The sequence below is a fragment of the Trachurus trachurus genome (assembly GCF_905171665.1).
Source record: "Trachurus trachurus genome assembly, chromosome: 11".
In the NCBI taxonomy this organism is placed as follows: domain Eukaryota; kingdom Metazoa; phylum Chordata; class Actinopteri; order Carangiformes; family Carangidae; genus Trachurus; species Trachurus trachurus.
The window spans coordinates 17366490-17842482 of NC_139904.1; the positions used below are offsets into that span (position 1 = coordinate 17366490).

At 41.2% G+C, this 475993-nt stretch overlaps 31 protein-coding genes across 43 annotated transcripts; 10 read left to right on the forward strand and 21 right to left on the reverse strand.

The window, feature by feature from the left end:
• Positions 1-10156: 10156 nt before the first annotated feature.
• Positions 10157-24837, reverse strand: LOC310994157 (zinc finger protein 516-like). The gene is made up of 5 exons (XM_083982748.1): positions 24689-24837; positions 14215-15745; positions 11962-13290; positions 11621-11685; positions 10157-10290 (listed from the first exon to the last, which is right to left on the reverse strand). The coding sequence occupies exons 2-5, from the start codon at positions 15548-15550 to the stop codon at positions 10240-10242; spliced, it is 2781 nt and encodes a 926-aa protein (XP_083838874.1). The 5' UTR covers positions 15551-15745; positions 24689-24837; the 3' UTR covers positions 10157-10239.
• Positions 24838-30059: 5222 nt separating this feature from the next.
• On the forward strand, positions 30060-32355 carry LOC310994065 (relaxin-3 receptor 1-like). The gene is made up of 2 exons (XM_083982588.1): positions 30060-30153; positions 30879-32355. Exon 2 carries the CDS (start codon positions 31023-31025, stop codon positions 32226-32228), a length of 1206 nt encoding a protein of 401 aa, XP_083838714.1. The 5' UTR covers positions 30060-30153; positions 30879-31022; the 3' UTR covers positions 32229-32355.
• Positions 32356-39673: 7318 nt separating this feature from the next.
• LOC310994057 (ras/Rap GTPase-activating protein SynGAP-like) lies at positions 39674-70808 on the reverse strand (the record flags this gene model as incomplete). Its single annotated transcript, XM_083982579.1, has 19 exons — positions 39674-39709; positions 41458-41530; positions 43220-43431; positions 44724-44885; positions 45458-46093; positions 49585-50163; positions 51858-52062; positions 53580-53770; positions 54556-54757; positions 55264-55500; positions 56119-56263; positions 56917-57061; positions 57243-57578; positions 57671-57931; positions 58051-58149; positions 58570-58723; positions 63013-63134; positions 63431-63519; positions 70709-70808. 19 exons carry the CDS (start codon positions 70806-70808, stop codon positions 39674-39676), a joined length of 3984 nt encoding a protein of 1327 aa, XP_083838705.1.
• A 9876-nt stretch (positions 70809-80684) lies between these two features.
• Positions 80685-88659, reverse strand: vps72a (vacuolar protein sorting 72 homolog a). Its single transcript, XM_083982591.1, has 6 exons — positions 88290-88659; positions 84987-85139; positions 84354-84474; positions 84014-84190; positions 83580-83724; positions 80685-81609 (listed from the first exon to the last, which is right to left on the reverse strand). The coding sequence occupies exons 1-6, from the start codon at positions 88404-88406 to the stop codon at positions 81219-81221; spliced, it is 1104 nt and encodes a 367-aa protein (XP_083838717.1). The 5' UTR covers positions 88407-88659; the 3' UTR covers positions 80685-81218.
• Positions 88660-89630: 971 nt separating this feature from the next.
• On the reverse strand, positions 89631-91460 carry LOC310994063 (leucine-rich repeat and immunoglobulin-like domain-containing nogo receptor-interacting protein 1; the record flags this gene model as incomplete). Its single annotated transcript, XM_083982586.1, has 1 exon — positions 89631-91460. The coding sequence occupies one exon, from the start codon at positions 91458-91460 to the stop codon at positions 89631-89633; it is 1830 nt and encodes a 609-aa protein (XP_083838712.1).
• Positions 91461-98476: 7016 nt separating this feature from the next.
• On the forward strand, positions 98477-111679 carry LOC310993209 (uncharacterized protein). The gene is made up of 15 exons (XM_083981524.1): positions 98477-98537; positions 100320-100440; positions 100527-100649; positions 107721-107873; positions 107971-108195; positions 108403-108568; positions 108840-108945; positions 109074-109169; positions 109863-110103; positions 110350-110472; positions 110556-110705; positions 110783-111007; positions 111090-111255; positions 111358-111460; positions 111551-111679. Exons 2-15 carry the CDS (start codon positions 100321-100323, stop codon positions 111648-111650), a joined length of 2097 nt encoding a protein of 698 aa, XP_083837650.1. The 5' UTR covers positions 98477-98537; position 100320; the 3' UTR covers positions 111651-111679.
• Positions 111680-117194: 5515 nt separating this feature from the next.
• Positions 117195-125951, reverse strand: LOC310994061 (synaptic vesicle glycoprotein 2A-like; the record flags this gene model as incomplete). 2 transcript variants are annotated; one of them, XM_083982584.1, is made up of 12 exons in its annotated part: positions 117195-117378; positions 117938-118097; positions 118186-118392; positions 120314-120447; positions 120531-120695; positions 120791-120879; positions 121823-121930; positions 122224-122313; positions 122456-122589; positions 123411-123562; positions 124546-124726; positions 125342-125951. In XM_083982584.1, 12 exons carry the CDS (start codon positions 125949-125951, stop codon positions 117195-117197), a joined length of 2214 nt encoding a protein of 737 aa, XP_083838710.1. The 2 variants fall into 2 exon arrangements, with proteins under 2 accessions (XP_083838710.1, XP_083838709.1); XM_083982583.1 differs by having other exon boundaries at positions 125291-125951.
• An 11010-nt stretch (positions 125952-136961) lies between these two features.
• On the reverse strand, positions 136962-141730 carry sf3b4 (splicing factor 3b, subunit 4). Its single transcript, XM_083982587.1, has 6 exons — positions 141674-141730; positions 140527-140655; positions 139884-140426; positions 138848-139018; positions 138098-138259; positions 136962-137169 (listed from the first exon to the last, which is right to left on the reverse strand). Exons 1-6 carry the CDS (start codon positions 141705-141707, stop codon positions 137000-137002), a joined length of 1209 nt encoding a protein of 402 aa, XP_083838713.1. The 5' UTR covers positions 141708-141730; the 3' UTR covers positions 136962-136999.
• A 612-nt stretch (positions 141731-142342) lies between these two features.
• On the reverse strand, positions 142343-151068 carry lix1l (limb and CNS expressed 1 like). Its single transcript, XM_083982592.1, has 6 exons — positions 150543-151068; positions 148023-148186; positions 147612-147752; positions 146678-146773; positions 145922-145999; positions 142343-145163 (listed from the first exon to the last, which is right to left on the reverse strand). Exons 1-6 carry the CDS (start codon positions 150877-150879, stop codon positions 144912-144914), a joined length of 1068 nt encoding a protein of 355 aa, XP_083838718.1. The 5' UTR covers positions 150880-151068; the 3' UTR covers positions 142343-144911.
• Positions 151069-156078: 5010 nt separating this feature from the next.
• Positions 156079-158327, forward strand: LOC310994078 (type-4 ice-structuring protein-like). Its single transcript, XM_083982607.1, has 4 exons — positions 156079-156165; positions 157106-157174; positions 157283-157406; positions 157899-158327. The coding sequence occupies exons 2-4, from the start codon at positions 157126-157128 to the stop codon at positions 158110-158112; spliced, it is 387 nt and encodes a 128-aa protein (XP_083838733.1). The 5' UTR covers positions 156079-156165; positions 157106-157125; the 3' UTR covers positions 158113-158327.
• Positions 158328-158537: 210 nt separating this feature from the next.
• LOC310994062 (polyadenylate-binding protein 1A-like) lies at positions 158538-166701 on the reverse strand. Its single transcript, XM_083982585.1, has 14 exons — positions 165933-166701; positions 164699-164892; positions 163914-164029; positions 163507-163655; positions 163323-163417; positions 163096-163233; positions 162735-162830; positions 162226-162592; positions 161983-162093; positions 161718-161863; positions 161546-161630; positions 160105-160235; positions 159080-159179; positions 158538-158917 (listed from the first exon to the last, which is right to left on the reverse strand). Exons 1-13 carry the CDS (start codon positions 166123-166125, stop codon positions 159087-159089), a joined length of 1914 nt encoding a protein of 637 aa, XP_083838711.1. The 5' UTR covers positions 166126-166701; the 3' UTR covers positions 158538-158917; positions 159080-159086.
• A 1770-nt stretch (positions 166702-168471) lies between these two features.
• On the reverse strand, positions 168472-177964 carry LOC310994075 (14-3-3 protein beta/alpha-B-like). Of its 2 annotated transcripts, none has more exons than XM_083982603.1 (6): positions 177883-177964; positions 175398-175705; positions 173139-173262; positions 171337-171500; positions 170189-170284; positions 168472-169995 (listed from the first exon to the last, which is right to left on the reverse strand). In XM_083982603.1, the coding sequence occupies exons 2-6, from the start codon at positions 175689-175691 to the stop codon at positions 169900-169902; spliced, it is 774 nt and encodes a 257-aa protein (XP_083838729.1). In that variant the 5' UTR covers positions 175692-175705; positions 177883-177964; the 3' UTR covers positions 168472-169899. The 2 variants fall into 2 exon arrangements, with proteins under 2 accessions (XP_083838729.1, XP_083838730.1); XM_083982604.1 differs by lacking the exon at positions 177883-177964 and adding an exon at positions 177332-177479.
• Positions 177965-181277: 3313 nt separating this feature from the next.
• Positions 181278-184417, reverse strand: znf706 (zinc finger protein 706). Its single transcript, XM_083982608.1, has 3 exons — positions 184318-184417; positions 182446-182591; positions 181278-182238 (listed from the first exon to the last, which is right to left on the reverse strand). Exons 2-3 carry the CDS (start codon positions 182578-182580, stop codon positions 182143-182145), a joined length of 231 nt encoding a protein of 76 aa, XP_083838734.1. The 5' UTR covers positions 182581-182591; positions 184318-184417; the 3' UTR covers positions 181278-182142.
• Positions 184418-192968: 8551 nt separating this feature from the next.
• Positions 192969-205332, forward strand: grhl2b (grainyhead-like transcription factor 2b; the record flags this gene model as incomplete). Its single annotated transcript, XM_083982599.1, has 15 exons — positions 192969-193154; positions 193372-193439; positions 193841-194210; positions 194986-195044; positions 195228-195384; positions 196400-196511; positions 199484-199578; positions 201862-202020; positions 203161-203218; positions 203329-203468; positions 203764-203801; positions 203957-204048; positions 204851-204936; positions 205042-205106; positions 205218-205332. The coding sequence occupies exons 1-15, from the start codon at positions 193089-193091 to the stop codon at positions 205330-205332; spliced, it is 1680 nt and encodes a 559-aa protein (XP_083838725.1). The 5' UTR covers positions 192969-193088.
• Positions 205333-206651: 1319 nt separating this feature from the next.
• Positions 206652-224128, reverse strand: LOC310994077 (neurocalcin-delta B). The gene is made up of 4 exons (XM_083982606.1): positions 223926-224128; positions 211324-211766; positions 209363-209468; positions 206652-208966 (listed from the first exon to the last, which is right to left on the reverse strand). Exons 2-4 carry the CDS (start codon positions 211699-211701, stop codon positions 208872-208874), a joined length of 579 nt encoding a protein of 192 aa, XP_083838732.1. The 5' UTR covers positions 211702-211766; positions 223926-224128; the 3' UTR covers positions 206652-208871.
• A 9351-nt stretch (positions 224129-233479) lies between these two features.
• LOC310994071 (putative 2-ketogluconate reductase) lies at positions 233480-237619 on the forward strand. 6 transcript variants are annotated; one of them, XM_083982595.1, is made up of 6 exons: positions 233480-233584; positions 235044-235422; positions 236071-236242; positions 236425-236603; positions 236705-236801; positions 237077-237619. In XM_083982595.1, the coding sequence occupies exons 2-6, from the start codon at positions 235047-235049 to the stop codon at positions 237231-237233; spliced, it is 981 nt and encodes a 326-aa protein (XP_083838721.1). In that variant the 5' UTR covers positions 233480-233584; positions 235044-235046; the 3' UTR covers positions 237234-237619. The 6 variants fall into 6 exon arrangements, with proteins under 6 accessions (XP_083838721.1, XP_083838723.1, XP_083838722.1 ...); XM_083982597.1 differs by lacking the exon at positions 233480-233584 and adding an exon at positions 233810-233827; XM_083982596.1 differs by lacking the exon at positions 233480-233584 and adding an exon at positions 233820-233862.
• Positions 237620-238192: 573 nt separating this feature from the next.
• Positions 238193-241724, reverse strand: LOC310994073 (uncharacterized protein). The gene is made up of 2 exons (XM_083982600.1): positions 241603-241724; positions 238193-239423 (listed from the first exon to the last, which is right to left on the reverse strand). Exon 2 carries the CDS (start codon positions 239379-239381, stop codon positions 238473-238475), a length of 909 nt encoding a protein of 302 aa, XP_083838726.1. The 5' UTR covers positions 239382-239423; positions 241603-241724; the 3' UTR covers positions 238193-238472.
• Positions 241657-249785, forward strand: psmg2 (proteasome (prosome, macropain) assembly chaperone 2). Of its 2 annotated transcripts, none has more exons than XM_083982602.1 (7): positions 241657-241785; positions 243756-243927; positions 244192-244250; positions 245813-245931; positions 246206-246385; positions 247151-247271; positions 247439-249785. In XM_083982602.1, the coding sequence occupies exons 2-7, from the start codon at positions 243819-243821 to the stop codon at positions 247517-247519; spliced, it is 669 nt and encodes a 222-aa protein (XP_083838728.1). In that variant the 5' UTR covers positions 241657-241785; positions 243756-243818; the 3' UTR covers positions 247520-249785. The 2 variants fall into 2 exon arrangements, with proteins under 2 accessions (XP_083838728.1, XP_083838727.1); XM_083982601.1 differs by lacking the exon at positions 241657-241785 and adding an exon at positions 242243-243096.
• Positions 249786-249842: 57 nt separating this feature from the next.
• Positions 249843-261690, reverse strand: ptpn2b (protein tyrosine phosphatase non-receptor type 2b). Its single transcript, XM_083982589.1, has 10 exons — positions 261460-261690; positions 260794-260884; positions 260561-260661; positions 258267-258365; positions 256321-256458; positions 255409-255618; positions 254629-254790; positions 253559-253773; positions 252506-252601; positions 249843-250006 (listed from the first exon to the last, which is right to left on the reverse strand). Exons 1-10 carry the CDS (start codon positions 261514-261516, stop codon positions 249985-249987), a joined length of 1191 nt encoding a protein of 396 aa, XP_083838715.1. The 5' UTR covers positions 261517-261690; the 3' UTR covers positions 249843-249984.
• Positions 261691-263700: 2010 nt separating this feature from the next.
• LOC310994060 (E3 ubiquitin-protein ligase RNF19A-like) lies at positions 263701-285769 on the forward strand. Its single transcript, XM_083982582.1, has 10 exons — positions 263701-263858; positions 274116-275037; positions 278642-278850; positions 279072-279216; positions 279442-279604; positions 279892-280006; positions 280252-280410; positions 281378-281594; positions 281733-281876; positions 282577-285769. The coding sequence occupies exons 2-10, from the start codon at positions 274397-274399 to the stop codon at positions 283442-283444; spliced, it is 2661 nt and encodes an 886-aa protein (XP_083838708.1). The 5' UTR covers positions 263701-263858; positions 274116-274396; the 3' UTR covers positions 283445-285769.
• Positions 285770-286265: 496 nt separating this feature from the next.
• Positions 286266-298488, reverse strand: spag1a (sperm associated antigen 1a). Its single transcript, XM_083982590.1, has 9 exons — positions 298428-298488; positions 297031-297635; positions 295385-295484; positions 293509-293661; positions 293069-293226; positions 290151-290292; positions 289052-289178; positions 288703-288840; positions 286266-287930 (listed from the first exon to the last, which is right to left on the reverse strand). The coding sequence occupies exons 2-9, from the start codon at positions 297395-297397 to the stop codon at positions 287925-287927; spliced, it is 1191 nt and encodes a 396-aa protein (XP_083838716.1). The 5' UTR covers positions 297398-297635; positions 298428-298488; the 3' UTR covers positions 286266-287924.
• Positions 298489-299176: 688 nt separating this feature from the next.
• polr2k (RNA polymerase II, I and III subunit K) lies at positions 299177-300930 on the reverse strand. 2 transcript variants are annotated; one of them, XM_083981829.1, is made up of 4 exons: positions 300825-300930; positions 300533-300600; positions 299574-299666; positions 299177-299382 (listed from the first exon to the last, which is right to left on the reverse strand). In XM_083981829.1, exons 2-4 carry the CDS (start codon positions 300591-300593, stop codon positions 299360-299362), a joined length of 177 nt encoding a protein of 58 aa, XP_083837955.1. In that variant the 5' UTR covers positions 300594-300600; positions 300825-300930; the 3' UTR covers positions 299177-299359. The 2 variants fall into 2 exon arrangements, with proteins under 2 accessions (XP_083837955.1, XP_083837956.1); XM_083981830.1 differs by having other exon boundaries at positions 300855-300884.
• Positions 300931-301177: 247 nt separating this feature from the next.
• stk3 (serine/threonine kinase 3) lies at positions 301178-308807 on the forward strand. 2 transcript variants are annotated; one of them, XM_083982202.1, is made up of 11 exons: positions 301178-301351; positions 302524-302604; positions 302715-302843; positions 303115-303229; positions 303331-303495; positions 303657-303824; positions 303921-304058; positions 304274-304399; positions 304492-304693; positions 305487-305680; positions 305824-308807. In XM_083982202.1, exons 1-11 carry the CDS (start codon positions 301329-301331, stop codon positions 305983-305985), a joined length of 1503 nt encoding a protein of 500 aa, XP_083838328.1. In that variant the 5' UTR covers positions 301178-301328; the 3' UTR covers positions 305986-308807. The 2 variants fall into 2 exon arrangements, with proteins under 2 accessions (XP_083838328.1, XP_083838329.1); XM_083982203.1 differs by having other exon boundaries at positions 305827-308807.
• A 755-nt stretch (positions 308808-309562) lies between these two features.
• LOC310993694 (2-iminobutanoate/2-iminopropanoate deaminase-like) lies at positions 309563-314103 on the forward strand. Its single transcript, XM_083982126.1, has 6 exons — positions 309563-309720; positions 310272-310377; positions 311107-311161; positions 311249-311317; positions 313179-313234; positions 313502-314103. The coding sequence occupies exons 1-6, from the start codon at positions 309656-309658 to the stop codon at positions 313556-313558; spliced, it is 408 nt and encodes a 135-aa protein (XP_083838252.1). The 5' UTR covers positions 309563-309655; the 3' UTR covers positions 313559-314103.
• A 7558-nt stretch (positions 314104-321661) lies between these two features.
• rpl30 (ribosomal protein L30) lies at positions 321662-324243 on the forward strand. The gene is made up of 5 exons (XM_083981599.1): positions 321662-321752; positions 321867-321916; positions 322411-322556; positions 323296-323426; positions 324143-324243. Exons 2-5 carry the CDS (start codon positions 321896-321898, stop codon positions 324193-324195), a joined length of 351 nt encoding a protein of 116 aa, XP_083837725.1. The 5' UTR covers positions 321662-321752; positions 321867-321895; the 3' UTR covers positions 324196-324243.
• Positions 324244-331224: 6981 nt separating this feature from the next.
• Positions 331225-342154, reverse strand: laptm4b (lysosomal protein transmembrane 4 beta). Its single transcript, XM_083981787.1, has 7 exons — positions 341897-342154; positions 340524-340641; positions 338558-338631; positions 338317-338439; positions 338093-338191; positions 335760-335855; positions 331225-331349 (listed from the first exon to the last, which is right to left on the reverse strand). Exons 1-7 carry the CDS (start codon positions 341987-341989, stop codon positions 331275-331277), a joined length of 678 nt encoding a protein of 225 aa, XP_083837913.1. The 5' UTR covers positions 341990-342154; the 3' UTR covers positions 331225-331274.
• Positions 342155-345049: 2895 nt separating this feature from the next.
• On the reverse strand, positions 345050-353197 carry mtdha (metadherin a). 2 transcript variants are annotated; one of them, XM_083981965.1, is made up of 12 exons: positions 352746-353197; positions 351735-351833; positions 351349-351460; positions 351021-351188; positions 350862-350909; positions 349982-350155; positions 349145-349219; positions 348971-349042; positions 348718-348848; positions 348388-348498; positions 348173-348266; positions 345050-347938 (listed from the first exon to the last, which is right to left on the reverse strand). In XM_083981965.1, exons 1-12 carry the CDS (start codon positions 353139-353141, stop codon positions 347871-347873), a joined length of 1548 nt encoding a protein of 515 aa, XP_083838091.1. In that variant the 5' UTR covers positions 353142-353197; the 3' UTR covers positions 345050-347870. The 2 variants fall into 2 exon arrangements, with proteins under 2 accessions (XP_083838091.1, XP_083838090.1); XM_083981964.1 differs by having other exon boundaries at positions 349145-349222.
• A 271-nt stretch (positions 353198-353468) lies between these two features.
• On the reverse strand, positions 353469-357827 carry rrm2b (ribonucleotide reductase M2 b). The gene is made up of 9 exons (XM_083981667.1): positions 357637-357827; positions 356862-357026; positions 356565-356681; positions 356283-356416; positions 355631-355725; positions 355372-355505; positions 354871-354975; positions 354169-354282; positions 353469-353963 (listed from the first exon to the last, which is right to left on the reverse strand). The coding sequence occupies exons 1-9, from the start codon at positions 357700-357702 to the stop codon at positions 353811-353813; spliced, it is 1083 nt and encodes a 360-aa protein (XP_083837793.1). The 5' UTR covers positions 357703-357827; the 3' UTR covers positions 353469-353810.
• Positions 357828-357937: 110 nt separating this feature from the next.
• LOC310993395 (nuclear transport factor 2-like) lies at positions 357938-363332 on the reverse strand. Its single transcript, XM_083981731.1, has 5 exons — positions 363243-363332; positions 361427-361547; positions 361261-361332; positions 360921-361019; positions 357938-358236 (listed from the first exon to the last, which is right to left on the reverse strand). Exons 2-5 carry the CDS (start codon positions 361529-361531, stop codon positions 358120-358122), a joined length of 393 nt encoding a protein of 130 aa, XP_083837857.1. The 5' UTR covers positions 361532-361547; positions 363243-363332; the 3' UTR covers positions 357938-358119.
• A 509-nt stretch (positions 363333-363841) lies between these two features.
• On the reverse strand, positions 363842-368370 carry bloc1s4 (biogenesis of lysosomal organelles complex-1, subunit 4, cappuccino). The gene is made up of 5 exons (XM_083981692.1): positions 368015-368370; positions 366505-366576; positions 366289-366390; positions 365599-365733; positions 363842-364802 (listed from the first exon to the last, which is right to left on the reverse strand). The coding sequence occupies exons 1-5, from the start codon at positions 368348-368350 to the stop codon at positions 364704-364706; spliced, it is 744 nt and encodes a 247-aa protein (XP_083837818.1). The 5' UTR covers positions 368351-368370; the 3' UTR covers positions 363842-364703.
• Positions 368371-370535: 2165 nt separating this feature from the next.
• On the reverse strand, positions 370536-402025 carry pard6gb (par-6 family cell polarity regulator gamma b). Of its 2 annotated transcripts, none has more exons than XM_083981662.1 (3): positions 401703-402025; positions 396943-397165; positions 370536-372190 (listed from the first exon to the last, which is right to left on the reverse strand). In XM_083981662.1, the coding sequence occupies exons 1-3, from the start codon at positions 401772-401774 to the stop codon at positions 371049-371051; spliced, it is 1437 nt and encodes a 478-aa protein (XP_083837788.1). In that variant the 5' UTR covers positions 401775-402025; the 3' UTR covers positions 370536-371048. The 2 variants fall into 2 exon arrangements, with proteins under 2 accessions (XP_083837788.1, XP_083837787.1); XM_083981661.1 differs by having other exon boundaries at positions 370536-372193.
• Between the last annotated feature and the right edge of the window lie 73968 nt (positions 402026-475993).

The window sequence follows — 475993 nt, forward strand, 5'->3', positions numbered from 1 at the left end:
CACATCGGCAATTACCTAATGCACCGTTTACTGCCTAAAAGCCGCTCATCTACCATACGTTAGGAATATTTAATGCTCACAGGAGCGATTATTTCAAATCTCACCACAGGAGAATGGGAACCATAAACTAGTTAAATAAACTAGTCCTGAACAAGAGGATGAAGGACAAGAGATTATTTATATTTTAAATCCACTTACTTAGAAACACTTACCAAAATGGATTTACGTATAAAAGTGAAGGACGTCAATGAGCTTCAGAGCAACAGGAAACCTTGGTGTGGCCGACATTGTCATTAACATCTGTTTACTCACTACAGTAAGCTTCAGCCAACTGTGTTGACAAGACAAAAGGCAAGAAGTGGTAATATAGGCTAAAAAGCCTATAGCATACTTCCTCAGGGGACAAGCTGGTTAACCTGCTAACTTCAGTATTGAAATAATAGCAAAGCAAGTCAGTGTTGCTGGAGACAGTGTTTTACACTGGTAGTCTATAAGCCTCATGCCAGTGCTAGCTGTGTAGAAGTAGCTAATCTTACAAACAGATCTATTTTGAGGGCAAAAAATGAACATTAATGGCAATGGAGTCTACAGCTTTGTTCAGTCAGACCACTCTGGTTTGATGATGCTCATGTGCTCACTGCTCACTATGATGACACCAGCACTACAGTAGCTAATTAGCACAATATGCAAAGTGCAGTTGAGACAGGTGAATTGATACGTGCAACATTTTTGTTGTTGTTGTTGCTTTAAACCAATTAAGACACATTTACAAATGTGAACATATCCTGTAGGTGGGTGAATCCCTTCCACCAACATCAAGAGTTAAGCCCATGACTGTCTCACCACCTCTCAGGAATTTTAAAAGGTGAGTTGAGGGGGGGTTTATTGTTAAGTGGGCTTGGACACAGCCGAGAGCCAAGAGCTGGTGTTTAACAGGACTATTAACAGCGAGATAGGAGATCGATACAGCAAGGTAGAGAGGAGGCGCATCTCTGTCACCGTGATGTGTTATTAGCGCCCGACAGTGGAGGGATCTGGCTTCTTTCCAGTTCCTGGGCCTTGTCATGTACTTTGCTCCACAGCAATTAAACCAAAACCTCTCTTTCCAGCCTGTGCTACAGATTCAAAGTCTGTAAATAACCATTTCATAAATTACAGAAGCATTAACTAGTCAGCATGCGGTGCAGATCTTTGACATAACAAATAATACCTTTACCTGGGAGATTTATTTTGGCACCATCAAGATAATATCCTCTCAGTCTTTTTTAGCAACTGTAGTATGGGTGTGATACCTTCAAGGTCTTGGGTAATGCAGATACACTCTCTTATATTCACACCCATAGACAGCTTAGTCTTTATTTTGCGACAGATGCTATTTCTCCTCCTATTGTTCCCTAAAGGGTCAAATGATGCATAACCAATGTATCTCCGTTCACGGTTCCCTGAGGTGAGAAGGGGAGATAGTGGGACATTGTAAAGTAGCTTCACTGTACTTTTGAAACAGCCTCACATATAGTAAATAAATATATGATACAGATCCAAACTCCTGTTTGACTGACAGCTTATCATCACTGAGGTTTATTTAATTTGCCTTGAGAATGTGATGGCCAGCTGTTTAATTTCCCAGGATTCCTGTGTGATAGGCTACATGTCAGCAGGTCCTCCTCATTTTTACAGAGCCTCTGTCTGAATTAGTGGCAGGAAATGCAACATAAACCTGCACTTAAATTCCCATTTTAAAACACACAGACACACAAAATAGTCAGCATGATATTGATACTAACATGATTAGTATTCGTGTATAGAGGCCATTACACAGTGGTCTGTTATTAACTTGCGTATTCACTGGAGTAAACTCTATTATTTTTAACCAAAGTGATGTCAATGTCTGTCTGCAAAAATTTCAAAATAAGCTGCTGGATTTATATTTGTTTTATTATCCAAACTATGAAAATTGTGTGCGTAATGGGGCTGACCGATTAAGTGTTGCCTAAAATGCGATGAGTAAGAAGAGGAGGCAGTACAGGGTTAAATTAATGTTCTGTTTAATTGATTGATTATTCATGTGCAATTTGTTAAATAAAAGTAGGCTCGAAATATTTATTTCTATTATGCAGTGTTTCAGGGTAGCCTACTTATCAAAGCAGAAAGGCTATGGTTGATATGCACATAAAATTTGCTTATTTATCGCAAGTCATATTGTCATCACAATATTGAACAGTGTCATTACACATCGCACAGTTTGCTCATATTTTGCGCCTAGTGTGTAATTTTGAGTCATTTTTTTAACTCTGGTCTGTGAATGTGCCACAAACTGTGTCCTAAGAATGATCTTCTGTTTTGTTCAGTGTCACACTCCCTCAATTTCCTTTTTGTCCCTGACTTTAAGAACATATTGCAAACTGGTCTCCCACCTTACCTTTGCAGGAACTGCTGAAGGAAGCACAATAAGTAATGTGTAGTGAGATGGTGAATAACACAACAGCACGGTTCAAGAGCAAGATGAAATTAATTTCCAAACCAGTTTGTGTTGAGCTCAGGTCACCCAGACAGCACAACAAGAGTGTAACCGCATGTTTTAATTATACCGTGATTATTTTCAAAGAGATAGATACGGATCTTTAGTTATATCTTGTGAAATGAGAAGTAATCAAATGCTGTAAACATTCATCTTGATTTTTTCTTTTTAATAACGTTCCCAATGTTATACTGTACAGTAGTTCTTTCAGATGTATTTGTGCGTGGGGTACACCGGGTGTATTGTGGATAACCTTAGGTAAAAACAAATGAAATGTATTACAAGTGGAAAGAGGCTTTAATTCCAGGGAATTTACTAGCCTTGTGATTAAATGTGTTTTATTTTCAACTGCTGAATTTGATCTGTGCTATAAAAGAAGAACAGTTTTCTTTACAGCTGAAAGACTAAAGGAAAAATAATTATAGCTCTTGAGGGTAAAATCCAAAGTAATACCAGTTAATATTTAAGTAAAATGTAAAGATGAAGAAAACAACTTGGGGACATACTGTAAGTCATTTAAGAAAATCACCCACAGATACAGTAGCATGTTACATAATATACAATGTGCAGTTGTGCTTGGTGCAGTATGCTGTGTGCTGCTGCAGGGTTTCTCCTGCTAAATAAAGGTTAAAGCCTGTCTTTGTTGTGTGCCACTGTCGCCTCACATGCAGAAGTTGTTCAGTTGTATCACTGCTGCCAAAGCCAAAACCCTCCAAAAATGTTTTTTGAAGGGAAGAAAGAAAATGGAGAAATGGTAAATGTAATAGATTTTTTAAATGTGTTTGAAGTGCCACATCACACAGTGGATATGGAAAATAAAATTCTGCTTTCATGCTGCTCCATGCCACAAAGGGTTCAATGCTGGTGAAATCCTTATTGACAACAAATCCAATGAACACCAAAACCAGCAAATAAATAGAAATCAGCCTATCCAGTTCATTTTCTCAGTGCTATGGACCCCCATTGTTGAAAAAAAAAAAAAAACTAATAATAAAACCTCATCAGTGAGGCACATCTGCACAGGCCGACATTTGCTGTTATTGCCATGAACACAGCTGCTTACTGTATTTTAAGTCAATCTCACATACAGTACGTCATCCTGGTGCTGTAAATACTCATGAATTTTTAATTTCAACTGTGTTATTCCACAGGTGCAAATAGCCCCCAACAATTTCTTCCAGTTTGACATGAGATAAACTACAGTGCGTCCAGGTGTGTCAGTAAATTACAGTGGATTTAAAAACCCATGATTCCTTCCTAAAAAGCATGCGTCTTCAAACAGAGAGAGATATCAACCATGGCAAGTCAGTTGAGTCACAGCTGAGGTTGCCACAGGAAAGTGCCACGCTGCACTGGTGGGAGCATAAGTATTGAAAGATTAACATGTCGGTTTTGGTCTTTTCTACATGCAATTTGTTACATGTAAGAATAAAGGCTGCAACCTGTGTTCACCTGTGGTGGAAATGATCCCAGTGAAAACCAGTGGGACACAGTTAAGATGGTTAAAAAAAAAACACACAATACCAGTTACAGTATGTTCTGAATCAAAATGAAAACATTTTTGTGAGGGAAGCATTATGATTAAACTTAAATTGTATCTTCTGTCACCAAATTTTATTATATTGACTTTTAACAACAGGACCTATATGATAAATACTAGAGGTCTGTGATGATTGTCTGCGTTTGACATCTCAGTATTTCTAATGGGAGCCTTCAGACTGTAACTTCTGTATGTGTAGTGGCTGAAAGGCGATCCTTTTGATAAAATCAAAGGTTGTGACCTCGCAGCAGCATTAACGCAACAAATCACTGGATTTTGTCTGTTTGTATTTAGTGTTTCAACGTACATTAAAGACATGTACATTGATTTTTTTTCTCCTCTTCTTCAAAAATGTGTGTCCTAAGTGCGAGTGCAGCTTCTGTTTGACTTTGTCCTCCAGATGTCTCTGTGAACTCCAAATGCTCTCAAACGCTGTCTCCCACAATCATCCTTCTTCATTTCCACTAACAATTAGGTAATGAAATATTGATTTTTAGTTAGATTCATATTGATGCTATTAGCTTTGCATTGATAAATCACTGATGCTGGGAGCCAGACCAGGAAGACATTACTGTGTGTTAATCTGATGGATATGCCTTCTTTTTCCTGCGTGTCTCTCTCCACCTGGACTGTCACACTCCATCTTTTACTGCGTTTAGTGGAGGTTCATAATGACCAACTTCTTTTCCCACTATATTTAAGGCTTCATTCTGGGCTGTAAATGCAGGATTCACTTGTTGATTTTAGATGGAAACTTTAAAAGCATTTTTGATATTACTTTTACAGAATTTTGTTCTTTGCAAAAAAACAAAAAAACAAAATTAGAATAAATGAATTGACATATGGCATTTGGACTTGCATTCAGAGTGTCATGCACATCGCTGACCCAGGCAACTTTCAATGCCGTGCTCTCTTGTATGGAACAACATTTCTGTGGCTGCTGGGAAATCTCCTTATCACCAGTGTCCACCTGTCTGAGGCGGCGCTCAGTATTTTACCCTGCTGTCTAGTCATTACTGTCACAGTGGGGTCTCAGTATCTAAAACTGAGACACTGCAATACACTTAAAAGACTTGAAAGAAATTTATATTTACTTTTATATGGAAATATGACTGAATAGGAAATATCAAATACAAGTCTTAATAAGGAGTGTACCTAACTTAAGACAAGGCTTGTTAAAAATGAATATGACTGGTATATGACTGATGAAAAGTGAAGGGGTACTATACAGGCTTTCCAGTGGTTTACTTATGGGATCGTCATACAAAAGCTGCTTTTCATTTAAATTATTTTGAAAGCTTCTAAGAAAAACTGTTTTGTATTTTATAAGAAAACAGCAAAAAGATCACATTTGAATGTTTATCACTTTATTTTCTTCCTCAAACACAATATTTGTCAGTGTTTCCTGAACCACAAGGGGTACTGCTGGTCAAGATGATGTGTGAGTCTTTGTTCTTAATACTGTATGTGATGTCATGTCTTAAATCAATATCTCATTTCCTAATCTTACCTCGACTTGCCCTATTTTAACCCTTACAACAAAACTACACAAGTTAGTGCTACCTTTCATACCAACATCCCAAACCTAATCACATTCAAAGCCCCAAAGCCCAAGTTTAACATCCCAAAACTTCACACATTTAATTGTATTAACTGTTCATCTCTAGTTACTGTAATCTTAGTACATTATGGTCTGCTGTGTAATTCTGGTGGAGAGTCGTGTACATTACTTTCACTTCACTGTCTTCAAGTCAAACCTTTTTTCTTTTTTTTTTTAAAGTTTCATCTTAAAGTCAAACCCAAACGTCATGTCAAACTGTCACGTCACTCAGCCTGACATATAAACTAAATGTATCCCTTAAACCTGTCTTCCAACCTTAAACCACCCCATTTAAAAAATGAATGAAATCCTCCTAAAATAAAGTCACTTTACAATACTGTCCTCACTTGCAATGTCAAAAGCTCAGACTGGCTCTGGTAAGGACAGCAGTGCAATGGCAACACACGCACATGCAGTCCTGACAGCTGTCACTCCCATCGTCCACCGGTCCATCTCCTCTGTGCTCGACAACAGCCAGGCGTTTCCCTGTCAGACGACATATGCCACTGCATTTCTCCTGCTCCGAGCCGCCTGACATTATCTACTCTCAGACCCTGTGGCCGGCACCGACTCTCAGCCCCTCTTGCTGGTGGCACGGCGAACATGATCTCTGATGTCTCTCAGGCAGCTAACTGATGCTGTCACTGCACCAAGATATAACACAACCCACTGACAAACACATTGTGACAAGGACATACAGGCACACCAACGTGTACACAGACACACACACATATGCACAGTTGCACAAGTGCTCATGCCTTGTCGTCGATGTGCTAGACGACAGCGGCTGAGACTACAACCTTTATTCAGTATTTATTTTCTCCTCCGGGTTTCACCATCCAGATAAGGTCAGCTGCACATATGTTAACAGTCACAAGAAAATATTAGAATTCAAATACTCCTCCGTGACTTTGTGACTTATTTTGTTTTTCCCATATGTTAAACACTATCCACTTGACACATTTTAACAAGCTAAAATGCTAAAAGCTGCCTGTGGATTCAGTTTGGCCAAGTTTGAAATTTACCAGATCTGACATCTCAATCACGCCTGCAGGCAGAAAAATGTCTGATGATGGGGGAGAAAGGACCTCATCCATAATTTGAGGCTCTGTCTTTGTACCATGTCAAGTTGTACACATGGACAGCTTATAGAGAGAGTTTCAGGGCAAACATTTTAATGGGTTACTGGTGGGAAAAAAGGAGTATAAAAAATATAGTGCCACATGTAGCTGTATAGAAAACAAGAGGGTGGGATTTGTATCAAGCCATTGTTGCCTCTTCTATTTCTTGATCTTGTCCTCCATCTGCTGGTAGAAGTTGTGAACTGCAACAAGTATGTGACTGCACATTCAACTCGGATGTTTAATTTGTCATAACGCAATTTAGTTTACAGAAGAAATAATGGGAAAATAATCCTAATTGTCACTGTAAATAAAAGCTTATGACTGTCAGCATTAATGTAAATTATAAAAAATACTTGTTTATGACAGTAATCTCCAACCTTTAAAATGAACTTAATTAAACACAAGTTACATTATTTCTACCACTTGCAGCAAATAAGTGATTTTTTTTTTCAGCAACGTGTATTAGTTGGTACAAAAAGGCAAAAATAAACTCTGTAGTGATATTTTGTAGCTGCATTTTACTTGCAAGTTTTACAGTTTCTTCCAGAAAATGATTAAAAACCAACTTGATATAATTTCTATGTATGAAATATGACAATAGGTCAAAGTGTACGTGCCAGTGATGGATGGATCCGTGTAGTATTTTGAAGGCTGGGGAATGACTGTATGTTGTTTGTGTGTGTGTCTAGTGACACACAACTATTGTGAATCAACAATTGACCAACTTTATTTGAATAATTTTACAGACAGACATACAACTGGTGAAAATAGAAATTCTGATACCAACATCATTACCTATGAAACATGTTTACATCGTCACAAAAACCCGGTGATAGCTTGAATTTAAGCTTCAGTTCTGCATAAAGTTCAGGCTTGCATAAAACTTCACTGTCTCCTGGTTTCCGGACTATTCCCCTGCCAAACTGTCTGCAGCCGCATCTCCACTGTTGCAGAACAGAAGATTACAGGCTCAACAAAACCTGCTGCAGGAGCATCACTCCCTGCTGACCCTGCACTCTGACCTCAAGTGTGTCACAGGAGAAAAAAAAAAACATTTTTTTTTTCAAACATTTTCTGTTGTTACTACAAATATCAAGTACTTTGGAGTGTTAAAATACCACTCTTAGCAAACAAAAATACCATTAAATAAAACTATCATTTACAATATTTATCAAAAAAATGTCCACACAGATCAAATCAATACTCCAATAATAATAAATTATGTATTCTCAAGATCTCCCAAGAATCCATAACTTGATGGCTTTCTGTCAAATGCATAGACTATTTCTCTATGGGAGATGAATACAGTGAATCAGTAGAACTAAAATATAAACATACTAAACAAATCCGCAAACAGAAAACACATGAAAACAAACTGAGAATGAGGTGAATTTCATAAAAGTCAAAAAACAAATAATCTACAGTCTTTAAAGCTGTAGTTTTTTAATAGTTCAGCTGGCAGATGTAAGTCGGGGCCACTTCAGTAGAAATTATCGCTACAGTTTCTTTCTACCTCTAAAAATTACAGCATTCAATTGCTACATAACTAGCACAATGTGAAACAACTAGTGTAGATTTTTACACCACGTTTCTGTTTGGAGACAAAGAACACGTCCTAGCGTTGAGAAGAACAAAGCATGATGCCACATTTCATCGCTTGCGGGTTATTTTGACACAAACCTGTTTTAGAGACTGGCTACAATGATGGCCACCACTTCAAATGTATTTCTCTGGTTTTCTCACATTGATTGATCCATGCTGGACCTTGCATTTGGCAATAGCCGTGGAATTGCAATGAAAAAATGTAAATTAAACAATAAAGAGCATGGTGCCATTTCTAAAGATTTTCCTGTTTTACATGGGTATCAATTTCAAACGGGTCAGGAACATAGTATCTCATTCAAGCCAAGTTGTTGCCGTTATTAGAAGAGAGTTGTTGGTTAACTTGGTGTCTGGCACTGCATATTGAGGCTGATTAGACGATGGCTGGTACACTGGTGACACCCATTCCCTTTACTCACGACAGCTGACCCCAGAAACACTGCCAGAAATAGGCCTCAAATGTGATGCATGTTTTATGTCTGAGCTATGGCAAGTCTTTGTGATATAACAAGGGTAGATCAAACCCTAGTATATGGCTTGGCCACATCGTATTAGGTTTCAGCCTAGTGTCAGCTAGTTTTAGCCCTTTGTCTGTTTGCCCCTCTCTGAGCTCACTTAGAAATGGTGACTGAAATGAGGCTCATAAGACCACATGTCAATTTCCAAGCTTCTGATTTTAAAACCCAACACTGTCTGGAAAAAAAAAAACCACCATACACTTGTAAAACAAACACTCAAAGAGAAGGATAGAGTACACTTTTCAAAGAGCAACCACAATGGCGATGCTCCAACACTCGACCGGGCCAGCCAGTGTGTAGCCTTATCACTTAGTCATGAGAGATTCAGCTTGTCAGTGGTGTAACTTGTTCCCTCAGTCAGTCAGCCAGCAATGTTCCCATTTATAGGGCTGGAGCCACCAAAAAATATGTCATTTCTGCATTAAATGGGAAAAAACAGTGTGCAGAGGTGATTAATCTTGGTGATTTTCACCACGCCAAACTGTGGGCTGCAGAACGACTTGATTCAGTTTGAGTGTGATAAAAGTACAACTGGTGTATCCTTCTAAATGTGTGTGGGATGATGAGCTAATAGTGCTTAAGCCTGGATTCTGGTCAGATTTAGCTCTAATTAAGCTGGTACTTCCAGTGGGATGGTGACTTTGAGCTCTGTTAGTTGAAAACTGTGGAAGAGATCTGCCTGCTACTCCTTTTGACCAAGACTAAATTAAATGACTTGTACTTGACCCTCAGTGACTAGAGTTGGCCGATAATCACTGCCAAGTTCACTCCCAGGCCAAATGTGAATCATTCTGTGAATAATGGCTGCAAACTGAAAAGTAAAAGTGAAGCAAAACGTTCAGGATATAGCTTACATTTTATAATGCTGGATGTTTTTGGTGGCATCTTTATTTTTAAGATTGGTGTCTCATATTGTACAGGGCCTTCCTCCAGTTAAAACTAAATTTCACCCCAAAAAATGATGTGTCACTTATCTGAATCTCATTTCCACATGGGCTTTTGTTTCTAACACAATAAGCCTAAATTATTCTTCCTTATTTCCACTGAGCCATACCTTCATGTATGTTTCGGTAACTAGTATATCTACATTCTTAAAAAATTAAAATTAAAAAAATAAAATAAAATGAAATGCATAACACTTCAAATAAAACAACCATACACTATGACAAAAAAAGAAAAAAAAATCTGAGTCCACCTTATTGCTTTGCATATATTGTGCATTATCCAGTGCCCCTGTCCTTTTTGGGAGTTATGGCTGGTTCCTTTAAAGAACAACAGGCCTCTGTTCAGCAGTTTGTATCATGCGGGCTTGAAGTCAACAGGAACATGGCGTGTCTTCACGTTCCTTTACGGAGAGACCCTGAGGAGGAAGTGGAGCGGCTGTTCACCTGCAGGAGACAAGTATGAGGCACACCCATTAGATTTGTCAGTTTAAGCATATCGTAATTCCTGGTTTTGTAAATGTATCAAGGTTTGAGGCATTTCATTTAAAAACATTTATGAAATACCGTATGGATTAATCTCTGCAATTTCCAGTCTGCACACCAAATGGTAATACCTCTACACTGCTGTGATAATGTAGCCTCCAGTAATACGATGCTGGCCCTGCCACACTAGGATATTTTATGCAGCAGCTCTATTAGTTGACCTAAAAGGTCTTGCTAATGCAGAGTTGCCCATAAAGAGGCTTTGTGTCCTTGATTAAAGGTATTATAATGGACAGAGTGAAATCATGACAGTTATAGGACCAGAAGACCTTAGAAACGTGTATGATAAAGAAAACGCAAAAGAAGAAAAAGAGTTAAAATGTGCCAATGATTATGTTTAATAGCACCCACAGTGTTATCCATATTAGCTTTATCTGATTTGTAATTCCTCGCCCCTACTGACTGAGATATTGCCCATCTTCTGTGTTTAAAAAGTTGCCCACACATTACTCTAGGGGAAAGAGGAGAAAGCAAGAACAGTTGTAGGTAGCATCAGGGTAGGCCTGACTGACAGGCTGATGACACACCATATGGAGATGCTGGGCGAGTTTTACCCTGAGGGGGACAACACTGTTTTTTTATTATTTGTTTGCCTCATCCCTGTCAGAGCCTCTCACGAAAATGAGAAGGAAGAGACAGCCAGGTTGCGGAAGTTGACAGCCAGGCACCGAAACACATGAAAATACGCAGACGCACGTGTGCACAGAAATGACAGACTGTACTCCGACACAGACAGGGTACAGACAAGAGAACAGGCACACACAGTTGGTGAAGACATACTGTGCTCACTTGTGAGGGATGGGACTTTTCTGTTGCTCTTAATTTTTAGAAAAGTGAAGTGACAGAGCAGGTTTGTAGCTGACTAACTTCTACTGTTTTATATTTCAATTAAAAGTCTAATTAAAGCACAATTTGGGATACAAATTGAATACAAATATCATTCTATTCTAACAAGTGCAACAACTGACACTCATTGAATCTGAAATACTGTTTCCCTATTGTTTTAAAGTTTTGTCACATCAAAACACAACAGTATAACTTGCTGCCTATTTTTAAATGCTGATTTTTCATTAATACACTCAGAATTTGTAATTTGTTAGTTATGCAGACTTATTGCTTTTGTTGATTCTGATTTTAATTTGAAGGATGAGGAAAGTTTTCTATTCACCAAGTCAATTTGCGTTAAATTCAAAACTACATAATGTCAGTGAATGCTGCAAAGAAAACATACTTGTTTGGAAGCTTCAGCGGAGGAATGGACTTCATTTCCAAAACTTCCATTTAACGGCAACATTGCTGTAGAAATAAAAGTGTTAGAAAATCGTTTACTTATAGATATCACATTCTACTGCTTTTTGTTTTTTGAAATAAAACATCAACAATAAAAACAACATTGGAAGTAGACTGTTTTTTTGTTGTTGTTGTTGTTTTTTGTTTTTTTAAATTACATTTAAATGTTAATTTTTGACTTCTAATGCTCTAATGCGTGTTGGCCTCTTTCTTGAAATAAGCAGTTTTCAGGTTAATTTTTTTTTTTTTAATTTAAAGTACAAAATCCAAGTTCCTCCTTACCTTGTGGATCAATCCTGGGGTCAATAAAGCCCCAGTGCTGATAGAGAGCAGCCAAGTCATGGGGACTGTAGTTCTTCAGCAGACTCAAAATATCAACGTCCATTGGCATTTCTCCCGTTGACTCACTCTTTCCCTGAGCAAAAAGGAGTGGTTCTAAATATGCTTTGCTCCCATGTAGCCCCCACATGTTCATGGCAGCCCACAGATCAGGACCCTTAGGACCCGACGAGGAGTCACACGACTGCCTGTGGGGATGGAGTCTATCTGCAGCTGTGTTAGAGGACGTCCCACCATGATTTCTGGCCAACATAAAACCCAAACCCTCTTGAGGGAAGTGTCCCTCCACTGCAGCCCTGTGGCCTCTGTGTTTGGGGCTGCTGGTGGGCTGGAAACTAGAGACACTCTTGTTGTGCACTGTACTGCTTGATGAAGTAGCTTGGGCACTGGAGCCTTTACTCCCCCCTTCCACTGCCCGGTTTTGTCCACCAGACTTCTTTTGAGGTAGAGGTCCCACCCTCCCACTAGAGTACGCCCCATCTGAAGAGCGCGAGTCCTTTGACTGATGCTTAGATTTGGGGACACCTGAATGAGTTTTAGACTGAGACTGAGTGCTTGTTGAATGCTTGCTACTAGTACTGCTACTACTGCTACTGCTACTGCTACTGGGGGCTGTGAAGCCTGGGGGCTGTGTGCGCTGAGTCCTTGGAGCCAGTAAAGCTGGACAGTCCTTGCCTTCGAGGAACGGCGGAGGCCCTGTGCGTCTCCACTGGGAAACACCTGCCTTTAAACTCTTGAGATTGTTGGTGTTGGGTGCCCACTTGGGTGCGGTGAAGCTGCTGCCATCCACCCTGTGTGCAACTCGCTGATGGATCCACAGTACTTCTGGGTAGCTGGTAGTGTGGGAGCAGTATGGGCACTGATGTCTAACCAGGCCCTCCGTCTTTATCGGATAATTAACAGTGCTGTCTTCTTCATTTACAGGTAATGCCGACAGATTTAGAAGACCGCCAGCATCGTTCGTTGTTTGTACCTGCCCTTTGACCTCTGAACCATTTGACTTTTCAGTTTTAATGTTTGACTCTGCTGGTCCCTGGCCAGGTGGACATGAGTAAGGACTCCAGTATGGCTGACTGAGTAACACACTCCTGTTTCTGAGGTAGTCCATGTATCTTGAGGCCTTGGAACCACTCTGGCTTATGCTGTCCAAAATGGTGCTGTGTTTGCCTTGGGGCCCCAGGAAGTCCTGGTGGTGCTTGTGCAGGTGAGACCTGAGTAGTGAGGCGTCAACAGTGTGGAAATCACAGTGCTCACAGAAGAATGGTTTTTTATCTGGAAGTGCGAGCAGAAGAAACAGCATGAAATGTTGCAGTAGTATGTTGATTTAACATGAGGTAATTGGCAATGACAGCACTATACAAGCAAGATAAGCATGGCCAAATGCCATCAGGGAGTCTGGAGTCATAATAACAAACAGCAAGGTTCACATTGGACTCACATTGAATGCAATGGATTCTAGCGTATCAGTTTTAATAACAATGATTTCTATTGGATTTCTATTGGAAATTTCAATTCATTTGTTTCATTACATTATATGCATATAAACAGTGGCACCTGCTCTCTGAGTATTGCTGTGTGTGCAAAGACTCTTCTGAAATTGTAACCCCTTAAAACCTCAAACATTTATTTTTAATATATTCATCAATTAAGTTTTACAAAAAAAAAACACAACCAAAAAACATACAACATACATTTTGGAATTAAATCCTATATATGTTTATAAATTCTTTCGAAGCATCTATGAAAAAACCTTCATGGCTTAATCATGTCGGAATCTTCTTGAATAATAAAGAAAAATGACTGTTGCTGTAATTCAATAATAAATTCACTAGAGGTCCCCCTTTTCCACAATATAATGCTGAGGTCTAACCACTTTTCCTACCCAATACAGAAATGACTGAGTGTTCACTTCCCACATTGATGACCTCATAGGTTTATGTTTCTGTATGGTAATCTAAGGAGACTACTGCATTCAGAATGGACAGACCCATTCTGAATGCAGTAGTTACCTCTTATAACAAAATGTCCACAGAAGTGACCTTTGATAGCTTGATTTGACAACAGGGACACTATTCAATATAAAACAACTGTCCTCAGCACAAACTATGTCTGGTAATTGATTTCCAATGTCAGGGAATCTGAACTCTGTGATACAAAGCTCTGATAAAGTAGCGTGGTGTCATGTTTTTGGCTTACCTTCCTGGTCTTGGCTTCTTGGCATGCTGTTGGTCTGTTTAGGTGAGAAGTGAACTTCTTTGACCTTCCTCGTCTGCAGTGCTTCATAAAATGCGTGACCAAGTCCGTTCAACAGAATACGATCCTGGGAAATCCTCTTGTCGCCACCTTTAGTTTGAGCGAGGCTGTTTGATGTGTGATCAAGGCCGGTTTCACCCTTCTTCCTCTTGACGTTGGAGCTCGAGGTGTCAATTTGCTTCCTCTTCTTTTCCTGCTTCAGGGGCACATACTCGCCCTTCTCCATATCATATGCCACTTCAGCATCAGCTAGTCTCTCCTCCCATCCCAGGCATTTCTCTGTGGCCTCCACTAGTCGTCCCCTTGTGGCCAGCTGCCACGCTTGGTAACTACAAACTGGATCTAGCTCTGGAATTCGCCTGCCCAGGCTCTCTTCCTCAGGTGTATCCCTCTCTCCAACACATGTGAGGTTCAGGCTTTCCAAAAACTCCCTCTTAGCCATGTGAGGCTCAGTTGCCACATGGTCTTCTTGTGGTGGATTTTGTGTTTGAGTGCGGCTGTGGTTCAGTTTATGGAGCTTCTCATGCATTCGCAAGGTCTTGCGGTCAGAGAAGAAGTTACCGCAGCCGGCACAGAGCTCATAGAGGCACTCTTCATTTATCAAGGATGCTGGGTCCTGAGGAACTCCATTGATTGTGGCAGGTGGGTCGTTGCTTTTGCCGCCCCGTAACTGGGCTTTGACCCGGTGAATGCGCATATGACTTTGGAGGAACCATGCCTGGCGGAAGCGGCGTCCACATATTCGGCAACCGTGATCCTGGGAGCTTCGGTGCCGTTTCATGTGGGATTTTAGCAGAAGTACCTGAGGGAAAACCTGGCCACAAATGGTGCAGGAGAAAGACCCAGCATCAGCATCCTCTGCACCGTCTTTACCTTTAACTTTTTTCTTGGCTCCTTTTTTCTTCACCTTCCCGTTGACATTATGAGCTTTGTCAGCTGTGCCGATGATTTCAGGAGTGTCAGGGGTCTCAGGGTCATATTTCTGCTCCTTATTTCCACCCCCCTCCTTGTCACTGGCGTTATGGCTGAATAGGCCCAGTTTATGGCTTCGGATGTGGGCTTTCAGACTGCCCTTCTGAGCTGTCCTGTGCTCACAGTATGGACACTTGTACGGCTTCTCTCTTGTGTGTCTTCTCATGTGCTGGGACAGAGAGCTGAGAAGAGGAAAGCTGCGTCCACACACCCCACAGGTGTGGCCCGAGGTGGCATCTTCCTCTGTCTCTACCTTTATATTAGCCATGCGTTTCTGTGGTGCATCCTCCCTGTCTTCTGTCTCCATTACTGGTATGTTTTAAAAACAAAACACAGCTGTGTAATTAAAACAAAATCCTCAAAAAACTATGTAAAGTTTATGTTCCAGCAGTCAGTGAGTCCATTCATTCATTCAGGCATTAAAAACTGGCAAAACATCACAGCTTTAGTGTCCATCCTTATCGTAGAAGAGATGTCCTTTATCAGGATGCATGGTGAATACCTGAGAATAGAACAAAAAAATTCAAATTAGACTTATGATATTTCAAATACAATCAATGTTTATACACTTTTTTAATCAGATCAAGAGATGATAAAAGCTAACAGTCTTTGCTTTACTTTAATTAAAAATAAGTAAGGGCTAAAACTGAATATAATGTGGTTATTGAGACTTTTATTGGCCTGTTTCCTTGTAACCCCAGAATGCCACACAGGAATAAAGGATTTAGAATATTAAACAAAGTCATTTAAGTAAACCTTGATCTGTTTGTTTGATAGTGGCATAGATAAATTGTGTTTAAAAACTCCCTAGTCAAAGAAAAGTCAGATGATGAGTATGAAAATTGAGCAACAATAACATTTCTTCATAGCTTTTTGCTTCTAGGTTCACAGAGCAATTCCAGAAGTGCAGAGACTGTTTTCTCTATAAATACACTCACAGTGACATGATGCTGAGGCAGTTTAATTCAGTATGTGTAAAAAAAAAAAGAAGGTACACCCTATACTGGGGAAGATGGCCGACTGAGACACTTTGCATCACACAGATTTTAGAGTAACCTTTGTCCCTTCGTGGATGAGCAACGCCTGTCTGTGTGTCTGTCTCTACGAGTGCGGGTCAGCGTCTCAACATGCGTGTCTGTGAGTGGGTGTCCTTTGGTTTCCTATGTCTAAATTGAGTGTGTGAGGTGAAGCATGAAGAGATGCTTTCATTCCTGGCCAACCAGGATGAGCCCTGAGGGGCAGTCCACTCTAATTCACAATCAATAATCCATTATCAACAAACTTCATTTTAGAAACTCGCATACAGACACACACGCCCTGATTCTGGGCTAAGTGCTGACATAAGGTTCTGGGTAAAGGAAACAAGGTACATTTCTACGTTTAGCCATCAAAATAACAGAAGAAAAATCTTATAGTGACTAAAGACAATGTGTGTTGACCTTTATCTTTTAATAATTTCCTCCCTTCTCTACTTTATATTTAAAGAAACCCCACTTTAACAGATGTAAGAGCCTCAAATATGTTTTGCTACATCTGATTAAACTGGAACAAACCTACACCAAAGCAGAATAGGCATGTGTTGTAGTCCACATACAGAATAGCAATACACTCTGATGTGGTTTAACATGATCCTCAGGCAAACATGACTGTTTGTTAGACTGTTAATAGCAAGTAAGAAAGTAATCGGTGGTGTATAGCCAGCCAGGCAGTCAAAAGAAAAACCTGCCATTGTGTTGGCCGCACTAGAACTGTCACATCGCCTCATGTCTGGCCCTCCACCCCTCATTGGGGGGTCGAGAGAGTTATTGTTAAAGCAAAGAGGCCTGGGCCTACATGTCACTGTCCTCAAACGCAGAGGCAGGACAAAGAAGACGCTTGTTTGTCTTCGAATGTGAGGAGAAACTGTGGCTCTAAAAAAATAACATGAGACTGACTCTGACTGGCATGATTTTCAGGGGATGAGGTTGTCTGTCTAATTATCTGTATCTGCATCCACGGTCGCATCTGTCTGCATGCATGCCTGCCTGCTTGCGGTCATGTGTGCTGATCTGCTCACGCTGGAATGGGTGCTGCTGTATCTGGAATATGGGAGGAGTTTAGGAGGTTTTCCGGACATGGCAGGTGTTTGGTAGGCAGACGCCATCAGATTAGTGCACGGGCAATGTGGCACACTGTCTCCAAGAGGGGGAGGATGTGCAAGAGAAACTGGAGGGTGGCAATTAAGGGGTTAAGGTTAAGGCGAATGTAATGAGTTAACACAATGGGGATAAAGTCAGAGAGCTGAGGGCAACAGATGGGAATAAACGGGCCATCAGTATGGAGTTAGCCGCCTCTACAGTATGGGCTTAGGCCTTTGTCAAAGCAGCCTACGTGCTTAGTGCGTGCTATATATTTGCATCTGCAATATCCTACTTTTACTCAATCATACAACTGATTGCATTTCTGCAGTTGTTGTGTTATTAAGGGAATGTATGGTTTCTCTATATTCATTAGATTACCATAACCTATATTATATAACCTCCTGGTTTCATTTTTTTCTATGTGTGCTGCCTTTTCCACCTCTTCTGCTCTCATCCCATAAACACTGAAAGCCCTTTGGAGGATCTGTAAAGTAATGCAGATAGCCAAACATGTTGCTCCAGGGGTTTAACTCATTTCTTTTAGAATCCCTCGCTCCCTTTTTCTCTCTCTTTTCTTTGGCAGATGAATAGGCATGTCCAGTCAGCTGTCCTCGCATTGATTCATCCTGACGTCCCAACCAGCTCAGCACAAACTCCCTATGGTCAGGGCACTGATGCTAAGAGCCTGTGTGCTGTGGTGTGTGTGTATGTGTGCGTGAGTGTGCACTGCTTGTGTGCCTGGTCGCTGCACCAAAACTGTGGGTGTAATTTCCTGCCAGGGACTGGAAATAGAATTTCCCATGTAGCATCAAACAGCCAAAATACCCCATTTCTTTTTTTGTGGGAAACAAATATGCACTTATATCTGCAAAACACTGTTATCATAAATATGAGACAATTTTGAATAATTACGTGTTCATTGTGACTGTGAGCATGCACATGTGCCAGTGTGAGTGTCTGTGTATGTGTATGTGCTGAAGTCATCCAAATATTCTCAGCAACCAGCAGCAAACCTGTGCCAACATACCCCTGACTGGAGATAGCATGTGACTGTCCTTATGCTAGTGTTCAAAGCCACAGTCACTCACTAAGCCTCACCTCGCATCTACTGTTTTGTATCCAATAATCCTGTTAGTTTCCACCAACTGCAAACACAACTGAAGCATAAATCAAAACTAATGCACATACTGAGAGTTTTTCTTTGCTGTAAATATAAGTGACTCTTTGCTGAGATTGTAAAAACACGTCTTATGTGTTCATCTTCAAGTCATCCCTCCAGCTCTAAATCTAAAAAATGTGTCTGTGGGCTCTGTCAATGCATTCATGCACAAAATCAAATCAATGCTTCAAATAAAATAAAATAAAAATAAAAAATAAAAAAAACAGTGTCAGCTGTTACATAATTTCAGACATTATATATTTAATATGTTATAAAAATGGCAAAGTCAATTTATTAGTTTATTATCATTAAATAATTAGAAGAATATATTACTGATTACTACTCCAGTGCAACATATTGCTGGTTACAGTAAGTAAACAATATGAAATTAATTCACTATATATTTCATCCTCCATTAAAACTTTACTGTATGGTTACTATGACATCCTTTAATTTTTGAACCTTCTACTTTAGCAAAACCTAATTTTGTGAAGCTGAGCATGTAAACAATCTTAAAAAACAAGATAAAGAACAACAAATAGTGTCTGAAATCTTGTTTAGACAGGCAGAATAATCAGAATGTGCTTTTCAGTGTAAAATGTCTCATATTATCCAACGCCTGAATCTCAGCATCTAACTCAAGCTTGTTGCTCCACAAGTAATCTTCTAAGCACCAATAACTAGTGCATGAAGTGGAGGCATAGTTTACCACTGCAGTGTAAGAGGGCACACCCTTTGTGAAATAAAAACCACAGACCACACAATAGGCCATGTTGAACACCTGTGCAGAATTGCCCACTACCAAAGAAGAGGAATTGGTTTGTTATCCACACACTTGTTCCATAACATCTATAGCATAATATGCAGAAAATGCATTATTATTGCTGATCCAATGCTGAGGCAGTTGAAAATAACTCCTCCCAGATGTAGTGGAGTTGAAACACACTCCCAGGTGCCAGTTTAATGAACCACCATACTCCACATTTCGTCACACTATAAAGTCTGATGCACCATAGAGTAAAAATAAGCCTCCATTTCACAGACCTTAGCATCACTCCAATAGTGCTGATACATCAAGGCCCTGGATGTTGACGGTATAATAAGCACAGAATGAATTGTGAATCACTGACACCTAATAATATACCTCAGCTCAGCCTGACTTCTGCACAGTTTGGGCACGACTTAAAGATAGTATTCAATGCCGTCAGGGTTCCTCGAATGACTTAATTGCATGAGAAACAGCGAAGCTGCACACCAGTGTGGGCGAACAGCCTAATGTACCTAAGAGATTAGACAGCCATGAGCTCAACAGTCACAAGCACGGACAAACTTGCGCACATTGGATCCCATCCCCCTCCTTGTCCAACTCTCCACTCGGTTACACAACATATACAGGGATTACTCTTCATAGCATGAGATGAGCTGCTCAATGAGTGGTCTTTTATCATGCATGCCCCTCAGTGCAATAAAACACACACAGGGAATGGAGATTGACAAAGAGAAGGCAGGAGAGATTCTTGGCAGAGGTTTTACCTGAACAGTCACAGTGAAACACATAATACACGTCATATAAGGCCAGATGCAGACATCAGGAATTTAACTGAACAATCCCACAGAAATTACAAAGGGAAAGATGAAGAGATTTGATTTTCTGGATATATTTTCAAATGACGCTGGTAATTTAGCCTTGGGTGTATTGAGGTTATCTACTGTGGTAGATCTGAGGATCCACTATGGACCCACTCTTTTCATTGTGGATTGGCTAGTGTGGGAGACACTGGAGTATAATCTGCTGGCATTAACTTGCTCTCTAAAAAAAGCACTCTCGACAGGGATTAGATTATCATGGCAAGGTCAGCTCAGACTCGCTCTGACTGTCTCCCTTTATGTCTCTCTATCACTCTGCTTTCTGTCTTTCCCTTTATCAGTTTTTTTGTCGTCACCTGTTCTCTCTCTCACCTTTGACAGGTGAGCGTTTGATGTCAATGGATCAAACTGCCGATGCAATCAACAGCAAACCTGCCAGATTAACGAAGATTCAATAAATAGCATATTAAAGATCAGTATAAGCAGTGTTCATGTCACAAGCCACTGATTTCTATCACAGAGGAATATTTCTACTGTAGAAATGTTGTTCTTATCGCAGTGTTTGTTGAAGCAGAGAGGAGGATAATCTCACTTGGGCTGCAATTTTCATTATAGACTCACTCACACATAGACATTATCTAGATTAATTGATTCATAATTTGATGATTTTAAATTATTCAACTAACACTCCAAAGCCTAAAGTTAATGAAACAATAGCAAACAGTTCCAACATGAGAGGCTGTAAATGGGCAATGTTTTGTTTGGAAAATTAAAAGATTAAAAGTGCATAAAAATAATTGCTAGTCATTATTTTCAATAATAAAGTAAATTGCCCAGTCATTTCAGCATTACATCTTACTTGTAGTGTCAGTCTGACCTGGAAAATTAGACTTTGGATACTCTTACCTGACCTGGACCTTGATCCCTACACTATTGAACATCACAGAAACAACAGAAGAGAATTTGCTAAATTCCAATTTCCTTTTATCTTTATCTATTGTGATAAAGCTACTTTAATTCAATAGTAGATTTCACTGACCAAGGTCTCAAACTATTGTTATCTTATGTTTGACGATCAAGAACTACAGTACAGTGTTTATATAATATAATATCACCCCGGCTTGTTACACCTAAAGATGGTGTTGTTTACACTTCTCCTCCTCTTACGAATCCAAATCCAAACAAGCCAAATATGGCAAATTTGATATATGACGTTTAAATTTTTTTGAAATGAAATAAATAAAAGACACATTTTCAATAATCCTTGCAACTGCAACCAACACGTCTGCGTTGTTTTGAAACTGACCTATGCTACTGGGTTGTTGTTTTTGTGAAATGTAATGTTGATCTTTTATAAGTGTGCAAGATCAAAACTCTCAAGTTACATGGTAGATGTAGAACTGTAATACCGAACATCATGTGAGTAATTTCCCATTTCCTGCTATGATTAAGGTAAGGATTGAAGAAGGGTAAGGCGATACCTGCTTAGCGATTTTACCCTGCAGCAAAAGAATGACAGCTGGCAGCAGGGTCTGGATTAGGTTTCCTTAGGGGTATTGCATCTTTTACACCACCGCTTCTTTGGAGTAGAAAAGGCCGATAGTAACCTGACTCCCTCGGACCCATCCAATCTCGTCTATCTCTGCCTCAATGGGGCCAAACAGAAGGGATCTGTGAACGCCTTACTCATCCCTCCCATCTTCCATCTGGACATTTTGCCAGTGTTTGCACTCCAGTTCCTCCACTGGAGACTTAAAGGGCAAGTTCTCTTTTTTTTTATGTCATTCATCACCAACTCTGAATGTTTTATGTCCATTCAGTTTTTGTTTTGGTGGTTTAGATGTTACAGTTCAATCTTGCCATTATATTTAACGCCCATAAATCTCTATGACTAATTGTTTCAACTCTTCAGCTGACAACAACTCATTCTTCCACGTTATGATACATTAACTAGATAAATCTTTGATTTTTTTTTAGATTAATTTTGGGATTGCTTTTAATTTCCATCTGTTTACATGCACGTCACTTTATATTCTTTAATATTTTGGGCCTCAAGGTCCAGGTGCTTTGAACAACACACCCCATACAGAGAAAAACAAAGTGGGGGAGACAGCAAGCATATGTCAATATGAGACTGAATCCAGTATGTGGTCCATCTGTATGCCCTGTTGTTAAGTAATAACATCATAAAAGAGGATGCATGCTCAGCAAAATGCGCACATGTACGTGCACACATGTTATTTCAGAGGCAGGTATTTTGCAGACTTTTGGCTCTGTGGGCATTGTGCAGTTATGTTTACATTTACGTACAGCATAGTCAACTGCACATTACATGGGTCATGTTAAAGGTATCTTGCTGCTGGTTCACGTTACAGCTTCACCTGATGAGGCACTGTCAGTAATAATACTGTAAGACATTTAACAGTTAAAAGTGTCATAATTACTACATTCAAGTTCTTTTTTTGTTTTGTTTTTTGCGCGTTTGGGGCATTTGCATCAAATGACACTCATGACCCCCCACCATCTCAGAAATCTGACGTCTTAAAAGCTTAATTTTCATGTGATTGGGTCATTCATTTCTGCAAAAGATTGTGGCTACTACAGTGAGATTAAAGTGTTCCTTTGAAACAATATTTAATATTTGCTCAGTTTTTTCTTGAACAGAAAATGGTTTTGTAATTGGATATCATGATAAACAAGAAATCCTATAACTTATTTTTACTTTCATACTCATGGCACATATACAGTACTTCTATATTGGCTGTGCCACCATCCATTTGATTTTGGCCCCTAGATATGCAGCTGTTTATTTGCTTTCATTTGGTTTAGATTGCGAAGCGACAAAATGTTTCAGCCCTTTGTCACACTAGGGAGCTGCCCAAAGTGGATGGCCTTACCCCTCACATCTTCCTGTCTGCTCTGTCTGTACCCCTCCCCCTCTTCCAGCAACAAGCCCCTGTCCAGACCCCAGTCTCCTGACCTAATCTAGATGATTAAATCATTTTTCTTTAGCACAAATTTTGTCCCCCCGCTACTCTTGTCTGGTAGTTGTCGCACACCCTCCCCTATTGATCGTCATGCTGAGGAGATTACCCTAATAGCTGGGATTACCTCCCCACATGTTGGTTGACCACATACTGGGGGGGTGGAGGGGGGTGGGGGAGAGAGCTGGGGATGGTGCATGTTGTGCATGATGTGCAAGTGTATGGAAGACGGGTGGGAGGGAGGGGTGGGTGGTGGTTTTGGAGGGGTGGGGGGTGTAAAATACAAAATGTTCCGTGTTTGTTTATTGTCTGTGAGCACTAGAACATAAAAGAGCTTCAACCAGTGTCAGAGCTGATTGTCTGTGTAATTAGACGTTCTTTTTTTTGCAGCCTCAATAATAAAATCTCTCTCCTTCTCAGTGACGATCGGTCAGAAGACAACAGCTTTTTATCTGCAGGGTTTGCAAACGACACCCTGGAGACCTGGGTGACACACACACACTGACCACATTTGTCCCCTCGTGCTGATTAACTCTACACAGCCTCAGCTTAAAGGCCAGTGACAAGTGACATCACTGGTCCTTGTGGTGCTGTTTACTAATTATGAAACAATTAGTCAATCGCCTCTGAATGACACAAACTCAATTATAAACTATTTCTGATAATTAGTGTATCATTTCAGTCAGTTATCCCGCACAGATGCCAAACATTATTTGGCTGCAGCTTATCGTTTCTGAGGATTTACTGTTTGTGAATTAAACAAATCTTGATTTCACGCTGCTAAAACAAAACAAACATTTTTTTTAAGATTGCTAACACAATTTTCTGATAATTCATAGACTAACTGGTGGGGGGAAAAAGATGAGCTATTGCAGCCCAAGTGTTTCCAGCCACATGCCCTGAAAACAATAACTACAACCAGCCACTGTCCCGTCCACATGTTCCACTTAGAGCTCAGTTGGACATCTCTCTGGCTTGGTGGCTGCTGGCTGTGAGCTGTTTTAGTTTACTGTTTCTAACAAGTGCACAGGAGGCTGAATCGGCCTGAAATCGAGATGTTATACCCACAGAGACAGGCAGGCAGGCAGGCAGGCAGGCAGGCAGAGAGACTGAAGGCCATTCAGACGGTGCAGAGAAAAGGAATTCCGTTAATCCGCCGCTGATCCGGTACAATGGCAGCCTTGTTGTCTGTCCCGTTTGCACTCACTTACCACAAGTTTGCGTGCGTTGACAATGTTCACTGAGAGCCGGTTCACAGCTGTGTCAAACCGCAGTTTAGGGCTGACGATAATCATAATAATAATAGGGTAATAAACGGTGGTGATAACGTGAAAGGGGGGAGGTTTGAGGGAAGGAGGGGGGTCATCCCGCTTCGACACCCAGAGGACGGTGCGACTTGGCCCGGGTGTTTCTCTACTCTGTATCTATATTACCGAGTCACCCACGGGATGTTGCAGTGAACTTTCGCCCACACTAACTCCTAAAAAACAGAGCAGCCCTCACCCCCACCGAGCCGCTGTAGCATCCTGCCCCAGTTTTGACTCTACTCACTATCTTTTGTTAGTTAACCGCCGCTCAGCCTCACTCCTCCTTACCTCTCAGGGTTCAGGCGGCAGGTCGCTCCTGGAGGAATCCCATCATCATCACCATCATCATCATCATCACCGATAAAACAATGGCGCTTCAACAGATAAACACTTGTCGACAAACCGAGGCGCTGTGCTCCGGCCGCGGGCTCATCTCTGTCTCTGTCTCTCTCTCTCTCTCTCTTCTCTGCAGCGTTGAAACTTCACTGTCTCTCAATCACAGCGGTGCACCTGAACCGCAGTCCCGTCCTCCTGCTACTACTCCTCCTCCTCCACCACCGCCTCCTCCTCCTCCTCCTCGGCAGGCAGCAGCAGCAGCAGCAGCAGCCGTCGTTGTTGCGGACATGAGTGACGCGAGAGAGAGATAACGTTATTAACGCTAATGGCAAAGCCAGCGCGATTGATCTCTGTGCCGTTCACTGCAACCCGAGGTGAGAGGTAACCGGTGAGCGCAACATTTGGCTTTGACTGACTGAGGTTAATTTAGTCGGTAGTCATGAAGTGTCTTAAACACAGGGACGGATAAGGAGGAAGTGGGACCCTGGGCAAGGATCAAAAGGTCCCCCCCACCCCTCCTACTTGGGTTTTTTTTTTTTTTGTCTCTGGTTGATCCACCTATTTTCTAAATAGCTTATATAAACAGGGCAAGCCAATGTAGGCTATTTGTATGGCTCTGTATCATATAATCAATGTGTGTTACAGAATTAAAAGATGCAAGTAGCCTACAACAACAAAACATAAAACAATATTAAATGTAATAATTAAATAGGTCAAAAGCACAAAAACAGTAAAGTAGGTAGTTTGTGTAAAGTAGGCTACACTCTTTACAAAAGAGTCTGTTTTTGAGTCTGTTGTCTGTTTTGTAAAAGGCTAGCCTAAGAGTTTTTTGTTTTATGTTTGTTTTTCATTAACCGTATGAGTGTTTCCTGAAATAGTCCATTGCTCCTAAAGCACCACACATTATGGATCTCTGTTGTCATGGATTGCTTTGTAAACACAATGACTACTGTACTGGTGTACCAATCGTCAACATGGTTACTAAAATAACAGTTGTGGCTTTATGAGGTTGCACAAGATCCAGAAGTAGGAACTAAAAATAGCCTTATTAAGATCAGAAAATGAACACGATTTCTGATGCATAAACGTTGTTTGTTGTAAGAGTGAAATCAAACCCCGCTCTCCTGCATGGTTGTTTGATTGAGCCAGCCATCCATCACAGCCTCCTTGTGACCCACACTTCGCACTCCCTCTGCCCCTGTCATGATTACCACAGCCACTAGATGTCGCCTCAAAAAAAAAAACATAACTGTGGGTCATAATAAGCTGCTGAACAAATGACCTTTGGACTGATTTTTTACTAGATGACGTTTCAATTCAATTAAAACAAACAGAAAGAGATAAAGTGGTGAAACAATACAAAGTGTTATGAATAAATGATAAAAGCCAGAAACCTAGAGAGACCTCCATGGATAGGTAGGCTACTTCACCAGTAATCAAAGAAGCAGAGTTCAACCAAACCTTATTATTAAACCTACAGTATGCAATGTTTTCCCTCAATATTTTGAGTTCAAATATGCCTGAACATATTTATATGTAGGAGAGTGGTGCTTCTGTGACTCAGCCAGGCAGCAGTGCAGAGATATTCCCTCTTAAAGTTTATGACTCAGCCAGACATCCTGAAATGATCTGTGCATTTCTGAGTTGAGTTGAGCTCTCAATTGTGAGCGAACATGCACTCACTCACTGATTCATTTACTGAATGTGCCACACAGTGAATGTGAGCCCTGAGTGACAGCCACTGGCTCCAACTGCTGGAAACAGGCCCAGCAAGTTCAAGTAATGCTGAACTGTAGATCAGTGGAAGAGACTGTAAAGGGAATTAAAAACGATAGAACCAGGAAACCATTTAAATATTAAGAATTATAAATGAATTAAGAGCACTGACAGTTGATAGCCTATATACAGCCGTGGCACTACACAGTCTGTTCTCTGCTTAAGCACTCAACAATTCAATAAACAAATATGTGAACAAACTTCTTATCTGAGACAGTGACTATTATGAAGACTTAATAGAGAAACTAGTTTTAGTATTCTTCAGTGCCATTTGATAGCTGTGATATTGCTTTGTTATTGTTTGACCTGACCTGACTATTGTCTTAAAACAGCCTTGAAGACTGAATGTAACCTCCATAGTGATATGGATTCATTTTAGATCTTTTTTAGTCGACAGCATTGGATTTCCCAGGGTAGAACAGGCAACTGAGTTCATTTACAGTGGATTTTCCCTTTTTAAAGCACATATTGATAAATATTTGAATGCACTTTTTTCCCGGACATTTCCCCTCATGTAATTACACTGAAAGCACATATGGAAGGGATCTAGCAATGCACAATATGAACAAATGAAAAGATTACAGCAACCTGACTGTTGTATTAAGACAAATTTATTATGATGCAAAATAATATTTTTTAAAATGTAGGATTTATTGCGGGGCTTCTCATATTGTACCAGTTACAATGGTGAATGTGTAGAATTTGCGGTGTTTCTGTAATGTTGCACAGCTCAGATTTAATTTGGTTGTACAGCAGTAGAAACTGTAGTTTTATCTCTTAAACTCCTACTAATTGCATGCTCAGTTCAATCCTGCTTTGATTTACAGCAAATGAACACCCTCCATTTATTTGTAAAATAAGTCAATTTTAATTATGCAAAAATCATACCACATCTAAATCATCATCATTTGAATTTCATATGCTCAGACATCTGAAGATGTGCTGTCACCAGGATTAGGATTATCTGTTTTACAAGGTCCCACAACAGGATTTATAGCAGTAATAAAGTGGCAACAGCAACAAAACCACTGCCTCCACCAAATGCAATCAATTGTTAAATGTGCAGTTTTGTACATATATAACTCTACTAAGGAAAAGCTCTGTGTTTGTTCCCTTTGTGTTTTTGATATATTCCCTCCCTGAACAGCTCCTCCCTCCATCATGGAGCAAATGGGCTCAGGCTGTTTGTTGTTAGGTCAGCCTTTTGTCACCAGAGGGCTCACTTTAAGCAAGTACTAAAGGGCCCTCCTCCTCCTCCTCCTCCTCCTCCTCCTCCTCCTCCTCCTCCTCCTCCTCCTCCTTCCCTAAACACAGTGAAGTGTTGTGTCCTCATTCTTACAATGGGTGGCGACAAAGTCATGTCGCTGTAGTCCACACACTGTCCTCACAGACCTCAACTGGCCTGATGCACAGCAATAATAAATTATATTTATAGAGCGCTTTTCACCTGAAGAACAAGTCTCAAGGCGCTTTCAATAAAAATTAGAAATAAAATAGAAAAGAAAAATAAAATAGAAATAAAGGGCCCTGGTATACAATACATTTATTTGAGTTGAACACACAATACATACTGTACCTGAGCAATTGATTTGTATTTTGTAAAAGTTAAATGCAAAATGTACCACTTAATTATCTTTGTTGAAAACCCTGTTTATTCAGATTTGTCATCATAAAATGTAACTGTTCTTGGACATTCTTATAACATACGGTTTTGTAACAACACTTGAATAAAGATAAACATTAAGTCTCATTTCACACAGAGTTTATAACTAGTTTTTTTTTTTAATGATTTAAAATGAATTCATCAGAGGGGTTGCAAGGGTAAGCATTTTTAACGTAAAGGTTGAGGTGTCAGGAACTAGAGCGATGAAATGATGGGTAAAGTGAACAGGGTTTCGCTTACAGAATTAGATTGACAGTGTGGAGAATATTGACCATCTTGCTGGGAGGCTCAGTCTGCACTAAAAATGGATCTACAGCCAGGATTTTATTATCTTACCTCAGCATAAAGACTGTGAACAGCTAACAACGGTAACAAAATCCACCAGCACCTAAAGCTCTAATAATAGCCCAGCACTTAACCCTCTGTGAAACCACAACCTGTCGTTTTGACGCTTTGGGTTCTGTGCTAATTTAGAAAACACATATAGGTAATTGACACTTTTGACTGATCAAAAGATTGTCTGTGTATGTTATGTTAAATGATAAAAATTGATCCTTTATTCACAGCACAGAGGAAAAATTACAGGTTGGAACGTGTTGTTTCTGTAGCCATGAAAACATGAGGAGTCAGGGAGCTGCACCGTTTGTCCAGCTAGTTTATGAAGATGGCTCGGTTCAGACAGAGCAGCATTAATCAACCTCTCCACTCTTCCGCCTATTCCAAGCTAATCTCATTTAGTCATTCAGTGCTGATGTTCTTTCCACTATCAACGATTCATAATGAAGAGTCATCTCTGTAGCTCAATCTAATCTCGCGGCAACACCGAAGATATAAATAGAGAAAAAATAAAACAAATTGCCTCTGCTACAGTTTTATTTTCTGTTGAAGGCGTGCCATTTTTTCACCTGTATGTAAAGTCCGGGTGCCTGTAACACCACCATCAATATTTGTTATCTGCAGCTTCTATGCAAAAACAAAGAGAGACTTATTAGCACTTTAATGAACTGTCTTCTCTGGAGAAAGAATAGGCTAATAATATCCTTTAAAGTTAACTAGTTTACTTTACAGTATGTGCTCTATTTAATCAATGAATGCTGAGCAAATGTATGTGTAAATTTTGAAAATGTAGAAATGTTAGAATAGTTGATCAATCCGGCTGCAGATCACAGTTGAATAAGAACAAGGAAAGTTCAAATTACGAAATGCCTTAAAATTAAACGACAATAATAAAACAATTCACCCAAAGTTACAGAAAGTATAAGAGACAAAGGTCAAATGACGTAACACTTCCAGGCAGAAAACATAGAGCACATACTCATGATTTTAAGGCTTTGTATACAAGACAGTCAACAGTGGCTGTGGCTGCTGCTGTAGCAGTCAGTTAAAAGTGAAAATGTCATATAATGCTGCACAACTACTTCATGTGTAATCACGGTTTTGATTGCGTGATGCATTCAAGATACAGTCAGTTATCTGTCATATACAGGAAAAAATGTGACCAAAAAAACTGAAGACGACGAATGATTTGTCTGGCAATGTTACTAAATTTGAAGAAAAGATGTGGAGGAAAACGAAATCAGTTAAAATTATTTTTTTCTGTGTGACTAAGAACAGTGGATTTCTCTTTTCAATATAAGTAAAATACACTTTCTTTGCCACTGGTCTAATTTCCCATTTAAATTTATGCAAGAGCAGATATTTATCTTTAGGCTAATTTCTCCCTTTCTTTGGTTTGGTTGTTTGCATTTCACTATATTCACTCCGGCTTCTGTTCTCCAGTGTTTCGGGGGCAGGTGATTTCCAGTCTGAATATGCAGAGTGAAAGTTAGAACAGGGTGGAGCATGAACTCTGGGTGGGTGACAACCACATTGTTGTTGTTGTTGACCGCCTCGAGACATTTCTGTGATGTGCAGCAGAGCTGGTGTCAAGAGCAACTGTTGAAATACTGAAGATTTAACACCTTTGATATACATTCAGGTAAGATATATATATATATATATATATATATTTTTTTTTACTTATTGTGACAACACAGGCAGAGCCTAAATACAGTATATTTATTGACATGTGAGCTTCCTAAAAGCAAACAAAAACTCTGATAGAGCATTGTAAGTTTAAAATAATATCTAAAATGTTTAGATGTGGTTGTTATTGCAGGGTTATCAGACACAAGATTAGAAATACAAAGAAGCTCCAATAAATGTTTTGTTTCAGACTGATTGTTGTGTCTGGTAAGTGATTTGAGCAGGGTTTCTTGCAAAAAAATACCAAAAAAACAATATAATACAGGTAAATATACAACTAAAAGACTAAAAGGTTGTGGATGTTGTTTTTATTTTTGACCCAGTACGTCAACACCACAGCAAGATTCCCACGGATGTAGAAAAGATTGAATAAAAAAAGGAAAGTGTATAAGAATTTAACCAAATGATGTGTATTATGCTATTGTATGATGGGAAAACGTGATTTGTGAGGACTCTTGACAGTCTTTTCCACTTCAAAGGCTGAATTGAGTTTAAGCAGTTCACATGTTTATTCATGTTTCCTGACAGAGAAGTTTGTTTCTTTGAGATCTAAATTGGATTATCCAACTCTGTGGGTAACACTTTAGTGTAATTTGTTTATCTGACAAGGCTAATCTACTTATTTACTCATAAACTGCAGCGTCTATTATGTAATGATAATTTCCTCTTTCCTCGCAGGGATAGATGACTGTCAGCTCACAAACAGACAACCAGAACTTACATTTTTGATTCATTATCGGCACAAGGCGGACAAGCAGAAACATCTCGCATAATAACTGGACAACTTGAGCCATCCAACAGCTTGCCTTTGGGGTAGACAACATGTCAGACATTGACTTCAACAGGCCTCCTGAGAACATCCTGAGTGGCTGTGGTGTAGGCCCATCCTGTAATAACTCCCACCTGTTTTTCCACAACACCAGTTTTAACAATGGGTTGGAGATTTTTGATGACGGGTCCCCCTGGCTGCGAATAGTCATCTCTGTGGTGTACTTTGTTGTGGCTACAGCGGGAGTGTTGGGGAACTTGTTAGTGATCTTCCTGCTTTATTCCACTCACACCATCAACACAGGCACCATCAATTTCTTTGTGTTCAACTTGGCTTTGGCTGACCTGCTGTTCTCCCTGGCCTTGCCCTTTTGGGCCGTGGACATTGCGCTGGACTACAGCTGGCCTTTTAGCTTGACCACATGCAAGGCTGTATCCTTACTCACTGGTTTGAATGTCTTTGCCAGTTGCTTTTTCCTCACAGCCATGAGTTTGACCCGCTACTGCTACGTGGCAACTGCTCTGAAACCCAGTGCCTCCCTGTGCGCTAGATCTTGCACATCTCCAGTAGCCACTGCTTTTATCTGGGCTGGAGCTCTCATAGCAGCGGCACCCCGAGCTGTGTTTGCAGACCTGCGCCTTGTGGGTAGTGGCAATGACACAGCATGCCTGCTCCGTTTCCCAGATGGCACGGCGTGGCTTGGAATAAACCAACTCCTGCGTGTGGTGCTGGGATTTCTGCTGCCTTACGGCACCATCATCTTCTCCTACCTGCTTCTGCTGCGCTTCCTCTGTCGCCATAAGCTCAAAGGCAGCAACTCTCGGCGAAAGGCCGACATTTCAAAGTCAGTGGCAGTGGTGGTGCTTTCATTCTGTGCCTGCTGGTTCCCTTACAATGTCCTCACACTTTGGGGTGTCCTGATCCAACTTGACATCGTCGATATAAGCCCTTCGTACTTTTTGGCTCAAACATACTTCTTCCCTCTGGCTAACTGCTTGGCTTTCACCAGCAGCTGCTTCAACCCCGTCATCTACTGCCTGGTCAGAAAAGAGTACCGTGTGGCCCTCCATAACGTGCTCTTCAAATTAAGTATGGCCATTATGTCCAAGATGCCCTATGCCATTAGTTCTGAGGAGGGGTCCGCACAAGCTGGGCATCTGTCTATTCCTCTCAGCAACGTATACAGCCAGATAACCCAGTCTGACACAAGGAGATATGCACCACTGTCGACACTTCCAACTGTTGTGTCCACTCTGTAATCGGGTTCTTTACACAAATATTTAGAGTTTATTTCATTTTCAGAGTTTTCATTGTGTTCTTCAGATAGACCTGTGTTTTCCCTCTAAAGATGTACAGGATGTATAGTTTAGATCTGTTGTAAAGAGGCTGCACCTGTGCTTTTGTGGGTCGTGTGATTTACAGTTTTAGCTGTCTGAATAGGCTAGAGTTAGGGTTGAGCCTAGGGTAAGATCTGAGCCCATTTTTGATTTAGATTGAAACATTCACTCACATTCACTGATTCAATAGGAATTTAACAGTAAGGTGATTTCTGTCTGAGGCCTCCTCTCTCTCCTCTTCTCCTCATTCTCATTATTGTTAGTAGTATTGACATGAAGTACTCTATACCTGAAACTAATGTACAGATATTTACTACTAGAGTTTGGAATATTTGACATTGCTGTATTGTAGTCTTGGATTGTGATCGTCTTGGTATTAAATTGTGTAAATTTGTCATTTCTTTGAATTGTCGATAATGAATAAAACTATTCTTGACCTGCACTTTTCATGTTCATTGTGTTTTTTTCTTCTTCATTGAGTCTGTTTTCACACATTTCCTGTGCTGTGAAAGTAAAGTTAAGCATTAAGAACACTTATACCCTGTGAAGGTAAGTGATGTAGTTTGTTACCTATATTGGAGATGGATTAGTGTTAGGTGTATATTATACTGTAAATATGTCAGTTGTTCAGGTGTAGTGGCAAATACCAGACAGTAAAACAATACATCTTCATACCCCTCATTGAAATGGCATGTGACATGATATAGCACATGTACTACAGTTATTACAGTCCAATATAAGGCTGTGTCGTCTTCATAGTGTTGAAAATGTTGATATTGTTGAAGCTGTTTGTCAGAATGGAATGTGCTGGTTGTGTCCCAGAAAACTCCCCGAGGCCGGAGCCAAACAAGTAAACAGAGCCTTAGATGTCAGATAGCTCACAGATGTCCTGGATCAATGACCCATTGCCTAATTTAGGCAATATAACTCTCCATGGCGCCATGTACTGTAACACCCACTGTGGTGTTTGGAAATAGGCAGAGAAAACGATGTTATGCACAAGTGGAAGGATATGACAGTAGTGGAGGAAAAGACGACCTGAGTGGGAGTGATCTGGGACAGAAGGGAAGGAGATCATGGAATCATATATTGATCGGGTCATTTAGAAGATTTGCAGACTTGTACTAAGAGACAAACTCTGATCCTTTGTGCCATTAAGAGTTTTAACTGAACATCTCCAGAAGTTTATCTCAACTACCACACGTGTTGTGCAACACTTTGACCAACCAATAACCTTACATTCAAAGGTCATTAATGCAGGAAACGGGAACAGGCCCAGTGACTCAGGACATGCTTTTTACAAAATCAACAGTGATAAAGGGAAATTTGGCAATAGAATGACAAATCATAGCTCTTGAACACACTTGAGCCTGACATCTGATATCATGCAGCTTTACTGGATGCTCTTTTCTTGTCTTTTCCGGGAGCTATATAAATGTATTTTAAATCAGAATGTTGTCACTGTTGTCACTACAATGTGTAATTTAAGATCCAAATAATATCAGTATTCAGTAAGTAACAGACCCTATGGAAAAGCCTCCTCCCCTTTTTAGCTGACCTTCTGTTCTCCCATTAGGCCACAAGATGGTGCTTTAGCTCAAATTTTGAAACTGAATGAAGCCTAAACTCACACAACATTCTTGTTAATGCAGCACAGTTTAAAAACACCTCAGACTTTTATATGAATATGAATGAATGGCAGTCAATACCACTCCGTCACCTGTGGGAAAATGTTCAACTGCTCCTTTAAGATAGTTTCTATATAGAAAATGTAGCTGACTCCGACATGCTGGCTATAGCAGATGTGCTGAACTGCAGACATTTATCAGTTTAGGAAGTATAATTGCATTTCAAGAATACATGATGCGCCTGTGATTCAATGTGTGATAGTGAGTGAGAAGAAAGCGCAGCAGCAGTGGGTGCTGTGAAACTGATTCACCCTCGTTTTCTTGAGTATAGAGCAGTTGGTTCTATCAAGCAGGTGGTTGTCTGCAGTCGTCTGGCATCATCATCTCTGTTGGAGAGCAGCTCGCATAGAAACTACTACCTGCTCAGCCATGAGGGAACGCTGGGCCAGGTTGTGAAGAGTGGCGAGAGGACGGAGTGTGTTTTTATTAGATTCTCTTCATTATTTGTCAAGATGAGCTCTGGAGGCTTACAGAGGTTGATCATCATGTAGAAGGTGTTAACACTGACACATCGTGCTGTTGGTATACCGCAGAGAGCTCCACTGTTATTGCAGATGTTGTTATTGATAAGTAGCAAGCTGATACTGGTCAGCAGCTGTCTTAGCAGAGCTTTTATTTTTGGGCCATTCTGGGGCAGCAGAAAAAGCTGAAACCAAAATACATTGCATTTTAAAAGGATATATGGCAAATGTGTTAACAAACTGAGGCATATATTTACACATGGACCATGAAGCAACACTTCCAGTAATTTGGTGTGTGTTTCCTGCAATTTAATGTAGCTCAGTTTTTAGTGTCTGCCAACTCCTAAGAGAAATATGTGACTCTGTGGCTGCTGATTGCTCTGTTATGTCCGCCAGACACTGAATGTGCCATGCTTGCCATTTGCTGCTAAGTGCAGGTAGTGTAAAGTGGGTTTATCTGAGCTTTTTGCTTCAAACAGCTGCTTGGTGCTGAAAATATGGCTAATGAGACCGGTGAGAATAAACCAGTAAAGTTGATTAGCAAGCTACAAGAGCCGAAAAAGGCAATGCAGATATAAAGGGAGCTGCAGAATTGGGCGATAATTCTCAGTGGGTTCATCACTATGCACAAGAATTCAACATACTGTTAATATAAAAATATCAATTAGTGCAGGTTTAATGTTTCTAAAACCAAATGAAGTTCACGTCTTAAACCTGTGAGATCAAGACAGGTGACCTTCACCTCTTGATTTGTAATCCACTAATGTTCTTTGTTGCACTGCAACACTCAGAAAATGAACCCCAGGCTGTAGTAATAATAAAAATTCCTCTTGCCACAGCCACATTTCCATCTTTTCTAATTGAATTTCTTCAATCAATCTCCAATGAATCCAAAGAAAGCTTTACTTTAGATATTACTTTCACTCCTCAAAGAATCCAATGAAAGGCTTGTTCAAATATGAGCCTATATAAAACCCAATGTACAGTCAGATTTGAAAAAGCAGCTAGAGTAGCTCACTTACAATAAAAGATCTTCAATTAGGGATTTATTAATTTATTTAAATCACTCGGAAAAAATCACCTGAAAAATGAATACATTCCCTTTGTTCAAACAAAACAAATCATATCAATCAAGTGTACTTACACTAATAATAATCATTACAAGCGCAATCATACCTACAATAACTACCATTGTAAATAAAACTACCAACATTAAACATCCACCATACAACATCAGGGGGGACTGGAGGGTATGGCTTATCCATGGGGGCATGGCTTATTTCAAAAGAAATGTCAAGTAAATTAAGGTATTACATCCAGTAGGCCTAATTCAAGTCAGAGACCCCACTAACTAATATATTTGTGACACAGTAGATCAATTGTGCAGAATAATAGCTGCCAAGAAAAATACTTTGTTTCATTCCTAAATGCTATACATCCATTTTTAGAAACATAAATATGTTGATTGATGTTATATACCCTTTTTCAAAATATACAAGATATCTCATATCATTTGTTAGGTCCTGCTTTAGCTGCAGCAAAGGCAGCAGTTACTCTTCTCCGTCGGGTCTATAAAGGTTCATACATCCTCTAAAATGTCATGACTCTGTAAACATAAAGCACTTCTGCAATAGTAACTTCAATAATATTTCTTACCAAGTTTTATTACAGTGGAGCATTTGTCACATTTTTTTATGTTTGGACCAAGAAGCAAAACTCTTGTTCCCTTTTTTAATGCAACATATAATACAAAATGAAAAGGTGTAACTATTTATCAGATGAGATATCAGGATCAAACCAAAATAAAAGGTTATTAGTTGCCTTACAGACGCCTCATTTCAAATGTGCTTTTTCAAATGTATCAACTTTAATGCTCAGATGCCGAAGATTGTGTCTTAACATTTTAGCATCAGAGATATTAAAAGATGTCTCTGTGTTCCTTCTAACACCTGAGAGTCTGATGAATACCTGGAACACAATCAGTCAGTCTCATTTCATAATTAAAAGGAGATTTATATGAATGAAATGTAATGGTAATGGCACTTAAATACAATAGTAAACAGGACAAACTTCAGAAATGGCCCTGTAATGGCAAAAGGTTTATATTGGAAATCTTAAAACAGCAATGAACAAGCAACCGAAAAACTCAAAACCTGACTTTGCAGCAGGTTATAAATAAAAATTAAAATATTTTTTCTTAGCATTGTCTCTTAAATAAATACATATTTTCCAGCCATATGGAATAAAGTATCCTCTCAGGTTGTGGTATAAAGTGGAGTAAGGATCCTTGATTCCAGCAGAGACGGGAGATGAGAGGGCATGATTTCAGAGGTAGCACACTGTACCACTGCAGCTAACACAGAGAACATTTCAATTATACATGGGCATGTCTTTAAAAATAATTTTCCTCAATTCGTGGATTGCAGCTTCACGTACAATGAAAAACAGAAGTGCATCTTAAATGTTTCAAAATACTGTATTGCAATGCAGGCCAAATAAACAAACGCATATTTTAAAAGATGACTTAAAACTGCAATCCAGTATTCTTGAAAGCACCACTGCTATTTTGGTTTCACAACACAGGCGAGATATTTTGAGAATTTTTCGTATTGTTTCATCTCAAACAAAAGTGTGCTATGCTGGGAAATTATTCAGCTCTCATCCCATGAACACAGTCACATCATAGCACTATAGTTTCTGGATTGCAGCATTAAGAGTTATAATATATAAGAATCAGTGTTTACCACACGTTCAGCATGCCTGAAGGCCTACCCTTGATTTGAATACATTTTACATATAAGAATAGATATACATTAAGCTATTTTATACATTTCTGGTAACATAAACATATAATTTTGTATCATTGATATTTATCTTGAAAGAAAATGTCTTTTTAAAGGCAAGAGGTTAAGATAAATTATATCAACCATGAAATTCATAATATAAATGATTCTGACTAACATACAGGGTTAACCAACACACTGCTTATTATTTCATCACCTGACTACAAAAAAAGGACATTTTATATACAAAGTGTACAAGTTCTTTTGTATTGGCATTGTTATTTTGGGCCCTGTGGCACAGACTGTAAGGCAGTCAAGTCCTATGCACATATACTACATATCCCTGTGTGGAAACTCTTTATTGTTCGGGTGTTTTCACTGTGTCTCCGCTTTGTGTTCGTCTGCGATTTCAGTCCCATCAGAACTTTCATGTTGTATAATGCAAAAGGCTGAATGCCACCCTCTTCTGGAAAAACTAAAGAGTCAGCAGGTTGGATAAAAAAAAAAGAAAGAAAAAAAAGATGCCTTCCAATAAGAAAGCCATGTCAAAGTTTGTTTTGTTTTTTTTGTACATTAGATTAATATCTGACAGCAAACTGACTTACTCGTCCCGGCGTTTAAAAAGCACATGCAGAACTGTTGCACATCTATGCTTCAGAAACATTAAACACAACAGATGAGTAATTCACTACTCGTGATAATATGATTTGTTTCCAGTTGCACATTATGTTTATAATCGTAGATATTAAAATGTATCTATATAGCACTTTTTTGAATCAATGTTACAAAGTGCTCCGCAACAAAATTAACATGAACAAAAGAAAAAATACCAGGCATGAAGGGCTGAGAGGCGAAAGGCCTTGATTTGATCACTCATCAGATTGATTACCATGATTTGTTTCCACCCCCACACCCCGATAAAGTTGGTTCAAATCGCAGCAGGAGAGAGGGAGATTGATTCGATGAGACAAACTACATCTGGAGGCTGTCTGGCTTCCTGCTAGCTTAAGAAAGCTTAGCAAAAAAAGACACATAGAAGCAGTAGCTGGGAAATCTTCCCTCACAAAAAGTGATTCAGAAATGAATGACGGTCGTTAGTCACATGGCATGACCTCTTTAGCACTTTAGCTCATTTGCATATTGAGATCCATGATGATGATACGTCTTAATACCAGGGATAAAGTCTAAAGAATAGATCCAGATACACATCACCTTTTAAGTGTACTGTAAATGGGAATGGGTCAAGTTGTCCTGCATTTCCCACAATGCAACCTCTCTCTTTTTTAATTAGATCTTCCTCTGTGGTTAACAGCCATGTTTTACAGACTTTACACAGTTTCTAATGCACCTTTCATTCATCAATTTTTGTTGTCTCCAAGAGCAAGCCTGACGTTACAAAGCTCGTCCACAGCCACTGAAGACATTTATATCCATATGATGATGAGAAAACTAACCTTTAAAAATCCCCCTTTTATCTATATTAAGTTTATGTTTCCACCTGTTTATGAAGCACTTTGTATCACTGTTTTGAAATGTCATATATAGATATAGATATATATTGTCATTATTATTATTACAGTGAACAAAAAACATTTTAATCTCAGATTGTTTTTGTAAAATATTTTCATTATTAAAGAATTTAAGAAATACCTCCCCTATACACTGAATTTCAAAACTGTAGAATTCAGATTGTGCTTAAAGCAGTTATAATGACCAACGTTGATTGTAGGACTTGTTTGGCATCTATTTAAGTAGGATGGCTGTACTATAACGGATGCACAAAAGATGCGAAAAATCATAACGATAACCACCTCTGGGAAGTGGAAGTAAAATGTTACTATATGATTTCATCAGAATCAAATGGTAACATACAGTAGGTCTTTGCTTGGGCCCCGCATCTGAGGATCATAGATGGCAAATGATTTAATAACATGCTTGTTGCTCGTCACAGGCGTCATCATGAGGGGATATGTGCTTGTAAAAGCCTTTTCTATACATTGTGTCTGCAGCCACTAAACTGAGAAGCGGGTGTGTTGCTTGTAGCAGGGAAAAATCAAGGCTCCATCTTCATCCTCAGTGTTTTACATGTATATCTTCTGATTAAATAAAGAAACTCATTAGGTTCAGTATTGCCGTTATTGTGGCATTGGCTTATATTTCAGTCAACATGTGTAGAAGATTCGCCCACACATGTTGGTCCTCACGCTAAACTGATTGTCAAGTTCTGGTACAGGCAAAGTTTGAGTATGTGCAAAGATTTTTTTTGTTTAGTTTTTTTTTTTTTTTTTTAAAGAATATGATGGGATGAAGCTTCCAGTAAGTCCTGCTGGATCCACTGCAGAGCTTTGTTTTCATGGGGTTTTTGTAGAGGATGTGAATCAGTCTTCTTACACTCGAATGACCGTCATGAACTCTGGTCACTTTGGAACTGGCAGTCAGGATCCTGGGTGGCCATAGCCGTGGCTGATAGACTGAAGGGAGAGAAAACAGTCGAAATTACTTCTTATCTCCATTTATAGCTTCATGAGGGCGCAGGCTTAAAGGAATAGGTCAACGTTTTGGGTTGAATGGGTATTCATTTTCTCACTGAGAGCTATAGGGGGAAATGAATACCGCTCTCATGTCTGTGGGACAGAGAGCCAGCAGCCTATTAGCTTAGCACAAAGACTGGAAGCAGGAGGAAACGGCTGCCCTGGCTCTATCTGAACAGGTAATTTACCATTTTTAGGGAAGGGTTTTTGTGATATTTCTTGGCTGAGAGCCACTGCCCGGCAACCAGCAGAGACTCCAGGAAGTCTTTGCTCCTGGCCAATAATAGTCAACTGCATAACTCCCTCTAAAATTGTTAAATTGTCATTTTCACACCTTGGTTTTGTACAGATTAAACAACCCAGATATAACATGTTAATCAATGAGTTTCAGAGGTGCTGTTGGGCAGATTTTGTTATCTCTACTTCCAGTCTTTGTGCTGTAAGCGACTGGCTGCTGACTGTAGCTTTATATTTACAGTACTCACACGTGAGAGTGATATTAATCTTCTCATCTAACTCTTTGCTCAAGAAAGTGAATCAAAAAAAGATTGTAAATTCTCAAAATCGTAATTCTCTTTTTTCTGTCTTTGGGAAAGAACTGTTCGTGCTTGCATGGGGTAATTAACGGGACTCTCCCACTCTGAAGGAATAGCAGTTCTCAACACTTAATTTTATTCCTCTTGTGCTCCAGGCACTGCAACATTCAATATGAGAGTGTGTGTTTATCTCTTAGCAGTGACTTTGAGCCAGAGAGGACGGCTTACAAACTAATCCTGCTCTGCCAACATGAAACTCCGTCACTAGACTCAAATTTGAAGTTGCAGAGTTTGAGATCTGTCTTCATCATACATTCATTTGTTAAATAAGTCTGGTGTAAAACAATTACCAGACCAAGTGGAAAACATTTCTATAAATGGACTGATTTTTTCTATTTTCTTTTCGTATTGAGGGCTGCAAAGGAGGTGACAGTGAAATCTGAGTTATTTTGGCTCAAACGAAAACACACACACGCGTCTAACATTAGCTGTGAGGACACAACGATTCCCTCAGCGATTCTTAACCCTCAAACAGCTGTGAGGACTGACCGAAATGTCCTCGCAGTGATGGTTTTTAACCAAAATTTGTCTGCACAAACACAGAAAAACATGTACACATACACAGCCTCTTCACCTGCGTCACAATCCAGCCTACATAGAGCAGCATTCATGAGGCTGAGCCTTGAAGAATTACTGTGACGCTGCTGATGACTCACAGTCAAGGTTTTTTTTTTTTAATGACGAATGCATTCTGTGGTATAATAAATATCTATTTGTGTGGCACTGGCTTATATTTTGGTTTCAGTGCCGAAGAGGTGCTATTCCTTCACAGAATCATCTTAGATTAACCTCTGCACGTAGATTTAAGCTCTCGCATTTTAGGAGCAGCGTTGCGTTTTACACTCTGCCCTCAGACGTGTGCAGTAAAATGGTGAAATGTTGTTTCAGGTGTGACATAAACGTACTTTTGAAAAGATGGGAACAGGTGAAGTGCATGAAAGCTGCAAGCCCCCCCTCCCACCCCCCCATACCCTCCCCCTGCACTGGCTTTGGCAAATGCTCTGGATATGATGTAAGAATGATGCAAAGTGTTTTAGGACATGACTGGTTTAGCGAATAGGGATGATAAAAGATGTAGACACAGGCACAAACCTGGTCTGTGAGGATTCGAGGCTTAATATCAGGAATGGCACCCCCTCTCAGCTCATCTTCCACAGCCATGAGTCTGACAACAGGGAAATAGAAACAAACATACCGGTTGAGAGGAATAGAACTACGAAGCCGGTGTTCTCCAAAGTTACTGTAGGATTATGTGGCCATATGATGATATTAAGGTCTTGACATGATCCTGCTATCCTCTGAGCATCCTGAGGCTGAATATGAACTCCCTTCAGGACAGTTAAGATAGTTCAAATTCAGCTGTTCAGTTAAAACGTGTGAGTGTGTGCAGGATAGTGAAGTGTGCACCCATCTGCTATATCTGGATTCAGAGTAAATAGAGTGTAAGAGTATTTGTTAACCGAAGGAGCTGTTGTACCAAATGAGATGAGATGTGCGGTTATACGAAACCTTGGCTTTAAGAAAATTTGATATGGGGCAATAAACATTTCATTGAGTAGCAGTGTGTATATATCTCCTTTAAATAAGTGTAGCTGCAATAAGAATTAGGCTGGCTTGGTTTCCTCTGCCTTCATGATGAAGTTACTGAAATAAAAATGTGTGTTTCGTATGAAGTGTGAGCCCACTGGGTGTGCTTTTCAGTAGTCATGACATTCAAATGAGCTACATTTAAAGAAATAGTTCAACATTGTGGGAAATAACATGCTTATTTGCTTCAGTCTTCATGGTTCTCTGAGGAGGTTTTCAACCACAGGTGGCGCTGTGGTATGCAGCAGGCTTTCTTGTTGGTTTTCTGAACTGAATTTCCAGAAAATCTGCATAAGAAATGCAAGTTATTGTGCATTTCCATCTGCTTTTATTTTGCAGAATTACAAGTTGGGGTCACATCAGGATAAACACCTGCAGGCGCCAATTTGCCAGGTGCCATTTAACCACGGAGCAAGATGGTGTAAATAAAAGAGCACTGAACCTCAGATTGATGAAAACAAAGTAAAAAAAAAATGTGATGAAAATATGGTGTTTGTATTTCGTTCATGTTTTCTTTTTAGCATTTTTTTTCTAGCTACTGCACATTGTTGCATCATGCTTTTATTGACACACCAACCATTTTAGAATCAAAACTGTTTAATTATATTTTAAAGATGGAGCCAAAGCCAGGAGGTGACTATTAACACCACTAAAATCCACTTATTAATATGTGGTACCTCATTTATTTAATCCAAAGAAAACTAGAAATGTAAAACCAGTAGCCAGTGGCTCCTGGCTCCACTATATGAAAGTGGTATCTACTTCTCTTAGCAAGAAAGCAAATAAGCATATTGAATATTGAGCTATCTCTTTAAAATCAGATTCATATGACACAAATCAAGTTATTTTCCAGTGGAAAACTTGAGTTCACACCTAAAACATTTTTCTTAATGGAGAGCAGTGAGTCTGGTCACTGCCCTTACTTTGCCGTTAGTTTCCCCATAGCTGTGTTTAGTTACTTCTATGTATTGTTTCCTTGTAGCACTCAAATGTGTTTTTTACAGCTGTAGTCCATTAGTTGCTACTCTTTCAAGTAACAGTAAAGATGGTTGTGATATTGTGTTGAACTGCTGCTGTTGGAGCAGGTCACATGATCGTGATCGTAAGAAGCAGAAACAGACTGTTGAGTGTCTCTGTGGTAAATGCACCACTTCAGATTCATCACGCTCAGCTACATAGCTGGATATAATCATGATATGGAGCATAATTTCATATAAAAATCCAGCCTAATTTCTGCCAGCTCTTGTTCAACCTTCACACTAATCACCTGCTGATGATGCCTTTGATTTGAGAGTCCTTCTCCACTTGCTGCTGCTTCAGGCGGCGCTCGCTGTCCTCCAGGCGGTTCTGATACTGCATCAGGATCTTGCTTGTCTGCTGTTCCTGCGACATGAGTCTCTGCTCGTATTCCTCAAGCTTGCGATGAGACATCTTCAGCCGTTCTTTCAGGGAATGTATCTCCTCTTCGTACTCTTTTACCTGAGAGATGAAGGAAATAAAGTGACATCGGGTTATTTGTGTCTCGGATTCTGCAGCGTTCTTGAATGATGAGTGATGAGTGATTTGTATCAGCACAGACACCACAGATGGTTGCGAAGTAGCGAGCGCAGACGCATTGTGCTGGCCTTGAAGTTTCAATGTAATAAGCACCACACACAGTAGGAATCCATTTCTAATATAGACGCCAGTGTGGGAGTTATTCCTCATAGGAAACAAACTCTGTTAAAGCTCCACTATAACGACAGAATCAGTAGAACAGTCGCCTCAATGCAGGTGAGATAGAGTTATACTGTACAGGTTTAATATGGGTCTGCTAATTAAATGTTTTTTGAAATATTCATGCCGTAAATAATATAATTCTTAGGGGTGTAACTAATAACCAATTTATTAGTTAAAGCAGAAGTAAGTGATATATTTGTGTTAATATAAGTCTTAAATAGTTATATCTTCCGACAGCAATCACTTACATAGAGTGTTTGGACCGAAACACGGGTCTGTCAGTCACTCTGCTCTGAGCCGAGGAGAAAACATTTATCGTGTCCTACAGTTTTTATCCAATGAGGAGAGAGAACGGCATGCAGGGCTGTGTGTGCAGCCAAGGGACGCCGTGAATGTGGTGACGTTGGGACGAGGACTGTTATGGTGCGTTCAAGGAAACTCGTAACTCGTGTTTTTCCAACCTGTGAAGTCATACCAGTTCAATCTGGTACGAGTTCACGGTTCGGAAGTTACGAGTGGCCGTTATAGTGACTTTCACCGGTAAAACAGGTCGGAAAAACACGAGTGGGTTGCCTGAAACGCTACAAAGTCGTAAGTTGTGACTTGAAGCTGTAATTTACGGTTTCAAAAGCCTGCCTGGAACGCAGCATTAGCCAAAACGACCGGATCGCTTACTTCTGCTTTAACTAACTAATTTAATTTAACTGTTAACTGATAACAATAACTTTGACTGATTAATACTATCGTTTTCAAATTCAGCAGTGTGTGCATTGTATTTCCAATGAAAATGTACTGATCTGGAAAGCAGATGTTTAATGACTTATACTTTAGATGCCTGAAAGAGTCACCAGATAATGTTTGAGTTTCCTTTTTTAGCGTAGTTTTCACTTATAATAGTGTCATATGTACTTTGAAGAAATAACACAAACATGCACACACAGTCTAGAAATACAGTTGCCTTTTTTTTAGCCCAGTGCTGCAGGAAGGAAGGAAGTGAGTGTACTTCACACGCAAAAAAAGGGGTGGGCAAAAGCACTAGTAAATGTACTAACCCTCTCTAATCGTGACTCATCCATGCTCTTGGAGTACTCTTTCAGCTGACCCTCACGGTCCGGCCGCAGGCTCTCGATGTCAGCGGAGAGATGAGGCATGTTGGACACCCAGGCCACTGTTCGCTCATTGAGCGCCGGGGTGCTCAAGGTCGACTGAGAACCCTGGAACAACAGAGCAGATCAGTCATGACTTTAGTGAATGTCTTCATAGTGAATTGAAGTGAGTCTTTTCTCTCACTTCATGTCACATATAAACTGAGGCAGGAATTCTCATCTTTATAAAGCAAAAATATCTTCATCCCTGATCAGTTTCAAGTCCAGACTGAAAGCCTTTCTGATATATCAAGACTCCCAATAGTTTCCTTTCCTAGTATAGTTATCATTAGATCATACTCCAGGTGAATCTATACATGCTCACCCACTCATACACAATCATTTTACACGTATACATACTCATAACTTTATTTAGACTCTTTTTGTTATAATAAGGAACTTGTATTGTTTTGTTGTTGTTGTTGATGAATTGTTTTTTGGATCCTTGCATATTTTTCAGGGAGGTATTTTGTATAAGCCCATATGGGGTTTTTAACCTCTCCCGCACTTACTATTCTTGTTTCATTTCTTTTTTTGTAATTGTACTTGATTTTTATGGTGCAAATATAAAAAAGAAAGAAAGAAAAACAAGAATGATTTTGGAGCACCTCATTAAATCAAAGGTTTAAAATTGGACTCACCTGTTTATTGACACCTGGCTTGAGCAAATGTTGCTGTGGAGGCTGCAGTTGGGACGATTGAGGCTTCTTGGTGCTTTTTGTTGGAGTGTCTGTTGACTCCTCTCCAACTGCCGACGGACCCTGGTTCTCTTTGGCGGAGCTGGTCTGGTACGGGAGCCCGGGAGCTGGACTGTCCGTCACCGACAGCTGCGCATCCTGTTGTTGTTGCAGCTGTTGTTGCAGCTGTTGTTGCAACTGTTGTTGCAATTGCTGCTGCTGTTGTTGCTGCTGCTGTTGTTGCTGCTGCTGCTGCTGCTGTTGCTGTTGTTGCTGCTGCTGCTGCTGCTGTTGTTGCTGCTGCTGCTGCTGTTGTAGTTGTGTCGACTGCTGAGAATGACGCTGTTTCGGCTGACTGCCACTGAAATTAGTGTCAGAGGAGTCGAGGAGGAGGTTCCTGCTCTGCGGGCGAACCTTTGGAGGGGTGGCGGTAGCTGGAGTGTTGATGGACCGCTGGGACTTGAGGTGCTGTGGTGGGGCCATGGACGACTGCCGAACAGGATGCACCGTGGTGGGAGGTGTCGCCAAAGATGCAGGGGTGCCCGTCCCAGTGGGTGTTTGAGATGTGACTCCCATTAGGTGCTGCTGCTGGAGAGACTCCTGAGAGGAAAGAATAATAATAATAATAAAAAATAAATTATCAAGAAAATTAAGGAAGCTTAATTTCATTTACTGAGATCACTTTATAATTACTTCCTTAATTGAATGTACTCAATAGCACTTTTTGTAGAATTGAAAATATCCATCTTTGATGGCCCTGGTTTCCAGTGAGGTGTGAATATGAGTGTGTTCGCCCTGTTCGTCGCTACATATCAGCCCTGTTATGGACTGGTGACTTTCCCAGGGTGCACTCCGCCCTCACCCTATGTCAGCTGGGATTGGCTCCAGCCCCCAGTGACCCCTGCATGGATAAGCAGTATAGCCAGTGGATGGATGAAAATTCGCCACACTATTTTATCCTATTTTCTACCAGATTTCCTTTTTTTCATAAACACAACTGATTCTCTCTGAATAATTCAAAAGATGCTATAACCACAAAATATATATCACTCATCCAGTGACATGGATGGACAGACAGATGGACAGACAGATGGGAGGGTGGATGTATGGCACCTTCAAACGATGAGTGTTTGACAGTGTTTTATATGAGACATCAACACAAGAAAAAAAAAATTTAAGATAAAATTGCAGCAAAAAAAGTTAAATAAGAGAATTGTCAGGTCTCTGCTGTGCTCATCCTCTTTCCCCCTGTGTCTCCTCTGCCTTGTGTGTCTGTGTGATGGTGTCACTCTCTTTGCATGGGTGTGGTGAAGCACTGGGAGTTTGTTACACATGCAGCTAATCTCATGCAGCTCAGCAGGAAAACCCTGGTCTTCACCTCACTCTTCAGCTGTGAACTTCTCTCGTGACCTTTGAACCCCTGTTCCCTGGCTAAGTGTCCCTGCTCCCCTGGGCGTCCCTTGTTATCTGTTGTTGTTTGGGCAATAAACTTTTTTTTTTAACTTGGCTGTTCAAGTGTGTGAATCTGCTCTGGGGTCCAACCAGAAAATTTAAACGTACAGTAAAACGTGACAAGAATAAATGTTACAAATCAACAACAATGCAGTAGTGCAGCTCCAAATGTGATTTAATAAAAGGTCACGTCAAATATAAAGTTTTTGAGTTTGAGCAGAAGTGCTGAATCCTAGGTGAAATCATAGGTGATGATATTATGTACCAAGTACCAAGTCTCAGCTTTAATGTACGTAGATTTACACCAATGTAAGAATTGTGTATCCATATACTTACTGTCAGGACAGACTGGATGGACAGACGGATGGACGGACGGATGGATTGACAGGTAGATGGTACATAAATAATGCATAAAGCACTGTCCTGATGATAACACCATCTGTATCAATAAAACAAGAGGCTCTTATGATGTTTGTTCCATTAAGGCCCACGCAGCAGGATGGAAATAGCTTGAGACCAACATGACAGTATCATTAAATGCTGTAATTTTACACAGACATACTGTAGTAAACTTATCAGATCAACAGCCCGTGACTGCACCATCAATTCGACACTAAAAAAAGATCAGCTCGGATCTCATTTGATGGAACAGCTCTTAATGAAACCAAGTGAGTTCAGTTCAGGTTTGTAAGCTTGAATTGAACTTTAAGTGTCGGTTGAACATCTCTAAGTCTGATCTGCAGCACACTGACGGGTACTGACTACATAATACAATGATATATCAGCAGTTACAACACTTTTTTCTGCCCTATTGACCGACAGTGAGTTTCCAGCCCTATTGAAACAAGGACGCACAGGATGATAGTCAAGCACCCTACACAGTTCAGCAGAGGAGGCGAGTGAATGATCAGGCTTCAGTGTGTTGTCTGTAGCATAACAAGTGTCTCGCAAAAGTGCCCTCACATTACTGTTGGATTTGCATATTCTGCTGCACAGGAGTGGTAAACATTTCCCATTTTGTTTGCATCTGATGAACTGCAGGGGTTAATCTGAACGCAGCAGCTGATACAGACATTTTTGTTGCCCAATCGAGATGTTAAAAGAATAATATACAGTAGCAATGGCCAAAAGTATGTTGTGTAATTTGGTTTGGAATTAGAAAATAAGATCTCCGGGTTCTTTTTAACAAAATTGAGAAAATGAATTTTTGGCTGTGACAGTTCTTATCGCTATGTTTAAAGATCTATGAATGCTATTAGACAAAATATTGTGTTCTCTAAGCTCTAAATGAAGAAAAGGGTATCCACAGTGATATTTACAACATATGAAACTCCTTTTGAATAATGTTACCGTTATTTGCTGGAAATTGTAAATTTTACATATCTCACTGATCCACTCAAATTTCAAGGGATTTGGTTAATAATGGACGAGTTGTTTCTTAGATAGCATTCGTTTCTCACATCTAGTGAAAAGAAAAACTCAGACTAAATAACCAAAAAGACTCAAGAGAACTAAAAACAGCCTGTTACTGAAAATTATTTTAGTCTTTAACAGGGAATCTTGAAGTGTACAGCAGGCACACATAAATTACGCTGCATGTTTAGCAATGTACTATACAAAGACTGTTGCTGCAGTTGATGAATGACATCTTAATGTACAATGAATGTCATTCAGCAGATCAGTAAACAGGCTTTTTGACATAAATTCAAATAAAATGTCATGTTAATTGCTGATTATTATATAATCTATATTGAGGAGGCATGTGCCTGTATGAAGCCTGTAATTTTAGCTGTATCATGCCAAAAGTAACAAATGTTATGTTGATGCCTCCAAACATTAAGTTTAACTGTTTGATGTAAATAATCCGACACCATATCTCAGCCCAAACTGAACAACTATGGAAGACAGGTTGGACCAGCTCAGTGTCTCTTTGAATTACATCCATATTGGACAATTCTGCACCTCATGGTTTAATGTGCAGAGCCAACAGTGTGTGCCAGCACAGTGAGCGGTGTGCCCTTTAGGTAGTCAGGCAGAAAGTAAGGGTGTAGAAGTCAGAGCGGTGAATGGACATATGCCACATCTGACTGGAGTTCATGTCCCATCACAGAGCTGGAATTCAATTTCCCTTTTTTTTCTATATTCACTGTCTCCTTCATGGTTAATATATCGGTTGTAAATACTGGCATTTACAAGTTGTGATATTTGTTGTCAGGAAATAAAAGTGCTGCAACTAGACTTGAATTCTGGCAGTAGGGTTGTTGAGATGTTGCCCTCCACCACCAGCATCATCAAAACACATAAAGAGGGAACATATTTCAGAGGAATGTGGTACTATAACTTTAACTATAATAAAGTTCCTGAGATTGAAGAATCAATGGCAAGGAGCACTTTCTGGAGGCCTCTGTTGCTGAAACTCTGAGACATTTCATTCTGGTTTGTTCCTTTAATTTGTCACTTATGTCACAAATTGTGATTTTATTTTTATCTATGATGTTGTTGCCTCATTGGACTGCATGCCCTATGTTGATTACATACGTCATTTCGATTTTATGTTTATTATCTAAAGGTCCTGAAAGAGAAAATGACTGTTGCATATTTTCTTCCTTAATGTGTGAAGGAAGGTGAGAGGTACCTACCTGCACCTGCAGTGACAGCTGGTGCCAGGCGTAGTCGTTGCTCTGATTCTGCCGGGTGAAATCATCACTGTAACTGTGTGAGTGGACAATGCTGGGCTGCACCAGACTGCTCTGTGACCGCAGGGCGGACAAGTCCTCGCTGCGGGAGAAAGCACTGTTGCCAAAGGCGGGTTGATAGTCATGGTGGCCATTCTCAGGCTCAGGGGCGAGGAGGAGAGGAGGGGGAGGCTGCTGAGACTGAGCTGGGGAGTTCTGGGCAGCCAGATGGAATAGTGGGTTCTGGAAAGACAAGGGGAAGTGCATGGCCGCTGCCGCTTGCTGTTGCTGTTGGGAGATGGATTCGGTCGGCCCCCCGATGTGGCCCATCTGGCTCAGCCTCAAACCAGAGCCTGATGAGCCCGGCGGCATATGCCCTCCCATACGAAGAGGACCGCCAAGGTTCCCGAAGCTGTGGCCGAGGCCGGCGATGGAGGCTTGAGAGGAGGTGAGCATGTCTCCCACGGAGTTCAGGTTGGAGATGCTGTTCATACGGGAGTCCTGAAGGTCCATCATAGAGACACTTTTATTCACACTGTGGACCTGAGACACACAGGAAGAACATTTGTTGTAGTTTCAATTTGATCACATCTACAAAGTTCTGCTTAATTCATGACAAAAGAAAACTGTTCGTCTCACAATGAAACAGTAAAATTTAACACTAGCTTTCTTTATCAAATGTACAGCAGACGTCCCTAGTCTGGCATCAGTCATAAGCTATTAAAAGAATTTGGAAAAAGGAAATTCAGAGTTTATGGACCCAAAAGGTCTGTTTCATGTCTGGAGATAGTTTAATTGCATGAGGGCAGGAAGATAGAAGATCTCTCTTTCAAAACACAGACCACAGCTTTTTAAACATCACAGTGATAGATGACCAGCTCCAGAGGACCCACTAAATGGACACAAGGCAAAATGGGAGTAAACGACCAAAATCTCCACAGAAAGCTCATTCGATGACAATAAAAACATCATCTCTGACGGATATTTAACTGTTGCTTCCCCGGGGAACGTAACATTAAAGTCAGAAGTACTCATCACCACATACAGTATACACCCACCCGCACACACACAGACACACTAATGTTTCCCCCCCTTTAGATAACACTCATAAATCACAAGCCACCTTCCTAAAGCTTTCTAACATGTGATTTCATTTTTTCAATCCCACATCTGTGACTGCATCAGTGCAGTCCATATTGCTTTTACATAATTAACTTCAATCCCCCAGTTTTATATCCTATAATCTGTTAAATGAAGAGCTCCAAGTAATTCAAAAACAAAGACTGCAATCAAAACTAAGAGCTCAACTCAAGCCAATAATACTGTGATACCAAAGTCATATCAGACTCACATGTCTCATTTTAATAATCACTTTATAATGTAAAGATGTTAGCTGGTTGTTTATCATACTATTTAAAAATGTATGCATTTCTCCTCTGAGGTATCAAACACATTCACAACACTGTAGTACAGTGTTTTTCAACCTTAGGGTCGGGATCCCATGTGGGGTCGCCTGAAATGTCTAGTAATTGATAAAAAAAATGACTAATAAAAATATTTTTGTAACTGATTATTATTCTTTTTTAAATTATGATTAAAAACACCACACACAATCTTAAAGGTGTACAGAAATGGCCGTTTGTCCTGTTTGTCGCGCCGAGTTGTCACGAGCTGCAACACGAGTTTACCCGAGTGAGGAAAACAAATTTGATTGGTCGTTATCGAGCGGGCGGGATATTCAAAGCTTGGGGCGAGCCCGAGCTCTGTGTGTGTGTGCGTGTCTCAGACGTTGAATGACGGATTACGGATCCAATATCAGTGGCTGGTGAATCGTGTACAGGCTGACGTATAATCCGTGCGCCTGCATTATCCAATGCGAAAAAAAAAATACACACTTTCATCCCGGATTTACTCAAAAATAGAATTTTGCACAAAGTTTGGCCTACAACGTCTGAAAGATGAGTTATCACATTAATTTTATCACCCAAAGTGGGCTCAAATTCAATTTTCTTTTCTGTACACCTTTAAACAACTGTATTCTATACTTTCACTTTCTTGAATATAAATCGTGTTCAAATAAAATGCAGCATACATCAAAAATCAAAAATATCTGAGCTGGCACATCTTGTTTGACGGGGTCGCCAGAAATTTGTGATGTCAAAATAGGGTCACGAGCCAAAAAAAGGTTGGGAACCACTGCTGTAGTATGTTGTATAGTGAACCACTTGACATCGTACCTTTGGATCAGGCTCAGTAATGTCCGAGCTGCTTGTGCAGTACGCAGGGCTGGATCGAGCCAGCGGTGGACGCGTGACGTAGAAAACTTCCCTCGACGAGCGAAGGTCTCGTTCTGCGTGACGCCGCATGTTCAGATTGGACGACAGGGATTCCACAGCTGACACTCCCGTGGTAGGGGACGGCAGGCGAGAGATGTCTATTGAACTGCAGAAACAAGAGAGAGAGAGAGACGTCACATCTCTGGGCTACAAGCTTACAGATCTTTAATTCTTTTCATTTCCTGTGGAGAGAAACAAGTGTTAAGCGTAGAATAGGTGCAAAAGGTAAACTAGTCTTCTGTCCAATGTTTTCACACTAGGTTGAGATATTTTAGGCCTTTAGGCCAGTAAACAGTAGAGAGATGGCACAAAAAACGGACTCCTAGTATCAGTTTTTGTCTTTGTCAATGGGTAAAGCTACAGAAAGAATTAGAGATTGGACAACAGTTAAAAGAAAAAAACAGTTTTTTGTAATAAAACGTTTTTTTTTATTAATATTCTTTATTTGGGGTAGTCATTTAGATGCGTTTAGCTTTTTCCAATCCCTCATATGGGGTCACGACCCCCAGGTTAGGTTGGGAAACATACAAAATATATATCTATATATAATCGGAGAATGAAGCTAAGGAAACTCTAGCTTGTTAATTGTTATGAATTAAAAACTGCCGGGTGCTCTACCCTCTTTAATATTTTATACACTAAGCGGTTCATTTTAAAACAATCAACAGATTAAATGATAATGAAAATCATTAGTGCTGGCGCCTTAAATAAAGTAGCCTAAGCATGGGAAGAGCAGTGTGCAAGATTGATTCTATGCGCTCATGTCTATAAGATTTAATGGTACGCAAACATGTCTTATTGTATCAAGGTTGCGTAATGAAACACGGAAACCCAGTGAGAGGAAGGCGTCACCCCCTCCTGTCAGTCACTGGTAGCCTGATCCCTCTGGGGTTAGAGCGGGGAGGAATGGCAGGTGTGTCATTCTTTGTGTTGGTTTGAATTTCCATACGTTTGATCTCTGTCCTTTCACACCTGCCTGCAGCACAGTTAAGTCATTCTCACTCAATTACATGTTTATTTCTCCAGATTCTGTTCCCAGCAGACAACTGCTTGGTGGGAGGGACCTGTAATAGTAAACACAAAATAGCTGTTTGCGGAGTCCTTTGATATTAGCTCTGTTATTACTCTTACTTAAAGAGTTCTTATTCAAACAAGCTGTATGCCGCTGTCAGCAGTCTCTTGACAATAGCAGAGTACTGACGTGAATGAAAACACAGAGGAGAGGGGTTTGGGAACAGATGGTGTTATGGATTGATAGAACACTTAGAAAGCCTTAAGAGCTGCATTAGCATTAGCATTATGTGCTTGTGCACTCTCATTTATTTCGAGCTGTTGAATTCTCAATTATTGTGTATTCTTGGTCTTTTTGTGTGTCACTGTTAATTACACCCATGTGAAACTGTGATTCCCATGTTAATGTAAAACACATGTGTATTTGCAGTCATGAGCTTTTTCATTTGTCTTGATAAAAGCACAGCAGAGATCGAGCCACCATTCAAATGTAAAACTGTCATCATAATCTACTGTCATGAAAAGCACACAGTTTGGGAAGATGCAATAAACAACAACGGTAGTAATAATTATGATAATACTAATTAAATTAAGGAAAGAACGAGGAGATACCTGTTTAAGTCACGCATCATAAGGCTTTGGAAGTCAGAGGACATTAGACGATTGAACGATGGTCGTGAGAAGAGTCTGTCCTTCGGTCGCTCTGGCTGGTGATTTGAAGGCATGTGGAGCTGTGGGTTCCTCAAGGCCACGCTGATGTCATTCAGCAGCCGTGGGAGGGGTCCCAGTTTAAGAATAGCATCCTAAAACACGGAGACATTGATACAAATCAAGAGATCCTGCGTTTCCTTTGCTCACATGTCATGTGTGCCAGGGTTCACGACCTTTTGGGGGAACCACAGAGCCACTTTGTTAAGCATTTGACCAGAATAAAGGTCAACTCAAAGGCCCAACTCATTGTGAAATAAAATCAAAGTGAAAATAAACATTTGACTTTATAACTTTGAATCAGGCTCAGTGATCAAAAGTCAGCATACATATTATGAGTATGGTATGGTATCCAATCAGTATTCAGTATAAGTATATTATCTTATTTTAGAGAAGAAGTTGGATCAGGGCATTTCTGAAATCATTATTCAGTGGTTTTTGCAGAGCCATCTCGTTTCTTTGCCTGGAAGCAAATGTTACATGGTCTGGTGCCCGACCATTCACCCAGAGGTTGGGAACCTCTGCTATGTACTGTATGACTCACTTCATTATTCATGAAATTCAAATGACAGAGGAAAAAAACACATAATATTATATAACCTTTGACACAGTTCAGGACAGACCACAAAGTATTTCTAACTTGCTTTATGCTACAACTACAGTGAAGCTTCATTAAATTACCAATGCAAGCAGAGTTAAATATTAAAGTACTAACTCCATCTCTGTTTTCAGAGTCCAAAAAATATTCATTGTGCTAGACAGAAAATTAAAGAACCTAATTTCCCAGACCTCCATTTTCCACACTCTTCAGAGTGAGAGCGAAATCATATTAAATGTTTAATCTAAACCTTCTAGTCATTTATCTGGTCATTGCACCTACCTTGCTAAGCTGGCCCATGACTTCCCACAGTAAGCTGTGGAGCATGGACAGCTCTCTGCCCAGGTCAATGTAGCCTTCAAACCCCCCAGCGTTTCCTCCAGCGTCCATGTTGGAAATCTCATAAAGAAACTGCTGCATTGAGTCCCACTCCATGTCCAGGAACTCGTTCATGAAATACATGTATTCCTCCTTGGGTCCAAATCTGTGTGACAGGACACGTGAAGACAAAGAACAGCAGATTTGTGGCTCTAATGTTTACTGAAAACATGCAGAAGCTCAGGATTAAACTTGTTAAACCTTCATTTGAACTGTTTTAGCATTTTTAGGACCTTAACTTCACTGTACTCACCTTCAGTTAATAAGACAGCTGACGATACACATTATAATACCTCAGGACACCAAAAGTAATGCATTATTTTACCCAATGTTCCTGAAGTCTTTTAAATTACCCAAAAACTTTTGATGTCTTAATTACAGCTGCCTGTTACAGTTGGCAGAATTCTTTTTTAATATCATAAAAGAATGACAACAGAGAGTGAAGGTAAGAACAAATGGGTCGCAGCTGAAAGATTCGGCACTTGTAAAGTAGGTGACAGTTTATATCCATCAAAACGGCAACAGTCTGTTTCATCAGTGTCTGCATTTCTAAAGATGTACAGAAATGAATGTAAAGCTGAGGTAAGAGTGCAGGTGGTGAGGGAGACTCACTTGCTGAAGCTGGCCAGGTTCTGCATCACCTTGGCTATGAGAGTGAGCGTGCGGGACGTGCGTTCAGCGGGGTACTCCTGCATTAGGTTGAACAGGGAGGGGGACATGATGGCTGGGCACATGAAGCGAAGGAACAGGGAGGAGCTGATGAGGCTGTCAGCGAGATCCTCTCTTCCACGCTCAGCACATCTGGCTCTCCATGAGGCGAAAACTTCCTTCAGCTCCCGGGGAAATATGCTGAAACAAGAACATGGTTTTATTACCCACTGTCGAGATAAAAACTCAGCAGCTCAACCAAACGAATTCAGCAAAGTCAAGGGACTGAAGCATATGGAAAATTACTGGACCGTACGATGCTCAGAATGAAAAACACTTATAAAACCGTTTTTGGAGACATTAAGATGCTGATTTTACTAAAATATCAATGGAAAACATCTAAGTCGTGAAAGATGTGCTTGTTTAGTTATTTCTCTTTGAATATGAGAGCTTGTAAAAATTAATATTTTACATGAATGTTACTACTGTATGGCAAATGTTTGGTCAATTTGAAAGATAATGAATGAAGTAACAACTGTAACCTGACAGGAGATGTTTTTATCCTGTAGTCAAAAATAACAAGGCATGATTTTTTCTTTTCGATTCAAAAGTATTTTTGATGATTCTCTGGAATTTCTTTCAAATAAATAATTTCTTTTCGTTTTTTAAATATATATTCATTTCTTCCCCTTGTTAAAAAATGGTTCACTGTCTCTACGTAAATCTATAATGAAGCAGCCCTTTAAATGACTTTTGTCCTTCTGTTGGCAGGGAGGTGTGAGTGACTGCATAATGAAGCAGGCTGACAGAGGAACTGACCAGAGAGAGTTGATAATCTTGCAGAGAAGCAGCTCGCAGCACATACGAAGGTTGGCTTGGTGGTCGGCGAGGACTGACGGCGGGACACGCATGGGGTCCACTTCACAGTTCTCCTCAGACTCATATAAGGCTCGAATGAAGTCACCTGAAAGTTGTAGATCAGACACTCATTATGGATGGATGGATGGATGGATGGATGGATGGATGGATGGATGGATGGATGGATGGATGGATGGATGGATGGATGGAAACAAAGAAAGAATATGTGTGAAGCACTAGAAAACTTATATACCTTGCATACATTAGTTCCTGTGAAAGCATCACCTGATAAATATTCATAAGGAGGCTTATAAGTAGGTTACAACTGTCTGTGTTAATAATTACTAGTGAATATCAGTATAGCTAAAAAATAATAGTGAGCCTGTCAATGATCAAGGTCACTTGGTTTTCTAAAGAACAAGCTCCTGTAATTTGCTGGTGGCTAAAAAAGCTATCCATAAAAAAAAAAGCAGTCATTAGATGGGCCAAGGAGAAAACTATCACTACAAACCTATAAAATCACACAGATAAGATAAAGATGTGCAGTGGTAAACAATGGCTGCATAAATGGTACAACATTAATTAATTAATAAAAAAAATTGTATTTAATGTTGTAGAATGCTATTTCTAAAAAATCTAAAAACTCTAGACAGTGTCAATGTTGACTCCATTATGGTTGAACAAAATATATTGCTGTACTTGAGCGTCATTCAGTCAGAAGGAAATAAGAAACGCAGTGATATGATATGCAGTTTTTACCTATAGCATCCTTGAGGTATCTGTGACCTATCAGTTTGAGGTACTCTTCCACAGCCTTAGTGGCGAGCGTGTTCTCCCGAAAGATCAAGTGCTCACGGTCCATGAATCGATCCACCTCACACATCGCCATGTCGGAGAGGAACTCCTGCGAAAACATCACATTTCAAGTTTTTTAAAAATGTGCAGGAAAAGGAAGGAAACTTTTTTCAATGGAAAGCACACTTTCCACAGAAATATAACATCTTGCCATGTAGAGGAGTCAAATGATTGTTAGCATGGCTGATTTGTGTAAAAACGGCATGCAGTCAAAGTGACCTCTTGTTTACCTTTGTCTTCCCTGTGCTTTGAAGAATGTGCACCAGAGCAAAGGCCACCTCCTCTTTGCTTTTCACACTCAGCAGCGGCTCCAGAACTGCACACAGTGTTCGGTAGTTGTTGGTAATGTATTCAGCAAACTCCTTGTACAGCTCCATGGGGAGGATGTTCATTGTCTGATAGCGAGACTTAACGCGCAATGAGGCGTTGATGACTTTGGCGCTTCCAACACCACCGCTTTTGGCCAAAACACTGGATTGTATCACCGGGTACCACTGCTCCACAAACTGCCGGCCCGTGATGCTGGAGATGGGTATGCTGACAAGGCCAAGGTATGTGCTTTTTTCCTACATGACAAACCAATCAATATTTTTGCATGATCATTTTTTAACTCTATTTGCTGTTAAAAAGCTTATTTTTACTGACTCACTTTCTTTACCTTGCGTCTTTTTTTGTCTGTTTCCTTGTAGAGGTGCAGGCGAAGGCTACGAATGGTAGGCAAATTGTTGAATTCAAAATGCTCGCCCCAGAAGACGGTGTCGGTCCGGGGTTTGCTGGTGGTGCGTGCATACAGCATGTCGTCCAGACACAGCTCACAATAGTAGCGTTTCTTAGCTGGAAGGTCTCGAGCTTCAATGATCCACAACTTGAGCACATTGTCAACCCGCCTGCTGTTGTCCTTGAATTGAAACGAAGAATTCTGTTACTGGATAATAACAGTCCTTATTTACATCTGTCCGTAATGTTACAAATAACAGGTTGTCGAGGGTTTGGATAGAAAAAATTCTGACAGAAAGCAAAAACATTTATTGTATCTACCTTGTTAGGTTTGACAGCTCGTTGCAGATTCTCAATCCACTTGTCTCTTTCTGAAGCCGAGCGACAGGCAAAACATTTTGTCCCTGAACTGGTGGTCACCTTCAGACACAAAATACAGTTTTATCATATTTGTAAATACGTAAAAAAAAAAAAAAAAAAATGAATCTGTAGTTCAGAAATTGTCTGAAATGCTGAAAAATTACCATCACAGTTTCCAGCATGTTTAGAGCTTGGAACGTTTTAGCACTTCTGCTTCATAAAATATGTGAATTGAATAATCAACTGAATTGTTTCAGCACTAATTCCCTAGACCACCAGGTCGCCTCATTTCTCTGATTTTCAAGAGAGGTGTAAAGTGGCTTCGTAGTGACACATGAACTATATTTATATCTAAAAACATTTTCACACATAAAATTGATTTGATCTATCCACGATATAAATATAATAAAAAAAAAGAAATCCTGTAGTCAGTGGGAGAGACTCTAGTGAAAGGGTGAAAGGTGGAACAACTCAACGCACCTCAAAGCAGTACTCTTGTCCTAAAATGCTAGAATGGACAGGTTTGATTATGGCCTCTTCATCCAAAACTAGGTCCAAAGCCTCCGCGGCACTGCTAGGAGAAAGTAGGGACTCATGGGAGTGGGATTCTTTGAAGCTTTGCATCAAGCGAGTCCTGGTGAGAGACGAAGAACAAGTGGAGATTTATTTACAACCCATATTTAAATCGGTGTTTTTGTATAATTAAAAAATGAGTCACCACAGCAGAGGAATGTATGAGTCACTCCTGCAATTTTGGTATGATTTCTGTGATCTGATCCTTTTATAACAAGTCTATGAAAAAGTTAAGACTTCCAGATTTTCAAATCTGGTGTTTGTAATCTGTTGATCGGCTCCCGTGACTCACTGTATGTGAGGAAACAGACCACAGTGTTTCAGATTGCAATGCTCTCTGGAAATGCAAACCTTTTTATTTTTATACACCTAGATTTTAAATTGCTAATGTAATGTTTGTCACACTTGGCAGGAATATTGTAATGCATATGAAAATGCACAGAGCATTAGGACTAATCGTGAGGTAACCTTTAGAAGAGGGAGGCTCCATCAAGGGAGAGAGAAAAGTGTTGGTGGAAGTGGAAGCCGGAAGGTGAGTGATTGCTGTTTCTCAGGTGAAGTAAGGTCAGTGGGCCAAATGGAAAAAAAATTGAGGAAGGAAATCTTTTTCTGAAGGATTATGGGAAAAGGAGGCAAACCGAATTAAATCCATTATCGGAACAACTTGAGTGTGTGTGTGTGTGTGTGTGTTGCCATCTCAGCCAGTGAGTGGGTGCATGCCCTTTTGGTTCAGCTGTAGCTTTTCAGGCTAAGGTGCAGCAAATAGAGACTGACTGTGAACCAGTAAATTGATTTGCTGGCTGGTGGAGCTACAAAACACAGAGGGGGGAGTTCCAGCTCTGCAGGGAAAAATACAGAGCTCCAGCTGGTCATTTTAGATTTAAAAGGATCTTGGCCAGAGTTAGATGAGAACATTGATGTATCTCATTCCTCTACCTACTCTAAATGAGAAGGGGGAGCATACATCAGTCCGACTGCCCAAAAGTCCGACAGCTCATTTCTCCGACTACCCATTCTACAGTGTTAAGGTTAGGTTTAGGGTAAGGTTAAGGGTTAGGGCTACTTAAGTCGGAGAAGTGGGAGGTCGGACTAATGGACGCAAAAATAAAGAAATGTATGGTCGGAGAAATGGGTAGTCAGACACATCCAATGAGAAGCTAGAGTCAGCAGCTAGTTAGCTTAGCATAAAAACTAGAGGTAGTTAGGAAGTTAAGCCCACGAATGAACATGTTATATTTGATTTATGCAATTTTTAAAAAAAAGTGTAGAAGAATTTACCATTTTACAGGCAGTTGTCTCAGATTGTGTTTACAGTCTTCATATTCAGCTCAGCTAACTAGCTCCTGGCAATTGTTTCATATTTAATAAACAAATAAGAGCGGAATTAAACTTCCCATCTAACTCTCAGCAAGAAAGTGAACTAGTGTAATTCCCTTCACAATTTCTGAAATTAGTTTTGAATCCTCATGACATTTGCTTTGAACATTAAAGAGAAAATACAAAGCGAGAAGAAAGACGCGCAGAAACGAGTCAAAGGCAAAATGATAAAACACATGATAACTACAAATGACAAGCAGTAATGTGAGGCCATATTCACAGCAAATCATCTACTTTAAGGAGATGACGGTGCCATCGCAGGATCCAGCAGCAGCACATGAAAAATGCTTTGGTAAACCGAGTTGGCAGCAGAGGTGGAGCAGCTGCATTGGAAAGCTAGAGTGTGAAGTTGGACGCAGAGGGTTTATAGCAAAGTCAACTTAACACTACCAAGTGAATTAAGCGCGTGTGGGCAGAGCTCAAAGCAGGCAGTGAAGGCAGCTGTCTGCAGCAGCGGTGGGAGCCGGTGAATGGCCGTGGTTGGAGGGGATGGCACACTGACTGAGGCAGAGTCACTTTAACCCCTAAGCAAGTCTCCACCTCCTCCAGTGCTGCCCCCACAGAAACCCCCTGGGCTAACATAGAATTAGCTTTATCCTCTGCATTTTAGAATGAAGATCTTTACATCCTTTGCTTTAAAGGGATAGTTCAACATTTTGGCAATTTGGCAAATAATGTAACGTTACGAGACAGAGTTGTTTTCGAGGCAAATGCAGAGACTGCTTGCTGAAAAACTGTTCCCGACGGGAACGTGCGTCAGCGGTTTTGCATGAATTTGTCTCTAAAACATCTCTGTCTCATAATGTTCCATTATTATCTCATAGCGTGGTGAATGTGCAGGTCACAACTTTTACATGAGAGTGTTTTGGAGTTGTTTAAGTGTGTATTTGATGAGTTTGATGAGGGAAACCAATAAATCCCATTAGCCTCCTTGGCGTAGCTCGTTCTAAAAATAGCTTGCACCGACAATTTGCCAAAATGTTGAACTATCCCTTTAACAACGTATTCCACATCTCTGGGCGTCGGACATCCTCACCTGCCCTGAAACTATCCATTACACATCTCCTGTGGCGAGAGGAAAGTGTACTGTCAGCATAACATTTTCTGTCTCCTTCTCTGTGTCTGTGCCATATGTGCATCTGTCGTGGCTGGATTGTGTGAAGACTGCATAAAATTTTGATCACAATGCAAGTGAGATTCCTCTGGGATGTGACCTCACGTCAGAATAAAACAAGAAAAAGCTGTCACGAGAGCCTCCAGAGCTGCGAGCTGCCGCATCCTGACACAATCGGATGATAGAATTCACACTGACAAGATCAACGTGAGCCCATTGTAAATCGAGCAGTCCCTCCAGAAAGTCCAACAGACTTGTGATGTTAATATCTTTTACCAAAATTAGGCTTTTGTTCGCTGTCCTGTTGTATATCAATAATAAGACTGCACGTTTATACAACTACATATTTATGAGGGGGGAAAAAAGTCCCCAGGTCAGACAACCAGACTACGCTCGTTGCATTTCCTGTCTGTCTCTACTGCCTCTATCACATGAACTCATAAAATGGCCAAAAACAATAGGATGATGGTACATCATGGTAGGATTATGGTAGTCACAAACTGATTCAGAAATGTTTGATAAATAATCCTCAGTAACTAAATTTTGCTAACATTATCCATCCTAAGCAAATGGTAATCTCAGATGAGGCAAGACAATCCCCTCAGTTTAGTGAAATGAACAATAGACTGTTTATTGTCCTATGAATTCAACTTTTATGTATAAAAGGATGTGATATAATACTGCTTTGTGACGTCTCTTTAAATAGTAATTGAGATATTTTAGTAGTGTGTCCCGACTTTGCTCTCAGTCGAGCCACATGTTTGGCCGAGACACCATAATACAAACAGGACAACTTCACACTTCACAGTATGAATATAACAGGTTTCATAAATATCATCAGTCTCCTCAGTAACAATTGCAACACACACTTCAATACAGAGCACTATAATTAGACCATCTACGCTATACTGTAATCACAAACAATACATAATCAGCTGATGGGTTAAAGGCCGTGTAGCAGCAGCAAAATAAAAAAAAGGACGGTAGCCTTGGGCAGCAAAGGTGAGAGGTTCCCATGCAGAGGAATTGTAGTGTAGTGTGCTAATCCACTAAAATAAATCAGCACACAAAGCAGCATGTCAGCCATCCAAGCAAGAACAGATTTCATTGTTTATGGATGAGTTGTGTCAGAGGCTCAAAGCTGCTCACCATGTGAGTGTATAAAAAGGCTTCTTTTTCCAAGTTACATTTACTGTATGTTTCATCTTTGTGATGGATGTGGAGCAGAACTGTGAGGCCCTAACAGTGGAAATCAAACTATCAATTAAAGGCAAAATGCCTAACAGGCTCATCCTGCATATATCCTCCTGTTGCTGTTATTGTCTTATTGATCTCAGTGATTTAGACACAACACAGGCAGCATCGCAACAGACAGATTATGCATGTTTACAATGTCAGAAATAGCTTTGATTAGGGGTGTTGCGTGGCGCAGTGGTTAAAGCGGCCGCCCCATGTAGAGGCTACAGTCCTCAACGCAGGCGTCCCCGGTTCGAATCCCACGTCGGGCAGATCTTTCCTGCATGTCACCCCCCCCCCCTTTCCTGTCTATCTCACTGTGTACTATCAAATAAAGCCAAAAAAATATACTTAAAAAAAAAAAAATAGCTTTGATTTGATAAATAAAGTTAATATAAACCATGAGGAAACACACAGTTGCTTTAAAAGCCTTTCCATAATGTATTTGTGGGACCTGTGATAAACTGACAACCTGTCCACAGTCTTCAACTTGGCTTTTGCCCAGAACATCCTGGGACAGACTCCAACCACCCATGAGACTCAGAATATGCAACCAGACTTTGGATGTGTGGTGGTGTAACCATAAAATTACAGCAGGGCTTCACACTGTCAGTGTTAGTTACCTCTCTTGGTCGGCACTCCGAAACCGGGGCAAAATCATCTGTCTGAAGCTGCTGGTCCGGTCCAGTTTGGGCTGACTTTTAGCCCTCTTGATGGAACCCTTCAACCTTCGATTGAGAAAACTCTGAAGATTTAACAAAGGAAAAATGGACAAAAAAACACAGTTCAGAAGAGAAGCATATGGCACAAACCCATAAAAAGAGCTGTGATTAATAAGCACACAAATGTATGTATGGGAATTTTACAGTTTTGATTCCTATCTATGAAAGTGTCAACTCTCATTCAAGCATCAAATTGTTTTTGCTTCCCTAGTGAGAATTAGTAATCTACAATATCAGACTGGACCCCAAAAAAGCCAATCTGTATTTATTTTCTGTAAGAGATGGCACTGTAAGATATGACAGGCTTTGCTGTACTCACCGGCTGTCTGAAGGGCTGTGGAGTGGTGTTGGGAGGGGTTTCCATGCTTGACTGTCTTACAGAGGCAAAACTTGCCCTGCGAGATTGGTCTATGAAGAAAAAATGCCAAAAAGAAATAAGAAAATGAAAAAAGGACAAAAGTTGATCAATAAATATGAAATACAGACACAATGGGTTATTCTAGATATTATAAACTAGTTTGTGTTTGATTTTCTTTTCTGCATCTGGCTACGAAAACAGAAAAAAGATGCTGGTGTTATGTTACACCTAAAGATACAATAAGTTGCACCTTTTATGACCCACATTTAATTTTCAATTTCTTAAGAGAGGACCATTTTTGTACATTATCACAATTTATAACAATGTCTTATTCAGAGTTTATTATTACCCTGGAGCTGCCTTGGTAACATACAGTATATAGAGAGAAAGAGAGTCCAAAACACAGCAACAGCACACGCAAGCAAGCTACCAGCACATCAACAACGCAGAATAGCAGGTGGACGTGAAGCTCACCAACAAAGACAGACAGCTACAGCCTCCAAAGAACTACAAAGAACAACAATGTGACAGTCTGAAAGACGCTTGTATGTTGTCTGCAAAAGCAGCTATTTTTCCTCCCTGACACTTAAATACGTTTTGAATCTAGCGGAAAATGGTGTGGGAACTATATTGGACACCTATATAATCTGAAGAGGAGACACGCTCTTATGAGTCATCTTGAAGCTCCCAGGCTTTGTCTGACTTTAAGCCTGTGCAAACTCTGGAACATGGAGCCGGATCTATAAAAGTATGAGCAGCTATCTTTAGGGAATCAGATCTGATGCTTCCTCTATATATGACTGTGTGCTGACTAAAAAAGACAGGGCCGAGGCCCCGGAGCAGGGGAATCATGAATACTCCATACATTGCTCTTTATCTCACCATACAAACAGAAATTCAAGAGGGTTTTTAAAAAAAAAAGAAGAAAAAAAACAGCAGAATGAATGTGAGTTTTGGAGCACGGTGTAAATTTCCTCCCTCTTTCATTCCTAATCGTCCTGTTTCTTTGCCTGGTGAATCACTGCCCATATGCTCCATTGGTTTGATTCAAATCAGTCCGGTATTTCCCTCATTGAAGCAATTTCCCCCTGTCACAGAAATCGTTGACCAGTCAGGTGCGACAAAGAATGAGGAAGCCATCTCTCAGTGTAGCTGGCTCGATGTGTAACTACAGTATAATCATTAAAAATAGGGGACAGAATAGTAGCAGTAAGCCTCGATGAGACTGATGCTGTCCTCTGACAACTCTTGTGTTGACACATTGATCAAATGTGAAAAATATGTTAACCGCTACCGCAGCCTCCGTGTCAACTGAAAACTACAATAGTGGGACAGATGTATCACTTCCTACCAATTTAAAGATCAGGACAAAACATTTATGAAATACCTACCCTCCCTTTGCTTTAGGAACATGATGTTACTAGTTTAACCCCACACAGATCAGGGTTTGTGACGACAGAAGTACAAAGGGTAAAGGTAGAATGTGGTCCTTACTTGTTAGAACCACATTCTTCTTTTTATTCATGTTTTCAGCTATTGTTAGGTTTTTATTCATCGCTTAAGTCAGTTATAATCAATAACATCCATCATACATTTGATCCTTTGAAGCCACAGATTCATGCATATAGTCTCTTAAAGCTAAAAATGTGATCAGGCCTCATGTTGATATTCACTCGCGCGCTTCTATTTTTATCTCTGATTGATCCGTTGAGGTAATTTTTTTCTTTTTTCTTTTCTTTTTTTTCTGAAATTACCCATTACCCAAAGGAGCTGTTTTTTTCCCTTTGCTACAGAGAATCAAAACACTCTGTCATCCTATGATTTCCCTGCTCCCAAAGCCTGTAAATAGGCTACTCTCCAGGTTCTATTCTGAATCCCAGCTAATTGTTTGGTATCCATGGAAACAACTCCGAGGGCTTCTACTTGAACCGTAGAAGATATTGGCACACAACTGCACAATAAAGATGATGAAAAAGTAACATGCAGCACACAACGCAGCGTTTGTGTGACCTGATGATCAGACCTATCAGCTGCCCGCCCGCGAGGGGGAATCGTCCTCAGCTGGAGGAAACGTTTCAGCTTCCATTGTGTCTCATGTGTTTGGGGCTGAATCCTGACACTTCTGTGAAGGCAGATCGAACGAGGATGCGGAGGAAAATTATTGTTTAGCATCTTTTTCCGATTCTAACGCAGCTGTTCGGCTAAAAGAGTCACCTGCAACATGTGGTGCTCTAAGTAAACGTGATATACTAGAACACATGGATGTGTTCACATGGGCTATTCTGAATGTAAATTGCTGTCAGGACGGAGTGTGTGGGCGGCAACAGCCTCTAGCTAACTGAGATGCAGAGGGAGAGAAAGACAGAAAGAGGAAGACTCTGAGTGGGTGTTGGAGAAACATACTCAACCTTTACTTTTCTTTTACTAATACATATTTAGAAACTTAGTTGTTTTTTTAATAAACTAGACAAAATCATAACCTCTTTATAGGAGGAGTATGGTTATAGTTAAATATAGAACAGTAGGCTATAATGTAGTTAAATATATGCAGTATTTTTCAAGGGAGTGATTACAACCTGCGCAGGCTTAGAGAAATATAAATTCAAATACTTGCTTCTGTAAAAACCATGAAATATCATAGCAGCTATTAATTTACCAAAATATAGGCTACTTAATAGTTAGTACTTTATAATCACAATTGCATAGAGTCATGAAAAAACTGAAATTACTGAAACTATAGGGATGCACTGCTCCAATCTACTGGACTGCCTTATCAGCTATGATGAAACCCTCATTTATTGCATATAAATGCTTCATTAAACAATCAAACTTGAGAAATTGCCATGTTTTCGAGGTATTTGGTCATAAAACAAAACATTTGGACAAAAGTCAGGGTACCATCAAAGTCAGTAGGACTCTGGCCACCACATTTCATGGCATTCAATCTAATACCTGTTTGTGGATCAAAGTGGTTTGACTGACCGACCCACAGATAATGATCCCAATGAGTTCTACACAGACTTTACATTTGGAAAAGGGAGCATAATGGCACCGGTTAGCACTGTGTATGATCAGATACCATGAGTTGAGGTATCAGGATCAGAGAAATGTTGGATTGGTGGGTCTTCAGCTATAATACAATCCTAGATGCTGCCTGTTTGTTGGGTTGCAGATGCACTTTCTTAAAAAGAAAAGGCTCACTACTCTATGTGAACAAGTTTTCACACGTATTACAAAACAGTTCACAGACCCACACAGTTATTTACTGTAAGTTATTTTACAGTTTGACTGCATCCTCTCAAGTGACGCCTCTGTCATCTGGAGGACACAATTATGACTAAAGTAATAATAGCCTTGCCAAAATTCCCACAGAGACTGCTGCTAGGATGATATATGGCTTTCAGGATGGTCTGTCTATATATAGTATGTTTGTCATTTTTAATGGAAAATCACACCAGTATGGATCCTTATGCTGATGCCAAGAAGAACACTAAAATATGAACAGTCAGTTGCATTGTCACTCATGGTGAGAATGTGCGATTGTTTATATATGTAAATATCAAAATGTAGGCTACCCTCTTTACAGCTCTAATACATTTTCTGTTTTGTCACATGTATGAGCCCGTTCCAGTGTTGTGAGAGCTACAAATTACATAATTTACATCTCATGATACACCACATTTAGGGTGGGAGCCGACCCATTTGGTAAGGTGAGTGTATTTGATTTTATTGTGACGACTGTAATGTCCATTTTGGAACGACAGCGTTTCCAAAAACAGATCATTCTCAGTTGTGATGTCTGGTCTGGAGACTTCATGACAACGAGGAGCCTCTGGTGACTCACTGACAGGTCCACTGGGGCAGATGTTGCATCTATGTCATATGGACGTCTGTGTAATTACGATATTCTGACTGACCACATGACCAACAATAAACTGGTAATAATGTCTGGGAATTTGCCAACCTTTCCAACAGCTTAATGTCCATAAAAAAAAATGCTGAAATAAATCCTGATATAATGGTGCTGTGAAATGCAGGATGCCTACAAAGAACTGTTGAACAAGAACAACTGGGAAAATGTTATCAAATTAAAGCAGGTAATTAAATTAAAGCAGGGTTTTTTTGGGGGTGTGTGTGTGTGGGGGACACTGAGGACACTGTAACTGATCTGCTTTATGGTAATTCATAGTTTACACTGTATGTACCTATTCAAAAGCATTTGACGACACAGGATATTAATTTAAAACTATAATTACTCCCTCACAGCTACAGTATACGCATCTGCCAACCAACCAAGATATAGAAAATAGTGTCACAATCTCAGCTCTCTGAGTCACAGCATTGAATAGTGGCCAGAGGTGGTTTTACAGAAAATGATAATGTCATATGAAGTTGACCTTTGGCCATCTGGATATAAAATGTAATGATTTTTATCAGTGATGCTGGACGTTTGTTTTAAACTGTGTCATAATTTCCATATAATGTGTGAGTTGTTTGTGTGATTTGTGACATCACTGTAGCCTTGACCTTTGCCCTGTGCCCACTTAAGTCTAGTCAATTTCTCTTTGAGTCCGCGAGTACCTTTGTGCCACAATCAAAGAAATTCCCTCAAGGAGTTACTGAGTCATCGCATTCACAAGAATATGGTGGATGAATGAACAGACGGGCAAATATGAAGGTATTCTTTTAGGGACACAAGGTAAAAAAAACTGTATCTTGTGACATGTCTGTGACTTCGACCTTTGAGTCTAAACACATGTAATTTATCCTTGTTTCTATAATGGTATATTAGAAGAAAATCCTTCAAAGCTTTACTAAGATATTGTGTTTAGATTAATATTTGACCACCAAAATCGAATCACTTCATAACTATATAACTCCTTTGATGAACGTTCTCTTACGATATGTCTAAGAATTTAGACTCAACGCTCATGTTGTGATCACGAAGCTCACACAATGATCCGTCCCGATGCTGGCTTAAACAATATGATGTTAGGCAACTTTTTGTGGATGTTGAGTCTGCAGCGTTACTCCAACACCTGCCAACTGTCCCAAATTTCAAACAATAACTGCAACATTACGTTACAGGGCGTGATCATGACACCCCAACTCACACAGGTCAATGACTGACATGTGACCTCACCACTGTAAGTCTCAAGGTGTTAACAAGCTCACAAGAGGTTAACTGAACAAGCCTTCTGGATGCACTCATTTGGCAGACTGTCCTTGCCCTATACCTTGTAAGTTGGCAGATGCTTTTATCCAAAGCCATGCAAGAGGTGAAAGGTCTTCAAGGACCTCAAGCAAGTCCTTCATACAGCACTAAGAAGTACAAAGATCTGGATGACTAATTATCTTTACGTACCCAAGAAAGGCTACATAAATACAGATTGATAAAGTACACTGGGTCAAAGGTGGCTTACATGCCATTATTAATGCATAACAGTGTCACAGCTGTTGAAAAACCACACACACAGTGAGTGTGTGTAGAAAGTTAAGGCCAGTCATTAACAGCGAGCTGTCCAAACAATCAGTTTGAGTGACTGACAGGAGCAAAATCTCACTACATCAACCTTGTGGCTCTTTGACAAGCCAGCAGCATCGCCCCGGGAGGTTTGACGCCGTTCAAGTGTGAGCAGTGATTTACAGAGCGCAGAATGACGTTGGAGAAGCCAAACACACAGAGACATACACCGCTGGCATTTAGAGAATCACCTGCCTGATGGAATAAACTCTTGTCTCGCAACGCCTGGTGATTTCAAATGAAAGGTGAATAAACATGAGGGCTACTGTTGAATACAGTTAAACTGCCTTTTGAGTACAAACTCAGGAACTGATATATTCAAACTGGCTAAATTATGCACCCTGCATGATGCATGCACTCAAAAGTTGAGCAAAAATAAGGACCGGTGACACTTCCGACTATGTTCAGTGGCACTCCGGCGCTATGTTTAGATACTGCACTGTAATCAAGTAAATGTAAAATGCACAGAAGAGGCAGAGCTGCGGGATTTGAAAGCAGAGGTGGGTGGAGGGGTTGAGGAATCAGGGGCAGTGTGGGCGCGAGGGAGCCACGGGAAAGAACCTGCGATCCGCTTGAAAACTGACAGATATTTTTGGAGGAACAGAAAGAAAAGTGACTTCTAACATCCTGCAGTGTAACCACGGTTTCTTAGGGCCAAGAGACAGGATTTTTTTCTTTCTTTTTTTCAAATGTAAATGCTCTCTGAGCGGAGGAAGGCATGAGAACAGTCACCTAAAAAAAACACACACACAATCTGAAGTAGCTCTCCATCACGCGTGTTTTCCAGCGTTCCCAGCTCTCTCCTGCTTGTCCCTCTGCCTGTGTGTGAGCCAGCCAAGGGGAGTGTGGCCTAGTTACCATAGGAACATGTTTGTAGCGTGTGCACTGCTCTCCATCAACACTACCTTCATTTTAGCTAATGTATTTAGAAGCATTATTGCTGTGCTTGTAAATGAGCAGACCCAAATTAAAGAGCTAGAAATGGTGAAAATGATATCCTTAGAAATTAAGCAGTGATTCGAAGCTCTTATCACTGACTGTTCTCAGCTACTTCTGTATTAAATCACCACATTATAGTTCACATCAGCCAAGACTTCCCCAGCATTATGAACCATCTCTTGTTTGTTTCAACTCAAAACAACACTGGCAGGCTAAGTGTTTGAGATGAAATAACGGCTTTACATGCTCCACTAACTCACAAAAAATTATTTGTCTTCCTGTTCTTTCGTGGGAGCAGAAATGGCAGCTTTCATTTGTGGAAGTAAAGAGCACCGAGAGGAGGAGGAAGACTCGGAGAATGTCAGAGCTGGAGTTAAAAGGTAAATGGCGCTATCAAACCTAGCGGATGTCAAAATTAAACTCCAGGAGTGTGACAAAGCAGGGCTCAGAGAGTGAGTGATGCTCCGGTGTAGGATTGAGTGGTAAAAATCCTCGATATATTGAGGTACTGTAAAGCTTCGTGGCGCTGAAAAGCACAGGAAAACGAGCAGAGCGGCACAGCTCGGGTTAAAGTGTGTGTCAAACCTTTCATTAACCATTGCCAACAGACATGTCGATGTGTGTCAGAGAAAACGGTGCACATATAAAAAACATTTAGAACAGAGAAAAATAAAATCTCATTGGACCACAACAGACTGGAGACGAGGCTGAGAAACTGCAGGAGGGACAGCTGACAGTGCAGAGACGTCGACCAGTTTGGGGCCAAACCGACTCACTTGGGGTTAAAACTCCAGATCCGCCACAGCAAACCTCCGCTTGACCAACCAACCCAAACTGACTCTGATGCGGCAGCCACGTCTTTGAAGATGTGTCCATGCAGCTATATGGCACAGACACAGGTTTGTTTGTGTTTTTAGCTTTTGACATTGCTGGCCCATTAGTCACTATACAACAATGACAAAAACAAAAAGAATACAAGAAGAATATTAACATGTTATCTTTCAGAATAACAAATAAATGAAAGTAAGTTCAAAATCCCCCCCCCCCCCCAAAAAAAAATGGTTAGAAAGTGCATCATTTCTGGCTCATGTTTTGCAAAAAAAAACAAGGAGAACTGTTTGAATTTGGGAATACAGTCACACCTTCATGTTACATACCATAATGAAAAAAACTGAAAGCCGGCAGGACACAGCAAATCATGATTTTGAATTACAAGTCACACTCAACTGATCGGAGCTGCCCTTTATAGACTTGTAAGCAAAATGTCATTATGCTGCTCAACCACAAGCTGTTTCTATGATTAATTGATAAGCATTCCTACAGACACATCAGCATTTGATTTCCATGTTTTCCCTGACTGGAACTTCGGGAGAGGAGGCTGAATGCATTATACATATTTCAAGTGTCATGCAGGCAAACGGGGACAACTTGGAAAACATTCAGGATATTTGATCAGCCTCTCATGACCATGGACATGACGCCAGCTTCAGCAGGGACTGAACAACAGCTGTTGGTTACAGGCTTGGTTGCATGAGATGATAACTAGTAAGGCTGTCGACTTAAATGAGACATCTGAAGTGGCTAACTCTTGCTACAGATTAAGAGGAAGATGATGCGAGGAAGGGTTTGTTGAGCAGCTCTGCGAGGACAAAATTAAGAGTATTTTGTGGCAGTAGGTTGTTAAATTGTTCTAAGTGAAAACAGAGGCTCAGGGTGGAAAAAATCACTGCAAAGATAAAAAAAAAAAAATAACTTGTTTTTTCTCTCTTGGGTTACTCTTGAAATTATAAGGAAGGGAAAACAGATCGTGGCTAGAGGCGAAATAGAACAATTTGAGAAGATTGCAGGACAGGAGCTCGTTGACAGACTCCTCTAATATATATTTTTTGTCTTTTAGAGAACATTCGAACAGACTGACAAAGCCTTTCTGTCCTTGGCAGCCAGAGAAAGCCCCCTCTGTGCACTGAAGATGGCTAAAAAGCAGCAGAATTACGACGGGAACTTGGTGTTGGAGAAGAGTCAGCTCTTTGCCGGCTGTCAGGCTCTCGGTTGTCGACTGTGGCAGAGTGGCAAGAGGACCAGATTCTCACCCGCTCACTAACAAATTAATTCCATCAAGATATGTGCAATATAGTTCTTATCCCGCATAGATGGAAATTACATATGGAGGAAGATGAGGGAATCCTGCAAGGGGCAATGAGTCAGAGTGAGCTGGACTTATCTCATTCTATCGAGTGTGCAGCCTCAGACATTTCATTAACTGAGACTCTTCTCTCTCCACTGCATTATGTTTTTTGGTTATTTTTTTTTGTTAAGGTGGGGAACTGTATTCACAAGGACACAGTCTCTTGCAATATGAAGATGGTGGCCACCAATCATATCATCACTGTTATAAAGTGTCCAAACATTACACATTACATTTGTTCTTATGGAGGAAAACTGTCACCACTGTCAAATCTCCTTTTTATCAATTACTAATTCAACCCTGGGAAATCCTGGTTTGTATTTTACTTTGGAAGTTGGGTGAAATTACAGAATCATATCTTGACGCATCATTATGCATATCTGAGCTCCCAGAAACCCTCCTGTAGTCGGTGCAGGTGTTCACTGTGCAACACCCAGTGATAGCTAATTAGCAAACTGCAGGTATCAGTGAAATCTCTGCAAAATGGCATTAAAAAAACAACAACTCTGAGCTGCTCACTGCCAATCAACCGAGAGCCATGCACTGACTTTGTGCAGAGATTACATTTAAAATTCTCTTGAATAAATAACTCAGATGAATTTATAATATTCCCCAGTGTGCAATGATATAGGAGTAATTTGATTATTCTATGTACAAGATGCACCCTGAGGGCAACACTGGGTAAACTGTGACACCTTTGGATGCCACGAAATTGCATTCAGAAAAAAAAAAAGCCTGGATAACTTGATAACTAGATTTTGTAGCACAAACTACATTTTGTGTTCTATGCAAATTCAGCAAGTGATAATGTAAGGCCTCATATCCTCCGAAGAACATGGTGCATAATCAGGCCTGTGTGAAAACTGTCTTATCAAACAGCCAGGAAGTGCTTGCAGGGGAAAATTTGGATTTTGTGCCAAATAACCAAAACAACCAACACATTTATTAGGAGAATGTTTCTAGAATAATCCATACGACTATTCTGGGGGGAAAAATCCTACTGAAAAAACACATGATTGACATGCGCACTAGGTGGTTATATGAAATCATAAGGCTATATCAGATGTCATGCAGCCTGCAATGGATCGCCTTAGAACAGGTTATGGTTCAGCACAACTCTGTATCTGAACACCTGTCCTCTGTCTGCCGGTGTGTTGGACACCTGAGCAGCAGGAGTGACCTTCACAGCTGTATCAACAGCTGCTGTACATCCTGAGCTGTAGACTTAGGCTACATACAGTAGGCTACACGCTTTTGTAAGGTGGACACCCATCAGCTTTAGCAACTCAATCAGTGGGCAGCAGCTATCTCTGACTGCACTGTGACGTCAGGTGAATATATAGGATATGGCAAGTTTTAGGGTGTGAGACACTGTCCCCTCTGTCCACAGTGGATGTACAACACTTACCCAAAAACTCAGGACTTCCTGGTGATGAAATCTTGACAGCTTAGTTACATCTATGGATGCAGACTGTATCCTGTGGGTTTCCAGGGCACTTGGGAAGGGGCTGAGGTTCCAGGTTTAACTTGCTTTGTTTTTGTTTTTTTTTAGGACAAAGGTAGAATCAGTTTGTGCAGACCTGAGAGACGTTTTCCAAATAAAAAGGCCGGTGTTGTCCTCTGTGAGAGACAGTTGTGTTTCAATCATTAGGGCCAATGTGTTGTGTTCAAAGCAAGGCAGCTCTTGTTTCTCACCTATGCTGCAGTGTGTCCGTGCATGCCTTTTGTCAGGTGTGAAGGCTCCAGAGAGGGAAAAACGTGAAGCTGGCTGTCACAGGGATCCACCTCCACCTTCAGCTCAGTCCATCACTGTAGCCACAGCTTGCCCATCAGCGGCGGCGGCTCTGTCGTGCAGCTCAGCAGCAGCTCTCTTCTGCTTCTCCTCCCTCTCTTCTCCCTCGGCTCCCTGTCCTCCAACTCTATTGCAATCCAGGAACTGAGATGTGATCCCAACGCAGCTTCTTCGGTAATAAAGAGAATCCCTTCTGAGGACGGGTTTTGTCATCTTAATTGTTTGTTCTGGGCGCATGTGACTTCAAACAGCCCCTGCGTCGCTCCAGTATTTGAGAATATTATCAACTCCTGTTTGTGCTTTTTTTTTCTCTATAACGATCCACAGAGCCAATTAGTTCATCACTTATATTAAAACATTCCACAGAGATCAGCGACACTTAACACGGATGCTGTACGGTTACGTCTGCAGCACTGTGCACATCAATCATGCCGATTACTGATATTGAAATAAGGATAATGTTGGAGGTGATGCCTGTGGGCTGTGCCAACTCTGAGCATCACACGGACCTCACTGCACACCGCGCGCACTAAAAGCACAAAAGCATCACAATAAACATCCCAGGGGTATTTACAGGCGAAATCCCGATGATGTGCAGCAGCAGCAGCACCTGAGCATCTGATTCATGTACATTTTTCTTTTCTTCTTTTTTTTTGACGTGCTCCTTGTTTTTCTAGCTCGGCTGATTCAATCTTGGAAAGCGTCTGTAGTTCACCCTGCGTGGCATAACGACGTCCCCATAATCCAAAAAAAAAAAAAATCGAAACGAGGGAGGTGAATCCGGTGCCAAATTTGACACTGTGTCCTTTGCGCTCTCTCGCAGTCCGTCACACCTAATTTTGATTTAACGGCGGCGCTTGAAGAAAGGTGCTCGCTAAACCGAGAAGTCTCTCCCTGGAGGGCGGAGATAGTGCGTGAGATAGACAGAGAGAGAAACCAACGCCTCCAAAGGAAGGCGAGTCCGCCCTGCGCTGCTCCATCTCTGGAGTTTGTAACACCCGAAAATAAAACCAAGTGATGACGGCCGGCCGCCCACTGCGCCGAATAATTACGACGGAGATGAGGCTGGGGAGTATAACAAAGTTCATTGAAGTTACTTTTTTTGAATATGCAGAGTGGTTGCCGCACTTTTAATAAGGCTGAACTTTGCACACCTGAAAAATCTCCATAAACTTAGGCTATTTTTAGCCAACAGCAGGTGGGGAAGTGGTGCCTGTCATTTGGGATCAGTCAGACAGAAATAGGATCTAATACATTTCCCTGTAAACAACATTTTTAATAAGACAACACTTTGGGCAGCAGCTGCAGAGCCCATTGGTGACAAATGGGGGAAATAAGAGGTCGGCTGGCTCAACAGATTCTGATAACAAGATCCCCTGGGCCCAAGAAAAGCCTCAGGTTCACAGAGTAAGGATGGGGGGTTTGTGGGGGGCGTCAAATTAACTTTGCTTTGGAACTTGAGCCACTTTGACTTTTTCACCAGACAACCCTGGCATTGTTTACTTAGATCTGCAGGTCCCATCTTCACTTCACTTCACACACTGCAACTTGGGGAAAAAAACACATGCAAAGACTCAGTTGTGCCACAAAATCTTAACAACATATGCCAACACACAAACGCAACACAATGTTAGTGTTTCCAGGGTGACAAAAAGGTTTTTGACTGTAGAAGTGCTGAAGACGGCTTTCCTGTTGAAAAAAAGGGAGTTTATTATGACATAAATGTCACATGATTCAGATGTTATTGCAAATGTGTAGCCTACTGTTAGCTTAGCATTGGTATTTGTCACTTTTTGTGGTCCTGAAAGCATCTCTGTTGTGTTGTCAAATTAATGTTTGTTGTATGTTGTTTTCTGAATTCGTAGCACGTTCGTGGCTTTGCATGTGTTTTCTCTCAGGTTGTAGTGGGTTGAGCTCTCAGGGCCACCGTAGGTGTGAGCATTCAGCTGTCTGAGTGAGCTAAATCAAGTCATTCTTTACTTCTATTGCATGAAATTGTCCATCTGTGTGTGAACAGTGTTTCCTTGCCGAGACGCAGTGGAGGTACAGCAACACAAAAAGGCTAAAAGTGTAACTTTTAGAGGATACACGCTGGATGTGATTCAGATTTCTGCCCCTGGTGTTACAGCTCCTGCAGCTGCTGAACTGTGCACTGCTGCTGCTGTCCTGCTACAAAAGGAGGAGAAATAACAAAAGACCAACATCATCTTCAGTGTACAACATAGGCAGGAGTAGACTGTTTATTGACGCCTTGAACAAAATGTGACCCTCTCCCTTTAAAGCTCTCAGTGATGTTTTCTGTTTGAAAAAAAAAAAAACAATACCCAGGAGAAATTAAAGTCATTGGGTGACTCATTTGGATTTTAATAGCCTATAATCTGTTTTATTCTGGTCACTGAACAAAAGTGTCCATATAGGTGGAGAAGTGTGGAGGCAAGAGCAATTGTTCCAGATGAAAGGACTGTTTACTTTGCTATATGCTGTGTAAACACGTTACATAAATGTATTGCTAATTATTAAAATCTGATGTGTCATAGATCATTTTGTGGGACAAATATATAAAGGAGGTCTTATGTAAATCGCTAGGTGTTTCCCCTCTAGATCACAAACACGGTGCCAGTGTTGAACTATGGGTATGAAATGGAGATGTGAGTAATGATGACCTTTTTCCTAAACCACAACAGCCCCCTGAATAAATCATTAAAGGTTCAAAGAGGGTAAACAGACTACATTAAAACAGAAAACAGATCAGCAATTGCTGTCGCGTTTATAGACTGTGACATGGCTCTACTTTACACTAAATGATGGATGCACTAGAGTCTTTTGAAATGTTTTTTCCTAGTATAAATCTAGCACCTGCATACACAGAAAAAAGGAGATTTAGCTAAACCAGCTAAGGAGAAGCAAAAAAAACCTCTATTATATTGGTGTTTCTCAAAAAAAAAAGAAAAAAAAAAGAAATATAAAAATAACTTAGGTTGGGACAGTGTACGGCACAGGAAGGCTTCAAAAATACACCACAAATATAAACTGGAAATGACACATCCTCACTCTTTCACTTTCAACCCCTCACTCAATCACTCACATGCACACACACATACACACACACACACACACACACACACAAAGAGACACACAGAAAGAAACACATCTCCATGGAAACTGATAAAAGAATAGCTGGCCTGCAAAAAGAAGAGATTGACAAAGCATAGGAACTTAGATGGTCAGCAAGTAGCAAATTTATGGAATAAAGAAAAAATCCAGGAGGATTTTGAGGTATGTAAGAACGAAAAAGGGACGGCAGTCACAGGATATTAACCGTCTACAGAATAAATAAAACAAAACAAGAAGGAAACACTACTCAGTCAAATCTTGTGTACAAACAGAAGCATCGAATACACTCTCAATTAAATTATCTTCTTATTAGTTATTTGTTTTTGTTCTTGAGGGGGGAGGTTTAAATTACGGGATGTATATTTAACTGGCTGATGCAACAATGCAAATCCGTCAGAAAACCCACCGAGCGGAACGATTTGAGAAAATATGAAGGAATGAAAGTTACGTGGATGTTGCAGATAGCAGAACAGAGAGGGTGGGCAACGGCAGAGGGGAGAGGACAAGGGAAGGAGTACAGCGCAGAGTACAGCACAGTACACCACCTACACTCGTCTCCATGGCAACTACCACACTAGAACGAGTGATAATGCAGTTCCCTCTCTTCCTATTCTGAAAACTGTTCAATTGGTACCATATGCACTGTGCACTATGTGGGAGACAAAGCTTTCAGTGTTCTGTTGTTGCAGATGATACGAGAAGTGTTGAAGCATTATTAAACTGCGAGTCTGCGACGCTTCTCAAAACACTTCTGGGCGAAATATTTCAACTGCATATAGGCTATGTCTCATCCATCTATGCACCAGAGACACCGGCTCGGCCTGACACTGAATGCATCATCATCGCTTTAAGGGATAACTTGTTATTTTTTTTGAATTAATGTGTTGCACAGAGTGTGGGCAGCAGTCGCTTTCAAAGAGCAACTACTGAGGTTGATGGAATTGAAATGATTTCTTCTTTTTTTTCTTCCCCCCAATGGGGTTCCTGCTGTTTCTGCTGCGGATGTAAAGCGACACCTTTAGCAACTTAAAGCTTTTTTTTATTTATTTATACATGCCTTTGTGCTGCATAGTCTTTTGAAATCTGTTTCTTCTGACAATGAAGGCACCAGTGTGCTGTGCTGAATATACAGCTTGACTTGGGGGCATCACTGTGAAATAATGTGGCAACAATGTGTAGATGACACTGCACAAACTGTGTGTACAGCCTGTGCTAAATTGTATTTTGGGTTTGGACAATTAGTCTTTGCTACACCCACGCTCCCTTTTTTTAGCCCTCGTTTCAGGGGCCGTTCATCCTCGTCTGTGTATTTTGTTTTCTCAAACTGCTTGTTCTACTCCACAGAACGCTGATGCTAGAATAACTAATGTTCCCGAAAAACCCAAACAAAACAATGAATCAGTTTGGTCATGTCAGTCTGAGGTTTTTTTTTTCTTTGTCTGGTCGTCTGTCTTTCGGTGTTAATTTGCCGGGCAGACTGTCACGATTACTGCAAAGTACAATCAGTCTGTCTGTCAAGTCAGCAGATGACAAATACGGAGTGAGTGAGGTTGGTCGCCGGGCAGCCCACCAGACGGCTGCTCCGCCTCTGCTCTTCACATCAGCAGCTTTGTTTGCATCGTGACAGTACAGAGGCCGTCAGACTGCTTCCACTACAGTGAAGAGATCTTTAATAATGGCATCACCTCCTGCTATATGCTCATCTTTAGCGTGTGCTGGATTTTCTGAGATATCAACATATTTACTATTTTACACAGGAAAAATTAAACTTTGAAGTGTTCTGTAAAAAATTATGTCAAATATAAATAAATAAATAAAAATTGTCAATTAACAGCAACTACATTTTAAAAGTAAAAGGTCAACTGAAATGTTTGTCTCTAGCTTTTCTTGGTCATTTATGATGGTTAACTGAATATTACAGGATTTCGGACAGTTGGTCAGACAAAACAAAGTCATGTGAAGACATATCCTTCAAATGAGCATTTAACTGTTAGACAAAACAATAAGCAGTTAACCATGGCAGATTAATCAATTATGAAAATAATTGCTAAATGAGGTCCTAGTTATTTTTACTATCTGACATGTTCCTGGGACTAATATACTCTTTGAGCTCAACCAACAGCATCTTCGCCTGCTTCTTCTGGACATAAGCCTGGACATAGTATTTTTTTCTTTGCCACATTCCCTTTGTGAACATACTTCATACTCATACTAAAGCTGCTTAGATTTAGTATGTATTGTGGATTTAGAACACGTCTAATATCAAAGACGTTCATCTTGAAATGAAACCTTGCTATTCTCGTTAAGTCTTTTCCCTTCAATCTACAAAACAGACTGCGTTCACAGAACATCTGAGGCATGTACAGTAGTTGGTACTGTAGTCGCTTAGCGAGCAGAGCAGACAAAAAGAGCTAATGAGGCTCAGGCATCAAAAGCCTAGAGACACCACCAACATCATCAGGACATTACAGGAACAGCAGGACAAAATCTTCTGGAAATGTCGGAGCCTTCTTGCAAAAAAAAATGTTTGCCTGAACCATCTGCTGGAGGCTCAGCTGACATGAAGCAGACACAAGAGAGTATCTGTACCTGAAACTCCACTTAAATTAAATGTTAGCTCCACCAGTCAGTCATGACGACATCATCATCCTCATCGATCAGCAGTCCCGTTATGATTGCCTTGAAAACAAGCCCTTGTTTTTTTCTTCATGTTGTGACTTATTGTATTTCAGAAGTGTGATTTTACTTCTGAATATTTTAGCAGCACTGGAGGATGTTTGAGTAAACATTCAACATGTTTTTCTTCCCCAGCAGACTATTATATTCAAATATAACAGAGACTGGCTGAAATGGCTAAAAGCTACTGGACACTGTGAAGACGAGTCTTTCTTTTTTATTGTATGAGGGGTCAAAGGTGCCGCGCTAGTCAAGTACCGATTGGTGTTCAGGGTTAGTTGCTCTGTGAATAAAGAAAGCCCAATTTAATGTCTAGAAGGATCAACACGACACTATTGTTCACTGTGACACTTGAGGCTGGAGCTCAAGCAATTTTCTGTTATTGACCATAAAAGAAAAAGCTTTCATAGCTTCACAATACACTCAAACATATTCAACCTCTTGTAAACAAACTGTCTGGCCTCCTGCAATAAAATAAAATTGACTGACATTATTCAATGTCTCATCTCTCCTGGTGTCTGGCAGTTGGTCAAAATCTGTATTAGAATTAGACTCAAAGTTAAGAAGTGGACATTAAAAGGACACTAAAAGTGAATGAAACATACGGTAGGTTTGCTGTCAGTAACACCAAAGTCTTTAATATTTCAATGCTTGCTGCACTGTTGGAAATGAACAATGAGGATTTTTTATGTTACGTGATTTCAGTGGAGTTGGAATGAAGGGTGAGAGTAAGGTTTGGCAAAATAAACCTTGAGTTAGTTCTGCTGACACCAAAAACCTCTGACTGTCTGGGGGGGATTCAAGGTGGATTTGAAGTCCTGAGGAGCATTTTCAGTGCAGTTTCACAAAGGACCTTGTAGTGTTGCTGTTGTTTCAGTGTTTGATGTTTGAGTGTTAGAGTTCACGAAAACAGAAAATATAAATTATTGAATGTTTGAATTATTTATTTTTTGTTGAGAAGTATGTACATTTGTAAAGACAAAAAACTATTGACAGTTAAAAAAAAAAAAAGGTAAAAAAGAAAAAATAGCTGCCAATGTGCAGAGTCAAGTCTATTTTGAATTCCAAACCCAAGTTGTAGTTTTGCTTCCACTCAACCCGAGTTTGTAACGTGTTAACGTACACAACAAACTCTCATACACAAGAGACAACATAAGTACGACTTGTTTCACTGTTTAAAGGAACTCTTCTGGTTTATCCAAAATTTGTTGTTGTACTTTTTGTGATTTAATTTTGCCCAGGCAAGGATGGCACTGAAAATATTTGCAAAATATTGCTTTTCCTCACTTGACTCATAATTATCACAGCTACTGCTTAATCCCAAAATGTCTTTTTCTGTTAACTCATGGAGCCAGTTGCCAAGTTGTTTTGAAGAAATGGTAGCTGCTGTGGTGGTGGAGCTTGACGAGTATGGTTTTCTCACATGTCACATTATCAAGTCAGTGTGCCTGAATTGAGAAATATTTGAGAAAAAAACACACAGAAAAACCTGTATCCAATTTTTTTTAAAGAAACTAACCTATGTTGCAACTGCGCTCTGCTTGACAACCATTTTCTGGCGAGCGCCTTTAGATGCAGAAGAGTCAAGTCCTGTCACCCCTCCCGAAGTGTTGGGAAATCCGTGAGCAGCCACGTATTTACGGTACGCTTCCCGGATGATGCGGAAGGCCCGTGTGTTAGCGTAAGGTATATCAGTGACTGGGTCTCGGTACAGTGCGGCCTTGTGGGTGACGGGACAAACCTCCTGGACGGGAAGCTGAGGACTGGACTGCGCGCTGTGTGGAAAGGCCGCTTCGAAGGCCTCGTCGTCACTGAAGGTGATGTAGGTACGGGAGCACAGGCCTCCTGCGGCCTGCTGGGAGGGTGTGGTGGGATTTTGAGGCGCAGTCTGAGGAACATCCTGATCCAACCTTTGAAAAAGGATAAAATGTCAAAAATGCAACTTAGGCCACATCATCCGTCCTGGGTGGGGGATCCCTCCTCTGTTGCTCACCCTGAGGTTTCTCAGATTTTTCCCTGTTAAAAGGGTTTTCTATGGAGTTTTTCCTCAGTCGATGTGAGGGTCTAAGGGCAGAGGATGTTGTTACGATGCCATGTAAAGTAGGGATGCAAACAATTAATCGACTATCGATTAATTGTCGATAAGAATTTAATCGATTAAATTAAATTACTTGCAATTAATCGTTCCTTTCCAATGGGAGTTTTACTGTGAAATGTAAACAAGCAAAGCCGACATAATGTAGCGGATCTCTGTGTAAACATGTGCAGCGCAGCGCACTGCAGCTCACAAGGGAGAGAGGGAGAGGAGGTGAAAAGAGACAACAACACCTGTTGTAGCTATACGGGACTCAGGCTGTACCATCGCTAACACACAGACGACCAGTGAGTAACGAGTCAAAAAGCCGCCGACACGGAGCTGCCTGAGGAGTTGTAATGCAGCCTGAACGCAGCCCAAACCGACCCGGTGCCTCAGCACGGCGAACAAGCTTTGATAAACACACCGGATCCGCGCTGGTTTACAGTATCCTTCCGTAGTTTAGCCGGTCGCTACCGGAGCTTCATTTTAAAAAAAATAGAAAAGAAAAAAAAGCGCTCGTTGCGGTGCCGCGGAGAACAGCGCGTGTGTCCACGCTGTGTTGGTTTATGTAACTTGAGGGGACAAATGAACCACATGTTTATTGTCATGCATTGCTGACCTGGGCATTGTTTCTCAATAAATTAGAAAAACCTGACTATCATTCCCCTTTTCCGTGCATGGTTGAAGGAAATTTGGCTCGCATCCACACTCCCACTCCCTCCTGCGCCGACATGTCACCTTAAGTCACATAAACCAGTACGGGTGTGTGGACACAACCACCTATATTGTTGTCAGCGCCTCATCACCGCTGGTGTTAAAAGGCTCCGTTCTTTCTGCAGTCAGGTTAAAGCGCACATCCGCCGTGTTGGTAAGCAAATAATCCCTCTACAACGGAGGCGAGCAGCTTGGGTTGGAGGTGGTGTGAGTGCGGGCCAGCGGGGGAGAGAGGGGAGGGGGCATTCGGGCTTCAGCACGGTGCGGAATAACTGGCCCTAGTGTGAGTGCGTCCTTATTTGTGGCCGCTGCCAGCGCCACACGGGCTTTGCCTTTCAGCAATCAAGCGCTGTTTTTGTCAATGTTAAAAACAATAACAGCAACAGCTGTCGGCAGCTGAGATCGCTGTGCCGTCACCATAGAAACGCAAGACGCATTAAGGCTCATTCGCAAAATACCTTTCAATGGAAACACCCGCAAATGGCAATTGCACTTTTTCGAAGTTTCAGAAATATCGCTTTTATTTTGCGAAAATCTGTAATGGAAACGCAGCGGTGTCTCTCATCTCATCATGATAGGACTTCAACCTCAGAGCTCTCTGTCCCAATAACGTGCTACTTAAACATTTTCATTGTGCTGTGCTCTTAAAATAAATTAACAAATACTAGTGTAAAGTCCATAAGGAATGTTGATCTTAAATTTTCCCCTTAAATTTAGGTTCTCAGGAAAATCGCCGCTTATCAATTAATCGATCATCGATCGATAAGGTCTATCAACTATCGATTAATGAATTACTCGATAATTTGCATCCCTAATGTAAAGCCCTTTGAGACAAACTGTTTGTAAAAACAGGCCATACAAATACAATTGCCTTGCCGTGCTTTGTCATCATATGGCAATAGTTTATACGCTTGGTTATACATCACTCTAAAAAATGATTAAATACCTCAGGGTGATGATTTAAAATAAATATTTTCCACCTGATCAGATTACTTGTCATAAATACAAAATTGTACAGCAAATACTGGTTCAGTGACGTATGTAAACTATCTACATAGCATGAGACAATCCAGTAAGGCTCATACTCACCCCTCAACATCTACATTTTCTTCTTTGAGGACTGAGTGAGAGACAAGGGGCATCAGGACTGAATGGTAACGGATGGTTGGTCCTTCAAACCGTCGCTTCTTGTGGACTTGTTTCTTCTTGTCTGCCTCCAGACGCTCATAGTTCTCTGCATAGACAAAACCGTATGAGTGGGGACATCATCATTTTATGTTTGCTGTCATTAAGTGAAGCAGCTGGAGACAACTTGAGACAATATATATGTAAATAAACCCGTCCAGCTAAGTCATCATTTCAGTGCAACTACAATAACTTTATGCATCTCCATAAAAAAGGGGGAACCGAAGTCAGGCAGATATGATCACATAACAATCTGTATACAGAAGCTCAAGCAGTATAATATTGTATTGAAGATGCAGACGATTCTGGTGCCAGTAACTCGACCGACATGAACTCACCGAGTGATCGGATGTTGATCTCAGCTGTTATCTTGGCCTCGGCCAGCAGTTCTTCCTGGGTAAGAGGCCGGTCTCGATGAGCACCTCTCCTTCTCCGAGGGGCATCCTGACGCTCTTGTAGGCGCAGATTGGTCTTTCGGGTGTGTTCACTAGTCGACTGTCGCACAGACTTCCGAGCTAAACAGTCAAGATATACAGTTCAAACAAACTCATGTTAAAACTATTAATTTACTAGAACACCCACCCTTCATCATGATGGGCTTGTTTCATGGTGGTGTTGCGTAATAACATAATTTGAGAGAACAGTGCCGTTTCAGTGGGAGGGTTGGAATAAACTTACTCTCGCTAAAATCTTGGAATTCTTGTGGAATCCTCCTTTTGAGCTCCACTTTAGTTTTCTCGGTTTTCTTCTGTTCCTCTGAGGGTCTTTTTGGTTTGGGTTTTGCCACTTTAATAGGTTCCTTTGGATTCAACAAAGATAAAAGTTACACGTGTAACGAATCCAAAAAAAGTCCACACTTCCCTTACAGCAATTTACAAGAGTTTGTGACCATTATGTGACTTGATTCTACAGTGGGGAGGCAGAGCTAAATGAAATATCATTCTGCTGTGGCATCCACAGTAAAAAAGCAGCTTTTAAGGGTTTCATGCGCGGAGTTGACTCAATATAAGCCGGGTTCAAAAGCACACATGCTGAGAAAAAATATTTCACAGGATGAAGCAGAGAATAAATAAAGTGGCTAAAAGCTAATAAATATGTCTTTTTTTGTGTGAAAAAAAAAACATTTCTATGCTCATTCCATGGGGAAAAAATGCTCTTACTGTAGGTCAAAATAACCCAGGATTTTATGCCACGGTGTCTTTTAAAAGGTCTCTTGGGTATGAGTGCAAACTCACGAACATAATTAAATTCACTTTTTTAATGCTGAGACCTGCTCCAGAGTCTGACAGTTGCAGAAATGACTTTCACTACCTTATAAGCTTTAGTGACAACTCGACTTTTCCGCCGAGGCGCATCCTCCTCCTGGTCGCTGTCTGGCTCATCTCCCTCATCGATGTCAAAGTCGCTGTCCACCTCGTCCTCTGTGTCTGAATGTTCTCCATGATACTCATCATCCCCCGATTCCTGAAAGGACACAAAAGACACACTTATTTAACCTAAAATGACTGAAATATGATTAATGGACATTACAGAAATAGACACAAAACCAGATTCCTAATTAGCAGTAATTTCAGCATTACTACACACTGCGATGCAACTTATACTGTGCATGAGAGACAACTTATTAATTTAATTGTAATATTAAAATATTGCTACACAATATTGTACCTAAGATTAGCATTTAAATTAAAGTGTGTGAACAGAGATAGAGACAGTGCCAGCAGAAATGACTGTGGCATCTCAGGATTTGTTTGTAATTTTTTATTAATCTAGCTACTCTTGTCAAACTCAGCTGAGACTAACGTCAGAACTGCCAGCGCTTCCACTGCCAAATCCCCCTACACAAGTTGACCCTTCACCCAGCAGCTGTTTAAAATTAGCAAGACTGTTAATTGTGGAAACCAATCAACAGCTTAAAATGCAAGCCTAAAATGAGGATGCTGGTATATCAAAAATTAGCATGTTATGTTCTCACACACAATACAGCTTGAAGCCTTTAATCTGCTGCCTCTCTTCTCTTTTTGGACGTGATGCAAAAAAGGATTGGCACTCTCTCATCTAGTCTGCACAGATTTGCTAGAAAGATGTTGCAAGAAGGGATGAGCCAGGATATTTTAGGGTTGTGGTCAGATATATGGGTAGTTGACATGACGCATGATTTTTCCGTAATCAAGTAAAAATATCCATTAAAATGTATTCTTCCTCCACATAACTCATGTCAATAATGCAAAATAGGATGTTTAATGTAACTGTTTCCCTTTTTGATTAAGGATATGTTTTATTCTGTCTTTATTTTACGATAACCATGGAAAAAGTCCTGCGGTGTGACCGTAATAAATTAGATATGAAAAATTAACATGTATAAAATAAATACAATCATCAAAATAATTGTTCATAAACACCTTTTGGCATTCATTTATACATATTTACTTAACTAATAGAAAGGTTTAAAATGCACAAGACTCCTATATTAAATATCACAGTAAGTTCATTTTTGTAATGAAAATGCTGTCCTGCGGTGTGACATGAAAGATCAGGGTTTTTAAACAGGCATTTTTTATAGACAACTATAGGTGTTCTTTTGTCAAGAGGAACCAGGAAGTGCCTCAGATATTGCATGTCATTTGAGGATTAAAAGGTGAGTGTTAATCTCTCATTAATTTAACAAATTTCATACTTTGTGTCAAATGATAAACGTGTCCACTTTTGTTAGTCCTGCGGTGTGACAGCTCTACTTTGAGAAAATTAAGACATTTATTTTCAAAAATCACCTAATAAGGTTAGAAACACTATATGTATTCAGCTAGCAAGATGCTAACACTCAGCAATGTATAGTAACGATTCAAAATGGCCACAATTGTGTAAATGTCCTGTGGTGTGACAGCATTGTCCCGCGGTGTGACACACCTTAGTCAACTGTGTTATGAGTTAAAAGCCTGTTGTTTTTAAAATGTAGGCTGTTTTGTAACATTTTATCATTATATTGTATTTTGTAAAGGTACCATGTACAATATTTAGCATACATTTTGCCATTTAATGCATTGAATTAGCTTGGAGCTCATTTTTTATCTGCGGTCCCTTTGTTCCCCTGTTTTATCATTGTTTGTTGTGTATGAAAAGTAATTGGTCACTGAGAATTGTTTTGAACTGTTTTTTGTTGTTTTAGGAATGAGCAGAGAAGGACAGGAGGTACTGTGAAAGGCTGAACCAGGATGAGGTCAGGCGTGTGGAGATACTTAGGGAAAGAAGGAGAAAGTAAATGTGTCCAAGCTGTTCAAATTATAAGTTGTTTTGAAAATGTGCTTAAAATGTTGTTAAAATTCTTAGTCTTGACTATCCTAGACTTTATGAGTTAAAATAATTGTCATTAATTACAGTGTGTCTTGTTTAGTTACGAATCTGATGTGATGTCTCCAAAATGTTAACATGTCTTGTTCACAAATATTAAGTTTTGTGTTAAAATTCATATAGTTAGAGCCAAGATTGAAACTATATGTTTGTATTTTGTCAGATGATTTACATAAATGAATGTAATTGTTCTAGTAGCACCTAATAAATTTCTACTAATAATCGTATAGTGTCTCATCTTGTCCTGTGGTGTGACATCATGTCATGCGGTGTGACACCACTTAAAATAAAATTAAAAGGTTTTTATGAAGATTTAGTTAATCCAATCCTCATGTGTTTGCTTTTAAACAATGCATAATTTAACTGTAAGAAAAAACAGCATTTTCATCATAATATTAACATTTTGTAAGAAAGTTTCACTAGTGTGAGCAATACAAGAGGCTACAATTAAAGAATGGAACTGAAAAATAGCTATGAATAAGTTACCTGTGTAGATTATCAATGATAGTTTGCAGAAAGGGATCCTTAAACTTTCAATTAAAGTAATCTATATTTGAAAATATTATTATTATTTTTGTAAATTTTACTGTAATGTGATGTCACACCGCAGGACAATTTATGTCCGGGCATGTTAAAAAAGCTTATGAAAAAGTGGAAAAAATAAAAAATATCTGCTGAACACTAACAGTTCAAGAAAATTCATACTTTGAACATTAGAATTTCATTTAATGTCATTAATAATTTGTACTTTGTAAAAAAAATTACTGTTTCACCTTAGTTTGTCAACTACCCATATACAAAGACGGTAAATAGAGTATCTTTGATATATATGCCGTTGGCATGGTGATGTTGATGACCAGAGCTGCTGCTAGCCTGGATTTTGTTAGTGTCACTTGAGGGTTTTTTTGGAGTTTAATTAACAATGAATAATAAATTAGTCCCGGTGCACAAAACAGTTCCATATGTCCATATTTGACATTACTGCAAAATATATTTTAATGGGTTTCTCCTTTACTTCGTGAAATAAAAATGATAACATTGGCTTAACTATCAGACAGGTTACATGCATCATTCATAAATTGTGATTTTAAGGTTGATATGTCAATAAAAAGTGAATAAAATAAATATGTTCGTAGTTCTCAGGTGCAGACCACCCAATATTTTACAATTTAACAACACGTCCCTATTGTGCTATTATAACTAACTCTAGCTAGCCGGGAGCTAATGCTAACTGAGTGTATTGTATCCGTCCGTTTGATTACTCACATCGTTAAAGCCTCCGTATGTAGTCTTGTAAAACTCATCCTCTTCTTCAGCATCCAGGAGTTTGGACATGCGGTTTCCCGCAGTCTTTCTGGGTTCCCGGCCGACTACCAGACTCATGACTGTTTATTTCTAAACAATGATAACTTACGTGGGTACGTAGCTGGTAGCTAGTGTTGTGCTAACCCGTATGGACTACAATGCTCTTTCTTTTACGTCGTCGTCACTCACTATGCTCCCTCGGTTATATGCCTTTACCCATGTTTAAATTAATTCTGAAAGCGACTTAATTTCTGACCAATATCACAATATAACGTTAGTACGATGAAATTACAACACAGCTAAGGCTAGCTGCTACTACTCAGTGCTTTCTGGAAGCTAACTAGCACATCCGGGTTAGGCGATGTACTTCCGGGCTACGGGGAGAGGCCACTTTCAAAATAAAATTGCTCTGAACTTTGTTTGTACATTTAGATTTCTGATTTTTGTATGCTATCATATTGCTTTATTTAATTGATATTAACAACTTCACGCCTACATTTTTTTTGAATGTCGGTCACGCAGCTTGCGACTGTTGACATGGAAACCGGAGGAATTGGTACCTTCACTAAAGCGAATGTATCGCCATGGCAACAACATCCCGTGTGTTTGTTCATTGTCTAATTTCAGCGATACAGATCAACTCTTTTTCTCAATCAAGCCTGTAGTGTAGGAGTAGCCTACTCCTATCATGAAACTTTACATCACAGAGATTCAAAGCCTTGTGATATCTCAGACATGGACAGAAACTAAAACTGTTTCTCTGCCCAATTGTGGCTCTTCATTTGCTTCTATTGTAGCCTATGTATATTCAGTGTTCATCATATAGCTATGATTTTTTTTAAGGTCACACCTAGCCCTGCTGTGTGTAGCCCATGTATAGCTATGTAGCTTATGTCAGTTTTGGACTGTGAGTCACTGAAAAAAGGACAACAAAATACACAAAATTACATTCTTGAAACCACAACAATTTTATTTTATGCTGCTTTTTCAAAGAAATTGATGAAGTGATTTATTGGAGAATAAGAAACAAGCACACATACACTCATTAAAAATATGACAGTATCAGAATACTGGCAAAACATTTATTTATCAAATTAAGTTGAATAGAAATGACATGCTATATAGCTTAACATTACTAATAATAATCTGTTGTATATTTTTTTCATTTTCACTAAGGTGTTTGCCATAATGCTCATATTTGTATGAAATATTAATTGCAGGCTCTGAACTATTCTAATTGTGATTATGTCTAGAAATTGGGACTTTAATTTCTTTAAAATTGAAAATAGACATTCCTATTAGTCATATTAGCTTCATGGTGAATCTGCTTGTCTCCATATTGCCTGTGCCTCCCTTATTATTTGACATGGCACCTCGTGGTACATATGCAATCGTGGCTGTGTGCTTTATTTGTCCTTTGCTCTTACTCCAGAAGAACATGAAAATGAAACAAATGCTCACAGAGCTGAAAAATGAAAGAAACCCAATTGTGGCTGCTACTAGTAACGTCTTGACATCAAATGGGAGTTGCTGATTTCCATTCACACCCGGAGAGGCAGACGGAAAGGCAAACCAACCTTTAAGATGGAACGGGTTTTTAGAAGACGGTGGAAAGGCTCGGACATGGAGGCTGACAGGAAGGCTGTCATTTCCTGCTGCATTAGATGCCACACAGAGATAAGTGCCACTGTCTTGAGGCTGAGCATAACGAACCTCCAATGAGCCATTAGAGAGAGCCCATATTCTACCAATAGCTGATAAAGGTCTTAACTGTGGGTTTAGCCAGTTTACAGATGGCAGAGGGTCCCCTTCTGCATTGCAATAAAACATCACCGTGTGTCCCTGATCTACTGTCACTCCTTGAGGTTTGCGGTTGAGGATTCGGGGCTGGCGACAGGTGAGCAGACCTGGTAGCTCAACTTCAGAGATGTCAAGAAAATTCTCCCAGCCCTGCAGCTCGACCGAGGTAGTGCAGGTGGGTGACTGTCCACCAAAGTCCAGGTACGGGCGTCTTCGCACCACCCACAGCAAACGGCAGTCACATGCCAGTGGGTTGTTATCAAGTCCCAGAGTTTTCAGGGTGTCCACTGATTGAAAAGCACCCGCCTCGAGTGCAGTGAGAAGGTTTCGAGATACATTCAGCAATTTGAAATGTGTTAAACCCCTGAATGCCCCGATTTCAATGCCTAACAATGATCCCCCAACCAGATGGAGCTCTTGGAGCCGTAGCAAGTCTCCAAGCTGGTTCCCGTGAATGTAAGTGATGGGATTGAAGGAAAGGTCCAGGTACACAAGGTATACGAGATGATGCAAAGGAATGTAGGGGACAGCACTGAGGTTGCAGTGTCTAATGGTGAGGGATGTAAGATTTAGGCCAAAGAGGCTGTTTCCTGACAGTGTCTCCAGCCAGGGGCAATGAGAAATGACGAGTTCTTTGAGGTGCACTAGATGATGAAAAGTATAGTTTGGCAGTGTGGGGAGGCCCAGTCGGTGAAAATGAAGGCTTCTGAGTACGCTGAGCTGTGTGAGCGCCTCTGTTGGCACCGCAGTAAGGTTGCAGCCATCGAGGTGAAGCTCTTGTAGACTGGTCAGTCCGGCGAATGCTTGATTAGAGATGAAAACTAAGTCATTATCTGCTGCTTTCATACACTGAAGGGCTGCCAGGTCATGGAAGGTAAAATCTAAGAAAACAAGAAGCTCATTGCTGCTTATGTCCAGTAACTGCAGGTTTGGTAATCCAGAAAACGCTCCCACAGGAATAATCTTCAGGTGATTGCGGGCAAGACGAAGAGTAACCAGACTTTGCAAGCCACGAAAGGCCCCCAGTTCAATCACTGCTAGGAGGTTGTCACTTAGATCCAAGTCTAAAAGTTGTGTTAAAGTCGGGAACTGCTGATGCACTAGAGTTTTTATGGTATTATGAGTTAGGTTTAGTAGTTTAACATCTTGTGAGAGATTGTTAGGCAGCGTGTTAAATTGGCTATGAGAGCAATTCACCTCCAGCAGCTCAGGGTTGCAGCGACACGACTGTGGACACGGCCAATGAGTTTCAGATGTTAATGCCACCCCTGTGGCCAGCAAGTAGAAAAGTCCCCAGCAAAGCCGTTGGTGGATGACAATCCCCTCAAACATCTGGTGGGATGCCTGCATGTGTGAGAAGACTGTAAGGACATCACATAAGGAAAATGCAAGACATTAACAACAAAGCTGACAGTGTTTAGATGTCACCTTTCACATTAATCTTAACTGAGAATAATTGTCTTATTCTTTTTCTTACCTCTTGGGTAAAAGGAAGTAGCTTTTCATAACCAGACAGCTGCTGATGGAGCATCCCGTCTTCACAGACTCACAAATACTGAAGAAAAGATGAGACAGAGAGCAAAGCAGGCTGTCAAATGTTGCTCATCTTTGTCAGACTTTGATTTAAGTTTGTACTTGTATTGATTGCAGCACTGCAGTTATCGTAGATGACAAGCTGCAGAGGTACAGCCCATCATCACACAAAGTCTCAGACAAGAGCTCTCTAGATTTTATACCTTTGTGAGTTTTCACTTTGTTCTATCCATCCATTGTAATTTCTTCTTTCTGTGAACTATTTTCTAACTTCTATTGAGATTTTCTTGCTCATCTAGTAACCGAGCCACCTTTATTCACTGACCACGAGATGCAGCTGAAAGATCCTAGTAAGTAGACCACAGAGCTGAGGATATTTTTCTTACACTTGCAAAACTCTTCCATGCTGAGGTTGATGTTTTTTGCAGCGATTGTACAAAATAATGCTGCTGGCACCGCAAAAATGCAAACATCATCACTAAACGTCAACAAACAAACTACTTGCAGACAGGAAGGGAGCAGGTTTAAGACGAGGCTCCAACATTTCCAGTGAAGATGTTGGTTTTGTAGCTGGTGTGTGAGACTGTGTAGCCTGAGTTCTTAGGACTGAAGTAAGATGGATCTACATTTGAGCTCTATACACCTCTAAACACCACTTTCAATCCACTGTAGACCTTTATGAGACCAACAGAAAGTCACGGTGCTTATCTCCTGTATGACTTTGTGAACCATACAACTTGACTTTAGTTGGTGTCCATCAGATACTAAAACAAGTGTTAAACTGTCACTGTACAGCCAAGCTGCTGCACTGTGCCTCCAAGACGTCATGCACCGTCCTGTGGATAGTTTTATTCTAACTTGACAGCTCCTCCTGGAATAGATAAAATAAAATGCAAGAGCAGGTTGTCAGTTCCCCCCCTTCTTTTTAGTTTATTTATGCAGTTGAAGGCAGAGAGTAGGAGAAAGTGTAAACCTGCACCACATGAGCCACATGGACATAAATGCTCAATTATCTGGAGGTCCTGAATCATTGTAAACATCATCTGTCTTTGGGCAAATTGTAACTGTCATATCCTCAGCATTTATTACAGTATTTGATATTTTTGTTTATGATGCTGTTCTGATGAGTCTGAAAACAGATTGCAGGTTGATTTAAAAGACTCTTTGGCATTTTGGAGTATGTTGTGCATCTTTCAGGGCATGTAGAATCACTCAGCTGGAAAGTAATGTGGACTTCAAGGTTAACTACTTCTCATAGCATATGTTGTTTCTCTTAGAGACAATACACCTTTTGTTTTTCATTAGATGACCGTTTCATAATGTGTTCAGAACCCTTCAGGCAGAGATCATATTGCTTTTCTTGTACTATTTCATTTCATTCTGCATTATTTCATTTAAGGAGAGAAAGACCACCAATACAAATATCTTTGCAGCTTATTTATTTAATATTTTGAAGGTTTATATTGCACATATTGCTGGTCTTATCTATTTTTGGTCCAAAATGTGGCCACGTCAACAAAATGAAACAATGTTTTATTCATCTTTTAAACCTGTTTCAACTCAATATTTTTCTCAAACAAAATAACAAGCTGTCTAAATTTTATATTTTATTTTTATTTATTATTTACAGGTTACATTTTGCTGATGCTCTGAAGAAAATAAATTCATTTCTTGTCATTTTAAACACACTCTCACATGTTCTAAAACCTGTACCAATAATAATAGCAGCAATATTTGCTGTTTAATGTTCAGACTATGTAGATAACCACTACAAATAACATTTGATCATCTCTTTTTATTTGAACAGTTGCTTAAACCACCAGTAGGTAGCGACAAGCACAGAAATACATCAGTTAGAAGAAATGTGGGGATGCTGTCAGTGTGCAGGCAATTTTTTAACAATGCATGAAAAAATAATGTAATGGTAAAACTGCTATCATCACATTGTCATCTGTAATGACACACTGTCTTAGTCTCGGAAAAATTCACTTATATGTGATCATGTCATAAGCATGGAAACAGATGGCTTTTCTTAGGAAGACATGAGGTAGCAAAAAACTATATGTCTTTAAAAAATCACAAGGGGACCTCAGAGCTCATTAAAAAAAAAAGAAAAAAAAGTGTAACTTGCTGAAATGCGCTGCTCAAATTGCCAAGAGATCGAAGGAAAAACAACAACACCTTCTGGTGCGATGCCACCCTCTGCTTTGGCAGCTCTCCTCACACATTGTTGTGTTGAAGGATGCGACACTGTAGAGAATGTGCAAAAAGGGATGGAGGGGGAAAAAAGACAGTGGGACTGATACATCAGATCCATCTGTGACATTTTCTGCAGAAATCTGTGATCAGAAATGTAGAATATCAAAAACTCATGCTCAGCTGGGTTTATTGCATGCATTTTCTTGTCCCTGAAAACTAATTAATTCTGGTCTATATTTAATGTTAGACATCCCTGAATGACTTTATACTTTTAAACTTGTGCATGGTTGCCTGGGGAACTTGGTCTCAAAATTTCAGCAAGCAAACACACCAGAGTGAAGGAGCTTAAAATGATCTCTTGTGTTTTCCAGGTGGCAATTCTCTGTTGGCACATATTTTTATGGACCTTGGGAGTACAGTCTGACTGCTGGTGATGACAGCAACTCCCCAGAGCGGTGAATGATGGAGGCTGATTCCTCTTGAACTCCTCTGGATACGCACATGCCGGAGAGTGAAAATAGTGTGCAGAGATGCAATTGCAGTCATTTACTGTGACTTGACAGCCTCAATAGCTCAGATACAAAAAGGGAGGCGATGTAAAAGTCACAGAAATTACAGTGATTTGTGAGTAGAGAAAAAGAAAATTAAGCATTGTAACTCACCATCTCTTCAGTCTGGAGCGCTGGTCATTGTCATGGCTTCATTTTCAAATTTTCATTGAAAAATAAAACACACAGGAGTACATTTACAAGTGCAGTTTTCTTTCACTGAAATTATGTCTTCATACAAGTGTAGAGACTTTAAAGTGCAGGGCACATCTTTTGTTCTGTCAGCTCCATTAATAGTTGCTCAAAAATACATCCAAATGAAACCTGTAATGTGAGAGAAACAGAGAGACGTGTCACAACGAGAGAGCTTCATCCTCTTATTCAGATTTTTTAGACTCCAGCGTAACCGCGTTGCTGCAGCTCAGTTCCCCTGTTGCTTCGCTCTCCGCATGGCAACAGCAACCTCGCTCTGGACAGACGCTTGAGTGCTCTGTGCATGCTGGGGGATTATATGCAGTAGCTTCTGGACTCCATCCAGCACTATGCTCTAGATGACAGGAGGCAGCCACAGGTCAGCCAAATGCAGAGATTTAGGAGTGACAACAGATGGGAATGATTTTATGCACTGACACTTAAAGGAGTATCTTTTAATCTCTCGTTTTCTCTGAGCTATTTAGAAGTTGGATCCCCATCTATTGTTTTTGCTTGGTCCATGGTCTGCACTGAATAAAGGGTGGTGCTTTGGGGTAAAAATAACAACAGTCAGATAAAAGTTGTCAGACGTATTACTATTATTGGACTATTAATATGAGTAACTCCATCACAACTGATCTGTCAGTCCTATTGTGTCAATCCTGAAAACCTGAATAGGTGTAATTAGTTCACCTGAAACAGACAAAATTATTGGACATGAAACTTTGCAGGTGTGTTAGTGGACATCAAAGTGCTGAGTTCAAAGCTGGGGGTGGTCAGACCTATTTTAGTCATGTAAAAACTTAGTAATGTGTAATAATGTAGTAGTAATTATAATGTAGTGATAATATACTCAGTACCTCCTGGGTCGTCATAGCAGCTGTGATCCCATCATAAGATGGTCTGTAGTTTCTGTCCAAGTGACTTTGTTTTGTCCTTGTATTTACCTTTAAGTTAACTGACTATTCACTGGCACTTTAAGTGAAACTTGTGTAGTTTCACTTCAATATTTAATAGTTTTTCTGATCAATTTCAATTGTACAAAGCAGTCAGTAACACAGATAGTTAAACAAACTGAGGCTTTATTGTTTGTAATTACAGAGCCAGAAATAAAAGATATAAGCACAGTTTCTGGATTGGCTCTGTGGCTATAGAGAAAACTTGTGCAGGTCCTAGTAGATTTATCTAAAAGCAATAAAATATCACATGCCACAGTGTGTGTGTCTGTGTCAGTGCCAGACTCTCCACTCCATATATTCCCTACTTTTTGGTCATGTGAATCTCATGCCATCGCATGAGTATTGTGGTTTTACAACAGCATCACATTCGCATCGTCACAACAGTTTTGCAACGTTAAATTTAAAAGTGGTCCTGACCGCAGTGTGGTCCTCGAAAATGACAATAGTTCTCCAATTGTTTATACAGTAGGTAGTGATGCTGTTTGTTGTACATGTTAAATTATGTACTTTGAATGTTTGTTGCTATAATTAAATAATAGAAATCATGTTGACAGTGTATTAAAATCTGGTTTCACGTGCCCTTTTTCATCCTTGACTTGCGCATCCATAGGTTTCACAGTCCTGAAACAACCCGATGTTTCTCTTGACATCAAACTCTCAGCTCTTCGTGTTGCCTGTGAAACAACAGAGGAAAGTCTAAATGTCTTGAGACAAGGGGTTGAGAATGGTCAACTTAAATGTCATATGTCAACTTAGATTATATAAATAATGGTGTAAGACATAATGTAATTAATTAATGATCATATCTATAAAGGATGACACTGCAAAAACTGTAAATATATGAATCTGTCATGTCTTCATTGGTTCCATTTGCTCTAAATCAATTCTCTTCAATTATATAATTGGTGTTTTTAGACACATCAGCTGATTCAATTCAAAATTAGCTACACGGTAAATCTATGTCAGGTTTCAATATGAAGATGTGGGTGGTTACATCTTCTTTGATGCATTTGACAGAAAGATGCTTTTCTTTCCCCCTCTGTGATTGAATATCATCCCACGTCTCTGAGAGACTTGAATAATTGGCTCCCAAGTATAACGAGTGTACATTCATTTGTGAATTTCTGCACTCTTTGTGTTTACACCCACACCGATCGGCATGTTAGTTCTATTATTCAAGCACTTTGTTTGTTTAATTAACAAACAGGCGCCTCAGATTCAATGAAAGTTCAATTAATGGTAAAAAAAAAAAAAAAAAAAAAACCAAAAAAAAACAAAAAAACAATGAGTTTTCTGAATAGAGCTGTCCTCCTCTCTGCTTCGCTGCAGGATTATGTGGTGTGTTGACCCAAAGGATGACCACCACAGAGGAAGACCGGGTGCTGAGTCAGGAACTCACCATCTGGTACCTCAGGGAACCTGCACTCATCAGCGAATCTCCGTCCAACCCCGGATCCAGGAAGAGAAAGATGGACGCCAATTACAGCCTCGGCCAAATCAGAGCTCCACGTTGCATAATATGCTCCTGTCCTTTTATTATCATAATGTTGCGTCATTATTCATCCCTGCTGTGATGACTGCTGTGATGTTTTTGGTTCCCTGTCTTTATTAGATGGATTGAATGAAAAAGATGACTGGATATTAGGGGATATGATAATTATCTATTTGTTTTGTTGCTGAGAATTGGATGAGAAAATCAATAACACTGTCATGCCTGTGTGTGTGGTAGCCTAATTAATACTGTGAAATGCTACAACCAGCAGATGGATCGCTCAGTTTAGCTTATCTTTTTAGCTTAGCCTAGGTTAGCATTAGGACTGAAAACAGAAGGAAACAGCAGTTTAGGTTTGTCCCAAAGTAACAAAATTAGTGAAGTCCTCTAACTCTCTAATACGATTTGTAGGAGCGTCTCTAAACAGCGGCACAGGATAGGAATCTCAGTAGGCCTACAGTATGTGTTGTCATGGTTACTGTATTAATGAATTTTGCTTAACACACTTGGATAAAACCTACTTGACTACAAAACAACAGGCCAAGAAATAGTCCAGTAGTCAGTTAGATTTGATTTCCTTTGTGCAGAGGATGTTTCCTCAGCTGTTGCCAGGCTTTGGAGTAGCTACAGCTTATTGATAGGCTACACTGCTAGATCAAAAGAAAGTATGGAGTAGGCTAGCCTAACACATTTAGGCTACAGCTTGTGATCACAGTATGCTACATGTTAACCATAATTATACACACATTAAAGGCACTTTTTCACTACTGCACTGTCACTACACTGTCACTGCTGTATGTCTGATCCTATAGAAATCAACTTAAAGTGAACTAGGCCTATAACCTTTGATACTGAAACCTGTACACCACAGCCGCTCACAAAACAGGAAATAGGCTACATCAAATGGCAGCATAATGTTAGCTGAGGAAAAGCTACGCGTCTTCTTACCCTGCACTAACAAAGAACATGAACGACTCCCTAACAACTGCATTATAAGACTTTTAATCACGATTTATCTTCCTCTGATGGCTCAACCTTATTGTCTGACACTGACAGAAATAAACAATGTGTCAGTGTCGCCTATTGTTGAAGTGTTGATTATAAATCAGAAAATAACAATAGGCTATATGATCACAACTTATCCTGACATTAGTTTAATGATTTCTAAATGTCCAAAATGTTTGTTTGTATTGTTTTGTTGTTTTTTCTCACTTGTAGCTATTGTTTCTCCACCATCAGTTTCATTTACATCTGTCATGTTACTTTTGTGACTTCCACCTCTCGTACTGGAGGCGTGTTTTGGGCAACTGCAGATGCCTGTAAATTAGACTCACATGATGAGTCAGAGAGCAGATGCACTGAAAAAAAAAACACTGAGTATTAAAGGAAACTCTACTTCCTCTTTTATGTGAGAAGGTCGTCAGTTGAACACGGGTGCATTCTCTTCCTGGGACAAGAATAACCCTGCTGATTATTCTGCAACGAGGTAAACATTTTATTTGCTGGAGTGAATTTGTTGATTTGTTGCTCTACTGATTTTCTGCTGAGTGTGTCGATGCCAAATGCCTGTCACAGTCAATGTTGTGCAGTGTGTGTGTATGAATAACAGCGCAGAAGAGATTTGTAGAGTAAGAGAGGAGAAGAGATTCCAGTCAAACGGGTTTGAACTTCTCCTTTTTTAAAGAGAAAGAGAAGAAAAACTGAGAAGCTGACCGATTAAAAAAAAGAGACCGGCAACATTTCTGACTCTTAACGTTGACGTGAAGGTTTTACAGCCTTTCCCATATGAACTGGCACCTTTGACTTTATGTGATTGTTGCATGCAGTGCACCGTGTTGTCGGTTTAGTTTTGTTTAGCTTAGCTCAACTGCGTTGTGTACATATGAAAATGGAGTCTTAAATCAGGGTTTGTGTGAATATTTTCTAACTAATCAGTTGTGCAGAGACAAACTTTATGACAGAAGCTACATCCTATGTTACATCCTATATGTACTGTGTGATAAATGTGTAAAAAAAAAAATCTCTTATAGGAAGATTTTTCATGTGCCTGTTTTTCCACAATGTTTGTGATTTTGCTAAATTTATGCAAAATTAGAGCAGAAAGTTATTGTTTTGATTAATGCTGAACTGTCTGAAGGGCCATAGATATATTGTTATTTAGCTGGATGTTTTCTGAATATTCTAGGCTCATGTTTAAGTGCAGAGACTTGACCTGGGGCTGAGGGGGCTGGAGCCCGAGCAACAGAGGCCAGGTGGCAAATAAGGGAAGGTGTGGAGAATGGAGGTCATATAGAGTGGAGGGGCTGATCCAGGGCTTTAGAGGGAATAAGACTGATGAGTAGAGGCCAGATCCAAATGCAGGTATAAACTGGTTGGTGGCTGAAGACCGGAGGGTTTAGGATCAGGCTGGGGCACAGAGGAAAGAAACAGGTGTAAACTAAAAAGGTTCACAAACATGAGAAAAGCTCAAGGGCGTCACCAGACACAAGCCCCAGTATATATGAGCTATAAATGTCATATAGGCAATACACTTTAATGCTTGAAGAATAAGCAAAGGCAGTTCACACCTTATATGCGCAGATCCCGTGGGTTCTCCAGAGCTTGAGCACCCACTGAAACAGGTGAGCAGCCACTGGGGGCATTTTGACTCACCAATTGGAACCGGTACTTATTTGATTGGCTCTTGGACATAAAACATAAATTGTATAGTTCAGACTGAGTTGTGCCCCAGTAGAGCTTAATGGCTAGCAACTCTTGATAAGATACAAAACAAAAAAACGGGCCGACGGTTTGTAACCTGTGTTTCCTGAACAATCTGACGGAGCGGTAGAAAGGTGTTTGTAGTTCACTGAGGTAATGGCATGTAGGTGTGTCACTCTCCACAATCAGGTACTGTCAGGGAGCCACGCCCACTGCACAAAAAACAAACAAACAAAGCGAGCACAGAGGGGACCTACAACCACCACCATAAGGCCAACAAAAATTGTTTCTGCATTTGCCAGCCAGGCTTGTTCAACATTTATTGCTATTACGCATACTGTAATTTTCTCATGTGGCTCAAATCATAACATTTCTGTAAAATCAATTGCTGTAGCCTTGCTAATGTAATTAAAATAATAATAAAAAATGCACCTCCCAAGTAATCAGAAGAAGCAAGAACGACATCTTCACATAGGAGAGTTTACTGTCAGATCAGGACAAATAGCAAAGTCTCATGTTTTTCCGAGGGTGAAAAATCGAATCTTGTTTTTTTTCCCCCCCTTTGCAGGATGCACATTTTGTATGTGGTGCTGCTTTTGGCCTTCCTGGTCCTTGGCCACTCTGCATCTATTTTAGATAAGATGTGGGAAGAGTGGAAAATCGAACATCACAAGGTTTATGATAATCAGGTAGGACCTCTGTGTCTCTGTCGTTACACACACGATCTAACCCACCCCAAAGGTCAGTGGGATCACAGTCAGTGTTTTGGTTTCAGACGGAGATGGTGTACAGGAGAGCAGTGTGGCAGAAGAACTTGGTCCTGGTGCTGAGACACAACCAGGAGGCATCAGTAGGGAAACACAACTTCACTCTGGGCATGAACCACCTGGCTGACATGGTAGGATCCTGCTCCAACACATACAGCAGCTCTTGGTTTTAAGTTTCTGTTGCTGAGGAAACAGACTCTCATTACGCCTCAGTTTTGCAATATGACTGTTGTGAAATTTCTCAAAACTTAAACTTTGACCAGTTTCATTTTGACTCACATAAATTGTTCTTGTAACTACAAAAAAAATACATAGAAGGCTTATTTTCACCTCTTTCACTAACTTGGTGTTGAGTGAAATTATAAATCCAGGTCCCAGTTTACCCCTTTGATCTGCCTTGAGATCAGTTTTTCTGATTTTGACGATGGATTTCAACCGTTCACCATTACAGTTACACCAGAGCAAAATGATTAAAATACAAAGAAAAAAAGAAAAGAAAAAAATCACAATCTTTTATTTGCATTTTTATGAGCTTCAAGTTGAATCTCCCTGCAAAGTAAAATCTAACAGACTGGAACTTTTCCTTTTATCTTATTTTTATTCCTTTTATCAATTTATAGTTCATTTCCTTCAGACCTCAACTGCGCATGTGTCGGCGTCCATGTCGCCCGTGAAAGAGCTCCCTTCAAACTGACTCTTTTACTCGATTTTACCCAATTTTAAACCTTATTTTTACAATACAGTTATCCAGATTGCACGTCTTAAACCACACCGCCTAACCGGGTAAATAATTTCAGCCATCGGGCGAGGATTTTAACGGATTTTTACAAATCAAAGTCCTGCTCCGGCCGACCACCTCACCTGACAGCGTGGAAATAGCCTACCTGTCAGCTGTCAGTTTTCTACCTACAATGGCCTAACCCTTCATCAAGAAACAAAATCTACTGAGCCGAAATCACCGCAGTGGGCCTGTCTCAGGCCCCTGTCCCTCCACCGATGGCTCCATCTGAGACTATAATTGCGGAGACCGTGGAGCTGAAGACCGAGCTCAGGTCCATAGAGCGGCTCATAGAGGAACTTCTTCAGCGGCAATCTGACCTGTGTTCCCGGCTGGCGCGCCTCGAGCCCTCGGTCGACCAGCCGCCTTGGATCGCTGCTCCATCTGCTGCTCCTCCTGATGTCTCCGGCCCGTCCTCGCCTCTTCCCCCCACCTGGACCTCAATAGTGCAAGGCACCAACCGTCTTTCCCTTCCCCTCTACGACCCCCCTGATGTTGACATCCCGCTCAGTAACTTTTTCTCCCCGCTCGCCGAGCCTGAGCTGCCCGATCACTCCCCCCCTCAGCCGGCCGACAGAATGACTGTGTCCCGGCGTGCGGCAAGAAAGCGCCGTGCACCTGTCCCTTCCATCTCTCCGTCGGGCTCCGCTTCCCCGACGGTCCCCGATGGCAAACGTCCTTGTCTGTCACTCGCTGACTCGGAGCCCTCCGTGTCCGCGCCGGGTTTCTCTGCTCCTTCACGAAAGTCACCTGTTGTTGTGCAGGCGTCGGACCAGGTGCGTAATCACGCAGCCCCCCTGACCGCGACCAGCTCGCTGCCTATTGGTCAACACCTGAGATCAAAGCTTGCCGTCTACACTGATAACCTCGCTACAGCCCGACCGGAGATTTTAATTATAGGTGATTCAATCGTGAGATTTGTAAACCTCCCTGGTGCAGTAACTTACTGTCTCTCTGGAGGTAAAACGACTGACTTTATTGAACTAATCCCAGTACTCCTGGACTTTCATCCCTCAATTCACACAGTGATTTCACACTCTGGCACAAATGACGTCATGTCCAGGCATTCAAGTAAGCTTCACTATGACCTTGAGTCTCTGGCCACTACAGTTGAAAGCCTGGGGAGAAGGTTTATTTTGTCTGGCCCCATCCCCTCCCTGTCAAAAAGCTCTGAGCGTTTTAGCCGGCTTTTTAGCCTACACCAATGGATGGAAAATTTTTCTACTGCCACTGGTCTCAGTTTTATCAGCCATTTTGACTCCTTTTGGACCAAGCGGGTCTTGTTTAAATATGATGGGCTACATCTAAACAAGAGAGGAACTGGTGTACTTAGCCGGAACTTCATAAACTTCATTGCTTTTAACCTTAATTGATGGTTTCCCCAGCAGGCCCCTGCCCAGATCACTGGCGATTCATATAGCCTTGTCCCTGACAATGCGGGTCCTGCTGATGCCGATGCTGTCACAAATCCTGCTGTCCCGACTCATTCTTCAAACCTCTCAGTGTCATCTATTCCTGTTAGAATAACCAACAGGCGGCAGGCTATTTTTGGTTATACCTGTAATAGTCCACCTATAAATAATCTAATTTCTGTTCAAACCATCGCTCCAACTCCAGGATTTAAACCAGCTAAATTCTGCCTATTAAATGTAAGATCCCTGGCAAACAAGTCTTTTATCTGCCAGGACTTTATTTTAACCAACAAAATTGACTTTTTTATTGTCACAGAGTCCTGGATTAACCCTGATGATTGTTCGCCTCTTATTGAGTCATCCCCCCCAGATTACTTGTTTTTCCACCAACCTAGGTTGACTGGCCGTGGAGGGGGGCTTGCGGTAGTTCACAGAAATGATTTTAGCTGTTCCCGCCTCTCTCTAGGTCAATTTTCCACTTTTGAGAGCCTAGGGTTCATCTTAAAAAATAAATTACCAATTTTATGTGTTTTAATTTACCGACCTCCCAAATTTATCTCTGGTTTTATACAGGAATTCTCAGACTTTTTATCAGACATTATTCTAAAACATGACAGAGTTCTTATTGTAGGCGATTTTAATATACATGTGTGCTGTCCTACATCCTCACTTGCCTCTGAATTTATTAACCTTTTACAGTCTTTTAATTTAACTCAATCTGTGAAGCAGCCTAGTCATGTTAAAGGACACACACTTGATCTTGTGCTTTCTCATGGTTTCTCTGTGGACGATGTGAACATTGTTGATTTTGCAGTATCTGATCACAACGCAGTGTTTTTCACAGTTCCATCTCTCTGCCCTGATCCTAAACCCACCACTCTGATTCGCTCACGTCCCCTAAATTCCAGCTGCACTCATCACTTTTCGCAAGCCTTTACTGCTTCAAGATCATTTTTAAATCTTGATCAACAAAATCTTACTGTTGAAGAACATCTCAGTGTTTTTAACAACTCCTGCCTGAACATTTTAGACTCCATAGCGCCTGTCAGACTCAAAAGGCCAAAACCCTCATTCACACCCTGGATGAGTGAGGACTTAAGGATTCTTAAAAGACAATCTAGAAAAGCAGAGAGGAAATGGAAGAAAGACAAGCTTGGGGCCTCCCTTGTCTCCCTGAAATATCTTATGGCTCAATATCAGCACTCAGTCAAAGTGGCAAGAAACAACTACTTTGCCAAACTTATTGCTGAGCAAAGAGGAAACCCCAGAATTCTATTCAAAACTATAAACTCTGTTATTGCCCCCCCTCCCAACCAGCCAGATGACCCTTCTCCAGAGAGATGTGAAGAATTTTTAAACTACTTCAGTGACAAAATATCTATGATCCGGCAACAGTTCTGTACCGATGGCAGAAAGACTCCGGACGACTGCTGTCCAACCTCCACTCTCACACATTTCTCTGAAATCACTCTCTCAACCCTGGAGCATACTGTTGCACTTTCTAAATCCTCCACTTGCTCCTCTGACTGCATTCCTACCTGGTTTTTAAAATCAGTCTTTCAGACGGTTGGTCCGGATATTTTAGCTATTATTAATTCGTCTCTCACCTCAGGTATCTTCCCATCAAATTTTAAACATGCTATTGTTCATCCCCTTTTAAAGAAGCCATCCCTTGATCCTTCTGTTTTAAGTAATTTTAGACCTATTTCAAAGCTCCCTTTCTTATCTAAGATTTTAGAAAAAACTGTTTCTACGCAACTAATTTCTTTTATGAACAATAATCAGCTCTTTGAAAAATTTCAATCTGGCTTCCGCTCCCTACACAGTACCGAGACAGCTTTGGTCAAGGTTTCAAATGACCTACTGCTCACAAGTGATTCAGGCCATTACTCGATTTTAATTCTCCTTGACCTCAGCTCAGCTTTCGATACGGTGGATCATGGTATCTTGATTAGCCGTCTGAAAAATTTGGTTGGAATCAGTGATGTGGCGCTCGACTGGCTTACTTCATACCTTTCTAATAGGTCCTTCTCCGTCATGCTTGGGGACTCTTCCTCCTCTAGGGCTCCTCTTGTTTGCGGGGTCCCGCAGGGGTCCATTTTAGGACCCCTCCTATTTACAATCTACATCCTACCCCTTGGGGAAATTATTGAGAAGCATGATGTCAATTTTCATTGTTATGCTGATGATACCCAGCTGTATGTACCTTTAAAACCTGGCTGTTCTGATATGTCTTGCATAACGTCTTGTCTTGCTGACATCAAAGAATGGATGTCTAGCAACTTTTTGCAGTTAAATGACACAAAGTCAGAAGTGCTCATTGTCTCCCCTGCTGGCTCCAGCACGAGCACTGTGTTTCTCTCTTCTAGTCTGGGTGCTCTGTCCAACAGCGTTCACAAAGAGGCCCGTAACCTGGGTGTCATCTTTGATTCCGAACTCTCATTTGATACTCAGGTTACCAAGGTGCTGCAGTCCTGTTTCGCACAGCTAAGACAGTTGACCAAAATTAAACCCTTCCTTTCCCATATTGATTTAGAAAAGGTTATCCACGCCTTCATTTTTTCCAGGCTAGATTATTGTAATGCTCTGTATTCTGGTATTAGTAAACGCAACATTCAGAGACTACAGTCTATCCAAAATGCAGCTGCCAGGTTTTTAACAGGTACCAAAAGAAGTGACCACATCACACCAGTCCTTGCTGTTCTTCACTGGTTACCTGTGAGTTTTAGAATTGATTTTAAGATTTTACTGCTTGTCTTTAAAGCCTTACACGGTCTGGCTCCTGCCTATATTGTAGACATGCTGGCCCCCTATGAGCCAGACCGTAGCCTGAGGTCCTCTGGTAGGGCCCTCTTACATGTTCCCAAAACTCGCTTGATCACCAGAGGGGACCGGGCTTTCGCTGCCCGGGCCCCTCGGCTCTGGAATGCCCTGCCTGGGGATCTCAGGCATGCAGACTCAGTGTCCTCTTTTAAATCACTTCTTAAAACTCACTTTTATCGTTTGGCCTTCTTAAACTGATTCTCTTTTACTATTGTTGTGACTCTTTTTATTTTGTATTCCTGTATTTTAATGTTGTTTTATTGTTATGTATTTTAATATGCATCAATTGTTTTATTGTTAAGCACCTTGTAACTTTGTTTTGAAAGGTGCTCTACAAATAAAATTATTATTATTATTATTATTATTTCTCTCTTCCTGCAATAAAGCAGATACCTGTTTTGATCTTGTAGAATGAATTTTATGTTGATTAAATACCAATAGTAAACTAGATTATTGTTTGATTATCTGTGCTATAACTATAGAACCTACTTTTGTTGGTGTTCAAGACATTAGTATTACTGCCAAATCAATCTTCATCTGACGAACCAGAGTGGAGTTTGTTTAGGACCAAAATGTATCAGAGAGACCTCTACTGGTTACAGACTATCTTCACCCTCACATATCACTGCACTCCCAGGATCTGTGCAGGACTAGACATCATTGCCTAAAGTGCATTCACACTCACTGACCTTTGCAGGTGCAAGATGGTGGACCGACCGAAACTGCTAATATGCGTTTAAACCTGCAGCATGTTGGCTTAATTTAAACCCTGACCTATAGAGCTGCTTTAATCTTCCTTTACACAATGTGATTAATTTAATCCTGTGTAGGCTGCACCAATCTGGTTATATGACCTACTGTACATGCAGGAATAAGGCTAACAAAAGTTACGATTTTGATAAAACACTGTCTGTAAAATATTCACAAATACAGTTAGAGGTGCATTTTGCCTTATCACTTAAAAAAAGACTCCAAAGTTAATCATCTTCAAACAATAGCACTATATCAGCTGAATACAAAAAATATAATAATCATGTATTGTATAAACTAAAGAAAAACAAAGAAAAATTTCTGATCATGTGTCCTATCAATTTCACGTTGATTGCAGTATTGATTGTAGTATCTGTGAAGAAACTATTCAAGACAATAGAAACAAGTTACAATTCATTACGTAGGCCTAAATATTTAGAAAAACAGAGGAACTTTGTTTATTGTGCAGCTAAGAAATCTATCTATCTATCTATCTATCTATCTATCTATCTATCTATCTATCTATCTATCTATCTATCTATCTATCTATCTATCTATCTATCTATCTATCTATCTATCTATCTAACGAGTGCAAGTTTTAAAATGCCATAAATATCCCTTCACACATGTCCCTTCTCCCTGGTGAATGTCTGTCTCTCAGTATGGTCGTTGTTTACGTAATATTACCACCATCAACTGAAGTATGAATAGAAACATACTGATCATTGTGTATAAAAAAATATACAGTCATTAAAACAAACACGTTATTGTATGTCATGTTGCAGTGTGGTCTGGTCTCTGTTCAGGCCACTGCTTCACCTGAGTGTATGAAGGTTGTGTAAGGAAGATAAACCTGGGAGGGAGGGAAGGAGGGAGGGTTGGCGTTCAGGAGGATTTCTATCTTATTTAATTTTGGAGCCTGAAGACGGCAGGAAACCTGAGGAGTGGATCCCTGTGTGGGAGTGACGTAGGAACTCTGCAGGAAACTGGCAACAGTGTTTGGGACACTCTGGAGTTTTTGGCCTCTAGTCAGAAATCCCCAGAGAAGGACAGTGTGCTGTACTTGAAAAGGAATTTGACAGTGCGTGCTCTCTCTCGCTCTTTCTGTTGAAAGCTGAAGTTGAAATTTTGATAAGAATCGGAGGAAGTTGTGGTTAATCTTTTGATTGTTTGCTGGTGTCAATGATGCTGAGGGAAAACACATCAAAAATAAAACCTTGACAGGAGATTCATGGGAGGAAGGTGAAACCATTAACGTGGATGATGATCCTTTCTGACCATAAACAGAGATGATTCAGTAAAAAGTGATCCAAAGAGAACGAGGCTGTAAACTCAAGATGGACTGTCAGCACAGTGACATGTGAGTCCTTGAACTGCTTGGACACTGGACATTGTAATGTTTCTATTACGGTACACGTGTCTTTTATTTTCTATTATAGACAGCTGAGGAGATCAATGAGAAGATGAATGGCTTGAAGCTGGAGGAGCCTGTCCATTTCACAAACTACTCTTTTAAGGAAGTGAGCGGCTCATCGATACCTCAGAGTGTGGACTGGAGGAAGAGCGGCATGGTCAGTCCTGTCCAAGACCAAGTAAGATCGACTTCTTTAAGATGGTTAATTAGCACAACCCCAATGAAAAACCAGTGGTACTGAGGCTCAGTAATGTCTCCCCTTTGTGTTTTTAAAGGGTCTATGTGGCTCTTGCTGGGCCTTCAGCTCTATGGGAGCTCTTGAGGCGCAGATGAAGAAACGGACAGGTGTCCTCATTCCCCTGAGTCCACAGAACCTGGTGGACTGCAGCATCAGCGATGGAAACCTTGGCTGCAGAGGAGGGTACATCTCCAAAGCCTTCAAATACGTCATCCGCAACAACGGCGTCGACTCAGAGAAATCTTACCCCTATGAACACCAGGTTGATAAAGCATGAAGGAGCATTTTCTCTCTCCTTGTTTCTTTCTTTCATTGTTTTAATGGAAGTGTATTTCCACCTTGGCACTGCAGTGAACCAGTGACACTCTCATTTAAACAGGGGAAAATATGATGAAGATAGATATTATTCATACACCGTATTTCTAAATAAAAGATTCAAAGTTTTATTGTTTATTGTTTCTGTTTGTAGGATGGTAAATGTCGCTACTCTGTGAAGGGAAAGGCTGGTCACTGCTCTAATTACCACATCATTCCACAAGGAGATGAGAGGGCTCTGCAGGCCGTGGTGGCATCAGTAGGACCTGTCGCCGTGGCCGTGAATGCCATGCTGCCGTCTTTCCATCAATACAGAGGAGGTGAGGACAAAGGTCTCCTGAATGAGACAAATATGTAAACTAGTATTATTTTAGTAAACTGTGTCTCCTTCTATTTTTCTTGGAAGGTGCCAGGAGTAAAAAACAAAATCAGTAGCCTATGCAATTGATTTTAGATTACATCTAGATGACAGATTACAGCTGTTAGACTGCAACACAGGAGCTCTGTTCACTCATCAAAAGCTACACAAGAAAAATAAGCAAGTGTCAGGCATTTTCTCAGCCACTGTTACTAACTCTGTGGATGTTTTAGGTTTATATAGCGCCCCTGACTGCAACCCAAGGTTTACAAATCACGCCGTCTTGGTTGTGGGCTATGGCACAGACAGAGGACAGGACTACTGGCTCGTGAAAAACAGGTGAACTTGTCTTTTTTTGGCTGCATAGTTAAAGAAATGTGCTGTCCCTACACGTGCAAAGACATGCACATGTATGAACAAACGTAGATGATGTTTGTTTGTTTTTGTGGTTTTTTTTGTGGTTGCAGTTGGGGAACTCAGTGGGGAGAGGAAGGTTTCATTCGACTTGCAAGGAACAAGCATAATCTCTGTGGCATCGCCAGTTTTGCCATCTACCCAACACTGTGACTCATCACCTCAGAGGAATTGATCTATCCAGATGTTTGTGGTGTTTGCTTTTAACACAGAAACTGCAGGTGCTGTCAAAAATACTATAAGAAAGGTTGTATTCAAGTTTTTAAAATGTTATTCACACAATCTTGTTATTTGCTGGGGTTGACTTTCACAACAATATTGTTTTGATTTATGAACAAGAGATTGCTTGTACCTTTAAAAACGTTTTGTAATTTGACACTGCATATATTTGATGTGTTAATGTAAATATTAATATTGTCAAAATGTATTTAATGTATGAATAAACCTCTTGATGATAATGTTTTAAAAAATCTGATGTAAAATATTTCTTATTTGTTGTAGCTACTTACAATTTCTATTAACTTTTTTATTCATATTATTTCCCTTGTCCGTCCTCAAGTCACCAAAGTTTTCTTCAAGTGTTGTAATTTATTTGTGTTTAGTGAAGTTCAAGGAGTGGTACAAAGACCGGTTTTAAAGTGTGTCTGTTGTTGTAAAACTTAAATGAACACAATGAACATTAAATCAAACTTTAAAAAAAAAATCTGAACTCTTCAATGACTTCATGTACACCCCTACTCTGACTGTTGTGTTAAATGTGTTTGAGCATAAACTTTTCTGATCTATTGATTTAGGACGAGTTTCCACTGCGTCTAATTGTTAATTGTTCTCACCTGGAGGAGATTGAATCTGCTGCAGCTGCCTAATCAAGGCCTGAGCCAGGAGGCTGGCAGAGCTCTGTTAAAGCCTCATTCCTCCCTGACGGTGGTTGGATCAACAGTTCTCCCTTGTCCAGACGCAGACATGTTTCGGAGCCTGCTTTTCACAGCACTGTGTGGTTTTGCAGCGGCCGTCACCAGTCAGCTACTCGATCAGCACTGGGAACTATGGAAGAAGATGCATAAAAAAGTGTATTCACATGAGGTAAATGCCTGTCAGCCATGTCACTACCAAACAACATTATTTGGTGATAAGTTGTTTTGTGCCGAGTTTAGTTGTAAACTAAGTCGGGCTCAGTGATATTAATATCCTGTTAAATTATATACATTGGTGACCTCACTCCTTGTGTAAATCCTGACACTATCCACTTTGTCACATACTCACAAGGCAAGTACTGTGGTGGTGGATATATTAACTGTTGGATAATATCTTTAATGCTCTACATTTCAGATTGAGGAATTGGGTCGCAGGCGGATATGGGAAGAGAACCTGGAAATTATTAATGTCCACAACTTGGAAGCATCCTTGGGTTTACATACGTATGAACTGGCAATGAACCACCTGGGAGACCTGGTGACTAGATTAATTGGCTGTTTTTGTTTCATCAAACCACTGTTTGTATGTGCCCATAAACTCATATTTGTTTGTTTTCTAAGACCACTGAGGAGATTAAGAAGATGTTAATGGGGACCGTCGTGCCCACTGACCTGGAGAGAAGTGCTCCTGGCTCCATCGGGGTCCACGCTTCTCCACCAGCATCAGTGGACTGGAGGGACAAAGGCCTGGTAACTGAAGTCAAAATGCAGGTGAGGACCTGTGGGTGACATCTTCAAGCATCAGCATGTTTCCACAGAGCATATGGACTTGATTGGGTTTCTTCTAGGGTTCCTGTGGTTCTTGCTGGGCCTTCAGTGCAGTTGGTGCTCTTGAGGGGCAACTGAAGAAGTCCACAGGTGTCCTGAAGTCCCTCAGTCCTCAAAACCTGGTGGACTGCTCCTCAAAATACGGCAACCACGGGTGCAATGGTGGCTTCATGACAAGTGCCTTTGAGTATGTCATGAAAAACCAAGGCATTAACTCCAATGCAGCCTACCCCTACACTGGGAAAGTAAGTCACATGGGCAATCAATGCATCTTTATTCCAAGTTTCTGTCAGAACATGCAGTAATTTGGCACAATTTTCTTTTCAGCGTGGCCAATGCAAGTATAACCCAAGGTATAAGGCTGCTAACTGCTCCAGTTATGGCTTGTTACCAGAGGGAGATGAATTTGTGTTAAAAGCGGCATTGGCCACCATCGGCCCCATCTCTGTTGCAATTGATGCTTCCAGACCGAACTTTGCCTTCTACCGTCACGGTGAGTGGATATATCTCAAAATAAAATCTTGGTTGGGTGTGAGGAAGTGAGTGTTTTTTGTCCCATGATCAGGCTTGTTTCATGTCTCCTGTGTCCCAACAGGTGTGTACACTGACCACAAGTGCAGTAAGAATGTGAACCACGGCGTGCTGGCTGTGGGTTATGGCAGCGAGGGGGGACATGACTACTGGCTGGTCAAAAACAGGTTTGTTGGTTTGAATTTCAGGTTCACTTCCCCTGACTTGAGTTTGTTTGTTCTTTCTCTTTTTTAAATTGTAATGTGCTTTGATTGCAGTTGGGGCGTATACTATGGAGATCATGGCTACATCAAGATGGCACGAAACAAACACGACCAGTGTGGCATTGCACTCTATGCTTGTTTCCCCATCATGTGATCAACAGACGGCCTGGAGTTTGTCCTCTAGATGAAGAATGACGCTGTGGATTAATTTAGTTTGAGTTGGAAATGTCTTCAAGATCTTATAAATGTACTGAATAAACATTCTTGTGCCATCATGTGCAGTGCCTCTCTGCTTAGCAGTCAAATACTGAAGGCCTTAATCATGAGCCAGCAGACTTCAAGGACCTCCTCCTTGTGAGGGAAAACTACTGCACTTCCCTAACTTTACCTGTACATGTATCAAATGGCTTTGAAGCCAGTTAAATTATTGCTCATGCACAGCAAGACACTGTTTGGCACAAAAAGTCACAATCTGGCTGCTGTGTCTGTGCAGGCACGATGCAATACTGATACAGAGCAGCAGGGCATGCTGGGAAACATTGTACTAAATCAGTGACTCTTAAACCAAACACAGGGGATGTGGAAAGATTATGGAGCCTGGCAAATGAAATAAAATTATGATGGTTGAATCTGGCCTTCACATAAACACACCTTGGAAACCACACAGTGCGAAAGATAATGTGTGTGTGGTGGAAAACTTTTTGAAAGTGGCTGGAAAAACTGAAGGTAGTGCACTGAACCCACAGTGACAGCAGTAGCCTAACTGTGAAAGCGAAAGAGAGCAAACCTTCACAGTTGATGGTGGGGGTGTGAATGATGGCGTTCTTGAGCTCATCCGATTAGGCCGGTGAAGGGAACACTGGAGGGGGGGGAAATGGTTGGGAACAACTGAATTGGTCGGCTCCTAGGAATAGATTAACAGACGGGCACTGTTAACGTTGCAATTACATTACTAACTATAGAACAACATGCTACAGGCCCTGTGACAAGATCCTAAAAAAGTGGAAAGTAAACAATAGATATTGTAATAATCTCACAGTTTGTTTCACAATAAAAAATATTTGTTTTTCTAATCTCATGGAAAAGTCATCTCCACTAACTAAGACAAGATGGATGAACAGCATTTAACTGTGCAGGTAGGTCATTTACATGTTAAGTGCAGAATAACATTTGAAGAGAAGCTGTGATTTCAGATACAATGCAAACAGTGACATTTTTTTCTTTTCTTCAAGTTTTATTTTCATTATCATTTTCTTCATAGAATTGGATAGATGGCACAAAAGTGCAAATCCCAGCATAATGAACAACTCTCACATAAAATAAATACAGCACCTTTTCAGCATCACTAAAATATTTTCAATATCCAGAAGTAATAAATACTGAATTTACCAAGATTTTCAGTCTTCATTTACAAAACACAAAGACAACACACAATAGATTTTTGTGTCATATTGAACTATTTTTGGAAATGTTTTCCTTGATCTTTTGTTCCACAATTTCCATACTTGCACATACAAACATCTACAGTTTCTACACACAGTACACATTGGTTTTTGAATTGAACTCACATTTAGAGAAGAACTTTTTATCATTTAATAAACAGGTCAGAGTCAAAACTGAAGAAAACAAAAACAGGAAACTCCTTCAGTCCAAACTACAGTGAAGGATTCTTGCAGTTCTTTGCAGATGAAGGAGTTGTTTTCTGGCATTGGTTGGTCCTTAAGTCGGGATTCATTCGGGACTGATCCGTGTGCTCTTTAGAGTTGACCAGGAAACCATGCCATAAAAAGTCCTCCATTCCTTTGACAGACCATCATCATTCAGGGAAGTCTTCAGGCTGGTGTTCGCTTTATTTTGACCACATCCCATCTATCACGGCCATCGTTATAGATAAAACTCAAACCAGTGACACCTTTGATAGTTTGTACATTTATATATATATGTATATATATATGTATATAGAATCAAAATTCTACACATAATAACATTAAGTAGTAAACTTTTACATTTTGGACAGGAGCTTCAATTTGACATAGGGCACTCTTTTGATGAGTTTATAAACCGCGGTCCTTTCGAGTTTAACCTTAAGAAACAGGGAAGGCCTCCACTTTATTGCTCACACTTCCCCCCTTTTAAATGGACTCACATGGACAAACAGGTTTCTGTCAAATTGCACTTTTTGTACTTAAATTTATGCACATTTTCAGCCCCCTATACTTAAGTGTATTGCCTTTTTCCGGCCATAGTGATCTTGTATCTCTGCGACAAGATAAATTGCACGATTACAAGCATCCTCCTCAGAAATTCAAGGTATATATGCATATATATATTATATATAAATATATATACACATACAAGTTACCTGGGTCCAAGGTAAATGGGGAGCACAGTCACCACTAAATTACTTTCAGAACACATACTCAAGTTTCACCAATTTTAACCCCACTTTGATTAAGAACAATCACTGCAAGCAACAAATCTATGTCATCATACAACAATGAAAACACAAGTTCTTGCTTTAGACAAAAATAGCTGGCATACAGGACGTCCAAGAAGTCAGACAATACGATACAAACATGCGTCACGATCGGTTGAATACAGAAGGATTAGGGGGTAAGTCGTCTTAATTTAAGATATGATCCTTTCACCATGTTTCTAAACGGAGGAACAGATCACAAATTATCTCTGAGACCGGCTGTCTTTGATGGGTTTTGTTTTAAAGGCTGAATTGTTTCAGCAAAAGAGCACCCGCGTCTATCATGAAGAACAACACATTTCTACACTGCATATATTGCATTAGGTTTCTCTTTTTTTTTCTCCTCTCAAAGTGTAAATATATTTTTCTGTGGTCCCCAACTGAGCTGTGTTTATCACAGGGATTCATCAGCGCAACAGAAAGAAGTAGAAAAATATGTGAAAGACGATTTAGAGTCAGCTTATACACACACACACACACATCGTACACATACATTCACACACTAACAACACATCCAATCAGCCTCTCAAACATGAATAAGACGGGACAAAGCTGTTCATTGAAAACGCACAAGACTTTCTACACCAACAGCAAAGGAGAGATTTGACTGCAATCTAGGATTTTACAACATTAAAGGAATAGTTCGACATTTTATGTTGAGGGTTAGATGAAGATTGGCACCACTCTCACATCGGCCGGTTAGCGTAGCTTAGCATAAAGACTAGAAGAAAGGGGAAACTGTTAGCCTGGTCCCGACACCTGCCTCTAAACCATAACAATTAACATTTTACACTTTGTCTCTTAATCTGTACAAACACAGAAGAGTAAAAATAAATAATAATTTCCGTTGGACAGAGCCAGGCTCACTGTTTTGCCCGCCTGCTCCTAGTCTTTTGCGGAAAAATGTCAAACTATAACTTTATAGTCTCTCTCTCACACACCCATGCACACATACAGAGTTTCAGCAGTCAGACACGCCACCTGTAGCTGAGATAATATCGTTATCGTTATCCATCTAATGGGTGTGTGTTTGTGTTGTGGAGGACTTGACAACAGACAACATCAAAGCCTCTAACATCCTGAACACACACGCACAATCCAGAGGACGTCTTTAGGTCAACACATCACACTCTACAGGACGGCAGCAGCAGCCCCCACAAAGTCACTCAATGATTGTCAGCACACATATTAATGTACACCTTTGGAGAAATGATACCGAAGTAGTGATATGTATAAACAATGGTACTCAGTTAGCTTCCCCTTGTGTCCAATTTTTTTTTTATCAAATTCACAGCAGAGAGTTTGTAAAGTATTTGTGGTACCATTGAGGACGGGTCAAAGGAGCAGAGTGAACAGGTTTTTTCACTCATCGTGGTCCAAATGGAGGCAGTGAAGGAACAGGAGCCCTTTAACTGAAATTAGACAGCTGTGTTTATAATCAATGTTTTCTCTTTGTGCTTCACTCACTGCCTGATCAATATGAAACAGCTGCTCTTTCTTATTCTTCTATTGGTCCCATTTGTGCTTATGAAGCCAATTAAGTCATGATAGCATGACCTTTAGGGGGTATAACATAAGTATAACATAAGAAATTATAAAGTGTAATTTTTATGTTTTGAGCCCAAACAAAAAAAGACACAAGAGCTTTTGTTGACAAGACAACTGTGAGGTTCAGTTAAAAGCTTTGGGAAAAAGCTGATGAAAGTAAAACCAGTTTCCAAGGTCATAAATGAACGTTCACACTCACTCAGATGACTTGTGTGGTGACTTGTTTTCATATTAAGGCTAAAAGGCTAATTAATGCAGCTTTGCGCAATGGACAATTATCCTGCATGTGCAGTAATTTGGTGCAGTGCTGCTAAAATATAATATGAGCTGTAAACAAGGTCTGAGCATTTCACCACACCTGAGCTGCTGCATGAATTATATCTGATACTATTATATCTAATTAGCCTAAAACATGTGAGACTGCTGTTCTGTACATTCTGCTGTTGGATTAATAGAACATCAAAAATAATGTAAACAAATAAAGACTGATAAAATATGGTCTGTACGGCCACACTGATCTGATGAAATGATGGCGTTTGAGGGAGTAAATCAAACGTTTTCTCGCATTTGTACACATTCAGTCGCTCTCACTCACATTTAAACACACTCACACTTCTAATTTAGCAAATTTCATATCCGCGCTCACATTTAACTCTTGACCAAAATCCGTCCCACAGACGTTCCTGTGTTGCAGACATGAACATCGTCACACTGCTCCACAGTTGTATGGTTCAACAACAGGAGGGAAAAATGTTAGTTTAACACTGAACACCGGGGAACTGGATCAAACTATTCCCATTTACAACAGAGAATCCTGTGAAATGCATCTTCACCGTCTTTTTTGAGGCTGTACAAGGAGGAAGAGACTGGATTTATGCAGCGACAAAAAGGCTGAAACTCTCTGTTTCTGAATGAATCCGGCCTCACTGGAATGTTTTATATTATCATTTGGTGGTAACAGCTCTCAGCAGGTCTATAGCTTCAGTCGTCGGCAGTGATGAAGGGTCAGGGGCGCATTTAGAGATAAAATAACCACCCTGATATGAATTTGATATATTTTTTGTTTCCAAAGAAAACATCTGTGAGCATCAGTCTTAACGGTAATGTTGAGTGAACTGTACCAGTAACGTCACAGTAAAATTAAAAAAAGCAGCACTGAAAACCAGCAAAACACAGTCAGATGTCAAAATTGTCCTCATACAACGACTAAATGTTTTCACACTTTCTCCCAGAAATGGCTTCTTTTTCTGTTTAGTTTGACCTCTTGTCTTTTCACTGTAGATCTATGGGCATGGTAACGTAACGGCACATTTCCATTTGTGCCGCATCATCACCCTTTGGGTAAAACACTTCTGTGAAAGGTAAAATTTGTTTCTATAATACCTGACAGGTATAAATAAAGTGTTTATGGAAGTAGTTGTGTTATCACGACACAGGTGACCATTTCTACATCTGTGTGCTCTTCTGTTAATCTCTGTGGCTTTAGACTTTGAAAGATGCAGTCCATGTTTCAAAGGATTCTGGGCTTTACAATGGGGGGTGGGGTGGGGAGGGGGTGGCAGTCTGCTCTGTTGGTGTGTGATGCACAGCGCTGCAGCTCTCAGGGATGTTTGGGCTCTAGTTGTCAAACACACACTCCAGCTGGACTCTGTCGCCCACTGCTGGTCATCTGCTTTACTGCAACACTTGGCCTCGTGTTTCTGGCAACTTTGTCGCGAGGAAACTACCTGCAGCGAGCGCGCCAGCAGCAAACAGGATGGGCAGGGCCTTGGTGATGCCCACGAATGACTGGAAGATGCTGATGCCCAGGACGGCGGCCAGCTTACAGAGAGCGTTCAGGAAGCCGAACGCCGTGGTCCTTCAGACAAGGAGAGAGGGACACACACACGTTTACAACACTTGGCACATTTTCTCGTTTGCTCTGGCTCAAAAACACTAAGCTCAAACCTCTAGGCAGTTAGTTTGTCTTTTACAAAAGGTCAAAATGTGTAGTTTTGGGACAGGTGTGCAAAAGAGTAAAATATGCATTACATAAAAAAATATGCAATGCATTTGAGCATCAAATGTGAAATAATCTATTCAATTATCAAATTCTATAAGAATTAAGTGTAACAAAACTGACTTAACCAGTCTGCCTTCAGTGATAGATAACTGTGTTTGAACTTTGAATTTACTTTACTGATCCTTCTCTATAAGGCAAAAATCATCAGATCTGGTTGTTATGACTTCATATGTGACTGCAAACAATCACAGATAGATAGATAGATAGATAGATAGATAGATAGATAGATAGATAGATAGATAGATAGATAGATAGATAGATAGATAGATAGATAGATAGATAGATAGATAGATAGATAGATAGATAGATAGATAGATAGATAGATAGATAGATAGATAGATAGATAGATAGATACCTTTTGTCAGAGGGGTAGAGCTCCACTGTGATCACATCCAGGGCGTTCCACGAGGCGATGCTGATGCCACCAAACAGACACAAGAGGGCGATCATCCCTGACTCACTGTTGCCGAACATGAGGAAGAAGCAGCTGACACATGATATGACACTGGATCCCGCTGTTCGGAGAGAGGAAGGAGAATCACATTTAGTTAAACCGCCTTTACGTTCAAAAGTGAATTATCTGCAGTGATTCAATTCACCTACCCAGCATCCGTAAACGACCTATTTTGTCCATTAATAGAGCTGACACGATGTTGCCAGGCAACACCGCCAACGTGCCAAGGAAGTTGACAAAGTATATCATGTAAGCGTTGTTGAAGTCGTCGCTGAAGTCGAGCATGCAGCCCTCCTTGTTGTGTAGAAATGTGCTGTTGACCAGTTTACAGTCGAAAAACCGGTATTTGAACAGATCTTACAAAAGAAAGAGAAGAAGAGAGAAGAATAAATGTGAGGGTGTAATGTACGGGAGGAGAGAGGGAAGAGAGGAGCTGTTGGAAAAGGGTCAAATGCATCATCTAAACTGAATTGAGATGTGTTTGCAGACTTTGAAAAATAGTTTTAATGCCCTGGATTTTGCGTCTCAGCCAAAATACAGGTCAGCCAGGGAAAAATAGGTGCTGCAAACAACACTGAGGGTAAAATATACCTAAATCATTTTATGCAGCTTTTAACTTAGTTATCTTTTCTCTAAGAGGGTAGTGCTCTTTATTGTAAATATACGATATTATTAACCATATCATGTTCATATCAGTGGAGATTAACCATGAATTTAAGTCGAGTTGGAGCATTTAAAATACAGGTGTAAATGATTTTTAAAAATATTTTTATTCTCCTAAGCTAATCATTAGGCCTACATAAAACATAATAAGTATTAAACATTTTAATATTCTTTCATTTTGAATGGAAAAGATCTGACTTCATTGAATTTGCCCACTTCTGGGCCGAGATTAAACATACAATACAATCATTTTTCTTCCTCCAGACTTCTTAAAATATACAGTACATAAGGAAAACAGACATACGACTTCACAGCCAGCTTACAGGGCCTGTTACTTTACTTGTTGTTCAAACTGAGCAGCTGAAAACTGCATTATTGGATTTTCTGATGACACTGCTGGAACTGCCTCCAATAACCAATAACAGTTTTATTAACGGAAGTCAGTGCTGGATGAAAGTGCTGAATGATCGTAAAAGTTTAGATGCACAAATGACACAAACATAAAAGAATGTATCACTGGCCTGGAGAAGAAACTGCTGCTGGAAACTAAAAGTGTTGCAGCTGGATGGACGTTGATGGATGTGAACGTTTTTAGTTTTAGTTTTCCTGCTCTGAATCTGACATGTTGTCAATAACACATCGTGAGGCTCACATACAAATGAGCCGTAGCTGTAAAAAGCACCGTTTCACATCTAATCCCACCATCAAAAAAAAACAACCTGGGCTGCATTTGTTTACGTTGCTACAGTAACCAGTTAGCTGCAGCGTAACCCAGGGATACTAGCAGCAGCATCAGAGTGTCTCTATGGTAACGCAGCCCTGTTGAAGAGCTGTTATATTTTCCTCCTCTTTTTTTTCCTCTTTTACTTTAAGCTTGAGTAAAAATGTTCAAAATCCATATTTAATCTCGGTGTGATGAGAGCACAGAGATCATTAACACCTGTTTCCCCACAGTGTATTTAAAACTACAGCTCAAATCATGAGTCAGTGCCCAGAGCCGAGCTGCAGTTTCTCTCGTTTTGCATAAACCAATAGTGTTGTACTAACAATGAATAAAATTCCTCACGACCTCGTCTCAGCTCTACAGAGCATTTCAGTGTCTTTTAACTCATTATCTGGGGGGTTTTCTACTCCAAAAGTCCTTTAGGATTTTCTTTTTCCAATAAAAGTATCTACATTTACACTGTGCTATTGGAAATCTTTTTTTATACCACTGCACCAAATATTGAATATATCATGTCACTCTGTCTGTGATATGTATTCCGTAGCTGTCAACAAAGTTACTGTATCGGTTCATCAGTGAATATTTTGCAGCCACAAGTAGCAACTGGAAAACAGAAAATATCTGACAGACATTTCTTGGGAGGCCAGAAACTTGACTCTAAACACATGCTAATGTTGCCTTGTCCCCCAAATGTGTAAATAGGGAACAGTTCCCCAAAGCAGTCAGCAGTCAGTCTTTGCATAGTTAGACTTTCATGGGTTGTGACAGGCATTTTTCACCTTTTCATGATATTTTATAGACAAAATGATTGGGAAAAATAATCTCAGAAAGATTAGATTTAGAAAGACTCCCTTGTGACGCTGACTGCACGTCCACTGGTTGATATTTACCTGTGTTATAGAACAAAGTGGCGATGAAGGTGCAGTTTCTGAAGATGGTGTGCGTGGAGGTGATGTCCTCGAAGTAGCACTCCTCAAACATCGAGTCTTCAAACACCATCGATTTCATCTTCAGATTGAGGAACCTAATCAACACAAATAGTCGTTTTAATTATTGTTTTATATTAATAATCAACTGCGTTCTGCAGCTGCAACAAAGCCTGCTTACTTGTCGTTGAAGTAGTGTCCTTCGCGATGCACTTGGTTTTCCAGAGTGAAGTTGAACGTGACGTGTTCCACTCGCTCCTTAGCGAAGGTCTTTGTCTTTGCTTCATACTCCTGCTTCTGGATGTATTTGATCATGTCTGGGAACCACACCGTCAGGCCGTAATAGCTGCAAAGTGGTGAGAGTTGAGAACAGGTCAGATGAGGATCAACAGTGAACATGAATCATGACACAGCAAAAAGCTTTAAGAGTCTTTAGTTCACCTGAAGGACATGGTGAACCACACAGCCATGAGCATGAATGTCGTCCGTTTATATTCAGGGCTGAAGCAGGCGAGGATGTTGTTCTTTATCTGCAACACATGAACAAAAACACCACAGCTTTTGACTGATATATTTGATATTTCTGAACATGAACATGCAACTTTTTCCAAAAATGTCCTGCTGTGAGAGAGCGATCTCCATGTAAATCTACATTTTTAGTGCTTCAGCTCTTATTGTCAAGACTTTTCTTAGCAGACATTAAGCGGGTGGTAGCAGATTCAGAAGAACATGGAGGGTGTAGGTGTATGTGTGTGTGTGTGTGTAGGCTGAATGTAAATTAAACTCAGGCACGAAGCTGGCAAAGTTTCTACCAAAGCACAATGAACAAACGAGTTTAAACACATGACAGTCAAATACAAACAACAAAATCACTGTTGCTAATTTACTCACATGTTAAAAATGAACAATAATTATTTTTTTTTAAAGAGAGAAAAAGCAGCTGAGAAAATCAGCATGTGGTTGAAAGCAATTACTTTTAATAATAATAATAATAATACATTTTATTTGGAGGCGCCTTTCAGGTCACCCAAGGTCACCTTACAAAAAAGGAGTGATAAAAGATCATAGTTTTTGTGATTTAATAAAAAAGTCAAGAACACAAAATTATTGATTAGGAAAGAGATGATTTAAACTGTTAAGCTGCTTTTGAACCACAACCACGTCCACCTCCATCTCATCAATACCAGCTCCACTGAGGCCTTTTACAGCTTGGGGCCGGTTGTAAAAGGCCTCAGGCTCATGCTCTTGTATAATAACTGTAATGCTACAGTGATCTCAGGGACGTTTCACGCCTTTAAAACTTTGCTGCAGGCACTTGGTCACAGTTTTGTTTCAAGGAGAGCCTGCACAACCACTAATCTCTGCTTTACTCCAACATTTACTCCAAAGAGACGCTTTCTTATCAGATTTCTTTTACGAAAACAACGACTTGTGTGAATTATATTTTCATCCTCCTCGTTCGGCTTCACTCACCTGTTGGGAGAGGCTCTGGATCTTCAGTCTGTAGCGTTGCCAGACCGGAGTGTCGGTGCCGGTGTCCACCAGTTCATCCATCTGTTTCACTGTCTTGATTGTGGTGACCTTGGATAGAAGAGACAAAAGTCCTTCAGGGGAACAACCTCAGCCAGATGTTGTGGTTTTCTAACTACAGTGAAACTTCTGGAGGCTCTTTAGGAATGCAGCAGAAACAGGAAACTGTCTCTATGTACCTGATAGTTACAATCCATGTCAGCTTATACTGTACCACTAAATCTATATTTAGATTTCCTGCTGTGAAGGTCCGCCATACATCCACGATGTGAAGGAAAAACACACTGCAGAGATGTGAATGTTTGCAGTGCTGAACAAAACAATATAAGAGACTGTGTACTCACTGAAAACACCTTCTCTGGGTATCCTTTTGCACGCATGTTTGTGTCGTGAACTTGCTTCAGAATCATCCAGCCTTCGTCATGTTTGCCGTTCTGTTCGAAGAAAAAAGGAAAGGTCACACTCTATTGGTGTATTTATATGCGTTTATCCCATCTATTTGACCTTTATGTGGGAAATATAAGGAACCATATATATATATAAGCTGCTAATATTGCCAGAAACACATGTGCTGACCTCCAGGTAGAAGCGTGGGCTCTCTGGCATGGCGCTGAGGGCAGCGATGGCGGCAACAGAGGGGAACGCGCACACTAACACAAACACACGCCAGCTGTGGAACTGATACGCCGAGCCCATCTGGAAACTCCATCCTGCCAAAGACCAAAACAACCAACAACAAAGTGAAGAAAAGGAGCTCATTACTTGTAGCTTCACTCTGTAAATGTGAATCAATAACAGATAAGGTCAAACGATCAATCTTTATAATAAAGGACAGTCTGGAGTACAGTTAATATGATGTGCTATTGTATGAACCGTGTTCTTATTTCTTCCCGCAGGGTAGGCAGAGGTCAGAGGTCGGCCTCAGTGCTGTGTCTCTGGGCAGATGTTTACCAGCAAATGAGCTTCAGCCTTTATATTATCACCTGCTGCCAAAACTAAAGCTTAGAAAGTTTTTAAATGTCAAGAAATAACTGGAAATATAATTGTTAATCCTATTTATAGAACTGGCATCACTCCTGTGTCCACGTGTTAAAATATAGCCTCCTGCCAATTAGCTTATCTTAAAAAAGACTTTAAAAAGACTGCACAGAAAGTCTGGATGAGTCCAGTGGTACCAAAATCAGCCACTCAACACTAATTAACACTTTACATCTTGTTTGTTCAATTACATTTTACAGAAGGGTTGTGGACCAGACAATCAGAACCAAATATAAGAAATACAAGATATGTTATTTAGTGGCTTTTACCTTTATCTGGTGGGTGGATTTCAGACTTTCAGAGATGCCAGGTTAGCTGTTACCTGTGTTTCCAAGTTTTACTCAATGGACAAACACTGTATGAACATGGCTTCTTTGTCAAACAAAAAAAAAACCTGCTAGCCTAGTTCCTAAATTGTTTAAACAATGACTTTACGTGAATGAAAAAGGGCTGATACCAGCTAGATGAGCTAGGAATATGTTACTGTACTCACCGTAATGTGGGATAATGGCCCAGGCCATAGCAGATGCATAAATTCCTCCAATCATCCAGAACATGCAGAGCCAGCTGAGGTGCTCGCCACGCTTTTCCTGGGCCAGGAATTCAGAGTAGTAGGAAAACACGATGGGAATTGAACCACCGATTCTGCAAAGATGAGAAACCCACTGAACCCAGAGCTGAAGATCCAGAGATGCACACAGGTTGTTGATGCTCAGGTTGTCAGATTAACTGTATGATTATATTTAGATTTATGACCAGTACTACTGTAAAATAGTGATTTAATTCACATACACACCACACGTCCTTCATTAAAGTGCTAACACACCTGCTCAGGCTCTTGTTTACTTTTTATAACAGTATGATAGATATGAGAATATGTCAAAGCACCAAAAAGAGCAAATTACTTGAAATCTGAGCTTAAACTACAGCATCTGAACTGTTCAGTGAACGCACCATAGCTTGACTTTCCGACCTTTTCTTTACTGCAGTGGTTTGGTTTGTTTATTGTTCCTTTCTATCCCTACACACTTGTGTGTGACTCAGTCACCATGGTGCAACGCTACGGGAAAGTGATTGATTTTAGCACCACTGGAAACAATTTCAGTGTCTCAATTTGCCACTTCACTAAACCAGAAAAGCTGCTGTTTTCACTGTAATAAAGTCAAGACTCTGGTGCCATTAAAAGTGGAGTGGTAAAACTGAGAGGGTAACAGTAATAATTAATGAGCACCACCCTGCTGTTATTAAACTTAAAATGGTGGAGCCTGGTGTACAACCGTTCAGTTTTGTCTGGCTGGCAAATACAGTGATTTTGTGAAACACATTAATGGTTATTTTGGTGATTTCTGGCCACTCATTTTATGTCATAGCCCCCCACTAGTTGTGTGTGTTTCCTTTATTTGAGAAAATCTTAAAGACTGAAATGTAATATTTATGTAATTATGGTTATGTAATCATTAATCTGATTTTTGAGGTTTACTTTTAGCGCTGTTACATTAATGTATAAAACAGAAGTTCCTGTAAACTTTAATATATCTTATGTTAAATTAAGTGACTGACTAATCAGATCAGAGTAAGTGAACCTGATTTAAAAAAAACTGGAAAGTGGAAATGATTTTTCCACTCACCCAACACCTGACAGGAGCCGGCAAAACAGAAAGGTGCTGTAGCCCTGGACAAAGGAGGAGAAGAAGGAGAAGACACTGTTGATGGAGAGAGAGATGAGGAGAGACTGCCGACGGCCGATCCGGTCGGCCAGAGCCCCCCAGAGGAAGGCACCGACCATCATCCCAAAGTAAACAATCAGACCTGTGGAGAGAGCAAAGGAAATGTGACTCTTAGGCATTGAAATGTAAAACAGCAGTTTTAATTGTTGTCATTATATATTTTTGTGGTTGTTGTTTTTGAGTGTTTTGATCATTGTTCTATTTCTATCTTTACGGCAACTTTTTTCTGCATTGCCACAGATGTGAGTTTGTCTTGGCATCTTCATTTCTGTCCTTTGATTTTATTATGTTGACACTTGCTCTCACAAAACAGGTAGATAACCATTTGAATATGAAGAGTGACGACCCCTTCCTCTATCTGAAATATCAGGTTCTCTTTCAAATACTGTCAACAAGTCCAAGTCCAACCAAAGTATAGCCTATTTGATGGACTCTTCTTGTGAATGTAACTTAACTTAAGTAAAATTCTGTATTTGTTCAGGACTATTTTCAGCAATGGATTAATACACACTTGATGCTTTAGTGAGTACAGCAGCAAGAGAGTGCATTTGTGATTTGTGCCAATAAACTACAATGTCTATGTTCATCACAGTGGAGAAAAGTCAATGGCTGAAGAGGAATGAGATATGTGACCTTTTGGGAGCACCGAAAAATGCCTGTGATTTGGCGAGGAGACACAACCACCTGTGAAACTTACCCAGCATGCTTTTGTTAGGTTCAGACAGGCACATGTCCTTCTCAGCGCTGGGGAGGACGAAGCCGACCACAAAGATCTCGACACCATCTGCCATGAGAGCCAGACCCAGGACGAAGTAGAGGGTCCACTGGAACTTCCCGTGACCGCACTCTTGTAAAATGGTCTCGTATTGTTGAGCCAGCTCCTCCTGGTCCTTCCTCCTCTCGGCCTCCGACACCCCGATATCTCTGAACTGCTGCGCTCCGGCCCCCACGGAGCCGGGCCCTCCGGCCAGGCTGCCTTTTCCCGACTCAGCCCTGGGGATTCCTTGGTATTCGCCCTCATAGATCTCATCATCCTCATCGTGACCCTCTGTGGAGTCACTGTGGCCGCCCTCGTCGTCGTTGGCCGCCTGGCTGTCTCCACGGTAGTAACCACCATCCTGGCTTCCCTGCATTGGATAATCATCGTCATCGTCCTCTTCAAAACGACTGTAGGAGCGCTTGCTGTACTCGTCGCTCATCTTGTCCACTGAGCGGCCGACCTTCTTGGAGGCTTTCCTCTTGACTTCTTTGGCAATGTCTTTGGCACCTTTGATGAAGGCGGTCCGGTTCTGGTAGCCGTCCTCCATGTTGAAGATGTTCGGGGGACGCTAACGCGGTCAAACGACGTGTCAGGAGGCCACCTGAACGTGCCGATGTTTCAGTTTGTTCAGGAGACACCTCACAGATCTCAAGAGTTGACGTTCCCTGACTCACAGCGGGTTCTTTTTGTGCCTGAAGAGGAAGTGGAAAGATAAATCAGTCAAGAGATGGTGGGATAGATTAATGAGATTCACACAACAGGAAACTTATGATGGAGGACCAAACTCTATGAAGATCCTGGCCTATAAACTTAAAAGTCAAATAAAAAAAGCTTATATTACAAAATTAAAAGTAGAACAAGGTGAAATAATAACAGATAAAGAAGAAATAGCAGAGGAATTTGCCAAATATTACGAAACCCTGTACAAAGATGAATGTAAAACCGATAATACTCAGATTAAAAACTTTTTAAAGGAGCTTCAGTTATCAAAAGTACCCCAGGAAAAAAATAGGGATCTGACTAAAGCAATCACTATAGAAGAAATTCATCAACAAATACAAGGATTGAAAAGAGGAAAATCACCAGGTGATGATGGATTCACGAATGAATTTTATAAAAAATTTAAAATACAAATAGCGCCTTTACTTAAGAAAGCATATAATTATGCGTTAGAAACAGGAAAATGGGCTCAAACATGGCAATCTTCAATTTTAACATTAATTCCAAAAGAGGGGAAGGACGCTACAAAATGCTCATCATATCGGCCTATATCATTGCTAAACACTGACCATAAAATAATATCAGCATTATTAGCAAAAAGATTAAAGACGATAATTACTGATGTTATTAATGCAGATCAATGTGGATTCATTCCTGGAAGATATTTGGCAGACAATATTAGGAGAACAATTAACTTAATCGATTATGCTCAAAATAAAAATATTGATGTGGTATTATTAACATTAGATGCTCAAAAGGCTTTTGATTTAGTGAGCTGGCCTTTTATGTTTGAGATGTTAGATAGTTTGGGGGTAGATAATAAATTTAGTTCATGGATACAAGCAATATATAGTAACCCAACCTCAAGAATTAAAACTAATGGCACTTTGTCAAGAAGAATTCGAATACAAAGAGGTACTAGGCAGGGAGATCCTCTCTCCCCCCTTATCTTTGCTATGTATATCGAAATATTAGCAGCCGCAGTGAGACAGAATACTGAGATAAAAGGAATACAGATTGGAAAAGAAACGCACAAGCTGGCACTTTATGCCGATGATATTATTGTATACTTGACATCCCCAGAGGAATCAATACATGAATTAATGAAAACAATTGCTGAATATGGTAAAGTCTCTGGGTACACACTAAATAGGAGTAAATGTGAATCCTTAATAATAGGGAGACAACCTAGCCAGGCACTGAAAGAGCGTTATAGCTTTAAATGGGAGAATAAGAAGGTCAAATACTTGGGGATTAATATTAGTAAACACTTAGAGGAATTGTATGAGAACAACCACTGTGCGTTGATCACTAAGATAAGGCAAGATTTGAGTAGATGGGGATTAATGCCACATAGTTTCCTTAACAGAGTAGAAACGATTAAAATGATGGTTCTTCCGCAATTTTTATTTCTGTTTCAAACACTGCCTATTGTAGTACCAGAGAAATACTTTAAAAACTGTAACAGAATTATTTCAAATTTTATCTGGAACAACAAAAAGCAGAGAATTAAATTTAAGACTTTATGCCAACCAAAAGAGGAAGGTGGGTTAGGGCTCCCAAATTTACAGGGTTATTTCCTGGCTACACAACTCCTCACAATAATGAAATGGACAGAAAGGGAAACAGAAACCAAATGGATTAATATAGAAAAAGAAATGGCAAGAGTATCTATTGGGTCATTGCCCTTTATTGGAAGAACGCAATGGAAAAATTATACAGGGCAGAATTACTGCATTGACAACACATTGGCTAATTGGAAACGGGTTTGTAAAACCTTAAAAATGGATAATGAATGTGTATTAGTTAGAGAAATGGCAGAGGACCCAGACTTTATCCCTAATAGAACTGATAAAATTTTGGAAGGTTGGGCTAAAAAGGGACTGATAAAATATTCACAGTTAATTACAAACTACACAATAAAGTCATATGATATTATATCTAGCAAATATGAATTAGAATCGAAACACTTCTTTAAGTACCTGCAGGTCAGAAGCTATGTGAGTAGATTTCTAAATGAGGGGACATCAGAGCATGAATTGATTAAATATATGACGCAAAATAGGAGTACAAATAAAGGAAATTTGTCAAAAATGTATAAGATTTTGCAAAAGTATAACGAGGTAGAGAGTAACATAAAAGAGAAATGGGAAAAGGATTTAAAAATTAACATAACAACAGAAGAGTGGAGAAGAACATTAGGTGAAAATTTCAGAATCTCACAATCCAAATACTGGAGGGAGTTTTCATGGAAAGTGAGTATGAGATTCTTTATCACACCTGCAAATCTCAAGAAATGTTTCCCCGGATTAGATAATGGATGTTGGCGAAGATGTGGAGAACAGGAGGCGAATTATATGCATATGTTTTTTACATGCCCAGTATTAACAACATACTGGAAAGGAGTTAAGGAAAGCCTGAAGTATATTTTTGAGCTTAAGGAGCCTTTGCAGGTACATCATTGGTTAGGTATTTTTTTAAAAGGAAAGATAAGAGCAAAGGACATTTATTTTTTCAATATATTAAGAGTAACTGCCATGAAGCAGGTGACCAAAGCATGGAAACAATCAAATACACCCAAATTAAGAGCATGGGTAGCAACAACGGAACAATGTCTAGAGATGGAAAGATTAACTTTTACAAATAGGGAACAAATACATATTTGGAATAAGTTATACAGTAAAGAAAGGCTGACAAAAACAGTGGAAATATTCAATCAAATTAAGGAGATGAACTAAATGGTCCCCACCCCAACACTGATGTTCACATGCATACATACACACACAGACACATGAACACGTACACATGCACCACTACTTATTTTCTCATTAGTTGATGTTAGTTATTAACTTACTTATTTATCTTTATCTTTTTTGTTTGCTTGTTTGTTTGTTTGTATTCTATTTTTGAGATTCACATTTGGGAAGCATCAGTTTGCATATATGTTTGTTGATCTTATTGTTTGTTTATTTTATTGTTTGTTATTTACTTTGGAATATATACTTGGAAAAAAAAATGCAAGGTACAATTAAGAAAATGAAATGATTAGGATTATGTTTGTGAAGGTGAGAAACCTTGCAATAAAGTATTAAAAAAAAAAAAAAAAGAGATGGTGGGAGCTCCAAAAGCAACAACACACATTTTTGGTGACCTCTTTACCTTTGAAAAGTAAGTCATGAAGAATGATTTTGATGATTGGCAAGAAGGAATAATAAACCAATCAGACCATGTTCTGTCAACTTAATCAGGTGGAAAAGCCTGGATGTCAGAATTACTGTGACTCAGTTAGGGATGGGTACCGAACTCGGTTCTTTTATTGGTACCGACCAAATTCCCACCAAAGTACCGAGCATCGATTCATGAGAAGTCAAACAGTACCACATTTTGGTACCTGAACGCACATTTGCGTTGCGTGCGTCAGGGAGAGTGGATACAGTCTATGGGAGGGTCTGTCTGACGAGACAAGATAGTGGATAGTCTCATAAACTATTATTTTTTTGTTCACCCTAAAACATAAAATACTCTTAAAGCCTGAGGAATTTTGACGTTGTTGAGAAATAGATATTTAAAATTCAGAATTTTGACTTTTTTTTTATAGACAAAATAACTTTAATCACCACACTCAAAAAAAGTACCGAAAACAGGTACCGTTGTATACCAGTACCGGTTCCCAGGTACCGAGTATCGGTAAGGTATCGATTTAAATGTGAAAGGTACCCATCCCTACTCTAAGTCCTTTATTGGTTTGATTTTTATCTATTGCTGCTTGTTGTTCCTTGTATGAACACAAGTATCTATGCGTTGCCTATTTTTTGTGAGTATGGTCTGGGTAAGCTGCAAAGAAATCATCTTTCTGTTCTTGCATGGTATGAAATAAAGTTATCTGAATCTGAATGATCATAAAGGCGGTAATAGAATAACTAAGTGCATTTACTCCAGTAGCCTAATGTTCGGAAACAACAGCACATAGATGCACATTATCCACTGTGGGCGGCTCCACAGAGAAGCACAAAATATCACAACACAGCTGGGGGTCATGTTGTTCATATACTGTAGGATGCAGAGGGGTGGGGGTCTGCATGTCTGTACCCAGCGGCCTATTACTGTCCAAACACATCTCTCTCTTTGAACTGATCATACTTTGTGAGCAGCCCTTAATGATGCTTTTCCTCCTGACTACACCTGTTGCATTTCCATATCCGCCCAGTGTGTTGCTCTGCACTGAACCGCAGATGGACCCGAGCAGTAATTACAGGGCGAGACATCAAGCGAGACATTAATGTCTTAAATGTCTCAGCTCATGGTGAAGAGCAACAGAACATCAGCGTGAGTCAAGTCCGATCTGACTGAGATAATGATGCAGCGGATCCAACACTAGTTTGGACTAAAAGAACAAGAACACTGTATGTTCTGTCGTTTATGGTCGTTGCATCACTTCATTGTGTTACATCCTGTTGTCCTTCTGGGTCAAATTAACCCAGTCTGTTTCCTATTCTTTCTTTCCTTCCTTCCTTCCTTCCTTCCTTCCTTCCTTCCTTCCTTCCTTCCTTCCTTCCTTCCTTCCTTCCTTCCTTCCTTCCTTCCTTCCTTCCTTCCTTCCTCTTTTGATCTAATTGACCTGATCTGTTCACTCCCTCCATCTTTCTTTCCTTCCCTTTTCCCCTTCCTTCTTTCCTCCCTTCTTTCCCTTCTTCCTTCTTTGGACAAATCTGTTCAACCCCTCCATCTTTCTTTCCTTCCTGTTTCCCCTTCCTTCTTCCCACAATCCTTTTCCCCTTCCTTCCTTCCTTCCTTCCTTCCTTCCTTCCTTCCTTCCCCTTCCTTCCTCTTTTGATCTAATTGACCTGATCTGTTCACTCCCTCCATCTTTCTTTCCTTCCCTTTTCCCCTTCCTTCTTTCCTCCCTTCTTTCCCTTCTTCCTTCTTTGAACAAATCTGTTCAACCCCTCCATCTTTCTTTCCTTCCTGTTTCCCCTTCCTTCTTCCCACGATCCTTTTCCCCTTCCTTCCTTCCTTCCTTCCTTCCTTCCTTCCTTCCTTCCTTCCTTCCTTCCTTCCTTCCTTCCTTCCTTCCTTCCTTCCTTCCTTCCTTCCTTCCTTCCCTTCATCCTTCCTTTTTGACCCAATCTGTTCCCTCCCGCCTTCTATCTTTCTTCCATTTTTTCCTTCCTTCTTTCCACAATCCTTTTCCCCTCCCTCCCTTCCTTCCTTCCCTTCGTCCTTACTTCTTCTTTCCTTTTTGACCCAATCCTCCTTCCTTCTTTCCTCCCATCTTTCCCTTCGTCCTTCCTTCCTTGACCCAGGAAGGCAACAGGAGGGTTAACAAAGTTCTTCAGTCTTCTGCACCATTTATCATCAGGTTTATAATAACACATTAACACTATTGAATAAAACACAGTTCACACCATGGATTAATCAAATAAAGCTGTAAACAACTGAACTGTAAGTGCTGATTTAGAGACACTGTGTTAAAACAAATTAAGCTTGAGACTGATGGTCATTTTTACCTATGTGCTGCAGCATCATTTCTCTTTTTTTAGAAATACTCATCCTAAACAACATTTATAAGGAACCCGCTTGTAGAGTTAATTGGAAACCATACATCTTCTCCATGTTGGTGAAGATGCCGTGCGTTTCACGTCAGCAATGGAATAATAACATGTCACTTTGAATTTGTGCTGCAGTGGAACAACAGACAGAGAATGAGAGGCATCTCAACAACGCCTTCTGTGAACAAAAACAGAGGCTGACAGTTAATAACAGGCCTGACACAGCTTTAAGAGTCTGACAGGTATGTGGTGTATCGATATAGAATCAGAGCAAGGATTTTATTATTTTCTTCCTGCGTTTTACCATTATCATCTGTTTTCTGTAAATTGCATAGCAAGTCATGATGGTCTGAATGCTGCTTCAAAGCTTCCTCCACACTCCCAGCACATAACTGTAATGGAGAAATACTAAAACCCCTCATTATGTTTTAATCTGTATATTTCTTTCTCTTTTTTTAACTAAAACCACTTAAATTTAAAAGAACTATATAAAAAACTGCCTAAAAAACCTAACGTGCAAATGTACAGAGGAATAAAACTGCTCAATCCCCATATTGAGAGGGATCACATCATCACTTTTCTTTTTGTGCACCTGCAACATCGTTTTTTTATTGTGCTTGACACTTTTATGATTTTATTGTGTTTTTGTTACATGCCACTTGAATGTAGAGTGACATTGCTGTTTCTAGTACCTATAGGACATTTTCATATCTTTTTCTCAGCTCCATCATAAACAAGGTCTCTACCTCAATGTGTTCCCAAGTTCAGATAGAGGTTAAATGAAAAAAAAAGAGACTGACTAATAATTGATGAGTCATTTCATCTAGAAAAATGCCCGGTCAGAGAAAACGTGCAAATCCTCACTCTGGACCCAGACAGGAATCAGACGACATTTGGCATCTCTGCATAAAAGACAGAACTGAATGTTGAAACCAAAACAGTTGTCACTCTCTTATTTCTGTAAATCCACTAATTGTTTCACCTACAGGATCTTTACCAGGGGGAATTACGCCGCCACCTGCATCCTGCTCAGTGCAAAACACTCGGTTCATTTGTCTGTGTTAAATTTCACTCAGACATCATCTCTCCAGTCATAAGGCCACAGATCCACAGGCAGATTTACTGGCACGGATCAAAGGAGCCCCACCAGGCCTGGGCAGCAGGGCTAAACTGTGGGACTCTAACCTAATAATGTCTCAGACCAAAGCACTCACAGGCCTGTAATCACGATCCCTTACAAAACACGAGCCTATTGAAAACAATATGAGCATATGGGGCCATGAGCAAACAAAAAAAACAACCAAGCTGTTTCATTTCGAAGCCCTCGCGCCCACATGTCCAGCCCACACAGGTGTTGTCTCCTATTTCGCCTGATGGGACACAGGTATTACAAACAACATTAACGATGGCTGCATGTCTCACTGAACCAATAGAAACAACACGGGTGAACCTGAAAGACAAGCAGCCACCATTCATTTTGTCATTCACACATGCTGTCATGTCATGTGTGAGGAGCCATACTGAAATCACCTGCATTTCATGGTGTTGGCACAACATAAAAACTCCATAATAATAATAATGTTCACAGTCTCTGCAGGAAGCAGTTTAAACATCAACCACAGTAAATCAATAAAGTGCTTTAGGCCATCAATGCATATTACCATGCACTCCTTTACATTTACAAATAATTTGGACTAAAGGAAAATAAAGATGAGGCTGGCAGCTTCTCCTGCAAAGCTGTGCAGTAGTAAACAATACAAATGATGAAAATGTGTAGGCTGGAGCTACAGCTCATTGCACCGACTGCTTTTTTTTTTTTCCTGTTCTCCCTTAAACACAACCTTAAACATGCACATTACACCCCCTCCTGCTGGTTGTACATCCTGTGGGGTAAAAAAAAAAAAAAAAAAAAAAGCTGCAGACTGGTTGGACTCAAACCAAAGCTTAAAACCCCACTTTTCCCCCACCTCCCCATCTCAGTTTGACAGTACAGCTCCACAGCCAGAGAGGAGGGCCTGAGGATCTGAGGAGGATGGGAATTACTGCTCCCTGGTGCCTTTTATTTATTTATTTATTTCATTATTTATTTTTCCTCCCATCGTCCTCAAAAAATCAATCAGCATCAGTTTACCACCTCCTTTGCAAGAGAAGGCCAAGAAGGACAGATAGCCATCACATACGTATCTCTCACACACACACACACATACACACGCAGTCTTGAGATTTCTATCAGTCAAGTGCCGCGATGAATAATCTGGACACCTGAAGATAGCATCGCATCCACCACCACAGTCGAAGACCCCCACGACCCCCACCACTTAGAACAAACCACAATAGATACAGGCCTAAATTCTTCTTTAACGCGAAAATGTGTTATTTCTGCACAAGCAGCAACAAGCACGGTGAAAATGTGAGTGTAGTGGGGGGGGGGGGGGGGGGAGCGGATTCTGGCTCCTCCAGTTGTGTTCAGTCACAGTGATGTTAAGAAGAGAAAAGGAAAAAAAACAGGCCTCGTCGCTAACAGGCCAATTTACACAGCCTCGCAATATGCGGCCGGATTAAAACACAAAATGTGACACCGACAGGAGCCGAGTGTGCGCTCCTGCCTGGCTGCAGCACCGACATCTGCGCTCATTCTTAGAAATCACAGGCAGCATCTTGTCACGATTTACATTAGATTATAGGCCGCGCGTCTCGATTCACAAAATCGATCCTAATTGCTGTGTGAAGAGAACACGCCCATCGTGTCCTCCTCGTGATGTCTCCATGCAACACATAAAAAAAAAAAGAAAAGGAAAATATCCACGGACACAAAACACCATCAACTAATTTACCGGATTTTAATCTCACCTTTAATTCCTGCGATGTGTGTGGTGGTGGTGGTGGTGGTGATGATGTGTGTGAGAGATCTCCCCCCCTCTTCAGCCTGGGAGATGGTGAGGATGAGGAGGAAGGAGGAAGGAGGTGGAGGAGGAGGATGCGTACGAGGCTGTCGCTGTGAGCCGAGTGACGGTGATGATGGTAGTGGTGGTGATGCTGTGCGGTTTGGAGGAGAGAAGCCCACGCCATCCACGCACACACATAGGCTGCTCTACTCGCGGTGGTGGTGATGATGATGATGCGCAGGGGTCCCCTCCCCCCATGCGAAACCCTCACGAGCGCACGAGCACATTATAAACGCCTTCATATCTGGAGGGGTTTGGTTTGGCGCATATCTGCACACGATCTGCGGCTCTGTGCGTTATTCTGCTGTTGCGCCTTTTTAAAGCTCGTGCATTCTAGGCTTATTTTCCACATCTAAATCATTGTTTAAAAAAAAAAAAAAAAACATGACAGTTTTGTGCAGCCACGGATTTCTTATAAAACATAACCTACGCATATTCTCACACGCATGCGCGCTCTACTTCGATCCACCAATTTTTGTGTTTGTTTGTTTTTTTACTAATAGATATCTGATTGTCATTACACATGACTATCAGCTAGACGACACACACGTGCAAGCGCACCTGACTCCGGTTGCCATGCCAACCACTTGCCATATTATTTGTCGATCCCCTTTTTTACTGCATCAAAGACTTTGCCACGAAGAAAGTGGTTGTGATCGCCTGTAAATGGATGAATTGCATTTGAACAGCACAAAGCTAATTGTTTCCATGTGTCAGACACAGTGGGGTGTAGTAGTAGTAGTAGTGCAAGGAACAGGAAGCATCTAAAAAAGCTACAGCTGAAAAAAACGTGATTAAATCCACAAGATGTTTAAAAAATACTGTATATCACCAGTGCTTATAATAAAAATATGATAACAGCCTGTTACACTCTTCTCACAGCTGCGGTTGTTACCTACAGGTTCAGGGATCCTGATCTGCAGGTTTTCGTGTGAGGGAGGAAATCAAGATGCTCTTAGAAAAATGTTTTGTACCATGTCATGTCATCCGGGGGAGCAAAGTGTCATAAATAATAGAGAGAAACAAACTGTGCAGTCTTCTTTCTAGTCCTCGTCCTGACAGTCAGTGGTAGAGGTAGGTCGCAAGACATTGTGAATGTTACTTTAGCAGCTCAAAGTTGGCAAACTATACCTAATATGTCGAAAATACTTGCATCCAATTTCAGTGCTGCATACATAACATTGGTTTGTTGTTAACGGCATGTATCTGATTCAGGTGATATATATAAATGCTTTGTGTACTTTTCTATAAACGTGGATGAACATGTGAAAACTGTGTATTGCTGACCAACCAATCAAATGACGTAATTGATCCTGTGGTGGCTGCTAAAAGACAGTGATGCTGCTGCTCAGAAATTAAAGGGGAACTATGCATTCGTGTGCATTTGTTTTCAACAAAGCCAGCGAGAAAGCAATCCATGGAGCTATATATCATAATTTTACATGTATATTTTGTGTACGCATATTCTCACACACATGCGCGCTCTACTTTAATTCACCAGATTACAGGTTACATGGCGCGTTGCGGCCAAGACGAGAGCTGGGACACCGGGCCGCAGCGCTGATCTTGCAAGGTTGGTTTTTCGGCCAAGAGATTCGTGGAAAGCAAAGAGCTTCCATTCTCCCTTGTAATATGCAAGTCATTTATGTAACCATCACAATTACTCAGAAACTGTTTAAATAAAGGTAAAAATCCTGCATAGTTCCTCTTCAATAACTGGTCGTTTTTTTTGACGTGTTCTGGTCTAAACCTCCACCTACACAGTAAACATCTAAATGTACTGGCCTTTTTCTTCAAGTGGACATCTTGACCTCTACAGGAGTTAAACCACAGGGGGAGCCAATCGCAAAAATGACAGCTCCATTTACCAGAAGTGTACAAACAAGCAGTGCCAGTGATTCAGCAGCCAGGAAACAGGACACCTGGATAAAGATGCAGCTATTATTGATGGGTTGTGTTTTTTTTTTTTTTGCACATTTACTTCTACTCCCTCTGTGACGTGTCAAGATGTCTGCAGTGAAACGGGCAGTCCACTCAGAGTGAAAACTGTTTTTTCACATACCACTGGTATGGATTGACCTAAAAGGGCCCCCGTAGACGAATAAGATCCAACTAATTTTTTGCTTTCTATTTCTTACATTTCTATGGGGCTGTGCTTCAGGACCAAATTTACCTACAATAACCCCTAAAGGTGAATGTCCAAAACTTGTACTAAAAACTTTATTCATCAAAAAGGTCCTTCAACTGTACAATGACCCACCAAAAAAACAAAAAAAAGAAACAAGAACAGGTTAAATTATTCTTACAATTACAAATTGAAGTAGGTCTAACGATGTTAAAAAAAAAAAAAATCAGAGCCTGTTTCTGCAGTCTGAGATGGATTACGGTGGCATTGGTGCTCTCATGGGAACGCGTGGTGGGGCACCGGGGGGCCTTGGAGGCATTGGGGGTCCTCTCTGGAAGCCAAACGGAGGTGGACGAGGGGGGCCGGCACCGTAGCCAGGTGGAGGCATGGGAGGAGGCCCTCTCATACCTGGGGGCACAGGGTGACCTGAGGGATACAAAGAGGAGGAAAAATTAGAAAACATTTGATTCTGTGACCTTTCCCAAGCCAAAGATAACCACAGATACACACTTGAATGATATTCTGATTTATGGTGAAATTTAAACACATTATATGCACTAATTCTACACTAATGTCACGAACCAATGTTGGATACAGATCCGTATGTCTTTCTGGTGACTCACTTCCTGAACGTGATGAAACTCAACTGCGTGTGTGTGGGCGCGTTTACAGTGTGCTATAACAACAATGTTACACATTCGTTGTATGCTGGACTGTGCGAGATGGTAAAATATTGATGACAGTCTGTCAGGCTGTATAACAACAACGGTGAGGCATGTCAGATGGTGAAATGTAGCTTTATGAGATATAAAAAAAGATGAAACAAACACAGGTACTCTTATGTTTTGGAAATGTTGTGAAATAATAAGTAGGCTCTATCAACACTGTTCACTGCACTTCCATGCACTGAGAGCCTTCAATAAAAAACAGAGGAGGAGGAGGAGGAGGGTCACTGCCAGGAAAGAAAAAGCAACATGAAAATAATGGTTTTGCATATTGAGTTGTTTGTCTGTTTTTTCCCCCAGCTTTTTAATAGCTGGTATTTTGTTCATCTTTTCAGCAGTGCACAATAAACGAAAAACGATACATGAAAATGTGTTTTAAGAATTCAATGTGTGGTGATGGCTCGGACACAAAATTTGGTTTGGTGCAACATATCAATACTGCAAATTGTTAAATCTATTCTGTGGCATAATAAAGATATGCAGAGGAGATGCTATTGACCATTTTGCTGCTCTTTTTTTTTTTTAGACAACACTGTATTGCAATTAAAACATACGCAAATCTTTGTTTAAATGAGAGAGATAATGTTTGTGAGCTGAGAGTTTTTACAACAAAGAGCCTCAACGCTCACCCATGGGAGGTCCATATGGTGCTCTGGGTGGCATGCCCATAGGTGGGGGTGGAGGCATGCCAGGCGGTGGCGGTGCCCGTGATTGATTTGCTCCTGGAGGAGCAGGAGGTGGAGGCACCATGCCAGGAGGACCAGGAGGAGGCATGGGCATCTGCGGCATACCTGTGGGACACACAAACAGAACGTGTGGGCGACGGCGTTACAGTTTCTTTTTACTGCAATACCAAACAATTGAAATGAAAACGTTTGTGTGTTCAAGAGAGAGAAAAGATGAATCACAACTGCCTTTCTTGGTGAATTACACATTTGATGTTTTAACAGTTTCACAAGTGATCATAAATGTGCTTTTGTCATTTTTGTCACGAGAGGCAGCAGGATAAGAAACTGTACTAAATTATGTGTTTGTCTGTCAATCACTTACTCACAACAAGCAGTGCTTCATTACAGTGTGTGTGTGTGTGTGTGTGTGTGTGTGTGTGTGTGTGTGTGTGTGTGTGTGTGTGTGTGTGTGTGTGTGTGTGTGTGTGTGTGTGTGTGTTGCAAGCTTGGTCATACACAGTTATAAACATTAAACTGTGGCAAGGCAACTTACACTTTGTGTTTATTTACTAAGACTAATATCATCTTGAAATTTGGAAACATATGAACTATTGGTGACATCATCAGCCTTCAGCACATGAATGAACCTGTCAATATACCGTCTTGGGCCCTTTCACTTGCACAGTAAACCGCATTTTAACAAGCCATTACCTGGATGCATGTTGGCAGGGGGGAATGGTGGTGGTCCGGGTGGAGGTCCTCCACCTCCGCCCTGGGGGCCTTGTGTCCCTGCATTTGGAGGCATGGCCATATTTGGGGGCATATTTGGAGGCATTGATCCCGGAGGAGGAACAGGAGGGAAAGCACCAGGAGGTGGCATGCCTGCATAGAAAGAAGAAAGAAAAAGTTTGATTAACAATTTCAGGTATAACAAAACACAGTTCAACCAATGCACAAAGCTGATAATCTGTCTGACTGATTGATTTGTTAAATATCATGAAGAAAGGAACGAGTTCCACCGCACACAATGTGGTCATTTCAACACTGATTTATTGTTAAAGGTAAAGCAACGTGTTTCACCCTGTGGGCTTCATCAGGCGCTTGTTAAATATCATGGTGATCGGTCAGCTCAGGTGCCATGTTGACTGTTTGATAAATCACTCAAGATGAAATCAAAGTTAAACTCATTGTCGCCTAAAGAGACAAAGAAATGCACCGCATTCAACTACCTAATCTATAACCATTAATCAGCAAAAACAGCAACAAAAAAAAAATCAAGATAACATATATCGAAATTGTAATTTCAACATGTAGGGTGTTTGTTTCATGGCTGAGACTGATTTATAGCAGAAACTGTATCATTTGTTAATGTTGTTGAGATTTTTGACTTTTAGAGAGATTTAAGAGAAAATGCAACTTGTGAAGAAAAAAATGTCGACCAAGATGGTAGCCCACCTCAATTCTTTACATAAGGGTTGAGGCATAGTTACATCTGTTCCACACTGTGTAGGCATGTAAATGGTAAATGGTAAATGGTCTTGTATTTATATAGCGCTTTTCCATCTCAACGATACCCAAAGCGCTTTACAGTACATCACATTCACCCATTCACACACATGTGACCTAATATAAAACCAACTGATGACTTTCTCAACCACAGAATAACTGAAAATGTTCTTCGTTACACTACGAGAGCAGTTAAACACAAACACAGACCCTCTGACATCCACCACATCCCCAGTCGTACCTGGCATCGGCATCCCAGCTCCCATTGAGGTAAGAACCGGTGTCGGAGCGCTCGGTGGTGGTGGGGCGTCGGCAAACAGCTGGTGAGGCCTGTCAGCCTGGGAGAGCGGGTTCTGTGCCGCCAGGAGTCGCTCTGCGGCCGAGCCGTGTCGCTCTCCTTTAGAGTCCTTCTTGAAGGCGTACGACACCGTGATGGGCCTGTTGCAGAGGTACTGGCCGTTCATGGCTTCGATGGCGGCATCGGACGCGTCGAAGCTGGCGAAGTTGATGAAAGCATAACCCTTGGAGTTGCCGGTGTCGGGATCTCGCATGATCTTTGGCGTCTGGAGGATCACGCCGAAGGCACTGAATGTGTCGTAGAGCAGTTTCTCGTCAATCTCTGGGTCCAGGTTACCGATGAAGATGTTTGCGCCCACATCCAAGTTTTTGTTGTGTGCCGAGGCCTTATTAACTCGAATTGGTTTGCCATACAGCTTGATCATATTCATGATTTTGATGGCATAGTCGGCATCCTCCTCACTAAGAAACTCCACAAAGCCATAACCTGAGAGGGGGGAAAAAACAAATTTAGAGGAATGTCATTTTGCGTATTTAGTTGCGTCGGTAACCACCAGCTTTAACGCATGTAAGCTCATGATACTCACCCTGATGCTGTCCAGTGACCCTGTCTTTGGGCATGTGAGTGTTGACTACAGGGCCAGCCTGCAGGAAAAGCTCCCATAGTAGTGGTTCTGAAACCTTCTCATCCAAACCACCGACATAAACGGTGGCATCTGAAAAAAGGATAAAAATGTAAAATCTGATCAATATGAAAATGTCTATTATGTTCAAATTAGACACATTTTTATACGAGTTTGGATCAAGTAAAATGACAAACCAATAAAGATGCTTAATGACATATTATTGACATGTTGTCTTTGACTCTACACAGTTATTCTACATGACCAAAACACCCCAAGACGATCTTTGGACAGTAAAATTTGCAACTGCAGCAATGTATATCTTAAAACCCTTTACTCCTTAATCACTATTACCTAGGTACAAACTGACTGATTCTTATTCCTGGATGTTTCATCAATATGACCCATAATGTCTAAATGAAACCACAGCAACTGTAGTTGGTGACACAGATTGATATGAACAACAGTGTATTGTCTGACACTTTATGCTGAAACGTAAAATGAAGCTACCATCAACTTGTATGAGCTTTTTCATTCATAACATCGATTGGACCTTATCTTCCTCACAGGCGTTACACGTATAATCTGATACAACATGAAAACCTGATGGAAATATCCTGACAAAACGACACCAGGTAGTGTGATAAACAAAGTTTGATGACTTGTTTAATGTTTATCCAATTTTTATCCCCGCATTTGCCACAGACTCGCATGTAACTAAACGATACGTTACTGTTAGCTCTGTTAACTACGCTAACTTAGCCGGACAAGCTAACCGCTAGCCAACATAGATAACCTGACTAAGTTACACATCTAAAACAGTCGCCACACATGAGAAACCAATCAGTAACTCGGCAACACAGATACCGTCATTTGCACCACGCAAGCAAGAGAGACACAAGTACGAGAAGTTATGATGAATTGTTAAATTAGCGGCAGGTCAAGCTAACGACAACTGCACACTCCCATGTGACCGAGCCATCGAGTTAGCTAACCAACAGGCAAACGGTGCTAAACAAAACAGCGGAGAGACTTTGAAGTGCAACCAAGAAGTAGATTCATAAACGACCATGAGAGAAAAAAGAAACGCATGTTTTAATAGATCATTTACCTTGGTTTCTTTCTGAAATTGGTCCCGCCGCCATGTTGAATGAACAACGGAAGGCGAGCGTCGCTAACCGAAGCCCCGCCTCTTCCTGTACGACGCGCCATACGTGACCGGAAGTAAATACAATAAAAGTATTTTCAAAATATGTGAAATTCATCATTCATTTTCTTAATTTTAGTTCAGTTCACTTTTATATATTTCTTATAAATGTTTTTGAAATTGGATGTGGTTTTTGTATCTAAGTTAATTGACAACAAGGTAAGTAACCAGCTGCTCACAAATAAACTTTAGTGTAGGGTGAATTTTCCTTTAAACATTGAACATTTATATCTACTGATTAAATCTGAGCATTATAGCCTTATGACTGTTGATTAAAACTGAACATTTATGTCTACACTGAAGATTTCTAATGAGCACTGAACATTTATCCTTACTCCCACTGGTGATTACTGATTAAAACTGGACTGAATAAAGTTCTCTTTCATTGATTAACTGCTTGCAGACTACGATTTCCAAATCAGAGACAATCCTTGTACAAGATTCTTAAACCAACACGCCTGACAATACCAATACATTTTTTTTATCAGCCAATTTATTACATAATAATATAAATCTACTAAAAGTATAAACATGGAATACAAAATGTTCATAGAAAATACATACAATAACAGCCTTCAGAAACACTTAAAAACAATACTGAATAAAATATGAAACTTATAAAAACAGAAATCAACACAACATGCATCAAAGCCAAAGGATGAAAAGCCAAAGTCTGTTTTTTTGTGTTTTTTTTATAAAATGGATAGCAAAAAATATACTGTTTTAAAAAAGCCTTCATCAATAATGATCACAAAGAAAGGTTCAAAGGCATTTGTAAGAAGAGACTTCTGAGATTAATGGCTTGTTGTCAGAAATCACATACATCATAAGAACTGAATCAGAGGAAATATGTAAAAACACATAATTCAGGAGCTCCAGCCTCAATCCTATAACCAGCTCAACTTAATACTTGTTGAGTATTTTCCACATTAATTACATTTTAGCACTGGTACAAGTGCACCGGCAAGTCAGACTTGAAACCTGTTCATGACACATTGTTAAAATTGTTTGAGCTGGTTATTCAAAATGTAAAATGAAAAGGAAAATGACCGATGAATGAGGCTGGATTCAAGCTGCAGAACAGTGAGGTCAAAGTGTGCATTACATCAGTTCAACTGTCTATCTTAACATTTCAGTATTCACTGAAGAGCGCTGCAGGGTCTTTGCCAAGAGGACAAAATAAGTCGCTGCTGCACTTGTATGTTACAAGCTGAGTACCAAACCAAAGATATATATTGGTTATACATGTATAACAAAGGTAGTAAGATTGAATAAATCCTTCATAACAACATATTAAGGTATTATAGCAGTAACATAGCATGTAATCTATAACATCACCTTTACATGTAAGAGAAAGGATTTAAAATAGAGTAGCACCAGCCTTTTAAAGACCCTGTGAAATGAAAGTTAATGGTTCCAACCACTGTATGCTACCTATTTCAGAAAGGCACAATGATCCCAGAGAACAGATGCAGCTTAAGAATATTAAAATCGATCTGGCTTTAATCATACTACATTCCTGCCTCTTTTGTTTTTTACTTGCTGTCTCCCCTTTAATTTTATGTAATGACTTTCTTCTGTTGACAATCCAACACTCAGCAGCAGCATGAGGTCTCCTGCTGTTTAACTTGGGCAACTCACTGCCCACATTTCCTTCCAACGGGAGCCACACATTATCAATTTAACTCTCACTTCCATTCCCCAGGGTCTTTAAAAGGCTACTCTTTGAAATGCCTTCATTCCTATAATGTAATAAAAAATACATTTTAGACAGACAGGAAAATGAGGATATCACATTTACAGTATAAAATAAATCAGGTCCTTCAACATAAAATATTTGAAAGGTGATAAGTGCGAGTTACATACGTCGTTTTTTAGCTTGTGGACGAACACCAGCGCTGAAAAACAAACTCTCCAATATCTTAAAAAACAGAAACCACAACCACTGGTACTGTTTTGTATCGACTACGATGACTCACACATGACTCACACATGATGAATAAGCTTGTTAAAAAGCCAAACTTGGTTATAAGGAAAGATCCCTCGGCTCGGTGTTTTGGACTCTTTACTGTTTTCGCTGAGACCCTCACCTCGTCTCTCACTTAGTTTCCCCAATTACCAGCTCTTTTAATATCCTCTGGATGACAAACACAACTTCTATGACAAGAGCAATTCTAGAGTCTGAACAGCATCGCTTTGCAGGTCCTTTAGCTGAGAGCACACTGAAAATATACATTCAGCTCGTGTCGTGGCCACCAAGCATACAATGTAACATAAAAAATAACACAAAGCGATGGTTCACTATCTGATTTTTCAAAAACCTGAGCTGCTGTCAGAGCGATCACTCCCCTGCTGACATTTCCGCAAAGTACCCACAACTTTTTACATGAGCCAATAAGTATTTTTCAATGCTTACTGGAATAGTTACATACCTCCTACATTATATTCTCATTACAAGTGGTAGGATAATGTCTAATGCTGACACTATATGGGATCTTTTATCCTCTTCCGTGCTGGTATTTTAGAAATACTGTTTATTAGCAAATACAAGGTACTTGCTATCAGGGTTTAAAGCTTGTGAAAGAAAGTTTCACTTCAGGTATTTTCTCTACACTCTTATGATACTTCTTAACCACTTTGCCTTGTCAGAGTCCATGATACTATAAGTGCTGTAAGTGAACCGACCCAAAAAGAAACACGCTGGTTTGACTTAAAAATGATCTTAACCTCATGTGTGTTTGGATTTTTGGGCCTCATGACTTGTACATTCACTGATGAAAGGCAGGTTTTGTTTTGTTGCAGTGTGATATAACCAAAACACATGTACACCCCAGAAAGCTGGTGTGCCAAGCAAGTTTACAGGGATTTTTTTTTGTTTTTTTTTTGTTTTTTTTTAAGAAAAAAAGCACTGATATCCTGTAATCACTAGGCACAAAGAGGTAACGGCTATAGCGGCAAATGTTTGTTTTATGGATGGATGTGCATACTGTAAAATTCAAGCCCTGACTACCTGGTTTCCACAACAACACACAATATACAAAACCTAAGAAATCAGATGAATCATCTTTATCTCTATGAAATGTTCAATACTGTTACCAGGAATCCTACGGAATGTGAAGGCTTGTTTCCGTATGTCGGGTTTTTAGTGTGACGGCAGGGTGGCGGTGTTGGCTGCACTGAGCTGACCCACGGCTAACATCAGGATATCTTTCTTCTCTTTGTAAAAACGCAGTTCTCTGCCCGCCAGCCTGGCGTCCTCCAGTTCTCGCTCCGTGGAGGCCAGCTCCTGCGCAATCATGCCCGCCACGCTCTGCTCTCGGTTCACCCAGTCGGCGGCCATCTGTGTGCGCATGTCATCGTCCAGAGCCCGGTGGGAATAGTGAGCCAGCACCTCCTGCGAAGATCGGCGATAGCAAAGAGTCAGAGAGTGCAATGCATTGTACACATCAACTCAAACCCCCCTAACCCTAACCACCCTTTAGTCGTGGTGCTGGAGGAAACAAGAGTTGCAGTTTATACTCTCTATACTCTTTATTTTTCAGGGAAAGAATATAAAACATCATGTCTCATATGAAGGTGAATGATGATTTGCATTACAGATAAGCAACTTAGAGCAGTATTATATATATTTTAAAATATGTTTTCTGCAACCAAACTGATGCTAATTTCTCTAAGTTTTACAAATGATATATATTATTTGTTGGAAAGTCTCTGTAGAAGAAATTAATTCCGGTGGCACCTAATGAATAAACAAAAAATCCATCTGCAGATTCAGAATCTAGGAATTTGACTTTGACTTTTTCATTACTATCAGTTCTTACCTATAAATAGGCATATAGTTAGGAATAAGGGCAGTAAAGAAACTTAACTGGTAAGATAAAAAAAAATCTTTTAATTCTTTTAGTTTTGCCTGTTTGTCTGTTCATTGCGTCTATGAAGAACTTCCTATGGTATTTCCCAGCTTGCCACTGCTCTCTCATGGTGAGAGAGGAAACTGTCTGATCTATCCAGAACAATCCTGTTATGCAGGAAAACATCATATAATTAGTTCTCTCTAAAAAAAAAAAAAGTGTGATGTGAAAGCTGAAATCCACTGCTGCTTTTGGGTAATTGAGCCCATCTGTGAGACGGGGTTTGAGTCTCATATGGTACCTGTCGGGAACACTGTCGTTCTCTCATGGCTTTGAGGCTGCCATTCCAATGCAGCAGCTGAAACACAGTCATCAGCTCCTGAACACACAAACACAGACAAAACCAGCAGGAACATGAGGCCAAAATCACTTCAGGACGCTCAATATTTAGTCATTCAGTAGTGTAAACCACAGGTGCTGCCTTCAGACGTCTAATTTTCTAGTTTGAACTGGGGTTACGATGTTCCAGCTTCAAGCTCATGTGGGCTCAAGTTACTGTGCATAACCACTGGAGGTCTACGAGCTGCATCCACATAGACTGTTTGTATATTTAACAATGTCTGTTAATGGTATGCTAAAGCCACACCAGCTAGTAATCTCTTTACAGACATTTTAGATTTCTAATTTAAAGGGGAACTATGTAAGTCCGGTCGCTTTTCCACTGTTTTGCTAACCCTCCTCCTGGCCATGTGCATTTGTTTACAACAAACCCGACTAGAAAGCAATCAATAGAGCGGTACATAACGTTATATACCATACGATGTTACAATGTGTATATTTGTGTAGTCTTATCTGTCATAAACAAGAGATTACGGGTTACAGGGTGCGTTTGTGTCACGGTTGCGCTGAGACGAGAGCTGGGACACCGGGGTGGCGGCCCCGATCTTACAAGGTTGGTTTTCAGCCACGAGACGCCACATGAAAGGCATTCTCCCAAAAACATGTTGAAAGTAATGTATTTAACCATCACAATTACTCTGAAGCTGTTTTTATTCACCTGAAACTCCAGCATTGATTTTCCCTTGTTGGACTCCAGCATGAAGCGAAATGCCCCAATTCCTGTGTTGGGATTGTCAGCCTCTTCTCTGTTTCCCTGTAAATGTCAACAGGCAGTTAGTGACTGTGCTGTGCATGTGGGCTCACATACTTGGGACTGTCAGCCACCAACACAGAGGAGGATTACCTAAACATGGTGCATAACTCTCTAGCACATTGGTATTTTGTGATGCAGCAGTGCTGTGGAGCAGTGCTTTCTAGAGCGGCTCCCTGTTTTGTTTGTTCTGGTGCACACAGTGACCTGACTCACACTCTTGCCAGCTGTTTCACACCATTCCTCTGATGTACAGGTGTTGGTAACAAATGTAAAAATGAGCCAGTGAGGCAACCTACAAAAAAAAATCTGCTTTGCAAATGTTTAATGGAAAAGAAATATACACCAATTGGTTAAGACTTAAACATACACTACCGACTTTATGCAAGTCTCTGGAAGCAAAATCCTCAGTAGTTTGTTTTCAAAATTCTATTTTCTGCAAATGAGTTTTCTTCCTTGGGAGATTTATTGCATCTGGTTTCAATTGAACTAAATAGGAGACACAATGCCAAAAGTCAGTGTGTATGGGACCCCGTCCAGGGAACTAATATTTAACTTAATTCTGACAGCATTTTGCAAAGCAACTACTGGATTTCAAAAGTCAGAGTGTATTATCTGGCTTTCTTCATATACAACAGGCCCATGGCATACCTCCAGTCACATGTACCATGAAAAAGCATTTACGGTCACACTTATGAATCATTTACAGCATCTAATATATGTTTGCATACAGTATATCCCCTTGGAACCAGTGTGGAGGTCTAGGACACTGTAGATTGATCGCTTCCTACTGACTGGCAGCTACTGTACATGCAACTTTCAGCATTTGATGATAACTTACATTGAAGGAGGCCAGAGCCTCACTCACGCTCTTCTCAATGAAGTCGTCTGTGATGCGACGAGAGGGGTGCTCATTGAAAACAGAGTTCATGAGGGCGATCTTGGCAGCGCTGCGTCTTGCCTCAGCCTTAGTGGGACAGAACTGTCAAACAGTGAAGAAAATGTGTGTTAGCAGCGGTCAGATACAATCAGATGCATACCGTACGGTCAAAAGGCCGAAGGCATGCAGTGTTTACATGGAGCGGAGTAAGCAACAGTGTGTGCACAGATCTTAAGTTACTGGTCTTGTGATTGAATCCATACTTGGTATGTTGTGGTTGCATACACGCTGGAGTTTAAGCTTGTGACATGGTGCTTTAATGGCCTTTTTTTTGTTGTTGGATAAATCATTCAATGTGATGGGTTTGTGTACCTGGAAACTTCCGAAGCAGCTGCCTCCTGGAAGACTGACATAGCAAACGTAGGGTGGGCTGTTGGATGGGACCATTTCATAAACAACTAAAGCTCCGTTCCTCAGGTCAGCTCCTCTGCTCAGCTTCATCTGCCAGAACTCCTGCAGAGCCTCCACCACATTCACTGCATGGGACAGATAGAAATATAAAACTATCACATTATGGTATACAAACCCTGTCTTTTATCAGTAACAGAGAAAAGGTATTATAGTACCCTACCCAGATATCTAAATGTTTACTGCGATCAGTTTGCATCTAAAGTGTGATTAGTCCTTGGCTGTGCTCTGCAACATCCTCTCTAAACACAAAGATGGAAAGGGTTGGGGGGGGAAGGTCACTTCAAGGATGCCAGGGGATTTTCCTGAAAAGATTTAGGTGGCTGCCGAGAGGAAATTCTGCATCACTACAGAGGAACTGCTTAAAGAAACACGCGCTCAACCCTTCTTGGTTCTAAAGCGCTCATGAGAGAAAGTTACATTCCTGTCGTCTAGAAACAAGACAACACCAAAGAAAAGCAGTCAAATTCGCAGCTCGGTCATAAATAATTATTTGGGTTTGGGTCTGCAGGGAGATGCGAGTGCGGCCAACATTATCCAGGTCTCTTTCACTGCTGTTCGTGCTCGGCTCGTTCCCACTGAGCTCCCACTGTTTGATACCAACACAGGCTGACTGCTTCTCCCTCACACACAGAGTCTGGAGCCCGATCAGTATGTTTCAAAGGCCCCAGCTTTGCCAAACAAAGACATAAAAAAACACAAAAGCATACTCTGACATCAGATATATAAATCCCTGAACTGCAATCCAAGTAATTTTGTTATTGCTCTTACTGTGCGAAAGCAAAACGCTCTATAAACTATAAACTGTTCTCTTGTTGTAGCCAAATATAAAATAATAACTCATGTGCTTTTGTAAGAGTTGTGATGTTACTCTCACAACAGAAATCGATCAATACTGCTATCTATTTAAAATATTATTGAGTGTATTGTTTATTGGATATAATTAGCCATAGATGTTCCGTATAAACACAGTAGTTCCTCTAAAGCAGAGGTCAAACAAAGGAAATCCAACTTTTTCCAATTCTGAGTGTGACAGAGAGGGATTTTTTGTGCATCTATAGAGATCACAACAGTGATAAGATAATGCATTTCCTTACATATGAAAAACAAAAAGTCAGGAAATATTGGGAGATAGCACAATGCGATATACGTATTATAACAATGGGTGCTGTCCCGGCTCAGACCCACAGAGCGACAGTCAGACACATGACACTTTGACCACAGATCCACTGTAGAAAAACCTAAATCACATCTCTCTAAAGAAGCTCCTAAGCAGCTTTTGAGTGTAAAGAATTGGACTAAATGTAATTCCCCCCTTTTCTAACCCAAGAGTAAATCACTAAATTGGAGCAACAGTAAGACAAAGTCACAGCCGGTGTACAGTCTTTGTGCCACTGCCAATGTTGATGGTGTTAAGTAGCCTAAATGGGATAGAGTAGGAAAGAGGCTGTTAGTCAGAGCACGGAGGGACAATCTTTTGGAAATAAATCCTATTAGCGCAAGACGGGAACACTTGTATTAGGACCGACTGCCAACATTATTGTGGATTTTGGTTTAATGTTTGTTTTAAGCACACAATTTGCCAATGTGCTGCAGTGATTGACTACAAAGTAAAGAGATTGGTAAACTATCACCAATGGGGTCATCAGACACATAAAACACACATTTATGCGCAAATTAAATATTTGTAAAGTTCAGAAATAGGCTAATTCATATTAATGCTTTTTTGTAATGAATGGTTCTTACACATATAATACAATGTAGCCATCTACTAGAATGTACTGTGGGGTAGCCTATAGTTTGGATTAAATATGAGATATTCTGATCATATCTGAAAACAATTGATAAACTGATCATATATTTGTTCTCTGTTTTTTAAAACAACAGCATGGTTTTACAAACATATTCACTACTGACAACCCCCTTTTTTCCACAGCTGGCATGTACAGTAGGCTACATGGCCAGCAATGTACCGTGTCCAATGTAAAGTTAATTTACTTTATTGTAGTGTGTATAATAGTTAGGCCTATTGTTCATAGACTTAAGCCCCCATGCAGAGCCTTGATAGTTAATCCTGTAATGACAAAGCTGAAGGTATGGTCACTGTATAGCTATGTCGGAAATAAGAAGAAAACTCCAGAGAAACATCACATCTGGTTAAAATGACCACATCTCAGAGTGAAACAAAGACAAAGTGAACATATTTGACGTTGTGCAGCTGAACATGACTGTAACAGTATGAGTATGTTTATGTTTTCCGTGGCTGATCCACTTCCAAAACAAATGGCGCAGCTAAAAGTGGTTTTCTGGACTCCCCCTCCCCAACTACACCCAAGCTCTATCACACTGATTCACACCGTTATTTACACATTTAACGGGACTTTTATTTTATTTATTCACGGCACAACGTCGTTAGTTAGTTACCTCTGCCGTAGCCTTGTGTGTGTTTGGCGAAGCTGCGGACCACCGCCTCCACCGCCTCCTTCAGCACCGCCGGGTTCCCCGGGTTGCAGTGCGCAGCCCCCGGCCCCAGCCCCGCTGCCATGCCGCCGTACAGGCTGTGCAGCTGCAGCGGCGGCGGCGGCGGCGGAGGCCCGGACGAGGCGGCCAGAGAGGCCGGGGAGGGCAGCAGCGGCGCGATGGGGACCGTCACCCCGGGCCGGAGAGAGGAGCGGAGGGTCCCGGTCGGTCCCGAGCCGAAGCCGATCCCCGGCTGCAGCCGCGGAGGGCGGACGCTGTCCGGGAGCAGGTTGGATTCCATTGTCCCGACGTAACGTCTGCGGAGTCGGTGGGTTGGGGAGGAAATGTGGACCGATCAACCGGAGGGGTTCAGGCCGAGACACGGTCTGGAGGAGCCGGACGGACAAAGTGTTAACGCGGGGGTTTTAGTCAATCACGGCCGAAGAATAAGTGTGAGCCGACGGGTCCCTGGACACATAACACCGCTGCTATGCATCCTCACTCTCTGGATTAGACTGCGGGGCTGCCAGTCAAATGCTGCGTTCACGGCCTCCTGGTAGTTTCCTGCATCAGAAATCAGCCCCAACTGTAAGCACTTTTAAATCCAGGTTAAAAACATTTCTCTTTTCACGTGCTTATAGCTGAGCTCTTTTAAGAACTTAAAACTTTTATTTATTTATTTTATATTATCTTTTCTTTCTTTTTTTTACTTTTATTTGCTCTTGCTTTTAACTCTGTTTTTAGTGTTTTGTTTGTTTTTATTCTGTTTTATGCTTCTTTTTTTAAATGTTTTGTCTTTATGTAAAGCACATTGAGTTGCCTTGGTATGAAATGCGCTATATAAATAAAGATGCCTTGCCTTGCCTTGGATCTGCTTTAAAGCACCAACAAGTCAGTGTTGTTCAGCCCTAACATGTTTTAGCCATATTTATCTGTGTGGTTTTAGCTTTTTACATCTCAGTTGCTGCATTACACATACTTGTATGATGGTTTTGTGTAACATGACACACACGTGACGCTATTCTAATGTTACAGCTATTTTTTCCGTGTTGTTTTTATACTGTCTTCTCATCCCTGACAGTGGGACTCCTCTGGCTGTTCCTTTCGTCTGCTGATCAATTTTCCTCCCTCGAACTGGGGATCCAAGGACACAGGATGTTGAATACGGTAAATAATTGGGGTTAAGGCTGGGGTCATTGTGGGATGACATACTGGGTTATATGAACAACAATAACAGTAAACTTGACCTTGACTTTGATTCATTGTTTAATTTGAAATGTCTTATCACATAGGCCTACAACAAAAATGTACCTTTAAAGGTAAGATGATCTGTTTTTATTTTGACGTTCTGATTACAGATTACCATCGACCAGAATTTACTGAAAGATATAGGCTACAACAACATCCAAACAAACATAACCAGCCACTACAAACTCACCTGTTAATGACAGAAGACTTCATTTATCTAAAATAAATCATCAAACAAACAAATGAAAATTTAAACTTAACAGTCAATGCTTGTTTCTACTGTCACTTTGTTCCCTAATCTGTGAAACCTGATGGATGGCAACTAGATGGCAACTAGACTTAACTTTGTCAGTCTAGTACAGTACAACTGAGACAGTAGCATGCCAATTCTGTTACACATCAGATGTCACAAATATAGAAATCAACAATGTGCAGTTGACCCATTGCTTTTCAAAATAAAATAAAGCCTTGAATCAGAGGTATCTAATTTATAGCTACAATTATTTTAAACTGCTGTATTTTTAACCAAATGACTGATCAGTGTTGACCTTTGAAACACTGAAAACTGTTTCTCCTCAGTGACCCCGCATCAACACAGTCAGATTTTACATAATGGAGTGTGCTTACAAACAACACAACTGTCACATTTCTGCAATGCCAGAGTCAGAAAGACACACCTTCCCTTGACACGTTGATGTTGAGTAAGCTGCATGTTATATCCGTGTTTCCGACTTTTCCTGCAGGCCGTGAAGGCAACAGTGGAAAGTCAGAGAAATATCAAGCCAAGAAATCTGAGCCTCCTGTGTTCTCCAACAGAGAACAACTACAGTGAGGGCTCACAGCCCCAGCCTCTGCAGCCTGAAGCATGTGATTAAAACTTGAAAGCAGAATAACTACGTTTAGTCATAAGAGAGCAAAAATAATTACATTTTTCAGAAAAAGGCAAAGAAGTAAAGTAGAAATAGTTACTGGGTTTAAATGTGAGTCAGTGGACCACCAACTCTGTACAAAACAAATACTTGGGAGAGGAAATGGGACCTCCTCTTGCGCTTCCTAAGTGTTTTTTATGACTGTAGGGGCCTTGTGTGATTTTTCATTCTTTCTGTGGTCTGGGATGAGGCCAGAGGAGCTCAGGAGGAGGAACTGCAGGGAGCATTTGATTGAAGCGTATTTTGCATTAGATTCAGTCACTGTGCATCTGGTTCCACTAAAAAACAAATTTTTAAGCAAATCAGTACAAAAGTGCAAGACTGTGAAAATCTCACAAAAGTCAGAGGCAGTGTCTTTAAATGTAACAATGTGAGGCTGTGGCTGGTTGCCTTGTTTACTAGAGGAGTACACACACACAAACAGAAACAAGTATGTACAGTCATATATCACAACTGTAATGAGTGTTTGGCTCACTGGAGGGCACACTCTCATTTCATTGCATCACTTAATATGAAGCCTGTGTTCCTCTGACATAATATGATGTAGATCTCCAGTTGTCTTGTGTGTTTGTTGTTGCCACTTTAATATTACAACCTCTTGTCATTTATAGCATACTAATCAAATTATTATTGGCCTGATGTATCACCCACCCCAAATGTGTCATCATTGCTTATTATTGGAATGAACTGTAATGAATGTGGTGTACAGAACAAACATAAGTAGTATAATTAGGCTACTATGGTTATTTAGTATTTCACCAAACTTAACAATTATTTATACAAGTTTATTTTATTCAACAAACAAAACTTTTAAAATTCCAACACATAATTTCACCTGGCTCTCTTTTTTAAATGATCAGAGAGAGGATTAATATTATATAATCTGCCCCTTCTCTCACACAAATTAACAAATACATTTGAATAAGAATAGCTGTCGGCTGCAACACAGCCTAATTATTACCTTTCAGAATAAAACTGAACAGAAAAAACCATTAAGAAGTTAATAATTTTAACTAAGAACAGGGGGAAAAAAAACTTCTGTAGCAGAGAATTGTTTTCTCTTTCTTCTTCTTCATTCCTCTCCCAGTTGTCATGTTGCGACCCCTCAAATTTCTCATGTGACCCTCCTCAGGGGTCCTGGTCTTTGTTTTGACAACCACTGGAAATAATGGCAAATTAGTTCAACTTCAAACACACTTGACTCCTCCATGTTACTACATTTGTATTTACAATCTAATATAATATAATCTACACTTTGCAGATTGTACTTCTGTACATTTCTTTAGGGTGCTTGATTGCAGCTCTTTAAACTGTAATAAATGTTTACTCGAGCAAAGGTTGAAGTGCTTCTTCCATCAGTGTTTTCAGTTTATTTGACTTGGTGTTGACGTATAGTTACCCTACAGATTAAAACCACATGATCAGTTTGTATATATTACTGATACTTTTACTCACTTGTAACTGAGTTTCTTTTTTTCTTTTTTCTTTTACTGTGTTCTTCTTGCTCCTACTGCTTCAGTTAAGTATCTGAGCTTCTTTCAACTTTTGGCAAAACACAATGTGGGTAATGAGTCTTGAATTTACTGTGCTATCATTGAGCCAGCTCTGAGCTGAGCCTAATAAATCTTTACTGTGAGTATCAGAGGGTCAAAGAAGCAGACGTGTAAAACCTTTGAAATCAGGCAGAGTCGGGGCTTATTCTCGTTCAGCCCTTTTTAAAATAAACAACACACATCTAGTTTACATTTCTCTGATGCTGCACAGTTTGTTTTCATGCCTCCTCCATCACTTTTGGGCAGTATTCAGATCTGTGTCACCCCTACACTCCATGCATACCACAGCAAAGATGTCTGGAATCCTTATTCTTTTCTTTTTTTAGTTTCGGAGGACGGGTTTGAGGGATGTAAACAACCAAGTCAATTCCAACAGACTGGTGGCAAACAGACTGTGGACTGAGAGAACAATCTCTGGTTGAAAATGTTCCCACATCTGCTTTTAATCAAAGCTTTACGGTCACAATCTGACTTTTAAAACTGCAGTGCAGGAACTTTAGATGAATACACACTCACAGGACCGTCTTTTACATACAATAAACACTGTGTGTTGTTTATGTTCCCTGCACAGGTATTCTTATTCAACCACGTTTTTTTTTCACCTGTACCAAATTGTTTATTAGCAACTGGGTTGAGATTGGGTTGAGAATTAATTACTTTACTACAGCAATAAAGATAAACTCAGCATAACACGCTGTTGGACGTAAACCAAAGGTAGAAGGTTTACATCCACATGGCTCAGTGTGATTGATGAGAGTCCACATCAAAGCACATCTGACGTGACATTAGAGACATTGGATTAAAATTTAGATTAATAAAATATATTTTACATATTTGAATGCATTTTATTTTCTTTAATGTGTTTTTTCCTTTTTCTTTAATTTCTGTTCCAGTCGTTGTCCAATTGAGAACAGCTCCAAAGACAAACTTTAAAAAAAAAAATGTTATTGACTGTAGACAGAGAACAGAAGTCTTATAACGTTTACTCAACAGTCTCTATGTATTTAGTGTTTGGTCTCAGATTGATAATTTTCTGAAAGGGAAATGACAAGAAACACAGGAACAACAACACCTACAGTGGGAAAAATATGTATTTGATCTCCTGCTGATTTTGTAAGTTTGCTCCCCTACAAAGAAATGGACTGTCTATAGTTTTTATGGTAAGTTTATTTTAACAGAGAGAGACATAATATCAACAACAACAAAAATACAGAAATAATATCATCTTATAAAGGTTATAAATTAATTTACATTTGATCAAGTGAAATAAGGGTAAAACCCAGCAGGGGATCAAATACATTTATTTTCCCCTAAAGATATTATAATAACCTTAATGGTAAAACTACATTTAAAGAGCACTTTTCTTAACAAAAATGACTATGTGCTTTACACCATTAAAACACCAGCAACAAAAATGCAATGATTTGAAGTCAAATTAAGTCAAAATAGACGGTAAAGCACACATAGAGTAACAAAATAAAAACTAAAACACAGCACTCTGTCTCTTATCTTAACTGTTATTGGATCTGTTGGACCTGATGTGGCAATATCAAACATAACTGCCCCCTCAGTGACGCTGTGACTGGTGATTAAGTGTTTTTATTTAATCACTGTGATAAGATGCACACTCATTTGGATGTTGGACAGTCAGCAGAGGGACTGTTGGACTTTGGTTTTTGTTTGCCCAGCTGGCAGAGTGAACAGCAAGGGTCAAGACTGTGATTCCCTCACTAGGTGCAAACATCCAATAACGTCTTGTTTCCTCATCTCGACCAATCAGATTCGCCTGCTGCACTATAAAAGGTGTGAGAGACCCACAGAAAGGCACCATCCGGTCCAAATTCTCCTGCGGTACAGGTGAGTCTACCTTTGCTTCCTTCTCCTACTAGGGCTTAAACTGCAGATGGCACACTGAGACACAAACCATCAGTTCTTTTTCTGTACAAAACTACTTAATTGCATTCAGTTAGATTAAAATTACATAGATGCAGTATGTGCGTCATGTTGTTCAGTTTTAACTTTTATAGTTACAGCATAATTATCACAAATCTGGTTTAAGCTGTGTCATTTTGGACTGAATCAGCAACACACACATGTTGATATGTGTTAAATGACTGAAACCAGAAATTAAGTTTCAAATGAAATTACTAATGATTCAGAATTAATTCTTAATACAGGCCACAACAAGCTTGTTTTAATGTGGTGGCTTCATGTGTAAAATATAATGTCTTTACATTTGTGAACAATAATTAGATTTCCCTAGTGTCTCATCATCATTTGATTTAAAGGCTCAAAATCAACAGCACAGCTGCTGGAAATAGGCTGTGAAACATTGGGACTGTAATTTCTGTGACCTTATAAATTACTGACTTTTACTACCAACTGTACTAAAAAGATTTTTTTAGACATACAGAGGGTCTTGACATCTTTATCTGTGATAAACTTGTAAACTCAAGGTTCACTCAGCTCAATTAGGAGCTCACAGTGACCGGACTTCTGTGATAAGGAAGATAAAGAAGATAAAGCATAGCAACAAAATAATAATTATCTTGTGTCCTTGTGATCAAAAAGAGCGGCCGTGATTCTTAGAAAATGTGACAGTTTTTATCAGTGAGTCATCCGATTGAGCAACAGGAGACCTCAGGTGCTGACAAACAGCCACACAACATGCGTTTTTAAAGGGGAAAATCACAGGGAAGTTAAATCAAGAATCAGGTGACGATTGCTCAGTCTAGATGAAGTCAAACAATATGGAAGTATGGAACAATAACTGAGACATGTTTGTGTCTGTCTGCAGGTCTTCACCAGTCAGCAACCATGAAATTCTCCCTCATCGCCGCCGTCGTCCTGCTTGCCCTGGCTCAGGGTACGAACCTCACACCTTGACTTCAACTTCTCCAAACACAACTGTTTTGTCTATTAGAGGCTTCTTAACTCACTGACTGACTTCTTTGTTTTTTTTCTAATCCCACAGGAAGCTTTGCCCAAGATGTTGCCGATCTTGAGAGGCTCGGTCAGCAGTTTGAGGACATTAAGAACAAGATGACTATGGAGCTGACTGAGCTACTCCGCAACCAGGATCTGACCAACCAGGCTCAGTGAGTACAGTGAACGGTCCACCGCTCCACCTTCACTCTTTAAGTCGAGATCAAGGTCATGAACCACAGTCAGGAGGATGATTCAGACCTTCTTGCTGTTCATCACACTGCATTTTGTCCATTATTAAATAGAAGCTCTAGAAATAATATTTACTGTAGTAATATTTGTACTTACCTCAAGTTTTTCTTTTGAGCTATATAGAATGTACACACCATTACATTTTTTGTGATTGGGTGTTTTTATGATTTTGTATTACTTTTGATAATCAAAGTCAAGATTTCTGACAGTTCTAGATTTAAATCGAAATCCACATAGGAAAAAAACTGAACAGTTTTTTCCCCTAATATTAAAAGCTTAAAGTTTGGTTTTCTATGTTGAGTGTTGTTGAGAAAAACTAAACAGGCAAAGACAGAACTGAAATGTATCCTCCCATTGATACAAACATCGCTGTGCACTGTGGTTGACCGTCGTGGTGTTTTTTTTCTCCACAGGACCTTCCTGGAGGACAAGAAGACCCAGCTGGAGCCCATTGTCGCTCAGGTCCAGGAACAGCTGAAGACTGCTGCCACCAGCATGGAGGAGCAGATCAAACCTCTGGCTGCCAACGTGCAGGCTCAGCTCCAGCCCATGGTTGACAACTTCAAGGCACAGATGGAAGCCCTCGTCCAGAGGATGTTCGAGCAAGGCCGCGCCATCGCCAACTAAGCCAAACCCGCTGTTCTTCAGAAAGATGCAAACGTGCCACCAAACCACCATCTACCATCTTCTCTGCTGTGGACTGAGCTAATGGAGCTACTTGCATTCAAGGCTGGCCTCAACATGAAGGCATAAGTAAAACAGCCTCACATGTGTTTAAGTGCTTGTTAACATTGGTATTTATTATCTCTGTCTCAAAGCACAAATAAAAACTTGAAACACAATTGAATGGTATTGATCTAATTTCATCTGCATGTGGTAACGTGATGGGTACTTTTCTTTTTAATTGTTTAACCGTCAGGAATTTTGAATAATTATGATATAAATCAGATTATAACTCTTACCACAATCAAAATGGTATCAGGAAACTGGAACAGGCTCAAACTTGAGTAATGACTGAGTAATTTCTCTAACAGTCAACCACAGACACATACTGATTATTTCATATCATTTTTATTCAAGCAAGCAAAGGTCAAGGGAATTTCCACAATAACAGGCTCCGACAGCCCAAACATTCAAACATTTAAAAGGGATAAAATGGCAGAAAAGCAATGCTTTCCATCTTATTTTGTCACTAAATTTTTAGTTTTACCTTAACTTTTACTCTTTTTTTTGGTATATTTTCTCTTTTTTACTCAACAAACCAGGCCTATCGTTCCTGTTCGTCATAAGCCTGGCTGGAGACTTGTTTCCATTGGTTTTTTTAATATATTATTTGATTTCTTTTTACTTTGTTTTGTGTATTTTTAGTTTTTCACTGTTAGATTTTTTTTTTCCCCCTCATCGGTGAAGCTAGTCTCAAGGTTGCCAACTCCTGTGAAAGCAACACAAAAATAGTATATGAGTTCACAGTGGGCACAGTTCACAACTCACTGTTGAATACACAACTGATAGGATTAACAAGGTATGGCAGTGTAATCATGAGGCGCCAAAACCTCTTGACAACACTGCCTTGTTACAGCAGCTGTGGCCGTACCTTGGGTTCAGACACTTGGGACACCAGCTGAATTAGTCACAGTCTTCTGAGCGGCCTCCTTGGCCTGGTGGGCCTGAAGCACAGCCACCGCCTCATCCACCTACGAACATCAAGTTAACTATGGCTGTGTTCGAAACCGCATACTTCTCCTACTACTCGTACTACTCATACTAACGATTTGAGTATGCAGTATGTTCACACTGCGCAGTATGCGATTTGCAGTAGGCGAGAAGTTCCCGGATGCATACTAGATTCGGCCGAAATGTTGAGTATACATCATGAGGTCACTACTCATACTCAAACTACCCAAGATGCAACGCAACGTGACGTCAAGGACCGCCTCTTCCTTGCCGCGAAAAAAAAAAAAAAAAAAACGGAGAAGGAGGAGCCGAGCGGACGAGAGGAAAAAGGAGGGGCAGCAATACAAATGTGAGCAAGCTAGCCACAGTGGGGACAGGTTCACTTCCTGTTTATAAAGTAAGAGCACTGACGTCATTGTAACGGCTTTCTTTATGGTCAATTGCAACGGGTGCTTTATTTTGACACAGAAACCGGAAGTACAGTGCTCACTACGGCTGGTTTTACTAACGCCAGAGAAGTCCGACTTCGTCCGACTAAAATTGTAAATAGGTGTTATTTTGTCATTTTTTCAACACCATGGGGATACGAAGTAGTACTTTCTCGCCTGAAAATGTTTCAAATGTTGCTGAAGTTATATATTTACAGAGTTTAGAGCTTAAGTGAAATCAGCTTCAGGGCGGCTGATTTCGGCTCGGGCAGGAGCGAAATGCATTGTGGGTTATCATAGTACGCAGCAGTGTGAACGCTCTGCATACTGTATGATCGATTAGTATGTAGTATGGAGTATGGAAGTATACAGTATGGAAGTATGTAGTATGTAGTATGTGGTTTCGAACACAGCCTATAAGATACTTTCACCAAACTTCCTGTAAGCCCCCTGCGGGTGAGCTCCACAGAGAATCAACTGAGGGAAGTTTTCAACATTGATGAGCTGGAGTACTGACCTTTGAGCGGAGAGACTCTGGGGACTCCAGCATGTGGAGCAGCTCTGAGTTGTCGATCTCCAGCAGCATGCCAGTGATCTTCCCTGCCAGGCTGGGATGCATGTTCTGGATCAATGGGAACAGACGCTCACCTACAGCAGTGACAGATACAGAGGATTTAAGACAGGCTGTAGTCAACACTTGCCAATTTCATACTTGAACGTTTAGTCTTTGGTGGAGAAATCCAGACCCATGTTAGTGAGACAATAACAAGTATGTTGTATAGAAGGGGGTGTAGAGGGGGCATCTTAGATGAAGACAGAAGTAGCATGTTCTGACTTAAAGTCCCACTCCCGCGACCCTTTTCGGTCATTTTAAAACCAGCTCATTAGCAATGCACATTAGCAATGCACCTCTGGAGGGTGGGCGGAGACTGCGCTGCTCTGCACCTGCCCAGCCACCTCCTCGCAGCCCACTGGCCCGCTGACAGCTGGACATTACAGTACATTACATTACAATTACAGATTCAGCGCATTTAGCGTAAAACTCCACACTGGCATTCGATCCCAGACTGGAACATAGTCCTTGCTGATAGTGCAAGCTGCTCTACCAGGTGAGCTATACCTGTTATACCTTGACAGCTACACCGAGCTGTCAAGCCTTTCACCTCTGAGCCAGATGCAGAGCGGGGCGGGAGCTTGTAGCACTAGTGCCCTCCCCTGGAGCTGTGACACGTCAGCTCCAGTCTCCCTGAAATTGCCAGTTTGCGTCTGCCATTGGTTCACAGCAATTTGAAGGCAGTAAAACTCAGAAATGCAATTTTGCACTTCCTTTTCTGCTGATATGTGCTCTAACACAAGAAAAATGCCACAGGAACATGTGAAAAGCATGAAAAACACGATTTTCATGGGAGTGGGTCTTTAAAGGGATAGTTCAACATTTTAGCATTTCACCATAATCCCTATAGTCACAGGAGTAGGTTCATTACCTCTAATTATCAGTGCATGTTGTTTTGAGATCCGCTGGGCAGAGGCGCTAGCTGCTCAGTGAACACAATGAACGGTACTGGTCCCCTGTCCCTCAAAACTCATCAAATACACAATGCAACAACTCCAAAACGCTCTCATGGAGAAGTTGTGACCTGCACATTCACCACGCTATAAAATAATCATGTATAATTATGTAACATTTCGACACACAGAGCAAATACTCAGAACTACTTGTGCTTTTGAAATCACTCCGCCGAGCAGCCGTGTCTGGAATGTAGTTCCAGCTGCATTTGCCTCGAAAACAACTCTGTCTCGTATCGTTACATTATTATTTCATAGCGTGGTGAATGTGCGGGTCACAACTATAGGGATTATGGCAATAGGCTAATTTGCCAAAATGTTGAACTATCCCTTTAAGAGATGCTACATCTAGCTGTTATGGTATGTGCTTATGTAGAGCTCTTCAATCTTACCCAGCATCTGCTTCTGCTCCTGTGGTGGAGCTGCAGCCAGCATGGAGGCAGTCAGAGGCTCCTGTCCCTGAACATGGACTGCAGGCTGAGGATGCAAGAAAACTAAAGGTCAGACAGAGAATCTCCAAATCAACTTTTTTTTGGTAGAGGCGAGTAGAAATATGCATCCCACCTGCTGCATGGAGACTTGTGGCTGAGCGGTCATGTGCTGCTGGGGATTGCGGACACCGGCGGCGTACTTGTACTGAGGGACTCCACGTACTGGAGCGGCTGCAGCAGCGGCGGCGGTGGCCGGTCTGGGCCCCATGCTCTGTGCGGCTGTAAGAAGCGTCAATAGACCAACAGAGTCATCAACACAAAAAAGGTACAAGCAACTGGAGTATTGTTGAACTGTATTTGTGGTGGAATTAGACTCTAGGTGAGTATGTGAGACTGACCGACACGCTGGGTGGACATCATACGAGGCACCTGGGAAGCAGGCCGCATGGTACTGAAGGCCTGAGGGCGTGGTGCAGAGGGACGCATGGCTCCTGGGATGTTCTGGAAGTCTGTGAACACACAAAATCATATAATCATCATGTACAACTACGAGCAAATGACCAACTGCTTTTGTTCCACTGTATCAAGTGTTTTTACAATTACAGCAAATGTAATCTAGACGTTGAGAGAGGGATACTCACGTTGTGGCCGGACTCCCTGGGTGGTCCAGCGCGGGCTGGGGCGCAGCTGGGCCATCTGGCCGGCAGCTGGATAGTAAGCGGCACGGTTCTGGGCCTGAGGAATGGCTGCCATGAAGTAACCCGAGGGCGGAGCCGGCTGGTAAGGATTGATGACTGGGTTTGGCACTGCACGCACACTGGCCATGCGTTGCATGTACTGGTTGGTCAAGTGGGCTTGACGCTCCTCTTTGCGCTGGGCAAGGGCCACATACAACGGCTTGGTGGCTACGATGCGTCCGTTCATTTCAGTCACAGCTTTGGTGGCCTCCTCCGGGGATGAGAAGCAGACGAAGCCGAAGCCTTTGCTGCGCCCGCCTTCCATCATCACCTGAGAGGAGAGCACAGTGAAATTTATTCTACATGAATAAGCATTTCTATCAGTTGATTATTCAGCTAAGGAGTGACAGTGCTGCTGACTTAAACCGATACCTCTCAATTATTGATAAAATAAGCGAACAGCTGAGTCTTACCTTGGCACTAGTTATGGTGCCAAATGGCGAGAACTCCTTTCGCAGGCGTTCGTCGTCAATTCCATCATCAAGGTTCTTCACATACAAGTTGACACCCTGAGAATAGGAGAGGTGCTTTTTAGACATATTATAACAGGAGAATGTTCCCTTGTGGTTCAATAAACATATTTTGTCTGTAGTACATATTTATCCCCAGAGTCTGTAGAGAAGAAACATGGGGCCCATGAACTACAGTGTCACTGTCGCAGCCATTTTGGCCAGTGCAACCTACTGAAGAGGAAGAACTGAATTTGACAAAGCTGCAGTCTTTCACCCAGATAATGCATTGAAACTACGATGGTAATTTAAGTTAGTTTTGTACCTGGTATCGAGTCATACGATCTTGTTTCATTTGCTCAAACTTGCGCTTGAGCTCCGTCTGTCGCTCCACCTTCTTCTGGGCGCGGCCGACATAGATGAGCTTGCCGTTCAACTCCTTCCCGTTCATCTCATCCACCGCCTGTGGAAACCAGGAGAAAAATGTCAACTTTGTGGCCAGAAATGGAAGACGGTTCTCGGTGGTCAGAAAATTGCTGGTTCATCTCTTACTTTCTGGGCGTCCTCGTGTCTCTCAAAGCTGACGAACCCAAAGCCTCGAGACTTTCCATTGTCATCCGTCATAACACGTATACTCATGGCATTTCCTTAACAACAGAGAGACTCGAACCTTAGTGACCATATTTTGCCCCAAATGTTGTTTGTATAATCTGTAGAAGAAAATCTTTTGCACTACCTGACTGCCCATATTTGCTGAAGAGTTCCCTCAGCTTTTCATCATCCATGTCTTCACCAAAGTTTTTTATGTAGACATTTGTAAACTCTTTTGCTCGGGCACCCAGCTCAGCCTCACGCTCCTTGCGAGATTTGAAACGACCCACAAATCTGCATTGAAATGGGGATTTAGATCAAATACATTATAAACAGCATAAATGTCTTGAATTGTGACTCTACAGCAATAAATTCACAAATCTATTCATTCAGACATCTTTGCAAAACAACACTGACTCATTACACATTATGCATCATTATGAAACATTTAAACATCAGTCAGACCAGGCAGAATATTAATTACATAGAATCCCTGTTGTTTTTCAAACATTAGTATGAACTCATTTGAAATTAGTTAACACATTCACTTACACTTTACGGTCATTGAGCAGCATGCCATTCATTTTCTCAATGGCTCGTTCGGCTGCCTCCTGAGTCTCAAAATGCACAAAGCCGTAGCCTTTAGAGCCATTCTCGTCACAAACCACCTTAGAGAAGGAAGAAACATGCTGCGTTTATGCCACACACACGCACACACATGCAATAATAGTATAGTACACCACCTGAAATGTTTGTTGAATCACATCTAAAATATTTCTGAACATTTAATGAACCTGCAATGGAAGTGAAACTTAACTGCTGTGACTTTTTCATATCATGTAATGTGACTGTGCTCTGCCAAAAACACGTCTCTAACCTTGGCTCATTGTTATATTAGGAATATTTTTCTTTTGCAGAGTCACTCTGGGAGGCTGAGTATCAGGCCAGTCAACTTTATATTAGTTAACAAATTTGTGGTTTGGTTTAGGGAACACACACCTCATGTAGTACAGACACTACTCAGTATCACCTTTCACTCGCTTTATTCCTTTGTGTATTCCCACAGGCTTACACCATCCACAGCTCCGTGTATATCTACGGATCCATTATTTGTTTTATCTAGGTGACAAGGTATTCTGGTATCACCTGCTGGGCAATTGAAGCAACCGACTACTGGGGAGCAGGTCTTTCAAGTATAGTGCAAACAGGACGGGGGCATTTAAGTACACACATGCAAATTATGCCAACAAAATGCTAAACTGCTCCAATGACAGGTGACCACCCCCCCTGCTTTCAGGTTGGAAAGAGCAAAGCAGAGATGGCTGCTGGTCTTTTACCTTGCATGATAGGATGTTGCCAAAAGCAGAGAAGGTGTCATAAAGAGCTTTGTTGTCAATGGACTTGTCAAGATTTTTGATGAAGATGTTTCCCACGCCGCTCTTTCTCAGTGATGGATCACGCTGCGACCACATGATGCGTACAGGCCGCCCCTTGATCACGTCAAAGTTCATTGTGTCCAGTGCACGCTCAGCTGTGAGGAGGAACACATGGACATGGGTTAGGTTTTTTTTTTTTTTGGTACATTTTCAGGAGCTGGATATCACGCAACATATGTTAAAAGATGTGGTTGTTAGTCTTGAGCTTCAAGGCAGCTGGGTAAAGTGAATAATTTCAGAAAACTGGATTTTCAACCTTCTCTCCAGGCAGTTTCTAGATGGTAAACAGTATGTGATGATGGCTGTTACACATATTTGCATCTGATACTACTCAATGTGTCAACTTTCTTTCAGTTCCTTGCCCCAGGGCAGCAGCCGGACTGTAGGGGTTGCGGCATTTATCTACTTCTTGGGTTTCAAACCGAGCCTTCCTGGTCACAAGTGTGTCAGCAGAACTGCATTAGCATCTGTGGCAGCTTGCCAGCTCAGACCAGTAGAAATTTTTTTAGAAAGTTCAACTAATGGTGATGAATGAATTGTTTATCTACGTGGCACACGCCCCTGATATGTGGGATACTGAGAGGCTACAGGAGAGTAACACTGAACAGAGTATATCTCAGTAACAACACAGGAACACACCCAAGAGAAGCAGAGGGCAGATGCAGATGTGTGCTACTATCAATGCACTGCAGACACAGTAGATATTTGGGTTAATAGGGTACAGGACTGACATATTCTAACAGTTTTAGGAAGTGATACATGATACATCACATCAACTGATGACTGGCAATTATTAAGGAAGATGTAATCAAAGTGTGTCAGCACTTTAGACTGAACAGTGTTGGGGTGTTGTCCTCACATAATAACAGAGATTTAAAAAGGCATTGAGTAGTCAGTTGGCTTGGCAGCTAGCAGCAGTCCTATGCTACATTGCCGGGGTGGGCTGGGCCGGGCCGGGGCTGGACGTGCTGCTTTTCTGCTACGCCACTGCTGGGAGGGAGGTTCACATGAGGAGACCCTACCAACAACATGTCGGCCGCAGTCACGTGTAGAGACAGAGAGAGAGAAGCTAGCTCTCACTTGTCACTTGACATTTGAAACACATTTGACACATTTTTGATGAAAACCCACATACCGTCCGCTGGCTGTTGGAAGTTGACATAGGCGTATCCAAGGGAACGCCGGGTGATCATGTCCCTACAGACCCGGATCGACAGGATAGCTCCGGCAGGGCTGAATTTCTCGTAGAGCATGGCCTCGGTCACATCTTGATGCAGATCCCCGACGTACAGGGAGGCCATGGGGTAACTGGGAGCACTGGGGTTCATTATTCTCGTTGGCTGTGGAGGAGACTAAGCGAAGTAACTGCTCGGACGAAGCTTAACGGAAAGAAAAAGTTTTCGGCGACGAATGTCAAGTTTCCAAACGTTCACTAACGTCACGTCAGTTCGGGGCAGAATGCTGATGGTAAACGTTGCAACCGTTGGCCTTGTTGTCAGTTAAAAGGGAATGTTTTCGGGTAAAACTGCTAAGATGACTATGTTAAAATGGCACAATGTCGACTTCTAATGGGGTTAAAACTGTCATTCAAATCTGACACAGCGTTTAAAAGCAAATCTGACGTTAAACTTGGCCTCTCTTCTGAACCTGTAACACGTCGACTAAATAAAAAATGTTGGTCGTTCGAGTTAACGTTAGGCAGCCCCCCCTTTTCTTGTACGTTACCGTCCGGTCCGCGAATGTCTACTCCAGCTTCACCGACTTGTTACAAAAAGAAAAAAAAAATGATTTTTTGGCTTTTTTATGTTTTAAATTTTTTTTGTATTTTTATTTTTTATAGAATGTGTGCCGAGCGAGCTCAGGAGCACACACGCACTCACACAGCACTAACAGCCGGGGTTGAGGGGGAGGACACCACGAGGAAGTTGTCTGCTATATACTAGAGGGCGCGTCATCGAGGCCGACCAATCATGGCGCAGCTTGGTTGGGAAAAAAAAGTCAACAAAGGGGCGTTAACCTTCACTGTACGCATGATGATGAAATCATGTTAAAACCGTACTGTTAAAGGCTGAAACTGACTTATTGTATTGACAACAATGCCCGTTTATTCAGCGGGGCTCTATGGGGATGGCTTGAATGCGTCCTGGATCTCAGGAGCAATAAACAATGCCCGCAATGAACACACACACACTCATACTCAGAAACACCAGCTACTATAACCAGCTCACTACCGGAGGAGATGTCATGGGCTGGTCATGCCTTAGTTATGGCATTTTACTGCATTGCCACTCGTGATATTCCCGATGATTGCATAACAAAATGAAAGCCTACATTTTAAATGTACCCTTTTTTTTTTTTTTTTTTTTAGAGGTGTGGTAGTAGCCTTCATATGTGCTGCAGGAGTCTTACCAGCTGCAGTACAGAGAATACAGAAGACAGAGCCTCCTTATTTAATCCACTACATTTCTTCTCTTAAAGGCCATTGATCCAATCTAAATAGCTCACATATGTCACTGTAATGGGTGCACCGTTTGAGGACTGACCCTTTGGTGTCGTATATTGTGATAGGCTCACTATTACTCATAGATGTGTGGTTATAACAGATTAGGGTTTGTGCATTTATGCAAAAATCTAATCAAGAGACACAGTGCATTGTCATCTCTCATGTGAGTTAGACTTGTTTTATATTGAGACAGATTTTGACTCATCAGGGTTTTGACTGTGCAGCTTTAAATGAACACATGACAAATATCTGTAAAGCACAATGTAATCAGTATTGATTCAATTAGGTACTGCAGCATGACAGATACTGTCAAATGTGTTTATTTTTCCTCCATTTTACACAAAGCACTAATGCTTGAAATGATTGATCATTGTTCAGACCTCCTTTGAATCGTCTAATCATGGATAGAGTGCTGTATTAATCCTGAAGGGGAAATGCAGCAGTATATCTTATATGCAGCACAACACAGTTCTTAAAATGGCCATCTACAGAGGGCAGTGTTGTCAGTGAAAAAGAAACTGCAACTCTGCAGCTCTGTCAAGCTGCCATTCTACCGAAGACAAAGCTATTTAGCCAAGTTAATGATTTTTATATTGTAAGGTACAGTATTTTTCCACCTTGCTGCTCGGTCATCAGCGCAGCAGTCTTATTCCGGACAGGCTCATCATGAGTCATCATCAGGGTGTCATGACTTTTTGCAGCATCATTTGTATTTTAATGTCCGACTTGAAAAGGTTTCGTCTCACATATCAGTCTGAACTTAAGAGATATTGTGGCTTTGAATCAATCACTGTTGTGACTCATGAAGGAATGAATTTCTGGCTGTGTGACTGGTGACATTCATATGCAGCCAATTCACTGACTGTCGATGTGACAGTCCTCATCACTTGAATACATTCACAGATCAGGGAGGATTTTTTTAAATATGAGCAGCTTTAATATGACACATCTCCCAGCTGGCGTGGTTAATAGTGGCAGATTGGTCTGATGAACCGACAGTGGCCTGACGCAGATTCTCATTTATCATCAATATTGTAAAAATGTCAGTCCACATGTACAGTGACAGAGAAAGAAAAAAAAAGAAAAAACAAACACGCTGAGCACGGCACATTTCATTTTAATGTTTTAATTCCACTTACATGAAAGCACATAACCAAATAACGTACTCAGAGTGTAATTTGCAAATTCCGATTCCTGCATCCCATCTTTCTTTTTGTTTTAAAACCAAGATACTGTAATTAGAAGAAACTGGCACTACTTTTGTGACTACTGAATGGCCATAACGCAGCTTTCTACCGAGTTACATTTTATAATCATGTTATATTTAGAATTATTTTAGTTCGTCTTCTCACAATGTACTTTCAAGGAAGGTATATGTTACTGTAAACCACCTGGTTCAAGCTAAATCCTAAACTGCCAGTTTCAAAGCACGCCTAAACCCTCACACCATACTACTGAGAACCACATACATTCCAGGAGTCAAATCAAGAGTCAAAGGGAATAAAATACACAAAAAGAAAATACAAAAAACACCTGAATAGAAAAAGAGTAGAAAGCCACATAAAAGCACATGGCAAAAGTATCTTCTGCACTGCTGAAAAGATAAAATATCAAAAGTTACAGTATCGCGCCATTATATCAAGTTGTTCACTTTATCTTAGGCTGTCTCTACCTTGTCATGTGGTATGGAAAAAAATCCGGGAAATCATAAGTCTACATACTTTCACAAAGAGTGAAAAGATGTCAGTAAAATGGAATGTAATCCTCTCAACAAAACTATCAACCAAGGTTTAACTAGTTTTCGCAAGTGGCCACTCATACAGAAAACTTTTCCTACACCTGAATGTACATCGAACCCACTGAGCCATGACACGTGTACCATCCATAAAAATCACTACCTGCTACACTGGACACAGACAGGACGGGATGAATACAAGCAATATGGTAATAGATCGTTACCAAGATAAATGCTGCCATCTATACAGTACAATCACTGCTAGTATCAGATGAGACCTATTATAGTTTAGTGAATTCAGATTGCTGTCACCACTTTAACAGTTGGCACGTTTCAAAGGGGTTTCGTAGACCCAAGTGTCACAAAGATTGAAAATGTTCAGTTCAAGTAAAAACATACAATTTATCAAAATTACAGTTAGAGGTTTTTTTGTTTGTGTTTTTCCTGCAACAGCAGCAGTTTGCTACAGAGAATAAGGTTAGAGAGAATGGGGCTGATTTGGATCTAAAGGGAGAGGGATTTCATCTGGACCAAACCACGGACAAAAAAAAAACCAAACAAACAAAAAGAAACAATAAAATAAACATCCACTGTTTCACATAATGAGTAATGTCCAAAAAAACCAAACAAACAAATCAGAACAGGTCTATTCCATTCTTTTCTCTGTGGAGGTGCTCACACAATTAACACACATACTTCAATGTATCTGCACACACACACTGTACTTTACACATTGTGAGTGGAGTGTAAACATACATATCTGTGCATGTATGTGCACACACAACCACACACACAACTTAGGCTGGTGAGAGGTAAAAAATGTGTGTTTTTGTTTTATTTATTTTTTTTATATTTCTCTGAAGTTCAGTTCTTCTCAGCTGCCTGCTCCGTCTTCTCAGCTGCCTGCTCCGTCTCCTCTCCCTCACCCTCGCCCTCACCCTGGGCGTCTGACATCCACAGCTGCAATAAAAAAAAGCACAGGATATTGGGATTGGTGCACGTTCAGAAAACCACTGCAACTTCGAAAAACTAAGTTAAGATTGACGAGTAATAATGTCAAAGTCAAACCAAACCAGTACAGACATGACAGACAGAAGAAAGGGAGAGAGTAAGGCACAGCAGACGTGTGGGGACATCGAGTCAAGACACTCACTGTCAGATTGTCACGAAGCAGCTGCATGATCAAGGTGCTGTCTTTGTAGGAGTCACTGTTGAGGGAGTCCAGCATGGCGATGGCCTCATCAAAGGCCTGGAGGACACAGAGACAGACAGCCGTCAGTACCTCCACAAACAACACAGACTCCCAGAAGCACTTGTGTATTCACCCACATGACATATCTAAATAAACCAAACAAACTCTGGACAATAACGAAGAGACAACAATGTGAATAAAAACTAACAGGTTCAGAGTTGGTCAGTGTAGCATGTCTTTTTGTCTGCTAACTCAGGAAGGAAGTGAATTTATCAGCGCAAAATGTGAAATATTAGACCCAAACATAAACATGGCTTAAATGGTTAACTTTTCCAATGCCTATAGACTTGGTAATACACAAATTCAATGTCCTGTTACAGTCAAGAGAACTTGGGGAAAAAAACGACTAAATCGTGCTAAAAATGTTTTGCTTACTAAACATATCTCCAGGTGTAATTAAAGCAAAAGTTAGACATTTTTCTTATTCACCTTAATACTATGAGTTAGTTAGTTATTTAAATATAAGGCTCTGCCTACAGGTAACAGGATCCACCAACCAGCACCTCTACAGCCTCTCATGTCTGGGACAGAGAGACCGATTAGGGAACTTCTCATCAAATGCTCAGCCAAAAAGTAAATAAACCTATTTTACAAGCTGGAATTTATTGTGTAGATGAGTAGTACTGTGATATTATCATACCATTTACATAGCCACTTCTAAGCAGTCAAATTTACTTTGCATTCACTTACAGTCCGGCCGCTGTTCAGCCGTCACTGTGTTTGCATTCACCTTATCTCAAGTTCCTGACTACACATGAACAGTGTCAGAAGCAGGGAAGCTCTCAATAAGCACCAACTCCTCCATTTTTAAGTATTATGTGCATCATTTTGTGGAAGGAACCCCTCGAAAATGAGATGATTCACCTCAAGGGGCTATCCTGAATAAATAAATTCAAATTCAAGTACAGTCAGACTACCAGAGCACTGCGCCCACTTAAAACCACTTATTAGACTTTTGACCACCTTCAGGACAACTCTTCATTTGAAAAGAACATATAGCAAAACACAAAAATAAAGACGATGGTGAGATATAAACCATCAGCTCTTACCGCCTTAGCCAGTTGGCAGGCCTTGTCAGGAGAGTTGACGATCTCGTAGTAGAAGACGGAGAAGTTGAGAGCAAGGCCCAGGCGGATGGGATGTGTAGGCTGCATTTCTTTGTAGCTGATTTCCAAGGCCTTCTGGTAGGCTTCTTGTGAGCTATTGATAATGGCTACAAAAAGGAAAACAAGGCCAGTCAGGAAACAGATATTCACTGTTCAATGGAGGGGAAAAAAACACAAGGTTTCTTGGGGTTTGTTCATATTACTTTAACTGCTCTAAATGAGACTACACTTTGCTGTGCGCCATCTGTGTGAGCATAATGGTGCATGTTACTGCTTTCCAGATCTTCCTTTGGCAATGAGAACCACTTTCTCTCAATATTTACACACATATTAAGGATGCAAAAACAAATTTCACAGCCTGCTATCTGCTCAATTACAGTTCGGCCCTGCCCATACCCAACTGTCTGGGAAGGCTGCGGTTTATGATTATTTTGATGATCATGTAATACACAGAATATTTTAATCATTTGATCAATAAAACATCAAACAAGAACTGCCATCACAATTTCCTTGACCAAGACCAAGACGATAAACAGCTGGAGCCCAATAATACTCAGTTTACTGTTAATAAGACAAAGACAAATCTGGACAACAAAGAAGGTGGACTGATGTGAAAAACAGCATAAAAAGATGCTGCATTTCAATACATTTTCTGTAAATCATCATTTCAACAACAACTGTCCAGTACTGTTGTCCAAAACAGTTGTTTGCCAAGACCCACATTGGGCTGGAGCCAGTAGATTACAGTAAAAAAAAAAAAAAATCTCACTTCAGCCACCTGAATGACAAACAGCGAAGACGAGATAAAACCATATTTAATGAGTTTGTATACAGTAAATGTTTTTTTTAAATGTATAAAAAGTTCTCCTCAAAGCCAAAGAAATATCACGCACCACATGTGCAGTAGTTTGGATAAATCCTCTGAGAAAGATAATACACTCCACAAGATCAACGTCTCCATAAAGAAAACCTCTCCCTGCTGATTTAGGCCGTTTCCTCTGCGCTTACTATCAACAGCCAAAAATCCAGACTGGAGAATTACAGCTCCGAGACTGAGGAAGCAAAAGGTGACACAAAGCCCAGAGGGGATTATTATGGATTTTACATGGAGATCTAACAGTCCCCTAAATTACATGGGATATTCATTGCAAATACGTAGCTGAGGAAAACAACATGACTCACAAAACAAGACAACCTGAAATTACGGAAGGAAAAAAAAAAAAACTCATCACCCTGGCAGTCTGGCTCGCCACACAGCCGCTGAAGAAACTCTAAAACCGCCTCCCGGCAACCAGTCGCAGCCAACACCCTTGTGCTGCCCCTGTTGCCATGGCAACCCAGCAGCAGTCCTTGCCTGTGTTTTCGGTTGACAGTTGTAGGTCAAGGACGGACGGACGGACAGACAGGGGGAGGTGGTGTCAGCGCTCTGGCCACCGACACGACACGACACGACAACACCTGAAGCAAACCTGGTCCCATCGTCTTAGGGAGAGGGATTGTTGTTTGTTTCTAAGGCCCACGAATCGGCATCCGCCGTCACCGACAGATGTGTAACAAACCGTCACCATGGCAACAAAGACCCCATCACACAGCGGCATGTTTTTAGCAGTAGGTGGCACCATTAACTTTTTTCTGTGCGTTTCAACACGTCTTGCACACTGTTCATGAATACAAAGCAAAAAAATTGGTGCTGCTGTCTCATTTCTAGATAGATAGATAGATAGATAGATAGATACTTTACTCACCCTCCTTGTCCTCTCCAATGGCCACCTCCGCCAGGTAGCGGAAGTAGTCTCCCTTCATCTTCAGATAGAAGACTTTGCTGTCAGCAGGCGTAGCATTAGGGATCAGATGTTTGTCAAGCAGGTCCTGCAACAAATCAGAGTTTGAGCGTGAGTTGACATTACCACATAGCCATCTTGAGTGTGCAACCACAACCTTGAGATTGAATAGTCCCTATATTTAAGTGCCTCGTCATCATCTGCCCACTTCCTGCATTCCTTTACCATCACTGCCACCGTGAGTATCTAGGTCTTTCTTCACACATGTGCTACGTAACGTAAACCACCTATTCATTCATTCATTCTCTAAAAAAAGTTAGATTAAGAATGAAGGATGACGACATACAGCAGGTAGAGCAGCCGAACTACTTTTGCTTTGGTTTGTCTCCAGCAGATTAACAGGATATTGTCTGGTGTGATTTCAAAGAGTTTGGGTGACTTAAGCTTAATGTAGAATATGTCACACAAAAAAAAAAGGTATTTGGAAATGGGGAAAAAATACTGTTACATGTCTCACCGATACAGCATCTTGTTCAAAACTGTACAAGCTGTTCTGGAGGAATACAGTGAGTCTATGAAATGAACTGGGACAGAATGAGTGATGTGGTGGTGGAGCATGTTTGAAAGGGATGGAAATCTTTTGAAGGTTAAAAAAAAAATCCCTAGAGAAACCACTAAGGAATTCTCCTTTTGAATTCATCGGTCTGAAGAATAGTGGACAGTGAGTGTGTGAATACATGATGTCCAAACCAACCAAGTCCATCTGTAGGATTTTCACACATCTGGTGGGCCAGAGAGCCGTCATTTGCATAAAGAATGACTCTTTGACATCTCCTGCACACCAAGGCACAACATGGTCACACAACCACGCTACTATTTATGTATCTAACCATTCAAAACGCACCAGAAGTGTGAAGAGGGCAAACCAATATCTATAAAGACAGTGGTGTGGATTGTGGACGACCTGTGCCATAAAACCATAAAAAGGTGTCCAGTATCTCTTATACTTACAGCATTTGCATATGTAAACTGCCCCTAATAATGAAGGTTTACACTGTCCCTCTTACTCTCTTCAGTCCCGGCCACACACAGACACAGCCAACCAGTAGGGGTCACTAGCACAATGACAAGATCCCTCACTGGCCTCCCATTCACTCATTCATATTTAATGAAAACTTCTCAGCCAGCACCTACATGAGAGAAGCTCCACAGTGGACTGTGATGAAGAGACTCAACCTCCTGCCTAAAACCACCTCCTTCCACTTACAGGTAGGTGTTGGTGATATACCGAATATATTTGAATCTCAGCTGCAGAATGAGGCAGTGGCGCCTTTTTCTTCTGCAGCACATGATGTAAATGGGGAAAAAAGACTCAGGGCACAAATATAACTGGAAGTTGATTCAAACTGGAATAACTTCCTGGTTCTAACTATAAAGCTACAAATAGCGAGCCCTGTGGCTATAGATTTCTCCTCATTGAAACATTTGACATTTTAAGAACTAGGTGAGGTACTTTCTTTACCTACTGCACCTCTTCCTCCTGCCTTAAGATATCAAAATGCAGGAACAGCCTGCTGAAGGATTAGTTAGATTAATTAGTTATAAGTTATATTCTTCATATCATTATTTAATGCTTTTATGACTAGCTGTTACACTGGTCAATGAAGTGGGGCTAATTTTATCGTGTCCATATGGTTTCAACAAATTTAAGAGGTTTAAAATTTGAAAATAAACGTATATTTAACACATATTCGTTTTTCATGGACACAAAACAAAAATAAAAATTTGCTTTTAATACATTAAGAGAATTCATTAGAGAATAATGGCAAAAATGTCTAATTGATTGGTAACCATAAAAACATTGCACCAAATGATTACACTTACTTAAAAACACAAAAATTCTCAATAAAACACCTTATCAACTAGTTTCGCATGATCTTATATTATGACCCATGTATTTATTTTCAACTATACAAATCTTTTCCCAACTATTTATATGTTATTGCCATTGTTGAGCATTAATCTCTAAAACTGAGCTGCATTTTGATTTGCATGACCGGCGTCAAAGCTTGATTCTTCAACTCCTCGCTAGCAAACAGCCATCACGTCCACAACACCAGAGATTTTACCTGAACCCCTCTGTCTTCCCATCTCTCCACCTCAGTTTATGTAATCCCTCTCTTCGCTGCCTCCCCCTCTCCAGCACCTCTCTCTGCTTCTTACCAGGACTTCCTTGCAGATGTCGTTCAGCTCCTTCTCGATCTTCTCTCTGTACTCCTTGGCCAGCGCCGTCTTCCCGCTGTCATCAGACTTCTGCTCCATGCTAGACACCACCCGCCAGGAGGACCTCCGAGCCCCCACCACATTCTTGTAGGCGACAGAGAGCAGGTTGCGCTCCTCGTTGCTGAGCTCCGTGCCCTCCTCCGTAACAGCCTTCATGGCTGCGGCCATGTCATCGTAACGCTCAGCCTGCTCGGCCAGTTTGGCTTTCTGTACCTGCTCCTCCTTGTCTGCCATGGCTCCTGTGTGGGCTGAGGAAGGAAGGACAGAGGAGAGGGAGTCGGGAAGGACAAAACAAAGGGGACAGGGGACGGATTAGAAAGACAGAGGAGAGAGAGTAGGGGGAGGGAAGGGACAAGGAGAGAAAGAGAGGAGCAACATGATGGGAAAGGGGGGAGGGATTTGATCATTTGAGTTCAAGAGGGACTACAGTGCTTGTAAACGTGCTGCCCTTACTGCACAATATGATGATTTCATGATACAAAATGGCAATTAGTCTCAATTCCTCTTGATTATAGTTGGAGAATATTACATGGGCAAAAAGTGTAGGTCATATACATTCATCAGATAGGATAATGCTATCATCACAGCCAATGCTTGGGAACACTATAACATCTCTTGGGTGTGTACACACCAGCATTTTTAAACACCTTTCTGGATTTCACCCAGCTTGGCACATTTGCACCTGTTCCAGCATAGACATCTATTGGCATCTCAGTAATTTAGAAATACAAGACAGCGGCTTATTTTTTCTTCTTCAGTCATTGTCTCTCTTGACAGATTCATGTCAAGAGAGAAATCTGCAAAGTAGCATGACTGTCCTTGTCACATAAGGGCCACAACAGCAAAGATAGTTTGTTCAGGTTTCATCAGGAATGCAACTAATGATCCTAACTATTACTAATCCTATGACTGTAGTTCAAACAACATTATGCAACTAGAAATGCTGTGAAATAATGAATAATGGAGACTACTGATCTAAAGTCAACTTAATGTTGATGATAAGATAATCATCAGATTATTTACTCTCAGAATGCATTGGTTACTTGGTCTTTGTCATTAAACGCCACACAAACACAAGACTCAATAATATACAAGATGTTAAAAATCTAATCAAAAATACCAAAGCATTCTGTTAACTATAGTTTGACTGTAGACCAGGAAACCTCACGTTGACGTAGCTGGGACGTCTGAATGTTTGGCTTTTTTTTGCCTTAAAATAATTCATACATATCATTTAACAAAATATTTGCAGATAGGCTTTCAGTGCGAAGCTTTAAATGTTCTAACATTACACCAGAGAACAATACAGCACAAATGATTAACTCCACAAAATACTCACTATTCATTTTCAGTAATTTTTTCCCCCAAATCTGACTTGTGAGCTATACACCAGTTTATATGCAGGACAGAAAAGCTAATCCAACCAAAACACACCATTAGAGTAATGCAGGTGAGGAAAAAACAACCAATACGGTCAATATAGTCAATATTGATCCTTTTGTGATTACACTGCTGACACCCTGCTTCCTAGCTGATATATCTAGATTTTTTCAACAATTCAACCCTCCCACATCTCAGTGTACCCTACTGCAGGACTGTTGCGGTGCATAAACTAAACTATATCAAATTTTGCTTAATGGCTGCTTTAACAAACCTGGGACGAGTCCTTGAAGAAAACAGAGGGGGGAAGAGAAAGAAAATCACACAGTGACTGAGTCAGATTTACCAGAAACCCAGACACCTGCACCCTTCTGAGGAATGTCGGCCACCCAGTTTCACGTCTGTCTCTCTCTCCCTCTCACACACACACAAACACACACACACACACACACACACACAAGCGCGCACGTACACACACGCGCACACACACACACCTGCCCGACGAGCTCCAACTGGACGATAAGGATAAAAAAACGCACAAATATGGTCTCCCTGTGAGATCTGCCTTTGATATTCCCGATGTTTAAATGGCTGATGCCGCCGCAGAAAGGCAGACGAGACCCGGGAACAGTGTCACCGAGTCGGTTAAACTGGAATGAAAGGAACCTCGCTTAGTTCACTCCACAGTGAACGCCCTTTTTCCGCTTCCCGGAAAACAAACCATGGCTTATAGGTTCTGGCGAGCGTTATGTATTAATTTTAGTAGCTCCATTCACAAAAAGCTGATGTGGTTTAACCAGAAACCTGTACGCCAACACAGCCAGTGAAAAACAATAGCTGGGTTAAAGTGCAGTAGCGCTTCCCATTCAGCGAGCGAGCGCCGAACAATGACTGAGCAGCGGAGCATCACTGGCTTCCCCCTTTTACAGTCAGTAGCGACGATTCACGCTGGATTAAAAGCGCATCCAAAAGCACACAGAGCAAATTTAACGATTTCCTGTCGAACACAGCGCCGATCACCGGCAGTAAATAACCGTGAACTAACCTGTGAGTGTCGTTAGACGATGCTGTTCCTGATTCCCGGCCGCACAGCTGATGATCTCTCCCGCTCATCCACGGGGTTTCCCTCCAATCAAAGACTCAGCGGCAGGGTCGCACCGGGACGGATGACGTCAGAATCGTGTTGCTGGGGCAACCAAATGTACGGGCAGAAAATTTCAAAAGCCATGTAAACTGTAGACAGTGGACAGTTTTAAAGAGTTTATGAGATATATTTTATGAGTAACCTCACGTTATTCGATTTTTAATTTTTAAAACAAAGTAAATACATGACATCTTTTGTTTTTTAATTCCCCTAACTGTAAAAGTAATTGAAAAAAGTGTCTCTGAGTCTTGCTTGTTGTATGACTGCAGAAAAGTAGGTATGTACATATCCATTTGCCCAACAACGGCCACAAAGGCTCGTAGAAGATGTACTTGGCGAATTCCATCTTTGTGTAGAAAGAGTTATTATTTTACTGATTAGTAGTAGATGTCTTTAAAACATAAGGACCGAAAAGAGTACCGTATCAACAAAAATAAATCGTGCAAGACGTGCCATAAAGACAAAATGGACACAGGGACACCCGGAAGTGGTCTGATACACACACACACACACACACACACACACACACACACACACACACACACACACACACATGTATATCTATGCACACACCATAGACTGTATGATGCTCTCTCTCTCTCTGTAGGCTTCACTGTCCTAAATGCCGATTGCTGTCGGTTGCTATGGAAACTGTGGATGTAGGATACTCAATTCAGTTTCACAACATGTGAAAACAATTAAATGCAAAATTGCCATTCTCGACCATCCCCAGGAGGCCCATACACACACAAAAAATGTAAGGCATGAAACCATGAGGGAACATTTGATTTTATAAAAACGAATAACAGCAAATGGATTTATCATTCAAAATAAAATAAAAACTGTAACCATAGGCTACTATACCTCATTCACTTCTTAAATGCTGCTAATTTAATTGCATAAGTGGGAATATACAGTAATGACACCTCTAAGGAGAGGAATGTATCATGGCCCAGCTTTTTTCACATATAAAATGTTCATAATTTAACACAAAATGCATCAAAATTCCCCAGAAGTTTACCAATTAATGTTACATGATGTTTTGACTTTGATCAGCCCTGCTGTAGTAGCTCTGCTGAGCCCTCTGAGAGATGACATCGTTTTTAACCCCGACCTTATCTGGGTTACCTTAAAATTTCAGTTTTAATAGTCCTCTCACTTTTGCAAAGACATGATACTTGGCTGCCTAACCCAGTTTTACAACAAATCAACATGCATCTCCTGAAGCCAGAGAACATTTGCACCCCACTAGGCTCATGGTGGTTATTCCAGATGTTATGGCCTGTTCATCTAGTTCCACTAGTTTACAAATAGCCACAAATTAAACCTGGTATCATCACACATGATTAACCACATCAGTTGACGTGTCTTACTTAAGAAAGAAGAAAGAAAAAATCAATATGAAATTCTGTGTGAGTGTAGGGGCCAAACATAGGGGCATCAGGTGGGCACAGTATCAGACAGTGATCTGGACCCTGGCCACTGACATAATGCCCAACAGCCTTTCTTCACAGGGAAAATGTCTGATGCCTGAGGAGATACTAACTGGCAAGTGGGACTAGAAAAACTAGATAAACAGTGATGTTATCCCATTCAAAACCATTCAGATATAGTTTCCAGCACTTTTTTTTAAATCAACAAACAGCAGAGAGCAGATAAGGCAGCCACACATACATTATAGGCTACTTGAATAAAAAATGTTTTCCCTACAATGCTCTGCTAATGGAAAAATGCCCCAAACTCTGAGGGCTCCACCTAGTGTTTGCCCAGAAAATTAACTGAGGAAATAAAATGACAAAATAATACAAAAGAGGTACAATTACAGTAATAGTTATTTTGAAGCATGCCAGTAGATGGCAATGGGTTTCAGCAGGCTACTGATTAACACAAGCTTGTTTGGGGCCTACAACACAACTGTACTATTGCCTTGGTGGTCCCTGGTCAGTGTAATTCAGTATAGTAGAGTTTGTGTTTCTAAAAATCAAAACGTATATAAACAATTTTCCACTGATTACATAAAGCCAAAAAAACCCAGTGTTACAGAATGCCATTATCACCAGTACAATGAGAGCAGATCATGGTTTGCAGCTGTTTTCATCTCCTCAAAAACTGAGATGTGGCCGGAAATAGATGATCTATAGCCGGTGGGAATATAATTAATTCCTTCACCTAATTAAGACAACTAATTTCATTTTGTGCAAGTGCTCCTCTTTTTCTTGTCAACCGTGGGCCTGGACTCAAACAAACAGGCCATAACACAGACAGAGGAGATCTCACAGATGTGTGTGCGCACGTGTGTGTATGAATGAACATATCTCGTGTTTTTTCATTCACAAGGTTGCAGATGGGAAGGAAGGCGGTGGGTTATGTGTGAGAACACAGAGGAACAATGTGGGCTATGACTCATTCAGCTGAACTGCTTGAGCCATAAAAAAAAAAAAAAACAGCACACCACTAGCTTTCTTCTAAATATTCAGAATCGGAGAGATTTATCATTATTACACTTTAAATTATTTAAAGTTGATACGTTTTCTGGCTTTTAATGACTACATAATTATTAGTCAAGCTTCTACAGGACTTGCTATGATGTGTTTGCCACTGACTCTGACCTTACTGATACACGTGTCAGAGCTGGAGAAAAGGAAACAGTGGGAGTTTGTGATGAAAAGCTCTTTCTTGAATGAGTCCAGACAGGATTCATAGCTTTTGTTAAATAGACAGAAAGTGCTGAGGTTTGACTCATTTCCTGTTGTTGTGAGGCTTTCATGACAGTTGTCATCAGGTTCAACATCATGTCACTGATGTAACTATTTCAGTTTTGGCACTGATGTTTTTGGTCATTGCTCCAAAGTTATATTTTACATGTCATCTTTTTCCTCCAGTTTCCCAAGAAGTATTTGTGCAGAGCTTTCAAGGCAAAAACAGACTCACAAATTCAGATTCGCAACCTTGTTACCTGCAAGATGTTTCAATTCTGTCGGCACATTCTGAGTGACAGCTTAAGTCCTAGGAGGGATTCACATTTACATAATGTGAAAAACAAACATTTACTTTTGCAAGTAGTCGATTTGGATGGAGAATATCTAACCATCAGGCTAACAAAACCTCAAAATCAAGAGCAGACAGGGTGTTTTAGGAGTCACACATACAGTATCAGTATCTGACAGGTCAAACAAAAAACTACTGTCTGGCCAGATACAGGATTCTTTCTAAATATCTACTGAAAGACACAATGTTTGCGTGGAATATTATCAAAGAAAACTATCAAAAGAAGCCATTCCAAGAAAAACGCAGATATACAACAAAGTAAAATTTAATAAAACGCTATAATACATCATTGGAGCATAAAATCATTTTCCAAGCATACAAATGTTGTGGACAAGCTCCCGTAAAGTTTTATTAACTTGCAATTCATGTAGCAGCTTGGAAATAGCTGGCGAAATTTCATATTTTTATGACCCCACATAAAATCATGATTAACTAGATGAGAGATTGCAGTACAACAGGGCAGACAGGGCTGTGAAGGAACTGATATCAGGGAGAAAAAAAATCTCACTGCTGCCATTTTCCTCATTACTTAACACTCAAAGCCAAATATAAGTGAATTACTAATAAAACAGATGAGGTCACATTTGCGACAAACTATAAATTCAAATTAAAACATTTTGTCTACATCCCATCCAATCCAAATCCATGCGTTGTAAGCAAACTGTGTGTTAACCTCATGTGGCATGCTGGCTGTAAAGGTTTTAATCAGATACTCAATCCTGTAAAGCTTCAGATAAAGAGGTACAAGAGCTAGCAGCAAATCCCTATGTGCACGACACATCGTGGGTGAGGAGGCGTTTGTTCAGAGAAACTTAGAGAATGAAGCCAGAACTTTTCATTCACCGCTTGGATCATAAAAGTCACCAGTGACCCAGAAAAAAAAACAAAAAAAAAACACCATTTGGCCTTAGCCCCTCATGTATTTGAACACAAGCAAAAACAGGACTGGATGGGAGGAAGGATTGCGTCAAAGGCAACCTGGCCTGTTGAAGTCTAAACGAAGGTAACTGCTTCATGTTGTTTACATCAATTCATCCATTGCTGTCAGACTGAGACAAGTGCAGAGTAGGTGCAGGGCCTTGAAGAACTCGGTTAGGTGTCCTGGGTAGCTGCTTACGCCTCCACTCCCTCCAACTCAGGGGGCATAGGAGATTTTGGATGCTTGCTCTCAAAGTGTTGCTTGAAGGTTTTTGGGTCGGGCATCTGGGACTAGAGAAGAGAGCAACACATCGAACAAAAACAATGTTATAGTTTAAGGAAATGGAACAAAACTTTCATTTACGTAGTTGAACATAAGATTTCACTGTGGTCAAAAAACTTTACACAAATCAAACAAGGGACCAAATAGCACCAGACCAGAGATTAAAATAAAAAAATCCATCTGCTGGATTATCAGAGGTGACGCTTCATACTCACCCGGCACACGGCGCAGGTGAACACTAGTGCCGCCTTAGCTGCCGTCTTTTGATCGTGACCTTTGGCTTTCTTCATTTCTGCCTGTTTCTTGGCATTTTTCTGCTGAGACTGGATCTTCTGATGCCCACGTGCCATGATGGCAAAGCCTAGAGACGGGGGATACAAGCCAGGACAGAGGGCTTAATGTTTACTGTTGTTGGACATATAGCCTACTATGTGGTTTTTATTGTGTTTGGTACACACCTACTATACAAATATCTGTTAGTAAAAGCCTATTGTTAATCGTTTTGTTCTCACTGTAATGATACAATGATACCAAAGGCAAATTAGAGATGATAGACCATTATTAAGTACAGTGTACACAATTTCCGTGACATCAGTCTTTATCAGGGACAATGCCAGGCCTTTCTTGGAGGCAGCTGAAGGTTTGATGGCTACAAGGCTCAAAACAAGAGCAAACAACTGCCAGGGTCAGGCAAATTAAACAAGATAACACTACAGTCTGGCCTCAACTGATATACAGGTGTTTCAGGTGAACAACAGTCAGCATGTGGTTCATTGTATGAGCACAGGAGTTGTGTAATTTCTGAAAGATATATTTAGGACAAGGGAACACAAACATCATCAGAACAGCTAAGCATTGTGGGTGGTCTTTATTGACTTATCTGGACCATTACACTGAATGATCACAAAACCACCTTAAATAAAACTGGTTCCAGGTTTTTTTTTAAAACCAGCTGAGATAACAAACTTGTTTCTGGGAACAGGTCCAGGTTTTTGCTACAGAGATATTGACATTTAGTGGGGGAGAAACAAGTTCTCCCTTGTCCTTATCAGGGATTTTAAGAAGGAAACCTATTAATAAACTAGTTTCCCCTGCAGGACAAGCTCCACAGAAGACGCCACCCTCAGTAGGATGCCTCCTTTAGTTTAAGGCTGGTGTGGCTATTTGGAAAGATCTTCAACCCCGACTACAACTACAACTACAACTACAGGTGGAAACCATAGAAATGCAAGCTTATGAGTGTGGCCTGATTAAAACGAGCCATGACCCTTCAATTTTGATGCAGAGTACCAACATTATGTTGCATCTACTTTACAAAGCTTGTGCCATTATAGTTAAACTGTGCACAGACCTTCAACAATAAATGTCCAGTTATCCAAGTTTCACCACTCTGATTGAACCTCAGTTTGTGCCCCTGCAGGTGTTGGGGCTCGAGGAAGTTGCCCACTTTGCTGTTGCTAATCTAGCCTTGCTTACTAGCGACTTCTATAAATAACTTAGTATGCGGAGTAGCCAGATATTAATTTAGTGTTGTTAACCAGTGTTGGTTTATCTTAGGAGAAAACTGCTAAGCCTTTTAAGCACCCTGCATGTTGACCCCCCTGTCAACACCATATGCTATTAAAATGATTTAATAAACTCCTCGGTGATTGCGAAATCAAATGTAATATGATAATTTTGGTGATGTAATACTTCACGTGTGGGGTCGTTGAAAATACAGACGAGTTAGCAACGTTAGCAGTGAAGTGTTTTCTGTCTCGTATGCTCACATCGTGTTGACCTTTTCGTTTACAGTCATAGTGATGGGCACTTTCTTATACACCTCACCTGACTCACTGTCATCGAAGCGACGCTCGACTGGTTAGTCCTGCTTTAATTCAGCTGTTTATTCGTAGCTGAACTTCAAATCATCAGTTGTAACGTGGGTTAGCCTGCATGCTAACCCTAGCTTCCTCCGGTCGGTAACGTTAGCTAGCCGGCTAACAGACTTCATGGGAACTTCCTTCGGCTTGAGGCGAACTAACGATATGTTGCCGATTTTTAAATGCTGTATACATATGAATATATGAAAGGACAGCAAGTCTTACCTCTTAAAAATACGAATACGTGTTGTTTGCTGGGTGCCCACACTCAAATGTGACAGCTGCACAGTTCACAGAGAACCGATGGCTAACGCTGCGTTCAGAGGCACTCGTAAAATGCAGCTTCAATACTAAATAAACAGCGTCTTGGGTGAAAACAAATCCGATGCTTTCTTTTTTTTTTTCTTCTAAAACTTAACCATATTAAATGTTTAAACACATTTTATGCAGGTTGGGATCAGTATACCGAATTGTGACTTTTGCAAAAGACAGAAAAACATAGATCACATATTAGTATTGAGATATATTTTTTCGCTAAAAACAGAAGTCAGTAAATGCACCGGAAGAGCAGGCTCATTGAAGCGGCCAGGCTGCAGGTACATGACATTGACAATGTTGCCCCCAAGCGGTAGAGTTTGGTCAGTGCATTGCCCCCATTAAACTGCAGGTTTACTTTATATCAGTTGGTTTTAACATTGAACAGTGGGATGCAGTTGTGTGTGCATGATATCTGCACGGGGCTGGTAATGTTTCATTTTTCATTCAGAATTTATGGAGATGCTTTCATTTATCTACATAAACATGCTAAACATCATGGTTATGTTATGTCATGTTGTTTTATGTTTACACCTTTCACGTTTTCTTCTTACAGCAAAGACACTGCCTTGCAAAATATGTCAGGTTGTTTTCAATTATCTACATATTTGCACAACTTGCAGGAAAATAAGTTAAAGAACATGATTTAATTGTTCAATTTTAACTGTTATAAAAAAAAATAATTTTTTTTTCAATAAACAATTAACATAAATTAACTTTTCAATCTGTGCTGTGGGTCAGAAAATTTGCTTTTGTTGAACTCTTTGCACCTCACCTGTTCCTGAGCAAATACATCACACAGGACCAAGACTCCCTGTGTCACCCATCAACACTGAGAGCTAACACTGGGGGGCAGGCATGGAGAAAGACTGTACACTTTCCATTTAAATAATGCAGTGAGCGTCTCAGTGGTGCCAACATCCACCTCTAACACATAGGCACAATCTTATATTGATATGCACCTAATATAATACTGTTGTACCTCTCTTTCTAATCACAGTTACACAAATACTGCAGCAGCATGGCCATAATGTGACCTCCATAATGTGGACTAAGTTGGATATTTATCTTTTGTATCTGTGACTGTGGTTAAGCCGTCAGGTGGGAACAGTGGAGCTGTTCACCTGTGCTCAGTATTTGACTAAATTCAGCTAATATGTAAATGCACTGCAGCTCCGGTTCTCACATGATGGAAACTGAGGCCCATCTGTTATCAGAAATAATACGTCTAAATATCAATCAGTGTATAGAGAAAATAGCTAAATCAAAAACTTTCTTTTCTCAGTGCCGAGATGCCTGAGCTAGGTGTCATGATTTTTCTTGAGAGAAATCTTATCATTGTGAGAAAAGTCCCCAGCCAGCCATTGTCCCCCCGCCCCCCCCCCCCCCCTCACCTCACCCCACTCCACCTTCCTGCTGTTTTTCTTCTCATCATAAGAAAAGAGAGACAATCCTTTCAGTCTTTTGTGAAAGGGGGGGAAATATCTCTCAAGAGAGAAGGATGTGATTATGCTTTCAGAAAGGGGGCAAAAAGTAAAAGAAAGAAAGGGAGGGGGTTTAACAAAAATGACAAAAGCCACACATTGCTCAAGTTCCCCCACCCTGGAGGTTGTTGTGCAGGGACTTGCTAGCTTAAGTTTGGGGTGGGGTTGTCCAGCCTTAGGGCCTGTGTGAAAGCAAATCTTCCAGGTGTCAGCTTTTCAATAGGAGAGGAGAATATTATCTGGTTGTCCATTGTGCGTATGAATAAGCAGGGGTTTGCCACCGACAGCCTGAGATATTTTTTTCCACAATTTGGGTCTTTTTTCCTCCCGCCACAAGGGCTTTCAGGTTCACTCTCAGCTCAGCCAAGTTGTTGTTGTTTTTTTCTTCTCTTACCGCCCTTCTCTAAGCTCCTCAGACTGCAGGTACTAGTTTCTAGTTTCTCACCAGAAAAACTGATGTAAGCTGCTTTTTAACTCAATGTCCATCATGTCTAACTCTGGAGAACAAAACTTCACACAGAGCGGGAGAAACAGTGGCTGTCGCTAGGGTTTAGTGTGTGACCTCTTTCTTACTCTGGAAGCTGTTGAGGAAGAGGAAGTTGGATTTCATCTTCCCTATTGGCCACTTCCTCTCTCTCAGCTAGCTACCCCTCCTCGTGCTTTCCCTTTCTTTAAAAAAAAAACAAACCAACAGGTTTTGCCACAGTCCACAGAACCACTGTGACATGCCTCAATGTTGCCAGACCAGTCGGCCCGTACACAAGCCACGACGCAGTCACAACACATGCACTTGCTGGTGATAACTTTCACTGCTAAGGCTGACTGGATTAACATAGAGCACACAGAGAGAGAGAGAGGGGGGGGGGGCGGGGGGGAGGTTTGTTGAAGCATATAATGGCAGTGTTTAGGGAAAGATAAAAGAAAAAAATTAAAAATTAAACCACCAGTATCACACAAATCTCAGCACTTGAACTCTCCTCAGAGGGAGAATAAGTTAAAAGAAAACTTAATAGTTAAGCTTAGTGCAGCCTCAGATTTTTGTGCAGTGTGTTGTGCAATGATGCAAATGCATGTGTTCATTGTCTCATTAAAAGTGACCCCTGGGAAACCACAAGGAATCACATCAAGAGGGCAAACCATGCCTTCAGGCTAGTGTATTTCTTATACTCACACAAACACACACACACACACACACACACACACACACACACACACACACACACACACACACACACACACACACACACACACACACACACACACACGGTGCAACTGAAGGAGAGCTGAGGTCTGGGGTCGGCCAGACAGAGGCTGATTGTGAAGGTGGTGACAGCGCTCAGTAACCTCACTAAACAGCAGCGGCTCTCTCTTGTGCCAAATGCAACTGTTAGTGAATGGAGTCAAATATACACAAGTTTTAACACAACTGTAATGAAATATCAGATTTTCTGGACCATTTCATCTGAACAGTCGCCAGTTTAACCCTGTAGCTGCGGTGACGTCATTGTATTTGTGCTGTAGCTCAACAGGAGAGAGGTTCAAGTAAAAAGTTAGTTATAAAGTTATATAAATAACAAATGCATATGAATAAAGAAATATGAATATGCTGTATATATAGAGAGAGAGACATTAAAAAAAATGGTGTGCCATTTTAGCAACATTTGAAACATTTAAAGTACTATATGAATACAATGAACTAATTTAGATGAAATAATACAGAACTTAAAATCAAGTCCACTTTTAGATTTTGCTTTACGTAAGTTACTTGCTAGCATTTCTAAGACATCTCCATGACATCTCAGTGGTGAAGACCAGATTGTGGTTGAAACTCCAGAAAACAAATAATAAATGGGCACTGAGTCAATAAAGAAGTGCCCCAGTCAACATTAGCATTCAAATAAAAACGTCCAAAGTACAATGCTAACAGTATATAATCTTTATACTGTATGGCACTTCTTTTTGTGGGCCCTGACAGGTCGTGATGAGATGAGTTGAAGAGGAGCGGCACAGTTTGGGGGCAACTGCTTTAAAAGTATTTGATTGTATCAGTTCATTTCACGCACTAGACAGATGACAAGTCAGAGGAAAATGAAAGGGACCTGCACTCAAACAGGTAGACTGAAGACACCTAATCCTGGCCAAGTCCAGACAAGCTGCTTCTCCCCGCGAAAAAACTCCTGGTATGTAGGATACACCTTTCACCTCTCTCACCAGAGTGGGACACACACACACACACTAACACACACAAACACACAGATAAAGGTATTTATGGCTCTCGGCCCCTGGATTTCCAGCCTTGTCCTTACCTGCTTGTGGCAGCTTGTACAGTAGCCCTCACATTATTCCAGCTGTCTAACATGGCAGCAGACATTCCTGCAGGCAGAAGTCAGAGAGGGAGAGCTGCAGATAAGAGACAAGCTCATACAGTATATAACCATTATTTTTCATTAACGCAAGCAGAGCATGCCTCTCGCTTTATTTTTCTAAGTGAAGTGACTCATTCATGAGCAGCGACAGATTTTGAGGCAACAGGCCTCTGGGCACATTCACTGTCAGCTCCGACCCCTCCTCCATCGAGACAAGACACCTACACTGACAGAGACACCAAACGTTGTTGGTAATTTGTTTCTCTTTGTGGTAGTTTATGATTCTCTATGGTAGTTTTGTGTCCACTCTTGGATATTTTTTATGTTTCTTCGTGGTAGTAGTCTTGTATCGGTTTTGTATTTTGTGTCTCTGTGTATAGTTTTACATCTCCTCAGGGTAATGTTGCATCTTTTTTTGTGAGGTTTCCATCTCTTTGTCGTAGTTTCTTGTCTCTTTTTAGCCATTTTTCTCCTCAATTTTGCATTCCTTGTGTTAGTGCTGTATTTCTTCATGGTAGTTTAATATCCTTTTGTGGAAGTTTATTTGTCTCTGTTAAAGTTGTTTGTCTCTTTTTGGGACATTTTGCATCTCTGTGTTAGTTCTGTGTCCCTTTGTGGTAGTTTTAAATCTGTTTCCTGACTAACTTTTCAACAGTAGCCTAAATTAAACTGCTCTGGGCACACAAAAGTCAAGTCAGTGATCCAGCCATCTTCATTGAAATAGTGGTAAACGATGATTATGATTACAAATATGCTTGAAATTCATCCGCCACTCATTATCCCTTCACTATTTTCCACATTTGTTTATGCTCACTTTAAATTAAATCTTCTATATTTCCCGCTCTTTTGTCTCTCTTACTCATCTCTGTGTGTTGTCAGGAGAAAAGGCCCCACCTGTATTTATCTTGCAGTCCCATTTAAACACACTCAGACAGAGAAAGAGCTCAGCAAAGGCCCAGGTGCTCTGTAAAACAAATTAGACAAGGGAGGATGGTAGCGTTCATCCACAGGGCACGCAAACATAAGCATGGCATGCTAGTCTCACCCCCCCGCACACACACACAAACTGTACACACACAAACTGTACACACACTGACGGTTAAACTGAATCTGAAACGTCATTTTAAAATTTCCATACAGGGGCGCCTGAGGGCAATCTTAAGCAAAAGGCCCCACATTTTGTCATGCAAACACTTTGACAGGACAGCAAACCAGTTTGGAAAACCAACCGTTCCAGACAAAATCCAACTGAGGGGAAGTTTATCTTGTCCTCTAAGTTTTAAAAAATCCTGTATGTATTTAAGCAAAAATAATAAACTAAAGTATATTCAAATGAAGAGATGAAAACCACCCTGAAAAAATAGACCCTCACATTAGTAGATTGTTAGTAATAATGCAACTATGCATAAATCTGAACAGTTGTGAAGAGGGAAGAAAAAAAACTTCATCATTCAATCTCTAAAATAGAACTGTTTTTAAAGAATACCTCATGCACATGCACGCGCGCGCACACACACACACACATATATACATACACACACACTCACATACACATTGTTTGCTCTGACAGGGTAATCCCAAACACTGGGATCCCCTCATACAATGGCTTCATTAAGAGGACAATGGCATTGTGTCAGCTAATGACAGGGCTCCTCCCTGCCTTCTGTCTGCTCTGAGATTACTTGAAACACACACACAGGGTCATTATTTATCATTAGATTTAAGCGTGGAGAAAGGGTTGAATCAGGGGCGATTGGTGTCAGAAAACCTGAGGATGTGTGGGGTTGAGCAGCCAATAGCATTAGAGTCTTATGAAATAAATGTAATAAAATAAGTAAAATATCTCCTAAATTCAAAACAAAGATGCAGAAGTTCATGTTTCTGGACTGCGTCTCCCTTTCTTACCTCTGTGTACCTGTGATGCTCTCAGGTGAAGGTGGGCCTCTACCTGCCCCCTCGCTGAGCCAACAGCCAATCAGAGCCCAGCTCCGCTCCGCAGCAGCCAATCAGCTCCAGACTCGCCCTCGCCTCGATAATTATTTCACAGTGAAAGAATTTCAGCACAAACTTGACCCGTTGCCATTAAAACTAAGGGAATAAGGCGAATAATTAAAATGCACGGCCGCCGGATATGTTGATATTTGTCAAAACTATATTCTCACAAGGTGAAGGAGGGAGAAGCTGAGGGAGGGAGGTGCCGGGGAGGTGGAGGGGGGGACAAAGGCGGCTTTACCTGCCAGGTGGAGCGGAGGAGAGTCGGTCAGAGAGGGGCAGGGAGAAAAGAAGCGGGGCGAGAAAAGTCGACTTACCTGTAGCCCAACTTCTGGCAACTCGCTCACTCTATTACCTGCTCTGACTTGAAAGTCCAGTTTCACAAGGAAGAATCGTAGAGGAAGCGAAATATGTCACAGGAGACAGACAAGTAAGTGATCGAGCCGGCGGAGGAGAGGATCTTTGATGGTTTCAACCTGAAGGGAGAAAGAGAGAGAGAGAAAAAAAAACTTTTTCAAACTCTTTTCACTTTAGAGATAAGCTGCTTTAAAATCGGACTCACTTTGTTTTGAGGATTTAAAAACAAAACAAAACAAGGGGATCTTCACTTTGTGGTTGTGTTACGGTTGGATTATTTAGGACAAATATTAAAGTTTCTCAGGCCTGGAGGAAAAGTTGACATGCAGAACTTGGCGCCGTGGATTTTGTTAGACCTGAATTCGCCATTTTTGACTGATGGTGTTGAGAAAAAGCCTTGAAAATGCAACGAATTGGATTTTAAACAGAAAACAAGAAAACCACGTCATATAATTGATTCAAAAAATAGCTTTAGACCTAGGCTACTTTATGCATTGCATTGCATTGCATTTTTTCCAATGTAAGGCCTGTGCAGAGAGTGATGGTCTGTTTAGTGTAAAGGACAGTTTGTGCAGCCTGTTGGCCTGTGCAATGTGCTGTTTTATAACATTGGAAACTTTTTTACAACATTTGTAGGCAATTATGGCAACATCGTTTAATAATAATGGATACACTTTAAGTTTAAATATTATTATATATGATAAATAACAGTGTTTGACTTGACTGACAAAAATCTCTAAATGTTGCAGATGATCTGATGTAGGCTACTAGTTTAACAAAATCCCAGTAAAAATGTCATGACCAAAATACCTATTGATTATCTTTTTCTTTTCTTTTTTACACAGTAATTGCATAATAATAATAAACTAAATTAATTGTTTTATATTTATATTTATTGTATTGTGTTGTTGTTGTAGCCCTTCTTGTGGCATCAGGGCAGTAATGTGTTTTTAAATATCTTTACTAAGTGTCCTTAATGCATGCAGCTTATTTCTCAGTGGTTGCACTGTGGCTGTGGTGGAAACAACAGGTGTATGCCACTATTGTGACACACAGCGGTAATATTCAGTCAAATACAACAGAGTAGAGTGGTTCAAAACATAAACACCACCAGCCTCCATGTCTTCTGTGGCCTTTTTATACCTGCATGTCAGATCTGTGGATGTCACAAAGAAACCGGGACCAATGCAGGAAGGATGCAGTTTGATTTGAAGCTAAAGAATAAAAAGTGTGTGATGTGATTTGCATTCATTAAAAAAAAGTTAGGTGGAAAAGGAAAAGCATGGTAGAACAGACTGTGTTGTACCATGTCTGTTGTCTGTGGTTGCCTCTTTTCTACTATTACATCCTTTTCTGTAAAAGTTTGCATCAAAGTGACATCAGAGATCATAGGCGGGGCTGTTTTATTGTGTTTTATTTGGCAATCCTGGCGGGCGGCAGTTTGTGTCAATTACAGAAAACCACAATGAGTTATTTCTTGTTGTTATCACTATTATTAGTGATGTAGATTTCACAGCTAGAAAAGCCCCCTGATTATTACAGTAAGCAAGCATTGTCTAGTTTGTTTCAAGTGTATTGTTATAGCCACAATAAATAAAGGCTAAAGCAGTGGACGTGTATAAGGCTGTGGTGTAATCACTAGCGTCTTTTATGGCTGATTTGTTTTCACAAAGGTGCAATAATTCTACTGATATGATATTGCTCATTGTGCGGCAAGTTGACATATCCAGAGCCTTTGCTGTGATAGGCTCTGTTCGAAGAGATGTTGTGGCAACACTGTGTGTTTAACTGGTCTGTGATCTTGACTTAAGTGGGCCTACGGAGTAAAGAGAGCAACTTGCACATACTCACCAGACAGGCCTGAAGCACGCTACAGCTGGTACTTGTCAATATCAGTATTTGAAATACACTGTTGCCCATTAAGTTTGGATTAATTTTGTTTTCAGACACATTCCTCTTTTTATTCCCATTTATACACAGTCATAAACTTTGACCAGGTGCAATGATTACATACAGTACTGACTCCCAGTTACCAGTTTTCAGAAGATATACACTTTATCTATCAAGAATAAATCACATTGTCACAATCATTTAATGGGAAGAGGGAAAAAAATTTTTTATTCCAACTTAATGGGCAACAGTGAAGTTTGTTTCATATAGAAACGTTCAGAAATGGTGAGAAATGAAAGGCCTTGTTTTTCAATCCAACAGGCCAGAGCTATTAATTTCATACAGGAGGAAACTGTCGAGAACAGATCAGATTTTCAAAGCTTTTCCTGAGCCTTTGGGTGAAAGAGCCTAATCTTTTTACACTTTTGAATTCAGTTGTTTTCAATTTGTTTCATGTGTGTCTGCCAGTAAGCGTCTGGTGGTGGTGGTCCCCAACGAGAGCTCCTTCCCCGCAGTGCGGCGGGCCTACACCAGCGAAGACGAGGCATGGAGGACGTACCTGGAGAACCCACTGACGGCCGCCACCAAAGCCATGATGAGCATCAACGGGGATGAGGACAGCGCCAACGCTCTGGGCCTCCTCTACGACTACTACAAGGTTTGAAAACATGGTCGAACCCACTTTTGTGGTGCAAGGACAAAGAAAACTGAAAGAAACAGGAAATGTGTTTTGTTTTTTTATTGTTCCATGGACATGTAATTTGCTTATCAACTGACTTTTTGAAATCTTGTCACAAATACAGAGAAAAATGTTCAAAGGAAACAGCAAGATGAGGTCAACCAACACATAACGGCCTCTTTTTTTCTACCTCCAGGTGCCGAAGGAAAAGAGGCTCCTGCCAGTTCCCAAAGTCGCTGAAATTATAGAGGAACAGGAGAAGAGGTCAGTGAATCTCTTAGTGTCTCAGTCAAGGTTGCACATGTCCAGACAGAAAGACAGAAATGCCTTCACAGCAGTGATGTGATGTTAAATATTTGGCCTCAACAGCTGCAGCATCTGACATCTTTCACATGTGGTTACATGTAAAAACAACTTCATATGAAAACCTTTGCATTAGAAAATGATTTTCCATCATAAAGAGCGATGTGCTGCAGATAATAGTAATATCTGTCAATGAAGAAACAGATACACATTTAAAAATCCATAAAACATCAGATTTACATTTATCCACTAACCTGAAGTTCAGTAAATGCAGAAAGACATTAAAATCATAAATTGTAGTATGTTGCATTTGCACCTCGGCATCAAAGAGTTGACTGGGAGCTTTCACTATGTGTGTCCAGGCCAACGTTGCCTAGCAACCCCAACAGCCAAAACGAGGTGGAGACGGTGGACAACCGGGTTCAAGTCCTCAAATCTGTCCCCGTCAACCTGTCGCTGAACACGGAGCAGCACCAGGAGGCCAAACGGGAGCAGTTCACCAACTCGACGGGGACCGGCACGGGGTCGGGCGCCTTGGTGAAGGCCGAGGCGTACACGCCCGTGTTCACGGCGACGGCACCGGGGCATCACTACCGGGTGGAAGGAGAGGAGTCGGCGAGGGTGATCTACGAACAGAGTCCGTATGAGGTGACCACCGTCAGTCACAGCTCGTACGCTAAAGAAGACCAGCAGAGTCCGCCTGACAGCCCGTACGAGGAGGAGAGAGATGGGGTGAGAGATCCTGTGCAATTAAAGACAAAGAAATAACCTTTTATTTAATTAAGCAGTGGTCGACTTATAGATGCCACACATATCCTACATTCATTTGTCAGACAGTTTAGTTACAACAGCTCCAAAACATATTATTACTGCTGAAAATAGCTGTTCTTTGCATAACTATGTCCAATTGTTTTATTGGATCCTATTGCAGCAGATAGTAAAGTGTCAAAACTTTAACCGCAAGTTGGGTTTTACTTTGATAGAAGAAGGGCTAAGCTTTAACTTTTTTCAACAGGATGAACTAGTTTTTTAACTGCTGTGATGATTATTTTGCCATTGTTATTATCTTCCCCATCTACACATACAAACCACAGGTATAGTGAGGGTTAAAAGGCACCGTGGGAAAATGTAGGAGGGCAAAAGCAAAGAAAGCAGATTGATAAACACCAAACGGGGAAAACTACAGCAGTCCAAGTGTCACACACTGATGATCCGTAGCAGTGTTGGCTGGGTGGAGCTGCTCTGTCATCGTCCGTGAAGACAGATAGATGTTTGAATATGATTCAGAGTCCAAAGGTTCGTTATACCTGAACAAGAATCTACAAGTGGTTGTTAAATTTGTTTTCCATAAGCTTGAGAACAGAAAATCTATGAGAATACTACTGCTGAATATGCAAGTGTTTTTTGTTTTTTTTCATCATTTAGATTGAATTGTTTAACCAGTTCCTCTCAGGCCAAATTATCTTTGTGCCAAAATAAATTCCTCTTTGTGTGTTTTTCTCTGCAGAAGTACCACACACCTTCCTCTCTGGGTCCAGATGACTTTGTATTTCATCAGGAGAGAGTGTAAGTCCCTGTTGTTATAAAAGGAAATTATCAATATATGTCACAGTGTAAATATTCAGATATGTGTCACTTGGAAATCAAAATAGTGACGGCTAGTGATCCAGAAAGGAATGCAAAATTGTGTGTTGTACCTGTATCTTACCTTGTTATTTCTAATCACATATCAACTGTGTGCGTGCGCAGTGACAGCTTCCGGTACACGCTGGATGCCACTCGTTCATTGCGCCAGAAGCAGGGCGAGGGGCCGATGACCTACCTGAACAAAGGCCAGTTCTACGCCGTGACGCTCAACGAGCTCAGTGCCAACAATCGTCTCCGTCACCCCATCAGCAAAGTCCGGGTAAAGGAAGTCACCTCCGCCTCTCTTCATCCTCACCTCTTTTATTTCCCATCTTCTACCCTTAATGCCTCCAGTCAGCTGTGGATTTAGCTGTAGTTTATATATGACACAGAAAAAAGTTCTTTTGTATGTAATTTATGTCTACATATAACAAAAACCTTGAGACTCTGTGTTTATAAAACGTGCTGTAATCTATATTTTTGTGAAAACAGTGGATTAGATAGATGACTATATGTTTGTTTATTGTCCTCTCATCTCTATGGAACATCTTTACACACTCTCTGTCATGGCTTCCCTCATGTGCTGAAAGAGAGGAAGTATTGAACCTATATTCATCAGGTGAAGACAAACACAAGTCTTAGTAAATGATAGTATTGTCCTGTATCTGCTGAATATGTAAATAAGCAACTTATACCTATAGCTAAAGGTTGGTTAGCTTGTTAGCTAACAGCTCAACACTTACAACTTGTTTCTAAAAGTGATTTTAAGGCAGTAATGTCTTGAATCTTTTTATTATTATTATTATTATGTACAATATTAAACATAAATGTTGCAATTTAATGTATTGCATCAGAGTTATTTTCAGGCTTATAGCCTATGTCTTCTCTCAATGAAGACTGGTTGAAGATTGTAAACTGAAAGAGACATATAATTATAGGAGTGTTAAATTCTTTATGCATGCTTTATGCTTTATGCACGTCTGTGTCACATACCATTTTCTTTTCTTTTCCACATATGTCTGACTGTGATTTGCGGATGGTTTATGATAATCTGACTGTTGAGGTTTCTTGCCTAATCATACTTCTGTTTAGCAATATCACTGCATTACCAGACAAGTTTAAAGTCATTGTTACCGATAGCAATAATACCCATGTTATGATAAAGTTGAATTGTGAGAAAGACAAGAATCTGTTGGGATTCACAAACACAAACAATGGAGATCATCCTCAGCATCTTCACCTGAAACTCGACTATCCTTTAATAGACATTCATCATAACTTGTGTCTGTTTTCAGAGTGTGATCATGGTCGTGTTCAGCGAGGACAAGAACCGAGATGAGCAGCTGAAGTACTGGAAGTACTGGCACTCACGGCAGCACACGGCCAAACAGAGAGTCCTTGACATCGGTAAGACTTTTATTGCGCTGCTCTTTCCTCCAAAACATTCGTGTTGACAACAGCAAAGGCTTCGGCAGCTCAATTAAGGAATGAAAACACATATGCCGTGAGACAGTGACAGATTTATGTTATGGCACATGCTGGAATGCACTGAGCTAATAAACAAGGCATGACCAAACTAAGAGCAAATAAGCCCCCACCCAGCTGTCTGCCTGAGGCGGCTCTGGTGCCCACCATCATCCACAATCAGACAGGAGGCTGAGCCGTCTTACACACACTCACATGCACACACACACTCAACAATTCCACACAGCTGAATCTTTTAATGTCTCGGTGTTGCTGAAACACACAATGTAAATCCTCTAATCTCCCCTACATCACCTGGGAGATTGAGCAAAACATTGCTTCATGAAAAATATCTCAACAACCCAAACCAGCATGTCAAAAACTTTCCCTGGCCGCAGTTTCCCACGGGTGTACGTGTGCCGCTCTGCAGCCTCATACTTGCTACTTAACGCTATTCACCTTTTTGACTGTGGGTGTTTTGTCGGTTGATGGTTTTGAATGTGAACCGATCTTTTCTACGGCTTTTGGAATAAGTGTGTGTGTGTGAGAAGCTTGTAGGCGGTTTGCGTTTGACAAGCTTGGGCCTGCTTGACAGAGGCAGAGATGGCAGAGGTATGTGGGAGACTCAGGGTGGATGGGAGACACACAATCACACACATACACACATACACACACCTATACACAGCTTGTTGGGACAGGGAGAGGAATGTTAGCCACACTGTTACCTCGACTGGTCCTGGTCTGTTGAAAGTGATTCTTGCCCAATTGAGATCTAATTTCTATATTTACATGAACACACACAAATCCTGAGTTATCTTACATGTTTTTACAACAAGGGTGTCGAAAGATCAATTGAAGATTGAGAGATAGTCACTGTGGAAATAAATTAATTTTTATATATTTTTTATAAAGGATCAGAAGCCAAAAATGTCTGTAACCTCTCTTCCAACTGAGAATATCTAAGTACTTTAGGTTTTCTGATGATGTCAATGAGCTGACTTCTTACTGCAGCATCTCTAAGTTGAAGCTGAAAGTAAATATGGTAGCTTTAAATATAACTGCCAGTCGTTCCCGTTTAGAGGAAGTGTTTCATCTTCTCCAGTGTGGTCACTTTTCTGTTTGGCATTTGCCAGTGTAATGAGTCTGTGTTTGCAGCTTTGTGTGTGTGTGTTTGTTTGTGTGTAAGTGCCATATGGTTGATCTGTATCTACAGCTCGTCCCAGAGGGCGAGCAAACATAGATATATATCTGCACATATTCACACGCATTCTGCGTGTACGAACATACTCCACACAGACAGGGACGCTTGTGGTTGTTTGTGGTCATATATTCATCATTAGTGCTGCAACTTGCAATTGCAACACACACACAACAATGTGTGTGTAGCATCAGGATGGGGGGATGTCTGTTCAAGCAGCTCCGTAGGTCAGATGACAGACCGGCCTCCACCCTGCTCCTCAGAGCCAGATCGGCCTGTAGCTGGTTGCAGCCTGTAACCTGAAGCTGGTCCAGAGAACTGATTTGAATAGCGGTGGAGGGTTTTATCAGGCGGGGGTGGGGGAGTGGGAGGTGGAGGGGGGCGGTGGGGTCATGAATGGATCATTTGAATGGGGTTATTTAATGGCAGGAGGGGGTGGGAGGGTGGTACTGGCAGATAGGCATGTTGCTGCCTGCCCTGCTGCTTTGTGCACCTGCTAAAGATCCAGGAAGTGTCAGTACTGAGGCTGTCAGGATGATGGAGGAGGTCTGAGACGACGGGGGAGGGGGGATGCTTTAAGATGTGATGAGCAGAACTGTTGTTCTGTGTCTCATCCTATCTGCATTTCTCATACAGACTCACTATACAGATACCAATATCAACACTAATCTGTAAACTGCTTTCTTGTCTGTACACAACATCTATTGCACGTCTGCCTGTCCAGGGTGAGGGATCCCTCCTCTGTTGCTCACCCTGAGGTTTCTCCTGGTTGGGAATTTTTTTTCTCAGTTGATGTGAGGGTCTAAGGGCAGAGGATGTTGTTATGATCTATGTAAAGCCCTTTGAGACAAACTGTTTGAAAAAATGGGCTATACAAATACATTTGCCTTACCTAAACGAAAATATCCTAACGAAGTAATTTCAGAAAAAAGTATAAACATCACAATCCTTATTCTTTAAATTAGCTTTAAGACCCTTGCATTATTTGGAGCACTGATGTGAGTCAGCTCTGCACATTTTACTCTTATGAACAAATACTACTGTTTGTTTGTTTAGATATTAAGAGCTTCTGAAGTCTCACTTGATTTCTAGCATCCCTGTTTTTTTTATCCAAGGAGTTGTAAAAGGTTTACATGAAACTAAAGGTCATCAGATTTTCCCTAAATGCACATTAGGCATTATGCATATCTTTTTTGTTAAAATGAGTGGATTCACATTAACAGTGGCATTGTGGCATCTTTGGCTCATTTTAACTCTCTATGTATTTACACTGGATTTCTTTTCTCTGAAATCACAGACCCCCCCCCCCCAGTCTGCAGTGACACAGGTCAATAACCCTCGGCCAGTGCTCTTGTCTGACTGGCTCTCAGTCTGGCCCACTGAGCCCAATCGTTTCCCGTGTTTCCTCCTGTTGCCTTTGAAGCCTTTGAGTTTGTTTGCTCAAGCAGATAAGGTTTTATCTTATAAAATTGAAGCGTGCCATTTGATTGCTTATCTCAACAAACAATAGCTACCATATTTGTGTCATTTATTGACCAATTTCTGCGGTTTATAGAGGGATTTATTAATGGCTGAAAGCTTTTTTATAGATATTTGACAAAATATTACAATACAACATAGTTTGGATAGATTTTAGGGAATGTTTATGCAGAAAAAGTTTTGTTTCTGGGGTGAATGTGATTGCGGGAATAAACCATGTTCTTCTTTGTCCCCACAGCCGATTACAAGGAGAGCTTCAACACAATTGGCAACATTGAAGAAATTGCCTACAATGCCATCTCCTTCACCTGGGATGTGAATGAAGAGGCCAAGGTACAAAACACAAACACAAATATTACACAAATATTGTACAGGTTTTTTTCTTTGTGAGAAATAAATGCCTTTGTAATTTCTCCACAAACCGGTTCCGTCTCTCTGGAGGTGTGTTGTGAATGTGAGAAAAGCAGTGGGACAGGTTTTTTGTGCTGATTCAGATGTTGGCAAACAAATGCACACACTCAACAAATTAACAGGCTTTTGACTGTGATGCAAACTCCCAGCGTGTCGACATCACAAACAGTAACGAGCTCACAGAAACAACAGTGGATTCAGTTTTTTTTTCTCCAAATGTCGAAGCTGAAAGCAACTTCCTTCATCTTCGCTCTCGTGTTTTAGACTGCCCATCATAAAACTGATGGGGAGTGTTGTGTACTCGTTCTGTTTGCCTTCTTTGTCTTTGTGTAGCCCACTCCTTTGTGGCCACTCCTTAAATGAAGCCCCGTCTCTGTTTGAACTCCAGAGTCCCCCAAGGGCCAACACTAACCAAGCCCGGTCCCCACCCTCTGCTGTTTGTTTTGCCCTCATTTCTGTGTGAATGCTAGTGACTAGTGTGTGTGTGTGTGTGTGTGTGTGTCTGTGTAATGTGGCTCTTTCATTGTAATAGCAGCCTGGGGACAAAGACATTGCTGGAGGAAATCCAAGCACACGTCTCTGGGCCAATATTGACTCTTTCTCTCTCTCTAGCTCTTTCCCACTCATTCTCTTAATCTGTGTGACTATTGAGCTTCAATATACCTGATGCACTGCAGGAACAGGTGCAACGACCGGGTAGTTTCATGTTCACACTGCTGCTGCTGCTGCTGCAGGTCTAAAGGACAAGTGAAAGAATGGGTTAAAACAACTTCTCAAATTTCTCCAAAACAAAACTAGAAGTTGAGAAGAGTATCAAAATAAATAGGATACACGAGAGAGACAGTTTGAATCACAACTAAAATCAATTGTGTGTATTTATACTAAAACCTGTGGGATAAGTTGTGAAGTAAATAAGACCATTCAGTTTTGAGAGAGATTAGTTTAACATTTAGAGAAAGTGCTCATAAAAAGGTCAAGACAACTATATCAGCGCAGAATATAAACATGTTCTACTATTCCTGTGTATTTAGAGGAAGTAACGGAAACTATAGAGCGACAGAGACACACACCATAACAAGTTGACTGGGAGTGATCCAATGTGTTCATACTGGACGAGTTATGAGGCTTCGCTCGGTGCAGTTAAATGTGTCATAGGTTGTGGAGTTGACGTGTTTTCACGGAGGTTTCCAGTTTCAAGATGGCTGAAAGTCGAGCTGTCAGTCACTAGAGCTTCATCTGGGTAAATCTTTGCAGAGCAGTAATCCTAGAGCTCAGTGTCATCGAAAAGACCACACCCGTGCTTAAATAGGTAAACAAATGGGAAAAAGAGTTCACAATAATAATTATAGTTGAGCAGGAAAATACACAGATATATCATATTAGAAAAAGTTAGTATGGAATTTTTTTTTCAGACTTTCCTCTTGTTTTTGTTCGTTTTCTTGAAGCAGTATCAGATTCATGCAACCAGTGACAACAGGTTCCTTTATGGTCACAGGGCAAAGGAGCTGGTTAACCACTGATCTTGATTCTTGGAGCCAGAGTGCAGTCAGAGCTCCTGTTTCTCTGTTGGGTGAAATGAGGGTCTCCTCGTGGCTGCTGCAGCTAATGGAGATTTTATGGCTCCAGAACCAAACACCAAAGATGTGTGTAAAGATGCGTTAAAAGGCGGGGAGGGGAGAAGAAGAAATGTAGAAACACAATGCTGAGATGTTACAAAAAATAAAAAAAAAACCTGCAAGGCACAGCTAATGTTAGCAGAGGTTGCCAGTTTATCAAAAGTTCAGTTCACGACATGACAATCATTGCTGCGTGACCATGCTGATACATGTAGACGTAGTGTTGATCTCTGTAGACCAGGGGTGTGGAAATATCGAAGAATTTGCCACCAGCCAAATGGAACAAAGGTGAAAGGTTGTTCACGATTTTCTCAATGAGCTGTAACCACTGTGAAAGTATTCATTACGCTCTGCACTGAACTGTTTCATGGTTTAGAAATGAAAACTCAACCACAAATACCTTGAAAAACATCCAAATAGATTCAGGTATTTCCTTTGATGTAGAGCCACATTGCTTTGCACCCGTCAGTATTTTGAGATTTTTATGGACTAAATTGTGAGCTAAAGGAAAAAAAAAAAACTCCACTGAATTCAAGTTTACAGGTTCAATCTGAATGTCCCCTCCCTCCTATTTCTGTGTCCTTGGCAGATTTTCATCACAGTCAACTGTCTGAGCACAGACTTCTCCTCTCAGAAGGGGGTGAAGGGTCTTCCTCTGATGATCCAGATTGATACGTACAGCTACAACAACCGCAGCAACAAGCCGCTGCACAGGGCGTACTCGCAGATCAAGGTCTTCTGTGACAAGGTGAGAAATCACTTCCTCCGCAGCAGTTATGAGGATTCAGGCTAGAAAAGATGAATCTCTGATTATACTTTGAAACTTTGAAGTTGTTGCTCTCTTAAACTACATTTTAAGCATTTCCAAAAGGGACATCCTAAAGGAGGAATACTGGAGGAGTTATCAGTTATGATATTATTATTATTATTATATTATCAATTTATGAATTCTTTCTTTTATAAATTACCAGAAAATAGAAAATCAATAATAAGAAACCACAAAATGTCTTGTCCTAATTTCCCCACAGTTCAAAGTGGTGAGTTGAAATGTGTAAAGGTCAAAGATGTTCAGTTTAATGTAAAGTTTATCATTCTCTTCATAATCATCGGGTCAGAAAACAATTTGATATTTTAAAAAATCTTTTTTAATTGAACCATCAGTCCAGAACCCCAACACATTCAGCTGACTAGCACAAAAAGGTATCAAATCTAGTGTTAAAATGTAATAATTATACAAACTGTTATCAGTTTAAGTTTCTGTCCACTAAGTAATTAATTAACCAACCAGAGAGCTCCCTGTTGATCATAAAGTTGAAAATGTTTTGACCTCCTTGTTAACGCTGATGTAAAAAATTAGTTTAGATGTGAAAGAAAAGGTAAATTACAGATTTATTAATGGCGTGATTTTCTTTTCTTTCTTTCTTTTTTTAAAAATGTTTTTTTTTTTATCTATGTATTTTACTTTTCTGTGAGATTTGATCAGATCAGAGGTAGCAGTTAATAGTTCAGTGTAACTAATGACACAGATTTAAATATTGATTCTCCACTTTCACAAATATTTGACTCTTTTGTGTGTTTGAGTCCATATCACACAAATATAAATGTGTCATGTTGCCTATAAGCTGTTAGTGAGTCTGCAGACCAGGGGGCGGAGTGAAGGAGTTAAACAATGACATCAGTCCTCCCTCTAGTGGTCTCACCTGCACAGTGAGCCTCCACACACCTGAGGACCTGCAGCACACACCATCCAGCTTGTACAGTTTTAGTGTGTGCAGGTCATTCTTATTCATGAAAACAAACTTTACAGTAAAAACTCATTATTTGGCAGAGGAGCTGTGTGTTTAAAGGAGGTTCTCGTTCTCACCATCCCCACAAACTGTTTTCTCAGGGTGCAGAGAGGAAGATAAGGGACGAGGAGAGAAAACTATTCCGCAAGAAGTCAAAAGGTTTGAGCTGCAGAGCAACTTTATTTTTATTTCTTTGTGGAAATGAAAGGTCCAGAGGCGAAGAAAAAAAAATTGCACTTTTCTAAATCATCTTTTTCATTCCTCTCCAGGGAAGGACGGAGGTGTAGGTGTTATTACTGTTCCCAAAAAGTCTGACACCACCTATTTCAAGACAATGACTGACCTGGAGGCTCAGCCTGTCCTCTTCATCCCTGACGTTCACTTTGGCAATCTGCAGCGGGCCGGACAGGTGCGTCACCTCCAACACACACGTCACATAATGTCCCAGCATGGCCATTATAAACAAAAGTGACAGAACCAGTTTTTATCGCTTGAAATTGGAGCCACAATTCACTGTCAGAATGAATCTGAGGCTTGCATCTCCACTCCAGATCAAAACATGCGACAGGTTTTTCAGGATGGATCTTACTTTCCCTCAGACAAAACCCAAAACATTGAATTTGTCATTATATATTCAATATTGTCATAGTTTCTTTTTTTATCATAAATTAAGGATTTTCGTGTTCTGTGTGATTAATTTCTAGGTCTTTACCTTCAACACAGAAGATATAGAGCGAGAAGGGTGAGTGTGCATCAACAGGAAAAAGCACATTTTCATTTACATCGGGTCATCCAAATATGAGTCATGCAAATGGGCGCATGTACAGATACCGCGCTCCTACACACCACATATGCAAAGGGAACGCATATGACATGTTTGTTTTGATGTGTTTTCAGGAGCGTGCTGGTGAAGAGGATGTTCAGGCCGTCAGATGAAGATCTGTGTCCGTCGCCTCACAAACAGATCAAAGAGGAGACGCACAAGAGAGGTACAAGATGGCAGCTTCCTCTTCCCTCTGTGTCATTTCTCCCCCTTTTATCTTTTTCACCAAGCTACAAAAAATGACCCTGAGCAAGAAGAGGAGGCCTGAGAGCTGTGAAACATACAATATAATATATATACAGTATATATAATATAATATAATAAATCCTACTTATAACAAGTCAGGCCTGATGAAGACATAATGTTCATTTACACATGTAAAATCTGTAAAATGTGTGGATTAGACTCAATTTCAGATCATCTATATCATCATCTATATCTATATCTATAAAACTTTTTAGTAGTAGTCTCATGGTTATCATTTCACAAACATAGTTAATTATTTCTCTAATTAATCAATAACCTATTTTAGAGAACACTGTTAAATGTCAGTTGCAATTGTCCATAACCTGAGGTGAAAAACTCAATTTACAGTTTGTAACGGGAAAAAAACACACAAATCATCACATTTGAGATGCAGGAACAGCGTAATGGCATTTTGGCATTTTTGCTTCATGACAGAAACAGTTATCCATTTTCTTCAGATCTTTGTATTGATTAATTGTTTATCGGGTCAGATCTCCTTTTAAATGTTTTCCAATAAGAATAAAACATCACGTTGACTGGTAATTCCGGACATATAGTTTGATGAATAATAAATGACAAAAAAAAAATCTAAATATTGCTCAATAATGACCATCAGATCACCAGGATCTCATTTCTGATATTCGGGATCTATGATGCATTATGTGCTTCAAACAGGTGTATGAATATTATAAACTATTGATTTATTCTTCATTTCTCTGTAGTGCTGCTGTATGTAAGAAAGGAGACGGACGAGGTGTTTGACGCTCTGATGCTGAAGTCTCCCACGCTCAGAGGCCTAATGGACGCCGTGAGTGATGCTTTTTCCATTTACATATGAGAGTGAGCGCAATTTGTTTGCTCAGCTGCAACCAAATTGTGCCCTTGATGGACCGTTTTAATTTATCACCCGTAGATATCCGAGAAGTACGGCGTGCCCACGGAGAGAATAGCCAAAGTGTACAAGAAAAGTAAAAAGGGGTGAGTGTGAAGTGAAGTAAAGGGATAAATACACATGGACTTTTATTTCAGTGTTTTGAAATGCAAGAGGATGGAAGTTTTAGGAGCTTTCTCTTTCGTGTTTTATGTCAGGATCCTGGTGAACATGGACGATAACATCATCGAGCATTACTCCAACGAAGACACCTTCATCCTCAACATTGAGAGCCACGCAGACGCCTACAAGGTCACGCTGATGGAGATCTAACGGCTCATTAGCTGACCTGAGAGACTGCAACGACGTGACGATTAAAAGAAGAGATGCTGTGACTGCTGGTTGGCTGAAATGTACAAGGCTGCTATTGACTGGCTGATAAGCTGACTGACACTAGGGACAGTCCGTTGGCGGTGTCGCTCTGAGACGACCCCTGATCCCTCTGCGACACTGTTACACAATGAAGCAAGTCGTACTTTCTGTGCAGGACGACAGTGATTTCATAGAAAGGGGATACTAGAGAATTTCTCACGAACTGGTTTATATCATCCTCTGTGCTTTAAGGTGAAATGACGGCGCACGGATCCATGTCCTCCATGTCCTCTGAATATTTTTATTGTATAAAAGAATTTGTATGTTTATTCTCATTCTGTACAGCGTTTTTGTGTTTTTGCCAAATAACACATCAGGAGTAGCCTTGAAATCCCTGATGTATGTAGAATTAGTTGTTCCTAAGTAACTTAGCAGCTCCTTTGCATGCCAGCCTTTGCTTTTATGAAATGTATTATTATTTATTAATACTATAATGATTTTTTTTTTTTTTTTTGCATTTCTAAAACATTCTCTTTCCAAGAATTTCAAGTACTTTCCATTTCAGTGACTTTTCTTGTAGTCACCCTCTTTAAGAGTACTCAAGGAGTTTTGAAACAACTTATTTCTATTTTTCAGCCATGTTGTAATTTTACATGTCAACAAATAGCCAAAGTTTTATTTGTAGGACTTTAAATTACATGATACGTCAAAAGACAGTACTGTATACAACTTCTGAGGGGGCGACAGATGGCACTTGGTTGTTGTGTTTGTCTCATGTGGCTGTGTTAAAAAATGAATAAAGATGTAAACAATAGATGTAATTTCTTGGTAAAACAAGACTGAGTCTACTGCAAGTGACTGTGTGAGGTTCCTTGAAGCTACATATAAATGCTAATGTAATTATGCTAAACAGGTATAGTGCCCCACAAAGTCTAAAGAAAGAATTAACAGGAGACAAATATAAAAAGTTTTCAGACTTGTAAAGTTTGAAATTTCTTCAATTTGTGTATTCTAAAGCAACTTTTATATCATGATTATGACATCTCTCGATTTAGCCGTTAAGTTGGTTGTTGTTTTAGATATATTTTGCCGTAATTTCTTACACGTATCCAAATATATATATTGAATATATATCTATCCAAAAACAGTTGTCAAAAATTGGGCATGTGAATGTGCTAACATTTGTTTATCAGCACTACACATGCGCTGATTAACAAACCAGCAATGTCTGAAACTACAATATGTAAACATGTCTATCAGATGCTACATTATGCCTTTATAATAATGAAAGACCAAATCCCCATTTTGCCTTTATTAGAACAACAAAATGGACATCCTACACAGAACACATAATGCAAGTTAACAATACAAAATCTACAAAATGATACAGTGACAAAGTTCTTTTTGTTCAACAGGTAACAACTGTACAGTATAAATGGATACAATACTGTGTTTTTTTTTCCTTGTATTTATTCACCTACATTTGGCACTTGACCACACGATGCTACTGGAGTGAAATGTGGGGCTGAAGTACCAGATCGTCTTCTTGAAATGTGCAGAAGCCCACAGGATTTACTACAACTGTTTGTTTGTTTGTTTTTTTTACCCCTCCCACTGTCTTTGTTCGTCCACCTGTGAAAATGACCAAACCTCATGTTGTTTCCAGAGCAGCAGGGACACACAGGTGGAAATCAAACAGGATGGAAATAGCAAAGCGCTATCAGTAAATCCTGGAAGTGGACAGTGAAGTTTTGGTGAATGTGGCGTTTACTCGTTACCAGCGTCAGTGCTTTGTTCTGCCAGTTAAGTGGCTGTTTCTGTGCGTCATACTCGTAAAGACAATTGTCTTGTCCATCGTCACTGTAGCACCCAATTTATCTTACAGTTACAACTGTGCTGTATTTGAAATTGGGTGCACAGACACATATTTTCATTACAGATGAAGTGTATAATGCGACTGTTTACACACCATTAATGCACAGTATGCAAACAACGTCATGATTGCCAACGCTTACAGGGAGATATGAAGTCGGCCGTGGTGGAGTGGAGTGGGGATCAAATAGTGAGATCTGAAGCTATTTTCTCGGTTAAAAGGGGAAGAGAAGCTACATAAACTAAATGTAGCAGATAATGTTCAAAGCTGGATGCATAGCAATATGTGTGGTCCTCTCCTTTTTTTTTTCTTTTAACATCTCTAGCATAAATATGAGTGAATATACTGTACAACTTTTCTTTCATATCATATTTGTCAAGTAAAAGAAAAATAAAATGTTAATAATCACATTCCAATAATTTATACGTCAACATTTTTTAAAGTGAATCTCTTCCATTGTAGCGAATCGCCACAATGTTATCACAGAGTAAAAGAATATATAAGTACATACTATATATTCATATGACATCTAATGTTTCTTTTTTTGCTTATACATTTGTTGAATCATAGTTGAAGAGAGAATCACAGCTCAGTTTCATATGCATATGTCAAGTTCATGTATATCAGTGAAATGAGTGAGTGTGTGTTGTTGTGTGGATGTATACTGTATGTGTGTATATGTGTATGTGTGTGTGTGTGTGTGTGTGTGTGTGTGTGTGTGTGTGTGTGTGTGTGTGTGTGTGTGTGTGTGTGTGTGTGTGTGGACACAAAACTTGGCATAAAAAGTCACTTTCAAAGAACAGATTGCATAATCTGTAGTCAGAATATTCCCCTTCATTCAGAAATCCGAGTCAGTTTTGGTTTTGATGTAACATTCCTCCACAACAAACATTAAAAACAAAGTCGTTCATCCCTTCTAAAAGTTCTGCTATGATTAAAAAAACGTTTCCCAGATCTCCAGTCTACATAGCCATACTGCAAGCCGTGAACACTTGTAGTCCCAGACTCACGTTCTTCATTTCATCCAGTGTCAACACGGAGTTAGATTGTAATACTTTGGAGAAGATCTGTCCGTTGTCACACAACAACCCAAATCAGTTAGAGATAACAAGCATGATTCCTTTAAATCAGGAATGATGCTTTGAAAAAAAAACAACAACAAAAAAAACAAAACATAAAAGGTAAAATAAAAAGAAACAGCGAACTTGGATTCGGCTCAACGTACCTCATGAATCTGTGGGATTATCCTCGCTGGCTGTGCTCTCAGACAGAGATAGCACAGCTTTGATTCAGTGTTTAACAAGTCCTTGATGGGATTTCAGTCCATGGAGTTATTTGTACCATATATGAGACCCATGTTGTCTGCAGCTTTCGACCAGACATAGAGGCACATGTACAGAATGTGCATGTGTGTGTGTGTAAGGTAATATATCATGCATCGGCTTTGGTATTTGTAGTATGTCGAGTTGCGTGTTATCCATGTGTGTATAAATGTATGTATATGTGTGTATGTGTGTGTGCATGTGCCTCTACAGCTCATATGTCAGTCATCTCAGGTGGGTCAGCTGGGAGAGATTTTGAAAATGTGTTAAATTAAATCAAAATATGTTGGGAAAAGTCCAGTTTTCTACTGCCCAGCACTGCTGGGGTCACACTGCAGCAGCCGGACGATGGAGGGGTCGCTCTTTGCACCCTCAACAAACTCCTCAAGAGACAGTTTACCTGTAGACAGAGAGAGAGAGTTTATGTTTAGTGTATGTTTATTCAATGCAGTGTACAAACAGTGTAAAATCAAAGAACAGAATAGATATCTTCCAGGCAGTGATGTTGTTTAAACAAGTTGTATTTATAGCAATGATTTTTCTTTTTTTCCCCTTCATTCAGAGATATTGATTGACCTTATGTCTGGTTTTCTAAGCATCTTCAGACAGCTACAGTGAATGTTGTGGTGGCTCTGTCCACCAGTTTATTTAACTGTAGTTACAGCAGAAGCAGTATTTTATAATAGAGCATTGTCCGATTTCTCCTGTCCTCCATATTCTATTCATATTCTTTTTTCAGCCTTTTCAATGGGAATCACTGCAGCAGACAGAGTTTGAGGCACTGAGAAACTCTCACCGTCTCGATTTAAGTCCATCTGCCTGAAGATCTTGTCTGTGCGTTTCTCAGGTGTGGACTCGTCCTCAGGCATCTTCATCACAGAGGAAACCATCTTGTAAATGGCCTGAAGAAAAAACAGAGGAGAAAGGGAAATCAGAAACAAAAAGGACTCTGACAAGAACTGAGATTTCTCTCAATTTGTGCACTTTTATATGTTTTATAGCGGTCATTCAGGGCAGAAACATAACTGCTGATTTAGCTGCAGGGGGAAAAAAACATATATATAATCCATCAACCAACAAATCTCTTCTGGGAGGCTGTGAGATAAAGTATTACTTTCGTTTATGTTCGGCTCTGCTGCCTGATTTCCTTGCTCAGAAACGAACAGGAAGTATAAATGTTTAAAAGAGGTACTTGAGTGTTTTTCTTTTCTCTTTAATGGACAATGACTCAAGTAAAGAGAGCTGAGTTTTATTCGCTGTTTAGGTTTCCTGAAATATCATGTGTTAATATTCCTGATCCATATCAATGGAGCTGAAATGGAGGAAACCATTTATCAAAAGAAAGAATCTAGCAATAATACAGCAATAACTCAAAAGACTTGAACATCTATTGTTAAAAAAAACCCAGCAACTTTCAATCTTGAGAAAACATCAAATATGATTCAAATAGATGCTGCTGCTGCTGCTGGGAACAATATTTCAACCCTATGTCTGGCTGTGAAAAAACACATTTAGAGAAACGGCTGCACTAAAGGAAAACTTGTCTTTCATTTTCTACTCTGTCACTCCTGTACCATCATCACCTCCCACCTCCTGCTCTCTGTCCTCTCCCTCCATCCCTACGATAACAAACACTCACCACAGAAATGCTGCACAACTTCCCCTAATAACCGTTTTTACACGTCCTTCAAATCACTCTGTCAATACAGCGACTGTGCACCGGAGCAGCTGGATATACGGCATCAATGACTTTCATTATCAGACAGTTTGCGACCGATGAACTTTTTGTTAATTAGGTCATCAGCCATAGCCACAAAATTTAAGGTATTTAATTACTTATAACAATAAATGAAAAGTGAGCAGCTCTTGACTAATTACTTTAATACATACATTCCTGTATATAAACTCAATTTATCAGTGTTAATGTGGGGGAATAAGTGACGCTATTGTTATTTTGGTACTTATTTTACACAAACTATGAATGATAAAATAATAAATAGGTATATTAAATGAATTAATAAAGAAATAAATGTATCAAGAAAAACGGTATTGTATTCTGAGTAAATGTACAACTATATCCACTGTTAGTGTTTTTATATAAACCATAATAACAACTAGGTGAGTCTGTCATGAAAAATAATCATTAGATGCTGCTCTAAAATAGGCTGATGGATATTTTTTTATAAATGCGTTGGGGCATAATAAACACATTAACACACCAACTCACTTTACACACACATTGTAAAATGTGAACCAGTGACTTGCAGAATGGCTTCACACATTCTTTGACACTCGGCTCGATTTAGTAGCGCGATGTGTGATGTAACAACATGTGTGAGGAGTTGGGAGTTGCGACGTGGTGCGTTTGTATCCGACAGAGGTCTGAGCATCAGAGGAGGGCCGCTCCCTGCTAGAAATACACCACCGCCGCGGCGTATTTAGCTACATCTCAGGACCCGAGAGGAGCTGCTGCTGCTGCTGGTTTCTAAAATTACACAGCAGCTGGTTTCCCCCCGCTGTGGTGCAGCCCAACGGTGCACAACACAGACGGCAGAAGGATATATGATGTAGCAGCTGTAACGGGAGCAGTTTAAGTACTGGGTAGGATGATGTTACCATGACGGCATAGCGAGGGCTACGCAAAGCCAGAGAGACAGAGAGTCTGTAGGGATGAGAGACGGAGGGATGGAGGGAAATAAATGAATGAATGAATGAATGGAGGAGAGCAACAGATCGCCACAGCAGAGAGTGACCCACCGATACAATCTCCAGCATCTCCGCCTTGCTGATGTATCCGTTCCCGTCCAGGTCGTACATGCTGAACGCCCACTTCAGCTTCTGGTCCAGTCGGCCGCGCGAGGTCACGCTGAGGGCGATGATGAACTCCCTGAAGTCTATGGTCCCGTCCCCGTTGGCGTCGAACGTGCGGAAGACGTGCTCGGCGAACTTGGAGGCGTCTCCGTACGGGAAGAAGTTGGCGTAGATCTTCTTGAACTCCTCCATGGAGAGGGCGCCGCTGGGGCAGTCCCGCAGGAAGCCCTTGTACCACTCGGTGATCTCGTGCTCGGTGAAGTCCGTGTTGTCCATCAGGTCCTGCATGACGTCGGGACGGAGCTTGCTGTTCTGTTTGCCCATGGTCGCTGCTTGTGTTGAGGCTGTGGCTGGTGTGTGTGCGAGGGGCGCCGGTGCTTTAGGACTGACTGTTGAGGACGGAAAGGAAGAGACAGACAAAAGGTCGTTAGTTTTTTTTTATATACACAAAAAGTACTGACCCACATTAAACATAAAGTTATAGAATTAACTCTCCTGTTCATGTAACAAATCTTTCATAAAACACCACCAACACAGTTCAATTTCTTAGCTGTCAGAAATCAGGTATCCCGCAGGACCACAGACTCCAACAACAATAAAAAAAACAAAAAGAATACACATTTGTGAAACTAAACATGAACCTGTATGAGATAAAAAGGAGTTATATTTCACATAGTAAATACCATACATAGACAAAAAACTTCAGGAGCTGTCGTCTTACCTCCTCTGCTTCAAAATGACCTGTGAGACTAATGAGATGGGATTGGACCGACTTTATAAAGTGTTCTCGCAGACAGAGCCGTCATTGAGTTTGTCCTGAGCACCTTGAATTAGAAAATGACTTATGCCTTTTAGAAATCAATGTGACAGCTCCTGCAGGATGCGTGGGTATCGGTTTAGTTTTGATCTTTTATTTCATGTATCTGAATTAGTTAATTTACCCCTTTTAAGTTTATATTTTCAGCTGCCACGTTGTTTATGTTTTTTTCTTATTTTTGGAGCTCATTAACTGGAGTCATTTTAATCCATTCTGGTCTTATCTTTTTCATTTTGTTTGTTTCTGTTTTATGACAACTGCAAATAACTGTTATCGCGAAAAGCAGCAGATAAAGGAAAAGCAGGCAGATAAAAGTCGTCTGTGTGGTATTGTGCAGATGCAAGAGCCAAGCTGATTCTACTATGCACGTGCAGAATGAGACCACCAAATGCTGTCAAGGTGCAAAGCTGCCAGACGCACGACAACCACACCCATACACACACACACACACACACACAGACACACACACACAAACACACACACACAGACAGTTGATAACCCAAAAAGCGTACCAGCTCAGCTGTGCTCACGTCTCTGCAGATGCAGCTTCCACTTCCTGCAGGAACTCTGATGCCTCGATACACACATCCACATCTTCCGTATTAATAGCCGAGATAGTTTATTGACCTCGTTTGGTGACGCATTTCAAAACAAAATCTGCAGGCGGCCTGCATCGCTGAAAATCTCAAGTCCAATTTGACTGAAGTGACGCCACTGAGCCGTGTCTGACAAGAGTCACATTCCTCTGTAACCTAGTGTGATCACGGAGTCTCGACACTCAACAGAGGATGCACTTCATCATCTAACCCTGCAGCTAATGTACTTTGCACTTTTCCCCCCTGTCGGACCGCTCGCTGCTGCTGAGCTGTCCTGGCTGAAGACAAGAGGGAAGCTGTTCTAAGCTTAGCCGAGGATAATGGCAGATAAAATCAGCTATGTCAGGTCAGGCCACAGCAAATTACAGCACAGGTAGCCCGTTCCAGGAAGGAACGTAATGATCCATCACCTCTGAGTTTCCAGTCAACGTCTGCAGTTTCTCTTACTTTGTTTAAAGACCTTAGAGCCAAAATGTGAAATGGGGTAGTTTATAAAACATACTGAAACAAACAAACAATGTTTCCATCCTTTGTCATCACCTAAATTTAACCTGACCCATTCTGTAAAGGTTTCTCAGGATCATTATCTATTTACTGATCCTCACTCTTGCATATATTTACATTCCTGTTTAAACAACAAGACTATGCAAATGTAGACAGTTCTTCATCTCCCATTCACTCATTTAGATGATCCAAGGCCGACTCAGAAAGGAGCCATGTCCTGTTTGCTCCCCTGGAAAAGCTTCAGCACAAATAGGTCTTTGCTAATGAAAAATGAATTTAGCATTAATGAAAAGTGCTGCTGCTGCTGCTGCTGCTGTGTCAACACTTAAATAAAACTGTCAAAAAAACTACGCATGCAACACACAAGCAGAGGGTAATGGAAACAAGACTATTACAGACCAATTTATCTGGCAACGCTGGCATTTTAAGTGAAACTGTGCACAAATATTTGCAAAGGAAGTGGGTCCAGTCGGATTTAAATTGCCTGCTGCATTTTCATTAGACGTGTTAACTGCTATCTGCCCGGGCTCCGTCCTCGTCCGCATGTTCTCCACTCACACACACGCACTTGTTCCATAAACAGCCAACTATAATCCTTTAATTAACTCAGGGTAAACAATGAGCTCGAGCAACGCAGCAGCCACCTCTAATGAGTTCCCTGCTGTTACCTATAGTTCACTTTAATGCCGGCGTTGACGGCGAGAGCAGCGTGAAGAGGAGATTTAACACCTGTTTTACTCGCTCATCGCTCCAGGGACGAAAGAAACGAGCAGCTACGCAGCGGGCGGCTGACTGGGAGTCAGTCTGGGCTCAACGCAGACAGAGGCACCTGATGTTTTGATAGACGGAGGTGGAGGGATGGTGAAGAGGCTGGAGTGTGTTTTGTCATGTTATACATGATGGATTTAATGTGTACCGTTAATTTACCACTGAACCGTTAGACTCACTGTGTTGTACCTAAAAGACTGTTTTTAACAAATAACATCTCACTGTGATCCTGTTGAAGCTGAGCCGAGTATTGAGAAACTCTCATAGTATAAAGAACAACACAGTTTTATGTGCACAAACAAATGTAATAAAAATCTATTTAGTGCATTCAGGCTGAGAACAGTTTGACCTGTGTTTGTATTTCACAGCAGAGCTCCAGACTGACTTTCTGCATTGGTTGCACTGGTGCGCCTAACCTTTTTTTTTTTTTTTTTTTTTGGGGGGGGGGGGGGGTGCACCAGCCCAAAATTTAGGTGCACCCAAATTTTTCATTACATTTCATTATGCTCTCCATGACTTTCATATAATGTGAATGATTTTTAAACAAGAATAAGGTGTAGAAAAATAAAGTGTTTAAAGTGTTTCACTGAACTGAAATTGAACATTATTATCATTAGTTGTAGCAATAGCTGTAGTATTACTAGTAGCCTACTGGTATCTAATTCTCCATTAACGTTTTATGTTCTTACATGTTAAGCGCTGGGTGTAATGTCACACACACTGATTTATTTATTCCCTTCCTTATTTTTCTATGCTTTTCCCGCCTCTTCATATTCTTGTCGTTTACTCTGGCCTCATATTTTTGCACTTCACAGCACCTCTGAACTTTCCCTAGAGTTTATTTCTCCAACTTTCCTCGTCTGACAACTTGTTTGCAGCCACCCTGCCTTCATTAGGACGGTGTCGGAGGTTTCTACTTCCCTCACAGCCTCCCTGCTAATCAGTCACGTGACTTCCCCATAGATAGACGACACGTGTATATGAAAAACAATAAAACCACCATTTCTCCAGTTGAATTAAGCCAATCAACCCATGTCATCCTGGCAACCTTCACTCATTTCATTCAGAAACCCACTCTTTGTGTGGCGTTCGGTGACTGGTCTGTCACATACTCTGCAATCTGCACTTTAAGTGCTTAATGGATTGTGGAGCGTCTCCATGATTACCGAGGCCACGTTGTCATGACAACTGACCATCGTCGCCTCTTGTTTATTTTGGCAACTAGAAGGCAAGAAAACATATTACTTTACATTTTACAAAAACAATTTGTGCAGAGAGTGGCGGCTTGTTAAACTGTTTTGCTTTTAGCTGCGACAGAGCCAAATTAAATGTTTCTCTCTCTCTACGTTACTCTAAAAGAGGGGGGGGGCATTGATTAGTGTTGGTCTCAATAGCTTCACAGCAACAACACAACATGAGCTACAGGACATATTGAGTAAATATTTAAGCAAGTTTACATTGATATGATGCAGATTTTTCTTCCAAATGTTTAGTCTATAAAATGTCCAAAAATAGACAGAGAGAAAAAAAAGGTGACATCTTATAATTACTTCTTTCTTGCCCAATTGTTTAAAAGCAGCAAATCACAGTCACATTTTTAGCAGCTGGAATTAAGTAATGTTTGGCATTTGTGTTGATAAATGTGATAATAATTCATTTTTATGGTTGAAAACACACTATAATGCAGCTTTAAGCAGGTATATTTATAACTTCTCCTGTGAAGACATGTTCTTCACCATTACAACTGTTTTAATATACATCTTTATATTCCTATGTGTACATCAGACAGGTATAGTTGTTGAAAAACATTAATAAACATTTAGGCTATACCAACTTAAAACCACATTATAGTGTTATAAACCATTTACTGAATGTTTTCAAAGTATTATGAATGCTGAGTGGTGGTGTTTCTATTTCTATTTAACTGGCTTTTTTAACGACCTCCATGGTCAATAACCTGAAGTAACCCCTTAAATGTTTTAATATTTTTGGATTCATTTAAAATCAAAATTTAATGTAACTGAAGACTAAAGCTTGGACGGTGTTCAGTCCTCAGCTCCTCCGGTGCTCCATCCACTGGTGATAACGGAGTAAAGTGAGTGAAATATTAATGAGATTTAATTGGCTCACTAATGCCCCACACCACCACCAGGCCCAGTTAGTTCCTGTCCCTCCTGGCTGCAGTTTCTGAGTGTATATTAAAAGAAGAAGTGATGGGATGAGCTCAGACCTCCACCGAACATCCCTTCAACCAGTCATCTTAGGAACTCTGCTATTTCTGGCTCTCCTGAGATCACTGCCTACAATTAACCACTAAGGCTCTTACCTGCTGCTGCTGCTGCTGCTGCTGCTGCTGCTGGCAGACCTGTGACGGCACTGTTACATAACTGAGGCTTTGACGAGGGGACAGATCACATGGTTCAAGACGACTTTCTATCTCGACCAGCTCGTAAGGTCAAGAAACAAGTGAGTGAACGCTGGTTTAACCTCCGGAGAGGAGAGCGCGGCCTCAGATAGAGACGGTGGTGACCTCAGCCCGGGTTTTAACCGGCGGAGAACAGGCCGTCACTTTCAGTTTCTAACAACACGGGCAGGACACACATAATCACATAATCATCGTGCACTTTCGGTGTTTGAGCCCTTTAGGAGGGAAGATGGTCTCAGACGGATTTAACCCCTCACAGCCCTGAACAAACAACATCAACCGCTGCTGCAGCTCATCGGGATCGAGCACAAGACAACAACAAAGCAACAACAAGAAAACAGTCAGGAGATGAAGGATCAAAAAGAGAGAAGCTCTTAACAACTGCTGATGAGGCAATCTCATTTTCATGTCGGTGAAAAACAAATGCAGAAAAGCATGATGGGTAATGTTTGGGAATGTTCACATTAGTGCCAACACAATAACAAAAGTTTTCCAATATTGTACTTTGGGTGAATATTTTATCCGATATAATATGTAAGCCTGTGACCACCGAGGCTGAAAAGTTTCCTAATATAATATACAGGGATGCAAACGGGTCAGGACCAAAAAAGAGAGGAATTTCCCGGGGGGGGGGGGGGGGTGCTCACCATTAACAAATAAGTACATATCACGGAAAGTCCATTTCCAGTAGTTCAACCCCAACCAAGTATTGAGTGCATATAGATGGACATAGTTTTCAGAAGGTCAACATTTCTATATTAAAAATGCTTAAAAAAAAAAAAAAAAAACCTTTGCAATATTTCCATTTTGGAGATACTGATTTTTAGGTCTTCACTGAATGTTAGTCATAATTATTACTATTAAAATAAACTGAATAAATAAAGACATGGGATGTGTCATTCAGTGTGTAATGGACATATAGGCCTAATGTGTTAGTTTCACTTTAATTAACACATTCTACATCGCGGAGGTGACGTCTTTAGGGCTTCCTTCACCTCTGAAACGGGGCAGAGCTCCGTGGAGACACCTGCCTGACACAGCAACGTAGGGAACCGTGTATGTCCGCGGCGCACAGCTCCACATGCACGGGGGGGAAAACGGCGTCGCCGTCGCACCGATGTACGCGGATACGCGCCGCTTTAATGAGCGCGCATGTCGCGCGTCTACATTGGAGGTAGGCTGTTATCAGTATAATCAGAGACAACCATGAATGAGTTCTCCTCAGTTTCACGTGATTGTCACTGTCAGCCTGTTAGAAAAACATTTTACTGACCCCAGCTGAGACGCTGAGACCCCCCCTCCCAAAAACAAAAACTCTTCGGATCTGAACGATTCACACAAGTCACATAATTGGTCATGAAAAAAGCGAGTTTCGCTTTTCGGCGCGCTGTTTGCATCCATGAATATAGTTAAGTATTTCAAATGAAGTTTAAACTATTAATTAACAAATTAATCAATAAATTACTAACATTTATATTATAAATTGTGAGGTTTTGACATATTGACATTTTATGGACTAAACGATCAATCACTTTTTTGAGAAAATTGTTTGTTTAAGCACACAATTTGATTGTAAGTTTAAACACTGATCAATAATCAATGCTGCAGGTTCATGTTAGTGAGTATTCAAGCAGTGTGTGTTCACTGACATTGACACTGTCTATTTACTAGTTTAGTACGACTGACACGCAGCAAGTGAAGAAGACAAAGTCCCACAGTATTTTTGTACTTGAACTCTCCTGTGCCGCAGTCGTAAAGTCAGAGGCCTCCACCACACGACTTCCATCCCAGAACATCTTGTTGCTGCCTTACATAACAGACAGAGGTCTCCATTTATATCCTGCAGGTAAATCTTAACCCGGGAGCTCCACAGATAATCCAAGAACAGCGCGAGCGAGCTGGCAGAGCACTGCACAAAGACTGAGAGAGCCTTCATCACAGACAGTGAGCTGATGATGAACCAACGATACATTCATATTGCAATATGATCCATCTGTGACCAGGCTGCAAGAGCTGAGGGCGGCTACTCTCCACCAAACAGGCAAACACTGATGAGACCGACAGGATATGCAATCTGATATTCACCTTCAGGTCAAAATTAAAAATTCACGTTTCATTTGGTCTGTGATAAGATATTTAAAAAAAAAAAAATGGATTCACAATTTCCCCCAGCTCAGATCGGACAGAGGCTGCAGCTTAAATTGTGCAGCGTTTTTGATTTCGGGGTGCACCACACACAGAGATGTGATTCTGAGCACCGCAAAAAAACAAAACAAACACAAAACCTCACAGCATCCCTCTTTCTTCTCGACTATCTTAGCAAGTAATCTATATCAGTAATATCACGTTGCTATCACTGCAAGACGTCAGAGTTGTTTTTCCATCACCACGGTCCAACAACTGCCAACAACATCTGATGCAACGTAAACCGGTTTTATGTTGACGTAACTGACAATACTACACTCTCCAATGCGTATTCAGATCAACATTAAACCATAGTTTACTTGTTTATCATAGATGATTTTGCTGTCTTTCTTACTGACCTGTTAATGCCAATAAAGATTGTTCAAAATCAAAGCCATCACAGAAAAAGTCGCAGAAGTCTGTATTAGTGTGTAAAGACTTGTGTAACGCTACATCAGACAGTTACTTTTATGACTTAGGCAATCAATCTTAATAGCTGTTACCTGGCAGGTTGAGTACATGTTCATTCAGGCAGAGAGCCATTTACACACAATAATTACCTATGGTGACGTAAAAGGTACGACTCCTGATGAAGTTTTCCGGTAATTCAAATGTCTTTTCAAGTACCCCTTGTCAAGAATGTGCAGAAAGTTACAGATTTCAGCTATAAACAACACTGAGTAATGAGTGGTATATTTTGAATAGACCTATTTTAGGCTTTGTGACGCACTTTCTGACCACATCTTGTGAATATCAGAGGGACGGAGCGGCTCTTGGTCCAGAAAAGAGAGGGAAACACTGGACTAGGTTCAAGCAGCTGGGAGGCCTGCAAACTCATTTCCTGTCTTAAGCCAATTCTATACTCACTGTCACTTTATTTTGTTGTGGATGATGAACTGGACTGACATTTGGTGCATGAAAATGAATCATCAAGCCAAAGCAGCGCAGCCTTGTAAGACTACAAAGACGTAACCTTTAGCCTTTTTATTCAAAAGATCAACATCAGTGTCATTCAAGTGCATTGAAGTACAGACAAATAAGACGGGGGGAAGCAGACTCTCAACAAACACTAGTGAGATGAGATCCTGTAGCTTGTTGAAGATTTTCAGCTTATTTTCCCTCAAACATAGATTTCATCTACTACCGCTGCATGATGTGAGCAACTGAAAACTGCAGCTACAGTCACAGTGAACATCAACACATCAAAGACACTTCTAACTGAAAGTGCTCCTAAGTTTTGTTCGCAGCACAGAAAGCTCATACAGTATAAGCCTCATGTGTTAAAAACACACAAAAGATGCAAAAAAGAGAAACTAAAAACGCAGTAAAATGAGTCTCGACCCGTCTGAACTGCACTGGTGACACTTGTTTCGTTTTGGCTCATATTTTACAAGGTCTAAAACCGGCGACCTGCTCTCTCACCTCGTCACACCACACACATAACTTCTTCTGACCACAGCTCGGTCGCAATCGCAGGTCTGATTGGCAGACATGTGATCGCCTCCATCGAACACACAGTTGCAGCGTGGCATAGCTGTGGGAGCAACCCGCGCTCACGTTACATGTATGGCTGTTCACTGTAGCGTGCTTAAGCAGCTTCTTGAATATCTGGCTGCAACCCTATCTGCCGGGTTATTTTGTGTAAGGTCAGGACTTGGTTCCCTGTTGGACCAACATCTTCAGCTGGAGGTTTTTTGTTCTGTTGCTGTCAGGCAAAACTATTATTGGGCAGCCAGTCACTAAAAGAAGGTTAAAGGGCAATTTATGACGACAAATTATTAAAATATCCTGGCGAACAGGTTTCCTAAAGTGAGGTAAAAGTAAAAAATAAGATTGTGCAACACCTAAGAGTAAAAAGTGATACAAAGTCTAAAATTGCCTCTAATTGCAAAATAATGGAAAGAAAATGTTCAGGTTTAACAGCAATAAGCCACATTTTATTTTCTTACTCTTCTAACATCCAGTTTACATCCAGTTTAGAGTTGTAACCACTTATCAATGAGTTCATCAGCTATTTTGATAATCAGTTGGTCAATCAAGTGTTTTGTTTTGGGTTTTTTTTAGCAAAAATGTGAAACTCTCCGTCTCAAAGGAGGATTTAATATTTTTCTTTGTAGTATTGTAGTATTAGTATTTTGGGGTCTGGATTGTTTGACTAATTCGTAAATAATTTGTACTTTTTTTAATTTTACATTTCATGACTAAGCAAACTAATTGAGAAAATGATCGGCAAGTTGAACTGTTATTAACTGGTTCCAGTTTCACAGCTTCCTCTATAGCGTCGACAGTTTCAAATCAAACCAAGGCTGAAAGCTGTGTCACTCTTAAAAACAAAACGTGCATAGTTACAGCTCTAAAAATAGCCATAACTTCCCCCCACACTTTCTAATCTTTGTCTTATATTATATAGTATATCGTAATAGTGTCTTTATTCCTGTGTCTATCTGCCAATTCAGGAGTCATGAGTGAAATCTGAATATTGATGAGTGCTCCAATGAAACTGTCAGTTCTGCTCAGATGTTGGTGCAGGTGCCACATATTGAATATGAAGTTTTTGTTCAGCAGTCTATAAATGTGATGGGAGTGAAGTGTGAGCTTATAACACAGTTTGCAAATGATTTCTCTGTTTGACAGTGTCTTAGGTGATTGCTTCCTTATCTAAAAAAAAAAAATGTTCCTCAAAATCCCATCCATCCTCTCTTTGAGAGACCTGAGGCAGCAACTTCATCATAATGCGGCACACATGAGCTCCCATTGTCAGCTGGAAAGATTCGTGCGTCAAGGCGCTGCAGAAAACCACAATCATGACAGAGAGGCCATTATGAGGGAACGAACGAGAACAAGATAAAAAAGTGTCACTGACAACGACTGTGAGGAGGCAGGCAGAGTCAGGATTGGACAAAAAGAAACTGTCTCACAGCAAATCGTCACTGAGTGCACGAGACGAGTGCTGTTTGCTTTGCACCGACCATCGAAATGTGAAACGGCCCGTTGTAAAGACAAAGCCTGCAGAGATGGAAATGTCAATCTGTCTGATGACTAAACAACTCCCACCAGTCTCTTGTCAGTGATACATAACTGCTGCATAACACACAAGAAATGCTGCTTTCTATCAAAAAAATATCTGCGAGAGGCTAGAAGCAGTTTTCTCTTCTTCATCTTTGAAGCTCCCTCTTGATCTTTTCCTCCTTTAGCTGAATCTTCCACTCATCCTCGCTCTCTCCCGATCACTTTTCCCCCCGTCTGCTTCCTCTTAAAAGGGTCTAATTCTATTCAAAAGAGAAAACCGGCAGCTGCCCAGACGAGCCTAACTACAGAGAGGATGCTGCCAGTGTGGTCGGTCTGGCCCAGAACAAACCCACAAGACACCCACACCAACGAAAATAGATCATCTGTTCAAATTTAGCCAACATTTGTAAGCATTCAGCATCTTGAAATGTTTGGAGGGATGGTTTTGACACTAAGGGGGCTATTATCATGACTCCACCCATATGTCAGCACCTCCTCGGGTCTTAAGAGTTTTCTTGCCATGTCGTATTTGGACGGACAGCATTGAACGTCATTCTTGTCATGACTGAGAATCAAACGCAGCAAAAAACAATGTTTACTTCAGAGCCTGTGTCCTCTTCTTTCCTAGGTCTAAATTTTATCATCTGGATCAGTGAACTCGCTTCTCCCTGCGCCAAACATTTATTTTTCCCCCTCCTTCTGTGTCCACTCCTGTCTTTCCACACCTTCACCCTCTCCCTCGTCACCTCTTCGACACTTCACTGCGACCACCAGAGGAAATTCCTCCGTGACAGGTTCCTGTTTACATCCCACATCAAACCACACCAATGACATTCAATTAACCACAAGCCGCCACCAGCTGAGAAAGTAAATATGCACAGGGGGGACGAGTGAGCGAGGCCCCTTAATTCTACCAGCTACTTTAAGAAGCAGCAATCATGTCCTCAGTCTGTTTAATCCTCAGTCCGACTTTAGCTGCTCGTCTGGTGGAAACCTGGACTCGAAATGAAGCAATTTAATTTAAGGTTCAAAAAAACAACCACTCTAATTACTGATTCCTTGAGTTGATAACATGCCACATGCCGCAATATGTGACTAGATGCTGCTAAAAGCTGAAAAAGTTGTTTTGTATTGTTAATCTTTAATTAACTGAATGAACTAAATTTGTCAACTACTGAAATAGTTCTTGTTAAATGTTTTGGGTTGATAGGCTGCCTGATGAATTGACCAATCGAAGCTCATTGTTAAATATTGCATTAAAATTCAAGTTAAACAACTTAATTACCTCATCTTTGGTTCAGGGAAATTGTGATGGATCCTTTACAGTATATTACCATTGTGTAATTACATTTTCTGTCACACTGAAAATAACTTGATCAATTATTATTTGCTAGTCTAATTAAATGTTTGAGGATGTAAATTTGGGAAATTGCAGTCAATATTTTATTTCTCATTATTTTCTCATATGTATTTGTAATTGCAAAAAAAAACTGCAGCGCTACAAACAAGCAGTTGTTTGAAAAATGTCAAATGCTCCTTTCACTTTCCTCCCAAATCCTTTAGGCTACTTCTACATTTCTGAGAACTATCCAGTAACAATAACGTGTAATGTTTGCACTGAAGCTCACTGTAATTAAATAAATAAAACACACCTGTGCATTGTCACCGTCTACAATCTGGATAATGACACAGATTATCAACCATGCACATCGATTCACAGAAAACCAAACACTTGCACTCATTCGTCAAGGTAAAGCAGCAGCGGTCTACTTCCTCTCCAGTGACTGACTGATGTGTATTTGCTGAAATGAGATCCCCTGCCTCAGGAATCCTTTTTCACTTCCTGTTCTCACTCATGCTACAATTAAACATGGAGAGAGTGAAGACAACAAAAGCTCCTCTCCAGTCCGGCGGCTCCACTTGAGGGTTCATTCAGGACAGACTGAGGCAGAAGAAGAAGCAGCTTCATCCGATTAGAAATGTGGGTAAAGCTTTATCCGCTGCTAGCATCTTGTAAATGCCGCTGCGGACTGCAAACTTGTGAAGGGAAAACAGTGTAAAAAAAAAAATACAGTTTGTTTTATGTTATTCAACTCAAGCGGATAGTTGGTAATCGTCCCGACAGCTTCAACCTGTAAACTCAACTCACCTGAGCTGCATGGAAGGAGAGAAAAAAAAGTAACAGGAAGCGGACAAACTGCGAAGGAGGGAGCACAACAGAACAGGCACGTTAGCGACAACTTACCTCGCTTTTAAAGTTGCTGCTGTTGCTGTGGAGGGGGCCTGTTAAAAAGTCTCCTTATTAATAGTCCATTACCTCGTGGCACCGGGAGGTTGACGGTAAAACAAAAACAAAAAGTTTCAGAGAGCGGGGCAACAGGTTGCAGCAGGAGGCTCTCACAGGAGCAGGAGTTTGCCGGCTGCTCTCAGTTCAAACTCCAGCAGGCTTTTTTCCTGAGCAGCTGCACACACTCCGCTTAGCCCTGCAGCCTCTCGCCGTGACGTCAAGGCTGGGCGTCACGTGGTGGCGCGGCGACCAATGGGAAGCCGCGTTGTCCTGGCAACAAGAACTCAGAGCTTGAATGGCGATTAGTGTGTAAAAAAAAAAAAAAAAAAAAAAAGAACATGGAAGTTTGTTTTCCAGTAAGTAAAGTCACCAAAACATGGATGTAACATGGGCATGAGTGTTTAAAATGCATATGATGATGATATGTGAACAGTGGCAGTGTAGTAAGTGTAGAGAGCTTTATTACTTTGTCCCCTTGTTTTCCTACCTTCCTCTTTTTTCTCATTTTCTGTGCACTATGTCTATTTACCTCCTTTGCTCTGTTGTTATCCCATCAAATGTATACCAGGGACAATCAACAGTGTTTTTTTTTTGTTTGTTTGCTTTTTGCCTAAAAAAAAAAAGTTATTTGCCTAATTTGCGTAAGATCCTCTTGACTCCAAGTCCAGTTGCTTTTTCTGGTCTCTTCCACCATCTCACAGTCAGTTATTTTCTGTAGCCTAGACCAAGATTTTATCATATAGTTAAATGAACATGTATTGCCGATAAGCCCTTATAGCAGCATTTCATATGTTTCAAAAGCAGGGTAAAGAAAATAACATTTATAACTTGTTTGTGCAGCCTTGCAGTGCATGTCCTTAGCATCCATGTCTTCTATAAATAATGCAATGTAATGCAAATGTTTTTTCATGCAAATGCATTTTCCAACCATAGCTTTACATATATTGACCATAGGTTTACATATATTTTGTTTTATCTGTCTTGTCCTGTAGACTTACAGTAATTTTAAATCCTTTACTTTGAAAAAAAATGACAACTTTTTTTGTACTCTTTTGCATTGTCTCCGCTTGATATTTTCGGCTGGAATGACCATGTAAATAAGCTTACAAACTTCTGAGTATTGCATCGAGGTGATGAGATTATGATGATGATGATAGCCACCATGCATATGCTGCAGCCCAGTACAGGTGTTCCCATGCAGGCACATTGGGAGCCATGCTTTGCCTAAGGTGATTAGTGGAAGTCAAAGCCACAGGGCTTATTTAGCCAATGTCCCAGGGAGCATTTTCTTAATGGCCTTGAAGCCCTCCGTCCTGTTGAGTCAGCAAAATCCTAGACATGCTGATGGATAGTCCAGTGATTCATTACATTCATGAAGCAAATATAAAACAGATAACATTTAATTTTGAGGCTCTTTTCACACTATTGCATATGTCCAAATGAATGGTTCATAATGTTAATTGAAATTAATTATATCTGTATCTCAGCAAGGGTGCATATGATGGTACATAATATTATAAGAGTGGACACTGCTGTACACTGAAAACTGTGAAATGGAGAAATGCATCTTCAACATTTACAATGAGTATGATCTCTATATGCAACAGTGGTTATGAATGCAGCAATAAAACCGAATTTGGATGAATTTTTTGAAGTATGACATGCTATGTTATTCTATGTGTATGCTTTTTGAAAAAGGGTGAAGTCGGCACACTTGTGGCTCCTCAAATGTTTATTGTAGGCTATAAGATCAACGTTTCGATCACATAGATCTTCGTCAGGATAAAGGACAAAGGAGACACCTTGCTAAGTAATTGGTCCCACCCCGTAATCAAGCCAGGGATACAGCTCAGGTGAGGCAACACAAAAGACATACACATCAATAAGATTCAATACAATCTGAAGCTGTTGTTGGGAAATAAAAGGTAGGGAACTGAGGAACTAGGTTGATAGAAAAACAATAAACACATACAGACAGATAGATAGATAGATAGATAGATAGATAGATAGATAGATAGATAGATAGATAGATAGATAGATAGATAGATAGATAGATAGATAGATAGATAACAAGTGTTCAACAAATGTTCTCATGATGAGTATTTAAAGAATATTCAAAATTTTTGAAAAAAGTCACAATCACAATACAAAAAATAATCAGATTAAATTGATATAAAGGTGTGCAAGTAGAGGCACTGTGTGATGAGGTGCAACAGGCGACACTGGCGCTTCCAGTGCTGACAAAATGCAATGGCATCTGTTTCAGTGGAGTGTCAGGATGAGTGATTCATTGCCACTGTTGCATAGTGTGAAGCTGCAGTTCTCTGTCGTTGGCCTTTAACCAGCAGACAACATTGTTATTCACTCTTAACAGAAGTGAGAGCTCATCAGTGAGTTTGACCCTGAGGGAGAGTCCCTGAGTACTGTGTGTGAAGCCTGCACTGCAACCTCTGACTAATAGGTTTGCATAACATTGATCTGACTGGCTGTCCACTGAAGAGCCATCGCCAGCTCCGCACCCATTCCCACAAACACACGCACACACACACACACACACACACACACACACACACACACACACACACACACACACACACACACACACACACACACACACACACACACACATACCAGTGAGGCCTGGTCTGCCACAGCTCAAATGCCAAGAGGCTTTGAACTGGAGAGCCACCTTCTAAATCAGCCGGCCCATGGCTTCTACACGGGCTCTGTCATTAGGTAACAGCGGCTTTAGGGACGCAGCTAAGTAGCTGGTGGTGGAAGGAGAGGCCAAAGAGCTGCATGCAGCATACGGGACCAACAGCCTCTTCTTGCTGATTATCTGTTACCTAATCAGACATGGCTAACCTTGTGCAGCTCTGAACCTCAACCTGCCAAGGAGTGTGGCCAAAAGTTTGGAGGTGAGCAAAGCTCCCTGGTTGAGGATTGTGATGTTATTGAGAAAAGGGCATTGAATGTTACACGGAGAGCGATGCAAATTATCACCAATGTGTGAAATTCACCAGTAAGAATCAATCATGGTGTTTATGTTCACTGCTGAACCACCTTTCTGTTTTTCTAACATCAAGTTTTCTCTTCTGAGTGTGGGCCAGATCACTTACCACTATGATATTATGAACCTGTGCACGTGTAGCTAGATATGTAGATGTTACGTTTTTATTTCTCTGTATCCAGAGACAAAGCAGAGGTCAGGGGACAACAGAGAGGAGCAGGTGAAAACGTCCAGCTCCACTGAGTCGACCTGTGACTTAACTGCAGGGCTGTGCGTCATGAGCAGCAGACTAATGCTCAGGTTGACTGGATTATCCAGCAGGTGAATTTATTCTCAACCAGAACATGCTGAGAGTTGCGTGTTGAGCTTCTTCAGAACCATTGGAGGGACACAGGTGTCAAGTGTGTTTGTGTATGTGTTTTTTGTTTTTTCTGGCCTGCATGTATTTCTGCAAGACAACAGCAGCTGCAGGAGGGGAAATCCTGTGAACCAGCCCAGGGAACAGTGCATGAGTAAAAAGCCTGAGTCACAGAGGACGTGTGTGTTTCACTTATCACAGAGTCACATATCATTTCATCAGTCAGAGCCACGTCCAGCAGGTGTCCTCTGGCAAGTGCAGCAGGATGCGTCCTCATGATCCAAGGAGCTGCACGGGAGATCTAAATGAAAGCACTTATAGTTACAACAGTCACGTTAAACAACACACACAGGCTGAGGCACACAAATACAGCATTATATAGCCTATCATTGGAAAGTAATTACAGATTTATTTAAAGAAAGATCAAATTTGACTATTAGATCTTTGTTAGGTTATGTTTTTACCCAAACCAGACATTTCTTATATTTTCATAATATTTTGATAACAGGATCTTGAAACTTATTCTGTGGTTATATGACAGAGAGTCAGCTCGACCCGTGTTTAAATAAGTTAATGTATTATAATCTTAATGCAAAACAGTGTTTTAATGGAGAATATGACTCAAAGGAAACTCTGATGGCCAACATCCTCCCTCCATGTTACTAAAGTAATGTACTTAAGTGCAGTTTTCTCATTATTATTTTACATAATGAGAATTTACAATGTTTTTGTTGCTAATGCTTCTGTTATTTTATTCAGGTGTAATGAATGCAGGGAGATTTTTTTTTATATTTCTATTTTTAGTCAAGCTAATTATCTGCATACCTCTTCCACCACTGTGGTAATTACCTGTATTATTTCTGAGTCTTTGCAAAGGATTTTTTTGTATTATTAGTATTAGTTTGTCTCAGGATGCGAATCTAGAGGAACTTGTTGTTTTTTTCTCACTGCAGTTTTCTGCTGCCAGGGAATACAAGAAAGTAGATGTGACACCACAGTGCAAACACCATTTATAAACGCTACTGCAAAGTCATCTTCATCTTTTTGGGAGTTTTATTTTTATCTGTTCAGAGGAGACAGTATTTCAAAAAGCAGCACGCCTTGACTTCAGAGAGCTCAGTGGGCAGCTCGGTGGACTCACGTCATTAATCTATTAGAGTCAGAGCCAGAGTTGACTTAAGGACTTTTCTCACCCCGTGTCTCTTCTACCGTGACAATGATCACACCATAGGTCAGGTTTAAGTCCTCACCTGTCTGCAAACATGTCAGTGACATGCAAGACAACAGCCTGTGTCATCCTCAGCTGTGATGTTAAGTGCTGATCAGCAGGATGGGATATCAAAAGGGGGGTTAAAGAGTGGGAAACAATGATGGGATATCCTCAGAGAGAAGAGCACCGACAACAAGATACAAACTGCTGTGTAATGATGCACTGGTGTAATTGCTGGGTCTAGCACGCGAGTCAGCACTTTGTTAAGAGGCCACATGCTGTCAGACGTGGCAGCAGATGGAGCTGGCTCTTGGCTGGGAATCTGAACGGGCTTAATGGAAACCTAAATGACTCCTGGACTGCACAGAGAGATACCAAGAGGATGTATTTCTGGATGGGAGGAGCTTCTGAAGATCTAGAAAGAGGAGAGGAGGCCTGGAGGATAAAATGTGTAGCAGAGGAGTGCCCCGGTGGGAGGATGGAGGATGTGAGGATGAGAGACACAGGTGCAAAGGAGGAGTCAAAAGACTGAGGGAGGAGAGGAGAGGAGGAGCAGGTACCCTGTCTTACACTAGTGAGATTATGTAACAGTGGAAAGCAGGTAAGCTGCTGATCTGCAGCTGACTTGCACACATGGCCGACACTGATGCTTTAGCTTACTGCAGGGACACACACACACCACCCGACACATACACATCACACACACACCAATTTGCACCAAACCTATGGGCATTTTGCATTTTATAGGTTAAAGAGATGACCTTGTGGCTGTCCACAGTCTTGCTTCAACTTGTATTTATAGTTCATACAAACCCTCTTCAACAAAGCTGCTGCCTGAGAAATGGCAGTAGAAAAGTGGTAATGACCAGTCTCCACTGCAGGAGCTTGTCGCTAAATGAAAAGTTGCATTCATGCTTAAAATATACCCTTACAGCAAATATTTATTATTCTTAATGTTAGCTAAAGAGCTTAATTTAAAGACAATCATGAGACTCTTGTACAGGAAATAATTAACTCAATTCACCTTCAATCAAGGTCCAAATAAAGTTCAAGAGCCTATAGGCCTATTCAATAAGTCACACTGATATCATGTTATGTAAATAAACTGCTAAACTGCTAAAGACAACATATGAAGAGTTAATTTGCAATTTTGCAAAAGTAGATAAAAATATTTGAAAATGTTTAATTGTTATTTACACCAGGTGATATCAGTCAAACCAAAGTTGAGTGGCTTTGACCAAGCAGATGAGACCTACAAAAACAGATGTAACTCAAAAAAATAAAGCTTTATTGAAAACAACACTATGTAAAGAATAATTCAAAAGCATCAGCTCATTTTTTTCGAAATGGCATTTATCTGATTTCGCAAATACTTTATATATATACGAATATAAAAAGACCTTGGAATCCTGATATTGTAAATCTCACAGTAGTTAAATGTGTGTTTGGTCAGAATGAAAATGAATAATAAATAAAGCTATTGAAATGGCTTTGATCAAACATTGAGAGAGTGAAGAGCTGGCTGGTCTTATCATAGGTCTTATCTCCTACTATTCAAGTTTAGGTTAAGGTAAACTTCACTCTGTCAATGTGTGAGTGACACCTAGTGGTCATACGTTCAAATGACATCTGTATTAAGCAGGTTAGAATAATTCAGGATCAATGGCCCTTGACTTGGTGACTTTAAAGTCAAGGAGAAACCTGATGAAGTCATCCAGCAGAAAGCTGCAGGTGAGCAGTGACCACACTGGCTCTGCTAGATAATCCCTTCACACACCTGCCCGTCAGGAGGCAGTTCTCTTTACATTTTAATGTTGGTCATGAACCCTTCTCATTCATTCATAATGATCAGTTTTTCTTGAAATCTCTAACTACCCCCTATCAGCTTCCAGTGTTACTTTGCAGTTGATTTTTGTTGCCAGAGGTGATTTTCAGACTCTAAAAAGACACTTTCAGTTAATAATAAAAAATTAAGTTTGCCTATACTTTGCTGCACTCTGGCTTGATAAGTTTGTATGACATCACTAAAGGCAAAAGCAACATTATCACCAGGGTTTATAGGTAATAGATATATTTTCATTTTGCTTCATGCACAACATGCACATTTTACAGCTTGGAGTTTATAGCTTAGCTTATTATGTTGATGCTGGAATAAACCATACAGTATTTTTAATGAGTGTGGTCAGAAATGTTGTCAGTCAACTGCCATTTTGCTTGCTTACTTTTTTTATTGCTCCATTTGAAATATTCAGTTTCTTTCTCCTTCCACTTATCATCATTGTCATTATAATTCATAAACTTGAATGAATAGACACATTAGGAGGGTCACTGGCTGGAAAAAGTGAGTGCAGTAGACATCATTCATGAGCAGTGGGGTAGTTACTGACCCTTGACCACAGTCAGATTTGTTCACCAATCACAACCTTGGAGCTTCTGCCTGCTGTGTTCACTGTTACAGGGGGGGCAGACTGACCCTCTGTTCTGCCTGGGTTACTCTGTTAAATCTTCACCCAGAGCTAAGGTGAGGTCAGACTTGATCAAATGTTTTTCACTACCTCCTCCTTCATAAGCTCCAGTTTCTGCTCCAGACTCTGGAAGCATCAGGGTCAAGAGAAAGCCGCCTCCAGCTTGGAAGGTGAGAACTGGACAAAACACATGAACTTTTGATGCCATTTTAAGCACCTTGCTGCTATACAGATATTTCTGTATTATTTAAAGATTTTTCCTTAAAGGTGTACAGAAAAGAAAATTGAATTTGAGCCCACTTTGGGTGATAAAATTAATGTGATAACTCATCTTTCAGACGTTGTAGGCCAAACTTTGTGCAAAATTCTATTTTTGAGTAAATCCGGGATGAAAGTGTGTATTTTTTTTTTCGCATTGGATAATGCAGGCGCACGGATTATACGTCAGCCTGTACACGATTCACCAGCCACTGATATTGGATCCGTAATCCGTCATTCAACGTCTGAGACACGCACACACACACGGAGCTCGGTCTCGCCCCAAGCTTTGAATATCCCGCCCGCTCGATAACGACCAATCAAATTCGTTTTCCTCACTCGGGTAAACTCGTGTTGCAGCTCGTGACAACTCGGCGCGACAAACAGGACAAACGGCCATTTCTGTACACCTTTAATGAGCACATGTTTGAGATTGTTTAGCTGACCTACATACATCATGTTAATCATTCATCCGTAGCAATATGACCTGTGGACTTACATGCAGCCATGCACATATTGTTTTACATAGCTTTATAAACTGGATGTCTACTCTGTTTTTTGTTTTTTCCCTAAAAAACTTTACAGAAATGTCCGGCCCCATGTCAGGTTTGTCTGATGTGTATGTTTGTATGATCTGTAGGCCTAATTAAAAAAAAAAAAAGTATGATGTAAACACTGGGGCCATTGAGCTGTTTTGGTAAGGAACCGGAACCAGGGCGAGAGAGGTCTTTCCGTCAAAATAAAAGCACCAAGCTAACAAAATGCGGTGAAACCAATAATACATCCATGGGTGAAACGTTTTAATTTAAGGAATATAATTTACAATAAAGGCCCTGAGCCATTAAGTTAACCTTTTGCTTTTATTGTATTACAAGTTAATGTCTATAAGTTTTATGTTGGTGAACACTTTTATTTTGGTGAATTTGGTGATTCCGGTTTCCGCTACAGACGGGAACCAGAATACAGACAAAATTCGGAGTAAACAGCATGGATGTATTATATTAGGTAAACAGGCTTGAGGCTAGAGTTAACAGGCTCTTCTCCTCACTGAAGAGTGACGCGAGGCTATTGTAATGTAAACCATTGGATGTATTTACAAAGATACTTACAGATGGAACCGTCTTTGATGTAAACACGAAGAACACAGAAAATCTCGCGCATCTCTGGGAGCTACTACTAACTTTTTCAAGTCACTGCTTCAGGACACAATTGGGTCAGTATGGTCAGTGTGTGTTTTGGACGATTCAAAAGTGAACTCTATCCGCCGCCATTAGCCTATGAAAATCCCCCCGCCCCCTGGACCTCCAAAAAGCGTTTTGATGACTCTGAAAGTTCTCCAAACCCTTCAGTACATGAAAACGTTTGACTGTAAACAGTACTGTAAAAATATTACCATCCAGTTCTTACTAAATACATTTTCAATCTTCCTGGAAAAAAAAAGACAATATTTTGGAGTCGTGGTTGATGATGAAGTTTGGCAAATATAAAAACTGAATTTTTGAGAACATTTTCTGCTCTCATGGGAACAACTGGAGTCAGTGTAATAGTGGCATTTTTAAACATAAGAGTTTCTCTTATAAAGCAACACACTCACCAACATTTCCATGCTGTTGCAATATATGTATTATCAGATTTTTGTTTAGGTTTTACAGTGTTTCTGACATTTTGACAGTTTTTTAAATCTGCCTTGACAACTGCTGCCAGGCTGGTGACTCCCTGAATCTCACTTCCAGACAATCAGCTGTAGGTGTACGTGACAGCAGGGAGTTATAGAAGCTGATTCTTGGTGTCAGAGATTGTGAGTTCAAGCCCTAGCAATGATGATGACACATCAAAATGCAAGATGTTCTCAATTGGAAACACAAGACAAATAGCCTAGTCCTAGTCCTCATGGTGGTGTTACAGCTCGCCTCTCAATTTAAAAACTTTGAAAATTCATAACAAATCACGCATATGTGCTACGGCTTTGGAACTTCCACTTTCAAATTGCCTAATTTTGCCTAATTTTGCCTAAAATTGCCTAAAATTGCCCAGCCCCGACTATTGCTGCACAGCATCTATACTTTGTTTTTAATAATCTGTTCTAGATTGATTGCTCATTTCCATGCAGCCTTACAGACAATAATTTCTGCTGTTATTGCATGTGTGTAATGTAACACAAATTTTGAAAAACTTTTAACTGACAACTTGTCAACCAGAATGAGAGGTCTCTGCTACATCCAGTGTGTGAGGAGACTGTGGGGTTCAGCTCAAGTATCCCGGCTTCATAAAGTCACAAAGCTGCACAGATCTGTATGTCAGCTGCCACAAAAAAAGGTATTGTACAATTAGTCACAGTTTGGGCATTAGATTCTTTTCACCTGATGTTTATCATGACAGCAGTGCTATTATAGATAAATAATTATTTTAAAATGATTATTATCATTTTTAGTATCATTAGTTGTAGTAGCAGCAGTTTTTGTTGTTAATTCCCATGCCACTGTTAAGAAAGCTCTTATTTTGAAAATCTCCAAATACACTGAGCAGTTCTTCCTGGGTCAAGAGAAGAAACGGACACTAGTGAGTGCAGTCTGGTCTAATCCTGGTCTCTGCAGGTTTTTATGCTCCAGTTGATCTTGTAATTATTAATACTTGGCTTTTACATGTGTCACTGGTGTCATTTTCATAGTTGAACATATCTCTGTGTAAATTAAAGAGAAGTTAAGGCATCAATCTTGGAAACTAGTAGCCTACAACAGGTTTTAATGTTGACGTAAGTAACATAGCATTTTGACTTGAAGCATTCAGCATATCCCCCACTCCTTCTTAACTCCCACCCACATGCCTCACCCCTCACACACACACACACACACACACACACACACACACACACACACACACACACTGATTACAATAGCGAGCACTGTCAGCTACAGTATGTAAAGAACAGCCGGTGAACATCCAGAGTCAGGTTTACCCACTAGGGGGCAGAAATAGGGTACTGACGCCTCTATGACCCATCTAACTATCATTGTATTCTGGATAAGGGTTAGTAATAACGATCATTAAAGCAGAAGTGAGTGATATATTTGTGTTAATATAAGTCTTAAATAGTTATGTCTTCCGACAGCAATCACTTACATAGAGTGTTTGGACTGAAACACGGGTCTCTCAGTCCCTCTGCTCTGCTCTGAGCCGAAGAGAAAACATTTATCGTATCCTACAGTTTTTATCCAATGAGGAGAGAGAACGGCATGCAGGGCTGTGTGTGCAGCCAAGGAACGCCGTGAATGTGGTGACGTAGCGACGAGGACTGTTATGGTGCGTTCAAGGAAACTCGTATTTTTCCGACCGTGAAGTGGTACCAGTTCGATCTGGTACGAGTTCACCGGTCGGAAGTTACGAGTGGCCGTTATAGTGACTTTCACCGGTAAAACAGGTCGGAAAAACACGAGTGGGTTGCCTGGAACGCTACAAAGTCGTAAGTTGTGACTTGAAGCTGTAATTTACGATTTCAAAAGCCTGCCTGGAACGCAGCATTAGCGAAAACGACCGGATCACTCACTTCTGCTTTAATACAATTTAAAAGGTTACAGTGCTAGATTTTTATGTGCTATCCCCAGTAGGTCACTGCGCCTTATAAGTATCTTTACACTGTAGTGTTTGTGTGTTTTATTTTTTGGACTTCACTTATTTTTCCCAGTTTTATCTAATTTAGCTCCCTCTTTTATTTGCCTGTGTGTAATGCACTTTGTAACTTCTGTCTTATAAAATAAAGTTTCCTTACTTGCCACAGGCCATGGAAGAGGAAAAACCATGGGCTCTGATCTCAGAGGTGGGCGAACACGGTTACATCGAGGAAGTCACTGATATAATGAAACAGCACTTCCATATCATCTGCCACAAAGACTTTCTCCAAAACCCTGGGCTGCACGGCCCTAAGATCCAGGCCGTGTTGGTGTGGAACGCCTTTCCTGCGGTCGAGCCCTCGCTGCTCAGTTCACTTCCATCGCTGAAGGTGGTCGCCAACGGAGGGGTGGGCATCGACCACCTCGATGTGCCGTACATCACCGGCCTCGGCGCCAGGGTGACCAACACACCCGGTGTGGTGAGCGATGCCACTGCAGATATGGGCATGGGCCTGCTTCTGGCATCGGCTCGGAAGATTGTCGAGGGTGAGCTCACCTGTATCCTTTTAAAGGAGCATTAACGCAAATCCACGGCAACTAGATGGAGCCAGCGGCGGAGCATAGGCTATCAGATATAAGTGGGCGTCTGTCCTCCATACATGCTTTATGGTATTTAAAAATCAGCTGTCAGAGAGAGAGAGCAGCCTTGTTTGGTGATAAGAAGAACAAGTTCTCATGCAGGTTTTCTGTAACATTATGGCGCACCCCCTGTTTTCCAAAACTACGGAGTGGCCCGCGTTAATGTGCCGTTAAAATCATTTTGCGTTAACGCGTTAATAACGCTGAGAGGACAGCAGCCAAACACTGCTACAATACAATTTACTATTGCATTTTTCCCATTCGGAGGTCAGATCTTTCAGAGTTCCAATCGAGTGCAATCGAACGCAGCAGGCGCCGGGCCGGCTTGGATCATAACAAAGACAAATTCTGCATTTGCCCCACGGACACAACACTGTTGGCTATTTTCTTTGCAAACTTAGTTATGGCTCCCCCCGACCTATCTTTTGCATATTTAAGCTTGTTTTATGCTATTACTGCTGTATTTGCGATAATGCTCCTTTAATGTATTTATAAAACGTGCTGTATCCTGCGTATGATACAGTCACTGAGGTGTTTTGGTCCTTCTCTGTGTAGGTCACCAAATAGCTGTTGATCCCAGGACCACCCATATACCACAAAGCCTGATGGGAGTCGAAGTCTCGGGGTCGACTCTGGGAATAATTGGAATGGGACACATCGGATACAGGATCGCTCAGAGAGCCAAAGGATTTGATATGAAGATCCTGTATCACAACAGGAAGAGAAGGTGAAAGAGTGATGACAAAACAGTTCATGTGGTTAATTTAGAAATGAAACACACCGCAAGAAAACAAAGGGTTGAATGGCGCCTGACAATGCACCTGCTGCAAAGAGCCAGAAAATGATTATAGATAAAGAAACATGTTTGACAATCGTTGGTCTATCTCATCTTTTCTCCGTGCCGCTCAGGAGTGTTGAAGATGAGCAGGCGGTGGGAGCAGCTTTCTGTCAGAACATGGACGACCTGCTGAAAGAGTCGGACTTTGTGATGCTGGTGGTCAACCTGACTCCTGCTACCACCGGTCTGATCAGCCACAGAGAGCTGACTCTCATGAAATCCTCCGCAACACTGGTCAACGTCAGCAGAGGTGAGGGTCGTGTGGGAAAAAAAAAAAGTTGAGGTAATTGATTGTCATGTTTATCCTTAATCTGTGGTCTTTTGGTCTGAATCTGCTCTTTTTTGTCTCAGGTCTGGTTGTGGACCAAGAAGCTTTAGTTAAAGCTCTGCAGTGTGGAACGATTCGAGCAGCTGCATTGGACGTGACTTACCCTGAACCTTTACCAAGGTAGAGTTGTATTCTTACTATTTATGTAAATTGATGTTCTTTTATTTATTCTTATAGTTTAATAAAAGCTGCACTAATGGATCAGAAGATTTTGCATGTATGAAAGGCAAACACAGAGAAAAAAACATTAATCCATCGCTCCTAAAATTAATTTATTTAACCAACAACATCTTGACTGCATCTCATCTCTAATTAAATTGAAAAAAACAAACCAAAAAAACCCTTCTGGCTCATTCCTTGCTATTATTACGACACCTCTTCCTCATCCTGTGCAGGGATCATCCTCTCCTTGGTCTTCCAAATGTGCTGATCACACCCCATGTTGGGACCAACACGTATACAACAACCAGAAAGATGGTGCAGAGGATGGTGGACAATGCTGTGGCTGCAGTGAAGGGACAACCTATTCCTGATGAAGTCAAGCCAAACTGACATAGATATCTGAACATGAAATGATGAAGTGCTGTTACTCATAAATTAGTTTTTATATGACTTTCTGTCTAATGATACAATCACCCTGACGCATCAACTCAGTGTTACATGATGATTTTAGTCTTTAAGTGTAACCTTTAAACTTTATTTTGGTTAAATTACTTATACAATGTAAAGTTTTGTATGCCATGTCACACACACACAAAAAAAGATAAGAAAGCTACCTCAAACGGTGAACTTTTGAGCTACTTTACCTCCTGATGAGGGCCTATGAAGTTAAAGTCGCCTTGCTGAGATATGAACTCACACATCCTGTTTGGTGGCTTTGCTGCAAGCGATGATTAGCTGTGACAAAATAACATTTTTGGAAAATAAAATTAGTGAAATCAAAAGCCGTGTGATAACTTTTGTGAGGCTCGGCCTTGAGATGATCTGTACAAATTTTTAGTGAGCACTAGATAGAGGATTCAAAATTGCATTTAAAGTGTTTTAATTGGAGGAATAATACTCAATTTGTGATTTGTATGTGTTTAAACAATGACAAAACAGATTAAAAAAAAACTAGTGAGGAGGGGTTGACTTGCCTATGCCTTTCTATTGCACTTTTCATTTGCTCAAATGCAGATGACGCTGATTCACGCTTCCTAAATTAACAGGCACATAACATTTAAATCTACTTCACTTGACACTGCTTTTAAATAGACCGTATTATATACAGCAGGGTTGGGGCAGCTGTCAATTAGATTTTTTTTCTGAGAAGATATAATAGCATTTATTTTATTATAGAAAATCTCCATGTGGGGATCAAGTAATTCTGATTCTGATATCACATGTTGAATGCAGCCAATCAAAATCCAATTTTACTAGACCGGTTATTGTGTTTTATGTATATTTTATTATTTTCATATATCAAGATGATGACAATAATATCCTATCACCTACATAACACATACGGCCACATTTAAGTTACATTTGTCTTGTAATAGGGGCACACATATTCCATTTCTGTCACTGGATGGACCAACATTAGTGTAATAGGCAGGTAAGTGTATGATGTTTAGTAAGTCAGTCTGCTGCTACTGTCAAACAAACTTTGTAAAAATGTCCATGAAACTCACCGATACAACTTTTTTTTGTATGATGTCAATAGACACAGAGTGAGCATAATATTTATCACTGGCGGTGTCCACAGACTTTTGGCCATAGGTATCATATCTATGTAGACTTAACAGCATCTGTTTATTCAACAGTGAAGAATCCTCTCTGTTTAACCCGACTCTGCAGGTTCCTTCCTGCGTTACTGAAGTACTGCTGGATCTCACTCATCTGCCTGCTGTACCTGCGAGCGTAGTAAGCCTCAAAAAAATCCTTATAGCTATGGCGAGTGAATTCCAGTTTAATATAATGACTTCTTCCATCTTCATCATGCATAAAATGTAACGTGTACTTGCCATACACCGGGCAATGAGCGCACTTGTTCTCTACCATCTCCTTGTGCTTTACCAACAGTGGTTCCAGGTCGTTCTGGTAAATTGAGTGGCGTCTCTCCACATGATCAAAGGTTTGAGTATCTCCGAGTCTCACCAGATGGATCAGCATCTCGATGTGGAAGGCTGTTCCATTGACCCAGGCCTTCAGGGCGTCAGATGACATGTGCTTGTCCCTCACCATAGAGTTCTTCAGCTTGATGAGAGCTTCACCCAGCTTTGGTTCAATCTGTTTCAACTTGCTCCTCAGCTGCATACTGTTGTTGATGTAAGTCATGTACTCAGTGAGGCAGAAGTCAATCTGATCCCAGACCTCGGAGGCCTTCTCCTCAGCAAACACACTCCTCAGCGCCTCCTTTGTGCTTTCCTCAGGTGGACTGAAGGAAATGATGTCGATGAAGACGGCGATGGCCAGCGCTCCGAGGCCCATCAGCTCAGGAGATGGTAACAAGCCAGCCACCTTCTCTGCCAGGCTCTTGTTCCAGTCTGCAGCGCAGTCACCTGCCTCCATTCTTCTGGTCTCATAGTGTATTTTCAGGTTCTCTGAAGAATCAGAACTGCAGAACTTCACAATGTTTTGATTAACTCTCAGATTTGGACCCTCAGTGATTCCATTTGCAAACGTGTCCAGATCTTTGGGTTGACTGAAGAGATTACCCATAGTGTAGTTTTCAGGATCAGTTGATGACGTCAGAGGGTTTTTCTGTGGACACACAGTTAAGTCAGTCTTTGTTTTAGTCTTGCCTTGGAGCCAAACACCAGAACAAAGGAAACATTAATCATCCCTATTCAGTTTAGAGCAGATTTTAAGGTGCTTTTACTAACTTTTAAAATTCTAAATGGCTTGGCACCTTTGTACTTGAGTGACTTAGTTAATGTATGTGCCCACACGGTCTCTACGCTCCCAGGGGAGTGTGTCTCTCTGTGTTCCAAAGGTTAGGAAGAAGACGGTTGGTGAGCGGGCCTTTTCCTATCGGGCTACAACACTGTGGATCAATCTTCTTTGGACATCAGGCAGGCCTGTTCGATTGGGGTTTTTAAAACAACGCTAAAGACCCACTTATTTACTGTTGCACATGGGTCTGATGACAAAAGGGGAAAAATCATTCTCAGTCCAGGCCCCAAGGCTTTGGAACGATCTGCCGGAGGACATTAGGTCAGCTTCATCAGTAGCTTGTTTTAAATCCCTACTCAAAACTCACTTATATCAAAAGGCCTTCCCTGATTTTATTTGATGTTATTTTTTTCATTTGTATGTTGTTGTTTTTGTGTATGTTATCACCTTATTTTCTGGGTGATATGGATGTTGATAGTTATATATGTATTGTTTGCTTGGTCATTTTGGCTACATGATGACAGAAATACTTGGAATTTTGTCAATGTAATGCCGGATTTTGTCATTAGATTGAATTAAAAAAAAAAAAACAGTCTATGGGAGGAAGTGAACCCTGTCCTGAGCAGGTAAGTATCTGTTTTTAATTATTAACATTAACTTTGTATATGAATTCAGCTATTGTCTTCTTTTTAATATGCAATCAACTCATTTTAATACAGACTTTTAACCTTGGTTACAACAGACATTATCTAAACATTAAAACAATGTGCTTAAAGGGATATTTCAACATTTTGGCAAATTTGCCCGTTGCCATAATCCCTAGTGTCTTAGGGGTAGGGTTCATTAGCTACCTTTAATTGACGGTGCAAGCTGTTTTTAGATCGGCGGGGCAGAGACGTGAGCTGCTCAGCTACCGCTATGGAGACTAATGGTAGGCTATTTCCTGGTTTCCCTCATCAAACACACAATCCAACAACTCCAAAACGCTCTCGTGGACAAGTTGTGAAGTGTTCATGGATTGTTTCATGTGGTTTTGTGTGTAAGATTGTTTTTTGTTTTTTTTTGCCAAACACACAGCACAAAATTTAATAAATGGGTTTAGTTTGCATTTTGTCCTGAAGTACAAGCGTAACTTCACTTCATAATTAGACTTTAATATTACAGTGTTGATATTAAAATGTATACTTTTAAAATATGTTATCATTGTATTTTTCAATGACAATTTTAGCATACATTTAAAAATATATCAAAAGTAGCCTATGTGTGAAAACAAATTTCAAATAAGTAGGCTACACTTTAGAAAAATTACACATAAATTTCACTCTAAGTATATTTTAGTATAATATATTTCTATAAAGTGTAATATAGTATAATTATTTCAAAGTGTGTTGTGTTAGCATGAAAGTGTGATGTTAGTGTACTTTTTATATATTTACAAAAAGTACAATTTGTGTGAGTATACATTTTCAATATAGGCTATTGAGAATACGAATATACTTGAAATACAATTAAGTAGCCTATTTCTTTTTTCACCAGGGGAGACCGATTCACAGTAGGCCTACTTGTGATTCAGCCTGTTTGGAGGCCAGAGATAAGGAAAACAAACAGTCATGCACATGGCAATATATCGAGGCCTGAAAAAAAATTGTAGGCCTACGTGCTGGCGGCCGCATATTATTGATTTTATGACCGGTTGGAATTTGAACGCGGGCCGCAATTGGCCCGCGGGCCGGACTTTGGACATGCCTGGCCTATGACTAACTGAGAAGGAGGAGGGGCGGTAATTATTGTAATGTTTATCTTTTTTTCTTTCCCTCTCTCTTCTTCTTCTTTTTCTCATTATCTCACTATTGTTTTTTTAAAAAAAAAAATTTTTTACTTAAACGATATTGTTGATATTGTTCGTACTAAATAAATAAAAAATATAAATAAATATGCTAAATAAATAAATAAAATACTCGTTATCAGGCGGACGTCTCCGTGCTGGAACTCTGCAGACTGGTGTAGAGGACACACAGGTAGCGATGTTAAAATCTCACAATCTCACCTCAAGTTGTCTCCGGACCAGAGTTGAGCCGCAGTCTGCTGCTGCCTCTGCTTGGTTCCCTGAAAATGAAAGTAAAATCTGTCAGCGTACAGCTACTTAAACACGTCGTCATTGAACGTCTTGAATGCAACTCAGGGAAAACTCCTCCCTTACGCAACGATCGTCAGTCCGTCTCCCTAGCAGGTGGAGTATTTATTTTTTTTCTTTCTAATGTTTTTTTTTTTTGGTAGGGGGGTTTACCTTATATAGCCTCCAGTCGAGAGACAGGAAATTTGGAGGCAGAGAGAGGGGGAATGACATGCAGCAAGGCAGTATTTCTGTTTTTATTTGTGTGTTTATTGGTCTAATTGTTTATCAATTTGGTTGTTGGATTTTGTTCACTTTTTTTTTCTTTTTTCTTCTTTTTTGGCACCACACTTTTTTGCATCCAAGTAGGCCTAGCCTATGGGCGAAAAAGGGTCAGTCTTGTTTAGTCTGCCTCCCCACCAAGGGGCAGAGGCCACTAGCTACGAAGCAGGATTTGAGTTTATCGAGGTAATTTAAGGGTTAAGCTCAACATAGCCAGGCTTTGTGTTCATGATGCAGCTCAACAAATCCTCAAGCCCCGGTCCGAGTTAACACGGTACTACGAAGCTGGTTTTCAACTTGGTTTGTTGAGTCCGACTCTCAGCTTCATGCTCTGTGCGCATTCACATCAAAGGCGCCCGGCGTCATTTTCTACTTCTGCACGAAATGGAGCGACAACGGGCTGATTTCAGTCAAGATGGTTGATTTAATGGAGAGAGTTTGAGTGATACAAAAAAACACGATCGCAGCCTGAAGCAACAGTGTCGCTGCAAATATGACAAGAGAGGAGCATGCTGAACATTGCGAAGCTTTTAAATATGAAGCTTTATTCAATTAAACTAAATAAACTAGAGCAACAACAACTGTTATTTTAAAATTGTGTTTTATAGGCTACTGTTTTCATATATTTCACTGATTGCAATTATAGAAGGCTGGGTGTGTGCGTATGAAATTAGGTTACAGTCATGGATGTATTAGTGGGTTTTTTTTTTGGTGCTGTAGCTATAAGCAAGTCGTCTCATATTGTCTCTGTACAAAGACAACAAAGACATTTTTAAATGTGAAAACAGTGGGGACTTATTCAAGATTTGCGTTTGGGCAACACTGACAGGCGAAACATCGAAATTAAGCTTCCTCGTCTTTTATTGCGCAGTGTATTTGAGTCAGGCATCTACAGAGACTAATAAAGCCGGTACGTCATCAGTAGTCGACGGCGACTGGGAGACTCGAAGGTCCTCGACATCATCCCGCATGAAAACAGAAGCGAAACCTTCCCCGGCGATTATAGTTTCTTGTTATTTCTTTGGAAATAAGAGTTTGTGAGTCCCCTCCACGTTTGGCTGCGTGTTTCACCCCCCACCGGACAGCACCATGTTTGTTCCCGCAGAAAACTCGCCGCCCTCTTTCAAAGATTTCACCCTCGTCATGGTGAGTGAAACATCTGGAGGCACAAACTCCTGTCACACATCTGGTCCTGTCACCACTGCTTTAATATAATATGCGTTTTTACCACTGGGTGATGTATCAGAGCCGGTTTTGTCCAACCCAGAGCTCAGGTTGTTGAATGGCGGTGGGACATATTTTGATAGTTAGTCGTCCTAAAGATGGTAGATGCTTTTGTCATTTGTGCAAGTCATGTCAACATGTCACTGTGATTTCACTGAGCATCCAGATCCTTAACTGAGGATAGTTACTGTCTTGTTGCAATGTTTCAGAAGCATGCCCACTGTCATCATCTATTAATTCATATAAGGCTGCAATTTACTGTTTTCATTGTTATAAATAGTACAGTATAAATAACAACGAGATGAAATTAGAGCAGCACACATACATGCTTAGTACCACAGAAACAAAATAACTGTGTGTGGTTTATATAACATTATACTGACAAATGGCTGATACAATTTCTGAAACACCCAAATGTATGTCTTCAAATTACAAGACCTTAAAAATGAAAATAGTAATTTAGGAAAAGTAGAAAATATGTTTCACATATGATGGACCAGAACCATGATATGTTTTGCATTTGTTCAATTGAAAAAAAGGTCCAGACTTTTATTATTTTATATTGTTTATTCCCTCTCCAGCCAGCTGTGGCTGTTGGTAATGTGGGTCAGCTGGCAGTGGACCTCATCGTGTCGACTCTCAACATGAAACGAATCGGCTACATCCACACAGACTGTCTCATCCCGATGGCTGGCAACAACCCATACGCCACCTCCGGAGAAGACGCTGAGGAGCTGCACACCCCGGCAGAAGGTACCGTCCCTGGGTCATGATGATTGATGATGATGATAATTACTTTATTTGTGGTTAACTAACTGCCTATATGCTTCTTAAAGTCTCCAGGTAAAATTGTTGTAATGTTTGATGAATTGTTGCTGCCTCCTGTCAGTCGCCGTGGGTTGAACTGTTTTTATCATGTTGTCAAAATAAGATGACCAGACCAGGTTTCATGTCTGGTGAAAAGACATCCAACACACAAGTCTAATTCTCAGTCTGTCAACTGTTTCTCACCCACAGTTTATTCAGCAGCAGAACTGAAGCTGGCCGTTCTTCAGATCAGAGCTCCAATTATTCAGGTAAAACCACAGTCTGCTGCATAAAGCATGAGCTCATTCTGTGAATCTTTAAATGTGACTAGGAGGAGGAAAAACCTGCAGTCAGAGAGCCGTGTCCTGATGGAGGAGGATAAACAAAAGAGCAAAAAAGTCTATGGATATTCTCATTCATCCAGGTCATCGTTCTTTTCTGGGCAAATTGAGTCGTAGGCAACCGGACTTTTGTCTGGGAAGACGTTTCGCCTCTTATCCAAGTGGCTTAGCCTAGCTAGTGCTAGTCTAGCTTAGGTTTAGTCTAGCTAGTGCGGACTAGTGAGACTTGTTGCGTACGAACTGATGAAGCACCTTGGATAAGAGGCGAAACGTCTTCCCAGACAAATTCAAGTCCAGTTGCTTACGACTCAATTTGCCCAGAAAAAAAAAGCAAGAAGTTGAAAAGCCCCTCTTGAAAAAGCAAAAGAAGTGATGCCTTTTGTTTTTGGAAAAAGACCAATGTGGAACTGGAAAGGAGAAGAGAAGAGGAGGATCAGAGCGATGACGATCTGGTGGTGGAGGAGGGGGCTGCATGTTGTACAGTAGCTTCACCCCCCTCCTCACTCCACTCCACTCCAGTTCCCCTTCCTCTCTCTCTCTCTCTCTTTTGTGTTTGTCCTACTGGTAATAACCACACTAAATCTACTAAATGCATCTGATGTTTGTTAAGTCTATAAAATAGAGAAGCAAGTGGTTCCTTGGATTTGGCCAAATCCGGCTCATCTGACAAACACAGCAGCTTTTAAAATAACACCAAAGGACTGCTACAGTAGCTGTCTGACGCTGTGCCGGCAATCCCCAGAGCATCAGCACGGTTGCCAAAAAATCCCTGTGTGTGGCAATGCACACCAAACTAATTTGTTGTTTTCACCTCCTCTTTATTCAAAATGCCTCTGGTCTCCTCTGTTAGTTAATCAGATCAGTGATATGTCAGGGCTCGTGTTGTTTCTGTCACCTCACCACCGGTAAAGGTGAGAACAATCAAAAACTTCCAACAGTTTGTACTAGGGATGTCACGATTATAGATTTTCTTGGTACAATTATTGTCAGAGAAATAATCACGGTATCACTGTTATCATGATTATTATGCATTTATTAATTTCACAACACTATGAATGCATAAAATCAAATATATTCAAAATATAATAATTATTTACACAAAATATTTGAAGTATCACAAAATATTTGAAGTATTTATTAACATAGGACCAGCTATTAATCCCTCATGGTAAATATTTGAAATATTCAAGGCATTAACTGTCATCTACAACAAATGTTTAAGTTTATTTTTATTACACATGACATGCTAACATTTTTAAACTCCTACCAATTCAGTGTTACATTAGGTTAACAGACCAGTATCTGTGCATTTACCTTTACTTGGTTCTGACATCATCTTTTTTGGAAAGTGACGGTATTTTGGAATCTTTACAATAAATTCATTGTGGCATTTAATACCGCAATTAATTGTGAAAACAAGTAATCGTGACATCCCTAGTTTCTACAGTTTTTAATCTGTAGCTCTAGCTCTACGTCTGTTTTCATTGCAGACCAAATCCAAAGCGTTTCGCCAGCTGGTGGTGTCTTGGATCAAAGCCAGTGGCTTCTCCAGGACGGTCATCCTGTCCAGCAGTCACGCCTACCAGAGAGACGACCAGCAGCTGGAAGGGTATTGACAAACTACTTCACGTCTTCTGGGCATTTCTTTGTCTTGGCTGAATACAGGTCAGCTCTAATGACGTGTGTGTGTGTGTGTGTGTGTGTGTGTGTGTGTGTGTGTGTGTGTGTGTGTGTGTGTGTGTGTGTGTGTGTGTGTGTGTGTGTGTGTGTGTGTGTGTGTGTGTGTGTGTGTGTGTGTGTGTGTGTGTGTGTGTGTGTGTGTGTGTGTGTGTGTGTGTGTGTGTGTGTGTGTGTGTGTGTGCGCGCGTGTGTGCGCATTGTAGCACTCCTTTGAGGTACCTGGTCACTCCGTCCCTGATGAAGGCGAGTGCAGACGCTTTGAAGGAGCTCGGCTGGAAGGAGATGGAGCTAGTGTCGCCTTTCCCAGGACTGACAGACGCCAACAACGAGCCTCGCCTCTGCATCCCCGGAGGAGGCATCACCAAAGGACTCTACACGGACAGGTAGAGACGGAGAGCTCCAGCTTCCTGTCGGCAGCTTCATACAGACCTCCATCATGATTCATCTGAACGAGTAGATTCATTATTTGTCATACAAACAGTTATACGAGTTCAACATGTAGGTCTAGTGGAAAAATGACCCTGAGACTGTGTAATAAACAATTTTAAAAAGGTGACACTATTTATAAAGATAGAGTTGTAGCTTTTTGGCTATAATCCTATATAATTACAAAATTATAGCAGCACATTGAGATGTTAAGTGTTTTTTTTTTTTGATAATTCACTCACTAATGCAGCTGTGATGTGGGTGCATGTCATGCAATTTATTTCACTTGAAAGTCATATTTGTGGGTATCTCTTTACCACACAGACTTTGATTAGATATGTCTCACATAATAATAATAATACATTTTATTTATAGAGCGCTTTTCAGGGAACTCAAAGTCGCTTTACAGACAATAAAAACAGCAGATAATACAAGTAAAATAGAAAAAAAACAAAAAAACTCATTAAACTATACAAAACATTTGAATACAGATTAAAACAAATAAGACAATATATCATGGGGGGGGGCAGCAACATCCCTAAATGTTTAAAATCTAGCAGATCAGGAAAATCTGATAGCTTCCATAGGATAGCGATGAAAACAACTGTCCTGCCAAATTATGATTTTAAATCAGCGTTCTTAAATAACACAAACAATAATAAATCATGTGCCAGCTTGTCATGTATGTTCGTCTGACCGTGTGTGCTTGATGTTGTGTTTAGTTGTTCGGAGGATCTTCCTCTGGCCGTGCTGCTGCTCTTCTGTTCAGAAGGTGACAACATCCCAGACGCCTTCACCCTCGTCAATCACCTGAACGACTGGCTCCATCTGCTGGAAAAACCTGTGAGTAACAAAAACCAGAGCGAACAAGATGTCCAACACACACACAGCGATGTTGCAAGATATGATTAAGAAATGCTTTTCTGTGTAGCAACAACCTCTGTTTACAACAAACTACAACCTTAATATTTCAAATGTCTAATCAGCAGTTTGTTTTTCTCCTGTTTCAGAGCCAAGAACCAAACAAATGGAAGATCCCAACCTCCTGGAGTCTGCTTTTTGGCAGTGGCATCCCCCCTGCACTATTCTGAAAATCCTCTTTGCTATTTTTACCTTATAAATAATATTTCTCAGACCTTAGAGAACTCTGGACTTGGGTAAAATCTGCTCAGTCAGGAGTTTTTGTGTCTGATACTGGACAGTGTCTGCTGTAAAACATTTAATAATGGTGTTTATCTAGTCGTGGCCAAAAACTCTCTATTTTAATAATCATCTTAAGATGGATAAATATTCGATATATACAGGACATTTTGGCCCTAACATGCACTTCAACACAGTTTCCTAATGTTGCAGAGTTTGAATGTTTTTTTTTAGTTTTTTTTTACAATAAAAGACTGTTAAAAGGATCCCAGTGTGAATTTATCTAAAACAACAAAGACTTTGTATTTGTCTTACTGGACTTCGCCTCCACCTACTTAACTGAAAGTGGTTGGCCAGGTGCCATAGTGTGTTCCTGGTAGTCCCACCTCTCTGTAATTTGATTCCTCCCAACAACTTCGATAGTGGTGACAACAGCTAGACAGCAGCGTGACTCATGGGTTGACCTCGCAGAGCTGTTTGCCAAGTTTGTGGTTTTCCTTTCTATCTGAATGATTGTTTTTGGGTGGGTTCACTGTACACAGGCTGTGGGAAAGGAATGTCCTCAAAACATTTTGAAAAAGGAGTGACAGTGAAAGTTGGCCTCTCAAAAGGAGAACTAGACTTCGGAGAACAACACTGATTTAAAATCTACCGGTATTCAAAAATATTACTAGTCTCAATATATTACTATTGGTATTATATAGTCAAGTCATTGACAAACAGTGCTCTGTAGGCATTTTTTTTTTTACCAACTGGTTTGTTTTGGAATAATATTCAAATAATATCCAAATGCTCCACCAGAAAGTAAATAAGGTTAACCTTATTTACTTTCTGGTGGAGCATTTAACTAGATATGGACAGGATGAAAAGATCAATAACTCCAGATTATTTGTTCATAATTTATTGTTTCTGTCTGTTACATTGTTACCTCACTTCTCTATTATTTATGTAAAAAATAACATTAGTTAGGAGTCAAACTTACTGCTGCTTGGCTACACTATTAGCCTAACATCAGCTAACACAAAGCATGGCATAAAAAAAAGGAAAATTATTAATCTGGCTCTGTCAAAGGATAATTTGCCAAACCATCAATCAATTCACACGTTATGTTTAGTTTGTCAAATTTATCAAAAACTATGGTGTGGCATGGCAACCATTACCTTGCCGAGGAACACAATGGGAATACTAATTGATACGGTTTGTGTTAAGCTAACCAAACTCACTTGTTGCCTTTTATTATTGTGTCCGTTTAACACATACAAACTCCCACACTGTCTTCTCGTTTAACTTTAAAAACACACACACACACACACATGCTTCTCCCCTTGGCCACATGCAGCAGTTATATTCTTTCTTTGTAGTGACATTTTGTGATGGAATAATTATGACAACTCAAATAACCAGACAAGGGTTTACACAGGTTGTTAAGTAAACTAGATGATACCAGTTTTTATTTGTAGATTACACTCTAAGAGAGAAGAACTTAAGACAAATTCATTTCAAAAGGAGAACAAGTCATCAAATCAGTTTTCTACTGTATTCAAATCTGTAACATTGTTGCATGTCTCTTTTTTTTTTTTTTTACAAGCAAAAAATATGTCTTTTTACACACATCTTTTAAAAAGAACACTATGTACATCATGAAAACATCACATGCCACTGAATTTCTCATGTGGGAGGAGGCAGAGCTTTTCTTTGAACCTTCCCCCATCACTGTGAAAAACTTCAAGTAATCTCTTATAAAAAATAGAACATTTTCATGTTTGTCTCTGAAAAAAGGTTTTCTAAAAATACACATATGAACACCATTACAAATTGGCAATGCATAGCCCCTATTTTCAGTCTTAATTTCATAAATGAAAAGAAGCATAACAGAAGGACAAAGCTGTAAATAATATTAGAGCAAAAAAAAAGAAAGAAGATTTCCTGACTCCAGAAGCAGCGCAGGTGGTGGTTGAGATGTGACCACAGGGGTTGGGGGTGTAAAGCGCTGGTGTGTGTTTTTGTCATCTTAAAATGTGTGCGCTCTTCAAAGAATGTCAAAGTGTCAGCTGTAAACAGTTTAAAGAGGAAGAGGAGACGTGGAAAAGCGGTGATGTGCGGGACAGAGGACGTCGTGGGAGTGCGGTTTTTTATGAACACGCTTGAGAAAATGAAGGTGTGAGGCAGATGAATAATGCTGTTGGGCTGGGACACAAACAAATACACACACACACACACACACAAAACAAAACAAAACAAAACAAAACATGAAAAAAAGGAGGAGAGCCAGCTGTGGAGGTGAGGAAGAGTGGTTTGGAGTTGAGGAAGAGGAGGAGGAGGAGGACAGAGCTCCTTCAGAGGAGAGAGCTGGAGTTCCCTGCCGATGTTGGCTTTGCTGCCAGAGCTGTAGTCATGTGGCCGTGGGTGGAGGTGGTTAGCAGTCACTGGGTTTCATCCTGTCACAAGACACAAAACATATTTCAAGAGGTTGAACTAAAGACTGCGTTCTACCAGAGTGTCAGTAAAGCTTAAGAGTGATCAAAGGAACTTGTACCACAAAAAAAGAGAGATCAAATTAGCATCTTCAGCTTGGTTTTCAGTATAAACCTTTACCTGAGAGTGAAACATCTTAAGTAAAGGTTGTTCAGCTGTTTGCAGGTGCTGTGGGACAACACAGTGTCTTGGATCACTTTGATCAACCCAACATTAGATCAATTATCAATGCAGCGAAAGCAGCCAGTCGTGTTTAATAAGCAACATGTCACACTCTGTTCTGATGTTCCCAGCTGCACATGTACAATTTTCCAAGAAAATTTCCATTTTGTTAGTGCAGAGAATTAGATTTGATTATCTGCAACCAAACAAAGACTGGTGACGGGATTAGAGCAGAGCTGCAACAGTTAGTCATCTAATCAGCCGGTCGATAAACGGGGAATTATCCAACAAGAGTTTTGATCAGAAACCGGGTAAACTATGAAGTCAAAATGTCAAATATTCTCAAGTCCATTTCCTGTTTTTCTTGTTTGTTATTGATGTAAACTGACACTGGGGAATGCAACCACTAAGACGGGATGTGGTTATGTAGACATCTAAATCCTGGCTGGCTGATGCTGCCAAGCTGTTTGGCTTTCGTTGTGGTGGTCTTCATGTTGTACTGCACACTTTTTATGCATTAAAAATTCATATTTTAAATAACCTGAAAAAACACAAATTACAATTTTTACCAGATCATTTATACAGTACCTCACCTCGATGAATGGTAATCAGTTGGCTGTCAGCACTGACATGTAATTTTCACATTTTTTAAGCAAAAGTACAAAATATTCCCTTGTTTCAATTAATTAAATCTCAGAATTTCCGGTTTTTCTGTGACTTGTGTGATACTACCGGTCATCTTCTTATTTTTAGGTTCTCGACTATTGGCTGGATGTCTCCTTTGGCAGTAGGAAATTGCATGACAAAAAGTAATTTAGCTTATAATATAATAAATATACAAGTCAAAGTCCCTCCAGGAACTGACTACGAATCTCTAATGAAACTAAAAACACCCAAAATTCTAGGAACATCGCCGTGCGAAGGATCTGAAAAAAAATGAAGGACCTAATAACGAAACTGTGAACATCAGACCTACCATAAAATAAAAAAGAAAACATAGGAACATGCAACAAACCATAACACACCCCAACTCACTTGGTGGGACAGACTAACAATCTCAACCAAGACGAACCAAGAGATTTACTATAAACTGGTAAAAGACTTACTTTATATCTCTGCCACGAGACCATTTGTGATTCTAAGTTTCTATCCTAACAACACGCCAACAAAATACTTTCTATATGATCAAAGCAGTGGCTGTAATTGGATGCAACTGTGTTTTGTGCTTCCTTACTAACATTTGACAAGTTTGATTCCACGAAATATGAATTTATAATGCAGTATAAATTAACACCTTGCAATATTCCAAGTCACCCTGACAACAATTAACCACAAGTATAAACACACACACACATACATACGAACACACACACACACACACACCATGCTAGAGTGCAACCAAAATGAACACACCTCCAAACCACAAGAGCCAAGCGAATCATGAAGAGAAGAACAAAACCCCAAGAGGAACAAAAACACAACAGACACTGAGTACACACCAACACGCGCACACGAACAAACACACACACACACACACACCTCAATGTACAAGAGTGGGTGTTCTTTTATAAGCTGTGGGTAAACTTCCTCCTCTAAATGTGCTCCTCATGGTTGTTGTCGCTGTCTCAGAAGGGGGCAAAGATACACTGCCCCCCACTGGACAGGCCAGCTCTTGTCATGTGCAGCAAATGCAGCCCAAACTGTCCGAGAAGAACCACAACAGCAGAGTGAGATCTCGTCAGTCAAGTCAACCGGTGCACTTTTGACCATTTACTGTAACAACACTGACATGTCGCACACAACAAAGGGACGGCTTCTCAGAAATGACTTGGTGAGCCGTTTTTGAAGGTGCACAGTCATCAGAAATAAATGCTTCCTCAGTGTCAGGGTCTAAATAAGAGTCCCGCCTCTATGAGAAACTCGAGGTAAATGTCAGCTTGGAAATAGTGGCTTCATGCTAAGTGAGTTGAGAGGAAGAAGTGTTGAGAGAGGGAGAGCGAGAAGAAATAGACAGAAAATGAAGCCTCGGTTGTAGTATTAGGATGCTGATTCATGCTTTGGGAAAGCCTGGATTTCCTCTGTGGGTTTAAGCTGAACACTGACTCATCTTTTCTTCTCCAACATCTCTCTTACAAGAAAAGAGTTGTAGGGTGAGTTTATGAGAATGAAATTACAGTGTGTGCTGAATATAAAAATGTGATGGTGCACAACAAATCCTCCTGGAATGCAATATAACAAGATGACGCTTGGTGAATGAAAAGTTAGTAATAGAGGCCGTTTCAGTCAGAGGATGTCATCACCTTTTTCTCTTCCTCTCTGAGTCATTCGTCCTGGGCTTGCTTTGGGGTGTCTTGGCTGTGCCTGATTTGGAGATACTGTCTTCTCTGCGGCGCTTGCTGAAAGAAAAAACAAACAAAAAGAGACACACACACACACAAAGAAAATGGGTCAACAGCTCTATCCAAACAACATACCATAATAAGGGCAATAAGAACACACTTCAGCCATCTTGATGCAGAAGAAGGATAGATGTCTGACTTCATCGGGGCAGAAAGGGCAGAATGTTGTTGTTTTTTTTAATTAAAGGGACTACAAGGAGTTCTGGACAACAGTGTTTTTTCACACTACATTTCCCATGAGCCTCTGCGCTGTGAAACTGTGAAATTCCTGGACTGGCGCAAGACGGACGAAAGCGAAGGCATTTGCCAAGAACGTTTTCATTAATCAAGAACGAAAGTTGGAGGTTTGAAGACGTCGTAGTTCCGACCATAAACAATGCTAACTAGAGATCCGGCGGCGTTATTCCCGTGACCATGGCAGGGCGGCGTCCGGAAAACCAGGAAATGCTGGGCGAGCCGACCACTAAATAATAATATCAAAATAACTATGAAGACAAAATGATATATTTATCGAAAATGGACCAATTAACAAGTGTGGGTATCGTAGATTCATCCACATTAATATGAGACTCTTTTATAACCAAAAGCAAACTCCTTAGGGTCTCTTTAACCACTGAAAAAGATCTGAAAAGATCTGAAAGATCTCTTATTTAATTTTTTAGCAAGAAGCTGTCAGATTTAAGCTATCAAGATTTTAATTAACCTGAAATGTCTAAATAAATAGAAATATAAACATAAGCATGATAACTTGTTATTTTAAGTATCTGTTATTAAGTTATCTTATTCTACCTGCCCAGGCTCCGTTATCCGTCTAAAACACAAACTGGTTCTAATTTATGATCCTTGGAAAAATTCAGCTTTCAAAAACAAACCCTCTCCTCTAATGTTCAGCCAGAAGTCTAGCTGTGGCTGATTATCTGATTATAATTAGTGTACGAGACAAAGTGTACTGACTGTGTTGTGCTGCCGTCCACTTCCTGTTCCTTGCAGGGCGACTGCGCGGGCACTTTGCCGTCTTGTCTGTAGTCGCCTCCTTCCTCCTGCTGCTGCTGCCCCCCTCGCTGGCCTCCGTTGTATCGTTCTGTTACACACCTGGCCTGAGGCTGAGTGGAGGGGCGAGACTCGGATGTCGGCTCCTGATCTTCCCTCGACAACTCCCGCCACCGGTTCTACATCAGATCAAGGACGGTGAACAGAGAAAAGAGAACAGACGATAGCTGCTTGATCCAATTGATACATACAACAGGATTTAAGGGAACATTCAAAAACATTAAAAGCATTTTTTTTTAAATTGCGTAAATGTGATTAAAATGAAGTTACAAACAAGAACTAATAGCTTAATAACGCTAATAATAACTCTCAAGCTTGGTGCACAGAGGTCAATGCGCTGTTCAGCATTCAGTGACTTGCACAAAATACTGAAATTTGATACTTGATTATTGACTTTTGACATTCCTCATAAGCCACGAGAAAATATTGCTCTTTCTCTCTGCTTCTTCTCTTTCTGGGAAGAGAGGAGAAAAAGAGAGAAAATGAAAGAATCACACTTTCACTCTCAGCCTCACTGGTGAGAAGACGGGGCTGTGGTTACATTAGGAGGTGTCAGAAAATAAGAACATTGCAAAACATGAAAGAAAATTACTATGCAGACAAGTGGGTGAAGGAGTTGAGATGAGGTAAATTCTAATCTTGTGGCTTGTCACTGCAGTCAAATTTCAGCTTTTACAGAAGCATAAATTACCTTTGTTAAAGTGTCTTTTGTATACACTGTGTTTGAACCATATAAATAACCATGTTATATTTACAGCTCCAAAGTTATAAAGTTATAGAGCTGAAAATCTTTCTTGTCATTGAGGCCTTCTGCCTTTATAAGTTGCTCTTTGCACAAACAGCCTATTTGTTCTATGATGCCCAAACCAGAGGATCTTTATTTGTTGCAAAAAGGTACTGCTGAAATAAAACAGACAGAAAAAAAACAAAAAAAATACGTAGAATTTGTTATGTTGTGTGTGTGGTGCAGCTACCTGTACAGAGGAATCTCCCATAATGTACTTGGCTCCTTCAAGGACAGCCATGTAGGAGAAGCGTAGCTGGTCTGGGGTCTGGATCAGGCCCATGCGGAACTTCCTCATGTCCAAAAGAATGTTTTTGATGTCCACTGACGAGGGGTCTTTCCTCTTGTCCATCTGCAGAGGACAGCCGTACAATGCAGCTCAGCGAAGCAAAGCAGGATGGACTCTTTCTTCTCTAAATGTCTGGTGACTAATTTGTTGTTCAGAAGATAAATAAAGGCCTTACACTGTCACACAACCCACCTCAGTCTGTTAGGTATATAAGTATAGTTTTTGGATGAAATGCTGTAACCGACATTTTCAGTACACTTTGTTCTTTGATCTGGTTTATGTAGCTCAACATCATTACGTTTTCATGTGTCTTCTAGCCTAGTGCGGCGACCAAGGGAAATGAGTGTACAGCTGTTGGTTCATAACCACCCAGAGGTTAGGTAACATTTCAATAGTTTATGATGTTTTTTTTTATCAGTATTTTTCTCTTTAAATCGACACTTTAAATACTGGTGTCAAAATGGACCAAAATAACAACTGCTTATTCCTTTTAAAATACTCTCATAGGTTCGAAACATTTAAATAGCTATTCTTTATCACAAACAGTGAATTATTCACTTGTTTCAGGTTAATTTTTAAACAAACAACCTAAAAGCTTCATTAAAAGTGGAGTGTTTCACTGTAAAACTTCAGTAAAAGCGTTAAATCAGATCTCATGTGGAACAAAGAAACAGGGCTTACCAGGACCATACACGTGTCGACTAATGAAAAAGTCCCCGAGCGGCCAATCCCAGCGCTGCAGTGGACCACAGCCGGCCCATGGTCGGCACCCAATGCTCTCGATTCTCGCACCTTGAAAAGGAAGTTTAAGAAGGACGCTGGGGACTCTGGGACACCGAAGTCAGGCCATGTGGTGTAATGAAAGTGGTAGATCTCTCTTTTCTCCCCCGTCTGTGAAAAAAGACAATTCATCATTAGCTGCTAGAAAACAATAAATACTTATATTTATTGGCAGTCAACCAGCCACTGCTGTTATTTTTGGCTCGGTACTGGCCGAGGTCACTGGAGGATATTTCAGAAGTGTTCAACAGTTGGACTATGCAAACATTCACAACAGTTTCAGTTTCACTTCATGCAATAAACAGGCCAGAGATAACTCGTCAAACCTACACAGTGAATGTGTGAACTTCATACTTGTTTGCTTCTTGTTTCATTTTGTGTCAAAAAAAGAAATGGTCATTTTGAATTTTACAGAGAAGCAAATGATGAATTTGCAGAAATTTGTGGTATTAGAAGAAGGGTGAAAATCTGGTTGAAGATCAAAAATGCAGTTTGCAGCAGAAACACTGTAGCTTAAACATGTTTTATCTTTCTAAAATACTCTGAGGCATTATCTACACCTCATTTGCATTTTCTCGCCACCTCCACAATTTTGGCTGTGTGGGATTGTGAAAGTTGGGTGAAGAAATGTTTAATGTACCTAAAGTCTGTACAAACAAAAATCCAAGTAGTAAGTTAGGGAAAGCTTTAAGAGGCTTCGGACAACACAGGTCCATGTGAAACGTCTTGCTTTGACACCTCTGAACCATTTCAGTTCTCCTTTGCCTCCTTTCACAGGAAATTCCCCTCAAACAAAATAATCCTCAGGCCTACATTAATATTCTGCAGCTCCAACACTCTGGTGGTGTAGTAAGACTTGGTGTCTTCTGATAACAGCGTGACCAAGAAACGTGTGTCTCTAAACGCCATCTCCCTCTCCTCAGACGTGGGCCAGTACTGGGCACATTTTTCCTGTGACAGAAGAAGAAGAAAAAGAGGAAAATTCTTAGAAAAACCAGAAGAAAATGAATCATCTGACAACTAAATTTAGCTGATTAAAAGCAGATGCAAGCTGAGAGTTCAAGCTGACTGTGTGATGCAGCAGTTGACAAGATATCTAACAAGTCCCGACCAGAGGTTTCAAAACATGAACGTTTATTATTTTTGAAAAAGAAAAACTTGGCAAGACTTTATTTGACATCTATCTCTATAACGCATTATAACCATACTTATAATGAGTTGTAATGCAGTTATAGCACTGTATAACTATAGTTATGAACACTCATAAATGATCATAATGCTTTATAACAATAATCATAACACACTATAAAACATTTTATCATGACTTATAAGGTCAGGTATTATAATACGTTATAATTGTTAATAGCTTGCTGACAATGCCCACATCGATAATGCATTATAAATATAGTTATAATGTGTTATAAAAACGTGTATAACCATCATTATAAACACTCATAAATTATTATAAGACTTTACAACAATAAGCATAACACATTATAGAGCATTATAACTCTATTATAATACTTGACCTTATAAGCCATTATAAAATGCTAATGCCATTTTTTTAAATTTCTGAATGTTTATAATGATAGTTATACACGTTTATAAGCCAATTATAACACATTATAACCATATTTATAATGCATTATCGATGTGGGCATGTTACTAAGTTACTAACCATTATAACGTGTTATAATACCTGACCTTATAATTCATGATAAAATGCTTTATAGTGTGTTATGATTATTGTTACAGTATAAAGCATTATTAACATTTATAGTGTTTATAACTACAGTTATATGGTGCTATAATTGCATTATAACTCATTATAAGTATGGTTACAATGCGTTATAGAGATAGGCGTCAAATAAAACCAAAAACTTAAATTATAAATCAAAGTTACTTCCTTCCTCTTTTTCGACATGTTATAACAATATTTCAACTGTTGCTCTTTTTTTTTTTTGCTCAAGAAATAACTTAGATCTGCATTTAAATCAATTAAATCTGACTCAGATCAAATGTAAGATGAGAAGCCAAACTAAATTCCTGAAGTTGCCTTTTACCACTGTGGCCAAATACTGAAGTTATGCCTTCAAACCAACATCTCGCCATTCAGTATTTTCTTTGTAAACAGATAATAACCAGAACTGCTGATTGTAAGTCTATTATATAACCTCCCCTCTGCTGGATTTGAGAGAAGCCCGACCTACATAAAAGATTCTTGTGAAGTTAATAATATTTGGGACTAGGTGCTCTTTATCTCTTTTTTTTTCCAAGAAAACAGTCAGTGAATCTCATTATCCAGCGAGATCCACTCCAGCTGCTTTACTGAGAAATGGAGAGGGATCACAGCTGCTCTATGTGACAGAATGAGTGTGTGTGTGTGTGTGTTTTGTCAGCATATTGCAGGATCAATGGAGCTACAGGAGTTAAGAGGTTGAACTGCATCCCAGTTCCTTAAATCTGAGAGCTTGCAGTCAAAACACTGAATTCCAGTTATCCTGCTGACAGACCACACAATGGACCATTCAAACAAAAAAATAATAAAAATATCAAGCAGGATCAAAAAAAAAAAGCCACATGAATCATTTCACACAGTCAGCACGCTGAAAAATTTGACATTACATGTGTCTGTTATTTGCCTTTCTGTGGTCTGTTTAGTGTGTCTGTATGTGGGTGTGTACGCCACCAGACAAATGACAGATGTCAACCCAGACAATGAGATGTCTGTGTTTTATCGTGTTTATTGAGCCACTTACTGAGCCTTTCTCTATGACCCTGTTGAGCATGATGACTGCCTTGGTCTTCTGCTCCCAGATCATGAGCCAAAAATGGCCACAGGTGCTTCTGAGGGGGCCCTGTTGGACGACACACATGAAAGTAAACAAGTCCAGTAGGAGTGCAGTGTTATTTCGAAAAGGAAATGTGTGTGGTCTATCAAGCGTGAGCAATAATCTCATTAGCAGAGGCTGGTATTTATTAATGTGCATCTGGGATCTGCAAAGATTGGTGATAAGATGTTGCCTAAAGGTCAAAGCCAGTGCTAAAGGTTATGATGTGGTTAAGCCGAGAAAACCACTCTGATGATGTTAAATGTCAAAAGGCCTCCAAACAAATGACACAGAAATTTAGAGTAAATACACAAATAGGCATTGCCAATGCTAAGATCCTGTCAGCAAGTCTTTACTTGCTGTGTTTCAGTAACAGGATTAAAACAAAATTTGTACAGTGACACACTGTTTGAGTCACACAGATCAGGACCTAAATTACTGGAAAACTAAAGTAAATGCAGAAAAAAATGTGTATGGTTCCACTTTTAAAGAAAAGCCGTAATACACTGGACAGAAGGAAGCTTTATGGTTTTATACATAACAACATTTTTCACAGTGTGACAAAAACAAACATGCTAGATAATTCATTTCCAGACTGTCTGTGATCTGATTACTTTGCTATGTCTTAAGAATGGTATCGCCCAGTTTATTTCACAAATGGTTGACATATTTTTGCTTGCTACCAACCCAGACATGCCAGTGCCTAATATCTACTACCATCGCCAACAGATTTATGAAATCTGATGTCTTGTCATGTCGAATTGAACAGTCTCTCTGTGGCTTTGAATTACCAAGACAGTTATTCAGTTCAGCATGCGGTAAGCAACATCATCTGCTGAACAAAAATCAGACCAGTCTGTTATCTACGGTCATGCCAGCAAGAAAAAAAAAAAAAAAAAAAGTCACGTGGAGAAAGTTGAGTGGTTGTTTGTCCTTTCATTTGCTGAACACATTACAATATTCAAATGTGTTTGAGGCGAAGTTACCGCTGTGTGGGACTAACAAACATTGTTGATGACTTTGACATTATAAATTATTTTAAGAGAACCGGTTACAACCAGCTTTCAAAAAAAAAAAAAAACCCTACAAAACCTCTGTGGTGATCGTAACATTTCAGCTGTTTCCTTTCTGGGTCAATGTAATGACCTGCAGGTAAAACCAGTAAAGGTGGTTTCTCTGATTTCAGAGCAAAATGCAATCACCTCAGAAACCTTCCTGACAGTTCAACAAGGAAATGTTTTCAGCCCAGCTGCCGATGTGACTGATGGTGTTGTGCGTGCAAACCGATATGAGATAGCAGTTATCTTTACAAAAAAAATGGTAGGCACCTGCAAAAAAAAAAGTATGATGCCACAAGCCAACATTATCATCAAGCAGCTGACTGGGGGTCGGCCTGCGACCTGGTTTTCTTTGGTCATGGGGTAAAACAGCTGACTGGAAGACGTTTCCAATACGAATGGTCCTGAGGCTGATTGCCCCCTGAGGATTTCTTTTTTTTGCAATTAGACATCAGTTTAGTGACCTCTGACACACCCAGCACAGCTTCACACTGCAGTTTCACAAGTATATGAAACTGTTTGGAACAGGTACAAAATATAACATAGTTATTACTTCTAGTAAATAAAGAACTTGAAATAATAATTATTTTCTGTGTTTATTTTCTAATTTCTACATATTTATTCTGTACAAAAAACAAAATAATGATCATTCAACAGAATAATATGAGAGATCATTGCTCTCAGCTCTGAAATTAAATGACGTACTACTAGTACTCGGTAATTGCTTCATATCTCAAAGTAGATAGTATGAGAGTAACCACACACTGATCAGCTCCTCTTTACACAACGTGTTAAACCACACTCCACAACATGGCAGAGACTTTACTCATCACGATTCAGCTAAACCAAACAAGCAGTCCTCATCATCAATCACGCTGAGACACAATAAATACTTAGTAATTATACATTAACTTAGAACAACAGAACTGGCCTGTCCTGTCCATCTGCTCTGACAGACACCGGTTTTCTTCTACAACTCTTTGTTACAGATTTCATGGTGTGCTGTTCATAAACTATCATCACCATTCATAAACCATTATCAACTATTGGGTAGTTGTTATTCAGTTGGGGCCTGTGATCAGGCAGTTGATAGAAAATTAATCTATTAAACTACTTAGGAACTACTTTTTTTTTTTTTTTTAAATAAAATAGTCCTTGACTTGCCTGAGTCAAGATGTAACTCCTCTGGGCTTCTTCCATCACCACCAAACTTGCATTGATGTAGTCATTTTCTGTGTTTTCCAGCTTCACCCGACTGTGATCGACTGCAGGCAGAGTAAGGAGGGAGAGAAAAAAAATATTTTGAGGAAGAGCTGACATTTTTACAGGAACAGTCTAAGGCTTGGAGAAATGCCACATGTATAAACAGTTTGAACTTTCCACAAATGTTTACTCACACGGACTGACATCTCTGTATCTGTTTCGGTTGCGATTCTCTGGATACTTTGCCACTTTGTAGGCGCACTCGTGGGACTGATTCCTGATTTCCTGAAGAAAACAGAAAGATTGTTTAGATTTTATTTATTTATTATTATTATTATTAATAAAGAACACGCCAGATTTTAATGTCAATCGCTGACGGGCTTGATCCAAAGCAGGAAACCCGGTCACATCTCCACAATGTGTCAGTCCACAATAATCACAGTTGTATTAGCACAGTTGAACTGAGCTCTGGACATTGTACAACTAGCGTAAAGATCCTGCTGTGAGGGATACATGTACAAAAAAAGAAGAGTATAAATGTCAACGAAGAGTAGAAGAGCTCAATAACTAAGCTAATCGGAGAGAGAGAGAGAGCTTCAGCCACATGCACAAGCTTATGACACTGACTAAGCTTAGCATTTACGCCGTCATTTCAAAAAAAGTGCTGCGGCGTCCATTGACAAACTTTACAAAAATCTAAAACGGACATCAAACAAAGTACAAACACAAGCAGCGATGAATAACAAGCTAGATGTCGGTCACTTGACGGGCGAGCCGAGCCATTAGCTTGACAAATTAAATGCGCGCTTCAAGTAACTGTCTGTGTGTTAGCTCCGTGCTAGCAATGCTAACAGACTTACTAAGTACAGTTTCTGCCACCGGCCCTCTGTGTCTATGTCTTCAAACTCCTTGTCCATTTTCACTGTGGCAACGCCAGTCTGATCCAAACAAGGTTAGTACAATTAGCTGTCTGACTATCTACCTCATTACTTTATTCAGCCTAGAGAGGCTTTTTTTTTTTTGGTCAAAGAGTTACCACTTCCCTGCGCTAGCGACCTCTGGCTAATTGTTTGTTCGTTATTATCTCTCCGCTGCAGTTTGACAATCCGAGGAGGTGACGTCTGCGCATGCGCGGACGGTGTTCCCTTCAGGAGCTGTCAAACCAGCCGGAGCAAAGACTTTCAGCGAGCAACAGAGACCAGTCCATCTGAACTGAAGCACTCATTTTATACATAATGTACAACATCTCTACTCATGATGTGCAATTTCATATTTATCGTAGTTTGTGTATACTCTGTTGTATTCTTTTAATGTATTTATTCCAACACTTAATATCTAAATATAGGAATTTCCTTGGCTATTTATTGTGTTTGTGTAGCCTGTATTCTGCTGTTTTTTTTTTAAAACCAATAATTCCCTTTGAGTGCACCTTACAGCACTTGCTTTTAAAAATTGTCCAGGTGACTGTACAATGACAATAAATCTCTTGAATCTTGAATATACTTTTTTTTTTTTTTTTTGAAGGTTGTCATTACACATAAAGATTTGTCATTAGGCCTATTTGACATGTTTTACAGCCTTTTGACCTAGTAGTCATTAAAAACAAATGTATGAGCCCTTTAACATATTTCTATAGTTTTTGGTAAAATAAATGAGTTTGACTACTTAATTTCTGGCCTCATACATTTGTGATTTATATAGGTTTTTGATAATAGCTATAACAGCAACAATTCACATCTAAATGTATCTGGATTTGATCAAACTTCTTTGTCAGTGACAGACAAAATGCATTCAACACTAAGACTATCTGGGTCGTTTTGTGTGGCACACATATGTTAAACAACACCATAAGGCTAAGAAATGTGATGCTTGGTGTCCTAAACAAAGAACATTTTAGTAATCTGACTCTTATAATGGTGATAACAGGTCTGCAAAGAGAACAACAACATTTCTAACGCGTCAAAGCTTTCTCACATTTCCCTTTTCCCCTAAGAGTGATCTGCCTCTAATACCACAAGTAATGTTTTAATTGTCTGTTTTTTTTGTAGTTCTATCATTTACTTCTCTTTTTTCGGCATGTTACTAAGAAACAGAGATGAGGAAAAAAGAAAATTAAACTAATGAGACTATTTGTTTAAATTAACGGTGGACAGGTCTGAACGTGTCTGAAACCTAAAGTGATGTAATGATCCCCCTAGAGTGATAACCAGCATACAACGACTTGTAAAGACAGGTGTTGTTGACGTGTCATTTTTAATTATTTCAAACTTTTAAACGACCTTATTAAAATACTGGAGGCATGATTATAATGGACATATCAGGAAACTACTCTTCAATGACCACAGGATGGCAGAATTTACACATAAACATTCAAGTTGCCACAGTGTCAAGTCGACAGCTGCTATCACAAAGAGATGTTCCAGTTGAACTATTTGTCTGACCATAAAAAATAAAAATAAAAATAAAAAAGAAGAAATGCTGGGATATCAGTTTCTCAAAAAATCCCCCTGTAATTACAATGAAAGGTGGTTTTGGCCAACTGCCTGTAAAATTTAAAATTGTAGTAATGGTAAAGTTGGCTGTTTGTTTATGTTGTTTTACTTTTGTTTAATCAATCAACATAACATCTATCCAGCAGTAAAATGAATAAATAATCAAATATTCCAGGCAAGAAATATCACATTTTAGGGGCCTGGCCTGCATATTTTGACTTTTGCTACAGAGGTGGAAAGTAACCCCAGATACTTGTACTTAACTTATGTATAGAAATATTGTTTTTAATTATTATTATTCCACTTCAACTACTTGACAGGTTACTTTCCAAATTCAGATTAATGATATAAATTAAATTCAAGAATATCGATTTAAATGTTTTTATTTTTATTTTACCCTGAGGTAAATTCACAAGCAAAGCAGGATTGTATAAAGATAAAATTTTGGATTTGTTTAAAAAAAAAAAAAATCCATTACTTTGAAATAACTTCCGGTGTGTCTTCAGAACCGTGGCGGATGTGTGTTTTATTGTGAAAGGTGAGCGGCTGCTTCCGGTGGCCGGATGTTTTGGTCTCCGTGTTCTCCGACTTGACAACAAACAGTCGGACTCAGCCAGTCAGTCAGTCGGGGAATGCACCCTGACTGTCCTGCGAAGTTTCCTGCCACTCACACTCACCAACAAACACGGTTTTACTGAAACATGGAGCCCGAGGCGAACACGGCTGTAGTGAAGTAAAAGGAAAAGACCCAGAGGGAAAAATTAACGGTGAGTGAGTCTAAAAGGTCGATCTTTATTTAGCCAGAAAGTCGTCAACGGTTGGATATTATTATCACAGGGATCAGAACTTCCTCCTCCTCCTCCTGTACGAGGAGCTAGCAGCAGTTTGTAGCCTGGTTAGCTTTGTAAATAACCCCACGTTGAATATCATGGACGACGGGACATTTCCCACGTAAGACACTAAAGTAAAGTTTTACGGCACATTTAGGTGAACCGAGATAAATCGTGTTGTCCGAGTTTACCGTCCAGTGAGTGAGCAAAACGCCACAGATCGAGCAGCCTGTAGTAACTCTCTGGGCGATTAAAGTTGGCCACTAGCTTCCTGCTAGCTAACAGGCTAACGCTACTTAGCCAGGTGGAAATTATAAAGAAAAATCAGGTTTAATGGCCGTGTTGACCTTTTCAGTCCAGCATTCAGCCTTCCTGTGAATTATTTCACCTCTGTTGTTGTTGTTACGTATACCAAAGACAAACAATTTCTTCGAGACCTTCGTGGGTTGGTGGGCTTTTCGGTTATCCTTGCTTCATTTCGATAGTTTGTTTACACTTACGTTAACGCGATAAAGTGTCTGAGATAGAAAAACATTCTCACCCATCCCCCCTAGAAATCGCTGGAAGCGGTCATTGCAAGTCTTTAGGGACAAAAGTCTACTACAGTAAGTCTCCCAAGTTAGCATTGAGCATTTATAAGTGGTATACAAACTTTGGAAACAGGCGTTTTAACACCTTATGGTTTAATTGCAAGACGATGTATGTGGTAATTAAAGCAGACAATAGGAGTCCCCCTGTGGGAAAACATTGTCAGGTTACTGGTGTCATGACAAAACAGTAAAATCTATGCTTTCAAAATATAATATACACCGTCATAGGAGAAGTTATAATTGTCAAGGGATACTTTAAATTAACCAACACTTGACATGTCTTTATAGCTGTTTTACAACTACCTTGTTGTGGTGCTTTACAGCCTTATATCAAATGTTTTTATATTGGTTATAAATGCTTAACAGGTTTATGTTGTACTGTCTTGTAAATTTGGGTAATTTGTACTGATGAGTTTCATTTTCTGTGGTTGTTGGATGTGCTTGAATACATCTAAATGTATACCTTTTCAATGATAGTCAACTTATTGGTAATTTGCTATCCTATTTTTGGCATTTAGTTATTATTGGTTCATATTCTTAAACTGAATTATCATCATGTAATATTGGATTTGATTATTGATGGTGATTTTTCCGGTTACTGTGGAAACATTCACCCATACTGTTTTCTATCATCATTTTATAACATAGACAACACAACAGTGTTTTGCTGAATAGATAACATATCAATTCAGGACACAGACTTTCCGTATTTACTGTGTGACTTTTATAGCCTGCATGCTAAATTAATCTGAGCCACTCTCACTGGGCCATTCTGTCAATGAGTCACAGCACTTTGCTCTCTCCTAATGACCTGTTATTGTCTGGCTTAACCAAACGCAGCCTCAAACCTGGAGTGAATGTGACTAAAATGAAACTTCATGCTCACAGCAGGTTTGGTGAAAGTCTGGAGCTGGTAAATATTCAAGCTGCCATGATTCAGAGCTCCGTCAAGTGGAATTTCTCACCGTCTTGCCACTGCCGGATTGTATTTCGATTCTAGTTGCAGACAGTATATTTTTCAAACAATGTATTTTTTCAAACTTTATATGCAAAATAGTAACGTATGAGATCACTTTTCAGCGGTTTCTACTGATTTAGTTATTTTTAATATCTAAACCAAAGATTTTGCATTTTGCATACACCCACAAAAATGCTTTTGCATGTGTCATTTACTGGTGTTATAAAGGAAGTGCTGTCATCAGTTACTGGCCATCCCCTAATTTACTTAAAATTCAAACTAGGTCAGAAATTCCCCCATGCTGAACTAGGTGAAGGTTAACTGACCTAAATCTGGTGACCAGTTCTGCTCATACTTTTGTTGCAACATATTTTCTACCCACATAGTCTCTTTGATCTGCTGTGTGACCGGTTACTCTTGACTGATTACTCTTTTTGAGAAATTAAATGTATGCCTGTTGTGTGCATGGTCGAACCTCCTGTCTAAGCACAAACCAGCGGAGCTGCTGTTTGATGGTTATCTTTATGGATGGAGAAGTTTCATCACCAATCTAAACCTTTTATTTTAAGCTGTATTCGTGTAATCCAGCATCCATCAGTCAGCGCTCTGTCATTGTTGTGACTGTGACATTGACTGACAGCCAGACAGCTGTCTGTGACACAGACACACAAGATGCATGAGCTGTGGACACAACATTTGTTTAGTTTTTTGTAAAATTATGTCTCCTGTGTCTACAACCATGGGGACTTTCCAGACTTTGGCCTGATGAATGTAATAGCTTGCATATTTTTTTTACTTTACGAAGGGGTGAGTTTTCTAATTACATTATTTTAAATTTGCATGCAAGTTGAAGTATTATCAGACTTTGTAGATTATGATTTTTGATTTTTTTTGTTGGACACACCATGGTCCAACATTACAACCCTGGATGTGTGTGTAAGTGATGTCACATATCACACACCAGAGATTATAGATCTCTTTAAATTTTCTAGCTAAATCAAACTAAAAGCAGTCCAATAAGTGCATCTTTGGCCGTGATTTTTAAACTGTGAGCTCCAGCACTGCTGGTGAATTATGAATAGCTGTCGCTGTCTTTTTCCTCCTTCATTGTAGCACAGAATGGAAAAGGGCTGTCACCCCCTTCACATCACCGATGGGCTTCCTGCTCCCCTGCTGCTTGGGGTGAAAAGCCTTTAGCAGAAGAGACGGACAGTGAGGAGACTGTCCTGGTATGTAGTAATCGTGGAGTGAATGATGATGGGTTGATGGAGTGGATTCACCGACCACCACCACTCAGTCTGTCGTTCCTATGTAAAATTAGATTCTTGGTTTGAACCAGTGGCAGTGGCGAGTGAAGACAAAAAATACTGATATAACATTACATTACTCAGGTTATGCTGGGTTTTTGGTTTAGGCGGGGGGAGTCAGCCCAACTCTGGCTTCTCCACTTGAATCCCTGAATGTGGGACCTCATGACTCCTCAGGTCATTCATCAGAAGGCGAAGTTGAGAAGAAGTCACTGAGGTCATTGTCTCATATGCTCCGGGCCGGCTATCCAGGAAAATTTTCATCTCGTTAAAGCCTCTCTCCAAGAAAAAAAAAAACCATGAGCTCAGGGTTGGTAACGGGCCAAAAGTTGCACACGATGCTTCTAATGTCCAGGAGCAAAAACAAATCCAAAAGCATTTAAAACTGAGTGTTTGAATATAGTTATGTGAATGGTTAGTTGGTGTATTACAAGAACATTACTGCTTGCTTGCTGGGGCCCTGGAGGGGAAGAAGGAAGTAACTCTTTATTAAGAAATCAAGCTGATTTTAGATGAACGGTCGGCAACGTTTAGTCTCAGCATGAATCCATAATGTGGTTCTTTATCTTTACCTTTATCGTCCTCATCAGACCATCACTGTGCAGTATTGACGCCCCTCTATATAGCAGGGAAACGTTATCTCCTCTTGTTCAAACACAAGTCAGAAGGGCTTACGTCTCTATTTGCGCAAATTGCTTTTTGGCATAATATACTTTTTTTTTTTTTGCACTCCAGAGAGAGCAGCTACCTGATTGTTGCGCTCCCTGCCTGGTTGTGACATTACTTTTACCGTTCCTGACACGTGAATGAAAAGTTGGCTCATCACAATGTACCAGATAGAGCGGAAAAGTACCCTCCCTGTTGGCTGTAAATCCGACTGTTTAGTAAATAGTGCTGAAATCGGCCTCAGAGGCATTCACTTCTGTACCTCCTGTCCCCACTTTGGCTGGCAGATAATAGACTAAATAGAGATTCATGAAGCTACCGGGGTTATTTCGATCCCCAGCTGACAGAAAGTTGGTCTACACCTGATGACTGATGGGCAATCTAACAATAACCTGTTCAAATTTGGATTTGCTTCAGTGCGATGTTGCTAGAGACTATAAAAGTGAAATAAAAACAAACAAACAAAACAGCCAAATATTCACCTTATGTGTGCAGGGTAAACAAAGAGAGAAAAAAATAGCCTCGCTGTATTTTGCTGTCCAGTCTCCGGAGTGTTCCTCTCTCCAGAGTTGTAATAACTGAATGCATTGTCATGATCAGGAAGTCCGTCCTTCAGCTGGAATGTCACCGGAAATTAGCGTACGTGATGAACACTTAACAGAAGAACTTGTTTCCAAAAATGGAAGCTGGTCTGTAATTTCTTTGAAGGCGGACATTTGTATCAAACTCGCAAAATTGCCTCTTAACATAAAATTCGGATGCCTTCCTTCGCTCCTCCTTAAAAACTCACTCTGACTCAAATACACACTGTTTTAAATCAACTTTGTCACACAAGATCTAAAGTTGACAGAGGGACTGGGTGGGCGGTGGTCAGATGTCCTCTGGACCCCCGGAAATTGAATGCAACACACTGAAGGTGGCTCAGCTACAGCATCCCTGTTGAAAATAGGAACTGTATATTAGAAAAGTCCAAGTCATAACACAGGAAATGCGAGAGCCAGGGTGACAATATCAGTTTGAAGTGCTGCAAAACCAAATGAGACTTTCGTTACTTAAAATATTTCTATCAAAATGTCTGAGTTAAATTTAATCCACAGCTGTTAATGTAACATTCAGAATACATTTGACCAAGCCACAACAACAGTTTATCACTCATACACAGATTGGCTTACTCGTCAGCTGATAAACAGTGTGAAATTGTTGCACCAAACTGCCAGAGATATGTTTGAAATTAAATAACATACTATGTGTATGTGATGTATTATTATCACTTAATTTGGGTGTTTCATCGTCAGATTTGAGTAACTCAGATATCAATATTTGCCTTAAAATCAATTATCAGTCAGGCTGCAATCAAAAGGAAATAATTTGTGCTGCACCATGCAGTGCCTGAGACAAATTTTTCAAATCATCTTTTAAACCATTCATTGTTGCTTCCCTTTTTTTAATATGCAGAAAGAAAGACCAAGGGTTACGCAAGAAACCTAAAGTTTCAGCCTGGTAGACTTCACAACACGAACTAACTGAACAGTTGCTAACAGAGGTTTTAACCTTCATTTACTTTGAAATGAAACCTGATATTGTGTCATTGACTGTAAAAAAAAACACTGACACCATTCTCTCTTTTGACACATCTCACCAGCGTGTCTGTGCTGATGGCTCAAGAAGATAGTGGGCTACATTTTCAGGTCAGCACAAAGCCATGATGTATTTGTTACCGAGTCGTTCCACAAAAGGAAAAGTGTCCGCAGTGGTGACATCTTTATTGCTGCCTTGTTTTATTTGGGCTACGGCTTCTCTGTGTGCTTTGGAAATAGAATAAGCACTGTACAACATTGTTGATGTGAATATTTATGGAGGGATGTTTCATTGGGAGACGGCCATGTTCCGTTTCTAACTTATTAATAGTCCCAAAAAAAAAAAAAAAAATCCAAATGGCATGTGTGAAGCTGGGTTGCAGACCTGTACTGTAAAGTGTTCCATTGCAATTTGCTTACACACCTAATTGTCTCTGTGCAAAATTACAGGCGATGGAAACCTGGATTCATTTTGTTTATTGTGGGGCAGGAGCCAACGTGTTATTGCTCTGTGGTCTGCAGAGCAACGCTTGTTAAAACCGTTACTGCTGAAGCCTCAAGTGACACATTTTGTTACTATTTTTTCCCCTTGTCCATCTTGATAGATTATAGTGTGACTTCCCCCCCCCCAAAAAAAAAAGAAATTCACTGACAGAGCATTGACCTGTCTCCTGAGTAGAAAACCTACTGATTTAAATCATATTACAGTGATAATCATGGCGCGGCTGACGCAGACTCTCTCTTTTAAGAGTTGACGGAGGGTTGAAACCATTCATTCTGCCGCAGTAGGTTTCCTGTCCCCGGGTTGTCTCAGCAATTGGGACACCATCCCAGTGTGTGAGCTGTGGTTGCATGTGATTGCCCCCGAGCCATATAACTTGAATACATGCATGTGTCTGCACACACACACACGAAAACACACACTGACCACAGTCACATGGAAAGTCCCACTCACTCTTGGTGCAGTGCACAGGCAGGCTTTCCCAGTTTAATTACGCATTGGGAGTGTAATTTCACATTGACTTGTGGGTTGCATGAAATTGCCCCTCTTGTCTTGTTAAAATTTCCTCTTGTGTGCACGATTGGTGTGTTGACCCTGTGTGTACTATGTAGCTTTGATGTGGAAAAATATTACAGCAGGACACCACTTAGGAGGACATCAGTAGACGTTTTCTCACCAAAAGATCCAGGAAGTTTAATTTCCTAAGGAGTCATGTCTTGTAGTTTTCTCCAAGTTTCTCAAGCACATGGTGATTTGTTTTTCCACAGACCGGCCAAAGCTTTGGGAAAATAATTTAGGTGCTCAACAATGCAAAAATGGACAATAAAGCTTGAAGTTTTCAGTCCAGTGGTCATAAAATCTCTTGGGCTGCCCCAACCTGATTATTAAGGGCCACTAATTACAAGCAAAGCAACGCGTTGGTCGTCCTCGCCTTTGTAATTATCAGTTATGTAATGATGTGAAAACTCCAGCATTCATTACAAATCATTTGACATTTTAGCGCTGCAAGTCCTGCCCTAGAAGTTACTTAACCTTCAGAAAACACCCCCACCACCCACAAGCAGGGACTTTTTTGGGGGGTAGGACCGTTTCCTAGATTTAGATCTTGGTTTCTCTGGAAATGCAGGTAAAGGAACCGAGTCCTTCAAAAATGTTCCTGCTCCTCACGGAAAGTCCCTGTATCGGGAACTCACCCATTGTGGCGCTGTGGTCCAATTACGACACAATAACACACCTCGAGGAAGTAGCGGCAAACTGTCTGACGCGTCATCATGTTGCAACAGCGGTTTTGTCCCTTTATCCTCCGTCGGCCTGCGTTGCTTAAATTTCAGATGACAGTGTGGCTTTGGCTTTCAAATGTGACTTTAAAATGTTTAGAGCCACCAATTAAAACACATTATTTTTTTTACAGCTTGGCGTCAGTGCTAATCGCTTGAGGAGATGCAATTATGGTTTACAGACTCTTTTTCCTGTAATTTATCTTTAGACCATGGTTAAATATATTGGTTAGCAAAACATTTGATATATTTACATGGTGCAGGCAGCTAAAAATGTCTTCTTGGTGGCAAATGGTTGTATATATCCCCATTTTATTCTCATCAAAACCTGTCCGGAGTGACACTGCAGAATTTCCAGCACAGTAATTGACATATTACCTCACAGATACTTCACTGACTGAGTCCTCCATTTATAGCGGAGGTTGGCCGACCTTGTGAATTAATGACCACCTCTGCTAAAAGGGGAACTTGGTAGAAAGATTCAGATTCACTGTGAAAATGTCCCATAACTAATAAGTGGGGATATTGTTTTAACCGTCATCTAGAAACTAAAGATGAGATGCAGGAAGATCTGTCAGACTGTTATGTAAAGTAAAACTGAAAAGACTTTCCATTAAGATACCATCATCTATTTGTATCACATCATCTCTCTTGATGACGACAGTCATTGACGCAGGTCTGTCAGGTTATTCATGGCCAGTTTTGCCTCGACAGTAGAGGATTGTTTAGTCTTTCTAGTTGTGACAATATTTGCTTTGAGCCAGTGTGTATTGCTACAAACAGTGTGAGCACTCAAACTATTTTGTGTCTTTTTGTTAGTAGCTGGTACTTATCCCATCTCAGAGCTGTTCTTTAGATCAGGTGACATCCGTCAGTCAAAGTGCAGTTATGTTGAGAAAAATAGGCAATAGACTGATTGACATGTAGTTTCCAAGTCATCACCTTCATATCACAGTTGTTAGTGTTGGTTGACTGAATGCAACCATCAAAGAGGAAACATAAATTTACACAAGAAACTTAGGTGGAGTTGTTTGACACAGCAATCATATTCACATCTGTGTCCCGGTGTATTTCACTTCCAGACCTTTAATGCGGCTGAGCGACAGCTGGCAGTGAAGAGAGACCTTCCTTGTAGACTGGAGGCCATATTTAGACTTTGTATCTTGAATGTTTCAACAGCCAGTTTAGATGAATTGCAGTTTAAACCTGGCATCATCAGAGGGCTTCTCAGACACACATCAAGTGACCACTTGTGATAAGATTCTGCGGAAACTCGACGCTCGTTGCTAAAGAGAGAATAACACGTTGTGCTTGTACTCAGCAGTTGGATTGTAGTGGCAGTTTAGTGTTTTAGCTGTGAAAATCCTGTGTGAGTTGTTTGGTAAATGCAAGTCAACAAGTGCTGTGGAAATATGAATGTGTTCACAGTACCGCAGCACAAATTGGAGGCTTGGCACATATACACCAGAGCGGTCACCAGATTTGGCTACTCGTGCTCAAACAACACAAGATTTAATTCAGTGGTAGTTATTAATGTACTCATAGTATTTGGCCATCTAAATACATGCAGTCGAGCCACCAGTCTCTGACTCCTGGCCGTGCAGCTAAAAGCCCCCTGTCTTTGAAGCAGCCGTAGTAAAAGTTAACTTCTGCCTGCGTGTCACGACGTGGGGAGAAAAACCGCAGCCAGTCAGACGAAGGTTTGTAGGTTAGGAGACTGAACATTTGTGCTTTGCAGGATTGCTGCTGCCCCAGTTGAGATTTGCTTGTTAATTAGTCACCTTTTGGCTCCCGCTGGAATTTTCCTGAAATTAGTCCCTAATGACAAACATACACACACAACAACACAAAGCTCAGAGCGCACATAAAGCACAGGAATAAAAATCATGCTTTGCTTTGCTTACTTGGCCCTTTTGAAAGATAAACCTACAGCTACGACTCCGAGGACCTCGCATCATCATACAAATATGGAAAGTTGTTCAGATTCCTGTGGTTTAAAAGACATTGCGATAAGTTAAACTGGAGATAGAAAAAAAACTATTTTAACCAGGGCACAGTGTGTTGTTGTTGTTGTTTGGAAGAGTGGGAACAATGTTGAAAGGGAAAAATTAACCAATATGATCATTTTTAATAACCTTTACCCTGAGTAGCTTCTCGCTGATGTCGTTCATTTCCTTGTCCACGTTTTAAAATGAATTATTATAATATGATTTGGCATTGGTTTTACAGATGAAACATACAAAACAAAACAAAATAAGGCAGCTCTTTATCCTGCAAGTGCAAAGGTTTTGAATTGAAATTTCTCAAACGAGTCTCTCACCATTTAAATTGTTTGTGTCCTGCATGTTTGATTTTGTGTTGTTGTTGTTTTTTTCATGACTGGAGTCTGGGTGTTGTTGTTGTTGTTAAAAGGATGACACAGTTTTCATCCACCATCTGTTAGGATTTTTTTTTTGAAATTTTCAAAACAGCCTTTCCACAGTGCTCTCCATCTATTAGCTGCTGAGACGAGCTCTTAATTCTGCTGACCGGTGAACTTAGTATTAACACACATTTTACAGTGTTTGGGCTACAGCGTCCAGCGCCGAGACACAAACAGTCATTTTATGCAGCTTTTCCCATCCGTCTGTCTCTTGAAGCATCAGTTCACAACACAGTTGTTTATTCAAAACATGTAGATTCATCAGCTGTGTTGGGATCTGTGGACTCGGTGGAAGCCCACATCGCACCACACCTACTGTGTTGTTGTTTTTATTTTGTTGGCAGGCCAGAGTTGTGAGAATCTACAAGTGCACTTAAACCGCGGCCTCACGGATGATGAGTTATCCCTCAGATGTTCACTTCACATTGTGTTAAATCCGAACATGTGGAAGCACTTGAGGCAAGGTGCGGCCACTCCAGAGACACACAGACACAGCTGTGGCCACATCTCAGTTCTGGGGGTGGGAAAACACATTGTTTTGCCTACACTTGACTAATACACACTCTGGGGGGAAAAGCCTGCAGCCGTTGTTTGTAAGTAGACTAACATGCATACCCACACACAGAAGGCACGCCTGAAGAGATGTCTGCGGTGTGCAAGAAAATGCCTGATTATCAAAACGATGTCCCCGCCTTAACACAGAGATCAGTGACACATCTCGGCGAGCAGATCTTTGCCGTCGTGTCTCATGTTGATTGGTTGTTTTGTTCCCTCAGGTCCGAACCGGTGCATCTTGCTTCCAAATGCATCTGTTTTTGCAGCAGTACATTAAAAGTTAATGCACTCAGCTGTGGTTTAGTACCTTATTTTCTGTTTTTTCTTCTGTTTCTCTCAGGCCAGAATCCTAAATCTGAGCAGCTGCAGGACAGAGGCCCCTCATCTCCGTGATTTGAACGCCGGTCAAACTGCACCGCCGACTTCCAGAGCTCCTCTACCAGCTTCAAGCCATGATGTCCTAGCCAACAGCCGCCCAGCTCCCTTCCCTCACCACCCCGTCCCTTAAATCCCAGTCCCTCCTCTCCATCCTCTCCCCCTCTCACCGTCCCTAATCTCCTCACCCGATGTTTTGAATTCCAGTTGTAGCCCCAGCAGCGCCCCCACCCCCCGTCTGGCGTTATGAGCAGCCCGCACCAGCAACATCATGGCAGCACAGGCTCAGAGCGAGATCTCCACTCCGCCGCCTCCTCTGTCAGCCTCCCGTCGGTCAGAAAGACCCCCAAGAAGCGCCGCCTGTCCCTCCACTCGCTGTTCGGTCGACGGCGCCGGCCCGACCGCGACCCCAAGCGCAAGTCCAGGACTCTGCAGGCCGGAGCCGGAGTGGACGGCATCGTCAGCGCCGAAATCGTGCAGTCGGAGAGCTCGCAAGATAAAACTTCCGCCCACTCTGCACCGGGCGTAGCGTCAACTTCGACAGCATCGGGGTCGTCGACGTCGTCGTCGTCGTCATCATCGTCGTCGTCGTCGGAGCTGCTGGAGTGCCCGCTGTGCCTGCTGCGCCATGCACGCGATCGCTTCCCGGACATCATGACCTGTCACCACCGCTCGTGCGCGGACTGCCTGCGTCAGTACCTGCGCATCGAGATCTCCGAGTCCCGCGTCAACATCAGCTGCCCCGAGTGCTCGGAGAGATTCAACCCCCACGACATCCGGATCATCCTCGGGGACCGGGCCCTCATGGAGAAGTACGAGGAGTTCATGCTGAGGAGGTGGCTGGTGGCCGAACCCGACTGCCGCTGGTGTCCTGCCCCAGACTGCGGGTAAGAAACACAGCTGAGGGACACATAAAGACGGACTCACCAGGTGAATCAAGGTGAACGCTCTCTTGAGCTTAATCCGACTCAGGAGGTGATGAGGGGTGAAAACACACAGCCAGCAACAAAGCACACAACAATTTACTTCAGCCAGTTTGCCACGAGCGTCTCAGGCCTGCGCGATTATTTCCACATCGACCGCAAACTTTTTAAGATTTCGGAGTCTCTTTCCTAAGATGTGCTTGATGTTCTCGACTTCTGATGTAACCAATACACAAGTCCCAAAATAACAGTAAGCAGCTACATCAAGGAAACTCACAGGCTGTAATCTGGCCTTTTGAAGTTCACCCCAGCTTCTGCATTGATGCCCAGGTTATAAATAGCTTGTAGCAGTAATAGACCTGTTTTATTCTGTCAGCCTAATGAGTCAGCCAAAAAAGATGTGAGCGGCAAGTGTATGGCAGGGTGTGTCTGCCATTTTGTCAAAGCACATAATGGTCATAGGCTGGAGGCTTCATGAAATATTAGAGCATCAGTAGCATAAATGAAAAAAAGAAGAAGGATGTTTAAGTTTAGATGAGTTCAGGTGTATTTTATTTGTAGCTCTTCATCACACATACTGATGCAGCAAAGCTACGAGATGATGAAATAACTGATAATGTGACAATAAAGAGTATCGCCGTACCACACAGTAAAACATGCAAAATATAGAGCAAGAAATAAAACAGAGAATAACATTAAAAAAAGAAACAAAGGTATTAATCAAAGTGAACAAAGACGACAGAGTCGGAGTATTTGCTTTGTGTAAAACATTAGCTTTAGGTCCAACGAGGTTCTGCATGCCTGATTGAATCTCTGTTGTTTGTTTCAGTGGGAACTGATTTCTTTTTTTTCCCCTCGTTCACATGGAGCTGACGGTGTCGGTGAGGGTCAGGTCAGGGTCTTACGTGTTTGGAGGAAGCAATCCAACTGTTTGTTCACAGCAGCCTGAACGGAGGCTAACAGTACACTTCCTTCTCTCACTAGGTCACACTGTTTCACGTGCTTCTTATTGCACCTTTAGGTCATGACCACCACCGTGCACACAGAGTACTGCTCAACTCAACCTGCAGCAGGAGCAGGCTGTACTGTTTTGTTCTTGTCTTTGTTTGGTTTTGTGACCAAAGTATAACTACTGAGTTGTGCTAAAAAACTTTTTGTTTTTTACAGAAAACAACAAGTACAGCACACATACTAATGACAGGTAGAAATCGTGGTTGGATAAAAATAGATAAATATATGTAAATTATAATGAAAACATTAAAATGCACTTTAGCTTTTCCCGTTATTGAAGTAAGAATAAAATATTAAAGAAACAAATCAGATCAAATCTGGTGAGAAAGGGACATTACAATCCTGTATGAAAGAGAGGACAACATCTGTGGTTCATAAGTTCATAAGAATCAAACTTGAAAATGTTCACTGAAGAAGAGTGTGACAAGTTGAGCTATATGTATTTATAGTGGAGTCCATATTGTTCCTTTGGAAAGTGCCAGTTTACTGAAGTAGCTTTGTAATTTTTCCACAACATAAAAAGATTCATCTTTGCAGCATGTGAGGATATCATACAGTTTTTAAAGTATGATATTTATTCATTTATTTATTCATAGAGTTTAGTTTCGGCGGCACACATGGCCTGCATTCAGTCATCACCGTTGGCTGAGTTTTGAGTGATTGCTGAATTCAGTAACGGCTTCTTCGCCCTTCACTCTCTCTCATGGCTTTGTCTCATCAACACTGCTGACCCTGTCTGTTAGAATAATGGCTCTTTCATGAGCGTGTTTCAGCTCTTCTTGCTTGCATTCCTCCAAACAGTCCAGCTCTGGCTCACGGCCACTCTCCCTTCTGGTTAATGCTCTTGCTGTTGATTGTTTGTGTGACTGCAACTCGCAAGCTGCCGGGCTTTGTTGTTCATCTCAGCAGTTGGAGCCGTCAGCTCTGGGACTCCTCTGCACAAGGAGACAAATCATTCAAGTTTTTGCTGGAGAGAGTCTTGACTTTGCACTGGTGTCAAATGCGGTTAATGTTTTGATGCTGACATATCTACATGTTACAATGTTAGCAATGTTTTTGTATATGAGGCAACTTAAAGATGCATTTTCACTTCTTTTCCCTTTTTTTTCATTTTCAACATGACCATGCAGTAGTTTTTGCTTTAGATTTACAAAATCTTTTAAGAGGGACTGAGGACACAGCAATGGACTGTTTGGTTTTTAAAAATGTTTTTATTTTGGTCTTATTTTTTAGGTGTATTATTTATGAGGCTGTGTTATGCAGGTTTTACCAGTTATTTGACACAATAGTACCTTAAGTTTTCCTTCTGGGTCACTCCTGACTTTGCACTTTTGCACAACCACCAGTTTAATTCCCTCACTCTCTGTTGCTTGTCTGGTATCAGCTGATGTTTGCATGTCTATTTGATTAAATACTTATCTCATTTGAACTAAAATCTTTACCCAGTTAGCCGCTGTCCGTGTGCATGCGTGTGCATGTGTGAGTGTGAGCCAACAGCCGTGGTGTGTGTGTGTAAAGCAGCTGATGCCATAATTTCTGCTTACTTGGCGTAAATAATTTTTGGGGAATTTGTGCTGAGCTGAATAAGCAGCTCTGCCTTGTAGGCTTTGCTCTGCAGAATTACATTTCTGAATAGATCTAGTGGATTTTACTGTGTGTGTGGATCATGTAAGACTCTGACACTGGGCTTTATGCTTTTACATAGAGAGATGTCCCCCTGTAGAGAAACTGCTACAGTTTGTCAGTTGATGCATGAGTCAGTCAGTGTTTGTTTTTGCTTATTGGCTGTTTCTAATGTTCCCATGATAACCCGGTCTCTATGGGAGACTGGAAGGCTGCAGTAACTTCAGGGTTTAGCCCAGGCTGTCATACATACACGTACTTTATTTATAGGCCAGGTGCTCTGTACTCCTTCCTACAGGAAGGACAAGTTGTTTCGGTTTTTCAACAAAACGATGAATTAATAGGTGAACACAAGCAGGTTTGTGAGGCACAAAGGGGAAACAGTTGCTGCCATTCATTTTATTATTTACCAAAAATAATAAAGCCATTTATTTGAAGCAGTAATTGTGTTTGGATGAAAACGACTGCTGCAACTGTGGATTTTTATTGCCCCACTATGTCAACTTGTATGAGATCTAAATGCTTGTAATAAAACAATTGTTGGAAATGCCCCCCCGCCGTGCGGTTCTCAATAATAGCTTTTAAATTGGTCGTTGTAATGATTGATGAGGGAGACCAGGGTGACATGCAGTCGTGCAGAACTGATTGTGCCTTCATCGATTTGTGATAATGGAGCTCATTGGTGGAAATCATCATGGAAAGTCAGCTAATTTCCTGTGTTTATGTAACAAACACACATTGCTGCAAAGTTTGTATCTAAGCACACCAGACACTGGCCCTCAGTTTTACCCACCCGGGTCTGTCCTCCCTCACCGTTTCTATTTTTGCCCTTTTAGCCCTGCTGACCTCTAGTGTTATGCTGAGCTACTGCACCCAAGCCTTCTCACCACCAACTGTTTACCACTCTATATCTCCTGTGTTTTTCCTTTCTCAGTTACGCAGTAATTGCATTTGGCTGCGCCAGCTGCCCAAAGATCACCTGTGGACGTGAGGGCTGTGGGACAGAGTTCTGCTACCACTGCAAACAGCTGTGGCATCCCAACCAGACATGTGACACGGCACGGCAGCAAAGGGCCCAGAACCTCCGGCTGAGGAGTTTCAGGTCGTCCTCCCTCAGCTACAGCCAGGAGAGTGGAGCTGCAGGTAAACTACACACACACACGTCCCCATGCAGATGCACACAGACTAACCTTTGGTTCTATTTACACACACAAAAAATAATCACATCTGCACCTTTATTACACCCATCACCTATTTTTAGGCTCGTTGTTTGCACAGATGATTCCCCAGCATGTAGTATGTGCACTGTTGAAATACCATATGCAGAAAGCGTCTCCTGCTCACCCTCAATCAACCTCTACTAGGTGATGACATCAAGCCGTGTCCTCGTTGTGCCGCCTACATCATCAAGATGAATGATGGGAGCTGTAATCACATGACCTGTGCTGTCTGCGGCTGTGAGTTCTGCTGGCTCTGCATGAAGGAGATCTCTGACCTGCACTATTTAAGGTGAGACAAACTAAGAGTTGACTTAAAAACAGCTTCTCAGCTTTTCCGCTAACTCTTTATGAATTTTACTTTTTTTTTTCAAGAGTTTCTAACAACTAGTTGTCTGGAAAGTATCAGTTTCAGTCATTTTTTCACCATAATTCACACTCAGAAGTCATCCTGACAAATCTCTCTCTCTCTCTCTCTCTCTCTGTCTCTTTTTCTCTCTCTCTCCCGCCCCCTCAGTCCGTCAGGCTGCACCTTCTGGGGGAAGAAGCCCTGGAGCAGAAAGAAGAAGATCCTCTGGCAGCTCGGCACGTTGGTAGGAGCACCTGTGGGCATCGCCCTCATTGCTGGCATCGCCATCCCAGCGATGATCATTGGCATCCCAGTCTATGTGGGCAGAAAGGTGAGAGCAATGATAAATCCTGTTGTGCTTGTTCTTAAACTGAAAGTATTCACGGGTGGAGGCAAACGGTGTTATAAATATCCTCGAAGTGGAACCACGAGACGTGAAAGTCACCGAATCTGATAGGTTGGTTAATTAGTGATCAGGCTGTGGTCCAAATGCAGATTCAGATGCCAGTTTGTTATGAGGTCACATACATTTTCAGATGTGCTTTTTGTAGAGATTTTCTGTCCTTAATGTGACTTTTGTCTTTTAAGATTACGGTAACCAGAGATTTTTCCCCTTAGATCCATAACCGCTACGAGGGCAAAGACATCTCCAAACACAAGAGGAACCTGGTGATAGCCGGCGGTGTGACACTGTCTGTGATCGTGTCGCCTGTGGTTGCTGCAGTCACTGTTGGTAAGAAAGAAGTGTTTTTTTTTTTTAATCTCTTTTCCTTCTCGTCTTTCACCACTTTCTCTGTCACCATCTGTTTCTCAACTACAGTTGAATAATTTACAAGGGTTTTCTCATTGGGCCAACAGGAGACAGTGAGAACTGTATAAATGCATCATTTGGGTTTAAAAAAAACATGCCGCCTTCTTTTGACATGCTGAGATTTTTTTTTCTAAATGTATATCGTGGACTGTTGTTTTGTTGTGTAGGCATTGGCGTTCCCATCATGCTCGCTTATGTGTATGGAGTCGTCCCGATCTCCCTGTGTCGGAGCGGTGGCTGTGGAGTGTCGGCCGGCAACGGCAAAGGGGTGCGGATTGAGTTTGACGATGAGAACGAAAACATCGGCAGTGGAGCTGCAGCCACAGGTGAGTTATGTGACTCAGTGTTGAGTTGAAATGAAACAATGAACCCTGTGTTTGAAAGAAAAACAATGTCTCTTTCCTCTACGTGATACAAAGAGTATGCAAAGTACACAACCAGAGATAATAAGGCTGCAGGGCAGTGACGTTTCACACACACAAAGGAGTGTCAGTAGATTGTTTTTGTGTGCATGTAGTTGTGTTCAGAATTGACCTACATTCTTCCTGGAGACTTGTGTGTGTTATTATTATTTTAGTAACCTTGGTAGAAGTGTTTTGGGTTGTGTTTGCACACACACACATATGCCAACTGTTTGGCACGTAGAAGTGCACCTGCATCCGTCAGCGCCCTTTGTGTGTACACAGAGATTATTCACAGCCCCACGAAATGCCAAAACAGTTGTCGGGAGAGGCAGACGAGCGCCGGAGCCTCGTCGATGGTGTGAAATGACTGGCACAGCGTCGGTGGTTTCTCCTGTCAGCGTGCGTTTGTCACCGTAAAAACTGACGGTTGCGCGAGGTCGCACTCGTCTCGCTCTCCCCCCGGGAGGTGCAGAGAGAAAAGGAATTGTATTTCTCACAGATTGTGTCGCCACTGTGAGTGATAATTATGAATCCACACGACAGCAGGGGACTCTGACCTTCCCAGGAACATAAGGTGTGAGACACGATGACACTTATTCACACCCCAGAATTCATCAGTGTGTTGTTTCAGGGCTGCAATGCAAAGCCTGTAGAAATCAAGAGTCATTCTCCTTTTCTCCTTCTTCTCTTCCCCCGTCTCTGTCTTCCCATTTCCCGTCTCTCTCTGACTATCCTGTCAATTAAAGGTGGAAAACCCAACAATACTTTAAAAAAGAGTGAGAACTCAATTCTCTTCTGTTTCCTCTTAGCTTCACGCTTGTGTAAACCTTTATGTTTGTCAAGCAACCACTCTTTTAGCTGTCCTAACTCGTTCCTCCCGTTGCTTCAGACACGACCTCGGTGGCGGAGACGCGGCTCAACAACCCCAGCCTCGACGGAGCCAGTGTCGGCGGTCTGACGGGCCTGAGCCTCAGCGTCAGCGGGAGTCACATGGAGCGCTGTGGCATGAGCTCCGCCCAGCGGGACAACATGAGCGATAACGCCAGCACCACGGCGCTCGCCGGGACCAGCATCACCGGCAGCCTGTCGGGCAGTTGCTACAACAGGTAACGGACCACACCAGTTCTGACTGGATAATAATAAACACAGGGCCGCTCCTTGGTTTAGTGAAAATGTTACTATATAACACGGAAAGGGAACTTATTTACAAAGGTGAAGGGACTCATTTTTTGCTTTTCCCCCAGGATGGAGGTGCAGGCTGATGTCCAGAAGGAGCGCTGCAGTCTGAGTGGAGAGTCAGCCACCGTCAGTCTGGGGACAATCAGCGACAACGCGAGCACAAAAGCCATGGCAGGATCCATCCTCAACGCCTACATGCCTCTGGAAAGGTCAGCAGCCAGAGCTCTTATTTGTATCCTATTCACTATTTCCTGAGAAAAAAAAAAAAAAAACCCTTTCCTATTTTATTTTTTTAATATAATGTAAGATTTGATCTGTCATTTTAAAGGGATAGTTCAACATTTTGGGAAATTCGCTTATTACCATACAGTAATCCCTACAGTCACAGGAGTAGGTTCATCATTACCTTTGATTGTCGGTGCAAATTGTTTTGAGATCTGCTGGGCAGAGACGTGAGCTGCTCAGTGAGCACAATGGAGGTGAACGGTACTGGTCCCCTGTCCCTCAAAACTCATCAAATACACAATCCAACAACGCCAAAACGTTCTCTTGGAGAAGTTGTGACCTGCACATTCACCACGCTGTGAAATAACTACTTTTGAAATCACACCGTGTCTGAAATGTAGTTGTTCGGTCTATGTATTTGCCTCGAAAACAACTCTGTCTCATAATGTTACATTATTATTTCATAGCATGGTGAATGTGTGCAGGTCACAACTTGTTCAGGAGAGCATTTTGCAGTTGTTGGATTGTGTATTTAATGAGTTTTGGGGGATAGGGGACTATGTAGGATTATGGCAACCGGCGAATTTGAACTATCATTTTAAACATGCCACCTGGATCCTTTGGATAAAAATCATAGCACTAAATGAATCTGTTGTGGTTAAACTTTGTGTTTTTGCTTTGCAGAGACAACAGTCTGGAGGTTCAGGCGGACGTAGAGACCAAACAGGAGAAGGTGAGACACTGCAGCGCCAGCAGCAGCCTGGATGAAGCGAGCTGTAGCAGTAGCACCGCCGGCCTCAAAGGCGCCAGCGGCGGCTCGTGCCCGTGCCCCTGCCCCTCCACCTGCTGCTGCAGCCAGCACGACAACCACTGCTGCCCCTCTTCCCCCTGGTCCAAGGAGCCGTCCACCTCGGGGGGCAAAAAGAGCAAAGGGAAGCTCTGGAAGAGAGCCGGAGGCAGCAGAGGAGAAACAAAGATCAATGAAACACATGGAGACATTGACGCTCAGCTCCTGGAGCAGCGCAGCACCAACTCCTCCGAGTTCGATTCCCCCTCCCTGAGCGGCAGCCTGCCCTCCGTGGCCGACTCCCACTGTAGCCACTTCTCCTCGGAGCTCAGCTGCTCGGACCCCGAGACCTCACGGCCGGCTCAGCCACCGTGCTGCGCCGCAACGGACACCCACACTCACCATCCCACCACCACCACCACTGCCGCCGCCGTCGCCGCCTTCAACGACGTCACCATCACACCCATGCCCGAGGTGGAGAACGACCGGCTGGAGCATTATCCGTCCCAGAGCAGCCGCGCCGCCTTCGCCCACCACCACCTGCTGCTGTCCGCGTCCCCGCCCGCCTCGCCAAAGGAGGGAAGCAGTGGGACGTTTCTGTACATCAGCGAAGACACCGTGGGAAGCGTCACAGGCGTGGAGGCGGAGGAGGAGGAGGAGGAGGAGGAAGAGGAGGACGACGAGCGTGTGAAAGAGACCAGCAACAACACCGCAGCGCAGCCTGTGAGCCCGGCGAGGAAGCGCTGCATCCAAACAGACATCTGAAGCCACTCTTCACTCTTCACTCTACACCTCCGCTGTCGGCTTTGTCACCACCGCTCACTCGCTCAGTTTAGCCTTATCACCTCTTTTCACTGCTGAGCGAGGCAGCTGATTCATCTTCGGAAGCTGGTGGTCAAGTTTAAGGTCGTGTTATGTTTTTCTCCTGCGGCGGTGGGCAGGAATATTGTGTGAACGTCAGTCAGTCGGTTGCAGAGGGTCACGGTCTTAAGTTGGAGAAAGATTTGTGAATAAACAGGAGTTTGGTTCTGTTATTCAGAGGCAGGATGAGCAGGTTAAAGGAAGGTAGAGCTGAATGTTTGTGGGCAGGTGAAAAGCAGGCTATCGGTGCGGCGAGTTACTACAGAGCGCTGTTAATCTAAATCTATCCAGCTGTTATGATGATCTGCAGAGTCTTGACATTAATCATTTCCTGAATCCATACCTTTTCCCTAATGGCTTACAAAAAAAGCAGAGCTGATCAAGCTGGACGCAAGCGAGTCTGATTTTTCCTTTTTCCTTAGTAAATCGAGCTGCTAATGTGACGTGTCACCGATTCTCCTTCATCGCATCTGCAAAAGTCTGGCGTTTTCTTCAGGGTTTGCATGAATCAGGGAGGGAGATGTCATCACTGTGGTCCACCACTGTGCCACCACGTCATTCTGTGACTTCTTAATGGTGAGAAAAACACCACAACACAACACACAGCTAAAGGATTGTTCAACCTTCTGTCGAGCATCTAAACCTAAGTGGGACCAGTCCATACAGTAACAGATTTTATTTTATTTTGTTTTTAAAATGTTAAAATTATTTTTATTTTCCATTTTGGGAAAGTTGGTTTTAATGTTGAAGCCCTGTGTTGGGTCCAGACTTTTTAGTACAATATAAAGGGGGAGTGGGAATTGTGTTGACTCAAAAGACTCAAACAATAGCCCATCTTCATTTTTTTTTCTATCGTGGATTTAGGTTGCCATTTTGAATAAATTAAGTTTCACAAGCCCAGGTCCACAGTGGTAAAAATAGCTATTTGTTTGTGGACTTTAGTGTATCGTTGAATTCTGAGAGTTGTATTTAAAAAAAGGGAATTTTGTTATTCCCTGTAACCTGATTTTTAATTTGAATGTGTAGCTTTTCTGAAAAGTTATAGGGCCTGTTCTAGTAATCAGTCACTAAAACTGAAAAGCCATCCAGCCAGTGTATTTGCAGGAAGAAAAAATAAGCTGTCCAGAAACTTTACAACTCGAGCAGATGTGTCCAGTCAAGAAAACACATTTGCCAAAGAGAAGTTTTTTTGTGCAATGAGAAGCTCTTGTATTGGAGCGTATCCATCCTTCAGTGGTTTAATATTCAGTAGTGAATGTATGGTAATAATGTTACATTTCTGAATCTCCCTCAGTAATATCCAAATCAAAATGTTATTTTAACTTCAATATATTTCAAGGTTTTTTCTCAAAAACCAACTGATTGATGCAAATAATTTTATATTTGTTGGACCCACTGTGCCTTTTTAGAGGGAGAATCCTTTATAATAGTGTTTTTTTTATTTTATTTTAATTTCCTCATTCTATATGTCTTCAAATGATAAACATAAAAATCATAAGAGAATGAATAAAGTTTGCCTCGTATAATGCTTGAAATGCACGCTGATGCTAAATCCTTCCCCCTCCCTGTAGCTTGTTTAGCTTACCAAAGACTGCTCTCAGGCCACCGCGGTTTTAGTAACAACACAAATGTTAAAGGTGTTTGATGGTACCTGATTTCCTTGAAATCCACTTTAAAACACAATTAGAGTTCAGTCCTTAAAGTTGAAAATGGCTTCTGTGGACCAGATAAGTCATGGCAATACAACTTGGGATTAAACCTAATTAGGGTGGCACTAGTTTAAATCTCAAGACCAAAATATTTTTGTTTGTGGTTAAGTCATCTTAAGAAATTATAATTTGGAAAATGTTTCCCTGAAGTGGTCAAAAGTTTCAGAGCTTGGTGGAGTCTATGTGCTGCAGATAGTTTAGTCAGCACACGTTGGCAATAAAACCCTTCGTATCCAAAGTGATCAGCATCAGGAGCGTCCGAGTGCAGTAAGTCATGTTGATGACTGAGGGAAATTAACACAACCAGGATGTTCCCACCTTGTTTATGTTTCCTCCTGTTGAAAAATGCCTGTTTAATTCCTGTGAGTTTTATATTATTATTTGAAGACTAGTGCCAGGTCTATTTTTCAACTTGGTCAAAAGCAGTGTATGCTATTTGAAAAAGTATATATTTCCTAATTATTTGCTTTATAATGTGCATGTAAATGCATATCCTTAAACAATAAAATTCTGAATCAAGCTTTGTCGTCTCTATATTTTGACACAGAAATGATTGTTTTGAGTGGTGCAGCCTTCACACGTCATTCTGGCCGTGTAATTACTGTTGAACTGTGAGACAAGTGAGTGGCTCAGCTCAACCAGTTGCAGATCAATCACTGTAGAAAAATTAAACATAACTGTCTGTTTACACTTTATTTTAAAAATGTAAATACCGGTAGTTCAATCTTTGAAATAAAGTCATGTGAATCTGTAGAAAAAAGGGTCAAATTGAAGCATTCACATTGCATTTTATTATTTACATTTGCATTTGAACTATTTACATACAGTACATGCTTTTACATTCCAAGAAGCATGACAAACATTGTCTGGAACGCTTTAAGCCTCATATCAAGTGTTTTCATTTAGATGAGATTCATATGCTTTTATTTTGACAACAAAGGAGACAAAAACAAAGACGAGGAGATAAACCAAGGGTACAGGCCGGACAATGAGCACATTAATACTATCAAGTATAGGAGAAATAAGAAATGCTGTGGCACATTGTGCTGTACAAAGATTTTACGTGTTGTGGATTTATTTAAAGAGCGGAGGGTGTGGAGAAACAAAGCAGCTCTGAAGATCTCTCTTGAACAATAATGTGTTCAAACACACAGGTGTTTTAAGTCGGAGTTCATTAGCGCTCTGCTCAGGTCGACACTGGGAGTTGCCAACGAGCTCTAATTAGTAAAAGAATGAAAACACCTGTGTAAGTGAAAAGTGAATTCTCGCTAACTTCACAAAAAGAATGACGTTCTGGTCTTACGTTTAGTTATTTGATTATTGATAGTTTTGACCTAACTGTCCTTTTGCACAAGTGGAGGGTGGGTGGAGAAAAACAGCTACTTAAAAATGATCTCAACTGGTCAGTTAAAGAAAAAGAAATGGGATAAAGTTAAGTTTATTCAGATATTTAGATACTCAAAGCAGCATCTGAAATCATGTTCATTAAGGCAGAATCTGTGACTTCAGCCACTCGACAGAGCACACAAACCCCGAGCTTTGTGAGTGTATCAGACTTCGTTTTGTTTGTTATAAAAATAAGTATGTCATTGCCTTTGGGTATTGTTTTGATGTCCATGAGTGATACATCGGATAACCTGGGGGAACAATGGTCTTCGCTGTCTTGTTCCTTGTTCTGCACAAAGACTCTCAGTCATCCTGGTTACATTTAAAACTAAACCTGAGACCTACAGTCTTAGAGTACATCAATAACTCTAACTTCAGTTGGATATTTATCTAAAACCTTATGATTAACTATAACTTAAGTGCTAAGCTCATAATGTAAAGTCTTAAATTCCAGTTAGCCTGCTGCATCTTTATTCAGTCTGGAGCTTTACATGGATCTAAATGGAAATTTAAGGAGCTCATTGAAATAGCAGTGTTGTCACGATGTGTGTGTGTTTTTTTTCTGTACTAAAGCAATAACCAACACTATATGATGTTGAGCTGTTGGCGGCAGCTGTAATAATAACAGATGTAAACAGTGACAAACGTATATTAGCTGCAATAGGTGGAACCCTGGATACGTAGGGAATGCACCAGATAAGTAATGACCTATTGACCTGATTGATCTTTCTGGCCCTTCCTAATCTCTACAGTCTACACACAATGAAGCTGAGTTATATCCATGTCTGTCAGTCAGTTTTGGGACCAAACATCTTTAAAACAAATTTAAACAAAACTGTTAATCTTGGCGTGTCTCATCCTAACGTGTTGAAATCTCAATAAGGCACACATTACACATTCTGTCTTTCCCCCATTTTACTTTACAACTTTACAACAAATAACAGTGCTCGGCAGCCTGGTACATGAATCTATATGTACAGTATATTACATCGTAATGTGAATGACTTATAGTGCAAGCAGGTCAAGTACCTTGACTTTAGCTTTTTTGAAACAAAGCTGCCCGTTATGTAAGGTTGTGCACTCAGGAGTTATGGTGTGGTTTGCACACGTTGCAGATGGTGCAGAGCTCAAAAGCTGGTCGTCCAAGGAGCCCGTCCTCGGAGTTAACGCCAGTCTTACTTACTCCGGTTGATGGCTTTTAAAGTCTTTTTCCTCAGGAGCTGCTGCAGCACAACACCAGCCCACACCGGATCCATTCCTCTGTCTCCACACGGATCCACAAGGAGTTATCAAACCTGCAGGATATCAGCAGAAGTAGCTTCTTAGTGGTGTTGCTTGTTATTTGATGTAATTAGAAATCAAGACGTGTACAGTGAAGACGAGTAAAAAAAAAAAAAAAAAAAGTAAAGTAAACTTTATTGTTCCTCAAGGGGAAATTTGTTTTGGGCACAGTGCTACAGTCCATTGCTTCAAAGTGTTAAAAAGACATTATCACATAAAAAACATGTCCCTAAAAACAGAAACAACACAGATCAACGACATCACATAAAAGGTATCCGCACTGACAGAGAAGACGCTGGTTTAAAAAGGTATGAAAAATGTGTGAAAAATGGCTGGAAAAAACGATAACTTTGCATTTTGGAATTCGAAATCTTCTCCCTGATGAGAGAAGTTTGTACTCTGGGAACAGAAGATGAGATTTTGTAGCTTGTTTCACTGCTGCATTGATGTAGAAACTCTCTATGGACTCATCATTTTCATGCCAATTATCTTTATTGCTGTCTTGTGCATGCTCCACACAGATAATAATAATGTTAATGTTTGTCCACTAAATACAAACTACACTCCTATATTGTGGAAGCGATGCTTTCTAGAGCTGCCTACGGTCTTTTCCACATGAGAAGACTGGGGAGAAAAGGAATTATCGTGATTAAAATGTGTTACACATGGTAATGTGTGTGTGTGTTTTTTCGTGGGGTATTGGCTTTTCCCTACTCCCAACTATCATTAATAATATTGTAATATTAGCCTTTAAAAATCCTCCATCAGTCGACCTCCATCACCTACCCTCGCTGGATGTGCAGTGTTCTCCATCAGGCTCTGCCTCAGCAAGCTTGTCACCACCTCGAGCTCCTGCTCAGCCTCCCTGACGTTTGGGTCCAGCTGGAGGACTTCCTGGAGATCGCTGCTGGCTGACAGATAGTCCTAAATTTGGAGTCAGATGCAGACACACACACACACACACACACACACACACACACACACACACACACACACACACACACACACACACACACACACACACACACACACACACACACACACACAGAAGAAGAAAATAAAAGATAATTACATGCACAAACTCTTCTAAACAAAAAAATGAACTAGCATATTTGTAATTGGTGATGATAGGCACCTTTAAACCTTTGTGAGCCAGTGCTCGTCTGTAGAAGGCTTTCTTGTTCCCTGGCTCCAGCTGCAGAGCAGAGTCACAGTCCTGTTTGGCCTCATTAAAGCGATTCAGTTTCAGGAAGCAAATGGCTCTGGAGGAGAGTGAAGAGGAGGGAATGAGTGAAAAACCTGCAGCATGCCAGGATTTCACCGCTGGTAATTATATTTAGGACGGAGCCATCAATCTACTCCATTACTGTTAAAAACTTCCATTTTGGAGATTAGAGGACAGAAAGTCTATATCTGTCTGATATTTTAGAAATTCTATTAAGAAAAAAAATGTAGCCCAATAACTTTGTTTTCAATGAAATTCAATACATTCTTGATTAAATTTAGTAACGGGCATCATCTTATCATCCATGTTTAGAAAACCATTTAAATAAAAACAGAGAGCACATCTAACTGATTTACTTAGTATTTATATTTTCACATTGAAAAAATAATATTTGATCTGGTAACCAGTTTAAACCAGTTTAAAGACGGCTACCTTCTTATCAGACCTTGGTACATCTTTGTTTTATTTATATGCTTCTCTATTATTCATGCCTCAACATGCAAACTAATCAGCTTCTCATTATTTGCAGCCATAGACTGAAATCTCTTTATCTAATATTATATGAATCATAATATTTGTTATGAAGCTGAGTGTGGCTGCCTTTGTTCTCACACGCTACATTACATGTCTGAATTTAGCCACAGTGAGATTTAATGGACTACGTCTGACACCTGGATGATTATGTGGTGCCCTCTACTGCTTTTTTAAGAATTAGCATTTTATCACACCCACAGCTTTGGGACAGCCTCCTTGTCTGCAACATTAAAAATATATGTAAACATGTAACCTGGACTTTGCTGCTGCTGCCATTTGACTGAAAACTGGCTGAGTGGATGAACAAGACAGAGGTTGTTGTGCACACGCAGCAGCACAGTGTTTATTTCACACTTTAAATCGGGGATGATTCAACATGTGGAAATTCCCACTGTTGCACTCTGAGATCAAACAGTCCTCCTCCGTGTACGTGAGTAAGAATTCAAGTTGCACACTGGCGTTGTTTCAGACGTACCTGTTTGTGTAGACAGCACACTCGTCAGGTTTTATGGCGAGACATTCACTGTATTTCTCCAGAGCCCCCTGGAAGTTACCCGTCTTGACCAGATCGTTGCCTTTCTGTTTCAGCAGTGTGAACTGAGCCTCTTTTCGTCTGACTGTCAACAGAAAAATAGAAATGACCCAAAATTAAACACTTAAACAGGTGCAGGAAAATGTAGCAGTACAAAGTTAACAGTCAGCGTCCTGTTGATCGATCGAACCGAATGGAAAACATGATTGAACATTTCATGAAGGATGTTCTTTTCTTCATTACACGGTCAAGGCCAGAGTGCATTGAACATGCGTCAGTTTGGTGCACAAACTTTTTTCAGCAGTGATGAATGAATCCATCAGTCGATCAGCAGCAGCAGCAGCAGCAGCAGCAGCAGCAGCAGTCTGATGGTTGCGCTCCTGCTTACTGAGCTCTCTGTTGTGCTGAGAAAGACACTATGTCTAATGACTGGGGAAAACTCACACGAGCACTTAAACACACTTGTCAATACACACACACACACAATCCTAGCCTGGCGTTTATCAGAAGAACCAAGTATTGATATAAAGTCTAAATTATTTATCCAGTGAGACAAGAAAACTGACTGAACATGCCATCAAAGTAACACATGTTTGATGAAAGGTCATTGTGCAACTAGTTAGTCGTACCTGTCACTTTGACAGTAACAACACTCTTAAGTCTGTTCCAAAATCTCCCTTCATAACTGAGAGAAGAGGTTATTTAATAAAACATGGTCTCCAGTTCATTCACCACTACAAATGTCAAAAATGGACATCAGAACCAAAACAATCACTCAGTCAATCATGGATCGTCTTCCTTTCATTGTTTCTGGACGACAGGATCACACATTTATAAAACCATGCACTAGTCTAGTGGGATGGGAAGTGTTTGTTAACAGAACGAGCGCTTCGACGGGAAGTGAGAACAGTTGCGAGCATCAGGAGAGCCACGGGAGTTTTCATTTCAATATCAACAACAGCTCAAGCACAGTACTGCACTCAATTATCTGCAGCTATTTAAAGCACCACACTCTTGTAAATGAACCCGATGAACATCAAGAAACATGTTGAGTTTTATCACAGTTAAAGAGGACTGCAATTCATCTTTTATCTGCTTCATTCTGTTCGGGTGGTTCTTTAAAAATAGCTTATTGTATGGAATTTAGTTGTATGTTGTTTTATTTTGTAGCTAATCTGCTGTATTTGCTTCTTCAAAACTGTCGACACAGTGTTTCCACAGGTTTGCACAGAGACTGTGCCGGGGGGGGGGGGGGGGGGGGGGGGGGGGGGTGCGATCGGACTGTACGTGTCTCGCGCACTACTGTCATGCATGCGCGCTCGTCTGTGTGTGTGAACGACAATAATGGAGAAAGAGCGCTATGCGGAGATGAATGAATGGTACGATGGTTGCGTTGGTCAAACCAAAAGCTGAAAAATCTATTCTTGGCGGATGTAATTTAATCATGGTGGGCCGCCACGAATACTGTAAATGAATGTGTGGGAAACACTGAGTAACGTCTGTTGTGAATCTAACTGTAATTGAGAAATATATTAAATGTAAATTATATCTAATAGTTTGCTAGTTTGTTCATTAGAGTTGTGGTATATAATACATCTGTTGGAGCTTTTAAATAAATCTCCCCTATTAAGTATCTTTTAATATTATTTTATCTGTTTAACATTAATTTGCACTGTATATGTGTGATTCATTTCATCTTTTGTCGAGCATCCCTCAGTCTAAAGGCATGACCCTACTTCCTCACCTCATTTAAACTGAAAGTTATATGCACAGGGAGAGGGTAGGTGTGTGTCTGTGCATTTTGCTCAAAACACAACAGGGACTGTAGCTGCACTGACTTACAGTACTTGCTGAATGACTGCCAACGTCTTCCCTAATAACTTGTTGTCAGTGTTTAACACCTTATACATTAAGAGGTAAGATCCTATTTTGTCACAGCAAATATGCAACACTTATTAAAAGATACCAACTTCTGCAATTCTGACAACCTGTCTCCCCAGCAACAGCAGTGTGCTATTCTGAGATTAGCTCTGCTCTGTCTATCTGCTATACAGTCATCTGGTGTTTACGTATAATGTATATGTCCTGTCCCTGTCAGTGTACGATTTAAATCATGCTTGTAAATACAAATAAAGCTTTTTATTTTTTTATTGCATGTGTGTGTGTTTTTTAGCTGTATATTACACAGCATATATTTAGATATATTTTAATGTACAGTATGTGTGGAGTCTTCTGATCTGTGTGAGCAGGAAACCTGACCTGGATTGTTCCATTACAGCAGCACTACACTCTGTGTAGATCACATTGCCCTCTGCATTATTGATTGATAGTCCACCCAGACACTCTCACACACACACACACACACACACACACACACACACACACACACACACACACACACACACACACACACACACACACACACACACACACACACACACACACACACACACACACACACACACACACAATCTCTCAGTGGGAGTGCCTTTCCCTGACCGACTTCTGCCGCTGCTGCCTTAGTTTCCATAATTCAGGGATGTAATTTTAGTTTTAATGATCACATTTTATTGGGAAATATTTGAAATCATTAAACAATTTAATAAACGTGAGAAGAAATAATATTAACATATAGATAAACATTATCATTATTATTATGTCAAAACAAGAGAATGTATCTCTTAAATGGTTGGTATGTCTTTTTGAAAATCATTAAATAATTAAGTCACATAACGAAGGCTGTGACTGTGAATACTTTTTGACGTGTGTGTGCTTGCGAGTGAAAACATGGAGGTTAAACACTCGTGACACGTGTTTATATTTAAAATGTACGCTTCTATAAAGGAAGTGATGTCATTCACCTTCCTCCTGAGCAGCCCTGGCGGCTCGGGCCTGGGCCACCTCGATGCTGACGGGTTTCTGTCTGTGTTGCTCTTGGACAGACAGAGGGACGGCGGGGATCTCTGGAAGCTTCTCCCTCCACTCAGGTCCATCCTGATCAATCAGCATCTTAGTGATCCTGGCACGAAACAGACAGTGTAAAACATCAACATGTGAATGGCAAAGGGGGGTTTTAAAGTGCATTTGTTGGGATAAGTTAAGGCATAAGTAAAGCTTACAAACCCCCTAGGTTTAAATATTTCACTCAACATAGATATAATATAAGTGAATTAAATGAAAATATAGTGCAGGCTGATACACAATGTGACATTATCATATGATTTGGGGAAAAACACAACAGCCACTTCTGAATGAACCTTGATGAACCTTGGTGCGTTTAGCAGAGCTGAGCTGAGCTGACCTGTGGACGCTGTCATGAGCCGCCTGCACGCCGGTGTCAATCTGCAGGACGGTCTTGTAATCCACGTAGGCCTTTCTGTAGCGCTCCAGTGACTCATAGGCCATAGCTCTGCGCAACAGGGGCTTCAAGGAGTAAGGTTGCAGCTCCAAAGCCCTAAGAGGATCAGAGAGACGCAGAGACAGAGGATCAAACCCTCTACACCTGCACACTGTGTCGCAGGAGTAACTGAGCTGATCTAAAGCTCTCCATTCAAAAACATGTGAGCGAGTGTTTGTTTTAGACAGAGAGATTCCTGCAGTCTCCTGGAGCGATGAACAAAACCAAACCCAAGACTTCTGCTCCATGGGCGACCTGTGTTTATGATCCTATAAAGGATTTTGTGGAAAACCAGTCTATTGGCTGAGCTAGTAGCTGTGTGCTGAGCTGTGGCAGTCACACAGTTGTTCTTATGGACGAATGCCCCTTGTCAACTAACCCCTCCTGTCTGCTATGGATTTTATTAATATATTTATTCTAAGTGATGTTTTGTACAGATAAAGTGATGCGAAGTTCAAGTTAACATTCATTCATTTTCCTTTGAGCCCCCTCCCTGGGGTGTAAGGGAAAAAAAGAAAGAAAGGACATCAGATCAAGAGCAGAGAGTGACCAGAATATAGCATCTATAGCAATATAGCAATATGGAGTTAAATACATATATTGACAGCTCATTTAACACTCAGGAGAAAATACTTCAGATTTTCTTCAAGAGTTTAAACAAATCCAACAAAATCTTTACATTACGAGATGACATAAGCTTTTAAAATTTGGATTTACTCTATAGAACTTTCTGATGAGCTTCTTCACTGAAGAAAGGACAAACAAGTACATGATGGTATTTGTCAACTCAGTCACCAGTCACCAGAAAGTCCAAATGATAACTATCTCCTAACTAACTAACTACTAATCATTTTTTAATAAACCTAAAGAACATAAAAGCCTAAAACAATATATGGAAAAGACCTACAAATTTCATTTAAAGCTGATTATGAAAATGCAATTTATATCAACAAAAGTAACACAACAAGCAATGTAGAGTTTTGAGTAAGCATGTAAGGAAAGGACTGAAGTAATGAACTGATCTGATTTTATATATCAAAGTTGAACTACTTGTATGTCACAAGGTTTGTATAAATATTTCTGTGGCTGAAGTAGTGTCAAAAGTCAGTGTAGGTTGGGGCTGAAGACCACAACTGAACAGATGTTCACACACACACACACACACACACACACACACACACACACACACACACACACACACACACACACACACACACACACAAATCCCTCCTCCAGTTACATTGCAGTATAGGTTTTGACAAGGAATAAGAATGTATGGAATAAAAAAGACATGTTGGCTTCAACAGTCCTACAGGAGTACAGGGCTAATAATCAGTGGAAAACTTGAAGGGGAACTAAGTCCGGTCGCTTTTCCTCTGTTTTGCTAACCCTCGTCCTGGCCATGTGCATTTGTTTACAACGAAGCCGGTGAGAAATTAATCAATAGAGCGATAGATAACATCATATATCATATATGATATTACGACGTGTATATTTGTGTAGTCCTATCTGTCATAAACAAGGGATTACGGGTTACGGGGCGCGTTCGTGTTGCGGTGTGCAGGGACAAGAGCTGGGACACTGGGTTGAAGGTGCTGATCTTACAAAGTTGTTTTTCAGCCAAGAGATGCTACGTGGAAGGCAGAGAGCCTCCATTCTCCCTGTAACAAGTTTATTTAACCATCACAATTACTCCGAAGCTGTTTAATTAAGGTTAAAATGTAGCACAGTTAAGCTAAAAATCCTGCATAGTTCCTCTTTAAAATCAGTGACCACGTACTTGGTGCAGTCCTGTATGCAGTCTGCGCTGTTTCCATCCTTCAGGTAGCAGGCAGCTCTGTTGGAGTAGAGGATACACAGGTCTTCTGGACTGTCAACACCTGCAGGGGAACAACCATAACTCATGAAAAGTCCAGACACCCCGGTCATCTCAGTATAAAACACAATCAATAATACAATAGTTTTTGCTCTTGTGAAAATGAGATGATACGCTCAGCGGTTTGGACTGAGTGCTATATACCAAAGAGAAATCATGACAGCACAAACAGTTCAATATATAGAGTCATTACACTGTCTGGGGATGCTGTGGGGGGGGGGGGAGGACAGACGAATGGATGAGTTATCAGTCCCTCTGGCAGAGTCATTTTCTACTCTGTCCTTTCACTCCTGTGCAGTTTTCACAACTCTCCAGATGAGCATCCATCATTATACACTGCTTCAGTGTCCTACAGCAGTCTTCATCAATACCCCTCTTCACTGTGACCTCTCAATAATATTAGCTAAAATACAAAATGACATTGTTGTCAGTCAGTCCAAAAGCATTGTTCTGTTAAGTCTGCTATGACACTAAGTCTACGCTAATCGTTTTAAGTCTTCCTCCGGTGCTGCAGAAGATGCGGTGACTCTTGCCAACTCCCGTGAGTAAAAGTTGGCTGAGTGCTCTTTAAGTTGGAGCATGATATTCAATCTCACCTAAAAGCCCCACGCACCAGTACATGACTCCTACCCACGGTCAGTCATACTGGCTTGTGCCAACCATAGACTGTATGGTGCCAACACTCGGCTGCATTTATGAATCAGCAATGATACCTCATGTCTCAAATACTTTTGTTTACGAAAGCTTGTGTAAAAACTATTACCAGATCTCCACACGGACAGGTGTCATATCTGAAAAGTGACCTACACTCATCCTGCAATTTAAATATAACATAGGATGGAGAGGATGTTCATGCACACAGGGCAGATAGAGAGGAAATAATGCGGCATGGCAAGCACTGGCATAAGACATTCATAACTTATTATGGAGCCGAATGACACTGAGTCAACTTCTACTGATTAACTTACAAGAGCTAATACACAGATGTTAGAGGTGGCTTTTTTTGTCTGTCACCGAGCCATCGATCTGTTGTTGTTTCTACTTAAGTCACTACAGAATTAAGTATTTATACTGTAAAAGATCATTTAGAAGCTCAGCATGAATTAAGTATAACGTGAAGTATGCAGCTGCAAAGCTATGCTAAATTGATGAATCAATTAGTCAATCAACAGCACATTAATCAACAACAATTTTCATTGCTGAATATAAAAATGCTACAACTCTTGTCACTGGTTCTAGCTTGTATGAGTCCTGTAGGATTGTAAATGGAATATTTTCTGGTTGTGCCCTGTTTATACAAGTATTATTATGCTAGTTAGTTGTTTCTTCATTTTATGGAACAAACAATTAATTGATTTATTGAGAAAATAATTGTTACTTAATTTGCTTTGAAATGGATGTTGTCTATATTGTGTAAGACAGGTTTTACGGTATGTCTTTTAGTGTGAGGGTAAAATATGTTTTACTACCTACATTTGTAATCAGCATGTTTTTTCTTTGAATTCTACGGTGATCACTCTAGGAAAATAAACAATTAATTTCTTCCCCACCTGCTTCAGCACACCCATCAATAGCCTGGGTGTACTTCTCCAAGGCGTCTCCAAACTGGCCGTGTTTGAAGAGATGGTTTCCCTCGTTCTTGAACCGAGCCAGGTGAGGGGGAAGGGCCCCAGCAGGGGCGTCCAGGTAACTTGTGTCCACTGCAGGACTGTCCTGCTCCTCTTGTCCACCCGCAGGGTTGCTGTCCCTCTGTGTGCCATTGGCCACCCCTTTCTGTGAAGCTCCCCGAGTGTGGGGCTTTTTCATGCTCCCTCCTCCTCCTCCGCCCCGGCTTCTCGTCCCGCTCCCTGATGTGGCCTGATCTGATCTGGTTCCCCCTCCTCCGCTCCCCGAGGGTTTCTCCTGCGTGTTCCCCATAGCTGCACTCCCTCTGCAGTGTGCTCAAACTCTTCCTGCCTCCCTGCCTCTCCCTCTCTCTCTCTCAGAGCTGCAGCTACATCTGTGCCTGGCTGGGGATTTCTGGTGGCCACGCCCCCTGGATGAGACGTCACAGGTGTTGTCACAGAGAGGGGGGAAGGGCCTCGGCAATGCAGTGCTGCAGGAGGAGGACAGCGCTGATGGGAGAGCCTCAGATTAGACCTCACAGCAAATTACCCTGGGGAGAGGAAGTCTTCTTGTCAATCTATTTAATCAAAACACTAGTTTCAGGGTCCTGCTATTGAACATGCTAACTCACTGGTTTCTGGACGTGTAATTAAAACGCAGTATTAGTAACACCTGTACTTGCTATTCCCACTATGAGCAGTCAAAACGTCTCCCGTGAATAAAGCCTATTGTTGGGCTGAATCATAAAGCACATACACGTGATGTATATTACATTAGTTTTATCTTCTTTTCTTCTTTTTTTACAGATTAAAAAAATAGGATTATATTGTAGTCAAAAAGATTTCGGCCACCTTACCGTTAATAAGATGTTACAACTGAACTGACGCTGCTCGTGTCATTACGGTGAATTGAAACTTGAGGCCAAGGAGTTGCTTAGCTTAGCTTAGCTTAGCTTAGCATGACCACTAGCAATATCTAGCCCGACTGCGTCCAAAGGTTCAAAATGCACGGCAGATATTTCAACTTATCTTGTATATTATTAACACGTTATGGCTTGTTTGTGTAATAATAATATGTACAGAAACACGGCAAACTACTGCAGAAACTACCATACACAGAGGACTCTCATGGTTGCCTGGCAACTGCTTCCAGCTAAAAAAAAAAAAAGAAGAAAAAAGAAAATACCGGTAGTCCAGTATTTACTACGGTCCAGGACCAGCACATAGCCCGCAGTAAAAGATTAGCGGACCACCTTTCTGCCGTTCGTTTTCTTTACCAAAGGAAGATACACCGTTTGTTTAGTGGAGTAGGAGATAGTGTTAAAAATAAGTGATTACTATACCTTTGCAAGCGAGGCGCTTTCACCCTGGTCCAAGCTTCCATGCTAGGCTTAGCTATGTGGCTACTAATAGCAGCCTTATTTACTTAGGTGACCCGGAGTGGAGTCCATCCCATTTAATTAATCCTAAACACAAATCCCACGGGAATACTCCGCCATCTGGTGACATGTGCCTCACACACAACGGTACAGAACCAACCTCCACATTTTTTTTTAGCCGCTTTTAAGGGTATTTGTCTTTTAGCCAGCATCACTGGTTTAAATGGCTTAGATAAAAATAATAGAAACATCTGCCTGCACAAAATAGTTTGGAGTTGAATCAATATCTATATAATAATTGTTCAACACAAATTGAACATGTATAACTTCAAATATATTTATAATTACATGTTAAAAGTATAAATTATTGTACAATTATTGTATCAGACAGCATCAGTTTGCCTGAGTATAATTTGTTGGACTAATTTTGCCTCACAGCAGTAATAAATAGGACATAAGGGTGGAGTACAAGTTTAGAAATATTTGAAAAAACCTTACTCAAAACTGGCATACAATTGTTTGAGAAAGATTATTTCAATCTACCTTTTTTATATTGCTGTTTATTATTGTTTGTAAACTAGATTACACATTAGTTTACTTTGATGGACCAAAAACAGTACAGCCTTGATATTCTCAATATCATTTAAATATGAAGGCAAACAACTAAAGAAAATACATTGAAAACAGCCAAAGTAAGTAAAAATCATGTTTTTAATCAACCAAAACTTCCATCCGTCTCTCTTGGGCAAAAACAAAAAGCACTGTTTGTAACGATGGTGGGCTTTAACCAAAATCTGAAATGTTGAGTCAGGTCAAATGGTCTATTTATTTACATGGTCATACACTACAAAAATAGCACACAACAATAACAATTATTACAGCTGCTCTCCTCTTCTTCATCTGGCATCAAAAACAACCACTGAAATCATATAGTCAAGGAAATGTATGGCATTTCATGAATATGGTCTACAAAAATGTTTGTCATCCAAATTTGTGTGTATGCATTTGTTTAAACCGGTTTAAACCCTTACATTTGATCACCTATACTGGTAAACAAACTTTAGCTCAATGATACTGTATGTACACTGCAACAGACAGTTTAAAGGATACATCTCTTTGTTCTCTTCTTGTACATGATCCTGTAGCCGCACTCTCTGCATCGGATAGGATCACGGGCCTTAATTTCATTTTCAGTGTGACATTCTGCAATTAAAATCAGAAAAAATTATACAGGAAAAATACAATTAAATGAGGACTGATACCATTTATGTCGGGGTAATACTAGCCCTGAGTTGTAAACACAACGTGTAGTATAACTGTGGATTGTATTAAATTGTGGTTTATTTTGCTCCAATGTAGTCTGGGCAGAGTTGTGTGTATGACACAAATAAATAATAACTCATTGTATCAACTTAGACTATATTGACTTAAAGGAACTAATTTAGAGTACTAAAAAGTAGGAGAATCCTCGCTATATTGTACTGATGGATCACTTCTACTTGTGTTATTTAATTTACAATACAACGTAACAAGGACACCCAAGACATCAGCAGTTAAATAAGTACTAACAGTGACTATCACTATTGATTTACTGAATTGATTTGATTGATTCTGATTCACAAGGTTCAGATTCAATATTGATTCATTTAGAGATATTTCAGTTTTAATACCAATTTGCTTGTTATTGAAGATATTTTCACAAAACCAATGTTGCAAATTATACAAAGATGGAACTCTCTAACCTGGTGTATTATTAAAAATATTCATGGTTACAAACTTTACATTAAATTGATCGAAAAGCAGATACATAAATGCACCTGTATTTAACATGACCCCACTCCAGAAGTACACAGTGCAACAGTGTAATGGCTACATCAGATCGATCTAAGGATTTTATGAATCGATATCTTTCAAATGAAGATCGATATGAATCGGGAAAATACATTTTAAGCCCAGCCCTAACAGAGTCACAGTATATTAGTAGCATCAGATCAGGACTGGTAGCATCGTTAGCCTAGTCACGGCTGTAGTGACTTTAACATTGACAGATGCCAACAGCAGAAACGCACCTCCACATATGTAGATCATAGGCTGCTGCTTGGGTGGTTGTAAATCTTTCTGTGCATCCATTTTGATCCTATCAAATGAAGAAACAAGTGTTAACATCATCACATCTGTATCGTTAGCATGCTAAAGCACAAACAGCATGGTGCTGCCGACAGAATTAGCCCAAACCGTGTGAGCCGGTGGTGGACGCAGTCATTCAACCGCAAATGTCTTTAAGAAATTTTAAAATTGCGAACATATATACAGTAAATATGAAATGCAATGAAAGGAATAAAGATAAATAATAGATCTTACCGTTGTCGTTGCTAACTGTTAGCTGTTTACCTCTCTTTTCATCTCACACATTGGTGCCCGTGCGCACATGCGTACCACCGACCAACTGGCCTCGAAGTAAAGTGGCGTGTGATTGGTCAGATAGTCCGTCACATTTGGCAAAATATGTTGCTTTTTTCGCCCGACAACGCCAATTACGTGACTGTATAGTGAACTACAAAGAGTGAAACTGTCTTTAAGCTTCGTGTATCGTAGGTTATTTACGTCTCTTTCTTTCTTTTTTTTTTATTCAAAGAGACCAAAGTAGTGGTTGTTTTGCACTCCGGCCCAGCAGGGGTCGCTATGGCAACCCTGTAACGCCAGCCGGACCATCACCATCATCTGACGGACACTCAGCTGCTGGCCCTCCACTAGTTTTTGACAACAACGACTCTCTCGACAATGTTCACATCGTGACTATTGGCCCCAAAACTGACCTAAATTACTATTAGACCGTTGCTTTTTTGTTCTTTGAAGATATACACCATGGAGCCGTCCGCGCCCAAAAGGTTTGTGTATTTTATTGGTTTTAAAACGTTGTTTGAGGCTATTAAGTAGCAACCAAAAGGCTAACGCTGGCGGTAGCTGTCGCTTACCGAGCTAGCTGATGCTAATTTAGTTAGCCGTGCCATTTTCTGTCAAACTTTCTGTTCACTTAAGACGGATAAACCGGTTTAAAGACCACTTTTGATCACAATCACCGATGTCTTTCAGACCAGTCTCGTTGTCCGGAGCTGGTAAGTTAGCGGGTGCCGCATATAGCCATGTGACATGTGTTACTATGTTTAACATGTAATACAAATTAGTGAGTTTGGTGGGGTTGAGACAGTGTAATACCTTTCTACAGGATAATTGGACATCCTTGGTAACCGTTTAGTCAATCGCCCTCAGTGCCCTGTGTTCACTGGAAGTCTAAAAACCACTGGACCTGATTTCTCTAAAGAGGAAATAAGAGCTGGGCGTTATTGTATCAGTAACATGATATATGTTAAATGTCATTTTCCATGCTCTGAAAAGCCTTATATCCGTTAGGTCTTACATGTATTATTAGAGCCACAAGTGTAGATGATCACAAGCAGGAGTTTATCTCATTGTTTGACAGATGACTCCTTTTAAAAACATAGACCATCTCAATTTCCATCAAAGACTCCAGTGTGACTACTTGATGCTTGTCTTGTTGGACCACCAGTTAAAAACAGAGATTTAACTGAATATTTAATCTCCAAAATGAAGAAATTAATTGAACAATTTATCAATAGAAAATTCATTAAATTCAATTCTAATTGGTATCATTTCAAGTACCGTAATTAAAGTAAAAGTCACAAAATATTTGCTGGTTCCATAATCTTCAATGTTAAAATTCTTTTCATTGTATTTTATGTAATTGTAACCAAAATATCCTCTTGTTTTGAACTTTTCGACAAAAGTAGACATTTGAAAGTCATCTTCCTGCACAATGTAAACTTGACCCATTGATTAATATGTCACTGATTATTTCATACACAGAATATAAAATTCCTGAAAATACCATATTGTGTCCTGGCAAATTGTCCCCACTGTTTATTTTTCCATGTGTGCAGTTTGATTTCATAATGCTTCTATTGTACATTGTTTTAGTTTGGTTTCTAATTCTTGATTTGATGAGTTACGCATTTACAAATGATTTGTTCTGTGTTTATAGCAAGCTGAAAAAGCTGAGTGAGGACAGTCTAACCAAACAACCAGAGGAGGTGTTTGATGTTCTGGAGAAGCTCGGTGAAGGGTAAGAGCAGTGCTTTCTAAGATTGTTGTGTAAAAACATTAATGGTTAATATTTGTAGCTTTAAAATGAAGTCTGTACATATTGACACTTAGAGTTTGTGTCTGTTTTAGTTCCTATGGCAGCGTGTTCAAAGCCATCCATAAGGAGTCGGGCCAGGTGGTGGCCATAAAGCAGGTTCCTGTGGAGTCTGATTTACAGGAGATCATCAAGGAGATTTCCATCATGCAACAGTGTGACAGGTGGGAAAACACACTTCTACTTAGACAAGACTAACTCTACTAAAAAGTCTGTAATTCTCATCAAGGTATCATATGAGCTGCCTTGGTTCACCATGCTTGAAATCGAGGTTTTTGGGTTGTTTTTTTTTGCAGTGGCACCATGACCTTCTGCTGCTTGTGCGATATGTCGTCTTAATGTAGCTGCAAGACTTTTCTCACTTCTGCTCTTTTTGTTTGAAGTGAAACTTTGTCCAGTCGTCTGACAACCACTGTTTTTTGTGTTTCCTCCTAGCCCCTATGTAGTGAAGTACTATGGCAGCTACTTCAAGAACACCGACCTGTGGATTGTCATGGAGTACTGCGGTGCCGGGTCTGTCTCTGATATCATCAGGCTACGCAATAAAACGGTGGGTACTCTCAGAGAGCCACAACTTCCTGCGTGACCAAGTATATCCTTAGTTTTTATTTCTTCATCATCTCCGTCTTTTCTTTTTCCTTGCCACCCCAGCTGACAGAGGATGAAATCGCCACCATCCTGAAGTCCACGTTGAAGGGTCTTGAATACCTCCACTTCATGAGAAAGATCCATCGGGACATCAAGGCAGGAAACATCCTCCTCAACACTGAGGGACATGCCAAACTGGCAGATTTCGGAGTGGCTGGACAACTAACGGTAACTTCACAATAAACTTTGCGCTCTTGTGACAACAAAGTGAACGCTCTCTTCAATCCTCCACTTTGAATATTCAATCTTTTGCTAATCTTACAAATCCATATGAAGGGATTTAAAATCTGTTGCTTAATGAAGAGACCAACATATGCTTCTCTCTGAAGGACACCATGGCTAAGAGAAACACTGTGATCGGTACTCCATTCTGGATGGCCCCAGAGGTGATCCAGGAGATTGGCTACAACTGTGTGGCTGACATTTGGTCCTTAGGCATCACGTCTATAGAGATGGCAGAAGGCAAACCTCCCTACGCTGACATCCACCCCATGAGAGTGAGTGCAAACATGGTTTATTCAAGAAATAACCTAACCCTTTTTGAGCTGGTTTGCTCTAAACAAAGTCTCTGACTCTCTTTTGTGTTCCTCCAGGCTATCTTCATGATCCCCACCAACCCTCCCCCAACGTTCAGAAAGCCAGAGCTTTGGTCAGACGAATTCACCGACTTTGTCAAGAAGTGTCTGGTCAAGAATCCAGAGCAGAGAGCTACCGCCACCCAGTTGCTACAGGTTTGAGAAATGAGGGACATACACGCAGACATAAACATTTAAGATCAACATACTGTACTGTATGTGTGTATGTGTACACACTGAAAGACTTGGTGCTGTAGAAAAACATTAATGAAACACAATATGTTAAATATCAATAGATATTAACACAATAGTAAAAGAGAGTTCACACAACAATCTTTTTCTTTTTTTCTGCTTTTCTGCTGAACATCCAGCATTCATTCATCAGCCAGGCCAAACCAGTCACAATCCTGAGAGACCTGATCACTGAAGCCATGGAGATGAAAGCCAAAAGGCAGCAGGAGCAGCAGAGAGAGCTGGAGGAGGAGGACGACAACTCTGTACGTATGCTGAGATGTTGTTCCACTCAAAGGCAACTTACCAGGCAACTCTGTGTTGAACCTACATGTCTTAATTGTCTCATGGTATCCAGGAGGAGGAGACTGAGGTGGATTCGCACACGATGGTGAAGTCGGGCTCAGAGGGCGCAGGGACCATGCGGGCCACCAGCACCATGAGTGACGGAGCACAGACCATGATTGAACACAGCAGCACCATGTTGGAGTCGGACCTGGGCACTATGGTCATCAACAGTGACGACGAAGACGAGGAGGAAGACCAGGGATCCATGAGGAGTGAGTACATTTGTGTTGTTAAGCAAAGTATGGGGGAATGAGGGGATCATAGCTGCAAAGAGGCGCGAATGCTTAAGAAAATAGATACTAAAAAAGTTTTTATTGAACTCACACTAAGAATCCAGAATATTTATAGAGACAGCATAAAACAGGCGCAGACCCCCAAGCAGTCACCATGTGCCAAAAATAAATAAATCATGTGACAGAAAGGAACTTGTTAGAAAGGAGCACAATCGCACAAAAGACTTACAGTAAAGACTAATATTGCCAATGCTTGCGTCATGTGAGATTGATAGTAGGGGAAGATTTCTGTGTTTGAAATTTTAGTTATTTTGAATTATCAAGTTTTTTTTAATATGATGACACTGAGGAATAAAATATAGTGCACTGACAGTATAACACCATATCTATTGAAGTCCTTGTGTAGCGACAATTGGCTTAAGGCAGAGATATTTGTCTGGTTGCCAAGTAAAATGAGTCTGACATTTTCAGCGCTTATATTGACCCAGATGATGACGTGAGTGGTGCGTGCAAGTTGGAACTTGTTATTACCATAAGTGCGACATGACATGAACACAACATAGTCCATAAGTCATCACAGATGTAAGGTCCCTGTTATTTAGTGGGTGGTAATACTGTCCAGTAGACAAGTAGTGTCAAAATCTCAACAATTATGAAACTCCAAAAGTCAAATTGTCTACAAAATATTACTATTTTATATAATTAAAATAAATTATTTGCGTATTTTTTAATTGTTCAATATCTAAGTTGGAACGTGATGCTATTTCCACAGGGCACGCCACCCCCCAGCAGCCCATACGTCCGTCCTTCATGGACTATTTTGACAAGCAGGACTCCAACAAGGCAGCGCAGCAGCAGGAGAACTACAACCACAACCAGCCACAGGAGCAGCCGGGCTACCACATCCAGTCCAAGAACGTCTTCCCAGACAACTGGAAGGTGCCTCAGGACGGAGACTTTGACTTTGTGAGTAACATCGTGTTTACGGTGGAAATGATGATACACCAGCGCTTCAGTGGCTAAAAATATAAAAACAGAAGACACTGAATATGACTAATTTCTTTCCTGTCGTTGTTTTGTCTGTGTTTGTCTGTGTTTGTGCCGATAAGCAGTTGAAGAACCTAGACTTTGAGGAGCTACAGATGCGCCTGAGTGCCTTGGATCCCATGATGGAGCGCGAAATTGAGGAGCTCAGACAGCGCTACACCGCCAAGAGGCAGCCCATCCTGGATGCAATGGATGCGAAGAAGAGAAGACAACAGAACTTCTAAGCGATTCCTCCCCGTCGCCTTCATGCCCCGGTCTGAGTTTCTAAGCCGCCATTACCACAAAACCTACATCCTGTTGCCTCAGAGGAACTAGAATGACCCTGTTGTCTCTGTTGGAAGCCGACTGCTGTTCTGACCGACCGATAGAGATGCATCTCTTCCTGGCTGACGGCCATTTTGGCTCCTGGAATCCACAACTACAAGCCTCGTTTCTCCTCATTTTAAATCTTCAATTTGTTTTTACCGTTCCTCTAAAGCTCATTCTCCACTAATGTTTAAGGCTGTGGCCAAAGAGAGAACCGATCCTTGGTGATTACACATCTGAAAGTGGCAAAATTAACTTCCCCCTCTACAAAACGAAATTCCCCTCACTCAGAAAACCCTCTGGGAATCACCATAGGAAAGGACAACTACCATGACAACCAGGTCAGCATTTCACTTAGCTTCTGGCAGCAGCAGCGGTCAATGACAAGTGGTGTTTCCCCCCCTCAGACCTTTTTAGTTTCACTGTAAATATAATATAGAGCCTAATTTTGAAATACCTGCAACTAAAAGCTGTGGAGGTTCGTCCATGACCAAAGACAATCAAGGTGACGTAGGTTAAGTTGAGAATGCCTTAAACGTTTTTGAAACCTGGTTTTCAAAGATAAGCAATGTAATAAAACAACCAAGTCATCGGAGGGTTAAATCCCTCCTCACTTGGAGATGAGTTGGACTGCGGGAAGCTGCAAATGTTTGTCAGAGTGGACAGATTTGGATGGTGAAGAATGGATCCTGCACGTTTTTAATTGTTTGTGGACCAGAAAATTCTACGCTCATTTCACTAGTCTTTACTATCATTTATTTAATTTAGTCGTTTCCAGTTATGGTGTTCTGGGCTTTATTCTTCCAGTGTGCTGTCTGTATTCACAGATACCATACATCTTAGTGCCTCACAACACACACCTATCCCTCTCTGAGCACACACTCCTGAGCCACTTTTTCTTTTTTTTTTAGTGCAAGAGTTGTCACAGTAATTCATTCCCAAATGGAAAACAATCAACTATTTCCATATAAGCATTCCTAACTATCATTTTGATTTCTCTGTGGACTTTAAAAAAAACAATGTATGACTTTACTGACACATTAAAATCGTACGATGAGCCGTTACAATTCAGGGCTCAGTGAGGAAAGCAGCCGGGTCTGAGTTGCCATATGGACTGTTATAATGGCTGTTTTACACTTCAGGACATAGAAAGACTTTAGTGACTGATATTGTTCACTTAAGTAAACGGAGCCGATGCATCAGCTGTCTGAGTTTCAGATGTTGGATTATTATTATTTTTCTCATTGCATTAAGAGCTGTCTCTCTTTCGCAAATTTCCCCCGCAGCTTTTATATGTACTTACTCATCGTGCTGTGGTTTCCTGACATTTAGATTGTGATGGTATTAATGAAGGAATGAGGATGTGCTTTTTGTGCTCCCATGTGTTGGAGAAAGATAATTTTTTAAGCATTAAAATCTGTATTTTAGTATTTACACAAAACTATTGAGCAAAGTGATCGACATCATGATAGCGGAAGTCAAAGGTTTAGTTAGGCCTCATTTCTACGTAAAAACAAGTCAATAAGGGAAAATGTAGTACAGAAATGCTAATTATATCTTTGCAATGGTTTTCAAAGTGTATTATTTAACTGTAACAGATCCGGTTCAGCGCATAGATCGGTTCAGGAGATCTTCAAGAAAAACGTATCAGATTTTTATCACCTGTCAAATATTGATATCAAGTCCATTTCGGTCTGTAGTTCACACTTCTGAATGTTGAATTGAAAACCTTTACTAACAAGCCACTCGCATACTATGTGTCGTCCTCATGAAGGAAACAAACTGCTGTTGACGTTTGATCTTTTTGTCTCGTACTAACAACGACCCTTTGAATGAATCCGGTCTGTCCTTATACTGAATCCATGTGCAGTGTGTCTGCAGGTTGCTGTTACATATGATTGTTAAGATGCAGTGTAAACCGTGTGGTTCGGCCCACACTTGACTGCACATAATGAATGGGATAATCTTAATCACAGAGCTGTTACACTATCTTACTGTGTGTCTCACCGGATGGACAGTGTGGCCAAAATGAGCTGACGTTTTAAAACATGAACCCAAATTTCAATCAGCACCATGTCAGTGTCCGAATTATTATTATAATGTTTGTTTGTGTTTAGTTTTCTACATGACGATGAACCTGCTCTTTCACAGAAATCATTAACCTTCTTGCCATGAATTGTTTTCACAGCCTAGCTCTGCAGTGCATTTAGCAATTTACACACAAACATTCACACTTCTATTTATTAAATGTTTAAACTTCTGTCTTTTTGTGACACTGGTTTAAATATAGAGGCTGGCCTGGCTGTTAATATTTTTTGCCCCTTGTCAGATATTTTTGGTTGGATTTCAGCGTGTGTTGGACTATGCATGTTTATAATTCTGTTTGCTCTGTAGTGGAAAGCTTTTATATTAACTACTGCACAGGTAAAAGTATTGTAAATATGGAGGATGGATTGGATGTTAAGCTTTTAATATAAACGGTTTGCTCTGTACAATTAAAAAAAAAAAAAAAAAATCAGTTTGACATTGTTCGGAATCGGCCATATTATGTACAGTTATCTGAAATCACATTTTGATATATAGCTCTATGATTTTGTCTTCATTTATTTCTGCTATATCATAACTTGAGGGTGTTGGGTGGAATGTGAGCATTTATGTTTGAACCACTTAATTTATTATCTTTGTTTGTAATACTTTATAAAGTTTTGAAAATGTGCAAGAAATAATAAAAGTTACTTATAGTTAACCTATACTGGAGTGGGATGACTTTTGATTTTATTCTATTCTATTTGTAGCTTTTTACTTAACAATTAGACATACCTTTTCAGTCCCTTATATTTGCAAGTAAAAATAAGAAATCAATTACATAAATTAAAAAAGTTACATACATACATAAACTAATGTATTTTTCTTCAGGTAAACATTTCAGACTGATATGAATGTCAATTTTTCCTGTTAAACTTCAGTGGTGTGTGTTTTTCCTTATCTCAGACTCCTCTCATGTGGGGACTTGAACCTCTGAACCTGGATCCAGTTGTACCGTAACTCTTCTAAAGGAGTTTCAAGTTACAGGGGCATCTCTCCAGGAATGTCACGTGCTCTCCTTGCCAGACATTACGGTAGATTTATGGGCAGCCAGCAACTGTTCCTTTTATTCCCCCCTCCAAGTCGTTGCACAACCACAACCACAACCACTCCGTGCCACAAACAAACGACAACGAGAATCAGGACAAACATGGCTGCACTCCACAGACAGATCATCAACACTCCTACGGCTCCGGCTGCCATCGGCCCATACAGGTAAGATGATCACAGACACACACACAGAAACATACAGTAGGCTACATATGCACCATGATCTATTTATAGCGACACGTGGTTGGCAGAAGTTTGTGCATGTAATGAATGAGTGAGAATCACAGTCCAGTGTCTGTGTGATAAGAGGCGGGTCTTAGTGTTCAATGAACTCACCTGTTTGACTTGACCCCATAAAAAAAAGTGCCAAAGTTTAAACTGTGAGCAGAGGGAGCAGTGCAGAGCAGAAGTATCTCTAACACACTGAGACAGACAGATAGACAGCAGAGGGACATGGCAACTCTTCATCGACAGATCCCCTACACACCTAAAGCCCCCATCAGACAGGGGATATACAGGTAAGCATTTCAACATGCTGGGAAATAATGCAACTTCTCGGTCTTATTACGTCTCTCAGACCTTATAAATCTAATCAAAGCGCCATATTGGTTTGTAATAACTCGACTAACTTGTTTCTGTGACAGGAAATAATGTAGTTGTCTTATTTATTCCAATGTCTGGTCCTTTGATTCAATCTGTGCTTGTTCAATCTTGTTCAGATTGAGGGGGTGTTCATGGTCTGACCAATCAGCGTCAGTGGGCGGAGCTAGTTCAAGTTGAGTGGACTCTGCTCACAACATGTTTTTTTTTACACATTCAGTCAGTCTACAGTAGCCTCCTGCAGTAACACTGCACTGTGCACATGTCAGGAGATAAGACACTGTAGATGATCATGAATAAAGCAGGTTACAAGGCTGAAGCAAGACAACTCCTGATAAACACTGCACAGAGCTGTGATTTGGATTATTCATTTTAAAAGATGTTTCACCCCCCCCCCCCGAGCAGTTAGTTTATCATCCGAATCTGTCACATTAATTAATTTAAGTGTATTCTCTCTCTGTGTCCTCAGTCAGGCGGTGGTGGTGGACAGGACCATGTATATCTCCGGTCAGCTGGGGTTGGACGTGGCCTCTGGTCAGCTGGTGGACGGAGGAGTCCAGGCCCAGGCCAAACAGGTGAAGCTCTGATAGGCTGATGATGATGATGATGATGATGATGATGATGATCACTGGCCATGGTTGAGCACCAGAGGATGTTTTACTGTCCAATCCCGTCATCTGTAGACTGAGAGGTGTAAACCAGAGCGTCTATGCCTCACCTTGACCTTCAGTCCATCTTGTGACACTTGCTCCATATTAGTGACTCTGTTTCCACAAGTCATTTACACCTGAGATTATCAAGGAGAACAACCCTGAGCCTCGTGCTTCTTACCAAACAAGAGGCAAGATTTTTTTTTTAATGAGAAATTTCCATACCGAGATGATGGAAGTACAAGCATTAATGTCTCAGTGACTTAGCTCAGAAAAAGCTGCATTTTTGTTGTTTTATTTATTTATTTATTTCTATTAGTACATTTAAATATTCTTTACAATCACAGTGATATGGTTCTTGTTGGGGGAACAGTATTTCATTTTTAATGTACATTGGTGCATAAGAAATGACAAATTAAAAAACCAACCAACTTGTAAATCTTGTAAAATATTTTAATTTAGCTTTTCAATTTAAATTCCAAGTGTCAGAAACCTTATAAAACCTCAACAGTGTCACTCAGCCAACACAGATTAATTATAATATAATTATTACCGTATGTTTCACAGGTTTAAGATGGCATCTTATGGTCTGAGCAGCATCAATAAAAACCATTTACAGAAACACAACGTAACAGGTTTCCTCCCTTCCCACAGGCTCTCATCAATATGGGTGAGATCCTTAAAGCTGCCGGCTGCAACTACACCAACGGTGAGATGTGTCCTCTGTCACGCTGCTCAGTGTCTCAGCTGCTCGTGTGTGTCAGTGAACTAAAGACAATGAACTCCTTTGTTTCAGTGGTGAAGACGACTGTGCTGCTCGCAGACATTAACGACTTCAACAGTGTCAACGAGGTCTACAAGACATGTAAGTGTGAGAAATGTGCAGACTAATTAATGTGTTTGTTGTAAATGTATGAGCTGTTCCTATGCTTTAATCTATTAAAGTTATAAAAGTGGCCACATGGGGGCAGGTTTTAACCAGGTCAGAGATGCTGCTGCCTTCACAAACCACTTTGTGGTGTTGGTACATGTAATCATTACTATCATTATAATGTCTGCAGCTCCAACATGTTAAATTAGTAGTTGACATTTCTCATGTCACTTGACTTACAATTTAAGATTTGAGCATATACAACTATAAATACTCTTTGTTTTTACTGGTGATGGTTATGTTTACTCTTCGGCCCGAACAGTTTTTAAAAGCTTTAATATGTTTGTAAAATTTACTTCTAAATGAAGCCTCAAAAAACAAAGTTCAAGAAAAGTCATAAAGTCATGTCATTTGATTTTTCTTCTTCCTTGGTTTGGCTTCAAATGATGATATCTTTGTTTTAATTAAGGGAATTTACGAATATGTTTTGTTGATCCTTTTGTTTACTCATTTGCTATGTGTATGTATCATATAACATCTCACACTACATTTGATCCCTGGTTTAACATTTACAGTTTCCATTTCAGGATGGATTGATTAAATTACAGGCGGTCTGCTCTAATTATAAGACACATGATTAGTGTTTCCAACTTCCATCCCAAAATGAAATGAACCTCAGTTCACAGTTTACTAATGTAGATTAGATTAGATTAGATTGCTTTATTTGTACCCGCAGGTAAACAGTGTTGAGGTCTGTGCACACCGCGGCCAGCCTCCATACCTGTGTGGTCACGAGGAGATACAGTGGCTCCTGTTTCATCTCTCAGAAAGTGACTGTGGGCCAGTTTAGCATCTGGATGACAGACAGCTTCACTCTGCTCTTCCTCTGCTGCATGAAAGCAAAGCGGCCTCCTGACACAGGCCGCTCAGTCTGGGCATTTCCTCCTGGATCACAACACACAGGTGTAATGGAAGCTGTGGTGCCCAGTGAGCTGTAAATGGACACCTGCTGTTCAGTCACACAGGCTGAAACCCAACCTCTCCCAGCAAGCTTTGCTGCTGCACACCATTGATTGCAGGCCTGAGGCCCCCCTCCCACCTCCAGACTCTACTCAACCCTAAACCACAGGCTGGGAACTTTCCCTGACCTTGACAGGGGGAAGGAGAGGACGGGTGTGAATTTTAACTTTCCAGGCTGAGAGTGAAGACTGTCACTGCAGAGTACGTAGTGTATTCAACAACATCTGGGTTGTCATGTTAAAAAGAATCTATCTAATCCATGTTCTGACTTAACTTAAGGAACCCTTAGGGACAAATATGTTATACACCAGCCAAATGGATGTTCTAAAGGGATAGTTCAACATTTTTGGCAAATTTGCCTATTGCCATAATAGAATAGGTTTATTACCTTTAATTGTCAGTGCATGTTGTCTTGAGATCCGCGGGGCAGAGACGCGAGCTGCTCAAGTAATGGTAGATACAGTAGTCCTCTGTCCCTCATCAAACTCATAAAATACACAATCCAACAACTCCAAAACTCTCTTGTGGAGAAGTTGTGAACTGCACATTCGCCACGCTATGGAATAATGATCTGTAATTATGTAACATTACGAGACATTTTGCATTTGCCTCGAAAACAACTCCGTCTCTTAATGTTACATTATTATTTCATAGCATGGTGAATGTGCAGGAATGTGCAACACACATAATGTCTTCTTGTTTTTCATAAATAAATAATTTGTTATCAATATACACCATCTTGTAAAAAGGTATTATGATAGTTGGAGTCATTGGCCTGGTGGCTTTTTGTTTTGTTTTTGTTCAACTGTAATCATCCCATTTGTTTCCTCTCCAGTCTTCAGCAGTAACTTTCCTGCCAGAGCTGCCTACCAAGTCGCTGCCCTGCCCAGAGTGAGTCCAGACAAAACCCTCACACCATCTTAGACCTGCACTGCCCTGTGGGACACGGTTCACAAGTTCACATACATTAATACACATGGGGTAGCGGGGAGAGCACATAGCTAGGTGCATACCCAGTCATTCATGTCAGGTTTACCATCATCCACTTTGACTTTTAAATGTTCAGCTGCATAAGTGGAGATAAAGTTGTGTATGTTCCTTTTTCACACACTTTCCCTTGTCCTCAGAGTGTCTCTGTCTGTCTCTGTGTCACTTCAGGGTGGACTGGTGGAAATCGAGGCGGTGGCTGTCGTCGGTCCTCTCTCTGACTCCTGACTAGCCGGCCGCATCACAAACAAGTTGTAGTTTCATCACCACCACCACCATGTGGCTGTATAGCTGTGCTGTATAGCCTGACTGTGTCTCCAGACAACACATGAAAGACCAAATAAGGATCTTGTTCAATATCCTTTTCCATATTGTCAGGTTTTAACTTGAAATCTTTTGTATTCACTGTGGCTGGTTGACTGCACTGCTGAACTATCTTCAGTTTTATATTATACCACTGGAAAAACTTTTAAATTAACAAAGCTTTTTCACTGAGCAGCTTTTAAGTTTGTGACTATAGGTGGTTTCATACCCAGCTGAATATGATCGTTGTACCATTTCCCCATTCCCACAGTGTCAATTCACCCCTTCTTGGTGCTGTGTCTGGTTTTATAACACCACTTTGATCCAGAAAAGAAAACTAACACCCTTTTCAGAAAAGAAGCTCTTACTAATAAATAAATAAATGCTGTAAAACCCCTAAAATGTCTCATCAAACACTGCTGGTGTATCCGTACTTTCTTTGCAATATTAAAGAAACTACAGTTATTAGATGTGGTTTTTAAGGTGGCCCTTTTTTTTTTTTAATTTTTGGACATAGCTGATAGCTTATTACAGATTTCAGGTTTTCCTTCCAGAGAGAAATCATGACACATCAGAAACAAAACACACACACACTCACATTTACTCCCATTTACTATCTCATTTGTACTTACTAGGAACTCATATTGATTTTTGGTAAACCTGCAGTGCACCAGCTCTTCATTCTCATTACAAACATGGTTGTACAATCAAAGCCAGCTACCCAAACAGAATATAATTTCATAAATCAAATATATTTTGGCTTTGGTTTCCTCAGAATTATAATTTTGTAGAAAACTAGAGAATGAGCCCTCAGTGTAAAGTTGGATTAAAGACATCTGCTGTTATACATTTCTATATACTTAATAAATAGAAGTTTTGATTAGTGATTTAAGATATTCTGAAAATAAAATCTGAAAATAATCACACGTGCTAAGCGCTGTAGAAGCAGAAAATGCAGCCATACACCATCATGAGGGGAAGAAGGCACAGTGATGACCGAGGAACCCTGGAAGAGGTTATCACAGGATCTGCATCTTGGCAACAAGGTGATGTCTGTGTGTCTCATACACACACACACACACACACACACACACACAAACACAAACACACACAAACACACAGACGTGGACATACTTTCGCTCATGCATACAAACAAGGTCAGACACTTCCAGTTAATCTGTGCAGTCATTCACATCGCCCTTCACTCAGGAGCTGGAAACAAAGAAGGGGGGAACCGTGTTAGGACTCAGGTAGAGACACGTGGAAGTGACACAGTGGAAACTGCAGCTGAGCTCACCTGGTGTCTCCTCTGGTTTGGGCTCTGAATCAGTCGCTGTGGCCTCTCCTTTTTCTGTTTTGGATAAAAGACAAAAATTATTTGTACATGGAAAAAACAAAAATTGGACACCGTGGTCTCAAAAATATTCATCTTTCTGCTGTCACTCTCTCCCAGTTTCCTGTCATCTCTGGACCGCCCATGATCAATAAGATAGACCCCCCGCCCCCCAAAAATAAAAATATTGAATCCCAAATTGCAAAACATATTTACTCACTTACCAGTTTTATCTTGACATTGAGTTAGTGTTGATTTTATTTGTTTCCCCAAGTTTAGAGATCCACCTACACAGTCTCTGTCTCCTCCCCAATCTAATATAAGTGAATAGAATTTAATTTGTGCTGCTAAAAACAATATTAAATGTAGAGGAAACATATAGTTGATACTAATGCTACTAATTTTCCAGCCACATTTTGCGGATTCAGCCTGAGCCTACACTGAAAATCCTGAGTGCTGAATCTCCTTCCAGCAGAAACGTTAATTATTTAGCCTGTAACACGTGTTAGGTGTGAAACCCCTAACATGAAAATGCTGAGCAAGATAAAACTCATATCTCACAGTCATTTGTATGTTTAATATTGGCAGATAGTTTCTCCAAAGACCAATCCCAGCCCTGACCACTGACAGGTCCAGGAGTGTTTGAGCTGCCGCGTCCGGTCTGTTAATGTGACACTCGATCCTTTCTCTTCATTGGCTGTGAAATGGAGGCAGGAAGGTTCAGCGGGCCTGACATCGTTCATCGCCAGTGGGCAGCCCTGTGTGTGTGTGTGTGTGTTGGCATGCTCTAGTTTCTCTGTGGACTCCAGTTGCAGCTTAATGAGACCACAGTGACAACACAGCATTCGCAACACACACACATACTCCACAGGCCATCCAAACAAGGCTGTGGTCAAGCTTGAGTCGAGGGTGAGTGAGATTAGACACCTGAAGGTGGTCGAGATCAAGTGAGGACAAAGGTCAAGGTGTCCTGACTGTTAAGTGACTGTACTACTGCAAGTTTCCACCTCACAGGTCTCCATCCCCTCAGAACAATATCTGTGTTGGCGTCAAAACTATCTGAAGTCTTAAGATTCAAGATTCAAGATTCTTTATTTGTCACATGCAAAGTTAAAGTGTACACTTACAACAAGCAGTGAAATGAAGTCCTGACTACACCCCCCAGACTGTGCTGTCCCTCATATAAAAACATTTTAAAAGAAATTGTAAATATAAATAAAAATATAAATAAAGAGGATTTTAAACAACATTCAATCAACCAAACCTCATTGAAAAGCTCAAAAAATGAAAACAATATTAAATGTCATTCACAGACTAATGTGGACGGCTCGGATCTGTTTGATTTGTCTGGACAGGTCCTTTAATACTAACTAAATAATTAGATGCATAACTAATATAAACACAATCCTGTGGCCACCCCGGTGTGTTCATTAAAGGCCACAGTCGTGTCTGCGTGTTGTTGGATACCGCCTGGTTACCACCGTTGCTGTGGGACTGGGGAGGGTCTAGGGAAAGACGGAAGGGACATTTTGTACCTGGATGCCGGGGGAAGCCTGCGTTCATTGGGTCACTACTATGCAGGAGGTGGAGCAGCGTTCAGGTTACTGCTGCTGGTGAGCGGAAACAATGGCACATTTAGTCCCTAATAAGTCGCCGCTCCCTCAATGGGACCCAAACATTGTTTTGTGCCATATGTGTGAGCAGCTTATAATTCTCTGGTTTCACACATGAAGATTAAAATATCACTAGACAAATATCTAAACCTTCAGAGGTTTGACTCGCACTCTTCAAAAGAGGCTCAAACCAAAATGCACACGCAGGTATTCAGCTCCGTCCTTATCGACTTTATAGCTCTGTTAGGTGTTCAGTCAGTCTGATACACATCAGTGCTTAGAGATAGGCCGTGTTACAAGACAAATGTGTCATTTGCATTGAAAATTGTACAAATGCATAGGTGCATGGAGCCGTGCAGAGTCTCAGCTGACTGCTTGAATTGACTTGACTTTGCAAAGACAGGATGGGGTTGTTCAGGTGAGGATGATGAGGAAACTTCAGTGAAACTTCTGTTTTACCAATTACCAACCAGATTATCCCCGATAATCCACTGCCTTTAGAGAAGTTTGTGATGATCAGAAAGCATTTGTGGAACAGAAAGGTGTCAGGTTTGGGCTTCGCCTCGTTGTATTAAAGGAGATGACACTGCTTTTTCTACCCTCACCCACCTTGCTCTGGAGCTGGAGCTTCAGCACCGTCTGCTGGTGCTGGTGCTGCTGCGTCTGCTGGTGCTGCGTCTGCTGGTGGTGCTGCTGCTGCTGCCTCTCCCTCTGCAGGTGGGGTGGCTTCTGCAGGCTGAGGCACCTCCCCTGCTGGTGGAGCTGCAGCTGTGCTGTCTGCAGATGCAGATGTGGCAGCAGCTTCTTCTGCAGGTTTAGCATCCCCGTCCGCGGGTGTTTGGTCCGGAAGAGTTTCGCTATCCTCGGCCGCTTTGCCCGTTTCATTGGCCGCCCCTGTCAGGATACACAGCGTTCAGCATCGTTACAGCACAGTTTGTAGATAAAACAACATAGAAAGTATAAAACTAATTTTGATTTTCTGTAGCTCTCTTAAGTCTAAGAAAATTATAGAGTTTAGAACATAATCAGGCCTATTTATTGGCAAATTGCACACATGCGCACTTGTTGCAGTTGCTTTCCATATGATCAAGATTAACAGAAATAAATGTATATTAAGTATAATATTATTGAGATGAGAAACACTTTTACAACTTTGATATCACCCACAGAAGAAGAGTTAATTTGTTAAACTGCACTGCAGTAACACGTTCTCATGTGAGTTACTGACCTTTAGCAAAGTTTGTTTTCAGCTCTAGTGAACACACTCCTTTAATAACACTGTCCTGTCTGCTCAGGGGAAAAAGTTTCCTCACATGAAGTTAACATCATGGCAACACTTGACACACACACACACACACACACACACACACACACACACACACACACACACACACACACACACACACACACACACACGCTGACCAGTCAGTCAGGTGGGAAAACAAGAACTAAACTTTCATCATTTAAATGTAAGACTATATTGTTACTGTCTTAGTTCCCTTTGTTTTAGTTTACTGTACGTTTGTGTTGCTGGTTTGATAGCTAGAGTTCACTCCACCAAAAACCAGTGGGACCAGTTTACATTACTAATATTATTACAGGTCCTCTTCTTACAGTGAAAACATTTTCAGGACACTGTTCATTTTATGAGGCTCTGCAGACTACGCTTGCAGGATATTCGACTGTATGACTCAGATGTTTTCATCTTGTGATGAATTTTATTGTGCTTCAACTGATGAAGCACAATAAAATTGGGGATGATGTGAATATAAGAGTTGGAGGCCTCTGATGAGAATTAAACTCCAGTCTACTTGTAAACAGAGACAGACTTGATCTACTGTTTCATCCTGGAAACAACAGAATAAAGAGTAAAACAAATGCTGCTGCTGCTGCTGCTGCTTCATTGTCACAGGTCATTGTGTAGAAAGTGAAAGAACAACATGTACAGACCTCAATCAACACATTGCATGAGCCACAAATGGTTAATGGTTATAAGCATCATAACTCAGGTTGTCATGTAATACTTCCTTGTAGAACTTTTTCTTCAGAGGGATTTGCATTGCAAATATTTGAATGAACCATCAAAGTCTTGACCATCAACTTTCAATGTTTTGAGAGCTGCTTGGAGCACAGAGATTAAACAAAGTGCTCCTTGAAACAGAGGTGATGTCATTACAGACCTGGGACATCCTCAACTATTGAAAAAAAGTTAAAATTTGTGATTTTTGCATGACATTGTCAACATTTCTCCTCTAAAAGACGACATTTTAAAAGTCTTCCTGAGTAAACGCTGTTAATATATAGTTTCAACAATTATTACGATAAATAGGTGTCGTGATCATATGAGTCAGTCTGTCAGATGGAGGTTGCTGCTGGACACTCGTGGAGTGTGAACCTAACATGTCCTTAAATGATTAAACCTCAGGCTAACACATGCCGTAACACATGCCGTCCTTTTTAGGAATGTTAAGTAGCATCAGGGGAAGGAAATGAGCCACATGCAAAAATAAGGAAACATCCTGGCAGATTTCCATTTGACCTCTAAGACGATGTTCAGTGTCATTCAGCTGATAAAACTCTGCCACCAGCCAATAGCAGTAACTTGATGATACTGTATTAAAAGTTGTAGCAGAAACTCTCCTGTAGTCGCTTTTTTCGGGGTGGGATCAGAGGTCAGAGTCAGATTCATGAAGCTTAAACACATTCAATCAGCCTCAGCCTTTTGAGCCTGCTGACCTATGAGTGTGTACATGTGTGTTTCCATGGCAAACATAGGCCTGCATAAAGAGACCTGTGCTCAGAGGGGGTCCCATTCAGTGAATCTTTAACTTATTTTCACCTTCTTATTGTGTCATGTCATGTTTGTGCTGGCAGAGCTGCAAGCAGAGTCACATTTACTGCAGTCAGACACGAAGCATCTGTCCCCAAGCATATTTAAAAGTCTCCCTCAACACCGTCGAATGCAAACACAGCATCAGGTGTTGGTGTTTTTACCTTGAAAGGTGTGCTAGTTTGTGCCGCGGCCCGGGCCATCTCTGACCCACTACAACAAGAGGAGTGTCCAGAGTGGCTTCTCCATTTCCTATTGAAACCGTAGCCTGTCACCAAATCTGCTTTGATGCCACTGTCTCTCCCTCTTGGGGAGGATGGAGCCAGAAGCCACTGTTAAATAAAGACAATAAACTTTCCCATCCTGTCACTGTGGAGCTCTGGCTCAGTAAAAATAAAGAAACCAGATCCTGTAGCCAGAGAAATAACACCGGTGTTCATTTGCATGTGCGCTGTGTCATCCTTATCAGAACAGTGCTCCTTGTATTATAACTGAGCAGATGATGCAACTCTATATGGACACAGTGGTGAACCTCCATGATGACACCATTTCCAACATGTCACAAGGTTATCCATAGTATCCACTGAAATAAGATAACCTACTAGATAACTTTCCTTCATACATTGATGTCATTAAACATTTATATAGACCTAGCCTGGGTGATATCAGAATATTAAATTGATATTAACAGACATCTCTCTAGTAAAGTCAGACATAAAGATCTCATAATTTCACAACAATAAAATGTAAATATAAAAATAAAATGTGCATTATTTTACAGACAAATGATAGGAAATGTATCTGCATGTACAGCACATCAATATTTTTGTATGTGCTTTTTCCACATCCTCAAACAGATTATATTACACAGAGGTGTAAAGTTTTCTGCATCACCTGTAGTGCTGGCTCCGTTGCTCTCCTCGGGCTTAGCACTGGGTCGAGTCGTGTCTACCGCTGAAGTTTGGGAACTGGTGGAGCATCCCATCCTGCCCTGTGCACATAGAGGACTGGACGGTGAAGTTCAGAGTGAAGAGGTGAGGCTGAAGCCGCACTGATGACGTCGTGCATAGATATCACCGCAGTTGGTGGAGAGGACTCAAAACTTTGCAGAGAGAATCCCCTGGAGGAAGAAACAAAAAAAAGAAAGATAGGCCGGTCAAATTCCTCTGCTCTCGTGTCGTGCGTAATTGCGCACCGCGGTAGCTACCTCCTCCAGTGAGTGCGTGCAGCTCCTTGTCGCGAGTATGTTTCTAAAAACGGTTGGACACACAGGTGAAATGTGGGCTTTTGTTGTGTACTGTAACTTAGGCTGTTTCCAAGAGGCTGGCGCAGGGACAAAAATACATTATTCAGTCAGTGTGAGGCGGCCACCTCTTGGGGCGGGGAAAGCCAAGACAAAAAAAAAAAAAAAAAAAAAAAACTAGGCCCACTGCCAATGTGCCTTTGAGCAAGCAGCATTGTAATCCAGAGTTAATCTACCGGGGCAGTTTAATGTTCAGTGGAACTACCACACGATTAATAAACCACTGTAAAACTAGACATCCCCAAGAGTTCTGCATTTATAATTTCACTCAATGTGCAAAAATATCAGCAGAAAATGTAGCTACCCGAATGTGTTTAGTTAGATTAAAACACATGATCAATTATAAATTATCATTATAGATCATCCTACCCAACAGTGTGCTTCATTTAAAAAAAAAAAAAACTGCAGCCTTATCTGTACTTTTATTTGAATAAGGTTTTGAATACAGGACTTTAAATTGTAATGGAGTATTTTGGACTCTTCTGATGTTTGCCTGGAGTGAGTCTATATCTGTATAATATGTTATGTGTGAAATAAATAGCTGTAGCCTACTATGTGTTGATTGTTGATTAATTTCTTCAAAAAATAGGCTGGGATCTGTAGACCTTGTAAACCAAAAAAAACCCCTCCCCGCTCCCCCTGCTTTAGCCAGGGGTAATGTAGTAAATATAAATGATATACACAAAGAGTAGGGGGGAAATATAGCCTATATTGAAAATTTACATTGATCAAAGTATAGGAATTTGTTTTCAATGCCTTTTGGTTTTCCAGTCCATCAATAGTGGTGCTATAAGATATACTAGCTCGCCCAAAAAGTGTGTGAAACTTGGTTTTGAGTCGGTCCTTTATTTTTTATTTTTAAATGAATGTGAAATTTGCTTAAAAATAAAATAAGTTGTAGGACAAAAACAGGATCTTTAAACCATCTGTAGTTAGCAAAGCTGCGCAGTCGTCTTCTGCGCAGGTCTTCCGAAAAGATAGCAGCGCAATGCACGATGGTCCTTCCTTTCTCTCCGAGGCCATATTGGAGTCATCTCACAGTAAGAAGAGCTCCCAGTTTTCCAAATAAAACACACACTTTTCTTGACTTTTTCACACTGTATTCCTCCTCAAACCTTAACGAAACTCCTCTGCTCCCCTCCCGCCGCTCGCAGGTTGGCCCAGTCCGGACTAAATCGCAAACATGGTGGCCGCAAAGAAGACGGTGAGTGTCGCGGGTTTGGGCCGGGGCCGCACGCCGCTTCACGTGGACCTTAGCGTCCGTCAGGGCCTGTTAGCCTCCACCGCTGTTTCTCCCTCTTTATAAACTCGCTGTTAGCTCTATCAATACGTGAAGCGACGTGTTGGATCATCGCGGGTTGTAAATGTTAAAAGTCGCCTTTTTTGTGTGTGGTGTTTGTCTCTTTGTGACTGTTTATCCGTCGGTTTGACGACGGCTAAGTGGCTAATGCTAATGTGGAGGAGGAGTAACTTAGTGCAACTTTATTAGGAACCGTAGCCTCGACAGCTCTTATAGGTTTACAATAAAGACACATTTAACACGCTAGCCCCCCAGTTATCTATATTCTTGAATGTCATATACTTATCCGCAGTGTTAAATATCTCTGGAGCATAACGAAGAAGTGGCGATAGTTAGCTTAGCTGTGCAGCTCGTGTGCTGTCATTGACTGTAAAACCCATGTGTCTGTGTTGGTGCAGAAAAAGTCCATGGAGTCCATCAACTCCCGGCTCCAGCTGGTGATGAAGAGTGGAAAATACGTCCTGGGCTACAAACAGTCCCAGAAGATGATCCGTCAGGGAAAAGCCAAGCTGGTTATCCTGGCCAACAACTGCCCTGCTCTCAGGTATGTGGTGGTGATGATGATGATGAACTCCAGTCTGAATCATTAAACTGTTTCACAGAGTTGCTGTAAGAGTAAATCAGTGGTAGATATGAAGTAAAATTACATTTAAGACGCATGCTCCACCAGACAATACTGTAAACAGATCCATGTGGAAATCAAAGACATGGATTAATCGTCTTCAGAATAAATTAACGATATTGATTGACACTCACCCTGTTTTAATCTAACAGGAGTGGTAACTAGATATTTGCATGGATCAATTCATGGAAAGCTCGATACGAAGCTGATGTGACACAACTTGTCTCTTGCCTGCTCCATGTTTCCACGATGGGCAAAAGTAGTGGAGACAATTCAAGATGAAATGGTTTTTAATATCTTTGTGAATTAAGTTTGTATACATTATTGTTTTCATGCTGTTCAACATAAACAATACAATTATGAGTGAGGGTAAAGGATAAGAGCTTTTATTGACATGTCTGTGGGGGAATAAAATATGAAACTGTTAAAACTGATCATAATAACACTGATTTGATATCTCATTGGACATTTTAGTAAACTTAATTTAAAAATCTTTTAGTTTATTATAAATTAGTCTTGATTTATTGTGCCGTGCCGACACAAATTGTTAACGATGAGTTGCTTGTCTGCAGTATTTTGATACATTTGTAAAGTTGTACTTCCAGAATTACTGTTTGTATTTGTTGCTGCGACTAATCTTTTGCCTGTCTGCTCCTTCCAGGAAATCTGAGATTGAGTACTACGCCATGCTGGCCAAGACTGGTGTCCACCACTACAGTGGAAACAACATTGAGCTTGGCACAGCCTGTGGCAAATACTACAGGGTGTGCACGCTGGCGATCATTGACCCTGGTGAGTCCCCGCACCGGCATTGGACAGCATCCGCTTCCATATTAAATGGACTAATGGGATGTTTCCGACACAAGCTTGTGCCTGTAGCTGTCTGGTGGCGAAATTGATGAATGGACATTAGCCAGAAGCCGACTGATCAGTCGTCCTGTTTGACACAAACAGAACAGCAACATCAGTTCTGGCCCATCACTAATTCTTCATGCTACAGCTACATGCATATTTATAGGATTAGTTTGTTCCCTTTGTGCTGTATATTTGTGCATGCATTATTTGCTACCATACATGTCACCACTAGAGCAACTAAAAGTGGGGACGAAACATCATTTTAACTTTTAACACGAGCTCACTTCAGCTCAACAAATAAGATCCAAACTGACCACAGTTTATTGTAATAGTTCAGAGCTTTTCTTACACTGAAACCCAGTCAACCTTATACATTCGCATGTTTCCTGACACTTGGTTTCCTCTGCGAATTTTTGCGCCTGATGGACTCACCAAAGTGGTCCAGCTCAGGACAAGTGGTTCGCTAGATGAAAGCCGGTCGGAGCTCTCGGCTGAGCTGCCAGTGGTTTCTGGCCAGTTCGTGACCGCTCCGTTGGTGACACTGTCAACTTTGATTATGTTCGGATTTGCTGTTTTTTTTTGTTTGTGCTGCATATGTGACAAGTTTTTAATTTTTATCCACTGACGCTTTGTTCATCTTTTTTCCTCTTCAGGCGATTCTGACATCATCAGGAGCATGCCAGACCAGCAGCAGCAGCCTCAGTAGAGCTGTTCCCCCGCCCCGTTGTTATAAATAAAGTCGGAGTTAACAGTTCATGCTACTTGTCATTTCTTTTCTGATCAATATAAACTAACAAATGTGTTAGTCCTGCAAATGTCCACCAGGGGACAACCGTAAGCTGGTTGGATTTCTACCACGACGCGCTCTGCTCTGAGGGATTTCCTCCTCTCTGCAGGCTTCTTTACATTATGAGGCTGTCGGGAGGAAACACAATGATGGAAGTCAAATATAAGTAGTGGAGCTGTCTTCAGATCATTGTGTAACAGAGCACGATGACAGGATTATCAGTTTGTGTAAACCGTCATGATCCTCCCAACCGACCGCTTATCACATTGATGTCAAAGTTACGCAACTGCTGATATTTGAGAATGTTTTTTTTTTTTCTCACTTGCATAAACCTTGGGAATAACCGTCTGCTGTATTAGCTGCAGCCTGTTGACTGTAATCGAGTAAGGACGCTCTCCTTTTAGAGGTATTAAAGGCTTTACAGGGCGATGGCCGCCTCTGATGTCCTCCGACATGAAAACAGCTGAGTTTTAAAAATGTCTCCTGGAATCAACCCTTGATAAATATTTAGTGTCCGTATAAACTTCTTGAGGAAGAATAAAACATGTAGAAAACCTAATTAATCCAGCAAGAAACATTTCTTAATGCACAAATTTGCTTTTGAGAGACAGAGTTTTGACATTGAACTATATGAACTCTGTTACAATCACAACACTCATTGAACATCAGTTTATGTTGGACACTTTGCCAGAGCTGCTGCCAACACAAGTGGGAGAAGTTCAAACACGACATCTCTCATCCTAAGTGTTTTCTTGCTGCTCCACATTTCCACTACTCAGTGAGCAGCTACAAACCAGGAGCAAACTGAGCACTATGCTTTATTTTCCTCATATAAAACAAAAATCAACAAAACAAAATGTTAGGAAGCCCTTGAGTGGAAATTATCCTACACCAAGTAAATGGGCGCTTCTCAAACACGAGTCATTTAAACGCATCAACGTCTTAAATAGGCTAATATGTCAAGTCTGAGATAAATAACCCTCATGATGATGTAGGAATGTCATGATGGTCAGAAATCCTCTCCTACAAACAGATCTGAAAGGACAGGAGGCGTTCATCAGGTAGAGCAGTGTTTCTCAACCATTTCATGTTAATGAAATAGTGACTGGAGCTTTTGTTATTGTCTAAACTGCAGAAGCCAAGTTAAGGCATTCCCCAATCCCATAAATTTCAATGGGTAATTGGTCATATTTTAATAAGAAGCCACATTTTGATGGTTTTGATTCGCTCTTGTTTGTCCTTCAATCACGAGCCCACCCCTCCCAGTGTTCCAGTAGACATTGATTTCTTCATTGAGCTTTTATTGTGAAGTATCACCCAGGAAAATGGTGAAAAACTCACTGAGGTGCAATGTACAGTGTACAGCGACTTCTGAAATTGCATATTTGTCTCCGGAGCTGTTGATAAATATGCAATGATGCAATTAAAAAAGCTATTTACAGGTGCATCTCAATGAATTAGAATATCATGTAAAAGTTAATTTATGTCAGTAATTCAATTCAAAAAGTTAAACTAATACATTATATAGATCCATTACACACAGAATGAAACATTTCATGTTTTTATTTATTTAATTTCTTTTAACTGTAATGAATATGGCTTACATTTAATGAAGACCTAAAATTCAGTATGTCAAAAAAATTCCTCGTGGCTGCTAAAAAATATGCTTGGGGTCCAATGCTCTGAAAAGAAAAGGTAGAGGGGGTCTGAGCCGTCCAGTGTCCATTGAGGGGTTTGACCCAGTTTTTTCCACTCAGTGCTTCTCTAATGTGCCACACAAATGAACATCCTTTGCCTGACTGAGCCTTTCTGTGTGGAGTTTGCATGTTCTCCCTGGTTCCTTTCTCACAGTCCAAAGACACAGTGCACACTAGGTTAATTGGTGAGTCTGAATTGTCTGTGGGTTTGAGTGGTTGTTTGGCTCTATATGTTATAATCTGGTGACATCATGTCCGCAGGGACTGCCTCCAGCCTCTGACCCCGTTTGATGATCAGCTGTATAGATCATGGCCCATGTCACAATGCAGTAAATGTAGGAATCTGCTAAATCAATGTCAGACAGGTCAAGATTCAGGACTTGGCGAGGTACGATATCACAAACTAATCCCACAGACGTCACAGACAGACTTGATTCTTTTTGTCCTAAGTTTGCTGCCCGACAGAGGCCGATGCATCCACCCAGTGACAGAGATATAAGCCGTCCATCATCCATCGAGTGGTTTGCCCCAGTTTTTTCCCCCACTCATTGCTTCCCTAAGCCTTTTTCTTGATTCCCAATTAAATCGAATGAAATCATCCCAGCTGATCTGTCTCACGTGCAGCAGATGCCCTGCTACGATTGAGGACAATATATAGAGATGTGACAGAGAAAGATCTGAATGAACAACTGTGAACAATCTGTGGCGACAGCCGTTCACATATCTGTGCTGTTGTGTTGAACTCATTTCATTCACTGTGGTTTGTTGTTATTCTGGCTGATCTCAGAATACATTTTTCACTTAGCAGCTCATTTATTTCAAAAATCTTTTAACACAAGGCAATAAACTGTTATTTCGGTCACTATATTACATTTTTTTCAAATACATTTCTTACCATAAACTTTATGATATGCGACTTTAATTACCCCTCGGTGGACACTGAGTGGGTGCAATGTGTTTTATATTCTCATTAACCATCATAAAACTCTATTTGTCTCTGGGCAATGTCATTACAGGCAGAAGATTACATTCACCAAGCACTTTTACATATTTATAGCACACATGGAGCTTTAATGTTGCATAGTAAATGTACGAATCCTATTAAGTACTATTGTATATAATTACGTTTGACAAGAATATTTCAGAGGAGAATCTGAACACTGTCCACTTCATATGAATTCCCCTCTTTCTGCCTCCAGTGAGCATTTCAGCAAGAAAACACATAATGTGACCCACTTGTTTGTATTTTGTGTGTTGTCCCAGTAGCAGAAAGTAGGTGAGCGTGTCTGTCTGCTCGCCTACTGTCAGACCCAAGGTAATGCCAGCCTCCATTTTGAGGCAGGCGGGTAAATCCTTGCTGATCTGCCAGTTGCCAGCTTGTTCATCCGCACTGGGCAGAGAGGGAGGGAAACTGAGTCTCTGAGGGCAGCAGGATGCAAGAACGTCCACACCCATTTTTGGAACAGTTATACTCTTCACTGTCTGTTTGTATGATAAAGTAATACTAACCATGCTCTTATAACAAGGCTCAGACCTGCTGCACAATTACAGTGTTTTAAGGCGAGACACTATACCAGCAAAAACATAGTTTTTTCATGCACCAATCAATTTTGAGATCTTCTTTCTTCTAGTGGAAAGAAATGGTAGTAAAATCCACATAAAGGTGGTTATTTTACTTCATTTTGTCTCTTTCGTCCGTGAATTTTGCATGCTACTGTGGCAGACTGTGCCATCTGACCCATGTCATGTTAGGTATCATTGTAAAGCTCCCCCTCTCCTGCACAATGACATAGGCTCCAAAAATGGTCATTTCTTCCATATCTGCAACCTATTCCTGAAAGTACGATTGACAATAACAATCTATGGAATCTTACAGTACAAGTCTTTAAAGGCTGTTTTCTCAAAATGAGTTTTTCCTCAGACTCTGAGCTAGAAATCTCCACTTCAGCAGCACTTACAGACTTCCAGTTCCTTCCAGTTTTACCCCTTTCTATATCCTGAAGGTTTTTACAGAGGGGTTTGTTGATATATTCACAGCCTGATTTACACTACATTTTATTCCTAAAAAACATGGCGAAATTGGATTTTAAAACCTATGACTCTAATATGTCAACAAAATAAAACAAGAATTTTGAAAGTGTTCAGATTTCTGATCTGGAAATGTATGCAAATTAGTGCATATTTACTTAGATATGACCTCATTTACATATTTAAACATACAATTTGACAAAACTTGTAATACAAAAAGTATTTGTCTTAAAGTAAGTGATCAACTTTTCACCCTATTCACCTGTAGTGTCTCACCTTAAACAGCAGAGATCCAAAGTGATCTACAGTGAATAAAACTGCTGTTTCTATACTGACTCAGGATGAAATTCCTGGCACTGGATTGACCCGGTCAGCGTCCCCGTGAGCATCCGTGCTCAATTTCAACCTATGACACATAGGTTTTCATTTTTGTTGAGTCTAGTTTCCCCAAGATGCCGGCAGCTCCCCTATCACAAGACACAGACGTGCTGTAATTTGAGTAGAATAGATACAGATATAGTCGCTGTATCCCACTCTGGTGTAACAAGTCAAAATGTGTTGAATGCATCATTGTTACTGGACACTGCCTGATGAGAATATAATGATAAAATGTAAAAAGATTTAGCAGAATGAACAGGCACGGTCAGAACAAAACCTATTTAATCAAAATGTATAGGATCAGCTTTGAAATGTATAATTTTGATTATTGTTGAGATCTTGCCCATGTTCTCTGAAGTGGGCTTGAATATCATCTTGCATGTTGTGTGTTTAAAAAAAAACACATTTTTATCAAATATCTTCTTTGAGCTTGCTTGAATATTAATTCTGCATCATGGCAAATATTTGAACCTTGAAAAAAATTCACTGCTACATCACAGGATCTGACTGAAACATTGTTTTTATTAAAGACTCATAAAAAAAAATCCAGCAAGACACACGGGTTCAATTTGCTTTTTTATTATTCAGAATTGAAGACATGAGCTCATGCAGATCCAACAAGAGGATGTGTGTGAATGGAAAAGCGATGGAGAACAGTCTCGAACGATTCCAATAAAATGAGGCTTCGGCCATCCGCTCGTCTAGATACAAATTTTTTTCCCCTCTAAACCCCTTCTGAACAAAATCCCTTCAGACACCACTCTGCATCTTTTCGGTCACATCACAACAGCGTAAATACTGATTTGCAGATGTTAATGTTTTTGGAGGCTTGTATCATCCAGATGCGGGCGGCTGATCATATTAGAACCACTTGGCTACAGCATAGCACGGTAAAAGACGTAGAAAACACAAACACATCAGTTTGCAGTGAGCTCACGCTGACCTTAAAGTGCAATTTTCATTTTCGGCTTTGTTGGATTTGCAGAAGCGATGGTCATAATTCACACGGGGGCGATGATGAGGGGGGCCGACAGAGGGCTACATTATCAACTACAGTATTAGTATCAAACACTACCTCATGGTTTACATGTATTTCCAGGTCTAACAAGTTGTTGACTGCTCTATTGCATAGTCTGTAACTCATTTAATCTCTTTCTCTTCATAACAAATACTACTTGGGAATTACTGGAAAGAATAGGATTGTTATTTGTTCCATTATTATTTCTAATAATGCTCAACGATTGCCTAAACAGTTCTAGGCAAAAGACAAGCATTTCACACTGTCCACCTAGCTTCGTATACGGTTTATTGGGTTTGTGCTACTATGCAACGCTAAATCAATGCTTTTAAAATCCCCATCAATTTACTGTTAAAGTCAAAAATGTCACCAGCACAGGAAATATCTCAACATGATATCACTGCATGTGCAAAAAAGAAGAAAAAAGATGTTACTACATATAAAGGACCTAGAAGTTACATCATAATTTCACACAGAGCGCGCAGGCAAGCAGAAAACACACACACACACACAGACACACACACGCTCACAACCATAAACATAAACACGCACACAGTCTCTGCATGTAACAGCAGCACGTCACGCTGTCTTTATAGGAAAATGCCCTCAGTCCAGCTAAGTTAGCTCAGCTCAAAAGATCAGATTATACACTATAATCCATGTAAAAAATAAAAATTAAACAATAAAGACACAGTCAATGCTGATGCATTCGCAACTCAACGGGGACACAAGACAGAAGTCTCAACTGAAACATATCCACTCATTAATGTTTACACATCAGACTTTTTTTTTTTTTTTCAATATATGTATTGCCTTTTTGGATGTGAATGTGTAGTGTGTGTGAACGTGTAAAGCATTTTTCTGTCGCTGATGACTGCTTCACTGTCTTTTTGAGAGCTTGGAGCAGTTCAGGAAAAGGGGCAGGAAGGCAAACTGGAATAGATTGTGATTGAAGTCGATGGGTGAACGAGGTTTTTCACTGGCAGTCGACGGGTTGACAGGTTTTCACAGACAGACAGACAGACAGACAGACAGACAGACAGACAGACAGACAGACAGACAGACAGACAGACAGACAGACAGACAGTGTGTTACATGGATACAAAAGGAAGACGTCGTTATTGGTCAGGGAACCTTCTTTCGATTTCCTGCAGGACGAGCTACATCGGTTCACAGATGATATTTGATCACAACAGGACGACCTTTCACTATTCACTTCTTTTTCTCTCGGTTTTTACTGTTATACAAAAAAGTCATACAAAAATACCCCAACATTACATTCAATGAAGGAAATTTGTCAATTTCTGAAAAAAGTGCTCTTGCATAACTGATCACGTACGTCGCTTTCCTTCTCTCTCTCTCTCTCTCTCTCTCTCTGTCACTATCTCTCTTCAGGTAGTTTGTTTCTAGACAAAGACCACAAGGGAGATTCACAGTATTGGGGGTTAACAGTTGGTGGCCAGACCGGTGGGTGCACGTTTCACTCAAAGAAAAGTGCAAATTAAGTTGGGACAGAGTGTTCAGGGTGTGCGAGAGTTTAGATGCTGCCAGGGGGGACAGCAGCTGCCAAGAGGGAGCGGTCTCAAAGTTGCTGCGATGCTGTCCTTCGAGGAGGACAGAGGAGACGAGAAGGGAGGAGGATACGTCACAACAACCAGGAGTGAGTGGCGGAAGGGGCAGAGTTGGTGGCGATACTGGCTCAGGGTGAGTCTAGTCTAATCTAAGATTGGCAGGAATCATGTAAGACGTTGTTTTTCCTTGGTTTTTCAACATGGTCCAGCCAGAGTCCAGAGTCCTACTGTAGGAGACAGACGTGGGAGGCGTTTGGGGGAGTAGAGGGGTGTCTGGGGTATCGGGTCCAGCATCGAGCGTGTATCTCACGCCTCCATATACTGAGGAGGAGGCTCCTTGGGTGGAATGGCAATGGCTTCCTCGTACGGTGGCAGCAGGACCTGAAATGTGACAGAACCAAAAAGAGGCTCAGTCCAAACTCAGAGAAACTCCGTTATGAGTTACACAGTTCAACTGGGACAATTTTAAACCATTGGATTTTCCTGAATTGGCCGCACATCCTCCACAACTACCTGTGATGAGACCATCAACTATTGATGCTCAAAGATCCACTTTTCTGAGATTTAAACTACATGGTAAGAGCAAATTAAACTGGTACCGATGGTAGCAAGTGGTGAAAATGTTTAAAGGGATACTTCACCCAAAATCAATAATTCACCAATTTTCTACTCTCTGTCATTCCAAGGAAGGGTTTGGAGGACTTTTGGAGTTATCAAAACGCTTTTGGAGTTCCAGGGGGGGTCTGGCTGGCAACGGATCTCCATATAATGGCAGCGGATAGAGTTCACTTTTGAATCGTCCAAAACACACACTATGAAACATCCAAATACCTCCATACTGCTCGTCCGTACTGACCCAAGTGTCCTGAAGCCACGACATGAAAAATGAATTTGATCTCTGTTTTTAGCCTTGTTGTAGTAGTAGCTGCCAGTGGCGACACGAGATGCACGAGATTTGCTACGAGATGTTCTCCCGTGTTTACATCAAACATCCAATGGTTTACAACAACCAACGAACATCTCGCAGCAAATCTCGCGCATGCGCACAAACATCAACAGAGCAACTGGGAGCTACTACTACAACAAGGATAAAAACAGATCAAATTAATTTTTTCTTAACAACTTTTTCATGTCGTGGCTTCAGGACACTTGGGTCAGTACAGACGAGCAGTATGGAGGTATCTGGATGTTTCATAGTGTGCGTTTTGGACGATTCAAAAGTGAACTCCATCCGCTGCCATTATATGAAAATCCTTTGCCAGCCGGACCGCCCTGGAACTCCTAAAGCGTTTTGATAACTCCGAAAGTTCTCCAAACCCTTCCTTGGCATGATGGTGGTGAATTATCGATCATGGGTGAAGTATCCCTTTAATCAAAATGAAGATGTGGGAAACTGTGACTGACATCATTTTCATACTTTAAAAGTCATCTTGATTTATATTGTTCAATGACTTTTTCCCTATTTAGTGTGCAGTTTAAACTTTTGATCAAAGAGGCTGTTGCTAAGCAAAAGTTATGTAGCCTCATGTTAAGCTGTGTCCAAAATAACTGCTGTGTTTAGTCATTCACTAATCCCTCTGTAATAGGGACAAAGTCGTCCATCAACGGTGAGCAGTGAAGGACAGTTGGGATGCTTGAAATCATAATTTTGTGTTTGAGTAGTTCACATGCTGATACTCTCACGTTGTGTAAACGTTTTCGGACAGTAAACTAGTTCATTGTATAGTCAACAGGAAGTGATTTCACACACAGCCTGAGTCACTGTTGCATGTTTCTGCCCGATTCCTCCCAGCCCTTTATGCTCCTCCATCCCTATAGAAGGCATTACTAGCTGGAAGGACAACATCCCTCTGCTCTGCAGGCCGCGCTGCCTCCTCTCTACCAGAGGTCTTTCTCTGTAAATGGTGTTATAAAACCAGCCCTGCTGCTAATTCACTGAGAGAGAGAGAGAGAGAGAGAGAAAGTGAGAGAGAGAATATTCTCTGAGGGGATTGAATTGTGAAACAGTCAGGGAGGCCCGGCGAACACATCACGGGGAGGATTTGAAATGAAGCGGACAAGCAGACTGTTATGTAACGTGTCCAGAAGAGGAGAGAGAGAGGGGGGGGGGGGGCAGAGATATATAGAGAGAGGAAAGAGAAAGGGAGAGAGAGAGAGACGACCCTTGTGCATTTTAATGGCATTTATATAAAAGCGGGGCAGATAAGCAGCTGGGTACTTGATGTTCGAGGCTGTAAAAAGCCATTTAGACACACTGCTGGCTTTCTAATAGTAAAAATAGAAGGAGCACTTTATTCACTCTTCACTGTGTGCGGAGAGAGGAGCGTCATGATAAAACCATATCGTCACTGCTCAGGCCGATACGAGAGTCCTGAGCCCCAGATATTTGTTTTATGTAGATTCTATCTGTCCCCTGACACTTCTCTAATTAAAATTCACTCAGCTTATTCTGTGGCCTTCACTTTGACCCACTTACTTTCGCTATTTGCTGTGTTCTGTTTTGTTTTTACATGATTAAAGTAGATTTTTTTAAAAACATGTATACTAACAGTAAATTTCTGTTTTCATAAGCTAACTACACTGAAAAATGTTTTAATATATTTGTTTTAAAGAAAATGTGCTTTTTTGTTTTGTTTCGCTGTGTGTAATTTGATGATTTAAAATTCACCTTGGTGACAAATTTTATTTCTAATCCTAAAATTCACATTTAATTTCTAATCCCTATAAAAACCAGCCCAGACTCCTTTATGGAGAACTGAAACCGCCAAATGGCAAATTCAAAGACTGGTAAAAATGTATGAATACATAAATAAAGCTCAGTGTCATTTTTACAATTTTCTTTATTTTCAAAAAACAGATTAGAAGTTTTGTTTTGTTATTTCTATTGTTGTTCCCTTGTTAGTTTTTTCATTCCAAAAAAAATTAGAAAAGTTACATATTAAGATTATTGTATTTTTTTTTACTTTCCATTTTGATTATCTAATACTGTCTGGATCACATATTGGGCTGCTGCAGAGACTGACAGGGCTGCTAAAAACATTATGGATTTTTTTGGAAGTGGAGGCACGCACATCCCAAAAAAAGAAAAAAGAAAAAAAGATGTCATTGGTGCTGGATCAGAAATCAACCTTAAGGCAAAGAGTCAGATGAAAGATCAGCACATGGTGCTAATAGCCACCCTGCTATTTTAATAAAGCAATGTTGTGGTCTACCAGAGATCTTAATCAGAAGGATCACCAAGCAGAACAAGCAGCAATAAAGAACAGGAAACCATTTGAAAACCCTGAGGGGTAGTTGAAAATAGTCGGTTTCACTTTAATTGTTAATCCATCTAGTTTTAAATCGATTTTACAATTATAAAGTCCATCTAGTTTTGGTAAGTATTTTTTTCAACAGTGTTTTTGACTGATGAAAACAGGACTTCTTTCCCTCTCATGTCTGCTCTCCACCATACCTGCAGTGGACGAACCAGACCGGCACATATTACATATTCAGTATTTGTCAAAGGCCATATGATACACAACAGGATATCAGACCCTGCTGGATAAGCTCCTGCCTGTAGAGTCCGTTTCGTAAGGTGAAAAACGTCAGCAGTGAGCCGCGGCCGTGACAACACAAGGACAAAGTGACAGACAGATGAAGAGCTACGCATTGAGACGGCAGCGGGTGTGAGACAGATTAATGTCTTATGTATCAGTGTGGAGGATTACAGACAGACAAATGGAAACCATGACTATGCTAAAGCCTCTGAGAAGCTTCGTGAGTCAACACTGAGGGATGAACGACACAGGCTACAACCAGCTGGCCAATCACACGTAGGGATGATGACCTACAGCACCTACTGCACTGACACCAACAAGTCTACGGTGACAACACTGGGAGATTTACAGTAACAGCACCGCAGAAGGATCTGGACTGTTTACACTGCAGAGTCGGCACTACTCACTACTCTGTCGCTGTATGTAGAAACTGTGACATGACGCCTATTCTAGTAGCAGGACCACACTAACCTGAACCTCTTGGAAATTAAAGAGTTATTTGATGTGTGAAATGACCTGAGGACTTTTATTTATTTATTTATTTTTTAAGATTGATACAAAAGAGATTTCAACATATATTCAGTTTGAGACTGTCTGATCTTTCTCTTTTTTCTTAATTTGAAACAGTCGATACAATTTTCGGCTGTGAGGTGAAGGTGGTGCTTTTCCATCTCTTATTAATGTGGCTTACGAATAACGAAAGCAACAGTTTAAGGCATATCTTATTACAGAAATTATTTCCCACACTGAATAGAAAACCATCCCCATCTTCTTGCGTTAAACGGATTCAGTGAACTCTTCAAGTAGGTTGAGGTTAATGCGGTTTGAGAATTTAAAAAATGAAAGATGTTTATTTTTCTGAGTCTAAATTGCTACTCTAAGCACAATTATGTAGCTATATGAAATATATTACATTACAAGTTATACCTAGAATCCTTACCTTGTACATTTAGAGGTATCAACTCATTTAACTGCAATAACATGAAAAGTGAATATAGTCCTGTTTTAGTAGAGCTCTAGAGGTTGAGCCTTGCATTTGACACACAGAAGTTCAAGTTTAAGTGCTTCACATAGTGATGACAGTGACTTTTCCAAAGCTTTAGCTCTAATAAATTGAAAGCTTATAAGCCAAAACTGTATTAAAAAATCAATAGTGTGCAAATGTAATTATATCATGATCTGGGAAAAGGTAGGGGTTCAGGATGTCCTTGAGATGAGGAGCTGAGAGGTGCTGATGAGGAGTCGGACTCACCGTGGTGTCGTTCGTGGTGACATAAACCAGGACCTCTGTGGTGCCCCTGCCGCTCACGTATCTGTAGCAGTTCCACACGCAGCCAATCAGGTAAGCCTGTCCCGGTAGAAAAACAAAGAACACACACAACACAATGACCTTTAGCCACGTTGTCTCCACTTTTCATTATCACTGATGCTGCTCGCTATGATCTCATCCATTCACCAAGGTTAGGGATGATGACAGCAGAGATGCGTCATATCAATAGCTCATAAAAAACTGTGATATAATAACAGTTATCTTTGGGAACTTTGAGATGGGTAAGGACACACACACAGTGATTCAATGTTTCCAGGATTTTACCAAAAGCAACTTAACAGGCATCTCCTGCTCCAGGGAGGCTGTGCCTTGCACTGAGGTTTAGGTTTGTCTGACTTGGCAGAAGAACAGGAGGTTCATTGTGTTTATGTGTGAGTAGCCTGCTGAGTCGGTACCTCTGCCAGCAGTAAGAGCAACCAACCAACCAGGACGCCACACAGACTGCCAGCCAATCACTTTACCATCTGCTGAGGTGACCTCCTCACTGTGACACCAACTCTTAACTGAGGTCAGCTTAACCACTATGCACGGCAGCGCTGCACAATTTTACCTTTAGAAACACAACGCGTTATGTTGCTAACACAGCAAACAGTAGGACAGAACCAGTTCAACTTGTTATTTTGATCAAATAAAACAGCGCATTTTTTCTTTTTAAAAAAAAAAATCATTTTAAAATGAGTGTTCACTCCATAGTCATTTTTATTTTGTTTGGCTGACTGAACAGGCTGTATCTTGTATATTGATGCAACACCAGAGGAAAACATCACATTTTTGTTCTGTCCTTGAAGTAAAATGGTTATTATGTTTGTGAGGTACATTAACATTTTGTAGCAGAGGGGCTGTGCTGCACAGTCTGATCTTGGCTGTTTATATTCTACAGTACGTCATACCATCTCTCTTCATTCATTCATCCGAGCTCCAGTCTATTTACACCTTTGTATCTGCTGCATCCTCTCCCTTCCTATCTCGCCTCATTTCTCTCTTCAGCTCTACTTCCTTCTGTCTGTCTGCATCCGTCATTTTTGCCAAATGCAGCCGAGTAGAGGATTTTGGCTTTTGCAGGAAACTTCAGCAGGTGCTGCCTCTGTGCTGACAACCGGATGCGTCCTTGAGGTTTAAAGATCTGGCCCCCCTCCCAGCCGACTCACTCAACTATCATCACTAAAGGCAACAGTAGCAGCAACTGTACTGAATATGCAGCCCATCAATAAAAACTGGGCTCTATTGATTTTGCTTGGCAAGGTCTTAGCAAGGACACATGTGGATTTAATCTTTAATTTTGTATTTTGGAGCGATGAGCAGTCCAACCACGCCACATATGCTGTGCAACAAAGCTCTGCGCGTCTGAGTGGTGACATTTATAACCCTTCTCTCTCTCTGCCAGTCCGGCAGTTTGTCTTCCAGTGGCTGCTTCCTATCATAAAACCCCGGCTCTGGCTTTGGATATCTGCCGAGAACATTTCCAATCTGAGCTTAAAGGAGAAACAACTTGATCTGATTGTACACATGACTGCAACTTCATATTCCATCTCGTTCCAGAGCCCCAGAGCGTAGCTGCGCCTGGAGAATCATCCATGCATTAAGGGGGAATTAGCTTGACGGGAGTTGGTTTCCTGTTGTCCCTGACCCGCCGCTCCCTAACTGCGCGATAATCTCGTGAAGAACATTGATAATGGAAAAGTTCACAGTGACAGATTCATTATACATGCCATATGGTTCATAGTGCGAGGAGATGTGCAAAACTGTGTGAAACTTAATTGCTTTAATCACATTGCAATGTGATGAGCATATCTATAAACAAGACTAGATCAAACCCAGTATAAGACTGTAGCACGTCGTAGGCCAGTTGCATTTATCCCTTTGTCTGATTCTGCTTCTCTCTTCACTCTGTGCTCACATACACAGTATTTTAATACAGCTGGAGACAGGACTACTTTTTTTATTTGTGTCCTTTTAGAAGAGCCCATGTGTTTTTATCTCTTTGTGTCTAAAACACACAACTTAACAATGAACCGTTGTTGAATAGGATTGCATCAATGATTCATGGCTTTCATGCATCCTGAGAGTTACTTTTTTTTTTTTTTTTTTTTTTTTAAACCTTCTACTTAACAAGTGAGAAAGTTAGAAGCTCATTCATGTCAGCTGTCAACTGACTCATGGGTGTTCTCATGCTCTCGGGGCCGGCAGCACTGACAGAAAGTAGCTCTGGTTTGTCCGAAAACAGAAACTACTGGATTTGTTGCTTTGCGGCTCACCTTGAAGGAGAGGATGCAGCCAATGAAGAGGAGGACTGCAAAAACTAGGCACATGTTGTTGGTGGACATGATGTCCTCTTTGTAAGGGAATGTCCCCGGCTGAAGGAAGACAGGTAGAGAGAGGAAAATGAAATAAATAGCTGTGAGATCATCAAAGAGAATTATCAGATAAATATGTTGAATCGGTCTGCGTTTTTGACTGTGAAGAGTGAAACGGTCCTCACCAGCTGCTGGAGGTAGTCCTGCACTGTGTTGGGATAAACCACCACGCTAATGGCTACCAGTGTGTTAAGGGCAAAGTCGAAGATTTGGTAGCAGAAGAATGGAATGATCCAAGCAGCGTGTTGCTTCAGAGGAGAGATAGAAAAAAACAGAACAAAGGTTAGGAAGTTCATAAAGCGGTTACTGATCATCAGTCCATCTTAAGGCTTTGCAAACATTTCTCATTTCTGTTTGTTTGTTTACCTTGTAAGCACCGTATGTTGCCATGCCACATATAAGAATCATAAGCAGGGATATTGCAGTGGCTATGCAGATATCTGCAGAGAGAAAAACACAAACACAACTGTGTGAGAACAGATAATCTAGTTTAGCAGTGAGAAAACAGCAGAAAACACGTAACTTCATTGGAACCTTGAATCCACTGATGTAATCAAATAGTCTTTATGGGGACATGGATTTATGAACAAAGCACCTTCAGTAACCCGACTATTTTTAGCGCCCAATCTGCCTTGGATAAAACACGATCGGCACGTGGGTAATTGTTATGCAAGAGGTGCTAAATTTGACTAAATTTCACACCCTTCTCACATTCACGTTGCAGCTGTGAGAAGTGATGAGACCAAAGACAGGACGTTCGAACACGCACAGTTAAAGGAGCTGCAGATCATCGTCATGAAAACAACTTCCATGACGATTAAAGCGCCACACACACACACACACATCTAACAGTAATTATTACTGTACTGATAGACCAAGGAAATGATGACGTCCTTCCATCTTAATCCCCTTCCACACATCCTAAGCACATGTTCACACATGCACTACATGTGTAAACAATACGTGCACAGATGATGCACTGCCGTTTGCCTCAAACCCCCAGCTGTATCATCTTAGTTTTAATTTCAGGATTTCTCTGCGTATGATCAAAGTGATGTTGGTGGGACTGACACCTGCCTATTAAAAAACCATGACAACAGCTTAGCTCCATCCTCTCCCCACTGTTTCACAATCTTTTGACTGACGCGGCACAAGCGACAACGCTTTCTAAAAAGGGGGGAGTCAGTCAAGATGGCCGTTTTAATCCGACGGAGAATTAGAGCAGTCATTTTTAATCAGAGTAGCCAGTGACGGGGTCTGTGGCGTTCCAGAGGCGACTCTGATGATGATAGCTGCTGGAGGGGAAGCACTCAAAATACACATGCACTCTGATTTGTTCACTATGGTGCAGAGCCTACTCAGCCATGTCTGTGCTGAGAGCAGCATTCTGGGAAAAGAAGTGCTGGGCAGAGAGGAGAGAGAGAGATTTTTTTTTTTTTTTTTTTTAAGAGATGAAGAAACACATGGGGTTTCATGGACATGCTGTTGTTTTTAACGAGCTCTCTCTGGCAGAGCACAGCTTGGAAATATTATATATATATATATATAATATATCCAAAGAATATTGTTACCAAGCCTTCAAACTGTATAATGATATTTTCAAGGACTCTGGTCGATACAGTGTCTTGGTTATAGCTTGAATGTTGACTGTGAGGAGGCATTTTTCCTTTTCAAACATTTTAACTCTGTTCAAGAAGCACGCAATACTATCTTTTATACATGTTGACAATGTGTTAGTGAGATTGAAACATGATCGTACTGGCTTCTTGTACTGTTTTCTAGCTCGTCACTTAGATGCATCAGCTGAATCTGTACTGGAAACAAATTAATGTCACAGTTTTGGTCTTTTTTTCTTGTTGTTTCAGCCACTTCAATATGTGTTTTAACCCTAGAGCGGCACTGAGAGGTTAGGTAAAATAAGATTTTTAAGTCTATCACCGAGAGGAAGCAATTTGCATTTAAAAAGATGCGACTGTCTAACCCCTAATCCTTCTAGATGAAATTTTAAAACTAGAAAATAAAGCAGACCTCCAAAGCAAATCTGCGGTGATTCATCTTTAATGGGTGTTTTGAACGGTAGAAAACAGCTGCAAGACACAAATGTTTTCATTCTTGATTTATCTGCTGATTATTTTCTCAAACTTTGTCTGTCACCTCTTACAAAATAACAAAAACATAACCCATCACAGTTTCTGAGAGGCAGTGAAAGATAAACCAAAGGATGATGAGATTGCAGTGATATAAACAAAGACATCGCCACAAAATCTATCACACTAGTCGACAATTCATACCAAGTCGGACAGGTAACAATGAGGGGATGAGCTGCACTCACTTGCATCGTCCATGACATCAATGTCAGTCCCCAGCTCAGAGCTGGTAAGGTGGTAGCGGTACTGAATTGGGTCATTGAGAGCCGACAACAAGATGAGTAGAACCACTGCATTGATGAGCTGTAAGGAAATTAAAAATATTTTTGATAATAGTGAAGATTATTGGGTTGACCTTCAGATACTTTGTCCTATCTATATAGTTAAACCTTTAAAAAAATGTTTTCTATCTGTGGCAATTCTCTGACATAAGTACATAAAAAACAAAATAAATCTTATCATCATAATTCATGTAATTAACACAGATGTCAAATAAACACAAAACACCACTGAAGATCAAAATAAAAGCATCTATCAGTGCAAACTAGGAAGGTTAAGACTAAAGACTTTTAGTTACTCTTTAAAATGACACAGGTCTACTGCTGACAACGAAACATTATAATAGGGGCCATGGAGAATGATGACTTCTGTCCATCTGTCATTTAGTCTGCTCATTTTGGGCTTAAGAGTTTAGCCTCCAACATCAAAACAGACAGTTAATAGAGCCCAGGGTGACATTCAAATGGCTTGTACCTCCTAAAATGGACCAATCTGATCTAATACTGGCATAATATGAAACACTGGTGCTGATGCAGGGTCATTGAAAGGGGTCACTGCATGCAGCATTTATCCAACCAACAACATTAAAGACAAAATTACTTTATGAGTTTTAGATTTCACCTAACGTCAGAACATCTTTATTTATAGAGGTATTTATTGCTTTTTCTGGCCTTTGCTCCATTTGATGGGACTTGTAGTAGTAGTAGGGTCAAAGACAGAGAGAGGAGGGGGGGGGGGGTAACGCTTACTAAAGGTCAGGGATTTACCAGGCTTACTGGACTATGTTTAAAACTTTAGGTTATCCCATGCGGGTAAAAACAGAAGCAAACCCCTATATTTAAACCGGTACAAATGTAGGACAGATCAAACAGGATGGACTGGTACAGTTATCAATTCAACATGAGGGGGGGGAAAGTGCAGCTTAAAGCCAGGGAAAGTAAAGGCATCGTTTTGTTAACACGATTAAATTTGATTGAAATGGGACAGAATAGTGATGGAACAAGTCTCCAGAGCTAATGCTGGTGACAAATAAACAGACACTGTAGTTTAAAAGTGCTACTTCACGTCTGTAACCGAGGACATCCTCAAAATGGCAATTCACAAATGAACCCACAAACAAACAGAAAACAGCAGCTAGCTAACTTAGCTTTTCGCTGTTAAACTCACTGACGCTTCATATTTTGTGCACATTTCGCCGCATATACCACCATTTTTAGCCATTTGTGAAGACATACAGGCTTGACATCGAGTGATAAATACTGTAAAAAATCGGACTTACCATATACCATATCCCCAGGATAATGGTGCCCGTCCGTACATGGCAGCAGAGGCAGCAGCTCGTCGAGTACCACCGGTCCCACGGCGAAATCATCTTTTTCTTTATAGCTAATATGTTATTATCCCGCACTGGATTTCAAAGCTGTTTCATGAATGCTGTCGAAATAATTTGTTCAAGTGGTGCGAGGTCCGGAAAAGAAAAGAAAGACGAGGGGGCAGCCAGTTGACGTCCTCGGTGCTGCTAGGACCGCCACATCCGAGGAGCCTGTAGTGTTTGTGTTTGAGCCGCTGTTTCGCCTGTTTCAGCAGCGAGAGAAGTGAAGCGCTCTGCTCGGCTCCCCTGGCAACCGCACAGAGCACAGAGAGAGAGCCGTTAATCTGGCTCATCCCGAGTCACGTGACCACCGGAAGGTTTTTGACCAGGGCTCCAGGCGCTGGATGGTGATGGTGATGATGATGATGATGATGGACCTCAAAATGCTTCACAAACACACACACATATACATGCATACAAAATGTTTATGTTTTTAAAGTTTTCTCCTTTAATCACAGTGTCTGTTTTTTTTTTGTTTTTTTTTAATTGAGGCCAGGTCTGGATTTATCTCCTATTTTAAACAATGTTTTATTAATTTTATTGCCAACATAAATTTTGAAAACAACAACAAAACAGTCAAGACATGACAAATGTGTATTCACACTTGGTGTGTACATTCATAAAAAAAAACCAAAGAAAAACTAAAGGTCCAGTAAAGTCCACAACACACACACACACACACACACACACACACACACACACACACACACACACACACACACACACACACACACACACACACACACACACACACACACACACACACACACACAGGCCAATTACTATAGGTTATTTATATTTATTTGAAAAATAATTAAATCATCAGTAATGTACAGTGAGAGAGCTCAATGCACTGCAACTGAAGAAAACACTTTTAAAGATACAGTTGCGCTACAAATTCAGAAAACTGACTCTGCTCCCCTTACTCACCTAAATCTCCCCATAGTGATTGGCAGGTTATGGGAGGTCCAACTCCCCAAAATGTGGTCTGAAATACTGAACTCTGTGGATCTGTGATGGACTGGAGCCCCTTGGAGCACCAAGCTAGGAGAGCATAACCACGGAGCTGAGGTAACAAGACCTCTCTTACCCTACTCAGGTTTTATTGTGATCCATCCCCCCAGTGACTGAAGGTTGTGCTGCCACCAGCGAGAGCCCAGCCCACTAGAAATAGTTTATTTTAAATCATTTTGAAATTGTACTTTGGCTTTTTAACTGATGTCCTGTTTGGTCGTTTTGGCCTAATGTGGCTCCTAACTGGTCCAGGTTTTAGAACCTTTTAACTTGTAATTGCTGTGTTGTGACATTTCTTAGGACACACAAAAAAGTGACAGACTGTGGGTCACACTATGAAAGTTGTGAAGATAGTTGCCTGCGTTAGCGGTGTTAAGGAGTTTGGTTTATTATATCATCAGTATGGCACGGTTCTATTATTGCTAATATTTAGCTTTCTTTGTAAATTTCAAGTGGAGGTTTACTGTGTGGTTTGTTGGGTTGGGTTTGTGTTGATCTGATTGATAGTAAGTTAACTTATTCATATGCACTACAAATACACAAGACCTTCATAATAATTAAATTAGACACATCTCTGCATTCAATTGTTTACTCAAATGTATACAGGGCCATGTATTATTCTGGCACTGCTATACGCTCTGCACAGACCGGGGGGAGCACAAGGAGTCAGTGAGGCCTTCAGGCCCCCCTCACAGGCTCATCAGGCTGTGCTCCAGTGCAGCTGTTTGAAGCCTTTTTATGAAGTGAGTCACAGCCTCCTGAAAGTAGGCCTTCAGTCAAATCCATTACAGAATGTTACGGCCCAATTTATTCTTGAGATTTAGTAAGATGTCATGAATGTTTTTCATTTCAGAACTAGATCAAATAGCTGGAGATCGGTCTGTTTGTGGTGTTAGAACAAGAAACTCTCCCCATGTCCGTACAAACATCCTGAACCAAGCCTGACAGATGGACCAGTGACCACAGCTCTAAGCTCTGGTGGGTGGACTGCATCACCATCACATTAGGGGATTTTCCTCCCCTCGCCATGACTTAATAATGACGAGACTGCCACCTCTTTAAATGCTGGAGTGCAATCAGAACAGATGATGTCAAAGTGATTTTTCCTGTTTTAATGACAAGTCAAGTTGTATGTCATGTTGTCATTGTTAAACAGACACATGTGTGTAGATATAGAAAAGGCTTTAATATAATGACCGGAAGTCTAAAGCCCTTTAATCTCAGACCTCAGGCGTGCTGGAGAACAATAAATCCCACTGCTAGGGTTTGGGTGCACTGATACATCAGTTTGGCTGTATAATGTCGCCACACTCCACTGACTTGTTTCACATCATAGGATTATGTGGGTTTTAGACACAGGGACTTTAGATGGATCTTTAAAAAAAAAAAACGCATTAGCAAGTGATTCTCATAGCAGGGCTTTGAGCAAAGCGCAGTGCCATCCATTTCAGAGCGACCTTCATATCTGCCTTTCATACACACAAACCAGAAAAAACAATAATCACGACAATCCGCCAGCCAGTGAGGAATGGAAAAAACGTGATATCTCTGTGAAGTGAAGGTGAATGGAGAGCAAGCCAGAGATTGTGAGAGATTAAAAACTGGTAAATCCAAAATGAACTGAGAGATAAGGGATGGAGAGAGATGAGGCGAAGGAGGTCAGGCTCTGTATCTGTAAGCGTGCCACGCGACTGCCTCACCACATTGACTGGGGCAGCGGTTTGGCCTCAGGAGGGTCACTGCAGCCGGAGCCTATCACAGGCCTGCTGACACAGATTGCACCAAAGAGCACCATGGTCAGATCTCATTGTATTAATCACAGATTTAGGATTAGTTTGACAGAAAACGTGAAATCAACATGTTAGTGGACAGGGAGAAAGCACCATTTACTATCAGTATTGCATATGGGGACTTGTGCTGAATGAATGAATATGCCTATAATTCAGATGTAAGGTTAGCTAGGCGTGAAAACATGATTCAAGAAAAACAAAAATATGCAAACCATAGTTGAAACAAAACAGAACTATTAGGACAAGGTGATATCAAGCATTTCTTATTTATTTTTCATTTTAAACAAACAGACATAGAAATATCATATGTATCTCCTCAGTAAACAAAATGATTCACAAAAATCATTTCCTAGAGACAAGTATATAAATACATTGATTGAATCATCTTAATCAACATTAAAAAAATAACCCCCCAAAAAAGGTGCCTGAAGCCACAGCAACAAATCATTTTGTTCTAACATTTCTACTAACAATCATGTACCACCACCAGCTGATCAATACCATGATGCACTAGGGCTTTTTGCCTACCAGCAACATACATTGGATGACCACAGAAAAGCTGCAATTTGTCTCCTTAAAAAAAAAATACGAACAAAAAACTATTACGCTATTTACACTGAGTGGTACTCCAGGACCAAGTACTAACAGTTAAAGCAAGAGATCATTCATTTAATTTCATTTACAGAAGTACTATTATCAAAGTCATGCAAGATGAAATTTATTCTGACATCAAAACTTGCAATTAGATGGAAACTATAAAAAAGGACGGCAACGCTATATATCTACAAGTTAAGGCAATGGAATTAAATTCCTTTTAAATATGTGTAATTGTGTGTGTTGTTTGAAACCAACTTTGATATGGAATTAAAGCTGCTCCATTTCATATCTCTATATTATATGTTTTCAGCATCAATTTACATCAAAAAACATACCACCCTCCATCATATTAAATATCCTGGAAGTCAGGTACAAACCAAAAAAAAGAAAAGAAAAAAAGAAAGGTACAGATTTCACATTCCGCAAAAAAGGTAGTAAAAAACAATTAATTGACATAAAAATCAATTTAACTTTTTGCACAGTGCAATCACAGAACTGGAAAAAGCCCTTACAATCTGTACATATGGCATGGCTTTTTCTAGCACAAAAACTGGAAGAAAATGTCTTTAAAAAATCATCACAGAAACCATTAAATCTCTAGAAAAGTCAACACACAGTCTAGTCAGATACAGACGCGATCAGAATGCTAAAAGTAAAGGGACAATACTTAGCAGTGCTACTGATTTATGGAACAAACCCTCCTCCCTTTCTTCACATTACAGTGCCCCCTGGTGGTTCCTATCAGTTACTGTGCTCTCTACATAACAGTCTCAGTGTTGATCCAGAACTTTCTTACAGCACAACTTCTCAGGTGTCAGTTTATGGCTGAATAAGTAGCCTCAGTGTCTTACAAGTCTTCTCCTTAAACAACAATACTTTTTTTGACGTGGAACTCAACCTGTGTCCACAGCTGCCAAACCTTTACAAACTAAAGCCCATGCACTCAAATACAGTAGATTTTTTGTGAGTCTTACGTTCAAAAGGTCAAGATTGTTTTTTTTGTGTGTCTTTTTTAAGGTCTTTCCACATGAGCTGTAGGTTGGGAGTATTAAAATGACTCTTGTTCATACTAGTGATGTAGCAATACCTTTATAGCGCCAGCACTTCAGGAAACGCGTTACAAAATACACGGTGCATTCTAAAGTTCAGTCACAACTAACAGGATCGCTGTTGTCCTGGCAGTCACATGGAAGTTGATAACCTGTGTTTTGTCCGGCAGCGAACTTACATGCTACCATGGATCAGTAAGAAAATCGATCAATTTGGCAAAAAGTAACTTAACTCAAGACTATTAGCTTTGGCTGAAGTTCAGTGCATCTGTGCATAAACCCAAAGGTGTTTTGTCTCTTGTCTCTTCTGCTCTACAAAGCTCTTACTTCACAGCCAGAATGAAGAGGGGGGATAATCACAGCAACTCCTTCTAGAAATCAATTCAAAATAATAACAAAACAAACCTTTAAGGTGGATTTTCAAACCAGCAATGACAGCTTGTTCACACACATTTCTGTGGGCACCAGCAAGACAAACAAAACTACAATTACTGCCTTGCAGTTGTATGCCTCTGCCAATCACAAGGCCAAAACCATGTCCTTCACATGAACACCAAATTTGTGCCAAATTTGAAGACGTTGTGCCCAGGCATTACTGAAAAACAACGTCCGCAAGAATGGTACGTATGGATATACCAACGGACAATCTGAAAACGAAAATTCAGCTCTGGCCATCGCCAGTTTGGTGGCATAACATTAGTGCAACATATTGGGGAATAAAAATGTGTGTTACCATCCATCCATTATCTGTACTGTTTGTGTGTGCAAGGTTACAGGGAGCCAATCCCAGCTAACAAAGGACAGGGCTGGAGTACAGACAAAGAATCCTCATACGCTCACATTGACACCTATGGGATATTTAGAGTCACCAATAAACCTACTTTGGACAGGAAGCTGGAGTAGCTGTAGAGAACCCACTCAGGCACAGGGAAAACATGCAAACTCCACCCAGAAAGGCCCCGGGCCCAGGAATTGAACCCAGAACCTTTTCGCTCAGCCACCCTTGTGATACCATTAAAACTTAAAATTTACTGAAAATAAAAAATAAAGAAAAATCATCTATGTTTTAAAAATAGTATGAACTTATATATACTAAAAATAATAATAATAATAATTTGATGCCATTTGTTTTTTGAAAAATAATTACATAAACATGTACTTTCACTGCAGGTTTATCTGTCCTGAAACGCCACTCTTGTTGCAGTGTAGCAAATAGTGCAAATTAGTTAGGATTTCAGTCCACAGGACCACATTTCACCACTATATTCAGCCAAGCAGGTGATATCTACCGCTTGTTTCCGTTTTCGTTTCGGTAAATGATAAACTGTACTTGTATCAAATGTATGAAACAGAGTGTGTACCTGGTAATTATTGCATGTGACACATTTAACAATCATTTGCATATGTTTTGTTTGGACCTGTGATGTGACTTCATGTTTCTCTTCTGGCTTTCCTCTTCTGAGAGGGTTTCGGAGGATCCACAACCTGCTCCGGCTTCTCTGAAGGCAAATTCAAAAATAAAATTTAAAATAAAGAAAGTTGTATTTAGAACCATTTCCATATAAATCTCACAGTACAATCAGTATAGTGTCTGATTGAGCCTCGAAGAAAAGTATGAAAAAGTAAAAAGATAGACTACAGCTTGAAGTCATTATTATGAAACAGTTGGAACAGTAACTTACTATCAAAGACTTTTGATTGAGAGATTGAGAGTCAGAACATGTGAAACCTACTCTGAGAGACGCTGGGATTTTGTTTTTTAGAGGCCATCACTGGAGGTTCTTGGGGTTTGGGCACGGCATTGACCTGGGGTGCTGTGTTTACCACCTACAATCAAACAAAGACATTAACAAAACTGCGTAACAATACCCTCATTATGACAGTTTTTTTTTTTTTTTTTTTTAATTTAGTGCAATATACTAATGTAACTAAAATTTGTCTTCCTTGCCTGAGGCTCAGATGCAGCCTCCTCTTCAGTTTTCTTCTTCTTCTTTTTCTTCTTCTTGGATTTAGCAGCTCCTCCAGATGGATCCTCTGTGTCCTTCTCATCCTCCGATACCTGCCATAAAAAACAACATTGACATCATTTTAGTTGAAAACTAAGATTAGAAACTAAGAAAAGAAATGGCCACGGCAGGAAGTAATCAAGATCTAAGGATAAACACTGAAATACAGACTTGCTAAAGCCGATTTCACATGTCATTGACACTTCCAGGTCCTGATTTAAGACACTATGAGTACATATTTCTGTGTGGTTGCTCTGAGAGTTGATAACAACCTTGTTGGGGAGAGGCTGCTCCTTCGGTGGAGGGGTGACGACCGTCATCGACACAGGAGGCTCTTCGTAGTTTCCCCAGTGCTCTGCTGGGGCATTCCAGTCAGAGCTGGGATCCGCTGCTGCCATCCCATCTGCAAAATTCACATCAAGATGTCTGTTCAGACAAATCCTGTATGGTGTTCCTCTCTTTTTGAACAAGCGGCGGGTTGTTAAGGAGGGTGTGGTACGAGGGAAGTTTTGCTGCAACACTTACTGAATGCAGACCATTGATCGTCAACATCTGGGTGGCCCGTCCACTGCAGCTCAACTGAAGTGGACACTCGTTCTATGAAAGACAGAAAGGAGGTGAATCAGCTAAACCAGCTACGACTGACAACAGATATAAGAAACCTTGAAGATGAGGTGATCAGCTGGCATTTATTCAAACCTGTGGTGTTAAGTCTTCGCATGGAGAAGGACACAGGGTTGAGTTCAGTCTTACGTCCTTCAATGCCACTCCATGCTGCTGGAAACACAGATTTACATAGATATTATAGCTGGAATACGGTCCTGGTAGTATTTATATTCATATCCCCAGATATCAAAACTGGAAGCATCACAGTAAACACAGAGTCTTAACTTGGTTGTTATAAACCCTCTGGGTGTGTCACTTTATAAATATTATATATACAATTGATATTCAGTGTGTCATTTTGACCCAGCAGTTGTTATAATCTTATTAGAGTTTCATCACATACTAACACCGCCACTTTTTTAGTTTAAGTTTTAATAAAAGCATCTTTAGAACTTCCTTTGCACATCGATCTTCATTTTCTTGCAGCACCAGTTCAACCCAGCAGATGGCTCAGTTGGACAGGCTCTTGTAAATGACTATGATCAGATTTTGTTTCCCCCGCTTTCTTTAAAAAATTTTTTTAACGTTTTTCATTTTGGCAGTCCCAATGGCACCATGTATTTGTTGTTTCTGTAGCCTGCTTTGACCTAATGACAATGACAACATTTAAATACAGTGAGAAGTAGGACTACACAGTCATAAAATTGACTATGAGGACTACACCGTTCACCTGAGGTGGATGTAGCTGCCTTCAAAACATCTTTAAATTCTTACTCATTGTTTCATTTCAAGTCCAATATGCTGAGTAGTGCCACAGCAGTAAATTTTACAATCTAATGTTTCCCTACTGTTCTGCTGTGTTATGCTCTACTGCCGCTTTTTCTATTGATGTTTATTTATGTGGTATAGAAAGGTCTGCCAATGTAATACCTTGCGTCTCCTGTGTCCAGTGCTGGGGCTCAGCTGCCCCCCTGTAACGTGAAGCTGTGGGCATGTTACTCCACTTGGTTCCCTCCATTGCAGCCATCTGACCTGGGAGCTTCATGGAAATGTCAGGCCAGTTTACACCGTTGACCGACGGCTCCTCTCTCCAGCTGGAGGACACTGAGGAAGAAGACATACAGAGAGTCAGAGTGTCTAAGTTTCAGCAACAACCTTTAGGCCCCATTTACACGACAACGCTCATGTCCATTTCAACAGATGAAAACGGCAAAATATTTAATTGGATGTGCCTTTCGTTTAGACGGCGACGGAGTTTTTGGGGCTTGAAAATGCAAAAAACGCAGTCCTTGCTGCAGTCGGCCCTGGTTCGAGTCCCGCGTCGGGCGCCATTTACTGCATGTCACTCCCCCTTTCTCTGCCTCCCCGTTTCCTGTCTGTCTAAACTGTACTATCCATAAAGGCATAAATGCCCCAAAAAATATGCTAAAAAAAGAAAACGCAAAAAAATGAAACCACCCTCCAGAGTGGAAATCTTAAAAATGCTCCGCCGCTGCGTCCCCATGTAGGGTGAAAATGCAAAAGTCTGCTCTGCGTTTTCATCAAATAACAACAAACATGTCGGATACCACAGACTTTTGCGTCACCGTATGCACGCAGATTTCCACCCCAAAAACGCTCGTCTAAACGCAAAATAAAAAGTGAGAACACAGCGCCTCTTTTGCGTTTTCTGTTCAGATCGTTTCCGTGTAAACATAGCCATAGTCAAACAGATTGTGCATTTTAATTAAAGTCAGCTTAATCAATTTTTTTTATTTAACAATAACAACAAAGCCTCCTCAGTCACACAGTTTCAGCTCGGTTTTATTACCTCCACTGGTAGCATCCACCTTTCCGGTGGTTCTTGAAGGCTGTGACTCTGAAACAAAGTGGACATAACATTTTAATGATCCAAATTTTTGATCACTGCTCATATTCTCCTCTATATTTTAACATCAACAACATTATTGTGTTATTGTTAGATGAATACCATGGCTTCCTCTGTTCTTCTTTGTGTTTGTAGGTGCTGCAGTTACAGGTGCTATCACATGGCTTTTGGGGGCTTCCACACCTCCTGAGCTACCAGAGTCCTCGGGGCCCTTGTCCTTCCTGCGCTGCTGCCTCTTCTCTCGATTACTGACTTTGGTCTCCCACGCACCTGGCGGACACAAATAACTATTAACCGAGAACCTGGCCCACAGCTGAAGACGTCAACAGGTTGCAGAGACTGGGAAATGTGATGGGTATCCACTCACTGGGTATAAATAAACTGTCAGTTTGAAAATGAGAAGTTGTGAAATTTCCCTTGATAGTCTCACCATCATCAGGCTCCTTGGCATCAATTGTAGTCACAAACTGAGCCGGTTTCACGTCTGTTTTAGTTTTCTTCTTGTTCTTTTTCACCTGCGCTGGGGCCTGTACACCTTGCACCTGTGGACAGAGAGAAATAAAAGTAAAATGAAAGTGAAGGATGGGGTTATAAAAAGCTGATACTAATGGCAATCACGTAGCCTTGCCATACAGGAACAATTGACAAGGACGGATAGGCTTCCGTTATATTTCACTGAAAAGGAAACTGTCTCAAAAATTTTAAAGAAACCTGAGCATGACTCAGAAGTCTTTCTGGCAATGCTACCCACACCCAACACCCAACCGCCAACAGTTTGAGGCCCCCTTCATGTTGGCAGCAGAAGCTTGAACATACCTTCTCAGTTTTGATCTGAGGGGATGTCTTGGAAACCACCTCAGTCACTTTAACTTCCTCCTGAGCAACAGTCACAGGCTGCCCGTTGGACTGAGACTTCTGGAGGAGGAAGACAGACCGCAGATTTACTTCATGTTGCTGATGAAATCAGTTCACCCATATTACATTTTACTTTCAAGATTTTTTACACACACTTTAATTCAATTGGTAGCAACATGATTCTGAAAAACAAACAAACAAACAGTTATATTAACTTTCATTTTTCAAGACTTTCACGATGAATCAGAGTTCACAAACCAACATTTGAACTGGAATGGAATTTGAACTGGAATGTTGATGTTTTTACATGAATCAATAACTCTGTTCTAAAGACCACTAAAGACAGGAGTCAATCAGTGATCAATAACGTTAACCCTTGTGACACAGGAACTTCAAAACGGCTCTTGGACTCAAATGTAAACCACATAACAGCGTTTTCATACCAATCCTGTTTGTGTGAAAACCTCGTGTCAGTCAATAAACAGTTCATCATCAACCAGAGCCAGACAGAGCTGCTGCTCCATCTTGTTTTAACTAACGTTAGTTAGCCTAAACTATAATTAGCGACTTGGCTTGTCAGTTGGTAACTAGTTAGCATGATAGCCACCGCTTTTCCGCGAAGTATTATTTTATTTCATCATCATATTTGTGATTTGGGTCTTTGGTTTGCTTCATTTCATAGCGTTTATAACAACGCACACTGTAAGGTTTGTGTGAATTAGGCTAAATGTGTGTAAATTAAGACAACCTAGTTAGCTAAGTTAGCTAACCAACTAACTAACGTTAACATAAGTAACTGGCGTAACCGTTGAACCGGTTCTCTCTGGATGTAAGTTAATAAATAATATTATAAACTGGGCTCAGTGAAACACTTGTGTTGTTTGTTTCTGGGCTCCGCCGAACAGACGCACTTGTTTTGACTGACACACCGTGACTCGACAGTCGGTCTGCTAACGCTGCCTGCTGCGGTACCTTTTCCTTTTCCACCGTTTTCTTTTTGTTCCTCTTCTTCTGCTGCTGCGGCGGCTCCTCTTCTGGTTTCGTTGCTTTGACTGGACCGGCCTTGGCGACGGGCTCACCGCCGCTTTGGGTGACAGCAACCGGGGATCCTCGGCGCTTTTTCCCGACAAACAACAACAGACCGCCGCGTCCACAGACGGCGGCGGCCCAGGACAGACAGAGCAGCAGGAGCAGACCCACCGCGGCCGTGGACAGGATAACCCACGTCGGGTACAGCTCGGGCTTCAGTCCCAAATCCACCCCGAACTGGGCCTGGATGTACCCCTGCCCCGAAGACAGGAGCTCCTTCAGCCGGCTGGACAGCAGCTCGGCTTTCTCCAGCGCGAAACCTTCCCAGTCCCCAGCCATGTTTCCACCAGCTAGCTGTTAGCTACCATTGCCTGCATCCGTGTGCTAACGTTAACGGAGGAGTGGCTAATCTAATCTGTCTACTGGAGAAATCTCAGTTTAACTGCAGTTAGCCGCTGTATACATACAAATACTGATTTACTGTGGCTGTTTATAAGTAAATACAATGGGATAGAACCAAGGACGTTGGAATTGCCAACAATTAATTAAAAAACATTTTCATAATTTGTCACAAACGGTGGTGAATGTACAGAATGATTCCTCACAAATAAATGACAAGAATGACATTACATTCAATTTTATAAAATATTTTATTGTTACTTAAAAATGACAAAACGGAAATAAATCACTGTAGAAGGCAGTACCGTCATCTGCAGACTCAATAAAATATAACCTATATATATGTATCATCCCATCTGGCAAAAAGGTGTCAAACAATCTCTTTGTCACTGGATTTATATATATCCTTGCACCATACTTTCCAGGTCAAAATGGCCATAAGAAATCCCTATATTCCACTTTGTAACAACACTGGCTGCTAAAGTAACTAACTCCCTAGTTAAATGTCGTTTCATCCTGCAGAGGTTTTTCTTTGCCAACTACTACATAAAACAAAAATAAATAAATAGTTCAAAAGTAACAGTATGTAACTTGAGTGTCATCTCTGTTTCAGAAGTCAGCATCCAATGTGAATTCACCGCCCATCACGCTTGACATAACTCCAAATCTCTGATACTCTGCCACTCGTTTCTCAAAAAAGTTGGTTTTCCCCTCTAGTGAAATGGACTCCATGAAGTCAAAGGGATTTTCCACTTGATAAACCTTGAAAAAGAGGAGAAAATAAATATTATTTCACACTACTAACCAAAAACCATTTGTCTAATCATAGTCATAGTAGCTAATTTGTGAGGGGATTTAGCTTACACACCAAGGCTTCATGGGATCATGTTCTTCAATAGCTACCATAATATAAAGACATCAAGTTAAAAAGACCACATGGGTTCCAGTTAATTAACATTTAAATTACCTTGGCCAGTTCGAGGTCAGTGAGAAGACGGTCTGCCACAAACTCAATGTACCGTTTCATTAGACAACAGTTGATTCCAATGAGATCCACTGGCAAAGCCTCTGTCAAAAACTCCTGCAACACCAAACAGGATGTTTACAGAAATGTTATGTCCTATGAAGATATCAGCCTCTTAAAGGGGAACTATGCAAGTCTGGTCGCTTTTCAGCTGTTTTGCTAACCCTTTTCTCAGCCATGTGCATTTGTTTTCAACAAAGCTGGCGAGAAAGCAGTCCATGAGCGGTGGATAACGTTATATGATGTTATGGCATGTGTATATTTTTGTGGTCTATTCTGTCATATACAATAGATTACGAGTTACGTTTGCATTTGTGTTGCAGTGCCGCGGAGACACCAGAGCTGGGACACCGGGTCGGCAGCGCTGATCGTACAAGGTTGGTTTTCAGCCAAGTGACACTAGGTGGAAAGCAGAGAGCCTCCATTCTCACCGTAACAAGTTACAAGTCATTTATTTAACCATTACAGTTACTCCAAAGCTGTGTAATTGAGCTTAAAATGTAACATAGTTCCCCTTTAAAGTCACAAAGTACAATCAGAGAACAAACAAACAAACAAACAAGCTTGTGAAAAATAAGCATAGCTGATGTATGCTTTGTGATGTGGTAGTGTGGGTTGAGTTTCATACTTCCAACACTAACTGACCTGCTCAATGCTAACAGCTTTGGTGATGATGTCCTTCACTCTGTCCTCTGATGGCTTGTTCACCAGGTAGCTGTACAGCAGGCAGGCAAAGTTACAGTGGAGGCCCTAGGAGACACATTGATACACATATCAGGGTAGGTGACATTGAAACTCGGAAGATCAACCTAGAAGCACTATAGCTACTTTGGTAATCTCTGTGACCTCAAGTAAACAGGAAAAACCTGCACTGCCAAACCTCAAGTGCTACACAAACTCAACAAAGAGATAAAGTTCAGAACCATTTGCCACATCATTGTATGAGCAAAACATATCCAGGTTTATTTTAGTAAGTAATATTAGTGATTATCTAAATTTCACCCCAGCACCAAGCAATATGTAATGTAACCCGAGATCAAGTATCTATATATTATTGTTTTTTTGTTTTTTACACCTGTCTTTCAGCTCAGTGAGTTTGGTAGACTTTTCAGTTCATTTTTTTCATAGTTTGTGAGTCCCTCTCACCTCATCCCTGCTAATCAGCTCATTGGAGTAGGTAAGTCCAGGCATCAGGCCTCTCTTCTTTAGCCAATAGATGGCAGCGAATGAGCCGGAGAAGAAGATTCCCTCCACAGCTGCAAAAGCCACAAGTCGCTCCCCTGAGGACAGAAAGTCAGCGTCAAAACTACTGTTAATCCCCAGTAAACATGAAGCTCCCCTGGGCAAGAATTGTTCTTTATATTCACTCTATGATAGGATGTTTTTAAGATCATGTCTTTCTCACCAAATGTGGCTTTGTCGTCATTTATCCACTGTAGGGCCCAGTCCGCTTTTCTTTTTACACATGGCATGGTCTCAATAGCGTTAAACAAGTAGTCCCTAGGACACATACAAGTAATAAAAAATGTTAAAAACCTGAATGAACATGAACTATGAAAACTATTCACATGATATTGGAAGCCCATAGTCTTTTGCATATAACATATACTATGGCAGAACCTCTGAATGTGCACAATAAAAATAAAGGAAACAAATATGCATGCTGTACAACAAAATACATTCAGTGGATATAGTTTTTATAGACACTGTACAAAGCCTGCTCATGAATGAAACTGTTGTCGTTCTATTTTGGAGCCATGTCAAAGCTGAGGCAGCTGGGAGTGCAACAGAAATCCCCCCAGAGTTTTGTAGGCTTATCCTGTGTTGCTCACAGGTGCAGGTCTTACAGTTTATGGTTGTGCAACCTGCTCCAAGGAGACCAAGGCCTAATCTTTACCATCTAACCATTACACCATGCTGTATTGTGTTCATCTATCACAGAAAATGCAATAAATTGTTATGAATTCAAAAAATAAATGAGATACAAAACTGCTTGAATCTTAAATTAAAGTTAAGAGAAAGCCACTGTGCCACCCCAAGACAAATATGCAACTGACCTCTTCTTCAGGTCCCTAATGTAAGTGTTGAGGAGCATGCTGTACATCTCTGAGTGAACCGTCTCTATGAGGATCTGGAAGCTGTAGAAGGAGCGTGCTTCAGGTATCTGTACCTCCTGGCAGAACCTCTGCACCTGTTAGATGAAAGACAAAATGCAAAAATGTCACCTAACTATTTTAATTTGGCTGCCAATTGCATTTAACTGCCATGCTCTGAATCTTGGCGCAACCGTCTGGTGGGTGCACAAGCCACAGAGCAGCTGAGCGACATCTCACTCTCACCAGGTTCTCATTGACGATGCCATCGCTAGCAGCAAAGAAGGCAAGGACGTGAGAAATGAATCCCCTCTCTTCATCTTTCAATCTGTCCCAGTGTGCCAGGTCTTTGGATAGATCAACCTGGAAGACACAAAATGAGTTGAATATGTCTGCCTTGCTGATTGTTTTGGTTGGTCCAATGATGAGGTAAACATTGAATAAATAAATATGTGAGGAAATTCACCTGAAAAACATAAACATAACACATGTTTATAGCAATTTAATTTCACAACCAGAAATACCAAAAATTTTGAAACCTACCTCCTCCACTGTCCAGAAGGAGGCTTGTGCCTGCTTGTACATCTTCCAGATGTCAGGGTACTGGATGGGAAAGATGACAAACCGCCTGGGGTTTTCCCTGAGCAAAGGTTCGTCCTCTGTTTCTGAACCATTTCGACAGTCTGGATCTTTGTCTTTGACACCGTTCTGCAAAAGAGCCAGAGCCAAGTAAATAACCAGAAATATCTTCACCTCACTTTTTTTGTATTCTTCAAATGTATGTTTTATTGTTCAAAATTAAGCTTCAGCAGATAGATAGATAGCCTACTACACACCCTATGTCAGGTTGGGTATACAGCTTATTTACGGAAGGAACCTTTAAAACCCAAAGCAGTCACTGCGCATGCGCATCGTCTCGTAACAACAAAGGATATTTCCTCCTTATGTATATAATATGGGCTTCTTAAAAATGAGTCTTCACACTGACTGCTATGGTCTTATCACCAACAGTTTGAGTCGTTCAAATTGGAGCACTGTCAGTGATTGTGTTAAATTCAACATCGCCATAACGTCACTGAGTTAGCCACAAGCTATATGTAATACTACGTTAGCCACACACACACACACTAAATGCTCTTGTACTTCAACACAGCGAAGCCAACCCCGCTAAATTAACCTCTTTAGTTTGTGAGTCCAGGTTACCGACCGATTGGAAGTGACAGTTACACAAATATACTCGTTATTCTTGTTTAACTTCCCACAGTCCTCGTGTGACTGATAACACGGTGTTTATAGCTGTGTATAATCTGCTGCTTACCATTTGGTTAAGGTCAGTCGACGGACGATGTATGTTCAGGTCCGTGTCCATTTCACTCGTGGACATATTTTGTCTCTTTCAGCTCCTACTCTGTGCCATGACCTCACGAGGCTGTAGCTTGAGGCTTTGTTGGCGAGGCCATTTAAACTGACACACACCGAGCTACACACTCCGCCTCCAAGTGCTCATATGCAACATTACAAAACCACAGAAAGAGGAAGGAGGAGACAGAAATGACTTTCACACATGCAGTCATTGTCATGGAGGAAAAAGTTAGATAGTCAGAGATTAAACATTTACTTATAAATTCTTTTATTGGACAGGAATGTAATTTGGCATTTTTGTCCTTGTACAAACAGCATGCTTACAGATGTATTGTAAACATGTAGGAATGTTGTAATCATGTCTTCAGGGATGAGCCTAGCATTAATTCAGAGGTGGATCTCAATGTGTGTGTGTGTGTGAGCCAACAAAATAAGACGGCTATGCTGGGATGTTATGTATTCCCAACCGGAAGACGTCGTTTGTGCAAGCCCAGGCGCCGTTTTGGTTCTTCAGCATAAACACTTGATGGAAGGCCATAGGTGGATCATCATCAACCTGTGGAAGAAAATGTTGAGGAAACTGTTAATGCTACATAAGGCATGAATGTATTTTAATATACATGATGACATATTTCCTTGTGATAAAAAAAGAAAAGAAAGACCGTAGAGTACAAATGAGTCTGAGGTATAGAAAATATAAAGAAATTAGTCAACACAGTTGTACAGTTGAAGTCACAAGCATCTGTGAAGTCATCAAAACTCTTCCACAGATTTCATGCTGTCAAACTACAGTTTTGGCAAGTCGGTAAGGGAATCCATTTTATGGACAGTTTACAGTTTACAGACAGATCCACAGAAAACTATTTTGTTTGACTGTTTTGTCAGATTGTTTATTAATTGGTCCTAATGTTGTATTAATACCTTCCCAAATGTAAAGTTAAATAACCAAAAATATACCGGTACATAATATTTGTATGAACAGTCAAAATCTGTTTGTGTCCTTTGTTTCTATATTAAAAAACAACACCTGTGCCCCCTTAACTAGAGACTTTAAGCATCGCTGGCTCGCTCTTACTTGGCTCCCCCTGGCGTTTGGAGTAGCAGAGCACAACCAAATACATGGCTCTTGCAGTTCTTTCAGACAAAACAGGTGACTCTTTCAACCTGAGGAATACCATCCCAACCATGAAGCACAGGCATGGAAGCATCATGTTTTGTGGATGCTTTGCTGTAGGAAAAGTTGGGGGGACTTAGAAAAACTGACAGCTGAATGGACATCTTAAAGGGATAGTTCAACATTTTGGCAAATTGGCCCAATGCCATAATCCCTATAGTTTTAGGAGTAGGTTTGTTACCTTTAATTGTTGGTGCAAGCTATTTTAGAATGGCAGAGCAGAGCCGCGAGCTGCTCAGAGCTACGTTATGGAGGCTAATGGGATTTCTTGGTTTCCCTCATCAAACTCATCAAACACACAATCCAACAACTCCAAAACACTCTAGTGGACAAGTTGTGACCTGCACATTCACCAAGCTATGAGATAATAACGGAACGTTACGAGTAGAGTCGTTTTGGCAGTAAATTCATGCAAAACCGCTGATGCGCCTTCCTGTCGGGGGCAGTTTTTCGGCAAGCAGTCTCTGCATTGGCCTCGAAAACAACTCTGTTCCGTTGTAGCATAAACCAGCTGCCTCGCTTTCACCCACCAGGTGTTTGCAACTCGGGGCCAAGGAGGAGAACCTAGGCTCGGTCTGTGGAGCACCAGGACTGCTGACATTAGTAAGATCAAGCTGCCCCGTCTGCCTCGGCTATCTCCGGTGCGGAGGAGATTCTCACTCACTGCTGTGGCTGCAGCTGATGCATGACGTCTGCAGGAGGCTCCTGCTACAAGAAGTTGTGCACCGTTTGTGTAGCGACAGTGATATTCGCATTTTCCGTTAAAAAAACAACAACAACAACAACTTTGTCCCGACTGTGTCCCGGGTGTTATTAACTCATTGAGTGCCGCGCTCCTTTCCAAAGTTTTAGTCAAGTGTACCGGCACAGTGTATTCTATATTATTGCCACCAACACATACTGTGGCTCATTTAAAAGGTGAAAACTTTCTGCTTCAAATGGCCACAAACTGTTTGTTTCTATGTGCCTCTGTTCCTGAGAAAACTCAAGCTAAACATGGCTGGGTTTCACCAAAATCCCTGCTTTTTTTCTAGAAAAGGAGATACAGCGTCTTTTATGGAAGGTGCTCTGTTTGTGTCTGTCGCTCTTCTGACACTCGCATTTCTGGATCAAAGGGCTCGTGTAAGATAAATATATACAACAATTGTTGTTGTTCTATTCACAAAACCACCATGGGGGGGGCGCCACTACACAACAATAACACAGACGCACCGTACCGTGGCACAGCCTCTCGCCGCGGAACGTGAGGGTCTGTCGGCCACAGCAGGTCGGGAACACCGGCCCCACCGGTGGTCGCGGTCCTTCTGTGGTACGGGTCGGTGCCGGCGGCCTGCTTTGGCCCAGAGACCATCAGATTTTACCGCGGGAGGAGCTCGGGGAGGACACGGTGTTGCTCCAGATGAAGACCGGGCAGGACTGTCGGCTGGGAGCTTCCTGTTTCGGCTCCGAGCTGCTGGAGCCTCGCGGGTGAGAGCGGAGCGGCAGTGCTGCATCCACATGCAGAACTCCGTTTGCAAAAGCCGAGTTATGATAAAAACTTCCAGATTTTGAGCTGTCATGAGTTTTTGATCATCATCTATTTCCGTTCTGCTTGTCGTAGAGTCCCAAAATTTACACATAAAGGTGTGTTAAAGTGTCTAGTTTCATAATTAAAAAAAAAGAAGCAAAAAACGAGAAATTACGTGGTTGGCACTCATGAGTTAATTATCATTCTATACATATTTTACGTCTGTGGAAGGAATTGAGGTCTTGAGCCCTGTCGCATGTGCCATCTCCGTCTGAGTGCCGTAAATCGTTTCGTCCGTGGTTTGACCCGACCCGACCACTGCCTCGTCTCACTATTTAGAAATAGCTAATATTCACACCGATGGGCTCATTTGCTGTTGCAGGTCACACAGAGACGTCAGCAGAAAAGAGAGACTTTTGCATATCCAGTTAAAAGTTCCTTGTAGGAGCTTTAAGACAGATGGTTATTATGAATAAATATCAGGAATTGTGCATAGATGGAGTAAACTTATGACTTCAACTGGACATCTGTGGAGATTAAGTAAAATCAACCAACTTACCTGCAACTGTCCAAACACCATGATGAGGATACAACTATCTATCGTGGGCTGGAAGTCTTGCTCTGTGATAATGTGTTTGATACGCTTGAAAGGCAGGTTCTGTGGATTAGAAATGATATCATTGGAATATACAGCAACACCCAGCGACCATCATTATAATAAGAAAGACAAAAGAAAAGGTTGGATGGTGTTCAATGCAGGAAAATGAGAAATGTTTTAGGAATGTTTGAACATAATGTATTTTGACACATCAGTGGAACAGAAAAACTGGAGGCCTATATTTCCATAGTTTCTTTGTGGACTGCAATGTATAACAACCATGTAAAGAAGAGATACTTACAGCTAGTTTGCCTGAGATGGGTTCTCTTCCTTGAAAAGGTGATCCTTCCCACGTCAAACAAGCATCAGCAGACTAAGAAAACAGGTTTGTTTACATCACATACATGTACACATAAAAAAAAAACATGCACTGTAGCATATTTAAAATGAACAGTAAAGCAACGTACATAAAGGTTTCCCAGTGCCGTCCTGTTGGTATTGTCAAACTGGTTGTAATATTCTTGGACAAAGCCCTCTCCAATCTTCTGCCATATTTCTTTCTCACAAGCCATCTGTGAAGCCTTGGATCTGAAAGAAAAAAGAGTTGCGTCATAGAAAGAGTTGTGGTACACGCTAAGATTTTCGAGCACCCGAGTTGACCTTATTTGTAGCGAGGGTTGGCTCAAATAGGTGCAGCAGCAGTTACTGGTGGGACTTTAAATGGCAACCTCAGCTCTCACTGCTGTAGGGAATACGCTGAGGACATGCCAGGACAGGTTTAGTATCATTTTAATTTAAATAGTTGCAACATAACCAGATGTTGAACTCCAGATGACCAATCACTTATGAAGTTTGGGGTGACAGTCTATATTTTGTTTTTCCTAATGCATTATATAATATCTTCTATCTTCTATTTAAAAAAAAAAAAGTTTTTGATATGTATATTGTGCATTTTAATTTGTACTTTCTAGGTCTACACATCTATACATAAGCAGACAAGTTTTTAATTTTTTATGGGATCATCTGACATCCCAATTTTTATAACAGGATTGATGAGGACAGGCAGAAAGTCAGTTAATCAATTAGTCACCTGAAGTACACAACAGCTGCAAATTCATATAGCAAATAGAATTGGTTTTGGTATGTTGCTTTAAATATATCATAAATTAAAATGTATTTGACAGTAAAAATCCACAGCACAGGTCTATGCACTCATCTTAGGGCAGATTTCTCCAACACAGCACGTTATCACCCTCTAGTGGAGGCACTGCAACCTACTGTCAAAGTTAACACACACTGACCACCTAGGGAAAAACTGACCTGCCAATCCACACAGTAAGAGCTGACCCCCCCCCCCCCGTCAGATGAAAAAATAAAAAATAAAATGTAATTACCATTACTCACACATGGAAACTGAATAACTAAAATCATGTTTTGCTTAGCTCTGTATACTAGAGAGACACAGTGGTAACGTTACAGCTATGTGCCACTTTGGGACTTCATGTCTTTTTCCACTTTGTCTGTATCGTTTGATTTAGAGCTGCAATAGTTAGTCAATTAATCGATCATTTCAATCGATTTTCAACCAGATACTCCAAACAATCACTCCTTAAACTCACTCATGCATCATTCTGACGCTTTTCTTTGTCTCCTTTAGATCATAAACTGAATATTTTATGTTTTTGGGTTAGATACAATATGTACAATAACGTTAATTTCAATCCATCACATATAGGTTTTAAAAAACATAGGGGATACCTTTATCTGTTTTCTGACACTTAAAGAATCGATTATTCGAATAAACAACAAGAAGATCTATAAATAATGAAATAATAACTAGTCCTAGTTTTATTGCTGCGGTTAGGCCAAAGACAAACACAGAGATTACTCGTTTGTATCGATAAATTCGTATTGTCAAACTATCATGAGGTCATAGGACGAGTTGTCGATAATGGTTTCTATAATTAGCCCATATATTATCTATCGATGTATTTCCCTATGAATGGGAAAGCTAAGATTAGAAACACTGACCCGGGTGCATCAAAAGTTACCACAGACGGTTCAGCACCGGGGCTCCGTCGCCATAAGTTGACCAGAAACGTTAACTCACGGCTAACTTCACTGTTAGCTCACGCACACACACACACTTGGCTTTCGTTTACGTTGGACCGCTTTGTGAACTTTCACTAAACTCTCCGGACTAAAGCCATGCTAGTACAACTAGGGGCATGTTAATAGCTTAAGAAAGAGTTAAAGCGAGAAGAAAAAAGGGAGAAAGCTTACTTTGTCAAGTTTTATCTTAGTTTTTCAAGCAGCAGACAGGCCGGCGTGGAAATGGACAGAATCACACCGAGGTGGATGATGGTGTTCCCGCTTCCTCTGGGTTATGACAAACTCAACACGTCACCTTCCAACTGACCAATGAGGACCCTCCTTTCACGAGGCTAACTGCGGCCCAGAGTTTTGCCTGTCAGGACCTCTTCCTCCCTGACTAGGTACATGGATCTATGATAATATAATACATCCATAACTAGGTATCACCATGCCGCCATTGAAATCTACTAAGGTCAACGTTTCTTAAGTAAAGGTTGGTATTTACGTCTTTAAGTCGTGGGAGCGGGCTCAGAATTTGAAGGTAAGGGCTGCCCGAAAAACTAAACTCAGGGCTACAAATCGCGATTAATTCATACTATCAAAGAGAATGAGAAACCCTTTCAAACACAATCTATGCGATTGAGTAAATACCATAAACTGGTGAATACCCGTGACCATGACTAGGAGAAATTAAAAAAAAAAAAAAATTGGGCATGCAACAAAAAACCTTGTGTCAAATAAATCTTTAATGATTATATTAAAAACAGTAAAACAAAATCAACTTGTAAATGAAACATTTTATTCCTAACTATTTTGGCAAATAATGATTTGAATAACAAATCACAGCTGCGACCATTACTCCTTGAACTTTGTAGGAAGGGTCAGGACTACATCACATCTCAACTGACTCCATCACAGCTTCATCACTGGCCCAGACTTTGACTAATGCAATTTATTAATAGTGTGCTTTTTTTTTCTTTTCTTTCTTTTTTTCCCCATAGGTGCCATTTAAAGATGTAGCCCCACATCAATAGGGCAACTGTCATCCATAGCCAGTAATGTCAGGCTTGCACTAGCGTAAATATTTTGATGTGGAAGACATTAAATCCGTAACTGGATGAGATCAATATTGCTCGGGGAGGGGGGACGAGATATTATAAACACAGATTAATTCAACTTTCAGCGTGCAGGTTTTTACAAACGCCAGTAACAGGAATGTAATTTATAAAAAAAACCGCTGGGTTAATTCCTTGGTGTAATACATCTTCAGATCTTTGCAGCTCCTCCTGTTGTACCTTCCTTGCAGTGGGATGACGTCCTCTTGACTTGTCACACTGAACAGCTGACATTTGTTTTCCTCACAACTGGTGAAAACAAGACTGACAGAAATGAGACCCATTTAGGCACTTTTAAAATCATTTTGCTACAATTCAGTGCTTGTTGCTGCCAGGAAAATGACACTCCAAAAAATGAAGAGTGTCTTCACGCTCTTGACTTCCAGTGACTTGTTCAGAAAGGCTACTATTGCTTTGTTGAGGCCGCTGTACCAACAGATCCGCTTGCAATGGATGGCAGTAAAATTTGTCTCTACAGTTTCATTCAAACAGGCCTCTGAGGTTAGAACCACGTCAAGTTAAATGTTCTAGCGGGTCACTGTTCGGGCTGTGATGTGAAATAATCATCTGTCCGGAAAACACTGGGGACCTCTCGACGCTGATGTGGTGCTGGTCTTCTTGGGCTGGCCGGTTTCTGCAAATGAACAGACACAAATTAGTCTTATTTCCAATAATTGTAAAAAGTATACATATATCTGACTGTATCTATATGGTGGTCGTTCACTGTTTATGTCAATATTAAGGGACAGTTCAACATTTTGGCAAATTCGCCAATTGCCATAATCCCTATAGTCATAGAAATAGGTTCATTACCTTTAATTGTTAGTGCATGTTGTTTTGAGATCTGTGGGGCAGAGACGCGAGCTGCTCAGCGAACACAATTGAGATAACGGTACTGGTCCCCTGTCCCTCATCAAACTCATCAAATACACAATCCACCAACTCCAAAATGCTCTTGTGGACAAGTTGTGACCTGCACATTCACCACGCCATGAAATAATAATGTAACATTACGAGACAGTTGTTTTCCAGACACGGCTGCTGGGCGGAGTGAAAGCGCAAGTAGTTAATAATTATACATGATTATTTTATAGCGTGGTGAATGTGCAGGTCACAACTTCTCCATGAGAGCGTTTTGGAGTTGTTGGATTGTGTATTTGATGAGTTTTGAGGGACAGGGGACCAGTACCGTTCACCTCCATTGTGTTCACTGAGCAGCTAGCGCCTCTGCCCTGCAGATCTTAAAACAACATGCACCGACAATTAAAGGTAATGAACATACTCCTGTGACCGTAGTGATTATGGCGATAGGCAAATTTGCCAGAATGTTGAACTATCCCTTTAACATGCAAATGTACAATACATAGCACTTATGGGGCAAACTGATAACATTAAATAATTTTTTCACAAACACATTAAGGAGCTCTTACATTTAAGAAGCCTGGGACACTCATTGTGCGAAGGATCTTCTTGAAAGCACCAGGTAGTGTTCCTAGTTCTCCCTCTGCCTGTGTGACTTGCTCCTCCATGGCACTGACATTGGCTCCCACCATCTTTACAAAGGCCTGTAGGCACAGCAGGCAGGACATGGAAAGAAGCTCATGAAAGAAAGATTCCTAGCTACTGTAAATATATTATGTGAAAATAATATTCACAAAATGTAAATGTAAAAGTATGTCAACGTGTAATGTATGTACGTAAAAGGCCCTTTACACGAGGAATGGAAAAATAAGAAATCTATCTCTGCATTCAATACCTCACCAAAAATTAGTAATTGGCCTTTGAAAGCAACAGCATACTGCCCTCCAGGATCATTGTTTACTTCTGCTTTTGACAGAGGAAAAAAGGAAGTGACCAACCAGTAAAAAACTGACTTGGTCATACTGGCTCTATTACTTTCTCCTCTTGTGAAGATGGCATGTCATATAGCTTCTTAATTATAAAAAACATTTTGCACAAATCCTATTTCCATCTGAGCACATTATAGGTTTAGTGTTACATTCATTTCACAGTCCTTATTGGAGTAGTTCACAATCTGCTTTGGTCACAGGATCCCATTCATTGGATCAAGTGTGCAGTGTTAACCCTTTCAGCCTCTGAAAATGAATACAGTCACTTACCTCTAACTTATCAATTCTTCTGTATATTTGTCTCATTTCATCAGACTTCTGCTGGATTTGAGGTAGGTTTTCATTCACTATCTGGGAAGTATCATTACGGATCTGGAGAAAAACAATAATAAGGATGCAATAGACAAAATGAGACACAGTGCAATCATACCAAATCCTTATAATGACACTTAATTTTTCATTATTTCACAGTGTGGCCTCACTTACCATGTCCAACATCCCAACAAACTCATCTACTCTGGTCAGCATTTCTTCCAAGCTCTTTTCCAAGCACAGAATCTAAATGATAAATCAATAAGAAAACACATAGTTAAAAGATAGACATGCATACAAACTATGCAGAGCCTACAGTAAAAACACTGACTACAAATTAAATGAACTGAACCAGCTGGGGACTAGTTTCTCTGCACTTAAAATTCAGCCCAACGTTTCACTTTAAGCTGGAATTCGATAAAATCCCTTTAAATTGTGTCAGCAAGCACCACATGGCCAAACACAGAGGCCCCTGTCTTCCTACAGAGCCAGCTAGCTCACTTTATAAATTCCCTGGTATCATGCTTATCCAATTAATGTCAGCTCAGGAGTGACAGCGAGCTAGACAGTCAGCCAAAACACAGTTCCGTGACTGCCAATCCAGACGACTGTCTTAAAGGTAACACTTTTTGAAGTTGACCAAGTCTGTATATGAGCTTGGACCCTTTATGTACGACGTGACATCAGTAACAAGTTGTATTTGACTATAGGGCACATGACTGCGACACAGAAAAAGTGTTGACAGAGGTCACATGGCCTGGATTCATATCAGTTACAGAGTGAAATCTGACAACATGAAACAAAAAAAAAAACAGTCTTAACAACAATTATCTGCGATTTCACTTGAACTTAAGCTTGGAACATGAGAAATTAATTTAAGCTTTGAATGTGCAGCTAATTATTTTTCTGACAATGGATAATACTTTGAATCAATCCAAAACCCTGCTTTAGTGACAATAGACAATAGTAAGATGAAATGTAACTTTTCAAATTAGATTGATCATCCAAAAATGAAAGGAAACAAACTAAACATTTAAAAGAGCACCCCGCCAATGTATTGTTTTCATTCTCTAAAGACAGGACACTCCCATTGATGGATTTCATAGAGTTTGACTAGCTGTTGATCTAACAGTTCCCAATTTCTTGTAGAATAAAGACTCTACAATTGTGTCCTGTATTCAAATGCTGAGGTAATAACATGGCTGTGTGTTGATATTTAATAGTAGGCTAATGTATACATGTCACTTTCTAAGAGAGTCATAGCATTTTGCAGTTAACTTAATAGTGTGTCTGTTAATGTGAATAACTATTTATAACTGAATTTTTTTCCAAATATCCTTTTTTTTTTTTTAATAGGGAGGTGGTCCAATCAATGAGTTACAGAACTATAACATCAACAAAGTGTTGTGCTAGAGGGGGTTTTCCACTATCTGGCAACCATAAAAAACTGTGATTAGCTTATAACGTTAAATACTTTACAACTGATGTATAAAGGATTTATTAACCACTGATGAAGCCCTTAATTACATACTGTAAAAGACTCTGTCGTCTAATCCGAGAGTAAAATCACAAAGGGGGCTAACGTAAAGTTGCCAGTTCGTCCGCACATGACTTGTTGTATGTCTCTTGTAGCAGTGTGTGTGTGTGTGTGTGTGTGTGTGTGTAACTTAGTACACAAACAAACCTCCTCTCCGGCCGTGGCTCTGATGTAGCTGGAGTAGCTGAGGGCGGTGTGTCTCAGGTCCTCGTCGTCCTGCTCCGGGTCGTGCTGGTCTGTCCCGGGCTCTCTATCTGCCTCCTCTGGGCTCGGAGGGTTGACGTTAGCTGCTGCTGCTGCTGCTGCTGCCGCTGCGGCGCCGAAGCTGGGGCTCTGCGACACCGACCCGCTGCTCAGGATCTCACTCACCATGGACAGACTGCTGGCACTCTGGGACACGATGCCGCTGTCTCTGCTGATCTCCGCGCTGGACTCCTCCAGAGGGGACAGGAGGCCCACCCTGTCAATCTGATGATGGTCCATGTCTCCTCTCTCTCACTCTCTCTCTCTTCTGTCTCTCTGATCTATCGCCGCCTCTGCCGTGTTTTGCTCTGTCAACTGACTGCGAGGGTCACGTGTGTTGTGCAGCCGACGGCGGCTCGCAAGACTCAAAAACCTTGTACCGCGCAAGACAAAATTGGAAAACCTCAATTCATAGAGCCCATGCCACGGTAGACTGAAATATACTTTTTCATTATTCGTAGGATTTAAAAAAATAAATAAAAAGAAGACATGCCCATAAACCTTCAGCAAAGCAGCCACACAAAGTTCACAATCACAAACATTGGGATATAAATACTACACTGTAGCGCTGCATCATTAAAAATGAATTGAAGCACCATTGACAGGAAGGTCTTTCATTATTGTGCGTGAAAAACGTCCAACTAATAATTTATAATTTTTTATGTATTTATTTTTAAAACAGAACAGGCACATGATGATGGTGACATGTCTGATCATTTTGGAAAGTCGTTTCATATCTAGTTAAAAAAAATATATTTACAATTCATGACGAACCAATTTGTGACTTGTGGTGGAAAAAAAATGTTGTTCAATCAATCATGAATACTGTGTGGCACTGAACTGATGTGCATTTCTTGTTTCATGGTAGATGTGTCATGGGCATCTTGGCCAGCAGATGGCAGCCAGACTTACTGCATGGACTCATACTGAAGTGATCTACACAGGTCTGATACAAACGCCATGACAACTTACAAAAATACCAGATAGAATAGATTACATTACAAACATTTTGACATGGGGAAAAGAATCACAACTGTGGCATTGAATGGCTGATGTGCTGGGGTATTTCTCCATTTGTTTTACAGTTCATTTTAAGTTGGCAAAGACTTTGTCAGTGTTAATTAGTCTGCCTTGAATCCCAGAAGTGGCAGATCATCATCACTGAGCAACAAACGGGTAACTTTTCTAGCTAATTTTCTTGCCTCATGAATGACGGCAAAGATTGAGTCATGAATTGTGGGATTCCCTTTAAATCCACAAATGGCCGATTGTCTGTGCATAGGCTACTAGAACCAAAGCAGACCAGCTGGATGTCATGATCTGTTAGCTGTTTAAGGTGTGTGGCATGCTGAGTAAACACAGCAGACACACATTCATTAGCAGAGAGGTGAAAGGAGAGCGTCGCTGCTGCAGGGCCTCTGACCCAGGACAAAGCTGCATTCCTCCCACATGCCCAGGTCAGATGTATCATAGCTGTATCCAGCAGCCAGGGGATGATAAAGGCTAGTTGTGTCTGAAAAGGGTTGAAATTTTCACCTTGTGATGACTAGAGCAAATGACTTTGTTTTGAAAATTGACCCGCCTTGTCTTTCCCACTTCCAGTCCTCCTGATTATAGCCTTCCAATAACATCAGTTTGTTGTATTAAACTGAAGATTTTAATGTTTGTGGTAAAGTGGCCATGAAAATATTCTTGTGATCTTGTTTGTCATTATTTTGGAAGTTATATATATATAAAAAAAAGAGTGTGATTTAACCGTGTTTGCTTTAGCACCGAGGTGAAAATATCTTCATAGTTTTTCATTAGCTGCAGTAGGGTAATAACACACCCAGTCATTTCCAAGAAAACCAAAGTCACGCCCCTTAAGACATATTTTATGGTTATGCATTCCTGGTCTCCAGATGCTGCTGCCACTGGTGAAGACATGGGACGTCAGTCAGTGCTGTGATTATTTCTTTTGTTGACAGTAGAGCGGCACTTCTAGCTTTTGTACCTGAGGCTCTGAAACCTAAAGCAGATGTCATGTGTTGTTCTAAACCCCATTAGGCATGAATTCAAACTGCAGCCATTGCATGTTGAATAGATAATGATTTTCTACACTGCATACGTTTGGGAAAAAAGGTGAAATTGGGTAACCTAATAGAGACAAACAGAATCACACAAACATTATCTGCCAATGAAATAAAATTTGCACATGGACAGTATCAAACATATCTATTCTTGGCCCTCTGACATCAATTAATTTGTTTTATCTTGAGAATTAAACTATTATCTATATCCTTACGAGTTTAATAGTGTGACATAATTGTGGAAATACAGGATAAATGGTTTTAAATGACATAACACAATCCAATAAATGCTGAACCCAAACACCACATCTCCAGTTTGCAAAATTGTGAGACAGAATAATTTATTGGAACAGATACAAGGATTTGATCACAATCATCAATGCATAAAATAACTATTAAAAAAATCATACTCTACACAGCATTTATCAGAATATAAGAAATATAGATTTACTCTTTAAAAACATCCATAAGCAACCCCAAGTTGGTCCCAGTAATAAGAATGAAAGGATCTTAATAAAAGTGGTCACTAACAGAAGATATCGGCTGTAGGCACATTCAGAACTCTAGGATTCAGTGGACTCTCCTAAAAACAGTTATTTGTTCTGGTGCTTATTACATACATACGTACAAATTTTTTCATGTAAGACAAAAACAGCTTTAAAAATACAAGAAATATATACACAATACATTTTCCTTGTTTCCTGGCTTGCAGATTTCTGTTATCAAATTATCTTGTAAAAACAAACAGAAGTTACAAAATTAGTATCTGACGAAACTCACTTGCGTTCATACGTATCCGGCCTGCTGTTCCAGTTTAAGTCTCTGAGCAGTTTGGGATGTTTATGTCTCTGAGTGTGTGTTTATCAGTATTATAGGGTAATGACGGTGCCATCCTCCTCCACCCCTCCCCTGGGCAGCGCAAGACTGTGTCGTGGGTCCGTTTTCAGGGAGCTGAGGATTTTGTGCAGGCTGCCGTTGCTGTGGCGGAGGGCGGGGTTGCTACTGTGATGCGCGGGCTGTACGTGGTGGTGGTGGTGGTGGTGGTGGCTGTGCGGGGACTGTTGGTGCGCGTTGTGCTGAAGGCTCAGGTCTCTGTGGAGCTGGTAGCTGAGGCTGCTGTGTTGCTGTTGGTGGTGGTGGTGGTGTTGGTGTTGGTGGTGCTGCTGCTGCTGCTGCTGGTGGTGGTGGTGGGAGCCGCCGTTGAGGCTCGGCTGGGTGTGGAAGGAGGCGGTGGAGACGACGGATGAGGGACGCGTGGGGGGGCTGGGAGGCGCCGCCGGGCCTGAGGCCGTCGTGTTCGTCTGCTGGTGTGTGCGAGAAACGCTGGACGCCAGGGAGGCGTTGGACCTCTGCGACGGCCGCTTGATGCTGCTCTCTATGACGATATCCGTCTCCTCGTCGCTCTCCAGCTCGTCTTGGTACCCGTGCGCTCCGGAGGACGCCACTCCCACCGAGGCCACCGACAGGCTCGGGTAACCGGTCGACCCGCTGCTGTCGGACGACTGGCCCGAGCTGCCCGAGATCCTGCTGCTGCGGACCACGTTGTTGCGCTGGTTCACCGGCTTGACCGTCACGATCAGGTTGTGGCTGTTGGCGATCATCATGTCCGTCACCTGATCCAAGGACTTCCCGGTCACCTCGATGCCGTTCACCTCCAGCACCTCGTCGTTAACCGCCAGCAGTCCGGTGCTCTCCGCCAACCCTCCGGGCACCAGGCGGGATATGAAGATGCCGGGGACTTTCTCCAGCCCGTGCGGCGTCACCCGTACGCTGGTCCCGTCTCGGATGTAAAAACCCAAGGGCTTGTCTGAACCGTGGCGATACAGCCGGACGCGGCGGTGGGACTCGGGGAGGATATCCACGTCGATGATGGAGGAGACTGGGCGGAAGTCCTGCGGCATGCCGATGCGGATTTGTGGCCTCTTGCGGTTGACGTCATTGTTGCGCAGCGCAACCACTGCCTTCTTCTTGCGTGTTATTGTGTTCATGCCAAAGTTAGCATAGTCGGCCTCTTCTGCAAAGAAATGAAAGGAGACAGAGAACAGAAAGCAATGAGTGAACACGTTTCAACACTGTTAATGTGCAACACAGGTGTTTTTGTTCCCTAATACCTGAAGGTACTAAATGTTTGAGCGAGTAGGATATGGAAAGTTAAAACAAACTGACAACAGATAAGTTTCCATACTAGAACTACAATGCTGTACACATGAACACACCTTTAAATCAAACCACCTGCCTCTCAGGCTCTTCAAACTATGCACAGATGTGCTTGAAAGGAATTTCCCTGCAGGAGACTTGTTAATCATTTATACAGAATTTTATACCATGTGACATTAACACAGTTTGTATTTCTGTAGCCATAAACAAGACCCCAGTGCCTGCTGGTTTAGTGTCCGACTGTGTCCCGTTTAGAATGATGAGTCCGACTATGTATGAAAAATGACATGTGAGCATGTCAACTACAGTATATTCACATACTGCTACTACTGAGACACCCTGTGTGTGTGTGTGTGTGTGTGTGTGTGTGTGTGTGTGTGTGTGTGTGTGTGTGTGTGTGTGTGTGTGTGTGTGTGTGTGTGTGTGTGTGTGTGTGTGTGTGTGAGCATGTTTGGATAAAATGCTGAGTGTGCAGAGCATTCCTGTCTGTGCTGACAGAGGTGACCCACCCTTCTGCTACCAGGCAGCAGCTGTAGGGACTCCCAGTGCGCATTTCTGCTCTACAAAAAAGGGACATACTGTATATTTACTATCTTTAGTACAAACAGAGGCCAAAAGATGAAGAATACTGACTGTGCTGTTCTTTTACACATACTAGTGTTAGAGTCTCCAGTGCTCCTCCAGCTTAACACGAGAGTGAACTCAAAGGAGGACAAGACAATACACTGTGGAAAGACTGAGCTGTGAGGGAACATCAGTGTGGTAATCTCAGTTTAAGCATGATGTGTCCAACCAGAGATTTAGAGCAATCAGTGAAACAATGAAAACGTTCATGGAGGAGCAGTACACCCTCACAATAAGAGAATGACTCCTTCATAACTACATATCCGCTGACAAACAAGCTCAGCCACTCGCTTAGATTAGCTTAGATAAAAAAAAAAAGGGAGGGTGGATTGTGGCTTAGCAAAGCGTGGGCTGAAGTGAGGTGAAATAAAGTGTCACACTTGAGAAAACATGACTAAATGTGTTCTCTGAGTTGTGGTTCAGGCAAAACTAGTGGTCACATGTGTGTGCTTCTTGATGAAAAAACAACAACTTGATAGCTCTCTAATCTTCCCTTCTCAGGGCAGACAGGAAATCTGGACACAGCAAAGCCTGATGTGACAGGAAGTGAGGGTCCCCAGGCGGGAGCATCAGCTCCTGCACTTTCCATGGCAACAGCAATGAGTCATCTTTGCCCTACTGTGTGGGACACCTGCTTTATGAAATTATTGTGTGTGTGTGTGTGTGCGTGTGTGTGTGTGTGTGTGTGTGTGTGTGTGTGTGTGTGTGTGTGTGTGTGTGTGTGTGTGTGTGTGTTTGGGGAGGTGTGTGTCCATGCATGAGCACACTGTAATTCCAGGTCCTATCTTCAAAGGAGAGAACACTAAAACAAATATGGAGTCTGTGAGCAGAGCCAGCTGGCCACTCAACCCTCCAGCCTCACAGGAGTGCGGATGTCTGCCGCACAACTCCCTTTGCAATGCTGACTCGTTAATACATGTCGTCTTCATCCAGCACCTCCTCTTGTTCGTCCTGAGCCGAGTGTTGACTAAGCAGGAGTTGTGTTTTGTTACAGCTTTAGAGCAGAGATGGAATGAATCTGAGGGGGGGAAATGGTGTAAATTCTGGTATGTGCTTAATGTCTCAATGGTGTGAATCACTGCAAAGCTAGCTCTTGTGGCTCGTAGCTTGGCGGCGACACCGACCACAGTGCACATGGAGAGACATGGCAGTGACTGAAATGGGGAAAATGAGTGACATGACAAAAATAAAAATGATAAATGAGTGTTTGTGAAACACAAGATTGACGTCTCCTGGCACAACATGAAGCAGTGTTGTCAAGTGCTCAGTGATTTGGGCCAAACAGCTGGGCCAAAACCTGATAAAGACATAGCCTGAAAAAGCCTCTTATCAACTTTTACTACTTTAAAATGATTTCATTTAAATCCTTCATTTCTTTTTGCTGAAGCGTCTGAGTATCATCAAACCTATAGCGCACGGTATCCTTAGTTTTCTATGCATGTCGTGGCAGAAGCTGATTTGATTGGATCCAGACAAGGCTTTTGCTTCAGCGCTGGAATTTCAGCCACAAGTGCAAGTGCGCCTGATGGGAACCATATTGGGAGGGAAAGTCTCATTACAGGTCTATGGTGCAACACCCTCCTCCTCCTTCCACACCCTCACCTCAGCCTGAAACCGACGGCACACCACACAGCCCACCACAGCACCAGCGTCTTAAGAAGAGCAGACGATCTTTCAGTCAGAAATCCTATGGATACAACTATAATTATGCTTTCGGCGTGTAATGTCTCACAGCTGTTTTGCAAAATCCCATAAGAATCCCATGCTGGTGTAATTTGTTGAAAGAAAGCTACAGATACAAAAACACGGGGTGGGGCATTTGATATATCCTGGGGCAACAGCTATACAGGCAGGAGTGAGATAAAGCTGGTTAAATATGGACACATGTGTTACAGCCCACCAGGAAAATTATATTTTAAAAGTCTTGGTGTGAATTCTTCTTTAGAAATGTCATTCAAATATTAACAAATAAACTATACATCTCCCCCACTGTGCTTATTCTTCTAAAAACAGTTGGACTTTGTTAGAAGAGCTGTTAACTGTACTAGAAACTCAGTTCAAGTCTTCATGTTCTCATCTACATATCTATATACGGATCAATCTATCACCAAACACCAAGTCGCGTCACATAGTTCATGGAAGAATGTGAGTGTGAGCCAAGTAAGACAAAAAAGAGGCTTTCAGGCGTAAATGAACTCAGCCTCAGGTTCAGGAAACCCTGAAGTCATTTCATATTTCAAGGAAGCTAGAAGTGCACTAGAGCTAAAAATATAAAAAGTAATCAGCAACTGTGTTGGTAGGCTAATTAATTGATCATTTCAATCCTCTTGAAATCAAAAACACCAAACATTAACTTGCTCCAAATTTGAGAATTTGTTACTTTTACATTTCATATTTTGAGTTGTTTTGGAAAAACAAGCAGCCTGAGAATGTCGCCGTCTGGATAATAGCGATTAGCATTTTTCACAAAGTGACTGATCGATTAAACCAAGAAAACAATCATTCGATGAACTGATTATGGAAATTGCTAGTTGCAGCCATTATGTGCACTGTGCCTTCCATAACGAGTATATTCCCTTGGTCAGTAAAACCACTGGAGCATCATGGGATTACAGTAGTAGGAAGAGATGCCAAAAAATGTCGAGTCATAGAATCAGGCTGTGGCAGAGAAATCCTGTCTGTCTGCAGGGTTGGGGTTTTATATCCTAGACCAGTGCATTCATCAACCTGAAAAGGGTTTTTTTCCATTGCAAAGTTACACATTATGTTCTCTGTTACTGATGCACTTATCCTTCTTGTAATATCCAATCTCATAAAGGTCATCAATTACTTCAAAGAAGCAAAGAATGAACTATCAGGTGTCAAAGCTCTGTAGACCAAACTAAACTCTGCCAAGTTTGGGACACACACACACACACACTAAGTGAGCATGTTCCAGTCGATCTCACAAAGGTTATCGTAACAACTTCTGACAACCCTAATCCCTGCTACACTGAAGCATTATGGGTAAGCCAATGTGAACCCGTTGATCAAAGCCTGTCGGGTCACTGCCAGGCATCTGCAGGCTCAACAGCACCTCAGGACAAAAGCCTATTAGCAAAACCTTGTGTTTCAATTAGCCGTTAGTAATTTTTTCCATTGTTGTTTATTAGCGCACGTTATTTACTGAGTAGCGATAGAATATAAAATGCCGTAGCGTAGGCAAAGCGTAGGTGATGGCACAATCTGGGAACACCTAATGTGCATATAGTGCATATAAATGTGCATGCACACCCCAGCTGTTTGCATTTACCCTAAACCTCAGTTTGTTCTCAACTTAAGGTCAGGGAATTCCACCAAAAATCCAGCTAATAGCGAGGCTGGATGCTGACAGGGACGGAAAAACATCCACTCACTTAAATAACATTTAACATCTGTGGTAAAGAGTATCAGCGAGGGTAATGTGAGCGCTCTGACACAGCTTGGTGGATAAAGAAAGAAGGTCAGAAATTGACAGTGGGATTTAACCAGTTTTCCATACTGGAGCTGGACTGAAGCCAGAACCCCCGCCCCCCCCTCATAATAACCAGAACACACCACCTAATGTGGCTCCGATCCATAACCCACAGAGGGTCAGGGGGAAAGAGGTCATAGGTGAAAAGACGGCTTCTGGGCGTCTCTTCATTCTACTGCCTGCTGTGTGGCAGTGTGTGAGTCTGTCCGTCTGTGTGTGTGTGTGTGTGTGCCTGTGCATGCATGTGCATGTGCACGAGACATCTCAGGAATGTGGAGGTAAATGTCATTGGAGATATCTCCTAACAGGTTGAAGAATTACATACGTTCACAAGACAGGCACAGACCGCTTTGAACCAGCGACTGGCTAACTGAAGCCTGCCAGGATATTGTTTGAGAATATGCAAATTACACATCCCCTTTAGTTCATGACACCTTCACACCCTACACTAAATGTTAACGTCAACGAAAACTGACAATCATATTTAAATCGGTCAGGAAGGCTAATGTGCAGCATTTCCGTGTGATCGTGGTGCGTTCAAGGAGGAGAAAACTGGTTTCTTTGTGATTCTCAGTTGCTGTCGAACGCCCCATGCTGTTTTCAAAGCTTGCAAAGCAGAGGAATAAGTGGAAAAAATAGTCTTTGTTCCACCAAAGCCCACCTCCAGTTAACCAAAGCTGTGAAAAGAAGGCCCCTTAAAAGTCCTACTGCTTTCCACCATTTCCCATAAAAAGGCAGGAATCTAAAGAGTTTTATGATCAGCCATTAAGGGCTCTGCACACTTGTTCCTGGCACGTCTTCTTACATTCACTACTGACTCAACACAACTGTAAACACACAGACACACACACACTGAAAAGACGATGGAAATGAACCAAAACAAAAACACTTCCATTTTTACACTGTGCCTCAAATCCTTTTTATGCTTAATTACACGTGTGAAGCAATGTGACTGTGAGTAATACACAAAGAATACCATAATATTTATCAACAGGGAATTTCAATGATGTGTGTGTGTGTGGGCAATATGTGAGCACTGATCTGAAATGGTACACTGTCAAACACAAAAATGAGCTCCTGGCTCGACAACAGTAAGCTGCACCGTCGCAGCAACACAGACATCCAGACTAATGATGTTTGCAGAGGTGTGTGTGTGTGTGTGTGTGTGTGTGTGTGTGTGTGTGTGTGTGTGTGGAGGCAGCTTCATGTGTGATATTTCACACAGGGCTTTGTGAAAGTTGGGACACCGATGTATATTTGGTGTTTCTGTACTGGCAGGGGAAACATCATGCGGAGACCACAAGACGCTGCTGGAGCTAAATACAGAGATTATATTCTGTATGATTTGTGCTGCGTCTGTAGCATCAGCATGTGCCTGTGTATAAGAGTGTTAATATATACAAGATTGAAAATCTATGTGCTAAGTGGCCCGTACATATTGTATGTACCACTCCTGGCCTCTGATGGACCGAGTTACTGTCAATGCAGCTTTAAAAGTAATAAAAAGTAACATAGTATGAAACATAACAAGTAGCCTTTAAAAGTTCTGACTAAAGGAAATACACTGGTTTATTTGATTGCCATTCAAAGGCTATATTGTCAATTGTCTATTACTGTCTTCATCTGTGAAAAGCCTTGTTATTAAGTGCAGTGAGACTTGGGGAAGAGGCAACAGCATCAACACCCTGCTAACAGCTTAAGCAGTGGCCCCTCAGGGCTGTGACCCCTCTGGTAATGATATTTTTACTCAGTGATCTGACCCAGACACTGGCAGTCCAGCTGAGGAACGTCACAAACACACAATCCTTTCAGACTGCTTCACAAGAACCAGTGACTACTAGGGTGACAGCACACTATGCAAAGAACTCCACATTACAGTCGGGTATTGAGATATATGAAGCAAAGAAGCATGCATGAAATTCTGATTATATCACATACTAGACTTTGCATCTGCAGCGCCCATCAGCACAGAGTAGAGAGAAACTATGCAACCTCCAAATTTTGGATTTTTAACTTTCAGCTTAACAACAGGAAACTGAAGTGGCTGCTACACACTTAGCATGCAGACATGAAACCATATGTTCAAGCATTAAGATTAATAATTAATTTGAGGTTTCCTGACTTCTCATGTTAATAACTCACGGAAAAACCTACTCACAAAGATGATTGGCTGAGAGATGTTGGAGTTTTCACCATCCTCCTTCATCTATACATTCACTACTGTACGTTGAAACTACAGCCTACAACCTCTGGCCTGTTGCTATGTCTACAAAATATCCAGCTACAGCCCATCTATGCAAGTGACATTCCTGCACCCCAACAACCCCCCTCCCACACACGCTCCCAGCCCCCATCATGGTCTTTGGCCAAGCGTGACAAAGTGCTTAGTGACAGGACAGACCATAATCACTGGAGAGAGACGAGGTACAGAGAGAGAGGGAGAGAGAGAGAGAGAGAACAGTGAATAGTGCTCGACCCTGCTGCCTTTTGCATTAGGTCACTGGATGCTGTAGCAGTAGGCTTCATTCCTGGGCCCCACAGATTGACAAATGCACACGCACACACAGATGGAGGCTCCTCACTTTCAAAACCCACCAGGAATATACGTAGCATAAAGTAGAACGGGATGAAACAGCACATGACAGAGCAGGACGCGCAGGACGCGCAGGACGAAGCGAGGCAGCCCAGGACAATGCTGTACAGTAGGCATACGTGTCCACTCAAACATTTTCTTTACCCTTGACTGACATTTTTGCATTTTTTGGTTGTGTTTGCATTAGAAAAGACATGATTTAATGAAATGCAGAGCGCTTTTGTGTTGCCTTCTCCTCATAGCGTGGGGTTCAGAAATAGCTGGGTTTCATGATGACTCTCCAGTGGTTTCATACAACAAATCCAAATACAGAAAAATGAGCTGAACAGCACTTTTCTCCATCTCTTTCCCATGTAACAGAACTGCAGCGAATGCTGAAGAAAAGAAAAGAAAAAGGCATTTCTCTTCTAATGCTGTTCCACTTGCAGTTGCCAGGTCAAGTTTTCACCTTTGTCAAAATAAAATGCATGTGGAGCCCCCTTCCAATGAGACGCATGCATAGAAATGTATTGAATGAACCAAAACAATCAGTATTCTTGGACGTCTCCTCTCCTTCCCGGTTGGAGACAGCCGGGAAGTCTATCTGTGTGTTTAGGGGCCGACTGCTGCCAAGACGTTCAGCTAACACTAACATGGAAAAAGAATCCAGACAGAATAAAGAAGAACCTTTTTTTTTTAAACATGCAAACATATTTCGCATTCTTTTAGGGATGGTTGAGGCAGCGCCCGGGTGGAAATTTGGAGAAGCTTGATAAACGTGCGTGGTTATAAATCGACAGCTGCTCTGAAGGTCTGAGTAGGAACTTAGTGGAAATATCTGTGATCTTGTGCATGCTCTGTTATAGTAGGCAAAAAAGAAAAGATCAGAGGAGCAGGGCTGAAAAGTCACAAAGTACATTTAGTCAAGTTGTGCACTTGAGCAGAGAGACTTTTGTATCTTAAAAGTTAACTTCATAACATCTTAACTAAATAAGAATTATTCATAATCTAAATATTTCTAACACCACAGTGCATCCTGCATAGGAATGAACACAAGCACAACTGCTTTTACTTTTAAGTCAACTGAGGAGTATGGTAGAAAAAAAAAGGGCTTAAAGCCTTGATTTGTAATTGGTGCCGTGGCTTTAACAAAAAGAAAAAGGATGTGGATTATAAAAACTGTACAGGGAAATGAGGCAAAGCTCAAGCATACATACTGTACATGGGCTGGGTATCACTTTGCGTGCACTCCCTGCACTCATTTCACTAGCAGTTACTGCGGCACACAGAGGCCGAGCTGCACATCTGGGACAAGTTAAATGGAGCTGCCTCGTCTGCTCCGTGCTGGCTCGGTCTGTGTGGTGGTGGGGTTGGGTGGGGAGTCACACAGCACAGGTTTAGGATTCGCTACAGGTATCACCCCACCCCCCATAACACACACAGACACACACACACACACACAAACACACACTGGACCCCACACAGCTCCAGCAACTTTTATTCACCCACATGCAGATGCTTGGCCCAAATCACAAGGGGAACAGAGGTTAAGACTGAGAGAGGAGTATTTAAAGAAGAAGGGAGTAGAAGAGTGCATGTGCGTACATAAGGAGATTAACCTGTGTGTGTGTGTGTGTGTGTGTGTGTTGGGGGCTGACATGCAGCAGAGGAGGGAGCGGGTGAAACATCAAAGAGTGAGGAAGAGGAGAGCGATGGAGTAGACAGGTCTTGCATTCCTCAAAAGGAACAATCTACACTCCATCAACTGCACCCCACCACCCCTCCCTCCCCTCCCCAAGAAAAAAGTGCCGGTGGGGGTTCAAACCTTCCTGCCTCCACCTCCTCCCTCTACTACTGCTGCTGCTGCTGCTGCTGCTGCGGCTGCTGCTTCTAGTTTTAATCCAGCTGCCTCTCTGCTGATGTTTCCAACCAAGAAAACACATGCTGTTGATTTAAGTTCCACAAAGTCTCCGCTGCCATCTGGCCCACAGGTACCCGGGCTGCCTCCGCTGCTCACTACCCATGCAAAGATATAAATAAATGTCACTGTGGAATACAAAGTTAATGGAAATCTTGGACCCCCTTTCTTCACAAAAGATATACTGAGTAATAAACACGGGGGCAGATTTTCTCATTTCAAAGAGAACAACGAAGAGTCGGATTCAAGCGTAACCGTAAAAAAAAACCAAAAAAAAAACCGCTGCACAAGTCCTTGCGACCATATGACCAATGATACATTTCACAGCCATTCTGGCAAAAGGGGGGAAACAGATTCTGGCAGCGTAGTGGCGACACAAGTCACAGCAGCAGACTTGGACTCAAGTCCTTGCCACCTGTCTGGCCTTCTGTTTGTGTGAGAAGAGTACATGTGAGCGATTAGGACGGTGTGTGTGTGTGTGTGAGAGAGGACAGACCGAGGGACAACACAGACAGAATGACCCCACAACTAGAGGGGAACATGAGATAATTCATCCTTGTGTAGACTGCTTCTCTTCCAGCATTCCTCCTGTCTCGTACACAGCCAGCTCTCTACTATGAGAAAGACATTCAGATAACAACATCACATAACAACAATGGCTGTATAAATCCTCCGCTCCTCTCCAACAATCACAAACCAGAACGTGAGCTTAGCAGCCCTCAACCGCTCCGACCATCAAATAGTGTTTAATGAGCCCCAGGATGAAAAGATTTGCCCTCTGTTGGATTCTCTTCGCATTGTTTAATGAAGAGAGCTGAATTTATAAGTCCTGTGTGAATATGATTCATGCCGGCCTGCTTCAGGAGTGAAGGAGAGGGAACATGGTTCATTTGCAGTAGCTTGTTGAGATACATTTATAGGAAAATCAATAAACCCACGTAATGCTGTAGTAGTGTCGAAATTAATCATGATATTTAAATGGCAGCAAACAGGATGGGAGAATTAGGGAGAGCTAAAAATAATAAACCGGCATGTAAAGAGGATGCAGCGGTTGTTGCTCTGGATGACTGGATGGACTGAAACATTACTTCACTACCACTATCACCATGATGTATAAACCACTGAAACCTGCAATAACATGTCTGGCCCTTTAGCTGTAACATGACCATAATATCATCTCTGTTTGGAAACTGACACATCTAAATACTACACTGTGTACAGTGTCACAGCGCATCCATTTCTAAAAACCATTGTGCTATCTAGAGGTCTGGTCTGAAAAGAAAGAGTGGAAAACACACACATTTTCATTCTTGAAAGGGAGAGAGAACAGATTTTAATAAACCAGCATTTAATTGGCCCCAAACAGACACAAAGGGACAAAAGCATTACATGCAATCAATAGGGCAGAGAATATTACCTTTATAGAAAAGTCATAGCAACTTATTTATGTACTTCAAAAGGTAATTTATAAAAACGATGGACAACCTATTTTCACGTGCACCAAAAGCAGCTAAGTAGAGTGCAAAACTCACAGGGTGCTGATTTCCAAAAGACTAAAACATTTCTAGTGAGTTCATTTTGACATCTCACTGGAGCTAATGCTCAGACCGTACCAGTCCACACACCTGGGACCTGTAGCAGTAAAAGATGACCACGCTATTATGTGACCAGATACAGATGGGTCCTCGGTCGGGTCTCATTTCCTCCACTACTGCCCTTGTTTGCACCCTTTGTCCTCCTGAATCTCTTTGGCACCGACATGAACTGGAGTCACTTTCGAGCCTTTTATCGGCTGCAGGTGACAGACAACAAGCAGACTAGGAGGATTATGGTCTATCTGGCTCTCTCTCTCTCTCTCTCTCTCACGCACAGACACACACACACACACACACACACACATACGTTGCAAGCAGATTAAGAACTGCTGGAGGATGCGACATTCAAGCAGACAGGTGAGGAAATGAGACAATCAAGGGAGCAGACAGATGTGGACTCGACAAACGGACAAATTTCCTTCTGTAAACAGGTGAAAAGAGAAACAAAGTCATTGTGCCGCCTGAGAGCCAATTTCAATTTCGCTTGTGGTAAACGGACGGTTTGGGGAGGGGTGGGGGGAGAGACTGTGTGTGTCTTCACAGAAGAGGTCTTGCTGTGAAGGTCTTACATCAGCCCACAGGAAAAGTGATCCTTTGTTATGAAGCTGCCTCTGGAGACATTCAGCTCATTCACACCATGGGCAAGAAAAATAATCCCTCACGATACAACTCGATTTATAAGTGGCCAGAAAAAATGTTGTCTCTGAATGCGAATGAGATAATTTTTAATCCTTATCCAAGCAGACAAAGACAAATACACACACACACACCATGTCTTCTGAGAAGCTCCGACACTCAAACATGCATTGTTTTGCAACATCATGTGATAGTATTGGCTGTATACGGGCCTCTTGTCCACTTTAGGTGTTGGTTCCAGTTGAGCATGTTCAATTCTTTGAAGAAGGATCCAGCATAACATTTCCACTGGTATGTGTTGGACCCTGCTGCTAGAGCGCCCCCCCCCCCCCCCCCCCCCTCTGATCTCTATTCAGTCTTGGACAGGGGTCAATGAAAAACCCCTTTCCGTCCAGGTGAGGACCCCAAACACCCCCCCCCCCCCCAAACCCTGATTCTTCGGATGAGATCGGGCAAATCCTCTGCAAGCTCGGACAGGCCTCATCCTCCCCTGCACCTGAACACACCAACACCCTCTCTTACACAACCACACAGCATAACAGAACACTTCCTGTGTGTGGTGACACAGATCCTTGCTTCTTCCTGCTCCTGCTTTGCTCCACTGACTCCATTTGTGGTTTAACTTCATCGAGTCTCTGCAGCCATATCATTGCTCCCTCTCCCTCTACTCCCTCTCTCACACACACACACACACACACACACACACACACACACACACACACACACACACACACACACACACACACACACACACACACACACACACACACACACACACACACACACACACACACACACACACACACACACACACACACACACACACACACACACACACACACACACACACACACACACACACACACACACACACACACACACACACACACACACACACACACACACACACACACACACACACACAGAGCGTATCAAAACTATCTGTGGGAGAATTTCCACATGAGCTGTCAGTGTCCATTGTTTCTGCGAGTCTCTGGGACACAATTCATATCAGCACAAGAGTCAGGGCTCATTCCTCCCCTCCTCCATTCTTTTCCTTCCTCTCCCATCCTGAACTGCTGAGCTGGCCTGATTCAACCGCCGACTCGGGGGAGGTGGTGGTGGAGCTGAAGTGGGATAGGGGTGGGGGGGAGGGAGAAGGGGCAGTGTCTTCTCACGGTGTGTGTCTGTCTATTTCTGCCAGACATTTGTGAGTCAGCTCAGGAGTTTGTAAAACAGCATATTTTACCAAACAGTAGAGATTCAAGTACAAATGTTTTTCAGGACGGTTCTTTGATGAATGCACCAGTGCACCGTCCCGTTTAAAATGGGCTCATTGACAGAGAGTGAACCAGACAAGTCCACCTTTTTGTGACTATGACTAAAAGGTATGCAATAGGGGGTGTTTTTGTAATAAAATCAGAATTACTCACTTTGAGGCCTCCTCACCCCTCTTCTTAAGAGGATTTACTGTATATGAGGACACAGTGAGGAGACACTCTGTTGCAGATTGGACATCAAAGAGCTCTTGCCCAATTTCCTTTGGCATTAACACAGTGAATCCTGAATCACAGATGCATAAAAAAAGTTGCTCAAAAGCTACAAAGTGTAACTCTGAATCATTCAGCTGATCACTGAAGACAGACCAACTCTTTTCTTTTTAGTACAGCAAAGTAAAACACAAGTCAAATATGCAGTGACTAAATGAAAACTGCAGAAAAACTTCCAAGATCAAGAAATCACACCACAAACAAACCACAAATAAGACACGTGCTTTGGATCCACTTTGTTCCAGATTGATGTTAAATGAAGTTTGCAGTGGCTACTCTCAGACTCACTGCCTGGTCTGCTGATTTGTTCTAGCCAATCATAAACACTTCTGGTTTTGTTCTAGCCAATCAAAGCAGTACATCTTATGGCTGAAGAATAGTCAGAGTGGTGAGGGGCACGACAGCTTGTCTCATTGTTTTAGCCTCATGACCTATATATGGCTATACTACTGGCTGTAATTGTTCTTTTAATTCCTCGAGCACACAACACCCACACACACGCTGCATTAGTCCTCACAAATCAAGTGCATCATAATACACTAATACACTTAACTACCATTTGAAGGTAGTAAAAAATAATAGAATAAAAAATTCAGAATTCAATCCAATTCAGAAAATATGATAAATAACTCTGACATTCCTTTTTTTTGGCTTAAAAAAACCCAGAAACAACAAAATGGCCTCAGATTTAGTCAGTGTGGCTTGGACCACAAGGGGATACCAGAAGAGTAAACAACCTTAAAGAAACAGTCAACTCCCTCTCAGCAGACCAGATCAGACCATTTCAAAGAAAAAACATCCAGCATCTGCTTAACGGGTTGTGACACATAAACATTCCTCTTTAATGCTAGAGGCATGATCATCTGCTCATTGTGAACATGGAAAAACTGCATGTTGTCGTTTCAGTCCATATGTTGAACACACGTGGTACAAAAAAAAGTAGTGATACACAATAAAAAACATGCAGACAGAAGGACACAATCAAATGTTCATACACACACACACACACAGCCTATAGCAGCCATGTTTGCACAGGCTTTCAAGCTCAGTGGATTTAGTTATGGATGGTTCTTGCCTGGGGGACAGTGAACTTCTGAGCAGGGTCATCAAATGGGGAAAATAAATGACTTCACATGCTGCGAGGCCGACCACATCTGATTGGTTTCAGGGGGACAAGGAGTGCATTTGTGTGCATTTGCGATGTATAGTATTTATAGCAATGTGCGCTGCCAGCAGCGGTATATGACCAACAAACTCCACTCATTTCAAATCAGGAGGTTAAGTGCCTTTCTTTAAGTATACACTAGGCGGGCTGATGGATTTATTATTGACGGTTAACCAGCAGTGAGTATGAGCTTTGTTTGTGTAGCCAAGACACCAACCTACAGTGAGCTGGGTGGCTCTGAACCTCGCCAGTGGTGAGTGTGTTTGCTGCAGATGAGCTGTCGAGAAGCAAAGTCAGTCCCTCCTTTGTAATTATGGACTCCCAAAATAACCCTGTGCAGAGGCAATGCTAGGTTAATGCAGTGCTACTCAGCTAGCTCTCAGGGCAAAACTTGCTTATGCCTTAAAGCGACATGTTGCGTCAGAGGCCAGAAAAACAAAGTGGACGTAGGGCGATTGTTTAGAAGATAACAACTCGAGTGAGCGGTTTGTGATTCAAAACTTTTTTTAAATGTGACTTCCAGTGAAAAACAAGGAAGAAAACAGTACTTAAAGAATTTCAAACTGTGGGGAAGATGGTGGGTGAATGGACAACAAACCCCCCCCTCCAAAAAAGAGTAAGCCAACCCAAAAGAGATCCAGCATTTTGTTCTGGTCTGACATTGTATTCAAACAAACCTGAAGAGGTGATTTCCTCAAAGGACACAAATCCCTGGCTCATATGTGAATTAGTGTGAGTTTTCAGATGCACAGGCAGAGCGTGCCTGGCCTTGTCCTTCAGCAGAGCTGTAATTAAACAGGAACTGCAGCGAGCAGTCCCACAGCGAGCCGTCTCTGCACAAACCAGCGACTCCTCCCTCCCAAAACCCACTAACACCCACCCAGCGTCCATATTCCCCGCTCTCTCTAACCCCAAATCTTCACCCTCTTTCCTCACTTTGCTCGTGGCTCGGTTCTAAACTTGGCCTGGGAATTTTCCACTGCATTCTCTTATTCAACCAGTCTCAGTATTGTCTGGCTGAGGGAGGAAAAAACATTCCTTCACTGGTAGTTATCGTAACCTTATGATGTTTTATGCGTTACAGTAGGTATTTGTTGTGGTTGTTGACTTCTCAATGTGTCGTGCAACAGTCAGCTAATGACTTACTATATTTCTCAAAATTACACTCAATCCTGCAGAACATAAGCAGCAGAGTTTCATGGAGGTGGGCAGAGTAAATTGCCACAGTGATAAAACTCATCTACAGGGCTTATTGCTCTCTCGTCTGTCAGGATGACTGCATGGCTGCATATGATAAAATGGGTGAGTGGCCTTCTTGATGTAAAATGGAGACTCTAAAAACAGGCTTTGAGGGGGCTGGTAGCAAAAGGCTGGTTCCTTAATTTGGAAAATGCATTTCAGTCCCATGTTTGTCTATTCAATGTGAAGTTACCAACCAGGAAGTTTAGTTTAGCATTAAGACTGGAAACAGCTAAACTGGCTCTGTCCGATGGTGTTCAATTTGCTGCAATCTACTGCTAGCTGTGGCCATAGGTATTGAACAGAAAGATAAGAGAGTAGTAGCATGTTTCCAAAATACTGAACTAGTCCTTTCCTGTAATCCTGAAAAGATTAAGAATCACAACTTTTCTATTTGACATAACACTAAACCACTATACAAACAATTTCTTATGGGAATAAAAAAGGTGAAATGCTCCAAAATAAGGTAAAATTCTGTTGTGTAGATAAAGAGCTGTCTTTATCTACATAGCTGTCCTGTCCTAAACTAGCTCTGCCCTTTATCCTTATGTCAGAAGACAAGCAAACACATAAACAAAGAGGAAACCCTCACACTGTTCTGAAATTCAAGGTCATTGGGACTCATTCTGCTTTCAAGCCTGGAGAGAAATAATGCACTCGACTTGAGTATTTCAAGCTTGATTTCTCTCTTTGAAGGTTCATGCTGCTGAGGAGTGGCTGTAGTGGTGGTGGCGGCTTAGGAAGTTGTTTGTTTGTCCCTGAAGGACTGGCTATATTCATCACATCTAGCGTACAATTTCCAGAGCCTGCATCTCAGGGCTTATTTAGATGCAGGATGAGGTCAATTTCAACTCAGCCACTGGAGTTTTTGAGAGTTTTGAGAGCAGTCACAACTGAAGGACTGTCGAGGCCTTTCTGAATTGAGAGCAGCTGTGTGTATTGTTCATTTTTACCAAAATGAAGAACTGCAAATCAGTTGCATCCTTCAGGAAATTTGCACAGTCAACACTACAAAAATATTTAAGCGACTTGCACTGTCTACCATCTTATTTGACAAGTTGTGACCACACAAAACCAAAAAATAGGGACCTGGCTGACTTGAGGTTTTAAATATGCTCAAGTAAATTCATCAAACGTTCATCAAAAAGCAAGGAGCAAATCAGAGGACAAACACCCCAACACAGACGCTCCTTGTCCCACACTGTCTGGAAACTTCATTGTGGGGGAGCGAGGACTCAGTTCAAAGCCGGGGTCGTAAACCAAAATGAGAGCAGGGACTTAGGAAACACAAACACCAATATAGTTTTGCCAAACACAACATCCCCCTCAAGTTTAATTAAAACGCAGGACCTCCCCTCCGGAGCCGCTGGAACAGAGAGAAGAACTGAACATGTGTGTCAGCTGTGATTTGTGACGCAGAAGAACGAGCAATCATTAATGCATCTGCTACGAGGATATGCTTTGTTACAGTTAAAGCGAAAGACTGCTGTGGTGCAGGTACCATAAAATGACTCAGTTCACAAACACACATAAGTGTAAAGTGGATGTAATGGGACTTAGTGTGCGTGTGACCGTGTGTGCATGCTTGTATCTAGCTGCATGTTCAGAATGGGTGTGGATTTGTGCGTTTGTGCTCAGTCATGCACATGTTTGTCCCTTTTTTTGCATATGTGTGTGTGTGTGTGTGTGTGTGTGTGTGCCAGCTGACATGATTTACAGCATCATCCAAGCTGGTTCGCAGTGTCTTCACAGTCGGAGGCACAAAGAGAGGCAGCTCCCTGTCGGACATGGCTGCTGCTGCTCTGTCCCTCTCCTGGCATCTCCATCACACGTTAACTGTGGCTGGCATTGTGTGAAGACACGCAGTGAAAAGGCCACACACAGGTTTTATAGAGAAGCCCACACACACACACTACCTAAAAGGCTTTTATGGCAGGGAAATCTTTCCCATGTAGAGACAAGGGGCACATTTCCTACACTGGCTAGGCCTTAAACACCTCGTTTGATTGAGTGGAAGTATATGTTCAAACGGCGGTGCAGTTTCCCCACGCTGTTGCCTACACGTGTGTCATCAAAGTATCTACTGTAAATCTTACAAAAAAGCCCTAATAAAAGGCTTTTTGTCTCTTACTGTCTGTGACATTTGCTCGTGGCACCTCTGCTTGCACGGGTTTCCCCTCTTCCCCAGAAAAATTCCCGATTTCCGCTGGCGCAGACTGCAACAGGGGGATAGGAGCCAGACCACTGGATGGAGGTGGACCGAACCTGCCCACTCTTCCCTCCTTCCTCCCTTCTCCATGCTTGTCTGTCTTTCTTACTGTCAGGCTGACTCCCCACTGTCTGTGCAGCGGTTGTTTTTTTCTCCCTTGCCCTTGACAACTGAGTCATGCCTGGGCCTTAATGTGAAAAGAATGAGGATCAGTCTAAGCAGATACCTAAAACAGCATTCCTGAATTCAGCACTAGACGATTGGATGGATGGGTTGCTTGTTTGTTGAAGTCTGTCTGACAGGAATTGCTCACTGTCCTCAGGAAAAGGGAAAGCACAGAAGGGTGGAGATGTAACAAAGAAAACAAAAACACAAGAGGGAGGAAAAAAAACTAGATGTTTTTAAAAAAAAAAAGAAAGCTGCTGTCTTTCAAGGAGCAGTGGGCAGCACATAGGCTTGTTGCATCATGGAGATCCCTTTCACTTAAGCAGCTCTGTCGCTGCACAGCCTCAGGCCACTCTCTTGTGCCAAGCACAAAGGTAGGGAAAGCCTTGGAATAAAAGACCACACTCAAACTCACTCTTAATGACTGTGATGGTCAGTCTCCAGAGTCACAAAAGCTCACTAAGGCATGGCAATGAGGCAGTACCTTTCCATGACAAAAATAGATACCGCTGGTATGAGGAAAAGGATGCTTTCTGCTCATCGTGGCGTTGGACTGAGCGGCTGGAATGCAAGTTATTCAGCCACCAAACAGCATCCAAAATACAAGATAGCAAAGATGACAAACTAGAAAACGACTGCATGATGGGCATAAAAGAAATCAGAATTATCTATACCAATCAAGAGATATTTTATAATCTACTGACCGGGGACCAAATCAGCTTTGTGAGATCTGGCTGGGATAAAGAGCCAATGCTAATTACTGAGCTGGCTCTTTCTCTTGTCTACATGCATCAAATTGTGTGTGTGTGTGTGTGTGTGTGTGTGTGTGTGTGTGTGTGTGTGGTGTGGGGGGGGTCACAGCTTTGACCTACAGCTACCATGACTGAGCACTGGCATGTTGACACATGTGCACAATCCCATCCAGTGGAGAGGGCCATGTGGGCAAAAGTACACACACACACACAGACACAAAGACACACAGACACACACACCTCTACACGTGTTCTCTGAGGCCCTGTGGCCATGGTGCGAGAGTGGCCAGATGTGCTGACAGGATTCCTGCAGTTAGCCAGTGTAAAATCACACAGACTGAGAGACAGAATAATATGTAAAATGGCTGCTTTACGTATCTCTATAGAAATATTTCATCACCGAAAAACCTGCAAGTGAAAATAATGGGGGGGAAATGTAGATATTGAAAGTTAATGTTCCTAAGTTACAACAGATTCAGACATAAAATACAAATTCAACAAGTTGGAAGAACATGACAACTGGAAAAATGACATGTCTGCTTGCAATTGAATTCTTTTATGAGAAGAAATACGATTGTATGAAAATGTAAGTAAATTCAGTCCAGCAAAAATGACAAAACCAGACAAAAACCATACAAGCCCACCAAATTTCTCTCCATTTCAACATTTGGACTGGACTGTAACCACGTCAGGAATTAGACCAGAGTTTCTGTTTCTTGTACTTTCATGACTTTTCATTCAGGCCTGTTTTATCTATTTCATACATGTCTTGCTATTTCTGATTATAAAACTGCAGCAAAAATTTCGAACTGGGCCAGGTCAAACTTTTGCTCATCCTACATATCCCCCCCAACAACTCCATACACAGCCGACGGCTCAACAAACACAGCCACAGCTTCTTCTGAGGTGTAAGAAAACAACCGTCTCACTCATACTAAGTAGAGATAAAAAAGACTAGTCTGGATGTCAGCAATCTCCAGACAACGCACACAGACACCTTCTTGAGGTGATGACTAATACACTGAAACCATTGATGAACTTTTCACATCAGGCTGCATTCATTTTCCCTCCATAGTTTTGAGTGTAAACGACACCTTGGTATTCACAGCCTGCCAAGCTTTGTTCTGGTAACAACACATTTACGATTCAACTGATGCAAAAGAAAGAGAAAAAAAAAGCAGCAGAGCCAAGTGTGGAAAGTGCAGACAGTCAAGGCAGCCATGGCAATGTAATAATAATCGTATTTCTTTGATCTCCAGGCGACTGTGCGGTCCAAGTTGTTGAGAAACAAGCACTGGTCTGGATGTCTGCACTTTTTGAGTTTTAACTGGCAGCAGTTACTTTCTGCTGTTTTTTTCATTTATGCTGCGGTGCCACATCTCTCTTTAGTCTGGCTGCTGTTGATATCTGGCCCTCTAGTTTTTACAGGTGAGGAGAGCACAGCTGTTGCAACCCCGCCCCACCCCGCCCCGCCCCCACCTCCTCCCTGCACCCAACCATGTTAGATATGAAGCCACCCAACGCTCAACCTTGGCCCACATCGTCTAGCTCTATTTATTTAAACTTTTAGCCCTTTGCCAAACAGGGGTCTCTTCTTTTTGTCCAAAGTTTAGTCTGTGTGCACTGTGCAGGCAACTGGCACTGTCTACAAAAACAACTCCATTCCCCACCTCAAAAAAAAAGAGCTGCAATAACAGGCCAGTGTTTTCTTTGGATGAAGACCGTTCTGATTTTTTTGCAGGCATAATTGCAGGTAACATTCAAATTAAATTTAACACACAGCCTCATTTGAACCCAAATAGAGCTCAGCTGTACACGGACTATCATTAACATTACTACAGTAATTGCTGTAGTGTGGGAAGGCAGACTGTGTCAAAGTATGCCAGCTCTAAAACCCTTTAATCGCATTAAAAGCCTCATTCACAGGTTTCACTCCTCCAACAACTGATTCAAGGGACTAGATTAGATTAAGTTCTGTCCACTGTTTCTTTTTTTTTAAACCCATTTCATTTACATTTTCTCTTCTTTTTAGATGGAGACATGAGGAAATCCATGAACCCGGTGGCTGGTTTCCTGTCCAAGTTATCGTTGCCTGAAACGAATATGGCCTCTTCCCTGAAATGCTTATCTAAACTCTAATTTGCATCATTTTGCACAAGAGCCATAATATGAATGAACAGTTAGTACTCACAGTAGTTTCCCTAGATAAACACGCAATAAACTCTTGACACAATGTCAGCCTGCCTAGATAAGTATTCGACATGCCTCTGCACACAGTGTGTCGCAGCTGGCTGGATGGCTGACTGCAAGTTTTGAGGCAAAATTTGTCAGGAAGTAGGGAACAAGTCGTCTGATCAAGATTTTGCAGTCAGATACTTCTCTCTCCATGATCGCACGCAATCTAGAGAGCCGAAACGTCCGTGTGACCTCAATGTAGCATCTATCATCAGCTGTCCACACATGACTACACGACTACAATCCTACACCCACACATGTGACCAGACAGCGAGTCCACCTCCACACACACACTCACACTCACACAGAGCCGGTTCATTCACTCCTCTTTCGCCACAGATCTTTTGATGCGCCCCATTTCTTCCCGTCACTCGTTTGCCCCCTCCCCCCACCTGATTGTATTGAGCATGAGAAATGCTCAGTCAGTCAGTGCCAGCAGAAAACTTCCCGGTTTTGACACAATAGAGCAAAGCTTTAAGGAGTGATGTTGATGATTTGGAGTGTGGTGTGGGGTTGGAAAACAAGTGGAAGACTTTTGGCACAGTTTCACACCAGTAAACATTTAAACTGAAAAAGTACAGACGGGCACTGACATGTGTAGTCCACATGAAGATATACACTGCACACGTTATCCCCTGTTGTTATTTATATACTGTAGCTGTCACTCAATAACCAACATCATTATTTACACTCGTTGTGCATGCTCATATATTCCTGCATGGCTCAGTGGCCCAAAGCGTGTTTTCTCTCAATCTAATTTCTTTGTGTTTACATTAGGAACACATTGCCTGTGGCTCAAGTTATTATGTAAATGACTAAAGACAAAAAGACTCCTCTCTGCTGCAGGCACAAAGAGAGAAAAGCTGTTTTCTGGTTTTGAAGAAATAGCTCATCAATTTTCATTTTAATGAAGTGAAGTGAAAAATGATACAGTTTAATGCAGTTAGTTTTGCATTGCTGACAGTAATACCGACTGTGGATGCATATGTTCAACTTTTTAAGGATTTCTCTGTTTGATAGAGTGAAATAATTATAAAAGCAAAGAGAAAACCAAAGTTAAGCTTCATGTGTACTCTCCTCTGATTATCTAGCTCCAGCAACTTTTAACATCTGTGGAATCCGTTTCAAACAGCTTCTTGTCATGTGGGAAAATTAGCCCTTAAATCTAAAATGTGACTGTGCGCAGACACAACCAGGGCTAACAAAGAGGCGAGGAGCCGCACAGATGACTTAAAAATACCAATGAGTGTTAGTTATTCCAAAAGGGGACTGGGCCATTGAAACTGCAACAATGCCTTTGTCTGTTTTGGAGCAACTCTGGCCTTATATGTTTTAAATATCAGTGGATTTCCTGATTGAAAAGACAACTAGAATGACGCCTCACTGTCGTGCGCCTGTGCCAAGATGCAGGAAATACGGTCACAATCTCTGCTTCCTGAGTTACTGCATTGAATAATGGCCAGAAGTGTTTTTGCAGAACATTATGATGTCACAGTGCAATTGACCTTTCACCATCTGGACAGAAAATGTCATCACTTCATCATTTTATCCCATTAGATATTTGTGTAAATTGTGTCAGCGTGTGGATCCGTGGGTCGCGGCCTTGACCGTGTTATGTGAGGTCACAGTGACATTTTGAAGAATTTGGCCGACAAAGTCTAATCAGCTCATCCTTGAGTCCGAGTGAATGTTTGTGCAAAATCTGAAGATTGAGCTCACGGTTGGAAAACATGAAACATGAAAAAATAAAGCCTCCGTCTCTGGCTGTTGCGGGTGCAGAGGCACAAAAACATCACAGGTAGAATAGAAACCACAAAATCTAAACAGCTATTCTGCAGTCAGAGGTCGTCATTAAGACGAGCTGCAGCGTTTTTGCCCACAGGGTGAAAACATCAGGTTTCATCGGGAGGATTATCACTGTATTGCCACACAACTGCTGCACGTGCTCAAGTGATCTCAGCAACAATGGCGACCTAAGCCCGGAAGGGGGGTGTCAGGTAGATAAAAGACACACACACGAAGGGAGAAAGTATCCGCACACAAAGAGGCACAAGGACGGTCATAGAAACGTGTCTTGTCGTGGGGGGACAGAGGGGCTGTGTGTGTGTGCACAACTTTGATGTACCGCTGGACTTTCCTTTGCTCTGACTCAGCCTTGGAGACCCCTCCTCTTCTAGTCCTCCTTTTATTTCTTCCACGTTCCCTCGCGTCCCCCTTTGTGTTTTATCTTTAACTCTGATGAGAGCCTTCAGAAACAAAACACTTATTGTACAATGTCTTAACATATCCATGAAAGTTTTGAACACTTTGTTCCATGTGGCAGCCTCCACTCAAAGGCAACTTACACACATTGTAACAACTTCTTTGTCCTAGTGAGATCTATTAATTTTCTTGCCTTTAAACTTTGTTGGCTGAGCTGGCGGGGGGAGCAGTCCAATTAAATGTTGCTTTTTCCTTCTTTTTTTTTTTACACTCATATCCATATGAAAGGCCAGTCCAGTTAAAGCTACGCAGAATGTCTCTGCTATCGCTGAAGGGTGAGTCACACTGTCTCTAAATGTGTGTCTATGTGAATCCCTTTCTTTCATCTGGGGTGGTCTGCTGGAGGGTCTGACACCGTGACAACAAGAGCTCCCTCACTGATGACCTGTGCTAACAAGCTGGTACTGACTGATACAGTCATCACACAGACATGTACACTTTCTCGTGCGTGTACCACACTGGGTGTATGGAGAGCCCTTCTGAGACATGAGGTACTCACTCTGTCATACACAAAGACACACTACACACACACACACACACCTCTTTGTCTGGCAGCGAACAATAGACTGCAGTGAGGCCTTAAAACGCTCATATGGCTGCAGCATCGGTCACAACAGTGCACATTCCCCTAAACCACATCACCATGTCAGCGTTGTGTTTACACCACAACAGTACAAAATAAGCTCCTTCCTTCTTAAGTGCAACCACATCTCATCGCAAAATCCCCTCTGGTGTTTTATGGGATTTCTCCAGGCCGACTCTGGAGCACCGGCAGAGAGTGAGGATGGGATGTGAAGAGAATGTGACAAAGGTTGTGAGACAGAAATGCTTGTTATACACACACGATCTCATTGAAGTGAGACGTGCTGTCTGGACTTTAATGGTGTCAGGCAGGACAGGACAGAGATGAGTGAAGAGAGGAGAGCGGTGACATCTTGCTACAAATGCTGGGAGCTGGGATGTTTAAGCCACCAGGATTTCAATTACAAGCCTCAGGAATTAATTGTGATGATGCGTAACATTAATTAACAAAATGCCTTAACTTGTGATTTGCAAACATTACACACTCAGGGTTTCACACAGTGTCTTGCAGCAGAGGGCAGAGGTAGGCCATCATCAACATTCATTTGTTGCCAAAGTTGGTGGATAGTTAAAAAAAGGCCTGTAAACCAACACTAAAGAATTTCATCTTTACATGACACATCTTTGGCAAATGTCTTATCAGCAGCAGACAATGAGCGAATTCAGCTGCAACCATAGGAATGTTCAAGACAGCGAGTTGCACAATAGAGGAGCCCGGTGGGGCCTCGTGAATATTCAAACTTTAATTCTTACGAGAAATCTGCGACAAGATAATTCAACGCACCGTGGTTAGCTTTTGTATCCGAACCTCCACACGACAATTTAAACAATACCCTGGAGTGTACGTGTTCATTACACAAACCGAGCGAGGGGGCATTCCACGAAGGATTGAGGGTATGAATAGATGTGAATGGTGATAGATTCATTTGTATGCTCGCTGGCTGGCGGGCTGGCAATCAAGACCCCACTCCAGCGTTGGGATCAATGAGAAATAAGGAGACTGGGACTTGGGCTACTATTCAGCGTGCCGTGGTGTTGTCTTTGTACAAATACACACTAGCATGCGCGCACGCACACACAAACGGAGGGAGCTCAGTAAGGAGTCTCTTCTTTCATACAGATCTTTTGTCTCTCTGTGATGTGTGGTATGTCGGGATACAGGCTTTGCTCAATGACCTGATTTCTATGGGGCTGCCGAGGCACTGGCTTGTGTGTGTGTGTGTGTGTGTGTGTGTGTGTGTGTGTGTGTGTGTGTGTGTGTGTGTGTGTGTATGTGCGTGTGTGTGTTCATCTGCCTGCGAGCCCTTCCTCTGGATAAGACACAGGACTTAGCCAGGCAGACAGACACAGGCTGAGAGCGATTCAGCCAATAAGAGAGCCTCGCAAGAAGTAAACAAAAAGGCCTCGAGTTCCCATAGCGGGAAGACAGACATAATTGGATGAGGAAATATTCAAGCTTGCACAATAATTGAAGCCCGTTAATGTAATAGATGGTTGTTTTATAGATTTAACAAGATATTTGGAAAGGAGTCTCCATCCAGTGGTTGTTACAACCTGTAGGATCCTGAAGAAGGAGAAGACAAGAGGACGTGATGTTGTCTTAACCTACCTTGTCTCTGTATGAAGATCCTGAGGAGAGGGTGAGCCGTTGACACCGCCTTGCAGAAGTTGTCGTCGTTGTTGATCGGCAGCAGGTCTCCGTGGATGTCGGCGTAGCCAATCATCACCTCCATGTTGGCGATGCGGTGAATGTGCAGAATGAGTTTGTAGAACTCCTCAAACTTGCCGGGCTTGACCCGGTCCACTGAGAACCGGCGGAACTCGGCGCCATACTGCAGGAGAAAAACAAAGACCAGAAAGACAAGGAGAGAGGACATTAGCAGGACAGTCGACTCGGCATGACAGCCAAACAGGAAGAGGAAACCGGGATGTCCGACCTCGTGCGTTTATCTAAAAACATCGGACTGGCACACAGAACTGACAGGGTGGAAGTGCACTGAGCTCTGTCACCGCTGTGGCCCTGACCTGATGTAAAACATGACGCAGGGGAAGTAGTTGCTGCCAAAACAAGGTCATTTTCTCAACATTCACATTACACTCATAGACTACACTCATAAAGCTAATGATAGCATAGCAAATGTTTAATCAACATGCACCTGGGCTCATCTGGTGAAAAAAAACCTTAAATCAATCATTTAGGCTGCCTTGTCTAAAACACGTCTGCTAACATCATAAAAACACTTTTCATCATCAGATGGAATATTTATCTTTTTTTCCGAGACGAGAACATCAACAACACTTTCATGTCTGCGCTGCAACTGTGAGTGAACCAGTAGCTGTTTCTCAAACAGGTGGGAAACAGCAGGGATGACTCAATCTCTGCATCAGCACCTCTGAGGCTCAATTAATCAACACTTTAAAATATGTTGTTTGTTCAAAAGCGAACACAAATGTTTCCCGAACAGCGACAAGACGAGACGCATCAGGATCTGTGTCGCTCTGCTGCCACCTCAGCGTGAATGATTTCCTCGAGGAAGCCCTGCAGCTTTGTGTCACTGGAAGATTGCGTCATTGCAAAAAAAAAAAAAAACTTCAGTCGCACATCACTTGTTGCTTTAACCACAGAAAACCAGGAAAAAGGAGGGGTGGGGGCTTGTTGTACAATAGAACAATACAGGTAGATGAGTAAGCTGTCGTCGTGGCATAAATAAATGACAGTGGCGGCTCAGCTGTGCCTCCCACCCTCCCCACAGTTTACACACAACAGTGCAGACTTTGGGACAATTGTGTCACAGCTTTCCCGGCTAGATGGCCGAGCATCCAATGAGAGCATCGGCTGAGGGTCGCGGTGGGGTCATTGTGTGAGTCAAAGACAAGCTGTGGACGTGAGGAGGAGGAGGAGGAGCAGGAGGAGAGAGATACGACACACACAAAAAAAGGCTCACAGCTCAATAAAGCACACAAACACACAACGGCTGTGGCACCAGCGCCCGAATCACAGTGGTAATTTGTAGACTAAAGATGCTGCTTGTTACTGTAATCATCGGCTCACGGCGGAGGGAAGCTGACAGCGGAGGAGAAGAAGTGGAGAGATGATCTGAGGGGAGGAGGGCGAAGGGAAGGGGTGGTGGAAAAGTGCTGACAGAGGAGCAGAAGAGAGGAGCAGTGCACCGACTGGGAGGAGAGAGGAAGAGTGGGGGATACATTAAGCAGCTCTGTAATTAGAAGATGACATATGAATTCAAGAGGGGGCATGTTAGGAGACTGGGGGGTTGCTGGCTGGGTGGGTGTGTAGTTACTGTAGGCAATAGAAACATATACTTCATGTATGCTCTCCTGCGTTTTCAAAGTGTGGCACCAAACTTGGATTCCAGCTCCTAAAACTCAACTCAACCTAAATTCAAAGACGACTGGAGAAGCTGACAAACAGGTTTGTCTGAGTCCAACAGGTGTAGCTGACGTTTCAGAAAGTGAAACCTGCGCACGAATGAACTGAAATTAACAAAAAAAAGTAAGAACTTCATTGTGTTACACTTCATTTTACCAAATAATAATTACACGTCAGCGTATCAGCGAGCTCAGTCATCTGAATCCGAACCTTCACTTCACGTAGCGATCCGTCTGAACAGTCTGTTTTCACGAGGCAGAACTTGGCCCTCAGGCGCGAGCAAGTCTGAACACGGGGTGATTAATCACAGGCTTAAAACCCCAAACCTAAGAATACATCACTATGAACGTGACTTCACCTGTCCCGCCGGCCTATCAGAGCAGAGCGAGGTCAACAGGTTGAAACACGTCGGGAAGACTCCAAACTCTGACACAGTTGAGAAAATGGAAGATAACCGACATCTGTGTTTCACCAGCGTTGGTTGGTTGGTTGTGTGTCCTTGCGTAATAATTTTCTGTCTATCAGGGACAACTCATCTCCAAGATCTACAGACTGGCTCTCAGCATTGTAGAAGACGCAAGTGAGCGACAAAAGATCTGCTGAGGAGGTTAGGCTACTTTTCAGAAATGAAAAGAATTTGAATATCTGGTAAGGTCAATGCAAAAAGGAAATCCCACCCAGCCCCCACTCTCCCTATGAACTGTCTCTGTCTGTGATAAGAGCTTCAAGTGAGTGAAACCAGCTCCTGGCTGCGGCTCCAGGACAAGCAGCCAGACACCTCCAGTGTTATCCCTGATAAGCTTATCATTGGAACAGTTTCCCCCCTAGAAAACCAAACGTGGACCAACGAGAACCAGACACATAACACGCCTCAGGCTGACAAGAGATCAGGATGTCTATTTTATTTAACTACTGTTGTTCACCTCTTTTCAGTTTTCCACAGTTTGACAAAAGTGGGGGTTTGATTTTCCTCATCTTTTGACGTACCTCTTGATTAATCGATTAATGGTTTGGTCTATAGAAAGTATTTACTAAAAAAGTTGCTCACAATCCATCTTAAAATGTCTTATTTGCAGTCTTAGATATTCAGCTTTGAATCATATAGGACTAGAAAAGACCAAATGTTTACATTTAAGATGCAGGAACCAGATATTAAAGGCAAATGATACATTGATTGTCCAATAATTGCTGTTTAGTTTTCTGTCAAACAACTAATCTTATGTGAAGCTGGTGTTAATTAGTGTGTTTTTATAGCTGGATTGGAGTTAACGGTTTCAATCAGTCATCAGCTAATCATCCGACACACACGTCAGCTCATGGAGTGAGATGAACTGTTCAGAGTGGGATCTGACTGTAATTATGAAAAGTCCTTCTCTTGAGAGTGACACGACGAGCCGCTCATAACAAAACCTAGAGGCAACAGACGCAAATGACGTATGAAGAGCGATGAGCTCTGCGACGTGATCCAAAAAGGGAAACATGTGACGTTGTCGTTGTATGACAGTGAGTCAGCTCTGCAGCCTCGGATGCAACGAGGCTGTTAAACCTGCCCGTTCTCACTGAGCAGCCCCAGGCCTCAACAGTCCCACCCACAAACAAACCCGTGGTACTGTAACTACGAGGTGGTGGTGGTGGTGACCACTCCTGTCTCTGTGAAACAAAAAGCTGGGACTGCCCCTGCTTCGGAGAAAACAAAAAACAAAAACTCATCATGACTGATAATCGATGTGTCATCTTTAGTGACGTATGAACAGTAATGGTATGTGTACGGGACATACTTTGGATGAGCATCCTAGAATAGATACCATGTCACCACCTGCCATCACACACCATCACTGTGTCTGACTGTTATCCCCTGTCACAAGCAGTCCCAGGCCACTGCCCCTCCTCTCCTCTCCCCTCCCCTCCCCTCCCCGCCGGCCCACTGACACTGGACAGCCTAAACTAAAACTAAAAGTGAGTCTGTGATTCTTGTCCATCTTAATCTGGGATGTCATCAGTGACTCATCCTCTCACGTTCACATATGTCCAGAAACAATGGTGTGAAAATGCACATTTACAAAAAGCCTATATCACTAGCTACATGTTGTCACCAGGAAAATGTTAGTTACAAGAAATCATTGAGAGGCACAGTCATTATTATCACTGTGGACACAGTGGCACGTGTGTGTATGTAGGCTACAATACCTCAGTGTAGTTAGACTTATTACACACCAAACTAGGCCTATTAGAAAACTTTTTTTTTGGATTGCAGCCATTTAGCTCAACTAAACCTCCAGGATAATATGTATAATCAACATCTAATTGCTCTATGTTAACTTCTATAAAACCTGGTGCTCCCCATTACATAAGCATGAGACTGTAGTGATTTACTTGCTGGTTAAGTTGATTTATGCAGCTGTTACACTGTCAGCCACTCACAAACTAGTCTAAACAACGTGTGGGGCTGAAACTATGTAGCACACAACAAAAAAGCCCCCAACAAACCCGCAGTGAATGCAACTATTGTTACAAATCCTCCACATTTATCAGATCAAATGTTGTTATTGTAACAAATAGTCAAGAGCTGGGGTTGATCTAAAAAAAACACACACACACCAAAAAGAAAAAACAATGTCAAACCAGTCCCCCCCCCCCCCCCCCCCCCCCCCCCCCCCCCCCCCCCCCCCCCAGCAGCTTCGTGACACGGAGGGAAAGAGTCAAATCAGCACAATCTGCATTCAGTCGGAAGTAAGAGGAAAATAATCACTGCAAATTACACAAACATCCACAAATTGCTGCGTTCACGTCCCGTCTCGAGAGCGAGATACGCGTTTTAGTCACCGCGAGGGCAAAAATATGTGTGGTTAGCTGCAGAGAGTTGGTCCGACCAGCTCCAGCTCCAGCTCCGTTACGGGACGACCATGTGAACTCTTTTTTAAATTTCTATTTTCTCCCCAAATTCACATTGTGAAAAAACACAGCCAGCCCTCGACACTCACCTTGCTTTTCACTTCCACGGCGTTAGACTCCACATTTCGCAGAGGTTGTGACTTATTAAAGCTCCTATTCATTTTTGCGGTCGCAGTTTAAAAGAAAAAAAAAAGGAAAAAAAAAAAAAACCAGCCGCCTTTGCCCGCAGAAAGAGGGGCTCTCTGGTCCCGGGGTTTCTGCTGCTAAAAAAAAATCCTTCTGCTCCGTATCCAGCAGAGAAGTTCGTATTTTTCTTTGGTTTGATTAACCTCCTGAAGTTTCTCAACGAGCTGGTCCCGACGAGAGGGAGGACTTTACTGGAGAAGAAGAGGTGAGAGACTCGCCGCCTTCACTTAGGAGAGTGAGTTAAGTTTTGAAATGACATCAGCCCTCCTAAAAAATGGGATCTTACGATGCGTTCAAGGGCTGCTCGTAATCTCCAGCTCCTTACTGTTGGACCCTGCAGTGGCCCATCGTTAGAGATGACTAGACTTAAAAAAAAATAAAAATAAAATAAAAAAATAAAACAGTGAATAAATATACAATTCTACTAATACGCATATATAATATAATGACAACTAGCATAATACAGTGTGGGGGGAAAATAAATAAACAAATCAGCCATTCTTCCAACTTCTTTTATAGGCTATGTGGCATAGAAATGACCACTATTTCCCAAGGCATGTCTATTAATTGATATCAACCAAGGCTTACATTTCTGCAGCCCCGTCTATAATCGAGTTATCTGTTTATGTTTGGGTCGTTTTTGACACTTTCCCCACAAGTTAAACCGTTCCTGACAGCACCTGAAGGTAGCACCATGCACGCTGGTCCTCCGGTGCGCCAGAGGACGCATGTGTTAACACAATTACACCTAGCCTATCTGACACAAACTATAGACAGGTGAAGTGAACAACGTCGATTACACGCAGGGGAAACGTATAAATTTGCTGTTTCTGTGAAAAATAGGAAACAATTTGATCTGAGCGACTTTGACAAGGACTGAACTGTGTTGGCAAAGGTCACTGGGTCAGAGCATCTCCCTGAGACAGCAGGTCCTGTGGGCTGCTGCTGCCGCTGCTGCTGGTACTGGTCCAAGGAAAAGCCCCAAGACTTTGTTCATTATGTTCAAACAGGGAAAGAAAACGGACACTTATAATTCCCATTCAATATGACACATCAACTCCTGATGATAGTGGTGAGTAGTGGTCAGTGTTTTTCTTGGATGACTTCATATGATGTGAAGATAACAGCTATTTATTTAAATTTTATTTATCATAATTATCATTCATCAATATTATCTACTGCTACCTGCACAATTAGCCACACAGACTAGGTGGCTATGTAATTGAATTAAAGCTGATTACCGTGCTCTGTTCATATAGGCTACATACAATCGTTTGTGCACATGATGCACTGTCCTCTCTGACTTTATGAGCCAATCTAAATATCTTTGATTTTTCAAAATGCCACTAACCAGCTGTCACCAAAACATTTCTTATACATGTTAATGTTGATTCCTTTGAGGCCTCATTCTTTCTGGTGGTGGACACCCCAAATCGTAACCAACACCCTCAGTGTAAAGCTCCATGATGTGTATATCTGACTGCTGTCCTGCTTTACTACATTCCTGGGCCCCTGAAGCCGCCTGTACACAACAGCTGCAGATTACATTGCCCCCCACGAACTGCAGCTACTGCTTGTTTACTCACTACAGGAATGTGTTGACTAAGTTACAAACCCTCTAGGTACACTGGAGGCTTTCATTGTGCCTGTACCAGAGTGCCCCATGTAGTGGTAGTTTGGTCTCTGTGTTCTGGATCCAGTGATAGCACAGTGATGGTAAGGGTCAGGGTTAGACTTGGGCTCGTTGTTGGGAATACATTATTTTTTACTGAGCAAAAACATTGTGTTGAAGCATTTTTGTTTTACATTTCCTAAAGGTAAGTAATAATGGCGTATAAATGGAAATAATGCTCATATTTGATGTGATCATACGATCAACAGTTTTTCAAGTGGAAAACATGCGTTTTTCAGCTTTATGATGAATGGACTGAAAGCAGTGTGATTACTTCATACATAATTAAATTACCAATGTTATATTTTCATGTGTTAAAGTTGTTATTATTGCTCACTAGTTGAAGGCCTAAATAGCCACTTGTTCGAAAGGTACCGCTTTAACACATGAGGCTCATAATTTTAGACATGATATCAGTTGGTGATTTGGGATTACAACGAATGAAATGTGAAGAAAATGCATTAACGCTAATATGTATGAAACATTGTCCATGGTGCACCCTGAGTAGAAATTAGGTAAACAAGCTTATAGCGCCAACCTTAGGCCTGCATGTGGTATTGCATTATATGTCCACTTACATGCTTTGAAAAAGGAGGTTTGAACATTTTTTGTGCCAGAAAATTAATGCGAGGTAACATTTTGTTCTTCTGACAGACAGTATTTTCTCAGTTATTTCAATGATGCTGATTCAAGCAGGTTTGCACAGTTAAAGGGCCAATTAGTAATATTTGAATTGTAAATACTACCGATCAGTCAGTTGGATAAAGTTAACCTATAGGATAAAGTTAGGCAGGGTTGCAGTGAATGCAGAGTGGAGATGTTTCATACTCTTACTGCAGACTAGAAGAAGTAGATATGCCTTTGCTTTTGATTTGAAAATTGATTGAAACCAAGTTCTAGTTTCTCTGACACCGACAATCTCACAGAGATTGATGACCAGGGAACACACAGATGAAAAATATTCTACAGCAGATACCCTAACCCTTTTGATCAGAACTTCTTGCTGTGCTGTAAACATCTCCCCAAGGTTGTAGCCACTCGTTTGATTAAAAGTTGTAAGTAATTTGAATCACTTGTACCTTTGAGCCAAGGGGATCTGGTAGAAGAAAAAAAAGAAAATGAAACTCAAATCCCAGTCCCAGTCAAACATACACAAAGAGGTATCAGCTTTTTGTTTCAGTCATTCATGTGTCCCAATAATGCATGAAGTAGACATGAGAGTGTCTAACACTTCACAGTTCTACTCCCAGGGTCCTATATTCACTATAGTAATATACACACATAATGGGGCCTGGAAAAGATGTTGTAAAGATGTATTTGGACTGTAAATTTGGAATGTATACCTGAAACACTGATACACACCTGGTCACAACATTACAGGGAAAATAAATAGAAATATAATCATGCCATCAGATGAAATACAACATTCAAAACTAACAGTGAATTTGAAACTACTACACAACTTTGAAACTCTACACAAGAGTAATCAATTTCAGTACAGTGCACAATCATAATCAGACAGGGGGCGGGCTTAATTAGATTTTAGATGAACAAAGTCCAGATAAGCATTCGTTCAGTATGACTGCAAATCTTTTATAATTGCTTTAAAACATGACACGAGAGACTGTAGTTGCAGCAACAGTGTTACTTCACTTTGCAATGATAGAAGTCTGAGCTGTGATGGTAATACGCCCAACATATATGTATTAATAAATCTAAACCGAGGATATTACAGGGTTTTTGATGGTTAACAAGAAGAAGTTAGGAATGAGGAATGTAAATTATCTTCTACAAAAGTCTATAAAAATAGGAACACAATGCCTGACAACGCTGAAGAAAGCTTCTCTGCTGAAACATGTACATTGTGGGCTACTGCTGCCTGCATTAAAAGAAATCAAGAGGTTTGATCAACATGAGTGCACAGATGACGAAAATGAGTGAGACAGTGAGAAAACTTGCAGAAAACTATTATTATGTGACACTCACAATAGTCTATCCCAGTCTGGGTAGGTATTATTAAATAAATATGATTCTTAATTGAATTGTCCCTGGGTAATTTTGTCACTTTTCCTTTACCTAATGAAGTGTACCCACAAATGACCAGCAGAGGTCATCATATACCCACACAAAGCTAAAACTGTAGGTCTCAATGTAAAGGGCTTTGTCAGACATAGAGCGCTGACATAACAATTACAGCATGATTTTTTGCTTTGCTTTCCTTGCTCTGAATCACATGTGACCACGCAGCACGTAGACTATATGTGTGACTAAGGTGAATGTCCAGTGTATTGTTTCCTTAGTACAAACAAGAACCTGCACCTGAACCTTTTTTTTAACCAAAAATCTGACATGGCAATTAAAAGCAGAGACAATAGATAATTCAGTCAGAGCAAATATTTCTCTTGAATCTGAAAAGAGAGATGATCAAAAACAATCAGCTGAACCAATGGAAGATAAATGTGAGGCGTGGGGTTTTGGTTTACCAATCAAATCCTTTCATTTCCATCATGAATGTCCCTCCTGCTTTTAAGTACTGATCCTAAATCGATGGGAATATGAACAAGTGAATACATGACCTGAGCTCATTAATGCTGTAATGAGAGACAAAGGCAAGGAAGGTACAGAGAAGGACAGGGGTGAGAGGAGGAAAAGGAAACAAAGAATTGATGGAAGACAGCAAAAAATGTTTTCAAGCAAAGCAAATGAGTCAGAAAAACAGAAATAAAAGGAAAAGTAAATGTCAAGAGGAGAGTGAAGAGGAAAGGCGAGTGAAAATATAAAGAGAGGCTGAGTGAGTCATTGCATTCAGTCAGGAACTCTCACTTTCCTCTTAAGATGCTGTATGTGCTGAGGAGCCCGGCACACAGTCACTTTATACTCCGAACTCGCAGCACTGTGTGGTTTTAATCCAGCTCCACATGTCTGAATTCAGGTGGTCCTCCAGTGGAAATGTGAGAGGAGAAGATTACAGTGAGATGAAGAGATACTCGTGGTAATCCATCCTCTGTGCAGAGACAGAGAAACATCAGGAGCTGGTTACGGGCGGTATTTAGACGGCAACAATGCCAGCCTAAAGTCGGCCAGACCGAGGGAAAGGCCCCTGATTCAACCCTCTGCTCTGTTCTGCTCCACTCACTCTCTGATTAAAGAGAAAGGAGGAAACACACTCACACATACACACACACACACACACACACATAAATACTGGCTTCACATGGATCTCAGGGTGATCTCAGCATTCAGGTTGTATTGAACAGACACTGTGGTCGTGTTGTAGCGTAAACAGAGCTGCAGCGTTTCCTCCTGATAACACTGAGTCATGACACGCCGTCACAGTCTCCAGCCGTGCCCTCTGACTCGTCTACTCAGTGGACAAAATGAAATGCAGGCACAGAGCGAGTTGCAAAATGGAAAAGCAATCTTTTTGCTTTTTTCATCACTCTGGCTTTCTCTCCCGCTGCGGAGCACTCAAAGTGTATATGTCTGAGTGTTAGACGGAGAGAGGGAGTAGGAAGAGAAAAAAAGAGGTGGAAGAGGATGGTGAGAGTCTGCGGAGGAGGCAGAGAGAGAGAGAGGCAGTGAAATGAACACATGCAGCGTTGTTGGCAGAAGCTTTCTACAAGGCTGTCACCTCTGTTATGGGGGCAGCTTGAGTAAGTGGTGCTGGCCATACATCTGCTGCCATTGGGTTTGTAGAAGGAAAAAAAAATCTATACATCTGTTGTTGGTGACAACTACGTTCTGGTACAAGAGAGCCTCAAACTGCACACAGCAATTTTCTGAAATTCTTCACATAAACTCTGTTTGGATGGCCGAATCCTGTCCTCAAAAGCTACTTGAAGACCTTTCTCTTCTGACATTCATTCTCTGCCTCTGATGAAATTGAAATTTCAGTTCCAGTGCACTTGTGTTTTATTTCATGCACCTGCAGCCTTGTGGCACTTGTGTCAGGTGGGATTTGAAGCTGAGCGATGGGGGCGTCATCACAGCTTCTGCTTGGTTTGCTCAGGTTCAGCTCACACCTATTAAATCCTTGCTTGGAACAGAAATGGATGTTAAATGAAAATGGATGTAAATTAAAAAAAAATTCAACATCTTTCGCCATTAAACTTTTATAGAGAAGCTCTCTCATGCTGATGTCCAAATACGGTGTGCTCAAAGGCTTATTATCAAGGCCACATTTCTTTTAACTGAATATTTGCATGCTCCAGGGGACTTTATTTTCAAAATAGAAGATGAACGTACACTTCTTTGCTGATGATATTCAGCTGTATGTACACTATCAAATACCAACTGGTAAGCTACATATTCAACCTTTACGCAACTAGATCTGAGAAATTATGACATATTTTGTAGAAGTGCTATCAGAGTCAACTCAGTTTTGATGCTCAGTCACTTCATTTTCAATTTCAAGGCTATAGACTTCGTGTGACCAAACACTTGTTTTTGAGCCATTATCAACCACCTCCTAACCTGAAGTGCTCTGACAAGGGTCGGGTGCTCCTAGATCCAGGAGCCTTTGCTGTCACTGCTTTGAAATGCCTTTTTAATACGACTGCAGCCTCCATTTTCACCATTTTTCTTTTTGTCTCCATCATTTTTTTTTTTTTTACCTCAGGTGCTCAGATGTTTTAAGGAGGGGAGTTTCTTTTCTGTATTAGTTGGGAAGCACGAGCAAGCAAGTATACATCCTCTCCTGCAACCTGTCATATGGCACAGGCTGTGAAACCTCCACTGCTTTCAGTCATTACCCCAATTTTTTTTCTTCATACACACACACACACACACACACACACACGTGCACTTACCCACACAAGTTTCACACAATGCCACCTCTCACACGTTGCCGCCTGTTTAGTTTCAATCCTGTAAAGACGCCGTCTCTTGTCCACTCGCTGTGATTTGTGGAATCTTTTGAAGTGTAAAGTGGCTACGACCTGCAGCTTGATCTGGACTTTGTCACAGTTTCTGGAGTCAGCAAAGTCTGCAGGCCAGTGGGAGAAGTGAGAGTGTGTGAGGGCAATTTCACACCAGCAATTTAGCTGCAACACTCCACTCATAAATTTGGTTATATGAATTCTTTTTTGACACTTGTATGAAAGGTGAGAAAATCTACTTGACTGTCATTGGACATTAAAAAAAATTGGTACTAATCTGTATCCCATTGGTTCCCTGAGAACATATCTTTCTTCACAAATAGGCTGTCTGATTCAGCAATACTTCTATCAGATCCCCTGTCGATGCACAAACACCTCCATCATCCACCAACACTCTCGTCCTCCTTCCCTTCCTGTGACGCTGTGCAATGTGGTTCATTTCTTCTCCCTCCAGTATGAAAACATCAGCCATCTGGTCGAGGGGTGAAAGGTCAAATCTCAGGCTGGTAATGAGGATGGCGTCGCTAGGGGGATGTAGGAGGGGTGGCAGTATTTGTGTGTGTGTGTGTGTGTGTGTGTGTGTGTGTGTGTGTGTGTGTGTCTGTGTGTGTGCAAGCCTGGCTGAGCATGTCTGCTTCCTGAGTGAGCATTAAACATTAACGAGTGCGCTCTGTGAGTCTGGAGAGAGGACAGGAGATGTGAGTGGAGGGAAAGAGACAGCGCATGGACAAAGTCACTTCACAGAGAGGAGAGGAGAAAAATGTGCAGGTATACCTGAATGCACGCGCGCACGTGCACACACACATTTAACAAATGCACAGAAAGATGGACTGCTTGTGGATACATTTTCAGTCAGTCTCTCCTCAAAAAGCTTTCCCTCTTGTTTATTGACTCAGCCTTCCAACATTCAGTACATCAATAGCTCTGGTCGATGAGAAAGAAAAAAGGCACAGAGGCTACTGCTGTGGCGGAGGTCTCTGTGTGTGTGTGTGTGTGTCATGTGCCTGCATGTTCGCCAATCTTACCTTCCACCCAAAGCCGTTTCATCCAACACATCCCATAATTTGTTTCAGTTATTTTCCACCATTATAATTTCCTCTGCAATTGTGCTGGTGGCAACTATAATGCGCAGCCCTATAATAGGTAAGGTGTTAGATAATAGTAACAGGTCTCATCTGGCCTGTGCACCACTGCTGCCTAATTAGATCAAAATCACAATGGGCCGCCGGTGAGACTCAACAGTGGAGACAAGTATAGGGAGCTCACAAGTAAACCGAGTTATACTCACTTCCTTTTATGCTCTTTAGAGACTATTCCTGTATGCGTGTGCCTGTGTGCGTGTGTGTGTGTGAGTTTGTCAGTGTAGTTGCCATGGAGATGCAAAAGTAATGGAATACCCGTATCCTCAGTGGTAAACCCACCTCTCGCTCTATACCGGTAACCTTTGGGTGTGATGTTTTAGTCTCTGTCCCAGACCGCAGAGCAGTTTAATCATACGATAGGTCTAATATATGGACAGCAGCGGGTCCCTACATACATTACACATGTTAGTGCAAATAGTGATACATGTAGTGTGAGCACAGTCGCCCTCAGGGGGTGTGCATGGGTGGTTAAGGCCGGGGCAGAAATCTCATTCATCTCAGGCATCGTCTTGCAACAGCTGGTCGTGTTATACTAATGGAAAATTAACACAAATTTAAAAAGAAAGAAACTAAATACTGTACAGCCATTGGAAACACCATGCTGCAGATATATACAGTTCTGTAACAGGTCGATGTCCACAGATCCCTCTATGGCTGTTCTTCATGTTTTCATACTTCTGAGAATGCATTTCTTTTATATATTTCAGGTATTTTAAAAGAAATACTAAATATTTTTCTCATGCTTTGAAGCAACACCTAACCCTGAATGTCATTTGAAAAAAAAATTCAACAACATGGATTTGAACAGGTTATAGCACTACACTTGCAAACCTTAGTCATAAAATCTATATGTAGATGAATGGGTAAAGTTTGAATAAGAGTGAGGCGGATGCAAAACAAGCAACTGACACAGCTTTAAATCAACGAGAGCACTACATCTTGAACTATGGCCTCAGTATAATTAAACAACAGTTTACCATGAAGTCACATGCCAGAATAAACTAATTAGACGTATACAATTTGTCTTTATAGGGACGTTTGGAAATTCCCTTTAATTCTACTCTATTTAAAGCTCTATTTTATCTACTGTTTCCTTTCTCACTGAATGACAGGATATACGGATTTAACTGTTTATCTCCTTTGCAAAAGTCCTGTGTGCACGTTGATGACATTCAGGTGATGTACATGGATCTTTCTCATTTCACATGAGTCGAGGTATTTTTTTCCTCTTAAACAGCAGAAACTCTGCGTACCGTTCACGGATGCACCAGCACCAGTGTTTAATATTTTACCTTCAATGTCCCGTTGGTATCTTTAGGTATAAAATATCAGAGAAGAGAGGAACTGGACTGGAACATTAGTGTGTATGATGTGTGTAGTGTATTGATTATTTATCTCTTAAAAGTGCAAGCGTGAATCTTTCACACATGGGAAAACTGGTGTGAGTTTATGCTTCTTCTGTGCCTTGAAGGCTGGATATGTACAATTTGTCTTGGTGGATACTTGGGACGGCCAGGGGAAATTAAAGATATAATTCACAACGTATTAACAGAACATGTTCTGGTGGACTCTTGTTTTTACAGTATAGAAGCCTGCAGGACACAGTCTAGTCTGCTGAATGATTTCTGCCTGTAGACAAATGTCTCATAGCCTTGGCTTGTCTACGTGTGTGTGTGTGTGTGTGTGTGTGTGTGTGTTTGTGTTACCATGAGGGCCTAATCCAAACTGCAGCAGACTGGGTTCGAGGTCAGTCCATGGCCCTGTGTGTAAAATTATTCTCTCTTCTTCTCACTCTCTCTAACTTTTCTGTATCTCTCCCTACTCTGACCATCAAAATCAAGGCTAAAAGATAACTTTAAAAAGCAATAAACCCGCTGGAATGCTCTTACTATTCAATGCTTTGGACTTCAAAAGTCACAATTTGGCATTGAATTGAAGTTCCAAGGCAGATTCATCATTTTTTAGTGTCCCCTGGAAACACTACTAGAGATACTGAAGTTTTGAGCTCTTTGGCCCACCATACATTCTCTGTATATATATATCCATGTGTACCTTGTCTGGTTATTTAACACTTAAATTCAGTTTGGAAGTGAGAGTTACATACACAGTTAGATACACCATGCTGACTGTTAGTATTGTTGCAGACTGAAGGGGGCGCTGACCGTCATGAGTCGGCCAGGCTGATGGCTGGTTTGATGGGAACATGTGTTGCACCAGTGACAAAGGCCTCTGTGGAGTGTAGCTCATGCTTTCTTCCCTTTAACCCATATTCAGGAAAAAAAAAAAAACAGTTGCGTGCCTTGTAACTTCACATCCTAGAGCTGGCAGATCTGATCCATTCTTCTCTATTTGGCTCTGGTCTGTAGTAACACTGAGTCCTTTTAACTTTTCTGGCCCGATTTAACCTCAAATTTCCAAAGAGGCACTATCATGAGACCATGCTTGCTTAATGTGCTGCTCATTTGTTTCTGTGGAGGAATACAAGACAAACCAATAAAAAAAATTGGAAAAATACTTTATTTTTTATAGCTCTCTACAAAGTGCTTCCTTCACAGAAAGCAGAAAATAAAATTTAATTACAAGAACAAAATCGGCAATGCAAAAATATCTGTGTAAAATCTAAGATGAACAGTGTATAAAACCAAATGTGTTATCTGACAGAAATGTAAATGTATACAGTGAGTGTGACAGTGATGAAAATGAGATTCACCATGCGTAGGTGCATTTTAATTGAAAACATGCCCATGCAGCATGGGTTTGCCAGGGCTCTGAAACAGTGTGAAACATGTTTGCAGCATGAAGGTTTCTGTCAGTGGCTGAAAAGATCCCAACACGGACACGGAGACAGAGACAGTCTGATGCAGACACAGTGTCTCGGCCTGTCCTCCTCCCTACTCTAGCAGTAAAGAGTGTTTATGTGAGCAGTCTGCAGCGTGAGTGCGTCCCACACGGCTCCTTGATTGAAAGAAAACAACATCAATCTAGCGCAGGCCCCAAGGCCTTTAAATAACTGGCAGGCTATTTAGATCAGAGATCCCGTTCGTTCCCTCCCTGCTGCTGCTGCTGCTGCTGCTGCTGCTGACTCTGGACACACACGCAAACACTGACCTGCACAAAACACACACGTACTCGATCGCACACATTTTGTTTGGCCACAGATAAATTAATCTAAATATGAATGCATATAGACAAACAGATCCGTCTCTCTCTGCTGCTCCGTCACCATTTATACCTCGATCGCCCCTCATCATTTTCCCCACCAGTTCCTCCTCCTCCCCCTCCTCCCTCCGCCCCTTCCCGAGTGTATTGTGGTCATTTTCATTCATCGCCCCATGATGCTAAAGTGTCAAGGTTAGAGTGTGCCAGTTCTCACACACACACACACACACACACACACACACACACACACACACACACACACACACACACACACACACACACACACACACACACACACACACACACACACACACACACATGAATACAAGAATTAGTCAAGCATGCATATTCCTTCTTCTCCCTTTCTTTGCCTCTCTCGATCCTCTGCTGCCCCCTCTCTTTGTTGGCAGGGACCTTTGGTGTGTGTGTGTGTGTGTGTGTGTGTGTGTGTGTGTGTGTGTGTGTGTGTGTGTGTGCATACGTGAGGGGGGGTGTTGGGGCTGAGGGGTTGCTGGCAGCATGAGGGGGCTTTCGAAGGTGTAGGTTTGGGTGGTGTTATGCTGTGCCAATGTTTAGCTGCATGTACTTGATCTGAATGGTGTAAACTGACTAACTTCCTGAGCATGATCTCATTTACCGCAGTTTTTTTTCCTTTATATTTTACTTCCTTTTTTGAGGACTGGTTTGAGATGAGAATGTGATACCAACTTCAACAAACAGGCACATTCATCAGCCATCGTGTGTATGGCAGGTGAATATTTATTCCTCAGTCATATAGAGCTACTAGACTATGATGTAAGTGGTGTGAGAGTAAAAAAAAAAAAATAAGAGCTGTGAAATGTGTGATTGTCAGCGGAAGTGATGAACACATGCAGAATGGTCTGCAGTGCATGTGTTTCCCCATCTTTCATTGAACCATTAAAAGAAGAGAAAGAAAAGGAAAGAGGCAGTAGAGGACAACACAGTTTTAACATCTCCTTAAATATCTAATTTTCCACCCCCCCCCCCCCCCCCTCCTCCTCTTTACATCCTACCCTAAACTCCCCATCCTTCTTTGGAAGAACCTCCCCTCTTACTGAGGCCGCTCCCGCCAACCCTAAAGCAGTGGCCCCTGAGAACAGAGGTAAACATGCCCCCCCCCCCCCCCCCCCCCCCCCCACCTCCACCATCTCCTCCTCCTCCTCCCCGTTCTCTTCACCTCTCTCCTCCTTCTCTTTCTCTCTCCGCTGGTTTGCCAACGGGCTGCTTTCTGGACTTTTTGTTCAGTATTACGAAACATCAAACTCAGGTCACGCTTTGAAGATGCTGCAGTAAAAATAAGGCAAGACAATGATGCAGATCGATGTGTAGTGTTAGGGGAACAACTGTGGATATCTTCTATGTGTTTGGAGCTCAATGGGCTGACGGTTGCCTCTCTGCCGATACATCCAGCTATAGTTGCCTCATTTTCAGGCTTTTTTTTTTTTTTTTTTTTACATTTGTCTTACTAAACTAAAGAGAAGACTGAATAATAGCTGACAGGAAAATGAATAAATTAAATGTTAAATCCGGGCCCTTGTTCACAAAATCAACAAGCTGTTTCTTGAAACAGTGACTTGCATCATTTACATCTTGAAGAAAATATTCAACATTCACTCCAGTTATTTTTCCTTGAGGGACCGTGATTACCAAGTCTGGTCTTTCTTTTTTTTTTTTTAAATAGCTCACATGTTTACTGTATGTTCACGCAATGTTGGAGTCGAGACTGTGTAGGAGGTAAAAGTGAGCGTGGGAGAGACAAGCGAAGAGGAAGGAGAACTGCTGTTGAGGCTATGTTGGTGTATAAGGATGTGTCTGTGTGTGTGTGTGCATTTCTTCCCTGCAGTGCAATAGCAAGACATAGAAGAATAATTTGTTAAATGAGTTGGTCCACTATTACAACATAAGTAAAAAAAAAGAAAAAAGAAAAGAGGAACCAATAAAGTAGCAAACTGTTGTGGTTTTAGTCCAAAACTCATTTACATTTCAGCCGTTCAACAAAGAGCCACATGTGGGAAAAATAAAACAGGAGTTTGGAGCTGAAGTCCTGAGCTTATCTACTTCTCTGAGAAAAGAAGAACAACTCTCTTTTCACAAGCTTCGAACCAATTTGCAACTTATCCATCTCCACAGCACCCCCCCCCCCTCCTTCTCCCCCTCCCCCTCCCTCACCACCACCACCACCTTCACTCCAGATGTGGAGATGGATGAGGCTTCGTCGTGCATCTCTGTCACCCAGTAATGCAGTCCGCTGGGTCACCTGGTAAAACAGCGCATATGGCGGTAGGTTTTTGATAACCCACGCACACTCACACAAACCGCACACACATAAACACACACACACACACACACACACACACACACACACACACACACACACACACACACACACACACACACACACACACACACACACACACACACACACACACACATATATATGTACATGTGCATGAACATCCTGGGCAAGTGAAGGGGAGAGGCTGCAGACTCTGCAGAAAGTGCCTCCTCCTCCTCCTTTTTCTTTTCTTTTTTTTTAAACGAAATGTGATGCAGACCAGTCCCCACCTCCTCCTACACACACACACACACACACACACACGCACACACACACTTATGAGGTGTTGCTGGTTGAAGACAGACGAGGCAGGTCTGGTTAGGATTAGTTCACTACAACCCTATAGCCTTGTCCCAACAGTCTAGACTTGGCTTCCTTGTCTTACTATCTTTCTTCCACACCTGTTCCAGTACTGATTTGTACAGTAGCTTTCTCAACACTCAGCTATTACATTTCCTTTGAAACCCCATTTTTATTTCACGTGTGGATATTTTGTGGCAGCAGATACACAACAGGGATTCGGAGCATTAGAATTTAACACTTATCTGCTGCTGAGAAGTTACAGGAGCTCGGTGAGAACGCTATGTGCCCTTCAAAGGTCCCTGCAGGCTGAATTTATTTGCTTCAGAGCCTCCAGGAAACAATCTCCATTGTTCTAAAGGTTTCCCTCCTGAAAGGCTCTGGGGGTACGCTACCTCATAAAAGAGACTGTTAATGTACTCTGACCTGGGGTGGGATTATTATTTTGACAATCTCTTGGCACACGGGGAGGATTCAGCTCAGTGTACGTCCTGCCCGGCTGGATCATTCAGAGCAGGTTGGACAAGGTGCCATCGAAACACAGATGTGCGATCAGCTATCAAAGAAAGCTAACTAGGTGTTTTGGCTGAGCTTGTGACACACCACATGAGCGGTGGAGCAGTGGAAATGAAACAAAGGAAATATGTACAAAGGCAGCCTGACGGTTTTGCACATTGCACACATAAATAGCTACAGAATGTGTACATGCTCAGAATCACGCAGACAACGGTTTTCTCAAGTCTGCTGTTTCTGACTCCACTTTTGTTAAAAAGGTGCTTACTGGAAGAACTTCTTCTGACGTTCAGAGTAGACCAAAGCCTATATGTCGTCTCTGCACACACAGCATATAAATCTACAACAGTTTGCAGCCGGCTTGCCTCTGTTGAATGCAACATGTAAAACCCAAGTGAAAAAAAAAGTAATGTGCATTGCTTTTGCCATTATTATTATTTTTTTTTCAAATTTGGGGCTTTTTCATGCCTTTTGTTTGATAGTACAGTCGAGAGAGACGGGAAATGGGGCGGCAGAAAGAGGGGGAATGACAAACAGGAAAGGGCCGCCCGATGCGGAATTCGAACTGTGCACCAGGACCATAGCCTCAACACATGGGGCGTCCACTAAACCCACTGCACCCCTGCTTTTGCTACAATTATGTCATATTAAAAAACACTGGCAGTTTTTCTTTTTGAAAGGAAAACGATATGAGTAGGGTCGACGAATCTGCAGAGTTATCACACAAATCTCCAGCTCTTCTAAACTTTATATTGCATTTCAGCTCTTTGTTTAACTGCATAATGTGTAACTATGATAGTTACATTATAAATTGATCTATATTTGGCGAAAAGGTTTTTTAAAAACCCTCTCAGCACCAATATATCTCTAGTTGTTGGTGAACATAGTGCAGCAGGAGTTGGTAGAGGCCAACAACAGAGCTAAAAAGACTGAATATAGATTGACCACATCAACTAGGTGACCAGACACATGACTGTATGTCACTGTATAACTGTTAAATGAGGAACAATGCACCTGTTCAGTCATCATATCAGCTCAGAGATGACGATATGAGAGTTCACAATGTGCTTCTCCTTCCGCAAAGTGGCAAAAAAGTTTTTTTTTTTTTTTCTGTTGTTGGTAATGTTGGTGTGTGTGATATTTTATTCCACTTTGAAGCAGTGTAAAAAAAAAAAATCAAATGCTAGAACAGGCCCATTGTGTTTGAACCCTTCATTTGTACCCTTGGGGCAATCACGTACTACTGGTAAACAAACTCTTTCAGACATAATTCAAACATTAAATTGAGCTTCAGACCTGTAAAAAGTTATGTTGAGGTGAGGCCTCAATGTCTGAACTCTCTTAACATCAAGCACAAATCCTGTTTAAAACCAATACACAAATCAGCCACTCTGCTGTTAACAACTACTAAGAGAAGGTAGTACATAACATATATATTCTGCTTTTAATGGCTTAGCACTTAATTGTCTGTCTGGACTCAGTGTATTCACCAGGCTGCTCTGCTCGTTGCTGCAGGACTTCAATACTAAATCAAACAAAGCAAACAATGTGATATACATGTACAACACACATTGTTGTGCTTTTCTATCTCTGAATGCATTATTTATCTGTGTCTATGTAGGTGTGTGTATATATATATATAGGGTATTGCATTCATTTTATGTTATTTTTTTCTTTTGGTATTTCAAACCTCCCATATTTGTCAGACAGTCCTGAGACGAAAAGGTAAATCAAGCTTCTTCTGTGAAATCCCCTGAATATTACAAGAGTTTGCCACTCTCAGTGAGCCAATCAATTTCTATATTTACGGTAAATATCTGCTTTGACAAAGTGCCTTTTTACATTAATTTCTCTTTTTGTTTGGGTTTCTCAATTTAATATATGTTCTGTCGGCCTAATGATTAATACATAGGATTAAAAGATTTCTCATTGTGTAAACATGAGGGGGTGTGTATAGAAAGAAATGTAATAAAATCAGTTAGGAAACTATGTTTTTCATTTGATGCTTTAGAGACTTTGATCAGTTATTTCAGTGTATGGTTTATGCTTCTGTACATACGTGTTTATGCTCTTCTGCAGGTTTGTGTGAGTCATCTACACCTTGGCTCACGTACGTATCTCATCTCACACTGCTTCATGTAGCTTCTGGTGCACCTCGCCACATAGACATGCACTCACACTCGAGGTGGCCCTTGAGGAAGTGGTTTAAGGCTTTCTGGTTTCACATATCTTATTCAGTGTGTGTGTGTGCGTTTGTGAGTGTTGCGCGTGCATGGCAGGGATTAAGAGAGGCCCAGCTCAAGGTAAAAACGACAGACGCGGTCACTTCTTCCTTTGTCTCTCTCTTCTGTTCTCTTTCTCTCTCCACTTCACAATCTTTTCCTCCCGTCCTCTCTCTTTTCTCCATCTCTTTCCCCAGTGGCACAGTGATGGATGGCAGACTGCAGGGGTGAAGGTGGAGGAGTGTGTGATCAACAGCCAGGCCTCAGTGTGTTCCTTTGTGTGTGTGTGTCTGTGTGAAAATCTCTCCAGGAACGGTTGTGTACGCAGGTAAGCAGTGTGTGGTATGAAGGCTGTAATGATGAAATGAGTCACTAATCACAGTGATTAGCGGGTTGATGAGGGGGAGGCAGCGACTGGTCTGGGATGGTGCTGCTTTTAAACACAAGCACATACATGAACAAAAGCACACAGATGAAAAACACACACGGAGCTCTGCCCACTGAAGTGCAAACGCACACACACACACACACACAGCGGTTAAATATGCACAGACGAGTGTATGTCCTCCAAAGATTTAACCATTTAGACACACACGTGTGTTCGCACACACACATGTGCTTGCATAAAATTAATTCATTGAGCTCATTTAATGGTCTGTGGGCTTTATGCTCTCACGTGTCACCATCACTTACAATGGAAATAAAACCTGAGCACATTATACTTCAATTAGCCGTTTAATACGTCCCATTAAATGACTCCTATTTCAACTGGTGTATGATAACAGTTTGAAAAGTGATATAGGATTTTATGGGCTATCCTCAGTAAATCTATATGTTAACGGGGGCCAAGGTGGCCAGCCTGACTGTGGTGAAATTGAGCAGCAATGATATGATGAAGACTCATAGACTAAATGTTGGTGAACTTGACTAACTCATCATCAAATACTGGAGCAGCACAACTAAAAAGAGCTCCTCTAATAGGTCACATTTACCAAGAACATACTCTTGAATACTCCAAGGTCTCAGAAAGAGCTGCTGTTTGCAAATTTATAAAAGACTTTTTGTTAAGACTAGTGAGAAAGAAACAGGATTTGTTATGAGGACTCTAAGAGTAGAGAGATTAAGGCCTTTGCCTCTGGAGTAGAAAGGCTCAGAAGTAATAGACTGAATTACAATAATTTGGGTAGATTAAAAGGAATGCTAATAAATTATTTAACCTTTAATTTTCTGTAATTATATTTAAGTACAATTTGTGTTTTTGAGTTTTCTCTTATTTATAACTCAATGACATTACCAGTATATTTATACAAAAATTTATGCAAAGACCACATTGACCATTTAAATGCATCATGTTTTGACAAAACATGATGCATTTATGCAGACATTGTATGATGCATACAGACATTATAATGTCAAATTACAGTCCAATTTTTCACAGCTGTACAAATAGAGATCATAGGACAACTGAGTTAGGAGAGTTGCAGAGTTTTGAAAGTAAAACCAGTGAGTGTTGTGAATGCAACTTATAGTGCAGCTTTGTATTTTGTATGTAGTGTGTAAACTAAATAAAAAAAATTCTGACTTTACTAATACTAAAACTAATGATACTAATAATGTTATACTATTTCTATTCTTTCACATCTTTACCTCAGTGACTCACACTGTAAAACATTTGTTTCACCTCAACCAGCAACATAAAAAAAAATTGTTTTTATGATGCATTTACTTGAGAATACTTCAGTACATTTTACAGATAATACCTGTGGACCCCTACTTAAATATAACTTAGTGAATATAAGACTTACAGTTATATAATGACAGTTTATACAAAAGTGCATACTCTGCAGCTGTGGAAGTCCTTTATTTTTTATGCATTACAAATGTGCACTGGTTCATAAACTCTTATGGGAACCTTTCTGTCACCTCTCCTACTGTTAGACATGTTTTTAGACAACTTGTAAAATGCATGTAAACACCTTCATCTTCCACAGGCTGCACCTTACATCCTGTGTGTGTGATCACACAGCGGAATATATGTCAAACCACTGCGGTGTCTTACCCACACCTTGAACACACATGTTTCTTTGCAGATGCACAAACGCACACACGCGCTCGTGCACAAGGCACACAAGCAATCGTGCAGCCATGTAAGCAGCATGCGAAACGAGCCCAGCCAGCCGCCAGCAGAACCGCGATGAGGCCTCACTGTTCAACAAGGCACAAACACTCCTTTCAAATGCCAGGCAGAAAATAAGCAGCTATGAAGATACACGCTTCTGCCAAAACACTGACTCTGGTTCGCTCCCTGCTCGTTGTACTGATGTCTGGATCTTAGAAGCCAAACAAATGAGAACCATGTCCTAAAAAAAAAGTGCATTGCTAAACGATGATCAGTATAATTCTTCATGTCTATCTGTTTGAAAACCAGCGTCACAGCGCAATTTATCATTCCCACTGCGTGTGTAGATGCGGGTTTGTGTGTTAATGCTTGATTTTACATTTGTGCATGTCTCTGCTGGTGATTTGTCATGCACCTACAAGCCTTTATGTATATATCTGTGTGTACTCTTGTGCAGGTGTGTGTGTGTGTGTGTGTGTGTGTGTGTGTGTGGAAACAAAACAGCAGTGAGGAAACTGTGATCAATCGATGATTGCCTGCAGGCTATATTTATTAACATCTCCATCTCAGTGTAAATCTAGCCCATATTCTCAAGTGCACACACAACACACACACAACACACACACACACACACACACACACACACACACACACACACACACACACACACACACACACACACACACACACACACACACACACACACCTAGAAGAGAGAACAAGACAGAAGGAGTGAGTGTGAAAGTGAGAGAAAATAGGCTGATTATCTGACCATCTCACACTATAATCACCCACCGTTGTGCAAATCAGCTCAGTGGTTTCTGTTTCCGATATCAATTTAGCCTGAATTAGAGCATTTCCCACACATTAAGTTTCCTCTGCCAGGAAAGTCACACTCTATAATCAATACGTCGTGTCACTCCAACCACTCCCACACAATTATGTCGTTATCAATGCTTCTGTGAATTAATTTAAAAGGTTGTTTGTTTTAGACAGTTAAATAAGACACTGTAGCACTTGATCTTGTCCTGGTTTAACATATCAGGTCAAACGAGCCACTGTTACAAATCAACTCTGGGCTGAAACAAAGACAGACAGTTTGCAAACACACAAAAATGAAAAACATATACTTGGATTTCTGTGGTAAACCATGTTTTGAAGCGAGGCAGGACAGATGTGCCTAATCTGGGGATCTTGTTTTCTTTTTTTTTCTTTTTTTTTTAATATCTTACCCACACAGACAAAGACACTGTTGCAGACAGACATAAATATCCCACGCGCGCACGCATGCACGCACACCAACGCAGGCATACACACATGCGGGCAAGGAAGGGATCCAACACCAGAGGCAAACCTGCCATGCTGTCCCATGCTTGAATGGCATCAGATGGATTATGAGCGTACCTCAGCTATACCTGCAGGTAGCGAAGGAATCCATTTTGGGACAGACTGTCAAGCGTAAAGTTTTATTTCGCTCATCAATGAAAAGGCGCTGCTAATGCATCCATCTTGGCTTCCATGCAGCGCTGCAAGCGAAGAGAGTCAGAGACGATAGCTATCTGCAGCGGCTGAGCTAAACAATTCAGCACTCGTACCTCGCCTGTGGAAAAAAGAAAGATAAGAATGGGGGCCTTGTGGAGGCTGGTGCAGCGAGCAGCACAGTAATGGACTGTGTTTGATGTAATTTGGTAATAAGATACCAGAGTGAATGTATGGAAACATAAGGATGCTGTCAGGAGAGAAGAAGACTCCTAACCTGTCATAAACTTCCAGAGCTGAAAGAATTGTGAGTCTGTGAAACCACCTGCAGGAACCCAGAGGAGCAGTTCTCTCCTCATGACAACGTGTTCACCATGTTGCTCTGAGCTGTTTGTGGCATATGATATTAAAAAATAACAAAACACCCCCACAGCCCTCCCAACCCCCACTTTATTTATTGAATATGACTCACCTTCACTTGAGTAAATCAAACAGGGCATCTTTGTTTCTGTGACTGGACTGATTCCAGTGTTTTTGCATGATGTTTGCTTGAATAAACATCGAGCACACCTGCATATCAAATTATTCTGATCGAGCAACTCAGAGTCACAGGAAGGAGATAAGAACTGAGGGAACTGGTGTTTCTGGTGACCTCCGGGATCAGGTACACACATGCACACACACACACACACACACACACACACACACACACACACACACACACACACACACACACACACACACACACACACACACACACACACACACACACACACACACACACACACACACTGCTGTGAGTTTACAGTCGGAGCAGCTGGTTACGTTGGCTGCTCTGTGGTGAATCAACATGGATTCCACAAAAGGCCCAGAGGTCAAATTCCTGCAGATGATGAGAGGTTAAAGTTGGCTTCTCTATCTCTTTAAACGCTGCACTATAAAATAAAAAACTGTGAAATGTAAACTAAAACCAGTGTGAAAAGAGCTGCTTGGCGACTGTACAGCAACTGCACAAACCACTATACCATTACTAAACAACTAAACAAAAACGGAAAACAACAAGTCGTACAACCTGCACAACCAAGTGGGTCACTTTTCTCCCCTCTCATTTAGACCTACATAGTGAGTGTTTCCTGACATACTACGGCACCATGGGTAATGGACAATGGTTGTCATGGTTACCATAATAAACACACGATTGTACCAGTGTATCAATGGTCACCAGGGTTACTAAGAGTCATGATGGTTTCATACAGTTTAGGCGCTTGAACTACTTGGTCAGGGTTAGATCACAATCTTGATGAACAGTTGCACTAGTTTCATGGGGGAATCAAACCTCACTCCTGTTAAAGTGAAGTCCTGTGTTTGATTGAGCCGCCCATCCAGGTCTGGCACCTCCTGATATAGACTTTGGTGGTCTTTGCATTCTGTAATCGCACTTCTCCCTCTGCTCCTGCCATAATCACTACGGCCACTAGGTGTCACCTTCAAAACAAAACGTAATCTTTATCATTGTTTTTTACTAAAGGAAAGCAACTCCCTTATAATCACTCATATTTTCTGTGTACACCTAAAGGTTATATCATGTTTGACATTGAAAAGCACAACTGAAAAAGATTACTCTTGTCTTACATGACAACTGACAGAGCAAACAAACAACCTCAGACCCATGCTAAGCACAGTGATATGCTAATGTTACATTTCAGCTTCTTTTTGTAGCCAGTTGTGTAACAGTTTCTGAGTCCTATAGCTGCCTGTAGGGCTCTCCATCCCATAAAAAACCAAACCAATATTGGCTGTGGTCCGCAGTCGAACTGGGAAATGCTGAATGTAGACTTGAACTCATCCACCACAACAAAGACCAGAGGAATTTGGAGTGCAACAAATGCGATGTTATTTCATTCTCTACTCATTTCCATCCTGTTATTCCTCTTCATACAAAATTGTGGTTTGCAACACTACATTATTGTTTCAAATCTCATCTACACTCCACAGTATATAGAAACCTTTAAGTCAAATTCAGTATCAAATCCCACCTCCTTGACTTTACTGTTAAAAATATTACTTAAAAAATATTATTGCTCAGAAATTCATCATCATAACATTTATCAGCTACACACGAACACAATATAACAGCTTCAGCTGATCCGATTTTATTCTAAACTCCAGGGGCAGAGGGAGGAACAGTTTCCTGCAGCTGCTTTCTGTATGTGTCCTTCAGTGTCCTGCAGACATTTACCAGCTCACTGACAACACTCACTATTTTCCTCAGGATTTATGCCCTGTCGTTGGCAGACATAAAAAGTTTAAAATGATGGATATGGCAGTGTATTACCTATGCTGCACTTGTCAAATGTGATCTCGCCGCCCTGTATTTGTTGATGAAAGACTGATGCTGGCGGAGGGAAGTAAATCTAATTCCTGCTTAAATTGAGGAGACTGTCAGAGCAAAGCGGAGCTGACACAGTCACAGGAAAAGCCCATCAGATCCACTTCTAGGCAGAGAGAGCAAGCCAAATGTGTCTGTGTATTTAACAAATCTGACAGGCACAAACACAAATCGGCATGTAAACACAATAGATAGAAGCTACATCACTTTCTATGTTTACGTAAAATAGAATTCCAATAGTTTTGTTTAGCTGGACATTAATATGCCTCGAATTTTAGAGATACACATATTTCAAAGTTAGAAGGTCCGCAGAGCTAATGCTGCAGAGCACACACACACATACACACACACACACACACAAAGTCAATTACATGAAAACATTACCTTCCCTGATGGCACATGCTACATGCAATTATTCAATTTGCTTGGTTTGCAGATTACCGCTGTGCAGAAGAATCTGCCTCTCCACCACTCGTCCACTCCTCTTCCCTTGAGAGAGAGAGAGAGAGAGAGAGAGAGAGAGAGAGGACAGAAGTGGTGTGGTGGGTTCTTATCCTGGTGCTGTAATATTAATGAATTTTAATTAATAACATGCATTTAATGAAGCAATAACGCATAAAAGAAAGAAAAAAAATCTCTTCCCTTGTCACGTAACCGTGAGAGAATAAATGTAGCTGTAACTGCATTTAGTGGTGAACCAACTCTGATACCGATATATACACACAGCTTATACAGTATGGGTAGATGGAGAGGCCTGTGACAGATCTGTTTGGGTTTGCAGTTTAATCAGTAACAGGGAGACAAGACAAAAAAAAAAAAAACCCTTTCTGACATGTTTTTACAATACCAGACTTCTGTTGGTTTCCTAAAACCATACAACTCTCTCCGCAGGCTTGAAAACATTTGTACATTTCCCCTGTTTTGTTTTGTGCAGTCTGGTTTGAAGTTGATATCAAGTTGCTGTTGAGTTCTCCTTTTACTTTGGCCTGGTTAAGTTTTATGTTGCCAGTCAGCCAGTGAAACATATCTCATTTGCAAAGACATGTGGTTACATGTCAGTTTTTTTAAGTGCCGCTTTAATCCGGTCGTCAATTCAACCAAGTATCGTGGATAACATGAGAAAATGTCAACCAAAGTGGCTCCTGATCAAATCTGCAAGTCATTTTCCCACTTTTCATGAGGCCAGTGTTCTCACTTCAAACAAACCACTGCAGATTTTCACTTAAAACAGTCAAGACCTCCCTTTTCCCAGGCAAAGTTTTTGGCAGAAATGTGTATTTGCTTAGCTTTTTCTAAGCTTTTTCCCAGCAAAAAAAAAAAAAAAAAAAGTATGAATATATAGATACAGGAGGGTTGTTTCACCTTAAAGCGTCCTAGAAACGTGCCTGTTTGTCATCCTGCAGGTCTTATCTTCGCTGTGTCAACCTTCCACATCAAATGCTCTGCTATCTGATCTTCTTATCACATGCATGCTATGAATCTTTTCTACATGTCACCTTGCGTTAAAGGAATGTTTTTTTTTTTTAATCAGCAGTCTTTATTTACACTCATTTCTGTTATCAAAAGTTTGGCTCAATTCAAACCAGAACTGCCTTTTTTTAGTAGGTCCCTTCCTAATTCTGCAAAACCTGACTGTAAGACCACATTACAACATGGGGAATATAATTGCACATAAACATAGCATACTGTCATAAAAACATGCTATCTCTTCCTCATTTATATTTTTTTGTTTCCTGCTTGTAGTGTCACCTGCATGTGAGCACCTTGCAAATCACATTTGTGCCTTTCTCTGTGTCATTTCTCCAACACAATGTCACCTCTGTCGCCCAGGTTGCACTCTGCATCGCACCACTGTCAACCCAAACGCTCCCTTGAAGACACCTTTGTATCACCTGTTAGTCTGACACGTCTGCGGCACAGCTTGGGGTCTCATGTTACCGTGGCAAGAAGGAGAGGAGATAGGAAAGTCCTTCCTTCTTCCCTTTGTTTCTCCGCGCCTCGCTAGACTCTGTCCTACGCACCCCCCACTGTGTCCATCTGTTCATCTCTCAGTGGAGCAGGGTGAGGAGGAGGTGAGACATGCATACGCAAGCACACAAATACTTACATGGGCTGTAAACACGTACTCTCTGCAGGCACGCACACACACAAACTGCATTCACACACATACACACACACACATTGACACAAAGAGGCTACAGGCAAAGTCCAGCAAACCAGTCAATCAATCTGTTTGTATCAGGAAATGGTCGATTTTCATTTTAACATCAGTTTAAGGTATAACATTTTATTTCTAAGTGTAATAACATTAAATATTTAAACACAGTTATACCTGTTTTTACAGTTTTTGCATCAACACAGAAAAGGCTAGCAAGGATGGAGTTCTATCTATAACTTTGCTCACTAGTGATGACACCATATGATGACTAAATGATCTGTTTTCTTTCCCCCCATTTGTTTACAGAAACTAAACTGGGCGACAGTTGGTGCTCTCTCTGAAGTCAGCAAACTCACTTTGGATACGGATCAACATCTTTTTCATTTAAGCTTCTCAGGCTGTTTACACGCAAGTTAAATATTGCTTGGCTGGCTAGTTAATAAGTAACAGGGATGAAATACTTAAATAGCCATCTTTAAACACCATGGGATGGATGCCTGTGAAGCTGCTAACACATGTCTATCGTGAAACTTCTCTTCAGTTGTGAGAGTCACAAAAGTAATGGCCGATAAAATGATTACGAATGTTTAAAATTAGCCCACACCCTGTTCACCACACAGTTATGAAACAAGTTGGATTAAAGGTGCTATATGTAATTACAGAGCCAATGTTGACATCAATAGTTTTAACTTAATTACTTTGTTAGAGCTGCCTCCAGTAGTGAAAAGCAATATTTAATTCTTGTTTGCCTTTCTTTCTATCACTTATTTCCTTATATTGAGGTTATCATGCTAAATAGCTAGCTCTGGTCAATCCAGACTTTCTCCTCACTTTCCGATACCGAGTCAATCTGTCCTAAATCAGCAGAGCTGCTCAGAGGGCATAATCTCTTTTAGTGTAAACATATTGACTGAAGCTCTTGGCAAGCAACCATCACCTCCACCTGCTCCCAGCAAGAAACAAACCGTGTTCAACACTTAAAATCTAAACTTGTGCACTGTGTTTTCAGATGGCCATTTAGAAACTTTCTTGTCCACAATCACACGGCTTAAATTTAAGACAAAACAAGTAGCCTACATTTGTCCAGAAGTCAAGCTCAGACCCTCAAAAATAACACCAAGACACACATGCAGTAAGCTATAATAAAAAACATTTTCACATTTTGAGGGGCACTTGCTGTGAGACTTACACTGTACACATTTTCAAAACAACTTTACAAGTGATGATGCGTCACTAGTTAGATTTAGTAACCTCATGCTGGTGGGAATCTTCCCCCTGAGAACGGTGTTACCACGGTGATAAGGCCATGCCCTTTGCACTATGGCCCCTGCCCTTTGCTACCCTTGAGGGGGCATGTGCCGCTAGCACTGAAAAAAGGACCCCCGCTCACGGTGTCAAGAGAGATCCCCTGATAAAAAAGGATGGTGCTGAGAGTGTGTGTGCGTGTGCATTCATTTTGCATCATGTAGGTGTGTACAGATGTGTGTACAGATTCCTTTTAATGTGTATGAGTGTTTGTGTATGTGTGTGTGTGTGTGTGTGTGTGTGCATGAACACACACGACTGCAAATGTGCACAATAAGAACGGGAAGGAAAATGCAAATATTTGATCAATTGACAGCTGCTTTAATCTGTGAGCCAGCAGCCAGGCAGCAGAGGAACACTTCCTTTGTACAATGAGATTCTCATTTCCTTTGCACACAATTGTTTTTCCTCTGTCAGGCAAGGCCCGGCGTCATATAGACTGTTGCTCTACTTACAGCACACACTGTGGGTAATTTGAGCATAAATCACAGAAAATACACCATTAACATTTTTTTTCTTTAATGCAGAGACTAGAGATATTTTATATAACACTCATGAATACTATCATGGTTGATAAGCTGACGCTGTCACTGGGAAAAAGCAGTCATATCAGAGAGACTTCAGTAGATCACAGGATAATACTGATCAATCATAGTTGTTCTGAAACATTATAATACTTTTGCTTGCCTACTTGGTGCAGAAACAAAAGCAGTCTTCAATATTAAATCATATAATACACTCAAACTAGCCAAGTAATATGACAGTTTATTTTGTGAGATGGTATTTTTTCCACAACCACATTAAATGGGATCAAATACACCACAATCTGGGATCATTTTCAATCAGTGTTATTTGTCATTTAAAATGATGTAATTCTCAAATTGTAACAACTTTGCTCACCACATTGGTAAACCAAACTGCTTCTTTATGTATATATGTTTTCATATTCAAACAACCATTACTTTCCCTTTTTATTAGCACATCATTTTAGTCTCAGCACACACACATTTCAACAGGCCTCTATTTACTTAATTTGTAACTTTCAAAAGTAAATAAAAAAGCGATCAAATGAGACTGAAATTAAGTGCAGCAAGCAAAAATGAAAACAGGAAATATTGATAACAAAACAAAACAAAACAAAACAAAACAAAACAAAACAAAACAAAACAAAACAAAACAAAACATAAAAGAGCACTGTTAAAAGTCTTTTAATGTGAGCCGAGGAGAAAACTTTTCTCGTATCCTACAGTTTTTATCCAATGAGGAGAGAGAACGGCATGCAGGGCTGTGTGTGCAGCCAAGGGATGCGCGTGAATGTGGTGACGTAGGGACGAGGACTGTTATGGTGCGTTCAAGGCAACCCGTAACTCGTGTTTTTCCGACCTGTGAAGTCATACCAGTTCGATCTGGTACGAGTTCACGGGTCGGAAGTTACGAGTGGCCGTTATAGTGACTTTCACAGGTAAAACAGGTCGGAAAAATACGAGTGGGTTGCCTGGAACGCTACAAAATCGTAAGTTGTGACTAAAGCTGTAATTTACGGTTTCAAAAGCCTACCTGGAACGCAGCATTAGCCAAAACGACCGGATTGCTTACTTCTGCTTTAAACATCCAGTCTGTCCATTTTTGTACATATTTGTACAACAATGCTCAGTATTTGACCATGAGAAAGGTAGCCTATTTGTAGCTACTGCAGCAGCATTACTGCATTTTCCTCTTGGAAACTTGAACACACAAAAGCACAGGGCTATATCACACCGCAAATGAAGCAGTAGAATATAATAAATTAATATAATGATTTGTAATAACAGCCTGCAGTAGCTCTGTAATTTAGTCTTTGCTTGTTTGTTTTATTGTAGTTTATGTGTGTTTGTGCAGCAGATTTTGAAAGAGAAATTGATTGAGAGGGAAAACATTGTTCATATGTTTTTGTGTTTGTTTATTTATTTGCCTGCTCGTAACGAATCATGGTGCTGCTCCTAATTTTGTTGTCAAACACACATGCTCATGGAAACGGAGCCTGCGTGTTTGGTAATGAGCACACACCACTCGACCACTCCTGCTATGGCACTAGCTGGAAGTGCGTGTATAATAAGTGTGAAAAATCTCATTAATGCAGTGCGGCTGCTGAGCCGCGGCTGCAGCTAAGTCCCTTGTATTGTCACTTTTCTCCAGGGCCCCTGAGCGCGAGCTAGCTAACTAGCATCATTGCCATGGAGACCCTGGCAGCTATGCCTCCCCACTCATCCTCAGCACTTTCACCCTTACACTATGTACACGCACACACACACGCACACACACACACACACACACACACACACGCACACACACACACACACACACACACACACACACACACACACACACACACACACACACACACACACACACACACACACACACACACACACACACACACACACACACACACACCCAAACACACACACACCTTCACTCTCTTCCCCCTTCCCTGCCTCGCTCTCCCTTTTTGTCCTCTGACAAAGCTTGACAAACCGCATGTGACTTGGAGGGCTTAGCACCGGGGAATTGTCACAGTTCCCCCCCTCTCCAATTCACACACAGTTCAAACTCTAAATAAGCAGCCATATTGATTTTTAATGATGCCAGCCAGTGGAAACCCCTCTCTGCTGGTAGGGATGGAGAGAGGGATGGTGGGATGGGAGTTCAGAGGAGTGGTTGAGCTGGGTCACTTTCTTACTATTGGTTCTTTGCGCAAATTGAAACAACCACAAAAATGATTTGTGGCGGCTTTTTCTGAAATAGGTTTTCAGCGACTGTCCTGCACAAAATGAGCTCACAGGTCATCGGTGCAAGCAGCTTATTACGACCCATAGTTAGGTTTTATTGCTAGGTGACCTCTAGTGGCTGTCGTAAGGAGATGGTCTGGCGACATAGCAGAGCGACAAACTCCACGTCAGGAGGAGGTTGGGGTGGACGAAACACAGAACTTTCTCATAGGAGACAGATGAAACCAACAATATTATTTTTTTTATTTTTTGTTATCAATGTGCTTTTTCAGCCTTAGCCATAGATTTATTATCGTAACCATGACAGCAAGTGTCCTTTAACATTATTCAAGTAGCCTACTTTTTCCGGCCTAAACCTAGTTGTTAATCTAACCTAACTGGAACCTACAGTGGTCTGGTAAAGACGGCTGCTGTAAGGATGCTATAATCAGAGGATTCAGGCAAACAACCTATGCATGTTTTGGTTGGAAAACTATATTCATCACACATTATTATTTATTTTTGTCTTATTTTCTGGTTCTCCTCACAGTTTATGAATTATTAAAGTTCCATTCAAACATCCAGAGATCAGCAGCAAGGGCAGCATGACGAGTAGCTGAAATCTGAGCCTATGCAGTCTTTAAATACAAAGCACATGCATTAGCAGTCAGAGTCACTATGACGCCTTTAGTCTCACGGCTTCTGTTCCCGTTGCTGTAAAAGTCATGTTTTCTAGAAGAGGTCATTCATTTAGGAAATATGAAGTTTTTTTTTTTTTTTTTTTTTTTAAGTGGAACTGACCCACCAGTGCTCATATCCGTCATGTAGTCTCCTTCCTGCAAACTACCTCGGTACTAAAGACATAGCTGGCTACGCATATGGAGGTGATTTCATAGATCAAAGTGTCGCCACAGCTAATTAATCTATATCAATGTTAATTAATCAACTTAACCCCAGGCTTTACAGACAACCCCTAATCAGTGGTGTGTGTGTGTGTGTGTGCGTGCGTGTGGTGGCATACCTCTGCAGCCTGGAACAGGGTTTTTAACGACTAACACACACATTGTTTTTTCACACTCCTCCATAGTTGTGAATGGCTTGAGCCCTCAGGAGGTTCAGAAATACAGGTGGGCTATCAAACAGGCGACATGTCTCTTTTAACACACTCTCTGTTATATTTTTGTTCAGAAATACCAAGGGGTAGCGATCGCAATGCTGTATTTACAATAAGCCTAATTGTCAATTGACAACATTACATGATATGTTCAATATATTTTGTCAGAGCACGATGCATAAATGTTAAACACAGCATAGTTGGGATCTCTTTTTGAAAGACATCAAGAAACATCAAGAAACCCAGTCTGTGTTCGTCACAGACAGCTCGCCTGCAGGCTGTGGAGGCCTCCTCTTTGATGTGTGGACATCGGCCTCTTGACAATTTGTAAAAGACAATTACACAAGCAGTTTAGAAGTTATATAATAAAAGAGGACCTTGCATGAAAATGTTTAATGTGTGTGTGTGTGAGAGAGAGTCAGCATATACACAAGGACTGCTGTAAGACGTTAAACAAAATCATCAGCTTTCTAAATGCAGAATGCGAATAGATATAAATTGCAATTGAAGAGAGATTGCAAGCAAGATTAAATACAGGGCAGAGTAAAAGAATGACCACATACATGAGTGTGTTACAGACAAAGACTGTGAGCGCAGTGAGGAAGGAAAAAAAACACTTTCCTGAAAGAGGAGAAGGGGGAAAATGATTAACCTCTGAGACATTTACCTAATTAATTCTGTCCGTGCTTTAAATGAAGTGAACAACCTTGGAGCAGTAGCCGGTCTGTGGAACTCATGTAAAATGTATGTCACCCTATATTATCCTGTGCAGAACAAGAGCTGCTGCTACTTAATATAATGACACATGTAATCTTTATTCAACTTGCACCCTGGAGGCGCACAGCTTTGTTGCAGACAAGGAAACAGCTAACCCTGTAACCCAAAGCTAAAGCTAAATAAACTGACAGTCTATTGACACAGGTGGGAGCCTATAAAACCATGTTTGCATGTAATTATGAGTGTTTATGTTGGTATTAATGATCAGTGTTAATGAGGGCTAACACAGAAATCATGGCTTCAAGGAGGGGAATTGTGCTGGAGATGCCTGTTCTTACTTTTGACTTTTCATTGAATTTGTGCAGACAATGTCAAGACTTTCAACATTTAACCACTTTTATAATTTTGGACTTTTTGTAAAAGCAACAGAAAGTGGAAAAACATCAACAAAAAATCACAATCCAAAAAGACAAAGTTGTACCTCTCACATTTGGTTAATGAATCAAATAATTAAAAAAAAAGAAAGACAATCAATATAATAATTTAGGTTGATTATGAAAATTCTTAAAAAAAAAAAAATGGATGGTTTGTTTGACAAACTGCACAGTTTGAAAAATATTACCTGGGGCTTCCAGTTTTTTAATTTTGGGGAGATTTAATTAAAAAAATAATTAAGTGCAAAAACAATCAATGGACTAAAGGATAATGAACAAAAAGAAAAAAATCAGTCAAATCCTACACTCACTACTGACAATAGTCTTCAGTAGATAGTTGAAGTTTGTCAAAACAGTTGCTAAAGGTCTGAAAATGAAAAGGGTTGTATACGTGCTGTGGATATACCAAGGGAAAAATACAATTATGTAGTTTCAGTCAGTCAGTCAGTCAGTCAGTCAGTCAGTCAGTCAGTCAGTCAGTCAGTCAGTACTGTGTGTTTCTTCATTTTCTAGACTTGTATACTGTATACAAGTCTAGAAAATGAAGAAACACACATTCACTGACAAACACACACACACATTCACACTTGGGATTGTGGAATTCAGATGAGAGTTTCCTTCAAAGGGTTGAGCTGCTCTCAAGACCGTCGAAGAAGCTGCCTGAGCATTCCTGTGGTTTAACACCATGCTTTGAAAAACAAGGCCGTACCAAGGCCCTGGACCCCTCCCCTCCTCACACACACACACACACACACACACACACACACACACACACACACACACACACACACACACACACACACACACACACACACACACACACACACACACACACACACACACACACACACACACACACACACACACACTCCACACCACCGCATGTGATAAAAATATCAGAGTGATGCCAACCCTCTTGCGCCCCCTCCCCCACCAGAAAAGAAAGTGAGGGGAAGGAAGTTTCGAGGGCACATGAGGAGAGGGCACATGTGTTGGGGCTCATGCATACATGCAGCGACACATGCACACATGACATAAAGCGAAAAACATAAACAGTTTGATTTGAGATTGTTGGACAGGTGTCCCACTCCCCTCCCACCTGGCCTGGTGAAAATGAAACAGCTTTTCAGACTGGTCGCACAAATATGGAGCAGAATCTGTTGTCAAGCCCTGTTGTCATGACCTTTCCATGATACTGGATGAATTTGATGTGGGCAACACAGGAAGATTTGCATATAATTAACATATGTATGACCGTGGCAGGTGTAACTTTCGACTCACTGCACAGGGTTTGTGAGCAGCATTCAGTGTTTTGACACACATCAAAACGCAGAATCTATTCTAAACTGTCCTGTTGCCTAATATAAAAATATATTACAGATATATATATATTACAGTATAGATTCAGCTTCTCATTGACAGAACAACACAGCCAAATTAGGAAAACCTCATAAAAGCATTTCCATCGCTGTATTGTCAAGTGTTATGATTTTCTGAGTGTGTATCTTTAGCACAGAGTGCACATGAGGACACTGTGGTGATACCTCAGCTGACTGCCAGCTGTGTGTGACCATAAAAGAGCTGGCAGCTGTGGGCCAAAGGACCCTAAACAAGAGTAAATAAATAAATAAGCAGGCTTGTAACCCACTCTGCTTTGCTGCCATGGACATCTGTTATGTTTTGAGTGATTATAGAGTTTTGCTGTTTGCCACCAAATTGAAACAACTCGCTGAATGTGAGCGTTCATGCCTGACCTGGGGTGTGGTAATCTGATAAATTAATGTCACCGGCCTCTTCCAAAAAATAACATACGTTTATTTTTTCCTATCTCATATAATCAATAGAGGAAACTTAATCTTGGTAAATTGATAGTTCAGAAACAGACCAGCTGCTGAGCTGATAACAGACTGTGGTTATCAATGAAGTTCACTCAGCCTTGTTCAGTGGTTTCAGCAGTAGTTTCTCTCTGTGTCACCTGGCTGTTACGATAGAGTGCGTGTTTTACTTTCAGATCCTGATAAGGGACGATATCATAGCAGAAAACTGTCACTAATCGTTTGTGTTGTCAGGTCAACAGTTCACACCCTTACTTCTGTTTCACACGACACATCTGCCAAATGTGAGAAGCGCCACTCGCCACAGCTGCACGTCGGTGGTTTCTGAACGCTGCTCTGAAGTGACATTTTAATCTGACAAATTCTTCTGAATTACATTCAACTTGGCAGCACCATTAACTCCCATCTGTTCCACACAAACACCCGCGAAAAGGATGCGTAAGACATGCAGTGATGACAAACTATTTGTGAGTGTGTTTGTTTGTGCACTTCAAGTGTGTACGTGTAGCTTTATGCATATGTATGCAGAAGGAACTGAACAATACTGGGGGAAAAATGCATCTCAATGCTTTCATGGAAATCAGATAATTGTGAACAGAATATACAAAAATTATGTCCATTTTGAGCTGAATATTGACCTTAAACTTTGAAGCAGTTTACCACCAATGGCTGTTCTTTCTCAGATTAGGCCTGAAATCAGTTTTGCATCTGTAGTAATGTTCCCAAATCAGCTAACACTGTGCAAGAGCATTTGTGGCCCCAGGGGAGGTCTGCCTTTGTTTCTACTGTCGGAGAACATCTGTCAAAAAATGTTTTTTCCTTTTCATAAAAACATGTCTATTATTTTCACCAACAACCCATACAACCATTCTTCCAAAAATAAACCATGTCTTTCCTTTTTTTGTTGTTGCTTTGTCTTCATTTGTTGTTCACTCAGTATCCTACAAATTACAGCCACATTTGACATCAAAGACTTATGAAATCTTTCCCTGTGTTCAACTGTGAGTCTTTTAGTTGCTTAACCTTAACCACAGTTTAATCATTATTTATTTGCAATAACCACTATCTTCCACTAGCCTCAAGCACGCTGTGGTTAAGCAAATATTGATAAAAGAATTTAAAAAATGTGTTGTAAAAAACATTTACAGGGGTTTTGATGTTCTTGCCTGGTGGGAGTGTAATTTTATTTGAATCCTGTCTAATTTAATTCCAATCAGTGGGAGCAGATTTCATTATTTATTCATGAAGTGTTTGTTTTTACTGCAGCCACATAATGTCAGGTAGCACACGTCTTTATTGGTAATTGTGGCACACTGGAAGATGCATGTGTGCTATTTTAGTATTCAATACTGTCAGAAGAAAAATATCCACGTCTGTAAACTCTAGAGGTGTTGACAGCAAAGAACGACAGCTTACGATATGAAATAAACTGAACTTGACCTGCGGAATCAGCAGCATTATGAACAACTCTCTGCTGACCTTGAACCGATGATGAAACGCGCTCAGACCTGTCAGGTCTGAAGGAGAACTGACTGATGTGCAGCCTTCCAGCACAATGAACGCTGCGATTCCTGTGCGAAAGTTCTTTTGTGTTTTCAATGGAGGAGACGCGATCTGCAGAAATGCACATTAAAAGCTGATTGTGGGTATTAAACCGATGTGGGCCAACTGCGCCACTCAGAACCAGACAACCTCCATCAAAGGCTTGCATGCTGTGAAGCTGCCGTGTCGCCTGCCGCAGGGGTTGGCATGGAGGTTGAAATGTCATGTACAAGGCCTCCTCTGCCAAAGCAAATGACAAAAAAAAAATGTGTTCAGTTTGACAAAAGAGGTGGGATATACTCTGTGGCGCTCTGCTGCCAAGCCTGCAGTGGCAGAATAATTCACAGAAAAATGGAAATGTTCGTTGATACAATCTACTGGATAATTTTGGTGCAAATTAATCTGCTTTCCTCTCACTGTGCTTTGCTGAATTATCTTCCAGTGTGGGGTGCACGCTGGTTTCTTCTGGTTCTGGTCAGACCGTGGTATTCTAATTTGATTTAACGGTATTACATATTTAGGAGCCGCTGCACGCCTGCTTGAGGAGATTTCAAGCTGCCTTGCACCTTCGGATTAGTGGCATTATATTTACATTACAGAGACATTAGATTTCCTTATATGACTTTCAGTGGCAGTGATAAAAGCCATTTCAGAATATATACGCGGCGTTATCCTGAAATCAATCGGCTGATTTCCATTTTTTGGACGGGTACACAGCCCGTCCAATTTTTATTCAGGTCAGGCCATCGTGTTTTCCCACATGCTATGAATTCATTTGGAGTGGAAATGTGCTTATATATCTCAAGAGTGTGGTGTTTTTTTTCTCCCCTAACACACACAAAGACTCTCACAGACACAACATAATGGCATTTTATACCAGTTGTGCACTGGCTAATTGTTATGTCTGGCCCGTTTCTCTGAATATGAGTGGGCAGGTGGCAGGTTATGTTTTATTTTTCTGCAAATCTAAACAACATTAAGTGTTGGAGACAGACAACTTCCCCAATTGAGCAGCCTGCAGGAGTCGGTAAAGCACAAAAGCTTTATTGCTTGTTAGGAAGGAAAAAGAGGAAAGGGGGACGGGGGAGAGGGGAGGGAGTGAGAGAAAACAAGGAGGAAAGTGGGAGATGAAAATAGACAGCATTTGTGTGTGTGTGTGTGTGTGTGTGTGTATGGTTGGACCCCTAGTCTAATCCGCGCTCCAATCTCAGGCCATAATGGAGGCGTTTGGTCTCCCAAAGCCAGAGGCAACGTCCACTTCACTCAGGGGTTCGTGGGTGCAGAGCTGAGGTCAAAGGTCATCATCTGGATAGTTTTAGTTATTTGGGAACGTCCCCTTTAGCGCTGATTGAGGTCATGCAGTGTGGCCTCAAAACCTGTGACCCTTAATCCCCCTCCACCATCATCTGGCTGTTGGCATAGAGTTTCCACACACAGGCAAAAAAAAAATGCAAATAACCAAGAACCTCACAAATGAAACCTGAGGAGATTTAATGTTTTTCTTTATTGGACAAAGATGTACCACCACATTTACTTCAGCTGTCTCAGAGAAACTGCAGGGGAATACTTTATTTCCTTTGTGACATGATGTTTTCTTTTTGTTGCAGCAAATCTATTTTGAATCACAATAAGTTTTGACAGAAAATGTTTCGTGCTCAAAAGAATCAAAGTATGTGGCATCGTATACAACAACAAAATAAGGCATACACTTCAGATGCCTTTTCCATACATCCTTAACTGATGGCATATGCATCTGGCTTATAAAGGATTGAAAATAAAGGACTGAGACTGAAAAGATGCACTAATTACCCAAACAAATTAATGTGCATTTACAGAGAATGACCGACCAGCACTGGCCTGAATTCCCTGTTTACATCAGCCAGTGACTGATTGAGCTTTTGGTGTCACTTTATCCAATATACTTTTATGTGCTCCCACTGTGTTAATAACATGAAGTTTATGGAGTGTGCTCTGTAATTAAATAATGCAGGATGACTTTGAGGGGGAACACGGTGGATTTTCTTTTTTTCATGCGTTTTGCATCGCGGCCCTCTTGTGGCTCTAATGGGATACAGATGGTGGCCAGAGGTTGGCCGACAGGCGGTCGGCACTGCAGACTGAGACCAGCGGGGAGTGTCCTGAAACTTGTTCACCACATTACTGTGCCCCACATGCCATGCCTGGGGCCACTGAGTGTGAGTGTGTCGGCCTGTGTGTGTGTGTGTATATATATATATATATTATATGTGTGTGTGTGTATGCATGTGTCCAGGACAAAGAAAACAGGAGAGACTTTAATTCTGTCAAACACCTCAAACAGAAAAAAGAAATAAGAACTCAAGTGTCACATTATAATGCATACATTGTTCTTTATTGTTAAAAAAATGTCATATAGTGGCTTAGGAACCATAATTTCTTCATGACATTTCATTAGTCACCTTATCAATTACCCTTTTCTTATTGCATTTGTAGATTTTTTCACAGATAAATGTCAGTTTTTATGAATAAATAATGACTCCCCCCCCCCCCCCCTCCTCACTACATGTAACTCTGTTCTTTACCAGACTCCCTCCAACTGCATCTAACCTCCCTGGCCTGGAGCGAGGCTAGACCATTAAAATATATTGCCACAGAAGCATCTGTTGGGTGGAAGGCATTAAATACAAACAACTCGACAGTAAAAAAGCCAATTTATCCCGAGTCCAGGCTGCCCCTGCTACTGGGACACAAATTGAGCTGCAGCGGCAGAACACTCTCTAATTTTTAACCTCTGACTCCCACAGGTTATGTTGAGATTAGTCAGACTGTGAACACTTTGGTTAGCTTTTGATGAATACCATACAAGTAGCACATAATATATGCAGTCATTAGCCTAAAGAGCTTCTGAGTGTAATTTGTTCATGTTTGAGGATCACTTTTTGAAATAATTTTATTCTATCATGCTGGATCTAGGCTACCTGTAAATGATTATGGCAGTGTTCTTCATTAGGGTGCTCTTAAAACGGCCAGGGTTGTTTTTGTTAGAAAAACCCTACAATGGTTTAAATTTTTTATTTTTAATTTTGCAAAACTGAATGTGAAACTGAATAACCACAAGAACAATCTGACTGTTTCTGAAGAGCCACATTCCCTAAATAACACCAGTAGGTGCTACCGTCTGTATCTGGGAGTGTTTATGAGGTTTCCTGTAATTGTTTCTCTCTTTCACAACCTACATTTATTCAGTAACAAGGATGAACCCACAAGTGTCGTTGAGGCATGAAGTTAATTTGCAGCGTTGACTTCACTCTGTGTCTTGTGAAGGAGTCACAGAGTGGGACGGTGCTTAGTTTGGGACACTGGAGGGGGGGTTGATTTGCTGTGGGAGGGATTAATCATACAAATCCTCCCCAGAATGCTCCAGAGGACTGATGGGATGTGGCGTTTCAAAAGATCCCTGGGTCAAAGAGCCTTTGAACTTTGACCCTTGAACCGTGGCTCTCTCACAAAGGCCGGAGACAAAGGGGGTTGAGCAAAAGTTGCACCTCCTGAGCTGCACAGCATGAGCATCGTGGAATACAAGAAATCCGAGGAAAGAAGGAATAGAGTAAAATCAGGTCCGATAAAAGCAGCGCTATAAGTTTTGACATTCACACTTTGATAGGATTAGATTGCTAATTGGTGTGACCATAAAAAAAACATATCCCATTAGGAAATGGCATGCACGTAAATTGTGTAGGTTAGACGTCTTGAATAAATAAAGACGGAGAAAATGAGAGAGTGCAGGACAGCTAGAGGAAACCGTTGAGGGCTGGCAGCCCTACTGTTTGATTAGCCATTAGCCTCTGTGATGGGAGTCACAGTCAGAGCACCACTCCCTTTGATTACAGCGCAGGAGAACGCTGGAAGTACACATCTCCCCAGCCAATACATATCACTTCAGGGGGCTGATTTGACGTGTTGCTTTCACACTCCCTCTCATGTTGTAATCAGATGTGCTGTCATTGTGAAGAGAAAAAAAACAACTGATTCATAGTCATACATAAACATAATAAGTACAGTCAGAACTTTTGAGAGGAAGAGGGGGTTGAGAGATGCCCGAATCCAAAATGTATCTTAATGAGTCGATCAATTTCTTCAAACTGTTTTTTAGAGGACTAACCAGAGAGCTGAAATTGACAGATAGTTTTACACGCCAGGGGTAATCCTCATGCCGGGAAGGCAAGCGGCATAAATTAAAAGTCAGGAGGGTGAAAAAAGAGGGCAGGCCTAAACAACAAAGTAGATGAGCTTTTAGGACCGCCCCTGCTTGGAGCGACATGCTACACAACATTTTTATGATGCCAAGGACTTAATAAAGCCTCCTCTCAAGGAAAGAGAATTACTTTTGCCAGTGTGGGTCAGACAGTGAAAACAGCTGATTACTTTTAGCACAATAACGAGAGCTGCTTTCAAGAGCAGGGAACTTTCTCTCAAGGCTCTGGCTTCAGATGTCGCTGACAAAATGCATCCACGCTGCTGACACGTCCTTGAAGATGACTAAAACTCCCACCAGCTCCAGGGTCATCACTCAATGGGCTCATCTTACTGGACGGACTCCGAAAAGAAAAAAGAATAATCTCCTCAGGGCATCAACGGAATATTAGCCAAGCTTATATCACAGATGCCTAAATGAAAACATGTTGCAATTCAGTTTTGTTTTGACAGACACGCACAAATAAGATCGCGGTAAGTGGTTCATAAATGATGCATCAACACTGACAGCACCTGAAGTAAATCTTGGGCATGTGATCCAGTCCAAGATGGATTTTTTGGCATTCTTTACCCCAGGAGAAGTGCAGCGCTGAGCACAACAGCTGGCAGTTCATGCCCCCTGCTATTTTCTCTCCAACACACCCCTAATTTCTTTTCGGGCTCCCCCTCCCCTGCTTTCATGCTTGACTTGCAGCAGCTTTTGTCCAGTGGCAGAGGAGCTCGTCAGTGGGGGGTGGGATGGATGGAGGTGTTGGGGCCCTGTGGCTGCACCGGGGACTGCTCAAGGAAGCTTCCTGGTGCTGCCAACTACATCTTCAGATGTGCAATCAATCTTCCGAGTCATCCCGTTTTCCTTGTTTATACGGGGTATCCTCTCCTCCTCAGTCGCCCCTGCTACTGCAATGAATTCACACTAAAACAAATCAAATGGGTGCTGAATCACTGCTCCACTTCTGTCCCTTAAGAGTCCCTGATGTGCATGCTTACATGTGAGTGAGCGTGTGTGTGAAATAATAGCCTTAGGGCTACAAGGCTGACCAGCAACTCCCTAGACCTCCTGCAGTGGCGTCTTCAAGAGTGAAACCTGCTAAACTTGGATCTAGAGGACTGGATGAAATGGGGACTCTAGTCACCGAGAAAACGTTGTTAGTGAATAGTGATAATCTTTCACTAAAAGCAAATAACAGCTAACTTTTTTTGGTGTTCTTTTTTGTTGCCACCACATCAATTAAATTGAATTCCCTCAGTGATAATCCATTTATTTACAACAGGATTTACCCAGGAAACATGAATCAATTAATGTTTTAAGTCAGCGACAATAACGCCAACTTGGTAACATGCTGACATTTACAATTGTAGGATCAACCGTCACAGTTTTAGCTTATTAGCATGATGACATTTGCTTATAATCACTTATCATCACAAATGTAACTGTTGCTGATGGGAATGTTTATCGTTTTTATTTTTTGTTGGCCATAAACCAAAGGAGAGAACATTTTGATGTGATGATGGAGGAAAAGTCAGGAGCTGGCCAAAGTCAGTAGGATACATCATGTGGGAACCATTAATGTCTGTACAAAGCTTTGCACCAATCCATCTTGTAGTTGTTGAGCTATTTCACAAAAGAAGGGAAAAGTCTGATCTGTTAGTGGTGAAAGAGGTGGTGTTAGGGAATCAATAAAGTCTTCAGGATTCATCCTCTGGGGACCAGGAATATTTACAGCAATTTTCATTGCATTCAATCCTGCACCTACACAAGAGTTCCCAGCATTTACATCGTATTACATTACATTAGTCATTTGGCAGAGGCTTTTATCCAGAGGAACATACATGTGAGGATTTATTTCAGTCTGGAACAAAGTCGCGGACCAACTGACCGACGTGCCAATCTTAAAGCCATGCAGGCCACCAGCACAGCTAAGAAACACATTAAAAGAAAAGACGGCTACAAGGGGGTTGGGGGCTAGACAGAAGGAATGGTTGGGCGTTTGCTGGCCTGCTCGTATTAGGGAGTGTTAGAGTCAAACGAGACTGTAAAAATGCCAGTCTTAACAGGCTGCAGCAGGATGTGTGGCTATTAAAGGAGAGCAGCCAGGTACACACATGCAGAGCAGCACACACACACACAGCTGTACCGACACACACTGAAAACGCAGATTGCATGCAAATGGGCCAACACATCACACTTTCTAATCAGACTTTACACTCCCTCCCTCCCACAGCAGGCCGGCCACGTGCTTCGTCCCCACAGCATTGTGGCTAATTCTGCCATTGACAGCCAGTGCCGCGCGCTAAGCCGTTACTAGATGGTGGAAATTGATTAGTGTGCAGAAGAGTCCCCCATGGTAATGAAGTTAGAGCTCAATCAGCTAATTATAAAGCATGTGACATATGTGTGTGCTTGTGTGTAAGTATGTGTATATGTTTACACGGATGCACACAGATGGGTGGATGCTGGCAAACACTGCATGTGCAGACATGTTGGTGTACACATGTGCGCTTGGACGGGTACGCACCAGCATGTAAACATAAAAAGGTTTACAGGCAACATGATAGTGGCTGAAGAGATTCATGTAAGGGCAGCGCAGCAGGTTCAAAGTCTCGTCTGCTTTCATTGTGTATTTATCCACAAATCTCTCGCTCTTTTTTTTCTCCTCTCTCCTTGTATGTCTACATCCCTCTCTTTCCCCATTGGTCCTTCTTTTTTCCTCCTAAGCACAGACCTGGCTGTCCATCTCCAGTATTTTAAGCCAGTCAGCCATGCAGGCGTTCCACACATCTTTAATGAGCTCACAGGGGGATGTGACGTGACTATGGCGACAAGTGCCCACCGCTTCCCAAAAAATCAGCATCCAGCTGCTAGCGTCTAATTGTCAAGTAAGTGGCAAATCATTGTAATGTGGCAGACAGTGGGGAATCCAGAATTTTACAGGTAAGGACACACACACATGCACACATACATGCACACAAATAAAAAAAAGACTTAAAAGAGCTCCAGTTTCCTTGATTATTTTGTTCTCAAGTCAATTTATTCACAAGTTCAAACTGAACAATATTTTTTGCTCAATTGCAACAACTGCAGCAGAGCACGTTTGGATACGGTTACATCACTGTCTCCAGATGTAATGTGTATGTTTCAGCAACACACAAACACACACACACACAAGAACATCATTAAAATATAGTTTATTCATTTTTAACTTAATTCAAGAACAGAACTGACATTAGACTGTTGCATTAGTCAAGCTGCCCTGCTTCATTAATGCTGGGTGTTTTTTTTTACGCTGGATGCCAGCTATGAGTGTACCGGTCTCCATAGCAACACAGTCATAATTTATCATAACCAAGTGGCTAATATGCCTATAAGCACTCTGTGATCTTTGACCCCACTCTCACTGGCTGAAACACTTAATATTCCCATTCCATTGTCTGCTAATTCTCCCCCCCCCCCCCCCCACTCTCTCTCTCACTCACCGGCTCTCGTTAAACGCATGTAATTGCCTAATTCAACATGCATTAGAAATGTAGTGTTTAAGTAATCATCTCAGATAAGATTGGGATAACATTTCAATTACCTTGTCGGTGCGTTATCTTTGACGCAGTGTACATAACAATTAAATAATCAGCACAGCTTGACAGCAACAGCTGTTCTGTATACATAGCATGTACTCACATATTCATAAATCTCATTTAATACAACAACACTTAAGCATGTTTTTGTGTGAAGCGGGGGGGAAAAAAAGTGAAGTTTCAATTGTGTAAACTGTCTATCAGCATGACAGAGAAAGTGCATGTGCGCCATGTGCTGCAGATTGTGGATGAAACAGGGCTTTTAATTCATCTGCATGTTTGTGCAGAGCTAACTAACTATAACCCGCAAATCACTAATGGTCACAACTAAGCAAACAAACAACACATGAATGTCCTTCAGATAATCTTAAACAGAGAGAATCAATTAATTTCCTGCAGATGAAGATGTGTTTTTTTTTTCCCTCCAAAAATTTAGTTTCCAATGAGCCTCATGGTGGAAAGTTGCGCAGATGACTGGCAGAAACGCTGGCAGATGTTTTGTGTTAAGAAGGGTTCCCCTAAAGTAAGCTTGGGTTGCCACTTCCACTCCCTCCCTGCCCCAGCAACACATTTTTTTATTAAAAACCATGTGAGGAATGTTAGCCATTAACTTCCTCACTGAGTCTTGTGGTTTTCTAGGTGAATGCCACTGTGTATGTGTGTGCTGTTGTTACTGTTATCAACCAGTAGCTACCAGAAATGCTGCTGCCAATCAGTTCTCTCCTCTGTTCTCTGTCTACATCCACAGCTGAGCCACCTGCAGATGTTGATATCAACAGCTGGAACTTTTGATAAGTCGACAATTAACCCCCGGCCCATTACACTCACACTTTTCAATGTTTCCCTTGTGTGACTCAGGTGAAAAGGTTGGAATGGAAAACAGGAAGGTATAGAGATAAAGGCATCAATGTGATGCTATAAGCCCTGTGTTTATGCTGGTATGATAAAACCTGCTCGTACTCTAAAATAATTCATTTTTTCTGACATGTGGGTTGGGACAGTTACAGCCGGATATCCACTTCTGCTTCAAAAGTTGTTTTTCACTGCCTGAGACTGATAGTCATCTGAAACTGCTCACTTGCAACTTCAAAGTTGCTGGGGTTGGCATGAGATTTGTGATGTTTATCCATTCTGTAAAGTTCAGCTGGCTTGTCTTTCAGCGTGGTGTGGCAAATCGGGCTCCAGCACCAGCCTGGTCATCTGCATCTGCTCTGAAGAAAATGCTCATGAAAACAAAACTGGAAATAGATACATAGTACATACATACTGGAAGAGCGGGAAGACAGAGGAGGCTGAACACTGGTTTTACTGTTGGAGACTTGGGCTGGTGGTCTCACTACAAATTGGTAAAAAGCCAGTAAGGAAGTTCTATTTATAAAGGCCGGGTGTTGAAAAACACGATATATGAAAATGTGAATCATATCTTTATGTTTGTGGGGAAATAATCTGATTTCACAAGACAGTATCACACATGACATCAGGGACAATAAGAGCTCTCACAGGACATTAGCTGAAAATAAATAATCCATCGTTAGCTTTATTACTATGTTGTTTACACAGAACAATAAAGAATTTATGGGGAAAACCATTTAATCAACAAACATACAAATGATGATAACAAGAAACAGAGGATGCCCAGAAGATGAAAATATGTAAATGTTTTTCTGCCCTCAGTAGGAATCCTTTGAGTTTGTTTTTTACATTATGAATTCTAATTTATATTTAAACAATCCTCCCTGAAAACAAGTTTAATTTTATCTTTGCCTTCGCCGAGCTTAGCACACAATGACTTTGAGCAAGCATTAGCATTAATAAAGACAAAGACTTCATTTAAGAATAGATAGGTAAAAGAAGGTGTCACAACATTTTCTGTGTTTATGAGTAAATGTGGCCTTTTGGCTACTTACGAGTGTCAGCTTAGAAAAAACATACTTGATACAGACACACAGCAGTTAGTGGGTCCGACCACAAACTTATATTTAGATCAGGGAAACCACAATGTCTTGTTTCTCAACCGTCTTTTCACTTCTGTCACATGCACCATGGAAAGAAATGTGCCGTTCGATTCATCACAGCACTCTTTATCTCTGCCTGCCTCAATCCCTCCCTCTCTGTTTATCTTTTTTTTTCCTTCTCACGCATTCCACCTCTTTTGTTCTCTCACCTTTAAACGCTGCCTCACTTGACTCTCTATGTCCTGCGCCTCACATCTTTGTTTCATTTTTGCCTCTCTCACTTGCTCTGCCTTTCACTCGTTCTCTCATCCGCTTTCTCTTATTTCCTTCACGGGCTGTCTTCTCTCCCCCTCAGGTCCTCATTCTTTCTCCATCTCACTGGGCTTTGTCCCCCTATATTCTTCCTCTTCATCTGCAGCTGCGTCTGAATTGAGCTGAGCACAACTGCCTCCGGAGAAGCCTTAAAAAAACAGAAAAAAACAACAACAACAAAAAAACGACAAAGTACAATACTCAAGAGCCATGGCCCCCGAGGGTTCATCACAACCTAGACAGAAAGCATGAAGGGCCTTCGCCTTGAAAACCTATTGTTCTCAAGCCTGTTTGGGGGGAAAAGTGTGTGGAGAGAATCAGGCAGCTTTGCCATGTACCTAAGGCACGGAGGCTGAAAGACGAAAGGCTTTATGGGAGTGTGTTACCTTAAAAGGAGGCAAATCAGACTTGTTTGACCTGTGTGGAGGTGTACTGAAAAGAATGTCCACAGTTGGTAGATAAACCTTTAAGACCTTTTCGTTCTGTCAACCTGCCTGCTGCCTCTCATTTTGTCGGGGTCATCAAGGCCTGAGCAGAACAAATAGGCTATGCAACAGTGCAATGTGATGATTTTCAAAAAGGGGGTGAGAGATGGCAAGAGGGGGGAGGCAGGGATGGCTGGGGGAGGGAGGGAGGAATGCACATCCAGAGATCCCATGATTTGCTCGCAGACAAGCCCTCTATAGCTGTTTTCAACACTGGCACAATGAGCACTCTATCGAGGAGCTAACCAGCCATGTCAAGCCATTGCTTGTTTGATTAAAAGGCAAGAAAGAGGGGCTTTATCTGCTAATGATTGGGGGGAAGAACAAAACTTATTCTGTTTTCGATTGGTATGGCTAGGAGGAGGACTTTCCTGTGCAGATTTTTCTAGTCATGCATAAGGAGAAAATGTCAATGCTTGACCCGCTGTTTAGGTGGAAGGATATCGTGGCTTATCCAGGCAGAGGTCAGTGAGCCCAAGAAATGTCAATATCAGATACTGAGATATATGCAGGCATTCAGGCTTAAGGAAACATGCTACAGTGCAGACAAACACAAAGCCCTCTGAGCACACAGTTGCATCCTGTCTCACTGTCTCCCCTTTAGTTTTTCCTTCTCTAATCAATATGAACCAGAACATAATGTTTACACCATTGACGTGAGAGTAATCACATGCACCACTCCAGGCTAACAGCCTGGCAGCATAAGGGTTTGTAGCCTACTCCCAAAGTCTTCTTCATTCATGTCTTGTGCTAATCTTAACTTCATAATAATATGATATTTTACTGACTTTAATTACACTAAACAACATATTCAACAGCTGAAAAGGTGTTTAAGGAGCTACCATATTTGTTAGATGTGCTATTGCTACATGCTGTTTCTCTCTGTGTATCTTCTATTGTTGCACTGTTACAGCAGCATGCTAACCAGCAAGCTCCAGCCCAGTTGGAGACACGTCACTTTCCGATACCGAGTCACTGTTGCGCCCAGGCTGCCCTGAAGGAGTGGCCTTTCTTAGTTTTTGCCAAAACAGCTAAGTAAACTGTCACTGTGGCAACAACACATAATTCCCTTCTTTGACATAAAGAATAAAGCTCCTGTCAGATTATAAAAGGCATTTTTAATTAAACAGTAAAACACAGGTGTAAATAATAAAAATGAATTATGTCAGAATTCCAATTAGCTGCTTCAGTTTCATGGTAATGGTATTTGCACACTGACCAAGTGTCACACTGTCATGGGACGCTGGGATGTTGTTAGTAACAGTACCACTAATACTATGTCTGCTGGAGATAGTACTCTGTAGAGCTTTCTCTGTGTTATGATCTGACATTTTGCTTCTCCTGATGAGCGTTAAATCTTTGTGTTTAAGGACCTGTTAATTGCGAGATCTCTAATCCTAATGGGACTCTTAATTAGCGGCTCATTAAAGACAGGTGCACTGGAAAGGTCAAACATTTGGATACTTAACATCAGTTGTAAGACAAATATACAGTTGTCTGCTGCAGATGTCTAATTGGAGTGATCAAGAGCGAGGCCATTGTTAATTAAATCCTGATATTCTGATTAAAATAATACCTCCCTTCCTCACCTGTTCCTCACGTAGTTTGGGTATTTATAATAAGCACACTGTGTGACCAGTATGAACACACTCTGTGTTTGCAAGAATTATAGGTATGGTTTATGGAAGCTTCACATACACACACAAAAAAGTGTACACGGAGTAAAAACAAAATGCCAACATGTAGGCTTTTCCAGAACAACCTGAAGAGCACTGAACTTGAAAAGTGCTGCGACCCATCTGCATGAAATATTAAAGCCACTCTTACCATAATGAGTCCCTTTGCTCTTCAATCAGTCTGCAGAGTCACTCCTCTTCTTTTGTCATCGACTAAAATGCCATCTCCTTAGTCTGGAAACCACAGTCACTGACCTTCATCCTTCACACTCCTCCTACATACATTTCACTGTGCACTTAAGTTTCCCCCACTCATACAAGAGAAGCACTCAGTATAAGCTACGCACATAATTATCATTAAAACATCCCGACTCCTTTATTTTAGTTTGTGCCTTGATAAATGTCTTGAAAGTGAAGTAAAAAGCTCTGTATTGTTCATTTTAGTGGTCTATCTATAAGAAAATGTACGAAAACATCCATTTCCTCTCTCCGGGTGCAGGAACTGGGTGTTTTGTGTCTCTGAGGCTCTCTTCTGATTGGCTGACACCTATAGGTAATAGATTTTAGCCTTCTACTGGATTTTGGTATGACTCACCTGTAAAAGGCGATTGTCAATCACCGGTAGGTAAATAAATACATAGATAGAGGCATCTGTTTGTTCCATTAAATGGTACGCTGTCTCTTCTCTCAGGGCATGCTGGGAAAACCCACCAACTGTGAGGCTTAAATCATATCACTCCTGTCAAAGGCTCCAGTGTGTCTTAGAGAGTCTGTATGTGGCCTGTGTATTTGTGTGTGGGTGAGCATATCGTTTATAGTTCAGTGGTGCAGTGGGCTGCTTAGGCCATAATTCATGGTCCACACACACACACACACACACACACACACACACACACACACACACACACACACACACACACACACACACACACACACACACACACACACACACACACACACACACACACACACACACACACACACACACACACACACACACACACACACACACACCTATTTATGTCAGACGAATTCAACCTTGTCGACGTTGATTCCATAGAACAATAATATTTAATGGTGTCATATCATGTGATGAAACACACAGGACACATCAAGCAATATGTCTTGCTACATGCGCAAATATGTGTGTGTGCATGAAAGAGCATGTTTGTGTATGTGACTGTGTCTTAGGCTGGCCTATAGCATAACATTTTCCCTCAGTTTATGTATCAGTGAGTGGCATGTCGAGGGAGTCCTAAAAACAAGGCAGTTTTCAAAAAGCCTGTTTGCCATTGGGCTGCTATGATAGCCATAGCAGATGTATAAACACTCCCACTGACTTCCTACTGAGTGTTAAATGTTGGGACATCACACCAGTGTGTGACTAATGATATAACATCTGAACATACAAACTTTGCAGGCAAAGATTTGTTTGGAAGTTTGGAAAGTGAGAGATATAGGTCAGAGGATCATGAGGGAAAAGCAGTGCAATTAAAATACACAGTTCACACATAAGAGGATGAAGAAGTACATATTCCAACTTCCTGTCTTGCAAATGCAACAATGGCTGAAGGTGTTGGCACACAACCACCGCCGCCACAACACATGCTCCTGGCAGCAAATGTCATTCAGCAGCAGAGAAAGCATACATACAAGTAGCACCTTTCATAATCACAAGGTATTTTAAACAAGGAGAACAATTGTCTTGCCAGCATTTGCTACACTGGCACAGCAGGGAGATGATACATTACGGCCATTTGCTTTGCCTCAGCTGGTCAGGGATTTCTAACTTAGTAAAAAACATTGTGCTTGTGTGCTCTCTGATCCTTTCCTCCAGTCACCTGCCCCTGCCTCAGCCTGTGTCCCCATCTCCTGGCCTCAGCCTGCTCAGCCCTCTTATCCTGCTCTCAACAAACTCCCGTTTTGATTCATACTCACCTCTTGTCTCCTGAGTGCTACATGTCCCCCTGACTTGCCCTAACAGCAATTCTCAAGAAACAAAACACTAGTATAACCACATTTGGGCAAATAATCAATTTTATAATATAGCAGCACTGTGTCACATCATGAAGCCCAAAGGGTAGAACATCAAGTAAACCTAACTGCTTGGCTAATATGCCTCAGTGTATTCATAGACTAGTACCATTGAAAAAGAGCTCACTTTTCTTCATGATATGGTTGAGTGGTTTCAGGAGGCCATGTGGTTCTGCAGCCGCTGGTTAGTGGGTGTATCTTTTGAATGAAGCCATAGGGTGCTATATTTTACAAGCTGTGCCACTGGAGAAAGTTTTTGTGAGGAACAGAGCAGGTCATTTGCATTTGAAACAGCTTTGCCCTGCCCCTTTTTCTGCCTCTCGCCCTGCCTCCATGGCCCCGGGCTAATGCTCTCTTTTCCGTCCAGAGCAGGCCTGTGCACCTGTGGATTTTACTCACACACACACATCCGCGCACGCACACACACTCGTGCACGCTCTTCCAGGGTCCAGCTGTGGACTGGAGTGGACCGCTTGCTCTAGCAAAGCTAGTAGTCCAGGCCTAATGATGCACGACTGGCCATCTGTGAGCCTCTGCTTCTGCCTCTGCATGATAGGGAAGATATGGAGGAGTGCAACTTGTCTTCTACTTCATTTAAAGTCCCACCACTAATGAGAAACAGCTGCCAAACACAGCATACGTCTCTGATAAATCCAGCTTTAGACTAAATCCACATGATCTGTACACTACTTCTTTGTGGTACATGTACATGAGCTTATGAATGTCATGTTAACTTTGAATGGAATAATATCTGGTTCCCGTCTGTTTATCAAGTATCTTATCTTTGACATCCTGAAAAAATCATTCTGGCATTGGTCCCACAGAAAAATCATTTGCTTTGTGCAAACGTAATTTCACACCTCGAAAGAGTAGAGTGGATGAATTGAATTTATTGGTAACCTGAGCAGAATTAGGTTTCAGGCAGAACAGTGTGCAGGAGTATAAACTGAGAAAAAAAACTTAATTTATTAGTTTACTTGAAGTAGGGGGGGGGGGGGGGGGGTGCAACAGATGTGACGGATATGTGGCATCGAGCTGAGGCTTGCATGCAGCCCCTGTCTGTGGGTAGGGTTTTAAATATAAGATTAAAACGGCCAAATTATACATTTAAAACATTTATACCAGAAACAGAATCAGTACAAAAAAAATATTGCATAGATTAACAGACTTGTGCCTGTATGTGGGTTTGTCCACTGTATGTCATTGTTTATACACTCTCAGGTTGGTGTGATAGTGTGGGTGGAAGTACAGTGCAAGTTTTTATAATTTGGGTTTCTATAAATACCACACTCTTTCTATTTCTTCTGTGTGTGTGTTTATGTTCATGTTTAATTTATTCATGATTTAATCTCAAATTAAAGTGTTCAACTCAACTGTTTTAGTTTTAGAGACGTGTTTACATCATTGTTCAGTTGTGTTGTGGGAGATGTTTCTAATATTTAGACCTCACTGAGATTTAAAGACATTCACAACATATTAGAGACAACTCTCAGTGGGACAACATAATATAATTCAACAGCACAAAACAAAGATGAATCAACAAAAACAGAGCATTTTAACCTTTTAGGTGTAAACTGGCAACTGAGTGTAAAATTCAACTCAGTGATACTAAATATAAAAATAGAATTGTCACAGTGATCGCTGCTGAAATGTTCAAGGGTAACAAAATAGTTTGTGGACATTTTCACATTGTCTCTCTTTTGTTTTGGTTTTGACAGGCCTTTCTTTGGCAGAATGGGCCCAAGCCAGATTTATCAAGGCCATTAAAACACAATCTCTCTGGTTCGTACTGTCAAAATGAAGGCATTCGCTGGAATGCAAGTGGTATCTGTGTCATGTGTGTGCTTTTTTTGTACTTTTTCCTCACTGACACTAATGTAATTCAGGGGACCACCTCGCCGTGCCAGTTGTCCTTGTGCCAGGCAGATTGGCACTTGGGGCACTTAACCATTTAGGGCATTGGCATGGCACCTGTACAAGGCCTCTCATCCATACATCTTGGCGTCTGCTGCCACTTGAGGAAGCCAAAACACAGAAGCCCGCTTCTCAAGATGGTGTTTCTGCTCCAATCCATTTAAGGAGAGATTTTTCAGAGCTTTCATCCACAAAAACAGGGACAGAAATCTGTCCTTGCACTTTTCTGACTGAATCCCTGAAGCCTTTGCATCTCTATCATTTCCTCTACATCCTATCTCCATTTAAATTGTGCTTTAGTTGGTGGGTCAATGGTGGTTTAATTTATTTATAAATACACTCGCTTATTCTTTCATTGCTTATTCTTCAGAATAAGTATAGAATGTAATGCTTCTAACATAGTGTAAGTACTTGTAATTTTTTTCTTTTCTTTTCTTTAAAAAAAACAGCAACAACAAAAGATTACCTCTCTCTTACACCATCCTCTTTTATTCATTGCTGACTGTTGAAAAAATCAATGTCTTTACAGATGGCTGTTAAAGGAAAGCTTGGCCAGATGTGGAATAATTTACAAGAGTCAATGCGGCCTTTGATGTAGAGTCAAGGAAGGTCAATTGGTTTCCATGTATGGCATGATCATCGACTGGATTCCTGTAACATGCCTGTATGAAACATGCAGCATTCGCAGCCTGATAAAAACCCAGCCCGCACCGTACTAGGATAATGACTGTGGGCTGGGGAATATCTACCACATGTACACACTATTGCATGCTGACACACGCATGCATGCACACACACGCGCACACAGGCTCACATCTACTTCATCTTTTCTCTGTCACTCTACTGGCAGAACACAGTGTTTCTACATTTCAGACAGTCGATATCCGAGTGCTTACACATTCTATAGCAACAGAGCAGGCCTGGATTGATGAATGCCGCCTAAGTGAGACAGCGGCACAACCATATAGGGATCCCGGCCCCTGAGGGGAAGTTAGGCCACTGTTGGGGGTAAGACTGGAATCTGCTGCTGCTTTACTGAGGCATCACTTCTGTTTTTATTTTTAGTCTGTGAAACATCACCACCCAAAGTAAAAGTCCAGGAGATGAATTTGACAATGCCTCTGGAACCTAAAGCAAATTACCCTAAAATATCCCAACAGATTTCCCTTGATTTACTGGCCTAAATATATCTAAATATAAATTTTAAAATGATGTCTTTTTTTTTTTTTTTTGGATAATGGGTTAGGGGAATTTGAGACTGGATTTAGATATGTGGAAATAAATCTTTTAACATTTTTCATGCTGTTTGAATGACACTTTATGATGCTATACAGTATGTGCATGCGAAGCCAGAAATGCAAGAACTTCAGTCAAGAGGATCCTCCAGAACCAGAAGTTTGAAATATGCTGCTGCTTTGATCTACTGGTGACGAAGTCATGATACTACACAAGTCGTTAGCATTTATGGAAATAAAGCATGGATGTTTGTATCAAATTTCAATGTATTCAAATAGTTGTTGAGACAATTCACCAGTAGAGTTGCCACACGGCTTCACCAAAGTCAAAGTTCATTTGCAGAAAATATGGTCACAATAGCCAGAAATGTTTTTGATGTAAAATTTCATCACTACATAATCCGACATGTGTTAAATTGCAAGATAGTTAGTGTATGAATTCTTGATTTTGTGGCCAAAAATAGATTTTGTCAGGTCACAGTAACCTTGACCTTTCACCACCAAATTCTGATGATGACTTCATCCTTTTGTTCAGGTTTCACATGATAAGAATAAGATGGATGGGACGTATGGAGGTACCAATGGACAACTCCACCTACGGCTGTGTCCTGCGTGGAGACATAAATTCAGAAAAACTACAACCTCAATGTGGCTCTTAAGATAAGCTTCAGCCTCTGGACACTATGAATGTATGAACACAATTTCACACCCAATTTGAACTATGGTATTGGACCAAGCAACAGTTGTAGTAGTTGGCTTGTCCCCTTTACGAGACAAGTTAAGAGAACAAGCCAACTACTACTCCCTTTCTCTCCTATTTTTTTGGACCAATTATGCAGAGAACCTGGAAGTGAAGTGGCACTATAGTTTAAGCTGCCATCAGTCGACAGGTCTTAATCTGTTGAGTCCTGCTCAGTATTCCTCTGGGACAGAAAGCCTATTAGATTTCACTGATCTGATCTCTCTTGGTAACAGAAATACCAACTGGCCAAGTGGGATTTCCAAAAGAAGAAGTAGAAGGAGAAGTCTTTTACATTCCCAGACATGTGCACAAACACATTGATACTTGTTCATGCACATATATTCATGTGTGAAAAGTTGCGCATTGACGAGCTGGCATGTTACGACTGAACAGCTGTACTTAAATGACGGATTTTTTACTTGTGTTTTACAAGCGGGGAACTCTGAAGGATCATTTCTGCTTTAATGATCTATGCACCGTGGCCTTACCAAGTGTATATGAAGTGCAGAGCTCTTATTGCAGTCATGCATGAAAAGCCGTCGCTTCAGATCTAAATGAGGGTCTGATGTGTATCGGCTTACACTTCCTGCCTTCGGCCCAGTGGTCATCCAACCACCAACCTAATCCCAAACCCAAAAAGCCTCGCCTGCTCCCTTTAGGGAAGGTCACAGGTCAGGAATCATTCATGCAAGACACAAACAAGAGCAGTTTGTTTCTGCTTAACTACCACCTCTCTAGGCTACAACAAGTCCTTTTTGATATGTTTGTTTTTGCCAGTGGTTAACAGAAACTCTGAACAGAAAACATAAAATTAGCAGAGTATGGTTGATGAATAATAAAAATGAAAATATTTTGGTTCCCCCACCTCCGTATGCTCCGTCTCATTTGCATCTCTCCCCCATTGGCCTGTCACAAAGACCAATGAAACTGAATGCGGGCGTGTCAGCAGGACAATGCAGACCAGAGTCCATTTATCTCCATACGTCAACAGGGCTGGTAGAAGAGAGGCTTTCAGCCAGTCACATTATGGTCAGTTTAAAGAGTCTGCTCCACCAGACATGAGTTAATGGGCTACTGATGGACATTCAAAAGCAGGTGCTGTTTTTGTTGGCCAGAGCTTTGCACAAAAAGCCAGAGGCTACACTCCCTGACTTAAAGCTCAAGTGTCTACAAAGCACTGCGCAATCTGGGGAAGCAGCAAGTGATAAATTTTAATTTTAAAAAGTTGTTATTGATTTCTTCATAGGTGACACAGCAGGATCAATCTAACTAGCCAGGATTCAAATTAAAATGAAGTCCAGGATGGTCTGACACCCTATAAGTTCTGGTCCAGGTATCCCTACTTCCTTTTGAAATCATAGAGTTTTTTGTTTGTTTGTTTCAGCAGCACTTGTTTGTTCCTATATAGCCCGTTCCCACATCTCATAATTAAAACATAACAGAGGTAATTATATTTGATTTAACCAAATGTGTCAGGCACAATAAAGAAGTCGAAGCAGAGAGGGAGACCAACCAAACGGAAACAGTCGATGAAAATACATTCAAAAGTTTTGTAACAATGTTGTAACAATGTGTAACATTTTCTTTTTTGTATTTTCAGGTTGCATGCCTGTTTTTCTTGGTCTCCTTTATATTCTGCAATAATAGTTTTAGCATTCCTAATATGTATTTGGGTTGATATTTTTATCAGTCTTCCGATGATAAACGTGATTACAGTATTTAATATACTGAAACATCATCCATTTCAATATCATGTCTATGCATCTGGATTAAATTGAGTAAGAATTAAAGCAACTTGTATGTTGTCATAATGTGTGGCAGTGAGGCGTCCATGTTGTGGCAGTGGTCTTGGAAATGTGGTAGGCCAGTTTGTACCACGTTGTCCTCTCAGGAGCTCAAACACTATGGCTATTACACAGCTTCTGTAACTGTAGTGAAAAATACATGTGAGATGAGTGACAGGCCATGAGAATATATCCACAGATTCTCTGATTGCACATCACAGTCAATCATACAGTTACGCAATGCAATAAAACTCAATCCAAGATGAAACAAGGAAACTGCCAAGACAATTTGCTAACAAAGACCTGGGGAGACTAACAGACACTGATTTACAACAGAGAGAACAATTAGTGATGAAAAGGCTCCAATTAAAATGACTCCCTTTGATCAGCAGAGGGAACGGGGCTTTACCGTGCACACCATCTGCGATAGCGCAGTCAGATCAATCTGAAATGAAATAATTATGGCAAATTAATGGGTGTAAAAGTCACCAATTGATACGCCGAGGATGATTTCATATGTCTAATTGGGAGAGGGAGGAGGATGTGCCCGAACAGTGAGCTGTTTTACAGGATTAAGGAGATGGAGGGGGAGAGACTTCAAGAGATAGACTGACAAGAGACAAAAGAAGAGAATGAAAGAAAGAAAGCTCAGGTTTTGACATCTGCATCACTCTCCTCCTCCCGGAAATGACTGTCGACAGAACGTTAAAGCCCACGAATCCTGCCACAGCGAAATTCCATAAAGGTGCAATAAATTCATTATGGATTCAAGAGAGGCTGTAATGCTTTCAAATCACTCCCAATACGGATGCGATCAAAACCAACACCCACAATTCAAATGTGGACCAAATAACTGTCAGGTGTTGTAGATTAATGAACGCAATACAAGTGTTTTGACGTGAAATGATACCGCGTGAGAGTTGAGGCTGGAAAATATGTGTTCATATTGAGATTGGAAAACAAAAGAAAAATACAGCAGCTGCCAAAGACTGTTATTGGATTGTATATTTCTGCCTCTGCGCTCACCTGAAAGCTGTGTGACAGTCCTGGTCGATATTCAAATGCAGACGCTCAAGCATCCTGCGAAGGAGAAAAAAGAGAATAACTGAATAGCTAATGTACCTGACAATGGTGTTGACTTGTTTTGTTGCCTGCTTTAGACGGAGAGAAAAGAAAGTCTAAAAAAAAATATGGGTAGAAACAGCTATGAAAAAAATGAACGCAGGATGAAATCAAACCATTCAGACGGTGGAAAATCGGCAATTTAAAGCATATTTGTACAGTGTATTTACATTGAATGCATTCCTATCATTTCTGATCAAATTACTTCGGTCTCAGATTCCTACGCTTCCTATTTCTGGAATTTTCTCTCTGTGTGTTTTTTTCCCTCCCCTCCTCAACAGAGATGACTGGAACACCTGCTGACTGAACAGGTGTGACGATCTTCCAGGAGAAAAAAACAGGCTCCCGCACGCTTCCTCTGAGGAAACCCAAACACCCCGAGTAACTGAGGTGTTAATTAAAAAGAAAAGGGAGAATGTTAAAACAGTGAGAAAAACGCCTGCTCCCCCTCAAGTTCAGCTTGGCTTGGCAGACGGCTGAGCCGGGACGGGAGGTTCATGCTAATTGTCGTGGCCTTTCATTTCGAGGGGAAAGCACGTCAGAATCCTCAGCGGAGGCTAATTTGTAACTTTCCCTCTGAGTACGTTCAGTCTCTCCTGTTTTTTGTCATGTCAGATATGCCTTCTCCTGATATGCCTCCCTCTCCATTTCCACAAATAGCCCAAAGAGAGCCTTGATGTGTGACGTTCATAAAGAAATGGGAAATTCTAATAAGGCGCAAAGTTTTTAACCGTTTCAGACATCGAAAACCTGCCAGAATCTCCATGAAGACAACAGCTGCTTCCCTCCAGCTTCATCATTTTTGATAAATCACCTCAACGCATTATTTTCAAGCCAAAAAAAAAAAAAAAAAAAATGCAGCGTATGCTATGTGCAACAGCGGTGACAACGAACTGCTTAGATTGCGAAAGTGCCTCACATGGTAGAGCCGCGTCCATCTGTCAGATTGTTTATCAAGTCATTTGTGGTGTTGAATGTGGGAGGGGGAAAAATATGAAGAATTTTGTGGAAGGGAAAAATTAAAAGAGAAAGTTTTAGGCAGCTGTGATGAAATGACGCCTGTGAATAAATGAGGCATCTGAGGATGTGTGTGGGTAAAAGGGAGGGGGTGGAGGGAAGTGCCCACAGTCACGTTTTCCTGCTGACATCACCAACATCAGCTGGATCGGAGAGCATGATGAGGACGGAGAGCCTGCCACGTTCCTCTGCTGCAGGACTCTGACTCTGTTTCATTCATTTGACTACGCAGATAAACACACACACACACACACACACACGCATACAGTCACTCACACACACGCAAGTCCTCCATTAAAGGAGCTCCATCATCAACGATGTGGGAGGTTGGTGGATGTGCATGTGGGGTTGTGGTGAGCTGACTCACACACACACAGATACACACACACACACACCAACAACACACGCACACACAGGTACAATATGGGGACATAGGAAAAAGAAAGATAAAGAGGGACTCTCATTTTTGTGAGGACCGGCCAAAATGTCCTCACAATGATGGTTCCAAACCATGCAACAATAGAAAGACACGCACACATGCACTTAAACACGCACATAGTGAGTGTTATAGTGTAGTTAAATTGTGGTCGTCGGGCACCCCTCATCCCCCTCCCCTCCCCTCCCCTCCCCTTCTCTGTCTGCCTCCTGTTTACTTTAAGCACATGTTTTCCTTTGTGGCTTGTTTGAAGGGGGGTGAGGTCTGCCTGCAGAGCTTCACTATTCTCCCAGGAGCATGTCTGTGTTGTGGCCTGCCATCCATGTGCATGTGTTTACGTGTGTGTGCGTGCCGTGCGTGCATGTGTATGTCTGTATGTCTGTGTGTGTGTGTGTGTGTGTGTGTGTGTGTGTGTGTGTGTGTGTGTGTGTGTGTGTGTGTGTGTGTGTGTGTGTGTGTGTGAATATGGTGGCTGTAAACGGGGTATAAACATTACCTCAAATGATTTTTTTCAGTGTGTCGGAGTGTGTTGATTCTCCTGTGCTCTGTCTTCGGTCATCTTTAGAGAGAAGTCTGAGGATGAGATGTGTCATTTAATCCTCATGTTTGAGTATTAATACAGATGGATGTATTTAGACAAACACAAATGTGATGCTGTGAGGCTGCTCACGCAAATAAAAACATGCTCTTGTTTCCAGTTTGGGAGTCACTCCCTGACTCCACCTGGACAAATACCCATGTATGATACAGCTCTTTGTGTTTCTCCATTAATAATGAACCTGAACTATGATTATTCAAAAGCACATGTAACATTCAAATGCAAGGTTTCATTTGCTTTGTAGATGAGATTGAAATATCTTTGGAGAATCATATTTCAACTAATAAATAGAGACAGTTTAAACCTTTTTAGACCCATGTTAGTTCATAGGAGTGTTTTCATTTCAATGTAGGTAAACCAGTTAGAATCGACTCCTTTTACACACACACACACTCACACACACACACATACACACACACACACACACACACACACACACACACACACACACACACACACACACACACACACACACACACACACACACACACACACACACACACACACTGTCACCACATGTGTTCACGGAGCAAACATACAGATATAGACACACAGGTGTGTTATATCTGATCACAACTGGAGTCGATGAACACCAAGGTTTACTGCAGAGTCATTCAACCTGGTAGGAAAATTGCTTTTCCTCTTTTCCGTTGTTCAGAAACACCAGAAGTTTGTAGGTTTTTTTGACCGGTGTAAAAGTTCACATCCGCTATCCAATCTGTGGTTAGATTTCTGCAACAAAACCACTTTGCACATCAATTAAAAAAGATGAAAACATTGTGTTTGAGTGTGAGTTGCATATAATCAGCTTTTTGGAATCTAGTAACCCTAGTCACTGGATTGCACTCACTGAAAACACATTTTCTTTTTAATTTTAAAGTTAATTAAACTCCTGCACAGTGTGACAATCATTAAACAGCAACCTTTGTCAGATCTTGAGAGAGGAAGCAATGGTTACCACAGGCTCTTCAAAATAAGATTCATGCGCCACTGCATAGTTTCACCAATGTCATTAATCCAGTACAATCAATACATCAGCAAATGACTGAAATAGAACTATGTCTCATTTATCATCAATACAGATTAACAGAATGTAAATTGTTATTTAGTTAAGTATCTTCTAGAGTCTTTCAGGATAAACAATGTTTCTCATTTGTTTTTTTCTGAGTGCTCTACCCATGCGTAATAGAAACAGGTGTTATCTGTTGTCAATAATTACTATGTATACCTCTTCCTCTAACGACTTGGTGTATGTGTGTGTGTTCCCATATGGTTTTGATGGGTATTTGGACAGGCAACAACATGTCAAAAACTTGAAAAGAACACAACAGACCTGACGAATTCCCTCGTTCCCTGATGATTGTTTGTGCCAGCAGATGAAATCTCTCCATCAAACCAGGTTGTTCTCTTACACATTGTGGGCTTTTTCAGTGGTTTGGCTTCACCACAGAGACACATCACACTGTACTGTTTGCCTTGCTCTCTCACTGTTTATCTCTGTGTAGTGTGTGTGCATGTTTGATTGTGTTGTGCGTCTCTAAATAGTACGACGGTGCCAAGAAGTCACAATCCGCTCGTGCAACTCAATGCAAACTAAGCTACAATTCCTGCTTTTCATGCACTGAATACAAGGTGACATCAAGGCTCCTAACATGCAACTGCATTCACCGAGAAGAATGCAGCTCTTTGTGATCGCTTTAGCAGAAATATCCTTTAATTCCTTCAGATGTCAATAAAACTAAGTATTTCATTTGGTAGGTCTTTGTAAAAGCACAAACAGGTAACTAACTGAAAAGCCATTTGCTTTTCAACTCAGATGGTTGTACTGTAAGCATGCCCACTCAACAAGTCTACCACAAGCATCCCAAAAGGACACTGAGCTCTGCATGCTGCACTTTGAATTGAGAGCAACTTTTTTTTATGGTTTTGCATTGTGCTTCAATGTTCAGACTTCCTGTAGTAGTCCCTCCAAAACAAAGGCAACAATGCTTCGCTGGTGCAACCCCACCTCCGCCTTCCACGTGTAACAAATACTTCCCCAGTGGACTCTCCCCCCGGTGAACACAATCAAATAAACAATACGGCTTCTTTTACTGAAAACCAGAGTGCCTATTAGAGAGAGCAAACGACCTGATTGTTGATTGTGTTAGCATGTCTGAGTGCCTCACTAAATTGCCCACAAGGGTTGAATGCAGGAGAGAGTGGGGGGTGGGGGGGAGAGAAGGAGAGGAGGAGGGGGGAAAAAGAAAAGAAAAAACAAAACTCTTGACTTCTAGATGAGAGGGGAATAAAATGAACGCTCGTTTTCGAGACACAGGAATAGATAAGCTGGGGTTCTGGGGTAGGAGCGTGATTACAGAGCTATTGTTGTTGTTGGAATATATCATATCGCAGCGTCTCCTGCAGCCTTGGCTAAATAAATCTGTCGTAATCCCCCTGGTGAGCCCCGGCGGCTTCGCACGCGCCTACTTAACCAGGCTAATTAAAACTCTTCCTTGTCTTGCTTTCCCCCAAATTTACATGCCAGCTTCTGTCTGTGAGGTTGCAGAGGCTCCATTGGTGGGATGCATCTTCTTTCCCTCTCTCCTCCCTCAGTGTGTGCACACACAGTACACACACACACACACACACACAAAAAAGTGTGCGGGGGAGCAGAGGGACAATGTGAAAACTTGCCAGGAAATGTGTGTAGGAATTGTCCTTGTGTGATCTAAATATGGGGCATTTTATTGATGACCCACTTTATCAGGAGGCGCGAGAAAGAATGAGGAGAGCTGGGAAAAGTGACTTCACATGCGCACGCGCATGCACACACACGCACACACACGCACACACACACACACACACACTGCACTCAGCTTTATCAGCTCAACAATTATTGTCACCGGGCTAATTATGAAAGGCAATTAGTACTGCTTACATGGCAGGGGAAAGAAAGATGGAGAGAGAGAGAAAAAGAGAGAGAGACAGGGGCATGTTTTTTTTTCTTCCTCAGCACAACATTTTAAGATTTGCATCTTGAAAATTGGATAGAGGGGAAGCGTTGGGGTTTCCTGGGAAATAAAGCGTCCTCACGAGGGAGTGCTTGTCACTTAATCATCTGGATTTGTTCAAGGTGACATGGTGATGCACTTGGGAGCCTACGGTCCAATTCCTCCTCTGGGGTGGAGGAGCTTAATGAATGGATGTGTCCTCGGGCGACCCGCGGTTCCACTCCTCGTGGTGTGAAAGATGGATGAGAAATTTTATGACATTTTTTTTTTTTTTACGTTATTACATTGGGTACAGTGGAGGACAGAGGGCTGATGGGAGATAAAGATGATGATGTGTGGTCAAGGATGTGAGTCTGGTTTAACTCCATTGACATAAAGCCACAGGAACAAGGATATGGGAAATGTCATAGATTTTGTGACAATAATGGATATTTTATGGACCATTTTGACATGAGCTGGTGGATTTAGTGTCCTGCTAAAGAACACTACTTCAACCCAATTTTGATATGAACTTTAAAATAAAGATCATGGACAAGAACAACAGTGGGAACCCTAACCCTAATGTTATACTAGTGCTACCTTTTTCGTCACTGCGAAGGCCTCTGGAACACACACACACACACACACACACACACACACACACACACACACACACACACACACACACACACACACACACACACACACACACACACACACACACACACACACACACACACACACACACACAACCTGCATAACCTGCTGAGACCAAGTTTATTATCCAGCCATTAACTCTCACCGTGCATACCAACAACCACTGAGTGCAGCTCCACACAGTCATCCCACTGCATGTTTTGTCTTGATGTAGTTGGTTTTGTAAAAGCCTTACAGGAGTTGGGCTTGCATGTCATCATAAAAGAGTCACATGAAACCAAAATCTGAGCTGATCCTCCTGGAAGCAGTGTTACTTCCCTTTCCTTTCTTCTTTTCATCATCCATAGTTCTTTCTTTCTTTCTTTCTTTCTTTCTTTCTTTCTTTCTTTCTTTCTTTCTTTCTTACACACGGCCACACAACTTCAATTAATCAGGAATTGTGCTCATACTGATGACAGAACAATTAAATACCCCATTAGATTGATGGTTATTTACAGCCACATCCGCGCTACATGCATGTAAATGATTGCTTGCAGGGGTATTAAATATAAACACAGACAACTTTTTTCCCCCTGGTGTTACTATCTGAGCTAAGACAACCTCAATCCTTCCTCTCAATAACCTGAATAACAACTATTTGTTTACTCAATATACTACCGTTCTACTGTAGTGAAAGACAAATGCTGAGAATACATTAGAAACCTGCAGCCCTGATGCGTCAACGTCCAAATGTTCCGAGTCCATGAGGACTCAGCAGTGAACTTGTCCTTCAGTTTGATTCCAGCTACGCACCTGTAAAGTTTCATGACTCTCTGACATGTAAACGCCTGCCAAAGTACTCAAAACCACCTCTGTAGAGGTTCCTGTTACAGTCTGCCATGATTTTACACACATGCGCGCACGCACGCACGCACGCACGCACGCACGCACGCACACACACACACACACACACAGGTATTGTTTACTTTTCGCGCAGTGAAACAATATCTGTCTCGCTATTGTGGCCGATAATGACAATCTTGATTGATTGGTCTATACATCCTTTGCTCCCTGCTGACACTTCATGTGTCCGCCTCCATTGTGTTTAAGAAGCCATAATGTGCCACAGTGCTGCAGACAAAACACCATTCAGCGTCTGATCTGAGAGGAGAGGGGGCGTGGGGGGGAATAAAATAAATAAAAAAGTAAAAAGCTGGACAGGACTAATGGAGGACTGCTGTGCCTCACTGGAGCTACTGGCCTAATTGGAGCAATTGGAGATGGACACTCGCTGCCATCAATCACAACACCTCAAATGGGTTTTGGAAGGATTTCAACAAGAGGGGGGTGGGGGGTGGGGGGCAGAGAAAGACTTAGGCAAAGCATGGGCAGTCAGGTGTGCACTTCAGTGTGTGCAGAATTTGTGGGGTTGGTGGGGGTGGGGGGGATTTGACGTCCTGCCAAAGTAGGATTTTCCCCGGGTGAAACCTGAGGCATTTGAAACAGCAGGCTGCAGAGTCGGCAGGCCGAGGGTTTAGGGTGGTGGTGCTCGTGGAGGTGGAGGTGGTGGTGGTGGGGGATGACTTGTCATCTGTAATGGAGGAATGTGGGGCCGTCTCACTGGGGCAGGGTATTCCCTTTCACTCTCGGGCAGAAAAGAGAAAGAAGGAGAGGGAAGGGCTGGGTGGAGCTGGGCCTCTTTCTCAGACTTTTTGAGGGCTGGACGTCGTGTTCCAGTGGCCTATTTTCAATTCCTAGAAACTCTGCAAGGTAACATTGCTGAACAAGCTCCTGACTAATGCAATCTGAGCCGCAAATACACCTTCACTTCAATCCATTACGGCAGATTTAGTAAATTAAAACCAGTTCAGCTCATTCTACCCTAATCAAGTTTAGTCAAACCTGATTAATCATATGTTATCCAATCACATTCGTTCCACGCAGACAAATCAGACAGCTGCACCCGAGTGTGGTCCGCTTTAATAAAAGAAACATTTTTGTAATCAATCCAAAACCAACTGATTGCAATAATGATTTAACCACATTAATAGAGGAATTATTTTGGAGCAGGCGATCATGGAATATTTAATTTGTTCAATTTCATGCAACCCAGGAAGTACCGTGAACTTTTAAATACCCCTGCAGGAAAAATCGACAGTGCTGCAGCAGCCGACACACTGGTAAAGGGTGAGAGAGGGTCATGCTCTTCAGACAGAGCTGAACTGTGTGTGCTTTCCCAAAGACACAACTTCTCATTTCTTGGTAGTCACTTCAGAATCTCTAAAACATACACAGACTCAGCTCAGCTGCTGCTACGGGACAGTGAAAGTGCAGCTCAAGACTTCTGAAAGATGTCCCGCAGATGTGAGCCCACATGTGTGTATGTGTATGTGTGTGTGTGTGTGTTTTTCCTGAAGGATGTGGAAGCATGGACAGCGATGGATAAGCTCCAAATGTGGAATGCCATTAACAAGATCAATGCCTTCCTCTGTGAATATGCTGTGTTTTCATGTTTTATGGTTACGGGTTTGAAGATGGAAGCGGTGATGTCAGGTTGAGTGCCAGGTTGGAGCTGGGTTCATCTGTGGTTCACTTCACTTGAGGCTTCCTCCAGCGTGAGCGGCTTGGCGTGACTCTTGTAGGTGTGTGTGTGTGTGTGTGTGTGTAAATGTTTGCAAGTCTGTATGCGTCTGGCTGTGGGTGTGTGAAGTATCTAAACCGTGATTCACTGTTATCTGTTGATCCTGTGTATCTCGATATGCCCACTCTCGCTTTGTAACCTACACAACACTGCACACACGCACACTCACACACACACCTTTCTCTCCTTTAATCATGCTTTTTTTTTACTCCCTCATGATTAATTTTCCCTTTTAGCTTGAAATAAAAAAGTCAGGGAACATACTGTATTTGCACAATGAAACAATTAGGAACACATTTTGGCAAGTGTTTGGAAAAGAAAACAACAACATAAGAAACTCATGTCCTTTCAGATTGGAGACCTGCTCTTACCGCCTTTGCCCCCGGCATCTGTCACCAACATCAAATGGAGAACTTAAAAAAAACAACAACACACGCACGCACACACATATACACACACACACAACTGAGTTGTATTTATTTTGGTGTAATCATTAGGATTAAGCCGGTGCAGAAACGCATTAATTCTTAATCCTTCCCGTGTCCCCTCTCCCTATCCCATCTTCTCCCTTGTTCCCCCACCTCTCTCCTCTCCTTTCTTCCCTCCCTCCCTCCCTCCCTCACCCCCATGCTTTACAGCACCAAACGCTTTTAATTTGTCAGGGGGGGTGTGTGTGGAGGAGTTCGGGGTAGGGGGGGTTAGTTAGAGGCACTCGTTCAGAGCAGCTTTGAGCCTCTGCCAAGCTCTCGTTCGCATTGTGCTGCTTACAGCTGGGGTTGCCCTCCTTCCCTGCTCTCTCCCTCTTTCTCTGCTCTGTTCTCTGTCTCTCTTTCTGGTTTTTTTTTTCCTCTTTTCTCTTTTTGTGCGTGTGTATGTGTGTGTGCGCATGTGTGTGTGTGTGTAGCACTGTCTGCTTTTCTTAATGGTTTCTGCTACAGGGAGTTAGAGAGAAGAAGGGGGTCACTTGTCATGGGGCCAACTTTCGGGGTTTCCATCCCCTCCTGCACGGACACACACACACACACACACACACACACACACACACACACACACACACACACACACACACACACACACACACACACACACACACACACACACACACACACACACACACACACACACACACACACACACACACACACACACACACTAGTGGCAATAAACACCAGGGAGGCAAGATGGGGAGGAGGGACAAGGGTTGAGGAGAGAGACAGAAGGGGGAAGAGGGAGGTGAAGGGGGCAACATGGCACACTCTTTTGAGGCAACCTCACAGCTCTGCTTTCTTTCTTTCTTTCTTTCTTTCTTTCTTTCTTTCTTTCTTTCTTTCTTTCTTTCTTTCTTTCTTTCTTTCTTTCTTTCTTTCTTTCTTTCTTTCTTTCTTTCTTTCCTCAGTTCTCTTTCCAGGTTTTACAGAAGTGTAGAAGACCAAAAAAAAGAACCTAACCCTCTTATTAAGTCAGAGCTGAACTAAAACACAGTCCACGAAAGACATGATCAATGGATGAAATAGAGTGAGAGACAGAATAAAAGAGGCCGTTTCAGAGATAGCAGGCACGAACGCTGTGGAAGAAAAGACAGAGATAGAGAGAAAAGAGGGAGGCAGATGAAATGAGAGAGATAAAGAGGGGCAAAGCGAGACAGGGAGGCAGCAGAGAAACTCCAATAAAGGCACAGATCAGATAACAGCGTCTCTGAGGACTTCCAAATGTCCCTTTATCTCGGCAAGAAATGCTGATATTAAAAACCAGACAAAGATAGCGCGCCATTTGCCTTTACCGAGCAGTGACTTATTACTGTAAATTGGATCTGAAAATACTCATCGAAGCTCATCTCCAACACACTTAGTGACTAAAGTTTCCTCTTCCGACGTCTCATTGTGCCGCTCCGACAACACGCTGAGAAGCTTTGGAGGAAAGAGGCCTGACACATTCGTTGGGTAAAAACCACACTTAGTCAGGGCTTACTGACTCATCCTGTGGGCTGCTTTGCTACCAGTCATGTTATCCCACAGTATCAGGTGAGTACTTGGATGCCAGATGTCGCCTACATTATGTGAGAGTTACATTTAGTTCTGTTTGAATGGAGAAGAATAGAGGTTGTCAGAATGGGGGATCGGTCCTGTTGTCCCAGTTTACTGAAAAATGCTGTAGTTTTGTTGTTGGTTAATGGTGTAATAGGTGAGTAATGGTTGAGTTAGTGCTGTCTGAATCAGAGACGCATCAGTCATTAAAGAGTGAATGTATTTTGTGAATGGGGTGGAAGCTCATGTGACGACATCTGCTCCAACGGACACGTCGCACTGTGAACGTTCTCACGATGATGCAATACATTTTATGCACTTTTTTTTACACAAAGCAGTGAAAACAGATGACTAAGAATCAGGAAAATGCTGACAGAAACATGATGACTGGAGCTCTGTCATCCCGACTAATGAAATACCTAAATTAAACATCTTCACAACCGTCAACTGGTGCCGTATACATATCGCATAGAGAAGTGGTGCTGCCAAAGTAGAAAAAAAATCACATTTAATTTGAATAACAAATGAATCCTTTTAGTGGGAGTGCAGCAATTTTCCTCAACATGTGGATAATGATCTGACTTCCAAAGGGATCAGATTGAGTAAAGGTAAAGGTTGCATTACCATGACAACTTGAAGAGGAGGCAGTTGATGGAGGATGGGGAGGTGGGCTGGTGTTTCACTGAGTAGTACTGAAGGACTGTGTGGATTTACAGTTCCTGCAGCTCAGTGTCAGTCCAGACCAGAGACTTCATCGTCACAATACAGAGAATCATGAGTGGGTATGTCAGTCTTTACCTCACACTTTTAACTGTGTGAGTTATAGCAGAGGCAGCACAGAGGCCTAATCAGCTATGTAGTGAGCACACACTCTAAATGAAACAATGTGCTCAGGATGTACTCAGCGGCGGCACACACATGTAAATTTGATTTCGGCTCGGCTCGGATCGACTCAGCTCACGGCGGTTCGACCCTCTTCAGCTCTCCAGCTCCAGCCTCTTAAAAGCGCAGGAGGAAACATGACCGCGCGGTGACTCCTCCAGGCTTACACTTCGCTCTAATCGCCTGGGAAAACAGGAAATTGCGGTCTTGGAAAATGTAATGTTTATAGTTAGGTCACATTTACACGAGCGACCCTCCCCCACCCCGGCCCTCCTTTTGTTATTTGGTTTTCCTATTCTTCTTGTTCTTGTCATTTTTTTTTTTTTTTTTTTTTTACAACCCCACAAAAGTGGCTGTAAACCTGATTTAAAGGGCAATGAAAGGGCATAAGTTTGATAGCAGCAGTCGCATCTAACAGCAACTTTGCAGAGGAAATCAAATCATCCCCGGAAACTCTGCTTTTAAATAAGTTAAAAACACAGCGTCCCACAGCTCGAGCAAACTGAAACCCAAAAAACACAGGCGTGAGGTGATTGATGCGTCGGTGAGGTGCCAGGGGCTCAAATTTTCATGCAAACTTAACATTTGTCAACGGAACATGATTCAAACCCATCGCTCAGCATTACCATCCATGAAAGGTTTCAACTACCGTGGCCGGAGCTGGCTCACATCCAGTCATGTGCTCGCTGGGTTTCTCTGTCACTCCGCCCTTCACTCCTCACTTCAGCTCTCACCAAAGCTTTTTTGCAATCTCCACAAAAACACTTGATATTCGACTCTTTCCAGCAGAGCCAGAAAGACACTGGACTCGAGACACTAAAGTCGGACAGACGTTAGAGTCATTGCTCATGTCGTACGTCAGGATGGACTTAAAAAATAAAACTTATTTAAACTTTACTTAAAAGACCTTTATTGTCCGTTACAGAAGGACTGAAAACCAACAAAATATCAACAACAACTGTCGTCAGTGTTGTACATCCAGTTGACATCGGCAATAGACGTTGAAAGACGATGACTTAGAATCAGCCGATATCCGAGTCTACGTTCTTGTTGTGTCTTCAAGAGAAGCCTTTTTACATGCTTGTTTTCATGTCTTCCCCCACGTTGTTGCTCGTAACTCCTCCCACATCCCGCGGCTACCTGTAACACTACCTGCACGACTTCCTGATCCCTGCCATCAATCATGCCGCTCCCTTCCTCTCCGCAGCTTTCATACTGGCCTAAAGCCCTTACTCCCCATTTCATGGATCATGGACCTCCTGCATACTTGCATCCACTGTTGTGTGTGTAGTGGTGTGTGTGTGTGTGTGTGTTTGGAGGAATGATGAGAAACAGAGAAGTGTAACTCGATCTCTGGACATCTTGAGTGCCTTCCCTCTGTTTCGTTTGGGATGCGAATGGCAGACAGGTGAACGCACCTGGAGCCCTGGGGCGCCTGGTGCGTGCAGACCTATACACAAAGACCCACGCACACACACACATACACAAACACAAACACACACACACAGTCTCCATTCCCAAGCCTGCTCTAATGCCTCTCTTAATGCCCTGGAGTTAAGGGGCAAGTCTCTTTGGTGTCTCTTTTACAGGGTTGTGAAGTGTTGACATTTGCACATTATGGAGACAAATTGAGGCCCTGAGTTTAGCGCGTCTCCAGACGTCGTAGATGGATGTTTCAAAACACTCTGAGGATAATCTAGATGGAATCTCAGACTTTTTTTGGGGAGAAATCTCTGCCGTCTTGGCTCACAGCGTGCTGGAATGACAAATGAGGACGCTGATACAAAAAACCTCCAAATGATTTTTCTTCCCCCCCTATGTTCTATCAGTGCAACAGAAAATACCAAAAGTGATGCAGAGCGTAGAAATGACAAGAGTGGGCAGAAAAAGGAGAAGCAGTGAAGAGAGGGTGAGAGAGTGAGAGTGCGGAGCAGCAGCAAGAGGAGCAAACAGAGAGCTAGATTTACAAACCTTTTAGTCTGATACAATAATGTCAGTTGTTATTGTATCTTGGCACAGGAAATAGACTCTCTGGAAGTTGTTTTCACAGATGACTTGCTGCGGCTGTCTACATGGTTGGAGTAAAAGGTGCCTGGATACATGGTGGTCAGGTGGTCCCCTCTGATTTGCATATAAATACAGAGAAATTTTTAGCATTGGCGGTGGTGGTGGTGGGGTGAGGGGTGGTGGTGGTGGGGCAGACGAGGGTTAAGTGGTTGCGCTGCGTTGGTTTACCCAGCAAGCCTTGATTTAGTCTGTGGCGAAGGGTAAAGCTATCATTAGGAACTCACCAGGCTCACCGCCACTGAACGCTGATAATATACCCGTCTGGTGCACTGTGCTGGAGAGGAGTTTGTTCAAAAACTTCTCCTCTGAATTTTCGATTAGCTTCTGTGATTTTGTTTGGACAGAGAAAAGTAAAGCTTACTGTCTCGAGCTGGGTTTCTCTGCTAGGGTTGTATTTTTTTTAGATTTTATTCTAGATCTATTTAACTTATGTGAAAGTTCATAATTGTTATAACTGCAAATAAGTCAAAATATTGCAAAATACACTGTAAAAATCTATTTTAAAAACTTATATTGCTGGCAAAAAAACAAAACTTTTTTGTTTGTTTGTTGCCAAAAAACATTTTTAAAAAAGCCATTATGTTTCATGGTAGTTAATTCCTAGCACACAGAAGTGTATCGGGCATGTGGCTGTAGTATGTTTGTGTGTTTCTGTAATGACATAAGAATCTTACAACGATTTAACAAATCACAGCATTAATCTTCAATGTTTTCTCTAATCCAATAATTCCCAGATTCAGGAATTACACAGACGTCCGTCATTCAAAAATCCACAAGGCACATTCAAGAAACCAACTGAGAAAAGACGTTGCAACCAAAACCCTGATCTGTGTTTGATTAATCTAGAAAACTGTTCAACTCTTTGGTTTTATTGTCCTTCATCTTTGGTTAACACTGGGAACAGTCTGGGAAAAAACTTTAAAGAGAAGAAGAAACAAATAAGAATGGATCTTGAACTTATAGTAACCATAGGCCCGATAATTGACACTGACATGCTCCTTTCATAATAAGTCAATCTATTTATAGCTGCAGCCACTTGAGGTCCCACAATTAGAGCACTGCACCTATAGTAATGGTACATGTAATTAGCAGAGAGAGAGAGAGAGAGAGAGAGAGAGAGAGAGAGAGAGTGTGGGTGTGTGCGTTTGTCAATGTGTTCATGAGTGTATGCTAAAAGGAAATGGAAGAGAAGTGGCGAGCTTTTTCCTGCCCCTTAGCACCTCTATGCCTTTGTCTTGCATTTTAAGAGGGGTTCAACCTCATTGTCGACAATAAACACTACAAGAGGGACTACAGCCCCCCTTCTCCCTCTCCCTCTCTCACACACACACACGCACACACACACACACACACAGATCCTTAAATGGCATAATTTGAATTTAAATAGAAGTGTACAGTATTGTGTACTGGTGAGTAAAGTGCATCATCCATTAGTGAGGACATCCTTAGGTCTCCTTTAAATAGGCCTAACCCTTTGCTCTGCCTCGCTCACACTCTCCCTTTCTGGCTTTGTTAGGAGATGACAGGACAACAATGAGAAAATTATCACAATCCTTATCCAGGGGTTTCTTTTTTCTTTTTTCCCCCTACTCTACGCGTTTAATATTAGATTGCATAAAAAATAATTAACCTGGGCTTGAAGAATTAAGCAGCAGTTTCTTTGGAAATGAGCCAGGTTTTGAACAGTTGAAGGTTGGTTGAAGAGACATTTTACACGTTTAAGCCCACAACATATCACATATGTCTTACATTGGTAATGACTTTTACCTTGATTCTTCATTCTATATGAATCTAATAATTGGCTAAAAAAAAATTGGCTTCATTTTTAAACAAGGATGTCATGAAACAGAAACATGGACTTCAGCTCTGAGGCTCTCTGTGTTGAAACACATTAGTGGCATTTCTTCCAAAAAGGCCCTGGTGCACAACTGTTTAACCACACAATGATAACATAATGATGACAATTTAGGTGAAAATGTGTTTACTGACAAGCAAGTTTCGCCTCTCAGCAATTTGGATTTTCACACAGAGGTGGAATAACTGGAAACAAACGGCTGCAAAGAAGGTCAGAAATAGTTTTAGGCTGTTGGTGGCTTTAAATACGACGTCAAAGGTTAGCAAGCCACCTTAAGGAAGTACTTAATGAAAACTATAACGCACTCTGTGCACTTCCTGTCCCCTTGTCTTGAAATCAATGGGTTTTTGGTTAGATGCAGGAAATAAGGTCTGCGCTTAACGCAAGCTCAAGACGTTTTCACATTTTATTCCACAACATAAAACACGCCAGTTAATATCCAACGTCTGGTTGTTTTAAGCTTTTAAGTGTCCTACAAAAGGCAGTTGCTATAGCCACATGACTACTGAGGATGTCGGGCCATTAAATGTCATTTCAATACATGAAAAGCAATCTACTCACTGGTCTACCTTTACAGCCAAGGTATGCAGGCTTTTTAAGACAAGGTAAGTGTGTTAAATCAAACTACAAGTTGGAAGTTTAGATGTGGTGACATATTAGACATATCTTACGTTTTTTATTTTTTTAATCTGAAAGCTAATCAAAAAAAATCACAAAGGCTTTCTTGTAGAGGAACCAGAGTTATGCTAATGTCTGGGCTGGCCTACAAAAATACGTCATCCATGCAGCATTTATTACATAATGTAAATACATTTCATGGCTATTGCTGATAAAGTGCTGACCATTTTTGTTTGGCAGTGGCGAGCAGCCTAAGTGCAAATCCATGGATTTTGTCGGAGAATTAAATTCTCAAAGTGTTGCAACCCTGTTCTGAGTTATATTTTATGTGCAGGGCTTTTTCTTTTCTTTTCACACATCCAGGATATTTGCAGTTCATGAGCAAATGTTTTACATCACTAGAGAGTACACAGCTGTCTTTAACTAGAAATAAAAAAAGAGACCAGATTCAGTTTTTATTCACTGGCCAAAAACCTAAAACAGATCACAGTGTATGTCTCTTTGTTTGAAAGAACCATTGCAGTCAATCACATCGACACTTTGACAATACACTCCAGATTTTAATCATTTGCTCATCGCATGCGTAGAAGCTTCCAGCTAATTCTCAGCTCGCTCTCCTGGACTGACGTCCTGTGGCTGAAATAACGTCGGGGACAGGAAAAAGCTGTTGTGTTATCTTGTCAAAGCACGGGGGCCACGCAACAATGGCGAAACATGTCCCGCTGCCAAAGGAAACGTTTTATACGCAAATTGGGGGCTTGATGACACGTATTTGATGACCAGAGATGGTTTGAACTATGAGGCTGACACTTCAAAGGGATCGGATTTCCTCACAAGTTTATTTCCAGTTCCTCTCTGCAATGAGTTTTTAGTGGTGTGGGCTTGGCTGAGGGAGAAAGGAGAGGAGAGGGGAGATTTCACACACAGGGACGGACAGATGCATGCAGGCTCGCTCACTCACGCACACACACTCGCACTCACACATGCACAAGAGCTTAGACAGAGTGCTTGCACTTCAAACAAATGGGACTTCATCAGTGTACATCAGTAATGGTTCCAGGCTGCCCCAACAGCCCTAATCATTTCCAGAGGGAGACACAGAGAGACAGAGCTTTCTCTCTCTCTCTCTTACTCTTTTTAGCTAAACCCTCTGTTGCAAAGTGTACCTTGAGCAAATCCGACATTAAAACATATGTAATTGTTGCATGAACTCCTGTCAGTCACAGCAGAGACAGTTGAAGGACAGGGAGATAAAGAGCTGCGTTTTTTATTGAGGCTGCAGTGCGTTTACTCCGTCTGTGTGTTTTTGTGTACATTGAACCTGCTCAGGATACAAGGTATAAACATAATCCCCCAGTGACTACAAGTTAACCTCAGTAAGTCAGGTAAGTCGTGCAAACAAAGATCAGGAGAGGGTTACATTCAAAGAAACCGCAGAGGACCTCATTGTTGCAAACAGCTGGCTGTGTGTGATTTGGAACAAAGTGTTGCAGGTTTTTTTTGTGCCTTGAATAGAGATATTTTTTATCAGAATCCACACTCAAGCCAAGATGTCCTTTTCTTTATGTCCAAAACAAACACGGCGTTTGTCGTTCCTGGGAAAGTTAATGTAGTGTGAATATCCAGAGCAGAATCACTGTGTTTAGGATCAAATGAAGCTGAAAATGGCCAGGTGCTGTAGATACAAAAAAACAAGTCATCAGCCGGGTCAATGTAGGCTGCGACGAAGAATGTGATAATGTTTGTGCACCTGTGGAAAATCTTTTGTGTGAGGAACACAGTGTGTTCTTAATTTTGAGAGAGAGAGAGAAAAAAACGGAGAGTGGGAAGTCTTTTATCCAGACTGTTGGAAAGCAGAGAGGAAGGCACAGGAGAGTCTGGCAAGATTCATTGCCATCAGGGGAGTTTGTGGAGCTCAGCAGCGGATTGAACCACTTAAAAATCTGAGCACAACGTGTACGTACGCACAAAATGAGCATATAGGATAAAAAGGAGGAAGATGATTTATCTCCTATTGAAGTACAATGGCTCAGTGCAGGAAATGCAGGTCTAACTGAAACAGACAACAGAAAAAAATCTGTTTTTTCCCCCTTACGAGGATAAATGGATGGATTGTTTCTCAGACACAAATGGACAGATTTGAGAGAGAGTGAGACCATGTGTGGTGACAGTTGGTCCCATCATGTGACGCCCCCTTGGCAGACCAGTGAGATCTGGGCGTGCTGGTTGGCTGCTTGTCGTCGTTAGGTCACGCCTGATTGGACAGTGGTCAACGACACAGCCACACCCCTCGGTGGGGAAGCTAATCTCTGAATAGCAGGTCTATACGATAGAAGACCATGCATGTGTGTCTGTGTGTGCTTGTGTGTGTGTGTGTGTGTGGTTAAGAGAGCAAGAGAGATGGAACCAGTGGAAACTTCCCTATCTGCACGCGCAGAGACACTTTAGTATCTTCTTCTCCACCCACCTCCTCTGTTGTCACACACAATCTCTTCCTCTTCTCTCACTACTCCATTCACACACGCACACACACACACATGAAGTTGTGAAACAACCCCGCGTGGGAAATAATCTGTAACATAGATTCCCTGTGATCATTTTGCTCATTTGCCAATGAACCCACACCGCAAACAACTGACAAATGATGCGCCTCCATGATATAACAATGACACACTTAGCAAGCCATTACCGGCCATAACATCCACGTGGTGCTTCAGCTGACACTCAATTCGTGGTCACAGCTTCATTGCCTTTACAGTCAAAACACTGAACAGTTCTTGACAGCAAATTATAAACTGTGCAGAAATGTAGACACAGCTCTGCAGCCAGCGAGAGGTGAAAGACCAAGAACAGAGGGAGAATTCATCAGCCAGCTCAGAAGATGAATAAGAAGTGATTGTCATCAAATGGTGGTTGTGTTCACTGAGCCGTGTTTAAGGTGATGTACCACTCTGGTAGAGAATAAACACAATTCTCCAAAGTTGTCATGTCTGTCCTCTGAGTGTTTTTCAGGTTTGATTTCAGTCCATCTTCTCTTCCCTTTTTTTTTTTATCCCTTCACTCTTCATCTGTTTTCCTGCAATTGTTTTTCTTTATTTCTTATTACCTCGCATTTTCCTTCAGCTGCAGGTTTGCAATCATTTCACATGTTACAGCAAATGTTGCACATACTTAATGTGTGGAAATAATTACATAGAAAAAGCTGATTTTGACAATAGAATCTCATAAGAACATAACCAGCTGGAAATTCAACTTTGACGTTGATCTTTGAGAGGAAGGAATACCTGCAGTGATTTTTTCCCTCTC

Coding starts and splice junctions, on each gene's coding strand:
- LOC310994157 (XM_083982748.1), bottom strand. CDS start 15,550: ATGGAGACAGAAGACAGGGAGGATGCACCACAGAAACGCATGGCTAAT. Junction 13,291..14,214: donor AAGAAGCCAAGACCAGGAAG/GTAAGCCAAAAA, acceptor TCGCACTTCCAG/ATAAAAAACCATTCTTCTGT. Junction 10,291..11,620: donor CCGCTGAAGCTTCCAAACAA/GTATGTTTTCTT, acceptor TGTCTCCTGCAG/GTGAACAGCCGCTCCACTTC.
- LOC310994065 (XM_083982588.1), top strand. CDS start 31,023: ATGTCAGACATTGACTTCAACAGGCCTCCTGAGAACATCCTGAGTGGC.
- vps72a (XM_083982591.1), bottom strand. CDS start 88,406: ATGAGTCTGGTAGTCGGCCGGGAACCCAGAAAGACTGCGGGAAACCGC. Junction 84,475..84,986: donor TTGTCACTAAAGCTTATAAG/GTAGTGAAAGTC, acceptor TTGAATCCAAAG/GAACCTATTAAAGTGGCAAA. Junction 84,191..84,353: donor ATTCCAAGATTTTAGCGAGA/GTAAGTTTATTC, acceptor TTGACTGTTTAG/CTCGGAAGTCTGTGCGACAG.
- LOC310993209 (XM_083981524.1), top strand. CDS start 100,321: ATGCACATTTTGTATGTGGTGCTGCTTTTGGCCTTCCTGGTCCTTGGC. Junction 107,874..107,970: donor TCAGTCCTGTCCAAGACCAA/GTAAGATCGACT, acceptor GTGTTTTTAAAG/GGTCTATGTGGCTCTTGCTG. Junction 108,946..109,073: donor TACTGGCTCGTGAAAAACAG/GTGAACTTGTCT, acceptor TTGTGGTTGCAG/TTGGGGAACTCAGTGGGGAG.
- sf3b4 (XM_083982587.1), bottom strand. CDS start 141,707: ATGGCGGCGGGACCAATTTCAGAAAGAAACCAAG. Junction 140,656..141,673: donor AATTTCAGAAAGAAACCAAG/GTAAATGATCTA, acceptor TCCTTTTTTCAG/ATGCCACCGTTTATGTCGGT. Junction 138,260..138,847: donor CCCTGCCAACATGCATCCAG/GTAATGGCTTGT, acceptor TGTGTCCCACAG/GTATGCCGCAGATGCCCATG.
- lix1l (XM_083982592.1), bottom strand. CDS start 150,879: ATGGAATCCAACCTGCTCCCGGACAGCGTCCGCCCTCCGCGGCTGCAG. Junction 146,774..147,611: donor AGGCTCTGGCCTCCTTCAAT/GTAAGTTATCAT, acceptor TGACATTTACAG/GGAAACAGAGAAGAGGCTGA. Junction 146,000..146,677: donor AATCAATGCTGGAGTTTCAG/GTGAATAAAAAC, acceptor TTGTGTGTTCAG/GAGCTGATGACTGTGTTTCA.
- LOC310994078 (XM_083982607.1), top strand. CDS start 157,126: ATGAAATTCTCCCTCATCGCCGCCGTCGTCCTGCTTGCCCTGGCTCAG. Junction 157,175..157,282: donor CCTGCTTGCCCTGGCTCAGG/GTACGAACCTCA, acceptor CTAATCCCACAG/GAAGCTTTGCCCAAGATGTT. Junction 157,407..157,898: donor GATCTGACCAACCAGGCTCA/GTGAGTACAGTG, acceptor TTTTCTCCACAG/GACCTTCCTGGAGGACAAGA.
- LOC310994062 (XM_083982585.1), bottom strand. CDS start 166,125: ATGAACCCCAGTGCTCCCAGTTACCCCATGGCCTCCCTGTACGTCGGG. Junction 163,418..163,506: donor CAGCAAATATGGGCAGTCAG/GTAGTGCAAAAG, acceptor TCTGTTGTTAAG/GAAATGCCATGAGTATACGT. Junction 161,631..161,717: donor CACAAGTCTCCATGCAGCAG/GTGGGATGCATA, acceptor TTGCATCCTCAG/CCTGCAGTCCATGTTCAGGG.
- LOC310994075 (XM_083982603.1), bottom strand. CDS start 175,691: ATGGCAGACAAGGAGGAGCAGGTACAGAAAGCCAAACTGGCCGAGCAG. Junction 171,501..173,138: donor CATTGGAGAGGACAAGGAGG/GTGAGTAAAGTA, acceptor TCCTTTTTGTAG/CCATTATCAATAGCTCACAA. Junction 170,285..171,336: donor CCTGCCAACTGGCTAAGGCG/GTAAGAGCTGAT, acceptor TGTGTCCTCCAG/GCCTTTGATGAGGCCATCGC.
- znf706 (XM_083982608.1), bottom strand. CDS start 182,580: ATGGCACGTGGGCATCAGAAGATCCAGTCTCAGCAGAAAAATGCCAAG. Junction 182,239..182,445: donor TCACCTGCGCCGTGTGCCGG/GTGAGTATGAAG, acceptor TCTCTTCTCTAG/TCCCAGATGCCCGACCCAAA.
- LOC310994077 (XM_083982606.1), bottom strand. CDS start 211,701: ATGGGCAAACAGAACAGCAAGCTCCGTCCCGACGTCATGCAGGACCTG. Junction 209,469..211,323: donor AGATGCTGGAGATTGTATCG/GTGGGTCACTCT, acceptor TTTTTTCTTCAG/GCCATTTACAAGATGGTTTC. Junction 208,967..209,362: donor GATGGACTTAAATCGAGACG/GTGAGAGTTTCT, acceptor CTCTGTCTACAG/GTAAACTGTCTCTTGAGGAG.
- LOC310994071 (XM_083982595.1), top strand. CDS start 235,047: ATGGAAGAGGAAAAACCATGGGCTCTGATCTCAGAGGTGGGCGAACAC. Junction 235,423..236,070: donor GGCTCGGAAGATTGTCGAGG/GTGAGCTCACCT, acceptor TTCTCTGTGTAG/GTCACCAAATAGCTGTTGAT. Junction 236,243..236,424: donor TATCACAACAGGAAGAGAAG/GTGAAAGAGTGA, acceptor CGTGCCGCTCAG/GAGTGTTGAAGATGAGCAGG.
- LOC310994073 (XM_083982600.1), bottom strand. CDS start 239,381: ATGGGTAATCTCTTCAGTCAACCCAAAGATCTGGACACGTTTGCAAAT.
- psmg2 (XM_083982601.1), top strand. CDS start 243,040: ATGTTTGTTCCCGCAGAAAACTCGCCGCCCTCTTTCAAAGATTTCACC. Junction 243,928..244,191: donor GCTGCACACCCCGGCAGAAG/GTACCGTCCCTG, acceptor TCTCACCCACAG/TTTATTCAGCAGCAGAACTG. Junction 244,251..245,812: donor TCAGAGCTCCAATTATTCAG/GTAAAACCACAG, acceptor TTTTCATTGCAG/ACCAAATCCAAAGCGTTTCG.
- ptpn2b (XM_083982589.1), bottom strand. CDS start 261,516: ATGGACAAGGAGTTTGAAGACATAGACACAGAGGGCCGGTGGCAGAAA. Junction 254,791..255,408: donor TCGACACGTGTATGGTCCTG/GTAAGCCCTGTT, acceptor TGTCCTCTGCAG/ATGGACAAGAGGAAAGACCC. Junction 252,602..253,558: donor GTGGACGGCAGCACAACACA/GTCAGTACACTT, acceptor TTTTTCTTTCAG/CAAGCGCCGCAGAGAAGACA.
- LOC310994060 (XM_083982582.1), top strand. CDS start 274,397: ATGAGCAGCCCGCACCAGCAACATCATGGCAGCACAGGCTCAGAGCGA. Junction 280,007..280,251: donor GGTTGCTGCAGTCACTGTTG/GTAAGAAAGAAG, acceptor TTTGTTGTGTAG/GCATTGGCGTTCCCATCATG. Junction 281,595..281,732: donor TCGGGCAGTTGCTACAACAG/GTAACGGACCAC, acceptor CTTTTCCCCCAG/GATGGAGGTGCAGGCTGATG.
- spag1a (XM_083982590.1), bottom strand. CDS start 297,397: ATGGGGAACACGCAGGAGAAACCCTCGGGGAGCGGAGGAGGGGGAACC. Junction 293,227..293,508: donor GCTCATGACAGCGTCCACAG/GTCAGCTCAGCT, acceptor GTTTCGTGCCAG/GATCACTAAGATGCTGATTG. Junction 290,293..293,068: donor CAGGGCTGCTCAGGAGGAAG/GTGAATGACATC, acceptor TTCTGTTGACAG/TCAGACGAAAAGAGGCTCAG.
- polr2k (XM_083981829.1), bottom strand. CDS start 300,593: ATGGATGCACAGAAAGATTTACAACCACCCAAGCAGCAGCCTATGATC. Junction 299,667..300,532: donor TATGATCTACATATGTGGAG/GTGCGTTTCTGC, acceptor TTTTAATTGCAG/AATGTCACACTGAAAATGAA. Junction 299,383..299,573: donor CAAGAAGAGAACAAAGAGAT/GTATCCTTTAAA, acceptor ATATGATTTCAG/TGGTTGTTTTTGATGCCAGA.
- stk3 (XM_083982202.1), top strand. CDS start 301,329: ATGGAGCCGTCCGCGCCCAAAAG. Junction 301,352..302,523: donor GAGCCGTCCGCGCCCAAAAG/GTTTGTGTATTT, acceptor CTGTGTTTATAG/CAAGCTGAAAAAGCTGAGTG. Junction 304,694..305,486: donor AGACCAGGGATCCATGAGGA/GTGAGTACATTT, acceptor CTATTTCCACAG/GGCACGCCACCCCCCAGCAG.
- LOC310993694 (XM_083982126.1), top strand. CDS start 309,656: ATGGCAACTCTTCATCGACAGATCCCCTACACACCTAAAGCCCCCATC. Junction 309,721..310,271: donor ATCAGACAGGGGATATACAG/GTAAGCATTTCA, acceptor CTGTGTCCTCAG/TCAGGCGGTGGTGGTGGACA. Junction 310,378..311,106: donor TCCAGGCCCAGGCCAAACAG/GTGAAGCTCTGA, acceptor CCCTTCCCACAG/GCTCTCATCAATATGGGTGA.
- rpl30 (XM_083981599.1), top strand. CDS start 321,896: ATGGTGGCCGCAAAGAAGACG. Junction 322,557..323,295: donor AACAACTGCCCTGCTCTCAG/GTATGTGGTGGT, acceptor TGCTCCTTCCAG/GAAATCTGAGATTGAGTACT. Junction 323,427..324,142: donor GCTGGCGATCATTGACCCTG/GTGAGTCCCCGC, acceptor TTTCCTCTTCAG/GCGATTCTGACATCATCAGG.
- laptm4b (XM_083981787.1), bottom strand. CDS start 341,989: ATGATTTCGCCGTGGGACCGGTGGTACTCGACGAGCTGCTGCCTCTGC. Junction 338,192..338,316: donor AGGACTACCTCCAGCAGCTG/GTGAGGACCGTT, acceptor GTCTTCCTTCAG/CCGGGGACATTCCCTTACAA. Junction 335,856..338,092: donor GCTGCATCCTCTCCTTCAAG/GTGAGCCGCAAA, acceptor CTACCGGGACAG/GCTTACCTGATTGGCTGCGT.
- mtdha (XM_083981964.1), bottom strand. CDS start 353,141: ATGGCTGGGGACTGGGAAGGTTTCGCGCTGGAGAAAGCCGAGCTGCTG. Junction 351,834..352,745: donor AAACGGTGGAAAAGGAAAAG/GTACCGCAGCAG, acceptor TTCCTCCTCCAG/AAGTCTCAGTCCAACGGGCA. Junction 351,189..351,348: donor TGCCAAGGAGCCTGATGATG/GTGAGACTATCA, acceptor TGTGTCCGCCAG/GTGCGTGGGAGACCAAAGTC.
- rrm2b (XM_083981667.1), bottom strand. CDS start 357,702: ATGTCCACGAGTGAAATGGACACGGACCTGAACATACATCGTCCGTCG. Junction 357,027..357,636: donor CGACTGACCTTAACCAAATG/GTAAGCAGCAGA, acceptor GCTCTTTTGCAG/AACGGTGTCAAAGACAAAGA. Junction 355,506..355,630: donor TGACGACAAAGCCACATTTG/GTGAGAAAGACA, acceptor TTCTGTCCTCAG/GGGAGCGACTTGTGGCTTTT.
- LOC310993395 (XM_083981731.1), bottom strand. CDS start 361,531: ATGGCTTGTGAGAAAGAAATATGGCAGAAGATTGGAGAGGGCTTTGTC. Junction 361,333..361,426: donor CGGCACTGGGAAACCTTTAT/GTACGTTGCTTT, acceptor CTGTTTTCTTAG/TCTGCTGATGCTTGTTTGAC. Junction 358,237..360,920: donor TGGTGTTTGGACAGTTGCAG/GTAAGTTGGTTG, acceptor TTTCTTCCACAG/GTTGATGATGATCCACCTAT.
- bloc1s4 (XM_083981692.1), bottom strand. CDS start 368,350: ATGGACCATCATCAGATTGACAGGGTGGGCCTCCTGTCCCCTCTGGAG. Junction 366,391..366,504: donor TTGTTGGGATGTTGGACATG/GTAAGTGAGGCC, acceptor GTTTTTCTCCAG/ATCCGTAATGATACTTCCCA. Junction 365,734..366,288: donor GAAGAATTGATAAGTTAGAG/GTAAGTGACTGT, acceptor CTGTGCCTACAG/GCCTTTGTAAAGATGGTGGG.
- pard6gb (XM_083981661.1), bottom strand. CDS start 401,774: ATGAATAGGAGCTTTAATAAGTCACAACCTCTGCGAAATGTGGAGTCT. Junction 397,166..401,702: donor CCGTGGAAGTGAAAAGCAAG/GTGAGTGTCGAG, acceptor TTTCTCCTGCAG/TATGGCGCCGAGTTCCGCCG. Junction 372,194..396,942: donor GATCTTCATACAGAGACAAG/GTAGGTTAAGAC, acceptor ATTTCTTTGCAG/AAGAGGCCGACTATGCTAAC.